Source organism: Dromaius novaehollandiae, chromosome 4, assembly GCF_036370855.1.
Source record: "Dromaius novaehollandiae isolate bDroNov1 chromosome 4, bDroNov1.hap1, whole genome shotgun sequence".
Classification (NCBI taxonomy): Eukaryota; Metazoa; Chordata; class Aves; order Casuariiformes; family Dromaiidae; genus Dromaius; species Dromaius novaehollandiae.
Window position 1 is genome coordinate 23,599,467 of NC_088101.1, and position 561,488 is coordinate 24,160,954.

General features: G+C 39.0%; 3 protein-coding genes and 3 long non-coding RNA genes across 16 annotated transcripts; 2 read left to right on the forward strand and 4 right to left on the reverse strand.

Moving 5' to 3' along the window:
• Nucleotides 1-31,257: 31,257 nt before the first annotated feature.
• CAMK2D (calcium/calmodulin dependent protein kinase II delta) lies at nucleotides 31,258-208,768 on the reverse strand. Of its 6 annotated transcripts, none has more exons than XM_064510622.1 (20): nucleotides 208,582-208,768; nucleotides 207,922-208,216; nucleotides 206,860-206,954; nucleotides 137,170-137,229; nucleotides 104,321-104,375; nucleotides 95,877-95,942; nucleotides 92,176-92,248; nucleotides 87,165-87,267; nucleotides 81,285-81,368; nucleotides 80,164-80,258; nucleotides 78,488-78,610; nucleotides 77,314-77,397; nucleotides 76,389-76,431; nucleotides 71,932-71,966; nucleotides 61,795-61,843; nucleotides 40,986-41,061; nucleotides 39,759-39,853; nucleotides 38,087-38,315; nucleotides 33,867-33,914; nucleotides 31,258-33,332 (listed from the first exon to the last, which is right to left on the reverse strand). In XM_064510622.1, the coding sequence occupies exons 2-19, from the start codon at nucleotides 207,987-207,989 to the stop codon at nucleotides 33,908-33,910; spliced, it is 1,440 nt and encodes a 479-aa protein (XP_064366692.1). In that variant the 5' UTR covers nucleotides 207,990-208,216; nucleotides 208,582-208,768; the 3' UTR covers nucleotides 31,258-33,332; nucleotides 33,867-33,907. The 6 variants fall into 6 exon arrangements, with proteins under 6 accessions (XP_064366692.1, XP_064366690.1, XP_064366691.1 ...); XM_064510620.1 differs by having other exon boundaries at nucleotides 71,932-71,969; XM_064510621.1 differs by lacking the exon at nucleotides 92,176-92,248 and adding an exon at nucleotides 93,231-93,303 and having other exon boundaries at nucleotides 208,582-208,766.
• On the reverse strand, nucleotides 194,376-206,853 carry LOC112986151 (uncharacterized). Its single transcript, XR_003259941.2, has 2 exons — nucleotides 195,173-206,853; nucleotides 194,376-194,853 (listed from the first exon to the last, which is right to left on the reverse strand). It is a non-coding gene; the product is annotated as an uncharacterized LOC112986151 (long non-coding RNA).
• A 555-nt stretch (nucleotides 208,769-209,323) lies between the features above and the next one.
• Nucleotides 209,324-258,043, reverse strand: LOC112986153 (uncharacterized). Its single transcript, XR_010388930.1, has 9 exons — nucleotides 248,542-258,043; nucleotides 248,149-248,247; nucleotides 247,009-248,030; nucleotides 240,270-240,398; nucleotides 226,931-227,043; nucleotides 220,502-220,685; nucleotides 214,058-214,373; nucleotides 213,509-213,626; nucleotides 209,324-209,443 (listed from the first exon to the last, which is right to left on the reverse strand). It is a non-coding gene; the product is annotated as an uncharacterized LOC112986153 (long non-coding RNA).
• On the forward strand, nucleotides 209,436-258,108 carry LOC112986154 (uncharacterized). Of its 3 annotated transcripts, none has more exons than XR_003259943.2 (4): nucleotides 209,436-209,918; nucleotides 213,788-213,907; nucleotides 214,577-214,675; nucleotides 258,032-258,108. It is a non-coding gene; the product is annotated as an uncharacterized LOC112986154 (long non-coding RNA). The 3 variants fall into 3 exon arrangements; XR_003259944.2 differs by lacking the exon at nucleotides 258,032-258,108 and adding an exon at nucleotides 224,480-224,969; XR_010388931.1 differs by lacking the exon at nucleotides 258,032-258,108 and adding an exon at nucleotides 215,360-215,620.
• Nucleotides 258,109-261,692: 3,584 nt separating this feature from the next.
• On the reverse strand, nucleotides 261,693-308,908 carry ARSJ (arylsulfatase family member J). 2 transcript variants are annotated; one of them, XM_064510618.1, is made up of 3 exons: nucleotides 308,847-308,908; nucleotides 307,770-308,155; nucleotides 261,693-264,304 (listed from the first exon to the last, which is right to left on the reverse strand). In XM_064510618.1, the coding sequence occupies exons 2-3, from the start codon at nucleotides 308,144-308,146 to the stop codon at nucleotides 262,906-262,908; spliced, it is 1,776 nt and encodes a 591-aa protein (XP_064366688.1). In that variant the 5' UTR covers nucleotides 308,147-308,155; nucleotides 308,847-308,908; the 3' UTR covers nucleotides 261,693-262,905. The 2 variants fall into 2 exon arrangements, with proteins under 2 accessions (XP_064366688.1, XP_064366687.1); XM_064510617.1 differs by lacking the exon at nucleotides 308,847-308,908 and adding an exon at nucleotides 308,550-308,838.
• Nucleotides 308,909-483,918: 175,010 nt separating this feature from the next.
• Nucleotides 483,919-531,180, forward strand: UGT8 (UDP glycosyltransferase 8). 3 transcript variants are annotated; one of them, XM_064510624.1, is made up of 6 exons: nucleotides 483,919-483,988; nucleotides 503,688-504,511; nucleotides 522,172-522,314; nucleotides 525,370-525,446; nucleotides 526,952-527,171; nucleotides 528,885-531,180. In XM_064510624.1, exons 2-6 carry the CDS (start codon nucleotides 503,690-503,692, stop codon nucleotides 529,246-529,248), a joined length of 1,626 nt encoding a protein of 541 aa, XP_064366694.1. In that variant the 5' UTR covers nucleotides 483,919-483,988; nucleotides 503,688-503,689; the 3' UTR covers nucleotides 529,249-531,180. The 3 variants fall into 3 exon arrangements, with proteins under 3 accessions (XP_064366694.1, XP_025961094.2, XP_025961095.2); XM_026105309.2 differs by lacking the exon at nucleotides 483,919-483,988 and adding an exon at nucleotides 483,997-484,467; XM_026105310.2 differs by lacking the exon at nucleotides 483,919-483,988 and adding an exon at nucleotides 503,457-503,601.
• Nucleotides 531,181-561,488: the final 30,308 nt, after the last annotated feature.

A 561,488-nucleotide genomic window follows, 5' to 3' on the forward strand; every position in this document is an offset into this window, starting at 1 on the left:
AGAGAACACACTGCCTATGACTACAGTTAGCAGAATGGATTACAAGGTCTACTGAAACTGCTGAACAGCAATGAATAAAAATATTGTTAACGTAATCAACTGAGAATGCAGACCGACTGAGGAGGAAGCACTGCAGATCTCCTGCATCCATAGGACTTCCAGTTTAGGGATCTATTATAGTTAAAGGCTCTAAGAGTCAGGCTGAAAACCTGGGAATTCAGCTGTTTTCATGAAGTAACAGCTGACTGTGGCCCTCAATGCTTTTAAGACCTTTGGACAGCCACCTAAAGATTTCCAGAAAGAGGGGGGAAAAAAAAAAGAATACCCAATTAGGTAACCAACTTGCTAGCAGCTATATCTATGGTACATTTGCATACGGTATTAAAATCTTTTAGATCTGGACATGTGGCAGGGTGTATTAAACAATTATAACTACAGTAGTTTCCTGTTTTCATCACTGCTTTAGCAAACCACACTGTCTTATTGATGGTACTTCCTGCTGGCCACTGCACTGTAGATAACTATGGGAGAAAGACCTACCTACTATAAAAAGAGATTAATTAATTCACCGTGTTTTATCAAGATTGCCTCTTACCCGATACATGCATGTGGCATCTGAAAGTCAAAACCAAACCCTTCTGTAATCATGTCAGCTTGTCAGCCCTCTTAGCACTGAGCGAGCAGTTTTTATCTTCCAATCAAGTGTTTTTTAAAGAGAAAGTTGCTCACAATCCTTGAAAGCCAGTTTCTGTTCATATTTTGTTATCTTTATATATATGTATAATATATATATTTCTAAACCAACCCTCTGAAAACCATAATAGCATGTCTGCACTTTTATTTTCAAAAAAAAGGGAACATAAAGATCTGACACTTTTGGTGTTCTATATCCTAATATTTAGTGGTTGGAGCTCTGTAGTGTTTTAGCAAATACGATACACACACATGCACTTGAAATGTTTTTAATCAGCTATTTGATTTTTTTTAATAGTATACTCAGAAAAAAAACAGAAAAATAAATTCTGTCCTCTAGGGGCAATACTTATCTGGCTTTTTTTTTTTTTTTTTTTTAATGACTCACTCAGTGCTCAGAACAAGGGCACTTTCTTATTAAAGTAATGATGCCAAAAGAGTGAAAACATCTTGGGAGTTCTGGCTTCTTGCAAGAAAAACAGTGCAAGGCATCATGCTAACTCACTTTTGGCAGGCAGATAGAAAACAAGTGTTTTGGCAGCCAAAATGAATGAGACCCATGATGAAACATTTCATGATACATCAGGGCTTTCTTATTGTCAGAGACAGCACAGGATGATCTGGAAGAATGGGGCTCTGAAGAAATGCATTTCTGTTGTGTTATTTGCGGTGCAGATGATGTTCTGTGTAACAACATAATGGTTAGTCACCTCTTATTTTGATTTTTTTGCTGTGTTATCAAAGAACTTGAATACTGTGAGAGAAGTGAATTTTAAGTTGATGAATCAGCATCTTGTTCCCATGGTGATAACACTAATTGAATATATCTATGAGGGCATGTATTAGTTAAAGATTAAAAAAAAGAATACAACACTAACAATACATAGCTGCAATGTGTACAATGGCTGATTTAACTAAATAAAATGTACAAGTGTTAAATGTAGCAATAACGGCTCACTCTCTTTTACTGCCAATACAGCATAGAAGGAACAACATTTATCTGGGTACCTCACCTGGCTACTATACTTCCTCAGCATCCTTAAGACAGAGTTTCTTAAAAAAAAGAAAAAGGAAAAAAAAAGACCTCTGTACCCAGCTCCCTAAAAGTTTTTGTTTTTTAATTCTGCTATTCAGCAATGATTGGCAAATGTCAGTCCTTAAAACACACATCATCATCTATCAATCAGATGCAATTTTTTTAAACTGTTGTTAATAGTTTTTAAAGTATAACTATTTTCTAGTAATTTAATTGGACCTGGAAGTGTAGAATTTGCCTTCAAATATGGCCTAAGCTGCTCGTCATATCAATTACTCATTTGAATTCCCACATAGGACCACCAAGAGTAACTCAACCAGGGGAGAGGTGGGGAAGAAAAAAGGTAGGATGAAATTCTGTCACGTCTTAATCCTTCTAACACACAGAAAACGTGAGGAAGAATTTGTCACAATGCCAACGCCGAGGCCACTTTATAAATCTGTGCCCATTCTATTGCTGCAGGGGGGTTTCTGACTCGCGTAGCAGGGGAGCCCCAGACAGAGCATCCCTGCTGCTGGCCTTTCGACAAAGGAGTGGTTAGCCAAGTCCTACACGCATCTCACGTATACATGAAACTGTCTGTTATTTAAGCAGTTTCTGTATTTGCCTCACTTCCAAAATTCAAAATCATTGAACCTCTTGGATTAACGGACAAACAGATCCCAACAGATACACAGTGGAGCTCCCTGTCTGGAGCAGAAAGATGCCCCCAGCCCCAAGCAGAGCTTGTGCCCAGGCCATGAGTGAGCTGGGATCAAATCGAAAAGTCAGCGAGTTGAGAGTGTCTTACTATGCCAGTCACAAGTGCCTAATCAGTCTAGTGACTCTCTTTAAAAACAAACAAACAAACAGTTCTTCCTTAAGGGAAAGGGGGTGAGGGGAAGCAACAACAAAAGTAAGACCATGACATTGTCCTGGTTGCCTGAAGACAAACAGGAAGTAATGGTAAATGCTAGAATTTGCAAGACAAAACACTCAAGTCTTTTCATGCAGGTTTAAGTGGGTAACTTAGAACAGATAAAGAGGCAATGGACAACTGAACATATCAGATGCATGCGATTAAAGTGTTTTTAAATCCTAGTCTGACTGGTTTCAACTTCATTGTATTAGTGTTTTCCAACAGAAGCACTATTTTACTGAAAGACTTGAGAGCAGTGACATTTTATAAACATAAGTACTTTTTAAAATTTATGGCATAACTTTGTGCTTGTCATGGCCTGTAAAGTGGCAACAATGATTCGGATCCAGTTAATTTTCAAAAAAAGTTTCTGTAGATGGAAAAATACAGCATCCAGAACCTACCTAAAAAAAATATATATATATATATATATCTCTACTCAAAACAAAAACCACCTCTTGAGTATTATCAACCTTTTAAGCAGACAATAAAGTTCCATAAATCATCTCAAAAAATATAAACTTCAGTGCAGCCTTTGCAACCTTCTGCTTCTATGCCCTACCAAACCCTGGAAGAGGTAGATATTGTATATATGGCCACAGGAGCGTGTTAGCGTTTAGAGCACTTTCAACATCTCTCACTATAGCCACAGCCAGAACATGCACAGAGCCGCAATCCAGCCAGGACTGTTGTGTCCTTACATTGAGCAGGTGTCACCACTTCAGCAAACCAGTGGCAGGCGAGCAAGTTCAGTCATCTCATGCATCTGACCAGTGAACAATAATAAAAATTCAGTTGACACAGTCCATAAAATCAGAATAAGGAAGTTGTGCAAAGTGGAAGGTTCTGTGGGTGCTTTCTGAATCATGCCAGCCAGAACCCATTTCTTCACTAGTCAAGCAATTCCAGGAGACCCTGCAAGGCTGGATCTACAAGTAACAACTCACCATACACATGCGTGAGCAATGACTTTTTGCAAATGAAAGAGCAAAGCCTACTATGTACTATTGCACCCCCTCCCCCCCATATATAAGCTTCCAGCCTTGAATAGTGAGCAATTTAAAAGCACAAAATATTTCCCCGAGGAAGCATTCTTCACCTACACCATCTATGCTATACTCAGGCTGTTTCCCCACCACCACCACCACCACCCTGGGCCTGTCTTCGGGGCATTCCCAGCCTGATCCTGAGAGATGATGGCTTCAGTTGGGCCAGAGAAAAATGGAGACCAAGATAAAGCATTCAAGCATCAGCTGATCCTACCTGAGCAATTTCTTTTGTCATGCTCTCTAACGGCTACTCCTCCTCCTCCACAGTACCCCTCTCAGCTATGAATACAACATTTCAAAACTGCTAGAAGCATATTAGCACAGGAAGCAGCATTTCAGAAAAGCCCAGAGCTAGTACATCTGCCAGGTCTTAGCATGTCTGATAAAGAGGAAACCCTTTGTTGCAGGTGTTTTTAATCAGTGAAGGGGCAACACCAGGAGGCTTCAATCTTTGCTATTCTTTTTCAGGCCCTTGCATATATTTGTTTGTTTTGTCTTCTGAGGTCCAGCCATCTTCCCTCCATACCCCTTCACCCCCCCATCAGTGGTGACAGCAGCACAGCAACAGTCTAGCTCAACTTATTCTGTTGGTTCTCCTTCCTGCTACTACTAGGAAGGGGCAATCCATACCAGCGGAGAGACTAACACACTTCGCTCTAATGAGCTCTCTACAGATAAAGGGTACAAGCTGATGTAGCTGAGAATACATTTTTGAATCATTTTAGAGATATCAGGAATACCAATTCATTCTGCTCAAGTGCTATGGGGCTACTCAGATCCAGAGCTGCACCCAAAACTGAACCCTGTTTAGCTGTAGAAAACAAAAAACCCACACTACAACCATCACCTCCTCCCATCTGTTCCATAAAAGGTAACATTACACATTCAGTGACCTGAAAATGTTGTGAAGCCATTAGCTTTTTCATTTCAATCACTGACTCCTTTGCCTACATAAAGGCTTTTCAGTTCCATTCCAACAAACCAACTTTCTTGGTCAAACTTGCACTCTTCTTGATGAACGTGACATCCTCTTTCTATTTACTTAGTCAATACCTAAGCTATCACTACACGAGCCCAAACCTTGCTGTTGCTGAGCTCAAGGATAAAACAGAACCGCACCTGACAACCTTCTCCTATGTTGTTACAGCACAGGAATCTCAAAATGGCACACCATTTAAACATACGTAATCAAAGTGATTGAAGCACAAGCACTTTCAAGGTTGATTTTTCCCCACTACCAGCTGCAGTGTGCTAGAAGGCTTGCTGTGCTCAAAACCAGCCAGATTTGTAGTGCAATGTGATGGCTTTTATTGAACTAACTGACAAGAGCTGGGAAAAGTAGGAGTGCCCCAAAATCTTACTTGCCTTTCCTGCATCTCGCACTTGGTTGTAGTAGTAAATACAGACCTCACGGAGGCTGATCCAATACACTGTGTTTGAGGTTTGCTCTTCATGTTTCAAGTGACTGACCGTCAGGATTCTCTCTTCCTCTTTGTAATGCGAAAGTTTCAGCTTCATGCCTCTAAGTCATAAATGGGTTAAAAACTTCTCTTCTGGTAACTGGTTACTAAATCCTTCTTATGTTAAGATTACTCGGTAATGGGAGCTGTCAGAATGATATGTTTAGGAAAACACACGCACACACACAAACCTCAAACCACTAAAAGGCACCAGCAATGACAAAGATCAAGCATCCCTCAGAAGCCTCCTGGAAGGATGCTTCCTCTGCAGCTCTGAGAAATCATGTTTACCACTTGGTCTGAGCAGTACAAGACAACATCCAGGCCTCATCCCACAAGCCACCATATGATCCAGTTGTTTCTGCTGCTCTGTTCCTGACCTCGAAAACAAGAAAGAGGGCAGCAGAAATGAGCCTTTCCACTTGACTTTCTTACTGCGAGAGGGACTGTAATTTCATATAATATAAACGGAAACAGTATACAAAGTATTTAAGACTGCTTTCTAGCATTCTGCCTGCACAAAGTGATGTAATGCAACCTGAGGAGAACCAAGGGAGAAGTCAGGCCCATATATTCCAAACAGCCCACTCCCACCTGCTCATTTCTCCAGACATTTTATACCAGGGAATGGAAGGAAAGCATCTTACAGGTGAGCACATGGTGTTATTCTGGGTCATGGTTTAATAGCTGTAAACAAACACCAATACTACAGGTTACCAGATACAGCGACTGCCTAGAACATTAGAGAAAAAACACTTGCTCACATTATCAGGTGTGCTAAAAGGATTCTGGTCACGTGAGGGGACAACTCTGCTTGACAGAAGGAAGATTAGAGCAACCAAGATATCTCAGGAATATATAACATCCAGCTATCAGATCAGGAATGGTGCTTCACAACAGTGAAATAAAATCCAAAAAAGGTTCTCCCTGTTTTTCAACAGGCTGAATATATTTTCCTTTACATTCTTCTTTCACATAACTGAGCTACCATTTAGTCGAAAAAGCTCCATTGATCTGAAGTGACAACTGGCCTGCAACCCACATTTCAGGCTGCTAAGGGAACACTGCTGGACGGCCAAGGGGACAATTTGGTCCTGGTTCCGGTTGTTCCCCCATGACAAAGAACACAGGGGAGCAGTTACCTTTCTCCTCCTAGATTACTAGAAAGCTTAAAAGAAGATAGAATTATATCACTGCAGTAGCAGGAATTTTGGAGAGGACATGAAAGCAATAACCTGAGTAACCAAACAAAGGCGGCAAGCATGCAGTAAGGAGAGGAATGGCCCACTGCAGTATTCAAGCTGGCTGATGCTGTCGCTTCCTTTTCTAATCTGCTGTGTCTAAACAGTGTATTTCCCCAGTAGTCAAATGACAGACCGTGTATTAGTTTTTAAATGCTTCTTTTAAAATACTGTAGAAACATATGCAATAGCGAGCCTCTCCAGCTTTAGTCAACACAGTTATTTTCCGATATGCAGACACAGAGAGAGAAAAAAGTTTTTAATCTATCAGACTAAGCATACGTAAACACACAAGTTGCACCCAGTCCTCCCCACTCTACAGGATGCTGTCATAACTCTCCGAGTTGGAGAAGTGGCATAACATGAAGGAAAACTGATATACAAATATATGAACCCAAGATATTTAGAGGATCATTATTCTCCAAAATAACGCAGATAATGGTAGTCAGCCCCAGTCTCCTCCTCATTCACCAGCCATCTGTATTTTACACCAACAACTAAAAAGCCTGCACTGACCAGCAGGCCCGAGCAATTAAAAATAAAACCAAACAAGTAACCACAAGCAAAAGCAGGGGCAGCATGAGGAAGAGCAGTGGTTCTCCTCCGCCCCGCACGGCACCGGGAGGGTCGCGGGCCCGGCCGCTGGGGAGCCGGGGCTGCTCTTGGCTGGGGCACGACGGGACCCTCTCCCAGTGCTGCCAGCCCGGCATGTTTTAAAACTGTAGCAAGAGATACCAGACTAATCAGTGCCGGCTTATTTCCCACGCTGTTCTTTGTGCCTATTACTGCTAGCAGGGAAGGGTGCACGTTACTGCGCCCAGACAGCCACACAAGCGCTACACATGCAAAAAGAGAAGAGCCTGTTAAACATTTCCCAGGCCAGACAGACTTGGCCTGCATTCAGCTTTTGCTGAACAGGATCTGGCTTCACGCAGGATTGTTTTATTAAATGACCACTAGAGTGCAGCAAGTCATCGGTTTTTAATAGAACAAACTAGTTTGCCTTGAAGTCAAATACTGCAGTACTGGCGTGAAAGTCCCCACCCTTTACTCAAATATTTAAAATACATAAATAAAAACTTCATTTTAAAGTATGCATGTACATACACGGAGAGAGAGAGAGAAAGAGGTCTTCTCCTATGATACCAATGGTAAAAGCCAGGAAAAAATAAGATTTCAACAAGAATGTGAGAATATTTTGTGAATATTTAAATTTATTTGGTTAAACTGCATTTCTATCCCTTCATTGTTTGCTTTCTGTGGGTACTGAAGCAGATGGTTCATTGTCAGTGTTCCAGAGCAAGCACATTTCACTACAGAATATTAAAGCAAATTTTATGTTTGCATATATAATTCATCCTGTCATTCACCTGATTCCAAGAATAACAGCCACAGTACATAAACATGCTGCATGACCAGTACTTCCAGACAGACTAGAACAACTGGTTTTTTGTTTGTTTGGGGTTTTCTGAAATATTTTCTTCTTAATTCACAAAGCAGAAAAATTTGTCTCTATTTAACTCCAATAGCCAGGAATGTATTTTCTGCTCACCCAAGATGATAAAAGTGTGTCAAATATATTTTCACTATTATTTACAATTTACAATTAAGCCCAGAGAAAATTTTAAAGATTAGAGGCATGGCTGTACATCTGCCTAGGGGCTTAGCCCAAGCCCATTGAATTCAGAGAGACTTACAAGTCAGGCCAAACTTGATGCAGTTAGTGAAATCTTAAGCATTTTATTTCCACTGGCAAATGGCAGTTATATTTACTTTCCAACATCCTTGCTTTCTAATTCCTGCAGTGGTTCTGAAGTATCTGACAATTTTAGCAAAACCTGTAACTGGTAACCAGATCCAGAATAATTTTGTCATCTTTTTACTGCTGTTTTTGACCTTTTTATTGCTACACTTTACATGTACACAGTATGCACATTTCCCTTCACTGCGAACCTGACCTACCTGCCTTGTATATAGTACAGCAGCTTCTTCAGGCACCAGAGGAAACGGGGCTCCTACCTGCATTAGCCATTCCTACATCTAGGGAAAAAAAGCAGGTTCTAGACTGTGAAGCACATAGGTAGCCCACAGTAAATAAGGGAGTTGAAAACACTTTTTCAAAGTCTAACACATTGCTTTAAGCATCAGATCAGGCATTCTTTCATTTACCTTTTAAAATAACATTTCTGTTATGCAAGTGCTACAAAATTCTGAACTCACACGCAGGTACCAGCTCTAAGAACGTCTCTTTTCTGACCATTTTACTCTGGTTCTTTACCCCGAGCAATTTTTGGTGACTGAGGATAGACCCTTTTCATTCCTGACATGCTTTAAATTACCACAGGGGGAGAAACCAATATAATAGGAATGCAGGCACTTACTCAGTGTTCCGGTATAAAAATATCATTGCTTGCATATTATAGTGCACCCTCCCACATACACGCACAGAAGTCACTAAAAATATTAAGGTTGTTGAGGACCACTGATGCATTCGGGGTACAACATGGATGGTACTCACTTAATAAGCAATTATTCTTTTATAGCCTTGTTTGCTTAGGAAACTGGGAAGTGAACAGGCATAACAATTTCTTAATCCTACTTTCAGGCAGGAATTTAGAGCAAGGCTCAAGCACTGTAAAGATATTTCTTTGTTGTTGCTTGTTCTATGGCTTTCTGCTATGATAATCAAGTTCTTCACAAACATAGTTTATTTTGCATTTTATGGGGCATTGTGAAGATAAAGTTTCAGTTAAATTTTATGGGACCAACTTGTGATTCTGCAGAGATGATGTTTCCCAAGTGCTTAAATTATAGAGGACTCTGTATGTTCAAAACCTCCAGCGAGTTTAAATTGCAGCTTGGGAATTTTACAGGTCAAAAGTATGTTCTGATTTGGGAGAAAAAACAAAAACAAAACCACAACAACAAAACAAACAGGAAGGCGTGATACAAATTCCTTTACCTTTTCATCACCGAATCTGGTCAGTTTAATCTTTGCAGATAAACATCAAATTGGAGGGGGAGAAAGACAGACAGACAGAAAAGAAAAAGAAAAGAAAAGAAAAAGAAAGATTCCTGGAAGATTATTTGCCTCCCTGCTATAGGAGATGCCCACGAGTTCTAACCAGCCAGTCAGCTAATTTAAATGCCTGAAATTAGACAAAACAAATACTTGCTTAATTCCCTTAATGATCACCTTAAAACAATTTAGTTCACATCACTGCCTAACTTCACATAAGAGTTCAGTGAAGAGGTAAGAATCTCATTCCCTAAAGCAAAGCTCAAGTGCCTTAGCCGCAAGACTATTTTTCACTACATGAAGTCCTTCATCTTTTAATAACCATGTTTCGATGGCTGAAGCAAATGAAGCAGAGTTCCCGCAAATGACAGTCAAATTCACCATCCAACCTCAATTTCATTCCTCTTGTGAGCCTATACTGTGACGGGAGGTAAGAGTCCACGGGGAAGCAGGCAGCTAGGGTGAATGCAGCATTCCCAGAGGACCACCCTTCTCCACCTCTTCCAAACTGAAGTCAGTAAGCGAGTTCTCAGTGGAGAGAGAGGACAGCATTCTTGACTTCGTTTGCCATGCTTCCATCTTTGGTGAAAAATAAATAAGTAAATCAAGCATTACATGATGGCATCCACTGCTGGTTTGAGTTCAACCCATAGAAGTAGACTAACTTCCATCAGCTGCTGAATTTGTACATAGGCATATGCAGAGTACATGCATTAAGCTCATGCGCTGTAAGGCCTTGATGTTTCATACTACAGCTAACTCAAGAAAAAAAAAATCAATTTTTTTCCTCCGATACCCGTGCTGAATAGAGATACATCAGACCTTATGTACTCTAAGATTCTCCAACCCCTTTAAGTATTTTTAGTTTCTCTGAGATGGTTCGTTAGAGCAAGAAAAATTAAGTAACCAAGAAGATTCCAGAAAAGACGATGTGTTTTGTTGATATTTAACAGCTCTGCCATAGAAGCTATTGACAGAGCTGGAAAGGGAAGTGATACAAAATACCATTTCATGCCCTCCCATTCCCACCAGTCTGTCATCTTAGAAGATTAGATAGTCTTTTTTTCATCCATGTGTCCAAGATACACATAGAAAAGTTGTAAAGTGCTCTATAAAACATACCTTGGGTATCTCAGAAACTATTTCAGGAGTATAAACACTAAACTCTGTAGAACAGAACTCCATCTTTATTATAGCCAATACTATATTCCAGAATGGGATTAACATATTCTTGTATAGCCTAATTGATCCCCTGACCCAATCATATCAGCCAGCTTCTTTTCCATCATCAGCTTCTTTTTTACCCCATATTACATGTCAGCTCCCCACCCCTGCACTCCCAAAAAAGCCAAAAGAAGTCCCCCAAGAAAACAAAAATCCCTTCTATAATTTCAGGGAATTTTTTTCTTGTTTTTGCAAAAGAAAGAAAAACAGGTGGTTGCTCATTTCAAACAAAAAGATTATTGTTTTTTCTAGTTATTTGATTAATAAACACATATCTCTTCCAAGTAGTCCACTAGAGAACTGTGTCATATTTCCAACAGCAAGCTACCGAGCCCTGGTGCGACAGTCAGCAACTAAGACATTCACTGGGATCCTATTACAAGATTTCAAACAATTAGGTCAGTCCACTGACAAATACAGTGAAGAGACAGAAAAAGCAAGGTCAAGGAGACAACACTTTGTAAGTACTAAAGAAGAACAGAGACCCACTGCTAATTTGACAATAGATAGGCCCCAGAGACCAAGTCTGAGAAGAGGCTGAGATTGTTTTGGCCCCAAGACCTCTAATCATTCACTATCAGTGAAAATTGCTAGCCTGCTTCCAGGACAGCTGGCTGACTTTCAAGAATCACCTCCTCCAAGCCCAAGATGGGTCTATCCCAATGAGCAAGAAGTCAGCAAAGGTGACAGGAGGCCTACACAGATGACAAAACTCGAATGTAAAAAGGAAGCATACAGGTGACTGAGAAGGAATATAGAGACATTGTCTGAGCATGCAGGGATGGGGTTAGGAAAGCTAGAGTTGAATCTGGTAAGGGATGCGAAGGGCAGCAAGAAAGGCTCCTACACGTGCATAAGCAGAAAAAGGGAGACTAGGGAAAGTGTGGGCCTGCTCATGACCAGGGCAGAGAATCTGGTGACAAAGGACATGAGAAATGCTGAGGTACTGAATGCTTTCTTCACTTTGGTCTTTACTGTAAGACTTGCTTTCAGCAGTCCCAGGCCCCTGAGACCAGTGGGAAAGTCTGGAGCAAGGAAGACATCCTCCGTGGTGGGAGGGATCAGATTAGGCAACATTTAAACAAAGTGGACATGCATAAGTTCATGGGACCAGATGGGATGCACCCGTGGGTGCTGAAGGAGCTGGCCAATGTCATGGCAAGGCTACTCTCAGGTATCTTTGAAAGGTCATGGCAATCAGAGGAGGTTCCCAAGGACGAGAACAAATGTCATTCCTATTCTCAGGAAGGGCAAGGAGGAGGATCCAGGGAGCTACAGGTTGGTCGTCCTCACCTCAGTCCCTGGAAAGGTGATGGAGCAAATAATCCTGGAGGTCACTTCCAAACATGTTAAGGACAAGAGGGTGACTGGGAGTAGTCAGCATGGATTTATGAAGGGGAAGTCACGCTTGACCAATCCAATAGCCTTCTATGATGAGATAATGGGCTCAGTGGATGAAGGGAGAGTAGTAGATGTTGTTTATTTCAACATGAGTAAGCTTTTAGACACTGTCTCCCACAACATCCTGATAGACAAACTGATGAAGTACCAGATAAATAAGTGGACAGTGAGGTGGACTGAAAACTGGCTGAACTGCCATGCTCAAAGCACTGGGATCAGTGGCACAAAGTCCAGTTGCAGGCCAGGGGTCGATACTGGGGCCAGTACTGTTTAACATTTTCACAAGTGATCTGGATGACAGGATTAAGGCACCCTCAGCAAGTTTGCAGATGATACAAAACTGGGAGGAGTGGCTGATACACCAAATGGTTGTGCTGTGCTTCAGAGGAACCTCAGCAGGCTGGAGAAACAGGCCAAGAGGACACTTAACAAGCAGAATTGCAAAGTCCTGCGCCTGGGGAGGAATAACCCCATGCACCAGTACAGGCTGGAAAGCAGCTTTGCCAAAACGAATGTGGGGATCTTTGTGGATGACAACTTGAACATGAGCCAGCAACATGCTCTTTTGGCAAAGACGGCCAGCAGCGTCCTGGGCTGCATTAGAAAGAGAGCTGCCAACAGGTTTAGAGAGGTGATACTTTCCCTCCCCTCAGCATGGTGAGGCCACATCTGGAGTGCTGTGTCCAGTTCTGGGCTCCCCAGTACTGCAGCGCGTCTAGTGAAGGGCCACTGAAATGACGAAGAGACTAGAGGACATGTCACACACGGAGAAGTTGAGAGGGCTGGCATTGTTCAGCCTGGCGAAGAGGCAGCTCGGGCCAATCTAACCACAGTGTGCATAAATACCTGGGGGAGGGGCCAGAGAAGATAAGCCAGAGTCTTCACAGTGGTGCTAAGCAAAAGGGTGAGAGGAAATGGATGCAAACTGAAATACAGGAAATTCCATTTAAACATAAGGGGGGAGGGGGGGGAAGAACTTTTATTTATTTAACTGTGAGGGTGGTCAAACACTGAAACAGGTTGCCCAGGCAGGTTGTGGAGTCTCCATCCTTGGAGATATTCAAAGCCTGACTAGACACAGCCTTAAGCAACCAGCTCTGGCTGACTGTGCTCTGAGCAGGGCAGCTGGACTAGACGACCTCCAGAGGTCCTTTCTAACCTCAACGATCCCGTGACTATGTTTCTCCGCAAGACTAGTTTGATCCATTGTCTGATGAGTATGCAGATAATGGAGGCCCTCCAGGAAGGGGGGTCCACAACTCACTGGGTAGCTCAGTAGCAGGTTTGTGATGCTGAAGAAAAGGAACATTCCTAACTGAAATTTGGAAGAAAAACAAACAAAATTCTTCCAAAATACCAATACCAGAATACCAAAAAGTCAGTATTCCTTTTCACAGGTGAAAAGTACATGCCAATACCCAACGATGACACTGGTTTACAGAAAACAAACAAACCACTCAGCCCCAACATCCCCCCCCCCCCCATTAAAGTCTCAGAAAGGCTGAACAATACCTGGTATATAGGAATCATTTAAGACTTCAGCTGAGCAATGCGGAAGTGCTGAGAAGATGAGAAATGTATTTGCCCACAAGCAGTTTTCATGGGGAAAGTCAAATCAAAATGCAAAGCATCTCTCCCCTGTGACTGCATACACAAGCATGCACAGTGAGGCTTTCTGTCCCCAGGACTCCAAAATTAAAGCTGAGAGGCACTAGATTTAAACAACAACAAAAGATATAAATATATATTTTTTTTTCAACTTTCTTTCCTTGAAATCTGTAAAATATTGAACAAGGTGAGATTCTTCTCACTGTTATAGAGCTGAAATTAAATTGATACAGGTAAAAAAGGTGCATCATAGTCTGAACCACTTTCCATACAGTGGAAGAGATGATTTTTATAGCATTTAAACAGTAGAAATTGTGTGGTATGTTTTGTTTGCTTAACACACAGGTACTGTCCCTATGTAGGGCTTAAGCCTGCAACCGTTATCAAAGAGCTCTGATTTTTTGCACAATCCTAATGGGAAAGATACAGGGCTTTACATCTCCCCCACCTCATCCCCAAAACAGACCCTGAACATAGATGCTGAACAACATCTGCTAAGGGCTAAACATGCTGCTTGTGCTTGACTTCCCCATCATGAATACATTCCACTCCAGGACCAAGATACCAGATTTGGTCCAGGCTTCAGTAACTTATTTTTTCACATACATGAAAGCGTGCACATTTTCCTCAGATTTCAGTTAAACCGGTTTTACTCTCTGTACTTTGCCAGCATTCTTTCTGGATTGTTGTCAGAAACTAAAGCCAAATCCTTCTCACAATTCTGAGCAGGGAGACTGGGCTTCACATCAGCTTGACTCAATTCCATTATCCAGCTGTGCTCTAAATGAGCATTTCAAGAATACTTACACAAGCAATTATTTGCTCAGAGAATGAAATCTAGACAAGTACATCCAAATCGTGTACATCAAAGAAAGCTAGTCAAACACACTCAGAGATGCTTTTGCTGTTATTAATGAAGCTAAATTGTGATTCTCTCTCTCTATTCTAGTACCAGAATAACAGTGAATGATGTCCCATGGCATGATACATGTTGCTAATAGGGAAAAGTGTTAAGTGAACATTATATAGTTGTCACAATCTGGAATTCATTCAAACACAGTAAACAAATGTTTCCAGCATTTGTCAGTCCATAAAAAGTTCTGTGATAGAATTCCTCTAATAAATTATTTTCACTAAGGAGTATGCCAAGGTTTAGCCAAGAGCCCAATGACACATGAAGAGAGATTTTCACACACTTGTGCCTCATGTAGCCTGACTGGTATAAAGGAGAGTATGTTTAACATATGGGAATAATCAATAGTAGGCAGGGCATTTACATGATTTCTTTGAACTGTGTGAACACTTACTCCAATCAGCACCTCAAAAGAATCACACAACCTGTTGAGAGTATTTATTTTGTTAAGGAGCACGCAACTCTGAAAATTCTGGAGAACTCAAATGTTACAGTCCTGGCACGTGTCCAGAAGAAAACCTCGTAACAATAGTAATAGAGATGCTTATAAACGGCATTTTCATAAAAAAGGAATACGAGCAGTGGTACATTTGTCATGAAAGGGAACCTAGCTCTAAGCCTCTGGAAATAACTCAGTACTCTTAAATAAACTGCTCTCAAACTGTGGCTTGTATATACTTGAAGGTTCTCAGAAATGAAACATAATTTAAACAAAGCTTTGTCTATGCCAGCTGAATATCAAGTGCAGATGTTGGCTAGCACAGGAGGAAGCTTGCCTGGCAAACAGATACTCCATTTTCTCTGTTTAAAGCACACTTTTAAAATTAAAGCCTCTTTACTCACAACACAAGAAGCAGAACAAACTAAACCATGCCTTCTAATGTATTACTTTCAGATTGTTTTATTTGCTGCATAAGATTTAAGATTACTGCCTTTTAAGTACATGTATAGCCTTTTTCTAAGTAGTTACAGAGAAGTAGTCTTTCATGCAGTATCAGATCACCATCTTCCTAACAAGATTCCAGATCAGTAGAAACAGTTCTCAACAATACATCCACATATTTTCACCTATACCTAGCAGTCTTCCCACCAGTAAATACCCCTAAATCACACATAGCCCACAGAAAATATGCTATTTTTCAGTTACCAGCTACTGTATCTCATCTGAGCACAAATGGATTCCTCTAGCTGGTACTCACCATTTATAAATAGTTCACAGGAAAATCCATTCATCCATATGAAAGCTAAAGCACATCAATTCCCATTATGAATTCCTGAAGATTTCCATTCTGTTTACTGTGATATTTATCTCTTTTCTAGCAGCATTCACTAGCTAAGGAACTCTCTAGATGTTTAGTAAAATACCCAGCTTCAATTATACTTTGAGAGGGCCCTGGGGTAGTTAACCCTAATGAGGAATGAGGAACAGCTGCTTTCTACGCCAGGTGCATGCAATGACCAAAACTTGGTGCTAGAGCACTGAGGTGCGGTAACACCTTCTCTTTAAAATGGTAAAGAAAAATTGAAAAAAAATCCCATCAAATACACATATGTGTGAAATCATTAGAGTCAGTGAAGCCTTCAAACGTGCCTGAGTACGCACTGGGGACAGATGTAATGATAAGAAAGTGTCATTGTTATTACTTCTTAAATAGCACTATGTTCTTTACCCATATACTGAGTCATTTCTAACTGGTGCCACAGGACATATTTACTCCATCATTGTGTTTTGCTTCAGCAGCTTTGGGTGATACACTCTAACCTTTAGCAAGTTAACCCATCTAAGACAGAATGTTTGTGTCTCAGTCACTCAACGTGCACAGCTGCAAGCACAGTGGCATGCAGTTGCCAGCAGAAAAGCTACTCAACTTTTGTGTTTTAACTCAATAATCTTGAACTAGTCATCCCACCATTTAACACACAATCTCTCTGTTAGGGCTTTAGGCAAATGACTAGGCCATTGACTAGGCCCTGGCATGAGGCTAAGCTAACTGAGCAGCGTGTGAAAAACTACTGGACATGGGAAATTGCTGGATGAGACAGACAATGAGACACTGACAAAAGTTATGTATAGTGAGTATCATGAGGGATGCATGCATTTCTCAAGGGGTTAAGGGCTAGCTAGAAAAGAAATGACCAAACCTCACAGATAACTGGGGGGAGAGCACTGGGGACCTCTTGGAGAGCAGTCTTGTGAGGCCAGCAATTGCACAGGTAACCATATTGGTAACACTGTCTAAGGCTGAATTTACCTAGGTAACAGCATAGAAATCCGCAATTTGGGTACAGATCTAGCAAAACTGGGACCATTAGGGAAAAAGTAATTAGTGAAAGGTTGTTTATTTTGGACGCAACTGGGGAAGAGAAAAGAGGGTACAAAGATGGCAAAAAGGAAGGTCAGGAAATGGGAGAAGAGACAACAAGGTATGTGAATCGTATGGCGGAGGTGGTCTAGGGGTATCTGCTGGGCAGCCCTGCACTTGATCACCACAGGTGGAGCAGGACAATAAAACAAACCTGTTGTTCTGACAATATCGTAAGAGTCCAACCTGCTTCTGCAGTCCGCAGTCCGCAGGGCCAGAGGGGAAGGGGTGAGGTGGGTGCTTTCTGTGGCCAGCAAGGGAACACCCAGACAGACGGATCATGCTCTCATGTAGTGGTGCCCATTCCCGGCCAGATGGCACTGGCAACTACCCCCCCCCCCCCCCCCACCTAACACTCTGCCCCTTCCACCGACACATCACAGTGCTGTGTATTTGTGCTGGTCAAATTCGGCCGGATTCAGTTAATTTTCCACCAGAAGAGTGGCGTTTAATACAGCTGCATATGGTACAAGCTATGGAAAAAGGTGCGTTTTTTTTCCTTATAAATAGTTAAGCGCATTGCAATAAAGACTGTATGGAGGCTAAATTCTAAGTTGTACTTTCTGGCACAGCAAAGTGCAATGTTCTGTTTAAAACAAAATTTTGTCAATTCAGCATGCCATAGAGGATTTTTTCTTCTATGCAACATAGATCTCTTTATATTAGCAACGCATAGTGGTTCCGCCTCTCTGTTTACGAGATCTCCAGTAGTGTAGCTGAGCTGCAGGAAGCTGGGTATTGTCTTTTCAGGTACTTGACAGTTTCCTAAAACTATTTCTGATTATCGAGAAGGTTTCGAGTGCCGCCTCAGCTGCAGACCAATGGCTATATTTAATAGTGCTTTTAATGCTAGCTATTTGCAGGCAGTCATGATTTTCTTTGCTCCCACCTTGCCAAAAGCCAGACACTCCAGAAATGTGCGTCTAAACAAATGAGCCATTAGTGCCAACTGGATATTTCCAATTGAGTTATATCTTTTTTGTATTATATTACATTATTGCCTAGAGGTCTCTAGCTCTGCTCTTAATTTCTCTGGCGTGCTTGTTTTATTATCAAAGTGTCACAGCTGAATAGCACATAGCAGTAGTTCTAGTGCATTTACACAAAACATGCTCAAAAAAAAAAAAGATTTTGAAAATCTCCGAGCCTTTTCTCTGAGGTCCTTACAATAGAGAGTCTGAAATATATATTTTAGAGTGCTGGCAGTTATGGGCCTGTCTGGCAATTCAAAGACATTAGAAAAGCTGTAACATTTTCTGGACATCAAGTAATTTGAATACTGAGTGATTTCCAGGTTCTCTGGCTAGTCTCCCGGATAGATAGCATTTCAGTGTTGAAGAGAGAGAGTCCTATGTAGCGACAACATTTACAAATAAATATGTTACAGAGATAGCAAAATGACTGATTCTGTGGGATGCAGGAATACTTATAAATATGTAAGTGGAGGCTGGTAAAACTGCTATGGGATTTAAGACCTAGTTTGATAGATACAGGACCTCCAAATCCCTTATAAAGATTAAAGCTCTTAGCCCAAGCCTGCCAACATCTTCAGTACCATTTTGTTATGAAACCTGAATTAATATTCAACATTAATATTTTTGTTGAGTACAAATCACTGAATACAGCCCAGAATTTGCACCAAGGAATGCATCTGAGTAGAATACAGAAAGTCTGGCTACTTTCCTCTCCTGTTTACTGTACAAAGTCTTACATCGTTTGTTCTCAGCACTTTTCTAACTTCTCATTCCCTTTAGTTAGCATGCATTTTATGTGTTTGTTACAGTTTCTGATACGGCCTCAACTTTTATATCCATCATCAACGGAATTGTTCACCTGTAGGCTGCCATTTGCCAGTACGTGATGTGTTCATATACATCCCTTGAGGCATTAGTATAGCAATATATATTAAAAAAAAGCCTCTTTGCCAAAGTTGCTAAAATCACAACCAAAATATACTAACAGAGACAAAATGTTAACAATCAAAACCCCCTTAGGCAGTTTTGGATGGGTTCCCTCCTTTCATCAGAGGTTAATTTCTGCCCCCACTTATCACATAGTTCTATATTAAGATAACTGGAAGAAGGTCACTGAAATGAATCGCTGGAACTCATCTTAAATTTAACCCAAGGAATTTATATTTAAAAAATCCATCTTTACAGATATACGATCTTTTGGTCTTTCATAGACTCTTGAAATAGGAGTAGAAACTGTCAAAAACCTAAATGAAATCTTTTAGCAGTCAGCTCCTGCTTTTAGGATATCCAAGCAAGAAAAATAATGAGACTTTTAAAGCAACTTAGCGTACAAGTCCTATACCTTCCTAGAAATGTCTCTAGGTTCATTAGACATTTCTAAAAATCATCTCCTTTCTCAAAATGCAAGCTGATTTTTTTCCTTTACAATGCCTACAAACTGGTTGTATAATTCTGCAGCTTCCCTCACTTCACCAGTACCTATGATACCTCAGATTAGTAAGTACAGTGGTATGTGTAAGTACAGAAGGTATGTGTTGTAGAACAGGATAAGAAAACCAACACTGTTGCTGCACTGTCTCTATACCTGTCAGCTGTCACTAAATTCACGCCTTACTATTTTATTGAAAAGGAGAAAGAAGTGAAAAATCATAGTTTAAAGAAGAAATGGAAGATGTGAACACGTATTTTTCTCACACTTCCATTTTATCTCCCCATAACCATTGTCTCAGCCCCTGAAACCAAAGTTTTATGAGAAGTTGCAGCTCAGCTGGAAAAAAGTATTCCTATTTAGAAACTTCTCAAATATTATCCTGAGTTATTAAGCAAAAGCATTTCGTTTCTCACCCACCTGACCCCAGCTAACTGCTGAAAGGAGACAGACTGGCTGGCAGCAGAGACAGCAAAATGAATGTTTCCCATAGATATAAATAGGCATTTATGTATGTTGTGCACAGATTCAAAATAATAATAATAGCTGCCATTACTGCCAACATTAAAAAGTACGTTGTGTAATGAATTGTCTCAGAATTGATGAATGCTCCCTCTGAGGTTATTTTCATGTGGTGGAACAACTGATCACACCAGACTCCGGCCATGGAGCAGAACTTCAAGGATGCACTATTTTATAAAAATGAGAATTTTTGATCAAATCTATTTGTGTTTATCACAAACAATTTGACTGGAGCCATACAAGCTGTGCACTAGGCCCATTCTACAGATGTTAATGAAAGGATGAGGGATAGCAGTGTTGACTGTTTTCTAACTCCCCCTTCCAATCACACTTGACTACAGATGGAAGAAACCAATTATTTGGCTGGCTATGCTGTGTTAGTGTTGGGATTGCATTAAGGATTTTCAGCCGGTTCAAAGAATCTGGTCTTTTTGTAACAATAGCCAACTGATAGAATCTCACATCAATGACCTGGGTAGCAATAACGATTTTTTTTTGTGCTCATGGACTTGAAATATGCCCCAGAAAATTTAGTATTATCTTCTACTACAGAACATTAGTAGTCTTTAAATTTCTCTTATGCCTTAGCCCTTATCTGAAAAAAGAATACTGCAATTATCTGGTTTGCTTTGTCTTGCTTTACAGAGGACGGTTTTTTTCATGGCAGGGGGAACTGATGACAAGGACGATCCTTCACTGTAGCAGCTCACTAAATATTTTCTAATCAAAGTATCTTTTCTTAACTGAGAAGTATCAATGCATCTATTTTGGTGGAAACCAAGAAGGCTCCTGGAAGTAAGAAGCTTAAAAAACTCCATTTAAATTACTCAAGGACTTTTAAAAAGTCACTTCTGCAAAAATATGTAACAGACAACCTTTTCCTCTGATGCAGACTTTGTGTACACGTACTGTGGCATTACACTTTATCCAAGTCACTGTAAAACTGAAACCTTGTAATTACATCTTCTCCATCAATCATCACCATCTCGAATCTCCTCTATTTGTCTAACTGCCAGCTCAAAAGATTTATCTGGCATCTAAAAATCAGATCAAGTTCTTTTTGCTTCTGTAGGTCAGTATCAGTGACAAAAGAGTTTAAATAACTTAGGTTTTGTGGTTTTCTGGGAGGGATTTTTGGGTTTGTTTTTTGCTTTTTTGAGAATGTACAAAGAGAAAATATCACTAATGTTTTGCAGATATATTGGCTTCAAACTGCTGACAGAAGGAGGAAGTTGGCTTTAGCTAATATAATTAACTGATATAACCTTCAAAACTCATAGGGCACGTGCTCTGTAGAGAACGGCAGTACTTTGCTGCCACACTTGATTCAAATATTGCCGTCAGAATGGCCTGTGTGATGTGGTTTTCTCTGATTTGAGAACTGCTGCACAATTGTAATTGCTAGGATAGACATGAACTTTACATATTGGAGGGGACCTACTTGGGATACCGCCTCTTTCCTACTGACTGAAAAGGTGAAAGGTTCCTGTTACTAGAATCGGGAAAGCACACAAGTGCTACAAACCATGATGCACTATGTGCAATGTAGTGAGGAAGTGTAAGGCTCCGCTTAGAATTCTAACTATAAATCCTTCATACAGTGACTGTAATAACTGTGACATTCAAGGGATGAAATGCAGCCTCGTACCTAGAAACCTTTAGCCTCTGTTATCTTTCTTTGTGGCCTCGAGCAAATTGTGTAATCTCTCTCAGTTTTTATAGCCATAAAGCTACATAGTCGATGTTCACCTTACGGTGACACGGTAAGGTTTAATTAGCTAATGTTCTGAAAAGCTTCCCACTGCAACACCACAGCAGCAGCAACACTATACCTAGTAATACTATCTATTGTTCCAGTTATTGACTGTGCCTGAGGAACTGGCCTCACGTAGAAGAGACAAAAGTTAAGCTGTCTATGGAAGAGAGAGGGAAAATGGAGGAAGTAAGAGTTTCAGACATAAAATGAAACGATTCATTTCCAGGAGTGGCACACATCATCGCAGTATTTTTAACACAATAAATACCATGTGGTAATAACTTTAGGTTTCTTGTTGAGGGAGGACGAGTTGATTTGGGAAGGAGGCATGTAATGGAAAGAAGGAATCAGTGAAAGGCAGAGAACAAGCACTAGGCAGTGGAGGGAAGAGGTGAGCATCTGAGTGGTGGAGCAGGGAGTAGCAGCACTCTATTTTAACAGAGAACTGAAAGGATCTAGTAAAAGAAGCCTCAGACTGCTTTCTCTTCTTGCACATCAAAATGCTTAGATCTTGGTGCCAGCTACTCATTCTCAGAGATGAGTACTGTGAACTGCTAAGGCATTTTCATGAAAATGGTGTACTCTTAATACCTCTGGCACTTCCATTCTCTGAAGTACCACTGCTACACACTTCTGCATAAGACTTGTGCGATGTAAAGTAGCTCTGCCTTTTTGTGTGTGAAAAGCTGGTCTTATGCATCAAAGAGCTGGGACACAGTGACGCAGAAAGACGTCAATTTGACGGGATTCAAATGCTAAGATCCTCTATTTAACCACAGACAAGAGAGTAAGTACTCTCCTATGTTGCCTCGTAGTGTACCTCAGAGTCCTAATCTTGAGAAATCCACTGAAGAAGAGATCAGTAATGCAGCAACTGAGGACTTTCATAGAGAAAGCCTTTATGATATAGGCATCTGTTCACATATTGCAATCAAATACATCCATTTATTTAAATAAAGAGACTTGTAATGTTTCCTGCCCTGAGCTTTGTGTTAGTCATGGCATTTTTCAGCCTTCGTAGCATCTTCGGGTGGCAGTTGTGCAGAAGCAAGGGTTCTATTCTGCTATTTTCATTATTGAAATTTTGACTATTTTTTTCTGATCTGCATTAAAATAAAAACTAGATCCTTCCCTACTTATTCTTTGGGGGCGGAGGGAGAGAAATATTCACTTTGTGGTTATGGCATTGACATTGCACAAGGGATACCTACGTTCAGATTCCAGGCCTGCACGAAAATGAACATAACCCTCCCCCTTCTGTCTTCCATATACTAGTCGAGCGCTTTACAACCAGGCCTGGAAATTGGTGTGCGTGTACTTTTCTGTCTGGATTGTAGAATAGTTAATTATTTATGCAAAGCAGTTTGGTTCCAAAAGGAGACAAAAAATGCCTGCAGAAATGGATCGCTACTGTGTCTACATCTGTAAGTTTTCAAACATAAACTCAAAAAAATCAGGTTTGATGAATCAGGATCTTCATACAAAATAAACTGCACTGCAGAACTCCCTGATCTACTTCAAATTGCAGTGACGGCTTTTAGAGGCATTTCATTTCAAGGGTTCTCATAATGGGCCAGCATACATCAGTCTGCCACACTGGCACTTCTTGAAGTGTCAAGAGAGTTTTACCAGTTAAACAATTCCATTAAAGCATGAATAGGTTGCATAATAATATTCCCTCTGCTCTTCCCTCATTGTAATCAGTGCTCTAAGTAGTAAGCATGGAATTAAAAATGAAGCACTGCTCTTTAGAAGGGATTTATTTGTGCAAGAGTACTGCTGTACACATTTTGGAAGAAACTACTTTTTTTTTTGTTTTTGACTGCCAGCACACAGAAGCACTCTGCTATTCTAATGAGTCTCCAAACCAGCAGTTTTCCACGTTTCTCTAATGATTGCAGACTCCTGGGACTGTACGCAGAAACTTCTCTGATTATGTTGTGAAAATGGTGAGGAATTGACCTGGAGATGCAAAGACTGTTCCTGCAGGTGATTAGCCTGAACAGAACCATCTCAGCAAGGTCCCGCTCAGATTCCAGAAACCAGTTACCAGTTCAAGATTCTTAAAATATATATATATAAGCACCACAGTAGCCATTGTTCTGACACGGGTAAAGTTATCAAGAAAAACTATCTAAGAGAGAAAGCTAGACTGTAAGATATTTTTTTTCAATGAATAAAGTGAACTTAAGCCCTTAACAACAGGCTAATTCTAGTTAACTTTCACAGAACCACTTAGTTCAAATGTTCTCCAGAGTCCAAAGACACAGTGTCAAGATTACCAGTATAAAGAATAGCAATGAGGGTATGAAAACGGAAATTGCCCCGTCAGAGTTATAAGTGCACATACATACACTATAATGCATAGGCAGCCAGAAGGCCTACCGAAGGATCAGAAGTAAGCCTGCAAACACAACGTCAGACATGCTACCATCCCTATTATTATGTGCAAAGATGCCTTGCTGTATTCAAACACCTATTTAAAGCATGTCTTTTCAGTAAGGTTAGATTTAGGGAGCGCTATCTGTGGAGGTTTCATAAATTAATGTGGGCAGCTGCTAGGACACAGAAAATAAAGTCCAGCGATCAGTTATTCAGAAAGAGCAAACAGATACTCTGTCATTAATTTGCTTTCCAAACTATTTCCACATTCATTTAATAAACCATCTTGCTAATTTAATAGAATACATTATTTTAAAACATTCACTTTTGATCAAAGCCAAAGGAGGGAATATCTGTGCGTCACTTCAAAAAGAAAATTAAGTCTCCTTATAAGCCAGTTTGTTGCTTTGGTACAGTATTGATTTAAACCACTGGAAAAAGAAATAAGCACTGTTGTTTTCAGCTTTTACAACCACTGATAAGATCTACAGGATGACTTTATCTTGGTTTGGTAATACAGTGGTTTGATGGTTTAATATTTTGATAATACGGTGAGATATAAACAAGGCTGTGCGCGCACGCACACACGCACACACAGAGTCTTTTGCTGTTTCAAAGACTTGCTTGGAATTCAGGTATCCGCATGAGAAACAGAAGTCACCCATTAAGGTCAAAGTAGCATCGCATACATAATTTTATTTGTCACAATAAACAGGACAGATAAGTTTTGGCATAGCCCAGCCTCTGTATTTTACTCTCCAGTAAGCTTTGTTCAGAAATTCTTTCTGTAGTCCAGAACTTGCCATTATTAGTTTCAGAGTTGCTCATTTTAAGTGTTTTACTTTACCTTCTCTCTTGTGTTCATGTAAGAAAGGGAAAGAGAAACCCAGAGACTGAAATATGAAAAGGTTCTTTTCGCTTGTTTTAGATAAGGTATTCAGAAAAAACACTTTTTTTTTTTTTTGGTATCTAATGAGCCCTCCTGAGGGACTAGGCTGTTGCTCTTTTTGCTTGGAACACAGTTTGGCTGACCTGCTTAAATATTTTGTTTTCCTGCAAGAGTTGTGATCCACTGGCATCGTCTATGAATGAGTTAAGTGAACCAATAAAAGAGCTGCTGATTATTGGATTTCTCAAAGTTTTTTCCTCTCACTTTTCTGTCACCTTTCTCTCCTCCCAACATGCCACTCAATCTCCTCCAGTTCTTGTTATAATCCTCTTATGACCAATGTCAACAGCTTAAGATACTGCACATGGAAGCTGTGTAGTGAACTGCCTTTTTCCCAGGACCATTTTTAAACTATCTTTTTAATATTATGAGCAAATGTTGTTTGAGACGACAGATACAAAGTCATGTGAACTCAACAGAAGGCCAAATTTAGAAGATACTCAGTTTCCTAAGGTCTGTAAAGATAATACAGCCCCATTAGGCAAGCACTTAGCATTTTGGGGAATGATTGCTGAAAGCAAAATATATTTGGTCTCAGATCTGAAAAAAAGGATATAAGCCCTCAGTATGGGCTTACAGCAGAATTTAGTTTCCTGATATCTAATCTGTGGGTGATCCGTATCTCATTTTTGAATAGAGTGTGTCCCAGGTGTTTAACATTTGCTTTTGCTTGTGTACTGAGGCAAGTCATTCTCACCAAAATGGACAGCTTAGCACTGCACAACTACAGGTCGAGCCTCTTAGCGTTACTACGCAATATCCATAGGGGAGCTTGATCTTTTTCACTCGATAGCCACTAACCTAGTGGTTTGGGGATTCTCTGGGAGAAAGACGGCTGTTCTCAGGACAACTTATGCATTTTATCTTCCTCTTCTGTTGTTTATGTATGCCACAGTCCTTGAGCAGGACCACATCATGCTCGCAAATACAAGATGAGTGCCATTCTCCTTCTACCCTCATGGAAATGGTGAGTTACTGTTGTTTTGAGGGCTGCTTTTTGGAGCCTGCCCAAGAACTCGTGTTCCTTGGTTAGGAGAGTGTTAGTGTTTACCTTTTCCCCAAAGAAAAAGCGATTTTTTTTCCCAGATCATTTTTAAACTACTGAAGTAGCTTCACAAATAGTAACAATATATTTTTTTTAAATTAAGGATACTCAATAATTGCCTGAATTGTCACAACCATAGACTGCAATACAGAACTTCTATTTGTAAGTACAGTCCTTTTTTCCCATCATGAAACAAAGTTCTTAAATGGAAGACTAGTGGAAGTTTTCTGTGAGACTATGAATATGAGCAGCTCTCGGCACCACTTTTGTTGCTGATGTTCTGCTGCAGTAAGTAGTGTATGTAATTAAAATGGGCCACCAACTATTTGATTCACCACAACGTGACATGTGCGGTATGTCAATACTTTCCTTTACTTGGAATCAGAGAAAATACATGCATAATAAAGACTGAGAAACTCTACTGCATAGTGACTACCAGCTTTTGGGCTTTGATTTAATATTATTTCTCAGAAAACTATTTAAAAGTTCTAGCTACTCTCTCATTTTTGAAAAAAAATGGTACTTCAGCATTTAGACACTTTCAACAAAGTGAAACTTGCAGCTCACTAACTACATCCCAATAAAACTGCTTCACTCCAGGTGAAGGTGGAATTGCTCTGCCAGACAGCCCTTCAAAAAGGAATTTACAAATAAGGAAAAATAAATATAAAAAGCTACCTCCCTTAGCAATGCCTCTGAAATCTGAAGCAAGAATCAGACAGAACTGGAGCCACATCCAAAACTGTGATTGCAAAACTAGTGCTCAGCTACTACCCCTTCTAAAGGGGTGTCCACAGTTCATGATTTTTGAAGCACCCAAAGCACTTAAAATTTCATTTCAGTGTATGCCCAGAGGCATTCACAGGATGGCAGAGCAGCTATGCTTTCAGCTCATGCTAAAATTCTAGTGCAGTGCAGAGAGCAGATGTTCAGACAGCTAATTTGCCTGAGGAAGTTAAACAAATAAGCATGCCAAGAACTCACTAAGCTCCTGATGTTCATGAAATCCTCCTTCAGGGCAGTGCAAAGTGGTGGCATCACCTACAGTCCCCAGAAAATAAACATGGGGGTGCAAGGAAATGTACAGTGAGAGCGTGAAAACTGAATTCAAGACAGAGAGATTATCTGACAACGGGAAGACATACAGATCAATCACAACTCAGCACAGTGGCTTAGCAAAGAGAACTATTAAAACGGCATCCTATTATCACAAGCTACAATGATAATTCAGGAACAGATGAATTAATCTGGTATCATAAGAAAGGAGGTTAGTCAGGAGTAGCCAGGATAAGGAGGACAGGCCTGCTGAGCAAATGGACAACTGTGATAGATAAAGTGAAGTGCATGTTCCAGGGATACATGCTGAGCATGATGGGGAACCTAGTGTCAAAACTGACCCTGTCTCTACCAGCCTTCATATTGGGGTTTTATGACACTCTATTCAACCTGTTTCATTCAGTGCACAAGTCAGAGTTTCTGCTACATCGACCAGAGCAGCTCTGCTGTCTGACCTCATACCATGCTCTGGAAGATGAGCAGCTTCTTGCCCATGATAGCCTCTCTCACTTTGCAGGCAATTGTAGCACAGATCATCAGCTGCTTCCTACACCAGTTTCCAGGGCTGATGCCATTTTGCTTATACAATGAGCTCCATAAAACTTCTGGCTGATCTATCATCTAGCAGAGGATGGTGGAATTTTCTCTGAGAATCTTGTAGTACAGTATATTTGAAGTAGTGGCTGCCATGTTCAGAAAGCCAGCACAGGTAGCACATATATATATATATCAACCAGAAGAGAACGTGCTAAAAATGGGGTAGTAGTATGTAATGGCTGAGTAGGCAAAATCACCAGTACCTAAGGTAACATCATTTCTATATGCAATTGAAATTCAATCTTTGCAGTTGTTTTCTCCTAGGATAATTCCCCAAAATGAGGAGGGGAGCAAGGGAGGCAAGAGCTCAGTAGTCCATGAGCATCCTCCTTCACAAATGTGTTAATGTACTCTTACTTTTTCTTCACTGAAACTGCAAGCATCCTTATCCTACCATCGTGTTCTATAGCTGAAACCTTTGTTTCTTGCCCTGGTACTCACTCTGCTTCCAGTACAAAGCACACGGCAACAATTTTATATGGTATTTTAGTTAGTGCCTTGCTGTAACATCACAGAGGTGCGTGCCTGGCAGCAACCTCCTTTTCATCCTCAGGGTTTCACTTCAGTTTAGGTACCAGCATTCAGTAGTATCTTTGCTTAAAAAATGAGCTGTCAGGCACAGGAATATGGGCTCTTACCTCCGCTATAAGGCTGGTTGTTGCCAGTATGGTCCCTTGACTACACGTGTTACTTAGTGATCTGTGACTACCGGTGACTTGGTCCAGGGCAGCTGTCTTCTCAAAGTCTATGCTATGAATACCTGAGAAAGGTGGGAAAAGGTGTGGTGAAAAGGTGGAGTTGGTTTCTTCCTTTTCTGCTCAGAGATGTTTTGTTTTCTATGAACTCTCCCTCAATGCAGGAAGCTCTTTATTACAAGTTGGTTCCCCTTCCCCTCCTGCACTGGCTTGCAATGACACTGGCAAATACCTGACAGTTAGCAGGAAAACCTGGTGACATACACCACTGTTTTTTCTGCATGAGACAGCACCTTTCCACTATGGGTTGAGTTCAGGGTATAACAGATATGAATAATTACAAGACCTAGACCTCAAGAGCATTTACCTGTTACAAGGGGCATTAGACTCCTGACAAATTCCGGAGTGCAATTTAAGTTGACTTTTGGGAGGACATCCTGTGGCTATGCAGACTCAGGTCTTGTTGTTTTAACCCCTCTAGGGAAGAGAACCTTGTCCCAGCCATTTTCCCACTTATCTATGTTGACTAATTAGAAGCCATTTTGATAAAGGTCATAAGGACCAAATTCCCACTTAGTATATAAAAGGTTCAGTCCCCTAGCTGGGTTCTGGCAGCATGGATATACAGCTCTCCCCTCTCTTCACCTTGTAAACCTTGCTGTCTATCAGCATGTCTTTTTTGAATTGATGCTTCTCCCTTCACACTCTGTGATTAAATATTCTCTTCTTCAAATTTAGTCTCTGTAGTGCCTTTTACCTGGGCTCAGAGTCTGGACAAGAATACGCTGGATACAAGCAACCTCACACTGCTGTTCTGGAGCACACAGGCAGGCAGAATTGCTGCATTCTGCTCATTTTACGTGCACACTGTCTTGGAAGCGGTTCCTTACAACACTCTTACTCGTCCTGTTCAGCCACCAGTATCTGTGCAAGACAGGGAGAGCGAAAGGGTCCTCGTTGGCTATAGATAGGATTCCTGACAAAGCAGGCATAGATAGTCCTCAGCAGAGATAAGCCTCATGGGGATCAAACCCTCCCCAAACTCCTGTACAGGCACATCAGGCCTCTCTGCTACAGTGGCTATCTCCAGGGGAATGAGGCATTTAGAAGTTAGACATTGAGGCACTGGACTTTTAACCCTCTGCATCCTTTCTGAACTTCACCCAGGGCTCTCTGTATTTTACCAGTAATCTGTAAGAAAGAAAGAAGCTGAATCTCCTGAAGCAATGTGGATCACTCCCCCACAGCTAATGCAGTTAATTTTTTGACTAATGGTCTTTTCCTAAGATGAGTTGAAGAGTTAATGCATATAAAAATAAACTGCACAAATTTAAAAAGAAAAATAAAGCCCTGAAAAATTTAAATAATTAAGTTTTCTGAGAGTGCATGTTCCCAGGAGACGATACATCACAAAGGATTAATAGCACACTGAAGAAATGGTCAAGTTAATCTTCGGGACAAGGAACTCTGGGTTTTACACACAACTCTAGGAGAGAGATGTTTATCTTCTTAACCGTGTCCTGTGAGCCTGTTTTCAGAAACTGGAACCAGTCGGATTCCTCCAGGTATGTGTAGAGTGTATGTTCAAGACACAGGAAAGGCACATTTTCAGCCTCTGAAACATTCTTTGTTCCTTTCTCACATTAAGAAAGAGAATGCATGAAAGCACTGGGTTCCTTTCTGTCCAGAACAAATAGCATCTTCTTGTGCTCTACTAAACAGGAAAAATGATTACAGAAATCCACCAGGAGGCAGCACATTAAAACATTTGTGCTATAAAAAGACATCCAAAACAATAAAAAATTGTCCTCTCCCAAATCCTCAACCTAGTATTTAGTAAATATATTCCCCCCCACCCCCTTTTTAGTCATTATGTTTTATACGTTCAGCTCTTCTTACCTACATACCATACACATTACATACCTGTAAATTAGTAGTAATTCCAGTGCTTTCAAACAGCTTACTGCAGGCACGCACAGTTAAAATGGAAGTCTAACTGATTTCTGAAACAGCATTGAGTGGAAAAAATGAGTAAACAAAGCAGGTAGAAGTGATAGGACAAAATATAAAGCGACCCAACAGACTAAACCATTTTTACTTCCTTTGAGGCTTACTGAAAAAATCTAAATCTCTGAGCTCTCTCATAACCATTTTTGTTTTTGTTTATACAAACACACACACACACACAGAGCAAAATGCCACCAAAAAAATATTATTTAAGTGCTGATTTTTTCACACCAGGAATACTCTCACTCCTTCAACAGGAAATACACCTGGATCACTGTCACACTGAAACCAGAGCTATAGGTCTGATTCATAACCATGCTACTCTTGGCACCAAACTAGAGAAACAATCCAGCTCTGGATTTCATGACCCATGAAAGACGGAAGCTCTGTTCTCTCCTCCGCCCACTCAGCCCCTCTTTTCTAATGGTATGAAGGACTCTTTCCAGTTGTGGCTCAGCCTAAGTCGAGTGCCTAAAAATCACAATAGGTATATATGAAAAATTTAAGACTAGTATGTTATTTTAAATCCCAATTATTTATGTACTTTCAATCCACTTTAAGCTCTGCAACTGGAAACATACAATAATGCTCCTATAGCATCTTGTGTTACAGGTCAAGCATATGGAACACGGCAAGAAGGCTACAGAAAAGTGCAAACTACCTAAATAATTTCTAAATATGTAACTACAAATACAAGGTATGTGCAAAAACCATCAACAAAAGTACAGCATAAACAGTATATAATCAGGTCCTTAGAAAAGGCAATTAGGAAGAGCTAATCAAAAGACAAATCTGGAAAGCAAATATTTGTAGTTTCAAATTGTAAGCAGGGCCTGTAAGAGACTGTATCTATGTCTTTGACTTCTCAATTCAAACACACACTACACATTCTCCAATGCAAAACCACAGTTAATTGTGAAATTAAAACACAAGCACAATGTCAGCAGAAATCACAAATTTATTAATCCTTAAATATATCCATCATTTACCATTATGGCAAGAAATATGTACACTGTGTCCCATGGTAAACTGCAGTGTTCCAAAATGACAGAAGATAAATGTATAATTCAATTGTGGTGGAGAGAACAAATCACAATTTCCTCACATCTTGGTGTGGAAGACAAACTTGATCTACAGTAATATGTCAACACCACATGCTATGTTATAAGTATAAAAAACCACCCTACACCTAATTTGTTAATTTTAAATACAGTTATGCCACTTATAGCCGCTTCACAAAAAAAGTAAAAATTAATGAGAAAAAAAAATGAGGCCATTACTTTTTCACAGATCCCATTGGCAGGTTAATATGGCTCAACACATTTATTGTAGATGCTTATTTTAAATATATATTGTTTAAATGTAGTAATCATGTAGTAATTATCAGAGAAGCTTAAATCCATCTACCATACATCCACTAGTAACAACACCAAAATGTTTAAGAACTGCTTTTGATCAGTAATCAATACAGAAAGGTGAAATTATACAAATTAGGAAGCTTTCCTATTTTAAAAACTTCCAGCTGCAGAGTTGCAAATTGTTAACTGCTAAAAAGAACATTGATTGAGATATCATGCACTATACAGCGCTGCAGAAAACAGTTAGCCCTGTTGGTAATAAAACAATTAACAAATGAAAAAGAGAAATAATCAATCCCTGTATTTTTCTATTAAAACTGGAAGGGAATAAATCTAAATGCTTGCAAGAATACACTTTCACAGATACATAAAGGAAGCAAAAATAGTCCCTGTTAGAAAGTTTCTGTTCTAAACTGACATGAAAGCATTCCCTGCACAGCGTACAGATTTTTGCAGCAACAAATAAAAAGCCAAAACAAATTGGTAATGCTGCAAAAGTTGTCCTTAATATTGTACACTGTGCAATGATTTTAATAAGCCAAGAGCAAATTGGGGGGGGGGGGGGAGCGGGGAGGAAAAGAGAAAGGGGGGGACAAATAAACCTGTGGTAAAGTGTTACAGTTTTATTAGAAAACTGGTGTATTCATAATATATTTTCAGAAAAGCAACAGCTATATTGGAAAGTAAATAAACTCTTCATACTAAGCTTTTAAGGCCTAATATTTCTAGAGTATACTAACCACACAACTGCCCTACAGCTTAAACAAAATTTTAAAATGTTCTAAAGCCTCCTTAAATTTACAGTACACCCTAAAAGCGATAAAAATCTGTTTTTCTTTATCCATTTCAATAATCAAAATCTGCCTCTCAATCATCACTTAGTTCCTCACAATTTTTTATTTTGCTTTATCATCCAATATAAATTTTCAATTAGCATAGTAAGAAAGCAAAGGTGAAGACTCAGAGAAAAAAAAGAAGTTGCTGACTAGCCAAGTCATTGCCAGTTAATTCAGAACTGACCAAGCCAGCAAATGATGAGATATTTCCAGTTTATACAGACTAATAACTAAAAAGGCTTCAGTCAGAACAAAGCCAAGATATGATCACTTCCACATTTATCAGCGATTTTGTCCATCTACATGCCATAATAAAAATCTGTTTTACAGTAACAGAGCTATCAGTGGAAATCCTATCCCTTTCTACCAGAACCAAAGCAAAATCCAAGAACCTGGGGAACAAGGAGGAATCAAAAAACAGTTCTTAAAAAAAGAGGGTAAATGTATTTTTGAGGGAGTTTTTTTTTGTTTTTTGTTTTTTTTGTTAATAAACGGGATAGTTTTTAAAGTTGTCTGTCAAAACTTGACATTAAGTGGAGAAAAAATGACAAATGTATTCTGTATCTACTGCTGTACACCAAATGTCTGACGTTTATGCCTTGCTATTTTCTATTTGCATGGAACATCACCTTCATTGAAATGTTAACAGTGTACAGATGGAATATGCAGCAAAATGGTGCATCACAAATGTGTTACATGAAGAACCTTCACAACTTCATGCACTCAGAAACATGCATGAAGAGAACAGGATGGCCAAGATGGTAATCACCCAGGCGCGTTGGGTACAGATAATGCAAGAGCGGCACCGCTGATATTTTTAGCTAGAAGGAGGAAGGAGGAAAAAAAAAAAAAGATCGCCATTACTGAGGTAACATCACCACCAGATAACAATACATGCTCAAGTGTTAGCCAATACCATTAAACGAAAGTCTTCTCCAGATCATTTAACACAACACTGCGAAAAAAAACAAACAACCCCCCCCCCCCAACACTCAGGCAAAGCACTCTTATTTTTTCAAACCACTTTACAGACATTTTTAATCTCTACAACATGCCAGAGAAGCTCTTAAAAGAAAAAGGGAAACTGAGGCAGGTCGTGAAATTGCCTTCATCAGTTTCTCGAAGGAGGGAGCTCAGAATTCAAAAGTGAACCTCCCTTTGAGTTTAACTTGCTTCCTTAACGTGTACATTACAGACTCTGCCACAGATTGAGATTCTCGTACAAAAATTGAACTGAATAGCAAGGAAGAACCAGGTGTCATTTACATGCAAGACATGCTAGAAGCTTTAGAGAAAATGAAAGAAATGAAAGAAAGTAGTTAACTAATTCAGCTTGTTAATATTATTTGCATTACCGTAGCATCTAGGGGCCGGTCATGACTGGGATTCCGCTGTGCTAGGCACTGTACAAACACAGAAGAAACTCTTTACTTAACTCTTCTTGCTGTTTGGTATTTAACTTATGAAAGTATAATAAAACGAAAGGTGTGATGAGTGAGTGAGTCTAAGCCTGGGAGTCTGAATTTGGCCTTGGGAGTCAGTTTGAGGTTCAACAGCCCTTTGACTGCAGGTATTTTAGACCACTCTTTGTTTATATGCAGACATAATTCTGCAAAAATACATTAGCACAATAAATTCTTAGGAACACTGAATACAGAGAAAGATCTACTATTAATCAAACAGCTCAAATAGAGAGAAGCAATGGACCAGACAGAAACCAAAGTTTCTCAGTTGTTGCTGGTCTGTCTCACAGTAAAAAATACAAATAAAACTTATATATAAAATGGATACGAACTTGTGCTCATATTAATCTCCAGAATTAACTGCTATATGGAAGCATCTCCTTTTCTGGTACCTATGGCTACTGAAGAGCTTGATTCTGTCTTCATATTTATAGCTGATCACAGCTGTAATTGCTTTTGCAAGTCCATTAGATTGGAAATTTTTTTTCAGACAATGTGCACAGAATTGTCTTTCTATTGCATAAGGGTCATTACTAAGTACGGCATATTGATAATAATGAAATAAACAGTGGCAAACTGCAAAAACTTCAAATACAAGAAGAGAGGAACAACAATGTGGAGCAATACTTTAACTACACTTCTGTCATTTTCCAAGCTGGAGTTATTTATGCACTACTGGTTTCACTGGGAAAAGTAAAGGTGAACTTCAAGATGTTCTAAAAGATAGTCGTGACATTATGATAGTCATGATAGTTACAGAAGGTGAATCCTGACAAGGTACCACATGGGAAGCTACCAGTTAACCTTGAGAAGATGGGGATTAAAGCAAGAATGCAAAGTAAAATAACTGAAAGGAAAATGACAATGCTTGGGCTGAAAGGGGAACTACCAGGGTACAGCAGACTCGCTACTCTTTGCTGATGACCTGAGCACACGCAGCAGGACCATCTCATGTAGTTCATTCACACAAAGGTGGAAAGCATTATAAATACAGAGGAAAAAGGTAGTATTGTACAAGAACCACAAAATAAGCTTGAGGACTGGCTAATCCACAAACATTATGTTTAATAACAGGAAGTACAGGGCTGCACACTCAGCCGAAGTTTATATAAACTCGCTGGTTGGACATGACAGATTAAGATAAATACATGTCTGTTGTAGGTGATCTGCTAATGTGATACAGATGATAAAAGCACAGAAATCATGCTAGAATATAATAGACATGACATTCTTAGCAGAGAGAAGGAAGTAACTGTGAAAACAAATAAAGCCCTGCTAACACCTGATCACAACTGTATGCAGTATTTCAGATGAACTCAAGCTAGTGAAAAGACAAACCTTAAACCAGAAAAGACACAGCAGAGAACTATTTAGGTAACTAGGAAAATGGAGATTCTATCATACAAAGCCAACCAAGGAAGCATGTTTTATTTACCCTACCAAAATGGAAGATAAGAAGTCATCTTAATCGCCCTTCATATAAAATAGCTCCTATCTGCATATCTGTCTCCAGTATTAAAGGAGAACAATGATGGAATAAGAATAATCAAGGATACATTAATTTAGGCCTGACAGTAAGGCTTTTAACCATCAGAGCAATGATATTTTAGAATAGCAAGAGAAGCAAGTTCAAAAAAACCCTCCGAATTTACAATGGGGGTTAGGTGAGGGATTTACACGATGATGTTGCCAGTGCTAACAGAGGATCTATCTATTGCTACACTGTAATCTCAGAGCATCTCTCCTTAAACCCTAGCTATGTGCTAAGGCTTTGAGTCACTACTTCTCCTACGTGACCTTTTTAGTTCAGATACATTCTCAAAATCCTGAAATACCTTCTTCTGTCTGACTCCACAAGCTCAGAACACCCTCAGACTTAGACACAAGCCTCTGGGCTCAAAAAATTCTCTCTCAGCCTTTCTCTCTCACTCATTCCATCCTTAGTAGCCCCAGAAACTCTTATTAGACAGCATGAGCAGCAAAGAACTGACATTACATACTGAATACTGGCACAGCTTTTATGGGGCAAATCTCAGACCTGAATGCACAGCTGCATTTTTCTGAGATTTGCCTTCTCTCTTTCTGCAATCTGAGGGCCAGGAGTTACTCTGTGGTAGCTAGATGAACCCTTTAAATTCCAGAGAAACTCCAGCTCTGGCAAGTGTTCATAGCAGCAGTAGGTGCAGAACAGAGCACACCACAACTCATCTCACATGCTACATGAATATTGAGGCTCCTATTACAACACTTGTACCTCAAACAGAAGGAGCTGCAAAATCTATTCCATACAGGAATTATTGGGAAGATTCTATAATCTATATAAAAAATCTATACTGATCATCTTCATAAGATGACACCTATTTTGTTCCCTTCTGGTTTTGGTGCCTCAGAATAAGTGTAATAAACTACCTTGTTCTTGTAACTTCATGATTATTTCCTATAAATATGCTTTAGTGTAAGTTAAATAAATTAAGAAGGAAAAAAGAACAACACAAAACACACAAACAAAAAACAGAACCATAAAAAAAACACCTAAATGGAAAAGATAAGAGTCCTAGTCCAGTGCCTGACACACTGACATAAACACTTACTGCCCAGGGTGCACTGGGCCAGGTGAACCTATTTCACTTATGCTTACTGCCCCTATGGATAGCCAGGTCAGACTCCTTGACAAAAAGCTCCTTTACAAAAACACCAAAAAATCTCAGTAATGTTACATTTCAAGCATATATAACTACTCTTTCAATATTATCTGTTTAAATACTGGCAGTGCAGCTAGGATGCAAAAAAACAAAGGATGACATGGCTCCTGCTCCCACTGGTTCACAGTTGTAAATTAAATACAGTAGCTGTTACTAGGTAATCAAATTACTTTTTTTTTTTCCTTCCAAAAAAATCCAATATTTTATCCCCAGTGAAGTTTTACACTTCATTCTATTATATTCCTCACTTGATAGAATACTATTTCGTATGAGAGAGTGTTGTTGCAAGAAGTCAATTATAGGACATGATGAAGTTGTAAAGATAGAATCTAAGCCCCTACCACTCAAGCTGGCAAATTCAGCCATCATCCACACTAAACACCTCATACAAATGTGGTTACATCTTATACAAAGGGCTTGCACCTGGACAAAGTAAAGCCTATGCCAGTGCTGTATGATTTGGAAACAGTCTAATGCAAGTGTGTCGACTGAGAGAGGATGTCAACAAGCTTGGGCCCCAAGGGACATGGCAGCATTAGGAAAGCCGAAAGCAGAAGAAAAGCAAAGGACTTGAGCAAAACCTCTTGAAGAAGCTGTGACTCTTCATCTTGTTACTGCAATTGTGAGTCTGCACTAATTTGCACTGCTGAAAATTCGGCTCAAGGAATCCAAGTTTTTGAATGCCCTCTCATACCCCCAGTGCCATGCTGTGACTCAACATGCAGAGATGCCAGAACGAACTGAATAGATAAATGATGATAGCAAAGATTTGAAGTTTACTCACACAGGTGGGAAATGACTATGAAACAGTGATTGTCTAGCAGTTCAGCAAAGGGAGTGTGGGAGGAGAGAACATGATAGATACTTGCATGGCTTAATCTATAAAGTAAATACATAAATTGGCTCAAGATCAACTTGGAGAGAACACAGCTAGGCCTGAGTGGGTACAGATGGCTGAGAATCACAGAAAATATTGCTCAAGATTTATTTTTTCAGCAAAATGTTACTTTATCCCTTGAAATTTTCCAGCCAGCTCTAATAGCTCCATATATCCTATCACTTTTTATTCCTTCTGTCCTCCCTGTTCCCTCTAATGAGATTTTTCCACTCCTATTTTGTGTGACGTGTATCAGGCACTAGCTACATTAAAACATTTTTCTGCTTCTCAAGCTCTTAGTTCAGGGACTAAGATCAGTAGGCATCGTGGTTGAAACTGACAACAACAAAAATCATTATTGGTAAAAATACTTGTACAAATACTACATGCACACTACTGACACCACATAAATGAGCATAATGAAACTACACTATCAAGAGGACAGTTTCATAGGTTTTAAGGCCAAAAGCAGCTATTAGACTACCTAGTCTGACCTACATAACTTAAGCTTGTGGTTTGAAATTGTTCCTTACTTGATAGGTACTGTTGGTGACCCTGAACGGTGAAAGTGAACATTCTGCCATTTCCCATCACGACGGTGCCAGACCCGTGTTTCCTCTGACTGCATAGTCTTTGGCATCCCACTTCCATCCATGTACTGTGTCAGCCGTATATATGCAATGCAGGCAGCATCATCGCCCACAAGGTGAACATGAGGATTGAGGATAATGGTGTGGATTGGCTTATTACTTTTGGATAAAGCTAGGAAACAAAAACACACACAGAGGATACTAAGTAATAAAAATAACAAAGTAATAGGATACTAAGTAATACTCAGTATATAGATAGTAAGTAACAATTACATACTCAGTAATAAAAACCATTTACTGATAATCATGCACAACTAGCTCAAATATATTGTAGAAATGAGTACAGTTGCAGCAGGAAGTATGTTATCCCCTTTCCCATAAGTAAACCAATTGAATTTTTAATAGTGTATATTATTCTATCCATGTAGGTGCCAAGTAAGTTTCAATAATTCTCCATAGACAATTATTTGACCCCAATCAGTTCCAGGGCATCTTAACTAGCAGTGATTTTTTGTGTGTGTGTGTGTGTGTGTGTGTGTGTGTGTGTGTGTGTGTGTGTGTGTATATATATAGAGAGAGGGGTATGCTATAGGTATATATATATACACACACCTATATATATATACACCTATAGGTATATATAGGGGTGTGTGTGTGTATATATTTTCTAATGAGTTTCTAATGGTCACTACTGCATTTAATGACATTTGTACTTAATATTTACAGTTAATGACCTTCAGCTTTTAACTTACTCCTGTGAGATACTTTATTAAGTGCTGATATCTATGAAAGTTAAAAAAAAGAAAAAAAAAGAGGCAATGAAAGTAAAAATTTTAAGGAAAAATATGGAAAAAAATCTATTTTAGATACGGAAGAGAATTTAGGAACACCATAATCCCATTTTACGCTCAGACAGTTCTCAGAAGTTGCTGTATGAGCTAGTATCTTCATTTATAATGTTTTATTTCCTTTTGAGTCAAGTCTGCTCTAAAAGAGTTACCTACAGAACATGATCCCCCAGAACTTTATTAAATCCAATCATTGGGTAATTTTTCTTTTTTTTTCTTTATAGCTGACATGTTTGTATTAAAAATATATACAAGCATACAGAGACCAATACAAAGAAAGATAGCTGATCAGATCCTCAGCAGTATAGACTGACTACAGGGTCTTCCCCAATACATCAAACAATAATAGTCATTATAAACTCATTGGAAATGCTGAGTTTCAGTTGTAACTCTCTAATCATATGAATTACTGATCTTTCTTGTAAATATACTCACACTGTGATGTTCTCTCTTTTCAGCAATAGAAAACAATTTATGAGAATCACTTGTCTACATCTTATTTTTCTTTTACACATCTTAAATTTCCTTTTCCAAATACCTGAAACTTTCTTCCACTATCTGAAGTCCCCTATGACGTCTGAATGAACGCAGAAGAAACAGAGGGAAAAATAGATGTAGCAGAACTCCAAATGAAAAAACAACCACCTCTCTACCCAAATCAATTACATAAAAAGAATAAACAATCCCAAAGCAAAATGCTGATGATCAAAGCAAGACATTCACAAGGAACAGATGAAGATTCACAGAGATGAAAAAGGAATGTTTACCATTTTCAAAGTAGAACCGGTGAAAGTCCATCCCTTCTACTAGGTTACCCAAAGCTTCAGGTTCAAAAGACGTAAGGCCTGGATCACAGATTTTTCTGTGGAAAGAAAGAAACGGTTGCAATAAACACATGCTGTTATCTAACACAACATTGGACAGATTTCTTCCTAAATGCCCCCTTTATTCCCATAGGGAACGTTACCTACATTTGACATCACAATGGAAAAGAACAGAACTTACGCAGGCAGCATAATGGGAGTTCTGGTTTCACCTAAATCAATAAAGTTTGGCAGCTTACTTCAAAGGGACCAGTTTTAACATAAATCATCTTCTGACAAAAGACTGCCAAAGATGGCCCTACAAGTCAACAGTACTACACTATCCAATTCTACTTGTGCATCTGAAAATTGCCTACCTCTGTGCAATCCAAAGTATATTTGTCATGGCTGACACCATTATTTAGGTAAGATCTTTATTTTTCTTTAATCTGCTAAAATTTAGGTAAGAATTCGGAATAAGCTTCCACTTCACATCTGTACGACAAAGGTTTTAACGCAACTATACGAAATGAAAATGGTGTGTTGGAAAGCTTCTAAAAAGACTGCCTGAGTCACAGGAAAAGCAGTGACATTGTTCAATTGTGAGGCTTGTGCCACAACATGGCAGAGTCCACCCAGAGAAACACAGGAGGAGAACAAAGGAAATGTTGAAAAGTGCTTACGATGCATCTTCCCTCTAATTTTTTTTTTTAAGGTAGGAAGAAAAGAGGCACAACGATGGATTTGTGACTTTGCACAGAAAAGCTGACAGAAATCAGTCCATTTTCATTCAGCAAATTCTTACACAGAAATGCAGTGTTCAGCAGAGGCAGGTGGAACCTAAATGCCGTATGGTCTTTCATGCTTTTTAGTATAAATGGGATTCCGGTAAGTACTAATCTCTATATACAATAAATACTTCTGTTTATAAGCATGACACTACTTTCATACACCAAGAAAGATTGCTGCATATTTTGTGTCAGGATTATAATCCTGGCTCGCAAGGTTAGTACATTAGATTTACACTAGCATCTCCTATGAAACTGGCAACCAGGTTACCATAAAGCTGATGCAATGCAGTGATGAATAAGCCTTATTTTTCTTGGGGCATTTGAGAATGAACTTTAACAATACATACGTACACATGCACGCACAGAAGAATCAAATCTTCTCACTCTCTCCAAAACTTACGTGTAAGCTTCAAAATCCCCATTGTTGATAGCTTCAATCAACTGCTCAGTAACCTTGATAATCTCTTGCTTGCGAGCTAGAGAGAGATATAAATACAACAATTCTTAAAATGGAAAGCAAAGTGGAAGGTGACAGCTGAAAGGCTGTCAGAATAACAGCCATATCAAACGTATTCTGTCATTCCTCAGTTGATACAACTGCCATTTCTCTTCCTCTTCTATAACCATAAGACAAAATATTAAATTATTGTTTTACACTATTTTGGCCTCAGCATATTCCTATATTCATGAGGAAATTAAACACACGTCAAGATCAACGATCCGCTTCCCTATCATGGTTAAAATCTTCTTTCCTTCATTGAAGGACCTACTGTTTAAAAAACAAAGCAGAACAAAAACCAAATCCCCCAAAGCCCAACTCTTTACTATGAATTAAAGGAAGCTGATTATCTTTTCATAAGTGATGCACTAACAATTCACAGGCACACGGACCCTTTTAGCTTGTAAGCGTGTAATGCTGATTTTCAGAAATCTTTGTAACACTTAGTTTCAGTTTGACCAAACATGTACATTTAAGTAAAGAGGAACTGAGGCCCCGAGCCTAAAATCAAAACCATTTGTGCAAAGTCCTGAGTATATACACACACACGCAGGTCTAAATACAATACAGTGACTTCAGTGACAGTGATTGTGACTATACTTTGCTTGTACAATGCCTACCACATCTAGGTTAACAAAAATCTTAGTCAGACTATTTTGGGGTACTACAGTACAACTATTAAATAATAATAAGAAATGCTAAATAGTAACAGAAGTATAACAAAATGAAAACAACTAGCAGAACATATATTTTCTAGTAAGAACCTTCATACTCAAGCAGTATTTGCAAATGCATGTAGTTCAAAGGCAAAGTATGTCAAACATTTCTCCTTTAACCATTGGCAAAGAAATAAGTTAACAGTTCAGAATTCTTTTAATGTTGATCGTTACACTAAAACAATGTGAAGTAAAAAAAAACTTGTGCTGTGTTATGTGTTAGTACTATCACTTACTCTAGGAGAACAAAGTATTAGGAAACCTTGAGAAGACAAAAAACTAAGTGGCTTCACTTTGAAAACTGACTTCTACTTTTTAAAACTTGCTTCTTGAGGAACTGAGGCTTATACTTTTACATTTTTGCACTGTGTGTTTTAATTCCTGTAAAGTTCAACTTTACAGTGACAGAAGTTCAGCCAGAGTGGCACTGTTCTCAGATACAGGTTCTCCTAAGTTTAATGCTAAGCAGGCAAGGGAGAGAGATCTTACTGGTCCATTTGCAAGGATTTAATTTGTGTGTATTAGCTTATCTTTATTAAACTGCAGAAAATCAATTTGGAAGATTGAGCTTGAAATTAAGGAAATGTAAGCAACCAAGTTTTACAACATCCTTTGCTCAAGAAACAAACAGCCATTCTCCTGTACATTCCTGTATGTGGACTAGATAGTTAACAGAGGTACATACATGCATAGATGTGCGTGCATACTCCTCATATATATGCAAATATGCATGTGATGTTAAGACCAAAGCACTGAGAGAGCTCACATTCTTCTTCAAAAAGAAAACGTTGGAGAGCATAAGCAGAGTGTAAATCTTAAGTGATCTTCCTAAGTACTGCAAGAACTGGAATCATTTTAAAGCACTTCTCCATTTCTTTTGTGCCTCACCATTTCTTTTAATATTTAAGTGTAGACCTAATACATCTCCAGACAAAAAGCACCAAAAAAAAAAAAACCCAGAAATGAAAGAAGTGATGGAGAAAAAGAGGATATAAAAATCTAGTAAGATTTTTTGTGATTAATTTCTGGCTACTAGATAGCATTGCAGGGCAAGATTATTCAGAGTATTAATTGCCTTATTTTTCAAGAGTATTGTGGAAACAACAAAGAATTTTAATGAAGAGATGTGGCTTTGCCAATCAGCAACGGCTCTATTGTCATATGTTTCAAATAACACAGAAGAAACTGCAGACATGGTATGGCATTGTCAGCACAAGCCCAATGCTAGGATGGTTCAGTATAAGAGATAATGGTGCAGTGTTTGGAAATGCTTGCAAAATGAAAGCCAGAATATGCAGACATAACGCAGTAAGGAAATCACAAATTTTGCATGCTACGTCTAATACACATATAACTGAACTAAAGGATTGGAGTAAATAACCTGATAACAGAACCCAGTAGGAGACTGCAAAATTACAGATTATTAAATCAGACTATGGAAAGTGATACAAAACTTCCGATGAGCTGTTACAAAATCATGAGATCATGTTACTGGACAACTCTTAGATTAATGTAAGCCATAAAAAGGTCTATGTACATACTGTTGTTTCCACATGCAAGAGACACAAAACCGCAAGGACACATTATAATTTTACTTGCACCTGGTTATGCACCTGGTTAGTGACAATTGACAACATTCCCTTCTTCACTGATATCAGTTATTTGTTTGCCAAGTTTTACCATGACAAGCCCACAGTTAACTTACACGTTATATACACTTTGACAGGGAACAGCAACAAACAGTGAGCATCCAAATATATTCTATTACATAACATTTGGTGAAGCAAGCCCAGTGGCTTATGGATTTTTTTTTTCTTCTAAATAAATGGTGTGCAACGACTCAACTTAGTTGGATGATAACTTGATTCACTGTCACCTGTTTGTGCCTGCACTAGCATGAACTAAAGCCATTTGCATAACAGAAGTTTCTCTCTGAATCTTTCGAGACTTGATTTCATTTTGAATGAGAATGGAAATTTTTGCAAGCATACATTTTGAAAAAAATGTTTTAGATAAATCAAAATGTAGTGTTTTGGCCATACCTTTTATTTGTACTACATTGCACGATACAAATCAACATCAACTCGAAAAGTGAAAAACTGAACCATATTGCTAAAATTGCTTTTTTTCCTGTTTTTTCTTCCAAAATTAAATTGCATTGAAAATGATGTGTTTTCATGAAGCTTTCTGATAGAAGCTACCTATCAGTATAGAATACGGGTCCAGTGAAGTTTTTTTGGCCAGTATTAACACGTAGTAGAGCTGTGTCTGCTGAACAGAAAGAACATCCAACAGGAAACTCTGCAAGCCAGCGAAGAAAGTAAATGGGAATAAGGTAGTATCACTGGCTCAGCTCAACCACTGTCTGACTCCAGCAGTAGCGTCAGTCCTTCCAGCACTTATGGAAAGACTTCTCAGTTCACAATGGGGACTGTCAGGAACAGAAAGATGTTGCCAGGCAATCTGCTTTCCAACTTTCTCGAATCTTCTACAAAATGACAAACACCATATGAAACTTGGTATATGAAAGCAACTGTGCTACTCTTTCCTTTCAGTAACACATGTATACACACACGTATACAAACAGCTCAAGAAAATCAGACATCTTCATATTTAGTGACCTGACATGTAACCTCACAGGGAGGAAGTGACTAAGAACCAAAGGCATAAGTGCAGCATAATTCAGAAGCCGGAGTTACAGAAACGTTTTACCCTGTGTGCAAGACCGCCCTCGTTCTTAGCCCCTAATTATTTGATATCTCGAATGACAGGGCAATATGAGATATTCAGTAACATCAGATACCAAAGAACATAAAAATCTCCACAGCAGCTGTGCTTTTACACAAACTATTGATTTTTCTTTAAAAAGAGCATTTTACACTTTTTGCGTAGGCATGTGGGTGAGTGCAGGGATAGAGAACACAAATAGAGACTAAATATATTTCAGCCTATAAATTCATTGCCTAGAAAGTGGAGGTTTAGGTAGGGAAGAAGAAGAAAGCAGATGGGAAGGCCAGGGAAACAGGGAAGAACCAAAATACAATAAGCAGAAAACTGGAAGGAGACTGGGAGGCACAGAGGGAAGAGGAGGAGGAAAATGGAAAAAGTGTGGCTTGACAAACATGCGAAGCAAGTGTTATTGTGTTATTCCTTAGAGCAAAGGAGAAAACTGGATGGTGCTGAAAATAAGCTGATACGGATATTGGTAGGAACAGAGTTCTGCTACTTCAGACAATACTTGACAGATATAACTGGCACGTACTAAAGTGGGGAGAAAATTACCAAATTTTCATTATAAATTTGGTGGAATCTATGTAACATATGTTCTTTGAAAACTCCAATTTCTTTTTCTATCTAAACATAAATGACAAACCATACAAAGACAACAAGTGAACAAACAAGGCATTAAGGAACAGGCATCTGGCCAGTTCCCATCTGCCAGATAACTGTCACTTACAATCACCTTTTTCATTTGATATTTTTTGATCCACTAGCAAACTTTGTTTGTTTTGAATTCTAATCAAGTTATGCAGTTTGATGTACATTGGCAATTTTATGCTAGTATACTTTTTATTTAATGTGCAGGAAGAATTTCCTAAATAACACACTTAAACTTATGTTAAAGCAGGTCAGAAATCTGACTGATGTCTCACAGTGTGATGAGGTGATCAGACAGAATCAAAATGTATAGTTTCTTCGGTGTCATGAGCTATGTCTATTATGGTTATTTGAAGTCCTACAAATCTGCTTTACATATTCAGATTTTTAACTAAAGAAACACTGATATTAGTTATATTTCAGATGCCTTTGTATACAGAATAAGACTATAATATTTTCTAGTGTTAAGACTGTGCCAGAAATAGATTGGTGTTAAAGAAAATAGAAATAAACAAACATTCTAGCAACACAGTTGCAACACCCATCACAATTTCCTAAAACAAAACTTAAAGGACAAAATGAAATCTGAAATGAACGCTATGCAAGCATACTCACTGCAGGGCCAGCTTTAGAATGGCTGTTGTCACAGACTGATACACTTTCAGTCGAACTCACTACACGATACAAAGATATATGCTCATTTATGCTATCACTGAATTTGGCCCTTTCTTTGAAGCAGAGATGGGAAGTATTACCTCAAGGAAACTGAAATTACCAGCGTTGTGCTCCCTAGATCATGAAAATCATCCTTTACTTCAGGTTTAATAACCATGGTTTTAACCGGTGCTTTTTAATAGGAAAAGTGCTTAATTATTCTCCCTCTTTAAAATACCATCTTATGTTCAGAATGTAAGGGCTGTATTTGGCCTTAAGGCACTTAGGAGTTTATTTAATAATATGGCAAAAATACTCTAAGATATAGGAGGAAAACTCAAACATCAGTAATGGGATTCTGATAAAACTGGTTCAGCCACTTTTTGTAAGGGCTATGGTGAGAGCTGAGTGAGAAAGCATGACTCACCTATACAGTCTCAGAAAATGGCAATGGTTTCCTATGACATATAATAATATGATCTCTGGTGAAGGACTACTTAGCAAAAATATATTCAGCATTTTTAAAACAATTCAGGTGTGAGGGGACAGCATCATTAAAAGGTGCTCAGGTATTTTCTTGGAAACTAATCATAGCGAATATATTTGTTAGTAACAGACACTACTGAGAGCTACATCTTGTTGCTTATGCTTAATCTGCACTGAACTTCCCCGCCGCCCAGCCGCCACTGGAGAGAGGCGGAAGGGTTTGTAGTGCTCCCCCAGGCCTAGCGTTCCCCTGAGCTCCCGGACTGCGCTGGAGATGCTGAGCTGCCCTCTACAGCCTGTGGGAGGGGGACTGTGTACTCGGCCCTTCAGGAGCCCTTGTTAGTTTGAAAAGTAAGCGATTAGGAAGACAGAGGCATGGCTTCGACTATCCCCTTCCCATATCTGACACGCAGCTCCCCAAGGGAATTCCACACTAGCCCCCTGAATGCAAGATGTGCAGTCCTAGTTCAAGGTACACAAAGACAGGAAATGGTTTTAGGGGGGGATCGTCTGTGTGACTCTACAGGTTGAAGACACAACCTAACCTAAGACAAGGAGCAATATTAGCAGACATTAATTTTATTACAGGATTTTAATATTCAACATGCATAAAGCAGATCAGAGAAATGATTCTTTATAATCCAGATGCTGCGGTTAGGTAAAACCTAAGGGGAAAATGGTACTGAGCCCTACTGCAGTTCCTCCTCCTTTGATTAACTCACGAAAAAGACTATAGAGTAGCAGAAAGCTACCTTAAAATGGCAAACTTTTGTGGAAAAGACGACTTTTGCTTTCTTTGCTCAGAGTCTGGGTGAAGTATATCCATTAAAGACATGACCATGGACCTACTCTCGAAATATAAATTTTACCCCATATGAAATAGGGATAGTGAGTTAAGGTAATGAGGTATGAGCTGTTTAGAAAAATGTGACCCTTGCTTTGGTAAATGAGTAGCTGTATGACTAACACAAAGGCAATTTAAAGAAAAGTATTACAAAGACGAGCAAAAAAAAGAAAGAAAAGAAAAAAGAGAACAAAAGAAAACATATTCTGACACTGGCTAAAATTATTTCTGCAGAACTATTCTTAGTACATATCTTAAATTTAAATGAGTTATTAACCTGTAGCTATATTTCACTACTTTTTTCCCCACCCAGCTGTGAGGTTGGGATAATCTTTGATAATCAATAGAACATCACTTATATAAAAAGCATCTATTGCACTGTAAGTACTTTAATCCTACAAAGTGCAGTCTCCCAACTAATTAAATAAAGTACCAGAGAAAAAAATTACAATAGCAACAAAAACTGTTATTCCTGGAGGAAACTGTGGGGCTTTTCTTACCCTCTTGTAGCTCTAAGCAATATTAACAAGCTCATTCTACAAGAATCATAGAGAATTGGTATTTTAGTATTTTAATGGAGAGAGAAGGTACAGAATAAAAGTAAGCTGTTGATATGTGCCAATGAGGTTTTCAAAAACAGAGATACCAGATACTACATGTTTAGTGAAAAACACAAAAGAATCCCTGACAACAGACTCACCACCGTATTTCCCAGGACTTTGTTCAAAATTGATACCAACATGTTTGTTCTGAAATAATGAAAATTCCTTAAGGTCCATTCAGAGACTGGAGTATCTTTTCACTCTATATGATTGGCCACATATACTGTACTGGAATGGTTATTAATTACGGCCATCGATTTTATAGAACTAGGAACTCTCTGATTTTAGTGTTCCTTGGTTTCTTTTAACACAAAATCACCCCAGGAACAGTCATACTAGTGAAGCATAAAAATAAAGATCACATATTTCGGTCTTTCAGAAAGTTGCTTCATATCAAGCAAGTGCAGTGCAGAGAGCATTTGCAATAGGGTTTGTGACACCCATAGCAAAGTCCAACCATCCCCAGTCTTCAACCAATACCCAAGTCAGGAAACCACACACCCCTATCATTTTTTTTAAAACAGGTAACTGTGACATCCCTGCTAAGCAATAAAGTATTTTTTCAGAGGAATGAGGTAGCCAGTTTATAAATTAACACCTGAACAAGGAGAATATTAAAATAATTCTGCTTCTTATTTGCTCGCATGTTATTTCTCTAGGATAACACCCTTCAAACTTTTCAACTCAGTGCTCTTAAACACATATCTTTTGTATACATCAGCTGGAATTCATCTCACCCAATTTTAGACAACTGTAACTACAGACAAGTGAGTTTGTTGTCTCAGCTTCCCTCCCTTACAGTCAATGGAGAAAAATAAGCACTTTCTCGGGCACAATTCAACTTATCCTAAGATAGATGTCTAAGACTAGTGTGACTCATCTGGCCTATTTCTTTGCATTGACTAGGAAGGCGGTCTAGACAACTAACTCAAATATAGGTGCCTACATTGTGAATATCTAAATCTGGGGAGACAAATCCTACCTGTTTTAATGCAGTACAGTACAATCCTTATCAAGGTGACATGACTTGCTATAAACAAATGGCACAGTGTGAGGGAGCTAGCTTCATTTCTAATCAGAACAAGGCCCCAACAAACAGCAATTAGATGGAAAGCATACAGCCATTAATACTATTTCCATACCTTGAAAATAACCAAAATTTGAAAAAATGAGAAACAGACTAGAAATTGTATCCTGTACTGTAAAATGAACTCTGCATATGTGGATGCACAGATGTCATTCAACCTTACAGCACGCACTGCTGCCGCAGAAGCAGAGAGGAACACAGCAAATGTCACATTTTTTCAAAAATATTCTATTCACATCAACATTCAAAAAAACTCTGTTGATAATTTCTCTTAAAATTTATTCCATCAATATTCCACAGAAGTAATTTTTAGGAAGCCATAAAAGAAGGTGCTGCATAAATAAAACGACTGATTGAATCTTAGATGCACATGAAAAATACCATGATTCTCAGATGACAAGGTATGCTTCATTTATCATTCAAGAAGTTATCAAAATTTTGTGTACATAAGATTGACACTTGCCCCTCATTCCATCTCTTGCAGCCCCAAGTATCTTAAACTTTGATTTGAACCACAATATCTGAGTTGTCATCTTGCAAGTAATATCCCTTTCCTAGTCTCTGCTGATTCCAGTGATTCACTCTCATTCAACAATTTATAATACGGGTATATACTATGGTTATATACTATGGGTAGATGGTTTGCAGGGTTTTTTTTAGGCCACTGATCATCTTTCACATTTCGGAAAACATACAGGTGTCCTACTTGCCTAATGAAAACTTAATTCATTAGGCATCTAAGCAAATATCTGAAAAGGTATCCCAGCAAATTATTTTTTCAGCTTATACTGACAAACAAGATTAAACGCAGTGAATGCATCTTCTTTTAAACCTTTATCATATTGTGATGTTAAGCAACTTGCCATATGCAGCAAATAGTTTCTTTGTATTTATGTGAAACTAATTATTTCTAAAGATGGTCCCTGCTTGGAGTTACCATATAATTATGCTGATATTTATACTGTGTGGCAAATATTTGCAAATATTCATTTTTTAATGAAAAAACATCTTGTGGTCTCATAACAGAGCTACATCATGGTCCCTGCAGTTACAAGACACTGCACTACAGTTTCTCAGCACATTACATTAATCATGGAGCCTGGCTGCTGTCTCAAAAGAACGTTTAAAGTCCAGATAAAGACAGTGATAGGCTTTGTCTCTGTACACATTTTTATTTAAATTGTACTCGAACCTAACCACTCTACTATTTCAGTCAGAGAAATCTTTTTGTTTACAACTAGCGCTTTACAATGGAAAACCAATAATAATCCTCAATTCTGTATTTCTTTCCTTCTAAATATCTAAATATGCTTTAAAAGCAACGAGATGTGTGTTGTGACAATAATAATAACCCCCAAATAATGAATGTATGAAATGTGGTATTAGCCCGTTTAACTCAGAGGGAAGCTGCATTAAGTTTAAAAACATATCCCTGAAGCACAAAAACTGGAACTGAGATGTTCTATTTTTCAGGACTTTAACTACATGATAATCCTTCCTCAACTACTTCTCTTTTGTCAACACACTACATTTACATCATCCTCTTCCCATTTCTGTTACAGCAGATGAAAATCTATCAAGTTTTGGCATTTAAGAATCACCGAACATCCTTCTTGCTTACTACCTTCCCATCACTACTCAGCGAACAACCTTATGCAAACACAGGGTCAATTAAGTCTCATACTATACAGAGCTAATACTGAAGACCACTTCGGTTCTCACCTTACCATTGTATCATCACAAAATGGCTGTCAGATACGATTATTCATCCAGTTAAACTTTGGAGCCCTTCCTATTTTCCAGAGAATTTTGTCATAAAGAAATTGCATATGCCTCTGACTGCCCTGACCCAAACTTTCTAGTCTGACTTCACCACATAATTTTTCTTCTAGCTTCTCAAAACTTGCTCTTTTAAAATGAAAAGTCTCTGACTTGAATTCTCCTGTGATTTAATTTGAATTGAAGCAAATCATGATCACTTGAGCCTATGTCATTCTCTCTGACAAGCTCAGTACAACATCCCTGTAGTTTACAAAAAAAGTCTCAGTAGTACTACCTTGCATTGATTTTCTTTTTTAAATATTGTTCACTGCTAGTGAGACTTATCCATAGCTGTAAGGATACAGCTATTTATAGTAGCTATTTTCCAATCTTTTTTGCTGGTGAGTATCAGTGTGCCAAATCTAAACAACTCCAATAGTTCATAATAGTTTATAACAGTATTGCAGAGATCTCTACAAACTGCCTCAATATTCTAAAATAGATTACTACTATCCCAACAAAACTTCATTTCAAAATGACTTTAGCCCAAGTGCATGCATTTTCTGTTATCCATGCCAGTAGTTTTTACCCTAACAGCCTATCACACCACTAATGTCAACTACAATATGTTTATTTCTGCCTTTCCTGAAAAGTGAGTATCATTTGATACCTTTTGTTCAAGTTATCATTCCTATTCTACTGCTTTCACGTCCAGTCTAAAATCTCTGGGTTTGCCTCCTTCAGCAACAGTTTCAATTCCTATAGATATATTTAATTTTTCCCTTCTTGCCAAGTTCCTTGCCCAAACATTGTAAAAGTTGTTCTTTAACCACATGCAGGTTTCTGGTTGAATCAGGTACTGTACAGTTGCTAATGGCATCACTTAGCTAAATACAGTTTTCATCTTTATTAGTATTTTTTTGCTCAATTTTCCTCCTCACATTTATTCATAAAAGATTACGGAAGACTGTCTCCAGCTTCTCTCAGCACTTCAAAATTAAGTTCTTTTTGCATGTACTTGAATTAATCCTACTGTTCGTGGTAGACAATATGTTCTTTCGGTTTTCTGAATTTTCTCTGGTCACAGGACTGCCGATTCCTTTTAAAGCTACAGAAAACACAGCATATCTTAGCCACTTCTAAAATCATATTATGCCAGAATCTTACTTTCTAAACTGTAGCATAATTTAGGACAAAGTTACAGGGACTTTACAGTTGCTGTGATCACTAAAGTTAGTCAGAGAACTAACTTAAATACCACAGCTATTGGGAAAAGGTATTTCCAAGCATAAAGAATAAAAAAATACAAGCGAGTCTGGTACATATTCAGATACTGAGATAACTTCAGCTGTTTTGCCCTATTTTGCCCTATTACTATTATTTTGGCAAGCTCAAAAATTCTATCTTCCAGAATTATTCAAATATGAAAACTATAACCTCCTCCACACAGCTCTGTAAAATTCAGATCTGTAAATCATTTACACAGACCTCAGCTGTTAGGCTAACCACCAGAGGTAGTAGCACCACCTTGTTTCCAACTAGCATTACCAGAATAGCTTCCCCTAATACTTTTTCTGTCTTGTAACTGAGCAGAATCAGGATAACATTTAACAATCATTTTGCATAAAGCAGATGGTTGTTTAATTGCATCATCATTGTATTACTTAAATTGAACTCTATCTGCAGCTTTTATAGGAGTTTTGAGAAGTTAATTTTGTGGAACAAAGTGGCAAAGGAGCTTGCTTGTTTCTGCAATTCAGTATTGGAATGAACAGACTAAATGAGAAATTGTTCACTTTCCTAAAATGTCACAGTAGCTGCTATGCCATTTATATACCACACTCTTCCAGGGACACTAAAATAACATACTTTTTTTCTAGGTTTCTATGGTTCTAAATTCAGTAACAAAATAGGCATTTATATCTACCTTTAAATATCAACGGTGACCTTAGCACTCTTAACTTTGGACAATGAAGCAGGGAGCGTAAGGCAGCTAGAATTCAAACTTGACAATTTCAGGGTACATAATGGATTTTCTGGGGATCTATGCTACAGATGGAACAATACCCTTATGGGATGCGTTACTGATAGCTTGGAAGGTTATACAAGTCCATGTCTTTCCTATTAATTCCTCCCATTGCTAAGATTCTGTCCAGCTTGAGCTGTCAATATTTGTAGTTCTAGTTTGTAATACAGTCGTGGTGCTAAAACTTCCTGACAAAGTGTAGCAGAAAGCTACACTGCAAATATAGTTTCTTCTACTCTCTGTGCAAGGAAGTCCATACTTCAGAGTCCACTGTCACTTTGACAGATTTATCATTAATTTCCTTGTGTCATTAGATGGTCAATCCCTGATTCGGTAGTGTTTTTACAACTACAAAAAAAGTAATTTGATCCTCACTTCTCAAAACAGTAATATAAAGAATTTACAGTAATTTTTCCGTTGTGCAGCAGTGCTTCACCTGTCAGTGTCAAGGCACTTCCAAGATGCCAATACCTAACTATCCTGTATCTCCCTAAGAATAATGTTAGGTTTTTTAGCCATAGTTGCCTCTAGTTGTGACCTGCGAAAGCCCATAATCTCTGGAACTGATTCTCCTTTCACCTCTGTTAGTAATGCTCAGCAAAAATTCCACTCAAATTTAAGATCAGGTTCAGGCCAATTATACGCAGTTCATGTTTTAAAGGGACCATTCTGATCTCACCTTTACCACCAGTGCAAACGTCCATTCTTAGCATCAGTGGAATTATCCTAATACACACAGGATGTAAGATCAGAATTTGGCGAACAGAGCTTACATTCTTAGGAGATTATTCCCAGTTTCAACTCACAAGTTTCCTCCACTCTAAATGCTCTGGTGAGGCCTCTGCTGTTCTACCAGCAAACAAACTACTAGTACCATGCCCGTCTCAAATTTAAACTGTTCAGACACAGTCCCCTCACCCTATATATCTCCTTTACAGTTAACTTGTCATTAAACATCCTAGATCTCTTCTTAAGCAGTATGTAAGTTCTCAGATGTCATGAATGAGTACTGCATGTTAATAGCATGTCAGAGCAGGTTTAAGGTTGCTTTATCAATGGTGATGCTAAAGAAAGTAACTTGATGACATTCATAAGCATAACTGCTAATTAATCTGGTGGCCCTCAGGATCCAAGGAAGACTTGTCCAATCCACAGATAACCACTGCAAGGTAACTTTCTGAAATACATACCTATTTATACTGCTCTTGCAGCTGATAATACATTTTTACAAGTAATAAAAACTGAGAAAGAAATAATAGGTTAAAAAAAGAGCCTCGTACTTTTTAAACCCTAAGAAATGGTCACTTCTAGACCAGACAGATGACAGTATTTACCTTTTTTTTGCTACTCTCACATGATGGGGGGGGAGGGAGAGACAGAAAAGATCATCTGAACAGATGAGTCTCTCAACTTACACAGTACAGAGGAAGGAGTGGAGTGGGAGAGCTCAGATTCAAGCGAATGACTCTGTGAGTTTGCATTTTTCGTGGACTTGCCCGCTGAATTGATGGAAAGAAACACAACATATGAACAAACAAAGATGAAGAGGTAGAGGGTGATCAGAATCCTCAGGAGACACTGGCAGCAGGAGCGGCCGCTGGGGCACAGCAAGGATGGTGACCAGTAAGATGAAGAAGCAATGGAAGAGGAGGAGTGGTGGGTGGAACATAACCTCTCCATGTCACCCTCCTTTGTGAGAGCTGTATGAGGGTCAAGCAGATATGAAGACAGAAAAAGAGAAGGCCAAAAAAAAGAATGATATTTAATTTAAAACAGTAAGAACTGATAAAAACTTTGAACACACAAACAATGTTAATGATGTATTTTTGGAAGGAACTGTGGCTGTCAAAGAAAAGCGGTAAGGTGGTAGCCATTAATGACTCTGTTCAGATGCCAGTGCAGATTTACCCCTCTATCCAGTATTGAGATATGTAGGATTTTGAAAAAAAATGTTCTTGGGATTTTAAAAGTTTTTCTTTAGGAAAATATATTCCAAATTGATTAGTTTAAATTAGTTTGTTTACGCTGTTTAAAAAAAAAAAAGTATGAAATGAAATACATTAGAAAAATATATGAATATAAATGCCCTCTCAATGGTTACATTTTAAAGCTGTGTACCTTACAGAGATATTAAGCAGCACAAATTAGCCAGAATTTATCTGCTCTCTAAGTGTCCTGTAGTTCAGCAATTTTGCCCACAGGGAATCATCACTCCTAGTATTGTTTTCATTAATTCAACTCCAGGGGCAAAATAATAACCATGAGAGATCTAGATTTACTGACCGTGATAAATTCAACAACTCAGCTTTGTAAAAGTTTGTGTGTATTGCTGGCAAAAATAATGATGGTATTCTACAGCAAAAATACATCAATCTTATACCAAAGAGATGCTGCCAGAGTTCCAGTCTCATTATATCCATTACTACAGGAAGGAGAAATCCCACAAGTAATCCTGAAAGATGGCATTTACTACGGTCCATTTTTTCAGTATGCTCTTTCTTTTCACTCCTGCCCTTTTATTTAGGAATGATCACTGTCATGCAGACAGCACATGTTCAATGGTTACTGTCAGAAACTTTTGTGAGCAAGGCACCTGAACTACAGCTTCAAATAATTTCACACTCAAAATCTTGAATTAGCTAACTCCTTGAATTCTTAAAGCTCATCACTGTTTGCCAAGTAATGCTCTTAGTAAAATAAAATGTTTCAGTTCTAAAAGATGTAAAAACATACCTATGTAAGTAAGACAAAGGCAGAGATACTAAGATTTTCTGTATCTTTTTGAAAGGAAACTTCTACATGAGATGTAACAAATGAAAACTAAGTCTGATCTCACCATCTTCGGATTAAAGATATACCTGCCTTCAAACATAAAATATAGGTGAGATCCTGACATGAAAGGAGAATAACATATGCATTCCCTGATAGATCATAAGACATAAGAATCTGTTCCTAAAGACACATTTGTGATAGCTGCTTAAAGGCTGTTTTTTAAAATTAAACTGCTACATCTCTTAGTTAATCATAACATTAATAGTACTTTATATAGACATGCATATGCACAAACACTCCCAGCGGACACACAAAAACGTCACTGTCCTGGATATATATCACACACAGATTCACATTATCCACACAACTTTAATGCTGCTTTTAAAAAGTTGAAATCAGAAAACCACTTAATGCAAAGCTAAATGTTTTAAATGTGTGTGGGCTGGTAGTCTGTACAAAGGAAGGAACCTTATGCCTCTTTGTGCAGTTCATGCACAATATCAGAATAACAGCAAGAGGAAATGAAGTGCACAGACTGCATACCCTAATAAAGAAAAGCCATTCTCTGTGAGGTATAGGTCACACTGCAATTCCATAAAACATGAGTTAATTTTACTTTTCACAGAGTGGCATGCCTCTTTCCCATCTTTATAGGAAGAAAGCCTCTATCTCTTTGATATCATGTGCTTCTCCAACTCTAGAAGTGACAAAGCTTACAGAGTCACAATAGTGTTGAAAATGTCCTCAGAGAAATCACCAGTTACTAAGTTCCATTCATATACATGATAAATCCAAAGATTTTTCATAAGGTCAGACTCCCCCCCCTCCCCCCAAACTAAGCCAGAAAGAAAACAAGGGTGACCCATGTATCAACAGGACACAGATTATTCCAAACACATGAATCATACTCCACACTGTGGAGAAAAACAAAAAAGTTTTGAAGGTCCTTTATTACCTGAGGGGCAGCTGGGGAACATTTCATCTACAGCTCCAAGTGTCATCTTGAGCACATGTGTAAAGACAGATACAGCAGGTAACCCGAGAACATCCTCCCTACTACCTCAGGGATCCAGTCAATCCAGTCAGTATATTATCTGCAGCTGTAACCAGTATCTGAAGCTTAAAAGGGAAACAGCTTTTTTTTTTTTTTACCCTTTTCTTAGAAAATCTGTGCCAAGAAGCCAAGTTTAGGATAGAAAGAAAATATCTTTCCTAAAGCAGCCTGCTAAAGTGTAAAATATCTTTCCTAAAGCGCCCTGCTAAAGTGCAAAGCTTGAGCTTATAAGAGCTGTCAGAGTTGCAGGACTGCTTACTGCCTGAATCATTCTAGCAAATAGACCCTTGGAGTACTGCTGGCTTTAACTCACAATAAAACATTCTGAAAAGCAGCCTCAGGTGGAAAGATTAGAAGCATGAGAGGAATATTAAAAAGTGAAAAACAGGTAAGCTTGCAACCAATTAGTGGCAGGGAGATTATATTGGTATTTAAATAAACAGAAAATGAACTCCCTACACATTGGAATAAAATGTGCACCCAGCATTTGGTGGACAAGGCAATGGTACGTGCCAAGTGTTAGGCCATGGACCCAGTGCTGGAACAGTTGCATCAGTGCAAGAGGTTGCCATGATCATCCCAGATGTTACAGTTCAAACTCATTCACAGCTGGGAAAAAGTTTCTCCACCTCCCTTCCAGAGCAGGTGAAGAACAACAGCACATTGTATTCTGCTTACTTCACTGCAAGAAGGGTAACATCTTTCAGTTCCTCCTCATGCAGTCTCCAAAAAATAAACAGTGTAACACTCCTGCTGCAGTGCAGCCTCAGTTCATCTTACCGGCTCACTCACTTTCTGCCCTTTGTACCGTTACGCAGTAAAAGATCAGGAACCTACAAATAGCAGAAACTTAATCTACTAAACATTTTATATCTGTCACTAAGCTTCAGCAGAAAGAAGAATATGACAAATATCTCTTGTCTCTCAGATCTGTGATTAAAACCAGATCCTCTTTTCTGTTTTAGGAATAAAGTACGTAATGGTCATTTAATCTTAATTGTGATATTACGGAATCAAAGTATTAGGAAAAGCATTTGCATTGTTGTTTTTCTTATAATTGTATTCCTGAGATACAATTTTATGTGCTATGCTTCAAACAAAAAGTTACAGGTAAAAATTCTATAGTTACAACATGGTGTTATATCACTGTGCAGAGGCCCTGTAATTAAATTATTCATTTAATGAGATTAGTTGCAAAACTACATATAATGGTCTGAAGGAGGAAATAAAAAGTGTTATGAATACAGTTAAATTACACTGCATTTTCCTTTACATCAGCTGCAGATACCTGTAATTGTTCTCTAAGCCATTACATTCCATTAACTCAAACTGTTATCACGAGGCTGTTATTTAAAGTTAGCAGGTATTGGCTGTTAATGTACCCAAGAGTTTGCTCAAGTGGAGGTGAAACGATTCACTGAAACTTGGAGAACAAAGCGCTACATCAGTGACTTAATTAGAGCTAACCCCAGCTCATACAATAATAGAAATCATAATTTACAGCTGCATTGTTACTAGCAGCGCATGGTGCGAGACAGACAATGAGGGAACAAACCTAGAAAATCTTCTCTCCACCATTTACTTCAGTGCAAAGACTGCAGATACTAGCCTGTACACCAGCTGAGTTCCCCAGTATTTCCAAAAGCAGTGCCAAGAGTCACAGCAGAAAAAAGAAACGGGGGAATCCCACAGGTGTGCTCTGATCTCCTGTGCAAGCCTGAGCTAAGATGCCATGAGATAAACGCTCCACGAATCTCATATAAGGCACGACATAAAGTCTGTATTTTCAACACAGTGCCTCACTCTAACTCCTTCAACAGCTGCTACCACGTGACCAGGGCTTCACACAGCAACTCCAAACTTTGGTTAAGCTTCAAGAATTTTCCTGGACTCCTCATGAGGGCTACAAAAACTCAGAAAGTAAGAGGTTTATCAAAACAGACTTCAGGATGTCAAATACTGGTAAAGCTAATGCCAAATTATCTGCATTTTCAAATCTCAAAGTATTCTGAGAAAAGGCACGCAAAATGGCTTATTTTGGTATGCCTCTGATTTTTTCAATGCAAATGGTATCTGCTATATTTTCAACACAAGTGAAGTTCAGTGCCACTTAATTGGTTTTTACAGAGGCAACACCACTGCAAATGATTTGCTGACACCTCTATGACAATACTTATTGTGTCAATAAAGTAAGTATAATCAATATAAATGTATACAACCAATCCATAAAAAGACATATCAGTATTCTCAATGCTCAGCTCTGAAGGTACTGATCAACCTTCTAACAATCAGCCTGGATTTGCCAACTAAGAATAACAGAATAACATACTTTTTCCTAGTAAACTAAGCAAACATAATAGGAAAGTAGTCATGAAATATATTCAAAAAATAGGCCTTCATTATTTATAGAAAAAAGAACTCCAAGAAAATGTTTGACTTCTGCCAAAATCAGAATTAATGAATTATTGTAGTTTCTATTTGCTCTGTAGGCATTCTTTTTGCTGTGACTGAAGCAAAAATAATTTAAAAATTCAAGCATTGTGAAAGGAATTTGATAAGTGAAATCCTGAAAGTCAGAATTTTTATTTTTGATCATTCAGTAGAATTGCATATATCCATGTTAAATGGTGTCTCCAGTGAATTCTTCCCTTTATACCCACTGTGAATTTCAGAAAGAAACATATACTCTGTTCTAAAGAAGTCTGCACCATTTTGGAACCTTTTCTTAAAAAAAAAAAAAAAGGATTTCTTAGCTTTCATTTGGAACTAATACTAGTGATAGTCAACTTATCTTAGCAGGATTAGAACAAGAAAATGCCTCTTCTTCATTGTGAAGGAATAGTAAGATATTAAGTGAAACTGTAAAATGTAAACAGCGAAAAAAATCTATTGCTCTACAGGTTACTAAAATAATTGTACAAATTGCTGCTTTTCTTATCCTACTGCATTCTTGGCATTGGTCAGCCAAACAATGAAAGCGTATGCAAACTTTTTTGGTATAAAAAAAGTGTATGAGACACTTTTATGCACATGTTTTGAGTCCATTTTTCCCACTAAACATCGGTTTGTTCAATGAAGCTGACAGCCCACTAGATAAGAGCATGATTTTAAGCTTCTGAAGTCTCCTGTATTATTAATACCAACTATTTGTATACAGGAGTACACAGAAATTACAAACTCTTAATTCTGTTTTTGCACAATTAGAATAGAAATGTAGTCCCTATCTGAAAGCTGTATAGTCATAAAAACAGCTAATGAAGAATCATCAACCTACAAGAAATAATGGATTTTTATATTGTTTTATTATTCTAAGTAAATTTTAATTTTATTCACCTTTTAATGAATGGTATGTTACAACTACCCAAACCATAGTCAGTGAATTTCTGTCTTCAAAAATTCAAGTTCCTTACTTTGTGGATGAAAGCTTATAAAAATCCTACAGAACACAAACTGTTACTCAGAAAGGATGGCCTTACATACTTCTCCAAAGCAATTTGCAGCTTGGTTTGTTGGTCTTACATTTGTGCAGTAACCCTCGGTAATATAAAAAAAGTTCAATGGCTAAGTTTGTCCCGAACATAAATTTGTTCCTCTGCCCCAATTGAGTTTCCTCATTCTCATTAGTGAAAGATAACTAAGGGAACAATTAAGGATACATTCAGTATAATATTTTTCAAAGCATATCAGAAAGAGGAGGAATTTAGCTTATAAATAAGTAATTAAAATTTGGATAGTAGAGGAATTTTTGCATAAAGGACAGGGATCTTGTATTTATTTTGCTCTTCCCTTATGGGGCATAGGACTGGGATTAGCTTTGATAATCATGTTGCCATTCCTAACCTCCTGGTTAACAACATTTGCAGCAACAGAACAGTCAACTAGCATCTTCTCAAGAAGCAAGATTATGTGAATATTTTAGATCTCTTCTATGTTATTGATTCTGCTAAAATTATAATAGTTGAAATATAAAAATAAGCTCAGCAGAATAACAAATACGCTATATGAACCCTGGAAAAGATCTGATAGTATACGTTAGGAGAGTGGAATTGGAATCTGTTTGCCTTTAGAGGCTGTGTGTAAATGTGCTGTTTCCTCATTAACCAAATAAATTATTTGTTCAGGACAGGAAGCACACACAATATTGCCAGGTTAATGACCCTCATCTGGACTTCCAGACTATAACTCAGACAATGGTGTGCCCCATTAAAGAAATCAGGCTATCTTGTATTCTTTGTGAAATGTTTGATTAACAAATGCCAGTGAATCCTAAAACAGGACACGTTCATTATTCTGGCAATACTGAAATTTTTATCAAACACGGATAGTACCTGTTCTACCAACTAGAAACAAAACACTACATTTTTTTGGATATGATTCAAACTACCTTATGTTTGAATCTCTTCTAAATTCTAAAACATTCCTGTACTCTTTTGCAGCCAAAGATCTCCAGCCGGTTCAAACCTCTGCATAGCTGTGCTAACACACACAGCAACGATGACTCCTATGGGCACTTTACTACTTACAGCATAAAACATACCTTATACTACAACAGTTAACTTAGAATTTTCATCTTCTCTCTCCTATTCTCCAATTTTTTTTACTATCATCTCTGGCTTGTGTTTCAACTATATGCCTAACCTGGTACTTTGATGCTAAAAAACAATCTCTCTGTGAAACAATCATTCACAAACCCAATACAGTTTTTAAAACAAAATATTATTAAAATAAGTATGAGTAACATCACAGTGTAATATTTGGAGAAAGACACAAAACAAAAACAATACCTGTGAGGTCACAGAGCTGATTTTATATAAAAATCATTGTTTTTAGTTTTTTGAAAAATAAAAGAAGACTGAAATAACTGTATGGCCAGAACAAAAGAGAAACACAAAGAAACACTGGCATCTGAACAGAATAAAAATTAAAATGGTGACCTCAAAAAACCCCCCCGAAACCAAAAAAAACCCACAAAGACTTCTGCACATGCTAAAAGTACATGAATTAAACTGGAGTTAGAAAGCATTGAAATGTAAATTCTTAATCTACTTCTATTACTACTGGGCTAACATTTTAAGTAACAAGCACTAACTTTATATTCTTCATTCCAAAAAAACCACGGCAAACTGCATTTTGCTAAATGAAAACTCAGTGTTAAATCTGAAAATGTCAGAAGTAATACAGTGTGTAAAAGTCATTTATTTAACAAAAGGAAAAAAAAATCATTCTCCCTTAGGATTCATTAGGAGTTTCTCTTTTTAATGACCTAATGAAATTAATTCAAACAATCTATGTTACTGTTTTTCCAAATGTTTCAAGGTTAAAAATCATACCTTTCACATCTTCATCTTCAATGGTTGTATTGGAACTTTCTGTTGATTCCTGTTGAGAAGTAAATATAAGTAGAATATATAAAATATGCCAAGCCTTATTTGTGTTCCTATGAAAATTAGTTAGTTATAGAGATCATGCAAAGCCTTGAAGCAGAGTGGGATGTAATTCACAAATGTCACACACAGATTGAGACATTCCCACCTGAAACCGATGTCAAACATTCCCATTCATTTCAAAAGCGAACATAAACACACTTCCTGCTGTCTAATGTTTTGACTTCACAGGAATGTAAAGGAAATTTGTTTTTCTTTAACATCCAACTGTACAAAGTCCGTCTGAAATGTTATATGAATTACGTCAGCCAGGGAGAAGAGCTTGCCATTTTAAGCTTAGTGATTAACCAACTGTATAAAATAAGTCATTCCATTCCAATTTTTTAATATGCAGACTTCTGCACGCTACAATTTGCAGGTGTTCTTTTTTCCCTTAAGACCTGATGCAATGTATATTAAAACAAACAGAAAGGCTCCCAGTGATCTTAAGAAAATTGGATATGACTTTTTAAGTCATTTTTATGCTGTTTTTGTGATAAAAATTTGAAGGAGACAGAATTGATAAATTTATGAGGACAACTTCGATAAACTAATGTATCTTTGTAGAAGCAATGTTTGAACACCCAGCCATCCAGAGGAATGACTTGTCTATCAGACAGTTATATTTAAACCACCACACTGTTAAAAAGGCAAGGATACTGTATTTTAGTCTTTCATGAATTACCGGAAACATGAAATGTTAGGGAAAAACTCAAAAAGGACACTGTCAAACCTAATAGGCACACATTTTTTAGAAAGCCTGATAGTTTTTTCGCTTGGTTTTCTATTTGTCTACTTTTTTTAAAAGTAACATCAGTTTTCTTTTTAATCCTTTTTGCTATTGAGCTGTGACTTATGTGGGTTATATTTACCTGAGAGATGGAAGATAGGAGTGGTATTGTTTTCAGTTCTTAGAAAGTTTTTATAATCAAATAATAAAAAATTAATTTGACAGTGCCCCTTACTGAGTCAAACAAATGTTCAAAACAGTTAACGTATTACTCAGACCTTAAAACCCAAAATGTATGTGCATCCATAAATAAAGCTACATGAATCAATCCACACACAAATGAAACAAGTCATCATGCTTCTCCTATACCGGCTGGTGTTAGATGTTTCACTCTACACAGATGGATCATGCTCTATCAGTTATATATATTAGACAGAGTATTTCTAAGTAAATAAAAACTCCACACACATACAAAGGGTAAACATCATGCACAAGCTCTCACGGCAGATGTTGCCTGTAATATTGAAGCATCCATTCCAGTTGCCATAGTATAACACTCAGTTTTTCAGACAAAGAAATTTAAGAGCAACTCTCCACATTGAGTGGTTTGCTTGTCTACTGTGACCTTTTGGGACATTAAATATCTGAATTGCTAAAAATTATGTAATAAAGTCAAGTAGATGTAGTCATGCCAATATTTTATTCAGGGTTTTTTTTGGGGTGGGGGGCTTTAGCAGCTTTAGTGATAAAGATTAGACTAGAATTCAAACACAGGCTGTTTGTTGCCTATGCATATAAACTTTGGGAGCTGAAAAAGTAGTGAGATGAAAATAAAAGCTGTGCTCTACAAATGCAGGATACGTAAACAAATGGAATATACAAGCACAATACACACGATCAGCACTTCTTCCATGCTTGAGAAATGTCTGCATGCGTTATTTTTTCACTCAGATTCAATCCTTTACATATACAATAACCACAGGTAATTAGATCAGCTAAATGATATGACAATTTTCTCAAAGTCAATACTGCAAGCAGTGAAATTTTTTTTTGAAGAGAAATTCTTTGCAGGAAACCTAGGAACATGTGTTATATGGAAATGATGGTATTTCCTGGCCCTTTTCAAGTCCATGCATGAAAAAAATAAAACAAAACACGTTTTAGGAATCAGCTGCCAAACACAAACACCACAATACACGGGAAAAAAGAAAACAGCATGAAAAACGTATAAAAATCAAAAGAGCTCCTTATCACTTGAAATGTTAAATTTTTTTGAAACTGCTCAGTGATGTTATGGAAGAAAACCAAAGCCTTGTGCAAAAGACATGTCACAGCATGGTGTACAAGCATGCTGAGAAACAGCAGATGGGATGAGCTGAAAGTATGCCTTTATCTGAGGTGACAACTCCACACAAAGTCTCCAATATAATCTCACCGTGCTCTGAGAACAGCATTCTTTTGTTTTATTTAGAATGTAGAAATTTTAGTCTGAAACAAGAAACAAACAATACCCCCCAAGCTTGGCTGCATAGGGTACTGAACTCTGTCAACTGCTACTGATTCCCCCAAGAGTTTCAGAAGCTCAGTGACCACAGAACGCACACGGCAGCAACAAAACGCAGGTGAAACAGGCTCAAGAGACACCAGGGGTGACAAATGCAGGAATGAGATTTTCCTCGATAAATTCTTGGAATGGCCCTATTCTGCTTTAGAATAGTGGATGAAATGTGTGGTTTGGAAAAGCAAGATGGAGTCAATTCTTTCTGAATACCTTATTTCCATCAGGATTGTGGATTACTGTAGTTTGGGGCTCCTGAGCAAGAACAAGATAAAGAGAAAAACAATTCTCATTGGTACATACATTCTTGTTAGCATGAGAGCGTGCAAGAAGAGCCAGCTCACAAATGCTGAACAGTGACAAGAGCTAAAACAAAGGTTAACTGTTGCCAGCAGATGAAACCGGGTATCTCTGATAAGGATTTCCTCAACCAGCAAGCCAGCAAAAAAAGATCATCTCTCTGAATTTAGCAGCATGCAAAGACCTTATTCATGATCAACATACACAGGGCTTTGAAGCTCTGGGGACCTGAAGAGGCTCTTTCTTTCACAAGGTCTCATACTAAACGCTTTGCTCATTTTCTTGTCTGAGCTGCTAAGGTGAGGAACAATGACCTCTTTCCTTTAAGCAGGGTTGCTTGCATTAGTATTAAGACAAAAGTGATCAAGTAAAAATACAGATGGATTGATAAGGACTCAGGAAGAAACAGGTATATTATTACCAATTGCTGCCCTGGCAGAGCAGCACAGAATAAGTGGGAGGTCTTTGTGTCATTTTATAATGCAATTTCTCCAAATCTCTTTCCCTTGAAAAAAGAAGAAGAAGAAGAAGAAGAAGAAGAAGAGTAAAGCTTGAAATAGCAGTTAGCCAGCACACTTTCAGCATGGACTATTGTATATGGTGATGTCTGGTAACTGCCTGCCATGTACTCTCATATAAAACCTGTAAATTGGTTTTGCTTAGAAATTACTTGGGAATGTACACTTCATTGTGAGTTGTACATAAAGCGCAAAGGGGAAAAACCTCTCCCAGTGTGTGTTTGTATATATGTTTCCAAAGCTTCAATCATATGGAAAACAATACTCCACAAAATCAGGTACTTATATGCTAGCATTTATATATATAAGCCCTATGACATAAGTATGCCTAATAAATTGGAGTTACTAATAGAAGCAAGATTGTGATATAAATATTCATGAACAGTCCTCTGATTAGTAATATGTTCCTTCAAGACCTTATTAGTGGGTAATGTCTCCTACAGATTTAAGTGTAAGAGAAACCATCAAAAAACTTTAGGACTAGATGCCTCTTGATCCCAGTATGCGAAGACTTGCAAAGTCCTGCTGAGTTTTACAGAATAGTGAATGAAAATCTGAATAAGGTCTATTTTATGGTTGCCTTGCAATAATCCTGTTAGCTCTCCCTGATACCAATACTTACATTAAAACAAAAATAAAGAAAATAATAGAGCTTTTTTGGCAAAAAGTTAGCATTAAAAACATTGAAACAACCACCACGCAAACAGCTAAGAGCAACATAAAGCGCATTCTACTCACTTTCTGGCACAGCATGCAAAAAATTCTACAGATACAAATGCTATGACTCTACTGCATCCAGCATCCATGTAACATTTTCTATTAATAAACACACTGCTTAACAATGGACTTCCTCACAAAAAAGAAAAGCATAAATCAAACAAAAACTTGTTTTCCCAAAACCTGCTTTTAGAAAGCAAACCGAGTAAACACATGAAAAAGCAGAAAAGGAGAAAGAACAAACAGAAAACAGTCAAAAACTTCAAGATAGCATGAGAAGAAAGATTCCAGGTATACCAGCGCCGGGGTAGGAATATTTTCCTTGGGGCTGGTTACCACGTTGGTTTTGTTGTTTATCTGTAGGTATGCAGAAAATAGAAACAGACAAGCCTTAGAACTCGCAGAAGGCACCGTATCTATATCTCTCTGTATAGAACATCTATATACAGATATAGATATCTATATATAGATATAGATATGGAAATAAAGAATCACAGAAAGATGAACTTATGAACTTGAAAGGAACACTAACAATAGCTTTGATAGCTAGCTGTAACTCCTCCAAACATGCTAGCTACAGGTTTTCAGATGCACTCTAGGAAGTTCTATATAAGGTATAGATGACTTCAGCTGTGACATTTAAAAGACTGGAGAGCCTTTAGAAAGCAGCTAAATGCATCTGAGAACAACATAAAATGAATATGGGTTTAAACAGAGTCCTAAATTGCCATTGAAGTTTCTAATCACGCAACAGTATTAAATAACTGCACTCAGTTACACTTTAGTTCTAATTACCAATCACTAGCACAAATAGTATTTGATTCCTCATAGCTCTTTAGAAATCTATAGTTCTACTGACTTCCTGGAATGTAATTCCATTAACATAACTGATGTTGGAAATAGTTTGATGCCCCTTCAGCTTTTTGGTGTTATTTTAGACAAAAATAACTCCCAGCTGTGATTTTTCCAATCTCAAGTATGTTGCCCTAACTGTGTATCAGCCTTTCAATTTTGGTATCATACCCTGGAAGCATCAGGTTCCACACTACAGTTTCTGCAGTCTTAATCCACAAACCACTACATATCTGTTTAACTTTACATGTGGATAGTCATGCTACTTCTTAAGCTTAGCACAGTACTATATCTTCACAAGACTGCCCTTTTATCTATACAAACATCTATCTCAAAAAAGATGTAAACAGTAAGTTTAAATGTATCTGATTCTTTAAATCCATTTTTAAAATCCACTTTCATAAACATTGTGGTATGAGAAGTAGAAAAATATTGGATATCAGGTATCAAACTACTTTTACATAGACTAGGAAGCAGTATTAAAGTATAGGTAAAAACAGTTTAAAACTTCATTTTTGTCTTTGACAATTATTAGAAAAGTTTTTCACAAACATTTTGGTCACGTCTAATTTTAACAAGAGTAGTCCAAACCAGCATGCAAAGCTGTACATAGATATAGAGTTCGGAAAGACTTTGATCAAAAAAAAGTACTGAACCTTCTATCCACAGTACTTAACATTAAATGTGCAAAACAAAAGAAGAAAAACACTTAATTCTTTCATTAATTGATTTTTTGTAAAAAATTAACTACATCATTTAAAGAAAAACCCTAGCAATCCTCTAAGCCAGCTTGTGAGGTATTTCTTCTTCTTAAAGAAAAGCCTTTCTAAAATCAATTAGAAAATGACGATGTCCTCAGCAATCTATATGAAAAGGCATAAAGAAAGGGAAAGTCCTAGAACAGTGGACCAAACTGAGCTGTGTAAGAAACATCTGACTTCTAACTTAAGCTTCCCAAAGATTCTGTCATCTCAGGTGAAGTGTTCAACTTCTCAGAGGTGCAGGCTAGCATTTAACTTTTGTCAGTGCTAAGGCTTTGCTAAGTTTGAGCCTTCGGAAGTTCGCACCACTGGAGAAATTCACTGAACTTAATATCCTCAGCCTTCCTATCCTTTCCATTATTGTTTTACTTTGGTACAGGTATGGCAGCTGACCCATCGATTGGAGGAATGAAGCCTGCAGCTAAATTCAAGTCTTACTTAGGACATGTCTAGATTATGGAAATGTAGATAGGGTTTGCATTAATTAATTCCAGAGTGAAAACTGCCTTACCTTAACTAGCATTTAACTTGTCTTTCAGGAATCTATTGCAGCTTAATTAGTTAATGCCAGAAGAATATTATTTCCATACTAAATCTTATTTAGCAATATTTATGATAGGACCCACTCTCCCACATAGGATAAAAATATTTTTCTTTGATTTAGAATCAAAGTTAATAGTGCTCTACAGCAGGAGGATGAGACATCTGTATTTTTCTAACACTGGCCTTTCTACAGATACTGTCATTTAGAGAAAATATGAGTGATTACTGAATTCCAAGTGTTTATTTTATGCTCCAACTTAGACTAGTTATTACCAAATAAGTTTCATTTACCCATTCACAACTGTGTACTCCAAGTACCATTTCAGCCAGAAGTTGCAGGGCTCTCTGAACTCAACATAGGGGGAGAAAGAATACCTTGGTGCACAAGGGCATTCACAGGGAACTTAGCTTTTTCAGACATGAGTATTAGCTAGTATTTTATATAACAACTAACTTGCTTAGATACTTAGGGGACTGTGAGATTGGCAAAACCTGAAGTCCTTACTCAGGAAAAACCTTAAAAAAACCCCAACCACTTCAATAAATGGAAATTCTATAGGAGAATTATGGAGTAGTGAGCACACATACAACACTGATGGCATACTGTATCTTCAAACACAAGAGAAAATCACATATCAACTTGTATAACGGAAAGTTCATATTTTGGTGACAGCTTAAGTCATGAAGACACTACCAACAAAAAGTAACTAATAAAAAACTCAAATACACGCAAAGCAAAAACATGAGGAAGGAAATGAAGATTTCACCAGATTTCATACAGTCCCATTCAGTAGTAGCTTAATACCAAAAATAAAGTGATATGCCAAAAAAATGCTTGTTGCTGAATACATAATGAAAACAGGTTAATCAAATTTTAACTCCAATTTTGCCTGAGTAAGGAGAGCAGGCTTGGGTCCATACTCCCTTGGTGAAAGTCCTATAAAAATAAACAATATCCATTACAGCTACTGCTGAAAACTGCAGGAAATATATTCAAAACTTATTAGTAACATATCAAGAATTCAGCATTCATACTAAAAGCAGAAAGAGATAATGTAATTCAAAACAAAGTTACTTCTTCTGTATAAGCAGAACTTGGCAAAACCCTTTGAAGCTTAGAGAGAAAACAGCAATAAGCCTGTACACTTTCTCTCATTCTCATATACCATACACATGAGATTTGTTGTTAAGATATATGAACACACACTTCTCTGTTTTGCATGTATTTTAACAGAAAAGGGAAACTATTCCAAAAGCAGTAAAATATTTTCACGTGAAACAACTGTTCTAAATTTAAATTACACTAAAGTGGTGATCCATTTGTTGTGAAGGAGAAAAACTTTTATACTAAATCATTACTTGTCAAGAGCCACTCTTTTAGGTTTGATAGCAGTACAGGACAGATGCACACAAACACACCAAACAGCTGGGCATGACTGTAGAGTCATTTATGGTCTTTTTTTCAATATCTTATAAAAATATTTTAAGAAGCAAAACCTGTATCTTAGGACTTAATCTTCCACAGAATACTTTTGCAACAGAAGGACTAAAGCATACTTCATGTTTGTGATACTAGAAATATCCCCACTGTACCTGTCCTCTCTCCCTCATTTGGACACTATTACCACTGATACTGTCTCTGAAACCCTACATTCACCCAGAGAAGAACAGAATATTTACCTATGTAACTACATGCCTATTAATATCTGACTAGCACTTTTTACTTTTCAAGGAGAGTTGTGCTTCCCAGAGAAAGGTGTGAATGACAGTTGCCTTCTCTCTACCTTCAGCAGCAACAGAAGCTGGCTGGGACACCACAGCAGATCATCATCATCAACTCCAAATTCACGTTCAAGGCCATAATAAACAGGAATATAATGAATTGCCATATGGAGGCACAGAGGCCAGATGAATGCAAAACTATGGAGTAGGTCAGGGAGGAAGAGAAGTTAGAGAGACTGACAGTCAGTTGGGACATCTTCTGACACACCCCTGAGCTGTGAAGGAAGTTAGCTAGGAGAACGTAGTATGGAAAGGCTGTGGAGTTGTTTTCTGATTCCTGAGCGTTCAGCATTGCATCCTGACCTGTAATTGCTCAATTAAAGCTATACTATTTCACTGTGCAGAGCAATGCAGTTTGTGTTACATTTTATTATATTAATATTATTAGCTTTTAATACACAGAGATTTTTAAAACTAATGGAAGGCTGTTATAAGATTACTATATTGTTACTGTTTTTTATCTACTAAGGACAGCTGCATTGGCCAATGTTACATCTACTTTTATGTATTTACATGTCCCCAGTTTAAAAAAATAAAAAGCTTGCTTGAAAGAACTGCAGAACAATTCACTGTGGATGGCATATAGCAACTGCAGGCTTAAAATTCACAAGGTTATACTTTAAAGTCTTGCAGCTTCTCACAGTATGTTAACAAAACTAAATGCAACTGTTTGATTTCTGAGTGTGAACGTTGCACAGGAGGAAAAATCTGTCAGATAAAGATCCTCACCATCATCTGAACACTCGAACTGGACTTCCTTTTCTGAATTGACCAGTCAGAGAGAAAGGAAAAGAAGAAAATGTGACTGGTTGGATTTAAAGTAGCAATGCATGGAGAACAGTATATTTCTGTTTCTTTGTTGTATTTTTTAAGACAGCTTAAGCTGTAGAAAGGGGTAGAAAAATGCTATGGAGAATATACTTTCTCAATAAAAGAAAAGATGAAAATAGACCTCCCCAGATGTATATTCACTCTCTTTGCTCCACATAACCACACAGGAAAACAGCAGATAAATAAAATGTGCTGTAAACTGAAGTATCAAAGCCCAACAAGTGTAATTTAGGCAAAATTTTGGCAACGATTGTTTGCAATATTATAATCAAAATTAAGATATAACAAATACCACAGTAGACCTGAAGGAGGAATGATATTTAAACAGGAAAAGCTATTCAGCTGGAGTACATACAATTTAAATATTCCAGAATGAAAGACGTTAAGGATTTTCCACAAAAATGACAGAATAGTACAAATGATGTGCTTCTCCATACAACTAAGATATCTATTACTTGTCAGTGAGAAGCACTGAAATCATAGTGTACTCACTTCATTTTAAGTCAGTGTCAAGATTATTCTGATAGGGAAAGTGTGCATATTTGGGAGAGAAGGGACAAATATACTACGAGTAAGGTATTTAAGTACATAATGTTTTGTTAGAGTAAAAAATTAAGATTAAATATAAAATTAAAATTCAGGTCAAAGACACACTCCTGAGAAAATACACAGAGCACAGAAGAAAAACGTTCAAATCATGTAATGAAATCTTGAGGCACTTATTTTAGTCTTCAGGTGTCCTCCAAGAAAAGAAATAAAACATTTCTCACTGCTTAGTGATTTTTTTTTCTGGCTGTTTTTCAAAGTATTTATCCAGAATGTTCATTTGTGAAGCATCTCTCCTCCTGCAGGATCTGGTGACATGAGAATAGGAACTCTAAATTATGTATGAAAGCTGCCAAAATGTTCCCTTCTTAGTAAGGTCTATTAGTCAGGACAAACTTATTTGTTGACATATTAAACCCCTCAAGTTCTGCCAAATGTACCAAGGACATCTGGCAGAATACACTTAATGTGGAGCCAAACCTACCAACAAACTTTTGATCTTCCATGGCATCTAATAAAAAATCAAGGGGAAACATGGAGGCAATAGAGCTGCAGATAAGCACTGGTACCTAAAAAGCTAACATACCCACCACCGAACCATCATTTATATTTATAGGCCAATTTGTAACACTGAGTCATTAATTATACAATCATCCTTCACTGAAATAGCAAGCAAAGCATTCTTTCTCCAGCAGTTTTCTATCTTCTACTTATTAAAATGCTTTCTTTCAGCTATTCCTTTCATTTCATTTTTTAAGTTTTGCCTAACTTTAATCACTTCAAATATGCACTAAGAAGCACTTAAATTCTATAAAGAAAAGAAATAACCATACTCAACTCTAAAAACTGGCAGAAGTTTCAGATAGTGAATAAGAAAATATATTTTAAAGCATATATTTAACCTACCTTGACTCCATCTGGCTTTTTCAGCAAACTCTTGGCTGCTGTAAAATGAGAGAAATAATTTCAGTGTCAGATGGTTACTACTGAGGTCAATCAGCTGTGCAGCAAACCCCCATAGCCCCCCAGCTGCATACACTTTCAGTTTCTATTTCCTCTCCTTGGTGCTCTAAGTAAAGGATACAAGATATCTATAGCATTTAAGAAACTACAAATACTGAAGAGTGTAAATATTTCTCTTCTATTGATTAAAGCTGTTGGGAATTATACAATGAGAAACCTAGTTGTTAGGAACTACTGGGTGTCATAACAGAAACAGAAGTAGGATATGTGTAAGAGAAGCAGCTTCAGATACATTCATTTTCTGGACTGAAGTATGTTTACAGTTGTTGACAGGGATAGTTTGACAGGACTATGAAGTAGTACTGTTCTGATGGCAGGGACTTTGATAGGATACTTGTAGAGCTCACTATCTTAATGATGTTATTAATATGAGAGTGACATAAAAGTAAGCAACATCTAATCAATGGGGTAAGGTACCTTAAAATTATAATGAGGTAGATGACTATCTATTCCATTAAATGAAAAGTGAATTGCATTATAAAAGAGCACTTTTGAGCAATGGTTCTTTCAGGATTTCCCATGATGACAGTATCAGTCACCTCACAGAAGAGGACAAGGAGGTTGCAAACACAAAAGGAAGAACGATCTGCTAGTGAAGTTTTGTTTTGGAAGAGTGCTTCTTGGGGGGGTTAATAATTAAGAATGGTAGCTGTGCTTCAGTTTCCAATTAAAAAAAAGCCTGTGGCTTTCTGAACCGTGCTGCACCCTGCTCAGTCAAATTTCTTCAAAATAAGTATTTAATTTGACTATAATTTCAATCTGATCTGACAAGAAAGATTTTATTTGTCACAATTTTGATTCACAGGTGTATTAGGCTTTAAATCCTGCCACGTAAACTGGGTCAAGCTAGTCCAAATTACTAAATTTAGAGGGCTAATGTGCAAGCAAGCAAACCAAAACCCTGAACTTGCAAACATTTGCAGCAGAAATACATGCTGGGAGACCTACCAAATTCAAATAAACTATTCACAAGTGCAAATGCTTGCTGAGTCTCTGCCAAAGACCGGAAGAATAATGAACTATAAAAATGATCCTGGCATTTTTATTTGTTGTTCATGAACCCATCTTCCTATTAGAAAATATGCTGTAGTTTAGGTTGTAAGGAAGGTGCTGTTCTATATACAGTTTTGCTCAGAATTAGGAAGCCTTTTTGACAGAGGAATGTTCCAGGCTAAAAAGCTGGTGTAACCAAGGGGAGAGAGACATGACGTGGAGCTTGACCCTTACAGGTATTCTTTCTCTTTTAGAAAAATAAATGATTGGGCCTTGCCAGCCTGAGGTTGTTCAAATTATTTCAGGATTTTGGAGAGAGGAATGAGAAGGGGAAAGGAGGACAACATCATATATTTCAGCCTCCCTCCCCTTGCACTGACAATACTTAGCTTTACTTAAAATAGAAGACAAAATATTTAGTACTGCTTCTGATGACAGGTTACCAACATTTGTTTCCCTCTCCATTTAGCATTGTTAGGGAAAAATAAGAAAAGCTAAATGCTTCAGAGGAACATGTCAAGTTAGGCCTTTTGAATCTGCTTCATGCTACAGTGGCCATGCCTTTGTGCATATATGCTCTGCATCTTCTATTTACATAAAGAGAAGGTGTTTGTGACAATACAGACAGTTTAATTGATATTTCCCTTGAGTTAATGACTATCTGGTTTAAATTTGAAGTCTGTATTTGTGGCTTATTCACCAACTATGCCTGCATCAAGTGCTCATTTAGCTTTGTTCAGAGTGCAGAAAATGTACGATCATCCCAGAAACTGTACAGAAATACCTAATGTCCATTACTGTGCTGTTCACGTTAAAACTGGAAAATGAGGTCAGGTTAATGTTTGTAATTTAACAAATGTGTATCACTCCTCCAACTATATTTTAACAATTATGGACATTAGCAAATGCTATTAAAAATGTGACAAGGCCCGTGATTTCCAGCTAAGAGTAACAAAAATAGATTTGTATTATGTAACAGAAATATAGCATGTTTTTACATAAGATAAACATGTAAATTAACATCTAAAATAAAGTATTTTACAGAAATTTTTGAGAGAGGATATTTCCTGTTGTAATGTGTGCTTGCAGAACCTGATGCAATGAGGCCTTGAACCCGAAGCAACTGTTAGACTTCACAATAATACAAATGTTCAGGAACTCCATGAACTTCTCAGATTAATTTATGGAAAGGAAAGGAGGGGGAACTACTTCTAAAACCTAAAGCCAAAAAACCCCTAAGTTCATTCCTTTCAAAGCCTGTTTTATACTGTCAGAGATCACAAAAATATGGGAAAATATAAATTAATTCTTATAGGCTGCTGTTCATAACAAACTAGGTCCTTTTGCTAAGCTTTTGTATTTAACTTCTGAGTTTTTTCAACGCTTAAGAAACATTGCATGTTATATGCAAAAAAAAAAATAAAAACAAGTCAAATGAGGGTATCAAAAGCAGTAACTACAAGTGCTGTGTTTATGGCATTGCCAGCATGTCCTTTGAAATGTTTCTAGTGTGGATTATTATGCAGTATGTTATGTTAGAGGACATACTTCTTACTCAACTGCTTTTGCCGTTGTTGTTTTTGGCTTGGAATGTATTTTTAAGAATATGTTAATGCGTCTTTCTCTAAGCACAGATACTGCATACAGATCAAATATTTAAAGAATTTGCAGTAGCAAAGCTATTAGCATATTCTAAATTAAGCCCACAATGAAAGATTTTTTGCAACTACAAGCAATAGCTATAAATAAAACCTATGCAGAGCTAATAAGCCAGAAAGAAAACTGAAAAGAAATGGCATTTGTGACAACATGAGGAAATTAGAGTGATTTAGGGCAAACAGCAATTTTGATTCAGAAGAGAAAAAAGATGTTCCTTTCACGTGCTGAGGGTCTTACCTCACAAGAAATATACATTCCACATAAAAGGAAGAAAGAAAAAGGAAAATAAAACACTTTTATAACAACATTGTTATGGACAAATGACCTTCAAACGCATGCGTTGCAATGAATATAATGAATAAACAACTTGAAAAGTAAAATGTCATTATGCATCATTACAGGATAAAACAGAGATGCTAAGTGAAAAAAATCCAAAACAAAGCCAAAAAACCTGTTTGCTTTTGATGCCGAAATAATGTTTGAAAATGACTTTGGCTTTTTCCTTCATGAAAGTTGAAACTGACCCTTACATATACAGACTTTAACAGTTACGAATAGTGACGAGAAATGACACATCTGTTTGATATTTTAAATTTTTACAACCTACAGCATTACCACCTTTAAAAGGAAACGAAAGTTACTAGCAATTCATTAAGCATGAATCCAACGTCATTTACAGAAATGTAGTTTTCTGTGTTATAGGTATATATTAAATGTAGGAACTTAGCACAGAAAAACCATGTGTATTTTAAATACTATGCAAATAGAACAAACTGTTCTTCCATTCATAATTCTTTAACTTATTTTGAATAATTCAGTGCTTATTATTATTCAAAACATGCCCAAAGCTACTATGTTTTTATCTGTAAATTCATTTCAGTTACACTCCAACAGTTACATCATAGAGTAGGAGGAACTGCACATTGAAGAGTTTTAAATCTGGTGTTATTCTTTCACTATTCCCTTAAAACTTTGAATGGCAAATGAAAAATTCAGCATAGCATCATAATTTTGGCTATACTGTTATTCAGGAAAATTTAACTCTACTAACAGCAAACATTTTGGCCTTCACCATCAAAATTTATTTAGTATAAACACCTAAATCTCCGTGTACACTCATTAGAAAATAATTTCATAAGCAGGAAACACCTCGTTATATCACACTAGAATTAGAAGAGAGGAAGAAGGAGGACTAATTTTAATATATTTCTTACTCCTTAGCAAAGCAATAAAGAAAGAACAACATGTCTTTTTTTAATACAAGATGCAATCGAATCCTGGAATGAGGTTTCAGTTATATAAAAGCAAATAACTTTTTAAACTTTGTTTAACTACATTTAAACATATGGAATTTTATGTATTATTTTCAATTTCCTCCATCAAAATAGCCAGGAAAATATGTATGTCTTTCAAGAAGATACTACAGATAACACTAAAAATGTAAAGAGAAGGAACACACTTTCCACTGCAATACTGCATTAGCTGAAGTCTGCTAGAAAAGATTCAATTTGGCCCAAATAGTCTAATTTTCTTGTTTGTTTCTGCAAAAGAAACAACTTAGATGTATCATATTTACATGCTCCTCGGCAATAAAGGTCCTTCTATACTACACAAATCCTAATTAGATCCTATTCACCATCAGCGTCAAAAAAACAAGGCCATATGAATCTGGAGCTCAATGAACATACCTGAGAAATTTCTGGTAGCCAGCATTGTTGTCAAAATGGCCCCCTGTGTACAAATACATTTTCTCAAATTAGCATTATACTTGTGTAAAATTCTGAATGCAAACACAACACAAAGGAAAACACACTCTTAAATTGCATGAATTACTGAATTAACCCTGAAACAATGGATTTTCTGTGCATTATCTGTCATACCTGATGCCGTGAATGCATGAACTGTAATCCAAGCTTAAGTATGCACCTCTTACCAACTTGGTAATCTCAAATAATTACTAACTGTCAGTATGTAATGCACAAACCCTGGGTACTCACAGTCACAACAATCATCAGCTGAATTGCAAAACACAAAACTGAAAATGAAATGGACTTGATTTGTGTGCTTAGAATCTTTTTTTTTGAGGTAGGAAGAGGAGTTTATTTGCAATGTGCCGATCAGAAATGTTCACATTTGTAAAATTATCCTGTCTTGGCTGATCAGAATAAAATAAAGGATCTTCTACAAGAATAGCCCTAGGGATTTTTTTCCTTCAACTAAATATTTTTACTTCTTATAAATGAAGATAATTGTTATTATTCTCAATCCAACAAAATAATGCAATAATCATTAAAAAAATTCCTTCTTAAAATACGCCTTTATAACAGACTAGAAATGCAATTAGATTTGCAAAAGGATATACTGAGTCCAGCATCATATTGTTTATAATGCTTAGCAGGATAGCTTACATCAACATGCTTTGTTCTGTTCATCTTTGTTAAAAATTTAAGATCTCCATGATTAAAAGCAGATCATTCATGAAATTGTTCATAGGATAATAATATTCAAGAAGAAATTCCTTTAGGGCCATTTGTTTTACAGATGGAACAGAAGTCAACTTACACTTTTATCTCTTCAAAATTATCTACTCATCCTTGCAGTTTTCTTTCTTACCTTTAGTTTTCTTCTTGCGTTGAATTTCTTCAAGCAATCTACTGTCTCCTGTCTGTGCATCATAGAGGCAACAGTAGAACGTTGCTAAGGGAAGAAGAAAGAATTATTTTAATGTATCCAGCCAGACATCTAGTATGTTATTCACTGCAAAACATGTATATTATAACTCAGATGGTCCAAACCTTAAGCCTTTAATTTCTACCCTGTGTGACTGTCCCTTTATGCAGGATTCTACACTTTTGGAAAAATCTCCAAATCAACAAAATTGAGGACTTATTATACTCTGTGCTTCCAATGTGTAAGGTCCTCCTGAAATGAATTAATTTTTCCACATAAATAAGGACTTAGGAAAAACACAAAATCTTAGAATTTGGGTTACCTAGTACACACATAAAAAAAAGTTATACGCTCAATTATGGTTTCAGAAAATATGCTTTAAAAAAAGAAGGAAGCTTTTTTTAGCATTAGTTATATTAGGTGAAGTACAGCAGCAGGAAATATTTAAGAGAACACTCAGCTGTATTTAATTTGGCTTACAGGGAAAACATAATTTGCATTGTAGTTTTAAAGGCAAGATGATGCAGCTTATTGGAATGAATAAAGGGTTGGGAACCACCTATACATCTCCCTGTGACTTTCTAAGTATCAGCCAAGACTACCTGCAAAGTCAAACTGTAGCATGTACTGAGACTTGGAAAGTGGTGCTGGATCCAATAATAGGAAGGTAGTTTCTATTACTCGCAAACTGACTTATATCAAGTCCCTCAATTTTCTGCCTTTAAATTTCATGCTTATCATAATGGTTATACAAAAATGAAAATGTAATGCATTATGCAATTGAAAATGACTTTCCTGTAAATTTTTTCCCTGAGAATTTGCAATAATACCATGAAGGTATTACAGCCTAATTCTGGCAGTGAACCCCTGCATCATGAAGTGAAGCAAAAGGAGTCTGCTTCTGGGAAGCTCTATCTCAGGCTGGAACCTCAAAATATGACACTATTGACTATATCTGTATAATTACAATTTTACACCTTCCTACTTAAATAGGTGCAATGAAACAGCATGAGTAAGGACAAAAATTATCCTCTGAACACCTTCACTGGATGCTGAAGAATACTATAAATTGATTTGCCTGTAAAATTATTTTGTTGAATAAGTGGAAGTTACTTACACAGATCCATGGATGCTTTAGCGCTTCTGATGCTGTGATACGTTTTGCTGGGTTAATAGTAAGCATTTTATTGATAAGGTCTTTTGCTTCAGGAGTCACTGTATCCCACTCTGGTGATGGAAACTTAAGAAAAAACATGTATGTGTATATTAACTTGCATGATCTCTGCATGATTTTATGTAAAGATTTTTACTGATACTATTTTTGTAACATTAACCACTAGCACAACTTAACAGGTTTAAGAAAAAAAAAATGCAGTTTGCCACGATTAGAACAGTTTGAATGAGCTGGTTTTACAAATAGTGTTTTCCTCCTTTACTATTCTTTTTTATTGATTTGGTTCAGATGCATAGCATTTATGTTTACAGTAACATGATGCCAATTGAAATTCATAGAATAAAATAAGTGGCAGGTGGAATAACAAAATCTAATCACCTCAGAGGCATATGGTCATGCAGAACCTAATACAGTCCTAGTTTCAGCTTAATTAAGATACAAATATTAAGTATTATTATACGATCTCTTTTTTTGCTTTCTTTCAAGTCAGTCTTCATGCTAACTGTATAGTTATGGTGTATAAATCTAATTAGTCATTAATTTAACACCTCCTTGCTCAGGCAAATATTTACACATGCACTCAAAGTGTCTGCCCAAATGCAAATGGAATGAAAAATATGGACGTCTACTGCTTTTGTGAAGACAGACCTTAAGCTTAAGCATTTCATTTTGAGGTATCCACTATTAAAAAATGATTATTTTTAGATCATAGGAATTTGTTATAATCTAGGCAAAGTACTTCACAAGTATGTACCATGTATGTACAATACAGATGGGTAGTTCAGTTTCTGCACTTACTCATTTCTTGCCCTCACAGCTGAAACTGTAATTCCCACTGTCATCCTGTTTATTCCTATATGATTACTTGTTCATTTCCACTAAAAGGCCATAGCATGACAATCACTTTTCAGTCATTATCGCTCCAGGACTGGATTCAAATAAGTAGCTTAAAAGATAAAAGGTTCTATGTCTTTTGCTCTTCATCATTCACAAATGGCTTAAATTTGAGCATCAATAACCCTCTGTCTGTTTAACTTAGTATAAACAGATGATGTTGCAAAATTCATGTATGTCACCAAAATATCAGTTCAATTTTCCAAATACTTACTAACAGTCATAATGCTTATGGTTGGAACACACATAGAGGAAATGAAACTATTTCTTTCGAAGAGCTCTATGCTGGCTTGTATTTACAAAAGTAGGCAATACAACAGTATTGCAGTGTATGTTCAGGCAGCCTAAGACATTATAAAAACAATTGATTGGCTTAAGTGACAAACCACAAGAAAAAAAACACAGGCATCTGGGAGTTCAGAAATATTTATCAGAGGCAGAGAGGTCTGAACAGCCTTGTCAAGAAAACATAATGTTTGCAGGACTTATACAAGGGCCAGACAATGAAACTGGGAGCATAAGGAAATCAGATTTAAATTAGCAAAGGATGTTCCCATCAGTATGAAGCTCATGTTACCAAAGTGGTATTTACCATAGCAAGCAGGTCATAAATATAAACAATACAAAAAAAAAATTAGGAAAAAATTTTGAGTTAACTTTTTATTCTAGAAAACTACTGAGAGATACAATTATAGTTAGCTAAGTAGACAGAGCATAGCACATACATCATAAGCACCGGCCTTGATCTGCTGGTAGAGTCTGTGCTGGTCTTCATCCCAGAAAGGAGGATATCCTACCAGGAGGATATAGAGAATGACACCTGCAGAAAGTTTAGAGTAGTATTAAGTGATTTAGAGAAATATAAACTCCAGAAATTCATTTTGCACCTGAAGTACACGTAAAACAAATGGCTCAACAGTGGTATCCTAGCTACTGAAAAACACTGCCTATTTATGCTGGCGATAAGAGCAAATACAGGGTTCACAGGGCAACATCCTATACAGACTGTGGGCAAAACGTGTGTCTGACAAAATCAGATCAGGCACACTGTCTAGCTACCTGGGGAAACTGATTTGCACTTTTCAATGCTCAACCTATAAAAGACATTCTATGAAAATGCATTTGCTACCTCTGGTGTATTGTGGCCTGAAGTGGTACCTTTAAGTTGGAGTTTAACTAAACCTCATGCAAAGAAAATTTGGGCAACTCAAATCTCTATAAATACATGGTCGATGGTAAATTTAAATGTCCAACCTGCTACTTGTACAGAGATGGTTCACTGTTGACTAAAAAAAAGTTTTCATAAATACAACCAAGCAAGTGTGAAGAAAAGGAAAAATACTGATTGTTCTCAGGCAGGTGGCAACCCCTTGCCAGTACCGTAAGTTACACTGTTTCAAAGAACTGAGTGACAAAAAAAATTGTTCTGCACTGCAGTTGCAAAAAACTCAGTTGAAAAATTTAAAACTGCAGTTCTAATATCTTGGTCAGATCAGTTTTTAAGCTGCTTGCGAATCAATTTAAGATTCTGCTTACGCTATAAATTGTTACATTTTGTGACTGGTTAGGCATAGTGCATCTGCAGGCAGTTTTTTAAAACATTAATGTGTGCTGTGCAGTCATGACCAAGAATGCAGTGGCAACACATCTTCACAAATAACAACAAAATAAATAAAGCTGGAAGAATAACAAGAAATCTGAAGACTTCTAAAAATGAATATTGAATTTCACTAAATATATATTTTCTGATGTGGAATATTTTAGATAGTATTTTGGATACCATCTCTCTTCCCCAAAGTACTTTTTCTTTAAAGTGACTGAACACTCTTTCACAATCATTTCTTACCACATGCCCACATATCCACAGGTTTTCCATAGGGATCTTTTCGTAACACCTCTGGAGAAAGGTATCCTGGAGTACCAGCAAAGCCTGTCAAAAGGAAGGGCAAGTATTCTCAAAAGCTGTACATGCTCTGCAAAAAGCAAGACATTCTCATCTCAGCACACAACACACAGGACTTTTTGATGCCATCTAATATTAAACAGTTAATTTTGTTCTTTTTTAATGGCAATTCACTTAGAAGCGACAATACGGGGAACGCTGCAGGCTGGGCACATTCCCTTCTCCCATCATGTCTGGTACAGTTGAGATGACAGCTAAAAGCCAGCTGCTTAACCCACCTATGCTAGCACTCCAGGTTCAACAGCGTCAAGGATCTGGTGAAAGTGCAACAGTGGAACATTTCCAAAAAGATTACAAGATAGCTGATGAAATTTCATTCATGATTTTTGCATAACTGTAAGCCACAGTGAGTCATCCAGTAGTGAGGTGCACATATATTTGCTCAGGGTCAAAAAATTTAATGGAGTAGAGGGGAGTGTAGGAAGCCTCAATGATCTGAGTGATCCCCTTGGAAATACTAACCAAAAGAGAGAAAATGCACACCATGCATGCCAAAAACTATGAACACTATTACTGTTTTTTTTTAAAACATTAGCCTAATCTAGTCTGTTTTAACTAGTCCCAACCATAAAAATTATGTCTGTAAACAGGAATCACACAGAATTTATGTTAGTCCTTCAGCTGTCAGCTGTGAAAAATGTTATCACACACACAATACTTCCACTGACATTTACGGGGAGCTAATTTACAAAACAGAAATGCAGCTCAGCTACAGTCTCATAACTATAAAGAACATTTTAAAAATCCAATTCCATCTTACGGAAGCATTGATTTCTGAGTAAGCAACATATAGGGCTTGATTTAGAAAAGCTCACGAATGGACAAATCTTTCATTTAAAAGGAAAAAAAGGGAGGAAAAACACCATTCTAATTTCTTTGCACAGAAGTGGCAAGTCACTTCAGCCAATGCCAGATGGTGGCAATCTTTTCCTTGAAGTCATGCCACTTCTGGAAACCTCCTTACAAAAGTGAACAAAAAGCATCACATCTCTCCTTCCTTTTATTTATTTATTACCAGCAGTGCTGCTTTCTCTTTGGAGAAATATAAAATGCAGGAATAATGTAGACTTTTCTTAGGATGCTGCAATTAGTAAAAACTTAATGACATTAATTTTAAGAAACTTGCCTGTTCTTTCTAGTATCCTTGCTTAAAATAAATGCTTGGAAGTTCTTAGAAAGGTGAGAATTTGGTGACTTTAACGAAGGACCACACATCATTACTGAAATACCATATTGCATTCCACAAAATTTGTGCTGAATGTAAGACAAGCTATGAAACATATGAGAGATGCCAATAATGTATAAAGTCTAGAGCTACGGAAAAAGGAAGCCTTTGCCATTCAGCTGGCAATCATTCTGGGGTGGGAGAAGGAAAAGGAGGAACACATTCTGTGTATTTTACTGAGAATATACCTAAAATATTTTAATTAAAAACAGGCTGGCTTTTGCAGTCTCCTGATATTAGAACCATGAATTGTTAAAGAATACTATCATACAGGAAACATATCTTAATCTCCTTTGAGAAGCTGTAAAACAAATATTCTAAGTAGCTTTAAATAGAGTGATGTTTCATATTTTTCTTTTAAGGAAACAGTGCTCTACATTAATATTTTTGTTCCTTTTAAAGTGGAAGTAAAGTTGTCTTGACTCTCAAACTTACCACAGTTCCATAAACATAATTAGGCATCACTTGAAACTAAACTTTAGAGTGAAAATAAATACAGTACTTAGTTAACTGCATCCCTTGACAAGTACACAGAACGGGTCTAAGCATATCAGAAACAACTTTTAACCGGTTTAAAGCAGAAATGTATAATGCAGAAATGTTTAATGCAGAAAAGTATACAGTCACGATTTCAGTGAAAAAGAAAAAGCATACTGAAACTGTTAAACTTATTTATCAGCTAACTCTATGACTCATCAGAGGGATCCCTATATAAATATGGGTGTGCGCTTTTCAGAAAACTAGTGCTAGTAATAATTGCTTTAGCTAAAACAACTCGCAAAACTGAAAACTACTTTTGACTGTAAAGTATCTAGAAAAGAATGTATCTTCATATGCGCTTATTGTTATATAATTTAAATAAGCATCCGGAGGCCCAAGACAAATGTTATGCTTCATTGTGTTCAGTGGTGCCTGGGTACATGAGATAGCATGTTACTCTGCCTAAATAGCTTACAGTCTCAAAACCCTCTTCTGCAAAGATTACATATATACTTAATTTCATAAATGGTAATTGTGGCTTTGAGCCTAACCAGGACTGAAAGCTAACTAAACATAATCCCACTACATAAACCTAAAGCAATGTAGAGAAACACACCTTAAACACACAGCAGAAGAGATCACTGCTCTAAGGTCTGCCCTGTGCTTTCATCACCCCCTTGCTATATTCAAGGCTTCTCAGAGGCACTTATATGCAGCGATACCAAAATAAAATGGCAGAATAAACCAGGCTAGTTTAAACAGTCTAGGTAGTACATCTTCGCTAGCATACCTTACTCTGACTCAAGAATATTCAGAAATTCAAATGGACAGCCCAGTGAGAAGATATGGGGAAAAGGCAGCAAGGGGCAAGAGCAAGCAGCTGAGAGTAAACAATTGTGCATATGTTAGTTCTAGTCACAGGCCTGGACTTAAATTAAGACAAGCTGCCACTAGGACTAAATCTAGCTACCAGTGGGTTAACTGCAGTCCATCCATTGACTTTAATGAGGGGCAATGAGTCAACCTGCTTCAATGAGTCAGTGGAACCTGCCAACACTTTCCCAGTACATTAAACACCTCCTAGCAGGGCAGAGTGTTTCAACCAAACAGTTGAACACGTTCTACGAACAGGCAAGGAACAGGCTCGCTTTATAAACATGCAGACCAGGAAAGTATCCTGTAGTATCCACACACGCAGAACGCTGACCGGTTTCTTGCTGATACATATCCGTGGCTTGAACTGAAAAGCTACCATCACACCATTCCTGCAGGATAAAGGACTACACCAAAAAACCCGTATTTATGCAGAGCTATAATTAGAATCAGAGCATATCATGAGTCAGTAAGTGCTGGGGAAACCAGCGGAAAACAGAAAAATTTTCTGGAAGGAAGCAGGAGAAAGTTCAAACCACCAAACACACAGCAGTCCATGTTCTGCCTTGTAAAGCTGTTGTGAGAAGATGGAAGGAAGGAACTCAGATCATTACAGAAAGGTTTTGCAGAGAAAGTTCCAAAGGAGGTAGCAAACCCTTTGGTCCTATTAAACACTACAAAAAAAAAAAAAGCTACATTAGACTACTTTCCTCTATTCTGTTGTTACTGGTTTATTCATTCTTTACATATAGCTATGGAAGATACTCTGTTCACTTTCTTTTCTATCAAGTTCAACATGGAAGTCCTCATGACATTACAAGTCTACAATAAGCCCTTACAAGCACCAAATGGCCAAAAAATACAGTGCAAGATTTGAGAGAGCTGCAAAATCCTGTATATCATCATCTGCATCCATACTGATAAACCATCTACAGAAAACACCCCCGAAATCAAGTTCATTCTGCTGATATTTTTCTTTCTTGAAGATGCTTCCTCTTTTTCCTGATGTTTTTGTCATTAAAACAAATCAGTTAGATTTTGTCTTATTTCTGATCAATTCCCTTTGTACTGGTCTACTTGCTAATGTACAACGGCAACCTCCACTGTCTTTTGTGGATTACTGAAATCCACTTATATAAAGGCTGGGATTTAAAACAACAGCCTGGGTTTATAAAGCTAGCAACATATGTCTAATGGTACTGCCTGTGCATGCACATGCAGGTATATCCTAGGCCTCAAACACTCGGTATCTCAACCCACTGCCTGTCCAAATCTTTTGTGCTATTACACTAAGCTTTGACTGCAAACTTACAATCACTTTGTTCAAGTTTAAGCTGCATTTTCTAGCTACTCTAAGTGAGAATATGTAGCTGCTATTAATATGTTATTCAGTATTATTTCTCCCTTGGATTTATAATGACTTTTGTCTTGTGCTTCATATCAGTTCATATTTGAGTTAAAGGCATCACATTTGTATACATCCTATTATTTTAAATGAACACTATTAAATCTTTTTCTTTTTATGCTTTTCTTTTGGGCATCTCTTAACTGCAGCAAACAATCTGTAATCAGGATTTTTTTAACATTAACTCAAAAAGGAATAGTTCAGTGGAGCTGGAGAGAAGTGCATATAATAAACAGCTCACTACCCGCCCTTTCTTTTCTCATATCCTGAACTGGAGTGTTGTACAGGACAATAGCAGATACATCCCAAGTATTAACTCCGCAGATCTGGTTTACACCAGTGAATTTTATCTTCAGGAAGGCAGAAATCCTCCATTTTCTGGTTTGAAGCACAGAACGTCTTCTGATGGTCATAAGCACTCATGGAGTTTGCCTCCAGAATCTGATATATCTTTGTTACCATCACCATCAAACAGGTATACTCTTGACCCCCTTCAGATGATGATAACGTTTCCAAACGTTTCACCAAAGTGACTGAGAAACTTCAGTATCAACTTCAAAAGAGATATAAGCTATGCATAAACATCCTTTTCCAGACTGCTGTACCCATTTTTTGATGCTTTTAACAACTCTTTTCCTTCCTGGGTTTATGATCTCTGTGATCTGCCGTATGAATTGCTCATGTATTAGCCATTGTATATTTCTACTAAGCCAGCTTATTTAGATGCCAGCGGGTCAAGGAACAGTTGTATGAATAGTTCTACTAGCAGATCTGAGGGGGCAGTCACCTCTAGGACAGCAATATAAACAGCTGGTAGAGATAACTTGTACCGTCACAGCAAGATCTGGATGCCGACATCTGTCTACAGCCTTAAACACTCAAATCCCATGTGTTCTTTTTTTTTTTTTTTTTTTTTTAATCACATTCAGAAGTGCTTTATAATAAAATTTTCAGATATTTCCAACTGACTCAGACAACATGTTTAAATTACAGGGCAGGTGCACTAAGCAGAATTAACTCACAGTCTTGATCCTCAGTCACCTGGACTGAACATCTGATCGGAAACCACCCACCTCCCTCCCTGCCTGAACATCCACATTTTCTTCCCATAGGTACACAGGAGAAAGTGGGGAAGAAGGGGCCTGTGTGCACCCACGTCACAGTAGAACATGAAGTCAGGCAAAGCTAGGACAAGATACAAATCAGAAAAGCTGAGTTTCATGGTCAAATCAGTGGCACTTAGTCTACTTGCAAAAAGGACATTTCTAAAGCTATATTTACTAGAAGTATGAATAAAAAAATTCTCTCTCCCTCCTCCTTGCCAGTATCGCTGTGCTGGCAAAATCCCCAGTATGAACACAGCTGTGCCAACAGAATAAACTTCTGCCAGTTTACTTTATGTCATTTGGCACAGTGATTTAGCTTTGCCAGTAAAAAGGAGGCTATGAAGCAGAGCCCCTTCTTGTGTAAGCAAGCTCTTAGATTTGGAAATGTAGCCACAAGTCAGCTTCGAGATTTTGTTTTTTCTTTTTTAAAGCAAAGAAGGTCTGCTGCCAAGCTCTGCTTAATTCAGTGAGAACTGTAGATAAGTTTTCCTGCAGGAAAAGGCCTAAAGCATAGCCAGGTGTAGAGACTGAACTATGAACAAAACACTTCTTAGAACTATGTATCAAGTAGTCATACAGCTACACCTTTCACATTAGGGTGAGAGCTGGGAGGTTTGGGAGGCTTAGCGTCAACACAGAGTAAGTGGTAAGATAAATAAAAAAGATCTACTTACCAAACCAAGCTTGTTGTTCTCCTTGAACTTCTATAGCCAAACCAAAGTCTGCCAGTTTTACCGCTGCTCCCTTGGATTTGCTAGCTAAAAGCAAGTTCTCAGGCTTTATTCAGAGAGAGAAAAAATTGAGATGAAAAGATAAGTAAATACATTTTAGACAGTTTTTCGCTTTCTTTTATTTAATTAAGGCAATCTGGAAAAGAACAATTACTTAAAGAAGAGAAAAAAAAAACCATGCATTTTCTCCACAAAAACCCTGCACTTTCCATTCCTACTTGGGAAGGACCACCAGGCCTGTAAATGGCCTTCATGATCCCACATGATAGCAAGGCTAAGGGCAACATGCAGACCTACTAGAGAACTATGTAGACCGGAATGGTCATACAGAATTGTAAAACCTGTTTGTGTAATTCAGAGAGTATTTAATAGTTCAGTACCAGAAAAATGCTGCAGAAAAAACCCGAAAGAGAGATCCTGTATCTGACAACTGGCTTAACTTCTGCAGTTTGCAGGATTAGGTATCTGTAACTGTCAAATGAACAGAGTATAAATGTGTTTTCCATCACCGCTTAACAATAACACTCATATATTGTATTTAGAGTGCAGGTGTATTTACAGTCCAAATCTTTCAGCAAAAGCAGCATGCCCACAGTTGTGCTTACATAGAACCGAGAGCAAATACCACTTTCTGAAGTTGAAAATAAATTTGCAAAAAAATCCCAGTATGCTCTTTTTTGGGGTATGTCAGTGACATCCGAAATCAAACGCTACAATATATTTACACAGTTAGAACTAAATAATTTGAACATTACCAATGGTGTTCATTCTAGCATTTATAACGTATCCTTTTAACTTCATTTAGCAAATATACCAAATATGAATTGTCCAAAGATAACTTCATTCTTTGAACTTTAACCTTTTTCATAACTTACAGAATACTTTAGAGTCCAACATACAATTTCAGAAAACTCTGAGCTCCACAGGCTTTCCTTGGCCTTTCTTTCTTTCTTTCCTATCTCCATTATCTTCAGAAAATGGTTTTGTTTCATATTTACTTAATAACAAAACCTCTGTTTCAAGGGTATTGCTGTGACTTTTCCAGGAGCAATTTTTGTAGTGGTATGTCCACAAGGGAATTCACTACATCCAGACTGGCACTGGGGACCCAAATCCTGCAAAATCTTAAACCCATATTTCATTTTAAACCCAGCAGCAATCATATAGGCTTCCAAGGGACTATTCACGTGATTACAGCTAATCCTGTGCAGGTACTGATCTTGGGAACAATTAAGAGAATAAGCTTCTTTGGGCAAAGACTATCTTTAGTACATCTGCCAAGTATCCAGCAAAATATGCTTGAGTCTAACTAAGACCTCTTTAATTAAGAACTTTTATTAGTTAACAACGCTGCTGGTCCAGGCAAAATCGTTAGTTTAAAAGGGTTTCTTCCCCCTCTTCCGTCAAACTGTAAATTACCTCTTTTTTTTTTCAGTTTGCAAACACTGAAAATATTGAGACTCTTCTGACAGGTACAGGAAATGATGAAATAGAAAGTTACAACAACTATATGTGCATTTCTCCCTTCCTAATTCAAAAGAAAAATTTTTTTTTACCCTTCAAAAAGAAATGCTTGAAGTAAAAGAGAATGAAAATCATTCCCTCAGTCATCCCTATCATGCTATATCATAAAGTTTGCACTAAAAAGCTGTCACTAACAATTACTTGATGAATCTCATATATATCACGTTAAAAGAATAAAAATTAAGCTTTCTCAGAATAAAATCTAAACTTTATATTCTATTATTAATAACAAATTCAACCACATCATACCAACCACTGAACAAACAGCTTAGGATTCTTCTCTAGGTTTACCAATATTCATTTAAGCAATGTCACATTGTTTGCCACTTAATCACACCTATTTCAATGTATGGTGCCATAGGCTCTTAAAGGTTTTTTAATCAGAGTAAGAAAAGTTTACAGTAATTACTTCCTGGGATGCACTACTTATATAAGCCTCTTAAAGCAATGGCTGATCTTATTTGGCTGTGACCTTCGGCAATCCAAAAGCAGTGAAATGCCACACACTCTTGGTTGAAACGCAAGGAATAATCTATCAAGCACGTACCACTTTGCAACATGTGACTCTATTCAAAATAAGGCTTTTTGCATTTTCTGTTGCTGGAGGGCTTTTTCTTGTTTGGTTGGTTTGGCTTCTTTTTACTCCACTACATGTCTTTAGTCTGCCAATCAAAGTGCTCTATACAAACACCACTGTCATAATATAAATATGTTTCAACAGAAAATGAAGCACATTTACTGATTTACCATGCCAAAAGGTAACAGCCTTTTGGGCAATGGCATGTGGGACTATATCCTTAAACAAATGCAGCTGTCGCTTCAGGATGATTAGAAACACACTAGATAATTATCATGCATGAACTCAGAAAGACTGCAAGGACTTGGAAGACCTTAACAGCCCAGCCAGGGTCACTGAGGACTCACAGTTTGGATTGGACAGCGTCGCCTTGTGTTACTGGGAGACTGGCAGCAGTCATGCATGTAGAATGGCAATGTTAACTAATAAAATTACTTGCAAATAAATTAACATGATTTCTGCCTTACTGCTCTAAAGGTCTTTATTCTTAGAGATCAAGTATTTATGCTTTGCATATTTTTCCTTGAATACATCTAGAGCATCAGCTTTTTTTTTTAATTTAATTTAACTATTTAACTTCCATGGGAAGTGCAAGAGGGTCATAATCATACAGTTTCACAAAATAAGCAATGCTGCTGACCGCCAGGGCTCGAAATTCCTACATGGAAGTACACTCCTACCATCTGTTAAAGACAGACGGGTTAGTTTTTTCTGGGTCTAGGATCCATCACCATTCTGACTTGTACCAAGGATTACAAACAAGGCAGCAATAAGCAGTTTTGCAGGTTATAAGAGGCTTCAGTTCCTGTTTGCTATTAAATCACACTGAAAGGCAAGTTGAACAAAATCAGATTGTCCCACTCTGTATCTCCCCCTCTTCTTCCCTTTCCCAACCCCAAACATGTCCTCAGATTGTGATCTGAGTTACTGGAAAAAGTCCATCAGGTTTTGGGGCAGTTTAGGTATTCACAGCAGGTATTCACATCCATCTTGTATGCGTTTTGTAGTTTTGGTCCCATGTCTTTGCATCTTCTTTCCTGTACATTCTCCAGACATCTCTGTGCAGAGAGTTCTGCGGGTATTTTATCACAGTCTTTCATTTCACTCACTTTTTTTTCCCCCTTGACACAAGGTAGTAACTGAAGAAGGATGACTTTGTTTCCTGAAGTTTTCACTTTCAGAAATGAATCTAAGTACTATAGCTTGGCAGAAACAGATTTTTCTCACTGTTTCCAATTCATTCTGGAATTGCCAGAATAAGAAATCCACACATTGTCTGGAGCACAGGAACAGCTGGATTTAATGCATTTGTGATGAAAAGGTTATTCTGTACGAATGTATGAAAGGTAGTAGAAAGCACTTCTTACTCTGTCAGTTTACATGGCTACAATCTAGGGTTTTTATTCTTTTTCATGCTAGAAGCATAATACTGTGTGTACAGTGAGGAAAGGAATCTTTGGAGCAGCTGGACAAATTGGACATCCTTTCATTTAAACTTGTTGCATATTATCCAGCCGCCATGCAGGATATATACATTGGATAGAGACTTGTCATTCTGACGTTGTACAAATGTGACACAAGAAAATCCAGAAGCACAAAACAGGCAGAAAATTTTCTTTATGCCTTTGGAATTTTCTTTATGTTCTCTAGGCTTTCAGAGTGTAACACTCTACAATTACACAGGACAACAAAAACTTTTATAAACTAACACAACTATTATAATAGTGTCTTCTCTGGGGTGAAGGACGGCAAGAGACAGCATTCTGATTCCAATATCATTACTAACGGTAAACACTCAAAAGCTCATGTCTTGGGAGGAAATTCCTGCTCCCTGTAACTCATTCAGAAAGGAAAATAAGAGACAGAGAAGCTGTGCCAGAAAGTATTAGCACATTTTACTGCCTTAGCCAACATGCCACTTTTTCCTCTGCTTTGGTAAAGGATCTCATTTCAGATAGTAAGCTTCCATTTGCTTTCAATATGAACAATCTTCTTTACTTGAGATTCTGAAGGCCAGGTGCTCAAATTAAGTACTCTCCTCTATCCACAAAGATAGTTTACCACCAGGTCTGAGACAAAACTGTCTCTCTGAGCTTTCTAGTAAAAGAAAATGAACTTCACTTGTTTCACGAGCTTCCTTCTGAAGCTTCTGTTTCAGTATTAGCATTCATCTGGGAGGAACTCAATTCTTTGGGAACACACGTGGTAAGAACCGTGTGGGAATTCCAGCTCTCTAAAGATGTTCGATAGCCCAGCCATCTGAATGGGAACTGGAGGAGAGACAGGTCTTTCTACCAGCAATCTCCTAGCCTCTGGCTTTTCATTGCTAAAACGCGTGACTTGGAAACATCAGCGTGCTTCCCAGAAGCATGACAAGTCACGTTGATGCAAGATCCAAAGCCCCCTCCCCAGAAAGCTCTGGATGACAGAGAGGAAGATTGTGTATTTAACAAATACACCAAATACTTGAAAAGTAACTACCATTTTCCCCGGTACTGACAAATCAAGATGACAGCAGACTCGGACGGCTGCGTCTTGCACAGGCCAGATGGGGACAGTTAGGTATTGGCAAGCCGCAAGCCTTCGGAGGATTTTCTCCGGTGAATCCCGGGAGTTCGTTCTTGCGTAGCACAGGCGAAGCGAACGGGGAGAAAAGGCCTACGCTCCCACCGAACAAGGCTCTTTCTTTACTTTGGGGCGCTCTGCTCTGGCACTGAGCAGCGCGGCTGGGACGAGCGAAGGCGGCCGCTCCGGCTGGGGAAGGCTCCGAGGCGGCGGAGGCAGGCGGCCGCGCGGAGCCCAGCCGGCGGCGGCGGCGGCCGCGCGAGGGGGAGCCGCCGGGGCAGCACTCACCTTGAGGTCGCGATGGACTACGCCCATCTGATGGCAGTGTAGCACAGCCTCCAGGATCTGCTGAATGCAATGACTGCATGCAAACACCAGGGGGCGCGTGTTAGTTCCAAGCGTGCGCTCGCCGCCCGCACGCCCGCAGCGAGGCGCCGGGGCGGCGGCGGCGGCGGCGCGGCGCGGCGCGGCCCGGGGCGGCGGCGGGGGGGCGCCGCGCTCCGCGCTCCGCGCACGGCCCCGCGCCGCCGCGCCGCGCTGCGCAGAGCAGAGCACGACGGCCTCAGGCACCGCCGCGGCGGGACCCCCGCACTGCAGGGGGCCGGGGGCACAACGGCAGCTCGGAGACATGCCTTTTTGCTTTCTGGTTTTGTTTTTAAGGCGAATTTTAGAAGGAAAAATTTAGGAAAAGCGTACAAATTTTGAAGGTCTGCCAATGAACAGCTGACAAGGTCGTATTAAGTATTTCGTCTCCTCTGCACTTAATCCTCCTTTACTTACTGAGAGCTCTCTCAGAGACGTTAGAAATTGCAGCGGCCACTGAGGTAAAAAACACTCCAAGCGAGGTGTTTTAGATAAATTATTAACTTCTCACAGTCCAATTTAGCCGGCAGTATCATCACTTGCCTGAGGGTTCGTCATACTCTAATGCAGCAATGTGCGACCAGGTGTTCTGCTACTGCAACCCAGGGTCTCAGAACAGAAGTGGCGTTTAAATCTGCAAGCTGACATACATCACAGCCAAAGTTCACCTCCATGTGCGAACACAGTGAGACATGGAAACCCTTAATGAAATACCAGACACGTTCAACAGCACGGGATAAATCCAGCACCTCGGAAGGAGACAGTGTTTTGGCAACCATTCCCCCTTTTGCCATGATGTATATTAGGCCTGTAGACTTGCAAACTGGAAAGAGGCGTCATGCATCATTTATTCATCGAGTTGTTTTGAGGGTGAGTAGGATAGGCAAGGGAACAGCGCAGACAACCCACCCTCTGCCCCTGCCCAACGGAAAAAAAATAAAACGAAATTCTTATCCAATTGATGGGCACCAGATACTGACCTTCAGGTCTCTGTGTACTATGCCATTTAGATGACAATGATTAACACTTTCTAGAATCTGCTGTATACAATGACTGCAAAGATACAAGGGCAGAATGGAAGGGAGAACATTTTAAAGGCACATAATCACATTAAATACAAAAGAAAATAAAACTTAAAAAAATTATAAAGAACAAAAACAATTTTACATCTCCTGACAAGTCCTGATTGTACATTGAACTGGAACAAAACAATGTTGAATACAGATACTTCCAGCTCTAACACATCCGAAAAACAAAACAAAAAACCAAAAAGTCCCCTAAAACAAACCCCGAAGAAACAAACCAAAAAAGACATCTAACATGGAACATATGACACCTGTTAGACAGAATCATTATGTTGTATTTTCATTCAGCAGTATGGAAGCTTCCAGTTTCCAAAAACCGCTATAGGAAAAATAAACTGGAGGCAATAAAGTAGTGATATCCGCTATATTTTTGAGAATTTTTTTCAAAAAGTTAACATTACAACAATGCTGAAACAAGAATATGTTCAGAAATGAAATGATATACAAAAACAAATGAAACAAAAAAACTCAAAAGCTAAGGAAAAGCAAAACATTTCCCATTTTGAATCTTATGTTTTTTTAAACTATTAGTAGAATAATGCCAAGTCATTCAAAAAGGAGGCATGCATTTTCATTTAAAATAGTGTCAAGCAATAGTTTGGTTAGGAGCCACTCATCAAATGGAAATCTACATTAAAAGAAGGGGACAAAAGTTTCATTTTGGAGCTTAAAAAAAATGAATTAGCAGCTATTTTTCCATGTCCAGGTTTGCAAGTTTTGGCCAGCCTACAGTGCCAAAAAGCACAATTAAATTATTCATCTTTTACAGCACTAAAACTTTGTCAGATGTTTTTCGGCACCACAAAAACTTATAAATATTTTTTTTTAAAGATATCATCGTGGCAGAAGTCTGTGACTAAGTAATATATAGCAGTCAGGAGCCAAGGATCTGATCCTGCTCATCCAAAACGTGTTGGCCATGGAATTCAGAAGGAATGGTCATAACTCAGTAACTGGAACCCAAACCTGAAAACCCTTTCTTATGTGAGTAGTTCATGATTCACCGAACTAGACTGCTCAATGGAATAAGGACTACTTGCATGAGTAAGGGCTTGCAGGAGCAGACCAGTATTATGATGACAGAATATGCATCTATAAAGACCATTAACTATTTCTAAAGGGATAACACACGCTCACACACATACACACTATATATATATAGATATATATATATACACATTAATATATATATAAATATATAAAAATACAGAGATGCATGACAACTAGATACTTCACTTATTTGATCAAGTTTTTACTAAATATATAAATACATATATATATGCTATATATATATATATGCACGGCCCCTTCAAATATGTAACAACTCTAGAAAAAAAATCATTACAGCTTTTCCTTTTTAATCACAATTATCTTAAAACACACAATGACACCATATGCTGGCCTTTGGCATCAATATTATAACTTTTGCCTGAATCAAGAAGGTAAGAATCATTCAACTATTTGTGAAAAACAGCCTGTCTCCCTGCACCCCACCTAAATTACTGATCTAGTTTTCTATTCTACAGTATGTTTTGCTTATCTTATTCTAGATTTAAATACTTAAAGTAATGATGTTTCTACCATTTCCCTGGAAATTAGACTATTAAACAGTGTGTGGACACTTCCTAATATTCAGCTTAACTTCACATTTGTTCATTATTAACCTACCACCATTGTTATAGACACTTAATGCTTTCCAGGCATCTTCTAATAATTCCTAATATAAAGGAATAGCTAAAAATTATACATACTGAATATGTATCACTGATGGTATGTGATTACGAATACACGAAACCATGATGATTCTTTACATTTACTTTGAGAGAAATTTTCTGTAAAGAGTGCAGCGATAGGACAAGTTTTCTTTAAATAAAGTATTTGACCACAATGTTTAAGATTTATTATTATATGAGGGCAAACAGACCCTGAAATGGAAAAATGGCCCTGCTACTTTATATCAGCATGCAAATATGAAAATCTTCAAATTATTCTTCAAGTTTTTCAAACAAGCATTGCAGCAAATTACGAGATTTCAAATTTGAGCTCAGACTGTGAAATGCACAGTATAATTGTTTATTCATGAAACACAACAAAAGTGTTCAAATATGAAAATGAAATTAATCTTTCTGGATCCAGATCAAAAGTGGTATTTAATATAAAATTATTTTCAAAACCAACGTGTATTTCAAACATCTACCACCAAATATGAGAAACCTTGGATAACATAGCCATAATGTTACTTCCAGTTTACAAAAAAATAAAACTGAGCAAGATTTTTTTCACAAGCTAACAAAGCTTTAACAAACTGAGATAAAATTTCAGCTTTTTTAGATCAGCAGACAGCAAGATTTCGTGAGTTCTCCATCACATAGTCTTGAACTCAAACCCCCAAACTATGCCTCTTCCCAGTCTGAGAGAACTCTAGGAAAAATCCTAGAGTCCCACAGACTGTGCCAGTCTAACTGATGCCAAACACCATGAGATACTTAAGTAACAACGCTAGAATTATGAAGGGCAACATCAGAAAAACAAATGACCTACCTGGCATCTGCTTCACTGTAATATTCTCTTGCAACTATATCTTCAAACAGTTCACCTCCAGTGACTCTGTTAATAAAAGCAGGATAGGCAAGGAGATTTCAGAAGTGAAAACATACATCTTAAACGTAGTTCGACAAGCAGAGGTCAGAAAGGAATAACCAAAATACTTGTACAGAAATAAAAGAGGTCTTGACAACAGTGTGGAGGAATTGCATCCTAAAGTTTGTCAATCTAAATGTTATATGAATAACAAGGATGTGGTGGAAGAGCAACCATAACTGGAAAACAAAACCAAAGAGCAGCAGCTTATTGGGCAAGATGCCAAAACTGAGAAAAGGGTGATAAGAGTAAGCAGTAAATCTACATGAATGAAAGGGAACTAACCAACAAGGAAAGCTGTGGCTGAAGTTCAGAAAAGCTCAGGATAAACAGAGAACTGCAACAACCATGCTGGAGTTAGACTTAAGACAGGAAAATTCAATAATCCTGAGAGGTGAAAAGGTATTTAGGTGTAGGTCAAAACACAACACAGACAGAATCCACGTGCCAGACTGACTTGAATTTTGTGGGGTTTTTTTGCTAAAAGGAGAATTACTGAGTTGGAGGGAGACAGACTATCAGTAGAAGTGGAGTACCTTAATCAATTTAATGGCAGACTTTTTCTCCTAAAATTTTTTCAGTTATGCTTTTGTCAAGAAACGAGGAATACTTTAGTGAAATTGTCAATTACATGAAGAAGCATTAATAGTACACAGGAAGAACTGTATGATCCAGAAGACCAGTAACAGAAGCAACTGGGCCTTGTTGTATACTTAGGATTTTCACTGTACAACCAGTAGTTTATTAGTAGGAAGTGACTAAAAACAAATAAAACTGTGTTATTAGTCAATCAAAGGAGGACAGCCCAGAATAAATCACCAACAGGATGCTGCCATAGTCCTGGAATGCTTTTAAAATAGAGTGAAGTAGTGTCTTTCCATACAGCAGTAAAATCACTCCTCATATACTGTATACCATTCTGGTAACTGATGTTCTGGAAGGGGCAATTAAAACAAAATGAGCAGAAAATTGCTATTAGACTATCCATTCACTTACTCATCCTATCTTCTCAGGGAAGCAAAGTTAGTGTAGCTTGGCAAAACAAAGCTCAAGAGGGCTATGACAACTTTCTAAAAATAAATATTGAAGACAAAAAGCATAAATACAATAAAAGAGAGCTGTGAGAGACAATACAGGACACAATAATAAATGAGCATAAAATACCTGTGAATAAATATAGGCCTAAAATCTGAAGAAGGTTTCTAACTATGTTATAGCTGGGCTATTTAAACAGTATTTGGCAAAGTAACTGAGACAGGTGTTCTCTTTTTAAGATGAAAATTGATGAGCTTTTTAATAAACTCATAAAACTTGGCTACCTGTGTCAGCAAGAGATTGGACTCAAAGAGGAAGATCTTTCCAGTACTATACTCTAAAATTTCTCTTTTATGGAATACACTGGCATACTCTCCCAGCTAAATGCAGATCTTCATATATTTAGATGCTGTGTTGGACAGCTGAAAACAGATGCAAGCCTTGAAAAGGCACACAATGCGGAGTACCCACCCGCACAGCCTCAACAGAGCACCCTGTACAGGGTGCATGAGTTAGTCTGATTCCCGTTTCCCAAAACCTCAATCCCACTTACATGTTCACATAAATAAAATGATTCCCAGACAGGAAGTCAATGTCCATATTTCAATACTGTTTAAGAAAAACTTTCATATAGCACAGTCTGTTGTCAATAAATTCCCAAATTTAAAGCAGAAGTGGGCTACAACAAATTTGTATTAAGATGCTTAAAAATCTATACTACCACTAACATCTCTACTGAATACAATTAGTTTTTTTCAAATAATGTCAAAAATTAAGAGTGAAGATACTTGGAATCTTCAGAACCAAAACATTCATTTTCAAATTGCTGTAATAACAGTTCATCGTAGATCCCAGTTATTCAGATATATTAGATGAGGACAGAAATAAACTGCTCAACCAGTAACACAACTCCTTTCTCTGAGAAAGATGGTTGAAATTTTTATTTTCTTGTTTCCATTTATATTTGGGCTACATCATCCTTTTCTGAGTTCACACCTTACTAACTTTAGAAGGCAATCACTTTTTTATAACAAAATGCTATTTTGTACAAAAGTCTGCAACAAAATCTGTAGGAAGTAAAATAACATACTGCCTAATTTGTACTGTTGCTCTTTTTTTTTCCTTTTGTCTTCTACCTTCCAGAAACTGGCTTTGGTTGCTGTAACACAAAATGCTTGACTGGTGCATATTTTGACAGTCTTTGATATCTCCTTTTTCATATATATTTATCTACTAGAGTTTTGGTAAAGAGGCATAATTCTCACTTTGTGATGAATGAAAAAACAAAGCATCCTTTCATGTTGTTCTTCCCTGAAACACTCATTTTTGATCCAAGCCAAAAAAAAAAGGGGGGGGGGGGAGGGGGGAAGCCTTTGTCATCAAAGTGAGTTTCAGTTGGAAAGAACACCAAACAGATGCTTGTTCTACTCAAGCACAGAAAAAAGAAGGGACTATGCACTCTTACTTGCTGACACTGAACATTTGCTGGCATTCATAACCATTGTTAAAAGATGAAAAAAAGCAAGGACAGATCAGCTGAATTTCACTCTGACAAGCAAACAAGCAGTCAACAATTCTCACACACTGCCACTTTGAAAGGTACATTAGGAGCAATTGTTAAAAGTCAGGCAGATGCCTGTAACGATGATAGGTAGTGCAGGTGGCCAGAGTGTGTCTGGAAGTTACCTGCAGCTTTTGAGCCTTTGCTCTTAGAAAACCCTTAATAATATCAGCAGTGTTACTGGCCTTTGCACATTATATCATCATCGAACATGAATGAGCAATGTGCCCTTGCAGCAAAGGAGGTCAACTGCTTCATGGTATTAGCAAGAATACAGGCCAGTAGGTTGAGGGAAGTGATTTTTCCCCTGCATGTTGGCATTCATGAGACCAAATCTAGAGTACTGTGTCCAGCTTGGGGTTTCCCAGTACAAGACAAGACAGACAATGACATAATGGACTGAGTTTATTGGAGGGCCACCAAGACAGGTAGAAGGTTGGAGCACATGATGTACAGGGAAAGGCTGAGAAAACTGGGTTTGTTCAACATTAAGAGGAGAAGGCTCAGGGGAGATCCCATTGCTATCTATAGCTCCCTAAGGGGTGGGTACATGGAGGCAGGATGAAGGGAACAGACATAGGCTAGAACATGGGAAATTCCAAACCAATATAGGCTTTTTTTTCTTTTTTTTGATTATTATATTTTATCATGTACATGTTGCCGAAAGAGGTTCTGGCATCTCCATCCTTGATGATGTTCAAAACTTGACAAATCTCTGAGCGACCTGATCCAACTGTACCCGCTTCAAGATTAGACTAGATAACCTCCATGGGTCCTTTCCAACCTATACCATTCACTGACTCAGAACAGTTACCAACGATTCTGTATGGCTCAAGTGTTACTGCATTGTTACCACTAAGAGCATCAAATTGGCTTACATGGAGATGTGTGCTGAAATCCCGGAGGTGTTAATGATCAAGTATAGAAATGCTTAAATTGATCTCTGAAATCCATTTATGTAAAATAGACCTTATCTATACTTCCACTGCTGCTTCTGTTTAACCTTTTTAAAAGGCTTAACTAACAGAAAACTGATACACTGTACCATGCAGGAAAAAAACCCCCCATCATATACAGATAGATTCTAGTCTGTGTACTTAATTTAGAAGGCAACTATCAGTATAGATTAGATCTCCAGCTATACCCAGACAAGCTATACACAATGTAAGTGAATACTGTATAAGCAAAGGGTGAAAAGCAAAAAATAAGCAACTTTGACACTGCACTAGAAAGCTCCACCAGCAGCTGCCAAGCTACATGCTCCCCAGGAGATTAAAAACCTGGAAGTACATGGATCTGAATGCCTTTCCATTGCAGGTGTATTGCCAACTTCAGTGAGGTCCAAGTTCATGACAGGACATTCATAACAGGGGTTCTAGTAACTTGAGCAGTACAAGTTAAAAGTTACTTGTTCTCACAAATTATTCTTGTTCTTTTGTGACTTTCTGAAAAGCATACTAATAGAAACAAATAAAGCATGTGGGTTTGTTTCAAGAAAGAAGCACAAGCACTATATAGAGAAAACAAGGCCCTCTGCACGAGGTATGACTTTCAGAAAAACAGCAGAGAGAAGCAAGCAGAAGGATTTCACATACAAAGTCTGTTATTTCCATTTAATCTCAGGAGAGGTTCGTTAAGAAGCAGTTTTTAACTGCTCCATTCAAAAGTGTTTTTGACTGACTTGCTATACACGCTAAAACAAATTATTGCATTTACAGTATTAAGTGCCACATTTTTTTGCAAACATTTTAACAACACATTATGCAAAAAATATTTACTTCACATACCATATTTAATTTGTTGAAAAAATTTATGAGTATCAGCAAATATTTAAATGGAAAGGAGCAGGTTCCCAAATTGGCAAGGCTAAATAAAAAGCCTCTGTGGATGATCACATTAGCTTTGTTTCCTCCTGGCTTACATTCCCTATTTCTTTCTTGCTTTTGTAAGTAAGGTGGGAGGAAGCAGTCTTAAAAAATTACTACAGCCATGTATTTTTACATTTATCTGTAACCTTTTTCCTTCTGAAAAAAGGAGTCAAAGGTTCAGGCACTTACCCTCGGCAAGGATTGTTCTGCAATTAAGCTTTTTTGGTATTTTTCTTTCTTCTATACGCTACAGTTCCTCCACTTGGAATTCTACAGCAATGCTGGGATTCTAAATGTACCAATTGTTGTATCTCAACAAGTGCATTAAAAACTGGAGACTACAAGAAAAAGAGAATCTAATTGACTTGCATAAAAGAATCAAGTGCCACAGCTGTTCCCATTCAGATACAACAATTAATACTGACAGAATTGATTGGATATGAACTCATATAACATCATTAACACTGGTAACAATCTCATTCGTGCTTGGCGACTGAAACGGGTTGATGGAGAGAGACAAATCCTAACTACAATTGCCTTAGCCAAAAAAGGGATGAGAAGTGGGAAACTTTATGAAGTCCACTACTAGTTTTACTAAGCACATTTTATTAATCTGAAAAAAGCTTCATTATATCTGGCAGGAGAAACGTGACAGGAACAAGTCCTCTGCTTGGGAGAAGTATCACAGGAAGCTATCACAGTTTATTTTCTAAAATACGTAGGAACCACGTTGGCAGATCAGTAACAAAACTCTGTTCCTAGGCAGCGCTATCACAGGGTCCTTGAAAATCACTACTTGCCTGTTGCCAAAATAACTACCATACTCCAGAACTACACTGTCATTTACATATTTCAATCTTATGTTCAGAGATGGAGAGTCAGCAACCAAAGGTAAAAAATGTATACAGCACGTCAAAACATTACTTCAGTGCATCTAATTTTTTCATATGCAGCTCTTCTCACAGGAACACGCCTATATTGCAAATAGAAAGAACTTTCATTTTACCAGAAAGCATATTTTTCATGCTTAAATTATACTATATTATGTTTATTCCACATGGATTTTAAAAGACTTCCACCTTCTCATTTTTAGGTTAGAACTTTTCACCCAAATGCAAGCCTGTAACAGGGTACATTGATCACGTTTTTTTTCTCTCCAGATGAAGTACAGCTATCAGTGAGGTACACAAATGAGACAACAGGCTTGTTCTTCAGACAGCAGACATCTCTATGACATTAATTCTAACAAAATTATTAGAAACTGAAAATAGAGAGTGACAATCATTGTTCTTTATATTCAAAGAAAAGCACTCTTCTCTTTCTCATGTGGGATGCAGTCTCAAGGGAATTTCTAAAGAAACAGCAGTACTGAATCCCACAGTCTGAAAGAAATCATTAAGATAAATACATGATGCTATGTGTGGGTGGTACGACAGTGTTACACCACAGTCATGCTCCAGTTGATAAAAAAATAAATAAAAGCATGTACTTGGCCTTCATATTAAAGTAGTAGTACTTATGGTGTCTTTTTTTGTGACAGATCTTTCATGTACATTTAAATAAGCCACTGAAGCACATATAAATTCAGTAAAAAATGAAGTTTCGTTAATCAGCATTAGTGAACGTTAAAGCAATCATCTCCTAGTTCGCATGCAAAATTAACACTAAGCAGCCACCCCTACTAACTAGGCAAAACCTCCTCAAGAATGTATCACATAGCTTTTTTCAAAGATAACTATCAGTCAGTGCAGTTACCACCCCATCACTTCAGACTTCTTCTCTTTTGCAAAATAATTCATTTTGAGAGAAAACCAAAACCACATGATCAAGACATAAAAAGCTGTACATATATGTTGAAGCCGCCTTCTCTATAGAGGGTGAAAACAAAAACACATGGACTGCTCCAGATGAAGGGTATATGTACAAGTCCATACATATGTTTGTTATGAATGTGACGGACAGTGAAATAGAAGAAATTCCAGTTCAATGCAGATTGCTTGGCAGAGAACCTATTTTTTTGGCAAGACAGTATCTTTCAGCTATGTATTACTTTTATGTTAACACTATTGCATAATATGGCCTTCTATTTGTTCTCGTACAATCAAGATACAGTTACTGGTATCTGTGGCTTTGATGTTGTTTAAATGGCTTCTAGGCCACATTGCAACCATCATCTCCTGAGACATGTTTGGCATTATGTATACAATTTAAGGCAAAAGTGCACTAAGTGCAATTACAGTAGGCCATAGTTTCTAACAGTACATAGCACAGCAGAAAATAAAAATGCTCTCAGTTTATAGCAGGGATATTGTCCTCAAAACTAAGAATTCCACATCCATTTCTTGGGAATGTTCAGGATTAAGAACATTTTTTCCAATTCCACATAGAAAGATTTCCTTTGTATGCCTCAGTTAAAAAAAACAAAAACAAAAAAAACCAAAAAACAAACAAACCCCAAACCAGTGCATACAGGGAGCAAGTATGCGTGCTACGCTCTAGAGCATTTCTAATCCAATAGTCAGAGCACTTACCTGGGATATATAAAAATCAGACACAAGTTCATGCTGTGTTCAGTTCAGATCAGAATACTGAACCCTGAATTCCTTTGCTGCAGACAGACCACCTATGTAATATTTCTGAATTGCTAATATAAAGTCTAGTCTTGAAGAGGTCTTCACAGATTTCTTTTTACTTAAAACTAAGCCAGAACATAAGCCAAAATGTAATCCGAAGGTGAAAACACTCAATTGTGTGTGGAAGATCCAAGGTCTAATCTCTTCTTTCACATGCACCTACACTGATTGTGAATATTTCAGTTTGCATGCTTCAAAATGAATTATTTCACAGTTCTAGGAGAAGTAATATATTCTCATTTTTAACAAACAAAACCATTTTGGGCCTAAAGAAACTCGTGAGGGAGAGGGAAGAGATCTGTCATATCCATAAACAGCCCTGGCAAAATCTGCAGTTAAAACAGTTTGTTTTTACTTAAATAAGTCAGTTTTGCAAGAAAATTCCTAACTATTTATGTTTGCCCATACCCAGAACCAAAAGCAATAACTTTTCATGTGAATGGAAAATTTTGCCTGTCCCAGGGAAGAATGAAGAACTTTAGTGCTTTAATTTTGTTTTCAAGTTAAGTGCCTGTTACACATACTTCATGCTGCCAAGCACCCCTTCTTTTACTAAACAGCATTATCTAAAAGAAACAAGCTCCAACCGAACAAAATGCATTTTCTTTCTCTCTCTCATACACACACACACACACACTACATGAACAGCTCATGGGACTCAAATTCCTAAAACAAAATGAGAAATAAGAAAGAAGTATCTTTTCTACATGCTGAACATTTTACTCTGACTGGTGTCAAAATTAAACTAATCCCATGTATCAGTAAAATATAAATCAGGGATAAAACATTCAAATAGTCTTTTTCTCTCTAGAAAAATCAGGCTTATCTTTCAATCCAGCAATGGAGATTTTCTGTGAAGACACAACTCCTCTACATGTTTACTGATGTTTCCTTCACTGGACAACTAGCTTGCAGTGAATTATTTTTTATGAGTCATACATTTACTTTGGCAGGTATCAAGCAGCTTTACTTACATGCCTACATTTTATATTTAAATCCACTTCAACAGTAGCCCTACTTATTCAGAAGTTTTAATGTGGAATTCTTAAATTGACACTTACAAATCAGTTCTTACACATGGAAATTACCAACTATTTGTCTGTCCTTCTAGCTCTGTTTACAATTTGTCCAACTGACTGCACCAAAACCAAACATTTATCTTGTGAATACATCTAAAAGTTGTATTTACATCTAAAAGTTTTGAATACCACATCCCCAACATGATACATATGCAAAACGCATACTTACAGGTCAAAGACTAGGTAATGGAATCCTTCTTCTGATATGCTGTCATGAAGCCGCACTATTAAAGGGGGGAAAAAATAAAAAAGCAGTCATCTTATACATATCTTTTATGTCTTTCTTTGATTTTGGGGGAGGGAAGAAGGATTTTAATTCTGTTGTAGAGCTGGTGTTGTATGCATTCTCATCTGCTTTTCAAAATTCTCTACCCTCAGAATTGTCTTTTTCATAAGCTGAGATAAACAAGTCCATCGGACTGTACATGCAGCTCATTCTACAGTTATTTTAAAGGTGATCTGCTTTTCTTATGCCACAGAAGCGTGCTGAAGTCATTTCTTATTACCTCCTACATGTAAGCATACATACACACACAGAATACTTTTTCTTCACCCTTCATGCTGAATTATGACTAAACAAGTACTAAAACCATAATCAGACAACATCTAAGTATATTATGTTAACATTATTAAGCTTTTTTCCCTAGGCAGAACCTCCGATTGACCTTCTAAATAGCATAAACAGGAGTCTCCAGTCACTGGACTTCTATTATCTTAATCCATATTCTTAATGCCATAAAACTATCTTCTCAGCAGCATTACATCTTAAAAGTTGTAAATAACGTGAGAAAAAAAGCCTCAAGTAATCATAGATTTCAGCAAAATAAATACTTTAAGCACTATGTTAACAAACACCATCATCAGACAATATATGCTGATTTTGCAAGAGAAAGCATTCACCAGTTTGAATCTTTGCAAACCAGAAGCATTTGACTATAATAAAAAAACAGAATGCAAATGTATACATTCAGCTACTGGTTCAAGATTTCTTAAGTGATAACTAAAAAGGAACTTACATTAAAAATAAAATGGTTGCCTGTAGTCCCTAGAGCAATTTGCTTTTCTTGTCATATCCTTAGTCTCACTTTTAATTAAATGCATGTACTTTCAGTCCATTCATTTCAAATATTTATACAAGTTAACTACCCAGGCAATAACTAATTTCACCCTAACACACTCAGTCGAGTTACCCTAACACACAAGCCAAGCTGCTGTATAAAAATACAGTACTTTTGAAAGTCAGCTGTTCACTAGAAATATCTTTCTTCTCAAAGTAATAATACACTACACTTGCAGGTGAAAAATGAAACAACTTGGTGTGACTGTCATTTATACTTCCCTTAAAAACAAAAACAAACAACCTGCCCATCCCAACCCTATGAAATAAGGACAACTGTGCAACAACCTAATCAATATCACACCACTGAGAATAGTCCAAATTTCCTATTAAGACTCCTTAAGCAAGATAACAACACAACCATGCAAAAAGGAAGGATATTCAGAGTATATCAGCATTTTCATATGACAGAGTCCATAAAATACTGACGCCATGCACCACTGGTGTCCCCACCAACAGGGTATTTTCCTGGTGGGATGCCTGTACACGGGTGGCCAAGAAAAGGTCAGTATAGCAAGAGAAGAAATCTTGAGAATGGCGAGCTTATTATTCTAGGTTTAGTTAGATCTCTTGAAAGCATGGGATTAGACACTGGCCTAAGCTTTAAAAGTCTGTTATATTCATTTATGGAACCACATAGCTAAAATAAATAAAACTGTCAAGCTCCAAATCTAGACACACGCGAAGCTGCTCACAAAAAGGAAATAAATGAGCAAGGAATTCACTAGCAATTGACCTGGCGCTTGCTGTGGTAAAGCGTATGGCACAAACTTGCGAACAGGAATTTGGATGAGACACCGTGGTGGAGCTAAAGCCTGTAAAATTACAAACTTCACCAGTCTGAGAACAAAGCAAGCTCTGATTAAAAGGGTGACAGACTTTGTTAAGACAGACGTTTCTTTCTGTAAAAAAAGCCGGCTGCACCAAACAACTACCTGACTCCATCCCTACTTCTGTTTTTGACTGACACTTCTAAATAGGGTCAAAAAAGGTAACCATATGCTATATTCCCACTCATATTTCTATTACACTTTCTATCCCTCTAATCTTCTTACCTGCCATCCACTTCAACTACATTAGGAGTGAAGAGCCACACAGATGCATCTACTGGCAGACTGAGGCCTGCCAATCAGTGCTGAATTTCCTCAGTGGCAGCCAACACCCTGTTGAAAGGCTAAAAAGAAGGGACTACGCCGTGCCCGACTGGTACTCAGCCAGGCAGATCTACGTCTGCAGGACCTAACAAAGGTCTGGAGCAAAGACGATGAGGAAGAGAAAAGGAACGACTGCTTGGGGATCTAACAGCTCAGCAAGATACCTGCCTCTCCTTACATCACCTTGAAGAACGATTTCCTGAAAAGGGTAAGGTACTGGAGAGGACTTGCCAGAAGCAAAGAGATGGCGTGTTTTGGAAATAGTCTTTAAGAGTTTCTAGTGCTAATCACAGTTTACACATCTACCACATTTTAATGATTATAACCACATGTAATTTATTTAAATACTTCATATATATAGATATATATGTATATACACACACACTTTGTGTATATCTATATGCATATCTATATGTATATACATATGCATAGATAGATAGATAGAGATATATAAAAGTTCTCTCCAAAAATGCACTGGTCAGTTGTAGAGCCTTCACATTTTAAATTATGTTAACAATTTAAATCACATCAGGGTAAAACCATGAAATAATTCATGTGTTTTTTTTGGGGGGGGGTTAATTACTTAAAATGAAATGGCAATTTCCAAAGCAAACTTTCCTACAATACATGAAAGATTTGTCAGCGGTTTGAACCATAACAATATCATTTATAGAACCAAATAAAAAGTCAGGCTACCCTAAAACCACTTTACTTCCAAAACTAAGTTGATGAAGAAAGTGCAAGAGAAGGATTTTCAGATTTCCCCAGATGACAGCTTTAAATATTAATCCTTTTTCATGCAATACACGACATTCAAAGACAGAAAGAAAAAATCAAACAAACATGTCTTTTTTTCTTAGCAATATTTTGCCTGTGGAAACATCTTGTGTTTACACAATACTGAAGAGAAAACCAGCTCTTGGCTGACTTGTCGCCCAGAGCTTGTGATGGTTCCAAAGAGCCAAGTAGGTCTAAATCAGAATTTGTGGTTTTGGCTGGCTCTATACTCAAGACTTGTCTTACTTTATACAAACTACAAGCTGTGAGCATGAAAGACCAAGGTGATAAATTGCTGTTATAGTAAAACATATTCTTTTTATAGGCATTAGAGGGACATATAGATTAGAAAATTAGAATCAAATACATTTGAAAGGTATAAAATGTAACTGGTTAAAAAGCTAGCGCAAACCCAAAGTGGAAGAATGACTAATCAAATACTAACAACATAGCAACAGCAAGAAATATGAATCTTCCACATCTTCCTGCTAGCACTTTTTTAATGCATCTTTAGGGAATATGACTATTATTTACTCATGTCTTATTTATTTAAAGACATTTATTTCTGGTTGGGGTCTGTGAGTTCAGATTTCAATACCCCCAAATGTCAGCTTTTTTAAAGCAGACCAAATTTGAGATGAGAAGTCAAGTACTACCCCAGAATAATATCCTAAAACTACAAGCTTAGGATAGATACCCCAAAAAAGTATTGCTCATCACCAGACACGCAATATTAAGAAAAATTAAAAAAAAATATTCCACAGTGCACACATATACTTGAGTAGCATTGCTTTCGAGTGCACTACTTCATACAATAGTGTCGAAGATACTACTGGTGAATCACTACTCAGAAATTAGCAATGGGCTAATTACAGGCCCTTGGATATGTCACAGAGATGCAGCATAACCGTAAAATAGTGGCCTGTAGAGGGCAGCTAGTACATTTTGCATATGCCTTTCTGGAAAAGTTTAAAGCTTAAAAAAATCTAATATGCAGCAAATTATACCCTTTGATAGAAACTACATGTTTCTGAAATATATTAATATGAAATCAAAGTAGAGTTTTTCTGTGAGCACTTTTTTGATTCAAAGTAACATCCTCCTAGCTGTTTACTTAGAGCATTCTAGTCAGACAGACAGAAGCCTTTATATTAGATTTCCCATGTCATGTATGGATATTGAGAGCTGCCAAGTACTTCTTGCCAGGCAAAATACTTAGTGCCATCAGATTTCAGACAGCTGTGAAGCTTCTTAAAAAAAACAAAACAAAAAAAAAAACAAAAAAAAACCACAGATTGTTTCATTCCTCTAAAGAGGTTTCAGAGAAATATTAAATCTTAAAATTTAGAAATGCAATCCACCTTAAAAATACTATTTTGGTATTAAAACCAGACAATCCTAGCTTGAGCTTTTGGCTACAGAACACTCAACATCATATCATCATAAATATACTTACTCAGTTTTCATGGTTCACTCTTTTCACTGCTCCACCATAGATTTTCTGGCAACCAGATGAAACAAAGGACTGTATTCTTTTATTATCACTGTATTTTTAATGCAGAATAACTTTCTTGCATACGTTTATGAGAAAGTCATCTCCTTGGTAAGAATGAAGCCAACACAGACCAAGAGTCATTAAGGCACAGTTTTAAAACTGTGACCCTGAAGCGACAAAGTCATAGGAGAAACCTAAGATGCACTTCATTGCCTTTGGTTCAAGGGAACTGCAAAATCACTTCTTTAATTTATTTATTTATTCTTTTTTAACAATTGCATCTACTACTTGCACTGCAAGGGGTTGCTACAAGTAAGCCTACAGTAAATACTTAATATTTATATGGACTGAAACAGACATACTATTACAGGCATTACATAGTTACATTACAAAGATGATAGCAGCTCCACATAGAACAGTAGCTTACTCATACTATTTCAGAGAAGAAAAGTACCTTGCCAGAGCCAAGAGTACAAGTTTTATGTTGGATAGAGGCATCTGTCACATCCCTGTTACTAAGCAGAACAGCACGGTGCTATGTGAAGAGGCTTCTAGAGCTTCACTGCCTGCCTGAGACAGAAGACGTTCTCACTTTGTCATCTAAAAGAGGGATGCAGAACTTAACCTCCCTTCTGATTTGAAAAGAATTGGGATTTGAGACGTTGGGCAATGTTTCTCAGCTAAGTGAGGCTACTTTCCAACTAGCCAAACTCTAATCTGACCTGTCAGTGGGTATATCTTCTTCAAGGATCACATTCTTTCTTTTCCTTTCCTCTCCCAATGTCTGACTCACATAACTGAGAAAGGACGAATCCTTCCCTGAATCAGGATCACATGCCTATGATTGCCTGAAGCAGACGGGGAAGATCAAAACTGTCTTTTGGCAATTGCTTATTTTGGATTTGTCAGTTCAAATACAGCTATATGCCATTTAACCTGCCAGGTGAATGAAGATCCTAAATATTCGTGGGCAGAGAAAAATCTCTGGTGAAGATAAGACATGCTGAGAATCTGGAGCAGAGGGTGCACAACAGCAGAGAGGCAAATCCAATATGGCCCAGACCCCTGCATTGCATTCTGTGCGCAAGCAGTCTGCAACTCAGCTTCCCACTAGAAAAGATAAGGGATGTGGTGGTGAGAATTTGAGAAGCCATTTGCAACAGTTTAAGAGGTGACTCACTACAAAAAGTATTGGTGTATTCAATTCAAACTTATCCATTTCTTTACACAAAAGTATCAGGCAGGATTCAGGCAAGGCAAACTAAAAGACGGCAATTACAAAAATTACTTGTTTCATGTAAGAACTCCAATCAGTAACCCACACTGCAATTCCCATTTCTTCAGAGACAAAAAGCATTCAACAGCGCAAAACAGTTCCACTTATCTTTTTTCAAAAGACTGCAGTTAGACCTAATTATCATTAATTGGAGTTGGGTAGTCCCTGAGTGTTTCATGAGTGCTGTCATGAACAGTCACATTATATGGTGGAAAGGACACAAGACATGAGTTTTTTTCCTTCTTCATGTTGTACTACTATAGCCATTCTCCTCTAGTGGGTTACAGAGAAATTGTAAACAAATCTTTGACACAAAGGCTTCAGCAAACAACTTGAAACACTGGACAAGAAGTCAGGGAGCACAGAGTTTTTTCTATTTGAAAAATAACTATAAATCCACAAAAATCAGGACTATTTCCCCTTGGCTTGAGCACTAACTTTCATCTGAAGGAGATGGTTTCCAGTTACCATTCTATGATAATTCTATAATAATTTAACAGAGAACTCTTACTGGCTTTGTACTTAGTCACCAGTCTGGGCAAGCTCCAATGAGAGTGAAAAATAAAATGACCTTCTGTATTTGACTTGTGTTTCACTGTAATATTTTGTGTCTGTTTTACAGAACACTGCTTGCTATAATGGGCAACAAACAACTTTGTTATCTCATTTTTCGACTTTTGTCCAAAATGTAAAATAATAGAATTCTACATACTTTCAATGTGCTTGCCTCACAAGTTCAATTCCAGAAGCATATTAAAAATGGTTATGCAGATCTTTCACTCTGACTGGAAAAAAATCTTTTAAAAATGAATTATTTTATGAATTAACTTAATGGAATGATTTATTTTAATCTTGCATTTTCTGTGAACTGGTATCTGTTTGCCACAGGGCATGGGAGAAGCTGTTGCATTTGAAAATACAGAGGTAAAACAAAACCACTATCTTTATCAGTCCCTGGAAAGGTACACCAGGAAATGTTTTTTGGTAGCATTTGACCTGCTCACTTTTCTATATCAAAACACTCACCTATAAGCATTTTCTGCTCTCGTTTCTGACAGAGAATGCCTCACACTCAGTAAAACTGCTTTTCTGCTTTTTCAAAGTGGAAGATCTGCAGTGTCTCAGCGCTGTTAGGACCCAGATGCTCCTGCCGAAGTCACCATTTGCCATCTTCCCTACTCAACAGAATAAGTCAAGGGTAACAAGGGAAGGAAAATAAAGCTACTTAAAATAAAGCTAACAATCAGAAACTCACACTGGTGCCAGCACAGGAGTCATTACAGCAGTGCCATCAACTGAGACTGAAGTCAAGATTCTTCCTATAGCTTTTAGCCTAGATCCACAGTTCCCAAAATAAGCATGATAAACACAGAACTGCATGTGGAAGCAGAGCTCCAGATGCAAAAGCTTATGAACCACGGCTCAAGTGTGTTACTGTCTGAACTGATCAGACATCCGCTTTCTGCTCCCCTGCAAAAATCTTCACTGCAACTTCATTCCCATGCTCTACTTTTTTCCTTCACTGTCACTACTTCCTCTTCTTTGATACATGGTATAAATAATTCTTGCTACTAGAGCCAAATTCCTTAAATCAGTGGTGCATGCCACTGTCACGACTTCAGCCTCCAGACATCAAACTCAATACAAAAAAACCCTGCTTAAGTCTATCCTGCAGTCACTGCTATGGCTACAGCTCCTACAGGCATTATCTTGTCCAGATCAGACAGTTCTCTGAAAACAACCAATTATAAATATCAGTCAAACCTATTAAGAAATACTGAGATAATCTACACTGAATCTCTGCTACCATTAACAGACCAATGCCTGGTATTCAAGTCAAATGGTTGAAAGCTCAAATATGACTACAGAAGAGAGTGCAGATACACCCCATGTATGGAGTGAAACAGAGCTGGCAGCTGGGTGGCACAGTGATCCTGTATCTTCTGCTCAACAATGAGATGAGGGATGCCCAAGTTGCAGAAAAGCACTAAGCTCTTGCCGTGGGTGACGGGCAAAGTTCTTTGGTGTGTAAGGAAGTGTCCTTTTTCCTCTGCTCACATCTCAGGAGCTCACAGAGTCTGAAATGTGGGCAATGCTATTAAAGCTGAGACTGCTCCTTACACCTATACTGCCACATATCCATTACCACACTTCTGAGACCATGACAGCCAAGGCCCTGCATAATAAAGCTTCTCAGTTATAGTAGAAAGAACTTCACAAATATTATTAAGAGCTGTTATCTAAGCAATCTGAAATATTTAGAGGCTAATCTGGTAAGAATAGTATAGTACAAACACTCAAGGGCAGCTGATTTTTGAAAGACATTAAACATACAGTAACACTTAGTGCTTCTAAGATAATAATCCTCCCCCATGCTGTTAAATACACAAGCGGCACACTGTAATACTTACTATCATTACACTACAATTTGCAAGTCAGCAGGGCTGTGCTATTAACAAGTCTATATTCAGCAACAATGAATGAATGAGAGCTATATGGCTTCCAAATTCTTTCAAAAAACTACACAACTTTTTATTACAGCGCAAGCGCATGGTCATTCAGGGTCAACAAAAAAAAAACCCACTGAAGTGAAAAACCCACTTAAGCTCTATATGCACCAGTAGAATGAAAAATGATAGAAGAAATAATTAGGCATTTTAATTGAGAAGACTGCATTTGTCCCCAAGGCATTGTAACATTAAATATTAGCTAGCATGAACAAAATGCCACACATTCTAAAAATACTCATTTGTGACAAACACCCTCCCACCAAGGCCCCCACACAATGAACTTCTGTATCCTGATTAAATGCCAGAAATATTTATATTCACTGCTTTCATGAAAAGCCCTCAAGTCTAATGCATGTGTAGAAATCAGTTTTTCAAACTATTAGCTTTGGTAAAAGAATCATGCTATACAGAAAATATAAAGTCCCGAAATAGATATCGATGAGACCAAAATTTGAAATGAAAATAAGTAAAACAAGGGAGTATCAAGAGGCATATGCCCTTAACTTACCAACTCTTTTGCTATGAGGGAAAAAGAAGAAACACTTTTTTCATTCCTGCTGGATTAAGACTGCCATGTTAAACAGGTCATCGATAAGATGATAAATATCATAAGAAAGATGAATGTTGTGGGAAATGTCAAGGAAAGAAGAAAAGAGAGAGTGCTTTAGAAAAAGAATATTTTGTGAGGAGTGAGAAGGAGCTCACTGAGCTACTGGTACTAACTCCCTAAAAAGACAATGCAATTTGTCAAGTCTAAACAGTTATTTGTAAGCACAGACAAATCCTCATGTCTAGCTTTTATACATGCTTCAGCACACTATGAGTTTGCTAACAAGAGAAACTTAAAAGAAAGAAACTGATTTGGCCTAAAAATCAGAAATCTAGCTACTAAAAATTAAATATTCTAAATAAAATTAACTAATTTTAAAAAGAATGTAAACAAGTATTCCAAAACCTATTACTGTATATAAGCAGTTTTCAGGGAAAAAAGTTGTAATAACTCACTTAAAAAAAAATTATACCTTTTCATTGTTATCTAGTGCATAATATAGGCATGTGTGCATGTATGTGCACACACATACAGAGAAGAATACTGTGGAATTGTATCACAATCCTTGAAGCTTACAGGAACCTGTAGAGTAACATGCTTTTAAATATTCATATATAAAAATAGCAAAACTGTATATAGTTGAGGAAAAAAAGAACAGTGTACTAAAATGTAAAGAACACACATCTTTATGTTTTCATTTAATACAAAATCCTCTGACTTACTAGATATCCTATATTTCAAGTTAGGCTAACTCCTCTTTGCCATTTAATCTCTGTAACCCACTGATTTTTTAAGTTTAACAAGATATTTACAAACACAACAAAAACCACCTTAAAAATGTGATCATGGTAAGCCTTATAAGGCTAGCTGCATGGATTAAAGGAAAACCTGACACAATTTTTGCTGAGAGCAAACTGGTATCTCAGCTGCCAGTGTTGATGCTTTAAGCATCAATATTTTTTAACTATTTTAGCATTCATTAAAACACGTAAGAAGAGAAATTATGAGAATCTATGCAAGAATTTCATGGAGTACTAGCTAATAAAAGGAAAAGCTGTAACACAGAGATGTTATACTAACTAAAATTAACAGGTCCTGAAACCCACGTGGCATAGTTTAATGCAGGAATGCAATATATTTAATTTTTCTGAAAGAAGGGCTTAGTTTTCATCTTAAAACAAGTCAGCTTTTTAGACAGGTTATCCTGAAATTGTCACTATGACTGGGAAGCTCATCAATTGCCAAGATTCATTATTACTTACCAATTCAAGAAACTGAAGGGATGTAAAAGATTGAATGAAAAACTGAAATTTACTCAGTGTACAAAGTCTAACATGCTAATTAGACAAGCAAAATTAGTCCATCCGCATCTGCTGGAAAGATAGAGTTCTTTATCCTTTTGTTTTACACTTTGCCAAATGTATATGTGGCAAAAGAAAGATTAACACACACACACAGGCAAAATTAAGATGGAAAACTAAAACCCTTAAAATACGTAATTTGATAGGCTTTATTTAAATATATATTTAATATCTCTAACAGGGAATGGCTGAGTGTAATTCAGAATAGCTTTCAACTAAACTCTGGCTGCATCACAAGAAAATAAAACCTCAGACAGACTTAACCTAACTGTCAAGGGCATTAATGTTCCTTTCAATATTTACGATGCTGGCTAACAGTGAAAACAGATCTATATTAATAATATGTATGACCTACACATCTACAAAATTGGATATATTGCAGTCACAGTCATTGAGCAGGTGACAATTTTCTTCTTGGCTTTCCTCTTTTAAAACACATTGAACACAGAAATGCAACCAATTTATATAATGATCACTCAGAGAATTATGTTTATTTATTTTTTAAATGCCCCCCCTTTCATGACAACTAGGTTTCAAGGTATTTAAAGACATCAAATTATGAAAACAAAGTCACTTACTTCAAATATTTTAGAGAAAAAGAAAAGCAGACAACCATAATCCTGTGGCACAACTCAAGAAATAACAGAAAGAAATGTTACCTACTCCACTAGAACTTCCTTTCAGGGAATAAGCATGTACCAAGCCATTTTAGACAGTGTTTTCAAAGCAATTAGCACATTATTTAAGGCACCTTCAATAACAATCACTTTTAGAAAACCTAGACCAAATTCTTTCAGCCAGTAGTAGCAATTAGTTCAGCTAAAATTCCAGTAACTTTTCATTTTTGAGTTTTTCAACCTTAAAAGTTGATCCATTAGTTAATCAGAAATAAATGAAAAGCAAAGATGGGAATCAGAAACTTAATGAAAAGTAATGTTGTTTCTAAATATTCCTGTATTACTTTAAAAAATCAGGAAGCATATGAATAAAAGCAGGAATTCTACATTTCTGAAGGAGTCACTTGCTGTTCTTCTTAAGTTTCTTCATATGTTTATATATATTTCAAGATGTGTCAAGCAAAACTAAAAGAGGGTAACATCTGCATTGAGGGCAACTTAATAAAATACTTGATTTGAAAGTTGATTGCAACAACTATACCTTGTGGAGTTAAGTAAAGGTAAAAGATATTCTTTACTGATATTTATATCAGATACTGATCTTTCTATTAACTAAGCAATAATGCAGTTCTTGCACACAACTTGAATTCGATGACCACTCCTACACAACTATCCTAACCAAGAGTATTTGTAATTAATCTGAACTCTTGATTTGACCAGAGGGAATACTGGAAATATTTTGCATATATATCCACAATCATTGTTTTGCAGTCTCTCAGTGCTGCAGGAGAACAAGGGTCTTAGAGATTTAAAGCTTGCAACAGGTCATTCTAGTAGCTGGAGATCAACTAAAGCATGATGATGTTCTCCCAACTATTATCTTTCAGATCATTATACCATTATCTCTTTTGTAATACTATGGAAATGTAGCAGGGTTAAAGAACCTGCTTTATAGTATGATGAATATATTAAATGTAGTCTACATTAGCATCTTAATTGAATTAGTGAAGCTCCAGTGAACATTATGCCCCATCCCCAGACTGAAAATTTGACATTCCTGCCCACTTCTTCCCCCAACACACTATTTTCATTTTATCAATTAAAAAAAATAATTTGTCGCTTGCAAAAGGGAAAAAAGCCCCTACTGAATTAAAATATGAGCATTCATTTTGTGGGGGGAATTATTTTCAGGTTTTTGACAAAAGAGGCATTTTCTAAATAAAGCTGATATATTATGGGAAAAAATGAAATTGAAAATTTTTCTTGAACCCATTTAGTAAAACATCCTAGCTCTTTTGGTGCAATACAATCAGTAAACATTGGTAAAGCAGATACTTGTAAACAAACTGCAGTCAAGAGAATTTAATTAATGACCATGTAATGTCAAAAAGAGCAAGCTGATATTTTATTATTTAATAGAATGTGAATTTTAACTATTAAAGGTTTCGTTTTTCCCCAGTTTACATAAAAATGGTCACAGAATGCTTTACACTTCATAAAATCAAAGCACTTAACCACTTTAAAAACTTGAACACAATAAAAATCTGTAACAAATACACTCACACAAATAAACACACAAACATTTGCAGAAGCAAGCCCTTCCCAAATGGACTTCATCTGTGGAAAAACAGAAATTCTGGATTCGAATTCATTTTTTGTATTTTACTTTTTTATTCCAATATTCCTAAACATTAGCAGATTCCAGTGGATTCCATAATTAATAGATAAAGAGCAAAAACTTTGGAAAATTTGCAACATCCCCGTATTGTTCCCTGTCTCAGCTATACAGTTAGGCAAGGTGAATCTCCGTAGTGAGCCAAAAGACACAACTGAGATGTTCATATATTCAAAAATCCATTAAAGTTGCTCAGAAGAACATACATACAACCGCAGTTTGACCCAATATCTTCATTAAAATGGTCTTTTCCCTGATTCTTCTATAAACAACTCACAATGACTGATAGTTCAGTAAGCCTATCACCTAATCTTCCACAGTAGCTTCTAATGATAAGGGATAATCATGCACGTAGAGACACATTTCTATGTCACACTATTCTAGACATTAAAATTGCTATGCAAATTGGCTTTTTAAGGTGAATACGGAAGACTAATTATCTCTATGGAAACAAAATCCTAATACTTATGATCAAGGAATCCAGGTAGATTTCATTTCTAGCTATGACACAGGACCAGAAACACACTTCTATGAGATAAACCAGAGAAACTTTCCATCACATACAATACTTCCCAAATGCAAACATACTTTTTAGAGAAAAAGAAAATCATCAAATTCCTTCAAAACTTGTATGCTGCTCCCATACTAAGAGGTGCAACTCTTCTGTATCTGACCTGCCAAGCCCTCTCAGGAACCACGGAGGCAACGAAGTTGCAGCCAGTTGCTCAGTCACAAGCAGCCTCTGTCAGGCCTCAGCTGAAGTCAAGCCACTGCTGGCTACAGCCACCTTTGCAGGAGTCTAACAAGGATGAAGTTACATGAGGCTGCTTGAGTTGATCTAATGACTTGCCCAAATGACACGAGGAAGCCCTGTTCTCTTCCTTTCCTTCTATCTCCACTTACCCCCCAAGGTATGTGCTCATGCTTCTTATTTGCTCAGTCTCTGGCACTCGTCATCATCCTCTGCAGGCTGGATCATCGCACCAACTTGGCAGAAAGCCTACTCAGCAGGGAAAGGATAGTTTTGTGCTGGGTTGGTGGGTTGAATTAGCTCAGTGGAGGATATGACAAGCACTGACTGGAGGAAGGGAGGAGATGAAATCGTGGAGTAGAGCGGATATGGACGGAGACACTCTCAGACTCTTCCCCTTTGGTGGCCACAAAGCTGCTAGGTTGGCTCAGCTTTATGTATTACTTCACTCAGCCTGATTAGTAGTTGCTTTTCTTAACTAGCATGTGTGTGCATGTGTGCACATGTATGCATGTAAATATGTTAAAAAACTCACAGCCTTGCCCTGGGCTTCTGAGGAGACCATGTGTTTGGCCTACAGTTATGGCCTTCTCTGGTTTCTTAATCTCAGCTCACCCAAACAACCCCCAATCCTATTCTAGCCTGCTGCAGATCCTGCTTCCACCTATGACACCAGGCCAGCCCCATCCGCAAGCCAAAACGCACGATCTATGGATCTGTGTCTGTCAGTTCACTGTGATAGCAAGCACTGAAAAACAGGATGAAGGAGGAGTAACTCCAACTCCATCCCTCCTTGCTTTACACTGTACTGCTAAAACATGTCCATGCTTACGGACAGAAAACGCATGCATACTGGGATTGCTTCATTCACCTTCCAGTGACCTTCCTCAGCCACCTTTCAAGTGTGAGCCTAGAAAGAAAGATTTTCTTTACGCTGTTGATCGATGGAAGCTGAACACTGTAAGATTCTTGTTTTGCTCATCCAAGAAGTTGTTTTCCTGAGCTGAACAGGAAGTAGCCCTTTCCAGTGGCAATAAATGTCAGAGCAAATGTTCTGTAATGGACTCATTTCCAGGCACAGAATCTGTGTTTCCAACACGATCATCAGATTTGGGAAGAGAAAGTAACTCTCACAGGAACTGCAGCTAACCGTATCAAGAAACAGCTACCTGAATGACTCCTGAAATGAAAATATTCTAGGATCCTCTTCCTTTTCAGTCGAGATAAAGCTTCAAAAAGAAGAGAGGAAGCAACAGACAACCCACACACCACTTTGAATAGAGAAGCTTTGTGTCTAGTCCTTGTGAACAAGCTACTTTTGAGATCTGAAAAGTTAAGCATGTAATAGCACAAAGTGCTAAGAATGCTTATCTCTCTCTTGACTATTGTGGGGATGAGGGTACAAAGTAATTCCTTGACCCTGGCCCTAAATATAACTTGCTTAGAGACTGTGCATAAAGTAGGTTAACAGTAGTTATTCAATATATGAGAATATAATAAAAAATGCAGGTGCCACTGTCAAAATTATCATCATTGCTGACACACTGACCTCCTGAAAAAATGAAAGGTCAGGAAAAAGCTAGTGTGCGTTGCTTTTTCACAGAATTACACTTAAGACCTTCATGTAAAAAACCAAATTGTTAGTAATAAACTGTAAAACACTATAAAGCTTGTTTTCCCTCAAACTGGATGAATAAACTTTAAAATAAACCTTTAATATTCACATTCCTTTTATTATGAAATGTAAATGGGTTAAGAAGAGCCAAAATATACTCCAAAATATTGTAACCTCACTGATTTTTCCAGTGAGAGGAAAGAGGCCTATTTCCCAGAAAGGAATTTCCCCAGCCCTGCTGGTTGGAGGCTGCATGTTAAAGTCATCAACTCAAAGAACTTACCCCAGTACAGAGGTCAGGTTTTTCTAAGGAACACAGAACTGCACATTTCTCTAGCCTAACTGGATAGGTGCCATCAAATGCTAGAAAGAGTGACAGACTGGCTGGTAGAAGATTAAGGAGGACTTTATATAATACTAGTTACCATTTGGGGGGAATATAAATAACCTCCTCACATTTAACTCACAGAGAAGTCCAAACCTTAGTTCTGACATAAAAAGGATTTAGTTGGTTTACTACATTTTCTCCTTTGCCTTTAAAACTTCCGGGTTTTCAAAGAAAGCTGTCTTTGGGAATTCCTGCCATCCATCTCTGTGGAAAGATGACGACTGAGTATAAAAAGACAGATTATTTTTCCTTACTGCATATTGGAGACTGTAGAGTAAGTTTTACAGATATTCCTTGCTAAAACATGTGTCCACACAAGAAAAATGCTCTAGTTTATGTTATGTTGGATTAAGACAAAGTTTATACTCTTTCAGCTCAGATTAAAACAAAATATCAACTCATTTAAACCAAAACATTTTCCCAGCTTACACAACAGTAGATGGCCACAGTAACTAACCAAATCACTTTAAAAATAAGCCAGTTTTTGCTTAAATTGGCACAACTTTCATATGCAGACAGACCTTAAATTCTATCTACATAACAAGCTTAGCATTAAGTATCATTGTGCTAATAGAGGGAAGTATGACAACGTTAAATCAAATCTAACTCCTACTTCCAGTCCTTAAAAAAAGATGAAACATTTAATAATTATCTTTGTAGATAACAGAAATCAGTGTGATTGTGAAATATTCCAGATTTGCAATGAAGATCATGCATTATGATATGATTGTCTTTTTTATGAGACAATTCATTCTGTCTGTAGGTCCACATGACAGGGAAGTTTAAAATACACTGATTATGTTATAAATGTAGTCACGCATTATGGTGAGGTGGTTATGAACATTACGCTTAGACAAGCAGATCTGAGTTCATTTTTGAAGACCTATGCACAACTATATTTATGCAGTATAATCACTGACAGTGCATAGTGATCCATTTAATCACAGTAGGTACCACTTTTTGAGAGCATTTAGAACTTAATGACAATGTATTTAGTTTGGTAACAACAAAATCAAATCACTTATCCATTGCTCTTGGTACTAAGATATATAACAATACTAAACATCAGAATATGGCTTTTAATATTGCGATATGAGTGTTTTTCCAAATTAAAGCCATAAAAAAGCTGAGATACTAAGTCAACATTATCTTTAAACTATTTCTGTCATACACTGCAAATAATAAGCAATAGTAATAATTTAACAGTAAAACATTTTGCACGCATTAGGCTATTTTGCATACCTACCTCTGCGAGTGTCTTTGAACATACTCTACTAAAATGATTACTGTCTACATCAACTATTTTTAAAATAACATACAGCATCAACTGCTAACGGACACATGCACAGGTACTAATAATGGATGCACTTTTTGCAGCATTCAGGTGGTAAACAAAAACCTGATACAACATAAACCTTAACAAAGAACTGCAGAAAGCAATAGCTACTGCTTTTTTACATCAGCAACTTGCTGTGTTTTGACGGCAATATTTTTACTCTAACCTTGGCACAAAAAAAGTTTATCTCCACTATAATCATGTACATTTACTTTATTAAAATATCTTTTTCTCTGGGTTTGAGAAGAGAATGTATAACTTATTGAGATACGCTACTCTCAGTTCAGTTTAACCAAGTCTGCAATTATTTAGCAGATTTTTAAAAAATCCAACCTTATGGACTGGAAGAGGAGAAGGTACTGAACAACAGTTTTGCCATGATTTGGATCTCTATTCATTAACTGTTAGAAGACATATTTAGTTCTGAGCATGCTGAGCCACTCCCACACTAGGAGATATATTTGGACTTGAGCATCTTACTTGTCCTACTTAAACCAGAGCCCGGAAGCAGTCTATCCAGGGTCTTTGTGACAATATTGCAATCTCACACATTCAAAAATAACAATTTTTTTCTATTTGGTTTCACTTTTTTAAAGGCAGACAAACTTTCAGTCATGACTGAAATCAACCTCTCTACATATGGAAGTGGGCATATTCATTTGATGTTTTTGCTTCAAAAGCAGAAACCTTAGTAAATTAACCACAAGACCAACAATGGAATTATAATGAAACTGGTTATCACTTCAGTTCTTTCAAACCTCACGTTCTGAAAAACATGAGCCCTTCACTTACATTAGCAGACAGCACTTTCAGCTAACCAACAGTCAACCCACTTGACTGCAGAACAACATAGTTACTCTTGGAGAGTTTTGCTAAAAAGCAACAAGTCACTTTCAAAGAGGAAGAACTTACCAGTGTAAGTTACCAAATCACAATTACAAGATACTCATTTTTTGGAACAGGAAAACACATTTGTTACACAATTAATTATTCCTAATACTGGAGGTATGATTTTGAAGTATAAATTTATTATACAGGTCCATGAAACTCTGATTAACTCCTAAGGGCATTAACTGTAGATAATAAATACAGCTCAACAGATTATTTCTTTTAGCAGGTAGACTTGTTCTTTGAGATCAGAAAAAGCTGTATTTTGAAGTGGCAGTGTTTGGAGGCTGTGGGTCTGCTCCAGGAATAAAGCTAGTTCCAGGAGAATAAAGTCAACTTCACTGAAGAATAACACACTGCTACTAACATACATGCAATCTTTCATTTGCTTAGGTAGTTCCTGACCTGCAACTAGGAAAGTATTCAGGGGAAGTATTGCTACATGCTTCTCCACATTTCTTTCCCAGGCCTCCGCAGGCACTATCAGAGACACTAGCTGAGCTTTTGATCGGATTCAATATAGCCATTCTTACGTGTCTCGTGAGCAAAGGACCAAACCCCAAACACAAAACACTCTTAGCTTTTCAGATATTCCAATTATTAGGAGAATAACTTGCTACACAAAGTTTCTTGCAGATCATGCTTACTTTGCTAAACCTTTCATTTCTGTGGACTGCTTCACCATATAGCTTGAAAACTTCACTAATCTTACTGCCATACTTTTGCTTTGTAGATGATGAAGCCTGTCTAAGTATTTTCATTAAAAGATCTTTTTATTCACAAAACGTGGATGGAAATATTATCTTCCAAGTGACTTGTATCAGCTAAGCTGAACAGGAAAAAGGAAGTATTTTTTTGCCCTTTTATCATTTTACACTGTATATTTTGGAGCGACAGACAGTTTATACAGTATCACTGTAAGATTAGCCTCTCTGTGCTTTTTATCTGATAACTGCTTTTATAACAGTACATGAAAATAAGGCCAAAGCCACTTTTATAGGATCAGGTCCACAAACATTCCATTTGGTGTTACTATCTTTGAAGAAAAAGACCTAAAATAGACACAACAGACCTCAAATATGTAACTATAATCACATCTCTGTCCCTGGTCACAAACAAGAGTCCTAAATATCTTGAATGAGAACAGTATTATAAACCCAAAGATCAATTCTTTGAGGTTCGCAGTATATAAAACTCAGATATACCCTTAGACTTGAGATTACCCATTTCCTGTGCAAGAACTTCTTTATAGTGGCAACAGATGAAATGTAGGGACTACAGTTTTTCTTCCACCAGTTTCCTGAGGAAGCAGTAACTGCTGCGAAAAGTAGCAATCACAAAGGTTCTGTTATGAACTGATCAGCTTCTGCTGATAATACGTTGGTTGCTATGCAGTAAAAACCACCCTGAACATATGCAGTCAGGGAGCAAATAGGCTCATACTTCTCTGTTGAATATCAAAATAAAATTATACCAGTGATTTTTCCTGTATTACCATAAACAGAACTAAAAAACAAGTATTGGGCTGTGTTAGTGCAGAAAATGGAAGCAGATTACAGTAAGGGAAACTGCTTACCTCCTCAGAACCAGCAGCAGGGCCAGAGCATCCCACAGAGCCAGCAGCATAGAAAGGTTTCCCCTTAGGTCTAGCTAACACTTTGACTTGTTCAAGATGTTTCCAAAGATTATTGACTTAGCAGAAGGACTGCTGCTCCTCCTTCCCCCTCCCTTAGCAGGGCACACTTTAGTGCTCAACAATTACGAATAAATATTTTCATCTGTAATTCATTATGGCATGTTTCCTAGGGAATGTCTTTATTACAAATGGGAACACGGTGTAAGGATACTCAAACTAACTCTCAACAAGCTGGTGTGTGTACCTGTAGTAGTTTAATTGTATCAGTGTGACTAATTTAAGTCGCTCTTCGATAATAACAGAAAGTAAGAGCAAGGCTAGGCATTTTTACAGTATGCCACAGTTTGCAGTGAGAAGATGAGAAGTCTGTTTCTTATATCTGCAGCCAATTTGAAAAAGCAGACTGTCTGAAAAGTCTCAGAGAAAAAAGTAAGGTTACAATACCAAGTCTTGTATTTCCAGCTATCGGTATGATGAAGCCAACTTCCATACAGTGTCGAGAACAGTGAAAAAAAATTTCCAGTAACCTAGACAACCAAATCCTTCTACAATTAATCACGATGACATATAAGCAGTTGAAACTTTCAGTAAGTTAACAGAGCGTAAGACTACAAAATATGAAGTAGTATCCAAAGGCAGCTTGTTTTCATAATAACTCCACTCCATCACTATCTGCTGGGCAGGGCTCAAAACCATCTATACTAGTTTTTGACTGAATGCAGCTTCCTCCTCTATCTATTAACTATCGTAGTAAGTCATGCTACCAGAACTGAAGACAACTATAAATTACTATCATTTTCATAACATGCAAGTTTGTAAGTGAATGATGACTCCAAATGATTGAAAAGGTTTGTTTTAATAAAGGGAGAGAACACCTATTAACCTAATAGATGACAAACTTGAGGCTTATGATGAAAAGCTGCCATTGTCTTTTAATCACAGCTTCATCATAAATGGAAAGGTGAGAGCTTGTCCTGTCCCACAGGACCATTTGTAAGATTGTAATTAGCTCTGTGGAAGCCCACATAGACTTGGACAGAAGAGAAGCTGCAACAGAGAACAGGAAGCCTGCCTACATTCACATGACTGCATTACCAGCTGCAGTTGAAGCATCTCTTCAAATATTCCTCTTATTAAGAAGCCTGTTTAGCACATCCAAGAACTCCCAAAATCCTGGAGAAGACAGATGTCAGCCAGTCAGTTGCAGCTGACTTCAGATCAACCAACTCTTTCCCAGCTAGAATGCAGAGCCTAATTCAGCATAATCCCAGCAATAACACCATCAATACTACACCAAGCACTAACAGAATACAATTAAATAACTCTTGAGATCACGTTGTAAATAGAGTCACAAAACAATAAACTCATTTAAAAAAGAAATGTAATTACTCAGACTACACAGGTGTCTGTATACACAACTGCTATTCACTGCTGTTCAGAAGGTATGGACTTGATTACAGTACCGTAACAGAACATCTTCAATGTAGAAGCATCAGGAGCAGAATGCCACATTTGGCACAGTGCAACTGTAATGAGGAGGTGGATCTATTTACAGGAGATAGGCATCTAGAGGACAAACTAAAATTAGAAGCATATTCCCATGGGCAGTCCATGAGAATACCGGCACTCGGGTGGAGCAACTAAAGAAAGGACTTGCAGCTTTGGAAGGTGACTGGGAGTAGAGGTATCATTAAATCCGTATCAACTGAGAAAAAACCTGGATCAGCAGTTTGGCAGGAGTAAGAAAATCTTCACGTGAGAAAATCTTCTTTGCAGAAATCTGCAAAAAGTTGATTAAACTGAGCAATTAAGAGATACTTATCCATTTGCAATGATGGAGGATAGTGATATTTGTAGCTAAAAAAAATCCACCCTCTGTGCTAGGTTGCAGCATATTAAAAGCTGAGACATCTGTCCATCTACTATCCTTTGTTATGCCATGCTTTGGCAGATACTTCCAGGAGTAGAGTAACACAACAGCCTCCCATCATGATGAAAGGTGACTTTGTGACTTTTTGAAGGCAAACATTTAAAAGAGCGAAAAAAACAATGAAATCCTAAAGAATACCTGAAACATCTACTACAAGTTAGACCCTAAAAGGGGATAGTTAGGGGTACAGCTGTCACACTCGGGAACCCAGCTACTCCACCCACTCACCCATGAGCACAAGGTGGAGGATTACTCTGACTGGCACTAACCATTGGCTCACTGCTGCCATTCACGGGAACAATAATCAGTAATATCCCAACATAGTTATGGATAATGATAGGCTAAGCAAGTAGTCTTAGGACCTGATGAAGATGAACCTACAGCTATTTCACGAAAAAATTAATTTTGCTATGGTAAGTAGTCTATGAGAGAACTCCTCCTAGGAAAACACAGAAGTAGACAAGGTGGTCTTCAAAATCTAGAAGCTTTTGCTAATCTTTGTGAGATATACTGGCCAGCAGTCTCCAACAGACAGTTGCCCGTGTCACCAAAATTACCACAGTTACTGCAATCTGAGAAAGGAAAAACCGTAGTAACATTTTTCTCCCTCGTGGCTTCTCCAGAAGATGACAGAGGGATAATTTGTACTGTCACTACTCATAAGGTACATTTGCATAAATAGAGAATACTGCCTAGGTCTACATTACTAAATAAAGAAGAGCTAAGGACTGATGTTTGGCCAGCTTCCTAGTTTCACAGCGGTAAGAATAATATGCTTTATTTATTATCTTCTATGTAAAATTTTACATTTTAGTAAGTAACTAATTTTTGCATGTGCTGATCTCAATACTCAAGACTGCCTTATAAAATCTCTTACTGAACGGGCATTCCATGGTGGAGGTGACATGAGAAATGATATGAAATGTAAAAAGCAAGAGGAAAAGGGATTTCTGCATGCACGAGTTCAGTCTGTAAAATGTACTTCCAAATGTTCCACTTAGAACTAATTAAAAACTACATTCCAAAAAGTAGGCCCTATTTACAGTTTTTTACTCAAATCACACTTTCATTAAGAATTTACGTCACAATATTTAATCATGAAAGCAGAGTTTTGCTAAAAGAAAACAGAAACATCCTACAATGCTGCAGCTGTATTCAGAAACATGCATTTTTCTTTCCAGTGCCCTGTTCACTGATAAGCAAGGAAGATTTTAGACAAGAAAACATTGCAAACACCATACTCTTGTCCAATTGCCGTAAAAATATCATTCTGCCCATTCTTCCGTCTCTAAATTTATCATTTTGTACATGTCACAGGGAACCAAAGCCTGTGACTGCAGAAGGGAGAGGTGAGAATGGGACATGGCTCTGAGGTGGAACAGCCAAACATTTTCTCCTGAGAAGGCCCTTTTCCAGAAGCAATGTACACTGATTCCTCATAGAAGTCTCCCTTCTGGTAACAGTGACAACCCACCTTCCTTGGATTAGGATGCAAAACAGTCCAATGGACAAATTTAGGCTACTTGGGAAACAAATGCCACCCAAGTAATAATTCCCTGTTTTCTTTTGGAAAAGGGAACAGGCCAAGATGAAAGTGCCCCAGAGTGGATTCAGTCCACAGCCACAAGTTTTCAAGGCTGTAGGTGGGTTTGTAATGGAACTACCAGAGGACAATCTTATCATCAATGTGAAAGTTGCAGTAATGCCATCCAGTCACATACATCCACACTCCTCAATATATTGTAATCCTTTTTTTCAGTTTGTTTTCCAGCTTAAGAAAGAGGCTCACGAGATTTTTTTCCAACATTTGGGTACCAATCTGAGAACCAATGTAAAATTCAACTATGAAACTATCAACACCATTGTCTGTACAAAGCAAAGGGAATACAACTTACATCATCTTCTAAAAATGCTCTAAAAATGCTCTGTGCTAGCTTTATTGTAAGAAAAAACTTCCTTCAGCTTAAGTAGTAGACATCTATGTTTTTGGAGGAAAGGGTCCAGAGGAAAATTACATATTTGTGGTTTAGCTGGGAGTCATGATGTCTATGCGTATGTATAACACGTGATTACAGATTCATAATAAACAAAGCTTTCAAACAAACTTTATACAAGTTCTCTAAGATTCATCTCTTGTGTATAAAAGGGCAGTAATTCATTTTAATCTAGCATATTATTTATATGGTTCTTGATGTGAGCCATGCAATTATCAAACTCTTCTTTTTAGAAAGCAAGTATCAAAAGTAAGTAAAACAACAAATCAAAATGCAAATGAGAAGTGGAGCAACTATCCTAGCACCGATCCCCTGCAGCAGGTTTCTCAAGAGAGACATTCCCAGTTCTGTGGACTAGTCTATTTTACACCTGAAATGTCTAATTGCAAAAGTGTAACCGACTTTACAGAAAGAAAAAAATGTTTATCAAAAGCTGGGCTCACCATGAAAACAATTTTTAGGAGAATGTACAAAACCAGCTATAAACAGGCAAGGAAAATCCTTCAAGGTTTGGTTTGCATTTGATATATGCTTTACTTTTAGGACAAATTATAAAAAAAAAGACAACATTCATGGCAAAACTCAGGGAAACCTCCTTTCTGCAATATATTAAGAATGCTGCTATAGTTATCAGGGATATTGTAACCAGCGATGTTTCACTTAAACTAGAATAATCTTGTCCCACATTTAAAGAAAGGAGAGTAACTTAGCGTGGCGAAGAGTAGAGTCATTATCTATACCAAAGGTAATTTTCTGCTCCCAAGTAACCCAGAAGAGTAAAACCTAAAGAGTCAACGCCATTCTTATTAGAATAGAAGGATTACGCTGTAACTGAAACAGAGACAAAAGATGCAATACCTAATAAAGTTGCCTTTACAATTCTTTGCTTTGGCCTCAGACAGACCATAGGATCCGATACTTAATATGCTACATGCTGAAAATAACTGACAGGTTAGCACTGAACAGTTAAAAATACTTTAAACTAGGTTATTCTTTTGACATTTCACTCACTTCTGTGGCTGCTAAGAGCTCTACAGAAAGCAAAGAGATACTACGCAGCCCTTTCCCTAACAAATTCTTCAGCTATCAGAGATCACAGTTTCAGCCTCTTCATCTTAAATATCAACTATCTATTCCAAACAACTTCAATGATTAAAAGAAATCAAATGCCTTGTAATAACAGAAACTATTGAGAATGGAAAAAACTGCAGTAAAGTCAGCTGCAATAAAAAACACGTGATGCCACTCTCATGTGTTTTTGCCTGGGTTCAGTCCCACTAGTGCATTTCATTTCACAAATAGCTACTACAAAACAACTTCTGTATTGTATTCTTGTTATTGCGCTTTACTATTCCACTATGTGCTGAAGTTCCAGCTGATTTTACAAACTGAATCTGTTATTTTATAATACTCATTAAATTTGCTTTTATACTAACTATGAAATCATGTTATATTACTGTTTATTTGGCTTTCCTCTTCTTTATTTTAATCCTCTAAAAGACTGTGGTTACCTTATTTAGCAAGGATATTATAAATTCCATTAATTTGATAGAATGGATGAGATCTGAAATTTTTAAAACAATCAGATCATTTAAGCAATGAAGACAGAGGAAGTGGTATCTTCTATGTACACCAGTCCCCTAAATTTCTGTTTCTTTAAGAGAGAAACAAAAACTTAGATATCTATAACCTGCATATACACAATATATTCCTGAGGACATGACTTTTGAGCACAAATTTATGCAGTTGAGGATCTGTTTATTTTCACTGCATCAGGAAAGAACTTTGCTATTAGCTTTAAAATCTGTAATAATTTTTTGTTGTTGTCAAGAGCGAAATGGTGAAATAAGAAATTAAGCTCAGATAAAGTACTGCGCTAAAGAACTACATGCACCAAACCTGAATAAACTCGATTCGTTTTTCACATCTGATGTATACAATAACTTAAGTAATGCCAGCTGAACTACTCCTGACTCTGCTACAGTAATTTACATGAATTCAGAAAGGATTTACTAAATCCACATTTGCTCCATATTAATAGTGACCCTCTTCTGATTCTTGTGAATTTATGTGAAGTACTATGCACAAACTTGGGAAAATAAGATATAAAGGACACACTACCACACAGAGGACACAAAAACCCCATATATCATTATTTACCCTTTATTCAATTAATAGAAGATGAATTTTTTTTCCACATGAAGTATTTAACAAATCCTGTGCTGATGTTGTCTGTGACTATGAGGAAAGAGGAAAAAAAAAGAAAAGACAGGCTTTTCCTTCTTTTTTTCATGAGTAAGAGTATGCTCCTGAATAACTGAGCTGAACACAAAGGTGAGGAGTTTGATGAGGTGTAGTGCCAAGTCTGTGTGCTACCAATTCCCTGGGCAATTTATTGAGAAGTTTCCAGTTCAAAGAAACCAGAGCTAGACTGCAAATGGAAACTAACACATTTATGAAATCAGTTTGGCAATATGCATTTCTGCCTCGTGTCCCAGACTGTCTTGCATCTAGCTTGCCTCTTGACCTGCTGCAAAGCCACCCTTTCTTGGAAAGATGCTGCTCCATATTCCTGTAAGCTGGTCCAGGCACATGTTCCTCAGGAACAAGAAAAGCTTCTGCCATTCTGCCCTCCAAAGCATAGCAGCTCATGCTAGTCAGGAACACCTTAGCTCCTGTCTGATTGAGGCTATGCAAACAGATCTGCACACAACTGGTTCAGGGACTATTAGAGCTGACATGACACAGTTTCTGCTTGGCAGTCCTAGTTACCTCTAAACATCCTGGCTTAGAAAGCCATTCAGGGACAACATGTCCTGTTGCCAAGAGAACTTAATTTATCACCTGAAAGACTGCCACACGTCAGTAAAATCTGCTGTGGCCTTTTGGAAGGAGAGGAAGATTCATCAGTGTCAGACTTGAGCCTGATGTAGTTGGGTAATGGATCCTGTCTTCTTGCCATATCTTATTACAACATCTTCAGAGCAAAGGGAGGAGACAGCAGCAAAAAAGGAATGATGTGCCCTAATGAGTCAAATGTGTTGGCACTGCCATGGCAGCTTCAATCGCAGGTGAAAACCGGAAGATTATGGTTATTTACAGTGATCCTATTACATTACACACACTATTCCAGCTTTGGCTGTGTATAGCTCTTGTCAAATGGGAGAGGGAAGGTGAAGGTAGTAGCTTTGCAATAGCTACAGATAGAACCAGTAGAACTCTGATTTAGGCATATACCCTCTCACTAAGCATAAACTCTGCAAGAGCAAACTCAACCTAGAAAAAAACATTTTCAGCAGGTTTGATTCAGCAGTTTTTCAGACTGCATCAGGATTTGCATCATCTGGCTATTGGGATTTCATAAACTAGATGTACAAAAGTAGGCTCTATATCAATATCAAAAGAAGTACCAACATGGCATAATAGTGTTATACCGACAAAAATACCTGGATTATTAAATTAGAAATTGGAGAGTGCTAAAATACAGCTTTACCTGAAGTTAAGGTAGTACTGGGAAATCAGCATTTACCAAAAGAAGAGAGAGCTCAGAAAGGAGAACAACAACAACGGATTTCTTTATGAGGAAACAATTATTTTCCTTACAAATTTTCTTTCCAAATTTCTAAATTAAAAGACTGGAAGCATTATTACATGTAATAGCTGTAAGAGTAATAGTTACACATGAAGACACAAATCCTTCATGCGTGCTCTGTTCAGTAAAGGATGTAAGCTTTGAATACAAGTTGGGGTGTAATATGAAAAGAAAAAATAATAGGTTCTCCAAACAAAGCTTAACCCACATTCCTGACTTTCATTTTGAACTCCGTTGTTAGCAAGCTGTAAAAAGTAATAAAAGACAACATATACACAGTGATATTGTCTTCTTTTTGTAGTTTTTCAGAGTTAAAGGTATTAGAGGATTCAGTATACACTTTTATATATGAAGACTAATTATACTATCCATTTAATTTTTTTGAGATATTTTAGTGCTTTTGTAGTGCCTTGTATTTATCAAAAGAACAGATATGGTCCACATAGGTTTTTTTTGCATCACCTGGATGAATCAAGGAACAGGATGTTTCTAGGAACAGGAAAGCAGCTCTATCAACATAATTGTGTTTTTTGCGGGTTCTTTTGTTTTGTCTTTAACTTATTCTGCATTTTTCTGCCAATCACCTCATTCAAGATTATGGATTTTGTGAATCTGATTTTCATTCACTCAGAAGAATCCTGGCAAACCAAAATTAATGTATGTTTTCTCTTAAATACAAAATTCAGTGGCTGGCTTTCTACTGTAATTACTTTGATACAAAGAACTGAGGATAGAAGAGCCAGAAGTCAGAACATAAGTGATGAGTATTGTTAAGGAATACTTGTAGGTGTAAATGCTGAGAGAGTCCTAAATCTTCTAAACAAACCTTCATACATACATTATGCAAGTGTTAAGTGTTGGAGATCTGAAAAGGGAGAACATAAAGTACTGTTTCTGATCTGCTTTCTTTTTAGATATTTCTCCTACACCATTCATTAGCCCTCACATCTAGACAGTTGGATAGAGAAGCAGAAATCACGAAGCAAAAAATGAACAGAAGACTCTGCAAAACTAATTGAATTAGTGATGTGCAAAGCAAACTCTGGGCAGTCTCTAGAGATATTCTGCTTTCAAAAAATATCTTGGAACTATACTTGTACATGAAGTTAAAACATCTTCCACAAGGAAGATTTACATGACACTTCTGTGTTGGATATAAAACGCAATCAGTAAGGACTGTCCAACTTCTTAGGCACTGAAGAAACAGTACAATTATCTTTGAATTACTTTTCAAAAGTATTCAGCTTTGCAAAAATAATGGCGCGTACACAATTCTGAATAACAAGAGTATATGCATCTTCAGTAATAGACAAGTCTTAGTATAGGGCTTTAAAAAAAACATCCAGACTTCAAATTATGAGACAACACCATACCCCTACGTAATTTTCACAGTTGATTACTTCTGTTGCCAGAAAAGTGACTCTATCTTTAACTCTAGCACTGCAGTCATGTTCCTTTTTGTTTTTTCCTTCTAAAGAACTTTTTCATGTTATCCTTGCAGGCAAATGAAATCACTTCCTTTAAACAGATCAAACTTTTTGACATGCTGGTGCCAAAGCTCAGTTAGTATTTTAGAAGTGACTTCTGTTGGTAGATAAAAAACAAACACTATTTCCCTCCTCCTGATTGTTATTGCTCTGCATCTAAGAACCATGTTTGCTTTGTGTACTACAACAACCAAACTAAAATTTGTGTCCAAGTAGTTATTTCCTGTTACCACAGTCTTTTCAGAGTCACTATTTTCCAAGATGCAGGCGCTCATTTTTTAAGAACGACATACATACTTTGTTCTTAGATATATGATCTCACATCTATTTGCTGCTCATTTAAATCACCCCACCATATCAAACTTTTGATATCCACTTTAATTTTTGGGAAGTCTGTTGGAACAAACATTGAACCAGATGTCTTTAGCACTCCACCACCGATAATCCCATCAGATGAGAATTATCTTTTATATTTTTATTGTGGCTATCCGTTTTCTTAATCTACCTAGTAAATATGCAGATTTTCCATAATAAAAATATTAGCAGCAGTAGAGCAGTAATACAAATAACACAGTAATACAGTAGTAAAACAAATGTCTTAGAGAAGGCAATTGGTACTACTAGTCAGATTTGTGACTTGATTACAAGGATATCAAGTGCACATGACAAGATCTATGTCTACCTCAGAAGCATTTTTCATGCATAAAAATGACCATACAATTCTATATGCTTAGCTGTGCATAAATATATGCATCTGTATCAAGAAGTACAGCATCTGTATAATAAAATGAATTATCATCGACTCCAATTTGTAAGAACCTGAAAAAGCTAAATAGCTGGATTTTGATTTAGTCAGCTTCCCTTCATTTGTATAGTGAGAATAATCATCAGCAATTTAAATGTTCATATATGAATTCAGAACTTGCCTGCTTTCACCTAGTTCAAAAATCATCTTCCAGCAGCAAAGCTCAATAGGTAATGCAGATGAAGAATAAAGCTCCTTCAATACATACTTAAATGTATTATCTGTGAAAATCTGGTAGATACTTTATTCTTGAAACGATGACCTTATGTCACAAATACTTCCATAAAGGCAACAGAAAACACATATTAGTTATCTTTTTTTTTTTTTTTTTTGTCGAATATTTTATAGAGATTGTTTGGGAGATCCAGATCAGGAACGGAAATGAAAATGTTTTCATGCATATTTCCTTAATATCCAAATTTAAGTTTTATATCCTTTGGAAGAAAGCATTCACATTTAGTCTTTCCCTAATTCTTTCCCCCTTTTCCAGATCTCTTGTTCCAATGCCACATCAAAAATGAAAATAGTCATGTCTACTTTTAAGCCTCCTCTGCCAATACCAGAGGAACTTTTGAAGTATACTGCCTATGAATACAGACTAAATTGAAAGTCTTTTTCAAAAGCCATCTTAAGATTTCAATTTTAACTGCACAACGGCACTCACTAAAAAAACCCCATTGAATCAGAGATGAAATAGATATAAAAATGACATTTCTTGGAAAGCCAAAAAAAGATATGTCAGTTGATTGTTAAGAAGTTCAGTTCTGAATTCTTTCTTCTCATGATGAAATAATTTAATATTGAATTCTTTTCTTGTTATCTACTAATTGGACACCTACCCTGGAAATACAAAAATAGTCATCTGTAGAAGTTTTTCAGAATCTTGTGTCAATACGTTTTCTGGAAAGACAAACAGAAAATATTTCCAGTGGTCTACAGTTTTACCAACTCCATTAATTCCTCTAAAGACAAAAATCTTGCTCACATGAAAGCTACAACATGTTCACTCATGGGCTGAAATCTAAAAATGTGATTCATCACAGCTGTGCTGTTTTAGTCTGACCAGAGAAAGTCTCAAAAAGATAACTAGAAAGGGTTTTTAACCCTAACACATCTGTTGAGGGTTTCAATATATTATTACACTTGAAAGAAACCTTACTACACTCTAGAAAGGAGTATTATTATATATGTATTAGTTTAGAAATAAAGTTAACTCAAAAACTGACTTCTACACCAAGTCACTTTTGGAACTGCGATTTAATCAAACTAACTAGGAAGAGGAAGAAGGCTGAATGAAAAGAGAAAGGATTAGTGAATTCTAACTTCAAAAAACTGCCACCCTACAATGAATGTGTATTGCTCAAAAACACAAGTAACTAAAAATCTACATTGAGACAAAATGAAAAACACTGAGATTGTCTTACAAGAAACTGTCCAATAAATTAAACTAGATTTATGTTTTCCTATAGAGACTGCTTTTGCAAAACTGTATTTTAGAACTACTTCAAAAATTATACATATTTATTGTACACCTGAGAGTTCCTTTTCAAAAAATCTGTTATTTTCTAGGCTACTAGAAATTCATGAGTTATAGGTAACTCAGGAGAAAATGTAGATAAAGGAAAAAAAGTATGTGTTTCAGATTCATGGACTTGCTAATATTTTTAAACAAGCATATTCTTTATCGTGTACATAATGAGAACAAAATTTGTTTACAAATGTTAATCTTTACCATTTAGAGACATACAGAACACATCTTAATCTAAGCTGTTAAATGTGAACTGCCTTACTGTATACACTGCCTTTTTCACTATCAGTGTGGTCTAGTATGACGGAGTATTACCCATTGGAGCTCACTATTTTTTTTTTAATGGCACATGACAGTAACCCAAAAATAAGAGGTTCAGTTTGGTGTACAAATAACATGTATCCAGAATGTTTTTAGGGTTAATTTTTAGCTTGATCACCTCCCTGAACAGGCTCAGTGCATGACTGCAGGAGCAATGAGGAGGGTGGAAAGCAAACTGCTGGAGTGAAGCAGCCTCCCCTTGGGTCAGTCCAAGGGCCACGAAAGTGCGCCAGTGCTGGCTAGTGGCTGGACAAGCTGAGCACGGGAATGCTGCATGGGAGGCAGGGAGGGAAAGGGAAGGAAATGGTAGGGATCTGGCTGAGGTGGAGACTAGACAACGAGCTCAACACGCAAACGTTAAAGCATTCAACCCAGTTCCATTGTGTGATACTGATTTCAGAAAAGAGCTACCTTTTTTGATTTACCAAACCAATTTCTTGCTTTCAAAACACATCTATGATTTTCCTCCAAGACAGAAACCAGATACAAAGTGGCCTTCACTGCTACATCTATAGGAACAAGGAACTTTGATAACCAAACTAACTAAAGTCTTTTTCAGGCAGATACACTGCCATGGTTGGCAGAATAGCTTACAGTGGAAATTAAAAAAGTTACAGAATACAAGGGATGTTGCCAAGCCCCTGGCATATAATTCCATAGCATGAAAACCAAAACACCTTCTCTCATACAAATCTAGAATGTGGTATCTGAACAGAAATCAACAGCAGTAAAAGATTTTGTTTTTAATCCTTTGAATGAAACATGTACCTTGGCACAGGCAACAAAGCATGAAATCTGTGTTGACTTACATAACACTAACTGTCACCAAAACTGTCATGTCACTTCAGCACTACCGCTTCGTATCAATTCCTGTTTATTATTGTGTTTTATTCACCTTCCTTGGCTTGAACAAACTCATGAATATGCTCTAATAATAATTACACAAGGCATAGGTAAACTTCTCTGTGGAGTAAGACTAGCACTATATTTGTAACCATTGCTTTAAAAAACTGAAGATGAGTTACATCTCCTCAACAGGAAGTTGCACATTCCTTTGATGTCCATCACACTAGACTGCCCAGTTTTGGCTGGGATAAAATATAAAATGGAAAGATTTAAAATAATACAGATAACGCTACTCTTCCTCATTTCCAATTTGCAGGGGAAACCTCTAAGCCTTTCAGAATGTGTAAGAGAGATTTTTCAAGGATTCCAAGTTCCATTTGAACCGCAGGTTTTTTGTTTACAATTTTGTTTACAATTACTATTAAAAGGAAGAACTGTTTCTTTCCCAAGCACAAAACGGTCATATTAGTCTAAAAATATCACAAAGACCAACTTTTGTCCGCTAAAAATAAAAAGACGACTAACAAGGAAGAAATGCAAGCAAACTATCAAGTGTTTTTCAGAGTACCAAATATACATGTTAATTTAAAACACTCAGCAAGATTTCTAGTTTTCCTGAAAACAACTTTTAAGGATGTGCATGGGGAGGGAGGGACAAGATAGGCAGGCAAATCCCACCCTTCTATTGCAGATGTCTCAGGTATAGCATATATTTTTGTAACAGAGACCTCGGCAGACAATCCAGCATCTGAAAAACCCAGACCCAGCTGCTACAGGATCAAGGTATTTATCTGTTTCTACTGTTTCACACACAAGGAAACAGAAGACTCCCCCAAAATCTTTTTTAATACTTCCCATGAATGCTGGAGCAGAAAGGATACAGTTCTGGAAATAAAAGAAGAGGAGCTTTCTATTCTACATACCTTTTCTACAGATGAACAGAATCTCAAACACAAAACATGATAAAATAAGCATCTGAGTAAAAACAGCACTAACTTTATCTACAGTGGTCTGTCTCATTTTGCAACATATGCTATTAGCTGACATCTTTCTGCAAGTCTCAAAAAGTCATGAGCAATACTGGAAATAACTCTGCCTACACACTGCTCAAAAAAACCCAAACACCTGGCATAGACAACTCATTGATGGCAGAGTAATAGCTCAGAAGAGATGAGACCAGTACACTTTGCGTTACGTGATCTGTTGGCATATTACTTTTCATAGACGAATTTGAAAGTAGCACCACATTCGAAAGAAATAGTCTTGTCATTTGACTTCTTCAAGCTTGCTATTTCTACGCGCTATTTTGTATTTTCCCCCCAACTGTCTAAACTGATATTTACTGTAAAAAGCAATTAAATGTTCCTACCAATATTGGGATGCTTCAAGAGGCGACAGATTCTAGCTTCCCTTTCCAGTTTCTGGTGATCTGCAACAAAGAAAAATAAAACAGTTTTACCATTACTCAAGGAAAAAAAAAACAGCATCTGATGCAGGCTTTAAAAACATACCTTCTTCATTTAGTTTCATTAATATTTTACATTCAAAGTGTTTGCAATGTTGAATTAGATTACTGCATCCAACTGCCTCTGTGATGGACTAGTCCAGGTACTGTTACATTAGAAAAAAATCAAGCTGCTTACTTAATGGGGAGAGCAGGAAATAATTCATGCCATGACCTATAATTATCAGGTGATAAATGATGTTACAACATTAATCAAAATAAAAACAACTTGAATCTCTAGCGTGATCCCGTATCTTAACCTGTTAACTGCTTCAATAATATCTAATGTACGATGTACACCATTTGACACATGGCAACAACTCCAAGAGAATGCCAGCATTTCTGCCACAGTACTTTCCCACCACAATATGATACTACAGAAATTCCAATTACCAATGACCAGCAGTTATTCTCCCAGCAGGTCTAATCTCTCTCACAGGTCGACTACTCATTAACCTGAAGATACCCTGAATACTTAGGTCCAGATGTATGATCTGTTGGCTTCCCCTCTCCCTGCTGTTTGACTCATTTTAACCTTTGAGCAGCAACAGCAGGCTCCAGGTTTGAACTTTTCTTGTACACCACTGAGGTAAAATGACACTTCTGGAGATAAAATACTGCTACTTACATAGAGCTCCATTTTACTCAAGTGGTTTGTTTATTTATGTACCACACTTTTATAATATCTGCTTCAAATACCACTGTTTATACTACTACTTCTACTATATTTGTAATACAGTATTTGTTTTATATGATAAATGATAGAGTATTTGGGAGTGTGCATGCATAATTATTTATACTGGAAGTACCTGGAGGTCTCAAGCCATGCTAAAATGTCCAGTGTTAGGCAGTGTACAACACATACAGGATCAATAGTCTACAACACAAGCTAATAAAGAAAAAGTTTTTCTTTGGGCAATATGGATGGAGGATGAAGACAGAAAGACAGGCTGTCATAAGAACTATTTAACAGAACCTGATCACCTGAGTGTGAACAGTTAATCTGAAATAATTTAAATATGGTGAGAAGAAATACTTAATTTCATATTTATACCCATACCAGGAAAATCATCTCCACATTCATATTATGTACACTGCATATGAGGCTAGAGTACCTGTGCTAAGTGGAATAAAACTCCTAATGTTTCCTAACTCTTATTAATTTAAAAAAACAAAGTTAACATACAGGACAGACTCATACAGTAATGAAGTAGTATTTTTAGATTTTAGTGTTTTAAAAATTAATACAGATTAGTTAGTCAGGACTGATTTTAGACACTGATTTCCTGATTTTGTAATTATCAGCAACAACGCTCAGCCTCACTCCCCAACAGGTAACCCGGGCAACAAATTACACAATTTACAGAGATTTAAAAATAGCCAGCTACTGCCTAGTATAGTCCTATAATGCCAACAAACTTCTAGTGCATTTATCCTCATTGTCTGCAGCACAATTTCTATGTAAGCTATGAATACTAAGCTCTCGTCAAGAGGCAGAAAAGCTGTGCAGCTTCAGTTTTACAGTATTAGCTTAAAGTAATTTTTCAAAATTAGAAGAGAAACATACTGTAAAATGTGCTTGGAGATGAAGCTGTAGTGCTATTATTTTAACTAGCTCCAATGTGGTATCCAAGTATATTATAATAATCAATCCTTCACAGGAGCTGTAACTTAGATGTCATGCAAGTAATTCGGCTTATACTATCTCTGCAATCCTAATTACCTGTATTACATTTGAGAGCGCTCCTAACAACTAAAAGGAGAACTCTTAACTTTTATTCCAGCTCATAAAACTTGTAGTCTACCCAAGAAGTTTTGAGTTGAATAACTAACATCCAGAAAATACAAAACCTTAATCTATAAAAGAACATTAGGCATCAAAAATACTACAGTAAGAATGAGCAAGTTATCTGATTTTGTAATGCACTCTCACAGACCTCCAGTGTCTGTTCTTCCTCATAATTAATAAAAAAATTCCTTAAACCTACTCTTTTTTTACATGCCTGCATACAACAGTGTGATCCTGAAATGCTCATTTTAGTCAGGGCTCAACTCCATAAATCGCCTTGGTACTCTTCCTTTCACCTTTCTCTTCTGTGCACAGTCATAATTTCCCCTGTTCAACCTGACCAGGATCCGAAAGGTTCCCTTTCCTAAATCAGCTGAGAGGTGAGAGAAAGATTCTCAGGTATGTTTAAAACACGGGCAGTATCGAGTTCTGCAGAAAGTATACTTACAGCTCCTGCTCAAGTCAAGCATTGACTGTTATGCCTTTTAAAGAATTTAATCTAATTATAGACCAGCAGAGTTGTCCCAAAAGCGGGAAAGCTATATTCACAGAATAGCTACACAGACAGTTGTGCCAGCACAACTGAGACAGGATGGTACAGTGCAACAGTGTAGATGTTTGGTAGCGCTGCCAAAACACTCTGTCTCATGAAACCACAACTTCACTTTCCCGAAGATCACTCTGGCTTCAGACTACGCAGTGTGGAGCTGCTCTACACACTGCTTGTTTAATTCGGATGGAAAGACTCCTGGGAAGAGAAAGGCAACAGCAGTAGGTGCAGACAACAGCAGTGGGTGTCTAACTGCCCGTGCCGGTGATTCCAAGTACCCATTTTGGAGCAGGAAGGCACAGGTTCCCGGCTGCAAGGACTGTTTCACGTAAAATGCATCAGCACCCCCTGTACAAAACACCTACACTGAGATGGGGGCAGGGGCCAGAACCAAGGTAGCTTCCAGCTTAGTGTTTCACTCACTAAAGTTACTTACATGTCCTGGCTGTTGCAGTAACAACGCGTAGTAAGGATTACAGTAGGATCTCGAGTGCTGTTTCTTCCGCTGCTGATTGTCTTAGCTAACCAGCTCGCCAGTTTAGGAAGCGCGTCTGCACAATGCACAGAACAATTAGGTCCTGACCTCAGACAAGACCGCTTAAGTGTGATTACGATATAAATAAAACAACCCTTTGGGATTCTTTAGTGCTTATAAAAAACTGATGGCCAGAGAAGTACATCAGATTAACTTGTTAATGAACCTTGGAAATTTTTTTAGCATCTTCTAGAGAAAAACTCCACAGAAAAGCAAACAAAAAGGAACTCATGCCTTTCAGTTTCCCCTGTAATAGGTGTGAACTAGTTTCTCATTAGAACTGATCCCCTCAAAGCATCTGTCTGATTTAATACTACAACAAAGCACAACTGTTCTACATTTCTCAAGTGATAAGATTATGTGACATTACATGACTAGTCTTAAACCACTAACTAAAGCCCTTAAGTTACGGTTCTCTGCAAGTAGCAAGACTGAAACACAGCCAAAACACTCTATTCACAGATACCAGACATACTCCAAACAGCAGCCCCTAAATGGTAATCTGATGCTGAGGGGGAAAAAGTGTTGCTCTATAAAATATGACCCACAAAATGAACTACAGATCTCTCAGACTTCATATATCATCTACAAGATCACAGTCTCTTCTTCCTCCTCCTCCTCCCCCCCCCCCCCCCCATCAGCTTAGTAATGGGCCAAACATGGCTTGACTTTAAAGGCTCATTCACACCAATTAATCTGTACAAGAGTATACACGGTAAGTAAAATGTGCTGTAAGGAGGAAAGAGAATAAAGAAATATATTGTAGAATGCAAAATCTAATCTCTCAGACTCTCCCTGGATAGTCTAATACCACGAGTATACACATGCCTACCAGCTGGATTATCAAACACAATACAAGCAAGGTTATTTATAGACATGCATGCAGACTTCTACCCAAATTAAATTATGCTGAAAACTTTTAAATTAAGAGCTTAAAAATAGTCAATAAGTCAAATATAAGCTAAAGAAAACCCTGAGAAGCAGTTATATTTGTTGAAGATGAAGGACAGGTCACATAAATACAGAAATAAATTTAAAGTTTGTTTTAAACAAATGGTTATGGATATAGCTAACAGCCTTTTTACAAACATGATTTAATTTCTATAAATTATTTCAACTTTTTACATCTTGCCCCACGTAAGTATCTATGTTTAAGAAGTGAGAATCTGTAAATGACCTAAGCAACATTTCCTAGAACAAGAAGGGGGGAGAGTAAAAATTAGGTACACCCTAGCCACCTATTTCTACCAATGATTAAGATTATTTTGGTGATCATATGACAAGCAACAAAAACTGGAAAATATAAATGATGAACAGAATCACAGATCAGCTCTTTTGTGTTATTGCAACAAATTAAATATGTTGGGCAATTGCTACCAGACAACAGTTCAACTTTTATGGTCTCCTAGTGCACTTATTAAAAATGTTCTTAAAAACTTAGGGTTATGCATGTAGACCAAGTGTCATAATAGGGCACAGCGTAAGACTGGAACTCTAAGCATAAACAATAGTGAGCAAGTTGACCTCCGAGAGGTTTCATAGTACAGCAAAAAGAATACAGCCTGTATGGAAATCAGACAGAAATAGACATGCTTAGTTAACACACTCAGTAAGATTGCTAATTCTCCCGACTACAACATTTAAGAGTGCATGGGGGACAAGATGGGTAGGAAAATCCCATCCTTCCCCTACTGAAGATGTCTCAGGTATAGTTATATATCCTTACAACAGAGAGACGCTGGGCAGGCAACTCTGGGTCTGAAACATTCAAAACCAGCTCTGCAAAGATAACCTCACATAAATCTAGGTGAAGTGAGACAGACAGACCTATTTTACACACATTTGGAAAGCAAACTACTAACATGTATCAAATAATACTATAATAGATACAGGAAGTATGATCTCCTGAAAGTTCCTGACAATTTAGTATCAGGTAATCATCCTCAATTAATGAGCACTTAACCAGCCATTTAAGACACACTCTTTAGTCCAACCATTTAAGGCACACCCTATAGACTTCAGCGAGCACAGCCGATTATGTGAACAGAAATCTCAACAACAAACAGCATAAAATTTCAGTGCAAGAAGTCCTGTAAAAACTATCCTTATTAAACTACTGCAACAAATTTGAATAAGGATGAACTGTCCAGAGGCTTCCTCGAGGAGGAGGTAGGGGTGGAGGGGAGAGATCGTCACCATCTAATACATTTTTTGCACTGAAGACAAGCAAATCTGTATTTGTGACAAAAGAACTACCACGCAGATACAACACAAGGGATACTATGACAGGAAGGCCAAAGCACTGTTCCAAGAGGAACAGAATACAGGTTTCGAACACAAACTGACGGGCAAATCACCAACACAAAACCTGCAGTTCAAAACCAAAAGGCAAAACAATCTCTCAGTAAGCATAACCAGGTAACTCTAAGACACCATTTTTGCAAAAAATATAAGCAGAATTTATACAGTGGCTTTTCATGAGTCAAGTTATAATCTAAATCAGACAACCATTGACCATAAGAATAAAAAGGCAGCAGAAATCATATTTGGTATGAATGTTAAGGAAACATGAAAATACCCTGAACAATGGGACGAGTGACAGTATCACAAAGAAGAAACGCTAAAGTAACTAAGGGTGGAAATGTGAAGCCATTAATAGGGAAATATATTATCTAATAAAACTAAAAATAAAGGCATATGATTTACCTTCACATACTCTGAAAGTAAAAGATTTCTGAAGTCAAATAGTGATAAAGGAGGCATTGATTCAGTAGAAGAGATTAAGGCAAACACACAGACTAGCGCTGCTCTAGCAATTCCCTCTACAAATAAGGGAAAAAATAGCTGCAAGGCAAAGCATCAGCCTCTGTAGACAAAATATTTTTTAAAAACGTAGAAACATACAGCAAATATACTTGCTCAGGGAAATCTATATATTTTGCTATATCACAAATCTGACCTGCTATGTTGACAAGAAAAATTCTATCAGTTTATTAGCAACATGAGCACTACTCTGCAATATTTTTGAAAAAATTAAGCCACAATACTAACTTTTGAAAACAAATAACATGCAGTTTAAGCATGTTTAAGTATCAATTAATTAGGAGGGAACTCTTATGTGTATTTTTCCCTCTGTTACGGAAGCTATTCTATTTTTTTTTAAGAATAAACAAATAAAACATAAAAAGCTAGCAGTTTTCATTCAAACCATGCCAATAAATGTACACGTTTTCTTAACAAAACACTCTTTTCTCAAAAAAAAAAGTTTCTAAGAGTTTTCGGAATGCAACAGGAAAGTACAGCATAACTCTGTTTTCTCTACAACAACTGTATTTCTTCAAATAAAGTTTGTGAACACTAAATTACAAGATTTACTGTGATGCAACTGCAGTAAACATCACAAATTATCCACTACTGGAAATCCATTTTTGGAAAATAAAACTGCACTGGAGTTTTAAAAATATGCTAAAATTGAAAATATGAAGCTTTAACCCTTAACTAAAATTATCGTGTCACAATAATGGCATGGCAAGGTTAGTTCCGAAAAGACTAAGAAATAGACAAGTTTTAAAAAAAGTTGCTATGAATGACAACTCTTAGGGTCAATAACTTAGCATCAGATGCTAAAGGAAAAAAAAAAAAAGCTCAAACCTTACTTCAACATGCTCAGGTATCTAGATATACATGTTTAAAAGAAACTATGACACAAAACTTGAAATGAAATATAGAAAGCAAATTCCTTCTTTAATATAGTTAGCACCTAACATCTGTAAAACAATTCTTAAAGCTGGAGGAAGAACAAGAAAGGGAGTTTCATTATTTGTTCTATACTCTGTACCTCCCAATATTTTTGGTCAACCTTAACAATTCTACTTACCTTAATAATTAATTTAATTTTTATAGTCTTGTACCAGCACAAGCTTGCAACATTTAAAAGCATGCAGTCTTCTGCCCAGAGGTACAGTTCTTGAGCAAGATGCTACTTGCCAACTGATCCATCATAATTCTCTGTGAGGCCTCAAAGCCCACTCCAATTGCAAGAGAAGATGTGTCAGCTTAACCTTCTTTTGTGTTCCTAATGTTAATGTTTAAAAAAACCCTCAAAATATATTTTAAGTTTCAGAAGTTCAAAATATAAAAAGGAATAAAAAATTGAGAAAGATAAGTTCAAAAAGTTATTTTATAACTGTAAATTCTTCCACTGAGGTTTAATGCTAATATTTTTAAATTGTAGCAGGTTTGAAACGGAGGCACACATATATATGGTATATACAGCACACAGGACAATGATCTGAAATGCAAACTACACCAAGCTTGCTTCAGAAGAAAGCTGGAAATTCTTTTACTGTCTCAGGAAAAAAACAAAAATACCTAGGGACTGTTGGTCATTTGCCGAAAGAGATCCTACCTTCAATGCCTAGCAGTATTGCTTTAAATGGCTATTCTATACTATCTCAATCTACATTTACAGGATTATACAGTGCAGCTATAAACTCGGAAGGTGTTTGAGTATCTTCTATCAAGTGCTAAATTCATTCTGTGTTGACTCTTCCGGAATAACAGATATAATAAAGCACTTCATGTCTGACTTTGAATACACAGTGTAAATGTCCAAAGTTTCCTTGCTATTAATTCCTATACTGCAGCTTCTGAACTGACACTGTATATGATTAATTTTTCACTAAACATTTCTATTGGTCATTCAGCTGAATAAAAATCTATTTGATTAATGTATTCTTTTTATGCAGGATACTGTATCATACCATACCCCCGAGAGATATAAAACTGAATCCACAGAAAGCAGATGGGTACTATGTTGATAAGGCAATCCAGAATACATCTCATAGCATATACAATGAATCTTATACAAACATTATTCTCCAGTAGACAGCTGCAAAAACAAGACAAGTAAACATTACCGCACAATTTAGTATATGACATAAATTCTAAAATGACAGAACACAAACTAGATAGAGCACTTTCATTAAATTGAAAAATAATTTAGAGCAAGGTTCTGACAGTCGCTGGCTCCCACTGATGCCACTGAGATTTTACGATCAACTTTTTTTTTTAAGAAAAGATCTGCACATTTAATGAAATACTTCAATACCACATCCACTGTAACTGACCAGTGTTCTCCTGCATTTATTCAACTACTTAAATTCTTCTTGCCTACTGAACTTCACAGTGATAATTCTGATGTTTCACTGAGCATGTTTCCCTGAAAGAAGTCTATTTCCTTCATAAATTAATACCATTTCTTAAACATAAAACTTCACATTGTAGGGCCTGCCAATTAAAAATGCCCAGGGAATACAACTAATCATTACTCACCCTTTCAGGTTACACACCAAACCAAGAACAGGCCCTGCTTTTCAGAGGCACACAGAATTTTAAGGTAAGGGAAGCTGTGCATGTGGAGACTGCTTCAGACTATGCCATAAAACAAGAGGATAATTCATGATATAATTATGTTCCAGTAAAAGGATTTCTGAAATAACACATCATGCAGATGTAGGGTTACTATTCAGGTCCTATTTACAGACAAAATAGTATGCATAAATGACAAATACTAGAGCCCAACCTTTTCCAGGTATGAATGATAAGCTAAACTTTTATTGCATGATTTAGTAATAACCATATTTATTAATAAATCAAGCCTTATCTTTTTGTAAGTCACAATAAACAACAGCTTTCTCAGACATGCTGTTGAATGATCTGGAGTATCTGACAGCTACATTATTATTATTATTTTTACTATGAATGACTGCATTACAATATTCCTAGATTTCCATCCCACACTTAATCAGTGTAGTGACTGGTGCCAATTAGATGGCTTCTGGTGTCATGTAAGTGACAATAATGAGCTCTCTGCATTTACCTCATTTAACAACTACTTCGATACAAGTAGTTATCATACCTGATATAAAATTCAATGTTAAGTGAATGGAGGAAAGACGTCACACCATCCACATTGTGTCATGGGGCAGCAGAAAGAGAAGTTAAACCTTCCTTGAGTGAGTTACTTCAGTGGACAGTAAGGTCCAGAAGATGACAGCTGCATTTCCAAAGAAATAAAAGCACTCTTAGTGTTGTCAGAGGAGTGTCGAAAACCTTCTGAGTAAGTCTGATGCATGCACGTATTCACAGAGGGAACCAAAGGCAAATTTAACCCTGTGGGGCATTCAAGAAGGAAACTCACTTTTAAAGTCTGCATGTGTCTTCTAGATATCTCAGGAAAGATTGTGTTCCTTTCTCCACTCGGTTTATTTACAAATACAACTAACTGTGAATGCTTTATGTAAATCTCTATTTCTGTTACACTGTTTTCAGACAGGTTTCAGCTGAATATTCAGGTGCATATCAAAGGGGAGGTCAAACCTAAAAACTTCAAGCACCCAGCTCCCAAATGTGTGAAGGGTAAGAAGGTGTGCCAAAGCACACGTTGCAGGGAGTAGTCTGGGAGTTACTGAAGAAAGAAGTGTCCTGCCATGACCAGGATAACTAGAGAAACTACCTGGCAGGCAGCAAAATCCCAAGAATCCCATGGAAGATTTTGACAGTGACTACTATAAAATGTTTATGCTATACCAATATGAGGGAAATCTCTGCAATAAATACATATTGACTGTATGAATATAAAGACTTGAACTAAACCTATTTCATACAAAATTTGAAATCTGACTTCTTTCATCAAGACCAGATACTCTAATAGTCCAAAATCTCGTAATACAGTTTATGAAGTCTGCATCAGAAAATAAGACTGTCTCTGTAGAGTGTGCATTACGTAGGCAAGTACAGTAACAAACAAAATATTTAAGGGGTATTAAAACTTACTTTCTCAGAATAACTGAACTTACATACACAGATGATACCTATTTCTTGGCTTGAGTGATAACATATTTTATAATTTAAGAGGGACATAATTTGTTTTCAGCATAAATCTCTTAATATAGTATCATGACTTTTATTCTAAACTGCTGATCCTGCACAAATATCCAAATTGAGCTTATCGCAATGGTAGGAATATGCCTACCGCTCGCCTCCTGCCAATAAAGGTATCTAAAATTGGAACAAAATTCTCCAAAGCAAAGCCTCTTTTTAACAAGTCTGTACTTTTTTATGTTTTTTCTGATGTTCTTTTATTATTAAAGCTTGCAATGCACAGTGCTATGAACAATTTATGTGCATCTCCACAGTGCTACTAACTTCTGTACCTTTATTCCCTTTCATTATCAGTGCATTTCTATTGTTTTCCAGATACTGGACATATTATTACTCACTGTGAGACAATATATATTTCCTCAAACAACTCACTCAGTCTTTCTGAGGACAGTCTCTACAAGCTGCTTCTTATCAAGTGCAATACAGTACAACACTTTTCAGGGTTTTAGATTTTTTTATTTGGCCACCTAAATGAAGGAAAAACAAGGAACTCCTAAGTGCCACGAGACTCTCCACAGATCACACCACAGAATGGCTTAAAGTCTATCACAGACACCTTGGGTCTTGTTCCAATCGCCCATGGAAATCAGAGGACAATCGCAGAAATTCTGACACCGGGACATGCCAGAACATAGCTGTATTTTTTCCTAATATTTAATTATTTTGATTAGAAAGATTTTATTTTGCTCCATCTTTCTTCTTCATGGAAAGACAAGGCTCCTATTAAAAGCTAATCTTACTCTTTAATTGATACATTAAGATCACCCCATTCTTTCCACACTTTGGCTTCTGTAAGAATTTAAAACATAAGTTTCCTGTTTAAAATTGCAATCTTGAGTGAAAATGCAAAGATTTTACCTCATATGATGTTTTGGTGAAAAAAGTTTGGCAAAATTTGAGTGCCAAAACCTTGGAGGGTGTAAACCAGCATAGCTCCATTCTCAAGGAAGTTAGTTTAGGTTACATTTAACCAAGAGGGAAGTGTGAATGACAGCAGCTAAGACCTTTCAGGCGGAACACCATCAGCGCCTGCTTTACTTTATGCTGAGAGAACTCCAGCGTGGAATACCAGTGATGACTCCAAGTTTTGTAATACCACACGAAAATAAACAGAGCTAATTAAACAAGAAGGTCCCACAGCACTGATGATTTTAAAGATCAGAGTCAACACTTTATTCTCCAACTAGAAACAAGCAAAACAATTAACTAGCTTGAAGCACACAATCACAGGGAATAACGCCACTTATGTGAACAGAAATACCGCAAACAAGCTTCATTTTGTTGGCTGACTTAAGAAAAAGGCCTTTTGTCTGCAATGTTTGCAGTTGTCTAATCAAAAAGAACCAAGGTATTAAACAGCACTTTCTAAATTCTAAAAAGGCTGCAAACTTCCAGCTCAGAAAGAACAACCCTACTAGCATAAATTCACCCAACTTTTTCTGCATACACACAAGTAAAAAAGATCAAAGTGTTACTCTAACCAAATCTAATAAAGGACTAAATTCATTTTTTGTTAGGTACTATATAGCAATCTAACTTGCAGACATCCAGATGAGCAAATAGAAAACAATAAAGGCAAAAACATGTCTGAAATCTTAGGCCTCTATGAAGCTTCTTTGCGCAGTCCCATCTCCAGCCAGGATCTATAGGAGGAGGAACCCCTCCTTCAGGTGATCCTGTTTCTTAGTAGATGCCTCTTCTGCTTTTGCAGGACAACTACCTTAATCTAGCAGCCAGCCATTACCAAAAGAGACAATTTTACTGTTCCTGGCAGGTGTCCTTTCTCCCTTCTGCTGTGCCAGCCCTGGTGCTCATCTGCCCTCCTACCAAGTTGGCTCAGACAGCAATGCTAGCAGAAAGCAATTCAATTCTTGGACTTGCTCACAGTGAGGAAAGACAAATACAAGCATATGGGGTTTTTCAGGTGCTCTTTCAACACAGCCAAAAATCAGCTATCAGGAGGAAACTGGCTAGCCTGCCTCATAAAGCCACATCCTCGGTCAAACCCCCTAAAGCATGGAGAGCAGTGGGAATCCACCATCAGGCTTAGTAGTCCTCAGCTGCTTGCCAGCTTCCTGCTTTGAATGAGGGCTTTCAGTCACCTTTTTGATACATCAGACTCTCCAAATTCACAGTCAGGGAAGCATAGCTGCCAAACTCTGGATTGCATCCTAAGGCCCACGTGCCCAAAACTATTATTACAGAATGCAACTGCTAGTCATCTAAAATCATACCGGAATAAGCCCTGGCACCTTAACTAAAGAGACTGGAAGACTTCCCTGAGACAAAAAGTGTTTAAGCCCTTTGAACTGAGAGCGCATCAATTGTCAAAGAGCTCTGAGCTTACTTATGACATCAATCCTTTTGCTAGCAACTTATGCCCTGCTCTACATACTTTCAAGACACTCACAGTTAACAGGTAGAACCTAGCAACCCAACCTTTTAGCAATTCAGGACCGTGCAAGACACACTTAACCCTGACAGTATTTAGGTAGCTGTTGAACAGGAATTTTTATGGGCACATCTTAGGTCTGAGGCACCTGAGGTCTGCTTACACCCTGCTTCAGATCTGACCCTTGTTCACTACATACAGCAGTTTACTACATACCTGTAAGGTTAGGGGTTCAGAACCGAAAACAACTTAGCAGGACTGTGAACTGAGGAAAAACCCTTCCACTGAGGAAAAAACATTTTCTTTGTCTCTCTCTTTATCATAGGATCAGTTATGTGGAAACAGATTTATTTTTTTTAACCTACAAGAGGAAGGGAGACTCTCCTTTCCTACTTTAGAAGTGTACAGTAAATCGCATACATTCAGAGTTGCACAATGAGGGCGTAGCTCTGAAGGTTTTCCATCCAGACTGCAAGTGCATCTAGTGCTGCTACAGACTTTCAGGCCAGGAGATCTCCTGATGATGCACAGGTTCCCTGGTATTCTCATCTTTTATTATATCATTAAGAAGAATGTATCTGCCCAAACCAGAAGTTTCACAGGCTGCAGTGATGCCTTTAAGTGCAAAGGCTGTGCACAGAAAAGGGTAAACTTCCAGCAATACTGCTCTCTTCCCATTGCAGTGGTGGTGACAGTGGCGTGGGCTCCAAGTGCCTAGCCATTCATGAGACTGGTAGGCAGACCATGATTTGTGATAGAAAACACGTTGTCCAAACAAACTTTCCCTTCTCACTTTTGAGGAACAAAAAGAACCGGCTGGAACCAGTCTATGGATGATGTGGCTACAATGCAGTGGCACAGAAGTTGTTAATCAACCTCTCCCTTGGAAAATAAATGTGCTGCATGTAGTAAAGAGTGAGTAAAATTGAAATGTTAAGATTACAACAAACTTTTCCACATGCAGATTTCAATGCCAAAAAACCACAGAGCTGCTAAAAATTCCATGGAAAGAACCACAGAAGCTTAGAAGAAAGGCTGCATTTCGGCACTATCAAAATGCCATCTTTTAATACATTTTTCTCTGGCAGTTATGCACACCAACTCTTTGTAACTTAGTTGGAGAGACAGAACACTACAACTTCCCCCACCACCCCTATGATTTTGACAACTTCTTTAACAAATATATAGTGTATGATGAAGTATTCTAAGTATTATGGAATGCAAATATTTGTGGCTTAAGAGAATACTCTGCAAGAGGAAAACTGCAACAGTGACTTAGAGTAAGTTTAGGCATGTGGTTTATACACAATGTAACTACATCCAATACATTTTTAGAAATCTCTGGGAGTATTAAGGTTCAGAAAGCAGTCCAGTTCTATTTCTTACAACAGATGATTTCTGTAAGATGAAGCCATTAATGGGGGCCAGCAATATTACTAAGACCCCGCCTAAGCTAGTTCTTATGAAAGGTATTTTACAGTATCTTTAGCACGTTGCAGCAGTCTAAGTGAGAACACAAGAACAGCATTTATTCATATAAGAGTAACCATGCAATCCTCTGAATTTTCCATTGCAAATGGTTAGACCTCACTCACCCCCTTCCACTCTTTTTTATCGAAGATAAATGCTGAGGTTCTTCACTCCCCAAAAGCACTTTTTTTTCCTCCAAACTGAATGCTTCAGCATTCACTACCTGCTCCTGAGGAAACATTTGAAATGCAGTCTTTACCTACTCTTCTCTTCCTAGTATTTATAGCCAAGAAAGTGAGACATTCTTATAAAAATAAGCTATTACAGACACTAAGAGCAGTGAACTGACCCATCCCTCCAGAGGTTTACTGAATAGAAGCACATGCCAGGTGTTCATTGTCACAAAGACATCTTTTCTATGGACACCAAGGTCTACAATGGTAAGAGTGTACAATAACAGCAGGAGAGCCAATTCTCTTAGTAGGACATTGGTCAAAAGCACCAAGAGACCAGAAATTAGGGCACAGAGTATGCCTCCAGTTATTTCTGTGCCTATGTGTATATACACAAACTTCTATTCAGTCAGCCTTCTGAATATCAAGGAAAAGCAAAATATATTAATACAAGATGCTTTGTAAAAATAATGAATAAAACCCACACCCGTTGATTTTTCACAACTCTGCTCCAGGGCATTAAGAAAACCAAAGGCATATCTGTGCTCCGCTATAAAAGCTGCCAACAACAGTAGTTCTCAGTTGGCTAACGTTCCCATAGGGCTTTCTTCCACTTCCCATCTTCTATTTTAATACTGTAGTGTTTATGGCGTGTTAAAATTTGATAAGTAGATGTGGAGACTCCATTCCTACCTACAAAGCATGGGTTACACATTTGGAGATGGTATAAGAGTCTTCAGGCCACTTTACCAAGACACTTAAGCCCTGATTTCTATGACAACTTCTGAGGAAAAAAAGCATAGGCTATTCCTAAGTTTCTTCTGTTCCCAGCACCACTACTGAAATTGAGGAGCGTGTGATTTTTTTTTAAACACAGAATGCAAAAGCAGTATAGATAACATGTGACATTAGTAGTGTAGCACTGAGCCAAAAATATTTTATTTTTTTATATATGATTTTTTTTAATGATGCTCAAAATGAACAGGCCAAAGAGAACAACAGAATGATAATAAGGATTCCCACTGGATTTACTGAGGTGTTTGAAACCTCTCCAGTATTTTTTCATGCAAGGCCTGTATTTGCCTTACTAGGAAAACATGAAAGCACTTTTCACTCTAAATCTTCTCATTATCTTTTTTCTTCTACAGCAGTGTGTTTTCCTTTATGACTCAAGCTTGCAAACTCTTACAGCCAATCAGCCAAATCTTCTTACATCTTCCTCTTTTTGGACTACAATTTGTTCATGGCAACAGATCTGCATACAAGAACTGAGGGTATATAAAAGTAAAACTATAAGTAAAATGTGTTCTTTTGAGATGGACCACTTTTCTTCTCATTGTCTAAGTCTGTTTCCCACAGCCGGCAGTGGGAATCCTCTAACTTCAAACTGTGCAGCTTCCTAGAACTCTTCTCTCCTGTTACCTGGCAGCTCAAACCAGCTGTTCTCCACCACTTTTACCTGGCAATCCCCCTAAAATCCTTTCAATGGCTTGTCACTTTTTGCATGATGTTCATATTCTTGCTTTTGAAAGCTCTTCATATTTTGCCCTTGCATCCCTTTGTTCTCTGTGTTCCCCTCTTCCATGACTAAACAAAGTGACAACCTTCATCTTGAATGCTGGCAACTCTTGCTTTTCTTCACTTCATTCCCCTCCTTTCATTCTTGGCTCTCACATTTACACTGTATGCCTTCTAGCTCTAGCTTTTCAATTTTTGCTGATAAATATCAGAATGCATACAGTATTTCTTACTTTGTCCTGTCTTTTATTTTACTGATGTTTTATTTAGAATTCAACTGCTCAGTAATGATCCACATTTGAGTAGTTCACACATTAAGCATTACAAGATACATTCCAGAGGATGCAAGCTTATTTTGTCTAGTCTCAGCAAAAGTTACAGCAGAGCAAGTATTTAAGCTAACCAAAAGCACTGAAACTGTTTTAGCATGATGCATTTTAGCGAAAAGGCAGTTTCTATTTTCAGATTTTACAGAGAACTATACAACAATCCAGCAACTGGCAATTCAGTTTGCTTACCACATTTCTGCATAGTATAATTTCACAGGTGTGGAAGATGAGTTTAAAGGACAGCAATTTAAAGAAAATTCTAAATGCCTCACATATTGACCTTCTGAAACTTTAATACTGAAATCATTTGTGATTACAAGTGCTGCTGAATCAGCAGTTTAGTTCCTTGGAGAATTTGTCTGAAAGCCTTTCTACATGTCCCCTTATGCTAATAAGTACGAAAGTTTGTGATTTACTGAGAGAAATCACAACTTTGTTTTCCGGTTCAGCTGGAAATGCCTGAATCAAAAGGCGTATATGCAGCACAAATAAGTCAGCATGTTCATTTAATGACAGCTTCACCCCACTTCGGACACTTCAAACTCAGTGAGCAGCTTAGAAACTGGCTGCTTTTAAATTGAACTTGATAAATTTATTAAAGACTTGTATAACACAACCACCTGTGATACAAGAGACTATATTAAGTATAGAGGCTTTATTTTCCAGTCCTACATTCCAATGAGTCAAGATGAGAAGAAGTCAGTCTGCAAAACACAGCTCCGTGATTATTCTCTCCCACATATTTTCACATGCTCTGTTTATAACACCAACACCGCAGAAGAAATGTTATGTAACTCTGCTCCTGAATGGATAACCCTAAATCTGAATTTAGGAATTATTTTTTGCATTTCACAACTTATTTCCTGAAGAAAGTCACACTAAAGTTTGCAGGAAACAACAGTATTTGGAACAAATGTGCTGGGAATTCAAAGAAATTTCAGAAAAATACGGCATGTATAAGATGCTTGAAATTTCAGGCATCAAGTCAGCAGTCTAACAAGCACTTAAGCATCTGCTTGTCCTTTAATACTTCACTGAAGAGAGATGGACTTAAGCACATACTTCAGTGCCTTGCTAAACTCCAGTCTTACAGACCCCACCTTAAACAGTGACAGTTCAACCTATTAAATCCATACTAAAAGCATTATATGTTTTGGGTAGATTTCTGTTTGATGATGAAAATTCTGAAGGCTTGACACCTTCTTCAAATTTTTTATTTTCAAGTTAGCTCTTCTTATAGTACAATAGTGAACAGTGAACCCCAAATTTCCAAAATCCAGATCTTGGAAAGCTGTTTTTCCCTTTGAACAGTCAACTATTGCTTGCGGTTTATTCTCAAGCACCTGAACATACTTGTAAAACATCTGAAAGTGAGCTGGTATTCTGAATCTTCATTTTTCACACACAAGCTAATTTTGCAGCAATAGTTACAGGAGGCACAGCTAATGCTAAATACTATTCTGATTTAGTTTAATATGTGATGTAGTTTAGATTTAGTTTAGTTTTTAAAGAGCCAAGATTTTGCACTGCAAAGACATCTTCTCTGGTCCCTCCAAACCCCACCCCTAAACAGCATCTAAAGAGTTTGATTTAAACCAAGAAAAACAAAAACATGCCAAGTCTCAGAGGAACTTTGGTTTTGTCACTGGATTTGGATATGTTTTTTTGTATTGTATACCATGGGTATGGTACTTATTTATTTGCAAGAGAGAATTACAAAACACATCTTCCCACAGCAGATATAAAGGTGTAGAGAAAAGGTCTAATGTGCCATACCTATTAGTACTCCTTCCAGAAGACTATTTTAAAACACAGTAGTGTGGGGGAAAGGGGATTTGTCTGACTTTTTGTTGTTTCTTAATTCTTAAGAGGGCAGGGGGAGAAGAAAAGTAAAACTCAACTCTCCCTTTGTCTAGTTTAAGAATCAGAACATCATGCGTTTGCAAAATACTCCTGCTGAGTAATCATCTGACTGAATCAAAATGCCTTGCATTTTATACAGAAATAAAGATGAGCTGTGAATATGAACTTGGCATGGGTATGGTAGACAATTTCAGTCACTGAAAGGACTGCTCTTAAGCAAAGTCAATACTTCATTCCGGGGAAGGGAAGGTGGGGAAAAAAAAAAAAGCTATGATTGTCATACCAGCCTTTTTTTTTTTTTTTTTCCATCTAGCATCCTGCACAAGCATATTGCCAATATTCTACAATTAAATCCTGAGAGAGCTCAGATTTTAAATATCATACAGATATGTTAAACAACATAGCACTTTATTGCATTGACTTCATCATAGCTGAGAAAAATGGCTGGAATTATCACAGGGAAACAAAAATGTGCTTTAGGAAGTGAAGAGTCACTATACCAACTTCAAGACGCAATAAGGTGTTATCACTTCCTACGGATACAGGAAGCAGGCTGACTAATCTTGCTATTATTTTCATAGAGTCATTTACTCCAAAATTCAGCCAGAACCTCTATCAGCACAACAGCATACTGAATTCTCACTAAACAATCCAAGGAAACAAACAAACAAACAAAAAAACCCAGAGATGATGATGTGGGTCCATGCAGTAGTTCTGGTGCTTCCATATTAGTCTATTATTCTCCACAGAATACTTCTTTCAAAGTTGTTATAATTCCTCTGCACAGGGCCAAAATGTCGGGAATGTTCTAGATGTAAGTGGGAAGGTGCCACTGAATTCAGGGAATGTAAGAAAAGACACAGAGGCGCCTGTGGAGCCCTTGCCACCTGCTCGAAAGATCCACGTCAAGTGCATTTGCCAAGCTCTAGGCTGCAGACAACCAGCTGATGGCTCTCGCTAGCTGACAGATCTAAGAAGAAATCTGCCTGTGCCTCCACTATAGTGCAATCATGTCAATACACTGATTAATCTACTGCTAACAGAAAAAGACGGGAAATGTCGGAACAGGCAAAAAGGACTCTCATGAAGGAGAAAGGGACCCACAGAGAAATCCCTGAAAGAGCAGGGGATGGGACAGGGAGTCCAGTTGTGTACAGTATCCCAACCCACAGAAGCTACCAAACACAGCATCCTTACATCATGTGTAAAAGTCTCACACTTTATTTCCTGAATTCTCAGAACACACCCAACACCGATTCTAGCTCACTGCTTCTAAAAGTACCATGTAATCTTTAAAACAGAACAGGGAAGAAGCCCAGGAAAACTGTTTTTATTGACTTGATTTTAACATCATGTATCCTGAGAGAGTTCTTACCGGTCATAAATGTCTTCTCTAGATGCTAAAGACTCTAGCCTGACTTAGGTCTGCACACAGCAAGAGTGCTGTTCTGGCATATGGCATGTAGGAGCTGTCACTCAACAGATATCAGAAGTCCCATGGCAAGAATCATAAACCAAGCTATCCTCCTCTGAAATTTGATGTGGGGGAAAGAAGAAAGGGAGCTGTCTAGTCTCAGAAAGAGACTTTAAAGCATGGAACATAACCAGCTCGCTGGTTATTTTCTTGCTTACCCTATTTTCCACAATCCTAGGTAGTATTCTGCTCACACTTATGCAAATATTGCTGAGAACTACAAAATCACAGTTCTCCACTCAACAACTATGATTTGCTTCTCCTGCCATCACATGTTCAGTGTGACTAAAACATGCACGCCCATTTATGTAAGAACAGTCCCCAATATTATTTCAGCTATGGAGACTATTTTCCCTCTGAACATTGATGAAACAATACTGTCTAATATTAAAAAGAAAAAAAATGCTGCTTATCATAAACCCCAAGAACACTGTCAGCCACAGCAACATGCAAACTCATAACAAATGATTTACCTTGAAATAAATCATGACCTACTGACATTAGCTAACCTAATGTAAATGAGTAATTACGCTGAGTAATTACGCTAAGTAATTACCAATAAGAAAGACCCCAAGTCATCATGGCTGCCTAGGATACCCATTTGCCTTTCACAGACCACGAATAAGCTACTGATTTGAAGCTGCTGCAAAGAACACCTTTGAACTTTAAGTTTTTCATTTTGGCAATGTTTATTTTTAGAAGCGTACCAATGATCAAAATCTTTGGCCTTGATGTCATTTCTAGAATGAGATACTGCTTTAATTGGGAGGGGGAAATATTTTATTTTTACAGATGAGGTGGGGATGTTTGGTTCACTGATAGTTCAGGGATGCTAAAATATTTAATAGAAATGGAAGAGAGGTAAGTCAAAAGAAGAAACTCCACTCTGAAGAAAAAGTAAACAACTTTTATTTCTAACATTTCCTGTAGCCACTGTTACTTTAAAACTAAACGTGCAGCTTGACTTAGTCCACCAGGGACTAAGGGTTTTGATACTTTATGCAAATCCATTTGTGATCACTGATATTTATCTTAATAGAGCACATGGACTTTAACCCTTTTGCAGGAAACAACTGTAGAACTAGAATCGAGTCCAAAGAGGAAAAAAAAATGGTTTGGCAACTATCATTATGACTCATAGGAAACCTATTAAGTACACCAAAGCCTAAATTTTTCAAAACAAAAAGAAATGCTGAGAATACATAAGCAGATGTGTGCAGGGATATTTCTTCAAAAATAGTAATAGCCTGTACTAGTACTATAGGACTAAAGATACTACTGCATTAATAAAAATATCTTAATGACTTAACCTCAATATTTACTGAATAGTAGGTTATAAATAAAATAGCTGTATATTTCTACATAGCCCATAAAAAAAGATAAAACAGTAATAACAACTCAAAAAGGGGGCTCCATATTAAATAATAATTTGATTATCTACCTTCCATTAACTTCTTTTGAAATAAGGAAGTGGTTTATGACTAACCTATCACATTAATTTTTGCTGCTCTGCCAAATCTTTAAGTCTTTGCTCATAAGTACAACAATCTTCTCATCAAATACCATGTACGCGGATATATTTAACTATCTGAAGCTTCAGTCCGCTCTGAAGAGATACTATTTTAAATTACCACACCTCAGAGACTGGAGGCGTTGTATTACAGCAATCTTTTATACCAAGATTCTGATGCCATGACTACTACAAGCTACCTGAGATTATGGTCTTATTTTGAAAGTGGATCATCATGGCATTATTTTTACAGTCACTTTCTTGTAACTCAATTCACTAAGTTTGTGAAAGCAATTTCTTTTAAACTATCAGCCTTGCAAATTCATTCTAAGAGATAAGAGTCTGTCTGAGTTCTTTCTCATAACTAATAAGACTAACAATAGTAACGCTTGAGATTTATAGTACACCCACAGTAACTTCAGTCAACACTAAGTGGTAAATCCTTTACTGAAAGATACCGGTTAGATTTGTCTTAACCTAGAGCTGTCTATGAATTTGAATAAATCTCTCATTCTTTCAGTTTGATTTTCTAATGGCAATACAAATCCACTTAATGAACTGAACCATGAAAACACAAGCCTCTAATACTTGAAATGAAGGATAAAGGCTCAAATCCTCTGACACTTTTGCCTCCTAATTCCCATTCATTTCAGTGGGACGTAAGTGTCTAAATAGCTCACCTAGTTCATCTCCTGCCAGAATTTCTACTCTTTGCACAAATGGTCAATGAAAATACTTCCGGACAAGTAAGTCCAGGACAATTTCTTTTTAAATTGCAGAAGGTGAGGATATAATAAACAAGATTTCAAAGACAGTTACAAATAAAACTAAACACAAGCATTACCAGATGTTTTAATTTTTGCTTTTAACAAATTTCTGGTTTTTGTAAAAACAAGCTGTCTTACTCCAAAGTGCTTATATTAGCTTTCACATTTTTTGTGCGCTACATCATATAAAAAAAGATAACTAAAGGAACTGTAAGTATAGGGAAATCCTATAGCACATTAAGCCATCTAGTGCTGAGAGTGGAACACAAAGTAACATGAAGCAAGCTATCCTCTTTAATGGTTGGTGAATGCACGGAAACTTCCTAAAGAGACTGAGATGTTTCCTCACTATTAGCCCAACCCACACTTGTGTATTTGCACCTGTCGTATTAATTCCCAAACTGCTAGTCTTCCCTAGCTGCTGAGCTTCTTGGGAAATAAAACTGCACATCTCTCTTTTGGCAAGAACAATGGGTTAAGTATATCACTCTCTGCCTCAGGAAAAAAAGATCTTAGATTACAGGCAGTATGAGAAAGAAATGAAACTGAGGGGAAAAGCAATCAAAAGAAAAAGAATCTATTATCTAAAAGAGCACTTGATGCATTTCAGTTTCTACCAGTGTCAGATTAATGCTGAAGTTTACCAATGATTAAAGATACAATCAATCTTTTAAAACCACAGGAAGTCCTCAGACACCACAGCTTTAAAGAATAAAACAAATGCAGTCGATATGCCATACTATTGGAAGTTTTTATCCCTTGTAAATAAAAACCCTGGGGAAGATATTCTACTATTCAGTAGAGTGTAAATGCTGTCACAGTGACTACCACTAATATTAGCTATCTGAAAGGGTAAAACTGGAATGTTTTAAATGGTAATCATTGCACAGTATTTCACTGACACTACAAAAGACAGCAAGAAAGTAATCAATATAATTTGGAAATTACTGGACTAGATTAACCTGCTGATTTGTAGACACTAAGTATATGAGAATATACTTATAGCGACATGATTCGTTCAAAACATTCATGTCATTGCTTTAAGCAAATAATGTTATTATTTTGATTAGAGATAGTATGTTTGAGATGTTCTACTGCCAATACCTGATCACTGATGCAAGTATGTCTTTGACAACTGTGGCATAGGGCTCCAACAAAAAAGCAAATGCCTATCACCTCCAAAAAGCCCAAGCCCCACCTAAACAAAAATAAAAACATATTTCAAAATCAAATAGAAGAATATCTATTTGTACTGCAGAAAAACCCTGGGCTAGACAGAGCTTATTTTCAAGAAGAAAAACTGATGTTTAAATCAATTCCTACTCCCTCTGAGTAACAGGTTCTGTTATCTGTAGTGTTTTTCTAGGATCTGCTGTACATCTGAAAAAGTTAATTAGTGGAAATAGTGTTATGAATGTTATATAGTCCTATTATTAAACAACAAAATGTAACACAGTTTCCACAGTGTAGTTGATTTCAACGTTCTACCTACCATACACACTTTTCTGCTAACTAAATCTACTATAAAGAAAAACCTTTATCTTCCAAAGCTGAGGTGAGGAAGTGGAGGAGGAGGGAAATAACCCAGCCTCCAATTGTGTTATTTAATTAAAACTGCCAGTTCTAATTAAATTGCTGGCAAAGCACCAGGGAAATTGGTAGGACTGTCACATCAAACTCATAAAACAGAAATTCAGTACCAATATACTGTATTTGCCCATAACTCTTTCAGCTAATTCCAAGAGCTCACATCCAGTATTTGTATTTAACAGCTCTATGAGAGGGAAAGCCTTTGTAATTAAGTACAGAAAAAAGGACCACAGCACTTCCGCTTTGCTTCTAAAACATCCATGAGTACCGACAGAAAAAATGCTAGTAACACACACAAAAAAGGCAAATTGCAGGAACTTCTACTTTTTCCCAATACGGCTCACATTCAAAAACAAAGCTGCCTTTTAGTGTCTTTCACCATGTGTCACACAGCTGGACTTTTTTCAATTTTGAGGGGAGAGAAAAACCATGGCAGTATATTTTCGGCTGTCCATGGCCTTTCAGGGAACAAGTCTGTGACAGGAAAGCAGCTTATAAGATAATCAATTATTTTGAAGAATTTGTAAGGGACTTACTCTTCCTGATACTTCTAAGGAGTGCTACAGGGGGAAGGACTGATAACAGACAATCTATGGAATCATTCACAGAGAAAGGCATATGCAATGATTCTGGCCCTAATCTTAAAATATGACCTGAAAGACGCCTCTTTTTACAAGTCCCCTAAGAGATAATCATGTGATAATGGGGTGTGGTAAGCTACTTGCCTTACTCTCATCTTTGAAAGAAATATAAATACCCACTTAAAATTAGGTTTTGTGTCTTTCCTCCTTCCCTTTTTCACTCACATACACCTTTTTATATTTTCTCATCATCACCAACACCCCTGAGGCAAGTTAGGTAAATTTTAGCTAACCTTTCTTAATTCTTCTTGGAAACAGCTGACGATGTAATTAAGGGCACATCCGTCACTGAACGAACACACGCACAAAACTTTGCCAGGCCAACAGAAAAATCTATGTGGGTGGGGGAAATTTCATACAGATGTCTTTAAAATTAGTCCCCCTCCAAAGTGAAATTACTACTGTATCACACTGCGATGCCCTGAAGAAATTGGGTACAAAAATGGGTAGCTGGAATTTATTTTAAGGTTTGTCTTTATTATTTGTGATATTCTCATAAGCCTTTTAATAACAACAAATCATTTGCGACTTCCTTTGCTGTCTTAGAGAGCAGAAAGCATGCAGTGATCTGTCCTCTTACCCAAGAGTTCCTGGTTTAATACACCTAGGATGTAGTGTTTTCCTTCTGTTAAAGATCTAAACATCCTCTAAGCAAGACTGTAGTTGCGGACAGAACAGAATACAAGCTAAACATCACCCCTGTCAGATCTCTGCTGACCAGAATAATGCACATCCTTAACACCCAATCAAGAAAGCCTGGGCCAGAACCAAAGACGACTTGCATGTCATTTCTAATTCAGAAAACCACTACCTAAACCAGCCCGCTAAACCTAGAGACAACCAGGTACCTCCCAGTTTGTAGAGAGGCAGAACTTGGACGTTTGAAAGAGGGCCCAAGCACTAAACTCTGACCTCCTGCCTAAAGCCTACAGTGATCTAGAAACTAGGCAAACAGGTACTGAAACCATCTCATGAATCTGATCCACTTATTTTCCAAGAGTATACTTAACACCTACCAACTTCTGAAAGGTGTTTGCGAGTGTTTTCTCTTTTTCTGCTTTGGTATTTCTACTGTTAACAGCCTTTAAATTAATAGCTTAGACGCTAGGGCACTCCCAAAGGAAAGGAAGATTAGCCATCTTCTTTAGATCCACTGCTTCTCACAAAGTTCCCAGGAAAGTTCTCTACCAATTAGTATAGGGGAAGTGTAAGTCCACTTTAGGTGAACTCTTCCCACTGTCCCACCAAAAAAAAAAAAAAAAAGGAAAAAAAAGAAAAAAAAATCAACAAGGAGGAGATACAGCAAGCAGAAGACAAAAAAAGCAACAGTATTTGGTTGTTGATGATACAGACTTTAGAAAGAGCAGAAAGATATCTCTACTCTTGTTTGTTCTCTGTACTTTGTATTGAAACAGAACAAAATCCTAAAGAGGACCAGAGCCCAAACATGCCCCCTTGTGCATCTGAACAACAAGCTATTATGCTCTTTCCATCTTTACGATTTTAACCATTCCTTTTCTTATAGTGGTACCACGTTAGCTAGGTAACGTCCTCATGCCAGCCCTGACTAGAAACTTACTGCTAGACAGAAAATGCAGAAGAGCCCTCAGCATGAAGAAAGAGCCTAGGTGGCAGATCTCGCCCCAGCTGACTACCGCAACCATTTGGCTTCAGTGTTTATGCACAAATGTTTCAAAATGAGACCATGATCTTCATTTCTGGAATGAACAGTTGTAGACATTTTCCAGAGAGGGTTCCAAAATCTGGACTGATACTAAGCCAGGATCTTCAGCATCAATTTCAAGAGACAGCTACCAACTTAATATTACCTCAGAAACTAATACGAGCATGTGCATCCCTAAAGGCCTCTTACTCCTGGTACATCAAGCGTCCAGTTGTGTACCCATGTAGATATTTCCCATGTTTGTTTTTGTGTTTAACAGTGCAAAGAGGTTTCCTCTTTGGGTGACTTGCTTTTTGGGTTTTTTTTTTTTTTTTTTTTTTTTTTTTTTTTTTTTTAAACTTAACACCCTTTCCACATCATACCATTTTCTACTTAATTAGATAACTATACGCAAAAGAAAACTAGCTGTTAGCTAAAGAGAATGTCTGTCAGGACAGGGGTCTCACTGCCAGGGAGACTGGGCTGGGAAATTAGGCTAATAGCAGAAAATCTGTAATCCTCCAAATTACAGTGTGGACAGATGCTGATTTCTGGAAATTACTGTTGCACCTGCTGAATACAACATGCAACAATATCTACCACTAAAAAACTGACCAGATTTTCCTCTGGAATCTGCCCGCTTCTTGCTGCTCAGGCAGCATAAACGGAAAAGGATCTCATAGCCAATAAGCAGAAAATTTCTTTTTTAAGAGGGCGTTCTGTTTTTCATATTTACTCCAAATTTTCACTTAGAACATACAGTAATGATGATGAGAAAGTAGTATGCTGAGGAAGCATTAGTGTGCAGTGCTGCATCAGTCTTGCATGGATACACTTAAAGCTGGCTGTCTATCTCTAAAGTACACTAAGGCTAAAGCAGCTTTCAGAATTGGGGACTGGTAAATAGCTTCTTGACACCACCCTTTCCTTTCTGCACAATAAGCAGCAAGACAAACTCCCTGACACTGTGGAACAAGATTTAGTAACAGTGCTACAGAAAACATTACCCTTAATTGCCCAGCTTGCATGTTCTTGAAGTCTGTTTCATTAATTGTATTAATAATGAACTGCGTGCAAACTTGTTATGCATGGACCATATATGAATACAGTTGTCTCCAGGCTTCCTCCACCCAGCTCCCACATATACAATGATATAAGTAAAACTGTGCTATGAAAGGTAAATACTAAGTATCTAACCATGGCCTAAAGGTATGTGAGAGCGCCAAAATCTTGATTACCACAGAAAACACTAATAGTGCAATTATCTCCTCTAGACCACTGTCCACTGAGGTCTGCACATTTCTAAACTTGGCCCTGAATAAGGCTTAACACTATTCAAAATGTAGATTTTTTTTTTAAACTAAGAATTTATAAGAGGTCTTATTCGGAATAGAGCTACTAGACACCTCAATAAACAAAGCCAGATACTCACACCCTTCTTTTGGCAAGATGCTAATCACTTTAGCCATTATTCTGCGAGAACTCTCACTGATGGATCTGGTCCACAGCTTGTAAATTATGAGTCATGCTACAAGAACTTGGCTTCTGTAGTTGTTTCACATTTAATTAAAATTTACTCAAACATCCTACAATCTGGCTTCTACCATTACAGGATCTACGCCAGCTGCCAAAAGACCATTCAGTACCACACACTGGCTCCAGAGGTAGCATGTATACATAATACTAAAAGAACTACTGAAATCTATCTATTTTGTTGTCCCTCTCCTTAAGGGACTTAGTTACAGGCAGCCAGAAACTAAGCTGTTTCTTAAAAAACAGTAAGTTAATTAAAAAAGCAGTAGTACCACGTAAAAGAAACACACATGCACAAAGTAAACTGTTCTCATATTTCATTGGCTAGCCTAGAATTATTGAAACATGGCTCCCCTTTACTTTTTCCTCATACAGGGTTTGTAAAAACCTTTCTGTTGCCCTTTATTTTTGATTGGATGTTTTGAAGCAATATTCAGTACAGTTACCTTTACTGGTATTTATTCCTTGAGAATTTCCTCAATTGCTACTTCTATTTTTAAAAGTCAGTCTAATCAAAGATGCAAGTAAGATATGACCACCTGTTCAGCTACTAGGAGCACAGGAATAAGACAACATAGTACTGAGCCCAAAGGAGTCAACATGAAGATTTTCCTCTTACGAGAAGGATTCCTTGGGTCTGTACCCAAACGATCTCATTATGTGACCTTTGGACCAGCCTACAACCGAAGCCAAAGTCACTGTCACCTAAGATGGTTAGACGGCTTGCTAAAATAAGTTACACTCAGAAGTACTTTGCTGCCTTGTGTCTGTGCATACAGTTTCTCTAACATGCACTAAGTCCTAAGAAGAGATGAAAATACTTAACATTGTTGCCTTGGCCTTTGAAGGGTAAAAAGTCCAAACACCACTAGCAGAAATACATAAAAAGTAAAAACATTCCTCTCAAGAATAAAAAACTAACCCAAACCCTGTGTGTATAATCGAAAGTACAAAAGAATTAAAGGGGGGGAAAAAAAAGCCCTTTATAAATCCCAAATTAATAAAGGTCACTTTTACAAGGCCAGGTACTTACTGGGAAAGTCTTGCCTCTATAAATGCAAACATATCCACTAGTGTTCTGCTATTTTAAATTAATTTTCTGTGTTATCAGAGCAGGAATTAACCAACAAATTTAAATCCCTAATCCATGCAGGCTTCCTGCTTAACATAAAACAAACCAAAAAAAAGCCCCCAACACCACACACACACACACACACACACACACACACACACACACACACACACACACACACACACACACACACACACACACAGAGTCCACAACAGCAAACAGCAAAAGGCTGGGGATGTTCTGTATACCTAAACACAGAAAGCAATTTATAGAAAGACTGGTAGTTACATCTTCTGTTCCATAGCCACGGTTATTCTTCCAGTCTTGATATAGATGAATGCTAGTTGAAGGTCCAGCAAGTTGGCTGAAGACGTGGGCATCCAGCCATGCTTTGTTTCAAGTAACTTTGAAACATGTTAGGCTGAGAAGACAGTAAAACTGTCTGCTACTTCTGTTCTTCTGAAACATACGGCTTATGAGAGCTAGCTAAATCATTGGCAGAGGAGGAGGGAAGGAGTTTCTTCTAACACTGACATCCCCTAAACTCCTGTGGATTGCAAGTACATGAACAGTGTTAATGACTGTAATGCTTACCAGATACAGGCTGATAGTTCATAGGTGTATATATGCCAGGACTGAAGGCTGGCAAGAGGATACACACTGGAGAGAAAAAGAAGTGAATTTTCTGCTAGACTGTAAATGCTATCCTTCATACATCTGCAAAACTCCATAAGCCAATGGCTGGAAATTGACTCATCTATTACTACTAAGTATCTCATTCTGGAACATAAACATTTCTCATTATTTGTGATGTCCAAATTATGCCTCTAATTTAGTTTTAAAGATTAGCCACTGGTTAATTTCATTCAAGGTTCTGGACACAGTTCTCATCGTTTTTTTTATCCCTGGCTATTCCAAATCAGTTAGCGCCCCACGCAGAAGCCTGTTAAGGTCTGCAAGCCCACAGGGGGGCAGCTTGGTTAAACAAAGACCAAGTCTTGCAAGTCTTCTCACGCTCAGAAAATTAATGTAAATTGTGTTTGGACCAAGAAAATACCTGATTTCAGTAACATGGTGAGAGCAATAGATAAAGTTTTACCCACTGCAAGCATCAGAAAAGAGACTAGATGTTTAGATTCCTTTTAGAAGTTACACAAGATGAGTAACTGTATTCCCCCCCCAAAAGTCACTAACCATGACTTTGTCTTGATCTAGATGCACGGCTAACCCATAATGAGAACTACCTTACTGTAGCCACTAGGGTACAATATTCAGCAAATGGTAAAGCTCTTAGTGTAGAAAGGGCCCTTGGTATGACTTCAGGCAGAAAGGGCACTTAGGAGGCTGATTTCAACCTGAAATACCAGTCTTCATGAACTCCTACTATGAACAAGGGGAAGAAGTCAGCAACAACTCAGTGCAAAAGCTTAGTTTTAGGTGTCCTGAACTATTCTGATGAAGCTTTTGCACTGAGGGGAACTCCCCAGTGTCAGACCTTCAGAATAGATCTTATAGTCACATTACTACACAAGTCTTCCTTCTTCAGACAGTATCTGGTCTGAGAAGCAAAGCCATGTGGCTAGCAACCAGGATGGACTGAAATTCACGTGTCACTTTTTACCAAGTCATCACCATACAGGCTTTTCTCATTTGCTGGATACATGATTTGAAAATTTGATGTATAAGTACCACTGAGTGCTTGAGGCTGCAAATGAAGCCAATGGGATGCCTTCAATATGTAAAAGGGGATTTTGGTGGGGGGAAATCAGGTTGGTCACTCAAAATTAAGTGCTTTTTATAACCTCAGGTCCCTAAGGTTGGGAAAAGGAATTTATTAATTATTAGTCTATGAAGCATGGCAGCACTGTAGTGATATAGACGAGTGGAAAATTGCAGAACACATTGTTAATCTGTTTTCAAAACAGGAACTCAAGCATTTTTAGTAAAGAAGACATGAGGCCACAACTGAACAACAACAACATAAATTGAATTGAGGGAGCACAATTCATTTTGTGCACTAAATGAAGTAGGGAGCTTGTGATGAAAAAGGCGCATGCTTATGTAATTACAAAACTATGCAATAATGTATCCACGAGAGAAGCAAATTAAGGGTCCACCATGTGGGAAAAAGAGAGCATGTAATTTATGTTTTTTAGAAAGTTCAAAGGCAATATAATGTTTGAAGTCCTCTGGAGAGCGGTACTGTTCCATGGGAAACTGCAGTTTCAAAGGGTTAATTCAGCTGTGGTTCAGGCAGAGGCCAATCAGGCTAGGAATCTACTCTAAAAAATATTCTCTGCAGAACTGCTGAGGTCTCCCACAGACACTACATTAAGGCTAAAAGACGACTAACAGTGGCAGCATTCAATCACCCATCTAGCCCATCATCTGTTATCTGGCAGCCAGTTTCCAATCACACTGTGACCATTCTGACAGAGCTGCAGAGAAACAATGCCAGCATGCAGAACGTATAGGTGTTGTCACTTTAATAACAGAAATGCAAGACCATCTTTGTTTTGCAAAGGCCATGTAAAAATAGCAGAAATACTTTCCCTGGGCTTTCGGAGATATTGTTTCATTTGACATCACTGTCAAGTGAAGCTGATCGTTATAGGCCGAAAAGCCCATAGTCCACGTAGAATAAGAAGAGCACAAAGCCTAGTGAAAAGAACACTTAAAAACTTACTGTGCAGTTTCACCACAACCCAAATTTAAACATAAAGAAGTTAGTGCTTCAGCTGCTAGGTTTCACTGCAAAACCAGTAAGCTCCCCATCTGTCTACCATGAAAGCATTTTGTTGGATTATGTATTTGCAAACAAACTGATTTGCTTCCCGTATCTGTGTGAATAGTTTGTTGTTCTATACTAGGAAGAAATGCCAATCGACATAATCCATTCACAATTTCTTTACAAAATAAAAGTTCAGGAAAACATCTCTCTCATTCTTAAAAAAAAGGAGAAAGATGTTACTTACAGGAAACCCAGTTTATCAAGATAGAGCAAAAGTATTACCAAATGCTAGCAGTCTGCGGGCCAGACAAATAGCAAATTTGAAGTGGCAGGTTTGGGATCCAGGATTTGAATTTTCCTCTTAATCCCTAACCTGGAACAAGTTTATAAGAAGCAAAGCATCATCATGTATCCCATTCAGCAGGCTTACCATTCCTTGGGCTTTAGTCCTACACCCACTTTTATGCCTTTAGAAATCTCTGCTCTACATTTGGAAGAGATCCTATACACAAATTCAAAAAAAAAAATCTAGCAATTATGAATGAGGAAAACTATTTCCTGCTTCATGAAAAATATTATGTATCAGCTGCGGATACAGAGACAAAACAAATTCAGATCTCCCTGAAGAAAATGCACGCTTTAAGGTTCATTACAAAAACTATGTAAAGACAGAACAACTGCTCCTGCTTCTTACTAGTTTCAAAAGCTTTTCCAAATTACAATAATAAAAGAGCATACTTTAGAGAACACACTCTTCTAAAAACTGATTTTTTAATTAATTATTCTATATAATCACTGAAAATAGTGATGATAGCAAGTGAAATAAAGTAGATGTGTAATTAAGCAGTTCAGATCTTATGCCCACTTTTCTGTAAAAACTGCATAAAAAAGTAAGTGTATTCAGTTCGCAAAATATACTAGTAGTTAATTCATCCTCTACTAAAGAGAGGAGCTATTTCCTTTACTACAAAAACAAAACAAAAGAAAACCCAATCATCAGCCCTTCTACACAGGTCACTGCTATTATCCTCATCTTAATAATGGGGAAAACAAGACAGATGGAAATTTTTATCCATTGTCTTCCAGTAGGTAAAACACAGGACCACAAAGAGAACTTTTATAATTCAAAGAACTAACAGCACTACAGAATGCTTAATCAAAGTTAAGTGGAAGCCAGAAGCATTAATATTGTACTAAGATTTAAATATTAGTAAAGTTCCAGGTTGGTTCTGTCACTGATTTCTATAACAAATTTTCTCAGCTGAATAACTAAGGATAACAAATTTAATTTCAATAACATATTTGTATTATATGTATATAATTATAGTAACATATATATGATAACATACATAAATAACAAATATAACATTCAGATCTCAAGAGGTAAGCTGAGTGACACCCGTTCTGGCTTGCTCATCACTGTTACAACTAAACATTAACCTAAACTTTTCACCTCCTCAACTCTCCAGAGAAAGTTACAGTAACACAAAACAGAAAGTAAATCCTACAGCTGTTTAAGGATCTTCAGTACTACATATAACACAAAACAAAAACCCAGAAACAAAAACAGACACACTCTTCAACCAAGGAACAAGATAAAAGACTTCTGCTATGCAAAGGCAACTATTCTCCACTGAGGCAGAATGAACCACCTCTCTATAATACCTTTTCTTACTACACAGAAATTTTCTTGGAAAAAACGTCCAGCCTACAGTTAGTCTCGTTTACTCATTTGTTAGTAAGGAGTGCTGTGTTCTCAGAAAGAAATGTATACAGCCATCTGGGAATCTGTGCTTTATAAGGATAACTGCAGCAGAAAAAGGAAAGAAAAGACAACCTTGGAAATACTCTCCTGTTCAAGTGCATTTTAAAACAGCATGGTGAGAGGCATGAAGCAGCAAGAGACATAGATTTGCAAAGACAAGTTTACTGAACAAAGGTGAAGTGCAAACTGAAATGTCAGAAGAGAAGGCAAGGCATACTATAAATGTGTTAAAAGCACAAGGAATATGAACAAAGTTAAGTGCCTGACTGTAGCACTAACGTACTAATTATTGTAGGGCTTCTACTTCACCTATTCGTCTCAAAAATCACACTAGAAGAGTCTTAAAAAGATAATACTTGCAGGCATTATAGGTTCTGTCTCAACTGTGAAACTGATTTTTCACTACGAACTTAAAATACTCTCAACGGCTTGTAATGAAGAAGATACCCCTGCAGTTATCTGGTGCCAGTCTGACAACCCGCTACTAAAAAAACCCCCACAATTTGAAGTTTACTGATAGCAAATTCCATAAATTCACTTAGTTAAACTAAAAGAACAATATAACTCTGCTTTGACCATCTGGTGCAGAAAGTTTTCCAGTCTTAGTAAAACTGGTTTTCTTGTGGTCCCAGTTAATAGTGCTGAACAATCCTTTTTGAGTTAGGCTTCAGTGCAAACTTGATATATACAGAAGTATCATCAGGGCACGTGCATCCTCCCCAAATATTGCAGAGACTATTTCTTTCAACTTTAAACTCACTTCAGACAAGCACTGCTTGAGAAGCATTCAAAAGGAATTGTGGCAAGCTACAAACAGATAAAATTTTCACTCTTTCCTTAAATATACAGTATGTACTGAAATACCTCAACGCATTCCAAGTTTGAAGAGATCTGCCACAAGTTTCAGGGGGAAAAATTAGATTCATGTTTATTTACATGTGCGTATATATAAAAATATACATACAGTATATATAAATATCTAATATATACAGAATTTTACACACACACATGTATATATGTCTACACACACAGACTCGCACATGCACAATCCCCACCCCCAAAACTATTCTCTTTGCAGCATAGCAGCTCTATGTTGAGCTGGATCTATGTTTGCAGCATAGTAGCTCTATACAAAGAGACACCTGGCCATTAGAACATTAAGCAAGACTTCTCTCAGGTCAACTAGTGCATAAAAGCTTAAAATAGAAAAAAAGATCTGCAAAATAGTTTTATTTCAGTGGCACAAATATTAAGACTGCCTGTGGCACTAAGTGGAAATGAATTTATTTTTAAAAACACTGCCAGAGTTCCCACACTAAAATCATCCGTTCTAGTATTTATGAAAGCATGAATTCTGCAATAAAATACACGATTTCCAAACACTAGTGATTCATAACCCTGAATCCAGAAACAATGCTCCTGAAAAGAGCTGTTTTACAGCTTTAAGTGTAAACAAAAACTGTTTTTAAGAAGTATTATCAAATACGTGCTGTTTTAGCAACTCATCCCTTACAGACATTTATATTTATCCACTTAGTATCTTCAACAGATTATTAAAATTAGCAGCTTGGTTGTGAGTACCACATTATCAAAAGTTACACATGCAATTGCTATGTCAAAAAGGAAAGCAAAAAAGTGTAAATGAGGTAGTTGATGTTTTCAGTAGCTATAATGCTCACAGGAACATTTTAATACACTAAAAGACTGGAACAGAAGAACTGAAATACTTCAGAAGGACTTGTACGCTCTCACAGCTTTAAATACCAAACAAATGAAACTAAAGCAGAATCAAGAGAAACCAATGGTCACAGTCCCTGCTGAGCATTTTGATATGGAAAACGTGCATGTTGTTGAGATCCCAGACCTGGGCAGAGACCCAGCATCACTTCCAGCAAGGGCAGTACCAAAATATCTATGACACCAGAGTGTAATTTCACAAACAATTCAACCTTCACACATCCTCTGGTTATCATTTTATTCTAGAACATATAGTATTTTAAGCAAGTTAGATATTTTGCAAGGTTCTTTGAAATCACAGAATCACAGAAGGGCTGAAGTTGGAAGGGGCCTCTGGAGATCATCTAGCCCAACACCCCTGCTCAAGCAGGGTCACCTAGAGCACAAATCCCAAGAAACAGAGATTTAAGAAAAATTATCACTAACTGCACATAAAAGTCTCACTAGCTCCAGTGGCAGCACTGTTTTTCACTCTCTTAGAAAAATCCCCCTCTTGCTCCCTTCTCCTACTCTGTCCCATCTTCTTGTACCACAGACATTTTTAAAGTTTCTACTCTGATCCTGTACTTCAAATCTCCAACTCAGCCTCAAAACCTTCATTCACAAAATCAGGTTTTTCTTCTATTAAGCATTTTATGACTTGATGCCTACCAATCCAAAATTCAAGATGAAAAGCTGGAAGGGAGGCTAGGGGGTTTTGTTGCTGTTTGTGTGGGTTTGGCCATGTTTAACCATACTCAATTCCAGAAAAGAACCATTCAGTGATAGCTACCCTCCATTTTCTCAGCATTTTTTTCATCTAGCTTGAACACCCTATAGAGTTTAGTCCACATGGTAGTTAAAAGACAATCTGGAAAACATATGGTATGCATTACAGTCAATGGAGGTTTACAGAACAAGCAGAAGCTTGTGGCTTCATACAGGCACACTGAAAAAAATTACACCTTCATAATAGCACCTGGCTATATATTTAAACGCTCACGTACACAGTGATTCACACACAATTCAAGTTTCACTTACAAATGTTAGAGTAAGTAGATCATATCACTTCAGAACTTGCGACAGATCAACTTAGGTCATAAACATAAGTATTTAGAGCCAGTCCTTCACAAGACAGAGATCTAGCAGGGGCAAACATATACTTGTAAGAACACTACCTTTAGATAAAGCTCATGCAAGACAAGTGCCTGTTTATGCATTCCTGTCTCCTGACTCTTCCTCCAAACACCACAAACACATAAATTACAAGTTTTCTAATTTGACTACGGCTGATAAAAATGTGGAGTATCAATATTGAAGAAACAGTTACATATTTATAAATGTAAATTTGGATTTTAAGGTCTGACCTTTGTGCTCAAAATTGAAAGCTCCAATTATTCCACGCCATATTTTATGCCAGTAATAAAGCATTCAGACTACTAATCATTTATGTCAAACATAACCAGAATACTATTCTACCTGGTAGCATAGCAGCTGAATATTACAGCACATTTTAGTGCTTTGGTCCCACTTTGTTCCTACCTTGAAAAGAGCTTTATAAAAGCAAGAGAACAAAATAATTTGCGTTCCCTTTGCTTCTCCATCCAGGCAGTCTTCCCTTCAGAATTAACATTTTTGTGAAATGCAATCTCATTCCAGAATCTAAAAATCAAATTGTATTATTACCAACAATAAAGCTTCAGTAAACAAAGTTGAGCCTTCATTTATACTTCTGCCTGCAAACAACATCCTCTACAGGATTGACGCCTTACAATGTAACTAATCAGACCAGTAAATATTTTTACCGTTGAGGCACAGCAAGGAAATCACAGACGAGAAGTTTTGAATATAATCCCCTGCAGTACCAAACAGAAATTTAAAAAAAAAGTAAAGCGCTATTATTGCCCCTCGAGATAGCAATCTTGATTAACATACCTGATTCAAAACTGACTAATAGTAATGAAATGACTCTCACCAAATTCAAACATACCCAGAGCGCCCCTAACATCTCTTTCAACAATCCAATCAGTCTGACTGAACCACTGAGAAGAACGAGAATTTGGGTTTTTTTGGAATACTGAAAGGATTAGCTTTGACAAACGGATCCATGATTTTAAATGCAGCCTCTTTCAAGTCCCCAATTAGTGGTTTCTATCTCAAAAATAACTACTATCTGTCCCCAGATATGAATTAGTATTTCTCATCGTGCTGACCATGTTAAGCCACCAAAGAGTAAGCTGAAGCACTCCAGGACAAAGCACTGCATGGCCAGTTGACTCAATGTACTAAGTTTGGTCACAAGTGCCGTTGTGCCAATAAAGTGTTCCTATGAAACTAAATCACATGTCTTTGTCTCATTCCATCTGTGTGCCTTGCAATTGTCTGTCACAGCCATTCTTCCTTTTCTAAGACTCCAGCAAGTACAGAGTAAACTTCCAGCACTGCACCATGACTGATATGTAAGTTCTTACCCAGCTGTCCTGACAAGGGAAAAGTGAAGGATATTTGGTCACTCTGCTGCAGATGCTTTTACTCTCATACTGCCAGCTTCACTGCAGATGTGTTACGTTTAGAAGCTCCAACTGACAGCTGTTGCACCAACACGTTACAATTCTGCCTTTCTCATTACTGAGCTTCAAGTAATACTTGTGGAAGTTAGAGTGCATTATAAAACAAAAGAAAAAACATGCACCACAAGGAAAAAAAAAGATTCAAAGACCACAAACACAGCTAGGCAGATGAGGGAAAAAGCTTAGCAGAGGGCAGAGGAAAAGTGCTTTTTTGAATGTTAAACTAAAAACAGGAATAAATTTAATTACTATTGAGTTCCACAATGATGACATCCTTTTTCATTCTCACCTAAGGGCTTCATTTTGATAAAATATGCCTATTACCTGTATAAATATTTGATACACCAGAAGGCGTTAACAAGGATGCATATATATTACATTTACAGTTTTTATGTTTGATCAAAGCTCATGCACACAAATGCTTGACTATGTTAAGGAAATAAATGTTGTGCCACAAAATTTACTTCTAGAAAGAAAAGAATTTCCCATGTTGATATTTCCCAATAGTGCTACAGCATACTGCTCAGGCATGGCACGAGATTATATGCTAAGCCTTGGCTGCATTACTTAACAAGCTAACTTTAAAGCAGTTAAAATAATTACTCTAAGTATTCTACTGTTATTAGAAAAATCCCTACAATTTTCAAAATACCTACTGAAAATCTCGTTAAACCTTTTTTTTTTCCTAAACTGTTTGCCAGAATGTCTGATGTTTTACCAAAAAGACTTCCTTTCAGAAGAAAACAGTATCAAAGTGGTTATCAACGTAAGCATACAAAGCTGAAACGGGTAACCAATCTAAATATTTTTATAGCTTGACTGGTGCCTTTGATGAGGGTTTTTCACAGCCAGTAAGGACTTTGTTTTTGTATTTCTTCTTTTAGGAGATTGATTATTTTCAAACAAACAGCAACATACCAATTGTTGAAAGATTCTTCCAGAGGATACCTACATCAAATAAACACAATATGATGGCCAAACATTTCTACACTTACGGAGAGCTCTAAAAACAGGTTTTGTGCATTCACCTGCTTGCACACAGTGAGGAGGCACAAATCTCCCCCCCTCACTTGCAAGATGTACTTTCAGTACAGCTAACATGCTTCAATACACAAAGACCTAGAGGAGAAAGGATGGTAGATGCAAAGACTGCAGAAAAACAGCTCGTGTCTCCAGCTATAAGATGGAAGAGCAACAGCAGTGAAGCAGAGCAACTGCTTCAAAGCAGCTCCACTGGACCTTCATGGTTAGACCAAAGGAGAGGATTCCCTGCTCTCCTGAGGATCTCCCTTTTACATAGCCATGTGCAACAACAGTAACACCTGTGAAAACAGACAGATTTTGCAACAGGTGTTAGAAACTTCTGAAGGTGTGTCAAAATGCAGAGCGAGTAACATGATTTCAGGACACCACCACAGAAAGGTGGACAGTGTTACCCAAAGATACTAGTCAAAGGTGCTGAGATCCCTACAGATCCTTGCTTGTGCTATTGAGCATTCTGCAAAAGCAAATTCAGTTGCAGGGCGAAAGGGAAAGCATCACTATAATCGTTCAGGGATGGTTTTGATATTAAGGGACAGGCAACTGGGAAGGTTTAGAGAAATCAGGCCTAAGATCTGAATCAGTTATTTTGCAGATTTCGTTTGATCTGAAAACTTTTCTAATAAAAAAAGAAAAAGAAAAACACTACCAACTACATTCTACAGCTACATACTACAGCTATAAACACTTCTAATTTGTTATGATTTGTAAGATCAGAAGACGGTTCAGCAAAACAAGAAAAATCACAGTGCCTCCTTGAGATTAACAATCAGCTGTAAGCAATCAAATTCAACCAGCAACTATTTACAGACTAACCCAAAGGCACGATGACATTCCCATCCATGAGGATGTTGAATTACTTGAATATTACATGCTTTATTCCTTTCAGTAAACGCACAAGAAATAGAAGTTGTAAACCTGTAATCCTAGAAGGAGCTAGTTGTTCAAGCATATTCATTCTTAGGATATCACTCTCTCCAAGGATGCTTCAGAGGTGCGTCATGCTACTGAGTTATCAAGCAGTTTGTAAAACAGTGTTTCTCAAATTTTTTATTCACGTCAAAAGCTTCTAGACATCTTTGTCTTTGTACAGCTCTTTTCCTCTTTGTTACCATTCCCTGTTCTTTTGTCTCATACAAAAAAGGGAGAAGGTAGTTTGCAGCAACAGACAGTAATTACAACTGGTTTCACTTCCATGCCTGAGAGGAACTGAGCTTCCACTAGTAAGGGAAGGAAAGGAGAGGAACCCTCCTCCTCCCCTCCCCAACAACGTTTGAGTCCACTGACAACTGACTCCTAATCCCCCCCACACCAGGTGTCAGAATACATAATCTGAGAGACACTGCTGTCAAGAATGTGTCATCTTTCAGATACTCTATCTCAGATGTAAGCAGCCTCTCAAAATACAAATTTATTTTAAACCAGTAACTTCCTGCATTACACTTCCAACTCATAAACAACTTCTCAAAAAAAGAAAAAAAAATCATTCAGAAAATTTGTGACCAGTTGCACCTTGACAGTCTCAAGTTAAAGTGTGAAATAAACTTATGTAGCATGTAAATTTCTGACCACAACCTTGCATGCTACCATTTTCCTATAATGATACAGTCTCTTTCAGTAGTTATGAGACTTACAGAAGCTAAGAAAGGAGGGGGGAAAAACTCCTTCTGGATTGCCCCATGGATGATACACCTTGAATAACTCAAGTAATGCTAAGTACTGGAAGTTCATCAGTAAATCTCCCTACGAGAAGCAGTTTGAAATAAACAATCTATTCTGGTGACTTTCCTAACTAAATTGCATATAGCTCAAATGAGGCATAAAAAAACCCAAAGCTATACAGACTTAGTGTTTCGTGTGCATGTGTATATATATATACGTATGTATATATACACACATACACACGTGCGTGTGTACATATATATGAAATGTCTGCCTGTGCATATATGCGCATATTGTTTCTCTAACTACACTGTTTGGGATTTCTCCTTCACATCTTTGATCAATGCTCTATTTAGTTTAAAGCGACAGCAGAAAAATGACATGTTTCCTAGAAAGCACTGTAGTCTCGTACAGCGCTGCAAGCATAACGCAGAACACATGAAGCTGTTACCAATGTCTACCCATAAGACAGACTTTGGTTCCCCATAAGCTTGCATTTCAGAATGTCACACAAGAAAATACATTTCACATTTCGGAGGGATGAGATGTTGATTAAACCACCTAAACCATTAGCTATAAATCATAAACTTTAGTCAGAACTGTCCAGTAACTCTTCTATTAATGCCTAAAACTTCAGTACAGTAGAACAAACTGTTTTATCTGATAACATACAGCATAATGTTACTCCTATAAAAAATTCTTAACAGTTATAAATTAAGCTTAAGCCATTGTATCGAAAAATTGAAAGTATGTAGACATAACCTGTAATAAATACTTTAATCCAGACATTCTTACCTAGGAAATTCCCATCATAAAACAACACAGTAACTCAAACCACGATGTCCATTTTCATTTAAAAAGCAGTAAAAACTATATTCAACTATAACAAAATGTATTATTAATTAGTCACTTCTTTATGTTAAAATAAGGTAATACAGCAAAAATTAAAAAGGCAAAAGGCCTCATCAACTACAATTTGCAGTCAGAATTTCACTCAAGGTAGGCAGCATTATGTCCTATCACTGAAATGAAAGGAATACACAAGTTCTAGTACAGAGTTACAAGCAGCTGATGTAATTGATTTTATTACAAATATATTTCAGTGTGGAACTGACCAAACAAATTATTCAAATGACTTTACTCTGGTGAAAGATGAACCACTGAACAGGGAAAGAAACAACTTTTCTGTTAATAAAAGCACGCTGGTAGAGCAAAAGGTTGTGCAATGTTGGCAATGGACTACTCCGCAGCTGAGGCCCATGGAAAGTAATATGTGGAAACAGGCTATTTTGATCAGAACTAGGCCAACAAGTGTTCAACACACTGGAATTTTCCAGACAAAAGCTGTAGAGTCAAAAAAAGGTCTCTCTTCTCACTGCATAAAAGACATGACTGTCTTGATGGCACATTTCAATTCTTTGCCTGAAATAGAGCTACTTTGACTGATGCCCATCAATTTTATTCTTTAGAAAAAGTACAGAAAGTTTTGTTTGACTTCTGGCAGTAATACAGCCATAAGAGAGACTAAATAGCTGTGTATTAACTGCTAACAGTCCAAGACCCTCATTTTGGGAAGCCTTTCTTAAATCCATACAGGGGAAAAAGAACTCAGCTGATCTTCTTTCAATCATTTGAAAATACTTCCAGGCTATTTGATAAATGAATCATTTCAACTGCTAAATGAACTGAAGGGATTAATCCTTCACAATAATTGATGAGCAGTAATTTTATTTTTATAGACATACAGTTTATCCTAATAATATATTCATTATATTAGACTAAATGAATCTGAAGGTATTTCTCAGCACAGCAGAAAAATACTTATCTGGCTAAAACCCTTCTGAATAACGGAAGTAATAATGATGGACATTTGTATGTCACTATGAAAATTAATTTAAGAGATCTACAAAGTTACAGTGAATCACAAACTTAGTTTCAGCACTGCATGAACTTACTACACTAATTAAGTAGAACTGAGTTACTAAAGCATCAACTAGGAGACATCTCGATTTTATCAGAGATCATATGGATTTTGCTGTCAACTGAGCTGGCCATTTCTTGGACAGGTAAGAGATTAGACCTAACATCAAAATCAGAGGTTTTTTTCCCCCTCTGCTTTGATTTCTGATTAAAGTGGCACAAGCATTTATAACACTGGTGACATTTCAGAGAATAGCTTCAACAACATGAATTATTTTGCATGTTTATGAATTGTTTGGATTAAAATGCCATAGTTTGTGCATTTTTAAGTGATCAAGTCTGCTACAAGAATCAGAATAAGATCAGTTTGAACTGTGTGGACATTCTTTGATAATTAGTTTGCCTAAAACTTCTAATTTCAGAATGGATTTGGATGAACATCACAAACAGTTCCATCTACTGCCTTATAAACTGAACAGAAAGTAAGTAAGAATATAAGTTTAAAGATCCATAATTCCTAGTTGATGAGAAGATCAACCACCCAAAGTAGAAAGATAAAAGTTTGCCTGAAGAATCCTGTTTGAAATGCAAAACAATTCACAACTCTTTACAAACGATACATCTCAACTGGAAGTAAACTGCTTTTACTCTGAATCTCATCTGACCTTTTCTTGGTTCATTTATCTACCTTGGCTACTAGCACAGTGAATTCACAATATTCCAATCTAGTTTAGTTAAGAAATCCCTGATCCAAAAGAAAAGAAGCACAGTACATAACTTGGTTAATTCAATAATTATCTATTTTCTCCTCCCTCCAATCTAAAGAATTCAAGAATAAACTGGTTCAAACCTAGAGTTCTCCCCCATCTATAGTGCTGTACAAGGTTGGTCAGATCATATGAACTCTCCTATGCAGTTCTGAACCTTCATTTTCACATACAGTTTCTGCAAGTTACAGACAACTAACTAATCTTTGCTCACATTCATATTAATTTAAATATTCTTGTATGCACATACTGCTGTAATTAAAGTCTTACTTTGTCAATATTTTGTTCTCTGGGACCATTTGCTGTATCGAAGCAGCAAAGTTAAAATGCTTACTCCTTCCAAGGTCAAAAAATCATTTTTCTTCAACAATATTATGACACAGTAAACTTGGGGAAATTTTAGGGCTATAATTTTGGAGATTCGTATTTTTTCTTCAACAAGCCAACAATTCCAGAAGAGAAAACAGCAATTGAAAATTAATGACCATTTTGCATGCCAAAACATATGCCTGAAACTCATTCTAGGGCACAACTGGGTGCAAATTGCTGGCTCTGGCCTGAAGGCCATCTAGCTGAAGTATAGGAACAATTACTTTGGTGTACAGCAGTTCCTAGGTAATGGACGAAATCAACTAGTGTATGTAAATTTCAGCTTTGTGTAAGCTTTCATCTACCTAGGCTCTCTGCTTAAGTGGAGTTTTTCTTTTTTATTTAAATAAAACAACATCTAGGTTTTCCAGCTGGTTTGGCTATCGCAATGCAAAAGAGTTGTCTGTAATTCACTCTTCTCATTAGATTGACCAATACTTGCCTTATTTACAAAATTAATACTCTAATTCGTAAAGCCAAATGATCTCTGGTTCAATTATACAATACTGTTTCACTATGAAGCACGTATATAACTAGATATTATTAAACTCATTTTCTCCATCATTCCCATCCCATTAGGTGACTTGCAAAAGCTGAGAAGTTTGAACACCTTTGGCATTGCACATGTTTTAACTTCTGGTCTGCATGTTTGCTATACATAAACAGGAGAATATACTACAAAGAAACAAAAGCTGACCTTTTGCGCATTGTGTAAGTGAAACAGCCATACAAAAAACAAGTTAATAGATTTACACATTGTCAGATGAAACACAAACGAGTACTTAAACTTCAATTTAGCTTAATTAAGTAGTTTATCTGGACAGTATTTTACTCATGTCCCCACTTGACATGTTCATGGCTATTTTAAATACAAATGAGCTTAGAGAAAACACGTGGTAGCTATTGTTTGCTTTGACGTTGTTAAGCAACTGGAAGTTTATCAGGTTTCTACAGCCAGTTAATTGTCCATCCTGACTTAGCAGAAAGCAAGATCAATGGGTCAAATCCTCAAATAGCTTTAAGCCCTGCACATAAAGCTTTGCTTGCTACTAACAGAGAGGGCTGTAATAATTCTCACAGAGCAAACCTTTACTGAGACTTCCCTCTGCATTTGTAATTTATTTCTTTCACTCGAAAATAAACATGGTCTACCAGGACAACCCAAGCTCTATTGATGTAGGAATCCATCAACATATCAAAATGGAAATAGCAGTAATCTATCTGAAATTAAGATATCATGCTGTGCAAAAGCTTGAACAGGAGGACACATGAAAGAGATGTCACCGCGCTCAACACCACCATACCTGGGACAAGTACGTGTCTGACTGCCAGTAATAAGTGATGACTTTATTAGCTTTATTTTTACTTTGCTAAACTACAGGAGGAGGAGAAACATCACTATATATAACACATTAGTACAGTTTAGGAGAGCAGAGCAGGAATTAAGACTTTTTTTTTTAATAGAAACACACTGTATCACCTTATTTGTAGCTGATATCAGTAAACACACACCAATCTATAGAGCCAATAACATTTTCTTACGATTTTCGTAAGAGATTACACTGAATTAGAGCAACACTTTTTAAAACACACATTAAAACAACATACTTAACACAGTATGTTTTTACATTGGGTATCCTACTAGAAAAAAAATAAGCTCCACAGAACTAACCACACCCAGTTTTTTCACCTAACAGTAAAAACTTAAGCTTACACAGATTTAAAGAAAATACAGTCTCATCCTGAATACTTCTGGTTTCTTCATATCCTGTGTAGCTCTTCCAGTAAACTAATATTCTCCAAGCTCTTCTAATTTCCCAGCCATATTTCTGAACCACTGCAATCCTGCATGGGATACAACTATATCTCTGTTGCTTAGGTAAGTTATCCAGTGTCATGAGAAGTCTTGACAGGACAACAGAATTCAATGCGTAAAAGCATACTGCAGCCAGAAATAAGGTGCTGCAGGTAAAGAGTAACAAAGTCACTGCTCCTTAGCTTAACCAGTGTAGAACTAGGAAGTTGTTCTCCTTGCCTTTAAGTTCCCTCAGCAGAAAGAGTTCCAGGCAACAGTATGGTGATTTGCATAATGGACTGGATACCGTACAGACAGCACTTCTATTTAAAGATACTTTTTTTCATTGCCCATTCATATCTCAATTTTACCTATCTTCAGTTAGCATTCGTGTGTTAATATTTCTGCTTACAGATCTACCTAGACAGTTCAAAAAATCTACTGCGATGCAGAAGAAGGGATTCAAGACTGAATAAAATCTTCTATTCATCAATAACAATGAGATTTACTCCTTTATCACTATTTTAGTGGTTCTAAGAAATACAGTGAATTTTAACAGATGAAAATCTAATCTAAAAATATAATGTATATTCTGATAGCAATTAAACATTGCACACAGATACATTTTAAAACTTTCCATGTATTACTTAGTTATTTGTGAACTCTCAGACTGGCAGCGCACTCTCAAGTGGATGCTTACAAAATGACTGCACTTGGTTTCCAATGTACTGGCCTGCGCTACTCAGGGCGTTAGCAAGCATAAACCTCTCTGAGGATTCCTTGGTACAAACACTCTGTTTGTGAGACTGATTTTTGGAAATGACACTAAGCTTTCAGAAACCATTCTGATATCCCATTAATGTAGACAGGTGTCTTCCTGGCAGACCAGGATAAAGAGACAGAGAACCTAAACGACAGAAAAAAAAGAATGAGTCTCACTGTCATCTTCTATTGGGCGATACACAGAAAATTCTTCATTGGAAAGTCTTAAGAGGAAGTTGAAGTCATCAGCTAAAGAAAAAGCTGAACAACACACAGCAGAACTTGAAAGGAAAGAAAGGACTGGCCATGCTCACTACAGAATGGCAGAAAAGCCCAATAGGGAAAGAGAATACCAGGAAAGAAATCCTGTCATGAGAAAACATTTCAAGTCTGGACTCGAAGACGACTCAAACATCAACAAGACTAGGATCTCATCCACAGATTCAAGCCAAGCTCAAACACTGAAGACTTTTACCCACAAAAAAAAAAATTTAAGGAGGAGCCAAGGAAAAGAATCTTAAAGAGTGAGTTAACCTTTGATCAAAGAAGCTTATCTAACTGATATTCACTCAGTATTAAAATTCTTTGGCTCTTCATACGACTCTAGAGATTAGCACTTCAGTAAGCAGCCAGTAAAGCGAGCACCTTCAGAAATATTTTCATCAAGTCTAGAAGACTTGTTAAGGTAGCTTTGTTCAAAGTCACATTACGATTTTATCCAAATGGGGGGGGGGGGAAATAATATTTTATTTATGATCTGTCATAAGCATTTGAATACTTTCTTTTCGTTTTTTTTTTTTTTTTGCATTAGACCAAACTGGGGGGGGGGGAGGGGGGATGTTACTGGTGGATCACGTATCATCTCACCATCCAACCTGAACAGGTGCTAGTGGTGCAAGTGTGCTGTAGTAGTAGGGTAAAAATGCCACACAAATGTAAAGGTGTAAACTTTAGTTAATTCAAATTATTAAGAAAAAAGGCCTCTGGTAGATAACCTGTAAGTAGTAAATAAAATAAAAGTAAAAAAGAAATCAAAAAGTGAAATCAATCATTCAACTGTAGTGAAGACACTAGCAATTGTTTTTCAATCACTGGATATCAGAAATGTACAGTTCAATACTCATACTGCAAATGTAAATATATTTTTATGGCTCTCAACACAAATATTGAAGAATGTGTTACTCTCCTCTGCTTAATAAGGTTTATTTTATACTTGGCTGGCGCTTCGTTATGACCTATTAGCATAGTCTGTCCAAGAACACACACAGGCAATTACTTAACTTTGAATAAATGACAGCGTGCTGACTAGGCAGAAATATTATTCAGCTCCCTCAGGCTAAGTAAAATTTCTTCTTTAATGAAAAAAATAAATAGGGACACAAAAACCAGTGATATTAATCCAAAAATACAGTAGTTTCCCCTACAGGATTAGTAGGAGTCAAAAACTCCTTTTTGCCTGTACTGAAAAGAGGAACACTCCTCTTCAGAAACATACTCAGTTCCTTCATGACACACAGAACTACAATGTTTCCCATTCACCGTCCTCCATGAGCAGGTCAGCAGAATTTTGGCTCATAATTTGGACAAAAGGTTTCAGTTTCTTGAGTAGGTTTCTCAATTGTCCATTTTCTTCTACAGGAACCGAGGGTGGTTTTGTTGTGGTTGTTTCCCTCCTACCCCAAAAAAGGGGAACCCCTGTCTTCCTCTCCCAAATCAGAAGACATAGCTCAGCATGTTTCACTCTACTTCTGAAATTTTAGAAAGTTTACAAATCTCTTCCTCTCTCCTTGACTTCTTTAGAAAAATACTGCACTTGACTTAATTCAATTAGTAAAAATAACCTTTGCTATCTTATTCATGTCAGAACTTGTGAAGTTAAAAAGGTACTCATCACAGATATCTAGCTCTATTTACAAGTATAAAATGTGGAGAACTATTTTTTTCAAACTTGCTGGTCATTCTTTGAAATTAATCTATTGAATTGTTACACTTTGGACTCCGGCCATCAAAAAACTAAGACCAAGGCTGTTTCTGTAACAGTGAAAAGCTCCATGAGGAAGCCACATAACTCAAAATTATTTACTAGGTAGCATCAGTGCAGTCTTTCTTACATCGCTGTTCTTACGTTAAACAGAAATAATGTTTTTGGTTGTGGCAAAAAGATATGATGTATTTCCTAGCTTTGCCAGAAAGGTAAGAAGAGCTAGGACAGACTTCCTTACAAAAATCACCTAATATTAATAGCTTAGCAATTTCTCAAAAAACAGCTTATGCACAAAAACAATACCTGAAGAACTTCCTCAGAAAATGTGCACATCTATGCAGTAACTAATGGTGACTTATAGGCACACTTAAGTATGGAGGGAACAGTAGCCTGAATATTTAATGTGAAAATGACCTTATGCTACATGACAGGCACTTCTCAATGAAAACTGAAAAGATAACTCCTCCTTTTCTATTAACGGCCTTTCTGGGGATTGTTCCTCTTATCTTTACACATGCCTTTATTGTCCATCCAAAAAGCACCATCTGATTTGAATGCAAACATCTTTTCAAAAAAATACCATTCTTCCCTCCGTGTATTTATCACTTGAGCATACACTTCATTCTGCACTACTGCTAACAGGCAGATACACAGAAGATGGCCTGCAGCTACACTGCATATCTGACAGAAAATGTGTCCAAAGCAATTAATGCTGAGCAAAACATTTGATTTATTAACCTTTCTAGACTAAATATAATTGTTGTCCATAAGACAGAATTAAAATAAACAGTGGCTTCTGCTCACTAATTAGACAATTTTTGTTTTTTGGTGTACTGAAATCTTGAAATAAGAAAACAGTCTCACTTTTCAGGATTTTGAGTATGGTAAAAACAAGGAAGCGTCTGCACTGGAATTTTCCTTTGGGATCACCAAAAGATTCATCAACCTGTCTCAACAGCTTGAGTGATTAATACAGGCAAATAAGGCTAGTACAGAAAGAAACAAGTATACTGAAAAGTTTACTTATTTGGGTTTTTTTGTGAAGAGAGGGTATATATAAATCGGTGTAAGGTAACTAAAACAGAAGAAACATCCTTTCCATATTACAATGCGCCACCTAGAAACAATGAGTACTTGTAAGCCATTCTGTGCAGCACAAGAACATTTTCACATCCTTGCAGGTTCATTCTACTGTCATGGCAGAGCATCATAAGGAAAGTGAAACAGCTAACGGGTGCTTCTACAGCTTTTCAACATTGTCAGCACAAAACACATTCTTGTTCCATCCTCTCCCCCTCCATTCACTCTTTTCTCTTGCTTCATTCTTTATGTTCACAAGCCACCTCTGTCTCATGTAGAGTGCAAGAAAGAAGGAAAAAAACAGAAGGGCTATTGCTCACAAGTAACAAATATCCCACAAGGATGTGTATGAACATCCCACAAAGTTTAAAAAGACATTCAATAGCTGATTTTCCTCAGCAACCAAATATGCCTGTAAAAGCCTATATAAATATCCATTTCAGCACTCTAAGAAGGCATATGCTGTTAATGCTGTACCCATAAATATCTTCGGAGAATAGTTATGAAGGAAAAGGCCTGTGCAGAGTAACTAAGGAGCTTAATGGACAGAGATAATCCCTTTTGGGAACAAGCAAAAGACATTGAGAAAGGTGAACAAGCATTAGAAGATCTGTGTTTCATGGGGAACATGTGACATCCATAATAGATCATCTGGAAACCACAAACAAAGGCAAGCATCCTATTTCATTATTAAGATGAGCTCAATTTGGTAATCTCTGCATGAGACCTTCTTCACTAACAAAAAATTGTGTCACTTGCCAATCGCACTGCAAACAAGAATACACGTTCCCAGGCAAGAGCATGGTTCATGGATTTCTCAAACAAATATTTAACAATATTTAAGCTGCATGATATTTTTCCCTGACATTTGGGCGGGGGGAGGGCAAGAAACTTCTGTTAGGAACAATATTGTTTAAAGAACACTGTAGCTATTTTTTGAATAAGCAATCATTTTAAGACCATGTGCCAAATTTGAACAGAATTCTGACAAAATCAGAACAGCCTTTCATCACTGTTTCCCCTTCCCTCCCAAATGAAAAATATCTATCATTTACAAGAGAAACTACTCTTTTTTTGTATAGTTTTTAATATTGGTGAAAGCATTTCAACCTTTGAGTCTTAAAATATTGAATATTGCTCTAGGATAATTTTAGTCAACTAATGGCACAAAAATGATTCAAATTAAAGAATGTTTATAAAGCATTTAAATAATGCTTTACTACACCATGTGAAAATTCAGACCAAAAGTTAGCATAGGTTAGTGCAGTATTATGTAAATACCAGTAGTAGTTCATTTCTGAAAACAGAAAGACTCCTACATCACTTGGTTCTGAAACGACCTATGCTAAAAAGTAAGCTTACATTTCTCTTCCACGTATCACTAAAACCTGGACTTTCTGTACTACTTACTGTTGCCAAAACCAGACTTTCTGTACTATAGGCTCTTTTAATTTTGATGGATTTTGTATAATAATGTTTACAAGCAAAGCTTGTAGGCACAGTGATGTTTGTGCTCATCAGCAGCAAACAGAAAACATCACTGGTCACATCACTAGCAGCCCCTTATCATGATTACACCTGAAGCTCTAGGATTATTTACAGTTGCAGACTTTGACAGCAGCAATAGGCACACAAAGTGCAAGATGCCAAACATGCATGTCTTGCTTGTTACGTTATTTTGGTAAACACTACACACCTGTTAAAAATCTCTCACCACTCTACTTTACCATGCATGCAAATGATGCCTGCAAAGAATCTCCCCCTTTTTATCCTCCAAAAGAGGGAGAAGGAAGAGACCCAGGAGCTTAACAGAAAATTGATTTAGCAAGACAGTAATCAGTTTACAGGAACTGTTCACACAACAGCATGCTAGGAGGACAAATAAGCTGAATTAAGAGCCACTGACAGCACTTTCATTTCTCCACCTCCCTTCCTCACACCAGAAAACTTCATAATCTCCTGCCACATAGGTGTGTTTTTGTTTTGTCTTTTTTTTAAAAAAAAGAACCACATTTTAAGAACATTTTCAGTACTAACATGAAAACAATTAAGAGCCGCTCAGTTCTGTTGTTAATAAATTGTGCACCAAGTTTCATCGCCCCTTGTAGCAAACAAGATAATATCCATCAAGTCTAAATTACCCTTGAAATTGTTCCATGTGTTACATATTAATATATAAAATGTCAGATTTCAAATTAAACAAGCCACAAACCGGCTTCATCCGTCAAATCAATCACGTGCTAATTACCTACACTACTAACATGTATTTGTTTTTATTAGAACTAAGTGATCACTGAACAACCAAGATAATCAGTATTCTGGGTACAAAATGGATGTTGAAATTATGATTTAGCAGGGTATGTAAACACACATAGATCTAAGGTATGTTTAGTCCCATGGATTATTTACAGGCTTCAAGATATATAGGTAATTACCATGATGATTAGGATTTAAAACTTTCTAAAACTCCACAGTTTTACCACCTTACACTTTGATTTTGAGAATATTATGCAATGGCAAATTTCACCAACACTAAAAGCACTACCACTGATATCTATGTTAAATTGACAATGTATACGTTTTTCAGACGTATGCCTTCCTTTCAAGCTACAACTATAATGTAAAAAATAAGGTATCCATTACAACACAGAAGTTTGCTATATTATTAGTATTCTAAAGGCGGGAAGATATTAGCTCTGGTTCTTCACATCAGAATTCCAGCTCCTCAACAGAAAGCTCTTTGTAAATTATTCAAATAGAGTGGTAGAAAATATTTCAAAAAGCTGAAACCTAGTGCAGTTCAAAGAGCAGAAACTGGATGGTAATTTTTGTGGTCTCAAAATAACTAGCTGGATATAGACCTTTTTTTTGGGGGGGGGGGGGGGGGGCGGAGTATCACCAGAAACAATTACTTTTAACTTGATCACTATTTAAAATAAATCAGATGTCTTATTTCAAATCTACACCTGCATGACCTCAACAAGAGAGGGGGATAAAAAAGCACACCAGTCCTCCACCAAACAAAAAGGCAATGATCTACACCAGAAAAAAACAGACCTCTGAGACTTACTCAGAGAATATCTCTGGTAAAAAGATGACTTATACTGTCAAAATCTTCCACTCTGGGAAAGGTCAACCAGCCTCTAAATAAGTAAACAATCAAAAAATGAACTTTCTGTCCTACTGGGGACAGTTAAAAGTGCACTGCTGCCCATTTTAAAGTGTAAACAAGATCTAAGTGAAATCTTCATTGCCATTACTGAATCATGGGACCATATCGCAGAGTTTCAGGTCCTATTTTAGATATATCAAGCTGGCTTTGCATTAACCAAATGGTTATTTGACAAGACTACTTGTAAAACTGCTGTGATAGCCTGTATGTTGCGCACACACCCCAAACTCACTGGAGCAGAAGCAGCAAGACAAACAGTAGTTACCATGGGGTATCAAGGAGAACGAAAGGGAAGTTTTGAAGAGATCTTTTTAAAGTTCTTTCCAGTTCATTCAATACGCTCTACTAATCAGAACAACTGAAGTTATTTTTATTTTGTTCAGCATTGCCTGGAGGAGTGGCAGCAATGCTATAAACATATAAAACATTTGTGACGTATTCTGCAATTTTTCTATCAGCTCCTGTGCTAGTGGGGATAAAATACTGACATACTGCTTTCAGTGGTTACTTCTAACATAATGCAATTCCAAAGTTGAACAAAGAATAGCAAACGTGTGTGTGTTGTGGAACGGAAATAGCAATTTTACAGGTCAACCACTGTCAACATTACAGTACAGATTTCATGCATGTGTCCTGACCAATTCAAACTCTGAATTCAACCTAATCTGGTAAAGGGACCACCTTCAGAACGCTGTGCTTGCTTTGACACGGGACACAGTTACAGACACATGAACAGAATTACTGACATCTTTTGAATCATTTGTGCATTTTTTAAGACAAAGGACAGAACTCTGATATCAGCCCTCTGTACCATGAGTTTGTATAACCTTCCCAGCAGCAATTCTCTAGTTCTTGATTCACATCCTGATGTTTAACTAGGATCACTGGAGAATTATGTAAGTGAAGTATGTAATCTGCTATTTCCTAGAAGAAGCATCAGAAAACAAAACTTAAAGGAAATACTTGGTCTTTTATAGCAATTTCCTTAGCAGAGGGTACAAGACAGCCATCTGCCATTGGAATATCACTGCCTTCCCATCTGTCCATGGTACTGTGCTACTGTATAAATCCAACAGTCCCAGAAGTTATTTTATGCTTTGAAGTTGATTCCACTGGAAAAACTAATTTGAACAGAGGAGGAATTACCAACCATGAAGATTACTTCAAACACAGATCACCAGAAGCGTACAACACAGACATGCAATATTAAGTGTTTGTCATGATACTGGGGATAAACACAGCAAAAAGCTGTAGTCACAGAGAACAATTACACTGCCCTACCTTTTGCCCTGATAGACAAGGGAGATTACATTGAAATTTATGATACAAGAAAATCAGATAAAGGAATCTTTGCCATGGAATCTTTTCTGATCCCCACTTTGCTGTTCCCGCAAAGCCTCATAGGTTTTTGCCACAGATAATTAGGACATTAAAAGAAATTGTTTCTAAATTGTTGCACACTTCAACTATCAACTATCACCTCTGCAGTAAAGTAAGACATAAAATTTTGAAAAAAGTAGAGTTTCTGAATTTTTTGATTTTCAACTGCACCAAGGTGCAATCTCACCCAAAACCTGTTGTAACAAAACAGACATAACGATCACTGTTTGCTATTTGGCAAAGCAGTAAAAGTTTCAGTTTTAGACTTCCTTATTGTTGCTTTTTTTTTTTTTTGAGAACAAAACCAATGACATTCAGGTAATGACAACAGACTGAGACTGAACAAATGAGCAGAGGATTTTTTTAAGTTCAATCTCAAAACACTCTAAAAAAGAATGCAGATTTCTCATTAAGTTACTTAGTCTCACCAAAAAAAGGAAAAAAGTGACAAAGCTGTTTTGATTACACATAGCACTTAAGAGCCAAATAAAATGCAATAAGCAAGCAAGAAAACCTTTATTAATTATTTAGGCTTTTGCAAATTAACTATGGAGATAATTTTTCCCACTATCTTTAAAAATTGTTTTTCCCCTTTTATAATCAGCCTTTTTTAATTTTCAAGTCAACTAAAGGAAGAACATTACAAGTATTCAAACCAATTCTGAGAACCTGATGACAGGTTTGACAACACTGCTCACTCTTGAGCATCCTTTTGTTTTTAAATTAGGCAAGAAAGCTGAGTCATTTAGGAAAACTTAAAGTGCATTTGCAATGCTTGTCACTCAACAATGCGTTGCAGAGTGTCAGTTTCTTTAATGAGAATCAGATGGGAGCAGTGGTGGAGCATCTTATTTGGCTTTTTCTTAGGAAGTCTCATGAAAATACCAAGAACCTTCCATACTAAAAAGGTACAAGTATCACTGTAAATATACAATTAAAATAGTTAAGTACACTAATAAGTCTTATTCTGCTTTATGTTTTGAGTTCATTCAAGATAAACATTTAATAGTTTACTAAAGAGTACAGTATTATTAGCAGATATTTTCTCTTATTGCAGATTTCCTTAGTTCTAGTGATAGAAAAACAGAATAATGGGATACCAGAATATTATTATAACTTTTTGAAAGAGCAAAACTACCAACAGAAAACAGCTTATATTAACATCCCTCCTTCCAAATAAGGCAACCAGGGTTTCTCCCTCTGGATTTTTAATCCTTTAAAATAATCATGAAGTTTTCTCTCTTAGTGACAGTTATCCATACCAATGCTTCCTCTTTACCAGAAACTCTCCTCCTCTGCCTGGAATGTAGTCCATATTCACACTAAGTGACACAGAAAACCTGCTGGTAGATCAACATATTATTTTTATATAATTACAGATAGATTAGAAATTCAGAAACCTGAACTGAATCCAAAGCAGCACAGATTTCTGGTAGGAACAGATAAATATTTACCAAGAACGAAAAATGACCTTCAGAAAACACTGCCATGTGCTAAGGATATGTTTGTAATATTGGAGCACAGGAGTTCAAAAGATAAGAGTGTCAAGTAAAGACATGGCAAATACAAGCCCAGAAACATATTTGTAGTTCAAGGAAAATCCTGGTATAACTCCTAAAAAGCAGAATTTTTGAGAGGAGAATTGGAAAGTAATTTTGAAGTTGTTTTCCTTCCCAAAATCATCACAGTGAAAGTCTGAGACTTGAAAAGGACTTTATGTACTCTTTCTTCTTCATTTTTGACCAGTCATGGAAACTGATTGAAAAAACAGGCATTCACATTCATTTACTTATAATTTGCAGTGGTATTAACTGCACATATAACTTAAGGTGCTTAAGTGCTGTATGTGAAATTTTTTTGATAACATCAGATGCTGGAATTGAAATAAATATATCCACACCTGAACTTCAAAGAAACACATACTACAAAAGAGCATTTTCTGTTATTTTAACTACAAGAACTTTTGTTCCATTGATTATTCTTGTAATACAAAAACAGAAGGCTCATTTCAAGCAAAAAGGACAACATGAAATATAAGACAGACAAGTTTTTAAAATAAACAGATTACCTTGTAGTGAGGTTATAAAGGTATGGCTGAACCACAGGGACAAGCAGTATCACTTTCACCCACCCCCCCCCAATAAATCCTAGAAATGCCAAACTTAAAGGCCTCTTTTACAAGCTCTCTCAAGCATCAGGTACTTGTGAGCATTGATTTTCAATCCAGGGGCAATTTTATACCTTAACAAAACTAGTGGAAAAGGTCTGTACGAGAATGATACATGAATAGAAGAGAATCAGAAACTATCCATATCCTCCTATTATCTCACCAGAAGTTGCTAAGGATACATGTACCAGACTAAACATGACCAGATTACAGTAGCTGAAAAAATTATTGTCCATGGATGGAATTTCCTGAACTGTGTGCAGTCACAGTCTGCCACAGTTGCAAAATAAAGTACATTAGCTTAAACATCATCTACTGAATTCTCAGACCAAATCTACATGCACGGTTTCTTCAACAGTTCCTTCATGCAGGCTTTTCTTGGCATAAATATAATAAGCATGTTAGGAACATAAAAAAAAACCAACCAGTAACTCAGCCATCAAAGACAAAAAACATCAAATGCAAATGCTTGCACTCTGTGCATTTTAGGAAGGTAATTCAGAGGCACACTTATCCTATAAAAAGAATTCTGTTACTTTTCTTCCTCCTTTTTTTAGAGCTATTTTGAGTAATTTGGATAGGGGTTGTGCGTGTCATTCTTGTGCTGAAAATGCATTTATATAATGCAACCAAAGAGAGAAATTTTTCTTGATCAAAGTCGAGATTATTAAATAACTCTGTGCTATGAAATACAGATTTAGGAGAGTCAGCTTTAGATATCTAACCCTCAAAGGGTTACTAAGACTTTCAAGTGGAATGCAGTTGTAGTGTTACGTGTACAGCTCTGTCCATGTTCCCATAAGATCATTTTCTATATCGTTTCATGGTCTACTGACTACTTAAGAGATGTAAAGAATATGCATCTGGTTCAACTCTGGTTCAACTGACTGCTTTGCTCTCAGAAGTCTGATAATATTAACTTGGTATGATTATACAGTTACTTTTTTTTTTTTTTTTTTTTTTTTTAAACTAAAGGTGCTTGTGCTAATTGTGAGTTACCATATACTTGTTTCATACCTCTCCTTTGTATTTCAATATTGGAATCAAGCAGTTCTCAGGATTTTCCCCCTTTTATTAAAACTATGTTCGGTAGCTTGTAAAATCTCCTACAAGGAACCATTACTCTCTTTGTAGAGGTTTCCTTCCCCTCCTCCTCTCAAATGTGAATCATCCATTGGAAAGAGGGAGGAAGAGTGGGAAAAGAGAGAAAATTCTGAACAAATTGATTGAAAGACTTTACTGAAAAAAGTGGGAATTTGTTTTGCTATTTAATCTGGTTGGCATCATTTTTCTGATCAATCATTACCGGTATTTATTACATAACAAACCCAACATCAAGGAAGCCAGTCTTCTACTATTAGGAATGTGAAATCAATCAATCAACCTAAACATATACAAAAGCAAGGAAGCTTAATACTTATCCATTTAAATATACACCTCCCGTATTTTCAAAAAGGTCACCCAAATTAAAAGAAATATATATGCTGAACTGCAACTGGCTTTATATGAAGCCTTCTAGTTTACTAGTGATAAATTTTAAGTTTGAAAATGTTTTCAAATAGCTATTAATAAAAAAAGATTGTTTTCCACATAGGAGAGAGAATGGGACAGATGCAAACCCAGACCTGGGCACTGAATGCTCACTTGCATTAACAATATTTAGTATGTTTGTTGTCACATTGATCTCTATTGCTGAATACACTGCACTGTTGATATACGAAAAGTATTATTCTGCTTTCAAGATCTATTTGTAGAGGCTTAATACAATTTCAATGAACTTTTCTGTTCCAGAAAGACACACTCACTGCATTCAAGATTTTAAAACCACCTAATTCGCCCAGTTTTCAGAAGCTCTAGATGCATTTTGCCGTAGAGTTGGAATTGACATCAGTTATCCAGTTCTCAGTGAAAGTTCAGGAAAGTGAGGTGCCTCACTCTCACTGCTCTCTCTGCCAGTCCCCTGCCAGTGGTGGCTCTAACAGGCAGTGCCATGCAGTACCAGCACATTTACCTGGGACAAGCAGCTTTTCAGACCTATTACACCATCCCTCAGATCAACATGCTCACTGTCGACTGTCAGAATTTCTCACAAAGTGCTATAAATACAAGCCAGTCAACAGAACCGCACACAGCTCAGGTCTTGTAACTAGAAGTTCATATGTTTTCCTTGTTCAGTAAGTTTCTACTGACCACTATCATAGTTTTACGAACCACCAGTTGTCTATAAACCAGAGTGTGAGAAATATTAAGATAAGGGATTTTTGAGGAAGAAAAAAGTACATACAATACACTCAAAAAATTCAAAATCAATGTTGACTAAGTGATGTGTTTTTAGACACTATATTCTGACTGAACCAATCAAGAACAATTAGCAAATTCATTTTGAAAGTAAGTTTCAATTTATTCAGGGTATGAATCAATACAACTTTTCTTTAAACAATGAACTAAGCTGCTGAAAGTACACACGCACAGTTTGTTTTCATTTTTCTTTAGCCATTTTGTTAAACAGAAGAACATCTGTGGTTGCAGAACCAAAGGCAACACTCAACAGAAATGATTCCTAATTTAGCTTCATTTCATGGAGCTATTTTCACAGCAGTTTCCACTAGACCTTGCACAGAGGTGAGAGTAACAGCAGGCTGTGGAAAGCTACCATGTCAGAAACTGAATTACATTCCTGTGATGGGAAGAACTGTTTTTTGACAGAGTTCTCAAATACTCATGATCTTGAGAAACAGTACAAGAAAAAAAAAAAAGTGCCTACATACATCTATATGTATCAGTTACTGGTTGTGTATGGTAAATCATTTCAAACATTACTCTGAAGAATTCTTCCAGGCTGGATCGATTCCTCCTGCAATGGTCCATTGTTTAAGATGCAGAAACAAAGAAAATGAGACATCTGGGGATTAGTAAACATGGAGATTAGCAGACTAGCCATGAAATCAGTAAAAAAGAAGACAAGAAATGTAGCGATGAAAGGCAAAGATGAAGTGGGATTACTAAAGAAGTTCCTAAAAGAGCAGTCTCAGGATCAGTATTAACTAACATTTGCTATATTTTATTACTTAGGTGAATAAGCACAGTAATTGCATGAACAAGGACTATATTACCAAACAGTAGGAACTGGATGAATGTGAAGACTAAAATAATAGAAGTGGAAGAAAACTTACTAATAGGAATTGCAAGTCACTGTCTTTCATTTTGGGGACTAATTAAAATTATTCCATTAGGTAGATCTGCAGGGAAAAAAAGATGGAAGACAAGAAAATCTCTAAATCAAGAGAATGGCTACAATCACCAACAGGGTACATACATCCTGGAATTTACGAGACAAGATCCTCCCAGGGAGACACGGGCAACTACTAAAGCCGTTCATGAGACCTCATCTGAAATTTCTGACAAACTTTGATCACCCACTCCAGATGCCCATAAATAAAAATTAACCTAGAAGAGAGCATACATAAGGAAGGATGAACATAATAATGGCAGATCTATTGTACAAGAGAAAGCTAAAGAATGATCGCTGTTGAAAACAAAGGTGGAATGGAAACAAGCTGGCCCTCAATAAATACACTGACAGAGGATGAAGAATTACTTAAAGGACAACGTTAGCACAGAGAACAAAAACATGAACAAATGTAGCCTGTAAATCAGAAAAATTTTCTAACTAAGACTGCAGTACCAAATTATCTCTTCAGTTAAGCAAAAAGAACTATGCCCCTCACCCCTCAATTAAGATGGAGCACAATTACTTTATCAGATGATTTTCTCTGTCAAAGGACTCAGCTTCACCCTGGAGATCACTTTAATTTTATTTCCTATTTTTCACTTAAGGCCAACACATACAGTCAGATGCTCAGATGTCCTCTCATCCTGTAGAAGTCTGACTGTGGCTAAATGTGCTTTGAAAGTGATAGGTATTATCAGTTTTAACTAAACCAAAATTGTTACATGAGATAAAGAAAATAAGAACAGACCACCAAAGAAAAAAACTTGCCTCTAAATTTGATTTTTGTTTTGACTATTGCTAAACACTATTAATCTATAACAATCAGTTCCTACTATTCAAGATTTTCCTCTAACCTTCTTCAGCTAAAACAGAAAAATAGTTGGGGGATAGAGGGGAATCAATCATATTTAAAGAAGACAAAGCAAATACGTTTTCAAATATTCTGTGCCTTGAGTAGGAAAGCTGCTGCAATTTAACAACTTCATGAGATTTATACAGCTAGTAGAATATCCCATGACCATAATAAAACTAACACGAAACGATGTGGAAGGAATATTAAACCTCATGATTTGGAGATTAGAAGATCTCCACCTGTTACAGATTTGCACCTAATTTGTGGGCCCTTGCCCATGTCCCCTTACTTCAAGTCCCCTAAAATTATATCTGAGACATGTTGAGCTTGCTACCATCAGCATGCAGAACTAGCTGAGTCATCAGTCTGGTCCCCAAAACATCTGTAACATTAACACACATTTATTCAGAACAGGTATGGACCACACATAAGCTACTACTACTCTGAAAAAATGAAACTCATTAGGAAACATGTTTTGATTAACACAGCATTGAATGCGATTTATTACTTAATTTAGATAGATAAATTTTTGTTTATTTGTGATTAGCATGATTTAAGACATTTATTCTTGCCCTCATTACAAGTAAAATTACATTAGTTAATAAGTGTTTTAGCATGAAACATTTTCCTACAGCAAATTAGCTGGCTGGGTACACACAAGCTCTGCTGGATCTGTTTTCGCATCTAATATGGAAACACTTGAGGCTATACTGGTGAATTCCCCTCACCCCGCTGCAAAAATGTACAAGGGATATGTAAGACCATAAAATGCTACAAGTTTAAAAGAAACGTCTACAAGTTTTGGCTGTTCCTCCACCCAGCACCAGCACATCATCTTATAAAACTTACACTTCTACAGTATTGAAAGAATACTGGGAAGCTTTAGAAAAGAAATACTGGGAAGCAACTAGAAATGTTTTTAACATGCTAAAATTTAGTAAATGTAAGTGATGAATATCCACACTAACTGCTTCTATAAGATAAACATTTGAATTCGAATCATATCCCATTGACATCATTTTTAAATAGAAACCACTGCTAATATTCAAGGAAGAAAAAACAAAAAACATCCAGGAGAAAAAAAAAAAAAAAGGTGTCTATGCTTTTTATCTCTTTTCTCATCTCTCTATGTATTTTCATATATTTCTTCTGCAACCTTTTCATTCTTTCGAGGTAGTGATACTAATAACAGCCTTGGAAAAATGCTTTCTTACATTACGCTCAGATGGGCAGGTAGTTGCATGTGAATACAGCAAGGCAAATCTATTCAAAATTTCATACCTGTTCATGCTGTATAAAGAAAGCAAATTCTAAGCGATCAATCCTATACAAGTTTTACTTTTTAACTTTAAGGAATGGTGCACACTGTATAAAAAAAACACTAAGAGGGGGATCTTCACATTTTCCTGGATCAAGTGCTTCACAAATAGTCAAAATGTGCAGTTTTTAAGGGTTTTTTCAGCACTGAAATTTACTTGCACCTTGGAGACGCCTATTTGTGACACCCTTCTGGAAAAGAAAGTAGCAAACAAATCTTACAGCCAGATTTAATAACTGAAGTTCAGTGCCACCAATAACTGAACTTCAGTTGGAGCTGCCCTGAGGGAAACTAAAGGTCACCTACCCTATAGTAAGTACATAGTCCTTCCTGCAATGCAGTACCACAGCAACAGAACTTCATCAATGTTACATGATGTTTTATAAAACAGATCTTCCTTTATTGAAGGATATGAATAAAAATCAGCCAAATGAATAAGGCTTCAAGAGGTATCTTTTAAATTGATGACTATTTATTCTAATAAGCAGTATCCTGCCCATTCCTACAAGAAATCTCCCAAACCAAAATCACATGTAAGCACGGGCTTGAATTCTGCTATGCAATACAAGTAACTTCAATGCCTCTCTTGACTGATTAAATCACAAACCTATTTCTTCAAGAGGTTAAAATTTAAATGAAAGCTTAGGCTTGGCAAATCCCATCAGACTGTCAAATATGGATATTATGTAGGAACCCCATCTGTTCATGCAGCAACATGAATATGCAACGTGACTACTGCTGCAACACTTGCATTCACATTGCGGAAAATTTACAAGTAAGCAGTTCCTGACTATAATTACATCAGGAACAAAGTTCTGAAAACACACGCAATAGTTTTCTTGCTACAAACACATGAGCTTTATACATTAAGTTCATTTCTCTTCCTCTTACGTGTTCAAATGAAGAAACTTCACTGCACAGGTATGTTACCCTTTCCAGTTACATCAAGGTCTGTTAATCTTCCTTGCTGAGCAAGGTACACTGCTCACTGTTGCACAGGGAAAGGACAATGTGCAGCAGACAACTTCCTACCACATGATGCAATTCATTGCCCATAATGCTGTACAAATCAATTTACATGTCTTTAAGAGCTTCACAGGTAAGAAGCCACAGGATTGGACAAGCTGTTCTGAAGGGCTGTACAACTGCCTGCAGACTATACACAAAACAACCCTGAATTAGGTTTACCATCAGGGTTTGATATATTCCTCAATCTGCCTTACATCTCTGCCAAAATTCATGCACATGCTCACTCAACCCAGCAAACATCCAGTGAGTCTTACCTTTTTTTGCTTCTGGATCAGATTTTGAAGTTTTAAATTTTGCACATAACCACCTCAGATTAAAGACGGGTTTGGATTAAGTTCTACATTCAGTTGAACCTAACTGCAGCCATTCCTTCCACAGCACTGCCAACTACGCAGAAGACATTGTAGTGATACACTATGAAAGGAATCAACTCCCTACACAGGAAAACAGAGCGTTTAAGACTGGAGCGGGGGTAGGGGAAAATGTGTAACTGACAGCTCAATTGACTGATCTGACTGTAATTGTTCAACAAAAGACATATGACCAGTTATGAACTTCTTCAACATGCATGCTCTATGTTCAAGGTGAAGGTGACTGCCAAAATAAAAATTAATTCTGATTTTACAGATGCCAGATATTTCTCTTGGAAAGCATCACCAGGATATTAACTTTTTTTTTTAAAAAAAAAAACAATTTATAAACTCTTGGTGCAGAGTTGTAAAAATAAAAAGATGCTTCCCATCACAAGATGAGATGTTCTATCTTGACCGGCAAATACCCATAGTATCACATTTCCATTATTAAGTAAAATCTACTTTGTTTCTTTTGACACTTATTTTTTTTTTTAATTAAGACTGGCTACTTCACTCTCCTAGCCCTCTGAAATGCTTGCTACTTATGAATCTATGTAATAACAGAAGCTACCTCAAATCACCAGATAGGCAGAGCTCCTTTTTACTAAATACAACCATCCTAGACAACACTTAATGGATTGATCTATTATAACCTGCTCAGCATATTAACTACCATTTTCTAGACTTAAAAACCTAATTATGAAAAACAAATATACCACGTAGCACAATTTATGCCTCTCAGTTTCCACTAAAGGGGCCCTGGATCAGAATGAAAGCTAACTCAGGAATAAGGTACATATGCAAATTTGCAAATTTAGTGCAAACTATGCCCCTATCCAGCTTTTGACTGTATTACTCTTGGTATAGCTAGTGCTTCTGCCCAGCAATACCTACAGAAGCAACAGATTTAATAGAAATTAGAGTAACCTCAGTTCAACAGAACACATTCATGAGCTTCAAATCAAAATGCAACAGGAATTAATGCAAAGCTTTAAAAAAAAAAAGTTCTATAATTCCCAGAAAAACTGACACTCAAAGCATTCCAGAAACAATGAAGAAAATGGCATTGGATAACCTATTTTAAGTGTCTTCCGTGGAAGAAAATACCAAAACCATGTTACACAAGAATTCTCTACTTTCTCTGATACTATATACCAGATATTTCCCCTAACAGTAGGATAAAACAGAGAAGGAGTTTGCACAGACACCCATACAGACATACACACACAGAGAGAGCTCAACATATACAGGAACAAACAGACAGACTGGATTTCTGTGCCTCTCCAAAACACAGCAGATGTTTCTTCAAATTCAAGGCACAATTATTTTTAATAAAGGATTAAGCAAAAGGAGTTACCATTTTCAACTCAGAGTTTGGCTAAATTTTTTCAATGAAGGGCAGAAGTTATTGTGCTTTGTTGATAATCTCTTAAAATCCCCACATTACCCTTACAAAGCATTCTACAAATGTGCAATAACTGTATATGAAGGAGGAAGCTAGACTGCCATAAACCCACTGAAGCAGCCTGGCCTACATTTCTAAGGAGGTCAAATGAAGGACAGATATATTAAAATATTTGCAACTGCAAAACAAAATATTTGGCTAACTTTATTTTTTAATCTGCCAGATCAGGTGCTTCACAATTAGAAGAAAATAAAATACCACCTACAAAAAAATACAAGCATACTTCTAACTGGCTATCAATGAGGCCAGACAGATGTCACTTAAATACAACAGCTCACCTGCGGCTTCACATTACATCATCATACATAAACCAATGTTTTCTATGTACAGTGCTATGTGCAAACAGATAGAACAAATCTGCAATAAAGGTGTTGACTGTTGTGCTTATTTCCTTGTTTGCATATTTGACCAAAAGATTTTGTCTCAAAGTATGAATTGGACATAAGTAGCAAAACACTTCCAGGGAAGACCACTTCCTGGTGTCTCAGACTAGGTGGGAAAAAAAAAAAAATCCGTATTTCAGAATCAGGACAGAGAGTGAAGATGTTCAGCTAATATTTTCCATGTCTCTACTTCTCCTATCTCTCTCAGTAGACAGAATGAGCAGCAGTTCTGAAAGTGCAGCTATTCAGATATGCAATTAAATCTTCAGTTTGCAGAAATGAACATACAAAACAGAAGCACACATTACAGCCAGAATTTGCAAACTCTGACAGAAAGCGGCAGGAAAGGAAGGAGCAACCAAATAAATCTCAAAGAATCACTTTGTTGTTAACATTTCAGTGGAAGAGATTTGAAAGGAGAGGGGGGAGGTCCAGGCCTAAGTAGTGGTCAAACAGAATGAGAGAAAATGGGAAACTCCCAAGAGAGCCAAGTACATTCAACTGATCCACAATTATAGACATGCTTAATAATTTTGTGAATTGGGATAGAAAAACATCTCTTACAGAATTTTTTCTATTGAACTCCAACAAACTCATATGACAGATAAGGCAAACATCTCTTTAATTCTCTCTCTGCCCCCTGGAGCTATTTTACAAGTTGGATCTGGGTCGTGTGTTCATTGTAATCAACAGCCATACTTCCACAAACTTCAATTTTAAGGATAATTTATAAACATTTGTTTTTAGAGTATCAGTTCTCAACTATGGACCTAAATGTCAATAACATTTCTCTGAAGCGTGTGAAGATGACTGCATTGTAGTATACTGAGTTTCCTCTTTTTTTTTCTCCTCACCTGGAAACGTTTTAAGCTATGTGCTACAATTTTCACCTATGCACCTCCCATTCCTAACAACAGAAACAAGCTTTGATCATAACAAGAATGATATATGCAGCTCAAAATTCTACTGTAATTTAAGCCCATCAGCGCACAAGTTATATAAAGGATCTCCTTCCCTGAAAGCAGCAACAGTCAAATCAAAGAGAGAAAAAAAAATTCTTTGCAAAGAAAAAGAGAATTGCCATTACAGATATTACGTAAAATTTGCTATGGATTTATCTGCCAGTCATTAGGAACATTCATTTCATATACAGCTTAAGTTGTGAAAACCAATCAACATTTGTCACAGTGAATTCAAAGTTCTATCCTCATTCTCAGGGGTATCTAAAAGCTCTCAGGATTTTCACTGAAAACAGAAGTTAAAGCTCCAAACCTTCAAAACAGGACACCTGACCAAAAATCCATACTTATCCATGTTAGAACATCTATGCTGAGCTGAACAGTATGTCATGACTAAGCTGAAGGACAGAAAGAACATAGAAAACAATTAAAAAGGCCAATCACATGTTATCAGGTAAGCCTTCCTAACATGCTATGGAAACGCATTTTTCAAATGTGTGTTTAATACATGGAGGAAAGCAAGCATTCTGCTGTTCAACATATAATTAACCTGATAAACAGACTGGAATAAAATATTTCTGACAGAAATGGCCAAAATCGCAAGCTTAATTCTTTTCTACACAAAGCTGACACTTGCTTCACTGACAACTAAATGCCCTTAAGGACAGTATTGTCTACTTGGGAATATGTGCATGTGTACTTAAGGACAGAAATTGTCATAAAAAAATACATGTGCTTTACTAAACTTACACAGCTAAATGTACACAGTTTCTTATTTCTCATGCTTCAAAGACTAAGATCTCTAGCTAGATTTGGAATCTCTGATAGATTAGGAAAAATTATTTTCTTCCCCTGTATGTATAGAATGCTTTATTACAGCTTGGCTTCCTGTAAAATATCTGGCACTGACTGAGACAAGGTACCTGATTAAATGAACTGTCGGTCTAGTGACACAGCAAAAATGTTTATCTCTGTGTTATGAAAAACTAAGCTGAAAAATACTACTTTATATGTTTCACATTTCATTCATCTACCTAACGTATTTTAAATCACTTTAGGGATCCTGAAGTGTTCCTCACAGACAGCTTTAGAAATTGAAATACTCTTGCCACAGCAAAATTACTCAATTCTGCCACTAAAATACTGTTCCAAAAGGGTGGGTTTTTTCAGCCACTATGCCCATCAGAACTAGCGGCAGGAAGGTGCTATTGGTCTAGTCGACTCTGGCTACACCTTGCACATGCATGCACTCCAGCTTACAGAAAAAAAAACTTTCTTCTTCAAAGAACACGAAGATGCTGAAAGGATTTCAGAAGTTTCCTACTAAGAAGAAAGATAAATAACTGGTGAAGCCTCCAAGGCTTAAAGCTCCAAAGCTCACTGATGCTAATGGAACGACTGGTCCCTGAAAGCTCACGAGAGCATCAGACAAAGGCAAAGTGGCAACCTCCAGCCGATTCTTACATTACTCTTCCTAATAGGTACGCCTATAGAAAAAGTGGTTCATATTTGTGCTGCAGCAATCAAAGAACTGGGAGGGGTATATGTAGGCAATATTTGCAAAAGCAGTCTAGAAAAGAAACTGGACTGTAACATCATGCTCTTCTCACAGCTGCCATCAAATTACTACCAAAGGCACAGTGCTTCTGGCCAGTACAGAACCAATGCCAATATAGGTATCAGTGAAAATTATACCTAGTCAAAATATATTAATAACTGATCTTTTCAGCATGATTAGAGAGAATTGCTTAATTTTTTCTTTTTTTTGCTGTTAGAAAATGAGGCCCAAATCTGTTAAGAAGATGGGATCCGCTTGTGTGAGAGAAATTTGGATCAAAGCCAAAAGAGTCTCAAAAGAGAAAAGAAAAGATGTACAGATAATGGCAAAAAGTAAAAGAAAATTTCTTAATTATTTTGTATTTGGTAAAGACAGGACAAGGTAAAGTCACCTCAGAAATTCATTTTATCTACACTGCTTTCTATATAAAGTAAACAGCACAAAGAAGCTAAAAAATGCTTAATAACTGAATACATGAGAAAATCCCAACAACTCATCAGATAAATCAATGCAGAACCCATAATTAGCAAATATACATTCTTGACTTCATTCTTAGTTTTCTACATGCTTGTTCACTCTTGCACTGAGTTTTAGGGGCATGCTATATACATATATATGTACATGTTTATATATATATATATATATTTTTTTTTAAGTCTGCAGCATACTCAAATCATGCAAGCTTGTCTGCAGCATACTCTATTGATACAAACTAGCCTTTGATTTTCTAATATCAGTTTCATTCTTAAGATGACTTAGTAAATGCAAAGAAAAAGCCCTGAGCTTTTAAATGCAGCTTAGGAGTATTTTAAGAAGAGAATATACAGGATTCTGGTACGAAAATTTTTTTGCTATACTGAAATAATTCATGAAAGGACTTAAATTACAAATAATAATTACTATTTCTATTACTAAAATCAGAGAAGCCTAGAATTTAGGTTTTCAAACAAAGTCAAATATTTGAAGTCATAATTTCATCATTTTTAAAAAATGTTTTTCCTACTTTTTGGAAAAATTTTAAGTATGGGCATAGCAGATATAAATTACTGATCATTAATTTAAAAGCAAAAAAATTACTTCTGAAAAAAGAGGCCCCAGCTTCCTTTCCCCTCCAAATTAAAAACATAGCCTGTGCCTCTGTGGGCAAACAAATAGTCTGAAATTTCTTTGCAAGTATACAAGGAAAGCAGGAGAGAACACACTTTCACAACATAAGTCTGTAACCAGATCAGTTCCTCATGTTAGAAGGACTGCTAAAGGTGAGGATTCAGATAAACCTCCAGGAACATTTATGGGTGGGGTGGAAGAGCAAAGGGGAGAGACAGGTATTTTTATGACTGGGCTGAAACCTGTTAAATCATTTCTCATCTTGAAGCCATATTAAATAAGTTTTGTAAAATAAAGACATTGTCTTGATGTCCCCATATTATATATTGAAATAGCTCTTCTTCAATCTTGTAAGAAGGGTCAAAATTGACACTGTGGTTCATCAAAGAACCAAACACTGAACACATGATACATGTTTCCAAGCTAAGAACTTGTAAATAATCGTCTCACAGATGAAACTCACCCAATGAGTTATCTTTTAGATTTACATTATAACCTGTATTTCAAACCATAACTCTATAAATTATAGTACGAAACATGAAAGTGAATTGTTACCTCATCATAAAGCAGTTAAGGTGCGAGTAAAATGAAATAATGATGATTTTTCAAATAGTATCTAAATCGTACTGTATCTATTATTAACAATGACAAAGTTTCACAATTTGGTGCTGTTAATGCTTAGTTTTTGCACTGTAAGTGGTATTCTTGTGCAATTAAAGAGCTGCATAATAAGATTTGTGAAGATTTAAGAAGCTTGCTCTTCAAAAGATGCCTAGTAGATTTCGGGGGGCGGGGGGGGGAAGGAAAGAAAGAAAGAAAAGGAAAAAAGCAAGAACAAATAATATTTGTGAAACCTGTCAAAACAGATGGAAACGTATTCTCTGCAGTCATGGACAAGGCATTATATGTTTATCAGACAAAAAAAGGGTATTTCACAGTCCAGTTATCAAGCTTTAAAGTGTAACTCCTTGTTTTATAGGCTTACATGCTGATTTTGTAGAAAAATCTCTGTATGATTTTTGCCTCATTCCATCTTACAAGCTAAGTTCATCCTAGTATACTTCCACTCATTAATGGACTACACCAAGGATCAACTTGGTCCTGTACAAAAAATAAGTACAAAGTAAAAGCTTGAAAAATAGTACATTTAGTGTATTAATATAGCCTAACATTTGAATATAGCGTAGTAATATAGCCTAACATTCAAAGATTTTACCCCATTATACATCAAAACTATGGCACATAAGTAATCTGATACTGATCTTGCTATAGCTTCTCACATTGAAGGATACTTAAATCTATAAAAATCACACAGAATATGGAGGTTTAAGTATGAAAATTCAACAGATCACGTTATTGTGTTGACAAAAGAAAAAAGGAAAATCTATTTTAATTAATTGTCAAAATATTTTATCTCAAGTATTCTTGTGTTCTTAACCTTTCTCCCTTTAAATCCTCTGCAAATTAGTATTCTCAATTTAAGTATGGTTTCAAAAATAAACAATGGAAAACAAATCTCTCAGTGAAAGTATGAAGACTAAGACTCAGTGCAAGATAAAAAGTAAATCTTCACATCCCTTTCATCAGCTGAAAATAAAGAGTATTAACACAATGTTGAAAGATCCCCAGCAGAGAACAGCATGTTAGTGGAGCATGCCATAGTATCACAGGTAAAATTTTATGCATAAATTTAATGAATTAATTCAGACTGCTGTTTGCTTGCAGTGATTCCTTTGTGTCATAAGTAAACCAGGCCATAAACACAGGTTCACCCACTAACATCATTTGCTTATTCATTTCCACATTCATCACAGGAGAACAAATTCATATCGAAACACAGAATGTTAACGGAGAATAATCCATAATCCCTGACATCCTAGTACAAGATCTTTGACCCGGATTTAACAAGGAATAGACACATCACAATTAAGGCCTGCTTTCAACAGCGGTAACCCATAGTGCACATGTAATTTCTCAAATGTATCATAAACATATATCCACTCAATAAATGTACAGGAAATATATAGGAAATACACACATTACATGGAAACTATAAATATGAAGGATAGCAGGCATTACAATTGTAACAATAAAGTAGTTCATCACTTAATGCGAATGTTCACAAATGGTTATTTCATAAAACGATTCTTTCCTTTCTACAGTAACTGAAAACAAAATATAGCTCAGGGTAGTAAATTACATTTCTCTTTCATGGCATTCACAGTCAGATATGTCTTGTCGTTCATGTTTAAATGCAGTGGAAAATCAGAATTCTTTTAAGCCTGGAGATACATGTTTTATATAAAAGCTAATGAAAACTTATTTCCCAATGTCCCCCATAAAATCAGCTTGCAAAACGCTTCCAGAAGAATTTGTACATCTTTCCTTTAAACACTTTACAGCAACAACCTCAGACCTGTGTACAGTCAATCCATAAAATATCTAATTAACACAGACACAATTCTAAGCACCCTTTAAGGAAACAGGAAAATGTGTATAAGGAAAATTAAAACATTTAGACATCTTTCTATTTCTAACGCTTACCACAAGAATGCAAAAAAGGGTGAGGCAGCTTCATAAACACTCAGTGAAAATATACCCACCCCTAGCCGAAAGCTTTTTGGTGTTGATAATTTTGGCAGCATACTCTTGTCCTGTCGTAATTTTCATGCATCTTCTCACGACTGAGAATGCCCCTCTGAAAACCAACAACGGGACAAAGTGTCAGTACTAACACTTCACAGCGGTTACTAATGCAAGCATTTTAAGTGATTTCAGTGAGCGCTGTGATATTGACAGAATAAAACAGAAAAAAGGAGGATTTTCAGAGAGTGTCGATCAGCGGTGATTTTACAGACCGAAACAGTAAACTCGAATCAGAAACGTGGGTACAGGCCGTATGACTGAACCGAGTACCGCACACGCCGCTCTAAGTGTCGGTGTCCGCGGGGAGGAAAGGCGCCTTTCCGCTACCCCGAAGACCGGCGCATGCCGGGGGACACCGGCGCCCCCACGGCCCCTGCCAACATGGCGATCGGGTCTCACCGTCCGCCGCGCCGCGCCCCGCCGCCGGGGGGCGCCGCGCCGCACGCGCGCCCGCCGGCCGTTAACGGCCCGCACACGCGCCCGCCGGCTCCTCGCCTGGCGAAACCACCGCCCGGCACCAGCTCCCGCTCTATTAGTAATAATAACGACGAAAACAACAGTAGTAACGATAACAGCAACACAGCTCCCACACCTCCCGCGTTAGGAGGACGGCGGCTGGAGGGCAGCTGCCCGCCGCCCCTTGGGAGCCTCTCGCCGCCCCAGGCGCCGCAGCCATTTAAACCGGGGTGGGCGGACGGACGGACACGGAGCTCAGCCGCACCCCCGCCCCGCCAGGGCGGCGGGGGGAGGAAAGCCGCGGCGAGGGGCGCTCGCGCACGCCGCCCTCCGCGTGCGGGGCGCCCCGCCGCGCTTTCGGCACCAGCAACGCAGCCCCAGCTGCGCCCCGGGAAGCCGCGGCTCCCCCGGCGGCGGGCGCCGCGCACGCACCCAGCCCCGACAGCCGCCGCCGCCCCGGCTCCTTGCCCCCTCCCGCCCGACACCGCCGGCTCCCCAGCCCCGAGCCGCCGCCGCCCCGTCCCCCGACCCGGCGGGGCGCGCCCGGCGGGCTCCGTGCTTACTTCCCGAGCTCTTCGAAGAGCTGGTACTCGTCGGTGAACCTGGTGCAGGTGGTGGTTGAGGCCATCATGAGGACGGCCGGCCGCCGGTGCCTCCGGCGGCCAGGGGTGGCGAGGCGGTGGCGGCCGAGGGGCTCCGCGGTGGGCGAGGCTCCGCGCCGGCTTCTCCTCCCCGCCGCCGCCACACGCACCACCCGCCGCCGCCTCTCGTGACGGGGCTGCCTCCGCGCCCTCCTCTCCGCCAGCTGGCTCGTCCTCCCCGCTCAGGTCTTTCCTCTCCCCTCCCCTCGCCCCCACCCTTAAAAGAAGAAAAAAAAAAGGAAAAAATATATTAAATCCGCGCCGCCCCCAGGGAGAGGTGGCACCGAAAGGGAAAGCAAAACCGGGGCGGGGGGCGCGGCGCCGCCGGCGAAGGGGTGCCCCCGCCCCCGGTCCCCCCACTCCCCGCCCCCGCGGCGAGCGGGCCCCGCGCCGCCCCGCCGCTAGCCAGCCAGAGGGGCCGGCGCGTCGGGCCCTTCTGCCGGTACCGTGCCTCCCCCTAGCGACCCGAGCCCGCCAGCCGCGCCCGCCCCGTCGCGGCTCTCTGCTGCCGCCTCGCCGCCGGCTTTGCGCGCCCCCCCCGTCGGGGACACTGCAGCGAGGGACTCCCTCTGCCTCTCTCACCCCCCGGAGGAGCCTGCGCGTGCACCGGGAGCAGGGGCTTCGCGCGGGGCCGCGGCAGCGTGACACGGGCGGGGGCGGAGTGGCAGGGACGACCCCCACCGCCCTGCGCCGGGCGGCGCTCGCGCTCGGCTCCCCTCGCCCTGAGGAAACGGATGCACCTGCGCCCCGTTCCTCGGCGACCGCCTGACGTCACAAACCGCCCGGCGGGGGCGGGGGGCGGCGGCGCTGCTGCTCGTGCGCGCGCCGCGCCGGCGGCAGCGGGGGCGCCCCGCCCCCGCGGCGCGCTCCGTCCCGTGGCGTCACAACGGCCGCGGCCGCGCGCGCCAACCGCGGGCGGCGGGAGGCAGCGAGCTGCCGTGGCTGGCGCTGCGGCGCGTGCCCCTTAGCGCGGGGACGGTTGGTAACGGGCGCAGCCGCGCCGCCTCGCCCAGCTGGGGCTTCCTGCGGGTGGTCCGCACAGCGGCTCCTCAGCTCTTGGCTGGGGGAAGATCTTGGCAGAGGCACAGAGCCTGCGTGTACCGGGCCTGTAGGCAGCGTACGGTGCGGCAGGGCCCCGTTCGTGACCAGCCCTCGCGTCATAAAGAGCTTAGCCACAATTAATGCCATCTCCTTAGCCACGGGCTCACCAGTCCATGGCATAGTATTTCACGATTAAATTAGGGTCATGGGCTGAGCGAAGCCAGCATCCGCGCATCCCTTGGCTCGTTCCTTTGGCCAGCCCACTTAAACCAGCTGTCACCCACCGATGGTCGTCCCAAAGCGTGGGGTCCAACCTGAGAAACCCAGACCAGGAGCTGCGGAAGTAGGACTGGTTACGCTGCAAGACACTGGAGGCCTCAGCAGCTCTGAAGGACGTGAAGACCTAGATGTTGAACATAATTTTAAAGAGATACATAACATGTTTTCCCTCCACACCAAACCCAGCAGTACCAAGAAATAAGAATAATGCTATATTTACTGCACAGATTTGATAGGAAGGATTGAGAACATAGAACAGAGAGCACATGTTCAGCAATGAAGATAAAATGTAATAGTAAACAGCTGTCTCAATTCCTTGACCTTGGGGTAATTTCTGTACCAAATACAGACTGACTTCTCTGTTAAAATAGCATGTGACCACATCATTGAAGACCACAAAAGAACACAAAAATGAAGGCTTACCAGACAATCTGAAACGTGTTGTTACAGCTCACTGAGAAATTCAAAAAATAATTCTGCAAGATATTTTAAATGTGTTTCATTTTGAAATGTCTGAAATGTCATCGTTTTAATGTGTTTGAAAGCAGTACTGAAAATGGTGTTGAACTAAAAACATTTGCATATTGAAACTTTTTTAGGTAAGTGAAAAATGTGTATGTTTATATTTCTTTTATCCATAAGATTTTATTTTCTAAAATATTAACTATTAATTTATCATCAATAATTATGTACTAAACACTAATATTGATTTTTCTAAAATATTTAATATTTAAAACTTAAATAATATTGACAGGTGAAGAAATGTAGTTGTAGGAACTATAACGATTTTCAAAACCAAAACTCTATTTCCCAACTTTGAAATGTTTACAACTTTAACAAGACTTTTCAAATGTAATTGCTTTTATATATGACACCAATGCCTTTATAACTTCACTTATATTTCTAGTGTAGGCTTTGCCAGTGATTATTTGCTTGGCTTTGGGCAAGTCATCTCATTTTGCTTTCATTCCTTTCTGATAACTTAGCAGGGGTGGCAGAGTAAGTAATGAGTCAAGTTGATATCTGCATAGTCCTTTCAACATTTAAAGCATTGAATACATCAGTTTGTATTACAGCTAGAGCTTCTCTATAAAATGCAGTATACAGCTTGAGTCTAAATAGGCAGTCTAAAAGTTAAGCATCTAAATCCTTATTTTGCTGTGTGAAGGAAGATATGAATGCAGAATAAATCCACAAAGGTTTCCTTTAGTTTAAAGCTCCAAAGTCATGAGATCAGGACCCAGAGCTCCATGGCATGAAGAGTTGTGAGGAATGTCTCTGAAAGTTGTGACCAAGTACAAAACATTTACTCCGCAAGTTCCGCTCCAGGGGAACGTTACATTCGGCAGTGCAAGTGCAAAAGATGAGAGGATGTTTCAATTTACACCAGCAAATTTACACTGGCGCAAGAATGAAACTAGTTTCAGATCAGTGAGGAGACTATGCATTAAAAAAAAAAAAAAAAAAAAGGCCGCACACAGTGTGGTAGCATATTTCTCAGCCTCTGCTAACAAGAATATAGCATGCAAGTCATGCATAATTTTGTATATATCTGCATAAATAACACAATCAGCAGTACTGAAACACCAGCGTGGCCTGATGATTCTGAGTATTTATAGGAGCATGTCTGCCAGGTTCCTTATCTATATATAGATACTCAAAAATTAAACATATTCCAATGTTATATTTCATTTTTTCATAATAGTGTACCCTGAGAAAAAGCATTTGGGAAAAGTATCTGTTGTTACTGTCCCATATCTTCTCATTTATTTAATCCAAGAAGTGTTCAAAAGAAATTATTAAAGTCAATTTACTTTATTTCTTTTCTGTTTAGGAATGACATTATAAGCACGCATGATACAAACTGAGTTTTAAAAAAATTCCTTTTCTGTTTTTTTCTCCTTTTCCCAATCTGGAAAAAAAAATCCCAGGTGGGACCAAGGAGTTCTGACAGAAATACCAAGTATGAATTTTATTGTAGGAATTAAGGAAAGAAAATAATTGTTTACAAGATCAGTCTTGTAGAATTTGGAGAATGTCCATAAGAGATACAAGGGAAGTGATGAATAGCTTGGATACATTTCAGTTAGGAGGTTTTTTCTCATTACAAAAATCCTCTCTAAATGTAGTTCACTCCTGAGCTGAGACAAAACCGTAATTCACAGCTGCCCTTTAAGTACCCTGTAAATCCTCCAAACTCTTTTGGAGTAGACCAAAGCAGCCAGAATGGCAGCCAAGGATCTGGCCCACTAGATTAACTTCTAAAAGCTAGATAAAGGTTCAGGTTTCTTTTAAAGCCACAGAAATGGTTAATTTGTGGTTGACCTATTGGATGCAGAAAGGCAGATCTGAGTAGTGAACCTGAAAAGGCTTTTTAAAAAAAAACCCCGAACATGGAGTCTTTTCTTTTCCAGGAATTTTTTTAGAGAGACTTTTAAACAGTTCAAATATAGAAGACAGTGAATAGCTAGTTTCTGTAAAGTTTCTGCAATTTAACAAAATGTTACAGCTCAGTGGAGTGAATTATGCTTTTAACTACAGAATCTGAAACAACATTTATTGTGGCAAAGGAAATGGTATTTATTTTAAGTGTGTGCTATTAGGCAGGGTCTCTGCTTTATATGGCTTTATTTTTGGACAGTCAAAGTGAGGTTTTCTTTTTAGTTCTGATGCCTGCAAACACAAACTTTCGATTTCCTTGTGTTTTGAAGGAGTCAGAGATTTTAAAAGGTCATTCGTGTAGACTTGTCATTATGAGTGCTTCTAGGAATACTGTAAATATAGGTCATGAGACAAATTCAGTGACCATTTACAAAGGTCTAGACAGAAAATATCCTGAAAAACTGAGTAATCTTGATTTTAGATAAATATCTGTTTTTATGTCAGGAGATGGTCTTGGAGTGAAATACTTGGTCCTTCCCAAAGGCCTCATGTATTCTTGTGGCAAAACATTTACTGCCTTGGGGCAATTGATTTGAAACATTGAGGTAGTTACAGGTACACTATTGAATTAAAGGTGAAAAACTGTAATTTGATCAATCAAATATGCATATCCTGTTGATTTAGAATGGGATCCAAATTCATAGGATTCATTGAGTATTGGGCCATGAACTCCTTCTTAGCAAATTGGAAGTACCGGTTCTTCACTGTTCTACAGGGGCTTGTATTGATAGTGCATCTCAGACATCACTGAATTGGCCAGGAAGGTGGTTGGAGCTGGTCGCTTGGGCTTGACCTAACTAGCAACAAGGAGGTGAAGGAAGTGGAGGTCTATGGGATAAAATAAAGTTAAATATTTCTGCTAACATGATCAGTGGTGGATTTGTTAAGGACACTATTATTTCAACTACTACTGAAAGGTTTCAGAGTCCATTTTGAGAAGGATAATTCTTTGTAGGAGGCAGCTTTACGAAACAGCTAAGACAACTGAGCAAGCTACCATTAAGGGTGATGTTTCTCACCTTTTCATCTCCAACTGCACATTCCCACACCCTTCCTTGTACTGACAGTAATGCTTGTCTTTCCATAAGGTGAGCTGGTATGAGGAGCTGACCTGCCAGAAAACTAACCTTACACATACAGTTTTTCCCCCAGTTCTGCTGCCTGAGGTAGCTTGCAATGGGATCAGGCAAGCACTTGTGCTGGTGTAGGAGAAGGCCTGGAAATGCACAGCCAGGAGCATGGGCTGAGGAGGGGAAGTACATGCCCACCCCTCTTGGCCAGAGCTATGACTCAGGTTGGCTCAGCTGTTTCATCACTTTGCCCTATGAATGCTCATTTCAGATTGTTTAAGAGAACAATAGCACTAGTTTGTTCATACTTTTAAACCATTTACACTGCCTGTTTATACGGTTAATATTCTTGTGTTGGGAGTTGTTTTTTGACAACATCATGGTTGGGAGAGGGATAGAAAGAAAATAGGGACAGTATATCATAGTAAACTGAATTTTTAGATATTTATATAACAGAAAACTGAATGCCAAAATATTACAATAAATCCATGTCAGTATATACAGTGATAGGTCATTGTGTAAACACTGTATCCTGGATATATTAACCACCATAAAAGCACATACATATTTATATAAAGATATACTCGTATGCAGTTTATTGCAATAGTTTGGCCTTCCATTGCCTATTAAAAAGTATTTCCACTGAGACCAAAGAGGGTGCACTTCTGCCTTCTCACCTTTGCCTCTGGAGACAAGATCATCCCTGCTTTCCCTCCATGACTAATCAAAGACACTTCTGGGGAGCGCTATTCGGAGCCTTGATTCACGTCCCCTAAAGCAGAGAGGCAGGATTCCCTGTTGAAAGAAAGAACAGTTAATCTTTTCCCTAAGAGTTCTGCTGTGGGATTTCAGCTAAAAGTCGAGAGCAGCCTTTCCGTAACAGCCTTATAATATGCAGTTGCAGAGGAAACTGCTTTGAAATCAATGGCCCTCAATGTTTTTACATATTTTTGCAGAAATTAAGAACAGGAGATCCTGAGAGAACATTCAGCAACCTGGACATTCAGTTGCTTATTTCCTTATGAAACTGGTCTTAAATCCAGTCGATGAGAACTTGAACTGGAGTCAGTTTTCAAGTCAGTACTGAACTATCTATGCAGTATGTTGTATCCCCCTTGTGTTCTCATTGGAGTTGCTCCACTTTCATAAATAAATTTTTCAGAGGGGCAGAAATACTGGTAACGTCACTTAATTGGTATGCCAGAGACTCGCTCTTTGTTACCTACACTCTGTCATTTCCAAGTGATGAAGGCAGTCTAATTGCTAGACTTCAGGCAGGTGTGTCCTAATGTCTTCTGCTAGAACAGCTCCCTTCTGAACACCTTCTGGTCAAGAGCCCCCAGTGCTCGCTTTGGAAACCACTGCTCCAGTCCTAAACAGCCCTGCAGCTCAGTGAGTCATAAAGAGCTGAGATGGCGTGGCTGAGCAACCTGATCCAGGGCATGTTTTCTTTCCACGGGGAAGCTCTTGCTCAATCTCTTGCTGGAGCTGTTCCACCATGTGTTCATAAACATTCAGAGAAGTAGATTCTTGACGGTTCTCCTGAAGAAAATTAATTATTTATCCATTATTTATACTCCTGGCAAGCACCTTACTACCTGACTGCGGCAGCGCGTGTGCTCTCTCTTATTCTCCTGCTGGAGCACTCTTACATAGGATTAATTTACTCCTCAGTGAACCAGAAAGTTGTTGGCAGAATAACCGATTTGATAGCTCAGTGATTCTGTCATGCGCTTGGTATGCAGGAGGCCAAGGTTTCTCTCTGGACAAGAAAAGCATTACTTCTGACAGACTGTGGGACGTTGCTGGCCGTTTAGCTTCTACCTCTCCACAAGCAGAACCAGGTGAATTTTTTTTTTTTTTTTTTGTGTGGTGAGGGCAAAAATACAGGCTTACTAAAACAAAATGTTTTGTTTGCATTAAAAAGGAAACAGTAATGCTCTAACAAGATACAAGGTGTCTTAGATTTTTAAATAATTGTTTTTGTCCTTTTTATTTGAAGATATTTTTAATTAATAGGGTTCCTTTAAAATAATGCTTTTAGAGAGGGTGATTTCTTTTTAACTCAGTTTAATTTTAAGCGGAGTATTTTTTAACAAATCACTAGCAAACACTGCTAGCTGTCTTATGCAGTTAGCAGCTGAGACCAAATCAGAGGTGCCCCAAATTCAGGAATTCAGATTCAGTGAGAAAGTCAGTAAACACCACTGCTCTAAGGCAGAACATTTTGAATCCTCAGATGTAACAAAGAAAAGACCAGAGATTTACAGAAAGAGTCCAGAATGCTCCTGTAAAGTTATTGTAAATGTTACATTTAGGAGCATTACTGCGTAATTACAATGTATCTTTAATAAGAGAAGGGCATTTTTATCCTTCTCAAAATTGAGCCATTTAGCAGCTGGATTATTACTGGTTTCATCACCATTAGCTACATTCATCTATAGGCAAATCACCCTTCCCTTCCCAGCTGAATAAGGATGTATCCCAATACCTACTCAAGTTAATGGGATTCCTTTCTCTGTTTTCAGTGAATCACCTGATGAGCATTGTAAAGATAACAGCTTGGACATGCTGAGCTGTAAATATTCTTAACCAGCCAGGCTAGCTTGCAATCTGTCAAGATTACTGCTGAACCATGAAAGTCATTTTGTAGGAACAAGACAGAAAAGGTTTTTCTAGACTACTTTTCCAGGCACTAAAGCCACAAAAGCACCCAGACAGAATTATGTAAGACCTTACTAGACCATGTATATATTTGCTAGACTTGAATAAATTTGCTATATACAATATCCAGGAGCTGGTATCCCAAATGCTGTCAATAACTATATATTCAGGTACACACTCCCACATGGACACCCCCACACAGATACAAATACATTATAGTTAGAAGATATAGTGAGTAACAGATAAACACACACACAAAAAAAGGAAGAAACTATTATATACAAAAATAACTTTAATGCTAACTTCAAGAATTAAAATTGAATGATTCCAAGATGCCAGGAAAATGAGCTGGATTTTGGTCCTAATCAGCTGGCTAGCATTATAGTTTACATTTAATAACTTTCAGACTTTCTTTGTTCAAAGTTTCCAACATTAACAAAAAATGCTCTGGTTTGAAACATACATATGACAAATATAGGCATATCTGTTACAAATTTCTCAAGTGGACCCAGAGCTCATCAAATTCCTCCCTACTCTCCTTTAAGGAGGAATGGGAGAGAAATCTTCCATGTAGAAGAATCAGCTGTAGGTAAGATATCAGGGAGATACATCAGGTTGACAAAGTGCCTACAAGGAAGGGTAAAAGAAAAGAAACAATAAAATTCACCTGATCAGACACCAAAAACTCAAGTTAGCTGTGTAAAATTGCTCATGAAATCTTGTCCCTATAAGGATATAGATCTGTTGCTGACAGTGCTCATTTCATGCACACAAGAAGTTAAACCATTTCAGGGAAACTAGTAATGACAAATATAAAGGAATCAATCATTTAACTGAGACAGTGCTTTAGGGTCATTGCAAGCTAACTCGCAGGGTGTCACTAGGCCTGAGGCCTTCAAAGTGTGAGCCAAAACTCAGCAATTTTGGAGGTGGTGTGCTGGAGGAGACAGCATATGCACCTGAAGCTGAAAGAGTGGTGAAAAGACATCCTCAATAGTGACTGTCGGCCCAGAGGTACTTTGTAGCTTCCTGTTTGTTGCTGCTTGAGGTTCTTCTTGGATTGATGTCTATATTTTTTTTTCCAAATGTTTTTGGAAACTCTAGCACCAGTCTTGAGCCCTGTATGATTGGATGTCCTTAAGACTCAGGAAGGATAAACACAGAAAGGATAAATACTCCTTCCAGAGTTCCAAAGGGGTTTATTACTTTTGGTTCAATGGTAATGGAATCTGAGAAATACATATATTTTTCTGGTATGGTAAAGGTGTGATTTTAATGTTATCTTGTCATCCTGCCTAATAAATTCAAGAGAAATATATGCATCTGGAAAAGCTGACTATGACAACCTCAATAACATCAAGATTATGTGTTAACTCTATTCTCTATTGATGTATTCCATAAAAGTTCACAGGCCTTCAAATCAAATATGAAACACAGGGGTCTACATTCCCTGGTCTGTTGTGCTCCATTTGCATTAATCAGGCTATGTGAAGGCACAAGAGATTGCAGACAACTTCAAAATGCTACAAACCTGCTGTGACTGCAGTCAGTCTTAGGAATCCAATACTGCTGCTCCAGTAAGAATTGGAACAGGAAGAGACAGGGAAGAGGAAAAGTAAGAATGTGATGTGCTTCAGCTATTCCTAAGTCACCCGACTGCCTGTTAGATATTATTGCCAATTATCACAAGTCAGAGCAACCCTTATGCTGGTCTAACCAGAGATAAAAAAGCAAGGACCTATAATAAGGTTCAAAACATCTCTTTTCATATGGTAGAAATTGTGTGCAATCATGTAAGTAGTGCTGAATCCTCATTGCAAGCAGGTTTTGGTGATTGTTTTGTAAATGTTTTCAGGCACTTCCTGAGACAAATGAGGGAGGTCATTGGAAGTAATTTTATCAAAAATGTAGTTTAGATACAGCACATCCTGTTGAGGAAGAAAATTAAAGAAGGAAATTAATAGTAATACATTTCCCCCCCCCCCCCGCCCCCCCAAACCTGCACACACACTCACAACATTGGAGACTAAGCATTGGCTTTCCAAGATGAGATGAGGTCAGACCAAGTAGTAATGAACTATTCAGAGTTGTGAAGAGACATGTTTGGGTTTTATGGGGAAATAAGTCAATACTGAGATTTTAGAAGGAAGGGAGTATTCTCAGAGTGCTGAGAAAAGGAAAATATTTTGATAGCAGTAGTTTTGACATACTGAATTGGAGAGGGCAGGAGAGATTCAGTCAGAAAGGGGGAGGCTATTGAAACTACCACTGCATAGGCTAGTGTTGAAACTGGTGAGTGGGAAGAAGCTTGACTTTTGAGAAAGAAGGAGGTGTAAGACTTGCAGAGGCTTTAAATATAAGTGGAGGAGAAATGCAGTAATTGGTTTAATGACCTAGGCAGCATGGAGTGCTAATAGTAAGAACAGTGAAAGGATGTAAAAATAACGATAAGTAAAACTTCCAATCAGCTAGTCTTCAGATTAATTTAACATTGTCAGAATGCCATTTCTTACCTCTGATGTATTGCACTCAACATACTTTGGAATATTGAAAGCAAGAAATATATTCTTATTTACTGACCCAAATCCATCAAGTAGGAATGATTCCTTGAATTAAGGGCAAACTGTCTAAATCAGTTCACTGGAACAGAACTATTTGAATAAGGAAAGTTTCAGTTTCTTTTTCAAATGGAATTAATTTGCAAAATGTAAATCAGTAATATAAAAAAAATTTTCTTTTTGTTACTGTTTTATTCATTTGCAAAAGCACCAACATTTCGCAACGTTTCCTTTACCAGGTTATCTCAGGCTCCACAGAACATCTATTGTTGTAGTATGAAAGATCTTGATAAAGGCGCAGCTATAAATGTGACCACTATGTATCCCTTATATGTAACATGATATTTGTTCTCTCTATTTATATGGTACAAAAAGCTACTGTAATGATCTTTACAGTTCTCTATTTATTGAGCAAATTAAAGATGATCCCATCAGTTCTTTAACTGAGACTTTACTGCCTGCATTCTCTCCAGATATGTGTCAAATTTAATAAGCATTTGGTTATTGCTTACATTTGGGTCACTTAAGAGCATGTGTTTTCACCAACCCAGGCTTCAGAATTCCTGTGCTCAGAACAGAGACATTTCACAGTGGGACATTTGACCAAATGAGAGTATTTTCAGGCAAGGGACAAAATCAGCAATTTCAATATTTATTCTGCTCATCATTATTATTCAGATTAAGCATGGATGAGTAACTGGATAATTTATAGAACAAAGGAATATAGGCCTTTCAGTTACAATAATCCAAATATAGTTCATGCTGATGGTGACTGAAGCAGTTCTTATGTAATGGCCCTTCACTGAATGGAATAAAACAAAAGGTGACCTTAGTATTACTCCTGTTAGACAGATGGCAATGTCATACATAAGCCTCCATCAAAATTGGAATTGATAGGCAGTTTTATTGGACACCTGTTTGGAAACAGCAAATAATAAAGAATTGGCTCATGCAGCTACTTTTGGGGGGGCACATACATGCAGCTTGCAATATGAAGAGCTCAGAATCTCTAGCTAGCTGAGTTTGGGCAGGGTTCTTTCCCTTGTTTCTGAGACTTCAACAAAAGTATTGCAAATAGCTTTTGAAAAGACTATATTTTATTACAGCCTGGGTCTTTATCAGCTTTACAGCACTCTTTCTTTCAATATGTTAGCACCAAATAAATCATACAAACCAGAAGGAACTTTTCACACCTGGAGCACTAGGTTTTCTCTTGGAACTTGGAAATACAATGGATGTGCTACTATCATTTTTATTTCAAACAAAATTGATTGCCAATATAGGGCATAGGAGCCTGCGGAATTAGATTCATCTCCTTAATGGTATCTAAGCTCTGCCTCAAATAAATATTTTTCTAGTAATTATTATGAAATATAGAGTGATTCATACCCCAGGTAATGATTGGACATATGGAATGTTTTCACTTAAGCTTTATGCATACTATTACTACTTATTTTATCTGTAAATATAGATTTATCACAGTGAATACCAGAATTAATATACCAGAATCAACTGTCATTGTTTTTGTCTGTTTATTTTTTCTGAATGCATTTTACCACACCACATATTACTGATTATTGGCATAGAACAGTACCAAAGGGTGCAATGAGAGCCTCAGTCTTTACTTCAGGAGCTTTGTTGTTTAAGATCAGTAGGAATTACTCTTATACAGTCTACTTTTTACCTTCACTTGGCAGCAATTCTGAGAGGAATAACCCATTCTCACAGTATACAACCAATATGGAAATGGAATATGTTTGTCTTAAGCTTCTATCCTCAGCTTGACACAAGCTGTAGGAAAACTGCTTCCCCATGCTGACTTCTATCTAGTGAATCTTTCTAATTCAGAATTACAGGGAAGTCTTTCCATTTATTAAAAAATGACCTAGAACAGCCTAAAGGAAGACAAAGAGTGGTTGGTATTTCCTGTATGATACCCTGCTGAGAAGTATTTTCTCAATTTCTTCATTGGAAAACCATCTTCCTTTCAGCTCATGCTTTTTCTCTCTGATTCCTCCCTCCAAATACCACAAATGGATAAAGAGCACCTAAATAGCTTAATCACTCTGGAAGGCTTTTCTGTGCCAGCCTTAGTCACTCTGCAGTCACAACCTTGCTGTGTTCCTTCCTTTTAATGACAATACCAGAAGGGCTAGGAACACTTTTTTTCTAAATACTCTGTAAGCTGGGCTCACAAAATATCATCAAAATGGTGTCACTAGCAGATATTTCTCCATGCAAATGTGTAGTCTGACTGCAAAATTGTCATTGAAAGTACCAGCCTAGAGGTCACAGTTCTCATTTATACTGTCTCTCATGAACTTTGGCCATCACCATAAAATGTCAGGAATCAATTAAAATACGATCTTAACACATGAAATGAAGTCTATAAACTCAGGAGGAAATGGTGATAGACATTAATACTGTAGAGGAATTGTATGTACTCACCAATGAGAAAGCCTGGATTGTCACACACCAGGAAAAGCCATGACCAGCAGTACATACAGAGAGCTGGTTGTAGCTAGATATATTGGACAGTGTTAACACCTTCTAAGAAATGTCATCATGGTAAAGCTGCTGCAGGTGGCATTAGTCTTGGAGAAAGGCAGGCAATGCAAAGGGTAAAAAAGCACTATTAAAGAAGAAAAAATAATGTGACATCAGACGTAGGAAAAATTTCCAATATTTAGGCATTATTTAAAGGTACTTACTTTCAAGCATTTTAAAAGTATTTAAAATGTAAACAGCATTTTAAGGTTTGGACAGTATTTAAAGTATTTAAAAATATTTAAAATAGTATTGGTTATACTACACATACGCAAAGAGCTTATAAGCATGGATAGATGTCATGAATTACCAGCATATGTGAACAAACTTTATAGGTCTGAAGAAAGTCCATCCTACAGTGAAATGTGTGACAGACTAAGTCCGTATCCTATTTGAACCCTTTGGTGCTACAACAGAAATACAAAATAGCAGTACTACTCTGAGGAGCTGTTACATACCTTTTTCTTCTCACACAAGCGAAATTACAAAACAGCAGTAACAACACCGAAGAACTATAGGGCCAGTGAAAAGATACATTTAAGAGAAAACTCATTTCACCTGATACATAGGAGTAGGAGAGCATGCCCATAGTTTATTCTAGGGAAAGATTCTGGTATTATTTGCCACACTGTGATTCCAAAATATTCAACTGAAATTAATAGGCTGGATATAAACTTACATAATGCATAGGACATTCTAAATCCTGATAATTAATGGGATACATGTGGAAGACATCTGGACCACCCAGATTCCTGTTTGGTTTATATAGTGCCTTGTTCCGTTCAACACTTGCTGATTCCTAAGTTATCACAGCTTTTTAGGCATGCTTGCTGTAATTACAATGGTGCTAGGACATCATGTGTCAAATGATCTTTGTAAGACCTACAACTACTTCCCCCAGCTGCTTTAACAATGAAGGAATTGAAGTGGAGGTTTCCTTATTGATGTAAACCCTTCCTAATACATTGTGCTGGATATATCAGGTTTTTTATCATCATCTAGATGTTGTAAAATAGCATGGAGCTAACAATAACATGGAGTCAGCATAGCTGAATGTAGTGTCTCTTGGCAGATAAAGAGCAATAAAAGAGAGCACAACAGAAAATATACTACCACTTGTAAAACTGCTGCACGTGACAAAGGAAATCCATGTGCTGGTGCATGTTCATCAAACTATATATATATATATAGGGTATGTCAGGCCTTCTGCAGAACAATGCACTCTGCTATACCCACTGTCTGTTTCAGGGGCTAAATTCCCTTACGTGCATGTCATGTTGCTGTCACAGCACCTGACTTTCCTCTCACACTGCTCCCTATGGCTCGTACGGTTTCCCAAAGCCCAAGGGGTGAATCAATTAGAAGCAACCTAATGTATTTCCTTGCAAAAACATGAGGACGTGTGTTTATAGATAGACATCTAAAATGTTCATTTCATTGCTTGTGTGAGAATCCCACGCTGCTTCATTAAGGAGGCAGTTCTGGACTGACAGCCTTGATTTATCTCAGCAACAAAAGGTTATAGATAACACTGATCAAACAACAATTGCTGCCACAGTGGTAAGAGGTAATTTCATAGTCAAAAATTAAACCAAGAGGCATTAGAGTGGCACAGTGTTGATCAAGAATTTTTACCTCTTTATATATTATTATATACATACAACTACAAACCTTTGAGGGGATCTTTCTTCCTGGTATAGGCTCTGCACGCTGCTGCATTTGGTGTATCAAGAGGAAAACATTCTCATGGCTAGGGGACAGCAGCTGGGTTTCATCTGTAGGTGAAGTTCTTAATGCTGCACATTGCGTTAGTGATGCTCCAGCTTTTAGAATAGCCAAGAATAGAGGGACTGCAGAAAGCTGCTCCAGCTAAAAGCCTCTCTCCTAATGGACTGCAATTTTCTGTCCTTCCATAGGGCAGGGAACAAAATGCCATCCATATTTGCTTCTCTCTGTCTGTCTCTTTTTTTTTTTTTTGGAGTTATTTCAAAAAATGTCACATTATACAGGTATGTCTGTATTGTCAGTAAAAAAACTTCAGATCTGTGCCTAGTACTAGTACATGATTTTTTGCCAGTGTGTGTCTTAGAGAAATCTTCTGGTAGTTCTGGTAGTTCTTTCTCTATAAACTTTGTTCTGTATGTACTAGATCTCATTCAAAGCCCATTTTTCAATAGGAAAATTTTCTGAGATTTCACAAGTCACAGAAACAGTCCTGCTTTGAATTCTGTCTCAATATTTGCGGGGGCAGGTATTAAAAGAAAGTTTAAAGTATCCCTTTAAACAGCAGATCAGTTGAGTGATTCACTTCCACCTCATTTCTGCTAGAATTAAGATAACTGAATTGATTTTTTTCCTGTTTAATTCTACTTGAGTTGTGAAAGATTGGTCAGTATTTAGTCTTTGTTTGATATTATGTACTGCTAACCATGAATTTGTGTGGGGTTTTTAACATTGTTTTTAGAAAACAGAAGGTGTTAAACCCAAACTAGGTTTTATAGCAATGCCATTACATAACCATCCAATTAGTAGCTCATTCAATGCTATTAATAGGAGCTTCCACATCTAAATCATTTTGTGTAGGGCAACAATGACTGGCAAGAAAAGCCTTCTTATTAGTTATTCATTCTCAGAAGAGAATGCATGAACTTCATGGAGATTTATGAGATGTGGAGTGATGTACTGTTCATTAGTTGCCAGAAGGCTGTGTGTTAAAATGCTGTTTACCTTTCCAGAGACCCAAGAGATTTTTAGAACCAGTGGGTTTGTTGAAATGTGTGTGTTGAAGTACCAGTACCTGAGCAATTGTACCTGAGCAACCGATTCCTGTGACAGACAGAGAGAACTGGGAGTGGGGAGGGTGAGGTTTTTTGTAAACTTAATGCAACCTTGCAGTCTGAACACTGGGGCTTTGATTAGGTATTGCGCAAACACTGGTCTAACATTCACATTTCCCAGTATCTTTTAATCATGGTTTGAAGCATGTGAGCTTCATATGTATTTATATTTTATATACATTTCATGCAGAAGGATAGCACAGACAGAGCTCAGACCAAGGCAGTCTGAAGCCAGGAACTCTCAGAAGTCTTTTTGTTTGAAATAGTGTCTGTGATTTAGTATTATGTTTCCAGTGTACATTAAGTGACATAATATAATTAATTCTTGAAGCCAGGCAGCTGATATAAACTAAAGCTAGAAGACTAAGTCCTCATATGATGATATTTTTCTGTGGTTCAGCTGGAATGCTACCCTACAATATAAAGTTGGTTTTCATGTCCCTGATTTCAGTTTTTCATAATGTCAGCTAATTTGGGGTAGACGTTTGTCATGCTAAATCCACACAAAGACACATACAGAGAGGAATCTGAAATCTCATGAAAAAAACTAGATGGGATCATACTAAGCTGTTTGAGCTTCTGACCACAAAATATGATCCGGAACATCTTGTACAAGACACCTTTTTTTAAAAGGGAGATCAGATATCATTTCTATTTTAAAAAGACCACGTTAAGAGTTGCAGCATGTGAGCTAGTTTGAGCTTACACTCCTCAGTTCCTAAGTTCTAACATTAAAGTAATGAATTGGTGAAGGGAAAATATCTTTCCATGCTCTGATAACCTTCCACTCTTCATCACAGGAATCTGCTTTTATATCAATTGACCCACATTTAGCTGGTTATATGCTAGTAAAATCACTTCTTCTCCTGAGGGTTGTATTCTTCTCTCCTTGGATCTCTTTCTCTACTGCTCCTGAAGTTCAAACTGTTATGTTTGAGGTTTTGCATCTCTTAGTCATGCCTTCCATGTCTTTACAGCATCACACTCCCCACCAGCTGCTGTCTATGGGGATATAACAGTCTCTTCCGTTCCTTTTCTCTAGGCACAAGCCACTTCAGAATTAAGGATTCACTTACATCAGTACCGAATGAGTGCAAAATGAATGGACCTAAGTGAATACTGATTCAGGTTTCCATTTCTACATTGCTTCCTTATTGATGGAGTTCTTCAGCCCCTCTTCACTTGACAGAGATTTACACAATCATCTACACATGAGTTAAAATACAAAAAGAACGCTTAAATTCTTTTATAAGAATGTCAGATCATACACTGTAAATCATTAACAAGTTTTTTTCCTTAGTATTTCATTTCATTTCATACTCCTATCCATCTTGTATTGCTTTCCACTCGCTTACTGAAAACTATTTAAAGTTTGTAAGTAAACTAAAATGTAAAACTGAAATACTAAAATATAAAATGTGCAGTCTTTTTTTACATCCCTCTATCATCTCTTTGGTGTTCTGCACAATAATAATAAATGCTCTGTTTTTCTTATATTTCTGTTCCTATCATGATAATGCATTATTTTTTAAGCCCACATATTAATCATCTATTTCAGTGACATCCACAATTGTTTGGCTTTTTTTTACATATTTATATATCTACAAAATACATGGGAATCTCAAGCGACTTCCATATAGTGATGATGAATATTTGGCCTATTCACTTTTCACATTTATGCCTAAATCTGCATGGAGCAAGTTACGGTTCTTTTGGATTTCCTGGTGGGAAAGTGGAGAGAAAATGATTGCAATTAAAATGAGACTGCCAAAAGCCTACAGCACTTTTTGTACCTTCATATTGTAGGTGTCACAACTCCAATGTGTAAAAATGAATTCTTTACAATATGAAAATCTTATCTTGCCATTAACAGAATGTTATTTGTTGGTATCTAAAGGAGATAAAACTTTCCCATGATATAAAATTACTTTGACCATTTACAGAATAGAAGTAAATATTGCTTCAGTGTGTGACTTCTTGCACACTGTCCATATTTATATCTTTCTTACTTCAGAACTAGGTGGAAAACAGCTGTGAAGTTTTCTTTCTGAAAATATTACACTGATTGAAATAGTTTTAAAAAGCCTTGATTTTGACAAATTTAATTTAAAAACAGAGAGAAAAATAAAAGCAAAGAAAGATTTGAATAATAGATGCTCAAATGTGAAATTCAGCAAACCTTTCAGAACAGGAACAATCTGAACAATTTCTGAATGCTGCCTAAGTTTCAGAAGAGACATTGCAGTGATTACATCAAATTAGGCTGCCATTCTCCCATTTTTTCGAAAAAATGAGTGTTCTTTTTGTGTAGCATCTCTTGGTAGGGTAAGCTTTAGAAATGGCTGGCAAAGTACTTGGCTTAGAAAAGCAGGCTTCCCCCTTAAACCCAGCAAAACAGATTCACCTTTGGTGTAGATCTGTTAAGTGAAACAGACTTACAGAAAAATGATGGTGACCCATTTTGTCTTGTAAAAAACATGGATCTGATGCTCAGATAAAGAATCATATATTGCGTGAGTGCTCAAAGCTACTTACATGAGAGAAGATTGCTTTTATAAGGAAGGATTTGTAGGATCAAACTAGCATAAGAACATAAGAAATGCTCTGCTGCGTCAAACCGATGGCCTATCTAGCCCACTATTCTGTCTCTCACAGTGGCAAAAGGAAATGCCATATATGCTTTTGAGTACAGAACCTAGCTGCTATCTGCAGTCCATTGTCATCTCCCCACCATCCTGCACAGCTGACTTTTATAATAATACATACTATATGTTGCATATATAAATAGCCAAGAGGGATGGATGGAAGCCTGTGACCTTTTGTGATTCGCAAAGAGCTATATTGTATCTCAGAAGATGTTTCTTTAAAGGAAAGCCATTCAAAGCACTCACAAATAGTTCATCAGATAGTTTTACTGAACTCTTGACACAGAGGTAACTTTAGCCAGTCTTATAGCTGCCAGTTTAATAAAACACACTAGTTTATGTATCCCGCAGTAGTTGTCATGTATGTGCAACTAATTGTCTGGCTTACCCTCCTAGACAAGCTAGTTTCTTATTTCACAGTGGTCTTGTTTGCCAGCCATGACTAATGGGCTTGTAAGTGGAAGTGATGGTCTGTTCCTCAGTCTCAGCCATCACTTTTCTGAGCAATAGCAGCTCAGCTAAGTATTTTGCAAATGAAAGAGACATCATGTAAGCTTTTTGGTATCTTGAAGCTGGCTTTATCTGCTATGTATACAGCACTGATTGTATTTCAGAGACCATTAAAAAATCTCAAACTATTCAAGCTGCTTTTCATCTGACAAACTTGCAAGTGAAGGATTAATATGCCCCAGGAAATTCGCAGAGAGAGAAGCTTTGTATTTACTTCAACAGCCCTGCCACAGAGTTTAGAAAGGCTCTTTTCTGAGCATTAAGGTACCCTCTCATCTGCATTTATAATTTAACATCTCTGGAAGTATGAACAACAGTAGCTTAATGAATAAACTCACCCATCATCTGTAAAAGAATAAGTTCATCTGTGATGGAAGATTGCTTCTTTACTTCACAACGTGAAGACAGGACTCTAGCTGTGTTGCTTCTTTCATCACCTTCTCAATCTCACCTGAAAAAAAATACGACACTTATTTGACCTTGAAACTTCTGACTTGAGGAAAATGCATTTTTTTGGATGATTAAAGCAAAGTAGTTCTGTGTAGTTCTCTCTCCCTCCCTGCAGTCATTTTCAAGGTTCAGTCATTTCTTCTTGAAGTAAAAAAGATGAATCATACCAAGTATCAGTAATGGCGCTGGTTCTACCAAATACACACATTTTTGCAAGCTCACAAAAACATTACAGATTTCTTGTGTGAAAAAGATGAGCTAGTAATGAGGACATTCAGTTGAGGCTTAGATGCTCTTTCTCATACATTGTGTTGTTCTTAACAAGTAGGGTCAAATATCAGTCCCTGTTGTTTTTCCTGGTACTGTAGGTTTGCTTTGTCTTTCAGATATTTTTCAGGTGGATGGAGACATTTAATGAGTGAACTTCTACTTGGAAGAAAATCATTTTATGTGTTTATATAGAAGGAAAGTATATGCTTTTATGAAAATTATTTATAAGCAAATGCCATAGTTAAAGTTATGTGCATTACAGATATTGTTTGTCAGTTGGAATTTTAGGTCAAATTGAAAATTTAAGTTACCATGAGCTGGTGAACAGAATAACAAGAACTGAGAAATTCAAGGCAGAAGTACCTCCCAGTGTTTACGAATAACTGAACAGGAAGCAAACTATTCCGGAACTGAATGTTTCTCTATCTTTTGATGCTTCTAAGTCAACACCGAGTACCCTTCTCAAAAATATGCTTTCATCGGATACAAGTTGCTAGCCTTAGTTCAGAGGTAACTGCATGAAATGTAACGGTCCGTTTTATACAGGGCGTCAGACATGGTGATCTAATGCTTTCTTCTGGCTTTAATAACTATGAATCCAAATGTAATGCAGGTAATGGCTTTGTCACAGAGCAGCTAGCTTTTACAGGGACCTGGGTTCAGCCCTGCCTGTGATTAATTGCCAACTTTACGGCAAAGCCTTCTGGAGAGGTTGTCTGTTGATAGCTTGAAAACTACCTGGTAAACATTAAAGCTGAAAGAGCTCATTTGGAAAGATAGCTGCAGAGAATAAATGGGCTCCTGTAGGGAATCCCAGATCAGGAAAAATAATCTAGTTCATATGCAGTTCGATGATAATCATGTAGGAAATAGATAACCTCTGCAACAGATCTAAAGCCAAGAGATGATTGACATGCTAAGCTTTTGGCCAACGGTTTTAGTTAAAAAAAAGTAAAAACGAACTTGGGAAGAACAGTGTAAAACACCTGGGTTCCATTTCCTTTTGAGCCTGGAAAAGGTTTTGTCTTTCTTGATAAAAATCTGGAACAATTTAAGAAACACGGAGGGTACTGCTGTAGGGAAAATGTGTTTATTAGGTCATGATATATGCACATAAAGGACTATTTTCAGATTATGAGTTTTATATCCATTGCAAAGATTCAGATAAGTTTTCTCAACAAAGAATATTCTCGATGGAATTTAGTGGTGGGGGAGTAGTTGATTTGTGACAAATTTTTCACTGAAAAAGTGGGGATAAATTGATTATGATAATCTACAGTGGCCTAAAACTAAATGATTGCTTGCTATTTAAAATGCACAGATTCACCAGATTAGTTCTAATGCTACCAAATTAATAGTCTCTGAGAGGGGAAATGGGAAACAGCCTGATGAGAGCAAATACCATGTAGAACTAAAGTGGTTCTCTTTCATACCATCAACAGCAGTCCCTATTTTATCACTGTTTGCCTTTCATTAACTTAGAAATAGGCTTGCTTAACTGATTATTTGATAGTTTGTTTCTTTTTAATCAGATCCACAAAAATGCACAGAATGGATTTAATCTATGAAATTGCAACATGGGCAACAAAATTTCAGGAAACAGGAAATCTCATCAAGAAATGTATAAGCTACTTGGTATCATTTCCAAATTTTTATCTGATCCCTTTGCAAGTAAATTTGCCTGCAAGCTCTGCCTTTGTTCTAGGCCTGCCACACACAGGAATTACACATACAGGACTAGAAGGTAGTTCCTGGGTCTTTTAGTTTAGTATCTGCTACCAAAGACAGCTGCATCTGACACTGCCTTTTTCTATATAGCCTGACTTCATCTCCCTCCTTCTTCTGCTAATCAAATTGAAATTCTGTTCCATGCCAATATAACATTAATGGTTAGAAATCTTAGCTTTATGTCAAGCCTCTGTGTATTCATTTTCAGCTTGTAGCCATTCTATTCTGTGCCAATGTTGTCCTTTAGTTTCTATTACACTTGTCCCTAAATGCTGTTAATATCACTGCTGTGTTGAGAGTGCAATGGTGTTCTCTTTCAGTCCTTGTTTTTAGTCTCCTATCATAAAATAAGTTTGTCATTTCCCTGTCATCCTAGAATCTTCCCCTGGCAGCTGTTCTGATTTGATTTTTCTCTTTCTCAAATACGGTTAAAACAAAATCTAGATACTATTTGGGAGGAGATCTCACCAGTTCTTCTCTATTTCTGCTTAAAATACATATATATGTATATTCATATCTATATATCTTCTGGTATATTCTAGTACCACAAATTCCATATAACAATCATCTGATTTACATAAAGCCAAGTCTGTCTCCCATCAGTTGTTTCCAGCTGATGAAGAAACTAGATACTCAGACATCCAACTAGACATCCAAGATTTAGGGAAGATTTAGTCCAAAAGAGGAGACTCCCTATCAAAGAAAAGAGAGCTTGGACTGTGGCATGAGTAAAGTACAGCAGAACAGATTTTTGATTTACCAGTGCTTTCTCTCTTATCTGTCACATCCTTCCACTGGCACCTGGTGTCAGACAGAAAGACACAGTTTCTGTGGGATGACTGGTTCCCCATTTAGTTTTGAAATACAAATTTTATAGAGGGTTTTTTCCATTTATTGATGAACTAGCTGACTACTTAACTGAGTGAAATTAGAAAGGGTGCATATATGTACATATACTATATCATATTGATATGTTTTCTAACTAATCATTCCTTTAAAAGAGGGTCTCAAGTTTCTGGAATTCTCCAAATTCCATTATTTTTTTCTGTCTTCAACAGCATATTACTGTATTTATGGGGGAGATATGAGTTACAAAGTTTGATTGTATAATAATAGCTGTTCAGGGATTTACAATCCTTGATATCTCTCTAATACAAAGCTACCTGCCAAATATGTGAGATTTTCTTTCAGGAAAAACAATTAGCCACGCACAATGAAATCATGGATTATAGCTATTTTGGAACTTTTCCAAACTTTTGGCAGGATTGGCTCTGGAGACCCATATAACCTCTAGCTGCAAGCCTCTTGATGATTGAGATTCTGTAAATATCAAGGTCAAGAGTAATCTCTGCTTATAATTGTCTAAAGAAATAAGTTTTTGGCTCCTTTCATGGTGTCATTGACCTTGAGAAAAATAATTGCTAAGGTTAAAATGTCTCCTGGTGATCTATCGAGCAGTAAAATAGCTTACTCACAGTCATGACAACCCCCCAGGGCTGGTATTTGTGGCCTGCTGACTACTTCATTGTGACTCTCTGTTAAGTTTTGGAGGTTGGATGGTTTGGGGGAGATGAGGATAAATTCTGTGAATTGATCTAAGACTGAGAGGAGGAATGTCACTGTTTTATTTAGAGATGGATCAGTGGAAAGCATTTTCAAATACTACTGATTATTCATGAGCTGAAAATAATTACTAATTCCTTTCAGCAAAAGAGTTTTATTTAAAATGAACATCATTGTTCAGAAATAACTCCCAAATTTCCATCTTATCTGCTTTCTCCAAAAGTATTAAATATGATCAAAGTGCTCATACAGGGAATCAACCAAATGATATAAATTTAGTCCACAGGGAACAGACTGACTAACAGGAGTTTTGAAGGGAACGAAGAGGTGCACAGGGGAAGGTTGCTTTCTTGATTTTGTTTTAGGCTGTGCAGAAAATATCCCAGAAGGCTGATCTGGTGGATTGGAGTGCAGAGGTTTATAATGCACAGATGAGGATTGCTGAGCATCCCAACTGGAGAGCTGAGCATGTTTTACAATGAACTGAGATTAATTTTCGATTCTGCAGTAAAAAGAAAACAGCAGGATTATGAATGGTTTTCCTTGAACAAGGACATGAGGTGGGAGTAGAGGAGTGTTATGTTTCTGGAGCTGACAGGCAAATCTCCACTGATAATAGTGCCTAGTGGCATTTATGACCTCATAGATTATGAAATAATATTTCAGATAACTCAGAAGGACATGGAAGAAAATATTTAAAGGATGCTATTAGAAATTCTTCCTGGCCCACAGGAAAACAGAAAATCCGTAAGTGCAGCACTGGCTGCGTAAAAAGTTTAAAGACATTTTGGATAGTTCTCATGTTATGGGGAACTGTATAGGGAGGGTAGACTAGTAAGGAGACTCTTAAGCCAAAACAGAATAGAAAAGTATAAACAAGAAGGAGATAGCAAAAATCACTTATCAAAAATCAAGATGACAAGAAAAATATCAAGGAATCATGTAGCAAAAGTGAGGGGTAGACATTCTCTTCTTCTATTGTGACTGATAAGTAAAAAGAATTGGAAGTTTGTATTGAAGATCATGCATCCATTTTAACTGGTATCACATCTGGTGTGAAGTTTTTTGTGTTTTGTTTTGTTTTTAAGCAGATTGCTAAATCACTGGTTGGAGGAAGAATCAAGTGGGTAAAAGGGAAGGAAGATCAGTACTCTATAAAAAAACATAGTAAATCACTTTCTGAGGAGCTGACAATCTGGATACTTACTGTCTTGAACAATGCTCAAGAAACTGAAGCACAAAGAGGAATTCATCATTAGTTTCTGCTACAAGACCATCCTTGAACACTAAGAATAGGAGTTGTAGCTCTTTAAGTACCTGTAATTGTACTTAATTAATTCAGTATCTATAATTTGAATGGCAGCCTCAGGCTTCTACTACGAAAATGGCCTTAGAATTTCCACAAATTACAGAGGAGTTCCCTAACTTGAAAAGTCAGTTCCAACAGAGAATGATGGTATATTTTAGTCTTTAAGAGACAGTTTTACAAATAAAAAACAATTTTATGCCAAAAGAGATAAGAGAAAAGAATTAAACTCAAAAATGAGACTGATCATTTAGAACTTCATAAAAATGTTTATTAGGTGCTCCAAAACTCCACAGACATGGTTTGAGAAAGAAGACTGTGCTGGTTAAAAAGTAGCCTGGCTTTGAAAGTAATGAAAGTGACAATAAAGCAATATAAATATTGCTACTCTAATTTCCTTGGAAGTCAGGCTGCTGCTTTAAACAACATACCCTTCTATCCAAAGCATGGGTGAACCCACGTAACAAACAGAAGACGGAGAAAGGTGATAGCAGTGAATGTAAGTGAAAACTTAGGGAAGAGCAGCAAAGGGCACAAAAATACATACATGGCAAGCTGATTTAAAACACTGAAAGCTTTTAAAATATACCTTTGATCACTATGTTGTCCATGACAGCTTCAACCAATTTGAGAGGCAGTAAGAGGAGTATCACAAACTTTGTTTCCAGGAGTAACTTGTTTGGCAAGATGAGAGGTGGTGAAAGAAAGAATAGGTTGCATATTAGAAAGCAAAGAACAGTGGCATTGCTCTGTTACAGAAAGTAAAAATGAAAATGTCATTTTGAGTATAAAAAATACAGACGTGCTCTGTAAATATAACAGTCTGGGTAAAAAGGGCCAACATCTGATCCAGGCCTATTAATGTCAACGGCAGGTTTTGAATTTAACAGTGAATAAAGAAGTCCCTTTTCTGTGTTCATGTAAAAGTCTGTCCCTCTGACAGAAGGAAGTTTTACAGTGATGCCATGGGGTGATCTTCAAAGCCTTCCTTTCAAGAAAGAACTATAAAGGAGCTTCTGATATACCACAGCCTTAAGTACATAGTTAGCAAGAAAGTGATACATGCAGTGTTTGGCCCAAGCTCCTTCCCCTTGCCCGAGTTATTTATATAAATAATTAGATCATACTCTTGTGTTCTCTTTGTCTCCTCTCATAGCCTTTCATTAAACTGTTATTTAAAATAAATATTTCCTTCCTCCCTCCTTCACTAATGCTTGCCAGCATTAGTTGACTCTCACCTTAAGAAAATCATAGAGCAGGATCACAAGACTGCCCATTTCTTCTGGACTTCATGCTTTATTTCAGCAACTCTGCTGGATCCCACTCTTTCAAACCTTTGCATTTCTTGCCAGCTAAGAGGCTCCAATTTCAACATTTTCTTTATGGTAACTCCTAGTTGTGGCAAGCCAAATGGACATATTTTTCAACATAGATAAACCCTCTTCACTTGCATCTGAGAATAAGACTAATATGTAAGCATTCAATGCATCTTGGTATTAACATGAAGACAAACAAAGAAGCCAAGTCTATACATTACATGAGACAGACTTCTCCCAGAGGACAAGAAGGAAGTAAATGAATAAAGGTACATATGTAAGGCTAGGCTGTGTCCCTAACTAGACATCTGTGGAAGGGAGGGAGAGAATAAATCATTTCCTTATTCTCCTGTGGAACTGCATTAATCTTTCCTCAATTAGGCTTTTCTTACCTATTGCTTTTCCCCTCATGAGCAAGCAAATAAAAACTGTAGTAATGAAGGAAAGAGGAGAGCCACAGCCAAGGCAGAACATCAAAAACATTATTTAGTAAATTATTCTTTCAGAGCCAGAGACAGTTAAGATATTGTGATTAAGCAAACTCTCTGAACAGTTTATGAGCTTACTCAGCTTATGCACTGCATTTTCTTTGCCCAGAGCCTAACTGCTAAAACTAACCCTTTATAGACTGTTTCATCAAAGAGGTGATTATCTTGGAGAATGGCCCCCACTTGGGTGCCATTTCCTCTTTCAGTCACTGAATCCTGGTGCCTTCTTAACATAGCCTTGAGGGCAAAGATTTGTTTATTCCTCCTCCCACCTCATTAGCTTTGAATATCTCAAGAACAAACATATTCCATTTTCGCTCATGTACTGTGCAGACTGTATGCCATTTTCACTAACAGAAAGCAGAAAGACACAGTCACTTCTTAAGTTCAAGTTTTTGCTCTTACACATGTAAAAATTTCTGTGGTCTGTGTAAAATAAATATTTCTTCATTGTGGAAGTCTGTTTACAAAGTGCTGACTTTTTAATAGATCAGTAGTAACCTACTAATCTAAGAATACAGGAAGTTATGTTGTACACCTATAGTATATCAGGTAAAGACACCAAGATGCATTCATATGTAACTTAGGTGTGTTGAAAGTATGGATTTAGACATGAACTTCACAGACTTCAAAATGTAACCCTCAGAGTCTGTACTGTTGGACAATGTTGAGGCATACTACAAATCCCATAAAAAATAGAGCAAATGAAAATGAACACAGAAACATAAACAAAAATTATTCACAGGTATCTTATCCAAATGCTGTTTACATTCATTGAAATCATAATGAATGAGTTCTACTTTCTCTATTTTTGCTAAAAACGAATATATCAACATATCTATCTATCTTCTGATGTATCCTAGCACCACAAATCCCTATAACCATCATCTGATTAACATAAAACCTTGTATATCTCCAATCACTTGTTTCCAGCTGGTGAGGAAACTAGATACTCAGACATCTAGTGGACATACAAAGTTCAATGGGTACTTAAGTTCATTGAATGCAGTAAAATTCTGACTCAGAACAATGACATTTCCATAGCCCAGCCACCTTGAGATGAGTAACAAAAGATTGCAAATTATTTCACATTGTGTTAAAGTTACTCATACTGAATGTATGCTTTCTCATGAAGTGCAGCTAGCTGGTAAGAGGAGCTATACAGGTAGCCAAAATATAAGATGCTGCACAGGGGTGAAAGAAATTGCAGCGCAGTGTGGGGCATTTTGTGGGCCCAGAGAGTCCGGAGGAAACCTTTCACACCCAGTAGGATCCAGATGATATGTTCCCTCGCCATCATCATGTGGCCTCTGGGAAAACCTGAAGAGAGAAGGCAGCGAGAGGCTGGGAGCAGCCGCACACCCAAGATAAGCCAGGACTTCTGGACATTCAGAGACCTTCCTGTAGCATTGACTGAAGTGTCTACCTCATGTCTTGCTCTGTGTTCCCCACAGTTTTCTCTCTTCAGTCCTCCTCCACACATACTGCCATTCCTCCGCTGTAGTCTCTATCTTTTCTGGCTTTCTCATTTCCCTTCCATTTGATTACCTAATCCCCTCCCAGGTAAACCACCCTGGAACAAAGGAAATAATCATGAATGTCCATTGGTTTTACTACTATGACACTGTTCACTTTGACTTTGCGTTCTACCACTTTCCTCACCCTACGTCTGTTTACAGCTTAAACTCTTTGAGGCAGGAACTGTCTAATGCTCTGTGTTTCCACAGTGCCTAGCACAATTGTGATCTATTCCTTGGCCCTCAGGTGGGCCATTAGTTGGCCCTTGGGTGTTTCTGTAATGCGTATGATTCATTAATATGAAGTGTCCTGTAATACAGAAGAACACCTGTTTTGGGTTGTTTTTTTTCGTTGTTTTCTTTTAATTATTCTGTGAAATTGTCAAGTCAACTTGAGAATATTTTTTCTAAACTTCTTGTTAGGTAGAAAGTTGAAGTTGTGTTTTCTAGGATAGGAAATCCTCTCAATTTTCCTCTCTCAGGGATAATCCTGTGCTGGTATATGCTATTTCCTGATTAGATGTTTGTGTTAGGAGAACTTCTTTCTTCATAGTTGTATCTTTCCTTTAGTTTTGGAAAAGCTAATCCTTGGGTCATTAACACTTTCTATGATTCTGTAGAGCTTGGCAGAGTTTTCTTTTCTTACATTTCATAGCACTTTTTCCCCCTATGTATATTCCTCTGAAAGGTTTCCTCCATCTCTTTTGTATTTTAATGCTTGGATGAGGCTCTGCATTTTGGGTGATGTGGCCATTTCTATATAGGGCATTATCTGTTTTGCCTTTAGAAATGTACCAGCTTTGCAAATTAGGGCCTAATGATTTATAGCCCAAATGGTGCTAACTGTCTCATTACTGGGCAAACAAAGACTTTCTTCAAATGTCAGATAACAGATGGTGAACACAAATTTTATTTCCTTTTCTTTAAAAATTACCATTAAAGCTAGCAGGAAAATATGAGAAAAGGGGTGAACTGGTCACATACTTCAGATTTTTAACGTATTTGTTTCTAATCAGCAGTTGACATCTAAAACCTGTCAAGTTTCATAGTTAATTGTAAAATGTTTCCCTGTTTTGGTCAAAATTTCACACTCTGAAATCTGACTAAAAATTGACAAGCTCTATTTACTACTTTTTTAAAGCTTATCTACTCTTGTATTTAAGACATAGTGATGTTAAAATATAATTGCTAATTTTTTTTAATACGGTTTTAACCATGAAAAATATATTGGGCTACATTGTAAAAACTGGGTTTATATTATTTCTTAGCAAGGAATTATTATTGCCACAATTTCCTTGTAGCAAACTGTTCTGTTCTAGGAGAATATGACAAACTGCTGAGAAAATATCCATCAGAGATACGGTTCCTAATTGTGAATTTTGTGTATAGTCTAGAAACATTACCTAATATTAAAATATTCCATCATGTAAGAATGAGTAACTATATAACACCTATACAAACGTACAGAGATACATACTTTTGTCTGTGTGTCTATTTCTATTAGATTATTACACTACTGGCAATACAAGGAATTCAGAGGATGACATTCTCCAACAACTACAGTTTGTAGCAGACATGCAATGATGGATAGGTGGATGACATTTAACTCAGAATAAGCCCTATTTGATGTAGAAATGGATGACACTTCTGAGGGACTGAAATTGGGAAAGACATTTCCTCATACAGTAATGTTCACCAAAAACTTCATTTTGATACTTGTGTCTTACTTTGTGAAGACATGCAAGGAGTACACTGTGTGGAATTTGGTGAATTCATCTGATGTCAGCAGAAACTGATGTTGGCAGAGTGAGTGACAGTACAGTCTATTTGTATTCTCTGAATATATCTGATAAGACTTTCAAGTTAGTTCAGCTAGACGATAGGGTTAAATGTGTGTTTCTTCTAATTGAAACTTATATATCCTGAAATCTTTAGGACAAACTTTGCAGTCTTAAGACTTTATCAAGATATCTGTTGATACTATTAAGATTTTAATTGAATATATATTGAATAAATATTCAATGTTGAATATTTATAAATATCCTTGACCTTGAAAGCATGTAAGTATTTTATTGGTATGAAGAGTAAATGATTATAATAATAGTAATAAGTAAATGATTATACAATGGAAGACGTCTTACCTAGTGTATTAATGTATATGTCTTGGTATCAAAAAAATGTGTATGTATACACATGAAAAATATATTAGAAAAGTCTTATCTAAAAATGCACATTACTGCTACGCTAAGATCGACAAGATTCAAAGAGGACATGAAATTCCCTGGAGAGATGGGAGTCAAGACTGAATAGACTAATCTAGTAATGTGCCTCTTCTGATGTATTTTCTTAGTTGCTTTGTTCAGAGAACAAAAGTAACATTTGTTTTATTCTTCTAGTTAGTGTTGTAGATTCTAGTGTATTTTCTCATTTTCATAGCAGAACTGTCCTGTCATTTCAAATGCACCCACCTTTTGCATGTTCTGAGTAAATGTCACTCAGGAGTAATGAAAATGTTCTGTCTCATTTTTGAGAAAACTATGGCAAGATCTTCTGTTTGCTTTTGTTCTGAAACTTTCCATTAGTGGAATCTGAATCTCTTCTTTGCTACCTTGATGGAAAAGGACTGGAAAAAATTGAAATTTGTTTAAGTAACTTTCCTAAATAACAGCAGCAATATTTTATCTTTCTCAGCTGCCTCTGCCAAAGCTTATCCTAATGTTTCTCCAAGTACTTTTATTCTCCCCTGCATATTTAGCTGATGCTAGCAGATGCTTTAGCCTGCGTGTCAGCCCTCTAGGGATGGAGCCATAAATGTCTTCCTTGAAACTGCATTTAATATCATTCCCTCACAGCAAAACTTAATGACTTCACATAACAATCAAAAAACAAATAAAGCCCCTAACTAAAAGGAATTCAAGTTATAGTTTACTTTCTTATCCTTGTTTGAACTCAGCCGTCTGTAACCCTTGAAAGAGTTTCTCTCTTTAAAATTCATGGCTAGGAGGCCATTCTGTATTCTGTGCATGATGCTCATAGCATCTTACTGACAGGGATGAAAGGCAACAGGGGAAAAACAAGCACTGAACAACCATTTTATTTGATCGTCTTGTATGGAGTAGATCTGTGACCAAAAAAGGAAATAATTTTCCATTAAACTGTAGATGGATAAAATAAGATGATCGAATAAAATAAGCCTAACCTACGTGAAATGAATTTCCTGAATGAACTAAGTAGTATATTGCTGAAACTGAAGAGTTAACCTTCGCTCATACTTAGGATTTAGAGAATAATATGACAGTTGGCATATGATTGTATAAGAATCGTGGTGTTATATATTTTACCAGAGTTTAAGGGTTAGGGAAAAGCTTAAGGTATGCTAAAAAACAGAGGGTAAATGAGAGGATATGTTGTTTCCTGAAAACTCAGTTTCAGAACTATCATATGCTTTGTAAGAACCTGATTCATGATTTTGGCATGACTGGGCTTAGCACTAGGGAACGTTTGTTACCAGCACAGTGTTGCTTTGAAGTCTATCCTGAGTGATAAAACAAAAAAGACAAATGATATGTTCTGAAGATGGAGTACTTACTAAGGAAAATTCACTTTAAGAAAACATAAGAACACTTTTCTTTAGATTCATTTTTGTGACATAGATGAATATGAAACTCAGCAAAAAAAAAGTTTGGTAAGGTTGGGTAAATTGTTAATAAAACAACATCAGTTTTAAAATACCATATTCTCATGTAATGTAATTCAGTTTCCTTCCATTGATTTAAACAGGTATTGAATTGACTTAAAGGCAGCTATGTCAGCTTCTGTCACCTAGGGGTTTGGTCCTGAATGCGTTAGAAAATGACTTCTTAAGATCTTCAATATTTGTAGCACCCATGTTGTGTAGAGAGGCTGATCATATCTCCACAAAACACAGTTACCAAACAAATGAACAAAACCCAAATGCCTCACCATATGACCTCAGTTTAGATTGTTCTGTTTATATATATATATATAAATATATATATATGTAAAAACATGTTCAAATGAAAATTACAAATTCATTATGATCACCTGCCTTGTCTTTGGTCATTCGCATTCATTCATTCATTCATTCATTCATTCTTCACAGGAGCTTGCCCCTGAAGTAACAAGGTCTGTAACTAGGAAGAGAGTAACTTCCCTAAATCCCAAAGTACTGTAATCCTGGATTTAAAAAGTAAAGTGGTACCATTACAGCAGATAATTGTAACTCTGGAGAAATAGGTCAGAGCTGCAGTTCATCTCAATGCTGCTACTGACAAATGAGGTCAGATTTTCCTTTCTTTTATTGTGTGTTGCTTTGAAAGGAAAGATCTCACTCTGTGTTGATAACAGTACCTCATTCCCAAGCAACAACATCAGAAAAGTTAAGACTAAAAATTCAGTCTCTGATTGATCCCTCCACAAAAAGAGTTATTGTTTATACTGAAGGCTTTCAGGATTTCCCCTTGTGCATCACACCCAAAACATGCACAAGTAAATGTCAATCTTATGATGCTGTTTTTAGTATTTCTCATAAAATAGTGTACAGCATGCATGAAAACATAATAGCATTTTCTAAATATCCTCAGCATAGGGAAGGATAAATACACAGACTCATTCCTATCTTTCTCTGTTATTGTATGTGCATTCCCTGGTTACTTATTTAACAAGAGTTGTCTCTATAGAACTACTAAAGGAAATGAAAACATGAATCCCCAAATTTTTGTAATCACTTTTATGGAATGTACTCATTCAAGAAGGAATTTTGTGCTGCTGGCATAGGCAGTGTAACTATGAAAAAATACAGCCTGACTATAAATTCTGTATAATCCCTAAGGAAACTTAAGGAAACAAGCTATTGCAATGCAGATTTCAATGGTTCCCTGAAGAATTTTGCACTTTCCCAAATCCTTCCCTGAGGAGATTTCGCTTTTCCACAATTTACACTCAAACGTAATTAATTTTGATGGCCCCTGCATACTTCCTTGATGCTTACAAGTGTGTTTAAATTTTGTATCACTTACCACATGAGACTATCTTCCTGGGTCAATACATTGTGAGCTACCAGGTCTATAATTATTTTGTAGCTGTCTTCATTCTCAGTGAAAGTGATAAGCTTGAAGCACACTGGTCTCTCTGAATTAGCTGAAATGCTAAGAAAGAGACAATAAGTAGTCAGTTCAAGGTTTTTGCTATCAAGTATTAGAAGCATGGAAGATACATGCAGAATTCCTGTATTTTAGATAATGAGATACAAGCTCAATTTTGATTCAAATAGATCTTGTGCCTAATACTGTCAATTTGAACAATACAACACATCTGCAAGAACACTGATGAACCCCTGCTAGAATCTTGTTTGCAAGCATTTACAAATTCATGCTTTCTGTTAACCGCAAGTATTTGGACAGATGTTAGTATTTATGCAATTATTCATGTATTGTAAAAAGTCTGATCAGTCTAGCTTTAGGATTGAACTGTTAATTCTTTTCTGATTAAAAAAGGTTATCTTATCAGGAATCATGGAAGTCAGCAGTCAACATTTTTTAAGTTCTCTGTTTCAATATTAGTCTCTATATATCCATCAAGTATTAAATATGTACAGAAGAAACCTTTTAAAACAATGAAATATAAAACGAGTCACTTGGTGGAGGCAATGCATTTTTCTGCCAGGTTTTACCCAGGTCAGTATTTGGGCTTTCTTATGCAGGGATAGGAAAGTCTAATGAATTTGGCAAAGGAGAATCAATGTGAGAAAAATTAATTTGACGGCTTATTCTTATTTTTCAAAGTGACAGATTTGATGATGGGTCATGAAGAATATTAGGAATTATCATTTCCCCGCTACTGTAGGCGGACAGATAGAGGTAACTAGTCTGTATCTATTCCCCATCTGACTGATCTTTCTCCAGAAATGTTACAAAGGCTTCTGCATGAAAACAATGATGATATTTAAGGGAATATATATTTACATTTCATCAATGCATATATTTTAAAGTAGAAACATTATTTATCAATGAGTCAATATTTCATTGTCTATATATGTTTCACAAATCATATCTGAGTTTCCTAATTTAATGCTTGAGTATGGTGGCCAGAGGAGAGAGTTCTGACATGAAGGAAAAGGCATAACTGAACAAGTAATAACTGGTAACAGTAGGCAAGCAGGCTTGTTTATCTGATTGCCTTGAGCAATTTGGGAAGAACTACCAACAAATGACAGCTGTCACTAGTAATAATCATGGCATATGAGGCACTTCCCTGAAAAAGCCAGATGGATTAAACTATAAAATTATAGAAAAATAAGGGCATGTCTGATTTGGTATGTTTTGTACATTTATTTTTATTTGACCCCATTTATGATACATTTAACTTGTTGTACTCTGGTAAGTATAATTATTTTCTCTGCAGCTTCAAAGTTGTTTGTCTTCTATTAGTTTCCCAGATATTCTCCTCTCCCTTTTTTCCTTTTCATGTAAATGAAAGGAAGACTCTATTAGCCACACTAGCTCCTGAAATTTGTAGCTTGTTTGTAGAGGAGATAAAGTAAAAGCAAAAGAAATGCAAATCACGTGTCAACCCCTTGTGGAAACAATAAAACTGACTATCTGGGATAAGGATAAGCTTAATACTGAGTCATGAAACATAGATTACTAGTATTTCAGGTATGATAGTACTTCCATAGCCACCTGGTAGAATGGATATTCATTCTTACAATTTGATGTGCCTCTCTCTGGAAATAAATATCATTCCTATGTGCCTTATTAGAAGAATCAAAAGAAAACTTAAACTTTCGTAAAAATGGAATAAGTAAATATCCTGGATCCCTCAGTGCTAGAAGGAAAAACATCACATTTGCAAATGCTGACTGTGGCACGTTCCTGCTGGAGTTCTAGACAACATTCTCACAAGAGTGAAGTTACCCAGGTACCTTAGAGTCTCAGTAAAACCAGTATTTAGATACATGCTTGACTTAAATGCTCACTTATTGCTCTGATTTGTACATTTAAGCCACCATTTTTTATACTTATTCTCTCTCTCTTTATATAAAAAGATAGTCAATCTATGACATTCTAGATGTTACATAGTCTTTCACTGATTCTCTTTCTGTGTGATTCTTGACTATGAATATTTCTGAACATTGCCTCTCAAGCTACATGCAGAAGTCCCCTTTAGCTTTAGGCTTCAACAGTTCAGCTATCAATACAATGAAAATCATAAACAGAAAGTCTAATGACCTGTGACAGTTTACATAAACTCAACAGCTGTTCCACTGAGATTTGGAAGAAAATGTTGCAGTCACAATACTCAGTTCATTACATGAATTGAACAGGGTTTGATTCACTTTCTAGAAATAAATTGTTTCAATTTCATTGAAAATACACAGTAATCAGCTTCCTAAAAAATGTGGAACTATGATCAACTAGATTTTTGAACACTTTTTTTCAGTAATAATTTCCCCCACTCTTGATCAAATTTAAGGAATTATCAAAGCTCATGAATAACTACGATAGTTTCATTTAGGTCACTTTGTTTTTGTGAACACTTTCAATTTAAAATACATGCTCAAGTAATTTCTCTCTAGCAAACGCAAAGTACTTTCCTCTGCAGCTGCCCAAAATAATAAAGCATTTGAGCTCTCTTAACTCTTATTCTCTAAACTCCAAGGGGAAAATATTATTGCACACTGAGAGCCATTATGGTGGTTCTAGCCAAGTCAGGAAAAAGCACTAGTTTTACTAGCCTGTACTGATGTTTTCTGAGCAATAATGGAGAATTTGGAAGTTTTTGTAGATAAGAGTTTCCCAGAGAAACTGAAGGGATCTCTGTGCGGTCTTTGTGCAAGTGTATTGGTAACAATTTCAACCTGCAGCATTTTGTACCTAATCCAAAGTCTGCAGAACTCATCTGGAGTTCTGTTTATTCCAAAGGGTTTTCATGGTTGCAGTGGGTAAAATGTCTTTCTAAGCTGGCAGGAAACTCCTGCTCTTGAGTAGTGCTAGGGTATTGCTGTAGGAAAGCATAATGTAACCTTTCAAAGATGTAAAACTACGTTCTGACCACAGTGTAGTTATTAAATAGAAGCCTCACAACATTTTAATAATGTGGGTTCAGAGTTTAAAATCTTGTGAGTACCTTTACATCGCACCTGCTTAGCAATTTCTCAGCATTTCAACTGGATATGCCAGCCTTTTCAAACGCTTCTCAGCTAGGAATTAGTGGCTCTTTCAAAAACCATCACCACTCCCAACTTACTTCTTCCATACCTTGCAGGGAAAACACTTGATTACATGAAACATACGAAAACAGTATTAGAATATGTTTGCCATATGAGGTGGGTCTGAATACTTGGTCACTTCCCTTTTGCCTGTTACAGTTTGTTCCCTTGGATATTGCACTTAATAATACCAAATTCTGCCTCACTGCCTGAAGTTTTTGCTGCTTTGAGATGCTGCTTTTACTTTGTGGTTGGATTCTCTTTCTGCCTGTGCTTGCCAAGCCTTTGCTTGAGCACTGAAGCAGACAGTCATGGTGAACAACTAACATTATGAGCAGGAGGCACCATGTCCATACTTGATATGTGTCTCACTAACGTCCTCCTACTGATCTCAAAGTCATAGCAATATAAGCTACGTGTAACAAGCCTTTCCTATAGTTACAAGGAAAATATGAGGCATCTTTTTCACCTATCCTATCTCTCTGCAGTTTTATACAATCTCTAACACAAGAATATGTTTACTGATCAAGCGTGACAGTTACATCAATGCAAATTGACTTAAACTGACACAGAAGCCATTTCTTAAAAGAATCTTCAAAAGAAAAGTAAATAATCCAGATATATGTAATCAGCACTGAGGGTATACCTCCAAATACATTTATCTTTTCTCTGCCTATTGTATGATTAAGGGTTTTCAGTACTCACACTGTCACTGTTCATTTTCAGCATGGATGATTTATTTACTTACAGGAGAAACGAACAAGAGAAAAAGTAAAATCTTAGCAAAAGATGAAAGTGTATGTTTCCTTTGTGTAATAACCACTTATAACCACTTTGGGAGCAAAAAAGGTTAAATCTCTTCAAGCTTGAACATATCTAGTAAATTATATCCCTTTCTAATCAGTTAGCTTTGTTTTACTTCACTGATACTTCAGAATAAACTTTACTGAAGTATCTGAGAAATATGCAGCAGTGAAAAAAAAGTGTGAGCAAGACGGTAGGATGCATAAAGGAGTAAGCTGATGAATAAGGCAAATGTTGTAATGCTTTTGTATGAAGCAACAACAGCCCTCTGCAGACAGTCTGTACAGCACTTGATACCTCATTTTGTGAAATATACTGTAGATGCAGAAGAATTAAGAGAACAATGATTAAGGGATGAAAAAATTTGACAAAGGACAGAAGAGACTGAGACTCTGCATTTGAAAGAGAAACTCGGAAGGTGGATGTGACAAAGTATACCAAATAAAGAAGGTGACTCAGAAGCTTCCGTCTCTGTACCTCACCACCCAGGGACAAGATGGTGTTCAATTAAATTAAAGGTGTGAAAATCTAAAGTGACACAAAAACCCCTCTCCTTAGTAACTAAACTGTGGAACTCAATGTTACCAGAAGTCACCAAGTCCAAAAGCTTAGCAAAAGTCACAAAGAGGCTCTAGATATTTGTAAAGACATCAAGAATATTGAGTTTTCAGCATATTAAATGCCATGTACAGTGATTTAGGCTGATATGTAACTATTGGAAACTAGAGTGAGAGTCAGCATGGAAAGCTATACGTAGGTTCTTGTATCTTTTTCTGAAGCATCTGGCACTGCTACTATAAAAGAAAGAATGGAATTTGGTTTTGAAGTTAACTGAATAAGAGAAGATCATTAAAATATTCCATATTTCCTTTTCCTTTTTTTCCCTAACACACAGATTTACTTACTTTCCTTGCCATATCAGTTATATAAAATATAACTATATAGAATCTTCCCTTCTGTTTATAACAATCTGACCAATATGGAATAATTCAAAGATTTCGCATTTATTTATGCTGGCCAGAAGAAAAGTAAGGAAAGCTACCGTTAACAACAGAAGTTGACTATTAGTGATTTTGTGTGTGTGTGCAGTGTGCAAGAAATAATTTTATTTGGACATTGTAACTGTAACAGGACACTTTTTTCTCATATGTCAATTTTATTGCAAACATAGTATGTGTGTGCCTATGTATATTATTTTGGAAGATAATGTTACAGCTGAAAAAATGCATACTCCCTCTTCCTAACATTTTCCCCAGTGCTTTATATAGCCTCCTATATAGTAGTTCTCTAATAATGAATACTGTTGTTCTAACATAAAATGTACTGAAAGCCATCTCCTAACTGTCATCTGTTTTTACTTAAGTCATTTTGAATGACTCGGTTCTTTTTTCTTTTTTTCTCTTTTCTATGCCCAGTTCTAGTAACTCATCACATGCACATCAGCTAAGTGAGAAAAAGAAAAGGTCATGACAATCAGGAAAATTATTAAATTATTTAATGCAATCAAGTATTTTTAATGTTTCCCCCTTCTACACAATTAACATTTTCTGTTTGAAAATCATTATTTGCAAGGAAATTATGTCTCCTATTCTTGCAATACCTTAGGAATATATTTTAGATTTTTTTTCTTTAGATTTTGACTTATCCTACACAGTTTGAAACAAATCTTTGACCTAGCTTAAACTCGGTGCTAATAGTTAATTTCCCACTGAATTGAATAGGAGCTTAAATATCACAATGGGACGATAGGCTCCAGAATGCCTTTTGGAGTTAGTGCTGTAGCCTCAAAAGTTGGAGCAGAACTGTACCAAAATACTATTTCAATCCCTGATTTATTCTTAACGCTTGAGGCCAGATTTTAGTTTTTAAACCCTGTGCCAGTTAGACTCTAACCCATCAGCAGTCATTCTTAGTTAGCAATTACATTTTACTTGCAATATATTCACCAGCCCAGAATGTGACCATTTTCTGCTCTTTTCTGGCTAGTAGCAGAGCATTCTAATTTATCGAGACAAATCTTTGCATTTTCACGGAGGTTTTACTCAGCACTTAATTTGACTGGTGAAATCTATCCCAAATAATTATTCCAATATTCTCAGCACTTAATTTAACTGGGGAAATCTATCCCAAAAATGATTCCAATATTATATTTTAGAAAGTAATAAACATGAGTTTTCCATAACAATTACTGATGAAATTAATGAAAAAAAAATTCATGATATGCCTAATTGTTTACATGTATGCACATTCATACTGCTATATAGACATATTTTAAACTGTAGGAGACCTCTCGGATGATTTTTCCTAAATGAACACAGGCAGGTTACACAGCATGTTCAGGGTTGTGTGGTTACTACAGTTGCCAGAATTAGACATAAATATCTGTCAATTCCAAAAGAGAACTGAGAAAACTCAATAGAACCAATAAATAAATAACACATCTACTGCCTAAAACCAAAATCATTCTAAAAATAATAAACTTAAAAAGTGTTAGTTACATAGCAAACGTAAAGCAAAACTGAGATTAAAACTATAGAGAAGAGTAATTATGCCCATATACTTCTCAATATATTTTTGGATATATTACCCTTCCTTTAGGGGCACCATGAGGAGCTTTGAAAACTAAGGGACAGTATTTACACGCCAAAGTTGGGTTTCTATCATTCAAGGAGGATGACACTTAAACACAGGGAGAAATCAGCTAAGACAGATCTGAATCATTTTTATTCTCTTAAAAATCTTACACTCTTTCAGCAGTGAAGGCCTCCCTATTTTAGTGGCAAAGTCAGCATGGCTTGGCTTCCTCAGTAGGGCTTGGAGGCAGGTCCTTACAATAGAGCCTTGTATGTTCTTCATAGTGTCTTCACTGAGGGAATGTTCTCTTGGCCAAAAAGAGGGGAAGAAGGGAGTGGTCAGGACCCCTTTTACCTTGCAGACCTTTTAGATGAGGCGAAGAGCTTAATATGAAAGTTAGAATTTTATAACAGTGATAGAACTAATTTCATTCACTGATGAAGCCAATATACCTATGCAGTAAAGCTTAGCAGCTAAAGCAGGCCTTCTTGAGAGTACTGGAAGGGTTAAACACCCCTCCTCCCTCCAAATCTATATACCTTGTTTCTTTACTGATATATGCTTTCATAAAGTTAACCTAGGATCAATTACATTAAAAAATATGTCCTTAAAAAAGGTCACTGGCACACTAGAACAGAAGTATGTTATGAAACAGCACTTGAAACAAATGAGAAAGATGATACTACCCTCCTTTTTCCAATATTCATTACTGTACCAGCTCTTCTTCACTTACAAATGGCTGCCAAACATGGCTACAAAAACTTGCAGGGAAGTGTTTGCCCTTAACAGTCTTTCCCTGTGCTTTCCTCTTTGGTGGCTAGTGTGTCATGCAGTAAATGGGTTTACTATGTTGGCTCCTTTTTAGTTGGTGAAATTTTTGTCACTGATGAAAAATTTTCCTTTAATACAGGGGGTCATGATTGTGGTATAATTTAATTAAACTTTTCTGGTCCTGCTACTTTTACCTCAGCAAGGTTCTGTATATGGGAAAAGATGGTGTTTAGATTTGGTTTGAATGTCCTTGCAGCTGTGAAACGTGGATGGCAATGTTGCTGGAACAAACTCTCTTGTGAGGTTTCCTGTACTTTCTGCTTGCAGTATTGCCAAGAATATTCCTTGGACAGCTTTTTCACAGTAACTTGGAATTTCACACTGTAGATGAAAGCAGTGCAAAAGCAAAAGAGAAGCAGAGCTGAAAAAAAAAGTGTATTTCAGGTTAGCTGTGTTAAATTTGAGAAACGGCAAGCTTGCAGGAAATGAAAAGATTCCTTGTTCCCCACCTCCACCTTCACCAACTAATAATTTCTTACCTAATGTTTCCTTCTGCTTTTTCCTGCCATCCATCAAGAGTGGCACAGAAGTTGCTTCTACTTTATCTGTTATTTACCGAAAATTGCAACTTGATGTCTCTGGAAAATGGTTTGTAAGCATACAGTTCATTTATTTGAAACAGCCTCTGCATCTGTGCTTATAGTTTGAAGCAATTAAAATGGCATAGTAGCATAGCTGGCTTATCCATGTTTTTAAAAAGTAATGTTCCCTCTTGGCCTGGGGAAATCTGGTCCCTTAGGACTTTATGTGCTCTCAGCATTCAACATAAAGCACTGTATTGTGTTTACTCACAAACTCAAAGTAGAAAAATACAAAGAAGTTCTGCTCCCCATGACCTGTAGAAAAGGTTGCCGGTCTCTTGAGAAACCTACCAAGGCAGCCTCCACTCTGCGTGTGTGAAATTGCTCATTTGAGAAATATTTCCATCTTCAGCTTCTCCAAGGACATCTGTTTAACTTCTGACTTTTTTAAAAAACACCTTTTAGTCTGCAGCTGAAAAACAGGAGACGTGTTAGAGCCAGTTCTGGAAGTGCTGCTAAACTCTTGCATACGCTGTGCTTCATGCCAAAGTGTTACAGCACTTGGGTCTCGCATGCAATATTGTCTGTGGTGTAACCACAAGAACAACTTCCAAATCCTGTAGATTTAATGAGTCTGAGCACACTTTTCACATCCCAAAGCAGAGCAGCTGGAAACCAAAAGAAAAATTCAAAGCTTCATTTCCTAAGGAGTATATGTACAGAGAGGGCCTAATGCTAGTGATAAACACTCAAAATACATCGATTCAGTAGATTTATGAATGGAAAAGCAAAGGTGCCCAAATTCCAAGAGCAGCTTGCTTAATGAAACTATGCTTCTTGCTGAGAGACCATTAACATCATAAGATAACGACTGCACGTCTCTTGGCTTATCTTTTATTGCCTAGTACCGAATGTATACAAAGACATCATAGAGAATACTTTTAAAACACTCATCTGCAAAAATCCAGATGAATGCCTTTGTTGTTTGTCCTTCAAGCATACATGAGTACTGCATGAAACATCAAGATCCTTCCTGCTTTACACAAGCCAGTTATATCTGTCCAATATCTAACATATTTTTGTCAGAGGCCAAGTGGGAAGAGCCATTCTTCATTTGCAGGGAAATGAACAGAATTTTAGGATATCATCCATCTCTTGCTTCTCTAATTCTATTACTCTACATTTAATATCCCAGAAACTTTAAGGTCCAGTTAAACAGCTCTAAGAGCAGGCTTCCTTTTGCCAAGAGCTGACATGTTATTCTCTAAGAGATTCACAGAGTTGATTCCAGGTATAATATCAGCTCTTCTCTCATGTTCCTCAGATACCTATACTTTAGATCTGTTCTAAGCTTCTCTCTGGGAAACACAGGAGAAAGAAGTTACAGCTGTTCCTAAGAGGATGAAAATGTAGTGAAAATTCACTGAGAACATGAAAAGAAATATTGTACTTTTAAGGGAAGAGCACAGCTTGGGAGGGAATAAGAATGAATCATAGTCAATCATTTTCACTCATTGAATATAATGCAGAAAGGGTGGGGGGAGGAGATGGGAGGAGTGTGAAGATACTGCCTCTGTCATTCTATAAGCTAACAGCTAAATCTTCTCAAGACTCCTTTAAAAGCTGGATCAAACATTTGCTTTAGCATAGATACACTTTCTGTGCTACTGCTTAGTAAAGAGAAAGCATATAGTTAAAAACCGTGCTGAGGTAACAATGTTAGGATGAAAGACTTTGGGACACGGTATCTGAGCTCTGGGTGGTTTACTTAGAGAGAGGCCTTGTACGAATCACCTTGTAAAATGATAAGGCAGGCAGATCAACACAGTTCGAAGGTGTTAGACAAGTGTTATGATGGTCAAGCACTTTCAAAGTGTGCTGGAAGGATTCTTTACCTTGTACCAAGAACAATGAAAAGCAAGACAATTTTCCTTATGAGGGCAAAAAGAATATTTATGCCTCCAAAGAAGCCAGCATTAGTATATCTATCCATTTTCTGCATGAAAAGGGGAAAAGACTACCGGTATGTTACTACAAAACCCCATTACACCAACATAGCAGTGACCATGGTCATATTGTATTGGTTTAATTGTATTGGTATAAAATCACATTACTACAAAGTCACACCAACAATTATCCTGGTACAAAATTTACATTTAGAATGGACCTAATGAGTACAGTCTAACTGACCAAGAGGGAAGAATGGAGACATTCGCTAACATCTAAGACTCTCCTGAAAATTAAAGATCTTCTTTATTTAATGCAACTCTCCTGTGTATGCTTCATCTGGATCAGTTTCTGGAGAGCAAAAGCTAGCTTTACTAAACAAGAAATATTTCTCATTTTCATTTCTTTTCATTTTTATTTCCAGAAAATATTGCTTTTAATTTAAGAATTTTATGAGATCATTTGAGTAAACTATGTTTTGCTAAAAGTTACTCAGGTCATTCTGGAGAGAAAATACTTTCAAGAAGATAAAAAGATAATCTAGCACTTTTCTAAACTGGAATTCTTTTCAGAAGAGGATGAAATAAACTATTTCTTTTTCATAAATGGTGCTACATGTAGGTCTGCATTGTGATGACATGCATGAAAAGCTGATGATGAAGATGGGTAAGAGCTGAAAATCGAAGGGGTAAAAGTTATGAGAAGACCAGCACGTGCCCTAGGATTTCATTTAGGCGTGTTCATGTATCTCCCCACTTCTCTGGTTGGAGAAAAAAATGCCGTTGTCTCCGGAGACTCTGCAGAAATTTCTGTAACATTGGTTAACAGCATTTACCTAACTCCGCTTTTCACTGACTCATCTCCACGTTGCATTGCTACAAGCTGGCCTGTGCTCAAGAAGACAGCTTGGCAGGAAAAAGAATCCCTCTGCTTGCTCAAGGTCTTCTTACTGACTAGCAAGGGCCAAATTCTCTAGTGGAGTTGGAAAATGTGCCAAGAAGTGTAACTCAGTTTGTTTTTCTTTTCTTTATTGGTCATAAAAAGGAGCTGTTACTCTGCACCACAGAAGATGCAAGTTAAGACAGTACTATGATTCAGACTGGGTAGGCGGAACAGAAAAGTATATGATGGATGAGAAAGGCATGTTAGCCAGCCCAGCTAGAATAAACCAAATGCAGAATGGTCTGCCAGCAACATTAATGAAAGAGAAGCCACTCGACCAAGAGGAAGGGAAAGGAAAGCTACCCTTACTGGTCCTGACGGGATCAAAGCAAAGATCTCCCAAGAGAAACATACCAGTAGTGAGGACAAACCCCGTCACTCCAGCCCAGAGCTCTGCGCTTCCTCCTCCTCCCACACATTCATTTAATTTAAAAGAAAGACTTCACTCCCTCTTGGAAAGAAATCTACAGAACAGTTTAACAACAAATCCTTACTGAGATGCGTAATCCTTTGTTGGAGAACAGCACCTGAAGTACAAGCTTTTTGTGTTTGGTCTCAATTTATGCATACTTGCATCACATAAAGAATTACAATCTGAGGACTAGAAAGAAGGTGCACACTTTTTGTGATCCAGGTAATTAAACGTTGGAACAATTTGGCAAGATTTGGGTGGATTTTCCATATGTTTCAACATGTTTGTACTTAGACTGCTTTATAATACAGTATCTTGTAACAAATTTGTAAACAGTTTTGTAACACAGATTTTTGCTTCAGCTTGCAGCCACTGCACAAGTAGGCTTAAAATTATTAATAGGAGGGTTAATTAAAAAAATGAAATCACACTATCAGCCATTCATGTAATCCCACTCCATGTAATTTCATACAATACAGGGAGCTTTCAAGCAATTTCCCAAAGGGCAGGTTGGGTTAGAAAAGAAGAAAAGAAAAATAATAAGAGATTTATAATTAGAGCCAAAAAGATTCATTTCCATTTGAAACAGATGGTCATGCAAAGGCATTCTGGATAATTTAGCAAAAGCCTGTGGCTTCCACTGGCTAACAAAAGCACTGATTTAATCTTCCATCTAGTTGCACAGGGTAACCTGTCTATTGCGTATTATGGATCAGGAAATATCTGCATTGCTAAAATACTAACATGCTTAGAAAATCAGTGCAGCTCTGGTTTTATGAACACCATCACTGTGTCATAGAAAACAATGAAAATAATTTAAGATTGCAAGTGAAGAAAAAGACAAATAAGGCTTGTAAAATTCTAGAAACAAATGCAGGATTGAGGGTTGAATGAAGCAGGAGAAACCTAACAGACAATTATAATGAATGGCAGATAGCTAAAATATCACTGATATTAAATAGCAATTTTGGTTTACTACTGTCACATCTACCTAGCAATTCAAGAAATGCCTGTTTGAGCCAGTAAGTAGTCCATGTGGACCTGTAAACAACAGTAATTAGCAACTCTCAGACCTGCCCTATTTCTGTTGCTAAAGCCATGAGTCTTTCCCAGCAGTACTGATAGCCTTGCAGTGCAATACTCTACTTTTACTTATGTTTTCAGTGAGTACTTGGTGAAAAAATAATGAAATTAATGATCTTTGGGAAAATAATATCTGTAGGCCGTGACAGATGAAGTTCATTTCTGTCATAAAGCTTTCTGGAATTAGAAGACAATGGGTTCTACAACTATATTTGGTATTATCGTAGATAAGCTATTACTCATCTTATTTGATGCTACAAAAGATTTTAGGATGCAAATTATTGTTAACCTTGGTATTCCCCCATCCCCCAGCTCCTCCCAACTAAAACATGGTAATAGGTAGTATCCAATTTTAGAATTTGACCACAGCCTCCCTAATCCCTTCAGATATGATTAGAAATTCCACATCTTCTCATCCTCTCCATATTCAACTTGTAGCTGCTAAATTAGGCAATCAACAGGCTACCATAGTACTACTGCACACTGCTACTACAAAATTCCAGTAGAGCACCCTAGATTAAGTGTTTGAGGAATGTCGTCCTTATGGTTTAAACATTAGACTCAGTTTCAGGACATTTGGGTTTTTGCCAGCCTTTGCCCATGACTTCCTATGTGACCTTGGAACAATCTATGCCTGAGTTTCTATATGTAAAATAGGGATAGCAATGATGCCCTGCGCTGCAAACTGTGATGGCAGATGTACAGAAACTACTCAAAAACAACAGTACACACACTGAAGGAGAACAATGGAAAAGTAATTAGCTATATATATCACAGTAGCATTTCAGTAAGATGGAGCAAATTTCACCATTTAGCAATGATAAACCAACCTGTCATACTCAGAATCAGGAAAATCAGAATAAGGATTTGTCCATAGTGATGGAAATGGAGTAGCTATTTTATAGCATTAATTACTCACCTACATGATCTATAATGTGTCCTGTTGGGTAAATGCAGCCACCAAAACTCTCCAGTTATGTATGCTACCCAGAAGGCTACATCTGAATTACTGATTTAAACAGCTCTGACTTAAACAGCGACTACCCTCTGGAATCATGAAATGTGAAAAAGTAACTTGAAGTTTTACTCCTTAGAGAAGGACCTCCATATTTTCCCTTAATTCGACATTATAGGCATGGTTGCTGTTAGTATGTTTTGGGATATAAAGTATAACTAGGATAGTTTATTTTATATCCTCTTTATTTAATAGAGTTTTCATCTTATGTTTTGCACAGAGAGCTTTTAGAAAATTGGTGTAGAAGTTGAGACAAAGAATGGAATTGCTGTGAGAAAACATCAAAGTCCTTCTTTTAGGGCAGTTTCAAACAAGATTTCGCTTTCTTTTTTTTCTGTACAAGAGTAAACAACACCTAAGGGGTAAGAGATTGCCTCTTGCAGAACAGCAGAGTAAACACCAAACTAAAGGGCCACTTTGCTCCCCGGGCTCCTGGCCTTGGCATGTCATCCCGAGATTCAAGCAGTAGGGGATGCTCTAGGTTCAGTGCTGCCTGCAGGGCAGAGAGCTTGAACGCTACGGCTACCAGCCACCACACCAGGTTTAGGCTTGCAAGTCTCCTGAACGCCAAACTGTTTTGCTACTTGAACCAAGCAGTCAACAGGTTAAAATAACTCAGTACAAGCTGAGCATACACTGAATTGAATTAGCACTGGCTAACTGGTATGCCTTGAATGTAGCTGCCAATGAGAAACTGTTGTCAAAAGCGGGTGCTTTCACAGGAAGTAGTATTAGGTCCCGTCCCTGCAAAATTTCCTTGCATTATTTGGAATTAATTAGAAAATGACTGCACGCAAAATTTTCAGGTGACCAAAGAATGTTGAAATGGTATATAAAAAGGCAACTGCAAAGTGACATAGATTACATGGTAAATTTAGCCTACTCAAAATGTGTTTGAAACCTATGGAGTTATACATGGAATGTGTCTAACTCAGAATGAAGGTGCACCCTGCAGCAGGTTGGTTGGGTGGTGAAAACCCTTGAATCAATTTAGGAGTCACAGACGACATGCAATTCATCAGAGGCAGAGGAGTAGGGACTCCTCAATTCTGAGGGGATGATATTTCTTCTGTTATATGGCTCAAGTGAAACTAATCCCAGAACACTGCATCCATTCCCAATGTCCACATTTTTCATAGTCTACTGAGAAACTGGAGAAGGTATGCAAAACAGCCACAGCTCTGACTCAGGAATTGGAGAAAGTGCCATACAATGATAGACCCTAAGGACTCCATCTGTTCAACCTCTAAAAAAAAGATTGGAATATGAAAGTGCAATCATAAGAAGAAAACACCAGGTGCCAAAGGACTCTTTAGTCTAGGAAGGAAAGGCATCATAAGTTTGTAATTTGTAGTTAGACAAAATTTAAAGTAGAAATAAGGTATATATATTATTAACTTAGATATTAACCATTGTTAATGGTTATTACTTACTACTTGTTAATTACTTCCAATGGAAAGTAGTATACACTTCATATTTTGCTGCCTTCAAATCAGAACTGTATGCTTTTTTGAAGTTTAGCCAATAACGGTTATCTCCTAGTCAAACAGAAGTTACTAGGTTTGTGTAATGAAATGGGAATTAAAAAGAAGTATAGGAAACTGCAACCCAGCAAGCTTGTGTCTTTAACAAGACACTACATTTACAAGTCTCCCGTATAACCAGACAGGGCTATGAGAACAGGTGGAAAGTTATCATTCATTTATGGATTCTGTAGCTGAATTTAGGATTTGATTGTATAAAATGCTTTCCTGTGCTCCTCTGAGGAACAACAGTGACTAACATAAGAAAGACAGTACGATTTTAGCTGGACCTAAAGGACTGTTTTGTAGTACAAATCCTCATGCTGCTCTTTGCTGGCACGGATGAAACAGAAGAGAAGGAAACAGGTATTGGTGAGTTCTCACCCTGTTGAATCTGTAACAGAGAAAAACTTCTACTGGTTTTAACAGAACCATCCCACAAGTTTAGTAAGTGCACAGAAGTAAGAAAGTGATTGGAAGGAAATAACCTTAAAATACACTGTTTGGTCTAGATTTGCTCTTTACCAGGGTGTTACTATTGGGGCCTGGCATACTCACAGGCTAAAAAGTTTAATCACTTGCATTGTAATGGCTTGGTAGCTAGACCTGTAGGCAGAGTGGTGGTACTGGCACCAGTACAGTGTGTTCCTCCTCCACGGATGCCCAGCGGCAGCTGACACAAATCAGGCACTTCCTGATCTTGTTGTGCTGCCTTTCAACACTGGGGGGTTTCCAAGCAATATTTCACATCCGATGTAGAAAGCAAAATTAATCATTTAGCCTAGTCCTTTCAAAGAGAAGGCAAAAATCTAGTGGCAGTAAAAATCTCAAAGAAAATGTGTTTAAAGGCAGAAGTCGTAAGGTTGCAAATTCTTGAAGTCAACCAGCTAAAGGCCACGGCAGCGTGCACCGTCTGTGCTTCTACAGACCCTTCATTGTGGAGGTGAACTTTTATTTCATCCCTATGTCTACTGTGGACATTTTCTTCTGTTGCCACAGCAGAATGGGGATGACATAACTGTAATTTTCAAATCCTCAATAGCTATCCACATAAAAATAAGAGAGCAATTATTACAGTATATTAGAAATAAGTCTGGCTATGAGATTGCTGAGCGATTGTTGAGAACCTAAGCAATTTGGTAAAGATAAACAGCACTGACCAAAAGTTCCAGTATGTTCTTTATCAAAACTAATTATGTTCATTCCATTCAGAGTGATAAAATGTAATAAAATCTGCTAATGAAAAACCAAATAAAACCAGGAACAATCGGTATAAAAAAGGTATGCTGTCAGAGAAAGATTTAAATGGGTTGCCCAAAGGTAAGATATTAGTAGTTACACTCTTGGCCTTAAAGCTTTGCCAATATTCAGAACTTTGAGGGTTGTTTATTTTAGAAAAAAAAAAAAAAGATGATGATAGATGAGGTATTTCTTTAATTGCATTCAGTTTAACCCCCAAAATGTTCCCATTAAGCAACTTGCAATTTCTTCATTCCATGTATCATACCAGTCACAGCTTTTACTCTTCATTTTCTCATAGGACCACGTTTTCCCTCCTTCTCTAGCCATCTTAAAAAATACAAATGGTTGTCTTAAAAGAATGAACTAGTCTATTGCATTAGATTTTGGCAAACCTCTCCAAATATACTGGTTTGGATTCTATTTATGGCCTTTTCCAAATTGCCCTCTGTATACTTATAGTGAAGAAAAATTCATACTTTTAGGACCCCTTTAACTTTATATTGCATGAGTTCTGTGTTAGCTAATTTTAACTTGCAGAAGCAAAACTACATTTAAAAGAGGAATAATCATGGCCTTGTCAAATAAGTATCAAAAGTGATCTTTTAAAGCAAATCTAGGAAATGACAACAGACCACATATGTTCTTTTCACGTTCTGCAGTTTAGGTGATTAAATACTTGACTTTTACTGAGATGCTTATGTTTCTTTTTTAGCATTTAAAAAAAATCTTTTTTCAGACTACGTCAGTATGACATTTCAGGACCCTATTCTCCACTCATTATGGAAATTAACAATAACAGCCATTAATCAGTTCTGTTACTTCAGTTGCAAGCTAAACTTTAAGAGCATTTGCCTGATTATAATTGAAACAAATGGAATTTATGAAGTAGCCTATAACTATATCATGGAATATATCTATGTTGCAATATTAGTTCAAATCCAGGCACTTAATTAGATCCTCTTTCATATTTACATCTATTATTATTAACTTCCCTGGCAGAGGTAAAAACTAGCATAATTCAGGAAAAGAGAACATTTTTTATATTCACACTGTTCCACCTTTTACAAAACCCTCCCATCAAGACCTTTAAATGTATTCCATAGAAATAAAGTTAAATACACTATTGAGTACTTTGCTGAACGGGAGTGGAACGCTGAACTGAAGCTTCTGTTATTTAACTGCTGAAAACGCACCTCTTTGTGGGAATATGTGTTCTCTGCCTTTTCTTGGAAACTAGAAAAATAAAAAGATTGAGAAGCAAGAGCTCTCCAGAGGACAGCTGTCCTGACAGTATAGTTCATTAAGCCAGTAGTCAACAGGTGATGAAGTGTATATTCCACTGTCCATTCCTGAGCTAATGTATCTTTTGGAAAAGTGGACCTAATGTTCTTATTTCAGTTAATTAAATTTACAGTATATAGCAAACTCTATTTTATTTGCTTTGCTTAAACATCCCTGACGAATATTTACTGGGTTTAAAGCAAGATAATAAAAGGAATCTGCGGTTAGTCAGTGAATGCCACATTACAAAAATTACAAAGCATTGTTTCCAGGACTTAAGTATAATGCACAATAATAGTCAAAGAAGGAAAGGTCTTTGTTCATACCAATATCTCCAGATCTGAAAAAATCTTATAAAATACATCACGTTATTTTTTTCCTTTCTTCTTTCTTCAGAGATTTTCTGAACCACCTTTGGAATGGAAGCTGGGAGATCCAGCACCTGCATTTGCCCTGAAGAATACCACCTAAAGGAATTCAGTATCTCCTTGTACTTTAAGAAGAATTCAGACACATCCATTTCTTTTGCCTAATTGCAGTGTGGAAAGTACTCTTATTCTTTGCCATCAACCAAATCTGAAGTTATTTCAATGTGAAATAAATTTTAGCAGCAAATCATTTCCTAGTTTATTCCTTTAGTGCTTCAGCCCAGTGTCTGAACTCACACAGTCTCTCATGGCTATCTTACTTTCTGCTGAAAAAAAATTAATGCTTTCTCTAAAAGGCAACTTTCAAAATATGGAGAGCTGTGTAAGAGTGTGAGTCTTGGCTGCTGAACGTGCAGTGCTTAAAATATAGAAAGAAAAAAAAAGAAAGAAACTTAGTCTGTGCCATGCAACCACAAAAAACTAAGTTTCAATGTCGTCTAGACGATACCTCAGATAACCTGTTATGTATAAACCTGTACAGACGGAAACATGAGTGTTCTTTCATCAGCTTGAAATCCAATCAGCATCCATTACTTCCAAGGAGAGAGAGAAAGTTGCTGGTTTTAATGGCCTAATTCACTTTCCAAAAAAGCCTCATGTCCCAGCAGAAGCAGGAATCTATTGTGGATGGCTTTGGCCACTAATGACTCCATTAGTTATGATAACTCATCTTCCATGCCTGAGCTTCACACCGCATGGACCTTCCCTCGTATCTTACAACATGATCCATATATAACAAGTTCTATTTTTTTTATCTACTTACCACTACCATTACTTACCACTTACTATTTACTTACCATCTTACGTATCTGTAACCAGGACAGTCTTTTGTCTTCAACTTTATGTCAAGCTAAATGATAAATAATAATAATAATAATAGCAACTTAACAGTGGATGATAAAACTATTTAACCATTTGAAATATATTCCAAAGAGTTTTAGAAAAAGGTTGAGAAAGCCTGAAAACAACAAGACATTTTTCACATTTACAGAATTTTAAAATGAGAATAAGATACACTACATTCAGGGAGGACATGTCAGAAGGCAAGGTTTTCTTGCTTCTGTTTCTTTTCTTTCTTGAGCTTTTCTTTCTTCCTCCATGCCCTTAAGTTATGCTTCTCACTCTTCAGGTTGCTTTGGTGTAGAAATGATGATCCAGGATCACAGCTATCAACAATACATGGAAAAAGAAAGAAATATAGTCTCCCTGCTCAGGATGGTCCTTCCAAAGGTGTGGATGTCAGATCAGAGGGATATTATCAGTCCCATCTTTTCCCTGTACCCATAATAGTATATGGTAAATAGAAGGCTTAAGGTACCTTAAAGATAATAATAAAAAAATCTTCCCCAGTCTTTTTCTAGATCTCTTAAAGATGTAGGTAGGGAGACCACTTACTATAATTTACAACAAGTATCAGTTAGTTTTCAAGACTGCCTTTGCACAAACATATTAGCTTCAGTAAAGTAATTCCCTCAGTATGCTTGTCCAGCAATTAGGATAACTACTGGCTTTGCCTCAGAATATAGGACTATGGTTTCAGTAAGTCTAGTAGCCCTTTCTGCACTGGTTGCAGTGTTACCTCTCATACCTTCCCCAAGATTGGACATGCAATGCATTCTGAGACATACATTACCCATGAAAAGCCTGGTATGAGAGTATTTGAACTATTTACAACTCTGTAAACAGAAAGTCAGGTTTGAGAGCTAAATGCTGTCACCAAAAGCTAGAGACCATCGTACTGTTGGTGTGAAAAGAGAAGTAGTATGCCAGAGCAGATAGAAGAATTGTAATGGGATATTTTCACCTCAGGATATTTTCAGTGAAAGATTCAGGAAGGTTTCCAAACTGTGTTTTTTTCCTAATCCAACTGTTATCCAACTTTTGCCCTATACCAGATCAGATTATTAACTTTAAGGGTATCAGCTAAGAGCCAGCGCAGACTCGGAAAATGCACTCCCACTGCATTCTGTGAACACTTTCTGCAGCAGCGTATATGCATAAGGCACGCAAGAACTGATCTACTGCTCTGCTTTGCACTGATTACTTTCAAGGACTCCCATTTTGCCCTGAGAGAAAACAGAAATAAATAATTATGGAATAAAATGTAATAATGCTCTCTGGTTGCTTCAGACCAATAAAAGCCAAAGCAATGATGAAACATTTCATGGAAAGGGGAGGAACATTGTTTCTACAATGACAACACTTCATTACAGTGCCTTTATTTGTATTATGCCAAAAGATGATGGCAAAATAAATTAAAATCAGTCTCAGTCCTGTTTTATATATAGTTTACCTTATACATGATCTAATTTTGGCCCTTTCTAAATGACCTTGGAAAGCTGAAAATATTACTCTCTCTTTCTGATGCTGAGCTCAGTGTGCAACACAGGGGTATTTCAAACAAAAGCATAATGATTTATGTGTTAAGAAGTAAATCAGACAGCATATTGTTTCAAAATGAGTTCTTGCTTCCTTGAGTTCTCTCCTAATGTCGAGTACTGAAATGTAGATTTTTTCACAAAGTAGAAAGGTGTATTATGGAAAGTGCCTGCACATTTGTATAAGTACATGTGTTGTAAGTGCCCCAGATCACCTTAAAAAGTCTCAGATTTTTCTCAAAGACAAAACAGCAGTATATTTTATACATGACACTTCACAGTATAGTATCTTAAGATGTTATTTCTTCTAAGGACATCAATATTACATTTAAAAGAATTGAGAAATTAAAGAACAACTGACTTGCTGATTAGTCACTGAATATTCTGGATCTTAAGGAAAGCTAGACAGATTCCTAAGAACATTAATTATTCCTATTAGGACCATACAGTATGAAAAAGAGAATGATGCCAACATTAAACACTTATGTGGCTATACATTATCCTTTTATGATTATTATTTATGGGTAAATATTCAAGATACTCAATCTTATCTTCTCCACAGTGTGATTTATTACAAAAGTAACTCTAAAATATGACTAGCTAGTTCATCTGACTTTGTTAATGACAGCTTTATTCTGATGTAGAGATGCACATTTGCAATTAACTAATTTTTGTTAGTATATGTCTGCAGTTACATTTCTTTCCAAAAATGATAGCTTTTTTGGGGGGGGGCTTGTTCGACGTGATTCAGATTTTAGTGTGCACTGGTTTTGCAAACCTTTAATTTTTCAACAGTAATCCATTTGTATCAATGTGATTTCTGAGTCAATGAGATATAGTTGGAAACCACGCTTATTTTAAATTTTACCAAAATATGCGATAGCTATTTAACAAATGAAGCATCAATTTTACTTAATGTAATTTATGTTGAGACTTACATTTGTATATGTATTGCAACACTTACCATAGATGATCAAGAATATGAAATCAGTACATCCATTAATCATCCATCTAGGCACCCGAAAATTCTTTTTTTTTTTTTTATCAGCCACTTCAAAAAGCGTAAAGTCTGAACCATGTCTCAAATTATATACATACTGGAAGGAGGAATTCTGTTTCAGAAGGGTAATATCATAAAATCATCCCTGCACCAAAAAATAATAGTAATGAAAAGCTTATGGAGTTCACTTAAATTAAACAATGACATAATTGCTATCTTTGATGCAGAAAGAGACAGACTACTTTTATGAATGACATAAAAATAAACTATTTTAATAGATACATAAATAAAAGGTTTAAAGTAGAATTTTCCCCCAAAGCATAAAGATGGTCTAGCTTCTGTACAGAAACTGAACAATATACACATGACTACTAAATTAAATAATCACTTTGTTACATTCAAAATAAGTGGAGGCAAATACATAATGAAATGATGTACCTGAATCACTCTCCTTTCCTCATCCTAGCAGTGTCTACAGTATTTTCTTGTTTTATGGTACTCTGAGGATTTGGACTGTTAAATAAAACTCTTTGAATGATAGAGTTGAAACAAAATTACAAATCAAAGGAAAAAAGCAACCCTAGCACCCAAAGGAGTGCCTTGCATCACCCACTAATTAAAGTTTTAATGGAAGAGAACTAAATATTGTGCTGTAAAATAAATTATGTCTTTTATGTACTGTAGTATAGTTATCTTAAAGTGTTTAAATATTACATTCACTTTGGTGACGTGCTTTTGTCTATGCCTATAATAAATTATACAAGGCATGTGCTAGCTGTTCATGTGTGCTGAATAACAGCTTTCTGGTTTTACTGGAAGTGAGGGAAGCTTAGCACATCTAGGGAATTAAAAAAAATTTCTGATTTATGTAAGACAGACAGTCTAATTCAAAGCAGCTTTCCTCCTATCAGGCTCCCCCCACCCCTATGCACCCACATGCCCACTTACACACACACGCCCCAAAAAGGTTACTTTGATGGCTTCATGTTTTTGCTGTGCTATATCAAAAAAGTCAGAGCCTGGTGACTAATGCTCTGACCAACAGAAGTTGTCAAGTTTTGTTTTTCCTTTCTCCCTATGAATGCTCTGTCTGTTTGAGAACATCTGCCATTAACTTCTTCACGCTCTCCAAATATTCAGACTAATCTAGGCATGGAATCACCCCACCATTTGTCCGTCAAAAATGGGATTACTGAAGTTCAGAGTTATCTCCATTGTTATCTGGAATGTAGTTCTGATTGGTGAGCACCATTCATCCTGTAGAGGAGGAAGTTTGTCATGTGGACATTTACATACACTCAAGGCAGAGTCTCAAGGTATCTTGTGCACATGAAATTTGAGAACAAATAGAAAGATGACGGCTTTCATCCATAGTGCAGAGCTGACATTTCTAGTATGTCCTGTCAGAAGTTCAAGAAAGCTGGGCCAAGCTGACTTAGACTTGGCAAAAGAACGTGCTTAAGCCTATCCACCAGCAAGACGTGAACGGCAATGTAATGATTGCCCTTTTTTCCCATTTGCTTTTTTCTTGTTCTTATTCTTTTGTTTGTTCACACCTTTATTTTTATCCGATTTCTTTTTCTTTTCATCCTCCTTAAACCATGGACCCCAGACTCCTCCATTAAGCTTAGGGTTACTCCGAGGGTCCTTAGGTGGGTATCGAACAGGAACTGCAGTCTTATTGAACTGAGAAAGTCTCCGCAATAACTCCTTCACTACATCTGGATACCTTGCAGAAAGGTCCACTCGTTCATACGGATCAGCAGTTATGTTGAAAAGCCACACTGTTTTGCCAGCTGACCAAGACACACGTTCATTATGCCAGCGATTGGGGCCTGCGTTGCTAAAAGCCTGTGGAGGTACCCAGTCACTATATCCTGGATTTCCTGTCAGTAGTTTCCAATGATTCACTCTGATGGCTGATTGGATTGCTGTGTTCCAGATCCCATAGCCTGCTGCCCAGGACCCATTTTTGGCTTTGGTGTAAATGGGGTCAATATTGTGTAAGATGTCTACCCTTGGAGAACGTCTGCCTTCGCTAATGGTTTCCCATATATCATAGCCATCCAGCTGGATATCTTCATCAATCTGCCCTTCTGCCAGTGTGATCAAAGTAGGGAACCAGTCTGTGATGTGCACAAGCTCCTTACACACAGACCCTTTGTTTTTCAGAAGGGGACTATGGACAAAACCAACAGCACGGATTCCTCCTTCCCAGTAGGTTCCTTTGCTTCCTCTGAGAGGCCAGTTACTTCCTCCAGCCATTGGCTGCCCACCATTATCTGAAGAGTATATGATAATGCTATTGTCATAGTAACCATACTTCTTTAAAGCAAGGGTTACGTTGTTTATGGCTTCATCCAAACAAGCTAGCATGGCAGCATATCTTCGCCTGTTTATGTTATTTATTGATCGATAATGTTCAAAATACTTGCCTGGTGCCTGAAGAGGTGAATGAACAGCTTGGTAAGCAATATATAAGAATATAGGTTTCCTGGGGTTATGAGAAGCTAAGATTTGTTGTACTTTTTGTGTGTACATCTGTGTTGAATAGATGCCGTTGTCATGATCCCAAGCTGCATTGTCGTTCTCATAAAGGTCATAGCCGCATATCCCAGGGCTGTCACATTTGAAGTGAGTGTAATAATCACCACTGCCTAAGAGCGAGCCAAAAAAAGTATCAAATCCTCTCTGTGTGGGCATGCATTCTTTGCGATAAAACCCCAAGTGCCACTTGCCAACCATGTGTGTTGAATAACCAACCTCTTTCAGCTTCTGAGGTAGTGTCACGTTATCCAGAGGTAAACAGTTGGGCTGGGTAGGCCTTATAATAGAATGCTGAAGTCCTGTGTGTATCTGGTACCTGCAGACAGAGAAGGAGACATATGGATCAGGCAAGGAGGAAAAGAAGAAACTTACCCATGAACACCCAGCTGTAATCCCGTAGCAGAAGAAAATTTCTGCATGAAGCGATTTTTACTGTGTAAATAACAAAGACTAATGAGGTCGTACTGAAACACTTGCTGAAACAAGAGAATGGCATCTGCTTCACTTCAGAAGTGCTTAAAAGAGTGGTTCCCCAAACTTCTCTGGCCTCTGGGCAATGATACTGAACAAGTAACATGACACAGCAACATCATATACTCCTCTCTCTGCTGGCCTCATTTTTAACTTTTTAATTTCCTTTTAGCCTTGAGCAATGTCGGATCTCAGAGGCAATGTGCTGCCTGTGAACCACTGGTTGCAGACTACTGTTTTAAAGGTAGTAGTCAAACTCACAGACCTTTCCAGTATCCCTTATGTATGCTACCAAATGGAGAAAGTGGAACGATTGCACTGTTTTTTCCGAGCAGGAGCCTGTGAGCATGAACCAGTACTGCAGAGTTTTGACTTGGGACCAGCTCTCATGGCATGCAGAGCACTGAAACCCTGGTGACCGGCTTTCTGCTTAGGGGGTCATCCATCATGCGATATGCATATGGGTCATTAAGTAACAGAGATATTACTAATATTATAATAACTGAATCAGTTGCCAGTATGCTCATTATAGAGCCAGGCTCTGCTCTCCCCTTGGAGCCTGGAATACTTAAAATTCCACGCTCTGGCATTTATCTCCTTAGTAAGAGGCCTAAGTATGCATGCACTGCCAATGCTGCGGCCAAAACTGAAAGACCAAAACATGCAGCTACAGTGGAAGATGTTTCTTAGCAGTCACTCAAAAGCAAAGAATAATTTCATCACTAGGTCTCTTGTTCAATAGTCATTTTCTGTCCTAAGTGTTCAAAGAAATGTTTCCCTCTACGAACTGAGAGTTAGTCAAAATATTTATATATACAGGAGCATAGATATTTTTAGGTACTTTTCTTTCCTCCGCAGCAAGTTTTCACATGTTCCCATTTTGCAATGATTATAGAAAATTATGTTGATGAATACATTTTTACAATGCCTCATAATTTGCTGGTGGTAAACATATCTACAGCATATAAATATACTGGACTTTGAACATGTAATAGCAGTATATTAAAAGGATACGATAATAAATTCTGAAGTATAGTCAATGTGTAAAGAATACATATGGCATCCATATGATTAGAAAATGAATTCAGTATGGGCAGTAGTAAGTATCAAAAAAAAAAAAAGCCAAGTCAGTATATCCGTTTGACGCTAAAAATAAAATATAACAGCACATTGTAACCTAAAGAAGACTTCTCCCTGAGAAAAAGAATAGATTAAATTCTCAGTCATAGATAAAACTGCTAGGTCTGTCACTATGAAGCTTCTTCAAAAATACTTTCTTATTATTTTTTGGTAGTAGGAGCTTGGACGTCTCTGCATGTTTTGCTAGTATCGCAGATCTGACTGGCCTCCTGAGCTATCTAGAAAATGAAAAACATTAGGGTCTGCCTGTCCAGAAATAACTTAAAATCTGCTTTTATATGATGTCTTCCCGGCCAAAATCTTAGAAGGCAACAGAGATGTCTTTAACGCCTGCCAATCTGTAATAATTGTGTAACTTCCATTTTATTCTTGAATTTATTTTCACAGAACCAGAAGCTCTAGTCTAACTACTTTAATGCAGAAGCCTTGGGTGTTGCACTCCTCTGCTTTAAGCTAGCCTGTACTCACCAGGCTGCAGTGCTGCCTCTTTTCTTTGTCTCTCTGGCACTTTTTCGGAGCTTGTTTCTATCTGTTCCCATTGTGTGGAGCTGGAGCCCTGCCAGCCAATTGTCCCTAAATTTGCAAGCTAGTGTTGATGCAGGAGACATTGCAGTAGTTAGAGCATACTGTCAAAATTCTGGCTTTCCGAGATTTATATTTTACTTTTGAAAAAGGAACGCCACACACAGAAGTTATCCATATCTTTCCCACGATTCAACTGTGTCATTCTTCTTCTTTTAAAAAGGTAGACTGCCAGAAGCAATCCATGCTGTCTAACAGCCGTGCCCCATACTCTGCTCCACTCTTTCTCTGAGAGTCCTCGTGGACTGTGTTCAGAAGACATAACTTCCTCCTCCTTCCTTTCCCACTGCCCTGTTAAACTCTTTCAGTAAATTCCTCTGATCTGATCTGAATGAAAGAAGTCCTTGCCCCCATCCTGCTATTTCAGTAAATTATTCCTGCCTTCTTAAACCTTTGAAGCTTCCTCTGTCTTGACATCAATACCAGATCACAGTTGCACAATTCCTTCACAATAAGCCAACTTTGCTGGAACTCAGAATTTTCTCTAAAGTAATGTTGTTTTAATAGAGATGCTTCTACCCTTCCCCTCGACGCTGAAGCTGAACCTGGGGGTGAATGGCCAACAGGACCACATACTCCAAACTAATTTGCCTCTTGACACAGCTAGATGCAAAGTATGATACTTACACAAAGTTAATTCCCACAGACAATTCATAAACAACGCACAGATTCCCCAGCTAGGGCTTTTCAATTATATACCCAAGTATGAAATTCCTATGGTGTTAATCTGACAAACACTGAACCAACCAATATCAAGAATTAGTCTCAGTTATATATATTCTTCTTATGTAGCAACGCGTCTTATTTCAGCATTCCCCTCAGGAAATTATTCAGTTTGCTGGCTACAATACACATATAACAGTCCTGCTTAGATTCTGGTCTGCTCTCTGTTTTCATATGCCTTTGGTATTTTTCCCATATGCGTATAACCTTCAGCTATTTATGGCATGGCTATGCTTCTGAATATACATATATACACACATACAAATATATGTGTATATGCATATTCATACAGGTAAAAAGAGATCTGCAAAATAATCAGTTCTAAGTAAAAATATTTCAACTGTAGAAATGTTTCAAGGAAATATCAACCTATAATTGTTAGAATATTTTTTACTATTACAAAAATGGTCAGGGTTTTGCTCATTTTTCTGTACTGCATGCCTTTCTAATTGATCCATTATGTGCCAATATTACTTTTCCAGTGGACGCATCTTATTTTCAACGGAAATTCAGACCATCGATGGAAAAACAAAGCAATCTGAGCAAAAGAAAGTGATTATATGGAAGTAAGCAGCATTAATAGCAATGGGAAAAGTGTCTCAACACTACTGCTTTGAAACTGTACTTAAGACTGTGCAGAAAAACAAAAATAGAACCCAAACAAAAAATGAAAACAAGCCAAAACATAAAGGAAATAAGAGACAGATGCTGATTTGGGAGAAGTTCTCTAGAGGACAAACTTATGAGCTCACTAACTGCCATGAAATTTCTGTAAAATATATTCTATGGATTTCATCACTTTCACTGCAAGACTAGCTAATTCTTCAGAATAAATTGGTTGAATTTAATCCTAAATGCAGAAACCAAATTATGATGATGAATAGTCTGGAATTCGTTCATATAATTACAACATTAGTAATCAATTAAATATAAGTAAACACTGACAGGCCACAGAATCTAAATTTACAGTTTTTCAGACTTTGACCTTTATGTGTAGTAAAAGACAGTAGAGTGGTAGCATTCTGTATGGGGTGCAGGTCTTGTGTGTACTTTGTATGTCTATACTATTCTCCCTTTCCTCCTACCCTCCAGTTTCTAGATCATGACTGCCTCTGTTTATGAGATGCCTCAAATTTGAAAAATGTCTGCTGTTCTTACAGAACAGGAAGGTAACCAAAATTTGTCTGAAACATTCAACTAATAATATGCTATTGAAAAGTATAAACAATTATTTTTATTTATTGTAGACGACATGTGGATGGCTCTTCACTGTGCATTTTCTACTCGTATTTCTATTTTATTAGTATGGAAGCTGTTCAGATGTTTACAGTAAGAACACTGTACTAACTGTTCCAGCTAAGGCAGCTGTTTAATGCTAGTTGACTGTTACAAAACTTTATTTACTCACTTGCAGTGAAAGCTTTAAAGCAACAGATTCCCAGAGAGAGTATCGTGATGACTTCACAGATCCGTCGGTTCCTGGATGCTGGCAGAAATGTTTCACAGATTTCTTAAACAAACCAACCAACCAACCTCCAGTCCTGAGGCTGTGCTCATGATGCAGCTTTCCAGGATAATTCCCTTTCTCTTTCAATCTAGAAAGACACTAAGCTAAGCCAACAGCTTTTATATTACTCCTTCCTTCAGCCTCACGGTGCAGTGACCATTAAGTTGTTAAAGGTCAGCTGTACACTCAAGTGCCCAGATTCTTTCTTGATCTAAATCACCACAGTGACACTAAAGTCAATTTGACCTGAGCTTGAGGAATACATTAACATTTGGAGGCATAATTTCCCGCTTCTTATGCCTCAGTAAAGCTAAATTAGTTTCCCAGTTTTCATCCGAAAAGCAAACCAAAGCAAAGTGGATCAATGACGCTACATACTAATCTCTGCACATTTTCACTACTCTTCCCTCAAAGCAGAGAGCAAGACTGAAGGTCTGCAGAGCACGAGAGGGTCTCCTGGCATGCCTCATGTCCCCAGGATGCTTAGGCAGTCTTGAACATATGTACGCCTAACCAGTCCCCCTTAGGAACAGCTCCCCTAAGGAGTTTCCTATCAAGAGTTTTTTCCCCTTAACTTCAGGGTGGGTTCTCCACTGAGAAAGAAGCTGGCAGGTTTCTAATTTTGTAATGTGCATGTACAAAACTGCTGATTTTAAGCTTTCATAATTTCAAAATCCTGGATTAATTGTCTTCAAACAGAGACTCTTTTAAGGCTTACCAAAGATTAACAAAGAAGCACAGCTTGAAGTTTCTAATTTCAACAACTTTAGCTAGCACATTTCTAGTTAGTACATGCAAAAAAATGTATTTTTACTATGTTTGCATAGCTCAGGAAATGTTGAATGAATTTTCTCAATTTTTCAAGTAACCTCTAGGCTGGAATCCAATACAATATTTTAATTAAAAAAAATCACTTGTTGGAGTTACAACCAGAGTGATAGCATTGAGGTATGTATGCTAAATCAGTTTAAAAGATCATAATTGATGATTATGCATTTCCTTGATAAAAATAATAAAATATTGCAAGACACCAGCCTATAAAGTAAGAGTTTTAAGGCATGCTAAAGAAGAGTCTGTGTGCCACTACCTGAAACTTATCCCCTTTTCGCGTAACACAGTAACTTAAAAAATATTCTACTATTCCAGGGGAGTAAAGAGCACACAAACCAGCGAGATATTTTTGGTTTGGAAGCTCTCACTCCTCAAAGTCCAAGCTTGTGGGGGAAAAACGATAACATCCACCCTGTCCCCAGAAAATGTAGAAGCAGAACTCAGCGACCAGGAAGAGAAATCACATAACGAAGACTTGTTTGTAGTGGTCTGAAGCTTTAGCACTGAGTTCACAAACCCAATCTTTTGAAGAAGCTGTTAGTTTGGGTGGATATGTTTATTCTTATTTACCTCAAAGTTGGTTTGAGCTCTGTAAGATGCTCACAAGGGAAACAGAAGCTGTGCAAAAGCTCTTCTGCTTTCAGCCTTCCAAACAGGCTGGTGAACGGCATGGCAGAGCCCTGCAGAGCTCTTGATCAGACATAGGCCAACAAGGAAAAAAAACACAATACAATTTTGCATCAAAAATATCTGACACAAAACGTAAATATTTTCTGCTGAGTCTGCTCAGGATTTTTCAAATTATTAATTTGAACCACAAACTCAAATCAGAGAGTAAAGCTGGAAAAGGTGGCTTTAGGCAGGTTGAAACAGAAGACACTGGGCAGAGTGACAAAGCTAAGCTGATTTAAATGAGACGTAAATGAATCCACCACAGCTTTAGGTGAATTGTTGAAAGCAGCCACTGAGTACCACTGAACGGTCCCTTCAGACTGATAACAAGAAAACCATAGCCTGTAGCCACAGTGCTTTTTTTCATTTTGTATTAAGTATCTTTACTGAAAAGTAAAATGTTTCATGATTTTTAATGTCTTTTTATTTCTAGCCTTTTCTTAACTGGAGATGGGTCACATGTTTTGCCTTTGCTGAATACCAGTTAGCAGGTTTTCCTGACAGAGAGAGCAGACAGTAGGCATCTCAACGTCTTTCGTGTTCGAGTATCTTTAGCTTCTAGACAAGACTAGGTTTACTGAGCTCTGTCAGCCCCAGATTCTCTCTCTTCGATACCACTGGTCCATGGCAACTCTGTACTAGTTAGTGTGACTGTATTTTCTAAATGCTAGCATAAAAGTTTTGTTTCTCATGCAATATAGTCTCCTCTTCAGAAACAATCTTAAGAAGCATGGAGCCTGTACTATGCAAGTTACAGTTTGTCTTTCAAAAATAGCAGCTACTGCAGCAGCCCAGGGACAAACTGTTTATTCTGTCATAAGTTCTGGATACTTGATTCCAAAATTAAGTTACAAGTGACAGCTAAGGCTTCAGTTCAACATATAGTTTAAATCTGAGTGTGATTTCAGTGAGGCAATTGGCTGAATCAGGACCAAAATAAGCAATCAAAGTTTGTGCCATGAATATGAGTATTGTTATAGGTATGGAAATAACTCACAAGCCAGCCACGTAACATTTTGTTCAGTTATACTTCTGAACAACGCTAAGGAGAGAAGGAAATGCCTTATACATTAGAACATGATCCATCACAAAATAAACTTTTATGCTAAGCAATATAAATTAAGGATAGAAAGGATGGATTGGGTTATGTTGCCCATTTTTCCACCTGTTTAATGTTGTGGGTAAGATATCCCAAGTATCTACGGTATTTCCCCAGTGATTTGAATAAGGTATGAAATGCTTTTACCGATACGTGAAAATGGCACTATAGGTAGCAGCTTCTCTGAGATGGTGGGTGCATTCCTCGCAGCAGAGAATCCCTTTACGGCAAAAAGAGGAACACAGATTCAGCACTACAGTACAGAAGCTGTTCTTCATTGAGATATGAGTTACGGTTGGAGGCTTCAAAGGAGCTCCATTGCAGCAAACTACATACAGAATGTGGTGTCTCCGCCTGGCCAACAGCATTTAATTTTTAGAAATTTGAGGAAGGCAAAGACTATCCATTTTCCAAAGCTGACATGCTCTCGCTGGTCCCCACAGGCCTGGTTCCCAGGTTCCCACGCAGCACACTGACCGAATCCTGAGCATATGCTAGGGTGAAACTGGGGTGCATATCATCGCCTCGTGTTTCCGGCTTTCCTCGGGAAAGCAGCGGAGGCATGCAGGCAGGGAAGAAGCCAGAGGGAGTCTGAACAGGCCCCACAGCAACTGCGGGACCAGGACTGAGGGGCTCAGAGGAGAACAACACTTTCTCTGCTGGTGTCCTCTATCAATGTTAGCTAAACATACACCAGAATAAACTCTGTATGAATCTGCCCTATCATTTAACCTTATCTTTTGGCTTAGAACTTCATAATTTTTATCATTTGGGGAGGGGGTGGGCAGGGGGCAAATGAATGTAGCCATATGGGCCAGAGCAGCAAATGTAAACCCCAAAGACTCTAAATGTAAATGTTAAACTCTTGCAGACTTTCACTGTTTTGGCCTCCATAAAACAAAACTGAAGTTTTCACACACAGACGTACACATACATTCATTTCATCTTCAGCTGTATACCTTGAATTTTTATGTGCTTATAAATCATAGTAGAAAATATTCACTTCTAAACCAAGTGTGTACATAAAAAAAAGGTAACTGAAGTTATTTACTGTTTTATCTCGTTGGCAGTGTTACTGCGTGTTACTGCAAACATTTCACTTGAAAGATTCTCAATCCTGCCTTCCAAACATTTTTGTCAACTAAGGCTCTTCCAACAAATATAGGAAAATAAAAAAGTCTAATGATTTATTTGTGGACTAATAATGTGACAGTTTTGGTTCAGATTACCTTTTTCTAAGCATTGCAGGAGTTGAGGTATCCCTGTTTAAGTGAACATTATTTGCCATGTAGTGCATTAACTCTATCTCAGGGTCATTTGGAAATACTGATCTCATGCAAGCCCCGACATTTGGTCTTCTGAATAATGCCTTTGACCACTATATCACTTAGACCGTGAACATTTTTATCATCCAGCACGTGGGAATGCCAACCAGAGTTACAATAACAAAAATAAACACTTATCAATAGCAACAATCAGAGGGAATTTCAGCAAGCTCCTCGGAGTGGCTGAGAAGCCCTGGCACAGCAATCGACTCTGCTGCTCTCAAGCTGGAGAGTCGAGGCAGAAAGAGATTGGTGTGTGCGGCTCTGTGCTCTCTCAAGGACATGTACCTCGTCTTTTGTCTTCCCCAGCTCCTGCTGATGGAGCTGTCACCCCAGGAGGAAGGCAGAGCTTGGGGAACAGCAGGAAGGAAACTTGGCTCTAGAGCTGCTAGTTTTGAAGGAGAAAGAGCTGACTACGCAACCAAGCCAGGAGAGAAAAGAAACTGAAAGCTTTATCTGCATTTCCTTGGGGTTACTGTCCCTAGTTGCAAGGGGCGGTTTGTGCAGGGAACGAATAAAAATTGTTTAATGACTCTCAAGCAAAAGTTCCAACTTTAATGAATGACACAAATTAAATTGTAATGAGTATTTTCATATTCTAATTCCTGTTTTTTACAAAACATTTTTAAATTCTCAGCATATCTGCTATTAACCTTTTCTGTCATGGAGAGAATGTATCTGTTCAAAATGAGAGGATAAGAAGGACAAAAGAGAACATGGGAGTAAGAAACAGCTGGAATGCACATGTGTATATGTGGCTATTGTTTTCCTTGCTCTGAGTTCACTGCAGCTGTGGAAACAGCGCACAACATTTCCAACTTTATCACTGAAAAAAGAAAAAAATACGTGATTGCATAATCAGTGCTCTTGGTTTCATGTCTACATGTAAATGACATGAAAAGAAAACAATCTGACTAAATACTTTGCATGCCAGCCACACATCCAGACATTTCCACCAAATTCTGGGCTCTCAGCAAAAATAGACCCATTTGGATTTTACACCGAATCAACATGGTATATGGAAAAAAATGCATTGCTGTAAGTTGATGAGCATTCTGGAGCTACACTCACAAGAAACGTAGTTCACAGACTTGTCATCTGAAATAATTCAGAAAAAAATCATTTTTAGATGTATGTGTAAGTCCATAATTACAGCCTTTGCAGTGTATTTCTTTGAAAGGCAAGCAAATGGGAAAGAAAAAAACCAATTCATTATTATGAGATGAAATTTTCAGGCCTGCTCCAGTCTTTTTTCCAGGAGGAAAATGAACAAAATGACACAAATGGAGTATAAAGGCCATCAGTTGGAGTGCAGAAGAATTTCCCCCTTCAGGTACTTCAAAAAATGGTCCGTAGACCCTGTTGCACTGAAAGAGGCTGGGACAAGAAGAGTGTGTCAGGACAGGGACATCGCACATACCAGTTTATAAAGGTATGCTACAGCACTTCACTCCTGAGCAGTGACAACGTGTAAAAGCAGCCTTCACTTTAACCTGTGTGTTCATGGCTGTGCTCCGAGACAACACCATCTCAGATACCATTAATAGCCTAAACTAGTCATTCATATAGAAAAGGTAAATTTCAACATTTCAGTGTATCTCACTGAAGCATTCTGCCTAAAATAATGTATTAATTGATAATAGCATACATTTTTACATGAGCAGAATAAAAATAATTACCATGTATATGTATGAAATATTTTTCAGCTAAGAATCTTAAGGTTGGAATTCATAATTCTGTAATAGGTTAGGAAAATTTGTTCAGCTTTATATAAAGAACAAATTATCCAATGACTGCACTTGAGGAACATGAAAGGTATCCATTATGCATTTGCCTTTCATAAGAGCACATCCTTCATAAAAATAACATAAAATCAGGACTAATATTTGATAGCATTCCTTAAGGTAGCACACAAACAGTTATTTTCTTATTCTGTAATTAAAGTACACATTTTGACCATTTACTACTATTTCTGAATTAATATCATCCTATGTATTATTCATATATCCAGTCCTTAGAGTCTATATCAATGTAAATACTGTGAAATAATCTTGAATTGACAGCAAGGATGAATGAAGTTAAAATGGCAAGAAGTAAAATACAGGATAACAACTACCATACCATGTTACATGATATCATGTATTGGGAGAGATAATTACTTTGTAATTAAAAAATATTATGACATTGATAAGTCAGGATTACTTAGAGCTTCAGAAACTTCAAGTACTTTAGATACCTTCACACCACATCCAAACTTTGTGAAAGCTATCATTTGCCATTAACCATTCAGCACCTACATGAACATACCATTGCCGAGAGTGACATTGAAGAATATCAGTTTCATTGCCTTATTGAGCTTAAGGATATCATTAGTCATTAAATTCAGAAACCTTATTTAAGGCTTTAAGACTCATTTAGCTAGAGGTAAATTATTGGAAGTATGCTAATCAAGTGGTAATGCCACTATCTCTCTCTAGTATTTATACAGCTCCTGTCCTGCTACGTTACTGTCTCAAGCTCAAGTGTCTCCAGGAAACTATCATAGAAAACAGGGATTTGATTCTAGTGCCCTTAATCGACACCTACCTACTTAAATAGAAGGATCGATTAATTCCATTAATTTCAATAGAATACTCTTTCAGATAGTAATTGCTCAGTGTCATCAAGATATCAGACTGAATCCATAAATTAATTTATGACACCCTTTTTTACTGTAGAGGTTCACTGTGAATGTGTTTCTGTGCCATCTCAACTTTGTTATTCTATTTGTTCTGCCTAATGTGGTCTATCATATAACATTATTGTGAAAAAGTGCAAAATATAGACTTTCATCAAGAGAAAATTATTATCCCTTCCTTCATCTCCCATATATCACACAGCAATTCAACATAGCAAGATATCCACGTATAGCAATGTGGCATAGCTAAGCATTTACAATTAAGGTTTAAATACACATTTCTAGACACTTGTCAGTTAACTGCTGCCACATCAGTAATATATTGACTGATAAACTTTTATTCAAAACTGAAGAAGCTGGAGTGCACAATCCACCAACTTCAAGATTTACATAGACTCCAATGCTCACCCAGACACCTCCCATTTAAAATCTTTAACACCAGCTGCATTCTTCTCAGCAGGATGAAGATGCCTTTCACTGTTGTCTCTACTGGTATCCCGAGACAGAGGCATGCCAGAAATCAGCTCACGCCACTCCAGAGCTTCTGCTAGAACTGAACTCATTTTCCAAGAAAAGCTAAAGCCCTGATAATATGAAGAACAGTTTTATCTGGATTGAACAAAAATGCATTTCCACTTCTCAACAACACAGACGCTTTGCTGTGCTGACATTTACTGGCAATAGCAGTGGCACTGAATCATTAGCAAGAGGAATAACCTTGACTTGAAACTGAGGGCTGGGAGCCAAGAGACACATGCTTTCTTCTGAGTTCTGCTGTAAATTACTGCATAGTTCTTAGCCTGAGCATTGCAACTGAACTCTAATTCTCTTGTCCTTCCGACACTTCTGTATTAGTTTCTTAGTCCTTTGTATTTCTCATCCCTTTAAGCCAAGATGATACTTTTCTCCTTCTGTACAGTGCAGCAGAGGGACAACAACTAACGTTCAAAATGTCCTTTTTAATCTTCACATAAATGCTGTAGGAAGCTAAGGAGAATATCACCCTGGTGCTACAGCTAGTTTCTAATCGGATTTGTTAAGATACAACATTTACAAAATGTCTACTTATTTAAAATCATTACTAGTAGTTATCTACAAATGCGGTCACATATTGCTAGCTACTCAGCTAGATCCTACTTTCTCATTAAATTCACAGACTGCTGTTGGTACTACTGGACTCTTTCCTCCTTTCTGATTTACTTGAGAAATACTTCATTAAAAACACAACTGACCACAACACGTAAGCCCATTTTTTGCTCAGGACAATGACTGGTGGTGTAGGCGCTATGTGCAGTTTCCAAAGAAATAATGTATTAAAATACTTAAGTATTTTATCAACCTGGGTCCCTGATGAAAGGGGATGATGCCTGACTGACAACAGGGGGAAATGAAACAACTTTGTTTATTCACAGAGGAGATTCAATACGGAATTCAAGAGCTTTTATTGCTATTACCTGAATAGCTGTAGCTGTAGGTGTGTCTTTGTAACACAGAAAGGAAGGAGTGGGGAGCAGTGTTTCAGGGCTGTCAGTCATTTAATGTGACAATTTTTAACTAACACAACAGAGATATTACATGCTATATGATATGGCATAAAAAGGAAAGTCAAATGTCTGGATTCAGAGCACGATCTCTTTCTTACTTTAGAGACTTTCAAATTTCTGGAAAACGACAAAAGCATGAAGGCAAACTGACCTTCTTTTCCCCATATACTCTTAAATATTGTGGTCAACAGATTCTCTCTCTCCTAAAAGCTCTGTATGTTGGGATTGAAAAGGAGCCAAACAACTTCAGCAGGTACCATGTCCAGCTCACTGCAAGCCATCCCTTATAGCGTGTGTGTGGGGGGAACCTTAACCCCCCCCACTCCCCCCCGATAATTGCCTAAGCTTGCACAGCTGTACCAGGTCATAACAAGACAGCACAGAGGCAGAACTTGGTACTGCGTAGGGCTGTTGCTTCTGTACCAAATGCGTTCAAGTTTCTGTCTTTGTGCTTCTGCTGAAATTGGGCAGAGCAGGAAAACATAAGGATGCTACGTAGAGCAGGAGCTGCAGTGAAATCAGAAAACTCTCCTTCGCAGTGAGGAAGGGCAGCCTAGACATGTGCTGGCTGCAAGGTGCCAATGCACAGGCGCTGCCAAGTTCTCTCTCTCCCCCATTCGCCTACGCTTTTCGCCTTTCCCCCAGTCTCCTACGCCATGGAAGAGAGCAAGCTACAGTCAGTAAGAGACCGAGCTTAACAGTATGCCTGTTGTCTAGGCCTCCATGCAATTGAATAACGGAGCGATGTGGACAAATGCTTCTTTATTTCCCTCCTAAATTCTGGCTGGCAAATCAAGTAGAACAGCTCTAGCTTGAATGTCAGAGCAGCACTCCCCACTTCTTTCTAGCCATCAGTAATTTTTCATCCATCCTGCTCCTCAATAACATCTTGCTTTATTATTTGCATTGTGGAAGTTTCTAGAAGCCCAACAGAAACTGAGGCTGCAGCGCAAAAGGCAAGGAAATAAAACAGAGTATAAGATAGGGTGTGAGTGGAAACAGGCGCCTACGCATCGTTATTCCAACCAAAATCTAAAAACCACGACACTTACCTGTGTAACAGTTATTTCTAATAATAGATGAAGCATACTTAAAATATATGCTATAAATCCTCAATATTTTAATAAATCCAGGATGATAGTAGGTGGTAGTGGCCCATCCTGCTCTACAGTGAAAGCAAAGGACGTTCATATATTCACATTTATCTCATTGAGCCGTATGCCATTCTTATTCATTAGTTCACTACATCATAGCCATGTATACTATACAGAAAGAATGAGCATAAATTATGACTGTGTTACTAACTGATTGCATATATTGTCATGGCCCAGGAATTTCCATCACTAACTTCAACAGTTGAAAGAAGAAATCAACATAAACATTGCAAGTTAAAAAGGAAGTAAGAAAAATTGAAGTAATTTAGACTGTCATCTTTTGGAACACCCGGCACGTAGTTTCACTAAGATTGCTCTGGAACCATGAGAACTACAATCCTTTTAAAAATTAGAAAAAGGTAAAAGTAGTGATTCTTCAGAAACCAGTAGCTGTTATGGAAAAAAGGAACTACACTCAGCATTTATCAAAAGGTAGGCTTCATTAAACAGCTACAGAGCTCCCACTGAGGAAACTCTTCTTACGGCGAGCACTTCAACATCTGCTTAAATCCCACGACGTTAGAAGGTGAGCACATGTTGCAGGGCTTGCTCGAACGGGATATTTTTAAACACCTGCCTGTTGCTGAGCTCATGCCTAAATGCATCTCCTATCTTTGCCACATCACAGGAATTTAGAAACCGGGCTGTAAATGTATTTACACCTAAGACACAAATAGGTGCCTAATGGGATTTTCAAAAACATGTCCCTAAATCTCTACTAAATCAAAATGAGTTACATGACAAAAAAGGACTAAAAATAATTACAAATGGACTAAAAATAACTAAGACTGGACTAAAGTCTGCCAATTCCCAGTCAGCATCATTAAGCTTCCAAATACCTTTCAAATCTGGTCCTTCAAGATTATCCTGGAACCCTTACATTCCAGTCAAGGTAACTGAATTTAAGGTAAGTACAAACTTGCGTATTCGTGTGTGTGCACAGAGAGATCTAATGTGATTTCTGGGTCCTTGGAGAAGCATAGCAGATTTTTTTACTTGGAAAACAATATAAACGCTGTCCCAAACACTTATTTTGACAAGCAAATCAGTAAACTGTTCTCTATTTTAACTTACAACCCGCTTGCCCCAATAGAACTGTATGTAGTATAACTAAATATGAAATTTCCTTTTTTTCTTTCTTTTTTTTTTTTTTTTTTGCCAAAGGAAAATGAAAAGGGCTAAGTGTTTTCTCAGTGTTTCCAAACTGAAATTGTCATCATCACAGTAAAAGAACTCCCACACATTTCATCTTCGACCTTAGGGCTTCTTGTGGGAACATTTGTTGAGAGACAGTAGGACCATAACCCACCAGTGTCTTCCCCATCACTCCTTCTCAAGCACAGGTAACTGCAAGGAACACTACTGGATCAGTGGTAGATAACTTACGGCTCCCGAATCACTTATGTCTTAAGACTGTGAAGTTATGATTTCAGAGGTTAATACTCATGGCATAATGTCAAAATTAACTAGAGTGATGTAATGCCAAACAAATGAAGCATCTCCATTTACAGTCTGTTCTTGTTTCCAACATCCATCTTTGTGTGGGAAAAGGAATATGGGAATTGTGGTAAAGAGAAAAGAGGGCAGGAGAAGAAAGAAAAATTACTCATCCTTATCAGTCACAAATGGGAAAACAAAATATTTCTCTCTTCTCCAGCAGCCCTTAGAGTGAGAGGAGGAGAAAGTAAGCAGAATTGAAAGCATGCACATTAATTTGTTGACTGCATGGTATGGTCTGCATTAGGACTGTGCAGTACCACATAGTGCTGATGAGTTGTGACAACACCACATAGATATCTTTACTTTGGAGAATGTAAAGATGTTAATAAAACAGCATAATATCAGAACATCACCTCTGCTCAATTTCATTTGTGTAAGACCTTTCTGGTCACTTAAGAAATCTGTCTTTTCAGGGTAGCTCTAATAGGTCACATAAGCAGGAAGTAACCCAGAAAAGGCTGTAAATCATTCAGGGACTCTGTCAGCTAACTGGGTGACAAAATTCTTATCTGTATTTTCCTACTAGTAATAACAATACGTAACTCAATTATACAGCTTAGGTCTCAAAGCATCCTGCAAGAGAGATAAACCAATGTCCCTATTATAAATATATAGACCCTCTGAGATAGGGAAGAACGAAACATCTCAAAGTAACCTAGCACCAAATACATACCTATAGAAAGAACCCTGCTCTTCCCAGTGTCAGCCCAGGGCTCCCCAATGGCATAAGCAGAGTTCACGATGCCCCAGAGGTGGGAAACAGGAGAGCTCTCAAAAGGGCAGTCTCACGAGAGGAAGGATACAAAAGCAAGAATATAGTAGGGCGCATAACGCAAACTGATTTTCAGATACAAGCTAGATCAGTTCTGTGTCTTGATGATTTTCCCTATAGACTTTTGTTGATCTATGTTAATCAAACATGAAACTTAGTATCCTGCATTTTCTTACTATTCACAACTTGAGCTTAATATGTCATTACGAACTTTGGAAATATTGTCTGAGAGCTACAAGCATATCAAGGATCATTTAACTAGGTTTCTCACAAGAGTAGGTGCACACTATAAAATGAATTTTCAACTTGTTCCGTGAATCTGCCCCTGCAATTTATTTACGCTGTCTAAATGCACCGGTTCTTCATTAACTGTTCCAGGTGACTGGTTTAATATTCAGCCCATAATATATTTAGAATACTGGTAATCTTCCTGCCCAACTGTAAAATTCCTAAACAGTTCATTTTATGCCCAACTTTTCCTAAGTGGTGCTCTATAAACTGCCAGATCAACTATTTAGCTTTTGTTTATGTAAAAAAACCAAACCAAAACAAAACACCAATCACTTTTTGAAAGGAGCATGCTCTGTCATGTGCAGCATTTTCAAAAGCAAAATACAACAGAGGTTGCTTGAAGAGCTAGCAGCAACAAAACAGGATAGCAGCAAAATATCTTTAAGGCCTTAACTCGCATTCCCTGGCTAGGTAAGAGTGCAGAGTAAAAATGAATTTTGACTCTGAGAAAAATGAAGATTCTCATATCTTTCTGATGCAACCTATTTAACCAATAGAGCAGGAGGACTGATGGTGATTTAGGGCAACTGCATTAAGCTCTGGCAGTAAGAATGGCTATTGCTGAACAATGCTAGGAGGAAAGGAGATGACAGAAAGAAGGGAAAGATGAAAAAAAAAAACATGAAAACCACATTTGAATCAGAGTGATTATGAAAATTACCTGAAACATTAAACTAAGCCTTTTCATTGCTTTTATTACCTTTTTCTATGCAACTTTCTAGACACAGCGGTGGCAGTAGGCATTGTTATATATGGAGAGCATTTTAAAAACAAATACATATTTATCTTAAAGAAAAAACAAAAGAAATTTGAAAAGTGTCTAATCTAGACATGATGATATGTAATAACAATGTAAAGGATACCATGAGCTAGCTAATAGGCAACATAATTACTTCTCGGGTTTATACTGGCAAGAAATTAAGATTTTTTTTGTTTTTCCTTTTTTTTCTTGGAGTATCATGAAAGTTTACATGTTCCAGGAAAACCAAATTTTTCTGATGTTACTTCCCTCCTACCCCTTTTTCATTTGCAGACTGTATTATTAAAAAGTTGCCCAATTTGAAATGCCAAATGCAAAAAAGCTCCTGTGGAAAACTAATTTTCTGCACTTAGTCACAATGAACGTGGCTTAGAAATGATGCATCAGCCTAGGAACCACAGAATGGCAAGGAACTGAACTACTACATTCAGAAATGGCATATACCCTGAGGCAATTGTAAAAAAGCCGTGGTTGGACACACTTTCACTTGAAATATATAAGTTAGATTTGCTTGTAAGACACGGAAGAAAGTTTTATGCTGGATCTTCAGTTCTTTGCAATGTCACATAAGCTCTTTCTCTCGCTTTATTTTCATCACAGTACATAAATATTTTGTGAACTATGGGTCTTTGAACTGTGTTTCTCTGACCTATGGATTGATTCTCATTTGACTCCACGAAATTTTATCTTATATGCTATGAGAAATTCATCACCCTCTTCCATCAAAAAAATGCCCCAATAATTCTGTTTGTTGCCAATGCTACAGGTCACCTTGAAGGACAATAAATTGCTACTTAGTATTAATATCAAGATTTCATGAAGACAATGGCATTCTGAGATATTAGAAGCAATACAGCTCTGGCAGCTTTGAATTCATTCTTTATATACCTTAAGTTAGCCAATCCCAAAGATACCTTTTAAAAAAAGGAATATGGGAAGAGTATCTTCTCTTTCAATGCAGATTAATCCTGATTTCTACCAGAAAAGTAATACCATGGCTGTATATGTCTACATATCTCTTTGCATACATGAAATTACAGGTGACTCAGACTAAGGCTGCTTTGAGGCTATTCCAGACTAACATTCAGTGTTCCATAAAGTGCACAAGGTTCTGTGGTATTATGGAAAAAAAAGAGAATGACTAATGCTGGATATTATATATAGCTCATCACCAAAGTATCTCAGCACAACATAGCTAAGTAGGTCTGCATTAACTACATTTTCTGAAATCCTCCAAACTTCCCAGGTTCGGGGGGGGAGGGGGGGGAGGAGCCTTTTTCACTTATTCCCATCTGTCTTCATTCTCATTCCTCTGTGATGGGGGGGGGGGGAAATAAAATTAAAAATTCATGCTTGAACTTACAGCCAATTGCAGTTCTGGAATTCTTTAAGCAACTGTGATTTGCTTGCCTTCTGAAGTTACCTATGTTCCCTGTACAACACCTGAAATAGCTGTTCAAACTGTTTTTCAGTTGAACTCATCACTTTTCCTTCTGAACATATAAATATCCTTTGCATCAGCTGCATTTAAAATTTTATGTGTTGAAATAAAAGCCTCTTTGCGTCACTGAGCCCACACTAATATGGACTTCACAGGTTCACCTACAATCAGTTCTGATTACTGCCTTCTGCTCTGGCTTATGTGTTTTTTTCCCCTGTATGAACGTCACTGCTCTGCCCAAGTTTACTTATTCAGCCTTCTGCAAGGTTTCAGGAATTCAGTGCATCTTGCACGGGTTTTCCTCATTCCAAATAGTTTAATCAGTAGACAGCCAGGATGGATATTTATGTAGCCATCTTTTCCCACTGCACATTAGACTTTGCCAGCATGCTAAAAGCACTTAAAACAGAATAATTAAATCTGGCCAGCTTTCCAGTGAAATAATTTTTCCAACTGAAAATTTCATTAGAATATCCTGCAACACCCAAACTTTTGATGGAAACATAATACTACCAAAAATTTAAAGCGGAAAAAGTCTTAGGATAGAACAGGAGAGAGAGACAAGTCATCCTTTATCATCAGGGCTGTTGCCTGAGATTTGAGGAACCCCACCTCTATCAGAGTTGCTCTTGTTTCACGTAGTCACGGATGAGCTCCTGAGCTACACCGCAGGCGAGAAGCCCACCTGATGTTCCGCATGCTCAGTCTCTCTCTAAGCCAAAGAGGAGTGGAACAGCTTTAACAGGAGAAACGGAGACAACCATTCATTATTGACGGCTACAGAACTTACAAGGGATACGGGAGAGCCAGGTCAAGCACCTGCATTCAAATTCTTGATTCAGATCAGAGTCTCAGGACTGGGTTCCCTAACATTAGAAGTAAGTTCACTGATCCCAAATTATTTAAAGGAACTTTGTTATGCTTTTGCCTTAAAAATCTGTTTTTAACTTTTGTTTTTCTCTTCATCTCACATCGGTATGATGGGGTACACTTTTGAAATATCAGAAGGTGGCAAGATGGGGAAAAATGCCTCTGCTAGAATAGGACAGAAACAGAAATGGCAAAATAGCAGTTCCATCCAGGAAAAGCGCAGTTCGCATGTTTATGCAACTTCTGATACAAATGTAGCTGTTCTGTTAGTCAGAAACACAAAAGCCAACAAAATAAGAAATAAGGCATTTTGCTCGTCCACCTGCTTTTCTAGCTTAAAATATGTATTTTTTTGCTATCTTCCCTTGGGATGAAAAAAAAAAAAATTCTCATTCTTTCATTGAATCTGCAATTTGTAAGGTGTGTTATTGAGGCAGGAAGAAAACAAAACAACTCCCTCACAGCATTAAGGACAGAATGTCAAGTGCATGACTATTATGGAGCTCTTGATTAGCCTATGGATTAAAAAGAAACCTTTACATTAGCTTGCTGAGCAAGTGGAAGCACGCAAAGCATACTACATCTTTTAATAAAACCCAAACCCATATATGCACTATTTCACCCTCTCACCAGAAAGAATGACTTCTCCCACTCACTCGCTCAGGAATGCGCTTACAGGATTCTACTTCTCCTGACTCAATAACTCCTGCTTCAAAATTCTTCCCAATTATGGAGATGTTTTTGGCTGCTTGTTTAAATAGTGTTTGAAGTCCTCTTCTTACCTGCAGATAGTTTATTTTCTAGAGACCACAAGAAACAAAAAAATGAAATGCTATGTCTGCACACTGCAGGTTTCCATCTTAAAGTAAAGAGACAGCTAAAGAAGCAAAAATATGGAATCAGGACATGTGGAATCTCTACTGATTTACTTCCTTCGTGACCTAGGACAAAACACTTAAGTCTGTCTCCCTTTCACTTAAAAAATAGTGGTATCCTCTTGAGATGTTACTGTTCTTTGAACCACTCCCCTCTCAGAGGTTGCCCACTCCAAAGAAAATTTGCCTTGGTCCTAAAAGAAGCCTGTCTTCACAATAGTTTAAGTTAATACCCAGACTGTTCTGATATGGCAGAGCCATAAACTTGTGTTCCCTTTTGCTACCTCCGGTACTCAGACAGTAACATCTGGCTAGGGGAGGGGACATGGATTTCAGCAACACAGAAGTATCTTAAACCACATAGCCAGACCATCCTGAATTCCTCCATCACAGCTCTTCATTTTGCCAAACCAAAATGAGTAATACTGCACTTCTCTCACACAGTATTGTGAAGCTAACTTTCTTAATGTTTCTAAAGCTCTGTGAAATTCTTCGACAGAAGCAGCTATGGAGGGGCCAAAGCGTGTGATACCTGCATTAAGACTGAAACAGCCACAGTTTCCACCACTCAGTGACTTTCTCAAATGTCTATGATGACAATTACAGACACTGGTTTTTGTGTCCATTATCCTTCTGAAAATGGCTTTTAAAAATTCCTAGCACAAGTCTGGGTCGTGACTGCAAGTCACAATGAAGAATAAGGGAAAGAGGGGGGAGTCAGGCCCATCTCTCCTCTCTTTCCTCCCTCTTCCCTCCTGCAGCCTGCCAGCACCACGGCGCGGCTTGCTGGGGCTGCCGTTGCTGTGGGCTGGGAGGAAGCTCGCGTCCCCTCCTAGCACACCAGCCAGCAGATGAAGGGCTGCTCTTGGCTCAGCTGCAGGCTCTCTTCTTGCCTCACTGGCTCTAAGAGCATTATCACCCACCTACACAAATTAAGACATGGTTTCTTTCCTTCCCCACTTCCTTAAGTGATGAGTTGATGAAGCACAAATTTAGAAGTAGGTGGTATCAGCAAACATACGTAGCCTGTGAACATTTTCCTCTTAAAGCATAATGACTGTGTGTCATACATAGCAAATAGGTTAAAATCATCTATTTCAGTGAAAGAAAGCAGCCTGTTCTTCCTGCGTCATGTTTTCTGGCAGGCCAATCTAAAGCCGTACAACACGAACCCAGAACATTGTGCGATGCCGTACGGGATCCGCGGGCCGACCACGCGCCAGGGAACGGCAGCAGACGCACAGTGAAGCTGCGTTGTGGGGGGACGTGGCGGGGTAGGCCTTACCTGTCTGCAGGTGCCCATCACTTGCCGAAACGGACCGCCTGGGTTTGTTTGGATTGCAGCAGGCCTTGCTGCCTGCCACCTTCCAAATAAAAGGCAAATGCAGCTTCAGCCCCCCCAGTCATGACTTCTGTAACCTGAATCCTGCATTGGGATGGACTTGGTTTTTTTCTTACATGAATACAGTCTCATAGAAAATGAATAGAAATTTTCACAGAAAAATTATTTTTTTGAAGAATGCTTTTCCATTTTTGGGAAATTTGAAAATTATCTTAATAATTTTAAGTAATTAGGGAGGTATCCTCCCAACATCTATCAGACAGTCAGATTACCATTAAAATGGTAATTAATTTTAATATTTCCAAATGTAAACCTGGATATTCTTATCATCAAGAAAAAGCAGTCAATTTTTATTTTTAATCATATCAAGAATATTGGTATATTTTTGGCATGGAGTTTCGAAGCCAGTATTTCCTTCCACTCACTTAAAACTGGCTGTTTTGCAGTCCTACAGATCCGTACAAGCAGCTCTCTTGTGCCTGCCTCAGTGTTGTATTACTTCCTAGGAACACCCGAGGAGCTCGCGATGAACGCAGCAGGCAAACAAGGAAATGTAGGCAGGCCACCTGTCTTTGAATTCACACGCCCAACTTTGAATCTGGAAGTACCAGAGTCAAAACTGAATGTTTCTTCTTATTTAACTACGCAACTAATTTAAGAACACCCACACTAAATGGTATATGAATTTGTGGCTTCAATGGAATAATATTTGATTTTTAAACAATTTATTTCTATTTTAATAATAGATATCTTTTTCATCAACCATGGGAAAACCATGTGTCTCTATATTAAAGTCTTGTAAGCAATAGCTTCATTGGCTCTTAAATTTAGATTCATCTAACTAACAAAACAAAGAAAAATTAATGTGACAAAACAGTAACAGACAAATGATGTTTCTGAAGTGTACAACAATTACTGGGCAGACGGCAGTCATTAATTTAGCTAAGCAAATCAGTAAATCGGCTAATCTGGACTTCAGTTCTGGAGATGGATGAAGTTTTTTCTCTGGCTAAGGTCATTTGCCTTTTTTTTGTTTGTTTCTTGTGTTAAGTATCATACAAGAGATGGACCCAGGCACTTGACATGATAGCAAACATAATAAACGTACTGCACTGTATCTCTAGCACCTTACCAGGTTTCTAAGGCTGTCCTGAGCACCTGAGGACTCATGACGAGTGCAGAAAATGTAAATATCTCCTGTATGGCTTTTCTTTGCCATCACCACCCAGTCTTAGAATGAGAACACAAAAACACAGAGCGAGCTTTCCCATGTGAGTTACATACACTGATTCAGTGTGGTCCATGCAGGCACCAGGGAGGTGGCAGATGAAGTACAGTCACTGGGTGTCTTTGGCTGAGCTGTTCTTAGAATCAAATCCACAAAAACAAAACAAACAACCCCCCAATTTCCCAAACCCCAAGAGAATTATGTCTTAGAAGGGCAAGAACTGCTAAAATAAAACCATGTTTATACTTATTTATATTTACAAGTTTTCTAGAGTCCACTTTTACATGACCTCCTTCCTTTGCTTAGGTTTCCTACTAGAAATGCTTGAAGTGTATAGTATGAAGTCAGCAGTGTTTGGGCCATTTGCATAAAATATTTTCATATACTTCTGAAGGATGCAAAGTTAAATTTGTGCTCTGTGTCTAGTTCATTTAGACTCAGAATTTGAACCCTTTCCAATACAAAGTCATTAACTAGTTTGCTCTAGAGCACTCTAAAGCTGGAGTATTTCCATCCATGTCGATGCAACTAAAGTTAAGTTACTGTTGTAAAGGACAGCAGATTTTGATCCACTGGAGCCTTTGGGGGTGAGATAAGTTGACTATGAATGTTAAAATCCAAACTGCCAGAAGTTTTTTTTTGTTTTTTTTTTAAAAAAGAAAACTGTTTATGCAGGAATGTATTTTTAGCTTGCATCAGCATAACAGACACAGTTTTCTGTATGACATTAGCAGCTGATAAGCCTAGAGCAGACGGCTGAAGGGAAATATTTTAATTCCATTCCCGCCTGGCCAGCATTGTATCAGCACCAACTGTTTCAGACATTTCTGCAGCATGGCAATGTTTGCAAGTGCTTCCTTCAAAAACGTGCATAATTTAATTCCAAATATGCAGGACTGTTTTGACACAATGTATCAACTGCTACCAAACAGAGCAGATTCAGACCACACTTGTTCCATTTGCTAAATTCAAAATTTCCCACAGGCAAGCCAAGGAAATTAGGCTAGAAAAGGGCTTTTTTTTGTACACTTTTTTTTTAAGCGAACTAGTATGGCCATGTACATTTGTTGCCAACAGACTGAAAGTTTGAGTGAGACAGCAAATTTATTTTCCATAAAAGAATAGTGGTAGAGAAAAGGAAAACTTTTACGTCTCCCAGTAAATACCAAAACTTTACTTGGCATTCAGTCTGCCACTATTTTCCCTTCTAAATGAGATATAAGACGGTTCTTTTAAAAACTGCTTCCAGTTACGTATATGATTATTTGATATAAATAATTTTAAAACAACTAGAACTGTTCTGCCATAATTTCTGTTTGGGTATGATTCCAGCACAGTAGTTGCACTCTACAAAAATTAGGCCAAACAATACATCAGGAAGGCCAACAGACATGTATTCTACCAGCTATTCTACTATTCCCCAGAGGCAAATGACATTATTTTTTGAAAGTTATTTTTCTATAAAGCCTTTTTAAAGGGCTGGGTACCTTTATAGCACTGGTATATTTTGAATAGAAAAAGGTTTAAAAAAAAAAAATCTCAGCTCTATCTTCTGAAAATTACAAGTAACACTCACTGAGTTCTACTAAATTACAGTCCTGGGCTCAGAATCTGGCCAGTTCCCAAAGATACATTTTTGATGTTAAAGAAAAATGACCAAGAAAAATGCCATTATATGAAAAATAGGAACTCCTGCCTCAGTGATAGACATTGCCACTTCTTGTAATGATGGTTTAAGTGAAGAGACTGACAATTTCTATTTTTGTATGATATAAACTTGGTGGTTTCAATCCAGTTATGGATTGTTTTTCCTTCCCTCTTCATCATAATAAATTTTCCTTGAAAAGTAGGGGAGTAATTTTTACACACACTTCAGAACATTCACTGTTTTTTCCTGAAACCAAAATCCACTTCTGGCTGGTAACAGGTGACAATGCCATTTTGTCAGACATGATCCAAATGAAAATAAAGGTCACAGTGCTAATAAAAGTAGATATTAGTCATAGCAGAGGAAACACCTGGAGCATGCCTGATCAGCCATCCTTAATCTTTAAAACCTCATGAGGCCCCAACAGTAACCGTGGGGAAGAAAACCTTGCTGTTAAACTCCATATAAGTCTGCTTCAAAAGACCTGAAAGCTTCGAAAGGTCTTTTAAGAGAATGCCTTCAAATGTCAATGGGGAGAAATTCCTCTTTCTATTAAATCATGAATTTGTTCTTTCCTCAGCAAAGCAACTGAAGTAATAAAGATATTAAAGAGTACAAGTGTACTTGTATTGTTGAATACTGTCAGGAGCTGTACTTGCATATTAGCTTTGCACACCGATTTATGATCACCTTGATCTGCAATACAGACATTTTTTTGTGAAGAAATATACTCGAACAACTTTATCTTGAAGGGCTATGAGCCACAAGGCACAGCCCCACCTATGGAGAAATTATGACTCAGAAAAGACATAAAACCTTCCATGTTCACTTTTGGAAGCACGCAGCAGAAATTCCAGCAAGGCTAACCCAGTCTCCTGGCTTGTACCAGCCTTTAGCACAAAAAGAATGGGTACAGAGAAGGTTCTGTCCACTAATTTTGGTAATTCTTTTGCCTCATTTCTTCAGAGAAACATAGATAAAAGAAACTTAAGATTAGACAATCAGTCTACTCATCTTTTCGTTTCATAACTACAGATGACATCCAGTAACACACTAGCATACCAGGATACGACACCATGGTTTATTTGATGCTGTAATGTCCAAACCTGAGATAATTATTTGATTAATTCTGAATTAGGAAGGGGAGGGAGAAGGGAAAGTTGAAAAACCTCAAAAACAAACCAAACAAGACGTTAAAAGCCAAAAGCTGTAAAGAGAACATAAAATTCCCAAATGATATATTCAGTAAACTGTTTCAAGTTCCAACATGAAGAATTTGGAATACATATATTTAAGCTACATGTTCTTCCATTCTTAAAATACAACCTTGAGGAATAAGAAGTAAAAGCAATTGGGTTCATTACATTCAGGTTGATTGTTTTTATATGGGCTGTGATATATTTTTAAGGTAAAACTCATACATAGCAAATTTTGTTACATTTGCAGGCTTTGAATATGCACTAGTAGAGCTGTTGCATACACTTGGGAGAACAGAGAATTCAGAATGAACTTAACAAATTAGAAGAATAGTCTAAACTAAACAGAAAGCGTTTCATTGAGAACAACTACAAAGTACTACCTTTAGGTAGGAATAACCCACTGCCCAAATATGAGAATTATTTTTTTCCTGCAGAAAAGAAGATGAGGGGTTTCCTGTATAACCCAAGCTGCATATGAGTCAGTAATGTCCTGCTATCGTGGAAAAAAAGCATCAGCTTAGTGGAATGTATAGAAGTGATCATTTAAGTGAAACATCCGACATCCAGCTCAAAGTAAGAACATAACACAGCTAACATAAGTCTTCCAGGTCTGCTGGAGGAAAAAGAAACGTATTTGCTTCATATCCAAGCACTCAGGCCAGAGAAGGGACATACCTCAGACTTAGCTGCTGTCTTGCTATAGCTTGGGGAGGGCCGAGTTCTGGCACTTGGACCTGACCTATTCCAGAATGCAGGTGCTGTGACAGCGACAAACCCACAAGGATAATCAGCTTGTTTTGATTTTCAGATTGCAGCTTAACTGGTAAAAATTGTACAAGATCTGTTCTCCTGATATCTTCTATGCATAAGCAATGAAAAGAGTCGTATGCTCTTTGATACACAGATGCTTTGGCCAAATGTTCTGCTGAGATAAACTCATGCCAATAAAGGAGTTGATGTACTGCCTCCAATTACTCAATGGTGAAAACATTTTAGTGGCGCTGGGATTGAGAACAGGATATCTAGTCAGTGCTGGTGAAGCCTCAACTAGAACACGGTGTCCTGTTGTGGATGTCGCTTTTAAGGAAAGATAGGCCCACAGAGAAAAAGTCCAGAGGAGAACAGTAAGAACCCTCAGAAATCTGTGCGGACAGACGGAAAGAACTGATTTTGCTCAAGCTAGAGAAGGAAAGGGCAGAGACATGATACTAGACTTCAGACACACAGGAAATTATTGCCTTTCCGTAGCAAAGGAAGCTCTTCACTGGGAAATCAGCAAGAGATCACAGGCTTAAACTGCAGCAAGAAAGATGGAAGTTAGACTATTTTAAAACTGTAAAACTGAAATTATAAATAAATCAGCCTGGAAAAACTATGGAAATTTTTGTTGAAGGATTTTGGAAACAAAGTTACTCAAACATATTTCAAGAATATTTTTTGTTATATTTTCCTAAGGGAGAATGGACTGATAATTTATTAAGATTTAAGAAATCTCTGTTGTCTAGAGGTATCCGTATGGAGCTGAAACACTAAGTGCAAGTTTATTCACTCTGTTCCAGGCTGGCCAGAAGCAAGCCAGCTTCAGGGCAGAAGCCATACAGAAACATCAACAGAGCATTAGCTGTACTTAAGCCAGTAAGTCCAGCTGAGATTCTCCTAAGCATAGCTCACTTCGCTGTGCAACAAAAGCAGCTCAGAAAGAGACAGTATAGTGGAGAAAAACACTCTGAGCAGCATGATTTTTAATTTGTTCCTTTTCCATACAGAAGAAAAGTTTCACCCCGCTACTGGAACGCTGGCAATGTCCACCTGAGCCAAGCCCAGCCAGCCCAGCCGCTGTGAAAAAAGGCTGAATCTACGATACTGTAAATTGAACATCTGCTTTACTGAAAACACCTTGTTCTCATATCAAATTGTAACCCAAAGCGTAAAAAATTTCCCTACACAGCTAAGACAAGCTGGCCGTAGCAGAGAACTAATTTTCAGGACTTGCAGTAAATCAGTGAAGCATGGTTTGGTTTGGGGGGGAGGGGGGAACAACTTAAAAGGTGAATAATCTTGCCTATATATCATATCACACCATATCTAATTAGAACCCCTTGAACTGTTTCCAAGTGCCTTAGGTTTACTTTCTTTTTAAAAAATTTCTTAGGATTAGCGTAACTTTTGTAAAGATTCTTCTCTTCCTTCTCAGAATCATCTTTTTCTTCCAGTTTTAAAATGCTACACAGATACAAAGGCATAGGCTAAATATCGAATATTTATTAGAAAATCTCCTTTGATAGCAGGCTTTTAAAGTGTTTTAAAAAGTATTTTCAGACCTGTGCAAGGAGTATTATCTATGCTACTTTTTAAAGAACATTTCCTACCGTGATCAACTACAATTAATCTAGCCTTAAAATAAGGCAAGTATAAATGTGTTTACCTTACGGATACAAAAGCTGCATGCATGCCAGCAACCGATTAACAAGAATATAAATTCTGATTATGTCCAAAAGAAGCGTGGAAGTGATTATTCGACCAAAAAATACCTGAATAATTAGAGAAAGGACTAAGGGACAGGATGATGCCATTCTTCCTTGGGGAGAAGAGTTGGCTTGCTTCTGCCTTTGCCTGGTGCAAGGGCAGTTGGTAAGGGGAGAAATTAAGAAAATAGATTAAGTGCAGGCAGCTGAATCACCCAGCCTCAGAAGCAGGCAGAGGACTCCGAAAGGACAACCTTATGCGCCAGCAACCAGGGAAGCCTCAAAGATGTTTGGGAAGCTGGAATGGTTTAAAACCGATTCTGGGACAACCTGAAAGGCTTAAGTCACTTTGTTTGCTTTTTGAGTTTTTTATTAGGATAGTGTGGAAAAGGCCAAAGAGGCATCCTGGAGGATGGAAGGGAAAATGTTGTGTAGAGAACCAATATTAGCATGGATATTCTGTGCTCGTTCCCCTAGAAGGATGGGAGATCGCAGAAGGAACTGGCAACCGGGTCAAGTAAATCAATGATGTTAAATTTCCCAAATCTCCCCCGCCCCAAACCTGTAACAGCAATGTCATAAAAGATGCAGACAGGCAAACCGAAAGCTTGGACAAGTTATGTTATCTGTCTGTGGCCTTAGGGGTAATCCAGGAGAAGATGTGGACCAGACCAGGTGTGGTAATCTTTATAGTATGCTCTAGCCACTATTTCACTTCTCCCATAGCCCCAGAAAATAAACCTGTCACTGTCCTTCTTGAAAGGACTTTTTCTCCATAATATGGCTCTTCATTTGTTCTTTGTTTCCCTAGCTCTCAGAAAGCATGCATGGTAATGCTCCAAGAATGACACTCTGCACATCTTACGCAAAGGGGGAGTAATCACATAATGTAAGTATTTAACTTAGGTGTTTTGAATTGCCTCCTCAGAGATGTCCATTTATCTCCACTGACTATATATGACTATACAGGGACCCAGCTTTGGTGCTCTCACTTGCATGCAAGTTAGATGCCTGAAGTAGGGAATATGAGACAGCTTGATTACTCCTTAAGAAGTGAACTTGCACAAAAAAGGCTGCTTTTCATAGTGCCCGCTATATTACCGCTGTTTCTCCTACACAAAGCTTTTTATTTTGAATACCAAAATTCATGTTTGACATGAAAGTCTGAATTTGAAAACAATCAATATGTTATTTTCCCATTTGTATGTTCCATGTAATAATTCAAACCAGTGATTCCAGTGCAGGAATTTGCTCTTAAATTTATGGCTACCATCAACCTTACAGCATTCAGTGTTAATTACTAAAAAAATACCTCTTCACACACAGGTTTTCCTACCACTATATCTTTGCTAATCTTTTTATTTTCTCAGACACACATACGTGCACAAGAGAAACATAAACCAAGACACAGCTTTCTCCTAATTAACAGGGAAGGAAGAGGGCTTGATCACTATTTTTCTTCTCTTTTGTGAAGGGCGCTCCCTCCCTGCAATGAGGGATAAATACTAACATGGATCTGGGCAAATGATCCCAAGATCAGAAAATAATTTCTTAGTCATCTTGACTGACTGCTTATGTCTTTTATTTTTTCCCCTGTATCTTCTTTTGATCCTAAATGAATTAATTATGATGATCATTAGTTTTCTAAGGACCAGAGTATCAGAATAAGAAAATTACAGCATAAAATCATTTAGCACACAAATGCTGTACTCTGATTTTTCTTAAGATGCCTCAGACTGTAACTTGGATATTACAACTACCAAAACAAAATAACCCATAAACTTCATTTTCCCTTAGCTGTGTTGACTCATCATGGTTAATGGTAATAAAATATACATTTTTTGTTACTGAAGTGAGCAGAAATGACTCAGTTATATACAGGAAACATATGTTGAGTAATAAAGCGTCATCTTCATTTGACAATTTTTCAGAATCGAAAGCACTATATGGACTTACACAGCAGAGCTATGCGTATACAAACAAAACCTTTAAATAGACTTACTGGCAAAGACTGTGGCAAGGTAATGAATGCAGTGCGAGAGATATCATTAGCATGAATTCAGACTATTAAACTCTGGTGTACTTCAGGGTTACACTTAGTAGAAGCAGGAACAGGATCAAAAAGACACTGAAGAAAACCGCTTGGCTTCTAGTAACAACATGGATAAGAAGAGTCTTGGGATTCGTATAGAAAACATAACACACTACTTGAGCGACATTTTCCCAGGGGAAAATAGCCAAGGTTTCACATGTCGGAAACATAATGTACTATGCAGAAGGCTCGCAGTACAAAGTGGGCAGAAGCAGCTCTACCCAAATCGTCTATGGAAATATTTGACTCCTCCAAACGGAAGCTCGAGCGCCTGCTGCTGCGGGGTTCCACCCTGCAACCAGTTCAACCCCGGCAAGATTCAGTCGCCAAAGCTACATTACAATCAGGTAAAACGGTTGCAAAATTTCAAACTAATACAAAGTACAAGGAAATACAATCTCCTAACAATAGAAACGCAATACATAAACCACGTAGTTGTCTCTGATGGCAAAAGGTACAAAACATTGAAATCAACACAGAATCTTAAAACTTTGAGAGATGCTAAATGCGGATTAACTGGGAAGCACATTACTGCCAAAGGTTATAAAATGAAACCTGTGGCAGAGTAAAGACTCAACAAGGCTATAATGGTGCCAAACAGTATTACCTAAGCTCTTAATCATTACATATGACTGCATCATTTACAGCACGTATACCTAGTGCTACCAGGCCAAATATTCCCCAGTTTATCACAGGGGCTCATTATTTTTAATCTTAAAAGATGCCTTTTATATTCTGCAACATAAAAGGGCCAAAAGTATATAGTTCCAAAATTAAGGAAGATAATATTCCCTTGGCTGTTATGCACTATATACAGAGCTGCATTCTCATTTTCCTATTAAAATGAATTCCATATTGTAATAGCAGCAGCAATGAAGTTAGGATAAAAGACGACAGAAATCTCACAAATTGTACAACAGCTTCAATGAAGAACGTACCTGACATGTAAGTCTCTCTAGTAATGTATATTTCCAGCATAGATCTGGTAAAAGTAGAGACAACTATTCAGAATCTCAGATACAAATACTGAATTTAATGGCTTTATATTGTAGGTATGCTATGTTATTATATGTTATATATATAGTGTGTGTATATATATATATATAATGCTAAGTATGCTATTCCAGTATGCTATGTTCTTAAAGAAACAAGACTTAATAGAGCTATGATACTGATGACTCAAGAGAGTGGTAGTTGAGGATGATCAAGAGGGCTAGAAACTGAATGGAAAAACATTCTGAATACTTCATTTTTTACACAGAGTACTTCTAGAGAGAGAAGGTCCACAGCAGTAAGTGGCTCCCTTATTTTTCTAAGAGCTATTCGTGTGGCAAATGAGAGCTGTAAAATAATTTTTAGTTAGAAGGGACTTTTGGAGGTCCTTTGGTCCAACTCCCTGCACAGAGCAAGGCTAACTGCCACTGTAAATCAGGTTGCTCGGAGCACTCTCCAGCTGCGTTTTGAACCCCTCCAAGAATGGAGATTCCGCAGCCTCTCTTGAGCAACTCGTCCCAGTGTTCGACTGCTCTCATTTTTTCCTTATATTTAATTGAAATTTCCCTCGATGCAACCTGTACCTGCTGCCTTTCATCCTGCCACTGCGCGCCTCTGCAAGTGGCTGCTTCTGCCTTCCCTGTACCCCCCGGCAGCTGCACACAGGAACTGGATTCCCCGCCGCAGCCTTCTCTTCTGCGCAGCAACAGACCCTGCTCTCCCTGCCTTGCCTTGTGTCTCGTGAGCTGAGACCATTGACGGAAAGCATTCTGCACCAGGGAAAATACCAGATGCAGACTACAAATTAAAATCAATTTGAAATGACATTAGTAGAGTAACTACAAAAGTCAAAATACACTGCTTTAAAAGAAATCAGAAAACATACTAGAACAGCTTTCTGTGAAGCCTGAACCCTGTTTCGAAAATAGGAACATGTAACAGGTAAGGAAAAAGAGCTGCAAATTATGCTATGGTCATTAAGCAATTCACCAAACTGATTTCATCAGCTGACCCTTAAAAAAAAAAAAAAAGTTATTTTTCAGAGGCAATATGAAAATGCTCAAAAACCAGCTTTCCTACGTTTTCTCATATTGATAACCTCGTAAAGTTACGGAAATCCCTAAGAAACAGTCTAGATTTGAGCTTCTTCAGTATTTTGGTATGCTCTCTTACTTCCAGGAGCAAACAAACAATAAAAGAGAGTGTCAATATATCTGTGTGACAATAAAAGTGTCAATATGTCTCTGCTATGTAATGAGAGTTGGCAGGAGGCCTAACTAGATGACCTCCAGACGTTCCTTCAAACCCAAATTTTTCTATGATTCTATGATCTATAATACATGAAGAATATTTACTGTCAAATATACTTAATTTTAGTCTTTGACAAAGTTTATTACATTCACCGAGACGCAGTTTCTGAGGTAACAGTATACCTACTAGAGTACATCTACTCTAAAGAAAAAAAGGAGGACCATAATACAAGGAAGTTAATTTTCTCCCACCAACCACCTTCCATTTTTCTTCAAATTGGTAACGTTTCTTCAAATTTGTAATTAGCTCCTTCAAAGCAGAAGCAAACTCACTTCTTGTGAGGGCTGATTATCACCGAGATTGCTTCTACAACAGTACCGCAGTACCCACTTACATTTTATGTTTTAAGCAAACCTGCATCACATTATTTATCTCATGATGGTACAATATTCCCTATCAGAGAGGAAATTGAAAAATGCATAAATGGAGAGAAAGATGGACTGAATGTAATGTATTTAGAACACAGATAATGTTCTGATAAATGGATGCATTGGAACTAAAATGTAAGGCAAAATGCTGAATTAATATTTCATGTTAATTACTTATTACACATAGTCCTAACTGATCAGTTTTATATGTTGCTTAACAGCCAGGGATGCCACATTTTTTAAACAAAAAAAGATGTTGTTTTTAATATGAAATTTTCTCTAAGAAGAACAGAAGGATAACTCACTAAGTCTTTCTTGATTTTTTTTTCCACATTATTCTCTCAGATGCTTGATGGTTATCCTGCTGCTGCTTTGCGGAGGCTAAGCAAAAATCTGGGAAGCATCCAGGAAACTAATTAAATGCAATTAGAGGGATAAATAAAACACAAGACCCAGTACCCTCACAATCTGCCCACCTGGAAGACAGAATGTTTCCTATAAGCCAGTTAGGATGGGAAAGGAATTAAAATCTAAAATGGGAAGGGTCTTGAGATCTTTTTTAAAAAATAAAAATAAAGGCTAAATAAAAACCAAAGCAATATATTTACAATCTTGTATTTCTCTATAATCAGATTAAAATGTCATTAAGAAATAAGGACAGGGTTGTAGTTTTAGTATTAAGTAACAGATATTTATAATTATTTGAAGAAAAAAATTCTTTTCAACATTTGAATGTTTGACCATGGGAAATTTTGATTTTTCCACTGTCCATCGTGAAAACTGCCTGTTTGCCATCACTGTGCTGTAATGCAGCAATCATTTAGGAGCCTGGTAGCCTCGCAAGATGTGTTGCAAAGTCTCTTTTCTCCTTAGTGTCAAAGTAAACTGAAACAGAAGGAAGTTTAGGCCTGATTCTATATATCTGTTGAAGTTTGGGGCTTTAAGCAAGGCTAAGATTTGAGGGACCTTCTTTTGTACTGTTTTTAGTATCTTTTAAAGCTTCCAAATACTGGAATAAACACTTCCATATTTATGTTTGTAAATCTGAAAAACTAAATACCTAACACATTTCTCTTAGTCATTGTATGCACTGCAATGCAGGCATCGGGCTGCCCTTCCACTCAGCCCGTGGGATGGGAACGCAGCTTTGGAGCACCAGCTCAGGGCCACGCTGGGCTCCATGCACGCGCTCTGGCTCCTCTGGGCATGGGGTCCCCCCAGGGGACCCACCTTCCGCTTCCCTGGTTTGGCCACCTTCCTCCTGCCTCCTGGCACCCTGGCCCCGTGCCATATGCACAGGCACAGCTCCTCAGGCGGTTGCGAGCGACCATCAGTAAATGCCACAGGCCATGATGGAGCAACAAAGATGTCACGGCACAAACATGTCTACTCATCAGGTGTTTAAGTGTTTAATTGGGTATAGGCTAACGTTGGTTTCTGTATATTGATTTTCCTGCCCCTAGGTTGAAGATAAAGGCTGTATGGCCACAGGATGCTGACAGCGTTAATGTCTACTTATTTAAAGCTTATCATCTAAAAGGATCTCTTCAAATATGCACCCGGGAAGATAATATCATATTTAAAACATAAAAAAGGCATTTAATTATTCTAGATTTGTTTTCTAGCTCTAGCAAAGCCTTAACAAAAAAACAAACAAAAAAATGGAGCTTGATACTTTGGCAGTAACAGTCTGAGTTTACGAGGAAGCGGCAGTCCGGCACAGCTAATTAACAGATTACAAGTGCGACTGAACTAGAATTCCAAAACATGTTTCACTTATTTCTTATTACGAGCCAGTAGGTCCAGTTTTCCTATTTCAATCACAGACCACAAGAAGTCAAAAGCTATTTTAGTCAAACCTCAATGGTTAAAACATCTTCCACATTTAAATTTATTTCCCATTAATGTTAATTACCATCTTGATTCCTTTCTGAGCTGCTCGTACTGCATTTCAGACTACCAATTTACAGTTACAAAGACGAGCTGAGGTCATCAGTTAGATCTACTGGGTTTTAACTAAGAAAGCTAATAAATTGTGTAGATTAGTATAAAAAGCAGTATAATGACAGAGAGAAAACAAACACATGCTACAGATGATCACTTACTCCCAGGCACAACCTCTGATTAACTTGCAGTATTTACATTAATCTAATAAGTTAATGTTTGCTGAAATTACCTCATTCATTTTTAACCACACATTCTAAATCTAAGCAAACTCACCCCACCTCAAGGCACAAAAACTGACTATGGATCATCAAGGCAAATACATCAAGGCAAAAAATACACAGAAAATACAGGGAAATCTCAAAGAGCTACTATTAGGTATTTATGAGAAAGTGCTAGCTACTCACACCACAAGAACCTGTACCAGTCTGGAGTAAAATGTGAGAAAAGCAGAGAGATGTGCCATGCACTCACTGAAGATGCAATTGCTCGTGTGTGTCAAATCGTATAAGTTAGTAAATATTAATATTTTAGTTTGCTGTGACATCTGGTAATTTCCATAAAAAATTATAAACTTTTCATATAAAAATAAGTTCATGCCAATTACTCCTGCACATGAAAATAACATAAGTCCTCCAAAATTGAAATTGATTATTGTATTAGTTTGCCCAGGGGAAAAAAATGCAGAAGATCACTACAAGTTCCATAAATCTAGTGGCTTAGGGCCACTCATCTTTCTTGACAGATGATAATATAGAAAAAGTGTTCCTATTTTTCATTTCTCATATTTTACTCTGTATTCTTGTGTGCCTATTGCACATATTATTGAAATATTACTCTAAGAATATGAAATATTACTATCAGAATGTGCTTAATTCTCTGAGGACTGCTTTGCTAGACATATATCATGAAAACAAAAACTAAAGACATATTCAAAATGATTTCAAGAATCGTTGGACATTTTATGTTACAAGCTAAAGATCTCCAGTACCATAAAACCATATCGCATTAACGTGTCCAGAGGCCCTGATTCTACAAATCAAGTACAAAATTGACTAACAACCAAAAGTGCAGAACAACTCAAAACCGGAACCAAGATGCAAACAATAATCAAAACAAAACCTTGGGCCTTGTATTATCACTGAGATAACTGTCACAAAGGCAAAAAAAATCAAGTAGATGGATCTTTCTCCTCTTTTGACCTTTTGCCCATAAAGCTGGCAAATCTTTCTATCTGTTGGAAAGCTCTCTGCTGAAAACATGAGTTTAATTCATGAAACACCATTCATGAATGGCAGCAATATGCATGAACAATTACAAAGCAAATATATCAGGAACAGTGTTGAATGAGTAAAACTCTTCAGTTATTTTTTTTTTTTTAAAGTCTAATTTTTCCAAGGAATATCATTCCTCTTTCCCAGAAAGCACAAGTTAAGAAAATCAGATTAAAAGTCTATGGCTTAAAGTACTCTTAGTACTGATAATTACAATCAAAAATGTTATAAATTTATTTTCAACTGTGTTTAACTTACTGCATTCTGCATAAATTGGACAATGGGGGGGAAAAAAAAGGATTAAGCCATTTCCACTATCTAGTTATATATTTTAGATAATCTTATAAAGTTGTCTTACAAGCAGCAGGCCTGAACTATCAAGCAATATTCTTAGAAGAAATGCTACCAGAAACTGATGCAAGAAAAAAATTATCACAAACTATACTGCACTTTGCTACTCCATGCTGTTCTTTAACCTTTTTTGCTTGTATGTAGTTTCCTTTCCAACTGTTTTCCTCCAAATGCTCCTTTTAAAGCACATTAGTGCTTATGGTGGTATGAACAGACTTCGTATAGTTTAAGACTATAGAGCACTTGACTAACTGGATCTAACTTTCTGCAGAAAGAACAGAGGATAGAACAGACACAGAACAAAACAAGAAAAGCAAGTCCTTCCGTTTAATTATTTATTCCTTCTCTGCATACTTCTAGGAACGCTCACACCCTGCTTATATATGGACAATGTCATCCTAAGTAGAAGATCTATAACGAGAACATGGAAAAAGATACCTCAACATCTTTGGCAGCAGTCCTACAAGTTATGCTGAAAGAACTCAGCAGAAATAAATAATTACATACTGCAAGAATTATGAAGGCCCAGGGGAAAAAATCGTGAAAATTTTCAGAGAAAATGAGGATATGGAAAAAAAGAATTTTTAGGAGAAAGCCGAAGTGAAGCTTTCATGCAGACTCCTTTCTCTCAGAATGAACACTGAATTAACTTCTAGCGTACTGTTTTAAATTATTTTATTAACGCTGTCCTTCAGAACGTCTTCTGTAGATAATATGTACTTCAAATGAATCATAGAAGAATATGAGCAGGAAGAGAAGCCATCCAGTTCAATCGTCTTCCCCAAGACAGACTCAACTACATTACGTCATTCCTGACATATTTGTCTTGTCTGTTCTGAATGACTGCTAATGGAGAAACTCAGCAACTTCCCAAAGCAAGCTATTCCAGTGTTCAACAATCTTTATCATTCGAAAGTTTTCCCTATTATCTAACCTGAAGTTTTCTTACTCAGGAAAGCCCATTACTTCTCGTACCACCCACCCTGACACTGAGAACACATTATCCCCTTTCTCTTTGCTATAGATTTTAACATACTGCAAGACCGTTATCATGTTCCTTCTCATTTTTCTCTTCTTTAGACTAAACAACTCTGTTTCTTTTGATCTTTTCTCCACAGTCATCTTTTTGAGATCTCTGATCATCCTCATATGGACACTATCCAATAATGCACATTGCCCTTGCAGAGCAATGCCCAAGTTTGGGCACAAGTGCTCCAGCTATAGAGCAGAAAGGCCGTTTCACGTGTCTAGTAGGCTCCCCTGTTTATACAGACTAGTATGATGTTTGCCTTTTTCGCAACACCACGACATTGCTGACTTCTATTCAGTGCATGATTCCCTGTAATCCCAGCTACTTTTCTAAAGGAACTGCCATATAAGCAGTTGTTCACCATCCGCTGCTTGTGAAGTTATTATCCCTGCTCCAGCATAGTATCTTCCATTTATGACTACTAAATTTAATTCTGCTTTTTTTCCCCCGCAGATTATTTCTCTAATTTGTCAAGATGATTTTGACTATCACTGCAGTCCCCTAACACTGACAATCCTGCCAAACTTGGTGGTACATTTAATCAGCATGCTCTATTTCATCATCCAGGCTCTTAGCAAAAACACTCATCAGAATTGAACTCAGGACTGACAACTGCCAAAGTTTCTTTACTTCAAAGCATATACAGAAATAGGCCATCCCTTGATACTTTGGGATGATGTACTGCAGTCCTTCATATTTTGTTACTTACAAATTAATGCATATATGTAATGGGGTGCCCCATGCATTTTCCAGGATTTTTTCTCTAGAACAATAAATGTCTTTGGAATATAAATTGTAGTATTAGATTTCTCTCTGCACAACTAGACTCCTCAGCTAAACGCATGTGTGCTTTTGGGCAGGGGGACTAGATGTACCTGACAAAGAGTCCTTCTTAGCTCAGGCACCTCACCAGGGCCTTGCTGTGGAGCCGTGGTTGTCGGACTTGTTTTATGCCAAGAAGGCCACAGGGTTAAAGTTGAAGGAACCTCTGCTCAACAAGCTGCTCCCCCATCAGATGACATTGTACCAGATCCTCCCTGCAGGAGCAAGGCTCTGAAAGATCACTTAGAGCTCTGAGACCACTGTATCCTTTGGAAGAGGGGTGCTGGGAGTGGGCTTGCCAGAGAGACCAGCTTCCCCAGTGGGCTGCTGCCAGGCTGCCCCTACACAGGAGAGGAGGTGGAGACCACCGACACCTCCACCTTGGGACCGTGTCAGCACACAGCGGTCCTGGGCGCAGGCAGCATGCCTGGCTGGCACTCATCTCCTTTGGAGGAGATTACCCTCCGACAGTATCTGGCCTAGAGTCATCCCTTGCTTGGCCTCTCACCAGTGCCCTACTGGTTTGAGGCCTGCTTGGGGCACAGAAGGGCCCAAGATCCCATCAGGTTTGTGGGACCCCTCATTTCAACTCAGAGCATAGATGGTTTCTTCCCAGTCGCACACCATTGTACCACACTGCTGAGGAGATCATTATGCACCCAGGAAGCTGGGAAAGAGGGCTTACCAGAAAGTCTGAATCCCCAGAATACACTATTTCTGTTTGCTTCCAAGTCAATGGCACTGCTTTCAATTCAAAACATTTTAACTTTCATCTATTTTATTTCCGTTTGACAAAATAACCGTTTGACAAAATAACTTAGGTTGCTGAGATATTAATGCATATCATTAGCAAGAGAATGCATAAGAACTAGTGATATATATGCAATATTTATGCAGAGATAACTTAGATATAATCATTTATTTAAAAATAACACTGATTGTGCTCACCTATTACATGGAGTCTATTTCTGTCTGGTTTAGATGAGCAAATTCTGCAAACTTCATTTTATCCCAGGGGAAAAAAGGGATTTATTTCAACATTTCTCAACATCTTACATCTCTATATTCCATCCATAATGCAGCACTTATTCTTGAGGTTAGGATAGGGTTTCCATGATTCACAAGAATTCACTCTAGAAGGGAGTTCAAATTCTTTAGTGATCTGTAACCCCGGCCATGCCTCAGTTTCTACAAACACAGATTCCCTAGTCTTGTGTAGGTCAGGATCCTTCCTGTAGCCCAAAAGGATTCTAGTGCACATAGTGGTGCTAAGGTTACAAGTCTGATGGTCATCAGAAAACCGAGGGCTCAGAAGAGAAAGCAGTTGTCCCTTGCGTTCATAATGCCAAATATATATATACATACACATGGCATATTATGACTAGATTCCTTTTATTATCATTCAATTCTATTTTTCAAATTCTTTTACTAAAGTCAGTATCAGTACAGTGAATATAACTACATTGTATAATACTCTCACTAGAACTGAGTTGGCTGCCCAAACAGACGTTCATCTAAACTTACAATCTTTTTGCCTCAGCAGTCCAAGGAAAGACTCCTCCTTTTGGCTATAAATTCTCAATAGTTCCTTAAAAGCTCTGGGAAACTCTCCACAATAGGACTATGCTTCAATAAGCCTTCATTTAGAAAGGAGATCAGTGTTCATGAAAATTAAACTTTACAAATTATCTTAGCAAGCAATACACATCTGACCATGACAAATCCATCTTTTACCCTCAATCTCATCAATCCACCCATCAATCAACTCATATACACACACATACATTCACAAAAACTTCATACAGAGATGATCTTAAATTTTCTTAGTAAATTAGATGACTGTACTGTTCAATAAATCAAGCTCTTCTTAAACTGTACCAAACATAGCCTGTAAAATTATTCATGAAATGAAAACTCATTAGGACCATTAACACACACACAACAGCTGGATCTAGAAGAGTCTGACCAACAGACTGCTGGGCACAGGCTGAGTATCCCTGTGCTGTTCTTATCCCCTTTTCCCACCATCTGATTCTAGCTGCTCTCATAAATCAGCACTGAGCTAGGCAGACCTGAAGTCTGAGCCACTACCACTATTTTTATGTTCTTCTATGTAAATTACAATAAAAGCTAGTTTTCACCTCAGTACTAGTTAAAGCTAGGTATCCTGAACTATTCTGACTAAATGATTTAGTTTCTCAAGACTTGCCTGTTACTTTTAAGGAGAAAATTAAAAAGAATACTGTACCATGCAATGCAATTGATTTGGAGGACCAAAGTGAACACAGCTTGTATTCACTCACATCTTTTGGGAGGGGAAAAATAGTAAACAAACATGCCTTCAGTCTTTCTACAATTCACCAACTGGTCAATAACCTCTCAAGTATATGCAGACCACTGCCTTGCTCAAGCCAGCACAAAGCGACACTTAGCGACAGGTCTTCAGGAAACACTGATAATCAAATTTTCAAAACGGCTGTAGGAACTCAGCAGGAATTGCAGTAGTCCCAGGAGCAGCGCACGCCAGAGTAAGCTCTCTCACCCAGCTCACTCCTCCAAGGGTAGTTTCACAGCTGCAGAGCAAGGGCAGAGCGGCTCCGCAAGCCCCCCTTCCCTTACCTCCCTGCTTTGGCCCCCGCGCAGCCGGCCGGCCGGCAGAGCAGAGCACATCACGTGTGGCGCTAAGCCCACTGGCTCACACTTTTCTTCTGTTCCCAAGATTCAACTCAGCTGCAACCCATTTCCCACACCCACAAATAAAGCCCAAGAAAAAAAAAACAAAAAAACCCCACAAAATCTCAGAGCCTAGCCTTATTATTAGCTTAAAAGCAATAGCTTTTGACACAGTGAATGGGAAAACAGGTAATGCAGGTGGAAACTAATGCAAAGCAAGAAAAGAAAGTAGGCCAAAACCTCAAGATCAGGACATCAGAAAGCAAACAAGGGGGCGCAGAAATGGCCAGAAAGAAAGACTTACCAGCTCTTATGCCACAGTATAGCATGAAGGGAAAAAAAGAACTAACCCTGACACTTTTCCTTAACTCTATCCTCATTCGTTCTCTCCCATAGGAGAGCTACCAAAAGAAGGATCTCTTTACTAGCATAAATCCTGAAGGGACTGCCTGGAGACCTGCAAAAAATGTGGAACATTCAAAGTCTCTTTGCCTGAAGTCTAACTTTCATTTGGCAACATGAGTCAGTACTCCCTAATGACTCCGATTTACACAAGTTCCTCTGTTTTTTTATAGATCAGTCAGGTAATGTTTGGAACATATTAAAAACGGTATGCACGTTGGGAAGCATGTAGCATCCCAGCTGGGCCTTCAGTGGATGAGCAGGACTTTTAGCCCTGAACTAATACATTTTGGAATTCTAGAATTAACAGCACTGCTACTGGATTAAAAGTTTTTGAGTCCTAGCATTTTAATTATGGTACCTCTAGTAAGAAAACATTAAAAGTAGTTATCACCAGTTTTTATTTTCAGCCAGAAGAGATAATAGTATCCTTCTGGATCTGCCTTGTTAATATTCTACCCAGACATATTAAACCCTCACCATTTCCTTCCCTTATTTCTCAGTCATGCAAAGCAGTCCTGTCCCTCTGCTGCTCCTTTTTCCCAAAGCAGAACAATAAGAAAAAAATGTTCTAATGGTTTTAGACCAGCAGACGTCAAGAAAATAAAAATGAAGTATACGCAAATTTCTTTTTCCAATAAAAGGTTCCAGAAACAAAGTAGGCAGATTTTCATAATTATTTCCTCCCAATGAGCTGATGAAAAGAGCAAGGTTCCTAAGAACATGTCCACCTTTTCTTTTTAACAAATATATATATATATGTACACACACACACATATAAAATGCTCTATATTTAATGAAGGATTAAAATAGTTAACCTGCGTTACTTTTATTCCTTGCTTCATTTTTATTCTTTTTAGCATTCAGATGACTCCTCCAGTCTCCAGGAGGCCAGTACAGTTCCCCTGGAAGCCAATCGCACCATTCCTGCAACCACTGCGTGAGTCACTGCCGTGCAGCAGGACGTTCCCTTTGTAAAGCACGGGTTCCCAAACCACCATCCACAGAAAGCTGGCTGGCTACATGCTGCTGGCATTGCTCCTTACTTCCAACTGTTATATGACTTTAAAGACAACTCTAATGCATTAAAAGCTATCCTGATATTAATTTATCTTTTAAGCTATTACTTCAGTTGCCACAGGGCAACTATGTTCTTGTGAATGAGTGTCTCAAAACAATCCCTCTTCTGAGATACAGTCCACACATGGAAAAAGAAAGTGGGGACTGTTGTTCTAGATAATATGTCAGCTCTCTGTGCAAATTTCCCAGGTCCAGAAAGTCTGAGGACTAGACTGAGACCAGGAATCATGTTCAGCTCTACCATATGGAGATGCAAGACACCAGGCCAGTTGCTTGTTTTATTTAAACATGTGCTTCTTTTACTAGCAGTATTAACATTGCCTTGTTCCTGTTTATACTTCAAGAAAGGAGAAAATAAACTAAGCAACTTTTTTCCCCTCATTTTGTTTTTGTTCTTTTAAGACTTCCCTGTTCCTGTCAAAGTGAGTTAAGATAAACAGAAACAAGGCATTTTTGTTCCAGGTTAATGTGTCCACACTTGGAGTTACTTGGGAACTGTTCCTACAGTTCAAATGCATGCACCCCCACTCTTAATCCTTATTAACTTTCACATGTAAGAAGGCCCTTAAGTTGGGTAATTGCTTATTCACTTAAAACATAACAATAAAACACAACTTACCAGAGACAGCGAACAATACAATAGCAAACCACTGTTTTTAGCATTTTGATGAAGCATATATTTTAGTGGTTTGAAAGAAGTTTCTAATTGTTTGCAAAGTAACAATTACATTATGACGAGAGATACTGTAGCTTAGAGGATCCTGAAAAAGACTTTAGATTTCCTGAACTCATCCACGTAGGACTTGCAGTGGAATCATCTCATAAATTCAATATAATCCTCAGAAAGAACTGACATTAAGTCAAGGTTCAGTGTGACCAGTGTTGCAATGTGCAGGCTGCAATTTATAGGAGAAAACATTTTCCCTTCACTTCACTAACAAGAACTTTTCCTGTAAGCTACTTCTGAAATTGCACAGAAAGTCTAAGATGATCACTTCCCAGTAACGGCAACGTTACTTGACAACTAGCACGTATGTTAGTAGTGCAGTAAATGCACATGTAAAGCTAGCCCTGTAACAGCCTGACGGGTAGCTCACAGCTCTGCACTCTTATTGGCTCCCGGAGAGCGAGTTTCTCCTTCATTATTTAGAACACATTAGAAAGTCCATTTAGTTCAAGGTTTCTAAGTGAATCAGAAAGGTACCTTTCTGGCTACGGGAGAAGACAGAGGCGTATCTAATCGGGCTCATCCCAAGAGACCCGTGCTCTTTTCAACAGGGATAGTGTTTAAGCTGGTGAGATCAATGACAAAGTAGTAAACTTACTTTCCAGTGATAAATTGGCTTCGGGATGGTGTGCACATAGGCTGAACATAATAGTTCTCCAGTTTGACCCCTTCAGCAGCTAGCTTGTCCAGAGTGGGCGTCCTGATCTCCGAGCCGTGGTACCCTACGTCTCTGAATCCCTGATCGTCGGCCAGGATGAAGACGATGTGAGGCTGCGAGCCGGGCGCGCTGGCCCCTGGCTCCTCTCCGAGCCCGGTCCTTGCCGCCTCCGCCTCTCCGGGGCCGAATGCGAGGCTGTCCCAGGACAGGTAGCCGTAGGTGAGGAGGCTGAGCACGGAGAGGCCGGCCAGCACGCCCACGGCCAGCATTTTCCCCTTGCGGAGCCGGTGAGGCCAGGTACACCCACCGCGGGCCATTCACCTTGGCTGAAGCGAGAGCGAGACAGAAGAAGATAAAAATAACAATAGGAGCGGAGCCTCCGGGGCGGGGGCGGGACTGCCAGGGGGGCTGCCGGGCGGCACGGCGCGGCGCGGCGCGGCGCGGCGCGGGGCAGCCCCGCTCACCCCGGCGCCGCCAACTTCGCCGACTTCAGCCGCTGCCGCGGGAGAGGCGGCGGAGGGTGCCCTGCCCGGGGCCGCGGCCGGCGCCGGCAGGGAGGGCAGGGGCCCGCCGGGGCTCACAGCATCCTCGGCCCGCCTCCAGCGCCGCGCCGGGGCGCCGCCGCCTGCCCGTGCCGGGGCCCATGGCGGGGCGAGCGAGGCGCCCCGCGGGCGCTGGGGCCCGCCCCGCGCCTCTCCGCGCCCCTCCGCGCACACCCACCGCCAGCAGCGGCCTCCTCCCGCCTCCTCCGCCGCTGCCGCGCCGCTCCCTCCGCCTCCTCCGCCCGCCGGCGGCGCCCGGCGCACGGGCGGGCGGCCCCGCGGGGCAGGCGGCGACCCCGGCCCGGGGCGGCCGCAGCGCCCCGCCTGCAGCCCCGCCGCTGCTCGCCGCCCTCATCGCCCTCTCTCCGCTCCCCCCGCAAAGCCCTCTCCTGCCTGCGCCCCCCCGCAACTTCTGTCTGTCTGTCTTTCCTTTCCCTTCCCTCTGGCCTCTCTTCCCTTCCCCTGCTCTCCGCACCTCCTCCCCTTCCCTCCTTCCCAGCGCTGCCCCGCCTGGCGCCGGGCCCCCGCCAGCCGCTCGCCCCGGCGCGGCCCCGCAGCGGCAGCGGGACGCCCCGCGCCCGCCCGGCTGCCGCAGCAGCGGCGCCCGCGGCCCCGCTGCTCCCCGCGGAGCCTCCCTCGGGGCCGCGCCGCCTGCTCCCGTCCGCCCGCACACGCAGCCCTCCCGGCGGCCGGGCCCGCTTCTCCTCCCCGGGGTGCGCGGCCGCCCCCGGCACCCACTGTGCGGGGCCGTCCCGCACGGCCACGGGCGCCGGGAAGGCGTGCGGGTGCGGGTGCGCGATTTGCTGTCGGCCACGAAGCAGCCCCACGCATTTCCAGCCCTCCCGTTCTCGTAAGGCTGTGGTACATGGCAGCAATGTGCATTTTTAAAGTACTGTTGTTTTCTTAAATTTAGGTTAAAATATGAACGGGATGCAATTGCAGAGTACACACAACTTCACCCCAGTCCTTCAAGACACTGAAGCAAGCAGAAACTCACATTCATGCATGATTACGCTGAACTGAGGTAAACGTGCAGGTCTGACCTGTCTCACATGAGTCATCGTGGCAGGAACGACTTTTACCCAAGCTAGATTTTATAAAGCATTAACTCTTAGCTAGCCAATCAGACAAAATCCTATGGCTGCCGCATCTCTGTGCGGGCAGCCCCCAGAAGCCCAGCTGGTCCCTGCTAACAAACAGGCTGGCTGGTGTTCCTCCCTGAGGAATGTTTCTACCTTTCTTTCATTTCTTAAAATGTGATGGATTCTAGTCCAGAAAGGTCAGTATGTTCTCAACAGGTCACTCTACTCCAGACAGCTCTCTGCGTAATATTGCCCCAAACAGTCTTCTGTAGAATGCAACAAAGTTTTTGGAGGAGGAGGTCTTCACTTCTCACTTGGCACAGCTTTCCTCCTGCACAACCTCGTATTCACTTGTGCATTACATGAAAACCTACCGAAACAGCTATCTCTAATGAAAAATTCCTATTATTGGTATCATCATAAAAGATTATAAGGGGCAGCATGATATTCAATCTAATGGTTCTCTTAGTTGATATTCTTCTCCAATGTACAGCTTCCAGTGGAAGTGTCAGAAGAGTTTCTGTATACGGGACGGTGAGAGAAGACATGAGAAACTGCCTCTTAACTGACACCCATGCTGCGTATTAGGTGTTGAATGTAGCCTTACATACTGTAATTACCTTCAGTAACATAATCTAATCCAGGTGTCTGGATTTTGCCTGCCTGGATGCCTGCACTAACATCATTCAATCCATAACAGCACTTGGTATCCTTGTTCTGCAGAGAGAATCACAGGAATGCTGTCTTAAAGGAATTTTAATCTGAGCCAAATCTAATTGATTTTTTGCAACCTAATGTGAACAGAAACGTTTCCACTCTAAAATTTCCAGTGAAAGAATTATTCAACAGTAAGTGTTTCACTGAAGTGCTTAAAACACTGCAGCAAGGAGAATATGAAAGTGGAAGTGGAGGTAGTGATTTTAACATGCAACCTAAGGGCTTGTCCACACTGGAAAGTAGTATTGATAAACCTACACCTGTACTGTAAAGTCTACAAAGTTTAACTCCTGAGGTAGAACATCTTCTGAAATCAGAATAGCTTTATAGCATGTTACCTCAAGCCCTTTTCAAAAAAACCCCAAAACCTAAACTGAAAATATGTAAAACATTCATATATTGAAATAACATTCCTTTTACAAGAATTCTGTATTCACATTCACTTTACTCCCACTTCTCCCTCCCCATGTATACAAGTGCAAAATAATGCATACAGAAACCTAAAACTATACACAGTAAAATGAAAGCTGGATTAGTAATGGTATTCTGCCTTTAGTATATCTAATGCAAAATGGTAAACAAAATATGCTGTCCTTTTAATATATGCTTTAATAGTGCCATGGACCCAGACAGGCATTTAAAGCACAATGCTAAATACCTGCTACAGTCTTCATATTTTTGTAGTAATTAAGATATTTTCCCCTTATTTCTTAATTTTTGTCTTTTAACAGTAAAGTATCAAACTTCAGGTATTACTGTACACTTATTAACAAGACTCATGCTATACATCGTATCTGATGACATTTATATATAATTGTCTTTAACTATCCATCTATAATTTTCCTTATATAATTAAAATATTTTGAGAACATTGAAAATAGATTATGAGGAGGTTGGCTACATGGTATCATTACTGAGCAAGTGATTAACATGAGTGAGCAGAACTGTGGAATCAGATAGAAGAGGGTTTGGAATTAAGATTGTTCACATGGTAGAAAAAAACAGATTGCTACGCAGATGCAACAAAGTTTCTCTCCTGAAGGACCGGAAATATGGGTATCAGCAGGCAGTAGGAGCACACACCTTCTTGATTTTCCTGTCCTGTCTTATGGGAGTACCCTGTTAGCCATACCGCCCCACACACACATACACACACCACCCAACTGCAAATGAAAACATTCCAGGACAATCACTGTCAGGGGTCTATAAACCCGGTCTTCTTTCTCTATGGGCTGGACAGAACGCCTAGCTTTTTTTCCCTTTAAAAAAAATAAAGTAGGCTTATATAAGCAAAATACTATGCTGACCTTGGAAAATAATGTGGCATTAATATTCCACTTAAGAAAATATTTGTAGACAGTCAGGAGTTGGAAGCATGGCTTATACAGCCCTTTCAGGATGCTCAGTGAAAGGGATAAAAGAGTTGTGGAAGCTGTAGCAAGTCCCCCAGGGAAAAAATACACAACCTGCATAAATACTTTAATTTGAGGGCAATGAATACATTAATCCAAATACACAGTAATTAAAATTGAATTTAGTATTCCATTAGGAAATCATGTATTTTTAGCACTTGTTATACAGTCTCTGTGTGTACTGAGACCATAAAATTAACTAAATTAAACATGTGCCAAGAGGACGAATTTAGTTGAAGGCTAGTCTTGGGTTATCTTCAGTCAAGCTAGGGGCTATTAAACATGCCCTTTTCCAGTTGCTTCAGATCAGGCTGCCACCTAACCTTTTTGTTTCTGACATATATATTTGACAAGTGCAGCTGAAAAACTAAATGAGACTGTTCCTTCAAAGCCAGTCGTGACAGAGCAGAGTCAGTACCAACACGGACAGCAAGGAATTAGTCTGGCAGAGCTAGTTTCTGTCTGAGGACACTGTTCTGAGGAGAGGCCCCCCCGGGAGGCTGTGACTCAGAGATGTCCCTCTGAGTCACAGCTCCTCTCCTATTCCCTTCATGCTACCAAGGGACTCGTTATTTGCTGCTGGACTGTGTCAGATTCAGACAACAAGGAATGGCAAATATATGCATTTTTTTTGGAGAAAAACCTTTTAAAATGAGACACACCTTGAAGAATGCAGATAAAGATGTTTTCCAAAGAGGAAGATAACACATGTTGTATTATCTTGCTCTGCCTTGCCCTGTCAAGCCACCTGGTACAGAAATGAGACCAAACTCCACCTATTCCAGTGCAAGAGGAGACTGGCATGTAGCTCTAGTGCAAGCAGCATGTAAGGGCTGAATGATTCAATCTTTTTCCCTTGTGCAAGTACATACCCTAAGCAGGAATCTAGCTAAGAGTTCAAAAGAAGCAGGAATAGAAATGGCAAAACAGGTTTTGGGAGCACAGCTTGTAGGAAAAAGAAGATGGTTTCAAACAGTATTACTCCCATCATAACGTTATAACAATTCTTTCAACATTTAGTTTGGTTTTAGAAAGTTAATTCTCATTTGTGGGAGACTACCTAATCCTTTTCACCTTCCAGTCAAGGCTGTCAGTAACACAAAAGGTTACAATTCAGGATGTGCATTCCACTGCTCTTCTTGGTTATGCCTGAGGCCAGAGAACTATTTGTCTGTTCAAAAAACAGCTTTTTGAACTGTTATTTTTAGCTTACTAACTACAACTATATTGAGAGCAAAGCAGACTTTGGCCTACACACACACACAATATTCTTCAGACTTCCAAGGGCAGGAAATGTAACTATGCATTTCCTATTATCCTTGCTTTTACTGATAATTCAGTTTCTGCACACCACTGTCCTCAGTGCATCTTCCTATTGGGGAAGGAAAAAATGAGGACTTCATTCTGTTTCCCAAGTGGATGCTGTGCTTTCGCCAGGCACTCATTGCTGGAAACAGCATTTTAGGAACATGAATAAAAACGTGGTGATTCATGAGACTTACATCACTGCCTTTGCTTCCATTGGTGGAACCTGGTAATTAATTCGCAGATGTGCTAGTCATGAATTATCAGATTCCACCAGCAACTTACTCCCTGCTTCACGATGACATAAGCAGAACTTTGCTGCTAAGTTATTCTATATTTAACACAGAGTTTCCTCAATTCCCTGCAGTATTCACAGGCAAAGGTCCAGATTCTGATCTCAGCTGCCTCCAGTGATGTAAATCAGCAGTTACTCAACTGATGCCAATCAAGTTACTCTGGAAGTTTAGGACTTGACCTTAGGTATACCTCACATGGCAGTCCCTGTAATACCTGAAACAACAAAACCTTGCAGCTGGTTGTTGCCCTTCTGGAGGAGCCTCCAGTTACATAACACCAACTATCGCAAATGAAACAGAACCAAGCCTTTAAATTTGTACAGTCCTACCGAAACAACTGCTTCTGCAAACAGAAACCATCAGATGATATGTTGCCAAGTGTACTTCCTTAGGAAAAGGGGACATTTTAGTAGCAGATGCCAGAAAAAGTCCTTACTGGGGAAAAAAAAAAAAAAAAGTGGCACACAGATCTCAATGATAGGCAGCATTACAGATGATACATTCCCCCTCAACTTAAAGTGGCTATGCACAATAGTTAGATTTACTTACCACTTATGAAGTCCAGTCTGCAAAGGGGCTGCATTTGCTGCATTTATGTATTTATACTGTCCATTCACAGCTGGGGCTTCTCAGCTGTAAAGGCAAAATTGAATTTTGCTGCCCTGAGGATAAGGACAAAGTAATTTATTTTACAGGGACAGAAGAGCACCTCCCTTACACATTTTTCTGAGAACTATCCCATGTACCTCTCAGGACCAAGAAGCAAACGAGCTCCACAGGCCCAGTTTGGCAGTCACAGCCTCACTGCCCAGACTTGCTCAGGGCTTGTCCCCATCCTTGTCCCTTTGTCAGCACTAATCCAGGTGACCACAGAGCACCTCCACCCAGTGCGAGGGGCGGAGGACGAAGGGGAGGAGGAGGTTTTTTCCCTCCTCCCCCTTGCTTGGAGAGTTTCTGGCAGGGCCCGAGGGCACTAGCAGGCCTTACTGACCCTGACCAGCCCGACCTGCAGCTGCCTATGGGTCCAGGAACGCAGGTCTGGCCTGGGAGCCCCGTTGAAGCTCAGGCCTGGGCTCCCAGTCCCTGCAGCAGCACCAGTCTCCAGCTCCACCACAGCCATGCCCCTGGTGGGCCGCGGGCCCTTCCGATGCCAACCCCAACGTGTGGGCTGATACCTGGCCTGGCCTTGGCCGGATCCTGTCAGCACACCCGCCTGGCTGTCACAGCGCTACGTCTGACCCTGGTGCCCCTCACCAGGCCTGGCCCTGGCCCTGACTCACAGGTCGACTTCCCAGCTTGACCGCAGCCCTGCCTCGTCACCCCGAACTTGCCTGGTGATGTGGGCTGGGGGCTGCCCCCGGCCGCCCTGTTCCCTCCCAGCTAGCAGGACCCTGCCCGGTTACCTACGATGGGGCTTCGCTCACATTTCCTGAGACTGTACTGAACAGATTAACGCCATTTCTGTCTGCACGCACGTGGCCTCTGATACTACAATCGACACGCGCAAGTCTGTGGGAAACGTTCTTGGATCCAGAGCCTCTTTGCCTCAGCCCTAGTGCAAGCACTGCCGGCAGGTTTCTGCCGCAGCAACGCTTGCTCTCACTTATGCTCCCCCCCAACCTCAGCCACAAACGTAGCCATAAAATCTCCTATGGTTTTTTTTATGCTACAGTCTGAATGGGAGAGGGGTGTGGATACTTTTCTGGCTTTACTGAGTTTTTGAAGAGCCAAATGATCTGAGCAGATTATCATGCATGTTTAGAGACTGCCATAGCCATCAGCGTGTTACTTGCTTTGAAGCTCTGGCCTGGTATTGTTAAAACCTCTTTCTAAGAGAGCAGCTAAAATCTCCAGTGTGGTTTATATTCTTTGCCATGTATACGACAGAAGGAAGGGTTTCCTCTGTTCCCAGGTCACAGGTCTTTACACACAAGGTCACCTGTCTTGCTTAGAACTTGTCTTCATATTTGTGCAGTTAGAAAGGCCAGAGAAAAAGGCATGGCCTTTTAATGCAACATAAATCTAAGAACTGGAATAGGGTGGATGTCTTCAGAAAGACTATAATTTTAAGTGGAAGAGAACACTTCCTCTTTTTAAAGAACTTTTTTTTCCAGTGCATGGGGGATAACGGAATGGCCTGCTCCAAGTATTTTAACAACTGCCTGTCATTCACGAAATAGTACATCTTTTCCCCAGACAACAGTAAAGCTGAAAGTATAGATGGGTCAAGAGGGTGCAACTGTAGCAAGATGTAATTCTAAGCATTGTTTGCAGCCTCCCATGAAGCATTTGCTTTCAAGGTTGTGGGTGCACAGCTGCAACAAAGCTGTCCTTTTCTAATGCTAGCTGTGACTGGCAGGGATGCTTTTAACTTGGAATAATGCATCGTCTTCAGAAGAAAGAAGGCTAATGAAGTGCTTGTAAGGCTTGAGATGTTTTAAATAGTTGTTAAATACTAGAAATGGCTTTTGGATGACTAGCTACTATATAAAATACAAGCTTTAGGTCATGCATATAGACCTTTGCACATTCTAATGTCAGAGATTACTTTGGTAAGGAGTTTTAATTATGCTTTACAATGACAGGCAATTAAAATTAATCTAAATGAATTTTTAGAGGGTCCCACAGTTCAGCCATCTGTGCCTAATCAAAAGGGAGGTTACAACACATAAATGTACAAACACATACAAGTATATTCATATACACTTACAAGGGTGTTCTGTAGATACTGTCCCATATCCACCCAGAGGGCTACCAGGAAAGAAGATTTCTCACTGATCTTATCACTGTCTTCATTCCCCTTTGCTATATAGTGTAATTCTTTTGGAAAAATAGCCAATAATGTTTTCATCCCTTCAGAAGTATATAAAAACGATGACAGATATTCTGGCACAACCCACATCTATTTTGCTATTTATAGCTTTGTCCCATCCCAGAATGTTTTAGCAGTCATTGGCCTCTTAGGAATCTACAAGATTTGCAGGCTATGCAACGGTTGAAATTCTCTCTATTAGAGCAGATACTGGCTTTGGAGCCTCCCCAGATTTCCCTTCTCTGTGGCCACAAACTGCAATAAGCTCAGATCCACTGCAGCTTCTGATTTTCTAACTGCACATGAGTGCAGTGTGTTTTCTTTTGCTGCTCTTTCATACTAGGCAGGCTGCTGCCTGTTGAACCCAGCAGATCATTTTGTTCGGCCCATGGCACAATACTAATATAACCTCAAGGTTACTAATCTATGGATGTGTATCTTTTGTTTCCTAGAGCATTCTTCTCTCCTTCTTCAACTTCTCCTTCATCTATGCAGTCTCTGATATATCCGCTGGCCAGGAGACAGCATTTACTGTGGTGAGCCTGGAGTTATGTGCATGCTGACTGATGGTCTGGTGTGTGGGTGTAGGCTGTCCCACCAGCTGCTGCCAAGGGGACTGTGCTGCCCACCTTCCTTCCTGTACCCGACCGCCAGCGTTAACTGATCTGATGGGCTTCTTTTCCTCTTTCGCATTTAATTCAAAATGACCTGCTATTCAAAAAAGCTACGGGAGGGCCATGCACAAATGGCATGATTAAAGCCTTGGTAATGGTCCTCGGACACGCTCGCGCAAGAGAAGGAGCACAGTTTGGTTTGTGCTATTGAAGCTTGGGAGAGTGCACGGCGAGCACAACGTTAAAAGTCACTGGCTGCAATTTTTTAGCATGATTAGAGCGCTATAACAGCACAAGGAACTTGAGACTTCCCTTTTAGATATATGTGTTATTGAAATTCTGTGTTTCATGAGTTTGATTCTTCTTTTTTACTAGTGTTTTCTCTAGCTATAAAAAGACAAGGAGGGAAACTACGTTTAGAAGATCCAGTTGGAACCATCACAGTTGTGCTGGGTCTCATTTTGTACTATACTGACTGGCTAAAACGCTTGGCTGGGCTGACTCATGTTCAGTTCTCTGATTCTACCCTAATACTGAAAAATACATTGACTGACAAAAAAAAAAAAAAAAATTGCAGACCTAAATGTAAGCAGTTGCCTATATTTACATTCACTTCACGCTAACAGAGTAGAGCACCAGCCAGTAATACCTGCAGAGAATTTAAAAGCATGTAGTTTTCCAAAGCTTAAAGCAATAATAGCTCTTCTTTTCTTTTGACTTGTACTCTTATAACTACAGTTCTTACAGCATCACACCTGTCGGAAATAACTTGCCTTCCTCTTTCATAATACTGATTCTCTGAAACCAGTTGCTTTTAGCCGAGTGTGTATATATATATATATATATATATATTTTTTTTTTTGGTCTAACAGTTGCTCTGGGGAACACCAGGCTGGTTCTTTGCCTCCTATGCTAATCTTCTCAGAAATTCAGAGGCAATTTTACACTGGAAATGATTTCCTTTCTTAAATTAGTGCACCTGCTTCCGTACTGATGACAGAGGGAGCATATATTGGGCAAGTGTCTTCTAAGTAGTTGTATATAAATAGATGTATTTTTCTTTTATCTATATGGAGAACTAAGAAAAAATTCTCCAAGAACATGCTAAGCAAGCATGACAGAACATTTGCTGGGCTCTTGTTCTCATGCAGTACTTGATCAAGTGCTTCCTTTCATCCCCTTTGTTGCAAATGGGAAAAAAAAAAAGAACCAAACTTTTTTCTCCTTGGCAGCACTGTCACAGGTTAGGATTCAGATGGATTAGTAGGACAATATTATTCAGAGTATTATCGTTTGAATACATGAGACTGATCTTGGGCCACAATGATTTATACAGCAAATACACCCCAATTCTGCATTTTGACCATCAATTTAATATACAAAGGTAGAAAGTTAAAAAGTAACAAATTTCCCATTCTGATTTTCTGGCTTTTCTCTAAGCTTTATTTCTTACTATTTCAGCACTGATGCTTCTGTTTGTTCCACTAAATTACTGGAAATGATGAGAAACAAAGCAATAAAGTTGTCTGAAATGCTTAATTTTCTTGCCACTTCTTATTTCATTCCTTCTCCTCAACTGTAGGTAGAAAAACCAACTTGCCACACTCTTGCCAAAGAGTTGTCTCTCAGTGGGATTGGGGGGGACTACAGTTAGCCACTGAATGAAATTAAGGTAAATGTATTAAACAGGACAATTGCAGTTGTTTTTCTGGGATTTTGTTTGCTTATTTTAACACCAAAATGTTAACCTCACTAATTATAAATTTAGAGAGGAAAGTCAATATAGAGATCACAGATTTTACAGGAAAATGCTACTGAGTTGCTAATATCTTTTCTTCCTCTTTCTTTTCTCAGGAAAAAAAAAAAGAAAAAGACCTCTCCTCCCCCCATCCAAAAAAAGCCCTACTCCTCTGGCTCTAAGCAGGCCATGTAGCTCAGCTGGTTTCTAGTTCAGAATTATTAACTGCTAGAATGTCATTACTCTAGAAAAGTGTTTGCAAATATACTATAGATGTAATCTATGTATTTCAGTGATGGAACTACTCACACACCAAACAATACGACTAAATTAAAAAGCAGAACTAACTAGTCAAATTGGAAAAATACTAATGGTATTCCTTGCGTAAGGACAAAAAAGAGCCCTACTGGAAAAAACGAAGAAGCTTGATCTAACCCATTCCTCCTCTAGCTAGAGCTGGTAACAAATGCCTCCTGTCAAAGGACTGGGTTGCTTCTAGCAACCAGCAGTTTTGGCATTTCCAGCGTTAGAGGTTGCATCATAATCAATGACTGAAATGGAAATTATATAGCTTTCTATTGAACCTGCTCCTGTTTTTGATCTCATAGCCACCTTTGGCATGACTGTCACAATTTGATTAATGCACTGTGAGAAAGACTGTCGTCTATTTATTTCAAAACTGCTACCTCCTGGATTGCTAAGCATCCCCATTTCCTGTAGTGCATGAAAGAGTGAATGACATTCCCCTACACATCTTCCCTATAACATTCAGTACTTTTTGAATAAGCATGATACTCTTCCAGTCTTTCTTCATTTAATCTCTCCTCATACAGAAGTCATTCTATATTCTAATCAAAATCTGTTAAAAAGTCTGTTGATAAAAAATGAAAAACATATCTTTTCAGGATGCGAATCCCCTTGTTATATTGCTAGGATGCACATACGTGTGTAATTATTGTTTATTTGATAGCACAACAGAATCAGTATGTCCTAGTAATACTATCTTTCTGTGTACAAGTACATACAATGAGAATTTTCATTTGTTTTGTATGTTTACTGTGAGTGAATTGGTGAGATTTTCAAAGCAGTCATAGTTGCACTTACTGAAGACTGTAAGAACCAGTGACTTTAAGGGCAGATTTATTCACAGATTTTAAAGTTAGAAGGGCCCACCATGATCATCTGTGTAGCTGTTTATGTAATAGAGACTATATAACTTTCCTGAATTTATGCCTATCTGAACATCAGAGCATATGTTGTAGAAAAGGATCCCATCTTAATTTAAAAGTTATTATTATAGAGTATGCATCACAGGCCTGGTGTACTATTTCAGTTTATATCACTCATAAACATCTGTATCTTATTTCTGTTCTGAATTTGACACTGCCCAGTCCATGAGGCAACTACTCGTATTCCATATCCATTCATACACCCTCCACTCACACACATACTCCAAACACATAGCAAGAAACAGAACATGATAAAAGAGAAAAAATTCAAGGCTTTAAGGTGGAATTTACTATAAATCTCTTTTTGAAATATTAAAGAAAATAGCTAAGCACAGGTGAACACAGTATATTTCAAAGCAGCTGTTACTTATTATGAATTCACAACTTACTGTTGTATTATGGTGTGAATGTCCTTGATTTATTATTCACATGGTTAGGAAGTGGGCTTTTTTGCTCCTTAGAAAGCTGCAGGATTGCTCTTTAGTACAAATTGACCTCTTTATCTAAGAAGCTGCAGCTGAGGTAGCAGCAATGCACCCAGAAGCCTTTTCTATAGTACCATTTAAGCAGTATGCTTCAGACCTGAACTGGAGGGAATGCCTTCCATATCCAATCTGCACCAAACCTACAACTGTCTTTTTGTAATGACTTTGTGGCATACTTGTCTTACCTGGTTACCACTTGCAGCATTTGAACTACTGTACATACTGTGGGTTTTTAACACTTCTTAGCCAGCTCTTCCAGTAAGGTGAAACACTGCTACCTATATATACATACTGACCATGTAGGGCACAGATACGTGATGTAATTGGAGATATATATGTTACATATAAGCTGCATTAAGTTGCTGTACAGATATAGCCTCGTGAGACTCTAACTTACAATAAACCCATTGGAAAGGGACCTTTCTTAAAAACCCAGTGCAACACTACGAATTACTTAAGGTATTCAGTGGAACTTCTGTTTATTTGGTGTCATAGAGCAGAAAATACATGTTGCTTAGAAACCAAAAGATGATGAAGCAAAACGAATGCACTCCTCAAATTGTACTATAAAAGTTGACCAGAATGAAATTCAGCATAACATTGTATCATGCAAGTATGTAAAACCTGTAAGCAGCAGCGTGTTCTGAATATTAGGGCGATCAAAAATTGCTGATTAAGTTCAACAAGTAATTAAAAAGCATAAAATGTGACCTCTTGGATCCTACAGAGAGCAGTAAGAGCCAGCAGAAATGCTGTATAAGAGCATGTCATGCAAATTAGAGCCTTGAGGCACTATTACAGTCTAAGTAATTACAATGAGCTTGAATTTTTTAGGTAGTGGGTTTCCAGCACTTCCTTTGGGAATTGATGAGTGTTCTAAAAGTTAGCAATAACTTTATATATTAAACAGGATTTCAGCTAGGCCTGGATGACTGCCAGAAATTTATGAAAACACACCATCCCTACTTCCCTAAACTGAAAATGTAATAAACTGAGAATGTGCTCAGAACCCTCTTCAGTGTTCTGCAGGGGGAATTTTACACCTACCACTGCTTGCATTAATTAACTACAGCCCTAGCACTGTCCCATGCTCATGGATGAAGCCCCACCGATCTCCTCCAAATAGTCCGTCCCTCCTCCCCCCGCAACTGCTGTCAAGCACATTTAATGACTGGCATCAGGCTGTCTTTTCAATTACACTCAGGCATTTTGAAACATGTTTGCAAGTAACTAAACACTGTGGGGAAAGGGGAAACTTAAATCCTATTGCAGGAAGGTCACTGAAAGAAAGATTTTCTTTACTATAAAAACAAATTCGAGATTCATCAGTACAGTCTGTTATCTTGCCCTCTGACCTCAGCACAGACCACTTTTATCAGTTCTCATTAATTGCTCATTCCTTCACTCTCTCTGCAAGCAAGCAGCGTTGCATAAGACCCATTCGTATACTGGCCAATTCCTGCAAGAGGACTTTAGATAGACATAGACCTGCAATAAAATCTAGTTGCTCTCCCAGGTGGGTTAGCATTTCCTCCACCACAGATAGGGAGTAATTGAAATGAAAACCTCATGTCTCCTTGCCTTCCCATTTGGGAGGAATTACCCATGCAGACACTTCATTGCCAGCTCTGTACTACTGACAGTATCATTAAGCTAAGTCCCACCAGGGACAAATCTTTTTCTACGCTGAACAGTAATACTTTTATGCTACCTAATGAGTTTTGCGGTGTTGCATGTTACGCAGGGAGGCAAATGCTTATCCTGTGCAAAAAAGGCAATCAGGAGAACATTCAAAGCGTATGCTGTTAGAAGTCCGCACATGTTTCAATAGAGCAACCATTTCTTTTTGTTTTAGCAGTGCTCACAAGACAGAACAGAGATCTCGCATTTCTTTGCCGTTTCCTTAGAGTTCATAGTAAATATTTGGGTTTGTGCCACAGATTGCAGATGAGTTAAGGCTTTACACAACCATCCTCGTGTGAGCAGATGGAGGCATAGTGACAACTTCAGGTAGCTTCCCAAATACAGTCTCAGGAAAAATCATTTACTTTGCAGTAAGCGACTAAACACACTCTGCTGCTCAGCACCTATGGATGGTGAAAGTCTGAAGCAAAATCCACTGAAATCCATGGAAAAGGTCCCCTCTCTAGTAAGCTATTGTTAAGGCCCCTGGAGTGATTTACCAGCCACCAAACAAGGATGGTCAAGATTATTACTGTCATGATACTGCAGTTCAATAAATGCTGTGGCATACAGTGAATTTTACTTTTTTGCTTGGTAACTGTTCCCCAGTAACAGGCCTTATAAATGCTATGAAACAGAAACTATCACCACATACAAGAGAGGAAAAGAAAAGAAAAATAACTGAGGAACTGTCATGCCCTCAATTGAGCCTCAGCAGTTTAGGTGTGAACTTACAAAAGTCATGAACTATTTGATCTGTGAATTACATTTTTTCCCTGGGAATAGATTTTACCTATTCGGTAAAATCTATTTTCAAACTTTAAATAATTTCCAGCCGATGGTAGGTCAGTGTTTGTGCATATGTATATGCACACCCACCCACCCATATATATATTCGCACACTACATATATATATATATGAATAAAGAACAGATGTTTCCATTGATTTTTCATACTCCATTCCAAAGATACTTTCTTCCATACTATAAGACCAATAACTCTGCTAACAACTACCTTAAAAATGCAGAATTTTGGACAACAGTAATGACATGTGCAGGCTAGGCTTCCGCTACAGCATCTTCATAAATTAAATACAAAATCTGTATTTTGTGCAATAGAATTGTATGAAATACATGAATCAAGAAGGAATATGTCTAAACCTTTTTTTCTGACATGTAGAAATGTATACTTATACATATATTAAGACTGTATCCCTCTTCTGTTTTTGGGAAATGCTCTGCCTCTTTACCAGTACATGAAATTCCTTTTAATATTGTCTCTGAGGTAAACAATAATAAATATATTAATGGACATATATAATATTGGCAAAGCCATATGCCTTCAAATCATGGATCAGGTATCTAATTTTCACAACATTTTAAAATATATTTTTGTTTAGTACATTTTTGATCTTATCTGCCTTCTGAATTTTGAATTTTTAATACATCATATTTTTAACCTTTTCTTCTTTAAGAAAAAAAGCCAGAAAAATACTATTTTTACCATGAACAATCTCAGTTGATGTCCCTCTCTTCACTTGCCAACAGGTCTGATTCTATAAGTAAACTGTCAGATTGTGATAATATTGCAAAATCTGGCAGCACAGCATTTAGCCATATTACATCTTCTGTTGGCATTCCTTTCTGTGGAGTTTCGTTAATACAAATACTTATCAGAAGCAAAATCCAAAGGTGATAGCCAGTACTAATGATAAAAATAGACATCTGTTTTAGACAGAAGCGAAATATTAAGTTTAGAACAATCAAGCAGGAAGCAGAAGAAATGCTATATGATTCTATCATGATGATGATAGACCTATCGCTGAACTATCACTGAACTAAAAAAAGTAAACTGTAAACACTGAGTAAGTGAATGTATGCTTGCTCTAAAATATATTTTGATTTTTTGAGCAGAATGCACAGATGAGAATTTGTTCTTAAAAATATTATTTGGATGCTTAAACTCATCTGTAAAAGTCATTGTCTGTATATTAACAAATCACACAAGTTGCTTGTGTGATTGTGTTGCAAGAAGCAGAGGCGCCAGCATTTGCTCAACATATAGACCACTACTGACTAAAGACTGACTTGGCAACTACATAAATGGGACTTTAAAATGCAATTGCCTGTTATGTTAGAAACCTGGAGCCAAAAACCCAGGAGATCTTTTCTGTTACAACATTCCTTGCAACCAGCTCCATTGTCCATTGCTCTTGTCTAGTTTTATCCATACTGATGAAGACATTCATTTCAATTTCTTGGTTTACAGTAAACCAGACTAAACTCTTGGTTAAAGCGGACCTCTCAAAATTATTAGCAATAAATATCAAATCCTCAGTTCTATTCTTAGATGGCTCATTTCAAATACATCAAACAAATATGCTTTGCAGGCCCTAATTCCACAGATAAAGTAACTTCTGGACATGCTCGGTGGCACAAAATTGGAAACTTAGTCACCGTCCATATTTTATGACTAATACTGTGGACATACTAACTCTCAAGTGCAAGGTATTGTACTGATCAGACTTTGATCTGGAGCTTTGATCCAAGTTTGCTGTTTGCAATGTACAGCATAATACTCAGAAAAAGAGTTCCCTGGGGTAAAATTTTCAAAGATTTTAGTGTGCAAGGTTGGATCTTCCAGTAACAAGCAATCTGTGTTTGGTGGAGACTTTTATATCACGTAACATAAAGGTGTTGAAAGCTTGTTGGTATAACTTCTGTGATTTCCAAATAACAAGCCGTTCTATTCACCTGTTTGTTGCCAATGGTTTCCACAGACAACAACAAAACTCCTATACATCACATGCAGAGAGCTGTCTGCTTGGGAATACACAAGAAAATTCAAACTGAATTAGCTGCAGCTGAGAATGTTAAAATGGGTTAGTTAAACTCCCTGCGAGGACACTTGTAGTCAAAGTTAAAATAATCTTAACTTGATTTAGATTGCTCCAAAACTTTTTAGATGTATACCAATATCTAAAAACTGCCAAGGTACCCTAATGTAACTCATTTGTAACTTTTTGCAGTAGACTGAGGCGCTCTCTGTTTTTTCTCTCATGTAGTCAGTTTACGTCATGTGAATAGATTATCCTGACTTGGTGAACTGGGCAAGTTAAGCAAGAAAACAAGTATATCTTTTAATTAGAACTGATGGGACCCCATACATTTTCTGCAAGAAATTCTCTTTGAGTCCTTTCCATGCCTTGTAAAGAGCCATTAGTTCCCAGTTCAGCTCCTGGAACTCTATAATTTGCCTAACACAATTAAGAAGTGCAAATCCAAAAAAAGCTATGATATGGCAAGCTGTGTATTATGGATACAGAGCAATTGCTTTGACAAAGGTTTTGTCAGGCAATAGCATTTTGGACAATTTGAGAATCTCAGTTTTATGCTTTCTCACACGTTGTTTTTCTGAGTAACAGCCAATTACACCTTACGAACAGTCAGTCTTCCTGCACAGAAAAAAATGGATGCGAGTGCTTACATTTTTGGGAAAAAAATCCCACCTCCACTATAACCACACCTGTCATGGGCTCTAGGACAGTATCATCTAGAAGACTTTCCCAGTGGGATTTCACCGAGAAGGATGTTATTGCACTGTCTTTCATAGCAGTCAAGTGTAGTCTCCCAGACCCAGAACTCAGCTGGGCTTGTGATCCCTTACCATCCCTTTTTGCATTTTGGAGAATCTAATGAGATCATTGTCACAGATTTAAGCAAGCCAAATCTGTTTTATATTTATAACCTTTTCCCACATTTTGCATTTAAAGTATTATTAGTTAATGATCTTTTTGCCAGCTGTTCACCTACAAATAGTGCAAACTATGAAATCAGTTTCAACTCGTAGATGGTTTTCTAGTCATATGAAGCCAAGGGTAGCAGCAAGGGACAATAGCCCTCAACAGAACTTAACTAGTTAAAGTAAAATTGGCACCAGCATTTTTTCTGTTAGTATGGTTAGCCCTTTGGATATTACCTGCATGACACACTGTGCTTCAAGCAATCTGTCTCCTCTTCTGTTATTGCACTGATCATAGAGATTTGCTTAAGGACGTATTTCTTTTGTTAGAGAAGTTCTTCAGGAAGCAAAGGTAATTGGACACTGATGCAAATTGCTCTAATATCGTGTCTTGAACTGATTTTAGTATGTGTATGAATATTGCTGTTTCCATGGTAATTGTGCATCAGTTTATGGATATGAAAACTAAATTCACATAGGCAAAACACAAGAACAGATAGACATGCAAATGTATACTTGCTGAATGATGCTGGAATCAATTCAGGTTGATTTATTCTCCAACAGTAAATTTCCTGTGCACGTAAAATTCACTAAACACTGTGAGCACTATGCACAACAGTTGACAGGATGAACTACACCCTGCAAAGCTGTTTACGCCTGGATAGAAGTCAGCCAAAAAGTAAAATGGGGAAAAGACCCGCCCACATTCCTGCTTTTAAGCATTAGTATTCCTGTTTGCAAAGGGGGGAAAATAAAATAAGCATGCATATAAATAACTGCTGCTTCAGAACAAAAAAGCAATTTGAAATGAAAAATTAAGAAATCCACTTAAGCAAGATCTGAGAGAAATGTGCTTGTGCTTGCAATGTAGTCAATAACTGTCACGAAGTTTTTGATCACACCTCTAGAGTGACAAAAACTGTAGCATAAGCACAATTGCATATGAAAAAGTCATGGTTTTCTAATACAGTTTTCACTGCACCATGCAATGTCATATGGTGGGGATGCACTAGAGAGGGTTACTCTAGCTTACCCAGTAAAAGTTTTAAGAAAGGAACTAGATTTTTCTTACACTAGAAATGGAAGAAAAGCTCCATGCGAAGATCTGGAAACAGCTAAGTCTGTTGCTGACTCCTTACTGCACTTAAACATTTTGATTTCTGTTTTGGCATTTCTCAAGCAGCAGCAGTGTTTTAAGCACATATTCAAGCATTATGTGGCTTATGAGCGAGACACAGCACAGATCTTTTAGTTAGTATGACAGGCTAATTATCTGGGAATTACTGCTGTGAGTAATGTGAGCAGAATTTGCTTCACTGTCTCAGCATATTTGAGCTTTGGATTGGCAAATGTAGTATGGCTATGTCTAATTCAGCGGTATTTAACTGAAGAAAAACAATGTTACAGTCATCTTTAATACAGGCTGTAAAAAGAGAATCTTACAGGTATTGAAGAAACTTAGCACAACTTATCTGGAAAATAATACATAAGCACCATCTCTTCAGTGTACCATTTTACTGCCATCTACAAAGAGGGAAGCAGGCACAGAGAAACACTGATGTAATCAGAAAACACATTAGTGATTTGCAGAAAAGTAGCAAGTTCACGTAATTCAGTACATATGTAACTCCAGGACAAGCATAATAAAGATTTTTGCAATGCATGAGGGCTGCCTCAAGGCATTTGGAACCACCTTCTCCCCGCTGGCTCTAACAGTACCTGTGAGTATAATGAAATGAAACCTGTGCTCTGCATGATCTCCTTTGCTACACACTAACTGTGACCCCAATCCTGCAACTGTTTGCATACACGCTCAAAATTTCTACCCTAAACTTGTGTGAGTTAAGTAAAACATGCATGCAGTTGTTGGCAGGAGCAGAACTCATGCCTTTGTAGGGTTACCCCTAATTGCCGATGGGTTAGAAACAGGTTGGGTACTTTGACATTTTACAATACAGAAAATACGTGGTAAAACAAACTGCAGAATTTACATTTGTATCACTGAAATTAATACTGGCCAAAAATTAATACTGGCCAAAATTTCCTCACTGAGTAATAAAGATCACTTAGAAAAAAGCTGAACAAAAAGGAAAGCAAATAAAAGGAGGAAAGAACCAACTAGCACTGCCTAATTAAAACAGATCAGGTAATGTTCTACTCTGCTGCATTACTGATGTGAAATTGTATAACTCAAGCAGAAGTAACACTGGATAGTCTTTGGCCTTATTCTTATTTCTCTTTTCTGGCAGACTCGCATCATTTCAGTATGATCTCTCTCTGCTTTCCCAAACACAAGCAAGGGCTCTAAGACTGTATTTGGCAAAGGTGAGAAAGAAAGGAATGTAAAAAAAGTGCAAAGGGAGTACTTTTCCTTAAATAGCAGTCATATTTCTCTCCCTTTCTTTTCTCCTTTTTCAGTTTCTCCAGCCCATGCTACTGAAAAGAAGAAATGTGGCTGAAAAACTGAGCTAGGATTTAGGGGTTCGCTTCTGAGCTCTGACACAGACTTCTTGTATGACAGTGAGCCACTCGATCTTCCGATAGTACAAACTAGTAAGTGTCACCATTATTCAATGTGAATTGTATATCTGTTCATGGATGTTGCTAAAAAAGCACATGGAAGAAATCCTAGGTTTTTCCTAGCTTTTAAATACTGTAAGAATGAAATAATGATTGGAAGTAATTAGCAGCATCATGTAAGAAGTAAAAGCAGTTTTTGCATGTATAGTGATTCTCAGATGTGACACAAGGAGAACAGGTGTGCAAACCAAAAGGAAGAAAAAAAATGGAAGAGTTTCTCTGTTACGATGTTATATTCATGGACCAAAAGAATAACTTGGGATCCAGGAAAAGTTTATGGGAAGTCTCTGGTTAATGAGAGAATAAAGCCATAAAAATGTTCAGATGCTAAGAAAGTATTATGGCAAAGATAAAAACTAGCTTAATGACTATTTAAAGAGAAAAAACAGATCAGTTATAAACGAAAGGAAGTTCTGAGTTGATATAGTTTAATTTCTGGAAACAATGAGAGCTTTATACTTTGCCAGATGAATTAGTAAATGAATACAGAATTGCAAAGTTTTCCAGGCCTCTAGAGAAGAATTAGTGCTACTGGCTGGTACTGACATTTGTTAAAAACTGTTTGGGGATTCTGCTAGAAACACAGCTAATTGCTTTCCATTTTCAAGTAACAGGGTAAGCAAAAGCAAGTGGAAGAGACTGAATTCATAGATGGCAAGCATCCCCTCCACTGTGTCACTCTTCTATGTGTACCCTGCAGGAGACTGAGCGGGTTCCAACGAGCCATACAAAACTGCAATTTGTCATGGGTGGGCTACAGTATGGGAATCACTGACCTAAAGGAGATTTTTCAAAGAAGGATCATTTCCTTTTTATTAGAGTTATAGTAGGACTCTGGAACAGCCATAATGCCACTGCATCATTCTGGGACTGCAAGGTACTTTTTGGGCAATGTCTTCTGCAGCTCCGCCGTTCCATTTGGGAAAAGGGGTCTCGAGCACTTATCACCCAATTGCATTTTGCTTTTAACAAACTGCCTGTCCTTTTTTGAAAATAAGACTGAGGTGGTTTTGACAATTGTGTTCTGCACATTTAAAAACATAGCTGGGCTCAAATTAAAGTTCCGAAGCTCACATAAGGAAGGAGACAGAAATGACTGCTAGGAAAGGAGTCTCAAATTGAACAGGAATGATGAGATCTCCAGAAGTGAGTGGAGAGAGAAACTGGAAGGTTCACTAGGCACCATCCAGAAATAGCAAATTCTCCTTTCAGTTGCAGCAACTCCCATGCACTTTGTGGGGTTAGCCCTCCTGGCAAAAGCTCTTCCCATAGACCTCAAATGTCTTCCCTTCTTTTACTTTCTTCACTCTGAGCAGGCCCTCATACCTAACGGCTCTATCACCAAGCTTTTAAAAACCCTCTGCTTTTAAATAGCATTAACAACCCATATCCCACCCTTGGAAATAAATCACAAATCTACCCTTGCTCCTGACAGCTCCTTGCTTACTGGGGTATCTATTCGTACTCTTATGTCTCCCTGTAGGCTAGGCTGAGTAAACAAGGGTCTTCTGCTTTTCTGGTGACTAACCTTGTGAGCAGAAAACCACAAGAGCTGACCCTTTGAACATTTTTTCCTTTAAAGCAGTCACTTAATACCAGCACATTTCATTTCCCCATTAATAATGAGGAAGCTTGGGCCTCTACCTGTTGTTTCCTTAATTTATAATGGAAGTGAAGATCACTTCAGCAAATGAAAACTTGAGAGGAAGAGAAACTATTAATATATGACACTCACAAAGTACAGAGATAAATGCCACAGGTATTCAGTTACGCAAAACCTTATTAAATTGAATATGTGAAGGCTGTGACTCATTTCACAAAACAGCATTTGAAGAGTTCCTGCCTGGGTTTCTTTCACTCCAGATCCCGGTAAATGTGTGTGAGTCAGCACAAGCATGAGAACACCTATGTGGATATTGTACTATTTCACTGCTTTAACATAATCTGCAATTGCTGAGGAAACGTGGTGGTATTTTATTTTTTACAAAGACCGAGAATCCACAACATGAGGAGAATCCAAAGAGCAGATGTGGTTGCTTATCTTGTTTGATGCACTGTTTTAGAGGAAACTTATATGCAGCAAAAGCAATGAATTACAATAATTTATAATATTTTTTTCTCTCCAAGAGAAAAAAGAACAAAGGTAATAATCCTATTAAAATGAAAGTTCTACTATTTATAAAACTAGTGATTTAGGTTTACATGATATCTTTCCTATCCCAAAACACTTTTCAAACAACATATAGAAAACTCCGTATACTGTGAATTCATATTTAGATGAAATACTGCTATTGGTAAAAAGGAAGAGCAATATCTTCCCCAAATGAGAATTCATAGACACTAACATAGCACTTAAAAACAAACACACAAAAAAACAAAGTAAGAAATTTTCAGAGCATCCAGAGACAGATTCAAAAAAAAGAGGTCACTTCAGGCTGAAGTGCTGTAATCTACCTTTGTAGCTCCCAGACCTTATTTAAGTCCAGGTCACTGGGATGCCTGTGATCCCTCTGCAAGGCAGAGAGATTCAGGCACTCAGAAAGGGCCCAGAGAAAATAATTAGCTTCATGGTGAGGGCGTAAGAGCCTTCCCTCCTACTGCGCTCTCTGTCTGATGCCATGCCCTTTTGTCACTTGCCTATGAATTACACATAGGCTTGACTCTACTCAGGCAGAGAAGGTAAGGCAATTCAGGCAGCCCATGTCCCGTTCCAGCGCCATGGCTCCTGCATCATGTAAAGGTAATATAGCTCCTCTGGCTGCATTTGAAAAAAAACATTTCAGGTGTCAGACCTACCAGTCTCCAGCTCAGACTTCAGGGCTGTACTCTGGAGACTGAGCACTAATGGCCTTGCAAAACACTCCATTTGCTGCCACGCTAAAAGAAAGATCACTAGGTCTAGCCCACTGGCCTTACTTTACAGCATTATCATGACGAACCATTGCCATTTAGGACAAAACTATCACAACAAAGGTGCATGTGTCCTTTCCTCCACCAGTTTCTTGTATTCTGTTAGCAAATATACTGACATTTCTTTGACTTATAAAAGGAGACCCTTTTAGTAACTTCCCAAACACCTGTCTAATCCCTTTTGAAATGATCATTATGGGCATTAAGAAGTCAATTCCACCTCTTAATGCCTTGTTCTGCTTCAAAAAGGTAAAATTTGAAAATCTGATTTATCAACATATCCTGAAGCTCCCCAACTAGGATGGCATAAACCTGGTATACCAGAACCACTGGTTCTCCTTATTGCCTTTCATATTGTAGGACAGTAGCTCATCGCAGGATTTTATAAGCCAGCAGCCCCTGGCTGTTGGAACGCCCTGTAAAGGCTGTTTCAGTCAAGAGGAATTCAGGGGGGCTGACACTGCTGTAAATTATCCTGGGGTCCAAACTAGCTTCAGTACTGAAGTAATAGTATTCAGCAGCATTGCCTACCATCACCTGCCCAGAAATCTAAATTGGACACATCTGTGGATTCAGCTCATGACCTACCTTTAATCACTTGAAATTGAACACCTTGAATTTATTTGATATTTGATTTGAAAAAACTTAAAAATCTTTGAAAAATGATATTTTATCATTCCTCCAACATTTTTACCAACAAGGAGCCAGGAAACGAAATAGTAAATTCAAAGGAAACATTCAGTTACTACTCTAAGACATATCCTAGGACAAAATAAAAAGAACGGTGTTTTATTGTGCTGGATTTTGGTTTTGTTTTTTTAAGGAACAATGATAGCTAAGTTCAAAGATAGAACATGGTTCAAAACTCCCTTGATGAATTGGCAAGAAACTTTGAGCACAATCTCATTTAGAGAGCAAACCAGCATATGTAATCCCAGGCTGCGTTTTCATGTTACAAAGAGTTTGGCGACAAATCCCAGCTTTTCTCCTGGCACTTGTTTTCAATTTAAGACTTCAGCACACCTTTCCTGCAGCAGTGCCAGCATAACTGTACTAAAAGTTACACTGTGAATTGTCTTAAGGAATTTTTTGGGGAAAAACTATGGATTTTGAAATCAGATCAAATTACCCACCTGTAGCATAAAAAGAGCCTGCAGACAAATGAGATTGTGCTGGCACAAGTTAGGGGCGGCGAATCACAGTGTGAGGGTGCAATGCCATGATGTACAATTGCTGCCAAACTCTGGGCACTGTGAAACCATGGCCTTGGCTAGCAGAAACCCATGTGCATAAATTCAGTTGTCAGCCACTTAAATTGCTGCATGTCTTTTCTCAGACAGCACCACAATTTAATTAAGTGTTGATGTGTTTTGGGTGGAAGCCCCTCTGCAGCACTTCCTCTGAATAAACTGTTTCATTTTAATAAGGTGAGAGGGCCTCTCCCATATTAAAGAAATATTTTGGAACTGGAATTACATTCTATTTATCATTATTTTCATAGTAGTTGGATTTAAGCTCAGCAAAGGGAAAAAAAACAAAATACATCACAAGTGACACTCATATAACTCATCAAAAGTGATGTTTCTATCTTGCTGTTATTACTGGTCACAAAATTAGTGGAACAATTATTACCCAATTTTAATATTTTGGGATCATTTTGAGTGGGGTTGCCTCTGCTTTCCAAGTTTACAAAATGGCCTATGTGCCTTGGTCTTTACTTGCTACATATTTGGTTGGATCTCTAGTTGTCAGAGGTAGAACAGTAACTTGTTGCTATAGGATACAAATATTTTTCAGATTAAAATTACTGTGTTTTACATCTCAGCAAGTCTCCGGAGCAGATTAAAAATTAGCATAAAGAAAATGAGACACGGATTTACAGCCACTTCACTCTATCTTTCTTCCTCAAAAAAACAGAGAAACCAGTTCCCTTTCCCCCTTGCATGTATCTTAGAATCTTTATGGTATCAAATCCAGGCCAAATGAACATATGGCAGTTGGATTTCTTCTGGATGAGGTCATTTTGAACTGAGGTCTTTTATCTCCCTCTATAGACATTTACATGCTGTCCTCAGAATTTGGTCATGACATTCCAGATAAAATTATCACTTTCCCAGTCCTTGGTATCTTGTCAATTTTCTTTTTTAAGGTAGCTCTGGGAAGATAGCCACATCATTACAGAATAAACTAACAGATTTTTTGGATTCTAGCCAAAATGCTGTTTTGTAACTGCTTTTTGATGTGTTTTGGATTCTTTTCACCCCCTGTGCTGCCAATGTAGTTGGACTTTGGGGGGCTTTTTAGGAGTCATTTTTTATAAGAATATGAAAATGGCTTCTAGAGCACAGTTATTCCTAGGTTTGCAAAAATTCAGGCAGCTCTTCTTGGAAACAAGAATTAAGGTAGCCTTGCTGGAATTCAGCTGAAAAAATGAAGTATGCTCTCTAACGATAGAAGAGAGAACATCAACACAAGCTTCTCAACCACATATCATCTAAGCCATGCTTTCCATACTCAGATAAAAAGGCAGGTTGGTCTGCATGCTTTACTGCAACCGGTGACGAAATTTCATATTAACTGTGATTTTACTGGCATATTTTTTGTGACAAATCCTAACTGTACCAAAAATACCAGGTATTTTGTACAGGATACTGAAGAACCGTAAGAAATATTTTTCCTGCAAGTACTAATTACATAGTTTGGATTGGAACTAGAAGTCTAGCCACTATGGCTTGCTTAACTGCCTCAACCAAGATCTTATCAATGTCTTCAAAAAGAAAATGGAGAAACAATGAAAGATGTGAGTGACGAGGAGGAAGAGACCATGAAGACGTTAGATTTGAACAAAGATGAAGTTGTTCTGATTAAGAAAAGGGGAAGAGGATATCAGACCAATCCACTAATAACATACCTTAAAAGATTTCTTTTCTCTCATTAGTAGGCATCTTCTGGTTTTGCATTTCTGTAAATAGAAGTAAATAGTCAATGCAGACAAGAAAATAAGCACTTAATTGTTAGTCATTATTATCCTTTTAATAAAATGGCTCAAGTAATTAAGAATAAAATGCATTTTTACCTAAAGCCACATTATCTTTTTATCTCATGAAATCTTCTGTTGAATTGCACATTAGCTCACAGTCACGGGGAACTGCTGCTCCACAAGTGGAGCTACAGCAAGGGACAGAGCCAAGAGATACAGACTCCACTCTAAGACGCACCCTGTAATCTATGAATTTAGAGAAGTTATTTAGCTCTCACCACCTTACCGCTCCCACTTGTGGAGCACTGACCTGCCCCACAGGTGCTGTGAGGCTCAGACAGTGTTAGAAATACTGAGATTTTCAGCTGAAAGGCACTACTAAAAATATTTTTGTTTCCATAGTAACAGACTGTGAAATACAATAGTATGGCTCTTTCAGGATATAGCCAAAAGATCATAGATGAGAAACTCTTACTTCAAGCACTAAGCTGTAATAGAGCAAAGGACCCACACAAGCTATTGCTATTTATATAATCGCATCTTGCTCTGCTTTATGCCAATGTGCAATTCTCTTTATTCAATCAGTGCAAATTTGCAAAGACAGACTTTCCATAACAAAAGAATAACAGTGACAACAGTATCTAATACAGTATATGAAAGTATTACAGATTTCACAGGTTTCATACTAGTTACCAAAATGCTTTCTTAGTCCATCGATTTTAATAAGATTCCAAGCACCTGCAGAGTCATATCACTATCTTTACCTGAACTATATCAATATACTGAAACTACAGGGAGGCTGCACTGACTTACTTCAATAACACTACTATTATTGTTGCTTCTGGTAAAAGATTTCAGAGATAGGCATGCACAGATAGGCTTCAAAATTCATAATCAGACTCCTAAATAAAGGTTAATGTTTTTGAATGCTGAACACACTGTAGCCCTGTGGACTATAGAGTGGGATTTATTGGGAATTAGTAGGTGAAAAGCCACTACTGGAATGAGAGCATTATCATCTGACAGCCTGAACGGATGTAATACCTAACTTTCAATCCTATTCTTGAAAGGCTGCATAAAAATTAGAAATAAGCTAGGAAATCCATCTTCTTGGCCTTCATGAAAGCTGTGCTTGCTCATTATCTCTGAACATCAGGCTACTTACTGAGTATAAGACTGTCTAACTTGAATAAACGTACTTTTTGATAAATTATTTCTGAGTCAATAGCTTAGCTGGAAGAGAATTCAGGGAAGCTGGCTCCCAGTCCTTTGCTCTAAGTTATCCAATTTTCTTCTTTAAAAATGGTCTGTCTGCCAAGGCTTCATATAAAAGTGAATCAAGGCAAAGTACAACCAAATGAGAACATTTGTTGCGAGTTTATCTTTTTTAATGATTAAAACAAGAGACCGTTTGAATTGAAGTGAATCAACTGTTCATTCTTTGTGTGGAGTGATTATACTGAGAAAGAGATTCAGTCTACATTATTGTTTGGCTGGCTGGAATTGAGTAACTGTGGGCCAGCGTGCCTTATTCAGCTATTCAAGCAATAACATTCAGCAAAATCTTTCTACAAATATCTAACTGGCATCTCATGTTAATGTAATTAAATCAGCTTCAAGCACTCGTTTAGTTGCCAAATTGTTTGAAGTACAGTAGAATACAGAGATATTGCCAGGCAGAAAATGTCAGTTAGCAAAAGAAAGAAAAAACTTAAAAACTAAAAATAGCAGAAGAATTATACTGAAGAAAAACTGACAGCTTTCAAATAAGAAGTGAGGCTTTATCATTTAACAGCTGAGATTTCTAATAATATGAGAGCTCTGTGGTGACTCAGAGACAGGTTAACACTAGTTGTTCCCTACAAAAAATGTAAATTCAATTATTTTGGCTAATATGTCAGGTCAAAAGTTCTGGAATTCAACATCCTAAGTTAGGAGCCAAAGTCCACAACTGAATTCCCAAATAAAAATGGCTGTATTTTCAAGCTTATCTAGTAATTCAGTGATCTCAAAAAAGCACTTTTTTAAAACAATGACAACAACAACAACAACAACACAACCCCCCCCCCCTCGCCCCCCAACAACAGCTTGTTTTGAAAAAGAAAAGGAGATGAGGAAAGACTTGAAATCAATGGGTGCATGAACAATGTAGGATCTGGTCATTAAAAAGCAATTATGATATGAAGATCTACAAAAGAAAAATTCTACAGGGACAGTAAGTGTGTAACTATAATCTATCATTAATGCATGTTTCTTGGTCTTGCCAAATACTATCTCCATTAGTTGTCCCACTATATTTTCAAGTAATTTACATTTGCTGAAGCACTTAATCATGTGATTTCAATGGGATGTAAGCACATACTTAAAGTTAAGCCCATGTAAGTCCTTTGGTGAAAAGGGATAAACTTAAGCATATGCTTAAATGCTTACTGAATTGCAACCTACCCTCCTTTGGCATTTTGCCCATTCTGCCGGGTTAATTTCACAATTTGTTTCTTTGGACTAGAGTGATCCAGTGTTTATCTATGGTAAAATACCTCTCCGCTTAATATGGATGTACTAACATCAGGTATAAAAACCAATGAGCAAAATAATAAAGGTCACGTTTTAAGAACTTTTTTCAAATCTAACCTCATTTAACCAACGCGAAAGCTCAATACAGAAGAATATATAACTTCTTGCCATACAACTCTGTAAACAAGGATGATCAATGACGGACCACATTTTCTTATGAAGTACCCCCTTCTTCCCCATTCTTCTATTTCTTTCCACATTTCTTTCCTCATTAATCGCCAGTGTTATTTTTCTATCTGAGAACAGAAAGATCTCCCTCAACACCTGACTTAAATTGGTGGACCCGAACAACCACGGGGCAGCACCTCGAGGCATCTGCCTCCTGCCCGTCACCTCTTACTGACGCACAATCGTACTGATTCTGGTGGAGGAACTACCGGCTAAGACGTGGCAGTAGACTGGGTGGCAGGGAGCTCTCCTGACCATAAAAACAAAGGAGCCCGTTAAATTATTCCTGTCCTCCTTCTCAGTAGCAATTAACTATCAAAGCTAGAACGGTACTAATTACGATTCCACACAAGGAAAGCTTGAGGTTTTTAACTCAAAAATATAGATATACAAACACATAGGAAATTAATGCACCTTCTTAATATAAATACGCTACTGAAAGGAAAGAAAGCATTTTTAATTATTTTTCTTCTAGAAGCATCAACACAATAAAAATAAAAAGCAGAAGAAAAAACTGTTTTAGAAAAATGGTGAAGATTGAAGTTTGAGCAGTTGCAGCAAACTGAGAGCTAAAAACATTCAGCACCTCTGAAGATTGATCACAAAGGTGACCAAATGCAGTTTTTAATATTTATATTAAAAGAAACACACCCCATGCAAAGGCTTAATTTGCCAGTTTCCAACCTAAACTGAGTTTTTATAGCTGAATTAGAAACTCTTCAAAAAAGGGCTTATATAATGGAAAGGCTGACACAACCTTGAGTTTAGTGATGAGAACCATACCATCATATTTTCCTCTCTTTCTGAAGAAATGATGAATGGTTTCAAGCAAAATTATTGCAAAGAAAAGAAAAAAAGATCAGTAGCTCTTTAGATGCACCTTGAAGAAAAACTTTCGCTTGGCAAATAAGAGCAGATTATAAAACAAGATATAAAATAGCAAATAAGATGTTTGCCAGCATGATGAGATATAGCAGGAAAGAATTTTACTCTTCCCTGAAGCACAGCTTCTTCAGATATGCTCTGTGAAGGAAATTGGACTTGAAAGCAGCAAAGCTAACCTACAGAAAAGTAGTAATAGGTGATGGTCATGCCAGAGGAAGAGGAAAGGCTTTCCTTTAATCATCTTTTGAGCAGGATGCTGTATACTATCAACCAGAAATCAGTTCCCTCGATATTCTGTAACATGACGATTACCCCCAGGATCCCAGCAAACATCCCCAGGTTTCCCTACAATTGCTTGCAAAAGTAGCAACACAGAGATGTTTCAGCAGCTATATTTCTACAGTACTGCAGGAAACCTGGGTATTACTTCTGAGTTTTCTTTTTTAGCCTGTGGTTGCAAATCCTTAGGTTTCTTATAAAACAGAGCATGACAATTATTTTTGAGTGACTCTTTTTTTAAAAAAAGAAACCAGTCTCTTTATGTTCACAATTGTCTTCTGTTTCTTTAGGAAGTGACTGGGTCAGGTGGAACCACCGGTGAGTGAGAAGCTGCTCCTCGCTGCGGGGAGCTAACTCAGCGTGCTCAGGAGGAAAAGGTTCAAGAAGCCACCAGGTGAAGGAGACACAACTGGAAGCAAAGAAGTGACAGGAAAAAACTCCTGAACTGAAAGAACTCCTCTCCTCTGGGCATAGTGCTGCCAGTCAGAAATTCTCTGCATTAACTGAAATCAAGTCTACTCCCTATGACCTATCTAGCAAGGCGTAACAGGCGCGGAGAGAGTTGTCTATAAACTATTCTTATTTCTTTTGAGTTTGTATTGAAAATCTATTTAAAAACACTTCTATTTTTATATATATTTTTTAATGTAAAATCATCTTTGTCTCCTTTTAGGGAATTCACTATAGCAAAGGGTGTAGGATGTCCCACTGCAAAGTCTGGCTGACTTTGCATGCTTGGAGCATCAGTCAGTGAGATTTACTCATCAGTGACTTTGGGTAGCAATAAGAATAAAAAGAAATACATGCAAACATGAAGATTTTCATCTTTACCATATTCCCAAATCCACAATGGTGTCAATTTTCAGAAGAGCAATTAAGTGACTGAATGGAAATTGAGGGTTTCTTTTGGAAATTTAGGACAACAGGTAAGCAAATAAACAAATGTTGTAGGCCGGTATATTTATAGCGCTGCCAAAATAAACTCTGACAAATACTGCAGTAATTGGGTCTCTGGAAGTGTCCATACAAGAGTTTAATCAAACGTTTTCGCTCTTAAAACAATAACAACAACAACAGCAGACAGTTACCACAGGCACTGTATGACTTACAGTTAATTCTTTAAAGTAGTAACAGTAAAAACCTTGGCTGTGTTATGTTGATGAGATTACATGACACATTCACTGTAAGCACAGTACATTCTATAAATGTTTCAGGCAGTCAGTTAAACAGATATTTTCCAAAAAGCTACCTAGACACACATTTGCCGCTAAGATTAGAACTTCTCTTATTCCATTCCCTAATCTCTTTAGTTACTACAAAATAGTTAAAAAATAAAACAGAACTGTTGGAAGCATGCATTTATAAGAAAAAATAGGGCCTTTCTTTTAAACTTATTTTAACCTTTCTCTTGCAAATAAGGTACTTCAAAGAATGCTTCTGTATACAGTTGCCCAGCAAGGAGTGTGACACTAAGAGGAAGGGCTTGCGCAGCAGATGAAATATTCTAGAATGAAATCATGTGTGGTTGGACAAACTTGAAAATCAAAGCTCATGCTGGTATAAAACCATGTAACTTCACTGAAATCAACGGAGGTGCATCTGTTTATCCCAGCAGACGCCGACACTCTCGCAAGCCCTGCTGGTGAGTAAACTCTCCCTCACGTCCCAGAAAACCCTGGAAGAACAGTAGCTATTTGTCATTTTGCACATTTGTACTCCTGAATTTTTCTGATTTAAATGACCAGTATTGGAAGTTTCTCTTTTCTAAAGTTTCTCTTTCCTTTTTAATATAAAAAACTAGAGGTCCATTTCATATTAAACCTTTTCTGCTTGTTTGGAGCTAAATGGGGAGGACTAGGCTGCTTGGGGATGACAACACAAGCTGTGGGAGAGTATCATACTTAACTGTGAATAAAAAAATACTCAAACTGGTCCAAGGTGAAATGCAAACCAATCTAAACCATCACAAAAAGCAACAAGCAAAACTTTATCAGATTCAAAAAATATATTGCTTTTTTACTCTCCTATTCTGTTCCTTTTTCTGTACCTCTCCACTTCGGAGATCTGGTCATGTCTGCAAGCACAAATACTGACTTTTGCCAAAAACCCTGTTGTCACAGGATTTCCAGTACATTTTGACAGGTACAAAATAGTTTATCGCCTGTGAATATCTGCCTGCTTATCCAGCTAAAGTGAAAACTCCAGTCCTTTAGAGATTCCTCCACTACAAGTTAGAATATAAGCCCAAAGCAATTCCTTTCCTTTTATGGAAGAGTTAGGGTTACCTTCAAGAATCCAGAAGCATTTTCAGCACAGCTTTATTTCTCTGAAAATTTAGTTTCCTTCCTGTCAATTGACAATCACAAAAGTAGCTGGTATATTTTACCATAGCAAGAGGAGGCAGTAAAATTTAGAATATATCAGTAATACACATAATCAAAATGGTCTGATCTTGTATTTTATTTGAGGTTTCTGAGAAAATCAGTTCCATCTATCCGCTCCAAGATCTGAAGTTCATTAGTCATAGTAATGCTTACTTTTTCTAAAGACTACCCATCTCATACTGCTTTCTAATACATGTATAATTTCCTTAATTTTTAAGAACAGCACAAGGCACTCAGTCTTCTGTTCTACGTTACTGCATGCTATAGGCTGCATCAGCACCTGCATACAGAAATACTCTTGAAAAGATGCCAAGCTGAATGAAAAAATAAAGCAGCATGCAATTAATTTTCCGGGAAAATCACCAAGCCTACAGATCTCACTGCACTTCAAATCACTTTAAAAACATTCTTTTTAAGGGGATTCTCCAAGCCGTGATTTACTCAGGGGGTGTTTTTCTTCCAGTGGCACAGAAATCCTTCAGAAATGTCCTATAAAGCTATAGCAGGTGGTTGTCTTGCTGAAAAAGCGTATATCAGATATAAGGTTATTTTCTAATATCAGTACCTCTCTCCTACTTCAAAGTATGCTTTATTAACTTTTTAAAATCTCCACAAATCAATTTGCCTGGACAACCTTCGACTGAAAAATAAATGACTCGGTGTTGTTTTCCTTATTTTGAGAGTAGTTGCCTTCAGTTGCTAAGAAGCTGAATTTTAGCTATCATTTCTGGTTTCAGGTTTAATGCTTCACTGACCGCTTGAACTTAAAAGAAAGTTCTTACATACATTACTTCAGGAAGAAGTGGAATGCAAGAGGATTACACGTTGTCTACTTTGTTAATAACTAGGGCCTAGCTTACTCCCAGGAATATCATGGTCTGTTTATTATTAGTACTGTAAGTATATTTATTATATAAAGTCCATCCTCGTATGTAAGGTGAGCATATAAAATGTTATGAATAACAGAGATTAGTATGTTTAAGTCTTCATAACCAATAAGCATGTTTGTGTTTAGAGTATCAGAAAATGCTGTTCAACTACTGTGCCACTAGGATAAAAAAAAGAAATATCTTTTTAAATACATGGTGATAAAAATGTAACTCAGAATATTTTGGGTTTTCACACTACTTTTTAATATTAGCCTTTTTTAATTCACAGGTGGTCCTAAACAGTCTATATACTAAATGTAAGTTTTATTGTGAAAGATGATTTCTGTGTGCGATAGACTTTTTTTGCTTTTTAAAGCAATTCTCATAACAAAATGAATTTAAACAAACTTGAATTATCTTTTACTGACCTTTTGGGTGACATCCAGTTATGGCTGACAGGCCTAAAAAGTAATACTCTGTCAAGTACTTCTACCACTGTATGTAAAATCATTTGACAGATGTAAGTGCAGTTCCTAGAGGGTGCCTCACAGAGTCGAATTGCTACGCTTGTTGCCATTCAGAGCATAGAGGTAATATAAGGAATGAAACTGGCAGTAACAGCAGGTGCGCTCTGTGAATCAAGTCTGTTGTAAAGCAAATAAGAATGAAGGACCATGCTGGTCACTGCATTAATTTTGTTTATGAATGAACATATCTTTCTAGTCTCAAAGGATGGAAGCTACCTAAAAAGTAGAAGTACCTAAAAGCTACCTAAAAAGTAAAAATTGCTTGGGGTAACTTGCATGGAATTATACCGCAGAGCACCGAGAATGAGCTCACAGTAGTGGCTAGAGCAAGAAATAGCTTGTGCACTCCATAACTCTGTAAAAAGCAAAGGAAAGTTAGGAAACGGAACTGAGTAAACCTTTCAAAGCAGGCTTGAAACCAGCGCACACTTTGCAAAACTTGTCAAAAATCTCTTGGGGTTCCAGAGCTTGAATTTTCTTGGACTCATTTATACTCAGTCTTCCAGTTGCCAAACCTTACCGAGAATGCAAGCTGAATTCAAGAGCCTTATGTTTGTCTGCACAGCCATCAGAACTGAAATCATTTTTATGACCCTAGTGGAAAAACTCTAGTAAGAAATCTATGTTAAGAACTACACTTGCACTTGTGAACTACAGCTACAGTGTGAAAATCTAAAAAAGCTTTTGATTCTGCAAATATCAAGAGCTGCATACATCTTCTTGAGCCCATCTGAGACACCTTCTCTATCTACATTTGTTCACACATTTCAGTCCTTTCACAGCTGGCCTGAACTTTTTGCTGCTTCTTCTCTAAGTCCACTTAAGGTGCTTCTCATTTTCCTTATATTCCAGTCTCCCCATGTGCTTTTTTGTCCTTCTCTCTTCTCAGCCCTGCCCGCTCCTCCCAGGCGCTGCCCCTTCTCTGAGCACTGTCTACAGGTCACTCATGTCCATCAGATCTGCAGCAAAATGCAGCCAGACAGTAGCACAAGTACATCAGTTCATATAGAAGGGAAAAGAAGTGTTTTGCAAACTAGTAGGGAAGCTTTTACTTGCTTTGAAAGATTCCAGAAGCGTCCTGGTAACTAAAGGACTAGATTAATGAACTAATAAGAATAACAAAGACTAATGTTGGCAGGGTGATTCTTTTTAAAGGCAACAATAAATTGCTCAGTAAAGGAGCCTCTAATTCTGACATCCAAGTTTTAAAAAATACTTGGGTACAGAAATCCAGCTGGCACTGGTGTCAGGTAGTTATCTTCCTCTGAAGTTGATTCTCCAACCTGACCCCACATAAAATGCTGCCAGTATTTTTGGATATGAGTTGAAGCAGATTGTCAGTCTCATGTAATCATTTGAAAATTATAGTGAACCTGTAAATGCCCTCCTCTATTGGCATCAGCTCAGTGGAGGCTTTTCTATGCAGACCTGAGGTTTGCCACTGTGTGCCCAGCAGAGTTTTTGTTAAAAGAAAGAGCGAGAGGAAGAAAACAAAATGGGTGTAACTTCTTTGGAATTTGCCATTTGTCTGGGTGGTAAAAAGCTGAGAGCAAAGCTTGGACAGAAAGCTCAGCCAAGCTCTCCTGCTGTTTAAAAAAGAAGAAAAGAGACAGGTTTATGCTACTGGTACAAAGCCAAATCGCTTGAAGTGTTTAGGTGTTCTACTTCAAGGGATTTAGGGAAGGCGTCTGAAATGACTGAGGCAATCTGACAACAATCTGACAACTTCTACCACCGCAAATGGAAAGCCCTGTTCCCTCACTCTCGCCTTCACGCTGCCAGCTGCATGGGCCCACCTTGTCCTAGGCTAGTTCTCTGTTGCTCAGATGGGACCTACGTGACAGCACAAGGCAAAGAGCAGGCATCTCTCTCTCTCCCTCTCCCTCCTCCCCCCCCCCATACACACGGAGAGTGGGGACAGTGGTGTCAGAGGGCCTGAGGGGAAATTCCCCTTTCAGCAGCAATGAACTGTTAGAGGAGCTCACCAATGTCCTCTGTCATTTCAGCCTTCGTTGAAATTGGTCAGAAATACCTGAATGCCTCTGAGCATCCAGACCGAGTGCCTTAAGACCTTTCATATTTCCTGAAATACCGTTGCGCAAAGCAAAGACTATTTCTTCAAAGGAGACATCACATGCTGTTTTAGCTCATATCTGACAAATTGTTTTGAAATTCCCCTTCCCTCAAGAATCCAGGCTCCCCTCCTTTCTTAGGAGCCCAAGGATTGTTGGCCAGGACCACTATATTCTGGGTAAAAGGAAGTGGCTGGATGCCTTGTGTGTAAAGCCTTGATGTGGCATGTTTGGAAGAAGCAGCCAGCTTTTGAAATATTTAATAACAATCCCCAAGGCATCATTCTTTTGCAGAGAGATTTTTACAGCAATTTGCTAACTTTGTAATCATCCTGTTTCTGATGCACCAAAACCTAAGTTGTCCCAGGTTGCTATATTTGAGCACAGGACACATTTTGTCAGGTCTGTTGGGCAAAATACATGGCAAAATAGTAAAGGGTAAAATTGAAACTGGTCTCTATCTTCTACTTAGTAGAATAGCTTGCTGCTATGTTAAAAGCAAAAAGTTAAATTATTTTTATGTTTTCAAAGAAACGCTATGTTTAATTAACATATTGCATTTTCACCGCACATTAAACCCATAGTCACTTAGATTCTTGCAGTGGCAAGAATGGGACCTGTTTTGAGTTAAGGATTTAAAACATAAAGTGAAACCCAGAACTGAGTGGTGGGAATATTTCTTAAGTATGCACATTGGCAAGACAGTGAAGACAAAACAAATCACACTTTTCACAATTTATTAAGTTTCTGGCTTTGTCACAGTGAACTGGATTCCCTGGAATTTGGAGCAATTGGGCTTATTAACAGGGAGATTTTCAAAAGGGTAAATAATATGATTGATTCAAAATCAAAGGCAAGAGCATAGGAAAGTGACTTTGGCTTAAATACTGAATACAAGAGGTAGAAGCACCTTCTCTATAATGTCACAGTGGAGCAGTTTGTATTAAAAAACACAACAAGCTTCATGTTTCTGCTGCTCTGACGAGCCAGTTCAAGCACACAAATGTCAGATCCATGTATGTAGTTTTGTCTTACCAACTATATATTCATGAGCAGAATACACTCCTAGATAGAAATCTGTCAAAAGATTAGAAAAAGATGGAATTTGCTTGAATCATCTAAGCCAAATGATATTGTTTCAGGCTCTGTTAGTAAAGGACTCTCAGACTGGGAGACTCTTCTGCAAATTTTGGAAAGATTTTGAAACTCAAACATATTAACGGATTAAAAATATGTATTTTTAAAAAGTACCCTTTTCCAAACCATCCCTATTTTATTCTCATTCCTAAAAAAGTATTTACTCAAATGAAAATAAACTGTGTAGCCCACCTACCACCCATGTAGATCTGACAGGCATTTGAAGCTAAAAGTTAAGAATTTTGAGAAAAGCATTGCTAGAAACAATAACTAGCATAAAAAAAATTGTGGTTTTATTGTAATGAATACCTATTAACTGTTTTTTGAAGGGTTTGCCCTGTTCTTTATAGCACCTCATTGTGCATATTTTTCAATACAGGATGGTTTTTGCTGAGAAGCTGTTGTTCATATCATTGAGCTTTGATGAAATCACATTTCTTGCAGCCCTAGCTATTTTCCAGTTCATGAATCTAACAGCTGGACTCTTTTTAAAAGAACAGACATTCAGGCCATAATCTGGCATGGGCATTTCTGTAGAATGGACATTTCATTAGAATATTTTTACTTTCCTTTTTGAGACAGCATTCAGGTAAAAACATCACTATAGTACTGAGATTAACCAACCTGTTCTTTATAACCAGGGGGACTGTATGCAACGGGAAGTGGTATTATATATACATCAGCTCCTGCTGTGAGGAAGCAGGAAGAAAAACTACCATTTATGTGTTCAATGATGACAGGGAAAGAAAAATGAAGAAGTCTTTGGCAAATCCAGTGGGGGAAAAACTTCATAAAGGAGATGAAACAGTTTTGTGAGACTCTGTAAGGCTGATGAGTTTAAAAGAGAATGGCCTCGGATATAATCCTTCCTTAGTTTAGATGACAGAATATGTGATATCGAGAGAGATTTACAGCATCAGAAAATGGCCTCAAATACCCTTCCATTCTGAGTCTAACACCGCCTCAAATAGGTGGTCCTGCCTAAGTAAATGGTACTCCTGATACGTCTCACTAGTGATGAATAGAGGGAAGGATGGCCTCCCTCGACCTGCTGGCAACAATCTGCCTAATGCAGCCCAGAAGCCACTGGCCTTCTTTGTCACAAGGGCGCACTGCTGGCTCATGGTCACCGTGCTGTCCACCAGGACCCCAAGGCCTTTTCTGCAAAGCTGCTTTCCAGCCACTCGGCCCCCAGCCTCCAGTGCTGCGTGGGGTTATTCCTCCCCAAGTGCAGGATTTTGCATTACCCTTTGCTGAACTTCATGAGATTCTTGTAAGCCCATTTCTCCAGCCTGCTGGGGTCCCTCTGAAGTTCAACACAACCATCTGGTGTATCAGCCACTTCTCCCAGTTTTGTACTTTGTCAGCAAACTTGCTGAAGGTGCAGTCTGTCCCATCATCCAATGAAGATGCTAAATGATATTGGACACAGGAGCAACCATTAGTCCAGCTGAACTTCATACCACTGATCACAACCCTTTGAGCCCAGCAATTCAGCCAGTTTTCAGTCCACTTCACTGTCCACTTATGCAGTCCATACTTCATCAGTTTGTCTATGAAACATTTCATGAGAAAGAGTCATTTGACAAAGGTTTCAATGGGAATTTTCCTAAGGCCTGGGATAGATTCTCTGGTACACAGAGATAGGAACCAGCTGAAAGCCAGAGAAATTGCATCTTCTGCCTTAGATATAGCCTTAAAGGAATTGCTCCAACTCAGAGGTATTCACCATTCTCTTTCCATTTCAATTTTAACTAGCAGAGCTAGCTTCCAAGAGATTCAAATGTGTGTTTACTGTAGAAAAAGGAAAAACACTGGGAGCATTTTTTTCCCGTGTAAGCCACTGGAAGTGTTCTATAACAAAACTGTAAAAGGAAAAGGAATTAAAAACTAAAGCTTTAGCTCTCACCAGGAATACTCAATAATCTTCATCTCAGAACCAACACGTGTTTCATCTCAGCTCTCGAATTGGAAGATTTATGTGTTTAATTTTTAGCTAGATGAAAATAGACCTGATCATGATGCTGAACTATGTGTGCAGTGGACTGGCAAGCAGCAGGAGAGTTGGGTTAGCTTGAGATTGCTGAGGCAGCCAGTCTCCCCACATCAGAATGAAGGAAACTGGCAAACCACTAACAGGAAGTTTATCGTTGTGGTTGCCCACATTTGGTTGAAATACTATGGAGATTTTGGGTTCACTTTTCTAGTCTTTTTATGTCTTTGCTGAACTGTGCCAGGCATGTGACCATTGAGGAGAGTCAATACATTCCTGTATTCCTAATCCCAGCGGTAGAGCAAGAAAGCCAGTGCAAGGGGAACTCACCTAGCACTAACTAGCACTTCCAACTCTCTACCCCTAAAGCCTCGATGCAGGGAGGACAAGGCTTTGACAACGTAAGCCTTCAGTATCATGTTACATACACATCACCATATCACACCACATTATTATGCTAGGAGGAATGCCTGACCTGGAAAAAGAAGAAGTATAGGTCTGATCATCTTCAGATAGTATGTATTTATTTTCTAAACTTCTTATTTTTTATGGCGAATCTTAAAATAATAGCCAGTGTTTTTCCAGTTTTACAGGAAAAAAGCACAGGTCAGAGCCAGGTGACAGCAAACTCTCAGAGAAGAGAAGACATACATTTCTGCTCCTGCTTTTTTAACAGTAACACTAAAATATGCTACCTGCTATATCCTGGTGTTATACTTGGCTTTTCTTATCGTAAGAATGCCACATAGCATCAGTCATAGCATATTATAAACATACTTCTAATAATTTTAGATGTTACATATTATAATAACTTTTATTATAAACATAGCTTATAATATGCTGTGTAGATAATATCTAGCTCTACTACTAGAAATACTTTTATTCTTTAGTGACTTCATCTGATTGAGATGGTAATTCACAGAAAATTGTTTTCAAATTTACAATCTTATTACTAAGCTCTAAACCACCAAAAAGCACAAGAATTTTTCTTTTTTTACTGGGTTAACTCCAAACATATAATCACTGCTTATTGTAATCTGCTAATTAATTAGGACTAGGTCCGACACTGCCCACTGATTACTGCCCGACATACAACAATATCTTATTAAAAATCTCTAAGTGAACTCCCATAAAAGATGCAACAGTAGGTCTCAATCAGCTTGCAATGTGTTTGTTGTGTTCCCTGCAGCAGACTATGTACGGAACATGTGAAAAAGTAAATTTCCTTTGGATATCAGTCTGCTCTAAAGACCCAAGCTTACAGACTCAGGTCTTCCAGCAGAACATTTTGGACCTAACTATTTTAAGTATATTGTGTCTGAGGTGTATTAGGAACTTGCCAAACATGGAGCAGGACCCCCATCCCCTCCACAGAGTGCGCCTACAACCAAATCAAAATAAAATGTAAATAAAAGAGATGATGACAGCTCTCATGATTTGGTAGAAAAAATGAGAACAAGGCTTTGCGGCAAAACTAAAAAGTATTGTCTGAAATGAATCTAAGTACCACTGCGGGGCTCAAATGCACGTGAACAGAGGAACCCAGACCCTCCATGAAATCCAGGTGGTTGGATCCCTGTGCTTGTGTGGAGCTGATGCAGACCTTAGTACTGGATTTAAACTCTGTGGAAACATGAGGCCTGGGTGTTCATTGTGCACATTGTTCCAATGGTTAACATCCTCCCTTGATTAAAAGGAAACTGCTGTATTTTTTATTAACATTTCCCTGGTTTTACTTCGGAAATTTGTGTGTCTCTGTGTCACACTGAAAGAGCAGGCTAATTCACCTTCCTTCTTGTGGAAGCACTTCTGTGCAGTAACTAAGGTACCCCTAAATCTTTTTTCCTTGATGATCTGTAAACTTGCAACATTTTTCTCAGGTATTAGAACAATCTTTATAGTTTCTTTAACAGTTTCTTTAGAGTTTCTTTAATATCCTTTTCCTTTTCTTCTAACAACCTTTTTTAAAAACTATGAACACTAGAATAGGATGTAAAGATTTTAGTATCTGACTCATCAATATCAAACTGGAGGTTAAATTACTTCCAAACTTCTATCTACTGCTTTTTCTTAAAGATTTTAGGATAAGCCCTCATTCTGTGGAAATAACAATGACCAATGTTTCTTGTTGCAACTGATGAGCAACTTTGCGTCTGGCTGCATTGAGTCATATCTTATATGCATAGATCCAGCTTCCCAAAGTTCCCGACTGCACTGTATAACTGTCTTGTCCCCATCATTATTTTTCATTCTACCAGTCTTTATGTCATTGGCCTATTTTATCAGCAGTGACTCAATGTTTGCTTCCAAATCATTGATGAAAATGTCACTTTGCCTGGTGACTGCCTCTTCTCCATAAACCACACTTTGCATCTTGAACTTAAACAAACAATTACATTGCCTGAATAGTTATGTTGGAAGTTTTTCTTGTCATTGTATTTACTTATTGGAACCAGGTTTCATTAGTATTTCTGTAAGACACTGCATCAACAGATGTAAAGGCTGTCACAAACAAAATCCAATGAAGAAAAAAAACCCCAGGGATAAAATGATTCAGTGCCTATAAAGGAACTCAGCTTCTGTTACCCAGTTGGATTTCTTTAGCAGAATCCTGTTTTATAAAGTGTAATACTGGCCCCATTGGGTGAGACCTCATTATCTGGGAGATAACTGGACTGCTCTTACAAGGACAGGGAAAGCTTGGGGCTGCTGGGTATGTTAGAAAAATGTGTCATTTGAGAACTGTCTGGTCAAACTGCTTCCACTTCTAACCTTATCTGTGACAAACATTAATAGGTATTCTAGGAAGAAAGACCAAAGTTAAATTTTTTAAAAAGTGATCTCTCAAGCTTCAGGATTTTATCCAGTATTTGTATTTACCAGTTATAATGGACAAGTTACCCACTAGGAGAAACTTTCTCATTAAAAGCCAGCACTAAAAGTAAAGCTGAAAAGACTAGAGTAAACAATAGGCAGAATTGTTGCCAACCATTCTGTGCAACGCTGGCTGTTTGCAGGGGTGAGAAAAAGGGAGGGGAAAGGAAGGGAATAGTCTTGATAGTATTGTAAATATTTATCTTATACCAAAGTATCCTCAACAGTTAAGCCAGAGCCTCACGAAACATGAAGGTGGAAAGGTCCTACCTTCAGCCAGATCAGGTTTGGTAGAACATTACCAGGTAATTTACAGATTATATAAAGAGATTACCTCACTCATCTTTGAATATAGCAGTCTGGGGATGGAATAGGGGCAGCCCTTCATATAGTGTAGTTACTTGGGAAGGAAGGAAAGATTCACTTAGGAGGGAAAAAAAGTGGTTTGCTCCTCTGTTCTTCTGTGTAAGACTTATTTTAGGCTCTGTACTACTTCATTGTATTTCTGTAGATCACAAGGGAGGTAGATCCCAGATAAATATACATGTTACGACTGATACAGTTAAACACACATATTTTACGTATGCTGCAAAATATCAGTGTCTGGGTTATATATTACAAAATGGCAGGCTTAGGAGGTAAAAAGATCAGAGATAGAAAGAAGCTAGACAATAAACAGGCACATACCTACCACTCCTCTCTGCATGTAAGGAAGCATTATCATTGCTTGGGTAAGTACTAAGAAATCAGGAAAGTAGATATAAAGATCTCACTGATCCGTGTGGAAAACTGTATTAGGCTCATGCTGAATGCATACATTTTCACACATGAACTGGCAGAAATCCTAAACTACTGAAAATAGGCACTAGGCAGATAAAGCTTTTCATTTAGTAGATTACCAAAGTTCAGGACTATTAAATCTCCTGCTCCTTAATTCATTCTCACTACCAAGTGTCGCTGGTCACTCTCCAGTATATTCTGCTGTTCTCAAAAGGTCAACAAAATAATGGTGATAACTGTAATATCTAGCTGTTGTATCTTGCTGTGCACTAGTACGTTCATTAACATTAACAAAAATGGTTAGCATAACTATCTCCACTTTATGGGGGAAGAACTAAGGTCATGTCTACATAGACAAGTGCTGACGGACCTCCGTGACTGACAGGTAGAGAATATTAGCTTGAGTGTCGCATGGCAGAAACATAGCTGCCCAGTTTGCTGACTGCAGTTGGTTCACAGCCAGCCAGGTTACAGCATGGCCTGAGTTTTAAAGCCTGTTTGCACATGCTTACGTAGGAAAAAGCACAAGCAAGGGACTGACCTGAACCAAGTCAGCCAGAAAAAACAGAGGCAGAATCAAGGGCGGATTTCTGATTCCAGGGCAGGGCCCCGAGCATTACTGAAGGAGAGTTCAGTCGGACAGCCTCCCAGGATTGTTAGTTTGGCCTCTGCCTCGTGCTTGGGACATTCAGTCCCAGGGCATCATTCCTAAGCACTCATAGCATGTGATGCAGGCCAGATGACTTCTGAGTTGTCAGTGGACCCCTCCCAAACGCTCCCTTTCCTCAGGGCTCCTCGCATCATGGTGCCTCACACTCATGGGGAGACGGCCAAAGTAAAATCAACATGTGCACAAGCAGTAAATCCAGTGCTTCCAGGACATGATGTGCAGTAGGTCCGGGCATGCAATATGATCAGGATGGGGAGAGGGGAAGGCTACATTCTGTAATCCCTAAAGTGAAAAAAAAACCCCAAAACAAAGGGGCTTAAAGAAAAGCAACTGTCCTGAGTAACTGGCATGGAGATCTCTTACTAACTCCTGTGAGATGTATATGAAGTGATCTTTGAAAATAGGCACCTCAGTTAACACAGCTGGTCTGTTTACTGTTGGAGTCAGATACAATGCAGGTTCCTTAGGCTCAAACTTCATTAACTGAGCAAGACAGTTAGTGAAAAATGTTTAGAGGAAAGTAAAAGGCAGGAAAGTCAAAAATCTGTTTCTGAAAAACCACCTCTGTGAATAAAACTTTTTTTATGATGAATGTTTATCTTTTGTCTTTGCTATTTGAACAGAACATCCATTCAAAAACAGTCTCCAAAAACATTTGACGAAACAACGAAAGTTCTGCAGTTCTCTTTATTCTCACCCTCTGAAAATGGCTGATCAGCTTCTGTGAGCTCAAACCCTCAAACAAATGTCACTCCTGAGGAAGACTAAGCTCTAATCTACACAGGAAACCAGTGCACCAGGTAGCAAGCTGTGGCACGCATTTACAACACCAACCTTGCACGCATACGGCATTAACACACTGGGAATGATTCTGTCGAGCATGGTTCACTCCATATTACAGCATCATGAGAATATGCACATAAGCAGCTAGCATACTGGACTTATCTGCAGTAAATCCACATCTTTGGTTACTGTGTATGTGCTTTCTTACATAAACAAACTCTAGTAAGGAAAGACTCTGGCTGTAACATTTTAGGCCATTACAAACAGGTGAGAGGAGAAGCGACTTAGCTATCACAGCAGCTGTAACTTCCATTATGAATTGAACATTGCTTCCTAGGAGGGACTTCACCTGTGGTCTGAACGAGCAGGCCACAAAATAGCAAGCATTTCTCTCCAGTGCTACAATCGCTATTGTCTCTGTCTCCCAGGTTGGCAATCTATTCATGGAAGGCTTGAATAATTGGCCAAAGGCAGCAGCATACATCGGGGATAAGGCCAAGTAGATAAGGAATTCTGCAGACTGTGCATATGTAGGAACAATACATAAAAAAGTTTCTCAAATTGCTCATTAATACAGATTCATTGTCCATATCATCAGCATATTTATGCTATAACTCCTTGCATTCACTTTTATAATCGAAGTCACTGAGAATTTATGCAGAATATATAAACTTACATATCATGTACTTCGTTCTTCATAAGAAAGCTAAATATTTGAAAAGGTCTCTGATTTCTGATTATTTTTTCTCCTTGATGGGTTTTCAACCCTTACTTTTGCCTTTTGCACAACTGTGGGAAGTTGCCAAAAGGATGAATTTTGACAGCTTCAGCTCTTTTTATTTAGATTAATGAAAAGTGGCTATTCAAAACAAGAATCTTTCTTGTTTTGTAAATTATAATGAACACCTAGGAATGCAAATGAACATGTGGGTACTGTGCCACTGGAATAGAAAGAACAAGATGTTCTTTCATTTAGAATTGAGAAGGAACTGCCTACCTGACAGCAGGAATCATTCCAGTGCATAAACAAGTAGCACTTTCCTATGTGATTACAGAAGCCATAAAATAAGCAAACTCCCAATCTTTCTACTTCCAGAACCAAGCTCACCTCACAGACACAGTACAACATGTCAGTGAAAAGCCATTTGACTTTGTGTTTCTCCTTTCTAGTTCAGGAAGTAAAGCACTTGTAGGAGTTTGTTGCCCTTACAAACCAACTGTTGTGTTTGAAGAAGGGGCACCATCTTCCTTTTCATAAGCAAGCACATCAAACTGCACAGATTCTAGAGATTTGCTGACCCAAATTTCATTGTATCATTTGCACAAAAAAAAAAAAACAACCAAAAACATTGTCCTAAAACCTTAAGTAGGCTCAGACAACAGTAGCATGGCTGCAAAAACAAAGTCATGCTTGAGTGAATCAGGATGTCCCAACAGTTCTGCCAGGTACATAGAAACAAAATACTAGGACTGCAGATCAAAAGGCAAGAAGAAATAAGTACAGCCAATGTAAGGAGAGAAAAATAGCAGTTGCTTCTGCTAGTAAACGAGAATGCTCTATCAAAGGGTTGTTAGATCTCAATTGTACCATTTCTGATTTGCATGTGGATGTGGTGCTTGCACTTCAGGAATGCATAAACTGAGAGAAAACGCTGTTCAAGATTGATGTACCAATTACGTGGACAACAAGACCCTAAGCTGCACATAGCAGTCCAGTCTTCTCTTATATATAATACTTTAGTGTCCCACCAGACAGAAGATGTCACTTCTCCTTTAAAAAAGCCGTAAAATCTCTATCATCTCAGATTCTATTAGTGATTAGTGTTTCTTTTACCTTTCAAAACTCTGGAAGGCCACCAAACACACTGATGTAGATAATAATAGTTCCACTTAAGACAGACATAAATAAGAGGAGAAAGAATCAAATCCTTAAAATAAAAAAAGAATGGCATACTTCATTGGTAAAAAGAAAACCAAATCACAGTATAGAGGAACAGGGACTGTGGCCACATGAAGGAGATGAATAAGAGCCAATGTGGATCTTTTACAAATGAATCATGCCAAGCCAATACAATTTACTTGAAGGGCAGAGTAAAAAGTCCTGTAGAAAGGGAAGAATTTAAAAAAGCTTTTAACATTATTTCAAATGGTATTTGTATAAACAAGCTAAGTAAAAAAAAACTAAGCCATACAGAAGCTAATACAGAGTGGGTAAACAGGCAGCTAAAAAAGTTTTCATAGAGTTGTTATTAATGGTTCATTGTCAGAAGAGAGGTTTGCATCAAATAAGGACCAAAGGAATCAACTCTGGCTCTTACGCTCTTCAGTACCTCCAGTAATGGCTTGTACAATAGGCTCAAGCATGTGTTTATGAAGATGACATGGAGCTGTGGTGACTGAAGTATATTGTGAGGACAGAATTAGACTACAACTTGATTTTCACTAATTGGAGTGATAGGGCCTACCTTTCTCTTCTGTGAGATTCCACAGGGACTAGTGCAAGAGACTTTAATCATGTAGAAATTTTTAGCTTAAAATATAGGATGGAGAACAGAAAAAGATCTGGGATCACAAAGAGAACACAAGTTACATTGGAGTTTAAAAACAGTATCATAGCATTCACAAGATACATAAAAATCTTTGCACTGTATTTCACACTGAGAGGACCTCTATGGGAGTGCTATGTTCAGCTTGGAGGCTGTATTTCAAAAAAACCATGGAACAATTGGGAAAAGCTCAGAGGAAATCAACAAAAACAATAACAGGTCTAGAAAACATGGCCACATGGGACGGTAGAATGAAAGTGCTGTAAAATGAAAGAGGATAATTCACTTTCTTCACATATATGGTGGATAAGAGAGGGAATACTGAATCAGATCAAGGATGATTTATGAAAATCTTTACATTATAAAAAGCTCTTTGATGGCAAGATTGGTACAGGACATTGTGGAATATCCACCACTTGAAAATGTTAAGAGTTAGACAAATGTGTCAGAAATGATATAAATAGAGTTAATGAATCCTTTGCAGGGGGAAGGGAATGGACTAAATGACCTCTTGAAGTTGCTTTCAGCCTTATAATTCTATGACTTCATGATACATTCCTTTACACCATAGAGCTACATGTTTAACTTTTACTGTTTATAGCAGTTCTCTCAGGAATTATATCATTTACTCTTATGATATTCCACTCACTTCATATTCAATATAAATACTGTAATATTGCACTCTTCTACTCTAGGAAGCAAAAAACTTGAGTTTTTTATTTTTATTTAAACTTTTTTCCTATATAAAATACCCTTTTTAATAAAGCATGGCAGCAATAATAAATGACCCACAGCTAGAGCAGAACTGGAGTGGGAATCATATAACAGGGGAATTCTCCTGTTTCATATACATTCAATTAATTTATTTCCAACTGAAGAACTCCATTTCCCTCTCACCAGGGCAAACCCTGAGCTGGTCCCTACAGCTGTGGTTCAGGAAACACTCTTATAGTACAGATTCAAATAAATACTTCACAATTTCCTACTGACACTTCCTCTAACGTTAAAGCAGTTCCTCTGCCAAGTGGGTAAAGTCACAGAGTTCAGATTAAATTTCACTATATCCATCAGCACCAAAAAGCAGTTTCAACATTGCAGGGTGTTTATGGAAAGCAAAAAAAATCTTATTGAAACACAGTGGCTGCAAGCCTAACAGGTGACACCACTTTTCTAAAACCAAGGCACCACTCACTGCTGATTCACCCATAGCTATTCCATTTCTTGCTAGCCTGTCTATGATTACTAACATAACACTCAACCCTTGCCAAATGTTCTTGGCATTTAGCTTTGCACCTCACTTCTTTGGAGGCGCTTCATCTTCTCTCCACGTGCCATGCAAATGTCAGGCCCAAACAGAAAACCGTCTATTAGCACTATCCCTCAAAAATCAGATCACATCAGGATTGAACTGTGAAACTTTTGTACACAGATACCTATTGCCACATCTTAAATACATTGAATCTTTTCTGTTTTAATGGCTGAACGCCGAAAAAGAGGAAGTCCTTTGATCTTAATTTTCTATTATATGATCTTCAGTTCAGGGAATGGAAAACACTTTATCAACATTCATGAATGAGGACTCATAATGCCTTTGCGCTCTCCCCCTGCACTGACCACTGACAAGAGAAACAAGCCAGGAAGGGGTAAGTGCTTTTTCAGTTCCACAGTGAGCTTACGGGCACACTTTGTTTCAACTGCTCTTCTCCCAGCCTCTGCTATTACTGCCACAGCCCTCACTAAACATATCCCTGGGATTCACTAAACATTTTTGGCATATAAATCCTTTTCGATTTACTACTTTTAATATCATTAAAGGTCATCTTCTTTCACTGAAATACCACATATGCTTGTTTCTGGTCATTTTCTCTGGGTCACTTTATCTCAGTCTGTTTCTTCTTTCTCAGAGAAAGTTTTCCGGGACAAACCCTTAACAGTCCCCACTGCAGAGCATCTCGCGTTGGGGAGCTAGAAGTCCTTGTTTCCCACTATCTTTCTGAACAAGCTCTTTTCTTCCAAACCCAATTCAGTCTCTCACTAATTCAAAAAACCTACAAGCAAGATACCACTTTTATTAAAGTGATGTCAGCCTTTGCAAAAGAAATTTGTGATAGTTTTTTTTTTATGTCCTAAAGGGAAGAAAGATTCTCAGTGTTTTCAGAAAACTAAAACCAGTCTCAGGTAGGAGATCCAAATCATCATCTACTTTTGGATCCTTTTGATAAAGCATTTCGAAATACAATAAGGAATGTTAGGGATTTAGGTACATCAGGTCTCATTGCTGCAACACTTGAATTTTAGGCAAACTCAGAACAGAGTCTAGAGTCCTGAATTGAGTACTTGTATTTTGTCCTATCTGCTGTATGGTCATGATGGCCTTATAACTGCCAGCACACCAGCTAACAAGACACCAAAGGCAGTGACTTATAAACATTTAGGTATCTTATGGTGGGCTGACTTCTTCCATTTGAGTTTCACACTCTTGAAAGATCTGCTGAGGTAAATTTTATCTCTTTCTCTCAAAAATGGCAAGGGACTGGCACTTTCTTTTACAAGTAGAAAAGGAGGTGACTTTTTATCTCTCAACTCAGTTGTCAGAGCATTTACTCAGATGCTGGAGAGGTCATCTGAATTCTATGAAAAAATCTTTAACACATCTCACAACTTGGCTATGAACTTATCAGTAGCTTCCTGTTGAAGTTATTCCATTTTGAGTAGAACCGTAGAGACTCTACAGAATAACGGTTACAGATTTCACTTGGTAGGGGAGAGACTTGGATGTCAGTCCTTCCAATATGCTAAAAGATGCTTGCAGGCTTATGCAGCCTGCATCTACTTGACTGAATCATTCAGGCAAAACAGGCGGTTCACCATGCTGCTCAGACATTTTGCTCTGTTAAGACCGAACCATTTACAGACCTGTTCTGAAGTAGAACTTTAATGTAAAAAATATCAATTAAAGATTCAGGTGCTTTTTAGGGCAGTGTAGGAGGAATGCAGAAGTTGAAGTATTGTATTTTGAGACTTGGATGCCCAAAGTGGAAACTAGACAGAACTCCGCTGCACAGGTCCTTTTATGAATCTGCCCTAAAATCCTTCCATTGCAGAAGCAAGTCCTGTACTTCTACACAAAGATCCTCTGAATTCAGAAACTGGGTAATCTCAAAAACAGCTGAAATAGATGTATTAGAGTGAGAAATCAGTGCCTATTCTGGAAAACAAACTCAGACAGAGGAACAATTAAGATGCTTGCCTGTTTCCTCTATCATGAAAAGTTCTCTGAGCCTGTCACTTTGCAGCCCACAGGGAGAAAGATCAAGATCTCTGTGAGAGTTTGGATCTCACGGTTTTCATCAGCTAAATCTACAGTGCTTCTGTGATGCATTTAGAGTGAGAGTTGGTTTTGATATATTTAAAAAAATCAGCAAAGTGGTAAGTCCAGAGAAGCCTCCGATCATACTGTGCTTTAGAACTTTTAAGAAAACCTAACAGACCACTGAGTCATCACCCTGATATTTATAACATTGAAAATAACAACATCCTGAGGGATGAGGGAAGATAAAGTGCATGTACAGTCATCCTCTAAACAACACAGCTTCAGCAGAGGAAGATGCTGTTAAACTAATCTTCCTGATTACATTTAAGAAAGCACAGAAATTGCAGTACACATTACATACCTCACTTAGCCTTTTGGGAAACTGCTGATAAATTTCCCATGACAAGCTCTCAGGAAAATGGCAGCAAAAGAATCCACAATAAGATAAAGAGTTCAAATGAAAATTCCAATTACGAACAAATATCCAGTCAATGCTGAGCTCTCAGAATTATCAGATTTACTAAGAACTATGGAAGAAAAAAGCAAGTAAACAGCAGTAAGTGGAAATGCTGTGCACATTTATTTAGATACTTTGTGATAATAGAATTCCTAACATACCTGTGTCAAATCATTTCCCAGAGCAGTCAGTTTAGTCTTACCAGTTCTTCATACACAACTTTAGTCTGTACAGTGTGTAATACAAGTGATCCTGATCTATAGCTAGAACTCTTGCAGGTTAGTAATGCATATTTATAACAGAAGACTGTCTCAATCAGATTTAGGAAATGCCCAGTACTTTCCATCCTTAAAGCTGTTCTGCGATCCTCATAATAACCGGGTGCTTTTCTTCTTAATTCTTTAGATTAAAAAATTTAAAAAATAAAATCACCTAACTAGTAACTTATTAGACACACACCTGCCATGTCTTGCTGCAGTTCAGCTTTTGACCCCTCACTTTACAAGAAATAGCATGAAAGTGCTTTTAAAGAGATAATAGTGTCACTACAGTTTCCTAGGCATTGTAGGATGACCTAGGGAAGCAGCCCTGAGAATTCCAGCTCTGCTGCTCCGCTCATTCGCCTCTGTGTCTGTGCAGATCTATTCATGCTAGTATCACATACAAGAAGAACTCATTACGTTAAGTGCTCGAACTTAGCCAAAAGCTCGGCAGCCTGAAGTTCTTGAAAAGGCTCTGCTCCAAGCATCTACTTCATATCCCAACTGCAAAATGATGAATTTAATTTACATGTCACTGCGCTAATTCCTTCATAAATAAGAGTTAGTCCTTATGGAATCAAGGAATCACTTCTAATCTTTGTTGGTAATGAATAGAAAAAAGCATTCCAGGCAGACGCTTGTTTATAACAACAACAAAGGCTGCATAAAACAGACGCCTTTCCACATGCAGGCTGCACAGCTGGCTGAACGATCATCACGGCAGTGAGGGAGCAGAAGTGCTGGTGATCCTGAAGTTCTCAGTAAAGAGGTCTGGAGCTAGACTGGGCCACTAGAGTTATCTTTCATCCAGTTCCCCAGGGTAGCCATGTATTTCCATGTTTAAACATCTTTCCACCTCAGGCTGCAGAGGTCCAGTACCTTACCTACAATGACCATTAGAGTAGACATAGTAGAGTAAAAGAAGAACACGAGCCTTTATATTTTTTAAAACTTGATGGCAGGTAGAGGGAGTGTTAGTATGATCATACTGAAGAGAAGTACTCTATTTCCTTTGCTATTTGTTCTATACAATAGGTGACTGCTTCACCCTTACTGACAGCTCTATCTGAGAGCTCTTGTCCTAACTGTACCATAAGCAAAAAGCACAGTCCAGCCTTTCAACCAGTCCTGTGGCTGAACAATAAAAAATACAGGAGCCCTCCAGTGGCCAGAACTGCTCTAAACTATGACACAGTTACTGTTCCCTTGGCTTATCTCTCCTTTGCAGAACTTTAATAGAAAGATGCACTTTATTCACTTTGACGCTACTGACAGATGGAGTCTTTGGCGGGAGTCAAAAAGCTGCTATTTTCTTGGGAAGTCTTCTTGGCTTTGAAACTCTCCTGTCCTGCTTTCAAATAACCCAAATCTTTTTACTAACTATGCATGCTGGAAAATATTGTTTTAGCTGGATTTTTGGCAAATGAGACAAAGTGAATTATTCTCCGATTGTTTAAATAAAGAATAAGTAAATGACACTAGCAGAAAGCTTAGGTGCTAGTAGAATTTTGAGTTTGCAAACTATTACATATGGCTAATATATACCTTCACACTCACCAAACTTCCCCCGGTGACTCAGAATTTACTGTGTGCTCTTTTTTTCATGTTATAACTTCAATTCTGCTTCTGCTAAAATGCAAGGAATACTTTTATTCCGTAGCTTAAGAGGACAACTCTATAAAAAAGATTAAAAACTTCACAGAATACAAAAAGACCTCTGTAGTACTAAGAGGTCATCATTCCACTGACCTTTAACACAGCACTATTACCTTGAGCAAGATTAATGGTCTATTTTACCATGCTTTTGCACGCTGAATTGTGCTTTGCTCTGGGATAGTCTCAGTTATTTCATCAGGGTCACTCATGAAGCAAGGCCCTTCCTGTTATAAGACTATTCTGGCTGAGAGAGCACACCCATAGCCACGGGGATGAAAAGACCCAAGCTTCATCGGATCTTATCAACAGAGTATAATCCTAGGCACACTGAAATCAATGGGATCCATCACTGATTTCAATAAAAATGCTTCAAGGAGGAAAAAAAAAATAGTACTAAGAGAAAGAAAATCTTGTTCTTGTCAACCAGCTCTTTATTTAATGTTATTTTTGACAATTGCATGCCTAATAATTAGGAACTTTATTACTGCCCAGGGTTGGTTATGACAATGACCAAACTTTAAAGTTCCTGCATTTCTTTTACAAAGACATATCAGTCAGAGGTGAGGTGCCATATTTCAGACAACCTTCAACTGTTAGCAATTTATTTATATATTTTGTAGGACTTATGGAAAGCAGAAGACAACATTATCTTATTTTTACCACATCTTGCTGTTGCATTACTTTAAAAAAATAGACTTTGGATTACATAGATAAGAATATAGAATTACACCAGCATCATATCTGGCCGGTTAACTCTTCCAGAGCAACTAACCCATTTAGACAATTTTATATATGACTGTAAAGATGAAAGTAAACCTTCCCACTGCACTGTGTATTACAATTGTTGTGGCTTCACGACTGTCTATGGCACCCTTGGATCTCTTTTGCAGACTTTGGGCCAGATTCTCAGCTGATACTGATTTTTCACTGCTTTAGTGAGCTGTAGGCTGAAACTTATGTCTCCTGTTGAACAGGAGATGAAGAATAACATTCTCTTCTCCAGATAAATATCATACTTGGTGAAATTCTATTCCTGTTTACGCTACTCCGACTCTACTGAGCTCAGAAGGGGTTGATGGGGTTTCACCATATGCATTCGGTGTCAGATTCCACCTACAGCAAACAACCTACAGTTGCCCTAACAATTCAATAGAGGCTCTGAACTTTCAAAATCTGTAACATTTGTGTTAGTCTTATTTGACAGTTTATTTTCTGTTACCTAGCTAGTCCACTCAATTCCTGAGAGGGCCAAGCTAAATGATTCAAACTATAACCTTTCCTTTGCCAACACACAGTTACCCTAAGTTCACATCAGTATTTTGGAAGAGGAGTTTTAGTTATTACAGTTGCTAAGTGAGTACACAATATAAAAATTAAAAAACAGAAAACTATTTCCAGACTTTTTATATAAACATCATTTACCAGTTCCTTTTAGCCAAGAAAGACTAACTGACCACTCACATGCAATCCTTCTGCCATTCTCCTGTATTCAAATCCTAATTCAGCCTTATTAAAATCATTGATTTTACATGGAGGCCGAATTTGGTCTTTTGTAATTTGAGGAAAACCAGAATGACATAAAATGTATTTTTACTCACAATAAACAATATCTTCTGCCATCATTTTCTTGTATGTTAGTCTTTTATGAGATATTAATTTATTATTGTTGGTCCAAATTACACATTGAAATAACTGTGAAGACTTGGAAGAATTGTCTCTGCTACAAAAGGTCTGATTTATTTTTTTCTTAGTCTTTAAAATGAATTTTTAAGTCCTCATTTCAGAAAGCCAAGGCAATATTATTTATATTTCAATAATATATATCTTTTAGCTCTGCAGAAGGATAGGACTGTATTATAAACTAGCTATATCTCTTTTCTATGATACAGCACGCACAGATTGGCTTTTTCAGAGATTACTTACTATGAAATAAATATACTGGTCTCCTGCTGATAAGTTCGTTATTTCTTTATTATAACCGCACATAAAGAAAGCCTGTTCCTCTCTCTAGGTGCCTTTGACAAGCTCTTGAAAATATGCTTCACACAGACACTGGTAGTGAGTGACTTATGATACTGCCCTAAAAGTATTTGAAATGTCCCAACTTTTAAAACTACTCCCAGAATCTCAGATAAACTCTGCTCTTCACTGCCCATGGACTAGGAATAAAAAATTGCCTTGTGCTGTGCAGGACTTAAGGCTAACAATCATGGCCAGCTGTAGTCTCACAACAGGAAAGAAGTTTCAAAGGTAGGTGGCCCTTTCCAAAAACACCTTGACAACTCTTTTTTTCACCAATGGAATTTTGAATGAAACATCTCTGCAGATCGCAACCGTGACAGCGGGTCATGCTATGACTAGTCTTTAACTCTAAGTAATGGCTGGTTCTCCTCTGGAGTTAGAGACTCCAGCACAGACCTCTTCCATCACCCCAGGCACAATCACGAAGGAGACAGACAGAGCTCGCATGCTTGTGCCGAGAGTACAAGAAATGCGAAGACAGCAAGCACTGTGCGTGGCTCCTGACAACAACACAGCAGGGGCTTCTCTGCTTGATACAGGATCAGGCCTGTTATGTCTGGACTCTGTAGACAACAGACATATGCCAGAACAAGAGAAGGACATATCTTTATAAAGGTGCAATATGAGAAATAATTTCACCTCATTTAATCTAGGGCTGCAAAAACATGAGGCTTATTATTTCTACTACTGTTGAAGTACAGAGCACCCAGCCTTTCAGGAGAGCTATATTATTTGAGCTCACTACGTTGTGAACTCTGAGCTATTACGTTGAAAAGGCCATGTGGAATACGAAGGGGGGCTGCGAACTGCTAACACCGAGAATTTCCATACTTGGTAAAATCACTCTGCAACCTTCGCTGCTGCAGAATCATTTCTGAGATATGATCCATGTCCTTCAGAATAACTTGAGCTGGAACTCATCCAGAAATGCAGATGTGAATATAAGGACTGCAGCAAATGCAATAGCTCAGAAATTCTGACAATGGTAAAGCACACACTTGAAGATAAAGAAGCTGATCTTCCTTCACACTCTATTCCCTTATAAGCTGGCTCTACTATACAATGCCTAAAAGCCTGAAGTGTCTGTTGTGATGCTTGTGGGTGGGAAAGGGCTTGTGCTGCTGCTGACTTGGAAACTGGTACCCTGGCAAACACAACAGGGTAGCTGCATATGCCAGTGGCCAGCGTGTAGCTTTTGAGCTATGGGAGCAGTGCAAAATGCACTTTCTGTGTAAGGTGCTGAGCTGATGGGATAATCCAGATCCCTAGCAATGGCAGTAAGTGAGCCAAAGGGACTGCTGAAGTTAAACATCCCATGGATAAGTTGTGATCTAGCTGCACCATCCTGGACAATTCTGTGCCATTTTGCAAAAGAAAGGTTGGGCTGCCAGAGACTACAGTCATCTCCCTACCGCAAAGTCTCCTGGATTTCTTAGGAGTAGAAACATATAGCTGATGGAGCTCAGATATATGAAGGTTTCAGCAGCATCAGGAGTTTGGCCATTCCAGATACAGGTGTCTTCATTTAAAAGGCAGCTATTAACCCCATCTCCCAGTGACATCAGCTACCACTGAGGTTTCTCAGTCCCTCCAAATATCTGATTTTTAGTTTCCAGTTCATTGAGTAGTGTTCCTATGCTGAGAGGGAGAGGGAAAACATAAGTAGATACAGTGATTTTTCACGCTTTCAACATGGAAAAGCACTGCATGCCAAGAAATGTCCTCTATTCGTTCAGACAAATTACTAATGTCTATATTGCAAGATTCAAGAGATAAAATATTCTCCTTCATGTGTGCACATGTGGGAAGGAAAAGGGCTAGTATAATGTAAATTTTGACTCTGTTGAAAGCATAGCCCTATGGGAATAACTTCCTAATATACTCAAGCTGCAATGAGCAAGCACTGCTTGAGAGAAGAAATAGGAGAACCTTTGTGAATGCCCCCTTTCCCCTCCTTGCCTTTAGACATTTAGCAAGTCCTTCTCCTCATTGTTATTGGCTGAAAGGGGGTGAACTGTTCTTGAAAGGGCTGGAAAAGGATGATTCTTTATTTTAAACATATGGTGAAAACACTGAATATAATGTTGGGAATTTGCAGCTGGAAACAGGATAGCAAAAGGGATATGTTTTTTTTAAAACATAATTAAATCATAGCTCAAAAAGGGGAGGGGGTAAGCGGTAAGGGAAATCTTTGCAGCTGGAATAGGTCAGGCAGATAGAACAGATTTGCACATTCAGTTTATTATTCCAAAACGTGCCTGAAAACAAGGCTCAGAAGTGCAAATCCGAGGCCAAGAAGCAGAAGGGTGGGCAATGGTTAAACAGAACATTTTTTAAAGATTAGTCACTTTAATGTGCCCACATATATCTTCAAAAAATGGACCAGATTCTCAGTGGGTGTAAAAGACAGCAGTTCATAGAACGACATTATTTACACTAGCACAGAATCTGCTAGTTTCTACTTCTGGCAAACACCAAAGCAAGAAGCTACACAAAAACACACACAGAGCAGCAAAGTGGGAAAAAGCAGACCTTGCAAAAAAGTGCCTCTCTTACTGCTAAAAATACATGTTATGTTTTCTTTTAAGCTTTAAAAAGATTTTGCTCTAGAGCTCTACTTTTCCCAAGCTGTGCAGCTAATTTTAGTGGCTCCCACAGGTTGCAACACTAAACACTAGTGCCAGTCTCCCCATTCTTATTGGGGGGATTTTTTTGTTTGTTTTCAAAGTAGCCACTGAGGTGAAACATATCCTGCAATATTCAGCAGTATTGTAAAAAGAAAAACTCTGATATTTCTGTATATACTAAATAAAATTTCTGGAGACTGGTTAGCTTAGCCAGCTTCTATTAAACAAGGCCACTCTAAGTACTGACTCTGTATTTCCAAATGTAAAGCAGAGACACGCTCACAATAGCCCCAGCTATAGTTCTCTTTGCCAGACCAGCAGGTCATATATCTTTCATGGTGACTTTGTCCTCTTCTTTGTTTAGTGACCTCCCCCTTCTTTATTGCTATAAATAAGCATAATGAGGAAAAAGACCTATGTATAGGTTGTACTAAATGCAAATAAATTAAATTAAAAGAACACAGATAGCAAATATCTCTTTCATTTTTTCTGACAGTGGCCAGATCACAATCCTGAGGAAGGGCTGAAGCATAAGCTGACAAGCCATCATTAATGCAAAGAAGTTGCGTTGAGGCACTGTAGGAGGAGTAAGATATTCTTTTAAAATGCTTTAGTATGCCCTTTCCAGACATTTTACAAACCAGATGCAGTAACTTTAGCTTACAACAGATGCCTTTCCTAGCAACTGAAAGCAGGGTAAAGGAGGATAATATTTTGCTGTACAGAAGAAAGAGTAGCAATTTCCTTAGCATCATAGGACATGGTGTTCCAGACAGAAAGCCTGAGGTATCTGCAGTAACAACTGCTGTGAGAGCTGTTACTGCTGTGATACTGCTACACAGTGTGCAGGATGAACACAGCCCCAGCTTTGTCATTCAGAAACTTCTTAATGCTCCCTTCTTCTACTAATTCTGTGATCTGCTCAAGGCTCAGTATGTGGTCCGCACACCAGACAACTTCAATTAGAATTAAGGGGCAGTGTCATATTTTGTTAAAAGTAAAAGGATTCAGCTCTATGTGATTCAGCAACCACAATTTTTTTCTTCTGGGAGAGAGAGCACTGAGAGGCATAACTCGTGGGTAATGTCTTGGCATATTCTGTCTTCTGGAAATTCACATTCCTTCTTTTAACTTTCCCTGCTTAATGATAACTATACAAATGAAACCCTAAATACAATTTATCTGTCTAGGGCTTTCTTTGACTTATTTAGCACCAACCTCACCTGATAGCGTGCTCTAAACACAATTAACCAATCTGTTCACATATGAATTTTCTTCACTTCTGTTTTGGTATATCTTCATCTCTTTCCTCAGTGGTTTTTTTTTGTTTTGTTTTGTTTTGTTTTGTTTTTTTTTTGTTTTTTTTTTAGAAAGAACTGTAGAGGTGAAGGTTGAAATGTTATGCTTCATATACACAAGCTGTGACTAGAGCCTGACCTCTTGTTCTTTTTTGGTAAAATCCATCTGTCCTTTACTTTTGTTTTCAGAAAAGAGAAATTTTAAATAAATGAAATATCAGAAGGAATTTACAGTGTATGCATAAAAAACAGAAAGGAGGCAGTCTCTTCCTCTTTATTATGGCATTCATACTCATTAAAACTCACTGTAATAAAGCAAGGAGTTATTTTTCTAATAAAAGGTGACATTTTGATCGAATGCAAAATCATACCTTTTTTATAACACATCAGCACAAAATTAGAATAATACATCCAATCTGCAAGCTATTCTGTGATACTTTGCACCTCACTCAAAAGAGGTTCAAAGCTTCTAATCTTGATGTCAGTTAGCACTGGCTGTGAGAACCAAAATGAATCAGATGCAAGAAGGTATAAGACATAGGAAGATGTAACACAAACATACAAGAGAGATCTCAGGAACAAAAAAACAGAGTGAAAGGAGGCCACCTCAAGAGTGTATGTACCCAAAAGCACACAGCCTGGGAAACAAACAGAAGGAAGAGCTCTGCAGGTGGTCGCAAAACTGTGACACTCTTGGGATAACCAAGATGTGGTAGGGCAACTCGCACGACCAGAGTGCTGCAACGGAGAGGTGCAAGCTCCTCAGGGAGGACAGGCAGAGAAGATGAGGAGGGGGCAGTTGCACTTGCCCTCTACATGAAAAAGCAGCTTGAACATACGGAGGTCTTCTATGGGACGGGTGACAATCTGGTTAAGAGCTTGTGGGTCATGATCAGATGACAGGCCAGTAGGGTGCTGTTGTGGGAGTTTGTTACAGACTACCTGATCAGGGTGAGGAAGTGGAAGAAGCCTTCAAACAACTCTAAGAAACCTCCGTATCACAGGCCCTGGTTCTTGTGGGGGACTTTAACCTCCCTATGATCTGCTGGAAGGACAAAACGGCAGAACAAAGTCAGTCAAGAAAATTTCTGGAAGGTGTCATGAATAGCTTTTTGATATTGGTACTATAGGGGTCACCCAGGGGTGATGCACAGGTGGATGTGCTATTCACTAACAAGGACATACTGGTTGGGGAGATGATAGCCAGTGGCAGTCTGGGCTGTAGTGACCATGAAATAGTGGAGTTCAAGATCCTTAAGGGAATGAAGAAGGCAAATAGCAGCATGCAGACCCTGGACTTCTGGCCAACAAACTTCAGTTTATTCATGGAAAGGGTGGGTGGGATCTCATAGAGGTAGGTCTGAAGGGTAAAGGAGCTCAGGAAAGCTGGCAGGTCTTTAAGGACAGTATCTTCCAAGTGCAAGAATGATCCAGCATAATACTCAGGTAGACAAGCAGACATACCAGGAAACTGACTTGGCTAAGCAGGGAACTCCTGATTGAACTCTCATGCAAATAGGCAGTATATAGGAGGTGGGGCAGGAGCAGGGACAAGCTACAAAGGAGGAATTTATAAACATTGCCTGGAGCATGTAGGGATGGTGTTAGGAAAGCCAGAGCTCCTCTAAAGTTGAGACTTGCAAGGGAATTTTCAGAAAGTATTCTTTTCTTTCCTTGGGTGGATATTCCTTGGATAAGTACCCTTCCCCATAAAGAAAGAATTTGTTACATCATTTTAAAGGACGAATAACATTTTGTGGTGGTACAAAGTGCTCTTTAAACAGGATTTGTGACTTTTGTGCCAATATCTAGCAAAGAAACTATCACATGCCATTTCCCATTTGCAATGGTCAACCCAAGTTCTTCTGAGGAATGAATAATTAAGTATTGTTTTTAAAGAAATATATTTTTAAACAAAAATATGAGGCTATGAACCTGCCTGAAAATCTACACTATAACCTGAGATAAAGATTTTTTTCTAAATAACTCTTACTTGGTATTTAGACAGCTGTTTAAAAACAACATAAAAATTTTGCTAGTTGAGCTATAATATAGTTTCTACTTGTGCTTCCAGCTGGCTGATGCCTGGTCTAAGGGGAATGAAGACAAGAGCCAAAGACACACATTGCTCTGTGCAAGAATCAGAAAAAGGAAAGGCTGAGAGCCAAATCATCCCCTCTGCTTCTAGGTGGCTTGGGGTGCAGTTCTCATGCAGACTGACCAGAACTTGCCTGGAATTTTATAAAGAAATGGAGATACAGATGTCATACTTCTAAGCATGTGGTCCAAGACCACTGCAATTTCCTCACAGCTCTTAGGTCTTGCACACTGACAGGGGGCCAACCTCCCTCTGGGGATGAGGCCCTCCATCAGATGGATTTTGACCTCTCTGTAGATATGAAAACTGAGCTATGCAATCTTGTCGGACCTCCACAATTGAAACCTGACTTTGATCTTCTTATGGAGACACCTGGCCCCTGACTCTGTAACAGGAAAATGTTGTGATATATAACAGTTCTTTCATATTTAAATATACATAAAGGGAAAATGCATAATGTCAAAGGGCTGGATTATACCATGTGAACTGGAAAGTTCAACTCATAAGCTTGTTTAAAAACAGCTTTGGAAGCATGTTTTATTGGAATATGCAGATCTGCTGAAATCAAAACTGTGCAAACACATGGATTTCACCTTCATTTTGTTTCAGAAGAAAGCAGAATAAAAGTTGAAATACATGGCACTGTAAGAGCAAAATATTTTTATCTTTAAAATTTTAAACTTTCCCTTCATGGAGAATTCTGAAATGCTGGCATTTTGTTCCACTTTCTACCGTAGCCAGAACTCAAAACTTTCAAGTCTTCCACTAAAAGAAATTCTGTCTTCACACAGTTCTAAAATTCAGATTGCCAGCCCCTTAGGTACTTTGCTGTCTATGTCCTGCAACTATAATAGAGGAGAAAAAATAGACTATAGGAAATGCCTCATGCCTTATTTCTTGCCCAGTCTGGCAGCATATACCGGCTTTCATTTTTAATAATACTTCTACCATTTGACAGAATTAAATATCAGTTCAATCCCTCAAGCTTTTGTTATACATAATCCTTGCGATATTGAGGATGCAGGGACAATGAGCATAAGCAGCAAAGAGCAAGCCTTTATTTGGCTCAGCTCAGCCTATGCCTATGTTTTAATGATGTGTTAGCAGTAACGGTACGCTAAAATCAGGGAACCTCAAAAACATTTGGTCCTAATCATGAAAAAGAGTTTGTGTAGAGATTAGGGATGTTCGGCAGCTGATAACCCTGCGTAGGAGTTCTGCACGTGAAACTTTTCTTCCCTCTTTGTTTACCATACTGATTTATTCCGAATTCTGTCCGAATGCATTTGACTGCAGTTGAGTCTGTGCGTAATCCCTTCAGCTCTAATCAATGTTCTACAGAACTTGCTTTCCTGTTGTGGCATTGCCTAGAAAGAGGTTTCTGGTAAAATGAGAAAACATGTCAACTAGGCATTTACTACAGATCAGGCATGATTTTATATGATTCATATGGAAAGATTCTCATTGGCTTGAATGTGCGTCAGATCAGGCCCTTAGTATATTTTGCTTCAGAATTCACATATCAGAGTATGCTTCACTTACATGTACTGCAATAACTGCAATGGCACTTCTCTCAGCTGTCCCAGGAATCAGTCTAGATGAATTCATGCCACATAGCTCATTTTTATCATAACTGACTGAATGCCTCAGTTGCCAGTTTAATATTTTGTATTTTACTATTTCTGTTTATTTATACGCAAATTATAGCTAACATTTTTCAGGAGCAAATATTAGATTCATAAGAGCTTTTAAAAAGTCCTGGCCCTTTCTGTAACTTTCTGTTCCTTCCAAAAAAAATACCATTAATGGGAGAATTTTACAACCTACTCACTTGCTCCCACAAGCAATTTTTACACTAACTAAACTGTTTCTCAATATTTAAATTTTAAAATCCATTTTTGCATGGATGGCATGTAGATCAGTTTTAGCACTAATAAAACTTAACAGAACTGAAAGCAAATAAAACAGAACTTGGAGAAACAGAATACCCGCAGGGATGCCACATTGATCTGAGGATATTAATAGGTGCCTAATTGTTACAGAATATGTCATGTCCTTTGGGAAAGATGCAAAGAAATACTCAGCGTTGGGTTGTAGCTAAAACATGGATCTCTATCTAGCAATCAGTCCTGTCACAAGCACTGTGACAACCTCCTATAACTTCAAAAGATTTTCCTGAATTTAGTTCATTCTATTAATATAGAAAGGCCTAGACAGTAGCTACATGTTTACTTTATCGTAAGTCATTTTTCCTAGTTAGCAACAGAAAAATCAGTGAAACACCAGCTTGCAACTAAAGAATGAACCCCAAACCTTACTTCTTTTGTTCATGAAGACAAGTTAATCTTACAGTTATTTCTGTGATAATATGTGAGTACCCCGGTTTTGCACAGATCTCCGTCATTACGCTGTTAGGCAATCAGTGTTAAACACATGAAGCCATATCTAATGCTCTTTTACTTTTAGAACACTTATATCCTACATGTATCTGTACCTGAAAAAAAATACTTTTGTCCTATATACACAAATGAAAGGGACATAAGAAGAAATGGAAGTTAGGTGCTAGATTTAAAATGATACACTAGTCTTTAAAATCAAACCATTGATGACCGCTAGCTTCCTCACCCCACCGTAAGCACTATTCATTGTTGGAATCACTGGGCAAAACTCAGCCGTCTGTGTTAAGCAAGAAGACAACTTAGAATATCGAATTCAACTCCTCTGCCCTTAAAAACTATGATTCTATCTAAACCTTCCATTTTCCGCCCACACTTCACAGTTTTAATAGCGCTAGCTGAGGTAGCATGTAACGTGAGACCTAATGGTTCAGAGCAAGAATACCACAACTGTGGCAGTTTTAAAGTTTCAAAGCATACAGGAAAAAACAGCATAGGCCTGCCTAGCAACTAGGCAATCCAGCACATTTTTATGAGATGAAACTTATTTTGGGTTTTCCCAGGGATTGAGGTGGCATCTTTTTGAGTACTGCATATAGGAAGAAGAGATTTAACGATGTCATTACAAAGAGGACCGCTGGAATTTAAGGTCAAGAACAGAGCAACACAGTTGGGCCCAGACCGCTTGTATGATTGTGATTTTTGCTGGGGAACAGGGTGTCGTGTTCAGAGGATGACAGATTTAATAAATGAAGCACCAGGAAAGAGGTATGAATTAAACCAAGCCAGCTAATAAATAGAGAACAGTTTCTGAAGTGAATGAGAACAGTAAAGTAACAATATACGAGGCAACTTCTACAGTCATTCAAAGAGGTTAGACTACCTATGTATATGTATAGGACTACAAAGATTTTCCACCATTACAAGATGGTTAGATGGTCTCAGTGGATCCTGAAAGTCTCAGTGAATGTCTACGCCACAAACTGCCAAACATCACAGGTCACAGAATGTTCCCAAATACCTTCCAACACAACGTAAGACATATATTCATGTCTCAACACAGAAGCAGAAAGAGAACACCAAGGGCTGACGTTCTAACATAATTTCTGTGCAAATACGTAGAACAAAGATTGTGTGAGAGAACAGTACAACAGTTCTGAAGGGGAGATTTGAACCAAACTTCTCTTTGATACTGAGGAAATCTTAGTGAGAATAGAAGACATACGTATAGAAGCATATGTATCTTTTTATTACATTGGAAAATATATCAAGACAAAGGCAAGGTGACTGAATACCAAAAATGAATCTAGTATGATGGAGATAAAGAGTAACAACAAAGGAGAAGGATCCTATCAAAGAAGCAGGTTCAAGAAAATTCATAGCGTAGAAAGAGAACTTCCAAAATTGTTAAAACTGTCACACAGCAGTTCAGGGGTTATATTATCACAGAACAAGCTTCTGTGCCATAAAACAGCAAATCAAAGCAAAGAAACAGAAATAAAATTTGGTGCTTACTAAGGAAACCAATGGAAAATGTGTTCACGCACAGTTAGAAATTCAGACTTGCTGGTTCCTCAAATTAAGATATCCTAAATGGAGAATTATTCAAATTATCTAAGAAATCAATTTCAAAACCTAGTTTCTGCCAGAGCAACATGCCTTATAGCAAAAACCCTTTTGCTTGTCCATCAGAGGCCTTTTAAGAGCAAAATTTATTCAGAAGTAGCTATGTGCTGCAGAACTTAAAAAGGGCCACAGCGTCAGAAGACTAGACAAATTGTTGGCATAACCAAGGCAATACAATACAGGCTTTGCGGGACTTCCATGAAATTGCAACTGCATCTTGAAACACCAACCACTGTCTTTTGGACAGAAGGTACTTACAGAAGCATCATTCATCACTTATAGCTCTTTATGCCCCAACAGTCGGAGCAAAGAGAGCTGAAGATATTGCAGTACCCTGTCTTGTGTTTTTTGTTAGTTTTATTTTAAGGTATGCACTGAAGTGCTGGGCAGATACCCAAAGGATATAAATAACGTAGAGAAAACATAGCAGGAAAGTTCTTTCATGTTACTTGTAGGACAATGTTTTCAGATCCTAGAAATGCATAGAGGAGTACTCTCAATGCTGATTTGCCTTTGTAAGGTTTGTTATTGGACTTCAAAATGGATAACTTCCACCAAGATAAATTACAGCTAGTCTAGGTTATAACAGAAATAATGACTGCAGAATAGCAACAAGGTCAAACCACAAATAAAAGAAAGAAAGATTAAAATAGAAAAAATTCCACCATTCAACCTTTTCTTTTTGCCACCCTGCACACTACGTGCTACAGAAAAAAAAATGTGGTTCTGTGCACAGACATTTATATCTGGAATGCTTTTTTATGCCCTAAAAAGGGGCTAAAAAGTGAGTCTTTTTAGTTGAAAGCAGCAACCATAGTTAAAAAATATGCAGAGAGAGACTGACCCTCAAATAGAAGCTAGTTTTTATCAAGGTGACAAAAATCTGTGGAATATCTAGAACATATGAATAAGCATAACAAGAAGCAACAAGGTAGCTGGGACAAAATAGTCACTGAGATTGTACGTAATAACCATATTACAATGAGTGTCCTACATAACTTTGGTGTAAACAGTACAGAGTGCACATAAATTCTGGATTTACAGAAGGCCAAATAAACAACAAAGACAGCATAAAAAGATGAAGATGATTGTGTCATTTTTCCCCCTTAGCTCACTCCAGCAAAAAACAATATAGAAAAGACTTTACATTAACAATTTAAGAAACAAAGAGAATAAAAAACTTTTCTAGTGAAGAAAGCAAAAAACCTCCACGTTTTTGTTTCTGTTTATCAATTATAGAAGGAAGATGAACAACAACCCCAATTTGTTTGTTCTGCACTTCATAAACAAAATTGCAAGTGTCTGTTAATTGATATAGGCCGGGTGGCTGAATACAGTGCATCTGAAATGTTATGCAATAGAAGACCACATTTCATTTTTCATTTGATTTAGGTCTTTGGCAGAAGCTCTCATGCTTAAAAGCATCTGCAGAGCACATGCACACCTGGTTTTCCAGCAACACAGGCCTGTTCTAAGCTATTTTCCACTCTATTTCTCTAGTCTTAGCATGTCAGCTTCTGTCTCAGTGTCTTTGTTCTGATAATGTAAAGGAATAGGCAAGAGGAACCACATTTCACAAGCCACAACCAGCTCCTAAATAGGAACTTCTGATCCCATTTGTCCTATTTTTGGCTGCTCCTATTTGATGCACCATCAAAATTTTCCCTCTCCCCCAATTATTTTAAACATAACTAATCTTCCTTTCAGAGTACATTTTTGCTATCCTGGTACGAGATAAAGCACAAAGATCATCACCGCTATTATGATCACCTTGCTGGGAAATTGTTCCTGAACAAACAAAACGCTGTAACAACAGACTCTTTAGGTGATAAAGTAGGAAGCCAGAAAAGGATTTGTAAGGCAGCTTTATTCAGAAAGCTCATTTGTTCGCCTGCAAATCCTTAGGCACATACAGCTATGGACTGGTGGAGCAAAATGAATCAGTCCCTTAAGGAACTGTAGCAATTTGCTAAAGACTGAAAGAAGAATGTAGCTACAAAGCAATAATGTAAACTGAGAGTCTTATGCTTCTATTTTGTGTAACAAACATGTTGGCTCTCTTAAGGACCATGACTGGCCAGGAAATCACATTTGTTGAGCAAAGGAGACACTGCAATTCCTCCACAGTTTGGCAGCATTGGCATCATTTTTTTGTTCAGCTGACACCTGTGGAAAATGCAACCTTGATTTTTGGCCTGTGGTTTTATTGCTATTTCACTGCAAACAAAATGGAGCAGTCCAAACATGACACTCTCCTGGTATTTTTTAGACACAAATCAGGCAGCAAAAATTTTTAATAGACACCAGAAGTAGAATTTATTCTGTTTGCAATTTATTCACCAAATGCTGCAGGTATCAAGGCAGCAGCTTCATATTTGTGATGAACAAATTGTGCTAAAGAACAAGAATATCTGAGAGAGTGGAGAAGAGGCAAAACAAACAACCCAATGCTCCAGAGAGACAGATACAGGCCTATTCAGGAGGAAATAAGGAATGGAAGGTGCTGCTTGGTTGTAATTAGAGAGAAAGCTACCTGGATAGCATTCCCTAATTTCTAGTTCTTCTAACGGTAGCATATAGAACTGTTCTCTTTGAATGGTAGCAAGAATGAAATCAATAAAATTATATAGAACTTAAAAAAAATCCGTAATCCTCTAGCAGCTAATAGAGAGTGCCCTTTTTTTCTACAGACTTCTCAAACCACCATACAGATGCTAGCACAGAATGAATTATCTGGTACAGAATTCCTCAGGACCTCTGAAGCTGTTTCTTGGTAGGACCACAAATTCCACATTTTATGACCCCTGGAGAATGGCAGAAACACAATGCTCTCAGCCTGCCAAGCCCTGCTGCTATTGTGAAGTAATTTCTTGGCATGCTACCAACTGGTGTTCCTTCACAAAGACTGTTCAGTTCTGCTGTGATTATCTATTTTGATCATCACTATAGATTTATACTGAGAATAGATGGAGAGCTTTTTTTTATGTCTGTTCCAGGCTAACATTGTAATATTTGGTCGGTATTTAATGCAGGTTGAATGATTTTCACCTCTGATTTACAGGACTATGCTATGGCCTGTGAGAAAGACAAAATTACACAAGGAAAACACCCAGTGATCAAAATTCACAGAGAATTTTAGGATCTGGGGACTGGAAAGATGAAGTTGGGACTGACTAGGGCCACTGTCTCTTTCAGAATGACCTTTCAATGTGGAGCTATTCTGCACAACCCAGTTTGCTTGATTTCTCTTGTTCAGAAGAACAGAAGGGAGTTGTGCTTGAGCCTAGCAACATTTGTAAAAATTGTACATAAGATCAGTTCAGCTCTTCTGCTTGCTAAAAAGCATCTGTGTATTTCAGAGGTCTATTTTTGCAGCATTTGAAACAACCTGACAGTAACATAGCATGTGCTAAATTTTCAAAGGAAATCTGCCTGCAAGCTTCGCAATAATTGTCACACCATTTCCTGCTACTGTGGTGGAACTACACAAGTAGCTGTATTTACACAAGTTACTGCCAAATGACCAAATTACGTTAAATAAACAAAACAGGAGCTCAGAGCAATGCATGAAACACCAGCTGCGCTTCACAATTCTAGTCTACACTTTTGAGCAAAAAGGTGAATAAACTTGTATTTTAAGGAGCTGGGTTTAATCTGTGGGATTTGAAGACATTGTACTATCAGACTAAAATCCCATGATTTCAGTGAGGGGCAGTATCTGGCTGCAGAAGGGAAAGATGCAAACATACACAGGACTTTACTATTCAGGTCAGCCCAAAGACAGAAAAGACAGAGTCACGTAAAACATTTTGCTTCTGGATATTCTAATTTTTAAACAAACAAACAAACGAACAAGATCTGTCTAATGCAACATTAAAGTGAAACACCTTGACCTTGTCTAAAAAACAGGATTTAGGTGTGCTCTCCAGTCCCTAGACCCAGATGCACACATGCCCTGCACGCAAGTGCCATGCTGAGGCCAGGCTCAGGGCACGTTGTTTCCTTCTCTTCCCGCGCTACACACAGTTTAGTTTCCATGGGAAGGAAACCTGAGCCTTCAGGGCTGCAGAGAGCCGCAATGTGCTCTGCTTAGATCCTCAGGCTGAGGGATAAAGCGAGCATGACCTTGCATAAAAACATTGGAGTGCTCCTGCCCAACAGTTTAGACACAGCCTTCCGTGGACATAACACCTTATCACAGATGCTTAAAACCTAGGCAGATAAAAAGAGAGAAAATCCCAGAAACAGTGTCACGTGGAGTAGACAGTTTTACGTATCTTAATTGGAATAGCATTACCACACTGTGGCAAAATGGAGGTCTCATACTTAAACGATTTTCTCCCTTTTTCTGATGCAGAATGTTATCGCTCTAGAGGAATTTAACTTTGTTTAACATATGTCATGAATTTTGCTATTTGATAATTCTCTTTATAATTCAAAGCACTCTAGCACTCTGGTTACTTTTACTTAGCAATTTCAGCTGTATGTTCTGGCAGACACTTGACTGACTCCTTTGTTCTCTCAATGCTAGTATTCGCACCACAGCTTTATACTGTTTACCCTAACTTCTCTATTAATTTACTTAAGGCAGGAAACTATTTAGGAGTTGAAAAAAATCAGAAAATCTTAGTTTTTATTTTCATTGAGTTGCACTCCCCCTTTGAAAAAATATCTGAAAATCTAGTTCAATGGAAGATACTCTACCTTCATGGGACAGCTAGTTTACGTAGGACAGATGGTGCTTGAAAGTGGGTGTATTTGGCTACTACACAAATTGACGGATAATTGTGTCTTTCATGAAAGTTCTGTCATATTCAGCGTGGTACCTGTTAGTGCTTGTTGCTCGTGTGAACCTTCTAGAATTACAGAAAACCTAGTTGACAAAAACCTAAATATATTCCTTTTCCATCTTCCTGGGTCCTCCCAGTTCAGGGGAAAAATATCACAACTCTTGTGTTCAAAATTTTTTCCTCTCACATTTTTAATAGATCATGGTTTTTCCTCTTTAAATCAGGAAACCGTAGTGGGTAATAATCAACACTTTCCAATTACTTATACCAAGTAGGAAGCTATCACAATAACATAAGGGGGAAAATTATCTTGTTTCAGTACTGGCTCCTGAATAATCTTTTCTTACAATGCTAATATGGTAGCTATAACCAATTCCCTCCAAGACAACACAGAATATTGCCTGTGACTGTATCAGGATGAGGAGTTCACCTAATGTCATTACATCAAAGTCTGAAGAGGAAAAGAAAAAAAAATGCAAGGTAAAATTGATTCCAGACAGGGTATATTCACTGGATTCTGGCATATTTATATGAGATTTAAAGCTGAAGCATTGAAAAAGTAATATGAACACAGCTATGCTGATGTAAAAGAAAGAAAATACATCTGCTTGTGATGTCCATAGTACAGAAGAGAACTGACAGCTGCCAGAATGAATTTTTCTTATCATTTATAAAATAATAAAAGATAGGTTTTCTGCAGTGGGAAGCAAAAACTGTTACAGCTTAGAAAAACTGTGATTCATACTTCTCGGAGGGGAGGGAAGAGAAGGTTCTTTTTTTGCTAAACTCCCTGGAATAGCAGTTTCCAGGCTGTCTATATGTCCTTCAAATCTCTCCTTCCTTTCCTCATTCAAATTCTAATGAGTTTAAGGTTTTGCTCTTTGGAAAAAAAACCCTAATGTTTGTGAGGGAAAGCTTTTAGGGACAGAGCACTAGCACTCCTTAAGTCTGTAACAGGATTTGTTAAAGAGGTTTTGGCCTGTTCCCTGGGCATGGTTTTAGTCATGAAGTCAGTCTCCTGCCATCAGAGGCAACCATCCTGGCCAAAAATTCTCTTTCAGCTCCTATTACAGACTTCTGACCTTCAGGAAAAAGGCCAGAGGCCCTAAAACCTAAAGCATTCCAGGAGAGACAGAAACCAGAGAGAGCAAGAACATTGCCGTGTACCTACATCTCACAGTCCTGTTAAGGATTTAGCCGGACTAGGAAAGTAAATTGAGCTGAAAAACATGTTAGTTAACACTTTCTACCAAATATATTTTAAATTACTGTAAAGGAGAGAAAAAGTCTTGTTTAAGAATGAGTGTGTTGGTTGCTGTCAACATGAAGCTTGATGACAACTAGATTAAATGCTATCCATTCTTCTACATGTACTACCTTGGCACTAGAATTTGTTGGACCAACAAAACTTCTACTTACCAAAGAGTTCTTCGAAGGAGCTGTTTGCACCAGCTGTTAGCACAAAACATTCTTATCTGCTCAATTTACAAGCCCAATGGAAAAGCTCCTGCAAAACCTAATGCATTCTCAATATCCAATTTGAAATGCTCATAACTCAGTCAAATGAAAACCAATTTTCTCTGGAGAACTCAAAAGCACTTTTTATTGATGAGGGCAATTTCCAAGCCATATTTCAAGTTTCAACTCCCAGCAGTTTTGGCTGTAGAACTGTTTAAGAAGTCACTTTATAAATAAATATATATACATATTATATATATATAAAGTTACATATATATATTTTACTTTGGTCTAGAGGGTTTTTTTTACCTGTCAATTTCATCATATTCAGGAATAGCTGAACTGCCTTTGCTCAGACTTTCTAGGCAAAATAAAAACACCATCAGCTTCAGGTCGAGACAGAGTGGGACATTTCAGACTCAAAGGTGAAACTTCAAAAAGTTATAAGGAAATAAAAACTGAGAGTTGGAAATGGAAATCTGAATTGCAGTTGTTTATTCTGCTTCTTCTGTGATATAAGAAAAAGCCCTCCCCTTTCAGCACTTTTGGTCAAATATTATATAAACATGTCAATGTTTAGAAGTTTATCCAAACTCATATGGACCAAAAGATACCCTTGTACATATATTTGAAAAATAGCATGTCATATTTACATTATGCTATATGTATGTGCAGACTATAGTTGATTAAAAAGTTGCATATTAGCTGATCTGTAATCTATATCTAATCTCAAATATTATTTACACAATATGGCATATATAATCCACATTGAAAATACATGGTTTTGCTCTGTGTGATCAAATTAAACCTTTTTTTGGATTGGTTTGTCTCCTGTGATCTTCCTTTTATTCAAACAATAGTGATGAAACAGCTTTATTTCTAGTGTAATTTCATACATATATTGCACAATTTAAAGTGGAAGCACAAAATAAGTATATATTTACTTTTAATTATCCCCAACAGATTGCTTTTCTCAGCAGAGGATGTTCTTTACTTATTTGAATATGTGCAATACATATATCAATAGATCCATGCTTCCACATTATTTTATAGCATCTAATTGGATTGACGTTTTGCCTATTGCTCAAATACTGTTGTGTTTTTCTAAGCCATGGTAGCGTTTGCACTTAAATCCTTCTTAGGTCCTTCCTAGAGGACATAAGTGGCATATATATTTTGCACTAGCTCATTAAACAGGAGCACATTCTACCTGTGAAGAAAAATGGAGCCAGATCTTTGACCTGGTACATGAATAGATCTTCCAGTTATTTGAGAAAGGCAACCATGATTTCAAGTCAAGTGCTTGGGCTGGAACTCAACCTAATCATGAAATATTCAGAAGATGGACTTACAATGACACCTGAAATGTACTGCAAGCTGGGCTACTTCTATCCAGATTTGGGTACAGACTTACTTAGCAAGTTTGCGTATGAATTGAAGGAACAGCTCCACCCAAGGACTGCAAAGTAGAAGTGAAGTGTAAGCAGATGCAGAACAACTTAAACAAATCTAAGAAAAATGATAATGCAAAGAATACAACAAAGAGGTGCAAGAGTAAGAAGGAAAGAAACACAGTGTGATAGGAAAGAGATGACAAATGTTGAAAGACTGGCAAAAATCTCAGAAAGACTTCAAGACATACATCTCATTTGACTGTGAGATGAGAACAAGTATGATCTACACAGAACCATTGCCTTTGGTAGGTATACAAACACTCCTTGCTAGGACCTCTTGCAATAGAGCTTCATGAGGATGCGATGGAGCAACCCAGTCTGGGAATTGGAAGGACTGTTCATCGCTGCACTTCCCTGCAATATGCCAAAGAAAGTGAAGCAAATCAGCAAATCAGTCTCCCTTGCTATGTTCCTCAGTCGATCCTATTTTGCAAGCTAGAGATGTCTGCGAAGTTTCTAATCTGTAACACTCACTACTGAAAGGATTAGGTATTACACTTCCTAAATCACTCAGTGCTTGGAGAGGCAGAGGAGAGTAGTATACATAAGTTTCCCGCAACATGGCTGAAAGCGAGGAGGAAGTAATGGAAGCATCAGTGGGTTAGTGCAATACAGATATGCAGATCTGTAATAAAACCTGTTGCTTTCCACAACCCCTCCATTATTTCCTCTGAGGATTTAGAGAGACTTTTTGATGCGTAGAGAATAAGGGTAAGGAGGAAGTTAAGAATGAGTCTTTTCCTCCTTCAGAAAAGAGAAATTCTTAAGTTCTGAGATACTAATAAAGGAAATAACTAGGATGCCTGACAATCCTCATAGAATTGTAAGTCTCTGGCCTAGTGCATAGCCCAAATGCGGTAATAAAAAACCCCATAAAACTCAAGCTATGCAGTTTTCAATCTAGTCTGGAGACCACAGTGAATAAATTCAGCTTATTGCTTTTAGAAAAGCAGGCACATGTTTCTTTACAGCAAATACGGGTTTTTGTCATTTGTCTGCTGCTGCAGCACCTTGAATATCAGAACGGTTTCTCAGAGAACTCCAGAGATGTTCATTTCACCTTATGATCTTCTCTAGGAATTAAATATTACTTCCATTCTACTTACTGACAGCAAAAAAGAACAGTCACATTGAGGTCAGGATCATAAAAATTAGTGGACTGTGCATGTTAATAAATGACTATCTGATTTGTCACAATACGGCCCTGATAGTCCCCAAATTCTTGATAAACAGTAATCCAGATAAATATACCGTAAGTAACACACCTTTGGAAGCCAGGGTCAAAACAGCTATTTGATCAACTGAAAATGAATTAATACTCTGGGAAATGTGCGTTACAATAATTTCCCAGTGACAACCCAGGATAATGGATGCCTAGCTGGAACTAGAAGCTTTATTTCCTCTGCCTTTTGTAGCAGATGACTGCACGGTTCAGAACAGCTGCTGGGCCACGCTTCACATGCACCACCGTGCACCACCTAATGTTTGCAGCAGCAGTGGGAACTATGGTTTGAGTATTTTTTTTTTTTTTTTTCAAAGGCAGGTGTCAAACAGGACTATCACTGCTAACAAGGCTCGATCTTTCAGCTTAGACTACATGCATGACAGGGGAAACTAAACAGACTTTTATTAACTGGGTTTTCAAATACTCTGTTCTCATTGTTTCATCTTAGCATATACAAGGAGTGTGACTATGAAGAATATTCTCTTACAAGGATATTGTTCCAGTTGCCCTAACTATTCATGAATACATTACTCTCTGTAAATATAAGGTGCCAGAATAACGTTCTTGGTTGGTAGCAGCCTGGATGACAGTGATTTCCCTTTCTGTGTCTGAACGTTCCTTGGTACTTGAAGGGAACATTGCAGGATTGCAGATTGATGTTTGGTGACTGTGCTCGAGTTGGTGGTGTCTGAGCTCTCTGCTCTCAGCATGATGAAGTTTAGAGGCTTGTTTCTACGTCTGGACACTTAATATTATGAATTCTCTCTTCCTTTTACAATTCAGTTATTTTATTTTGTCTTGACTTGAAGGACTGCTAGAAAGTGTAACAGCAGCATAACATTATCAGGAATCACTTTCTGCTTATTAACATTTCTGTTGGTAAAGCTTAGAATACAAAAGAGTTTTTCTCAGCAGCTTAGTAAATCAATCCTGGAAATTCCTCAGAGGTACCAAGGTGCATTAGCCATTGCAAACATACTACACAGACGACTACTTCTTGCTCAGTATCTCATTAATGTAGTAGCTAGCTAGCATTGCTAAATTCAGTCATTTCCCTGCATCTTGAAGCTGCTAGATGCCATGCAGCTGTATTATGAAGTGATGTGCTGACCTAATATATCCTGCCCTTCACAGCATGAAGACATATTTAAGATACCAAGTACTGCTCTAGTTCCCAGATCCTTGTAGCTGCTGCTTTGTACAAATGCAAAGATATCTGATCACATCTTTGTTAGGTAGTAACTTCTCTTGCCTGCATTTTTCATCTTTCAGTACAAAGGCATTTCTCAGAGACAATTCATTCTCTTTCCTTCTGAGTGTACAAATAGCCAAGCCAATCTTTAGTTTTTGGGTAGCACACCTTAACCTTATTGTGCTTTTTACAAATTTCATTCCACTAGTGTTCTATTATTCAAATTATTTTTTCGAGTTTATTGGTAGACTTTGACTCTCCACCTTCTCATTTAATTTCCATTTTTGCTATATGCACAAATGTTCCTTTTAAGGCAGCTGCTGAGATGCAAGCACTACCAGCACTTATTTTATTGATAGTTTCATTTTATGGTGTTCAAATGATGCCTTTAAAATAGCAGGAAACTTTTTCTAACCTTCCTTTATCGTGACTAACTATATTCAGGTTCTTCAGTCCCAGTAGAGATTTACTGCCAGTATGGCTATTGCTGAGAAATTTTCAGGGCCACAGAGAAGTGGTGAGTGGGACTGAGAGCTCCCCAAACGCCACACAGCAGAAGAACATCCTGCTTTACGTGAGGGGTCCATGCCAAAGTGAGATACAGGCTTCCCAGCTCCTGCCTAAGATCCATCCCGCCCTCTATGACCCTCACCAGCAGGAAGGGGAGGTCAAAGAGCCAGCAAAAGGCTAGGTGCTTCAGTGGGAATGCGAGTGCAGCCAGTGCCAGGGCTGGGGAATGAGCCTTGCAGGCCAAGAGAGGGCCAAAGCCCCCTCTCTGTTCATCAGGACCATGCAGTGTATACCTGTGTTTTCTCCTGCTCATTTCCCTGCCATAACCCTGCACAAACCTGAATGGTTTGCTTTGTGGCACTTCCTAGACAGCTCCTCTTTGCTTTTTATGACTGGTTCATAGCTAATACTTAGCTTTTGTATCTCTGCTTTTGCTATCTGTTCCTTTTCTCATATGTTCCATGTTTGCTGCCTTCCTATCACCACCTTATTTCTTCTGTGCTTGCATCTGTGGTCATACTTCTCTGTTTTATCTCATGTATGTGAAGATTAATGTTGATGAGTATTTTCAGCTGCTGTTGAGACGTCTTTTAGAGTTTAGCTACTTTAAATGGCTTTTTCTAGTCTTAAGTACTAGTCATTTTTCAGATATGTAAAATCAGGGCATTATTTTCTATTGTATGCCAGGATTCTTGGCAATCCTATACTGTGATCAAGACCCAGTTGTACTAGTCACTCCACAAAAAGAACACATATTAAGAAATAATTCTTCCTCAGTGACAATCTAACTATACAAGGCAAACGGTGAGAGAAGAAGCAGAAACAAAATAGCTAATCCAAGGCCACATGACAATTTAACAGTTCTGCCACAAATAAAATCCAGCCATCCAGACCCATGTTTTTATATTCTAAACCAACATAATGCTATTCATCACTTGTTATTTGCTTGTATAGCAAACTGTTTGTTAGTTCTTAAATGCTACACTTTTTGTTGACAGAATATTAGATGATTTATGCCTTACACTTCTGTTGTTTGCCTTTCATTTCCACAGTGTGTTTTCACGTCTACACTATCTAGTAGGAATGGGTACATAGGCAGACAGCTGACTGATTTTTAAAAATCTGTCACTTCATTCTTGGAAAGGTTAGAAAGCTCAACTCAATTGCTCATCTTATAAACAAGATCTGATGGAGAGATCAGACCCCACGTAGATGTTTCCTGGCATTTAGATGCTACATTAGAGTAAGAAGAAAAACAATTTTATTGTCTCTGAACACTTTGGAGATATACTGTTTTTTCCACACTGTCTGTACAGAAAGTCAAAAATCTCAAGAACTGCTGCAAGCTAAATTCTCACATATTTTTTGAGTTATTTGACAAATTTTAGTTTGAACTCAACCATTTTAAACATATTACTGTTTTTATTAAAATTACCTAAAATTTCAAAACAAGAACTCATTCAAATGGGAAAAAATCCTCTGTTTTTCATATTGGAGATCTAAAACACTTTGTTTTGACAAATTCAACATCTCTTAATTAAAAGAAAAAACTCCCTCTTCCTCAGTTTTAGTTTCAAAATATTTACATTTTCCACCAAAAGATACCTAGGAAATTCTTAGCCAGTTCAAAACTGAGACAGTAAGTGCCTGAGGCAGGGAGGCGCTGTGAGTTCACCAGAGATGGGGGTGCTGTTCCCACACACATTAGTGCCTGCACAAAGTAAGTACAGCAAAGTAAGAAGCAGGGTACAGTAAAGTAGCGTCGAGTAAAAGCGCAAAGCAGCAAAAGTGCAAAGCAGTCTATAGTAAAGGTGAAGATCTGGAGGCATCCATTTAGCCTTACTGAAAGACCATTTTTAAAGTGATCATTATTTGCTAGTTCATAAGTCTGTGAATACTGACTGGGAAGAGGTATACCCTTTGCTTTGTTTAGCTTCTGTATAATTTTGAACATAAAAGGCAGGATTAGTCCTAAATATATCAGTGATGTTGATTTCTGCCTAATTTTGAGTCTTCTGGCTAATGTGCAAACATGTATTGTGCATACTATTTTAAGATTTGTGTATACTATTTTAAAGATTTTTCAAATATTTTCTTACTAGTGGGAAGGATATAGGCCACTTGCGATAAACTCAGCTACAGCAATAACCAGTGACAGATGGTGAAGAACACTTCTGCTTAAATATACTAACTACATCTTAACCCCGTAGGTCAGTGATATAAAGCTGATAACCACAAAGCTCTTTCTCTGTGTGCTTTACCTAAGCAAAGAGCCATTAGCTGAAGTCACTCTAGTATAGATTAAAAAAATGCTAATAATGTTTGCTAATTAACATGGAGCCGGTGGTAACACACCCAAAGAGTTTTTGACAAAGCCTTGAAATGGATGAAATCAATTAAAATATATTGCACGGGGTTGAAAAGCAAGACCAACGCAAAATGGTTTCCATTGCCACAGCCTCAACCAACCTGAAGCAATAGCAGTAGAACGCTAGCTCCGTCAACAGCAATCAAATAAATTACACACACACATTGCTACATTACTTGCATCGCTGTGTTAGCTGATCTAGTTTTCCCTACATGTTGGGAAGAACCAATGCTGCACCCATTTTGCTCAAAGTACATACTGAAAAGCCAAACATGTTACAGTTCCAATTAAATTAAGTGCGTAGGAGATAATTGTTGCAGTGCCATCCTCGGATCAAGCAGTTGTGCCAATGTCATTGCACGGAGACTGTGTAACAGTGGTTCTCATCTTGTAATTAATTTTTTGATACACAGGTAAGAAGAGTGAAATGAGGACAGACTCTTCCCCTGTACATTTCCTTGCTCTGCCAATTTAACTTGGACCCTTCACATTATTCCAGCTTCTTCTGCATTTAGTAACAACTAGGAGAAGCAAACGGTAGGCAAAAGATTGAATAATTCAGGTATCTGCACGCGGAGATCCACAACAGGCATTCAAGGAGCTAAGCCTCACAGTGAGTTTCAGTCAGGTGCACTGGCTATCTCCTGTTCTTTCACCAACACAACTTGCGGTAGCAAACCAAAATTCTGCTCATCTGAGCCAATGTAATGAGTTATAAGATTTGAGGCAATATTAGAAATGACAGCTCCATTTAATGACTCTCATAACCTCCAGCAGAGTCTGTAGTCACTTTGACAGTTTATGAAGTATTGGCCTAAACAAAGCCAGAACACATCACCCCTCATATATCTTAGAAAAAAATCATTGATCTGAAATATAATATACCCCATCTGAGAATTAGAACGCTGTAATTCTCTCCAAAGTCATTATAATTTGGAAGTTAAAATTCAGATTTTAACAGATTTTCAACAAATTGAATTAACATTGGACCAAATTATTTTTTGGTGTAAGTGAACATGAATCATTCAGCTTAAATGGAGTTTCACCTATTTATACCAGAAAACAATTTGGGCCATTGACATTAAGCCCTCATAGTTTTCAAAAATAGTCATATTTAAAAGTGAGCCTTGGTGTATTTAGCTCTGTTAGCATATCATTTTGGAACCCTGCAACGTGTCTTGGTCTTTTGGATATGAAATCATACAGGCAGCAAATGAATGCAGTAAGTATTTCTTTCAGACAGCAGACTAGACTAAAGACAGACTTCAATGAAAATATACTTCATAGCTATAAAATCTTGCATTACAAATGTGTATTTCTCTAAGACCTAACTTTAGTAGACTAAAATGAACAGAACTAATGGTCATATCAATAATAGCACCAAAGGATTAATTCTATCAGTATTACATTTATCCCTTCCATGGACTGTCAGAAAAAAAATCCTGCATTTAGACTGACAGCATTTTAGAAATATTGAGGTCCTAGCAAAACATTTAAAATCCACTCTCTGGAAGCTTTTGTTCTTTTCAATTCTGCTTATCTTATGGTTCCAATTATTTATGAAGATTTCTAATGTTTTCTGTTTTAAAACATATTCTGAAAACATTTAATCAGAACACATTACAATAAACACGCAAATCAGCATAAAAAGGATATGTAGACATGAAGATGCCTCCTAGCTACTGCAAACAGTTATGTATGATTCAGCTTCAATTAAAAAAAAAGGGATAAAGTATATATATAGGTATCATGCTTCATGCTAAAGCTAAGGCTTGGTGGTATTTTCCCTTAAGTATGACAAGGCGATGGTTGCTGGAGTACATCAGCAACTCGGTCTCACGCAGGGCAAGTTCACCCACTCCCTTCCCCTCGCAGTGATATTACCAATGTGAGAATTGACTCAGAAATAAATGTGTCAAACAGGTGCAGCTGGACTCAAATACAGATAAGGGAGAAAAGGGATCTTCAGGACACAAAGAAAACTAGACACACTGGTTTATGGCAAATGAAAGAAATAGAGCAGAGGAGTGTGTTAAAACTAATAAGATCAAAGAAAGTAAATGCTTCAGCGATACCAACTTCTCTTTCCAAGTAAGGTGCCAAAAATTATTCTTCCAAATATTGCCATACATTAAGTTGATAATTTATCATTTGTTCATATGGCAACCATTATATATGCCACTACACTGGAAAATTATCTAGTGTGAATCTTTCAAAGATGCGCTTAGTCCACTTCAAACTATTTTCAGGCAAATTTCTGCTTTCATGCACAATAGACTTGACAGCAACATCTTGAACCTTGACTTCATGGTGACAACAGTCATTTTGTTCCCAAACCTGTGAAGTTACTATGTCTCCATACACGCAACAGTGAAAGCAAGTGCTCAGGTGCGTGAGAAGCACAGGTCTTATTTGGGGGGAGGGGGGAAACCCTGCACATATAAAGAATGTAACACATTTGAAACATAATACATATATTAAAAATATATATTAGTTATTCTGGACAGGTGTTTCTGGAAAATATTTTCAAAGACTGGAAACTAGAGCCTTATTCATCCAGCAGTGTCACTGATGATATCATCTTAGTTGTGTGAATGGTATTTGCCAGGGTAATGCTTGTCACAGAGACAGGAGACCACGCAGAAAATACACAAATACTGAACCAGACTGACCTTTCAAAACTTGGTAACTTGTAACCGGCATGAATTACAGTAACAACACAGGGCTTATTCCAGACAGATTTGATGGCTTGTTAAAACTAATGGGTAAATGTGTCAAGGATTTTCTGCAATACTTGACAATAAGATGAGATATACACCACTGAAGATGACATTCATTTATAAAATTCTGAGTGCATTTCTCATCAACCAGCAACATCTACTTTCAATATAGCCAGCTGTATTGCGCAAATTGTAGATGAGTTCATACTGTTTTAAATACACAGGTTGTGGCTGAAAACACCTTCTGTTAGCTCACATGTTAAGGAGAGATTAATGAAACTGACATTTGTGAGCGCAAAAATAAAGCTGAATGTCAAGAGAAACAGATCAAAACATGCATCAGCAAAGCATACTGCGGTAAATGCATCTTCTTCCACACTGCTTCATTTTTCTCCAGAAGTACATATTTACATGAAATACCAGAGCCATTTTTATAATGAAACTGAGCTCTGGGTGAATATGGCACCAGAAAGCATATATTGGCCTGCAAGAGCTGTGTGCAGGAAGTCAAATTTTCTTTCCTTAAATCGGCTTTACCGATAATACAAATTTATAAATACAAGATGGTGAACACTATATATCAACAGGGTAGGTGAGGTAAGTTACTACCTATCTATAGATAATCTTGTGGCACCCATTATCAGTGAGAAGGCTATCTCAGAGGCAGCCCAAGCAAGTCAGAAGCTAAGGAAGACAACAGCAGAGGAGAGCAGAAAGTTGTCCGAACCTTGCTAAAAATATCCTCAAAGTATTTTGAAAAATCTGATCTTTTTTTCTTTTTGGTAGGAAAAAATGTTCACAGTTTCTTTATCTACTATGACTGCAGGGGATCATTTATTTGCTCTAGTGAAATATTCTTCCCTAATAACATCTTTACTCTGAAATGGATTTTTGCAGTGTGCTTTGCTGGCTCACAGTCAGGCCCTTAGCTATGTCTGTTTATTTTGTGTGGGCTTCTGTTTCTTACTTGGTTAAGCTAAAAGTTTCCTTTCCATTTACATTCATTCTATTAAATCAGCATTTTCAAACCAATGGGAGGTTAGGGATTATGCAAGAGATCCAAAATACGCGTGTGTTAGGGAATCGGTTCTGGTCAAATAAAGAATTCTATGCCATTTTAGGACATTTTCTTCTATTTCATCCGCTTTGTTCTTAAAAATTTATATACTATAGAACTTTGAACTACTGTCTAAATAACAAATCCATTGTTTCCAATGTGCTTAGCATACTGCTACTTAAAGAAGTCGCACAGAACTGTGTTTATCTGCTATTTACTCATTTTCCTTGCTTCTATATACCCGTGGTATTTCTCTTGGTATAGCTAACTAGATTCCTCTCTTCTCCAGCAATTTTTCTCCCTCTTTTCAGTCCTTCTCAGCTTTAGCTCAGTTCAAAATAATTCTTTACCCATTTTCTAGAGTTTAATGCTAATTTTCCTAGTGGTCCTATGGAGTTGAATTCAGCTGACAACTCCTTGCAAATAGACAAATCTTGGGCCTTCAGGTGATCAGTCAAGACACGTGCTTTGCACACCTCTGCTTTTAGAGCACTTGCAGGTGACATTAAGTATTTAGGCAGAAGAGCAAGACCAAGTGGCTTAATTATCACTAAACCTAGAGAACAAGGATTTTTAAAACTAGCAGACAGTTACAGAGCGAACTGAGAGCAACTGACAGAAGCGTGATATTTATTTGAACAAAATCAGTGTTAGGATACGGTTTAATGTCCAACTCTTACCTCCCGGCCCCAAGCAGAAGCTCATGGTGCTGTTGCCTGTTGGCTATAACAGCAGAGGGAAAGATGAGAAACCTTGGTTCTAAATCCTAGCTTTACCACTGAGCTGCCACGAATTTTGGACAAGTCACAATCTCTTTGGATGAAATATTCATATTTGTAAAGCACTATACAGTCTCTCTGGAGAGCAGTTAAGCAACTGATTATTATATTATACTGACAAAGTTATAATTGATTTTTCTTAAAAGCTCATTTATGGACAGGGCAAATATTTTCCTACCTATGAAACATGTCAGCTACCAAAACGGCACTTGAGAAAATACAGAAAGAAGACCGCAGAGTTGGAGAATGTCTAGTGAAAAATGAATTATGACTATAATGCCATAAAAGCAGGGGAAGCACAACCTATAACAAATCCTTTAATTTTACATGTTTGGGACTGGACCTTCTGGTGCAACATACAGCAGAAGAGAAAGAGTTGTACAGAAAGAGCAATTATATTTCTTGGACATGGTTCTCTTTCTCAAAGCTGCTACCAACTTGTGATGGACAGCAAAGTAAGAAGAGAGAAATATCAGCATCCATTTTAAAGAAAAATCACTGCACAGCTCAGTAAAATATTCTTTTAGTGTATTACTTATTTTAAAAAAAAGATTAACAACTGTAAGTAATCAACACCACCACAAATCAATCAACAGAAAAGACTGAAGTTCAAGTTCAGCAGGAAATGCAAATGCTATTTCTACCCTAAATATGTTCTGAAATGTCCCCACTTGTTAGTGTTATTTATCGAGCATCAGCAGTCACAGCCCTGATACCAAGGAATGTATAATCTAAAGGCCAGATCTTGTAGGCAGAATCCAAGTACTTTTATATACAATAAATATAAAACTGTTCTTGAGTTCAATAAAACTATTTGCATGAATAAAGGTACTGGCATACTTTAAACATTTTTAGGATGAAGATCTGCTTCCACCAAAGTTAATATGAACATTGCCACTGACTTCAGCAAGATCAGCTTTGAACGTAAAAATTTCCTGACAAAATATGCACCTGCTCTTACTTTGCCAACTTGTAGGTACCTTGCTTAAATATTACTGCATATAAAGAGCACAGGAGTATTTTAAGTATTCTTCCTTTTTTTATAAAAGGTGCCCTTGAGTGGACAGAGTATTTTGCATCATTTATGTTTGTAAAATCACTGAGCTGAGAGATGTTTCAAAAATTAAAAAAAAAATTTTTGTTCTATTTTGTTAACAGGTTAGATGAATTACTTAAAAAACAATCTAACCTTTTAGAAACACATATACAGAGAGATGCTAGTAGATTAGACAATGCGATAGATTTTGCATAATCTCCTTAAATGCATTTAACAAACTTCCTACATCATGCACTTTTATGGTTTCCATTCCCTTATGCCTCACAACTGTGTTTGTAAAACACAGCACTGGGGAGGAAAGTATTATTATCCTTAATGGTAATATATGGGGAACAACACGCATACAGCAGCTAAGGGTCTGCCTACGAAGTCTACTGCAGATGAATCTGAGTTCACTTTTTCTGAGCTAGGAACCAGCCAGACATAAACCACTTCCAGACTGGAAGCCATATAATTACATGGAATCATATCCCTGGAGAAGGCAGAGTGGCTTGAACAGAATGCCAGATTAATATAAATAAAATACTTTGGGGCTGAGTATGAGGGAAATAAGCTTGTGTCTGTCTGCAGAAGACCACAAAAATGTATCCTGTGTTTACGGGAAGTCAGAGCAAAATAACTGATTTGGATCTCCCAGATCCCAAATTCATAATGCAATTCCTAGGCCAACCTTACTTACCCATTTTTCTTATAGAAAAGTTTAAAGATTTACACCTCATTTGATTTTGCGTAGATAAGGGTGGTACTTATGGCACTTGGAACTTTTTCTCATGCCAGACCCATAACCTTCTAAAAGTTTTAAGACTCCTACATCCTCTTCCTCACTTTTGAAGAAAACTGAAACAATTCTACAGCTTCTAGCAAAAGACAAAAGGATGTAGTTTGGGAGTACAGAAAAGGGAGGCTGTTTACATTTTTGGTTCTTCAGGAATAAATCCTCTTAAGGATTTCCTCAGTTTGTTTTCATCTCCAAGTGTCTGAACATACGGTGAAATCATCACAGGATCACTGTTAATTCAGATGCAAATGCAAGACAGTAATGTACATTCAAAGTGTTACTGGAGGTGGGAGAAGGGAACAATTCTTTGGACATGTCAGATACTCAGCATGCACACACAACTACTGGATTATATTTCTTTCAGTAAATCTAAATGAGATTCTGTTTTTAAATTACATAAAACTACTTCAGGCAACATTTGGCAAAATAACACCAGATATAACACTATAAAATGAATTTAAGATTTTTTTTATGTTGAATGATAAAATTAGTGCATTTTTGAGGACTGTAGGTCTTATTTCAAGTAGACAAAATGAAAGAACACCTGTCTAAAATAAAGTATTCTACCATTTTGCTTACAGTACTTAGAATTCCATTTGTAAGATGTATATATACAACTACTTTTCTCATTTATGACAGAATTCAATTGGATCAAAGCTGTAGGACACGCAACCATTTCAGCCAGAGCTTTGACTTAGTTTTCAGAATTTTCATTTTATTTAAAAAAAAAAGTCACTCTGCAGCAAAAGCACACTACACATTTCCTTGTAAAAATCCATTTAAAAAAATCTTCACTCTCTGTCTACATGCCTAACCTGTGTGGAAGTGAATCTCCTATTAGGACAAGACTCCCATGTGTTTGGAAATACCCCTCCTCATCCTCTTGGACATGCCAAAAAGAAACTCACTGGAGAGTCAAAAAAATTCTAATCTTCATTCAATAACAGGAATCAATATTTAGATTCAAGGAAAGAATTTTTTTCAGGTGCCAGAATATCCAGAAAGCTTTAGGTAGAGACAAATCAAAATTTCTTTGGTAAGGCTGGAACACACGTTTCAGACATGGATTACATATTCTGAATGGATCTGGACTGAGAATTTAATGGGAGACCTTATACATCATGAACTAGCCCAGTTTTTCCTTTATTGTCAGCTTGGCAACAATAATCAGTTAAGGAGCATATTTTATGACTTAATAAATGGCTGCCTTTTTTTTTTCTCGCCTTAAGAGAAAGCCGAGTATCACTAATTCTCAGTAAAATATGTTAAATTGTATCAGCAAGTGTTATTTATAAACTGTGTTTAAAAAGTTGTAGGCCTTCTGTGATATTTCTGTGTTGACATGATTATATATGCATTTAGTAGGACTGACTGAATACCCTAATTAAGAAACACTGTTTTTTTTCTTTCATAACTGACTCCAAGTCCAGTCAGTGAGATCTTTCTACAGAATTTCTATAGAAAGCTCTGGCTGAAATGGTTGCACGTCCTACTCCTTTGATTCTGCATTAAGCAGACAGGACATTTCAAAATGAGAAACGATTGTGCAACAATTTAAATTGCACCTAGGACTATGATACTAAGATTGATCAATTCCCTGTGTCTCACAGAAGTTGAAACACGATTGAATCATTTGTGAAATCACCTCAGTGCTCGGAACAGTTACTTTATAATATCAAACTTAGTGCATTACCATCTCTTCATGAAAAGTCATTAATATATACATGGCTTTTGTGACAACTTTATTTTTTAGGTGAGACATACTTCATATCTTAAAGTGGAATATGTATTACCTCTTAAGCATGAAAAGTTCTGCAGCACTTAAAAGCATGAATGTTCAGTTCAGTTCATGCAGCACAAATTTAGCTCTATCAATAGCAGCATAGCATTTATCTCACACAGATGTTTTATATTGTTTGATGTTGAAAATATGTCAAAGATTATGGGCCACGTTTTTAGCAACACATTTGTGAGAACTCCTGAATGTAACGTCAGAACACTCTTGGCAGTGACCAGTACCTCTAGCTGTACTTAATGTGTACTAACATGTCTTTAGCAGAAGAAAATAAAAACAGGTCTGTTTAAAGAACTGTACCTCTTCTCACAAAGACATCACAACTTACACTAAATGACCCAATAATCGAACAACTAGGAAATTACAAGATTTGATTTCTGCATTTATGGATAGCCCCTAAATAATCCATCCAAAGCATGATACAATTTCTGAAATCACTGTACCAATAATTGACAGATCATAGCATCAGCATCAGACAGCGGCAGCTGGCTGATATCAGTAAATCCCATATGAATTCTTGTCATTCTACAGGGAATGGTGGTATTAAAAGGCTCAAAAGGGGATTAGGCAAGAGATCTGACCCGAAGAACTGAAGATTCAACAATTAATTGAAAGCTGCACATTTGCTTATAAGTCTAGCAATGGCTGAATTTGTCCCACTGTATCTCAGTGCTGGTATGATAATTTGGAGAGTTTAAGTAGTAATTCTGAAAAGTATTTCACTGGCAAAACAATGGCCTAGAAAGTAACACACTGGCAAAACCAGTTGCTGAAGAAAAGAAGGAAAGTGTGTGGCAGCACCCTCCCACTAAAGAGAGACAAGAAGTCAGGCTTTAAAATTTTTCTTTCAAATTAGTTTTTAAAGAAAGAAGAATATTTTACATGAATTTAGTCTTCTGAAAGGTTCTGGATAACTCTGCAAAGAATGTCACATAACGGTTTCATCTCAGAATACCATCTGTTCAGGGTGGCTCAGAGGACACTTCCGTTTCTAACTTTCCTTCCCCAGACATCCTTTCCTTCCCTCCTGCCTCCCTCCGTTCAGCTTTAGAAAAAAATAACCTTAAGTTTAGGGCCGAAACAAAGTACGCCCACTTTTTAAGGAAGAAAACTTTATCTGATGAAATTCTTGGGAAACCTGGTGTAAAGAAATTGACAATAGGACACGGACATCGAATTCCCTTTCATGGCTTCCCACCTGAACAGCATAGTTTTGCTACCTTTGTGGCTACAACAGGAAGCATGATAGTCGCAAAAGGTCACATTTCAAGATAACATAAGGGCAGATTCATAGAAATGGAGACAGTCAGGAGGAGTGAGTGGGAAGGTTGAAACAGACTCTCAACCTTCTCCAGTGTGTGTGGCAGGAACAACCTAGCACTGCTGGCACAGGGATTTTGGAAAACTGCAGTGTGCACAAGAACTGAGTGGACTTTTTCTTAGGTTTTTACATGGGCATGTAGGATAACATTACACTAGCTACGCACGATGGATGCATCAGGGACATGGTAATATCTAAAATTTCTCCATTTTCATTAATGACTTCTGAAAAGCAGCAGTATTCTGTTAGCATTATCCTAAATATATTATTACCTGTTTGTGCTTCCCTTTCATTCCTCTTTTATATTTTGATATGGGGCAATTCATAACTTAGTTGTGAAATTTAATTTACACATAGCAGCATATGATTTACAATCACTGTGGTTGTCTGTATTAGCTGATAACAAGCTCGTGAATCAAAACAGATCAATTGGTTTTATTTGGCTTAAGCATCAACGTTCCCCACGCTAATTCCATTCAGTGGGTCTCAGTTGTTACACAAAGAGCTTTGAATACATTTTTTTCAGTTTTTAAACTTGTTATAGATTGAAATATGAGTCTAATGAAAAAAATAAAAGGATAATTCTACTCTTTTAGGGTACGATAAATGGCAGCATTGTCTACTGACTGCCTGGAATCTGACCTGCTTGGCAGATACCTCCTAATTGTTTATTTATTAGCAAGAGAACACCTGACAGGACTATCTCTAACCACACGCTGCCACATACCAGAACTAGGAGGTCCCTGAAGCCTGAATTTCATTTTCATTCTGAAAATTCCTGAATATCCAATTTTATTCTTGTTTTTCAGTCTCTTCAACTAACAGCCCCTATTGAATTAAAAATACATACATTGTAGCATACATCGATAAGAATCTGTGAAGCAATTGTTATCCAACTGTTACACTTTTAAAAGCTAATTCTGATCATGCGCAGTAGAAACATTTTTCAGCTTTGCTACTCAGTTTGGATATTAAATTTTAAAATCTTTGAATATTCTCTAAATTGATATTATATCTACCGGTAGTTATCAAAAACCTATTCAAAAAAGGTTTTAACGGAGACTATAAGAGAGTGTGCTGGTTTTTAGAAAGACTGCATTGATTTGAGCAAATCCAGAGAATCTATAACCACATACTTTCGATGATTCATTCTTCACTTAAAAATAAATTTCAGATTTAGCAGTTAACTGGTTTGAAATTATTTTAATAGATTTCATGCTGATTTTATATTGAACTAGCCTTTTAATAAAAATTGCATCCGGTTTCCAAGCATATTGCTCTACTGTTATCATCTTTTGTCAACAAACTTGTGCGTACATATAAAGACACCAAGTTAGTTTGGTAAAAAACTACTTCCCTGGGGCCTTACAGTCATTGTTATTTATTTTCTTTTATGCAAGTTGATATCAATAATTTCACTACACAGGACTGGCACTCTTAAAATTACCTGCATTACCTCATTTTTCTTCTCTAAACTTCCTCTAAAAGCATCTTGCTCTGAAAGACTCTAAGTGTTCCAAGCTCTATTAAAATAAACGCTAATAGCACCGACATCTCCACTCTATTGTTTCAAAACTCTTGGATGTGAATTGTCTAGATGTGCTGTAATGCATCTTGGAATGCCATTCAGCACTTCTAAAAAAGAATTTTTAGTACATCCACACACAGATTTCCAGAATAGTTTCATCTGGATACTTTAACTAATTTCATTTATTAAAATAAAATGTTCACATGACTTGAAAGAAACATGAAGCAATACTGTACTGTCATTTCAATTATACTAAGGTGCCCAATTTTGGCAGCTCAAAGATGGGTACCTTCTTGTATACAGAGACACAAACAATACAATATTCTGTGCCAAAAAGCAGCAGAAGATGACAGTAAATTCCAACAAATTCTTGTGTGAATACTCATCTGATCCCTTGACTGTCAAATCATATCTCCAGTGAACCATAATTTATCCTATTTGTTATGTAAGCTCTCTGTGACAATACTTCTTTTTTCAGATATGTAATGGTTAGTATGTATACATTAGATGTTATTAAAAGTAGAACATGACATACTCATCAAACAAGGGTAGTAGATTTGAAATGTCATGTACGTGCAGTTTGGGTGGTCTATATGAATCAAACGCTTTTCTGAACACCGTAACTATCTATATTGAAATTGATGACAAAATCCCCCTGGATTTTAGTGGTGCTAAGATCGGATTCTTGAACCGCCATTTGCGCTACATTTAAACTTTTGGGTTAAAGGAGTTCTAGGGAAACCAAGGCCCTGGTCTTAGAGCATTAGAGTACAACGATTCTGAAAGGAAACAGAGACATGCGAGAAGATGTGAAAACATGGGGAAGCATGTATTTCTGCGTGTTTCTGAAACAGCTTCCATGTACTACATATCAGTACTTGTTTTAATCCTGCTTTAAGATTACCAGAGAGGAAAACTAAATGACAAAAATCCCAAACCAAAACTAGGAAAGAAAAAACAAAAAAGAAGTCTCAGAAGCTGGATATTGGGGTTGAAGCTGATAGCGCTGGCATAGTAGAAACTGTATGATCTGTCTGGAATAGCCATGTAGTCCCAGGCATTAGTATGGCACTGGGTAGCAATGGAGTTTCTCAATTTCTTCATGTTTTCACCCTCGCAATGCTTTCACAGGGCAGAGATTTTTTTCATTTTCATCTCGGATTTACACAGTAAGGGCCTACAGCAACAGGAGAGCAGATAGAAGGAATAATTTCTCCAATGTCATATGAAGCCTTTTGTGCTAGAGTGGGGAACTGAACTCATCCTCCTCTTAAAAACAGATTTTTTTTAAAAAAGGAAACTTTCTAGAGTCCCTTAAAAAATTGCATTGGAAGAAAAGCAATGGAATGGATGCTTTCCAGACTGCTTCTTAACCCTCCATTGCTTGCACAGCCCTTTAACCACTTCAAGATATGTAATCGTTTCCCCTTTGGATATCTCTTTTGAGATGCATGAGCTGGGAGAGAAGAAAGGTGAGGTGCAGTCAGTGAGCTCTCCTTACGCCGTCCTTCCCAGTAACGGCTCAGAGCCGCCCAGCGAACAGCCGGGCCCCATCAGGCTGCGTGGTGTGAAGAGGGGCAGGGGCTTGGCCCCCGGGGCTGCAGCGGAGGACGAGCTCTGTGGCCCAAGCAGATAACAAGCAATGACTGACAGTGACCACCCCACCCCTGTCTTGGCCACGCCAAAGGAAAGAGAGAGCACTCACGGGTGATCCCCGGCCGGGATTTCTACATCCCCCTGCCTATTCAGCACAGCGTATCATCAGCTTTTCTTCCTGACTATTCATCCATTTGAAGGTGGAGTAGCTTCCACTGGGCACGGGGAACTCTGTCAGTAAATGCCGGGTTTGGTAGAGCTGACCATCTCTGGCGCTCACTCTTTTTTTAGGCAAACAATAACATCATGTTACTACAGGGCTCCTTGAGTACCGAGAGGACAGATATCCACAGCTCAAGGCAAGCCTCTGATATTCGCTCCATTATAGAGCTAAGGAGTAAACAACGACCCGGGTGGCGAATCTAAAATGACCTTAAGGTTTAAAATCAGCTCCAGTCTGAGGTTTGGCCTGAATTTATCTTAATGTGTAACTGAAGTGACACACCATTGAACCACTGGGGCAGTGACTGAAGATAGCTCTAATGTTAAAAGTTCGTGGACTTCAGGATGCTATTTACTATTATGTGCATGTAATCCCACTGCAGAGCAAAGCTGTCTGAAAACATTTTAAGGTAAGAATTGTCAGAAAATAGTGTTCATTTAACAGTTACTTGGTTTAAGCTTTGTTTCAAAGTACTTCTCCTGCTTTGTTGATTTTGCATATTTTGTCAGGTTAAAATGACAGTTTAAATCTCTGAATTTAAATATCTATTATACTTAAGTATTTATGTAATACTTAAAACTGCTGAAATACTGTTTCATCATCAATAGTGATTTCTTACACTTTTTCTTTCTCATATTTTTCTTCTGATTGGTAACTGGATTCTTTAGCTCGACTTTAAAGAAAAATGCATGGTTTTAAGAGTTTCACAAATCAATGATATATCTACTTGGAATTTTTAAAGTTTTATTACAAACTCTTTTTCCTGAATAAACCCCATTAATTTTTTTTCTTCAATTGATACATTTTGGTGGGGTTTTTTAAGAAAGAAATTTCATTGGAGATTAACGCCTAAGTGGCAAAAGAGTTTTGGTAGAATTTTTCAATTAAGCAACTGAAAAAAAATTTTTTTTTCTAAATTTACAATTTATGATTTCAAATGTCCTCAGGTAATGGAAAGCTTACAGACTGAACAAAAGGCATATAGATGGTTATGATCCCTTGCCAATTAATGTTGTTATTAGTATAAAGGTATTGGTGCCTTTACTACTCTCGTCATAAAGCTTTTGTGGGTTTTTATTATGAATGTTCTGCAAAAACATTACTTTATTCATTGTATTCAGATTATTTCCTTTCCATTTCACTTAGTAAAAGAATATCAGTGATTGTCTCCAAATGAAAGGAGGTAGGGGACGTTGAATTGGAATTGAAAGTGCAAGAAATTTGTAATACTGAGGGAATTTACATTATTGAACTGGATAGGTCTTCTGCATTTTTACAATCAAATTCTGCCTCCAGTATGTGAAAGGTAAAGGCAATAACTATACTGAGCCTACAGATAAACTTTAAGCTTGTTTATCTTCTGTGAGTGACGTGACATTATAAAATAAATGATGGGAAGAGATAATCATATATATAGCATAATATATGCCTTGGTAATATGTAAACAATGAATAATTAAACAATATATGCAATCAGTACCCAACAGTTATATTATGATTTCAGCAGTTACCTGGAAACCACCCTAGAAAACATCTGTGCAGAAGTACAATGAAGAAGGTCTGAATAAATTATATTTCTTCTTCCCCTAATTAGGCCTTATCAGTCTCTCGCCTCTTTTCCACAACACCATAAAACACCATTGGCAGAAGTACAATCCTTTCGACAGAACCCTTTGATTTCTTTTGATTTACGAAGAGCCTGCACACACGTAGCAGGTGTGTCGTGGGGCTGCCCCGCGCCCTGCCTGGCCCCAGAGCCAGCCCAGTGCTCAGGGGCTGCAGCTGGCCCAGGGGAGCCACCCCGCTGGAGCAGCCCCGGGGCAAGCAGGCAGCATCGGCAGGGACAGCGCTTGCAGCTTGTCACGTGCCCTGGGCACGGCCCCATCACCTTCAGCGCGGGCAGAACCGGCTGACATTTGCCAGCACAATACTGTACTGCAGTACTGCTTCTTACTCAGGGAACAGCGACAGCATGTAATGCATTTGCAGCTTGTTTAGTTTACAGGGACATTATTCTGAAGTGCTGTTTCACAAAGCCAGGTTCATTCTAACCTTAAATTATCTGTTTTTACCACTGGATAGCAATTGCCTTTTATTCAGAGCATTGGCAAAAAGGCCGAGGCAAACAAAGGCTGAAATCAGATGGAGCAGCTGCTGCTCACTTTAGGTTGAACCTGAAAGAGTGAGAAGTGTGCTTGTGCTCTACCCCCCTCTCGGGATGCTGGCCCTTTGCGCAGAAGCCTGGATTTGCTGCGAATGGCAAGGCTCTGCACATGGTAACCACATGTTCAAGAAAAAAGCCGTGTGCAAAGCAGTACCGACTGCATGGAGGTCAGCATCATTAAATGCTGCCCATAAATACAGCTTCCTGCTCACTTCTGAAACATTCCCGTCAGCTAAGAAGCGTGAAACACTTCTGCAGGAACAGGGATGTCCTGGATATATAATTAAAAAAAAATCTGAACCTGGACTGTTTTGCCACTATACTCTGCCTGCTGCCATAATAATCCCTCTCTTAAATTCAGATTCAGCACATTTTCCAGTAAATTTCAGTGGTTCGAAGTTATTTCTTTTTTTAAGTGATTCAAGTTCCTTGAGATCTAATGCTCAGGCCTCACTGAAGCCCAAATAAAACATTTGATTGCAAGCTGGCAGCATCATAAGCAACAGAGAACTCTCCTTTCTGGTACACTGTACCAATGAAAGCAGTGGAGCGAGAGCAGTATTGAAATGGTGGAAATGGGATAAATATATTTGACTTTGTGCATTTAAACATGAGGCTATATTTATGCCAAATTGCTTCTCCTGGAGTAAGTTTATTAGAAATATGCCCTAGATACAGAACGTTCTGCTTCCACCCCACGAAGCACAGCTCTCGTGCCACGGAGGACAGGGTGGGAACAGGGAGAGAAGCGCTCTCAGCACATTAGGACAGGTGCCAAACCACAAAATAAAGCTTAAGTGCAGGGCCCTCATTTAGGCAGAATGAACATTCGGGGGACCGTATTATGTCATTTCTTACACACTGTATAGTTCCTTTCTTTGCTTTAACATCACTAATTCAGTACCTGAGCTTGCAACAGCACCCGTCATTAGGAAAACCACCACAGTCTTGCACTGCGCGCTTCTACGTAAGAGATGCGACTATAGGCTACTACCCTACAGAAAGCCGATGCTGTGAAAAGGCCAAACCGAAAGTATTCCGTAATTTCTTCTGAGATATTTTAACTGGAGATACTTACGTTGACAGCTTGGGGGGGGGGGGGGGGTCTTTTTTTTTTTTTCCAAGTGTCTTTTAACTGATGATATTTTTTAAGGGATTTCTTTGCCTGATAGGAATTCATCAACACTGACATATTACAGATACAAGTGCTGCATTAACATGGGAAGTACAAAACACACAACAATTATATATAACCTACTCATTAAACAACAGTGTAAAATTACAAAAAAGGTGAAACAGACCCTTGTAGGACTTGTAAAGTCTAGACTGGAACGTTCTGAAGCTTCTCTCCCTATTTCAATAAAATATATAAGCATTTGCTATAGCATGAAAGAAAGGCTCTAAGCTGCACATCATTCCTCTGTCTTCATATAATCTTTCAATCCAGTTGCCTCATTAAACTGTCCAAAGAATTTCAAACAAGGACACACATTTTCTAAACTGGTGATGTTGCTACATTTGCAAACGTTTGCATTGAAGGCAGCTCAGAACACTTCCATCCAGAAGCAGGTATTTGCCAAAGGCTAAGATTTTAAAACTCAATGTGAAAGTCCCAAGCCCTAAAAAACTTCATCCTCAACTAACATTACATTGGTGCCACAAGTAATAATAGCATCAGGAGACAACCTTGTATCCAGGATTTCTGTTGTGGTCTTTGAGAGGCGATGAACGAACTACTGATCTGATCTATGCTGCTCACTGCTGCCCTTGAGGAATATAGGATCCACTGTCTGAAATGCTGCAATTTGCCTTACTACTATCCTTAGCTTTCGTGCTCTTTTCAGACTGCTCTTGTTTTCGAAAGATATGTGTGCTTAGTGCACAACGATGGCCCATACTCTATTTGGTTTCTACATGTCTGCTTCAGGTCAAATTGTTTTCACTCACCCAGCTCACAGACAGAATTTACAGGGTAAATAGACACAAGAGAAAATGGGCAGAAGTAGAGCACATAACACAAGCAAAACAATGTGGTTACCTTCCTCATGTTTTATTTGTTGCACACGCTTTTATTTCTGTCCTCCCTCTCACTTGTTTTTTGTCCCTGATCCAGGCCTCTCCTTTTGCCCTTTTACAGGCCTTGGGCTCACTCCAGCATGCACCAGAGGAGGAGACTGACATGCTCAGCCGGTCACGATAGGCCTTCAACGGCTCTACGGTTAGCTAGCTAGCCACCAACCTGCGCCACGCAGGCTGCTGGGTGCACCATCCTCATTGCCCCCTCCACCTATTTTCCTTCTTTAAAAAGTAACAAGTGAATGTAATACATTCAGAACAATCATTACTCTTGTAGCACCAGCCTTCCAGTGAATAAGGACAGCTTGGTTTTCCCAGGCATACAGGAGCTTACTGGGTCTGGATGCAGAGTATTAACAACTCCATCATTTTACAGAGCTCTCCTGCAACTTGTACAGCACAAAAGCACCTCAACAGCTTTTCCCTTTCTAGAAATAGATCCCTCTCATCTCTGTAGGAAATGAAAGTACTTCTCAGTTTTGTGTAATCACTCTGGTACCTCAAGTGAACAGATATAACTCTCTCACTTTTTTGTTCTACTGTTACTGCTGCATTACATCTCTGATATCAGTCTAATTCAGCTAATAAGGATTTTATAGAAGGCACTTTTTTTTTTTTAATCAATTATTCTCTGGCCCCATGGCTAAGCAAGGTAAATAGACTGCAATCTACACAAACTTCAGCCGTACAGCATGAACACTGAGCCTCTGAAAATGGCTGATGTAGCACAGCAGAACAGCATTTCTGAGGCTGTTGGCAGCGATTTCTGTGTAATGCCACACAGCATAAAATCCAAAGCACGTCAGGGTGTTCCTCTGATACTAGCAGGAATAATTAATGCAAGCAGTTATTCTGGAGGAGCACAGCCAACCTCATTTTCATCAACAGTGCTCTGCCAAAGTCTTTACATTTGTTATAAATTGTAATTTTCAGGCCATTTTGGAGTCCCTTCGCATGACCAGTGTGAAGGGCATAAGAACAAATAAGAAATGAGATTCAGGGCTTTCTCACAGCCTGAAATACAAATTAAAACCAATGATAGGATTTAGACTCTCAGAATAAAAAAGAATCTATGCTTTTTTTGGCACATTAAGTTTCAGGCTGTATATTATCTCAACCATGAAAACATTGAAAGAAAACCTTAAATGTTGTTCTGGTTTAATTACTATGCAACCCCTTCTCTCAGAAAAGGAGCCAAAATAATTGATGCTGAAGCTACTGAACAAATGCAAAGACAAAATGAAAAATATTTCATCAACTTTCACTTGCTTGGAACTGTGCAATTCAAGTGGCTTAAATCATTAATCTTTCTTTTGTAAGAAAATGTGAGACAGATCTGCTGGCACCATATTAAAAAATACAGCTTCCTTTTTTCCTACTGGCTAATATAAGAAAAGATACTGAAGCCTCATTCAAAACCCGGTAAGATTAGTAAAGTCTATTAGCTTCATTGGATTTTTTTTTTTTTTTTTTTTTTTTAAATCAGATCCCTAATATGCAAGAGGTTCAAAAGACAGCTAGTGTGCTTAAGTTGTCTTCCCCGCCCCAGTCAGGTATTCTAGATGCCCTCCTTTCCCTACAGTGGGCAAACGCAAACATGAACGCTCCCGGTGCTACCTGAACGACATGAAGAGGACCAGCCGAGGAATACAGGAGCAGACAGAAACTGAAAAACACAAACAAGAACTCTGAAATCATTTTCAGGTATATATAGTAACTCTCCTATTCTGCAATACACAGAAGATGCCTTTTTAGGTGAGGTACACTGACAAAATAAGCCTCTATAGCAGGAATATTAGCTTCACCCAACAATCTCAAATTCTGGCACTTTCAAGTTTATTTTGCTCTAAACCCAACAAGACACTACAGTTACAACACAGTGTAAAGCAGAACTGATTCACCGCTGTTGTAGATGGGAATTCAACTAGAAATAAAACATTTGCCAATTTATATCAGCTCTCCACATACATGCTGAATTTGACTAATATGGCCATATAAATACAGAGGTAGAGATAAATCAGAATTAAAAAAAAAAAAAAAAAGAACACACAGGCACGTTCTAAAGTCCTAGCAGCAATTAGCAGACCCTCATTTTTTAGTCGATTTCAATTGTTTTAACCATGCAATTTGGAATTCCTGCCTTTTTATTGAAAAAATGCTTAACTAGCATACCAAACGCATACACACTAAGTAGCTGGGGTGCCAAAAGCATTAACGGCAATAGCATAGATGACCTAGAAGGACTAGAGAAAGCACAAGTACAAAAGGCCCTCTCTTTCCCAGATTGAAAATTATTACCTTTTTCCTACCCTTCAAAGATGATTAGGCAGCTAATTCAGTCATAGCAGGTAGTGCATGCCTTCACACAGGAATTTCAGGGAATTAGGCATTTCTTCAGTGTCACTCCCTTTTGGCAGTCTTCAAAGTCTGCCCCCCGTTTGGCATTGCTAAGAACATTCTCAGGAGGGTCTGCTTGGCTGGAAGGGGGGGATGACATACAGACCTCAGGCAACAGACCATACTGGGAAAGGTTGGTGAGGCTATATTACACTACATAAAAGAGAATATCATCCACTGGATGAAGCACTTAAATCTGTCTTTTTCACATCTGACTGCAGAGTTAAAGTATTGAGTCCTTTATTCTCCTCCTTTCCAGCCCCAATAACTAATTATTTGTCCAAAGTATTACTGTTTCATAGGAAGCTTTCTTACAAATACTCCAAGCATATTTGAAGCCAAAACCCTGTTGCAAATTAGGCACAGCAGACTTCAACGTGAGACTTTCACATTTCAAGTGAGCGCACAAACCATTGTGCCAAGGGCAGTAATGAAAACTCTCCTCACCTCCACAGCTTCCACCACCTTGTTTCAGCGTTCGGTACATGTCTATCGGCTACATCTTCCAAGTGTGAGAGAGACGTGACTTTATTATCTTTTATCATCACAGGACAGCATTTCTGCGTTGCTTTGGTATATATGAACTGCTTTGGATCACATTCACTTCACATCAGTGAGCAGCGTGTGGCCATCAAAAATTACCATTTGTATTAAGATTCTGAAACCCATTACCGAAAAGAATAAAACCATTCCAAAATCCCATGCACAGACTTTAAACTCTGATCCTTTCACAGAATAGTATTTAAAACCGTATCAGATTTGTCTCAGCCACTATTTCATCCTGTGCACATTTTATGCTATTGTTAACCTGCCTCTCTAATTAAATATAAAGAAATTATTTTATTGTGACCTTGAAGAACTTTGGTCACCTCATCCAGATATAGCAGACTGTTGGGCACACAGCAGCATTTGAATTCAACAGGGTTACTTCTACGAAGTCAGACAAATTTTAATGAGAGAAGAGGCGAGTCTCTATGTTGGACACCTGAGTGCACACATCCTTTGTCCAATAAACAGATCTATGTTTAAAGCTCTAACTATTGTGTAACTTCTCTTTATTCTGAGTACTTCAAAAGACCTCCTCAATTTCACACATCACAAGGAGGAAATGAAACATTCTGTCTGAAGGAGAATTTCAAATGGCTGTGCTGTATGGGAAGAACATTCCTTAAAAAAAAAAAAAAAAAAAAAAATCTGCCAGCAAACTCTGTGAAGGGAAACCAAAAGATCATTTCAGTAGTCCACTGAATAGACTAACTTGGCTTTGACTGACAATAAGTGTTCAATTCTGCTAGCTGGTGTTTCACCTCCACGCTGAAGACAGTCATGAGTATGTTCACAAGTATGAAATTCTCCTAAATCTCACTCCTGTCTCCAAGGAGGGCTAAAAATGTAACACACAAATGTCTTGCTTCTGCCTTCTTGCAAAGAGGCATTTAAAAGTGTTATGTCCAGATGTACCAATCACGGTTTTCAATTTACTTCTGTTCATAAACCAGGCCTGGAGATGACTCCTACTTCCTTGCATATAGTTCTAGATATGACCTATGCCATACAGCTTTGCATTGTGTGAAGAGTGCGTTGCCAAGAGGGTTACTTAGAACATCAATTAGAAATCAGTATTTCAGGCTAATTTCTGAAAATGTCTTCCATAAAAACCTTTTCTTTCTTAAAATTTTTTCACGCACTAAGTACTGAGAAAGCAACATAGCCAACAAACAAGAACAGAGAACAGTACCTTATGGAAAAAAGCACCCATTTAGGTTATCAGGACAGCATGCTGTCAGTTGGTTGTGCCTTTATTCTAGCAAATCCTCATCTTTCTTTTCTCCACTGAGAAGTTTGGCTAAACCTGTCTCCAGTCCTGCCTTGGCGCAAAGAAAGCTTCCCAGATTAACCACTTACTGTCTTTTTCACCTCAGCCTATGAATAAGCAAAGTCTGTTTTACACAGGTTTGTTCCTCATGCAAAATTACCATGTGTAGGTTTTAAGAATAAAAAACTTTCTGCGAGGCATTATAGAACTCATGACCAGCAGCAAAGGAGAAGCTGGAAGCAGGAGCTGAAGAGAGCTGAATTCGACTTTTCTTGAACTTGACAGCATCTTGATTTGTTTCAGAACGAACCTTTCCTCTCATTAAGGCTTGGGGATGTTCTGGGAAGATATATTTTCACAGAATCTTTGCTGACAAACCATCCCTAAGGGTTCTGACATGACAGAAATTCTTGATGAGCTTTCATAGTCACAGTCTGACTTTCAACAGATGTGTTTGACTATGTAAGTGATGCTGTCTACAAGCTTATTATTTCTTTGGTAGACATTGAGGTAGCAGGGGAAGATCGGAGGCTGTAGGATGTGCAGTTGGCATTTAAAAAATAACCCCCAAACCATGAAAACAAAGGGGATGATGCTACATCCCAGCCAGCTGGGGAACAGGGAGAGAACAAATTAATCTTGTGAGAAATAACAATTTTCAGAAGCAGAGTCTTGCGCGTTAGAATCAATAGGATTGCTAAACTCAGGCCATTCCATAGCAGTGTGATATAATGCAGTAACATTCATGAGTTTTTACTATGCCAGCAGATCTCTGCACCCCAGCACACAGAATGCTGTTCGTGACACAGAAAAGGCAGGGCTTTGTTCTAATCAATGTTAATGAGGTTTCTTTAGAGATATTGTTATGCATAAGTAAGACTCTGGCACGTGTGTGTGTGTGCGTATATGTGTGTGTGTGTATATATATACATATATATGAACAACCATCTACATAGTCAGAGACCCTCTCTTATTTACTCTGAGAAGTGCCAGACATTTCTGGGTGCTAGATTAATTATAAGCCTTCATTATATTATCTCAGAGTTTGGGGCAGACGTAAATAATGTCCACATAGTCCTCCCTGATTAATTTTGAGCCTTTCATACCTGAAATAAAGGTAAAAGCACATTTATTTATGTGGTGAACCACTATGATATTTCCTTAGACTTCAAAGCCATCAGTTTTTCAGGCTGAGAAGCCACAGGCAGCCCACAGATTTTCTCTTTCCTTTAGGAATAGATGGAACATTGCTCTCTGATGCAAAGTAGATTCATAAGCCAGCCATCTTTCCAAACCCCTTGCTTCCCACTATTATTCTGGCTGTCACTTCGATATTGAAGTAATCTAACGAAGTGAGGGGGTGAAATTACACTCTACACAGCTAATATGTCAGAATATTTTTTCTAAAGCACATTGCAATTACAGTCAGCATAAACATATTACTAGATGGCAAACACAGCAGAGGGGAACATATAGAAAGCTCAAGGGTTTGCAGAGTACAGTTCTCTTGTTGGTTATGGGTGAATATCTGGGGTGAAAGCTGCCAGATAGCTTGTGCAAAATGGGCTTCAGCTACACTAATAGGGAGAAGTTTAAGCAAATACACTTTGTAAAAGTAGAGGCTTACCTCACTGTATCATGAGTGGTTTTTTTTCTTTTTTTTTTTTTTTTTTAAAACGTTGGGCATGTAAAAGCTAAACTTTTCTGCCTGGATGATAAAGCTTAAAAGAAAAAACAAAAAAGCAACAACACTTCATCAAAGCTACTGGTATCTTCTACATTAGAAGACATCAACCTCTGACTTCATGTTTTGCGAACTTAGCTACTTAAAGAAACAATTCATACCACAACGCCATCTAACCCTGCAAGGCAGAACTGAATCTGAGCAACCCAATTAACTGCTAAGATTCCCAAGCATTTCATAAAGCAAAACAAAATACCATGAGGCATTTTAGTACTACAAAAATGTTGTACTTTTTGGCTTTTCATCTTGATTTGGGATTTTCTTCTCTCTCAAACTGTAACATATCTATAACAGGCATTCAGGTTTTCCAGCCAGCTCTATAGGCAGAAGGTCATGTGGACTTAATTACCATGAACAGGTAAAATAATCAGAATCATTATCCAAAACCAGGAAGCAGCTGCCATGTATTTCAGTTGCCACCCAGGCACCTTCTCCTTTCCTAAACATGTTTTCTTCCCTCAAACCATTTTCTGGAAAAACAGCATTCATAAAGCATGCAAAAATGGGCAAACAGGGACATGAACATTGACCAAAGAAAGGAGAATAATGGGATAAAACATCTAGCCAGCTCATGAGTTTTACATGACTCAACTTTATTGGCACTTGTCCAGACTTTTTCCTTACTTGAAGGATGACTCTTATTCATCATGTCCCACTACAGTTACTTAATGTATATTGAAAAATAAAACCTACTTAACAGAAAGCTTTTTCCAATAGCCTTTGAACTGAATGGAAAAATTCACATTGCTTTCAGTGTGCTTGAATCAGAGTTTAAGTCAAGGCACATTTACACTAGCAAGCTTATATGTTACTTTTATTCCTTCATGCTCCAGCAAGAGCAGATGTACATATTCTGGACAACCTCCGTGACTATTTTATGGGAGTAAATATGGAATGCTTCCACAGATGTTAAAGCACCAGTAGAATCTGGTCTCCGAGACTGGAACTGTCAAGATTTATGAAGTGCATTTCTTCTGCTTATAGAAACACCAGCTGAACCTCCTTACTCTCACAGTCCCATCACATGCATTTATGAGATTTGATAATAAAATATCAGTAATCTGAAAACCAAACAGGTTTTACTACTGACACAGGTGCTCTTTTGGCTATGGCATGTGCAAGATTTAAAGCAACTACGTCTTTGGAAGTAGGCACAATAGATCTGGTATTATCTGGGAAAACTCCAGTTCAATCATAGGTATCAAAACCTCTGCATATGTGAAGCACAGGAGGAATGGGATGCTATCCTTTTCTAGCACAGATATATTTTGGAATCAGCTTATATTTGAAGAGCAGATGTCTTTATTTCCTCTTACTTTCAGTCCTGCATTTTTATTCCTGTCACGCAGCTGCAGTCCCCAATTTATTTTTTGGACCTGATCTTAAGCAGACTTTTAGAGCATCCTGGGATCGACAATACATTAACACAGCTTCTGCAGACACTTCCAGCAGCAAAGCCTGAAATGCATACCCTTTTCCTGTAAGGGGAAACTAAAAGAAAGGGGACTCTAAACAGGCCACAGCTGGTTTTGCTTTCCAAAATGAAGCTGAGAAGAAATGCGACTTTCTCTGAATAACTCACTATGTAAACAACACAGAGACACAGAGTGTGTAAAACCAGGCAGACACCAGAGAAATAGTTAGAAACCACTCATTATTACATTTAGGATGGAAATTAGAAAAGTTTAAATAACTCACTATGTGAAACTCTGTATTAGGCTTCCACAATAGATTCATAGAAATTGGGGGGGGGGGGGGGGGGGGGAGGGCAGGGGAAAAAAAAAAAAAAAAAAAAAAGCTTAGGTATGAATCTTCTGAATTAACAGATTTTTGTGGTAATGTTGCACCCAATGAAAGGGATTGAACCTGATAACTCAGAAGATCCCTTTTAGTCCTGTATCTTACATTTCTAATTTAGGATTTTGTCCATGATTGGTTCAGCTATTTGACGCACCCCTGTCTTTCTAAAAAATGCTCTGAAAGTTTATTATGGTAAACAAATATAATTCTCTCATCATCATGTTGAAAATCTTTTCCAAAAATTTAGCATTTTCTTCAAGCCCACAGCTCAACCAGTGAAGTAAGCAATGAGAACAGTCTTTTTATATTCTTATGATAGGAATTTATATAATTAATAGAAAAATTTTGCCTGAAAAATTTATAGTCTGATGAATATATAAAAACTACATTTACTAAAATATTCCTTTATAATTTTTACAAAAATCATCATTTTATTCTTCACTATAATTCTACAATACCTTAACATAAACTAACTTAATTATGATCCAACTGAATCCATGTTGCTACACTGTCACCTGCTGGACACTGCTAGTACGCTAGGATCAGCTATACACTAATTCTGAAAAGCCAGGGCCAGTAAGGAAAAAAATCTCTGCTAGTATCTTTTAAATGACTTCAGTAGATAAAAGGCATCAGAGAGAGGCCCTCATATGTAAGACAAATTCAACACGCTTGGGCTAAATATTCTGTTTTCAGATCTTGGCCCAGCATGTCTTTGATCAAACCATATTCTTAAAAAAAAGCATCTACTTGGGGCACATTCCATTTTTTCTGGGGCTGGATTACTTTTCACATGTTTTGCAAGCATATAAGCATATGCTGTTCCATGTATGATCTTCAGGAAATAACAATAATAGCAGGATATGAATATATATCATATATAACAAGTAACAATAATAGCAGGATATGAAAAGAGTTGTTGAAGTACCAAGCAAAAAACCACTGAGCCCTCAGACCAACTCCTATATCAGCAACTTCACCTTAATTTTCAGTTTTCTCACTGATGAGATGAAGATGGCAACGCTTACTTCATTACCTGACCTCATTAGGAGAATGTTTCAAAGCTGAGCTAAGTGGACATGAAAAATACGTGACATACTGGTAATAACTAGCTACTCCATGTGTCACCACAATCCTTTCACAATCAGCACTGTTTGATTTGGGGTGTGGGCTCTGTATTCTACAAAGAATTAAAAATTTTCCTTTAGTTTAGCTAGACTGATAGAGGACTTGGCCATGATTTTTCTACTTTTGCCACTGCTGTGAGCCTGAGTAGCCATGATGTCTATGTACAATGATAATTTATATAGATTTGTCCAAGTTTTAGAAGTCAGGCTATCCAGAAATGAAGTTACATTATTTGTGCCCTGGATCACAAATAAAAATATTCAGGTTAGTAGATGGAAACAGATTTCCTTTGAAATAGGCCTTAAGTGAAGGAAATGAAGACTGTCTTTGCTCTCCGGTTCCTACATATATATACACCTGCTCAAATATATATGTACTTTACCATGAGATGTCTTGGCAAAGGGAGAGCCTATTTGGTAGCTGATTATTTTATGAAAGCTGTGGGGTTCTAGAAGATACTTGCTAGAAGCCTTTCAGCTGTACTTTTCCTCCTCCAGCTCCTTTAGGTTTTATGTATTTCCCTGATTATCAAAGATTTTTAGCAGATGCTACATAATAATCCTCATTTCTGTTTTTTAAAGCTAAAGTTTACATCAAAACATCTTAGATATTATAGATGGTTCTTCTACAGCAAATTAAATAATTAAAAAGATTAGAAGAAGAATATAGGAAGTACAATCAAAGAGGAATCATTAGGAACAGTAGTAGATTTTTCCTCAAAAGCGTATGAAAATGAAAGTGAATTAAGTAGTTATTTTGACAAGGATAATTTTCATACTTTAATCTTTTAGACAGAATCTATTTCATTAGAGCGTAGTTCAACAACTGTAAAATACTGACATCTTCAGGTGGAAGGGCTATTCAAGTACCTAAATGTTAGAACTGGCTGAATATAAAACACTCAAATTTAGAAGTAATTCTTGAAACATCAAGTATTTTCTTTAAAAGGATTTTTTAAAATTACTTTTTCCACTCCAAATGAATTAAATATAGCTACATGTATGTTATTAAAATGTTAAAATAATCATGAAAATGTCTGCAGACTTTTCAATCTATAATTTGAGTAATGTTTTAAGTAGGCATGAAGGTTTTTCCCAAAATATCACAGAAAAAGTCAGTAAGATCAATGTCTTCATGACAACTGGTTTTTCTTCCTTCAAAAGATTTCTTAAGGGAAAGTGAACTTTTTCTAACGAACACATCTCTTTTAAGATTAGCATAAGGAAATCAAGCACAGATTTCCTTTAATTTCTTCACCTGTTCTTTGTGAGCATTTTTCATCACATGCATTCTGAATATTTACTTGGATGAAGCAATTACTGCATTTACACTTTTACCTTAACCAGGCTTGAGCTGTGTGTGATTTGAAGTAAGCGGTAACAGCAACGTGTTTCTCAACTGAAATGAAATTGTGAAACGGGGCCCTGAGCAAACGCCCTCAGCCGATGGCTCCCATTGAAGACACTTTCCCATCTCCGGGCAGAAATGGATGGGATTCCCACTCCAGCTCACCGGGCTGGCAGAGAGGGAGCAGAAAAAGGGCCCTCAGCTTTTGCTGTAGGGCTAAATGAATTGCAATGGTTTACACACTAGAAGGCAGATCTGAGAATAAGAGGGCCATGTTCTTCTGTCATTATAAATCCAGAGATTTGACTGAAGTCAACTAAATAGAGCAATTCTGGATTTGCAGTTGTGATAAAGAAATCAAAATCTGACTTCGTGATCTTGTTATTCTTCACTTCCATTTCACAGAGTTCAGCAGAGGTTAAGGCCAGAAGGACTCCCTGCACCCGTACTCAGATATCCTCTATACTACCAGTCACTTTTCACAGATCTGCCTGGACACAACATCATACAGAGATACCCAGACTGGCTTCTCAGCATCTAAACTGAGTGTTGAAAGATGTCCAACTCCTGCAGCAAAAAATCTGCACGGGCTAATTTAACTTTATTTGCATTCTGCTGTACTTCCTCTTAAACTCTGAAATCCCTGCCCATTCAGCAAAAACCTCCCTCTCATGCCCAAATCTATACCTGTCCAGCAGTGCAAATTCCAGTATAACCAAGGAATTATTAATACAGAGTTTGACACTAGACAGTTCACAAGTGCTTATCTGGCACTTCAGAGAGATGTTATTGAGGGAAAACGTAGATATTTCCTAATAAGGACTTTGGGTGAATTTTATTCTGGATTTGAAGGCTTTAATTATATAGCAAAGCAAATAAGAGATGTCTCTTAGATAGCTCAGTAACAGATGATTTAAGAAAAACAGAGGTTAAAAAAGAGGTCTTGTTTTGTCTGACCAGTATGGCCAATGTTAAACAATTTCTGACATTCCTTCTAACTTTTTTCCTTTCCTGAATTTTTTTTTAATCCTGACTCCTACGAGGATCTTTTCTTATTCTACAATAGTGAAATGTTTTCAAATTCACTGTACTATAATTTTTTAAGAAGAACAGAAGAGGAAAATTGATATTGGAAACAACTGGACATAATTCCTACTCTGCTTTTAGAAATATGCTCAGTTTAAAAGTGTGTTTGCATTCAGTTAAAAGAATAATTTTCTAAATATATATATATATCTCTGTGGGAAAATGGAAGAAGAAATTCTTCTTTCATTAAAAAAATCCAGCTAGTAACAAAAGTTTGACTACTGGGAAAAGTTTTACTATTAACACAATCTGAGTTTTTTCCGTATTTTATCTATTAACTGTCATGTTTTAAACAGTGTTTACCTATTACTAGCATGAATTAAAAAATTAGGCGCTTGGTACTGCAGCTTTGGATAGATAATCTTGTAGTAATAATCAGTGATGAAGCTTGAATTTTTCTAAGGAAGAAATACCACCCTTTCAGTTAGTATCCTTTGCAGCAATAGCAGCTACTTCACATTAAAATTTTACCCTAAAAGAAATCCTCAGAGATTTGCAAGTTAATTTCGTGCTTGGTTACAAAACAGCTAATAAAAATTGCTTTTCTTAAGCCTGTTTTGATCAATCTCTGCTTCTGACAGATTTCAAATACGGCCAACAGTTTAGTTTAATTGATTGCTCCACGATACAGAGCGTTCACTGGAATTTTGGTAAAGCCATTTCTTTAATATTACATTAAAGTTTAAGTTAAGTTAAAAGTCATGACAAGCTGAACCTAAGCACTTTGATATTTAATATGTTTATATATAAAGTCAAGCTATTAACACACATAATTTTTATTAAACCACATGAAACCAGGGCTTTTACTACTGAATAAAACCACCACCACAAACCACATGCACGAACATACGGACACAGATATTGCAGATGTCTGATTAAGCAGAATACTATTAGTGTGAAACCCAGTAAAATAGTCTCCTTATCTGGACTCACTTTAACGGAGCTAATATTTTTGACTCTTTTCTGAGGACAACAGCAGAGCAGCAAAACAGACAAAACCGCGTCCAGGCCCAAGGAAACGCCATGGGCCACCTGCCTGAGGGCGCTTTCCAGCCAGCAGAGGGGGCCGGGTGGCAGCACGGGGAGGGTGCCGCGGCCAGGGGCCCCACCGCCACCACCGGCCTTGCTCCAGCCACCGCCACGCAGGCGAAGGCACCTCTTCCAGCTCGCAACAGGCGCTGCTTTCTCCCTGCTGAGGAAGCAGGCAGCCTAGGGGCTTGCTTGTTTAGATGATGTGATTGCTCTCACTGAGTACTGCGGTCAGTGACCTGGAGACTGGGGCTGTCCTGAGGAGTGTGATCTTGCACAGCAGCCCAAGTGCTCGCTGCTCACCACGGCCTGCCCTTTATACCTGACAACACAATGCCACGTTTTACTTCTAACCACGCAGTTTGCAAACTTCAGTGTTTGAGGACGGTTCCAGTTTCATATGCTAAGGCAAAATGATCATGAAGACAACTCATGAAGATTAGTCTGCTTATTTTTCAAAAGAAAACTGCATCATAATCACTCATCACATATAACGAATGGCCCTACATTTGTTCTCGTTCTTTCCCAAAATGTTTTAATTCCGTTTTTAAATGTGCAATGTGCTTCACATCTGGACTTAGTTGCACGCAATCAAGCCTTTCAGGGCTCAGTCATGGTCTTTGATAGTTTATTGTTCTAAGAATTTATTGCAAGGCAGCCAGCGCTACCTAGGGGAGGTTCAGATGAAGAAAGTCAAGTGTAAGCTGTGATTGCTCTTCCTTACAAGTCTGAATTTAACCTAAAATCTACCTAATCATGGAAGCAATTATCACAGAGCAGAAAACAAAAGGAATGGAAATACAGTGGCTTAATGAAAGAGCTAGCCCATCTTGGAGAACAGGGTATCGACTTGTCTAGTGCAAATTCCTTTGCATCTGCATGAGGTTATCACATTTTAGATTTTCCACTGCCTCAGTTTCCATCAGTGGTATAGTGGGCAGTTTCCTTAAAAAAAGGAAACAAACCCAAATCCCCATCAGTCTGTCTCTCCTTTCACCGATAGAACTTAGGACATAAGGCTTTCCAGTCCAAGCGCAGATAGATCTAATTTAGTTTTCTTTCTTTGTGTCCTTGCACAGACTTTTATTGCTGTAAGTTTTCTATACCTGTTCTTCTCTATTTCAGGGTTGTTCTTGTTTGCTGCCTTCATGCTAACAGTGAATATCCAAGACCTATTTGTTTCATCTACAATCTGATCCTTTTATATAGTGGTCCTGTAGATCGTGAAAGGGGGTGAAACTGCCAGGGCCCTAGCAAAGTGCCGCAAAAAACTCCCCGGAGTTCAACTGCAAAAAACTTTCCTACACTGTTTAAAGTCATATAACAGAATTCTGCTGATTTGTTTACATTTATTCAGAAACTCTCTTCCTACCTAAATACGTGTGTAAAGTTCCCTTCTTCGGCATTTTGATTGCCTCATAGTCACTAATGGACTTCATATTCATAAGAACATATAAGTTGAAAAGTTGAGCAGATCATTCACTTTACCAAATAAAAAGCTAAGTTATTGAGGAAGCTGAAATTGTCATGGCAAAGACTGAGAAGGAAGTTGAATATAAACCTTCTTGGCTATATATACAATGCAATCGATAGTGTTTCTGGACATTCTGCAAAGATGCATCCTTCTAAAACCGCACGGCTCCAACAGCAAAGATGACTGATAGGTTATTAAACTCCAACTGCAATTAGATAATAATGTTTGTCAAGTTGTAATTTCATCGAAACCTTCAAGCATTTACATTATGAGATTGTAAATCTTAGCAATACACATAGGATGATTTTCAAGTAGCAGTGCAGGAAGGGTAACCACCAAATTCTTGGACAGCTCTACTACCTAATGTCAAGAAGAAAGGTTATTTATGTACTCAAAGAGTCATTATTAATTATTTGAAAATGATTTAAAAATTAATTTGCATGATGCATGAACTGTAAAAATCAGGTTAAGACAAGGAAGCACAGCTATCATGCAAATACAAAAAGCCCTTTGATGCTTATAGGGTTTTTTTATCATGATAGTACCTCGCACCCTAATTTACTGTTCTGTATACTCTACAAATACAGAACAAAAAGACATGACTCACTTCCCCTCTACAGGATCCATCTGAATGACAACATACTGCTTTTCTCTCTAGAGATCTCTAGAGGACCTCCAAGAATTGAAATTGCGCTAACTTCATCTATGACCTAAAGGTCCTGTAAAGATTTTGTAGGTTGATGAATGACATCAGGAGACCTACAACTTCATGTCTCAATATCCATAACAGTGATACCATCTTTCTCAGCATTTATCTGAAGTTACTCATCAGACTTGCATTTTAATGAGTGACCCATTATAAGAATACGGTGGCAATAACTATCATGGGTCATCAATCCCAAACTAGCAGCTGTCACTAATACAGAAGACAGCTTACTGAACTCCATTTCAACAGTGAAAGGGACTTTCCAGGCCTGCCTTGCAGCTTCATTTTTAGCAATGACAACACAAGGCAGCTCCTGCTTTTATCTGCCTGAAAGTATGACTCCACTTTAGAAGTGAGGGTGCCTGTGGCACGCCCTGCACAAAAACCTGTAATGATATGTTACATCTGCTGGGGGAAAAAAAAAAAAAGACATAAAACTTAAGAATGAAGATTTTTCTGCATGAATTTCAACAGGAGTACTCAAGAGCATATACTGCAAAGCAAGAAGGCAAGAATGAGCAGAGAAATCTGTTCTCCCAGTAAGGGCTGTGGCTGGGCTATGGGAAATGCTAGGTAAGAGCCTCTTTGGGTTATTATCTGACGACTGTGATCATTTGGCCATCAATGGATGCCAAACACATGAAATCCCTTTTTGGTCTTTTTGTATTTTGTAGAATGCTCTCCTTTTATATGCATTGTAATGTAATCTAAGCAGACCAATTGTTGTCTTTAAGGTTACCTAAAATTTCATTTCCTTCCTCAGATATTAGAGTAGCATTTTCTTATTGTGCATTTTTGAGATGTTTTGACCAAACCTCCTCTTAGGATTGCTGAATCTGTCTCTATAATTACCAGTTCTAATACTGCAGGAATTGATAGTAAAGCAGGTATATCGGTAAGATGCTTTCCACTGAGGCACAAAAATCTTGAAAAATATTATAGGCATATCACAGCACCTTTCCTGTCCAGCAGCTGATTCCACTTTCTGGAACTTGTTATAAACATTTTGCTCTTCACCATCAGTAATTAAGTGGAGTATGTGGAATCAAATAACCATTTAAAAGGAGATTCCTATTAACTAAATTGTTCATACATACAAGATTAGGGGAAAAAATAAGTAGGGAAAAGCTAAGGCTTAATATATGGTGGACATTCCTGAAATATGAAAGTGCAGTAATAATTTTAAGTCACATTTATGACTGACTCTGCAGTTGGAAGTTCTAATTCCATAATTTCTAAGCTACTCGTCTTTCCCCATTGATAGATTTGCTTCATCCACAGTTTTATGCTGGGATTCCCACTTCAGGTCTCCTGGTGCCAGTTCTGACAAGTCATTAGAGCTGCTGTGCTCTAAAGTCGATGAGGCCTTCTACAGACAGCTGGAAGTAGCCTCACGATCACAGGCCCTGGTTCTCATGGGGGACTTCAGCCACCTTGATATCTGCTGGAAAGACAACACAGCTAGGCACAAACAGTCCAGGAGGTTCCTGCAGAGCACTGATGATAACTTTTTGACGCAGGTGATGGAGGAGCCAACAAGGAGAGGTGTGCTGCCGGACCTTGTACTAACAAACAAAGGACTAGTTGGAGATGTGAAGGTTGGGGGCAGCCTTGGCTGCAGTGACCATGAGGTAGAAGAGTTCAGGATCCTGTGAGGAAGAAGCAGGGCAATAAGTAGGATCGCAACCCTGGACTTCAGGAGAGCAAACTTTGGCCTCCTCAGGGACCTACTTGGAGGAATCCCATGAGTTAGGGCCATAGAAGGAAGGGGGGTCCAAGAGAGCTGGTTAATACTTAAGCATCACTTCCTCCAAGCTCAAGATCAGTGCATCCCTATGAGTAAGTAGTCAAACAAAGGGGGCAGGAGACCTGCATGGATGAGCAAGGAGCTCCTGGCAAAACTCAAACAGAAGAAGGAAGCATACAGAATGTGGAAAAAGGGACAGGTCACTTAGGAGGAACACAGGAGTTTGTCAGAGCATGCAGGGATGCGACAAGGAAGGCCAAGGCCCATTTGGAATCAAATCTGACAAGGGACGTCAAGGACGACAAGATGGGCTTCTTCAAATACATCAGCAGCAAAAGGAAGACTAGGGAAAAGGTGGGCCTGCTGCTGAATGGGGTGGGTGCCCTGATGACAAAGGATACAGAGAAGGCAGAGTTACTCGATACCTTCTTTGCTTCAGGCTTTACTGCTAAGGCCAGCCCTCAGGAGTCTCAGACCCTGGAAACAAGAGAGAAAGTCTGGAGGAACCAGAGGGCTATGCTGCCTTTCAGAGGGACCTGAACAGGCTAGAGAGTTTGGCAGAGAGGAACCTCTTGAAATTCAACAAAGGCAAGCGCAGGGTCCTGCATCTAGGGAGGAATAACCCCATGCACCAGTATATGCTGGGGGTTGATCTGCTGGAAAGCAGCTCTGCAGAAAAGGACCTGGGAGTCCTGGTGGACATCAAGTTAACCGTGAGACAGGAACATGTCCATGTGGCCAAGAAGGCCAATGGTATCCTGGGTGCATTAGGAGGAGTGTTGCCAGCAGGTCAAGGGAGGTGATCCTCCCCCACTACTCAGCCCTGGTGAGGCCACATCTGGAGTACTGGGTCCAGTTCTGGGCTCCACAGTACAAGAGAGACATGGAGCTACCCGAGAGTCCAGTGTAGGGCTACAAAGATGATTAGGGGACTGGAGCATCTCTCTTATGAGGAAAGGCTGAGAGAGCTGGGACTGTACAGCCTGGAGAAGAGAAGACTGAGAGGGGATCTTATCAATGTATACAAATATCTTAAGGGAGAGTGTCAAGAGGGTGGGGCCAGACTATTTTCAGTAGTGCCCAGAGACAGGACAAGAGGCAACAGGCACAAACTGAAACACAGGAAGGTCCATCTGAATATGAGGAAAAACTTCTTTATTGTGAGGGTGACAGAACACCGGAACAGGTTGCCCAGAGAGGTTGTGGAATCTCCTTCCCTGGAGATATTCAAAACCTGCCTGGACGCGATCCTGTGCAATGTGCTCTAGGTGACCCTGCTTGAGTAGGGGCAGATTGAACTAGATGATCTTCAGAGGTTCCTTCCAACCTCAACCACTGTGACTCTAATTCCATACTGCCACTCATCCTCTCCCTTTCCCCTGTGCAGGCATTCACGTTGTCCTGGCAAACCTCATCAAGTGACTGCCCCAGCTGAACACTGACCACTTTTTTCACCTGGATAACTTTCAGATAGATCAGGAAAACTACCTGACCTAGCTGTGCACATGGTAGTGACAAAAGCAAAAATGTATATTCATATGAGATTAAAGCATTGACCATGGCCTGTGAAAATTTCTTGTTCCGACTACTCAGTGTTAATGACGGTGTATTAGGTTTAAACATTAGCCCCTGCAAACACTGCAGCCTGTGGAGGCTGCGTTCAGTCTTCAGAAAGGTTGATCAAACTGCTCTTAAAGTTACCACTTAGAGTGTGGCGATTTGTCAGAAGAGGGAAGGCATGAAGGATGAAGAAATGCAGAAAGTACCATGTAAAACTGTACCTAGAGTGCTGGATTGGCTCTTTTAGAAATGCATTGATCCTGAAAGGACACCTAAGTTTGTGTGCGCTTATCAGGTTGTCTAAACAAAGTGCTGCAACAGTTTTAAGAGACAGCTTCAGAAACGGGCACAAAACAAACTACTAGGATATGCAGACTTGCATATCTCACCAGTAAGATTCTTTGCTTACCTTTCCTCCTCTTTTCTTTTGGAAATGAGGCACTGACAGATCTCTAAGCTGATCTGAAAGTTAGGATTTTCTCTTTTCATCACTTGCTATCTCACATGACTGGAATTACATCAAAGTCCATTTTGAAATGCAAAGGATTTTGATATTTCTCTTTTAAAAGGCTGCCCCAGGCTGTTAAATGTTGCAGGGTTCTACAACAATAGGTCAATGAGAGTTAGGGTCCTAAATACCCTCATGTATCTACGTGGCTCAATTTAAATACTGTGAAACCAGTTGTAACAGATACCCAACATACACAGCAAGCAACTTAAAAGCAACTATGATGAATTCTAATTAATCTTCCTCATGTACTCTCCAGGGCAAGGGAGCTTTACTGTCACTCAAATTTAATTCAGAAGACACACTATCTTACATAATTAGCCTACTAAGGAGCCAGAACTTCATTCTGTATTTCTCTGAATTATCATAATTACTAGTAGAGCAAAAAAGTTTATTCTACTAGAAGACTTATTCTGTTACCCTCAAGTACTTTAACTTGCTCTGCTGTTCAGAATTAGAGAACATCTAAAACATTCAAAAAAATAGGTTTAAAATAGAATCTGTTATTCTCACAAACAAGCTTTCCTTTATGTAGTATGGGGGTGTAGAATATTTGTGGTGTTGACATTTGTGACTTTGTAAAATCCAAAATGTATACTTTGTACTGCCCTAGCCTACAGAGTGAGAATTCTCTGTATGCATGCTTGGTTATTTACACAGAGGTATAAAAGGAGTAAAGAAACATCAGAACTGAAATTTTAAAGCAGGGTAGAGCACCTAAATCCACATCTTCTATATGAGTAGCCCAAATAATAGTATACAAGAGTGACTTTAGAAATAATAGTTGATGTAGGATAATTTCAAGTGTTTTTCAAGTAATTACATATGAAGAATAGATTGACGTTTTATTACAAATCTTAATAAGACCTCCTCCTATAACCTGAGTAAGAAGCAGGACAAGGACCTGATAAAAAAGTCATAATATTGTTCTTTCTTCTGCTGCTCTTCTATGTACGGATTTAATATTCTTGGAAAAAACAACAAAGTGCTCTGAAATGCAGACTTACCACTACTCTCTGGCATGCTAGAGACAGAAATACAGCTAAAACTCTGCCTGCACCTCAACCCTGCCTAAGACGAGGGGACGGGAGTGCAGTAAGGGAGACACCTCTTCTCTCATTGCAGGGCAAGAAACCTATGCATGACAGTGAACAGATGTTTTAGATTTGCTCATTATTTTATTGGTTAAGAGAAAAAATAAATTCAATTTAGCTTTGATACCAGAATCTAGCCCAAAATTTCTTTGAAACTAAAATTTAAAGCCAATTAAAAATACCACTTTTTTGAAATCTTATCTTGTCTTCCACAAAATGGAAAATAGAATAGAAACATCCATTAATACACTTCATCCATCATACTGTTGAGGTAAATGTTTGTCAAAATGCACAGGCCTAGACTTTTTGGATTGTAATTGTTTCTCATACTAGCACAAGCAGGATAGGCTGGGTCTCTTTTCATCATCCCCATTTGCAAGTTAATACTTTAATTAATGCAAAAGTATTATATGAAAAATCTCACAGACAAGAGATTCATTCGGAATCAAGCTTTAGTGATCAGCTGAAATCAACAAGTATTGTAGAAAAAGTAGCTAAACCACGAACCCCCTTAGACACTCAGATAACAGCTGCTACGGGGGAAACAAAGGTCTCCAGCACTGGAACATTCCTTCCACCTAAATATTGATAGCTGGATACAGTCCAGACTTGTGACATTCCAATTTGAAAGGTCACAGTCTTCAAAAATAATAGATGGAAATCACTTATGAATATATAGAGCCTTTCAATGACTTTTTGAGCTAGAATGGTAAGCCGATGCATATTTTATATATCTGTTAATTACAATGCATACTTGTCATTATAACCTATGTATGCATTCTTTTATTCCTCTTCTTTGTACTGTAAAAATACAATCAAGTTTGTAAACTTAGTATTTTATATATTGTCTTTTATAATTGAACAACATATGGCTGATCACCATCTCTAGTGCAGTGACATTGTCAGGATTTTTTTTTTTTTTAATGTTTCTTTTTTGTGCATCACTGCTGTTCTTGACCTGCTTAGCTGTACAGCTACATATAATACATTATTTTAGTGATAGTCTTACAGAAGTATTTACCTTTTTCTCTCATTTCTTGTTGCTAGATTGCTTAGTACCTTTTTAAAATTGATAATCAAAAAGGGAGAGATGTGATTAAATATTTCATGGTTGGTCAAATTCCATGTCTGTTTAATGCCAATGTCCCCTTAAATCAATGTAAAAAATTCAAATTCTTCTCCAGTACGAACATGTATGCACTGACGACTGAATCCTCAGGACATGTGCACGTTTTCCTTTTATGTTTGTACACTAAAAATCTGCTTACTGTTTATTTTTGGGTGAAGAACAAACACTATTCCTTGTTGTGATCCTGTCAGCTGCCATAAAGACAGTAGTATGAAGTGAGGAAATACTGGAGCTGTCAAAGTATTACTTTCTTTATATGCTGGTGACAGCAGTCTGTAAAAATAGAAATAATATTCTTGTCCTCTGGGAAGGGCTATAAGCATGTATTTATTAGTACTTTTAAATCATTTTTCAATCTTAGAGATATTAATATGGTACTTCTGCATACAAAAGACAGGTAAATGTGGGAGAAAGGACAGGAATCTTCTAGGAAGTAAATATAGCAACGTAAAACACCAGGAAGTTGGGAAAAAACAGAAAAATTCATTTTTTTAAAAATTCACTGCAGTCACTTGGAATGAACAGTTTCCATTTGAAAGAACTGTAACATCAAATTGCAACAAACAACTCTGGTACAGACTTTCCAAGAATATCAATGCAATGATAGTATGATAAAACCAGAAAATAATAAGTGTAGTATCTACAAAGCAATATCTTTCATTGATAAAATAACCAATTTACTAATCAAACAAAATGCAATAAATCTAATTTATCTTAACTTAGGCTTTGATGTGCTGCTCCATTACAAACAATTATGCTCAAGAAGACAGAGATTGCTACAAGAAATATTGGGTATGCAGAAACTGGCTAAAAAAGAGGTGATAACAGGAAGTGTTGAAAGCAGAAGCTACAATGAAGTTACTATTGTATACTGCAACGTACTATCACATTTCGTATTTTCATTAATGAACAAGATAAATAGATTATGATTGTACCGATAAAGCAAATCAACAATGTGAAGATGCACTCTATTTCTGTTGACACCTGTAAACACCAGAGAAACACCATTTAAACTGAAGAAAATTGTTAAAGCAATAGGAAGAGAGTGTAAACTGGTCACAAGTAAGTTTAAGCTGCAAATCAAGACAAGGAGTCTAACCATTACTTTCTTTACCGTTCTGCCTTAATAAATAGCTGTTCTGTTTTATAAACTCAAAGAAATGAGAGAAGTAGGTCCAAATAATGAATGCAATCCTCTTCCTTGGAAGCAGGATCAAGTATTCCAATGCAATCTTGGAACATGCATTGCCTAATTTATTTCGAGCACTTCTGAAAAGGAGACTTGATGCCTTTCCTTTAGCACTTTCCTTCAATAGCTACAGTCTGAGATATTTCTAGCATTCAGCCTTTCTTTCAACATTATCATATAATCTGTAACCCTTACCCCAGAGCACCTATGCAAGTGAAGACCGTGCGTGTGTGTATGTGGGGAATACATCTGAGGTAGCCTTTGACTGTTTTGAGTCCGTAATTTGTACTTGCAAAGAAGCTTTTAAATAAAACAAGCTTTTAAACGTGTTGGTTTAGACATGAATTTTCTACTTCTGTTATCAAAGCAAATGAGATACCATTTATTATTATTATTTTTTTTTTTTTTTTTTTACAGTGAGACAGATACATCACTAAGGGCAGGATGAAATGGAAGGAGATGATGAAAAGGGTGCTGCTGGATTCAACTACAATACACTGCATAACAAAGACAGCAACTTTGATCACTGAAGCTTCACATAGTTACACTGCTCATCTGCAAGAGTATCTCTTGCATAAATGTTTAATACAATGAAGGATGCTGTCACTGATATGAGATCCAGTTTACTACAAAACTAGTATCATACCTAACAGGGCATAATTATAGCTACAGTGCTCTGAAATCTACAGTACTGAGTTTACCCTTTTTTCCAGGAAAAAATTACTTGTTTTTATACACTATCTATCTTTTAAAAAAGAAAACAGACCCCAAGTTTTCCCTGTTTTGTTTGGCAAGTAAAGCTTAAAGCCTGGCTCAGAAATGGACAAGAGAGTTCCCATTTTTGACAAGTAACTTTGACCATTTATGCTGTATAATATTTAACAAGTTTTGCTTCACAAACCATTAATTCTGCACAATGAAAGGCTTCCCCCAGTACACTGCTACATCCTTCTCACAGTTTTCACTGACATGAGAACTCACGGTTAAGGATTACAGATGACCCATGTGAGGCGTATTTTCTGAGATTCAGTCTAAATAAGGGCAGGAAGTTGATAACAACTGGGCATTGATTTTTAGATAGAGGAGTGCTCAGTTAACAGAAGTTTAAAAGATTCAGTGTTGTCACCTACAGTAACTCCAGCAGACCTCAGCTCGGATGATGAGGGAGTCTGTTTCTTTTCATGAAGCAACGTAGGACACTTGGCGATTCTTAAAAAGTGAGAAAGCAGTTTTTAAAGTTGTTACAACCTTTGTGCAAATTGAGCTCTTTCTTTACTACTGTTCTCTGTTCTGAAACTACTGAGTCTTCTCGAATCAATTCTGCATTTTACGTGAGATTCTTAAAACAAGATTTACAGAAACAATTTGATTTATTTCTTTACGCTTCAAATTCATGTCCCAACTACATGACTACAAAAATACTGAGGATTAAAACACACACACACACACACACGCACACACATGCTTTCCAGCAGGATGACCTGGGGACATGTTTAGCATAATGTTTAACTAGTTTGTGTTTTGCATGCCCTTTCAAAAGAACAAAAACACCCCCCCCCCACACACACACACACTTTTCAACAGCTCTAATAAGCTAACAGAACTATGCCTCATGTAATTCAAAAGTGTGCATGTAGGCAGTGAAGGAAGTCCCAGGATTTGCAAGAATATGCATTTTTCTATTTAGCTGCTGGGGTATTGAACTCATCACATGTCTAGAATCACATAATTACCCTTCCAGGGTAATCTGGGAAAGAGCACACTTACATACTGAAGGAACTTGGAGAGATTTGTTTTGTTTCTTCCATAGGTATGCAATATGGGGAGAGAGCGCTGTAAAGCTGCTAAATGAACACAATTTTAACAATAACCATAAAAGCCATTTCTGAAGCTGTTATGGATCTCAGCTGTTTATGAAGAATGTGTGTGTACTTGTGACAACATGGACGCACTCTTCCTTATCTAGTTAACGGTAGATTATACTTAGAAAAGCTAAATGGTAGAAGTTTGAGGTTTCTGTTCAAGCCTGTTCTTAAATATTGTGTAAGTGGCATTTCTTCAGCTATGCACTAGAGATTAATATGATAGTCATGCACTCTTCTGCCTTCTAGAAATAAAAACAACTAGATCTAAAAATGAAATACAAGATAAAAAGCAGATGAGAAGGAAAACATTATACAAAAAGGCCTTTTCCAAGTCTTCCTGTTTTCTTCATTAGTGGTTTAGGGTCTCATCTGCCTTCACCACTGAGAGTCCCAGGTACCTCCTGGGGTATTGCTGCAGGTCGCAAACTCTCCTCCTACATAAAAGCGGTTTTCAAGTTTTAGGAAGGGTTATTACACATGTTGGAGCACTGCCAGATGATCAGGTGACTGTATTAACTCCTTTTACCACTCTCCCACCCATACAAAAACTTTACTCTTGGGTGGACAGATTTGTCACCATACTCTCCTGTTAGTCTATGACACACTGCCTTGTGCTCTGACCTCTGCAAATGCCAGACTCCCTGCAGACACTCCACCCATTACTCACTGGGCTGCCTCCCAGGCAGCTGTACACAGGAATGCACCCACAGAGCACATGCAAGCTTTTGGCACCTCCAGCAGCTTTTTCCAAAGGAAAAAAAAATATCCAAGTTGAATATTCATTTGAAGATCTTAGTCAATAATTTAAGTGACATTAAATATATGGTAATTTGTCTTGGTGAGCTGGGACATATTTGAGGGATTTCATTCCTTTTTCATGACATCACCTAGATTAGGGAACTTGGGAGGGCTTGCAAATTCCTGATACCAGATGCCCGCCCTGACTGCATCCTGGCTTTGCGTTGTAACATGACCAGGATTGCACTTCTATGCCCTGACCTCTCCATGAGAAACACATAAACAGCTCTCCAGCAGCAAGGGGCAGCATTCCCAGGCACCTGCCTGATCTGGCTGACCTGGGGACCAGAGCATAGGGGTTTGCCACATAGTGGCCCAGCAGCTAAATGTTGATACAGCCTATTCCCTTCCAGTAGCCACTAGCTGCAAGTATCCCATTGCATGAGATAGCCAGTGAAAGGATAAAAGATTGAGCATGTCAATACTGTTACATGATTTTAATAATTTGACTTCCCTTGTGCATGATGGTTAACTTGTTCAGACACTCCCTAGGTAATTTCACTGCAATTATTTCTTGAAGATGCTAAATAACAACTTTAGATTTGGCTTCCCAACTTGGAGAGAGAGAGCATGCTGAATTGCAAAACTGTTTAGTATAACAAGTTTGCTATTTTATTCCTTCAACCCATTGTTTGCTCTAGCATTAGCACTCTCCTATTTACTTATTTAACATCTATTTTACTATGTCATTTGCTATTAAAAGTTGCACCGTTTCTGTCATGAAGCAGCTGAAACAGTGGACGACCTTACTGACTGGCTGGCAAGGCAGGTCTAAACAATAAAGATCAGAAACAAATATTTGATTTCTATCTTGTATTTGCCCATATCAAGACTAGTTTAATAATTTCAGTAGAGCTGTGTTCGAAGTCAGAAAAGCACATTGTTAGTTAAGCCTTGGTCCTTGCCTACAAAAGCAATAAATACCAGAACATGAGCAGCTCAACAAAAACCACAATTTACTAATTTGGAGATCCTCATGCTAGGCAATGACTATGCACAGCACCTATTGTAATGCACTTAACTGATCATTTGCTGAGGAACATCAGTAAGCATTTTCCTTCTATCCTGCTACCCCACCTTCACACGTTTCGTAAGAGACAGGTAGTTTCAGTCAGGAAGTTTGACAGGTGGGTTAATAAATGAAAGAAAAAAAGATAGTTACGCCCCCACCTCTTGGGAAAATGACAATGAGGGTGACAGCTAAGGTTATTTCCAATAATGCCGTAGCCGGGCAGCTGCAGAAACAAACCGCTCTCCTTCACCATGGGACGGTCTGCAAACAGACACGTATCCTAACAAACTCTTCCTCCGGTTACAGCATTGCACAAGTCCAGACTGCTGAGGTAAGGTAAGGCCCGGTGGACAGGCTGGAGTGCCTACTCTCTCCTTGTCTCTCTCCCCGCCATTTTATCCTATTTAAGTTCTCTTCGTGTGCTTATCACCATGATTTTTTAATCCTCCAGTCTTTGGGAAGCAAAAGGAATTTAATAAATGCATGATTAAATCAGCTGTGCAGGATATTTCATCCTGCTGACTGACAGAAGAACAATTTGTCACATGATATAAACAACGAAGCAACATAACAAGGCTGAGAAAAATAAAAACAAGACCCCAGATGACCATGTGGCCTACTCACATTTTTCTGAGTTCACTTGCTCCAGCTTGGGCATAGGCATAGAGCTCTTTTCTAGGATACCCACTCATTTTTTGTACGGTGGAACTGAACAATTAGCTCAGACTGCACGATACATAACATTTGTTTTAGTAAACAGAAGAAATCTTTCATAAAGAGTAATTACTGAATAGCTTACAGCTTTACTCCTACAACTACAGTCAATACTTTTTTTCTTTCTTTCTTTTTCCTGAATAAAAAAATGCCTTCCGCCTACTTGCTGCAGTGGGCAGCCATTTCTGGCAACTAAAGCCACTAAAAGGCATTTTAAACTGCCTAAAAGAATACTCTGTCACAAACTGCTGTTTCAAGGTCAATGTTCTAAACTTGTCAAAATATCAAGCAGCATATATGCGCATGGTTTTAAAACAAAGTATCAAGTTTCAAAAATATAAGCAGTCACCTATAAGATACATACTGTGCCTAACCAGTTACGTGAATCATCTAATACAGACACTGTACATTCTCTGGAAGATAAAGTGGCAGAGGAGGTCTGTGTACATTCCTGTAAAAGCCCACTCCAGCTGGCTGCGAGGGAATGTGTGCCGCTAAGACATTCTTTATCGCGCATTCTTTGGGTTTGAGAGTCAACAGCACCTACAGCCTACTGCAATAAAGTGGCAAAGAATGACAGGCATCTAAGTAGAAGAGAGCGAGAAAGCAAGTGTGTGCACGCACGTGTATGTATGTGTGTGCAGAAATGCAAATGCAGTCATTTTGAAAGTATTTGAGATCCTTTTACAAGTTCCCCAAATCTTCAGGACTGTTTTCTTTTCTCTTCCCAAGGGACAGGATCCCACACTGGGGGGGGGGGGGGGGGGGATAGTACCACTACATCCATTGTGTGGCTATTAGGGCCTCAATTAGGTTATGGGGGGCTCAAATTCAGAGTCCATCTCCTTGAGGGGATATAAATCCACTCCTCAGGGCAAGAATGATTTTAGCACCTTTTTGCAAATATCTTTGGGTTAATAAAGATACTATAAGACCACTGGCCAACTTTTAAAATTAGCACTAGACTCTATTGTTTTGATTCTGTGGCAACCCGGCAGGCTCTGCATAACTGCATGGTGCCATGGGACCTTGCAGTCCTTAGGTATACCCAGCATGAGCAATTCATGTCATTATACATTAAGTGCAAGCATTGGTTTATGCCCAAGGAAATAGTTTCTGCAGCATGAGGACAGCAGTGCAGTGTGAATGCCAAAGAGTTCTGTCCTTTCCTCAGGAACATTACTTCATGGTACAATGAGATCCTGAAGCCATAAGCCTTTTCTAAGGCACATGGAAATAGGTAACAGACAAACAAGGAGAAAAATCAATTCTTCCTCACAGGTACTTAATTTACACCCTGATAGGACTTGTATACACTTGAGAAGTTTGTATTTACACATAAGGCTACCTTACAGATAAAAAACCTACTTAAAAACATGAAAATAAATGTGTTCTCCACCTTCTTAGAACTTATACCAAACAACACTACCACACAACGACAGAGAGTGTTAGGGGTCTCCTCGGTATTACAGCTGCCCACTGAACCAGCTAGATGAACCCTGCTAAAGTAAGAGCAAGGGAGAATAATTTCAGCAACCTTTAGTCAAGGGCCAAGGAAACCTGTTGGCACAGCAGACTTCACGACTGTTGTGAATGACGATATAGGACCCACATACAGCTTCAAGTTTATTATACCTTTTCTGTACAACTCCCTTGCTCCTACTATTTTTGCCTAACACCTTAGGCAGGTGTGAGTCACCAAACTTGTTGCAATTGTTGACAGTTGTTAATAAGCTGAGGAATAGAAGAATTTGCAGGAAATCTATTTGCTGAACATGACGCCTTGTTCACAACCCAAGGCCTACTGAAGGGTTTGGACTGAGAAGGCAGTTACAGGATATTTAAAAAGTGTCCTACATTTTGTTTGGTGTAAGCATATGAATATGATTTAACTGCAGTTTTGCTGGCTGATTTCTAAGTGTTTTTTCTCTTTTCAAATTGTCATTTCCATGTTTGCTTTGGCACAAAATTTGGGTTTTCATAACCATGAATTCATGTACTTTCTACTTCATAAAACCTCAGAAAACAAGACATGCAATCCTGGAAAAATTAGGAAGACAAGCTCAGTGATAATCAGTTCATCATGAAGTACACACTCCCTACAAATTTCTTATGAATATAATCTGCTCCAGCTATAGAAACTCTAGGTTGTACTTCTGCAACTTCATCCAAGTAGCTGATAAACCAGAGATGATTCTTTTTTAATCAGTGCTGATCAGGCCCTAACCAGTACCCCACAATAAATAAATAAATAAATATGCACACAAGGCCTGAGGTGTATATGTCCAAATCTTTTTCAATATGACATACTCCTGCATTTCAGGGGCTTTTGACCATTTTTTCAACATAGGTGGTAGTGAAGAAATCACCCCAAAACATTAGCAAGAAACTCAAGTCGCCTTTTTTTTTTTTTTTTTTTTTTTTTTTTTTGAGTCCTGAATTCATTCTGAAAGTTATGTCAAACTTTATGATCACTACTTGAAACATAAATAACCTTTTTTGACTTTTGGATCTCGCAACCTCAGCAAATCCATGGAGAACAGTATTCTCAATGGCCTGCCTAATACAAATTTGACTCAGATTCATTGCCCAGCCTGGGATGATGCAGGGAGCTAGCCCTTAGAAGTCACAAATCCCTTCCCTTCCATGCTTTCTGCTACAGGAGTGTTTCATCCCACTTCAGTTCTAAACATAACCCAGTGTATTTGTCATGCATATCATTTTTCAGCCCTTTCATTCTTTCCTATCTGCAGGTATATGGAGTATAAGGACAGAACGTACACAGGATAGGAAGAACATAGGCTAGAAGGACAGAAGTGGTGCATACAATGGTTCAACTGTAAAATGAAAGTGATGCCTTCATATCCTGAAACCTCTGCATCAGTCTGTAGGCAACAGAGCTGATGTGATCAATGCCACATGACATACCTCCGATCCCCCAGTGGTCCAGAAGGTACTACAGAATGCATGGAAACCAGTGCACTGCAGGGGAGCAGGAGAGCACATATCCAAGTCTCATCCCAACTCTATGCTGGGAAATACAGCCAGACATCAATATTTGATCTCATATCCCATATAATAGCTATAATTGTGTATGAAGGTGCATGATAAAGAACAATAACTGCTTTGCAAATTATCTCGCCATGACATCGATGCAGGTAGCAACCACAAGGCTGTAACAAAGTGTTTGATTACAATCAGATCTCAACTGTGATGTGTTGCAGCAACAGCAACCAAAGTGTTTTACTTTACCTGGCCAGATTAGAGAACTCAGACATTACTTGAATATCTGGCAAAGACAGCATCATCTGAAATACCTGTCTAAGGTGCTACATGATAAATGATATACCATTGCTCAGTAGCTTGGGAGCTATGTTCTCCTACAATCAAATCCAGCTGTGGCTTCTAACAGCCTCCAGTTATCACATCACTAACTGCAAAGTTCTCAAACCTGCAACATCAAGCATGTCAGCTTGGGTGAAGAACTAAACAGAAGAAATGTGATTTGCCTGTCTGATTCATTCTCTAGTCTCCACATACTCCCCCCTAACCAGAGCCCTCACAGACAGCTCAAAGTTTCTGGCAAGCTCAAGCATACACTTCCTCTGGGTCCTATCTTTTTCCTCAAGGCACTGTGGAGCCAAGATCAGGTAGGCCTGTCCTAGCCAATAATTATTTCAGCTCTAGCACATTGCACAGCCCTGCTGTTGTGTCTCCCCTTTCCTCACGCTCACTCTTCTTCCTTTGCTGCACTCCTCTGCAGGCCTGCCAGGCATCTCTCCTCTCACTCTGGTTGTCTGACCTTGCAGTTTTATGATTCTCTGCCTAATGACACCCCATTCTTCCTTTTGTCCTTGTCCAGAGGTAGGAAACAGGACACAAAAATCAGGCTAGTCCGGTAGGGTTTTCTTTGCCTCTCTAATATACCCCTTTCCCAGCAGTCTCCAACTGTCCCTTTGACTCCCCATTAGTTGTTTTCCTCCCTCCTCAGCACCACTATGTATGTATTACAATATCCTCTCAGTTCCTCTGAGAGCCTTACCTCTTTTGGACACTGGAAACTGCTGATAGCTCATTAGAATCAGCAATTTTTAATTACATTGCATTATTAAGGATAGGTTAGCAGTTAAGGCTCCATACAGTCCACAACATCCTTTCCTCTCACAAAGGATGAACTGTGCTAGTGTTGACTGCGTCTGACTTTAATCAGTAACTGCAGTAGTGCTTACGTTTCAGAGATCTCTCTTGCTGATACACAAGCAGCGGTCACAGATTTGCATAATGTATTCCACCAAGTTCAACTGGATACAACAGTGTAATAGAATACAATGCAGGGCAGTAATATGGGGATACAAAAGAGCCACATTCCACTCAGAGGAACAATTCTAATTATTTTGGTAGCTAAAACAACAACAAAAAACCCAAAACAAAAAAACAGAACTGTGTATGTAAGTTTTCAGGTGATGATTGTGGAAAGGTAACAATACAAGTCGCAATTTTATTATCTAATAAATGCTACTTAGCCATTTAGAATCTGAATAAGATCTGCAGCTCACACACTTCAAAAATGCTTTTGAAAGCCAGGTTAATGCAAATGGTAGGTATTTATTTTCTTAGAATTACAAAACAAGACATGTTTGGGGATGAGAGATATATCAGGTCTATAAGTGTATTAGATGCTTTAAGATAAATAGGGGAGGAAGGAAGTCCAATGGTTTTCAATCTGTAATAAAGAGAGCTCAAAATAATAACAAAGAAATCAGAAATTTCCAGAGAAGAGTCAATATACACAAAAAGAACTCAGTTAGGCTCTGCAGTACAGTTCTCATCCAAGTGGTTGATTGAGGAACATGGAGGTTTCTGCACCTGCTCTTTCCTCACAACACTGCAAGGAAATAGTAGGAGCTAGCAAAGACACTTTTCCCTGCACAACCACCCAGTTCACAAAGCAGCACAAGACAGAGCTTGCAGGGTCCAGCTTCATGTCATCAGGATGGCAGGCCTGAACAGCTAGGCAAGCTTACTAACGCAAGGGAAACAGCTACCAGGCTGAAGCTCGCTTGTACCTAGCTGGCATGCAAGACCAACTTGTACCTCTGCAGCTGGTGTTGACATGCCTTGGGTTACCTTCGCCTGTTGCTACACTATTCTGACTTCCAAACTTCGTTGTTCTTTCCTTTTGAATGGCTTGCATCACCACTTGCATTTGTGTAAGTTGTTAAACCAGTCTTTAAATATATATAAAACTGTACTTAAATTGAAGGAAATCAAGGCAAAACAGAGGTCAATGATACGGTTCCTATAAACTCTAATACCTTATTACATAAATGGAATCACGGACCTATAAATTCCGGATTTCCATGAAAAATGCTTTCCTGAATTTTGAGTGTGTCTGATTTCATGATGCTTCTTATTAACTCCTAGCATCTCAGACTTCATCATTCTTACCTTGTTTTTCCCCCCCTTCTCATTCATGGGTCTGGAGGGGGAAAAAAAGGTACAGTACGACCTCCCATATAGCAAAGGCTACAGAATCTCATGAAGCAACATCAAGCTACATTTGTAGTTCAAACATATCTTACAGGTCGGCATGAACAGCCAATTGAAAAGATGCCACAGAAAATCTATCCACATACTATTTTAGTGGTAAAATCCACCTGCGGTTAAAACCCAGCACTTCATTTATAGTTGGAATCTTTAACATTTTCAATGGATTATTCCTACTAGATTTTTGTTTTGTCCATAAACTCCACACTGGGATGTTTTCTGTACTCATAGTAAGTATTTGGAGGATGTTCATAACTTCAGGACGATCTCACTTGTTTTCAGCTTGTTCCACATAAATAGTTAGAGACAGAAAATCTCCATTCAAATTACTACCCATAAAAGCAAAGGTAGCTAATTACCTTTAGACATAATTTTAAGCTTTGTGTATTTAATAATTTTATTTGTTATTGGATTAGTCAGGATTTGGACTGTCACACTGCACACAAGCCTGCGGGGAACAAAGAACTAGCAGCAACAGGCAGGACAGCAAAAAGAACAATCACTAAGCATCACCAATCATGTGGGGTTACACACTTAGTAAAGAAAATATTTTTTAGCTAGATCTTATGAAAGATAATCTTACTTCACCAGCTATGACAAATCACTGTGACCTGCCCACTCAAGAATTTGCTTTGTTTCTCTGTTTGGGAAGGACAGCTTTTTGGCACCAGCGTCCTAATGTTATCAGTGCCACAAAGTATCAGTAAAAAAAAGTGACCAATACCGATAATAAAACAGAAGCATCTCAGCCACTTCTTAGTTTTCCCTCTATCTTCTGACTTCTTGCTATTTTTCATTAATTCCCTCATTTTCTCTCAATCACTTTCCTTAATATGCTTGAGTGGAATAGGTACATACCTAAGAATAAAAATCTATTACTGCCAGAAAGCAGTTAAAGGAATGTTAATACTGCAAAGTCAAAGATGAAGTACGGAGGGTTAGACTTGGTTTTGCTCCCTCATACTTACACCACAATAGTCTTCAGTTACCGGCACAAACTGATTCGTGGGGTTCTCAGTTCCAGTAACAATCAGTGCCACAATCACCTCCACCCAGGAGATTAAATTGCAGGAAAGAGTTTCTTAATGACTGCAATTCTGGGCTGTGCTATACACAGCATACACAGTCTTAGCAGAATTTAGCTTTAGACTCCAACAGGTCGACTACACATGTGCAGCGCTGTCATGTTTTGAGATAAAAAATAATTTTGTCAATAAGCTCTGTCAAATGTCAAATTCCTGTTTATGGTACTAGGGGTAGTAAAGCTCAAACAATCTTTAAGATTTTGTGCTTTCACACTGGCAAATAGTGTATTCTTCCTAACCTCCTTTTTAAAGATCAGGAGAGCACATGGAAGGCACAGTGCTATCTACTGAGGAAGAGAGTGGTAACACTTAACATTTGACTGATAGTGAACTGAAACGGGCTTGTCTTAAATTAACAGATTCACTTAAGTGATTAAGCAACCTTCTTCACACAAAAGTAACAAAATGAAGAAAGAGGAGCCTGAGATGAAGTTGGAAGGTTGTGCCTCTTCTCATTCAAGACTCTAATTTCCTGTTCTATGAAAAAGCAGCACATAGAAGTACATTCCTCTGTGCTGAAGTTATAGATAGCAGTTGGCAATGATTTAGTGAATATACCTAAAAACATTAATCTAACAGACACATTACAGAAGAAAGGAAGAATTCCAGGTTAGACTTTTTGAGGAACTAGTATTCTAAGCACCAGAGAGCGCTTCATAGTGGTACTACAGAAAGGCATGTTATAAATTCATTATCTGTAATGGTTTTGCTGTGGGTATTATGACACCAGTGCCGTTAGTCAAAAAGACACCATTAACGTTTGATTTCAGATCAAATTCACCTCACTAGTCAGGATTTCCCAAATACCCAGAATCCCACTTAATTTTCCATTCATCCATTATAAACAAGTGTGCACTCCCCAACCCTGAAAGATCCCCATGCTGATACTCTCAATTTAGCCTGATGCTGTTTCATAGAACAATTTCTTGTACTTGCCTGGCTCGTGTATTTCTGATAATACCTAGTGTATCCTCTACTGCTTCAGTTTCAAAAAGTAGGATTGTGTGCTATTTTGATTCTTAAAAAATAGATGTATCTAGAATAAATCTGGCCATCAGGACATACCTTCTTTCAATCACTTCCTTAAAAATTATTTTAAGATGTACCATGTATTTCCACAGAGCTGTAGTTCTATCATTGTACATTTTATCTCCAGAGGGATGTTGCATTTTATTAACTAGTTGGCAAGCCTCAAAATTGATCATATCCTCAACACGAACCTTTTTTAAACCAAATAAGACATGTTGTACTGAAAGAAGTAATCCTCGCTACACAAAGAGCATCTCCAATTCATGAAAAAAACTTCTCTGCTTTACAGTTCACAGGGAGGGCCCTGTAACTACTGTTCCTGTCAGTTCAGTATTGTTTTATACACAAATTGATCAGCCTTTGTATATTTATGCTCTCTACTGCTTCAGGACCATTTCGTCTAGGAATCATCTCTCCTGTGACAATTAAGCAAGTCAGATCACCTGCCCACTAAAGCAACCCCTCTTTTCCTCCCAGTCTTCCCACTCCTTAATGAAAACTAGTCTCAAACTTGGCTGCTGTGACTGGAGTCCTGCCAGTTCAATCCCAGGTGTAGAGGACCGTAAGAATGCAGATATTTCCAAGGTAGCGTTACAGCTCATGAAAGGAGGCACCCCTAAGCTGCTTCTAATGACAAGGCAATGAAAGGCACTCCAACAGAAGTACCAGAGGTCAAGAACTTGGAACAGAATCCCTAACATCACTGTATTTTTGAGAGCGGTGCCACTACAGAACACAAGACCAATGCGAGGGTCACTTATTCACACAGCTCTCAAGGTAACACAACAAAACCCCGCACCTACTAAGAATCCCTTCAGTGATGTTGTGTTTAAATAGGAGATTTCAAAGGGCTTCAATCACTGTGTTTCAAGAGTTGCACAAACGTCTGCGAAAGAAGCTCAGTCAGCAGCCAGCATGGAAACATTGCTGCAGGAAGGCATGCCAGTCAGTGTTGCGCGTTGTATTTACAACTACATGGAGAAAGGAGTTTAAAACATTTTACCTCTTTTCTATTATACTCTGCCAGCTACCAGACTGCACGGATCAAACAGCCTCTGGCTATCTCCTCACCACCTAACCCTTTTCTTCTCATCACTATACTCAAAGGGGGCTTTCCAGACTCAAAGCTTTTATTTTCCTGCTCTGTCAAGTCAATAGCCAATGACCTGAACCACCTCCAGCCACTTCATTCTCTAAGCCGATTTTGGTCATTCTCCTGATGTTTGCCTCTGCCTCTTCCAGGCCTTGCTCAACACTAGCACTGTGAGGACTGGAAAGGTCAAATGTGTTACACGATGTGCATGTCTATTGCATTGTCCAGTACAAAAAGAGTACTAGCAAGCCTACTCCAACTTACAGTTTCATCTTCACCTAAACACCAACAATAGTAATGAAAAAATAACCCAGAAAGAAGAAAAGCAGCAGCCAGGACAGCCGAATCTTCATCCAAAAGTTACATCAATCTGGACTGTTCCATTTCTATGCCACTAACTTACACACATATTTACACCTTAACAATCACAATAAACACAGCCTTTCTTCAAAATTACTTTGCAAACAGGACTAGCAAATTACCATGATGCTGCTTCTCATTTTTCTTTACCGTACTACAGGCAAATACTGTGAAATGGCAGTGCCAAGTCTATTTGCTGCAACTTCAAATATGCATAAATTTTGTCTCCATTCACAGCTGGACACGAGCATCAGCAATGCATTTTCCCATTGTGTCAAGCATTAGTCTGAAAGTGGCCAAGACAAAATGTAAAACAAGGAATCACGGAAATTTGATAGTTTAAGTACCAGATCCAAATTCTTATTGTCTCTCACTGCAGGAAAAATAAATAAATAAATAAAAAGACTGTAGAGCCAAGTAGCAAAATATTGTGCCTTGAGACAGTGATGTAGGATCCTGAGAAGCTCTGTGCGTGTTTGTTGGGGGTTTTTCTTGTTTGTTAGGAAAAGCACAGAAATGTGTAGACACTCCACAAGAGAAATGTCTCAAAGCAGTGTAACAAAATAGCAGAGATAAAGTTTAATTTTGCTGCAAGAAGGAAAAAAAAAATCCTGACTTTTCCAACTTAGGTGTAGCCTAGGATGAACCACTGTCCACTCTTTAAGAATGAGAAATGTCGTTATTAGCTATAAAATTGAAAAGCTGTGTTACCATAACAGACAGCAGAATAGCAAGAACGGAGGCTAGCATTTTATTTGTTCCACTACATCATTTAATGATAGGAACAGGACTTCAGTCAAGGCAACCACACAAATTGTGTTTACAGCTTAAATCCCATTAGCACCATCATATATTATACATACAAGGTAATCACTTAATTTAGTTCTCTTTCCAGTTCTCTGCCTCCCTCTCCCTCACACAGGCAGGAAAAAAAAAGAGAAATAAGAAATAGTATGTGCTTAAATATTACAACTAGGAACTCATGTGAGTGATACCTATAGCAAATAGTACTATTTTCATTCTTGCATCAATTTCACTGATTACAGTCTGATTTATAGACTTTGTCCTATAAGAACAGTTGCATATAAAAATGCACGTTGTCATACAAACAAAGATTTTTACCAGGTGCCACACCACTCTTAAAGAGTTACTGTGCCATGGTACTTGCACCAGAGGGGATGGTATTACCCTCCACTAGAGATATGCTGGTTGCGCCACAGAATGGGAAATGGTGAATTACTTCAGATTGTTTAGGTAATACTATCACTCTACAGGCTCTTTTAACATGGTAACCTACGCATTCTATAATTTTTAGAGCATTACATGATACCCAAGAAAGGAGCTTCAAAGAGCCTACTCTTTTTGGAGATGACTTACATTGTCGTTAACATTTAAATAACCAAGAATGCTTAATGTAAGGGACCAACATGAAAAGTAGATTAGTCTTCAGTAACAGGTATCTGTCTACGCGCTTACAATCTCACTAGTGCTCTTCTTTACATATGTAAGAAATCTGACAAACTTGTAAATCCCATTTAAAGTGATAAACTACTAAGTGCTACTGTTGAAGCATTCCTGGCAACATGCACCATTGACTTGATACATATAACACATAGATTACATAACTGCACAGGAATGTCATTGTAGCATATAACTCAGCAATATCCACTTAGTGGAAATTGTTACTGTACTTGATAACTATGGCCAATTCTAAGGCAAGGGATAATTATTTTCAAAGGAAGTTGCACCCACTTTTGCTCAGCTGTGTACAGAACATTCATTGTCAATCACTTAGGAACTGTGCAAAACAACTGTTTACCTGTCAAACTTGTGTTCCCTGTTTCTGTAGAAGACTCCACAGAGCAAAGAGTTACTCCTCATCAGATTCCAAAACAGTAACCCTAGAATTGCCTTTCACACATAAGATGCCTGAATAAAAGATTTTGGTTTTTTTCTTCCTATATTTATGCTTGTGCTTATAATCTGGGATTTACAGTAAGTTACATATGAAACACCTTTTCAGTCTCTTCATTTCTTAATCAATCACTTAAAACTCAGCTGGAAAACAGCTGCATGTGAAAATTCAGGGGGTGGGCTTGGATGAAAATTTGCTACCAAGAGACTAGTACAGGACTAGAATCGATATAGTTACTCAACTTTTAGATTTTTTTTTAAACTCTTGCATCATTTAAATGAATAATAAAAGGCACCAACATGCTGAACATAGTAGAAGTAAATTCCAGTCTGTGCACCTATTTCACAACTTACATGCTTTTGCCCTGGGACCAGACAGTGATTTAATAACATCGGCTTCGGAGATGTAAGCTCTGATGCTTTCATTTATAATTCCTGATGACATCTGAAGTGGATTGTGTATTTCTACAATTGTGGTAGGGAAGGGATTTACATGTAAGTGGATTTGAATTTAACGTATAGGACAAAACTGAACTTAAGCATAGTTAAATACAACAGCACAACCAGAAAAGGAATAGCTTCCCAAATAAAACTTTAAAGTGAAAGACAAATGGATACAAGAAGAAAACAATGCTGTATCATTTTATATGTTAAATCTGTTTTTCCACCCCCTTTCTTTGCAGGGCTTGGATGCTTTGTGCTATTTTAATGCTCAGGCTATCATTTTCCTAAAGCACTTGAATGAATACAGAAGGACAAAGGTATCAATCTGAAGGGCATAGCTGTTTGCAGTGAGGTAACTGTGCGATTTTTATTCTGTTGATTCAGTGTCTCTTCAGATCAGATGAATGATAGGAAGCGCATCCGTAAGCAAATTTGCAGCTTCATCTTTATTGCATACTCTCATGCCAAAGCAAGCAGATCAATAGCATCTTAGTGGAACCCATTGATGGCCTGCATCCTCATCACCAAGGGTGCAACCACAACAGGATATACTATTTAATGAACTACAAACTCTCTCTCACACACCCTTATACACAAGTAAATATGCTGAAGCCAGTTCTAACTTTTAATATTTTGTCTATGAAAGAAACCTGGAGAGGAACTTGCTTCCTGACATCCAGCTGTTTTACTGTTTAGATGACCCAGATTATGTTTTTAAACACATTTGTTTGGCGGAGCTATGAATTGGCTTCTAAGGGGAAGAAGAATTATGCAGAGCATTAAGACTGATTAGAAGATGCCTCTTTTCATTTCTGAATTCAGAGAAATCCTGCAATGTTCTAAATTGAACTAGTCAAAGAAAGATCAAAGGAGAAGGGAAGGCAATTAGCAGCCTAGTACTTATCTCTCTTCAAAAGAAACAGTTTTACAGCTTTTGTTGATAAGAACAAAGTACTACCATATTTTAAAGGGCTCTTAGTAAAGTATCTTAAATCACAGGGGTATCAGTATAAGACTTGTGAATTATGTCTGCTTATTTTAAAATTGGAATTGGTGAGGAATATCTGCCCATTCTGATGAAGGAAGGGCCACAATAAGCTAATTAGCAGAGAAAGAAAAACATAAAAGAACAAACAGTGCAGGCTGTATAGACTAACAGTCTGGAAAGCTCACACATACACAAAACACTCTCACACCCTAGATAATAACTGTAACTTTCTAATTTTCTAATGAAGCCCAAGGAAGCAACAAACACCATACCCAGTAGAGTTCTCCTCAAAAGTGCGTGCATTAAAGATAAGATGCAAGCTTTATATTGAAAGTCCCACCTGACTGAGGATAAAAATGGCTATGAGTTAGCAACAAGAGCAGCCTACCTGAGTTTATGAATGGTATAAAGCAGTAACACTGTATGTATGACTACGTATGTATGAACCATATAAAGCAGCAAGTGCCCTCTGATCACCATTTAAACACAGAAGAGGCTGCAAAGACATGCATCGACTCAACACAGGCATTACAGAATGATAAAACAGAAACAGAAGCACAGAGACATTCAGTGAAAAAATTTTGTTGGGGACATCAAGCACTAAATTGTGGACACCACATAATGGCTTGTAAAGCAAACAGTTGCTGTTTAGTATCCTAGGGGGAAGCTTTACACAGATGCATGAAATAGCACAAGATAGGACTAGGACCTTAGAGTCCCTGCTTGTGTCCCTATTGAGGCTTCTCCTCAGCACTGATATATGCATAATGATACCACAGCCGGGGAAGATCTTGGATGAGTTTTGGTTTATCCTCAAAGGATTTTAAGAACCTCTTCAGCCAAGCAGAAAAAAAAAAAAAAAAAAAAAAACAGGTGATTCAGTAAGAAAAACAGGCCAACTGAAGTATACGCGCCACTTCCCTTTACTAGCTAAATGTCATATCTCAAAGCAGATGCAAGGAGATTAAGTGCCTAGCTACCCTATCAAGGTTCGTCTCCAAAAGCAAACTTGTGGATATACTGGATCAAGGAAAAATAGCAGAACTGCTGGAAGTGCTACAGTCCCATTAGGCAAGACTAGTAAAGGCAACTCCTAAGACAGATGAGGTTGGCATGGGGAATCTCAGGCAGTGGAAAACATCCTTCCATCAGACACAAAATGAAGAATCTTTACAAAAAATAAAAAGGCTGTCTTCCTGTTAAACATAAAATTACACCTTGAAATAGAAAAGTAGATGATAGAGTTCATGATACTAGATGGGACAGAGAAAAACATTAATTTGATATGATATTGAGTACTGAAAGTTTTATTAACACAAAGCTATAGTTAATGGCTGGCAGTTGGTGACCACCAGAGTACTGAATGCTTTTGTACATAACCATCATATAAGCCTCAGAAAAGCAGACCAAAACTATATCCTAGCCTTTCCTGTCTAACACAAAGGATGCAGTAGATGCACTGCAAGTGTCCTTCATCTGGGGCTTCCCTAAAACGCAAATATATCCACATGTTTAGGGAAGTGCCTTTGTCAAACTGCTATTTTATTTATCAAGTCGTTACTCAGGGAATTAGTATGTGCTTATTTATCTGCACAGACTAAAGCAGCATGAGGAAAGGCAGCTCCTCAGTAGGAATTCCAAGCTGCAGGAAAGAGCAGCTTGTGCTGCGACTTGGGAAAAAAAGTACTACCACATCCAAAAGGATCACAAGCTTATCGTTCTATCCTCAGTTATCTGTGCAATGCAAACACAGCAGCATCAATACCAAACTGTCACCATCTGGGTTCACACACATCAGACTACTGGGGGGGTAGGTGAGGCTCCAATGCAAGATTTTTGGACAACGATTAAGGGGTCACTTGAGATAAAAAAAGTTATCTGATTTGATGTCTTCATTTTGGGAACTACTAAAGAGCACCACCCTCCACAGCAAGACAATTATGTCCAAGGGTGTGAGTGGCTCATTCGAAGTCTGAGACGGACTCAGTCTCATGAAGTTTAATCCTCCCTAATAGAGTTGTTTCAGAGATTGTAGTCTGATCCATCCCTTTCAGCAGGTGTTCTCTTTGCTACCCTTCTCTTCTCCTAGGTTATCAGAGTTCCCATGCTGGCATACTGAAGTCCAAGAAAACCTGGCATACGTGTAGATAAGTAGTTTAATTTTTATTTAGTAAAGAAAACAAAACATCACGTTATATGTTTCCAACAGTACTCTTGCCCTTTCTGTTGCATATAGAATAATTAAGGAAAACTTACATGAACATAAACCAGGGACTGCTTTAACATGGCACTACAAACTCCAAGCACACACATTGTCTCATAGCACTGAAATTATGCAGGTGACATTCTGAGAAGTTTGATCATTAAATACAATATCTGTATTGTGTTTAATACAAATAACTGCTTCACCAAACAATAATGACTTGAACCACAACAGTACTAGTAACCTTCATGAACAACAGTAGTATTGTATTGTCCTGGGGTATTAACAATAGTATAGCTGAAACTGCACCTAGAATTTCCAGTTTAGGGAAACAATCTACAAGTTCTCCATCTCTTTGGAGAAGTATGTTTCCCAATGATTATCACTATTATTTGGACAGTAATTACATTTGCTATGGATACCTGTGAGGGGATGATTAATTTGAAGTTTGTTTTGGCTATTTTAAAATGGGACATGAAGTAAATGTTTTCTCATGCTGAACACGCACTAGGGAGTTCTCTTTCATGGGAAAAGCAATATTTCAAAGGACAAATGCGACTGCGGAGAGATCTCAGATGGATTGCAGAGAGGCCCTGTCCAGACCCACTCCATTCTACCTTAAAGCCCCAACCTGACTAAAGTCTCCAGGTACCTGCTCAGCTTCCCTACCCCAATGCAAATAATTTATGAGGAACAATAACTGAAAGATGACCTTATAGCTGTTTAGCAAGTGTTCTTGAAGACATTTCATTTACTTCACTAGAGCAGGGACTGAAGACATCTCTTACAACTACCCTTATTGTATGGGGGAGGCAAGCAGGGCAGATTTTTAGGGTGTAACAAATCCCAAATCATTTTTTTGACTGGCCAGCCTGAGGAATTCTTGTACTTTGGCATTTGACATTAAGCAGCTACAGCCACAGAACCTCCAAAGAGACAAAATCATTTCAGCTTTTGGAATCACTGCTACTTTGAAAGATCAATATCGAAATAGGATCTACGGTTTTCTTCTGCAGTTTGAAAGGGTTAAGCTTTCTCCTGGAAAATAAAATCCTCTATCAGGAAAATGGTAAGCAGTACCTAAATGGAGGGGTACCAGCTATAAGTTCTAAACTCATCTCAGCATTCAAAACCAGCAGGCTGAGAAAGAACGCTAGGCAGGATGGTCTTGAGAGAGACACTCGAGTGTCAGGGCAGCAAAGACACTGCTCTGATGGTAAGCACCAAGTCAAATTTTTGTATCAGGCTATTCTAGATAAAGCATTTTTAACACAGAAAATCCAACAATAAATATGTATATGGACAATTAGTCAACATGCAGCCATTAACAGTTTCAATTCAAGTGTTTTCCAGTTACGAGTGAAATTAAAATAGCATTGGGTTTAGAGGCCTACACTAGGAGAACTACCCAGATATGAAGGCTCAAATAGGCAATAAAAAATTTAGTATCCCACTTATATTGTAGGGCCCACACACCTACAGGATCCATATAATTTGCATCTGCTGCTGATAGTGGCCTTTTCAGTTTAGGTATCTAGTTTAAGGATCAGTAGACAATTAACAATTGATAACCAGCTCAAATAGCTCACTTGATATCTGTCTCTGAGGCATATTCCCACACTGTTGGTGTCTCAGTTCACTCTCTCAGCTACACCGAACAATAACTCCAAATCAAAACAGAGGCAGCTGCATTAACAATGTCAATAAGAAAACAGCTTCAGTGCTGCCTTAATAAAAAAACTCCAGCATTTATTTTCTAGACTTCCTTTAACATTGAAATTCTCTAATGTGTTCTTAGAAAGAAATTATTAAAAGTAGATAATAATGCTCCATAATGCTTGTGAAATACTGCTTAAATGGATTTTAATAATTGAGAAGGGAAAAATTTTATCATTGTGCACTGGAACCTTGTCAGGATGAAGTGTCAGTGAGTTGAAATTTCTTTTACTTTGCCATTTTATTCTCATTTCTGTAGGATTAGAGTGAGTTCTGGCCCTTTCATTTCTTCTAATGAAATCACTAAATTATCTAATGGGTTCTTAAATTCATCAAGGAAAAAATACAAGATAAGAAAGAGCTTGGTTAAAAGAAATGAAAAAAAGAGACACAGACAGACAGGATGCAGGCTGTCCAAGGCAGGCTGCTACAAAATTACACAGGACAAAAAACAAAAGGCAAAGTGTTCGTGAGTCACAGTCACAAACTAGAAACTAGTCTGTATTGTGCACAAAGTGGCTTCAAGACAATGGCATCTCCTACGGATACCTCTTCCTTCTTACTCCTACTTGATGGGATCAGTGTTCCTCAGTCATTTGAACTACATAGATAACATCTGTGTAATCTCAGGGCCATGTTCTAAGAGAAAAGGTTTAAGAACCAGTACTCCCAATTGTAAACTGTAAAACACGTGAAGTGTCCCCTGCTGTATAATTTCTTCCCCTTCTCCTATCAACATTTTCATGTTTGTCAATATGTGCATTTTCAGTCTTTCTGGTTTTTACATCCTTCTGGGATGTTGCCAGTTTCTATATCAGAATTTTCTCTTGGAAGATTCAAATAGGATCGTATTACAGATTTTTGGACTAGTAGGGTTATGGATCCAACCCTACCAGTTGCAAAGCAGAGGCTTGCATCTGTATTTGGTAGAGCCATAGCCAGTTTAAACACAGATAAGAGAATCAAAATGCAAGCGATATTGATGTCAGTGGTCATGAAGAACAAAAAATGCAATCGAAAAATACAACCTGGTCTGACTTGGAATTCCACTAAACACATACCATTTGCATCCTCCATTCATTTTCCCTTCTGCAAGCCACACACATTTTCCTATGCATCCTTCTATTTCATGAGGCAAGAATCATCCCTTTTAGAAAGAAAAAAATGCTTGGATTACCCAGGCCTTACTGACCTTCCTTCATGAACAAACAATGAGCTTTTCCAGAACTGTGAGAGAAATTCATTGTACACAATGAATGTGTTGCTTTGTTGTCAGACAAAAAATCCAATGCAGTATCAAAGCACATTGTTCTATGCTACTTTCACTTATCACACTCTCTAAATCTTGCACTTGTGGAAGGAGAAATCAACCATCTAGGCAGAAGACACTGAAGATCCATCATATACATCTCAAAAATTACACAAAAATAGACTACATATAGCACATTTCCCTCGCTGAAGATTTAACAGATTTAATTTAATTTAGATTTAATCCCAATGGAAATCCATTTGTTTTCCCCTTTTAGCTTGGGTGCTTTGAAACAAAACAACTCTGATCCTTTCTGGTCTTTTTCTAGTTGAATAAAGGCAGGGAGGCATTAAAACTTCAGTACCACTTTCAGTCAGTCAAACGGTTTCAAAACAAGAAACCAGTTTTTCATAGAAGTTAATATCTGTCATTAAAGTGTTCCTTTTCTGTTTTCAAAATATTTTCAGGCAATAATGGATTTCCCCTTCAATATTTCTTTGAACGTCTATAGAACTGTCAAATCTGGCACAACAAAAATCTCAAGTCACATACACTATTCCCCAAAAAACATCAGAAAACAAATTATATTTGCAGCTTCCTGATACTGGATAAGAATAAAGCAAAATACAGTAGAAAACAGAGATGGGGCTGCCTCTGTCATTACTGAGCTTCATATTTCCTAATATAAATGAAGCTGATCATTTATTGTACCACTTTTTTTTTCCCCCAGAGAGGTCAGAAAAATATATTTGTTGAAGCAAACTTTACACATAGTTGCAAAGAAAACTTCTGCTGGAAATATTTCTCAATTTCAAATTAGAATTGGGGTAGAGACCGATACCACTGTCTCTAAAATAACAAATAGGTTATCGGAAGAAGTTGAGGTAATCAGCCACAAACTACTGAAAAAGAAAGGAGCGCTCAGCTCAACACATCAGGTTATGTGGAAATATGCCAGCTGTTAGTAACTGAGAAAGATGACAGACAGAATACATAGTTTCAATGAGTTCATAAAGGGCCACCCTGGCTGCAGTGAACAGACCATACGGGAGCACCTTCCAAGGCAACCTCCTACCAGTTCCTGTACTGGAGGCATTTATTTTGAGGAGTGAGATGTCTTTTCCCAACTTTCTTCCTTTCAAAGGAACAATGGTTAAGCATATAGAGCAGAAGAATGAACTAATACTTACATTGCTTTTCCTCCTTATCAATTCAGAACTTTGGAAAGGAGTTGGGGGGTTGCAGGGGGAAGAAATGAAGAAATAACCATCCTGTTCTACCAGAACCCCATGTTGCTGTTTTTCCCAAGAGGCACACAATCACACCACACCTTCCCGAGAGGCGCACACACACCACAATCTTAGTCTATACTTAGTGCTTTAATTACAAATGTCAGTCAAATGATTAGACAGTAATCCAACTGTATTGCTGAGTATCAGGATGGATCAGCTTCTAGGAGAATTTATCTTGTAGTTCATAGACATTATTCAGTACTTGACATGTTTTACTGCTGATAAATTAGTACTGTTGATGTATACTAGCGTGACGTGCCATGCTTCATAAAACTGTTCTGTTCCATAATTATATGGTTGTGACATACACCGTGGTAAAAAAACTAGATAATTTGGTATCAGTAAATCATTTGCAAAGTATTTAAAACCAATACTATGATAAAAAGTGTTTCTTCAAGTTGCAGGGACAAAGCACAATATTCTATACCTAACATTTCTTCATCCTATGAACTATTTTTGGATTGTGCAGATTTTAGCTATAGTATGGATGAGGGAGGAATAGGAGAATGTACTGAAATCAGATTGATTAGTAAATCAAATTAGCTTAGAATTACAGACAGCATGTATTCTACCACGCATATGAAATCCTATCTCTTCGTTACTCCTAGCCAATACCAACTTTTACAAGGAAAAACATGGCGCTCTTCTTTACTACCTTTATTTGCAGTCTTCTTCCTCTTTTCCTATCCATTCGGTCCTGTACAGTGTCTATACCTATATATATATACCTATATACCTATACTTGGGATCTCCTTTCTTCCTCATGAAGAGATCTGAGCCTTGTGAGTATTGACTGCCTTCAGATCACTCAGTTTTGTTACTTAGTACACCTCCATACTGAAGGCAAACAGCTGTCTTTTTCAACATGTAATCGAGCCCTTCTCTAAGCACTACATACAGACATTAGGACATATGTTAAAAGTGAACATGGTTTCTCTGGTGAGTATTTGATTGTCATGGCTTTGAAGCTCTGTTGAAGAAAGTTATTAAAGCTTCTCAGATCAGTTGTGCCAATACCACAAGTCATTTCCAAATACACTTCTCCAAGATGTAAAAATATAACCAAGAAATATGTTCAGCAAATGTGCTTTCCAGGCACATTAAGAGCCAAAGCTGCTCACTTTTAATGAAAGAACACAACCACCAACTAATGCAAAGCAAGCTGTTTACTACTCCTTTCTTTGTATCAATTTGCACAGTCAAATTTTGTATTCAACATAGCTATTCTTCTGAGTTACAAAAGCCTCAGTGCTGGTTCTACTAAACATGGTCCGTAAAGAATAAATCTTGGGTTTTGACCCCTACGTGCTTTTACTGAGTTCACATAGAGATGATTTGCCAATGCTGTTTATCAAACTATGGATACAGCTGAGAACTACTCAATTCCCCATTACATAGCTGCTGCTATACAAGCAGTAGTGCAAGTGTTAGTGGAGATTATGGCTAGGAATTCTTCACAGATGCAACACTAAGCACACCTGAGCTGAACTAAATTAATACTTGTACTGCAACAGCAGCACTAGAAAACAGTTCTGTATATTCCATTGTAGATACGCCCTCCATTTGATAAGTATAAAAAGATAAAAACAAATTACCTTGGGGAAAGAATCACAGAAAAATAAAGGAATCCTTTACAGCTCTAGTAATTTGAGAATTCAAGAAAATTGAAGCCAATCCTGTCTTAAACTGATGTGACAAGAAGATTCAACACCAATCAAGAGAGACAACCCAAACTTCTGCACAAATTGATATCATTGCATCACATCAGTCTCACAATCCCTCAACAAATGCTACAGCGAAGACAGACAATTTCTAATTTCTAATCAAAGCATGTGACCAGAAGCACAACCAACATCTGTTTAGGGTGTCAGATCAAATACTATGAGGCTACCTTGCATCAGAACTGTTAAGACACAGAATATTTTTGTTTTTTAAACCATGCCTTCCAAAAATATTCCATACTTGCATGTATGGTTGCTTGTTTTTAATGTGTGATGCCAAGAAGATTACCCTTTTCCTTACAGAACTGTAAAACATCCATGTTAATTCCATTCTTAGTGTTTTTCAAAACACCTGCCCAGTTGCCATTTGCTCTACTATGTATTAAGTTATCTATAATATAATATGTATATAGACAGATAAGTACTTATGTACGGAGAATTATTTATATAGTCTCTTGTGTAATGTATGTATTCCCCTGTCCGAGGGGTGGAAAAAAGTTAAAGTGGCAAGATGTTATTTTTAACTACCTAGCTAACTTCTCTTCCTGCCAAACTCAATTCCACTTGCGTTAAGCCAGAACAGATTGGCCCCTAGAAATGTAGCTACCATGGAGTAGCTCTAAACCATGTTTTCTGTGCAGCGCTAACAGCATTGTGAGTATTCGGGTCTTTGTTGCTATTCCATTGCCTGAAAAGATCACGTACACAAACATACAAGGACAGCATTGGTTATGTGCATGTTAGGGCATTACTTGTTTAATAGAGAGAAAACTTGATAGGATGCTATTGTTTTCCACCGTCACAGGCTATTTAACTTTCATCTGGACCCTGTGTACAAGGAGTGGGAAGTTTGGAAATGTTATGCCTCCACAGGACGGTACAGCAGCATTAGCATTGCAATGAAAGCATTTTTTGAGCACTGCATCTGCTGTTACTAGAATGAGAGTACTAGTAAGATACAAGCCTATGAGCCATGCTATTAAAAATAATCACCCAAGAAGGTATCAATAAACCAAATAGGAAAGTTTTAGAAGAAAAGGTTACCCTGATGAAGTATTCTGTATTTTTGCAACTTGATCATACGGCTGCAACCCTCTAATTCTTGTAAACGGACTAGGCCAGTTTATTGTAATGCCTCAGATAACATAAGTTTTTATTTAAAGTTGAAATGAAAAGAATACATTACTCAGAGCCCTGCTTTTCTACAAGTTATTGTGCTGTAATTTGCTATCATTTGCATTTTAAGATACCTTCTAGAATCCAGTAATAGTGCTTTGTTAAGATACATAATAACAAAGGTGAAGAAATGCTTCTGACTATTTTAGAGTTCAAATTTTACTTATTAAAAGTAATACTGCTCATGTAATTACCTGGAAAACAATTTCTATTTAATTACTACCTTGTGACTTCACACATCCTTAATACTACATATTTGTGATGACTGCTGATATAATTAATTTATGCATTAATCACTGACATGGTTGCATTTAACTATTTCTGCAGTTTTGACCTACCCCAAACACCTACATTGGATTCTAGCCAACTTTATGATTTCACACACACACAAAATGCTTTTTCACAAAGGCAGGCCAAAGGCTGGAGAGAATAGCCTAACAAATACTAAATGCTGATACTCTGCCTTAGACCCCATCTATTATTTATATTATTATTTATGCAGACTTCCACCATTCCCACAGCCAGCCTTTCTATGCATTGGAAGTGATTCCATTGCTGGTGTATACTTCTCTGTAAGGAATGATGGAAAGGTCTCATGTATATGCAAATATGTCAAAAAACCAGAAGGACTGTGCACTATAAAAACTTAACTGTAAATTAATAAATGTAACCATAGCTGTCAACAACTTTCTTTTTTTCCTGTCTCATTCAACTATCATTCACTATTTTGAGTCTAGCAGCACTATTTTCAGCATTTTTGATGCACAGATATTACATGTTACACTGTCTAGTGACTACTACAAATGCAGAAAGTGATCTATGGGTTGTTCCAGGCAGAAATAGAACTGTTGGAAAGTAAATAGTGTCACGTAGTCAAAAGTGATTTGTCTGAGAAAGAAGGTGAATACTTACAAAAAACTATTGGATTTTTTCCACTATATTTGAAATATCTCCACTTTCCTATTCTTGTTACTAAGCTCTAGAAGATTTTGTTTCGTTATTTCTGTAATTTTTTAAAAGACTTTAAGACAATGAGCATTTTAAAATCAACTTTCAAGTTTTCTGAATACTATTAAATCCACCAATAAAAGAAATGTTGCCTTCACTTCATAATTCCCTGGAGGAAAAAAATAAATAAATAAAATAAAAAGCTACTGTGAGACCTTGAGAGGACTGACCTACAGCCTGCTGCAGTGCTGTAAGCAATCATGCTATTCAAGCTGTTCAAATCAGGCAATTCCTGCTGTGACAGCAGTTCCAGGGTTCCATGCATGACTGAACTTTCAGAATGAATTTTTATTTTTTAAATATGGACCATTTGGAAACAACTAGAACTTGAGTCAAGAATTCAATATGCATCATTTTTTACTATCCTACACATGACCAGCCATGCTTGGAACAAAAGTGCAGCCATATCTATAATTTGCTATCAACTTGACTAATATTGTCTTTACAATAACTATGGAAATACTAAAGCAGCTTTCTGGGTCCTAAATTAAGGTGAAGATCTCAGAAGCTTAACAGCTCACATCAGAGGAAAAGAAGGCATCTTTCAATAGCCCCACCTGGGATCATATAGCGGTCTCACAAAGGGGGACTTAACATATTCCATCTTAACCTATTCTCTTCCTCCACCCCCCAATCAGTAATAAAATACATACCTCAGATACGGTCCAGGCTTATTCCCTTGGAAGCTAATTGTGGAATAGTGATACTCATACAGGTTGATTTTGTAGGACCATAATATAATATAGCATGGACACGTGCCAGAGCTACAACAAAACTCTGAAAGTGTGAGCAGAATAGGGCACAGCTGGAAACAAAACCTAATTCACCCAAACATTTGGATATCCAGCTGTCACTAAAACCAATGAAAATCATGGCTATGATTCAATTCGGCATCCTTATGCTATTTTAGGAGATTATACCTGACCTTAAGATATCACTCCAGAAAAGCATCTTTCTCTTCTAGGTCTTGTGTCATTTGCCAGCCCTACATTAATGTCTTGAATATCCTGGGGAATCTCAAATTGTAGTAGATGCCTGTTTTTAAGCACTCAATCACAGTACTGGTACCTTTTTAAAAGGAAAATCTCTTGATATTTTTAATCACTTTGTGAATCTGGATCTTATTATCTGCCTGTTGTGCATGGGGGGTTGTTTGTTTTGTTTTTGTTTTTTTCTCCAAAGAGTCTTTTTTGCTCTATGTAGCAGCATGATCAAGCTATGTGCTTCTTTTATGTCTGCAATAACCTTCTCTTCAGGCAATCTTCCCAAAGTTTCTTGCAAATCTCATTTAGTTCCCAGTTCTTTCTTAGAACAGTTGAAATTCCAAAGGTTATCCTTAACCACTGTGGACTACAGTAACTAAAATGTGATCTAAAAATTTGTCCAATGTTCTCACACCCAACCTTTCTTTCTCAAGCAAAGGTTTTGGCATTTAAACCAGAAATCAACTGTTTGACATGGCACAGGAATACAATGGCTAGTAGAGGATAACACGAGTTAGTTTTGTGCTAAAGTCCTTACAGTAAGCAAAACCAGCAAAGCTACAGCTGTCCTAACAGTCACACTCCTGCTGATACAGTAAACAAGATCTGCAATTTCACCAAGCAACTTGTTCCAAAAGACAGCTACATTTGCCTAAGTTTTTAACAGCACCAGTATTGTTTTGCAACTGCTAAACTGAGTTAACTCTGTCACCCTGCTCCAGCAACAGAATTCTGGTTGCAGACTATCAGGTTCACTGAAGTTAAATGCTCTAGACAGCTATGATTATAGAAATAAACTAAAAGACACTGTTGCTCAGTCATTTTTCAATTTTTTTTTTGGTTGAATACATAGGAATATTTATTTTGATCAATAAAACCATGAAGTCTAGTATCAGACCAAAGACACATAGCTATCATGCACAGAATCCTGACCTGTACTTTGGATTTTGGCTGATCATTTAATCATGGATAGTGATCATCAATTATATGTTACTCATTAAAATATCACCTTCCATCTCATGTACAGTATGTTCTCTATACACTAATTCCTATGCCCTAATGTAAGTGGGGCAGATATTGCAAACTTACCTAGTTTTCTGTTGGATACACTTTTCTGTATTGGGTAAGTTGAAACAGTTCTGCTTTTACAATGATAAATGATCTAGAGAATTTTCTTCCTCTTTGTTCCCCCCCCCCCCCCCACTCTCAAACACTCAAGGAAAAATATAAATTTACAAATGAAAGCTATGCAGTTCATCTCAAAAAATAAAAATGCCTTCATACAGCTCACCTCTCTGAAGTACCACATCACTAAACTCCATAGTTTCATACCCTCTGGATATTTTCTTCATTAGTTCCCTGTTAATGTATCTTCATTATAATTAAGCTAAATAAGTGGCTTGCTTAGTGGAGAAAACTGCAGACAAACCTACGCTCCCTATTAGGAAGGGCCCTTCTTTTTTCTCCCAAGACCAAGAGTGCAGCAGCAGCCTTTTACAGTAGCCCATCACATATAAGAAACCACCTCTGGAATCTTGTCATTTTTGCTCCACTGGATCTGCAATGTCAATGATCTGGAAATAGTACGGAAGAACATAGGCAGGCCCTACTTACATAGCTTGCCTTGGGCTAAGAGCATGCGCTAAGTCAGTTCTGGCAGCTCAACTGAATGGATTAACTCATTAAGCTGCAGTTTATATGCCCTTGAGTCCTGTCATGATGCTTCCTGCTCTATACAAAGTGTGGATTACAAGTCCCCCTTTATTCACGCAGAGGAAAAGAGGCTGGTTATTCAGCCCCCCACCCACTGTGTTGCGCCTCTGAAGCCCGGCTTGCCTTGGTAAGGCTCTGGTAAACAGTGACAACAAGAATAACACTCAAATAGTGGCAGATGAGGCCTAGCTTCACTCAGCGTTATTCTGATACTTAATGCACGTTTAAAAACAGCTTTGGGCCCCAGCAAGAGTCTCTACCTTTTAAAAACAGACTTTGAGCACATTTTCAGGCAAGACAAAAACACATCAGATGGTCTTTGCACAGACAAAGAAAGCTAGAAGTTCGTTTTCATTCCTGATTAATTGCCAATAGATTTCTGCCTCTTTCCTTTTCATGTTTTTCAGTCAAGCTTAAGACCCATAAAGGGTTTTTTTTTTTTTGCAGCACATCTGGACTCACAGGAGCCTATTAAGCCTTTCCTGGCCACTGTGGGCCTTCAATAGAGTGTATATCCCTCAACAGGCTTTGTTCATATTTTCTGATAGTAATAGGATGCTAAGAAATTGTTTTTACAACCTAACTAGTGTTTTCTTTTTCCATGGGAACAAAACAAAAAAATGAAAGGTGTGTCGTTCAGAACACTGAATATTTAAAGTACATCTTGTCCTACTTGTCCTACTAGATGCAAGCGTCCTGCTCATGAGATCAGTACAACAACTCTTCGCCTCAATTTACGATCTTCAGTAAGCATTTGCATAGAAGAGTCAAAGAAGTTGTTTTCAGTGCACTGTAACATGTTGCCTTCATTATTTCATTAGGGAGGATTTCCGTTTTGTCCTTTATAGAAAGGTAAAGGGACATAGCAACTATATATCTTACTTGTTCTTGTCAAAATATGTAAACCTTTATTTCTTCTTAAAAGCACGTTGCATGGCACTTCATAAAAAAACAGTAGACAGTAGTCAAGTTGTCTGAGCTGATTAGCTATGCAATAATATCTCTTGTTATTCTAAGCCCTAATTTACTGACTTTAAATGATATTCATGATTTGGAAGACTCCTCACAAAATCTAGATCTATTCCCAGATTGGTACTTCTACTTCAAACTTTCTATCCCAAGCCTTTTGGTCTCTTAACAGGTATACAGGCAAGCTGTCAAACTTTGTCCTACATATATATGTATTACCTTAAGTACGAAGACACCAGGTTATAAAGACTTCACAAGAAATCTAACTTGTTGTGAAGAAACAGGAGGGAATTTTTTTTTAAGCTTGCTTAACATTAATATTATCTTAAAATTTAACATTTTATAGTTGCCCTATTCTGCAAACGATCTCTACTGTATGTGTCCTCCCCTGTTGCATCTAGGGTATTTGAAACAACAATTTTGGAATCTATTTTTAGAAAGTTTTGCCACCGTCATAACAGTCCTGTTGAAAGTATGAATGACATGGGGTTTTATAGGAGACTAGAAATAGAGCACCTGATTTTCTGGTGCTGCAATGCCATGCACTTGTGGGAAGTTTCTTAGCAGAATACAAGGAACTTCCCTCAGTGCCCTGGAGAAGGGTAAGCAGTGGGAGAGCAGAAGCATCCTGAACTCCTCCTGTTACTTCAGGGCCCAGAAGGTCATGTGAACTTACTCACCCATGAACCTCTGAGTCCAGATATTCTAAAAGATGGACTCTTCCTTAACAGATACAGTATCTATGGGTCCATCTTCTTAGCTGCTTCCCACCCCTACAGAGTTAACCAAGAAGTACTTAAATAATCTTTAAAAATATCCTTTAAGCATATGCTGTAGAGTTTCACAGGTCTGTGGCTCTGGCCTTGTATTTAACACCCTTCTCTTTCTCTCTCATCCTTCGCTGCCAAAATCAACTTTTCATTTCCGTCTAGAACAAAAGTATTTGCATCCAATTTGAAAACCACTACAGTAAAACCAAGTAAGCAGATAGTAAATATTTTGCAAGAAGAGAAATTTGTTGTAATAAAAAAGGACTCAAAGCATCTGGACAAAGTTTGCTTGAAGAAAGCTTCTCTCAACAAAAATTTCCCATTGCATAGCTAACAAGCCACCACTACAGAAGTGGCCATTGGTTTAAACTGCTGGCTTCCCTCCCCCCCACACACACACATCGTTTACTTCATCTTACACCAGTGACTCCCTGGGGAACCAAGACAAAAGACTCTGCTATAATTTAAGGTGTTTAATCCCACTGTTCTGGTTGCTCATCCTTTTATTTTCTAACTGAGCAGAAATTGAGGAAACTGTTCAATACCTGTCCACATTCACCTTAGTTTGGAAGTCATCTTCAGGGCTGTTAGTTCACAGCTGTTCTGTGGAACAATCTTTTAGATCAGCTGAACGATATATCATTAATACATCTCTAAGAAAAAATAATTTTTTAAAAGTGTCTTTTCTGCCATAATTTTGCAACAAGATAGTGCTATATGCTCTACCTTCTAAGAGGGGACAGGAGCACCTGCAGTCTTGAATCTGTGGAAGTGGTGGGATTTTTTTTTGAAATGAACAGGCAAAATAAATTTTTTAAATTTCCCAAATTTGTAGCAAGTAACAGAGAAGTCTACTACATGAGAAGCAATGTGAGCATGAAACCAGGCACCCAGGGCAGCATACCACAATACTCTTTATACAGAGAATTGCACTAATGAAAACTAAACAATAGCCTTCATTATCTACAAACAGCCTAGCTGAATAGCGCCTTCTGGGTGGTTTTGTAATCCTAACAATAATACCCATTATTTCCCAATGGAGATGAATGAAACTTCACCTTTCCTTTATTAATTACATTCATATTTAGTCCTATTGGCATCATCGTAAAACATATTTGGAAGAACTAATATGATTAAGAAAAATTACAAGAATATTGGCAAAAACAACCCAGAAAGTTTCATTTACTTCAGTTCTCTGCATGAGCCTTTTAATGAAATGATAACCACTATAAAACAAATAAAATCAAAACTGAAAAAGATGAATTTGAAAGATTTTAAAACTGAAAAAAATCTGCATGGACTCTGACTTTAAAAAACAAGTCACAAGCATTCCTAGGGTGCTCTCAACCTTGCCTTTAGGAAAAAAACACAGTATGTTATGTACACTATTTGGATGCTGTCATAAATCAGAGCAGCAAGCCTATTAATTATATTAATAATGCAATGCCAAGAGATTAAGGATTTAAACAATGGATTTTTATTTCATAGTATCATTACTTGCCACTCTTAAAGCCACATCTTTTAGACCTCAATGATGTAAATGCCAATATTTGCTTTATGTTTATAGGTATACTCAGACATGTTTTCTTTACTTAATAGCCTTTCATTTAACAGGTATAAACAACACACAGTCATTCTATACAGCCATAGCTAGGCTGAAGTCAAGGGTTCTCAAAGTCCTGCTTTGGAGAAGCAGTACTATGTAAATGGAAAGTGAGCTTTTAATAGCTCATATGGCTAGTTAATGAGTGACATTACAGTAAGTGCTGTTTGTAAAACCTTGAAAAAGGTAATTTCCTGATATCTAATATGGAGCTCACTGAGTTTAATGATACAGTGGGATCAGAGACAGGGAAGAGATGCAATAAAAAGCTTTTGACCTAATCTAAAAACATCAAATAAAAAAATTCAAAGCAATAAAAACAGTATAAATGGGCTGTTTTTGGAATTCCATTTCCACGGAGAACAGGTTGGCTCATTCAATTCTTACAATTGTTCTTTAAAGCGGGCTGGACAGCGCACACAGTTAATATTAACAGGAAGAACAGTTGGAATTCTCACTGGAAGTCAGTGAAAGAGAAAGTTTACACAGCTCCATACATAAAGGGAACTAAGAAGTTATTTGCATTACCCTGACATCAGTCCTCTTCATCAACAAGAATTTCAGATTTGTTCATGAGATAATTATCACCAAAAAGTTTCTCTGTAAATACACATAATTCCAAAGTAACTTGGAAAAAGACTTTGCAATGACTAAAATACAAAACATATGGAAAAGCATAAACAAAATTGCATATTGATTTTGAACTAGATCAGAACTAGATTGCTGAATGGGCCCAGTAGCACTCTGAAGCTCCCACTTGGTCAAAAAAAGTGAGCAGCCCGGTTTTCCATAGATCCCAGGTATCTTTGGATGTATTTAAATTGTGGAGCAGGTTTATCACTGCTCTTGACAAAACTTGCAGTTCTGCTCTAATTTTTCAGTTCTGTCCTCTCCAACTTCTTCCCTGTTCCTGTGCCATGATCAGCCCTCAGCAGGAGCAAGGTGCTATGCAGGGCTGGTGTGCCCACCAGGCTTGTCCTGATGTACACGCAGGGCGCAGCTGGAGCGTGGCCTTGTGGTCAGAACACTGCAATATGGCTTCAGGATTCCCACTGCAGCCCTGGCTGCTCAGAGTTTTGGGGATTCTGCCCTTCAAAGATGAAGAGGCCAGACTATACATCTCTGCAAACTGCGTGCTCACACACAGGTTCAGAGGGGTAGGATCATTTAACCAGAAGTTCCTAGCTCTAGTCCTATTTTAAGTATGCATAATGGCTCTCCAAGCCATGCCTGCTTACACTACTGCATCAGGTTAGCATGACAATGTGAGAATGTCAGATGTGAAAGAGCACCTGGGACAGCACCAAAGTACCCTCCAAAGGCATTAAAGTGTGACTAATTTGGTCCTGCAACGTTTCAGCTCTTGAATCATTAACATGTTGAAGAAAGCAAGCTACTACAAGGTCAGATAGGCTTGGCTCTGTACAGCTGTGTTAAAGCACAAAGTCATCTTTTCCTCAAAGCACTCAGGTACAGATAGTTTTCCTAATATCACAAAAGATTATCATTGTCTGTCTTGGATTAAATGAAAATATCTGATCACAATCCTGATGCAGACTTTTTTTTCCAATATGGTAAAAACAGACTACTGCTTAACTATGTAGTTCAATACAGAAAGTCTGAGATATAGTATTAAGTTCTTTCTCAGTCAAAAGAACTTGAACTCTGGATTTTTAGTTTTGGTCACCTTATATTTAAACAAATAAATGCAAGATAGGAGAAATAAACAAAGAATATGGAGCCGCTGCATAGCTAGAACTATCTGCTAACATTGAAAACAGATGTTAAAAAGGTCAGTTTGATGATCCGGGGATCTTTTTTTGACAAGATTCACTATTCGATGTGCAGATGACAAGGCAATATCTATATTCAACTGGAACCCTTTTGCATTTTTCCCCCAAGAGCTTTCCTGAATGACACTGCAAAATTGACTGCACTCCTTCCCAAACCAGCTAGGAGTGACATTTAAAGATAGTTTACCTCAAAGACAGCTGGATAAAACCATCTTCTTTCTGGGAAGAAGTAAGTGTTTTTAAAGGCACACATATGAGGCAGAAAAAGATAAGTAATTTGAATGAGGTGACAAAAAAATCTGGCAAAGAATCTAGATCTCGAGTTCTGACCCGTATCCTTTCAAACTTAAATTACGAATTCACCGATTTTACTGAATTTTAAATAACACAAAGACAATGTACACACAAGTACATGGAATTAACAATACAAATTATACATGAGAATGTAGCTTTTTAATCAGAAATTCATTAAGACTTTCCTAAATAATGACTGCAATGAAGTAATACAATAGATATGTACAATTCTATTGTGAAATGGTTCCAAAAATAATTTTAGAAACTGCTCAGCATTGTATTTTGTAAACTACAGTTTTACAGAGAAGTGAACCAAAAAGCCAATACAAAACCAGTAAGGTTAATTCAGTGTTGTGAACAAGGCACTTAGGACACACAGGATTTCAGTTTCACCTGAAAAACCCCCAATACAGATTACGTACTTCTCTTACAAGAGATTGTAATGACTAAGCAAATGGCAGCATGCTGAGTGGTCAGTCTCTGCTACAGCTAGCCTGATTTATCACATTACTCTAATTACCCTCACTTGCTCATTGTTAGGATCACTTTTCTGTTGTGGAAACTTCAGGCAGCCTCAAACTTGGCAATCTTTAATAACTAGGCAAGTACTAACTCTGCACACAATTAGCCTTCCAAGTCCAAAGTGTTTTTTTTGTTTTTGTTTTTTTTATTGTTGTTGTTTTTAATACTTGTAGTAAAGCACAGCATCAATGAAAATACACCAGGAATACCTAATGCTAGGGATTCTTATCCACCTTATTCTCCTGTTAGTTTCTGATGAATGAAACCATGTTGCCTTGCAGAGCTTTTGTAGACATCTCACAGACCATCATCTGTTTTCAGATTTCTCTTATACTAGCAAGGGTAGAAGTTTTACAGACTGAATTCCATAATAATCTCAGTAGTTAAAATCTCTGCTCATTTACATCCTTGCAGCCCAGTAATTTCAAGGTTGTGGTTACCTAGTGTTTTGCTTCTACTTAGGAACCAGATTCACCTAGCTGCTTTGGGCTGTTGTGGTGAGACAAAGCAGCTTTTTACCTGAATCCTCTACCCGGCTAAAATGAATCTGTAACTACTTTGTTTCACAAGAGCAAAAGACGACAGGTAGGGAGAACAGCTTGATTTGCCCTGAACTTATTTTCTACCATCAGTTATACTTCTGAGGCTCCATTTGATGAAGGCAAGTGCTGTTATAGATGCCATGTGTCTCAGTATGATTTATAGTGCTGAACATTTTGTTCTGTAATGTCCTCATTATACATGTATGTTCAATGTACAGCATTTTTTAAGATACCTTAACAGGCAAGATGTGCATTAATGACAATTTATATTTATAAGCATGTGATAAGGTGTAGCCAGCAACAAGGCTTAGCATGCTTCTGATCTGTGGTTTAGCATTTACAGACGTTGAGTAAGCAGGAAGATCTGTAGCTAATCAATCAGTGGAATAGCACAGATTTAACTGAGAACAGAGTTTGACCCGATACATGCAATGAAATACAGTCCAAGAGTAATATTATCTGACTCAAAGTATGTTAAGTCTTACAGTAAGAGGACAGTGCATGCATATTCTGAACTAGAATTCAGGTAGTGCTCTCCAAAATACAATGCTTTCTGGAACACACCACTCCATCTGAGGTCCACAGTCCACTTTTTTTGTTTGTTTGTTTTGTTTAAAAGGTGCATCTCAGACAACAGAGAGCAACCAACATCCTGAGTCAAGGCAGGCAAGGAAATTCTTATTTTTCCCCAGGGAAAAGGTACTGGGAAGTAATATTTTTTGAAAACCTCCCACATCTCTTTCCAGATTACTTAAAGCATCAGAGCTGTATCATAACAATTTGTGACATTTATATACATTTTTCATTTTGCTACATAACCTACCCTCCCTTCCCCCCAAAAAAACCACTTTTTTGATGGAATATGCACTTGTTATTAAGCTTCCTTTTTCCTAAGTAGACATGCAAAGAATAAATATTGAGTCTCTAGCTCCTCCTACTCTCCAAACTCTTGTAATACTTCGTCACACATACAAATGATTTCCAAAGTATACTTGTGAATTCAGTGGTCCACATATAAGCAAAAGATAATGTCTCCTAAACTGATGCTGCTTTAGCTAGACTGACATCTAGTTAAGTGTACTTACATTTACAGGTGTGTCTGGAGGAGAACTCGGCCCAGACACTGTAAATAGATTAAGATGGCATTGACTGCCAAGGAAAATTTTAGGCTCTGATAAGTTACAGTGATTTTTGCCTAACAGTAAGCAAGTCAAGCATGAAGATTTAGAAGGGAATTATCTATAGTAAGCATGTGTTACTACAGCATTAATAAGAAAAACAGAAATATCTGTACAGCTCTTCCTTGGGCTTCAGTTTCCCTATACAGATGACTGGCAGATCCGATTGACTGGAGAGTTATTTAACACGCATAGAAAGCTGCGAGGTACCCAATGCCTCATATCCATCGAGTATTTACAGAAAATCTGAATGCTCAGCATGGGTCACTTCACATGCTTGTTACTGTAAGATTCTTTACACAGTATCATATATCAACAACCAGTTTCTTCCCTGCCAAGTCTAAGAGGTAATACTATTAAAAAAACTATGAATTATAAGCAGGAAATTCATCCCTGTGCAGAGAACCAGCATTAAGCCTGTATTTAAGACCTACTTAGCTCCTCTTGTTATCTCACTTACAGAGACTAAGTCACTATTAATCGCATGTTTCCATGCTTAAATTCTCATCCTAGTTTCACTAGAATGTTTCAGGGAGAAGGGGAGAGAAAGATAGAGTGCTTGGGTCTGGATCCGTCTCTCAGGTAAGAATATGTACCTATATATGTACGTATATATGTATAGATGTATTTAGATATATAAAACAAACATATATACAACAAGGTATTATATTTATAATATGCTTATAAATATAATGTATATGATTTCCAACTGACAGAGATCCTAAATAAAAAGAAATCAAAATGCAACAAAAAGCGGGGAAGAAGAGTAAAAAAAGACAAAAAGGAGAAGGCAAAGCAGCACAGCATATAATAAAAAGAGAAAATTATATAGGAATGGAAAAACCAAAAGACATGGACAATGGTTAGGGTTAGGCATGTTCTGATAGGTTTCTACAAATATTTTCATCATTTATATCAAGATAGACAACTCTGAAGTGCTTCTGAAAAAGAATGTGAAACATGAAAATCTCTCTATATGTACACACACACACGTATGCATTTCATTCCGAAGACATGGGGTCCATAAGATCACAGACCTACAACTTGCATGGAGAATTACATGCTCAAAACACCGTGCAATGTACAATATATACTATAATATCAGTGAATCCATTTCAGTGCTCTGTTCCTGAAATGGCTGCAAGTCCCAAATTGCTGGAGTCCCAAAAAACTTATCTAGATCATCCTGTCCAAAATCATTAGACTGATTCTAGTAACATCCTTAAAACAACACTTGCGTTCTCCCTTTAGTAATCACTAGGCACTTCTGAGGTAGTGCATCATTTAGTTAACAGCCTAGGTGGAGCAAGATATGCAGATACTTGTACAAAGAACCATGCCAACCAAAGACTGGCACAATAAATTATTATAGGAATTCTGTTGCTGTAGCTGTGACTGCCTAGGAATATAAGGGAGGAAAGGCTTGTAGGGAGAGGTAATACCATCTATTGGGCAAACTTTTGGGCATGCAACCATGGAAGATCCAATAAAAGGTCACCTATATAAGTTAATATTCATATAGACTGCAAAATACTAAGATTAGTAAAATACTATGCAAGATGACTGAACATGCAAAAAAAAAATCTCTCTTAACTAGAAGCTTTTTAAATGGGGCCACATGTGAGTTTAGCCCTGTAAATAAAGGGAAGGATTAATCTATGTCCTGTCTTTCATTACAGTAAATCTACAGCGCTGTTCATTCCAGTTCAGAAGTTACACACAAGTGTTTTGCAAGTTCACAAGTTACACAATTTGCATAAAATGATACACAAGAATTGTGCAGAATCTTGGATCTTTGATGCAGTATTCTCAGTGGGGATGCAGAAACAGTAGGGGCCGAAACTACTGCAGGAGCTCTGCGACTGCGAAAATATCTCCTAACTCTCTGCTTTCTTGCTTGGGGCACAAGAAATTATGTTTTCAGTGCATTATTTGGAAGTCATTTCTGAGGCACTCAAGTTTATTCTTTTATGAATGGAAACATGTAGCTATACTGCATAATGACTCTCTCTCTAAGATCCATGAATGTTCTTCTGTATCAGTCTGAACAAACCATCACTAAAACAAGTCACATTTGGGAAATTCTTCACCAATGAGCCTGTTAGCTTTTAAAAGCTATCAGATCAGTGGATAGCCACACTTCCCCCCGCCACTGAGTTATAGCAGAATTGGAGTCATGGTAAATTCCAACATCCTTCCCTTCTAATGGGAAGGTAAGCAGCTCTATAGAAGAGAAAGAAAAAGAAAAAAAAACAACAACAAGACTTATTTTCTCAGCTATTCCACAAAACAAGCCAAAAAATAGACAAACAAAAAGAAAGCATCAATAGAATTATGACTGTGAAACTAGGTTATTCACCAGCCACCACACTTTGGCACAAGCATTAGTCAGGTATTGCAAGCACTCCCTCAGAGATGAGAATCAACGCAGCCAAAATAAGAAATTGCACAAAGTGAATTGACTGACTTGCAAGCACACAGAACTGAAGAAAGCAATCTTTATTCCACCTCCACTTCTGTTAGCACAGAAGCAGCAGGTAACTTAGTAGCACTATGTCCTAATGGATGATTGTAAATCACAACCCTCTTAAACCTTAAATGAATGACTTGCATTTTTATATATAGTCTTTGGCCTGGTCACAATCTACAGCCACATGGCATGCTAGCTAGTACAAATAATTCTACTTTACTAGGTAGTTTGTCTGTGTTTTTGAAGTTTTTTTTGCCCCTCCTCTTATGGCTGTTGTTGGGAATGAAGAGTAGGATGCCACTACGGCTCCTTGATTTCCAGGACTAATCCGTATTGCTGCAGGCCCCCAAATCAGATGGATTGGCTGGAAACCGATCAGGTAAATACAATCTCTAAAATCCAAGGGATTAGACTACTCCAGAGATGTCAGAGTCTTGATTGTAGCTTCCTGTCCCATACAGTTGGCATATAAATAAATCATTTCTGCAGAACATTATTTGGCATTACAATGCTATATAACACTGGCCTTCAGACAACTTTTAAAAACAGTATTGTATCCTCCAATCTTCAGCAGTAATTTATTATAACAGTGCCACAATTTACCAAATGCTTCATCTACCAGATATTGCAATTTTGGAATGGGAATTGGTATCATTTTTTGGCAAGATTCATGTGCTTAAGTTTTACTTGCACTGTTCCTGCCTCAGCAAAGTACTGGTTATAATGCACTTCCACACTGGGTATTTGGTTATGGTGCTTTTGTCTTCCCTGTGTTTCAGCCGGTAGATTTTCATTCTGTGTTTCCTTTCATGGCATATATTGTCATGATAGCAAATGCGGTAGGATGTAATTTCTATTGCCAATTCCATCATGCAAATAGTAGCGACAGTATGTGTTGCATACACAAAAGACAGATGTTTACAGGAAAACAACAGCTACCCCACTTTTTGTAGTACCAGCTGAGATACACACGCTGTTTCACCTTCATTATCAAACCTATCCCCTCTCTACAGTTCAAACAATTGGACCTTTCCTGCTCAGGTCTGTTATTGAAATTGTCTGTTTAAAAATGTCTTGGCTCTGGTGAGTGTAATTCTTTCCTGAAGAGGTAAATCACAACAAATTCTATTTCTTGGAGTTGTAGGTGATATTTTCTGAGCCAAAGTAAATTTCCTGGATAGCTGTAGTTTCTGGAAAACATTAGTGATCAAGAACCATACTCTGAAGCCTCTCCAAAGACGTGTGCTTGGCAGACCATTACTGAAAGGACATGGCAACTAACGTAAGAGTATTCTGACCAAATTTTGTTGCAGAAGTCCAGGAAAAGAGAAGCTATGTTATGTTATGCACTACCTCTCTACAATATGCACAATAAATATGCTATATAAAGTCATCAACATTTCAACAGACCTTTATGGCAATCCTTTAACCAGAGCTATTGCAGCAGTGAAAAGCTTTAATGCCCTTCTTGGGAAGTGTATGTGATGCTGTCTACTGTCAATCTGTATCTGACAGTGACAAATCCTCCATACTGGACAGAGCCCATGTGTGTCCAGATTCATAATGAAATCTTAACTTAATAGCTATCCAAAGACCTGTTGACTGGCTGGATTAGATTGGTGCCATACTGCAATGGAAATATATCTATCTGCTTATTTGTTAATACTGCTGTTAAGTTTGCTCAAACTGTAGCAAAGCTATATGGGTAGAGCTTTGAGGTAACAGAAGCCAACATCAGAATGCAAGGAAAAGCCTATATATGGGAAGATTTGCCAGAGATGTTTAGAGATATTCAGAAGTTTTAGTGTAAAATAGATTTTCATTGAAAAGTGCTAACTCACTTTAAACAAATTGTTTTAAGGTAATGTATAGTTTTTTTTTTTTTTTTTTTTTTTTAAAAACAACTTCTTTTGAGACCTAGAATGAGTGGAAATTTGTCTGACTGTTCAAAGGGTAAACTGAGCACATTTTCATTCACATTTACACTCAAAGTCTGGGACCAGAAGGCTACCACAGAGGCAACAACTTGGAAAAGGAGCCTTGAGGATCCTAGACCAAGAGTCATTGTCTGTTTTCTTACACACATACACTCTTTTCTAAAATCCCACATAAGTCAAGCAATGTTAATGACCAATAATGCAAGAGTTAGTGAAAGTCCCCTTTACTGCACTTAGAATACTTAGTGATCTAATAAAACATGTAACATCATTTTGAAGGAGTCAAGTCTATTATTATGCAGAGTAGGAGCACTTCTACACCAATGACTATTTACTTGTGCTAGGCACCATCCTCACTAGCTTGCCACGCAAGATATAGGAGTATTGCTATCTGTAAACGCGTGCATCTAAGTAAACACAGGGCACTTTTGTGAACATCTCATTCCTGACACACTCAAGAAACAGGTGGCAATGTCTTCTAGCTTTTTGCACTATTTTCACAACTCCACAGACACAGTTTATCAACGTAAGCTGTAGCCATACTTTATACATCAAAAGTCATAGGTAACAATTTTAATTTTATGCGTGTTTACTATGCAGCTTAAGAGCATTTCAACTGCCTACCATTGACATTTGTAATTTTGTATACTTTCACCACACTACCACCACTTGCAAATTGTTTCACAGATGCCTTCAAGTTTGTATGATAATTCACACCTAATTATAATTTGGAGTCAAGTTTTGAGGGTTATTTCTAATCAACACTCACAGTGCAGCATGGGTTGTGAAAGAATTTGAGTCACTATCAGCATCACGTCCTTGTCACATAATTGTAAAGACACTGGTTCATTATCTGATCGCTCTGCTGACTTATCCCAGCCCCTTTTGCCCCTGCACGATCTGTTCCGGCATGAAAGAAATAAGCGAACAACAGCAGATGCTTTCTGATGGCTAAGCCAGGAATTAAGATCTAGTGATAACTCATAGTTTCATGCTTTGAGGATATACCTTCTTTTACAACTTAAGAAAATATTTCTGAGATTCACCTCACAGCAGATAAGAACTGGTTGATTAGCAATATTTCTCTTGCTATGTATTTTAAAGACAAGTAACTGCACCAGTACTGCACCTTACTTAAATTGAGGGAGATACCTACAGCTGTTTTTCATCCTTTTTCACATCTGTGCCTTACATGACAGCTTACATGAAGCTTACTTGACAATGTAATCTTGCAGCATAATGGCAGAACTCAGTGAAGTCTTTATGCTAACAACAAATCATATGCCTAAATTGACATATATCTGTGTTATACTTTCCTCATAGCAAACAACTGTAATATGTAAGCACAAAAACATAGGATGTTCCCATCCGAGGAATGTTTTAGCCCCCTCTATTTTAAATATAGTGTGCAGCATAATTAGAACAAACCAACTTTTTTTCCTTTCAGTTGTTGATTTATTCATCCAGAATCATGGTATCAGTTGGTACAAAACTGAATGATTTAGGCTGAAAGTATTTCTAGAATCAACAGTTTCAAAGCTCTTATTTTTACTCAGAAGCTTATTAAAGGTCATCTTCCTGGGTCACAAAAGACAGGATTTCAAATCCCTTCCCATTTAAAAGGGCTCAACCTCATATTTCTCTCCTCAAATGCTCCAAAAAGCAAGTGAAACCATACTGTGGGACAAGTCTTTCCCAGTTTACCTGCTAAGCTGTTGCATTTAAGTAAGTATTTGCATACTCACTGATCAAAAACATTGTTTTTTATTGCTATTTTTAATGAAATTGAAAGACACCACTGGTAGTCTATAAAATTACAATGATGAGAAGGAAAGGTGGTATTATTCCGGGAGTCTAGAGATACATTTTTAAAGACCCCATCAGTCAGAGGAAGAATTTCATTCCAGCAAGAGAGTAGGGTATGACATCACCTGCTCATCCCTGGGATTGTCAACAATGATGAAATTTAGCTGCTCATAAGCATTTCTCATTTTGTTAAAAAACATTAATATTCTTGTGTTTCAGTAATCAAAATTGTTTATTTCATTGCTTTCACCACAAGCAGGAAAAGCTGCCTCTCCTCTGCCTGCCTTCCCTGTCCTCATTTCACATCCTGCTTCTCAACTGTGCACACATTGTTCCTTGGAAGACAGCCTTCTGGTATGTGTTTTTTGTTGTGCAGATTGCAATATCCTTCCATCTTACTTACTACTTTGTTAGAGATCTGTTGTATCAAAAAATATGTAAATCACTGTACTCAAAAAAAAAAAAGTCAGCTGGCAGAACAGAAGCTCTCCTCCATCTAGCTCTGCTGCAGTCTAATCTGCATCTACAGCAGTGATTTATAGTCCCACTGGTACATTATCTACTTTTTATCTGATTATGATACAGCAATCACCTTTAATACTTCTCAATCATCATTCCTTTTGACTTAAGCACTTGGCAAAAATAAACACCAGAGGTGGGATACAGCCAAGTAGCTTACAAATGTGAACTAGACTGGAAACGCTAAAACATAAGACTCAAGAACATTCCCCCAGATCCGAAGGGGGGAGGGGGGAAAGGGAGGGAAGAGAGACACAGATTTACCACAGTTAACATAGAAAGAAAGCACACAAGCAGAAACAGAGCCCTAATCCCAAACCTCCTTGTGAGCTTTTACCACTAGATGGTGCTTTCAAAAAGAATCAATCAACGTAAGTCAAACTAACAGCCGAGGTCAATATGCCAGTACAGAGAGAAGGCAGTACAACAAATAAGACTATGAAACATATCCCATATGCCATTAAACCATGGATCTTCATTTTCCGCTAGAAATAGGCCAGTTTATGGTTCTGTGACAGAGAAAGGAAGCCTTAAAGCAGTCTGTCATCACAACAGGGACATGACCAAGAAACACCATATTAATAAATATTCCTAGCTCTTAATTGCTACCAACAAACAGCACTGGTGCATGGGGAGAAGAAAATAAACTAATGCAGCCTCTGGGCAAGCAGATGCCATTTTGAGAACATAGATGTAGTACACTGAAAGCGGCCTAAAGCCACCTCTGTTACCACCTGTCATATTCCCCCTCAAGTATAACGCTGGGTCACTGGGCTCAGTGGTCTGAAGAAAGAGGAAAAAGCTGGTGTTTTGTCCTTGTGACTAGACAAAAATACAGAAGTGTTCAGCAAAGCTCTTATTAATCTAGAACCAAACAGACAGAACAAAAAGCTTGACAACTGCCTTTTGAATGATGTGTTTAAAATACGTTGTATTTTGTTTTAAAAGGCATTTAATATTGCTGTATAGATGTACATCTGGTTGGTACTTGGAAGACATTGTTTTGGTTTGTGCTTTAATCAGGTAATGAATAGAACATGGCACAGAAAAAATATATACATTTTAATTTCAGCCTTTGTATAGTCTTACTGTTTGTTTAAGTCTGCCCAACTGAGACTCCTTGCACTACACGCCCCTGGTCGCATTCCATTTGAGACAAAGGCATATTTTAGGGAGGTGTCTCTCACAAAGAGGTACTGATGAACCAGAAATTGGAGTTTGGACAAACGACCATTTCACTGTAAACACAGCTCTATTGTTTCAGCTTTTCTTCTCCAGGGAATAAAAAAATTCATTATTCAAAACAGAAGCTCAGAAGCAAAGGACAACTCCTCCTACCAATAATCTCTCCCCACTACTCTAGAGAAACACAACTTAAGGCTTTCCACTTTTTTGACTCCCCTCTGGCAATATTTGTATTAATTTTTACTCATATCTTGCCTACAAATAAATTTCTAGGGAGCTAAAAAAAAAAGGAAGCAGTTTTCTGCTCCTCAATGACTTGGATGCACAAAACTCTGAGGCTGTTAAGATGCACACAGTGACTTCCGTTACCACTTGACCACCGTACAGTAGCTCCAGTTTGCTCCTTTTATTTTCATCATCTATACTTAACTTTTGATCACACCCTGTTACTGCCAATGCCAAATGGCCCAAAATCCGCACTCAGGCAAAGCTAGGAAGAATACAGATGAATAGCTTCTCTAACATCCTGCACACTGGGTCTAGGAATAAAAAAGCACACCCTAAGACATCTACCGGTACAAAATGCAGCAGCAAGCAACATATCTACAGATCATTATAAATTACTGACTTTATAAACATTACTGACATTATAAACTTTACTGACATTATAAATTACTTGCTTTGCCTTCCCAGAGGCAGCTTCCGATTTGTAGCCTTTGTTCATGTGACATACAAGGAGAGGCTGAGAGAACTGGACTTGTTCAGCCTTAAAGAGAAAAGGCTGAGAGAAGATCTTATTTGCTGTCCTCAGCCCCCTAATGGGAACACATAAAGAAGGCAGAGCCAGATTCTTTTAGGAGGTGCACAGTGACAGTATGTTTGGCAATGGACACAAATCTCAACACAGGAAAATGTAATTAGGTACCTGAAAAAAGGAAAATTGTCACCAGCTGGGTGCTCAAACACAGGAACGGGTCCCCCAGAGTGTCTGTGGAATCTCCAACCTTGGAAATGTTCAAAATTCAAGTTGACAGGTCCTGAGCAACTCGATCCAGTATGATCATCTTTGAGCAGGGGTTGGACCAGATGACCTCCAGAGGTCCCTTATTACCTATACTATTTTGATTTCAATAAGCAAGGATTTGTCTGTTACTGCCAATAGCTACTCTAGCTACCCAGAATTGCCAGAACTTCATTCTAAAATGGCAGAATTATGAAGCAGATCCCTCTTCTACATACGGAAAATTCATCAGAGCTTCCAAATATTCAGACCTAGATATAAACATTTTTAGAGCATATTCAGTACACTTTTCCGTTCACAGAAAAATAAAACAAGCAGAACAAGAATCTCAAAGATGATCCTGCTAGTTTATGGGGAAAAAACCCTCAAACCCAACAACAACAACAACAAAGACCGTACCTTACCATGGGGAGAGGGGGGAGAAAGTCACATTAAACTCCAATTTGATGAAGCTCTGCTATGCTGTACAAATGAAAGAATCAAATTTCCAGAATTCCTGGTAGAACTACAGTAGAGAAGACGTTATTCACCAAACAGCAGAATCTGTCCTTAAACATATACTACTGATTGCCTGTTGCTCTGTTTCCTACTATATCAATAGAATAATGGAAAAAAAGTATAACAGATCACTGCTCCAAACATCTTGATGCTTTTGCATATATTTAACACAGCCTCAGAATGAAACTGAGAAGATTTAATTTCCTTTAGCTAAATGTTCAATACATTATTCAGGAATCCCAAGGGAGCCTTAATGGGACTGTACAGGGTGAGAGACACTTAATTTCAACGAAATCGCTATAGACTCAATAAAGGCCAGGAAAGTGCAGAAAAAAAAAAAACATTCATGTGAGGAGGAAACCTCATGAAATGTATTGCTATAAGCTTGCATCAACACAGGACCGCAGAGGAGCTAGAAGATTTCTGCACTGAGACATTATGCTGCCGCTTTTCCTCTGCCTTTGTCACAAGTTCGGACAAACATGTCTGTCAGCAGTTATCTACCCGTTCTTTTAGTCCTGTTGAGTTTTGGTTTCCCTGATAGTCCAGAAACACGGATAGTATTACACAATAATTGACTGTTTCTGAGCAGAGGTGTCAGTGGTATGCAGAAAAATACATGTTTTGACTTCTTAAAAAATGAGGATGCAAACTGCATTAGTCTAGCAGGTTTATCAAAAAGAAAATTAAGATAACAAACATAGCATCTGACCAGGATTCTTACGTGATTACAGTAATGCCCAAGTACAAAATTATAGGAACGCAAATGTATTTTCAAGAGAACCTTAGGTAGCAATCAGCATAGGAAAGTAAGATCATGCTTATTAAAAATGATTAATAAATTTTTTCATAGGTCATGGATGCAAATAAGATACAATCTAAATAGTTCCATATCTGAACAACTACATTTGAGAATGCAGTCATGGAAAGACAAGGCAGAATGAAAGAACTAATACAATACAACCTTTCCCCTCTAGGAGGTGAAAGGGAGGAAGATACCTAGGAAAAAAAAAGTTGACAATGATTATTCAGGATGTCAAAAGAAGGGATAACTCATATTTCAATAGTGTACTATATTAATTATTTATGACAATTGTTTAATATAGATTTGCCAGAGTTGGTTTCTACAGAACATCAGCATCAAGCATACATATGTTCTATTTGTTTAAACACCATTTCTTTGCTTTACATAATCCTCTTGTTTTAATACACTTGTCTGCCATTATGCTATTCAGAATTATATCCAAGCTATTAAGTATATGAAGTTCAAAGGTTGGCGCATGTGATATTCATCCAAAAACACAAAGATACATATGAATGATTACTCATTTGAGACATTTGGTCTGCAAGTAAAATGCTAAGTATGTAATCAGTGGAAAAAAGAAACAGATTTCCAGTATCTACAGATGTGCTAGATAGAACTGAAACTTTTAATAATATATTTACAGCTTGTTGGAGCTCTACTTTGTTAAGACTATTCTTCTCTTTAATTTTGAGAGAGATGGAAATGGATTCTTGATGTTCTCAGAAGTTTCTTTCCCATCCTTCTTCAGGTATTTAGCTCTCCTCCTAGATATGAAGCCAGGAGCCTACACTGTAAACTAAATTAACAAGAGCAGTCTGGGGAGAAAAGGAATTCCAATTTGCTCTCTGTTCCAAAACAGGTTCCTTGCCTCAAGTGAATCATTCCATACCTTTGGACCTACAAGCTTTCTGGTTGCCTTGAACTCGGGGAGAGCATAAAATACACGAAAGAGGAACAGGAAGAAAAATTAACATTTTAGAAATTAGTACCAGATATACACTTAAAACAGATAAAACAGTACAGAAATAATGTTTGAATAATTGCATGATGTATTTGTAAGAAATTGTAAGGTCACTAATACAGAAGGGGCAAGGTAAATTACACAGAAGGTATTCCAATGGGTAATTATAAAATAAAAACAAGAGACAGCCTTAGTTGTGAAAGGCTGTGGCCTCTAAAAGGGATTTTGATGGTGCAGCTGCAGAGTATGAGTCCATTCCTTCAATACGAACAGAAGTAGTGATACATACTGTGATGCCTATAGCATGTAGATGTGATAAAGGAAGACAGACCGATACCCAGTGCAAGATGCAAAGAGGCTTCTGTAACATTCAGAAGAGACCTCGACATAGCACTTTCATTATTAGAGCTGCGTCAGGGCAAAGGTGGTGGTAAATAGTTCAAAATATGTACAGGAATATCCAGAGATGAAACAGGGACAAAGAAATTCAGTTAGGGTGGCTATTGCTTTGGTAGCTGAAGAACAAAGAGGGAACGCATTTCTGGAAAGGTAACCTCTTCAGATAAAACACCAAAATCTCTTCTGCCGATTTTTTAAATGGTAGTGGTGTTTTCCATATGAAAATAATATTTTCAGGATGAAACACACAGATATACAAGTGAGGAATTTATCTGGAATACCTGGCATGAGGATGTGGTAGTAGCTACTCAGACACTGGGAAACTTCTTTCTGGCATGTTGAAAATACATAGGGTGACTTAGCATTCTTCCCATGACACCCAATGCAAGAGTAATAACAAGATTAACAGGCATTGCTAGTGAAGGCACACAGCTACCCCAAGGAATTTAATACTAGAAGTTACTACCTTAACTAATTACTGCAGAGTTGTTCAGATGCACTTATGCCACTTAAATACCATATTCGCTTAATGGTCTGTGAACTTGCATCAAAGGCCATATTGCCTCACCTCAGCAGCTTTGCTTCATATTTTTGGGTTATTTTATTTCATATCAGATGCTGAAAACTACTGTCCCCTACCTGTCCTAGCTTTTGTATATAAACAAGGCAATGTATTTATATTCAACAATCACCAGGAGCTGGAACTCAGGACCTTTGCCCTGTACCCCCTGCAAATGTCCTAATGTTGTCCGAAAAGCGGATTCGTTGCCAGTGTGCAATAAGCCAATAATTACACACTCAGGAGAGACATTTGTTTATTTATTTCAGACTTGCGCAAGCCTGGGTGCTCGGTGGTTTCCCACAAATCGAGCACCCCCCCCCAACTTTTCAAGTAGCATTTATACAAACAAACTGCCAGATTTGCGACTTTCCCTTTTACACTGATTGGTTAGTGATTTCTTCATTCCCTGGGTCCCACTCCTGCTTCTCAAGGTCCTGATCAATTAACACTGCCCCAGCTAGGTCAGTAGATGTTATCTCCCAAGGTCCTGATGAAGAGGACATAATCCAGACCCCTTAGTTAACACTGTTTCAACAGTGAGAGGAGGCTTTGCTTCCCAAGGTCCTGACGCCCAAACAGGCCTTATTTCACAGCCTTGACATCCTCCCTTTCGGAGAGTGGGGCACAGGAATGCACACTGCTTGTAACTCCCTTATCTTTCCAGCCTGCACCAGCTCTGGGGCCCTTTCTTACCGAACTAGGAGCGCGGTCTAAGGCTTCAGCAAATTTAGCTACTCATGCTAAGCAAGTGTGCAGCTACTCATGCTAAGCAAATTCTAAGATAGAAGTTATCCAAATCTACCTACTTCAAACATTCTTTCTGAGCTTCTCAGGGTTGTCTTGTAACACTAACAAGAAGGCTAAAAAGCGGTGTTCCATTTTCTTCTCTCAGATTTAATACATCTTTCATCAACAATTTAGGATTGAAAGGGACCTCCTGAGTCAAGTCCACTACCCTACTGTTACAGAAACTCAGTCCTACAGTGTCTTTCATAGACTTATCAAATTCTTCTTAAAAACAGTGTATTTTTATGACAAGTGGAACAGATCCAGAAGGTGAGGCTCATTATTCTTTTACTAAATAGAGCCTATAACCATGCATCTAGAGCACTGGCCTAGGAGAGAGCAAACATGTTCAACCCTCCAGCGAAGAAAGGACCTGAATTCCCCTCTTCTGCAGGCTCTAACACTATTTAACAAACTTTTCAGAGTCCTGCTTAGCAGTAACAATACTACCAAAAGGGCTCTTTGTTCCCATACGAATGCTGTTCCTGAAGCTATGCTGGCACAAACATTATGCAGCTATGTAGTAAACCACAGCAGAAAACTCATCTGGTCTACAACTAGCTCAGCAACAACAAAAATAGGTTATTTTGTAGGTAGATCAGTCACCTGATCCCATCACTCAACCACATGAATAACTGTGCAAGTTTAATACAGAGTGGCATAAGAGGACAGACTCTGCTGAAGGAACACAGCCAGTGAACTTCCTTTAGCAACAGCGTCAGTTCCCTAGGTGAATGTGTATGTCGAGCTACGCAGCTTATGCATGTGTGGGCAGGTAAAGAAGCCAGAAGTTCTTCCAGGACCACCCCCCCACCCCCAAAAACACATTTCTTCCTGCTCCTGTTAGAAAGGCATCTGAAACAAACTCATGACAAAAGTGTGACTCTGAATTGTAGCTCAGGAAAATTACTTCTTGATAATGATGAATCAGGCATCTAGAGCTTGAAAGGGAAGAATTTAAAGATACAGCTTTCTAGTATCCCTTTTGTGATTACTTGGTAAATTTCCCATTTTTGTTGAATGGAACATTCTCCCCATCCCCCACCCCCTCCAGTTAAACAATGAAAATTTTCATAGAGAAACAAAAATGTGATGATTTTCCTCCTCTGAAACTGGAATTTATACTCTGAAGTTTGTTGGACATGTAAGTTTTCTTTGTGCAACTATAGTCTAGAGATTCTTTTGGACATTACAAGAATAAAAAGCAGTCTCAGAGAGACAGTGACTAAGGGGGCAGTTCTAAAATTCTTTTGGTACCGTCAATTTGTTTCTATATTTTGTTTGTTTGGGCTATCATTAAGCAAAAAAAGTTCACTGGAGAAAAATGAAAATAATTTTTAGCATGTAGTCAGCAGAGGCTTTTCTAAACTAGCCATCAACCCTGTGCACTTGTAAGAGGCTCAAATGGTTTGCCATTTCCAGGCCTATATTCCTAAAAATGATGTTCATGAATTAAAAGAAAAAAAGCTAAGTCATTTTAATTTAGGAAGGTTTGTGTTAAGTGTTTGATCAAAAATAACTTGAAGATAAAAACCTGAGTGTTTGAAGATCATAGGCCTTACAAATACAAACAAAGAAATAGCAAAAGTAAACCCAATCTGGCTTATTCATCTCATCTTACCTCTCAAAACAAAAGAGATAACCACCCACCGGCATGACACAGTACAAATGTGGAACTCCATTTCAAGGAGATAAGTATTTCTTTTTTCAGGCTTTTGCCACTCTACCACTATGGCTATGAGTACCCTTAACAACCATTTATAATGCACAAAACCAAACACACACACACACACACACACACACACACCGTCAATTATCCCAGTATTGAATGACCAGTTAGATGGCAGTTCAATTATCTACTTTCTTGCATCTCTATTGAGATTCTACATGTTAGCTGTATTCACTACTCTTGCCTTTCAACTGAGGTAAAGAGAACAAACAAGATGCACAGAGCTTTCTGGGTTTGGTGGGTGTTTTAGTAGATGTGGTAAGACTATGTTCTCATCAGTGAGAAATGGTGCAAGAATCACATGTAATAAAATACTGTTGGAGTAATACATTTTTTGTTTGTTTTGTTGCCCGCTTTTCCTTCAGTCAAACAGCAACATGTTTTCATAGCGTAGCCAAGCATTACTACCCATCTTATTAATAGTTATACACTACTAACTTTTTCTGATTATACAGGAAAATTACATCAACCACAGTTTACAGTCAGGTATGATTGCTTTAAACTACATCTGTAAGCTTAATCAGAACCTCCTAGTCATCTATCAAGAAAACATAAAAACAAAGCATATTCAGGCATCTTATTAGATTGATTTACCATCTCTATTTGCAGAGTTTGAACTCAATAGTTATTACAATATATAGCTCATATAAACCAAAAAAAATTTCAGTTCACTCCAAAACAGTAACTTGTTAGATATGAAATTAGTACTAGCATCAAGCTTTGTCAAATATTTAAAAGACCCTTTTATTTTTCTCCTTAAATGTGTTTTTATTATAGTAGCATTTTGTAACCTGTTATTTATGCATAACAAGCTAATGAAACTAAGCAAGCCTCATTAGGTAATAGAGTTTGAACATGGGGTTTTACGATACCTTTGGCTACCTTAAAATAACAAAAGACAATCACCAGCTTCTGCTGCATATCCTTTTCCTCAAGCTTAGAGATAAAACTGTAGCTCTTACCTTCTTTTAAGAGGCGTAAGGCTGGCTGTAAATAGCATTATTTGCACAGAGACTGGAAACCTAAAAAATAAGGAATTATATTTGTAAGTAATACAGCATTTTTAATTACAACTGAAGATACATACTGAGGCTAGTCCTTGAATCAGGTTAAGCCCATACAGACATTCTGTGAGTTTATGTGAAGTAGCTTGGTCAAAGATGTAACAACCTTCCTGCACTCAAATCTCCATCTGAATGACAACAGCTCTTCAGTTTTGGGCTCTAATTTCAATTCCTCAAAAATTCCAATTAAAAAAAGTTATAACTCAAAACAGAAGTTTATAGATAGAAACAATAATTATAAATAAACCCTTTTGCAAGATTTTTCCTGGGCAGATTTTTTCTTCTGATATTAAAGCATATAACATCAAAATCTTAACACAAACATGAATCTTGCTATTTCTACATTTCTTCTAAAAAAAACATGAGAAGGAAGTGGTTATTACACAATTTAAAAAGCAACTAATGTGCAATGTCAGAAGAATAGCATTAAAATAGTAGCATAAAGCTTGTTAATACTGATGAGAGTGATACAGAAAGTTACACAGGTTTTGAACTGACTTCATTAAACAATAGCTAAATGTAAAACAAACAAACAAGTCACCAGAACAGGTAACATAAACAAAAAACCTACTCAATCATCAAATATGCAAACCACATCTAACACTCCCTGTCTGCTGATTACATTTCAGCTTAATATCTATGCTAGCTTAAGAGTTTAAAATGTTCAGATACATGTAAGCATACACTTTAATTTTCCGGAGCTCAAATTTTGTAGAAACATACTCACCTACCTTTACTAACAGTAGGAAAAACAAGAGCCTAAAGATCTTCCAATTACAATCTCACATACAGAACTGTTTAAGTCAATACTAAACTAATGAGGAAAAAAAAAATCAATTCATGAGCTTGTATGCTTTCCAGTTGAGAGTTTTCAACACAAAAAATACCATACTGAGTGGATCAAACATTCCTAGGCCACTGCTTTACTCCCAACAGTGACAAAAACAAATGCACTTTAGGGAGGAGGGTACAAGAGCCCAGCCACTTCCTGCAATCAATTCCCCTCTTAATCCCTTGGCACCTCCAGCTGTTGTAGTTTGAAAGTTAAAGGGTACAACCCTCCTTTTACTATCTGTTTATGGACCTGTGGGCCATGAAGCTGCTTAATCCCTTTCTGAATGTGCTTAAATTGCCTGTCTCACAACTCCCCATGGTAACAAAATTCAGAAGTTCACTGCCTGCTTGTTCAGAAGAGTTCTCTCTTACCTCTTTTAATACTTTGATGTCCTACTAGCTGCAGTGAGTGTCACCTGGTTCTTGGATTACAGGATCTGGTGAATAACAGCTCTGTATATATCTTCTTTACCACCTTAATGGTTTTATAAATCTTCATGATATCTTCTCTCAGCTTCCTCCTTTCCCTACTAAAGAGCTCCAGCTTCTTTAGCCTCTCCTAATAAGGCAGCTGCTCCATCCTCTTAATTGCTTTAAGTGGTCTTCCCTGTACCTTCTCTAACCACAGTATGTCCTTTACAGCGAAGCATAATAAAGTGGCATTAATGTTTTTGCCATTCTTCTATGTGAAAGTGTTCTGACCCTATGGCTAACAGATAAGCACAATAAAAATCTCTTCAGAAAGTCAGAGAACTGCCAGACAAGCAATAATGGAAATGTGATCTTACAACTTGGTTTATAGTGATTCTCTCTTCCTTTGTTAAAACTTCTGTTCAAGGAAAGAGAACTTATGTTTTGTAAACAAACAGGATGCACTGAGAGAACACCTGCAGCTGCTTCACAGGTTTCTCCTCTTACTGAAAAACCGATAGAGATGCCTCATGTACTACTACTACTACCCTGACATACAACAGTTCATTGGAAATTACCATTTATTGATTATAAGATCCACAAAACATAGCATGATTACACAGTTGTTACTTGCTGTTGGGAAGCACCACTCATAACTGTAATATACGATTTCTGTAGAATAATGCAAGTAGAATAAATGTCACTTTCATGATAGCATCAATCATGCAAGATAATAAGGCCAACTGTTGCCTACAGTAAAGGCAAACTCTTCTGTTGTGTTTATGTTGATCTGTGAGCAAGGTCACCAGATGTGGCAGGTAGATGTGGAGAAGATGGTTGTCTGGTAAACTCTGCAATTAAATTAGATAATCTACATTGCAGATGATTAGTTCCACCTGGCAAATTGGTGAAGCAATAAAACTAAATACCTGTTTAAATAAATTAGTTTGGCTGTTTATGATCTCATCCCAATTAACAACAAAATTAGCTAGCATTTTATTTTAAGTGAGCTATAAGGAAGGTTACATTTCTATTTTGCTCTGAAGAAATTCTTAAAATAAGCACATGTATAGTCGAAACAATCAAGGCACTAGGAAAAAAAAACTTCAAGAATTGTGTGTGAATCATCATGATCCAGAAATCTTAGAAAATGGTATTTCTTTTGCCAACAGACCAGTGCAAATCAGAAGAAAAAGAAGATAAGGATATAGTCTTCAATTTAACATCATTCAGTCCAATCAACCAGTTTTGAAGAAACACAAATCTTCCTCTGAGAGTGATAAAGAACCACAGTGCAAAGAAAACACAGATGTGCAAACAGGAAATGGTGCTCTCCAACTGCTGCATTCTTGCTGTACCTCTTACAATAGCATTTTCATTCAACAGATTCAAGTTCTAAATCCCTCAGAGAAACATTTCATGTCAATATGCTTTTACTAACATTCCTTGTTCCTCACTTAGTAAAAAGTGTTTTGTTAATATCAGCATTCAACTTAAAAGCAAATGTAAGAAATCCCTCTCTTGAAAAATAGTATTAAGTTGTCCCTTTGGAAAACAACAGAAGGTTGTTCAAAAATACTTTCATCGTGTTTATTAGCCTTGTAAAATTTTACTGAAAATTAAAAATACTTCATTCTTACAGCCCTTCATGACTTTACATCATTTTATTTTAATGTGATTTCCTTATCGTAGTTTGGAATTCCAAGATTCCAAAATCTTTGTAACACAGAAAATTCTGGAATTCACTGAAGGAAAAATGCCAGGTGTCAGTATTGACAGTTACATATAAAAAATACCAAGATACTTTGCATTATACACACTTTTTACTTTGAAAAGTTCATTTGTATGTCTTTAATGGTAAGACAAGTACATGGACATCACGGTACTGTTATCAAAATAAGAAGCCAGGGAATAAGAGATTAGAACTGTCATGTACAAGACATCAATATTCCAGAGTAAAATACCACTCTATCTGCCAAGATCCCAAGAGAAATTGAGTCTCTAGGAGTGCCCAGTATTTCCAAGAGATGTAAAAATGAGACATATAAAATTTGTTTTTACATATTAATAATTATAGCATATAACTTAATGATTCTGGATTCAATTACTTTGGAAAGTGACTGTGATAAGGAACCCTAGAAGACTTCCTGTTCAAACTGCACTGTATCTCTGTACTTAAAACTTACACTGAAGGCCAGATAATCAATGCTTAGTACATCTGGGGTTTTTATAAAGAAATTCATTATAGTATTAGCTGCCTAGAAAACATAGTAAACTGAGATTATACTAATTGAATGTTCAAGCGAGAAAATACTGTTCCAATCCAAAAGTCAGTCTCTCTCAGAGCAGGTGCTGTTGATTTCCTATAGACATTCAAGTGCTGGAAGTATCATCATTGCCACAGGCTATGTGCAATTACACATTAAGGAGCCCAGCTTTCAGAGCAAAGGGTTAATGGGTAATTCCGTAAGACCTAAACCCAGGCATGTAACGCAGCTTCTCTCAAACATGCAGTGCTCTGAGGCCCTACCACAACCAAATCAATACATCGAGATTTGCCTCTGCTAGAGAACCTGAATCAGGGTGGTCCTCAGCCTGACACATGCTGTCTCTTCAGCACCAGATAGAACAGCTCAGTCCTCTTACAGTCGTCAGTCACAAAGATCAGAATCTCCGAAGTCCCAGGATTAATGCACTCTTTCCACTCTCACCTGCCAGCGGGTTTAGATCAACATCCTCTGACGTACCTAGGGTCTGCTGACAACTATCTGGAAGCAGCAAGTGTGGTGAATACTGACAATTCTGATCCTTTAAGGTGCTCTCGCTGCTTGAGCTGTACTTTTAACCCTTTCTTTGCCGTGACAGAGATTGAAATGCTTTATTCTCTCATAATCCATTGCTTTGTCAAGGTGGATGTCATCCCTTTATTGTTCATGCTTACAACAATACTAGTTACCATTATATATTTCCCTTAAACAAAGAAAATTATCATCTTTGAAAGAAATACAAAATTGTTATATACAAAATTATACACAGATGAAGTTTGAGATAGAAACAATTTTGTAATAGTATGTAACTATAAGAGGCAAAGACTGGACAAACACATGTACTTTGAGTTAAGAGTATTTGCTAACAAGACCTCGAATTTATGTGGGTAGTGTGGAAATTGTGAAAGCATTTCCATCAGAGATCACTACATCATATTAAAATAAACTTACAATGTTATGAAGTAGCCATTAACTCTGAACATATTAAGTAAAATGTTTTATCGGACCTATGCCGGTCTGCTGAAGATGGGAGACTGGGAAGGCAGAACATTAATAAAACCCAGCAACTGTGGCTTGCTGAGAAGAAAGGTGGAAGGTGTGGTGATGAATACTGAAGTTCCTACTGGTAACATTCTCCCCTTAGCATTAAAGTATTAAGTAATTTATAATAATTAAGTTCAAAATATTACCATCACTACAAGATATTATGAGTAAGAAATTCCAAAGAAAGATAATGACATTATTTTTTTTTATCAAGGCCTGGTGGGTAATTTTATTAAAATTCCCTGGATAACTGCACCAGTAGCCACTTTTCAGCTTTATTATTTCCACAGCAAAAACTGCTTCAGTAAAGCTGCTACCTCAGAGACAGAAAGAATGCTCAGAAATACCCAGGAGATATCAACCTGTCTCAGGGAAATCTGAACAAAATTTACACTTGGTTCAGATCTAGTTTTAAACTCGGTTAACCTAATAGTGGGTCTGCTCTATCTGAATTTTACTAAATAAGTTACCACTGGAATTAGAAGATAGTAAAGATATTCTGAGGAGTTGAACTTATTCAGCTATTACCTATAGTTGGTAGTTTGAAAATTATTTTGCCTAGAAGTAAGTAAAACTTTCAACAGAACAGTGGTTCTGTGTGCCTTGGTTCTGGGGTATTTAACTTCAGAAACCTGATGTTTAGAAACTTCTCACCTCAATACCAAGCATCACTATTAGCACTGAGGATTTGAGCCTCACCCTCTAAAGCCTAATACCTAATTTAATCCTAATTAGGTATCATATGGGGCAATGGGATTTGAGAAACTTTATTGATTTGTTTTATATGTAGGAAACACAAGAGTTCTTAAAAAACTCTATAATGAATATCATGAGAAGTTTTATGTCTCAAATCAGTTGGATTAATTTGAATGAAACTACGTTTTCATTTTCTTTTGCAAGCCATCCTTACTAGAATAGGGACCAATTTAAAGCTTATGCTCTGGCAATCTTTAATCTTACTTAAAGATAGATTATAAATTTATGTAAATTTCTTCTTTTGTCTGATACAACTTAATCCTTTACTGTTACTAAAGGAGTACCTTGATTTCTTGCCAAACCAGAAAAACTATTTGAGACTTCTGTTGCCTTGAATAGGAAGAAGCACGTTTCAATTTATGACATAAAGGAATCAGGGAAAACGCTGGGGTTTTAAAAGTGTGTGTGTGTGTGTGGCAGGGAGTGTGTGGTATCTTGTTGCTTTCAGCTGTGAGAGTACCTTTTTATTATACAATAAGTGAATAACAGGAAAAAAAAAACACACACCAAATCATTGTGGTATTACCATTAATATTTAACGTCTGTCAGGTGCTCGTGGCTTTTCTCCAGAAGAACAGAGGAATATTACATCCCTTTCGTCAGCCTTCCGCAGGCACGGACCAGAACAGCAGGCAGCCAAGTCCTTTTTCCTGCAGGAGAAGAAAATAAAGGACCACTCGAGCAGCTAGGATGTGCTTGGCTCTAATGAAGTACGGAACCAAGCTTGGGAGTTTTGGGGTACGTGTGTTGTGTCTTTAAACAAAGCCAGCTGGCAATTAAAAGAAGGCCCTGCTCAAGTAGGGCACCTCACATTTACGCCGTGTGGAGGTGCAGATCCCCACCGGAGCGGGGACTCCGCACAGCCGCTGCACCCCGCAGCGTGTGCTCCAGCACACCCGCACAAGTGTGCTGGGCTTCCCGCAGACACGAGAGGAGCCCGTGAAGCTCGGACAAAGAGGCCCGGCTGCCGCCGCCGTAGGAAGCATCGCGCCCGCGGGCGCAGGGCCTCCCCCTCCTCCCCGCCGCCGCGGGCGGGCGCGGCGGTGCCGGCTCCGCGCTGAGACACCGCTCCGCGCTGAGACACCCCCCCGCGGCCGCGCACGGACTGATTGGCGGAGGGCGGCCCCGGTCCCACCCGCCAGAGGCGGGCACAGGGGACCTGCCCCGCTGGGAGCTCCTGCTGTCCTGGGAGCCAAGGCAGTGCATGGGGTGGGAGGGCGTCCGGGGATCCGGACGGCAGCGCTCCGCGCCGGTGAGGGGGTGAGGGCAGCCTTTCCTCTATTGGCCGGGGGACCCGGTAGCAGCATCTTCCCGGGGCGGCCGCCAGCTCTAGGAGGGTCGACAGCAGTGCCGGTGCATGCGTCCGGCGGGGGGACAGCACGGCGGAGCGGAGCGGGGGCAGAGGGGAGTGATGAGAAGTTGAGGGAGGACGAAGCGAGGGTGCCCTCTCCTCGCCCCGCGCCGCAGGGAAGCCCAGCCCCGCAGCAGGTGCAGCAAAGCCTGGGCGGAGGGGACGAGGCGGGCCCGGCGCTCCTGGCGCCGCAGCGGAGGGGCTCCAGCGGGAGCAGTGCCTCAGGCCGGGCCGGACGGAGCCGCGCAGCCCCCGCACCCTCTCGACTGAAGTGGGGGGGAAAAAAAGAGCGGCAAGCGGAGCCCCGAGCAGCGGGAAGCGACTTGCTCTGGTCTTCGGCTCGTTACCAGAGGCAAAGACACGGAGAAACGGCCCTGAAGGGAGAGAGGTGAGGGAGGTCGGAAACACCCCCGGGGACAGAGGGGGGAGCCCGGGGAGGGGAAGGCAAGGCGGGCCCGGGCCCGCTGCCCTCTGAGGCGGCGGCGGCCGTGCGGCTCCGCTGCGAGCCGCGGGGGGGGGTCCCTACCCGGGCGCAGGCAGCGGGGACGTGGGCGCGGAGGGAGGTTCTCGTTTCACCTTGCTGCTTTTTCACTCTCTCTCTCTCCCTTCCTTCCTTTCCTTCCTGTCTTCCTCCTTAATGCAAGAGGAAGTCCTAGGCGCCTTGCATCACCCCGCCGCGGAAGGGTCGGGAGGAGAGGGTGCGATGGGGCAGGAGGAGGGGCAGGAGGAAGGGTGATGGCGGGGTGGGGGGGCAGGAAAGCTGTGGGCTGATGAGAAAAGCTGCAGGGGAAACGGAGGCCGTGGCTATGCGGTGTCCCTGACCAAGGGGAGAGGGGCAGAGGGGACAGCGTGACCCGGCGAAGCGCGCTGCGCTTGCGGGGGTGCTGAGGGGCATCGTTCCTGGGCAAAAAAGGACTTTTCTCTTTGTTTTTTCCCCCCTGAAGTGGGCACGGGCCGCTGCTGTGGGGAGAAGGGGGATTTGGGGGGAGGGAGATAGACCGTCTCCTGAAAAGGGGCGCTGGACATGGCACCTGTGTGGCACAGCGCTTCGGGGGCGGGCGGCAGGCAGGCCGAAGTGGGGGGGAGATCGCTCATGCCGGCCGTCCTCTGCGTGCGTCGCCGCAGCAGCGAGAGGAGCGCGGGGGGCGCCCGCGCCGCCCTGCGCCAGCGGCGGAGGCCGGGCCGCGCCCGGCAGGTGCCCGCGCTGCGCCTTGAGGGAGTTGGGCGCCTTAAAATCGTGTGGGGAGGAAGAAGGGGGCGCAGCGAAACTAACGCTAAAGCACACACTTACTGATTCCTGTTAGCTGAAGGCACATACTTTGGAGAAGTTCGGGGAGTGAAGCAAGCGGTGAAAGTACGTGCTAGGGAGGGGAGTTACTGGGGCCAGCCGCCGTCGCGCTCGCGCTGCCCGCGCAGCAGGGCCTGTGTGGCGACCGTTGGCGGCGACCGTTGGCGGCGGCGGCGCCGCGCGCTACCTGGCGCTCAGCGGCAGGGGTGTGGAGCGAGGTGCTGCCGTAGGCCCTGGTGCGGAGGGCCTTTAAGGCACCGCTTTTGCCTCAGTTTCGGCTCAAGTTTGGTTTTTGCTTCCCAGGCATCTGCTTAGAGCAGATACTTGGCTCTTGGGGTTGTAATGAGGAGCTGTCGCTGTCAGGCATTCTAAAGTTGTTGTGTAAAGTTGTGCAGGCGCGTTTGCATGTGAGCGCCTGATATTATTGCCCAACTATAAACTTGGAAACTTACTGTTAAGAACCTATATGTGAATATTTAGCCTGGTACATGTCTTGAGTGACCTGTGCTTTCAGTGAACGTGAACTGAGTTTCCCTCCAAACTGCCTTGTTTAGGAAAGAACATTGCATAATCGCCGCTGTGTGTCCCCTGCGGATTAAATAAAAACACCAAAACACACAAACTTCTAAGAGAAATGTGAATAAAATGTCGGTATTTCAACAGATATTAGATAGTATTTTGTCTTTTATGACTTGTAATAAGTGAGTATGCGAATAATTGACTTCAGAACAATAAGAAATCATTAAAAATACGCAGTTGGTTTTGCATGTTTGTTGAAGTTGCCTAGGAATGCACAGCACTGGATAACTTCAGTAGCAGAGTTTCTTGAACATCTTTCACCCCAAAGCAAACACATTGAAAGTAGTATTGGGGGTTTTTTGTCTTGTTTTTATAATATTTTAGTGTTATGACTAAGAGACTTTGTTTTGGGAATAATTCACATAATATCATTTTTTTTAAGTCATTTAATCTAAAATTGTCTTTAATTGTATTTCTTATCTGAAACTGCCTGCCTGGCTTCCCAAACAACAGTCACGCAAGGTCACTTATATTTTAGCTGAGCTAGTTCTATAGCGTCAACACTCCATAGTATGCAATTAACTTTGCATTTCCTTTTTTTTTCTTTTGTGTTGGTCAGTGATCCAAACTGGATACTGCAGTGACATTTTTTTAAAAACTACTAACTAACTGTTCTTTCAGACATACCAAACCGTCATGAATATGGTTTTGTTGAGAAAGTGTGTGAGTTATCTATGAAATGCTAGGAAATGAGTGTTTGGTCTGAAATGCTTGCGTTTATGTTTGACTTGTATGCAACATTTAGCAGTAAACAGAAGTTCTTTGCATGAAACAAGAAAGGAAAATGACTTTCTTGTTGTGGTATGTGTCTGTTAAGTATATAGATTCTAACAGGAGAATCATGTTAGACTGTTTTGTAAATAGCCTTTAAACCTCTTATTCTTAGAGCACTTTAAGCAGTTGTAAAATAGAATTTGGATGGAGACACTATGGAACTAACCAGGGGGTTGAAGGCGGCCTTGGAGATGATCCCTGTAGCCTCCTTATGCATGGGGGCTGAGTCATCTCAGCAATACAGAGGCCTCTCCTCACCTTTGAAAGGGGAGTCGTGGCAGCCGAGTTCACTAAGGCAGCGATCACTAAACAGTGGATTCGTTTTATGCACTGGTGGCAACTTCTAGTTAGTGAATGGCTCCTAGCTGTTGTCATAGTTCATTGGCAGTCACTGCAACTGCAGATTGAATTTGTGCTTGGCCTGTGATCAAGGCAGAATTCTGTCATAACTCCATGTTGGTGCCTTATGATAAATTTATGTATTTTAGTAGTTATTTAGGGAAATTAAAGGTAGTCAGGAGTATCACATTGACAAAACTTAATGCCGTATTTAATATATCTAAAATACACAGAGGTCGTGTAATTCAAATCAACCCTTTGGAGTCATAACTGTTACTTGGCTCACCTGGAGGAATCCTACTGGGTTGGTAAGTGAATGCAAAGGAGAGCTATGGGTCATGACATCATAGTTAAATTAGTTTGTAAAGAGGAATTACAAGAACTTGTCATAATTCCCTGTATTGTATCATTTGCTACTTGGCTGATTTCTAGGAATACATTTTACTTCCAGCAATGGAGAAAAAAAAATCAAATTTACCTTTGTCAGAGTCTTCCTGTTGTAGCTCTGTTACTACATGCGCAGACATTACATAAGAAGGCAGTGCTCATCATCCGTGCAATGATGGCATTGGGCATAGTTTTGTGTATGTCCTTTCCTTCTGTACCTGTGGAATCTTGTACAGATAACGTGTTTTGCTGAAACACTCCTCCTACCACTTCAAAAATACTCTGCAATTGATTATACTAATAACTCTATTAAAAATTCTTGCTCTGACTGGATGGATTTTCTAATTCTCCTTCCCAACAATGAGCTACGCTATTCCTGATTTTAGCTGTTCTGTATTTTATTGCCTACACCTACTTTACTTTCTTTTTTAACGCTTTGGGTCTTTTAAAGCTCTTCTTTCCACATCACTGTTTTAGTCAGATCGCTTCCCTTAGAATAGTACCAAGAATTCAGTTTAGCCCCTCCATCTTGAATGAGTCCCTTGTCAATTATTTACTAGAAAATCACACTACAGCATTAAAAGCCATTGAGACATTTACTGTAAGAACATATTCAAGAGATGTTTACTAAATGAAATAGCTTTTCTCTTTAGATTCTAACCCTAACAGAAATGCTTTTATTGCTGTTGTATTACAGAGTGATATTTAAGAAGAAAATAGGTTTAGTGTTTGAGAAATACTGGAGTATTAGAAAGCATTTGAAATCACTCGCTGTTTTGTTTGGATTTTTGTCCTTTAAAAGAAATTCCATGCTGAGAAGAAAATACCTTTGAGCTGAAAACTGATAAATTCTGGTTCAGATCAGTGTTGTTTATGAATAGGCATCATAGAGGGCTCTTGTCCCTGTTTTTCAGGAAGCAAAATATGCCAGAACATTTTAAATATAAATCTCTCTCCTAAAGTCTGTATCCCCCATTCCCAGGACAGTTATGTCTGGAGTGAAATTCCAAGACTTGTGACACACGAGGGTTCTGGAGCTCTGACAAAGTATTTCTAGTATGTCATGACTTGCAGTAATACTTGGGTGCTGTATATGTTAAATGCTCAGTGTGAGACGCCTTGAATACCCTTCCTTGGTAACGAGTCTTTAAACTCGTCTGTAGCTGTACTCGTCTGTAGTACAGAAAACTTCACAGGAATTCATCACTACTTTTCATGCAAGTACCTTAAATTTTCTTCAGTTTTCCTTTTTGTAATGTTTTATAATCTGTAATAGAAAGAATTCTCTGTCATTAAGAATCCTGAAATCTCCTTTTTGCTTTTACACAATGATATGATGCAAGTTTCAATTTTGCTAATTACATGAAAGATTTTTGACCAAGTTTTTTTTTTTGAAGCCAGTGTATTGGAAAAGTAGTTTGTCCTTCCTTCTGGAAGCTTTTGAAATTTTTACTGGTTTTAACAACTTGTCATATATAAATATAATTTATGTTAATCCTTGAGTAAGGGAAGAGTTGACATTCTTACCTAGGGTTTTATGAAATAACTCAGCATAATCTGTTCAGTTATTAGATGTAACATACCTAATCAGCTGTACCTGGGACTAGAGGCACATACAACGTCATTGCCAACTGCAGAACTTCTAGTTTAGACAATTTTTTTAAAAAAGAGAATAGCTACTAGCCTAGTTCAAAAGGTGTTTTCTGTTTGGGAAGAAGTGATTTTTAATGGAAAATATACCTGCCAAACATTATTTTTTTGCAAACTTGCCAAGTGGATTTAGTGTAACAAATATGATTTAAGAGCTTAAGAAGGGAATTAAAAAACAATATAGGTGTTTATTTTCTAAATGACATAGCTGAGAGTTGCAAAAAGTCGTGATCTCCTGATCTGTTGTGACTTCCCTTAAGTAGTGCAGTTGCTGTCATGCACATAATTTTATTTGTATAATGGAACAAGTATGGTTTTGCCTCTTCTTTGCTCTATGCTGATCTTTTCTTCTGTGAATGGATGGCTTTGCTCCACAAGAAATCAATAACTTAAAAAGATTTTGTTTTCCCTTCCTATCTTCAGAACTTCATCATCAAGTGAAGGGGGAATTTAATGGGAAATCTTGGGCCGACTTTAAGTTCTGAAATGGGTTGAAAACGAGCCCCCATGCCCTGGTGAAACAGTGTGTTTAAAAAAACAAAACAAAACCACCCGTTGAAGCCTGCTGGAGGTTGTGTCTCAGTGTATTTAAGGGGAGTTAGCAATGTGGTCTTAAGGGCGGAGGACCTTCTGAGTTCCTGAGAGTATTTAAGACACTATGAGTGAAATTACTTTCACCCATAAATCCACAACCATAATCTTTAAAAAGCTAGTATTTCATACATTTGTTATACATATGGATCGAGTGGGTAGCTATAGCATAACCTTCCAACAGTAACTAAGTCCTTGAAATGAATGACAAATTCTGTAAATCATTTCAGGGACTTAGTTATAATTGTGTTTTAATTAAATGTCTGCCCAATTTGGTGGGTTTTTTCCTGTTTTAAGTTGGAAAAGTTGTTTGGCTACCACTTAAATCAGATGAATAAGTCTTTGTAATTTAGAGCACTGGTTCTTAAAATACAGCTATTTTGAAAAAGAGTTGTAACAACTTTCAAAAAAATGTAGAAATATTTGCATAAAAAAGTGACTTCTCCTGTGCTGTTATTTACTTGCCCTTAACTTTATTTTCTAGGGCACCTATATTTTCCTCCAGATTTATTGTTTAAATGAGGGGTTTTCAAATTCGGAGAAAAATCAGGTCTTTCCTAGTTCCGCTATAAGAGGGATCAAAGCAGCATATCTGTCCAAATCAAACATGCATGAGGAACAGGAAGTCTGGCCAGAATACTGTTCTAAATATGAGAAGAATTTAAACAACATGTAGATGTATAACTTGTGAGATAAAATGGGAGGTGTAGCTGGCAAGCCCTGCGACTGCCAAACGTGGCTGTCGAGAGGGTACCTGGATGGGCTTTCTTCGATGCTTGTGAAGTCTGGAGAGGGAGTCCGCTCTGCTGAATGCAGCTGTACGCCTTTCCTCTTGGCCACACCTTTGTTGAGCTGATGGAGATGTACTTAGTTTATGCATTTTCATCTGTTTCACAGACATAACCTGTCTCTTCTCCCCGCCCCATTTTGAGTAAACATTTTTGTCTAAGATAAAACATGGGAAATATATACAAGGGATAACAGCGCAAACAGATAAGATGTTGTGCTGCAATGCATAAACATTTCATACTGTTGGAAATTGTATACTAAAATACCCTTTCAAATGAATATTTAATTCTTTGGTTTCGCACTTGTTACTTCAACAGCCATTGCTGAGCCATAGGTTTTTCTAGTTGTATCCACTTTGGATTATTAAGATTCAGTGTGTGTGTGTTTTGTTTTGTTTTTTTTTTATGGGATAGTTATTAGCGAATGTAGCTGCTGTATGCACATTGAATGTTTATTTTATCAGTTTTTTGGGCAAGCCAGTTCTACCAGCTTATCATGATGTAAACGGGTGTTGAAAAATACTTTTTTTTTTTTTTTTTTTTTATAGCATGGGTGTGCTCAGACATTGAACTTGGACCTGAGTAGCAGTAGCTTTTTCATCTGGAAAGCTGCTGCCAGTGAAGAGCTTGCAGGTGATGTTTGGCTTTGGCAGTGCTCTGGAGTTACCTGGTGCAAATTCCACTAAGTGCAGGATTGTGGGCAACACTAGGTCAGGTCAGCCTTTTTTTCTGTGGCCTCCCCGCCCAAGTCCTGAATATATTCAAAGGTGGGTTTCGCAGCCTCTCTGGTAACCTGTTCCAGTGCTGCATTGCACCTTCCAGTGACAAAGTTTTGCCTAGTGCCAGTTTGAACTTATTAAGCTGTCACTTGTGGCCACTGTTCCCTTTAGTAATGGCAGATGGGTAGCCAAGGAATTTGGCTGTCCAGCTAAACAGGCAGATTGGACAAGGGTGGAGGGGCTGAGATAGAGACAAGTACGTACTCTAATTCCTTCTTTTCTTTGAAAACCACTGTCCTGTCAGGTTGCTGCCTGGGTGCAGCCACCAAAGTCAGGTTCTTGTCTGATCCTGATGGTCCTCAGGGCATCTCCCCAAACTGTGTTTATAGCTTGTGGGCCATAGACAGTGCTGGCTGTGAACTTTCTTACGGCTTAATAGAGACTCTGTTTTGTGGGGGGGGGGTTTTTTTTCCCCCTCCCCTTACACAAAGCCTGCCGTGCTGATACTCCATGAAGTGAGCTATAGACCGTGTGAATCTTGCTGCTGCTTTATGCTCTGCTGGCAAAAGGGATCCAGATCTTTCATGCTCTCTTCTAGGGTTCTCTTCAGTTAAACATGCCGTGCCTGAGGGAAACGGGGGGAGATGGTCACAATAATCTGAATCAAGTTCTGACACCAATGTACTGTAAATGCAGAGAAAGATCTGTTGCAGAATTAGGTCCTTGTTTAAGCCTGGTTGGTCCTTGGAAGAATATTTCCTGTCTCTAGGATATTTTGATGGGATGACAGAAACTGAGGCTTGAGGTGCGTGTTTCTGTAAGTTTGGTCTTTGGTCCTCAGGCACAGAATTCTTTGGGAAGAAAGTGACCATAAAATGCTTATGGAAAGCCTTGCTTGCACCAATTATTCTTCCCAGCACTCTGAAGTGAAAATGTAAGGGTTTTTTAGTAATGTGACTAGATAGGCCAGTCTAATGTGTCGGGCATCCAATGCTTGTGGGGCCTGAAAGTCAGTAAATATGAGATGCTGGCTTGAATTTTTTGAAGACTTATGTGAAGACTCGCCCAAGAACAGTTGATGCTTATCAGAATTTGTCTTTCAAAGGTCTGGTACGCACTGTGTCTCATTAAAGAGTGCAACTTAGAACTGCAGTATTTATTTAACCGTTGATAGTGATAAATGCTGCAATTACTCTGCCTCGTGCTACTTTGGTAATTATTTTACTTGTTTATCAATTAGCTTTATTTTCATTAAAGCACAGTCAAGAAAATGGGAAGATGCCAAATAGAATAAATTACTTTAATCTCAGGCTGCACTTTTTTTAAAAAAAAAGTGGTCAATCTTGCATTGTTGTCATTATTTTTATGCTGTTATTGAAATAAGTTGATAGTCTACAATACTACTGTATTTAAGAGGACATATTTCTATCATACATCACCATTAAATAGTTATATAGTGATAGCGTTCAAAAGCTTTTTGGTGCTTTCCAGAGGTGGAGGAAGAGCTGCCTGCGTTGCAGAGAATGTAATAAGAACAGATGTGCACATCATGTGCAAACACTTGATGCACACCTGGGTGGTTAGTTTTTGGTGTGTTTTGGTTTTACACCCAGACTGTCCGCTGTGAATCTTGGTCTTAGAGGTACACGGTCACCTTTATCTTGACTTTCTGCAACCTTTGGATCTATATCTTGTTTTATTCCTTAATATTTGTGAATTAACTTTCTCTTGGCTTTTCTTTCAAAAACTACTTGCTTTCATTTTGTAAAAAAATCTGTCCTTAGACCCTTTCTTTACTGAAGTTGTAATCCAGTCCTAGACCACTATCAAATTTACAAATTGGTAGGAAGTCTCTGTATATCTAACAAAGTTTATATAGCTACTGGGAAAAAAAAAATTAGGAGGTGTCTTCCCCTTGCCCCCACATGGTGTGCAGCCTGCACCTTTTCAGATGGGATTTTTATCCTGTCTGATAGGTGATGTTGTCTTGCTTTTACAATGAGAGCCCAGGAGGATAAAATTACATATGGAGTAAAGCAGTTATATACAGTACTTCTATGCTTATTATAAAAAACCAAATCTTACTGGGAAGTACTTCAAGTCAGACATGACAAAACAGAAATCTGAAAGCGAAAAGCAACAATTTGCTTTTAATCCTTAGTTGGAGGAAAAAAAGCCCCAGCTGCAAACGTACCCATCTGGAAACAGAACCGAATGAGGAGCAGGCGCTAGGTGCTGAACATGGCTGGGGTATACATTGTTGCTGCATGCGATCTCGTCTAATACAACTATTTTAACTGAGCTGAAGGAGAGGAAAACATCATTAAGGCAAGTATTCTGACTTTGAAGAAAGTCGTGAAAGTCGTGACTCTGCCTGCGTGGCTTACCAAAACGTAGTTGTTTGCTGTAGGGTGAGGTCAGGAGCAGAACAAAGCGGCTCATTCAGTGCTTGTCAGCGTCATGCGGTGGTGTGACACAGAGATAGCTCGTACCAAGCTGGAACTAGCCAGGGAGGAAGGAATCATCCCCTCAACCTGTTATTAAAGGTAAAATGTAATTCCAGTTAAAAACGATATATTGCTTCAGATCTTGAGGCTTATTTAGGAGGCAAATAAACGATATATTGCTTCAGATCCTGAGGCTTATTTAGGAGGCAAATAAACGATATATTGCTTCAGATCCTGAGGCTTATTTAGGAGGCAAATTTTGTGATTGCAGCACGTAACTATAGCCTGCCTTCGTTGCATCAACAAGCAGCACTTGCCGGAGAGTCGCTTACTTCTGTTGCTTCCAGCCTGCTCTCTGAAGAGCTGTCTTACCAAATACGAGTCCATCACTGAGAGCGGTTTTGTTTTTCGGGTTGTTTTCCTTTGGCTACTTAGTTAAGCCAGTGTTTCAATCTGTTTTCTGCTGCCGGGGTGAAGGAGGAGGTTTTCTGGGCTACTATTCCTCCCTCCCAGCAGAGGGAGGTCAAGCACTCGACCCCGCGGTGGAGGCACCTTCACCTCCACCAGGCAGAGGTGGGGTGGGTTTCTGTCCCGTTCAGCACCCTAGAGTTTGGGTAGGCCCCGCTTCACCCGCGGGCTGCTCTGGGCCTTGCTGTCTGTCCGGGGAGCGGCCCGCTGTCCTCCTGCTGCCGCTTCACGCTCCCCCCCTCCCCGAAGGGCAGCGGTGGGTCACACCGGTGAGCTGGGCAGTCGCCGCTCTTCGTCCCGCCGGTCGCCCGCCTCCGAGGTGCCGGCGGTCTTGGGTCGGAAACCTCTTCCCTCTCCACCAGAACTCGTATTGCTGCGGCGACACGTGCTCGCTCGCGCGCTCTGCAGGTAAAAGGATTTCTTCTTTTTCCTCCCTGGCTCGTTCCCGTCATTTTGCTCGTGCCTCTGTTGGGCCCCGCGCGTGACGTTATGAGGAGCGTTTCTGTTGCTGGGCTGCTCGCAGAAGTGCGGGGGCACGGTGGGAGCAGCGCCTGCCTTCTCAAGCCCACAAAAACACGGGTTAAACAGCACCCATGTCTCTAGGAAATATGGAGTGACCTGTTCGTTTCTGCTTGTTAATTTTCTTTTCTTTTTTTGCGTTGAGACCTAAATACTTGGTGCAAGAGCGTCCAGAGCTCGAGGGCCCCGTCGCAGCATGGCGTGTGCACGCCGTCGGCCGCCTTCTGGCGCAGGGCCCGAGCTGTTTTATTGGCGTGTCTCTGCGCCGTGTTCCCCAGTGCTCCCAGTCTGGGGGCCACTGTGCAGATGGTGGAGTCGATGCGGCCGGTAGCCTGCTCTGGTCCGCGGCAGCAGGCCGCGCTGCATGTGCTATGCTACTTTGGAGGGAGGCACTGAAAGGAAAGGTTTCCGTTCGTGCAGCGCTTCTAGCCCTGACCAAGCCTTACAGGAGAGTGTGAAATCCTGCTTAAGTTCACAACCAACACTGATATATGAATTAGTACTTGCAAATTGTATCCCTGATATTTAAGGTGAAAGAGGTATGGTTTATGAGAGTTTTCAGATGCCTTGTTTCAATTACCTCGTACGTGGCAGAACAAAAAGAGGACTTGCTCTCCTTGCCCTTTCTGCTTTCATTGGGGTGATGAAAAGAGTTCTTATTTAGAACTGTATTAGCAGACTTACACGGGAGGTCTGTGAACATTAGTGCTTCATAAAGATTTTCTGTCCGATGACGCTCACTTGCACACTTGGACTGAATCTTGAAAATGGATACTGGTACAATACTGACATTCAATAAAGTAGATATTTTTAACTGAGTATTGTTGGTCGCTCAACTGTACTGCATAGGAGTGTTAAGGAGTGTAATTTGTGTGAAGGAGAATGTGCCTTTGCACTTTTGTAATGCATACTTCATATTATTAAAACGTTTAATTAGACTTGAATCGCTTATCCTCAGGTAAATCTCTTCTTGACTCATGCTATCAATATTGCAGTATTATCACTAGAAAGTATGTAGGCCTTGCTGTGGTTTATAAGTGACTCTGTAAAAAAGTTGAATATATTAGTGTTAATATCTTTATTCTATGAACGTGTCATAAATTCAAAAAGATTCAAAAGTTAATCTTCCATCTTTTTGGATATTTACAGTAGCCTTCTATAACTGTAAAGTCTCATTTAAAGCAGTTCTTTCAGAAAGCAATGGCCAAGTGCTAGTAATCTTATTACTTATTTATCTAAATAGTAGGACAGTATGTGTTTTACATAAGAGTTTTATTTCCATGTAATTTCCTTAAAAGATCTGTCTATGAACATGTCTATTCAAAATACTATTTGTGTACTAAATGTAAAACTTGTGTTTTGAGAAAGAAGTGGAATATGTAGCTTTTGAGCAAGGCTTTTAAAACCCTTTTTCCCAACTCCGAATACTAAAGCTGAAGTACAATTCTTCTGTGTTTGATGAAACCTGTTACACAAATAAGTTGCTACTGAGAAAAGTTTCACAAATCTGCATAGCCTCTTGACTCCCTCTTTCTATCTCCTTTCCTCTGTGTGTAAATAGTGTAGTAACACTCTGGATGCTTGCAGCAACATCACCATGTTTATAAATCTTTCCTCTCTTTTATCTGTAGCTGTGATATTTTTGTACTCGCTGGAATGCCTCAGTTGTTGGATAAAAGAATGTAGTTCAAGAAACTGCACGAAGTAAATATGAAAGCCTGTCCTTGCATACATGCATGTGACTTCTCAATTCACTTGTTTGGTTTAAATAGGAACCCTTACTTAAAAGCCAAATCTTACTACTTATCTAAACCATTGCAACACTGAATAACAATCATAAAGTGTGTGCTACCTCAGCAATTTGTAACAAGATCAGTGATAGGAAAAACTTAACAAGCATTGCAAAAACTTTGGATTTATATTCTTATCAGTCTCTTCCTAGACAATGTAATGGTTCACTATTTCAAGGCTTGTAAGGTATCTTATTATTGAAGTGTCCTGTAAGCTGTGGAGGAGAATATTTGATTTGTTTCAGAAAGCTTTTTTTTACTTTTTTTCAACTTCAGACTTAACTGCAAGTGCTTTTTGTTAGTTATTCTTCATGTGCCATCTTAGACTCAATAAAATGCTTTGCTTCCAAGGCCTTTGGTCATGCTCCTAGCTTTGTAGGGCTTGGTTCTGTATTTGTTTTAGCTGAAATGTTTACAAGCCTATGAAGGTTGGACACCATGTTTTATCTGTAAAACTGTGTTTAATAACAGCTAAGGCAAACACATTTTCACCTATCAATGAGGCTTTGAATAGGCAGTTCAGAACTGGGTCTCTGTAAATCAGGGAACATGGCAATCTCCTTTTTGAACTGTCTTGTACTCCAATATTTAAAATAGATCTGTGTGCTTATTTCTTTGTTTTGTTTAACTGTTTATTTTTAAGGAGTGGACTATCTGCTGTGATGACGCTGCCCTGTTTATGGTTCTGGTTTTTGACCTCAGATAGAGATGCGAGCAGCCTGGTTAACTGAGGCTGGATTCGACTTGGTGCTAAAAAGCAACCTGCTCTGCAGTCCCCCGGCCTAGAGCCCGCCATGGGCGGTTGTGCTGCGCACAATTCCCCTGTGGGGAAATCGCATCAGACCTGCGATCTGCAACTTCTATTAAAAGTTTAGTTACTAACAAAACATATCTTTTTTTTCCCTCCCTCTCTCTTTTTTTTAGGCTTTCTTTTTAGTTTTTGTTTTCTGCTTTTCTGCCTTTTGTTCCAACTAGCTCAGATCACTAATGTGGAACTCTGACCAGTTTGCAGCTCTAGAGGCAGGATTTTTATTCTGCTTTCTGAAATACTGAGTTTCGTGTAGTGAACTGGTAATAGACAGGATGTTGTTTACTGAAATGTAAGTAAATCTTGAAATTTTCTCTTTTTTTTGTCATCGCACTTTTGTGGTGCATATCACCTTTCCATTTGCACATAGTTACTTCAGTGCTAATCAGCATTTGAACTTGGGTTTGCAGAGGTGAAAATCTAGTTCATAAACCTGCTCCGTTAATGTGAACTGGTATCTGTGCGGTTGCGAGGAGTAATTTGAAACCTGCTGGTAAGATGAGAGCGATCAGTGGCTGGAAAGATTGCTCCCTTGCTGTCATTACAGTGCTGTTGTGTGGTATGGAGGGCACCTTTTGAGGCACAGTTGCCCATCTTCTGAACGAACTGCCCAAGCGAGCTGTGCAAAACTTGATGAATTTGAAGAGAGGCCGAAAGGATGGAAAGAAGTTGCAAAAATTGCTTGCATCATAGCACATAAACGCTGTAAAACTTTTATTTGCTGCTTTAGTAATGAAGTGTTATGTATTATTAGTGCATTAAAAGTACTGCTTATATATAGTAACACGTAACTACATATGAACTGTTTACTTTTTTGAATAATGAAAAATATTCTTACAGTTAAAATTCCAGTTGTGCCGTGTAGTGAGGTGTCCGAGAGCGGGTTTTGCTCCTGGAACTCTCACTTGATATCTTGCAAACAGCATTGCTGGCTTGAAAGCAAAATAGTTATTTGTGAGATTCAGAAATAGTATGGAAATAGGCAATCCATGGTAGAAAGCGGGGAAAAAAGAGGAAAAAAGCCTGTAAGTATTAATTATAGAGTGGTTAGCATATTATTAAGGATTCAGCATACGTTTCAGTACTGCAGTTGACTATTACTGTAAGCTAATAAATATTTCACATTAAGAAATAAACTATTTTTAAGATTGAGATACAAAAGGAAGTGTTAGTTCAGTTTTACAGTATTCACTTAAACATTAGGACTGTTTATATAAATTACATGAAACTTAAGTTTTCTTCAAGGTTTTTCCACACTTTTTTTTTTTTTTTTAAAGTATCAAGCCTTTGTGAATAAAATGGGGCAAGAATCCCCCTCCTGTCTATTTTTTTCATCTGGAAGTCACTGATTTCTCTTCTGTACAGTTGTACTCCTGGTTCAAGATCTTGTTTCGTCTTTCTGGGTGACTGGAAGAATATTGCTTTAAAGAAGGGGAGGGCAGGATTTAGAGCTCTTTGCTGGGCAGCTGAAAACATCCCTCTCTGTCCCTGTGTGTGCTTGGTTTTCTGCAGTGGGCATTAAGACTCATACTTTTTCTTTCATTTGAAAAGCCACATGTAGGTAATTAACTTTGTGAGAAGCTGTTGGAATAGGTTTAATGTTTAACATCCTGTTGTTTTTTAATATTTAACTTTCTCTTGCTGCACTCCAGCAGGTGAACTGTTTACAGACAGCAGTTGCTTTTACTCATACAAAAGCCCGTTCCTTACCTCTTAACTTTTTCTCCATACTTGCTTTTTGTTTTAGGGCTTTTTGGCCCTACTGGTAATGTTTTCAATTCGGTGATAGTTTTTCAAATAATTTTTTTAAATTTTAGAAAGTTTGGATATTTTTTTCTGTTCCTTTTTCTCTTAATTCTTGGACCTTCTGCTATAAAAAGATGGCTCACGCACCAAAAAGTCATATTTAAGGAAGGCAAATCTGAAGTATAATCAAAGGAAGAAAATGTTAATATAGTAACTATCTCAAAGAAACACGTCATCTTCTGTCTTTGGGTTTTATTTCCTTTTTTTGTCAAGGACAGCTGGCAATTCTTTCTAGTGCTCCTAGCGTTCAGCAGCAGCAAACACGTGCACTGGGTGTTGTCCTTGTCGTTTCTTCTGGCGAGGGATTTGTGCTGGGAGTTCACTGCTGAACTGTGGCCGCAGGTTAGTGCAGGGTGCCTGCGTTCTGCTCTTGGTTAGCTGCCCGCGAACTGAGCACAGCCCAAATAGTTCTCCTGCCCCCTTCGAAGTCCCCTTTGTCTACCCTCGGACACCGGTAGATACTAGTTGCTTTTAGGGATGAGTTGAGAGTCAGAAGTGCGCATTCAAATATGCACGTGTCAGCTGCTCGCTGTCTGGTGAAAATAGCTAGCGTGTTTGAAGAGTCGTTCTTTGCTGACTGCTGTCGAAGTGTGGGACTGAGAGCTGAGCTGAGCTTGCGTTACCGTGTGGTGTGATGTTGGTGATGACACTGAACACCTGTGTCATTTTTCCCCACTGGCGAAATGGGAATCACGTGTGAAGTCAGTGGGGTTACAAAGTGCCGTTGCGTGTTGTAAGGCTGCCCTCGTCTGTGCCAAAGGCCAAGCTTTCTAGCTCCCTCCTTCTGGGTGGCCAAAGGAGGATAAGAGGAGGCTTCATCCTAGACACTCCTGCCAAAGGTGGAGCCTTGGACCTAGGTCGGTGTAAGGTCAATGCCATCTTTCTCAGTTAAAGAAAACGTCACTTAACAGGCTTTTCTCTAACAGGCCTATTTCTCTATTAAAGTGTCATGTGTTTAGCACACCTATGGTTTGGCAGGTACTGTGCATGTATTTTCCTGTCCCTGTGGAAAATGCTTACGTTGAAAAGGAGTTGTGTAATGCGTTTTGAAGCCTGCGTTTTTTGTTTTTTGGGTTTTTTTAATCAGTTTTGAATGAAGATAACACAAGTTGCAGACTTCTAGGGAAGAGCGTTGTGTCATCTCTTCAATACTGATATGCTGCATTACAAGAAAATTAAATTCTGTAAATTGTTCATCATTATGTTGTCAGATTTTCATACCACATAGGTAGTGCTTTTTAGTAGCTTTGTAAATAGTAAAATAGTTTATGCTATTCTTATTAAAGGCATTGGGGCGGGGGTAGGAAACAGTAGTGTGGTACTGTAGTCTTTTTAAGGAAGCGCAGGTGTAATTGCATGTGACTCTTGGTGGCATGCACATAATCTAACTTGTGGAAAATATGTCTTAGGGCTAAGTATTGTGTCCTCGTCTTCAGTAAGACATGATGTGGTTTTAGCCTGTATCAGATAAGCAGATCGAAGTACAGCATGGGATTCTTGTATCTGGCAACCTGTTAGAAGCCGAAGGGCTAGTCGTGACCTTTGATTCCTGTTGCTGTTAGAAATATTAACTGGCTTCAAGTTTCCCGACCCCACTCCTCCATTTATGGTGTTGTAATGTCATTACTGTTGGCAGAAGCAGTAACTTAGTACCGTGGGAATGTTTATAGCATGAGGAGATGTAATCAATGTGTACTTTTTCCAGTTTGATTGTTTTTCTTGACTATTTTATTGAAGAACCTGTTTTAAAAACAAACAGGCCTTTATCTTCTGGTGGTATCCTCTGCTGATGTGGAGCCTTGTTGAAGGTAGTCGAGCATGGCTTGTGTGTGGCAGTGGTGATTATGCCAAATCTGTATCTTTTTCGTTGGCGTAACTATCGGGCACAGTTCAAAATCTGAGCTCCCCAGATTGGCAATGAGGCAGATGGCTAGTGGGGCCCTGTTGTACCGCATCCTTTACACGAGAGCTCCTGGGAAGCCAGCGGAGCTCTGTGCAATCGTGCGGCTTCCTAGAAAGTGTCTCCAAAGAAAGTGAGCACCTAAATTAAAAAGGTAACTTATACCTTAAACTCTCAGATAGGTCAGGCCCTCGTGCTAGAAGCCTAACAAATGGCAAATACTGAAACAAAGCAATACTGGACTTCATTTGTCTCAAGATTGGAGTCATTGATCATTTTCTCTCAAAGCTTATATACTTTAAAAAAATTAGAGATCGGGAGGTGAGTAAAGCTGTTATAAAGCATGATAAAGTAATGCCCCCCCCTCCAACTTTCTTGGAGGAGGAATATGGTTGCTCATTAGTTTAGCTACTGCTGTTTGCATTGAAGGAGATGTCTTGGAGATCAGCACAGAACACTAACTGCGGCAACTTAAAAACGTAAAAATCTGAATTTCGTGTCAGACAGTAATGCAGTAAGATGAAAATTTCATTTGCAAGTATATTTTCTGCAAGTATTCTTGCAGAAAGTAATTTCTTCCCTCCTCCCCTGAAGTGTTACCCCTGTGAAACTGAGCGTTGTGCCTGGGGAGCATGAAGCTCCTCGGCGTACTTTGCAGGACACTGCTTCAGCCCGTGAATGTGTTGGTGTTGTGGAGATTTAAATCAGTTCGTGCAGTTCAGTTCTTTATTACCTGCCCATGGAAACTGTAAGATCTTAGGCATCTTAATGCAGCGGGGCTTTGTCACAAGAGAAAGCCCTTGTGTCTTTGCCTGAATGAACCTTTTTGTACATAAACATGCGCATGCACGCGCGCACACTCCCACAAGGTACTGCTGGTGATGCTTAAAATTGACACAGTTCTCTGTGCTGGCCAGTAATCTGCTGTGCAGCATCCAAAACTTTCTGAAGACAAGTATGGAGGAGCCTTCAGATACAGTAATATTTTTCAAATGATAAACATGATTAAAATAGTCCATGTACCTTGTGGTAATTCTCTAACTTGGACTCCATTGGTGCATGCTCATACATGTTTTATAATCAAGCTACTTGCACAACTGGACTAGGAGAAAATTGGGGCATCTTTCAAAACCAAAATTTCATATTGTAGCAATACAAATATAAGGTGCTCTGCTGGTAAGCCAGTAATTCACATACCAATGTCACGTTGTCCCAAACAATGTTTTAAGGAGGCATAAAAGACTATACTGCAAGAAGATAATCGATATTATGAGTAGTAACGTTATCCATTGTGCTTATTTATGAAGGATGCTGCAACAGACTCTCATTTCCATGTGGGTTTGGTTTGGCATGAGGAAAGAGCGGATCACGTGGTTTGGCTTGCACTCACTTCTCCAGGTCTGAAGAGGGTCAGAGTGACTGAAGAGCATTCAAACGTGCCCTCTGCCTGCTTCTGATACTTTACTCTCATCTGGCTTTTACAGTGTTTTATAGGCTGTACTTGCAAAAACACGAAAACTCTCGTTCTCCTTTCTATGGCCAGAAGCCTACTACAGTCATGAACTGTCTGTGTTTAGGTCTGCCCTCTTACCTTACTCATGCTTGAGTATGTGCTCAGGTGCTGATTTAAAAAGGTTTTGAATTAAGTGCCTCTAAAGGTGCTTCTATGGAAGTTAGCAATGCACACGTGAACATCTTAACTCCCCCTGTTTCACTTGTTCCCATGCATGAACTATAATTTTTGAAAGCTCAAAGTAGTTAAGTTGGTTCTTGTTTGGTAGTATCTTCTTGCCAGACTTCAACTTTCCATCCCCATGTGTCTGGCTAGTGTTAATATTAAAAACAAAAAACAAAAAAACCAAAAAACCTTGTCTTTTTAAACAGATGTTTATATTCTTAACTCTCATTGGCTTATAAAGAAATAAAGCGGCAAAGAACGGCATCCTTAAACCAGACGAGGAAGTTTGAAAGCTGTGGATGATGATCAAACAAGGACTTGGAGTAGAAATGCTTGTGACTGTGTTAACAGTAGCGTGAACTGCAGCTCTCACTGCAGTGAAAACAAACCACAGGATCACAACTGGCATATTACAAGCTCCAACGGAGGCAGCAAGGACTGAATTATCTATAGTAGAAAGTCTTATTTTCTGTGGAGAAAGTTAACTTTGCCAATGTATCCTTTGTGCCTGGTGTGTGAATAAATAGAGGATTTTAGCCTTTGGGTCTCTGAACCTGGTATCTTTCAGGTATGCTTAATTCATCCAATATATTGAAATAAACATAATGCAATTGTGCTTTTAAATATAATCTAAAACCTAGCAGGATCTAATTCTCAGGGCTGACTTTAAGATCTTACAGTTTTTGGGTTGCATATGTAATTCAGAGGTGATGCACACGGTATCTTCTGTGGAGGTTTTGAACTTCTCTGTCAGTTTTCCTGCCATATAATACCAGCACTATATCAGTATATGTTGGAAGAAGTCTCGTCTACCTTTTAAAGCCAGATGGAAAGGGAGGGGAGGGGAAAAAAGGCAGATTTTATTTAACACCGAGCACTGCCAAATTCACTCTGAAGCCAAGTGGCTGCTATCCTCTTCCCTGTGACTACTGCAAAGAAGACTTTGAAATGGGGAGATGTGATTAGCTCTCGTGGGACACGCTTAATGATGGTACATTGTAATTTTTTTTTTTCAAACTCCCAGGTAGCATCCAAATTTGTTGTCTGTTGATGTAATGCTTTTATTTCTCATTTCAGCTATGAAGCCGTACACTCCAGCTCTCATTCTCCTGTGGAGCACTGTTGGGATAGCGAGGGCTGCCAAAATCGTTGTCGTGCCGCCAATTATGTTTGAAAGCCATCTTTATATTTTCAAGACTCTGGCCTCAGCCTTGCATGACCAAGGTCACCAGACAGTGTTTCTCCTCTCTGAGGGCAGAGATATTCCTCCATCTAATCACTATAGACTTCAGCGTTACCCAGGGATCTTTAACAGCAGCACCTCGGATGATTTTCTCCAGTCCAAAATGAGGAGTATTTTCTCTGGGAGACTGACAGCCCTGGAACTGTTTGATATCCTGGATCACTATTCCAAGAACTGTGACATGATTGTGGGCAACCAAAACCTCATACGTGTCCTGAAACAGGAAAAATTTGACCTGCTCCTGGTAGATCCTAATGAGATATGTGGATTTGTGATAGCTCACCTTTTAGGGGTTAAGTATGCTGTCTTTTCAACAGGCCTTTGGTATCCAGCAGAAGTAGGTGCTCCAGCTCCCCTGTCTTACGTTCCAGAATTTAACTCGCTACTCACAGATCACATGAACCTGTTTGAGAGGATTAAAAATACTGTTGTTTATATTATTTCAAGATTTGGAGTCAATTTTTTGGTTCTGCCAAAATACGAAAGGATAATGCAGAAATACAAGGTTCTGCCAGAACGGTCCATGTATGACTTGGTTCATGGATCCAGCCTGTGGATGCTTTGTACTGATGTAGCACTAGAGTTTCCAAGACCCACGCTACCAAACGTTGTTTATGTGGGAGGAATCCTAACCAAACCGGCCAGCCCTCTGCCAGAAGTAAGGTTTGCTGAGCTTTACAGTAACTTCTATAATATGTGGGTCACTGCATATGATGAGTGGTGGTTTTTAAGCAGTGAATTTCAAATGGGATCTAATGTCTTGACGTTTTAAAACTTATTTTGTTGTTGCTTAGTGACATACACGCTTAAAGTAACTGGAAATGGGCTTTTGGGGTGGGGGGAGAAAGTTACGAGACACAAACTCATCAAACAGTCTCTTGTGGTTGCAGCAGATATTTTGATTAGTGTTTAATGATACAGCAGATAAATGGCAGTACCTGCTTTCAATCTCTAACTAAGTGTGGATTAACATGGAGGAAAAAAATAGCCAACAGACAAATACTGCTTGCACATAAAGAAGCCCATTAATAGGTTATACTACCTTTAATTTCATGGTATTAGTGTTTTTATGGAGAGTTTGCTTCCCTTGCTTGGATAGGTGAAAATGTCCTTAAAACTAAGCATGGAGAAACTGTAAAAGTGAACAAATGGAGGTGATGTGAGTTGACATAAATGGCACCAGTACATTATTTGGATATAAATTTTTACAGTGCCTTCAAATACAGTAAAACTGAACTTCAGACTGAAATTGTGATAGTAACTGGACTGAGTCCAGAAATCCTGGCTGCAAAGACCTCAGGGTTAATAATTTTATTACTTCAGTGCACCGTATGCTTTTGAAACCTGGTAACTAAGAATGCCTCTGTTCAGCAATACAATGATGAGTGACAGGCAGAACAAAATTTCACAGAAAATCATGTCAGTTATGCTTTTATTTATGTGTACATAAACAAATAGATCTTGATTTGGGAATGATTAATAATAGACTCTTCTGGCTGGGTGCTAAATAGGTAGATAGATCTGTAGTGCTCAACAGTTTGCTTCTAAAAATGTCTCATTCCTCCTTCTGCTTTTGGCATCGAAACTGCCAGACCCGCTTTTCATCTGTTTTTCCCTCAGAGTTGATCTTGGAAGGCTGGATTTTTTCTTTAGACTGGCAGGAGTGTTTTGACCTCGCGGTGTCTTTTTCCACCAGCTCGGAAAATGTTGAACAATTCCGTACTTTGGGCTGTGTGATTTAGCAGGCCGTACCAAATTCCCTTGCCTCTCTTCTGTTTTTCCTTCTATCGCAACTTTAAATACATTTGAGCTGAACGAAGGCAGACCCTTGCGTAGCATTCTGAACCTACTGGGTGTTATTTGTGATAATATGCTCCTGTTTGGTATATTGCCCCCGAAACTAGGAAGTAGCTGGACTTCCTGCGGCCTCTGCACAAACTCGGACGCTTGCATAGGTAGCCGAAGTCGCGGAGGAAGGTGAGTTCTCTAACAGGAATTTGGGAATAATCTGGCTCCTGGAGATTCCTCCTGGGAATCCTTTTTTCCAGGTCTCCCTGCTCCTTTAGGATAATCTTGAGCCTCCTTTTGGGGCACGATGACAGTGCAAGAAGAGATGTCGATGGTGACAGAAGGAGAATACAAATTCTTACAGTGATTTTTTTCTTAGAGAACAAGTCTAGAATAAGAACATTATATTTTACCTGATTTTCATTTAATGGCTTCAGGTTATAAGTAGCCCGTTGTTCGAATTAGATTACCATTAACAGTTTTTCCTCTAACAGTTTTTCCCTGGTGCAGATTAATGTGTTTGTGTTTAGAAAGTGCCTTAACTAGTAGGGATATGTAGCCTGAGAAAGCAGTCTAAAGCTAGTCCCATGCTATTTAAAGTTCAGCTGTATTTTCTCTAGGAAGACCTTATTGACTTGACTGAGTTTCAACTGCTATTTTCTTTCAGTTTTCAAACTGTTATTTTCTTATTTTCTGAGAAGAAAAATATATCCTTAGTGCCCAAATTTATGGTGCAACACACCAACGTTTTCTTATTTGATCTCTCCAGATTATTTCTTCAGAGTAAAAAAAAATATACTGCCCCCAAAAGAAACAGATATTTTCTTTGCTGTAAAATGAGGTGGAAGAAAATGAAAGGAGCAGTATCCTTTCAGTGTTTTGCTGTAGGGATTTTTTGAGCCTTTCGAGATTGTATTTGTGTGTACTTTCAAAATTTGCTTGAGAGCCATGAATGCTAACCCGCTGTGAAGTCTTATGATGCGAGAAGATGGAATTGCAAGTAAAATATTTAATGTAACCAGACTCGGTTACGCAGTGACCTTGAAATAGATTTATAGATAGAGTCCATGCTGGCAAATACTTTTTACATTGAAAAAAAACCCTGATATTGTTTGGGAACTGGGACTTTATTTACCTTCTCCTCACTTTTATTGGGCAGTTCATTCTTATGCTCTTCTAAGCACAAGATTTGAATCGATACAGAAGAGACAAAGTTTTGAGTGTGTTCATCTTTTAAGATGTAATGTGTCCATTTCTGAATTGTTACGTATAATTCCACATGCTGTGGTGTGTATTACAGGTAAATTACTGGGTAATGCATTTGCTGTTACTGAGCAGTTAGATAAAATTCACAACTGCCCTGGCTCTGCGGCGGGATGGGCACGGCCCCAAAACCGGGAGCCCTCCGTGCAGCCTAGCGCGAAAGCCATCGCCTCTCCTGTCACCCGCTGCGGACCGCCGTGGGCCTCGGGGACGAGGTCCTTTTCCTGGAGCAGGGGTGGTTTTGTGGAGGGAGGGTTTCATATCTTGAGGAGGGGGGGGAAGAGGGGAATTCTGGTTCTGTTTGGCCTGGACAAAATTATGACACCAATCGGAAAGCCCTGGTTTTCAGCTAATAAGTAACCTCTTAAAAAGAGACGGAGCAAAGTAGTAATCAAACAGTCATAAAGAGAAGGTAAGGTCAGGACTGCTGAACTGTCACAGAGTCACGGTTTTTAATTTCACTGGTTTTGGTAGTTCTGTTTGGCAGCTGCTCAGAGCCGGTACCCGTGTTGCCCTTTACACCTTCTCTTTAAAGCAAAGGCGTAAGAAGAGTACGGCTTCCAAAATGATACCTAGCAGGGAGCACTGAATATCCATGTCATGTGACAGTGGAGAAGAAAAAGGAAGTCATTACTCCGGCTTTGCTGTTAGCGTTTTGTGATTCAGGGCAGTGGAAGGGTTTTGATTTAAAGCCACCTGCACTTCAGTGCGTGCTGGCTTGGTTTGTATTTTCAGTGCACATAGACTGCGTTTCTCTTGCAGGAAGTTAAACTGGAAGTTTACAGGCATGAGGGTCTGCACCGGCGTGTGGCCTTTCAGGCAGCGTTAAGTGACGCGCAGGGCTGTTCAGTTCGGGCGACCAGGCTAAACCCGGGAAATCCAAGGGGAAGCCTCTGGAGCGCCTATAGCGTAGGCGTAGGGCCGCTGGCGTTGCTGATGCGCTTGTGTAGGTAGAGGTGGGCTGCAGTGCACGTGGGAACGGCGTGCTGCCGTGCAGCTGGCGCGTAGCGCGCGGAGGGAGCTGAGCTCACCGGGGCACGTCCGCGGTGCAGAGTTCAGCCCGCGGCACTGGCACATCAGGCAATTAACGCATGCAGCGGGCATGACTTTTAGCTTGCGTCGAACTCCAGGGCAGTCGCAGCTGCAGTAAACAGCACCTAGCTGCAAAGTGCAGCCAGCAAATGCGCCTTCGGGTCGTAAGGCATCCAGCCGCCCCAGGAGGCGTCAGACTGCCTCCCGATCCCGCTCTTTGCTTTCCCGCGAGGGAAGCGCCCCGCGGGAGGCCCGCGCTTGGCACGGCGTCCCGCGCTTGGCACGGCGTCCCTCGGCGCGGTGGGGAGAGCGGCAGGGCTTTTGGAGGTCGCTGCGTCTCGCGCTGCCGCGGCAGTGGGAGCCCGCTCCTGCTGATCTTTGCTGCAGATCCTGTCGTTTTCTGCAGACTGACCAAGCTGAACTTAACCTGTGTATTCCCGTTGATTATTATGGGGTGGTTAAACATCACTGAGCAAAGTCCAGCATATGTAAGGTGCACCCTAGAGCTAGAAGTTGTCCTTTGTGATCGATAGTGTGCCATTTGCAGCGATTAAAGTACGTGTATTTAGAAGGCAGTTCCTGCTTAAGTACCGTCCTCCAAGTGGCAGCGTCAGTACATCCCCCCGGGAACTGGTTTTCCAGACCAGTTACTCACTTGGTATCAGGTTTCCTGCCGTGGGGACTCAGCCTCCCCGGCCGAGGTGGTGGTCTCCGCGCGTTGTGCTGAGAGCCGGGTGAGGACAGGACTGGGCGGGCCGAGCTGGGGCTGATTACCCGTGTCATTGCTGGGAGCTCTGAGTTAGAGCAGCATGTGCTCAATGAGGAGAGAGTTAACGTGGCTGCATCTATTGCCCATGAGTAAATAAGAACTTTGCTCGTGTGGGACAGAGTCCAGGGTTTATACTGATAACTCCAAAAGTAGCGTATTTTGAAAATAAATAAATAGGAGATATTATTAGGAGGGTTTTTTAACATTTTTTTAAATGCACTGCTGACTCTACATGAGTAGAAGGAGCCTTAAAAGGTCAAAAGCTAAAGAAAGACCAAATATCTAGTCTTTAAGGTCATCACCGACTTAAACTATTAAGTATATGATATTACCTGATAGTATTTTCCAGATAACTAATGATGATGACAACAGAAAAAGGCTCCCCTTCATCTTTTTAAAATATTATTATTGTCTACATTTAGAGGGATCCTATAAAGTTAATGAAACTGACTTTCAAAGTAATGCCCATTTTAAGAAACAATGGGGAAACCTGTTCTGTGGCATTTATACCTTGTGAATAGATTGATATGTTAGTTAGGCATTAATCAGTATGATAAGATGTGTCCTTGAATAAGCGCAGAAACCTAGGCTTACGGATTGGTATCCTAAGCACCGGTGTCTGGAAATAAATACCCAGTCTATAGTGGGAGAGGGGCAAAGGGTACTGGGAACAATCAGGGAACTTAGCAACAAGAGAAGCAGCTAATTAGGATTTCATAAAGACTTGTTTAGATCAAGTAATTATGTGCCTGCATTTAAACACAGATTGATCCTGTAGTTTGGATACAGTAGTACTTGAGGTAATCTTCACTAGTATTAAAAAGAAAAATCACTGAAACAAAAATCAGGTATAACCTCTAACTTGTGAGTCGAGCACTTCTTTCTTATATCTGCGCGGATTAGAGCAGCTGTAAAGCTCTCCTTCAGGGTTCATGCTGTTTATGCTGATCCTGAGGAGCTTCTTTTGGATTGAATACCGTTTCTTCTTGCTATGAAAAGAGAAGAAAATTACTTTTTAATCCTTCTACCTGAGTAAAAGAACAAATTTACATTATGAAGGAGGATATCCATGTTTGAGAAGTGAAAGCAATCCTTTCTGCTGTGGTTGACATCAAATAGTAATTATAATAACTTATTCCCTCTTTCCTGCAGATCTGTCAAATCTTGTATATCTGGATCTACACAATGACATAACAAATTGGTGGCTTTGAAATATTGTCAGTGGAAAGTTTTATTTTCTGAGGCTTGCTGACAGTTGCGTGTTGTTTAGTAGATTGGTGTTAGCTGATACTGATATTTATCTGTTTTTAAAATGAGGTGGAAGAATAAGGAGACATTTGTTTCTTAAATCAGATAGTCTCCTTCATTCAAATCTGAGGATATGCCCTTGAGGACTGTAGCGGTAGATTTTTGCGCATTGCACAGCACCATCGTCTTGGTTCTTTGAGACTGGGGGAGTAGTTCTTAGAGCTGCTCTTGGCAGGAAGTCTGTAGTGATATGAAGCAATTCTAGAGCTGTTTTAAAATGCATGCGATTTTGTCAGCTGGGGAGGCAAAAAGTCTTTGAAGGATGAGGAGAGAGATTATGGGACACTACATGCGTAAACTCTGCTCTATCATATGATCGTGTATTTTGTCCCTGAAATGTATTTCTGCATATGACTTCCTCATCGCCGACTATTGATCTTCTGCTACGCAAGCGAGTGCTGTCTAAGCCTTTCAAATACCCACAGTGGTGAAACTGTCACCTTTTCCCTGTCCTAATCTTCAGTCTCAGATGTTCTGGTATTGCCAAATTGATGGAGCACAGCTGTTTCGGCTATACCGCTGCGTTTTAAATTCAGGAAGATACCTGGCTCAGCATCTACCTCTATAGAGCAAGACATGGGGAAAAGGATGTCGGAAGCCTGTTTGGCATCTCTAGGGAAACCTCGTCAGGAAGGCAGGTCCTTCAAGTACACGTGCCTAACCTCAGCTGGCATTGAGCGCTCTGATGGATAAACGCCGATCCTCTTCCAAAAGTTAGGAACGGGAGTCACGCCTCCTAATCTTTAGCGATCTTGTGCTGTCCGTCGAAGAGCAAGTTTACTCGATTCGTAGAGAGCAGTAGAAGGTGATTATTTCTTTAGCGCAAATGATTGTATGTATTAGGAATAGAAAAAATGCCAGGTTCAAACCTTTGGTGTTGCATGGGTCAAATTCCTCAGAGTCAAATTGACAGAAGTTGTTTTCCTATTTTTTTAAATTTATTTAAAAAAATCAAAGGGGTTGGCATAAGCTACTATTGTAAATAGATTGCTTTGTTTAAAACATCCTAATTCATCACTTTCCTGTTGAAACATGCAAGTCAACAAAAATTATTCAGTTTGGCTAATGCGCTATGCTTTATCCGTAAGTGTCACTTGCAGGCTTTTAAGACTAAGCTGTATGTAGGACAGATAAATAATCAGCTAGTTTTATTTCCACAGTCTACTTCACTAGCATATTATGGAAGAATTTCTAATATAAAGGGTGAGATCTTATTTCCAAGTGTGTATGTCTTTCTGTAGTCTTTGGAACATGCCCGCGTTTGGATGGTGTGTTCATGTTGCGTGGGACGTGTTTAGGACTGACATTTAAGAGCAGAAAGCCCGGGCACAAATGTTATCCTTAGAAAAAGATTCTTCCTAATTAAGCCAACTTTTCTGCTTGTCAGATGTCCTAGTTACTTAAAAAAGATTACTCAAGTAAAGTAGGTAACCTGTGTGTTCAGATAATAACGTGTTTGGGTACTTATTTATCGTATTATTGATTAGCTGTAGAGGACATCCATTGTTTGCAGTAGTGAAGCATCTGAATCTGCTGGAGGGTCACCTAGGAGAGATCAATGACTCCCAGGGAAGGATGGGAGAGAGGGATGGAGGAGAGGGAGAGGACTCTGTCGTGAGTAGTTTTATTACACTGAATTTAGAAGCTTAAACAGTACATAACATTTTTCAGTGATGTGGTTTCAAGCACCTTTTGTCTGATCTTTTAAGGAGTGCCGAGAAAACTAGTAATATATTTTCAGCTTCTTTGCTTTTTTAGTAAGTAACAAATGCATCAGTCTTCCAAATAACGCCCTTCTCATTAAAACCTTGCCTTCAAGGGAACCATCGTTTAGGGGAGCCAATTCATACTTGGCTAAAACTTGGCCTACAGCAATTTTTTAGTGCCCAGATTCCGCTGATTTACAAATGTCTTGAAATAGTTAAGTCTTTTTTCTAGCCAAGCTGAACAATCCTGACAGTGAATTTGTCAGCCTCCCTTCTCCAGGGACATGTGACCCAGAACGGTGAATAATTTTCTTTGAGGAGACCATCCAAATTGTTACCTTGCTTAGCCAGTAGCAGGATGAGCAGTGTCTAACCTCGGAGGAGGGAGAAACATTGATTTGTACGTTACCCATTTATAGTTACACCTTCATAATTGAATGTTAACTTTTCTCTGCAGTTTTGCTGCCGGTTCGTGTAGCTCAGCTGTGTCTCCCTGCATCTGCTGAGGATACGCGCAGGCTGCCCGGCGCTGGGCAGCAGTCGCTGAGCCAGGATCGACTACTCTGGCCCCGAAAGCGGGAGCAGGACGCCTGGCAGCTGCCGCTGCTGCCCCGATTCCTGGTCCCGAGGTGGTATTCTCCGCGTGGGCCATGGATGCTTAAAGCACGTTCAGAGCGACGGAGGCCTCTCGGCAGTGTTTCCGAGTACGACGCCGCTCACCCCAGCCAGCTGGAGGAGGAGTGGAGAAGACTAGGGCAGGTTTATTAAAGGATGTGAGATCTTACCACTTGCACAGAGACTCGCAAGCCAGGTGGTTTAAGCTCATCAAAGAAGGGCTGATGACTGCCTCTTTTAAAAAAACAAACAGACAAAAGCAAGGGAGGAGGTAAACCCCAAGGAGAGAGAGAGAAGCTCTTTAACCTGAGGGAAGATATTGGACGAACAGGAAATGGAGAACTTCCCGTTATTAGATTAAAGCAGTGGATTAGAGTTAGATCTCTCACCCCACCCACAGAGTGCAGGTGTCGTACGGGAACCTGCCTAAATTTAGTGTATTATGTGGCTTCGTGGAAGGGTTATATGACAGTATCTAAAACTTTAAAATTCAGCTTCTTTACAGTTCTGGTTTTCCTAATGTAGCTGCTGGGATTTAATTTGACCCAATTTTTTTTTTTTTTTAAACTATTAGCTGTACAGTTTTTCTATTATACAGGTAGCTAGTGATGTAGGAAGGCTGGCAAAACGTCAGTTTGCGTTTACATTTAATAATCCCAAACCTTTCTGTGTACGCTTGCAAGTTATCTGACAAGGCTTCCTGCTTAAGATTGTTTTTTTTTTTTCTTTTAAGAGAATATTGCCTCTATTGTAATGCCTATAAGTTTGTTTAAAAGAATACTGGATTTGAGGATTCCTTTATTGAAATTACTGCATATTGATATAGTAACAGGTACAATCAGCTCTTTTGAAGGGCAAGCTTTATGTTTTCAAGGGCCTTCCGTTCCCTTGAAAGGCAAGCTTGCTCTCCTCGCGTGTTTGCCAAAGGTCCAATTAGTAATGGATTTTTAACGAAGGGCACTGCGTCGGGGAAGTACTTGCACAGCAGTTCTCTGGTTGACCTCTAGCTTCAAGCAGAAGGTGCACTTGGATGTTTCGCTGGATCTCTGTAATTCTAGAGACGGCTGAGATACAGGAGACGAGGCAAAGGCTTGTGGTACCGTATTTCTTACCTGTGTTTTGAGTCTGAACTTTATTCCCCTCTCAGGTTAGCTGGACTTAAAAACCTTGTTTCAGTATTGGATGTTAAATGGGGAAAGGTGATAAAGGTTGGGTCTCGTTCTATGCCAATATGAGCTACAAAACATGGGGAAAAATGCATATTAAGTGCATGGGTTTTTTGCAACGGATGGCTCTCATTGATAGGATGAGGTTTATAACCATCTCAACGTGCAGCCAACATCAGTGTATCTGGGGAGGCCAAGATACAGCGCTTGCTGAGCGTTTAAAAGAAAGATCGCCTATTTCGTTCCATTTTTTAGGAGCTTCAGTTTCTGGTTTCGAGCAGCAGGCTGAACGAGAGGAGAGGGATGACAGAACAGAAAGAACCTGTTCAGCCACGCGTTGCCCCCGCGGAGGCCCGGTGGCGACCAGCAGCAGTCCGCGCCGGAGGGAAGAGCCCTCGGTCTGTCCCCGCGCTTGCGTCTCCCTCTGGGCTTTCGCCCCCTTTGCCCTTAGGGCAAACAAGCCGCCCCGCAAGCTAGCGGCAAGTCGGTACGAGCGTCGTGCTGTGCCCGACACGCTGGCGCTGCTGCGGGCTCGCGGTAGACCCGTGCGGCCCGTGCCGCGTTGTTTCGTAGCTGGGAGCCTGTTTGTTCAGTGATAGCGTGCAGGGGAGCCAGGGCACGGCACCCAGAAGGTCAGGATCCGGCCGAGTTATTAGTCTGCTTTAACTGCCTGCGCTGCAACGTCGTTTTTGGATAAAATTTGAAATGAGGGTAAAAATGCGTTGATAATATAGCATTTAAATACTTCATTTGGGAAAAGTGCTATTTAGATGATGCCGGAAAGGTTAGGACACTAAGAAATACTGTCTGAATACCTTTCTGTTCTTTTATCAGTGAGTATCTAGTTTCTAAAAATCACCTTTTTTTGGACATCAGGTCTGTTTTTGTCTACTCTAAGCAGCTTTTTGTGGAAGTTGCACAGTGTGTCTTTGCCTTCCCTTGGAGGATGATGGTCTGCAACCATATTCAAAGAAGAGCCATTTGTGCTCTTACACATTCGAATCTAGCAGCTGAACAGGGAAGGCTTCGGATATTAAACCCGGTTATGTTTGTATTTGTGCACTTTGTTTATCTGAAACAAAGCTCAGTATTAGGCACCACTGGTTACTGCCAGCTGGGCCTTGGCTCTACAGTCACAGCTGTGCGTTTAGCAGCCCGGCCTGCTAAGAATAGCTCATTAGAGAACCACACGGAACAAAGCTCACACAGTGGTGGCAGCACAATAGCATTCCTGTCTGAAAATGATGATTTTTAAAAAAAAAAAAAGTTTTTTTTTTTTTTTTTAAATTCCTTCCCCTCCCCCCCCCCCCAACCTATAATGAAGGATGGATCGGTAAGTGCTTATTCTTCCCTACACAAGCAGAGGGAGGCTAGCAGAAGACTAGTGCGTGCTCAAAAGCCTTCACTCTTCGGTAATACAGTGTCATGTAGAAATCATTACTCATAGATAACTCGGAAAGGAGGACAAAGCAAGGTCATATTACCTGCTCCTGTACAAAGCTCTGCTTGCAATAAATTTTACTAATGGTGAAAAAGAAGCCACCTGCTTAGGCAGTCTATGAACAGTATAAATGAGAAATGCAAGGAAGTGTTTTAAAAACAAATGTTTAACTTCTGAAAGAGGTGAAGATGGCCACAAGGCCAAAAGACCACATGAAAGCTTCCTGCTAAAAGAAGGAAGGGAAGAGTAGCAGACTGCCTCTCTGCCTGGTCAAAATGCCAAATGCCATACAGCTCTGTAAAACCCATAAGTATATCTAGTTATCATTTTTAAAGGGTTTAGAAAGCACATCGGATGTGCAATACGTTTAAAGATGAATTAGTACCTCTTCTGAGACATGTTATTCTGGATCAGTTAGTCAAAGTAAGTAACTAGTGATCTGAATCAACAAGTAGGAAACTTCAAATGAAAGTGTATTGTTTTAGTCATTTTACTTTTCTACTCTTGTGCCCAAAGCATTTGCATTTGCATGGAAGTTAATGTGAAACATTAACAGGGTTTAGCAGCATATCATAGCTTGGAGTGTGCTCTTACAACCCTTTTGCATGCTCAGGTATGAAATGCTTTGCTGCAGTTTCCTCATTCAATTCAAGTGAAAATGGTGGGTAATTAGTTTGTGTTTAGTAGATGGTAATGTTTCATTCTGGATACATGTGAAGCTGCATGCAATTGAAAACCAAAATTCAGTTATAAGTGCAGAAATGGAACGATTTAAAGTTGTTTTGTTATTAAAATTAATCTCAATTTGCTGAAGAGATGAGAAGAAAGATGATCAAAATCTGCTTTATGCTTAATTGCTGTGACTATTAGCTGTAGTAAATGACTTGACATGTTTTCTGTTTTGCATATGGGTTAACTTCATCCCAGGTAATACTGCGTCTGCAAGTTCTTTCCCCACTGGTGGAGAGATGGGCATGGTTAACAAGAGGTGAAGTGTCTAAGGGTGGGTACTCCGATTTATCCTTTGAATAGGCCTCTCCACTGACAGAGAAAGCCTGGAGAAGATAGCCTCCCTAGCTCAAGTGATCTTCTTAAATCTCTCTCCAGTGCCAAGATTTTTCAGCTCTACTTCAGTGTCCTAAACACTTCTGGAAAATCCCAATATGCATCTAAGTATCAGCTTGTTTTTAATGTGACTTTACCAAACAAAAAATATATATGTGTATATATATTTATATAGCTTTATTTTTATATACATATATATATATATATATATATATATATATATATATAGCTTTATTGTTTCTTACTTCCTAACGGTGGGACTGAGTGTCAGTGAAAAGGTTTGGCAGCTGTAAGAAACGGTGGAAGTTGTTTTATTGTGCCATTTTAAACCAGATACAACTAAAAGTTCTGTAAGTGCCTGATCCAAGTTTTTAGAAATCCAATTCAGTTTCATCTGATTCTTTGGAAAATCTTTCTCTCAAGGTTTTCACTGTTTTGGGGGGTTTTAATTGCTTGGGTTTTGGTTCCTAGTTTGGAAGGGGGGAAACAAGATCTCTTTTTCTAAGTTTCTGCTCAGTCTCCCCAGTTTGCCGGGTAACCTTCAGTGGGGAAAATGTTGTCTGCAATTGCTGCCTGTGCTATAGGAGCTCAAGCAGTTGAGGCAAGAGTCTGTCTAGTCAACAGAAACTGAAAACACCTACTTTTTTTTTTTTTTTTCCCCAGATATAAGTAAGTGCTCTGCTGTAGTGCTAGAAACAGGTGAACATTTAAAGGAGAACCTGTCTTTGAGACATGTATGAATCGACTGCGAAAGTCAAAGGTGTTTTCTTCTCGCGTCTGTGTTCAGTTGAGGTTTGGAGAAAGTTCGAAGAAGGCTCAATAACGCAGCTCTCTGTTACAACGCTCCCTCACGCACAGACCTTTATGATAGGTTTAGGCCTAAAAAGTTGTAATTTCAAATACTAAGTATTTTTTTCGTGCATTAGAAAATCTGCTTTTTCTTTCAAAAAGTCACCTTAGTAATGAGACTGCATTGTAACTTTTTGGTCTTACAGCCTTGATGTATAAAACTATTCCTTTGCCAAGAGGCTTGCAAAGAGCTTGACAGCGCCGGGGTAGGCGCCGGGGCGGCCGCCCTGTCAGCCAGCGTCAGCTCAGTCTTTCCTTGAACTTTCTTTTCCGTCTGTAGCCATTATTTGGCCATTTGCAGTATTTACATTTAAACTCATCAGGGAATGGCAGAGGCTTTTTTTGTTATAAACTGAAAAATACTAAGACTTATAAAATCAAACTTTAAAGCTTCAGGGATGTGATTCCCAACACACAGCTGGCTTCAGTTAAAGGAGGCACGTGTGTGTGGGAATGTCTAAATCGATGTGGAACAACCTTTGAAAGGTTCACACTAATATTTTCCTGGGTTAAAACACTGCCTATATGATTTAACTTTAATATCTAGCACACTGAATTTACAGAACAGCAAGGATGGAACATCATTTAAACGGGGCCAAAGGAAGTAAATCCTCACGCTGGAAGCGAGGAGCTGTAAAACGCTGCCTGAACAGGGAACACACCACTTCTGACAGTGGCAGCTCTAAGGACTTACCCTGACGTGGTGCCGTTTCCTATCGTGCCTAATTACATCGGGAAGATGTCTCATGATTCAGGTTTTGCAAGATCTGTGTTTCACCCTACTAGTCTTGGATCACAGTTCTTGCGATGTATTGAAAAAGTAATTATTAGCAATGCGTGTGCAAGGATTCTAGTGAAGTTTCTGAAAGTTGCTCAACGTAGCCATAATAATAATTCTGATAAAGTCTTTTCATGTGCCAAGATCACAGTCTGCTTTTTATCTGTTGCAGGTTTCCCCTGTATGCCTTTTATAGGCCACATCAGTAGCAGGGAAGGGGCAGGGAAATACTGTTCCTTGTACCATGGCCTGGCTAGCGGTACCAGGAGATTCATATATATGTTGCAGCCGAAGAGCAGCTAATGCATTTGAATTCAGTTTTGTTAGATCTTTAATTTAGAAAATGTATATAAAAAGCTGTCGTGAGAAAGAATCCTAAGAAGTTAAAGGGATCTGAGAGGACCAACACACTCTTTCAGGTCACTAACTCGGTTGGTTTTACAAGGAGGAAATACAAGTTCCCTGTTTGTCATTTCTTATTTTTACCTGACTCTTACGTTTTTAGTAATGCTTAGTGATCGAGGTCATTAAGGCTGTGTTATGGTAGGAATTATATGAACGTATGCAAGGAGAACCCTTGCCCCAAGAAGTCTACACTGTATTTTCTACAGCCCATGCATGGTACTAATTTTCAGCCCCCCTCTGGGGAATTACATTGGAAAGGGGCTGCAGATGAGAAGGGAAGCGAGTAGTTTCCCTTACTACCAGGATGATATAAGGCTTAAGTAAACTTAAGGCAAAATTGAATGAAAACATTTCAGTTGTTGTCAACATGTGAAGACCTGAGTTGAAGCTCTTCTGGATCCTCTCTTGGTAGGCACAAAAGTTTTGTTCCGTATTATCTAAGCAATCAAAACTGTTCTTTGTAATCTAGCCTCCAAAACAAAACTCTGAGGGCAAATTCACCTTCCTCTGCTCCTGCGCGAGGTTGGCCAGGCATCATCGGGCTCTGGTCTGGAGGCCCCCGGCAGCCGTGTCGGTTGCGGGCTTGGTCCCCAGCTTTTGTGGTTGCACTGGTCTGCGTTGGTCTGCGCCTGGCCAGCTCGGGGTACAGCAAACCTCGTGTCACTTGTCTCTTGCTTGCGTAGAGCCGTCCGCAGGCTCTTCCCAAAGTTAGTGAGATTCTTTCCGTTGAAATTTATAGCGCTTGCATCCCGCTTTGGGAGCTTGTGGCTGCGTGTGTGTGTGTGCCCACACTTAGGAAGCGGGGTGGGAGAGGCAGCACTCGTGATGAGCTACGTTTTACACAAAATCGGACACAGTTCTTAGTCTGATCTTTATAATCCCATTAAAGATGGCAAACATTCGTTCTGTTTGATCCCGACTGTGTGCATCTCTCTCAGCTGTCTGGGTTTTAAGTGCCCCGGAGAGAAGATTGCGTTTTCATGGTTCGCACACCCATTACGCCATGCCTTCTCCTGAACCGGCGGCGTAGCTTCAAACAGGAGGGCCGCAGGGGTCTGGGCATGAAATAAAGCGTAACGACACGGAGCAGGAGGCTGTGCCCGGTCGTAGCAGGAGTGCTCTTGTGGGGCAACACTAGCACCATGGTACGTGGTGAAGATCCCTTTCCTGTGTAAAGTTCTAGGGACTCACGTCATTTCTCAGTGTTTTGTGTGGCATGAGAGAATTAGCTCAAAAGAGTCAGTCATACAAAAATAGCAAATATCCTAGGAAATAAATTGCAATCCCCTAATGAAGGGGGACTCAGGACACACAGGGACTCGGAGACAAGTAAGCCACAGGAGACTTTAGCTCTCAGAATATGAATTGAATAAATGTCACAAACATTTGTTTTGTGAGAGATCCATCTTTTAGGGCCTGATACTGGACTGCTTTTCAGAACAGCTTATAGTGAAGCCTGCAAAAGGCTATTTTCTAGTTGGCTTTGAACAACAGGTGGGAAATAGATGTAAGTAGTTGAACCTCTGTGTAAAGTGACTCTGACATAATTACGTTTGCAGCATGCCTTCAGTCCTTAACTAACATTGAAGGACAAACTTTAAATAACTCTTAGAAGCAGTTGTAATCTTTTATGTCGGAATCGTCGCCAGTCATGAGTGATTTGGTGTGAGGCAGGTCAGCGGTGCTCCCCGCTCTGCCCGCGTGCACAGAAAAAGTTGGAAGAGAAAGCAAAGTGGGAAAGAGTGAAGCAAGCTGAAAAGATAAAGTGTTAATGTGTGGATTTAGAGAAAATAGAAGTCCCTGTTTGGCCGTATGACAGGAGACCAGCGCCCGGCTCCCGGGCGAGTGCACGAGCCCTTGGTACGCGTGTTGGTTCCTGTGGTGGCTCCTGTGGCTTGGTGCCCTGACGGGATCGTGCCGCCTTGCTCTGTTCTGTCTGGCCTCCTGCTTATTGCCAGAACGAGAGGCACGTTGAGAGCAGCGCACTTTATTTTCCTTTTGCTCGTTTCCTGTTGCTGTGCTGGTGCTGAGCTGGCCTACATCTCGCTTTGAAATTAAAATCAAACCAAATCTTGGAAAAGGTAAGATGCTTTTTGGCAGGCTGATACGTCTGTATGCCAGTAGTATTTTATAATTTTTGCTGTTAGCAGTTAGATTCAAATTTTATTTCCAATGCATGTTTGCAAAAGGTACCTTGGACCTTCTGATTTTTCCTTTTTTCCTCTCTTTTTCTTTTTTTTCCCCCCTTCCCGAAGCCAAATGACATTGTCCTCGTATATGAGATGTGTTTAGCTGGCAAGTCTGTTCTGTCTAATATGCTAAGATAGTTTTTCTTCTGGCTCTGCAGGGCTCTGCCATCTCAGTGCTCTTTAGGTAGTCGTATCTGCTGGCTTGCATTTTCATCAGTTACATAAGCTGTGCTGCAGCAGAGTCAACCAAGGGTTCAGCTTGTGCTGTCTCTTTAGTAACTTAACTGTTAATTGCCTGAGGCGTTAGCTGTGAACAAATTACCCCAGGCTGGACCCAGTGCAGTGAGTTTTCAGTGCAATGAAATTCTGGCCTCAGAGAGGCCCAGGACAGGACTTGGGTCTGACGGGCACCCAGTTGCCATTACGCCACTGCAGTCCTTGCTGTGCTCTTCTAAGAGGCACAGCCTTCCCTGGATGCAGCCTGAAAAAATGTGCACGGCCGCTATTCACAAACCTGTTTCAGGATCTGCTGTGTTGTCAGAGGTTTTATGACCTGCATTTTTGGGTAATTGGATCTGAAATGTGGTAGTTCAGACTGAAATCAATATACTAGGGGAAGAAAGGGAGTGACTTTTGGAGCTCGTTGAAGAGGTGCTCCATAACAAACCACGTCAAGCCGCTTCGGACCCGCCGGCAGCAGCAGCGGAGGGCAGGCGAAGCGGCCGCGCCGCAGCCGTGCCAAGGCTGCAGTCGTGCTGCCTCATCGCGAGGCGGCCGAGCGCGTGCTGCTGCGAAAGCTGCTGCCTCCTGCCACTCGTCCCGCTGCGTGGCTCCCCTTCGCGCCTCCTGGACCCGCGCCCGTTCTGCACTCGGGTAGCTCCAGGGACCATAAATTCAGAGCAATGCGATCCTGCAAGCTTCTGCTTTCCCCACTGCCTTGCTTGCCTGGGTTGAGGTAGTCCTTGTTTCAAGGAGGGTCTGCAAAAATTGCTTTGCAAGAGATTGGATTTCAGAAGTCACAGTAGAAGGACAGGCATAAGAAAAAAGGGGGATAACGTAAGAACTCTCTGTGCATTTATTATGTACTCTTTGTGGTACTCTTTACTTAAATAACAAAGTGTAAGGGCTTTGACCTGATTTCCTAGTCTAGCCTTCAGAGGTTAAACAAGGCTCCACTGAAATTAGTTTTGCTTTTGACTTAAATGGTATCATGAGTTCAGGAGCTGCATCAGGGACTGCAGAGATTTTTAATTTGTTTCTGGGTAGCGCTGCTTAATGTGATACTGGTAACTTGTCTTGGAAGAGGCCCGTGATTGTCTAAATAAGCCGAAGTGTATAAATCAAGAAAGGGGAGCGTCAGCCCCTAACAAACCTGCCGTGCAGATTATTGTTCACTGTTCCTTGAAATCCTGGAACAGTGGAAGCAGGTGTTTTTTGAAAGCTCTGGCTTCTTTCAAGTTCTGCTATTTTTATATAAATTAAATAAAAAACAGTTTTATGAACTACTCTCGCTTTCTCTAAGGCCAAAGATCAAACATCTGAGTCTCAGACTTCATTCGTGTGTTTCTTGTATTTTTATTTTCAGGGGATACTACAAGATGCAGAGATCTATTTACATTTTGCTGAGTTAAAATGCTGTATTTTACATGTAAACCTGTGTCAACTTTGATCAGTTAAGAAAGGACAAATTGTCTTATGAAACTGGTCGTTGATATGAATGCTGAAACAAATCAGGAAGAGCTTTAACAGTCATAGTCTACACTGTATTCTGAAGGTCCAGGTCACTGTACTCAGTGAGTTCCCAAACTGTTAGGACTTTTGAAACTTGACTTGTTAAGTAATGTAGGGAGCAACAAATGTTTCTGCAAAGCAATGCCTATTTAATCTGTTTCTGTGGCTTGCCCGTGTTTCTACAGTGCTCAGTATAAATTTTCATTTTAACAGGATCTCCAAACATGGGTGAATGGTGCTAATGAAAATGGCTTTGTCCTCGTCTCATTCGGAGCTGGAGTGAAGTATCTGTCAGAAGATATAGCAAATAAGTTAGCACATGCCTTGGCAAGACTGCCCCAGAGAGTTATTTGGAGGTAAGTGCAATGGTAGAAGTACTTTGGCGGTGGCGGGGATTTGACAGAGACTCAATTTCTGTCATACCACCATGGTCTAGAGTGCCATCGAATGCAGAGTCTGCAGTTCAGATAGCCAGGGTGGTGGCACAGGGGACCTGACCGTTTTGAAAGATGCTTTTTGTGGAATTATTGCGGTCCCCTAGTAAGATGGAGGAGCTATGATTTCTTGGCAGAATAGGGCATAGGTTATAATCCCGTGCTGAGTATGTATCCCAGAAGGATGTGATGGAAGGATTGGGGACAGTGAAAAGAGTCTGAGGTTTTAACATTAGCGACATACTGTCATCGTTTCTGGTAAAGATGACACACCAGGGAGTGAGAATGACATTCTGCTGATTTAACCTTAGGAAGGATCAAGACAGTGTACGTCACAGAAAGGATAAAAGTCTCTGTAAGCTGTTATGCAGAGGGGAAATGCCCTTTCCCCGGTGCTGCTTCTCTCTCCTCTGACCCTGACTGGGTTGATGTAGCCCTCGTTCTTCCTTCCTTATGCCAATCCTTAAGTTTTCTGCACTGTCAGATCTCTTCCTTGTTTGTGTTTTTCCCCTCATTCTTAACTTCATTTGGCAATAAGAGTCTTTCATGTTGCTCATAGTAAGACCTCACTTCACATGCAGCCTACTTGCTTTGCTAAGATTGTCTATGACTGCCACCCCCCCCCCCCCCCCCCCAATAAACGGTAGCATAAAGCTTGGTTGTCAAACAGCCTAGCGTAATGGCAAGATGAGCTTTGCTCTGCGTTTTTAGGCCAGGTAGCATTCTGACCCTTCTTCTGTAAAGGAAACATATTCTGCTCTCCATCACAGAGTAGAGTTCAAGACATATTTAAGGTAACATATACAGTTACAGAGTGCTCTTAAAATATTTTCCACTTGAAAACTTCATACTTCTTCAGTGAAAGCTTTTTTTCACCTCTTGCCATTATTGTTAGCTTATATGATCAGACAATTGTGGCCTGAAAGGTAGCATTTTAGAAGGCTTTCAGAATAGCAAGGATTGTTGTAGTGATGGCTGCTTTTTTGTGGTATTGTAGTATACAAAGTCTCTTTCTGAGAATCGGTCCTTGCTGCAGCTCAGGAGTGAGTTATACTTCAGTTGTGCATACTTAACCAGTCTATTCAGCGTTTCCTCTCCACCCCCATCTCTCAGGGGCCATTTTCATTTCAACGTGTTTTAAAAACCTTGAAATAGTGAACTCCGCTCGTGAACAAGAAAACTGGAATTCTTTAGGCCATGCCATAGAAGCCTTCATAGTTCCAGTTAAGATCTTTCCAGTTTTTGTTTGAGATGGGGATGATATATCTTTGTTCCATACAAAGACTCCAACACTACTTGGCTTTAAATTATTAGTCACAATTCCTCTTACTGCTTTTCTTTTGTCCCATCCTTGTAGCACTCTTTGCCAGGAATTTTGTCTGTGGAAAGTGTCTACTCTGTAGTACATATTTGATTTCAGTGGGTTTTTCTTGGGAGTAGTTTTTTTTAATGGAAAAGCAATAATTTCAATTGAAGCTTTCTTTTCTGTTAAAAATTATTTTCTTTAAATTTTCCTCAGTGTTTTCTTGTAGTAGTATTTTTGTTTGTTTGTTTCATTTTCATGATCTATTATCTTCTGAACGGCTTTTGGATAAGGGAACCCACATGCTATTTCTTTCCATCATCATTCTTGGAAGAGGGAGATCTCTGTGGGACTCGGTTTAAGCTACGGTCTTCAGAAGAGCTGTGCAGGTGGCTTTCAGTGACCTCAGTAGGAGTTTCTGAGTTCAATAATTAGACACCTAAATGTGAAATTACAAGTCTAACTTTAGTTTGCGATTTTTGTTCTTTAGACCGTTGACCTGTGGTCAATGTTGGAAGTGGGTAGCTTTCTTTTTATACTTGAAGTTTTAGATTTTTTTGAGAATGGTACTGCTGACAGTCTTATGTCATGATGCCAAATTAAGTAAGTCCTTATAGTCCTTTATGTGCTTCCGGTTAGGCAGTACTAGTTAGAGCCAAAACAAGTAGCGTAGTTTATTTGCTTTAGATAAGGTAGTGTAAATAGCATAGGGTTTTTTTTTCCAATGTATAGAACGTACAAGTTGGTTGTAAAAATGTGTTTACTTAATTGAGAATATGAAGGTGATTTTTCATGAAGTTGTAATTCCAGTGCTCTCTGATAAGCAGAATACTTTATGCCTTCTGATGGAGCTGTCACAGAACTATGAAAAATGCACTAGTAGTCACTGATTTTTCTCCCCCCTCGTTTATAGTTAACTTGATATTTTAACTGTATGTAACATTGAAATGTAAATCAGTAAGTACTTTGAGCCCATATTCTATGGGTTAAACTTTTCCAGCACTCTTGGATGAGCAAGGCATTGCCGTTGGATTTCATAGGCAGCTGAGCACGTAAGAAAAACAGTCCTACAGCTCAATCCCCATCTCTTCATCTTCTCAACAGGTTCTGGCCTCATGAGCTTAGCTGTCACCCTTTCCCTTGCTTGTATTAGTAATTTCTTTTTAAATACGGTGTCAACTCTCAAAAGCTATAGGGAACTGGCCGGTTGAGAGGGAACGCCTGGTTGATGGTAGGGTGTGTTGTTCACGTGCTGATGGGATGTTCTTAGTGGAGTTATTTATGTGGTACTAGTCAGAGTTTTTTTCAGTAAAACTATGGACTTGGAACCATAGAGAGGTTTTAAAACTGCCTGCCAATCACAGTAGTATGACATATATGTTAGATACACTCAGAAATAACTGCACTGCCATTATGTAAATAGAATAGGTAGCCTTTCAAGCCAGACTGCAAGGAATTTGAGTGATGAGAAGCTGTTTTGTAGTTACCGGTTATTTACGTTACAACATTTTGGTTGAGACTTTTGTTTTCAGGTAGTGATAAATAAAAGTACCCCCATATACCTGGAAATCTACTTCATAATTATCATGGATTATTTGGGTTGATTCTCTGTTTGGAGTTGATCAGTTTTGGAGCTTTTGATAGCTTAATTTTAATTTGATTTTATTTTTCTAGGTTTTCAGGAAACAAACCAAGGAATTTAGGCAACAATACAAAGCTTACAGAATGGTTACCACAAAATGACCTGCTTGGTAAGTGTCTACTGTGGTGATATACTGATTATTTTCAGTCAGGTTCAAGTTGCACTCCTGACAATATTGTACTGAAATACCAGTCACTGCAAATCAGAGGTAATTTCAGTACTGGAAGTAATAGAGAAAAATATGGAAGTGTTTTTGATGTCTGTGAGATTTCAAGAAGATTAAGTCAAACACTTTAGTGATATTAATTCTCTTTCCTTAGTATCAACCCCGTTTTTTCCTTAAATTAATTGAGTGGGAATGCATAATTATTCCAAAGACTATTTGGCCTAATAAATGGGAAAATTTCCTGTCAAAATTCTTGTATACTGTGGAAGTTATGCAGTTCAAGATTTATTTTTATATATATATATATATATATATATATATATATATATATATATATATATATATATACACACACACATATATATACATATATATGTATGAAAGACAGATAAGTAGAAGCTTTCCAGAACCTGCTATTTTAAGGGAACTCTGGATTGTTAATTTCTGTATGTTATGAAAAAGTATGGCCTCTGCTCATCTTTTCACAGAAGAATCATAAAACTGAGCATACATAATCGTTCACATTGCACCAAAACAAGTCTGAGGGATCTGTATGTACTGTTTAACTAATCTGAGATACTCTTGAGTTCTCAGGTGCAGAGATAACACTTGCTATTCTTTCATCTTTTGGTAAAGTTTATATTAGAGTCTGTGTCTTTAGTTTTCTTTTTCTTCCTTCTGTGCTGATGTGTAGTTGAATTCATCACAGATCCTAGGGAGTGCAAAATGTTTACGGTCATCTCTGGGATACCTAGATGTCGTGCGTTCACAGAGCAGCTCCGGTGTTACGATGAGTGCTGATGATGCATTAAGGCTATATGTATGCGTGAATGAATGTACGTGCATGTCAGCAGGAGTATTTACCATAATGTGGTCATCAGGCAAATGACTTTTAATCCAAGTAACTTGTTTTGGTTACAAAACTGGTCTGAGGCAGCCTCACTCTTCCATTACATGAAGTAGGTTATTGTTATCGTTATTGTTGGATCTTGCTCGGCTGAAGCTTTGGGGAGAGAATGCAGCGTCAGCTGTCGTGTCATTAAATAGCGTGTATTTCATAGGAATGATGAGGAAGAAGGCTCTGCCCCGGCTTGTTCGTAATGCTAAACTAGTAAACGCCATTTGTAGTTGCCAACTACAGTTACTCAAGAGTAAATATTATACTAATTACTCTATTATCGGTTGCTTTACACAGCTCATATACGGGAGAATTTTCTTTGTATTGGCTGCTCCCTGTCTCTTAGTATGTAAGAAAATTATGTAATGTACGCAAAATTTCTGCCGAATGGGATTTACGGAGAACTTCAGAACAAGTCGCCCCCATCTTACCTTTCTGAATTGTAGCCACAGAAACGCGGTGATAGATGTGTTGTACCCAGTTGCTTCAATAACTTTACAGTTTTTAGATGTAAATAATTTTTTCCCTTCATGTTTCTTATTTTTTTCAGGTCACTCTAACATCAAAGCCTTTCTTAGTCATGGTGGTTTGAACAGTATTTTTGAAACCATGTACCACGGGGTCCCTGTGGTGGGAATCCCCCTTTTTGGTGACCATTATGATACTATGACTCGAGTGCAGGCTAAAGGCATGGGAATACTGTTGAACTGGAAGACCATCACTGAGGGTGAATTGTATGAAGCGCTAGTAAAAGTTATTAATGATCCCAGGTATGGAGTGCTTGGGGTGGTTGTTTCTTGTTTTTATTTAAAATTATTGTGATAGGATAAATATGTATGTAGACAATCTTTGTGCATGGGGAAAAAACGCCTCTTGAGATTTTTATGTAGTTGGGGCAAGTCTTCTCCTAGCTCTCCCATTTCACAACATTACTCAATTGACCCCGTTTCTGTTCAGATGCTAACCATGTTACTCAGTATACCAAGACTCAATAGTCTCATTTTTTTCTGTCTTTGTAAATATGTGACAGTTGCCATATGAAGGACAAGACAACAAGGTCATAGAAACAAAGCTGACCTGACTTATTTGTCTTTGCAGACCAACATCTCTTTTAATGTGTCCTGATTACACCACAGTAGCATACTGAGGAGTTTGCTTGTGCTGCCTGAGGAGCCTTGAGCAAAATATACTTGTATGATTGTGGGGTGCAGTGTTTGAACTGTAGCTAAAAATACGGAAGCACTCCAAAAAAAGTGACTCTTTTCTAAACTCCTATGATTTGATTAAAAAAAAATGCAAAATTCTTTTTCTGTTCTAGCTACTCATATACCTTTTGGGGTCAGGAGTATCAGTCACCTTTTTTTTTTAAATATTTTCATCACAACAAATTTCTGTGAATCCAAGGGCTCCGGTCTGTTTTTTTGTAAATATTTTTTTTGGTCATTCAGGTGGAATAAGGAAAAGCTCATGAACTTTGTAATTATTTCTAATTCTATCAAATAAATTAGGTCAATGTTACTAAAATAGCAGGAGGGACAATTTAGAAGTTTGTTCTGAATCTATTTTTAACATTTATGATGTTCAGACTATCTCCAAATTAAAAACAATGATGTTTTAGCTGGTTGTTCATTGTATTAAGTTAGTAGAAATTTTGGAGTATGGGATGATGACAGTATTTCTTGACTTCACGGGAACAACGTCTTTAAGCAGCACTTGCCTTGGAAAAAGAAATCTTTAAGGATTAGACTAGTTAGGCGTGGAGCCTCAGTGAAGGACAACATTGCCAAAGAAATCCCATAAACTTCAGTTGCATCAACTTTCTGTCATATGATTATCCGAAGTTAAAAGCCAAGTTCTGCATAAGTAACCTGTCTATCTTGCAGCTGGGTGGGGAGGAAGTGAATTTGATTTGATCAGCTACAAGGGACAGCCAGCTATTTATTTAAAAAAAAAAAAAAAAAAAAAAAAAAAAAAAAGCCAAACTCTGGGTGTGAAAAGAAATCTACTACTGCACAAAAATGAGTTTCCCACTTTCTTCTGTTTCTCTAATATTTCCAAGTTTATTTTCCATATTTAATTGCACAAGAGTATGTGTGTTGGTGAGGGTATGTTGCCCCTTGCAATGGAAGGGCAAACGTGTCTCATGTGATAAAATTAATTTTTATTTAGCTAAGATTCCCTTCTGATAGCAGGTCAGTCTGGCACTTTATCACTTCTCCTGGCCTTCTGCTAGGGGGTGAATTTCAGCCTTTGGTCACCTATGGGTCTATATTTTTAGTAATTCCTTTGCAGTGAGCTGTAAAGACTGATTTGAAGATGGATTATCTGTTGTGTATCTTCTTCTACATGCGCGTTGCTGTGGGATTCCCACAAAAATTTACGCTTTGATCTGAAGAGGCCTAAGTATATACTTAGAGGCTTGCACTAGTCTGAGAGCTGGATGCAATTTTCACTTTGTCCCGTTCTTTGTCCCTTTTGCGCAGCTACCGGCAACGAGCGCAGAGGCTGTCGGAAATCCACCGAGACCAGCCGGGTCACCCCATTAACCGGACTGTGTACTGGATCAACTACATCCTCCGGCACAACGGAGCGCAGCATCTGCGTGCCGCTGTTTACAGCATCTCTTTATATCAGTATTTCTTACTGGATATTGCTTTTGTTGTACTAGTGGGTGCTGCCTTATCTTATTATATTTTGGCCAGGATGACAAAGTTTATCCGCAAACAGAGCAACCATCTTTGGTCAAGTGGTGAACATAGCGCTGTTAATGGACATTACCAGAATGGGATACCCAACGGAAAGTATAGAAGAAATGGCCACATTAAACATGAAAAAAAGGTGAAATGAGCCAACCATCCCATGTAAAGTAGTAATGAATCAGATCAGTAATCGAATTTTATCGCTGTAACTTAGTCTAACAACTACTTAAAACCTCAATAAGCAGTTCTAACACTCCCCTACAGTATGTAATCTTACGTGACAAAATTCTACAGAACTAAGAAAAGTCTTTAGAAAAGAAAAGAAAAAAAAAAGAAAAGAAAGCACAACCTAAAACGGAAAGTGTGTTTTATTCTTAATACTGATGCAGAGACGTTATTTTGGCACAGAAGTTTTTAGAAGCCTTAATTCTCTAAAGTTATACAATGACCATATTTATGAATTTTCAGTTTTTAAAAGCTAAATGCGTGTGTCCCAGATGAGGAAAGGTTTCTTTTTATTTACAAAGGGATTTTTCCTTTTATTTTTTTATTATTTTAATGTATCCATCCTTTTGCTGAGAGAGCTTTAGTGCTAGCTCTGTGTTATATCCGTTGACAGTTCAACATGCTGTCTAAGAATGATGTTTTAAAAAAAAAAAAAAAAAATTCCCAATGTTTGATCTGCAAGAAATAGCAAGTTGCAGACTGAGAACACAGATGTGAAAAAAACTCTTAAAATGAGCACTGAAGAAAAACTTAAAAATGTGTACTACCTTTTTCCTGATAAACTGTGTGACTCTTTTGCTCTTTACCATTACTTTAGAGCAAAGGGTATTGAGCAAGTCTACAGTAAGTCTTAATTTTTAATTTATATAAAATTTTACGTGTCGTCTTTCTCTGCGTATATAATTTATGCCATAAAAATATTAGGGTGTTTTATTTCAGTTAAAACTATGGCTGTGTGGGAAGTAGATTGCATAATTAGGAAAAATAAATGAAACTTTAAAAAAAAAAAATCTAGCCCTTGCTTAATGCAGAAGTTTTTGTCATGGCCCAGAGCAATGCAGAATCAAACCGCTCTTTGGGGTTTGTTTAAAAACAAACACCCACCCACGCAAAAAAGTTGAATGTCTTTCCTGTTAATTATCATTGTTGTTAATTTTTTTTTTTTCCTAAATCACAATGTTGTAGATGTTCTCTTTCGATGGTTGTATCTGGAAAAACATTACCTTCTACTAGTCTGGGCCACACAATCCACGCTGCATAGTTGCCAATGCCACTCCTCCGAGCGCGGGACGAGAGGGGCCGTGCACCGGGCCGGGACCCGCCGCCCCGGCCGAGGGCTGGTGCCGCGCGTGGCCTTCAGCCCGGCTGCCCGGGCATGAAGCGAGCGGCGACCGTCTCGTCCGCCCCCGCTACAATCTCCTTCAATCACTGCAGCTGACGTGGGACGCCCCGGGCCGCGTCGGAGGGTGCCGGGCGGGAAATCGGGGCTGCCCTGCTGACCCGGAGTTGGCAACTATGCGCTCCTTTCCATGTCACTCTGTTTACTTGGAATTTGCACTACACATGTTGTGAGTGTCTGCTTTTATTTATTTGTAGTTCGAAATCCCATGTCTGGAAGAGAGAGGCGAGAAACCCGTTTATCTAGTGTTTGTTCACTAACATGGGAAGAGTTGTGGTGGCTGCAGAGCGCTGAGATCATCTTCGTACACGGTGATGCGATGTTTCACTATCATCCCCTCAGGAGCCTCGGCCCTGTAGCAATAAATAACAGTACAGATACGTTTCTAATACACAGTACAGCTTCTTGTACTGTTTTCTGAATACTTGAAGAAAATGGTATTATAAATAAGCCTGTTAGCTATACCTTTTTACAATCTTACCAGTTCGTGGCCACTAAAGGAGCACACAGAGGCGATGAATGGTGGGGTGGTAGTAAGACTTCGAGTGTATGAATGACTTGGTTTAAATGTTTTTGGCATTGAAGAAGGTACAAAAGCACTGACCGGATGATTAAGCATAATTTAATCTCCACTGTGATAAAACTTAAGCAATAAACATGGATTTAATAGAGAAATTCTGTTGTTGGAAGTATATTTTTACTCAAACAAATGCTGTTTGAAGTACCCAGTGCGTGCGTATGTGGATGTGTATGCGTACTGAGATACACGGGCTCCTTGTTCTCGGTATATGCAATCGTGCGCGATAGGGATTTGAAATCAAACATTGTGTCTCGGGAATGTAAATCTATTTCCTGTAGGTCAAATCAGTGTTGACTTAACTGAAAGACTGAGTGCCTGACCCGCCTCTTCTTTAATGCATTTTTGAAACTTTTTTTTACCTCAATTTAAAAATTTTTGGTATTTTCTTTTCTCCTGTACATGTGAAGTTATATCTGCATTTCTTAAAAAGCACAAAGAAAAGTTTTCATAATGATAGAAGAGTTGACTGACATCTGAATAGTCTTTCTGGATGTAAACGCAGAAGTCCCCGTTGCCGTTTGCCCCTACGCGGGCCCTCGGCTGCCCTGGCCCTTCGTGTCGGCAGATAAAGGGAAAGCTGACTGGAATAACCAACGCGAACTGCTCTGCAAGGAAGAATCAGCAGCCGAGATGCAGCCGCAATAAGAGCGTGGCAGACGCAGAGGTTTTCGAAGAAGCTTGCGGCTCGGACCCTCACTGTAGTAGGTTTTAGGTGTTCGCCTTTCTTCTTTCCTTTGAATATCTCAACTATTCAAGATCAAAGCAGCCATAAAGTAACATGACAACTGAATTGCCACCTACAGAAATAGCTGCTGGAGGTGATCGTTGAGTATTTTGAGTTTAAGGAAATCAACAATTGTGCTGCCAGCTTTTTTCTTACTCGCCAGATCACTTGCAAAATCATGTTTTTAATACTAGTCTGTGTTCGTTTCTTCTGAGTTCTCGAAAGATACCAATTTTCACCAAGATAACTGCTTAACTTTCTATTTTGATTCCATGGCTTGGTAAGTATGCAGTATTGCTATAGTTAGTCTCGTTTGTACACCTGTAGCCAAGAGACGATAAAAATACTAGTACATGCATATAGCCAATTTAAGCAAAATCAGAGCCCTGTTTATTTCCAGGGTGCTGAGTTTTTCCCTTTAATTTGTTTGGGTGCCTGTGCGTGGGTTTGCCTTTGGATGGAGTTGAATACCTATGCAGATCTGTGTTAGTAAGGAGCAGAAAAAGACCATTTGGTTCTCTTCTGAAGCGGAGCCGTGCTTCGTTTGCTTGGGTGACTTTCAGAAGACATGAGCATGTTTATTAAATTAGGGCTTTTGGTGTCTTGGCAAATGACCCCGTCTTCCTTGCATCACAGCGCTAGAGATGGCTAGTGGCCAGAAAATATGAGGTACGTTTCTTGCTTCGCATGACACAACTTTCAATGTGATGGAATTGTAATTTTTCCTGCAATGGGATCCCATTCCTTTTTTTTTTCTTTTTAAAGCTGTGTTTCTGTTTGGGAAGGGGTGGTAGTTAATGACAAAATTGCTGCATACAGCAAACCCAGTTAGCTTATGTATGGAGGTAAATGGGGCACTTGCTTGTAAAAAGAAGTGGGCTGTGGTGCTATTACATACTTAGTGGTTTTGTGAAATAGTAATACTCTCATTTGCAACAAAGAAGACAACACCCTTATGAGAAGGTTCAATTATGCAAATATGGGAGAAGTGTCTCTGAAGTCACATTGCTGTTCTTTATAGTTAAGATATATGCGTGTTAGAATCTGAATGCTACTCTGCTGCACTTGGTTTCTGAAGAACATATATATTATTCAATTTTTAATAGTTTACAAATAGGAGGAAGGATAAGAATGAAGATCCTGTGAGGGGAAGAAGGGAGGAGAAAGAATTTCCCTGAGGGAAATTCTGTTTTTTGTTTTCTGTATAAGTTATTCATATAGAACTGATTCACCTATTTTTTTGTCATTGTTTTAAACAAAAGAAACCTAATACTAAATCTGATTTACCTCTTCGCAAAATGACAAAAGTCCTGATCATCTCACGCATCCCCATTACTCTATAATGAAACAAAAATTCATTGTTAGGTAAGATGATATTTCACATATATTCTGAGATTTCCTTCACTGGTCAGACTTCAGTCCTTCAAGGTATTTGCTGGAAGTTATCTTCATCTTCACGTGTTCCTTGTGGTAAAGAGGATATGCTTAATTTATACTATTAGGTAATAAATAGGAGCTAGAAAAACTGCAAGACAAGAAATGCCAAAAATCTGTGTTCTGAGCTACCTTGGGATATCATTGTGATCGGATTCAGGAATTGCACCCTAGAAGAATAACGCTGTACGTTTCGGCATGAATTTGGGAAGCCTGGATTGAAGGATCTCTTGATAAAAGTTTGTCAAATTTATGTTTGAACCACAAGCAACAATCCTCAATGAGTTTGAAAGTGTTGTCAAGAATACGAGGGTATGAAAACCAGACAAAAGCATCAGCTTAGAAACACAGCATAATCACACTGCATGGAGCGTTAATTGGCTTTATTTAATGTTGGTGTAGTTATGTGTTGTTAATGAAATAATTATATGTCTAGGTGTAAACTGCCGCTGGAAAGGAGCAACTACTAAAGGAAGAAACAAGGATTGTTGCTTCTGGCAAGTCAGCATGAAGATTTCTGGAGGTCAAATTGTGTGAGATGCTCTCCCCCTGGTATCTTTTAACCAGGTGTTTCTTACAGTTTGATTTTTACCCAGGTGTCCAGGACCCTCTTTTATACAATACTTAGTTTCTGTTGTCATCATTAACCCATTAAAATGGGCCTTTATATAGTGTCTTCTGCAAATCCAAATGACTTGTTGCTCATTTTTAACCTTTTACCTGAGAGTTTAAGGGCTTTTATCATTTCAAGAAACGAATGTGTGTGGTTGTTACCGTTGTGAAGCTCCTGCAGCTCCTCTTCTGGAGGTGCATCTTTCCCCAGGACTGCTTCTCCTTCGCCACGTGTTGAGCACCCATTTGCGGTTTTGTGTGCGCCATAGAAAAAGACTTTGAGATCTGTTTGGACAGACTAATAGAGAACACATTTTCTTCTGTGTCTTAACCCAGAGCCAGCAAGGAGCCGCTCCCACTTCCCGGAGGATTGCTGGTATAGCGAAGCAACGCCGTTCCTCGTGTTGCACCAGGAAAAGCAGTTTCACAGCCCGGGCCCCGGTGAGGAGGACGGGCATGGATGGACCCCACGGGCCAGGCTCCCTCCGAGGGGTCACGCGGCAGCGGCAGCTCTCGCCCCGCTGTGCGCAGCACGCCTGGCATCCAAGATCACCTGCTAGCGCTGGCAACAGGCTCACGATGAGTTAGAGCGATAGCAGCCAGAAAGTGCGGTATGGAAATGGCGATCTTACCGTTAGCCGAGGTGCTTTGTGGAAGTAAGTCTGGCACCGTCGTCCTTCCAGGCCCCTCTCCGCCTTGCGGTCTCGCGCTGCCGTCCCGGCCTGCGACTCCCCTCTGCAGCAGGATTAACCTGCCCCGGGGAGAGGAACGGGGACGTGGCCCTCGCTTGAGGCGGGATGTTGCTGGAGCTGAGGAGTGCTGGCTATTCCTCGTTCCCGAGGAGGCTACGTGGCCTCCCGCTGACTTCCCGGCAGCTATCCAGCGGCTGTGCTCCTTGTCCGCGGGTCAGGTTTTCGTAGCAGTAGCCATGATGCAGGGGACGCAGGGAGTTAGGCGTGCGAGCAGCTCTCCTGTGATTGCTACTGGCTGAGGTAATGAAAATACTAATTTCATTTAATTCGTGATAACTACTGCATGATAAAACTTGGTTTTTATCAGATTTTTATATAACATAATATCTGAGTTCCAAGGAAATAACCATTTTACCCACTGCATTCCTGGATATTTAAGAATCACCTGGGCCAAAGTAAGCCGGAATTTCCATTTATTAGCTGTGTCTCTATTCTCTGTTAGCGGGGGGGGGAATCTCAACAGCTCATACAAAATCGGAGGGTTACTCGGAAGGACTGTGAGGTAATGTCATATCTAAATATACATTACAGGTAGCTTCCTCTTTTTTCAGCGAAGGCTCTCGCCGTGGAACACGCGGTCTGCGAGACCAAGACGGTGAAACCTTGCGTACGTGGGTGTGAGCTCCCGGTTCTCCAGAAACCGGGAAGAATTCCCCATCCCGCTCCTTACGCAGCGCCGCCCTGAGCAGAGGACGCGGTGCAACGGTTAACGTGGGCGAGGGAGCAGCAGCAGGCGGTCCGCGGGTCTGTATCGCTGTCGCAAGAAGGTGGATAATTACGTCGGTTGCTCAAAGCCGGGCGTGACTATGGGAAGGCAGGAACGGCCGATCAGGCGAGCCCTTGGGGCGCAAAGGCCAGGTGTGAGAGGGGAAGCCACCCTCGCGCCGCTGGCTGGCTCCGGGGTGACGGCAAGCTGTCAGAAAAAAGTTTCAACATCCTGTTGGAGAGCTTAGCGGGCATGTGGGCCTCGCGCTTAGGAATAAACCAGCGCAAGCAAACATAAGCCCTGATAAGAAGTTTCTCTGGGTTTTGGCTGCTTTCGCTGGGTAAAAAGGAGAAAAGAGAGTTCCAGGAATAAGCGAAAGAAAGAAAGAGAGCAATGGAAATCATCCTGCCTGAGGAAAAATCTCAGCCTTGCCTTGACGCCTCTTTTCTCTACGTGTCTTCATCCTCCCTCATTAGCACCACAGCCTGCTGTCCCAACAGCTTGGACCAACTTCTGCTCGTACGGAAAACTCGCACAGATCCCGCGTGCTGCTCGTATCCAGCTGAGCTGTGTTGGCTTTCTGGGCACGGGGCACTGCCATCCCCGGGAGCGTTTCCGAGCTCGGGTCGAAGACCGTAGGTTTGGTCTTTCGGTTTCACTGCAGACAGTGCCTTTCAACAGCACGAGCCTCACCCGATGGAAGAAACGGGGGGGTGTTAGCAGTGGTGGCTTGTTTCTGGTCTGCCTGTTTCCAGTTCCCTTTTGCTGCTTCTGGCTCCATGGCTTCGATCTGATGGCCCAGGAGAACATGCGATGTTGGGGTTTTTTGACAACACTGAAGAAAACATGACAGAAAATCTGAGTCTAGAAGACGTGTAAATTAAAACTCTGTATTACATTGACTAGTAGAAAAAGATGCATTTTATGTAACTTTTTTTAGATAAAATTATTTAGAATTTGTAGTGTAATTGATCACAGGGTACAGCAAAGGCAACAGCTTCTTGTTTTGCCTCTCAAAACTTTTTCGTGCACTCATTACTTAGGTGCAATTGCTTTTTATGTTCTTTTTATTTCTTCTTTCAAGGCCGCCTTGCCGCAGGCCACTCGTTCCGTCCGTGAGGCGCAGTCCGCTGCCTCCTCGCTCTGTGCGGGTGCAACTGTTTGTGGAGCTGCACCGTAAACAAGATCAGGGAAAAGGTCCAGGTTAAAAATAACCCTGCAGAAATAAAACCTAGGTCGTTTCATTGCTCATTTCTCTCTTTTTCAGAGCAGCCTTTCAAAAGCTGCGTTAGCCTACCAGATGGAGCGGTGAAGAGCACCGCTGGTAAGGCATGACCTGGAGCCAAGGGCAGGGACTGTACGACACCGCTTTTGCAAAAAAGGCAAATGCCACCAGTGTGTGGCACTGAGGTTTCTGAAGGACTCAAACTGGGTGTTTTTGTTTTTGTTGTTAAGAAAAGCATATGTTTAGTGAATATTAAAAGAAGAACACCTAGTGCCAACAACAGGAAACATTCCAGCCTACCCATAGACAGAATCACTAATGGGAATGCTGGGGAAAAAAATTAAAATTTAAGTGAACAAAGAATGCTTTTAGCTAAGAAGGTTAAAGTAGTGTTACGGGTAATACAACTCTTTGTTTTAAATCATAAGCCAATTGCTGTCATTAATCAGATTGTATAAAAGATTTTAAATAGGTGGAATTTGGAGCGTTTACTTAGGAGTTAGTTTTTTGTTTGCTTTGGTCTATTTATTTATTTATTTAAAGCACAGATATAACATAGTAAAATAACTCTGGTATATCCTGTCACCAGATTGTTTTCTCCCTTCAAGGATTGTGACTGTTGACCGTGTTCACCACCTAAATGTGTCCAGGTAGTGATTTTTGTGGTTAATTCTTGTTCTTGGTCCATCCTACTTTCCTAGAGAAATTACTGCTTTCCTAAATCACTTTTTTTTTTTTCAGAATTAGCTGTATAAAACTGTCTGAACTGCTTCTCTTGCACATGGACAGCATTTACCTCTGTGATGCTTTAGCTACTTGTCTTCCTCCGCAGTCACACTTCAGTGCATCTCTCTCCTGGCAGTGCTTAAATCCCAACCAAGTTAAAGGGAAATCTCCTCCCTCGAGCCAAAGTCATGATAAACATTCTGGTAAACCCAAACCAAGGTTTCTGAACCAGCAATGAGGCTTGCCCACCTATAAATACAGGCTGTGATCTGCCTTCATGACTGACTGTGCCTCTGGCCGACTTGGCTAGGGCGAATGAAAAGCCAGAAAAGTTAGTGGAATAGGTTTGCTGGAAGTATTTAAGTTGTGTGTTAGGAGATAATGGGTTGGACCGAGGTTTGGAAGGAAGATGGAAAAAGACTTCAGAGAGGGTGAGGAACTGCAGTAAGGCAGCTGAGAAAGATGAGCGAGACCCAATAAGGGTTTCAAGAGTAATTGCAGGACTTAAGCTTAAAGAAAGAAGAGGAGCAGTGAGCAGATGGGATGGCAGGAGGCAGGAACAGGTTGGTTAAGCTAGGTATAGGTTTGGATAAAACAAAAAAGAAAGTTTTTTTTAACTCATGGCATGGGAGGCCATTACCCAGAGAAGTTCTAGGAGCAATTCTGGAAAAGGATTTAAAAGGTTTTTGGGAATTGCTAACCCTTCCTCTCCTGCCCTGCATCTGACTTCCTTGGGTTTATGGATACCTGCTCCCAGTATTGCTTCAGTTTTCTTCAGGACAAGTTATTCCTGGACCTGAGACCAACTTCTTTGCCACCAGCTTCTCTCATAATTAACCAATTCACAGGAAATATCCCATTCTTGGCTTTCTTTTTTCTTTCTCAGGAACCTTCCTGAGAAAATCCGTGGAGTCTCTGTGCAGGTAAGCGGAGCAGCAGTATGTGTACGCTGAGACACAGCCAGGCCATGCAAGAATTCTGCAGGAGAAGCAAAGGACCATGCCCAGGCGGTCTGAAGAGGAGGAGGCCCTCAGGACGCTGAGCTGAGGCCCGGCATCAGCCCAGCTGGCAAGGAGGCACGTGTTAAAGACGATGGTCTGCCAGGCTTGCCACGTGCTGGGAAGGCTGACCAGAAGGACAATAATGCTCAACAGACCAAGAGGGTAACGTTAAGTGAAGAACAGCTTTCTGGGGGGAAAAAAAATGCAGGTAAAAGGGTGATTTTTGTATGGTTATTTGAAATTTCACAAAGGAAGGAAGGTGAATTGAAACAAACGACAGGTGGGGTTGGGATCTGCCCTCTGCCTCCCTGGATGATGGGAAAGGAGGGGTGAAGGCAGCTGTTCTGTACGCCACTGCCTTCATTTTATTGCAGGTGATACAGAGTAGTTCATCTGCGATGGACCAGGACTGGTGCTGGAGGTGTAACATTAGTTGTGGTGGGTGACGGTGGAGGCAACTGATAGCTCTGGGAGATGGTCTGATGGTGGCCTCCTGGGTCAAGCCTTCTGCATTTTTGGGTTAATTTTGGCAGAGCTGACAGTTCCCTGGTGGCCTCTGGGTGACTCCAGAGCAGGAAGAAGCAATTTAGCTGTGGTCAAAGCTGTTTTCCCGCTTGCCTTTCATCATACTGCCCAGACAGGCTGTGAGGGCCAAACGTCAATGTCTTGCGCGTGAGTCGGTCAAGCGAGCACTTGTTTTCCTCAATATGTTTGTTGATCAACCTTCTCTGTGGCTTCTTCCATCTGTTGTTTTTGGGGGGGAAAGGGGAAGAAGGGACAACACAGGCCTCTTTCTTTGGTTGGTAACATCAGTCATAGCTGCTGGACACCAGCACCAGGGAGATGGTCTGATGGCAGCGCACGGGGCCTTGCTCAGCAGAAATGGCGCTCCTTCATAAGCCTGGAGACCAAAGGCCCCTAAGGTGGGAAACAGATCCAAAGGTTGTAATCCAGGGCAGAGAGAGAGAGATAATCCCCATGGATCCTGGTTATAGTTCACCTTCTCCACCTTTGCCCATCAGGGAACTACTTTGGGTGGATATAGCACGTATAACTCGCTGTCCTGGAAGCTATTTTGGAGGGCTTCAGAGCTGGGGGACTGGTGACTGCAGGAGGCAACCAAGGCTCCCTAGCCGTAAAACCAAGTAATTACTGCTGTATCTTCTGGACAGAAACCTGTCTCTCTCCTTTGGGCATCAACACGAACAACTTCACTACAACTTTTCTTACGAGCAACATTTGGACGTCTTGTTTTCCTCAGTGTGGGAGGAAACAAGGCTGAGCTGGTGGGAAAGTTTGCCACTCTTTATTAATATGAATTTCTTTTGGTTGTGTAATGTAAGACAGCACATGTCCAGCTGTGTGGCTTCTTGTGTCGAGGGCAAACCTTGTGACATACATGCAATGCTGCTGTTGATGTAAGAGAGGGCAGCAGGGATAATTCTGGGGCACAAGTGAGCAAGCATGTGGTCTTTTCCTTCTGTTTCTTCTGTTTTTTCACCTTGCAGTGTGAGGAGCAAGTCTGTGAAAGCTCGCTGGACTTCCAGTCCAGGGCTGTCCACGTTGGCACCGAGCGTCTTCCACTGTCTGACCCATGTACCCCCGTGTCCTTTGGGCCCTTTCTCTGATTTGTGAACGCTGCGACTTGCGGATGTTGAAAAACCGTGCAGGAAAGTTACACGTGTGGGAAAAGGGGAAAAGGGCGCTGCCTTTATCTGTTAGATTGTGAAATGAGGTGTTGAATAACGAGCATGTTTTTTGTTGCTCCGGTTTTGTGGTTAGATTGCTACAACTTGTGCTTGGCTCGGTGCTTAATAAACCTAGGATCAGTAGCTGAGCGAGTGCTTGGCACGCAGCCCGCTACGCAAGGGCGGGTATTAACAGAGATGCCCAAGATAAGATGTTTGGATTTTCTGGAATTACAGGCAGAAGGAGCCTTTGGGAAGGGAGCCCCGAAATCCCCAGTGACCAGATATGGACTGGGCCACGTGACCAAGGAATTACTGATCTGTAGGGTAATTACAGGTAGTTACGGTATTTAAAGTATTTACAGTGGTTAAGGTTGCTCAGGTCTTAAAAATGCTCTTTCCCAAGGGTCAGCTGGGCTGCGATGCGGTCCCTTTTGGAGCCGCAGGGGTCGTAGCTGAGCTGCTACTTGGGGGCGAGGTCGTGCTGTTGCACGAAACCGATAGGTGATGCTCGCCGAGCATTTGGGTTACGCCGCCTGCTCTGGTTTTGGGCAAAACCACTGGCTCGGGGCAGCAGCTGCCAGGGGTCCGTCCCGCTCCTCCGGGCAGCACGGCGGCACCCGGACAGGTCGCGGGAGAAGTTGTGCGTCTAAACGTTTTCCAAAATGAAAAAAGCTGATTCGTTGACGTTGAAAGTATTTATGAAGAAGTATCTATTTGAGGAAAGGAGAGGCTAATTCCCAGGATGAAACGAAGTGTTTGGCTTGTTCGTTTGAGCCAAAAAGCAAAGGCGAGGAGGATCTGTGGTCACACAACCGCACAACAGAAGAAGGCCTTGGGGAGGTGTTTTAGCCAAAGAATGGCGTGGAGATGAAAACAGATGGGTAGAAATTGTTCAGGAGTATGTTTAAGCTGGTAATATTCTGATTTTTAGTGCGCAGTTGCAGAGCAGTCTTTCAGATGGTGTTGTGGGAGCAAAAGGATGTTTGGTTTCACCCTGGAGCTTGACGAAGTTGCGCACCTCGTGCCACACACGTGTATCGAAAAAGCCAGGTGGGCCTTTCCACTTCTGTACTTTTGTGCATTTATGGGTTTGAAAATAAGTTGCAAAAAGTCTTCAATGCTGAAACAGTTGACTTCTATGCTCCCTTGTGAAACCTTTGCGTTTTCCGTTTCATCTGTTTCAAAGGATAACAGTTTTCTGCAGAAATGCGTGCTATTTCGCTTTTAAATAGACATTTCAAAGAGCCTAAATCTGAACACAATATTTTGACTGACTGAGCTGAATTTTTCCTTGAACTGCCAGTTTATGCCATTTTTTGACTTTTTTCCCCCCCTCATTAGAAATAAGCCCATTTTCTTGATAGCTTTGCGGCGGCGAAGTCCCAGGGCCGGGAAACTGGGTCCCGCTTGGCGCTGTGGCGGTTCCCCGGGCGGCTGGGTGCGTTCGTCCTCCCGCAGCGCTCGCCGAGGGCGCAGCCCCCGCTGCAGCCCCTGCCGGCCCCTCTTGCCGGGGGGGGGGGACACGCGTGCCCCCGGCTGCGCCGGCTCCCGTGCCGAAAGCAGGCTGGAGCTGCTCCTCTTAGGGGCTGGAAACAAAAAACCCGTGTGGCTTTCCCCCCGGAGGGGCGCGTTTCCTGCAAGCAGCCTGTTAGAAGACTGCTTTTTTTTGTCTTTCCTTTTTTTTTTCTTTTTTCCCCTTTTTTTTTCCCTCCCCCTTTCACTGCCCGCTATTGCTGCCTTGGCCGGGGCAGCGCTGCCACCTGCCGTTGCCGCCGCGGCCGGCGAGGGAGCCGCGTCCCTGCTGCTTCGCTTGCTCCCCTCCCGCCTTTCGGGGCAATGTTGCCTAAAGAATAAAATATAGGCATAAATAAATAAAAAGCTGAAGTAGAACTGCGTTGTTAGCCTCTCCCAAACAGCTGGATCTTCCTCGCTGAGACAAAGTCGTTATTAGATATCATCATGCATTAGATATTATTGAGTGTTCTGTATTATATATTATTAGTAGCTATTAATACATGTAATTAGTAGCTGGGATTTGAGCCCTGCTATGGTAGGCTATGCCTTATTCCTATTTGTATCGCTGTCCCCCTACCACGTCCTGGCTGCCCCAGGGCCCCCGGGTTGGTCCCACCTAAGGTGCAGATCGGAGAACCGCAGACTTTACAGGGCCCAGGCTTGGGGTCCCTCCTCTGGCTGCAGACACAGCTGCTTGTTTTGGGTTTGCTGCCGTCCCTGCGGTAAGTGTAAGGGGCGGTGCTGGGTTTCAGTACTTTGCTAATCTTTTCTGTGTAGTTGATACGCTTGCAAAATAAGCATGAAGTGAAATATAGATAACCCGAACGAATAACTCCAGTCGCAAAAGCGGAGCCCTCAGTGTCTGCATGCTTCCTTCCTAGCAGAGGATCGCCGTCGTCTGCCAAGCTCCCTTTCTCACTGATTTCACATACTGAAACCAAGGGGGCTGTGCACGTTTCTGAGCGCAGGATTTGGTCCTTGCGGCCAGACGCCAAAATCTTCCTCCTTAACACGCTGCCTTTGGAGTCGAAGGCTGGCGAAAGGTGAGGATGGTGTTTATTTTTCCTTAGCAGAATATGAAACGCCCACCTCGTACGAGAAACTTGCCTTGCAGGTTCAAATCGCCGCTTCCCAGGATGTCCGCAAAGAGCGACGGAGCCTCGTGCCTTGGCGGCACGCGTCGCCGAGCCGGGCGGCGCAGGGCAGCCCCGGGGCGGAGGGGTGAGCGGTGCCCGGCTTTCCGAAGCACGTGCCGGCTCCACCGCTCCTCTCGCCCCTCCTGCTCCGTCCTCGGCGATGGGCCACGCCGCGAGCGAGAGGGTGCTGGAAGGGAGCCGGGGGACGAGGCAGCGCTGACGCCGGCCCCGCAGAGGTGCGAAGGGCACCCCCCAGCCCTGCCCCGCCGCCCCCCGCCGCGCACCGGGGCCGCGGCCCAGGGCGCCGCTGTGCAGGGGCCGGGTGACGCCGAGCCCCGTCTGCGCCCCGGGACAAGGCAGCGATTCAGGGACGCTGCTGTTGGCGCCGCGAGACACAAAAGCGCAATTCAAGGGCGCTGCCGAGCCGCGGGGATGAAATTGCAGCCCTCGCGTCGCGCCGAGGACGGCGCCCTGTTTTGCTAATCTGCTGCAGCTCTGCGCTGCTTTCAATTTTAAACGCGAAGAAAAGAAAATCTGGATGTGAACGCGGTTGTGAAGGGGCCTGCTCACGGTGAAGAAATGTGATGCAGAAATGCAGATGGGATGTGCAGGCAGAGGTGGATTTTGGGGCAGGGAAATCGCGTGCGTGCATGCACAAACACAAGCTACCGGTGTCTGCAAACCGCCAAGGCAGGTCGGCCTCAAGGAATAGCAGTGAGGCGCTGTCTCCTTCGGCAGGGTCCATTTTAGGGTATGCAAGGCCGTGTTTTACCCCTTCATTAGTGGATCCTCACCCTCAGAGTTGATGTGCATGTTTTTGAACTGTATTGCCAGCCTCTCCTTTTTTACTGAGGAATTCCTCAACCTTCTAGGTGAGAAATGTTCTCATTTTCTCAGTGTATTTTTCTTTGTTGTCAGATGCAAGAACAGAGTAAATCGTGCCGAGTGGATCGTATAATCAAGTACTAAGCACTCAAGGACAGTTGCTGTTTGAAGACTTTTGTGCGCTCTTCTGCTGTGTCCTTACTCGGGAAAGATGCAAATGAGTCGCTGCAAAGAAGTCACTGTATATTGCAAATAATATTTTATTCCTGATAAATTAACTCTAACCTCCTCAAGGCGGTTTCGAAGGTTGTTCAAAGCACCGGTGGCATTGCTGAACTGCTTTCCTACGACATTCATCTTCAAGGCAAAAAGACTCTGCAATAGTTCAAAAAAGAACAAAAGTGAGTAATACTTTAAAGGCTCATGAGGAAATCTATTGTCCGGGCCTTGCTCATTATAAAATACCCGTGAATGTTTTTTTTCCTAGAGATACCCTCTTAAGGCGCAGTTGTTTTACACCAAGAGAAAAGCAGCTGCAATTGTTTAGTTAATCTATTGCAAAACCAAGTTAAACTTGTAATAATACTTTCAGAGTTTGCCCCTTCGTTAGGGGGCTGTATTCTGAATAAAACAGTGCAGCTGAAATCCCAGCCGTTTTGCCACGGAATTTGACGAACCAGAATTACAGGCAGTGGCAGAGTTTTGATGCTCGGTAGATTCAGGACAGCAGTCTGCAGTACAGGTCTGCGTCTGAAAAGCCAGACTCTAGTGCAGTACTCCTTTTGAGACAAAATGGAGAAAATCTTCAGTGATTAACCCTTTTTTTGAGCTTTCAGATGCGTCAAATCCACAAAGGGGGAGGCAGGAAAAGCTACTCCAAGTTTTATAGCTGAAACAGCACCTCAGGTCTTTTACCAGCAGAAATGAATTTAGACCACCACAGAAACAAAAGGGTTTTATTTCCAAGTTCTTGTTTTGATTTAAACCATATGCAGACTCTTCTGTCATATCAGCACAGTTTATTGGGAGACAATTCACGTGGCAGATGCGATTCCCCACCCAGGACCCTTTTCCTCCTGATTTCGGTAGTAAAGGCACAGTTCAAAACTAGCAGTGCTTTTTATGTCAGATTTTGCTATTACAGCGAGGCACTTAACCATCCCAGATCATGCTATTTGACTGCTTACGCTGGAATCATTATTGCAAAGAACATTAAAACACGTCTTGGTTATAGCCTGAGTTTCCAAGGGCTATTTTCTACTGGGAAAACAAACAACACGTTAGAAAAGCAGCAACGCTGTGCAAAGACCAAAGGTGCTGCGCCATTGCTGCGTTTGGGGGAGAATACGAAAGTCTGGAAACAGGCAGGTCTAATTCTTCTTCCGCAGCTTTGTTCCACTGACCTCCGTGGAGATGGTCCTGAGTTACCCAAGCGACATCTTGGCCTTTCTGAAGCAAACTAGAACCTCAAAAGCTTTTTCAGATGCAGGTACTATCTGTGTGTATTAATTCTCAGTTAGTAAATGGTAGTAACCTGCAGTGGGCCTGAAGTTTTTTTAAAACTTCTAATAAATTTTGCATTGTCAGTTGGCACTTTAATAGGCTTCAGGCTGAAAGCTTAATCTGTAAAAACGTGTGTCAAATGGTTGATGGGTACACGTTGCAGAGCAACACCGACCTGCGGCTGGAGAATGCAGGAGACAGACGTTTCCTTCTTCCGTACTGGGGAACTGGACTGTGAAATTAAGCGTATGGTGCTGCAGCCTTGTTATTTCGTCTTTCATTTCCTGGAGTTCCTTTGCTGTGGACATATCTGTTTGAGTGTCCTCATAAATTGAAGAAGAAATCCCCTGTGACAAACACAGAAAACAAGTTAAAAAATGAGGAAGTCTGATACTGCTTTAGAAAAGCCATCAAGAAATACAGATGTTATCCACATGACGTACAGAATACTCTGTCTTCATCTTCATGAAGGATAAATATAAGAAATATCTTGTTCTTAAAAACAAGGCAGAAAATGTTCCTCAACATGTCAAATCTCGTAGCTCAGCATAATCCTACATGTGCTACGTTAGATTGAGTCGTGCCCCATTTTCTGAAGTTCGTCTGATAATTAGCTTTAAGATTCATTTCTTGGCTCGCCGTGTAACTCTTTATCTCCTTTTTGCTTCAGTCTTATGCTTTTATATCACGTAAAATCTGCCCAAACTTTCTATACAGGAAAAGAGGCAGCCGAGCCGCGTCCTGCAAAGGGCGAAGAAGCTGGGAATCAGGCAGTTCCCGCCAGTTTTCCGGGCCCGACTGCCGTGAGGTGCTGGGCCGTGGCTCTGCCCGGCTCCCCTCCCCGCCGGCACCCCTGCGGCCTCCCACGCCGCGCTCGGCGCCCGTGCGGGCTCTCCTGGGGGTGACCGCCGGGGCTACCCAGCAGGGGTGAAACAAGAAATAAAGGGCTTAATCCGAGCAAGAAAGGGTCTCGTTAGGCACGAGGGAACCTGTGTGACGTCAAGGACGGGGAGGTGCTGGAGGAGCTTGCAGGGAGGGCGCCGTGTCGGTGCCGCCTCTGATTACTCAGGACAGATGGGCCAAGCACCTTTCTGAAAGGCCACAGGTACAGCCGAGCTCGGTCCGGGGCAGAAGATCGGATGACCTCTTTCAATCCAGTGTAGCTCCGTTTTCCTCCAGTTGCCTGAGGATTTAGCCATGCCAGTCGCACAGCTTCAACGCTACCTGCACCTTCTTCCCACGCTTCACAGCCGGGGCAGCGCGTTGGTAGGAACCTCTCGCTCCTTCCCAAGATGGGGTGAATAAGGCAAATTCCAGCTGCAACACCAGGTCAGGAGGAGAGGGACTCTGCTTTCCAGAGCCCTCTCCTGGAGGCTGTTGCTCATCCCTCCAGCAAGTAGTATCACTGAGTCTTCTGTCTGCAAGCTGCTGCATGGCTGTAGCTTGCGTCTGCCCAAGGGAGTTGCGTGCCTCTTCGTCATTACCTTGTTCCTACCACAGTAATGTTAAAACAATCTGCTGCATTTTTGTAATTATTCTACAAAGCAAGACGAGAATAATCCTGCTCTGTGCAGCTCATGATCTGTAGTTTGGATAGCAGGTAAATCAAGAAACTAACATTTTAAATGAAGGAGGACGAGGGAATAGCCCAGGCAGAGTAAAGGTGGATAGAGACAAATAAAATAGAGCACTGTTCTAACAAGTCAGTCGCATATATATATATATTAATATATATATTTAATATATATTAAAATAATGGAACTGTGGTGTTTTCTGTGCTCTTTCTGTACACAGAAACCTAAACATAAAAACAAAAGATTTGTCAAGCTCGGCCTGGCCCAATTTCAGTCTAGCCTTGTCTAGCAGTAGCAGTCTGCAGTGGAAGATTTATGAAGGAGAATAGGAAACAAGGTTATTATAGACAATCCTTCTCCCACCATGTTCCAGCAGTAGGTGGTTTAACATCTTCCTAAGCCTGAAGCTGCAGGGGGTCCAATGCGTTTAATGCCAGCTGGTTGCCCCTCCTACACTTGTGTAGTACCTGCTTGAGTCTACTTATGTTTTTCTGGAGTAACATCGCTTCCACAGACCCCATTTGGCTGCTGTGTGACAATATGCTCGCCGTTATCTTTAACTTGCTAATAAATCTTCCGCTGAGTTCCCCCTAGTCCCTGCGTTGTGAGCGAGTGTGTGTTCCCCCGTCGCCTTCTCCTGACCGTGGAAGGCTCGGTGGCCCTCCAGAAGGTTACCTTGCACGTCTTTTTTCTAAGCTGAGGACTCTGCTTTGTTTTTTCTCTCTCTTTGGATGGAAACCATTTGATACTTCTTCCAGTGCTTGTTATCCTTTTCTGTCCATTTTCCTATTTTCTGCACCCTTTTTTGAGACTGTATAACAGCTCCCCGTCTTTTTGGATGGCATTTGGAAAGGGATGCAAGCGTGGCCGTGGGTATGCAGATCCAGCGGCTACGGGCAGACAGAAACGGACCCTGGGGTGTGAACACCCCCAGCTTGCAGGGCACAAGCTCGTCCCTGTTCTTGCCAGGGACATACTGTGCCCTCCCATGTCATACGTGAGGTGAGCAAAGAAGCTGTGTTTTCCTTGTGCAGGAAAACCCGATTTTTACGTGCTTTGTACTTTGGTTTAGCATTAGCATTACATCAAAGTAAATGAAGTGTATGATAAATCGAGATGCGTGGAGACTTCTCTGGTCATTACTCTAAGCTGGGAAAATAGCCTACCCGTGCTACTTGACTGAGACCTTGATGGTTTAAATAAGTTAACTGGCCAAAGGCTTTGCAATAATATTTTGTCAAATTCCTGATTACAACAAGTAAGTAGAATAGCCTGCACTTCTCAGTTACATAAATAATTCCAGTCACGCTTCTTCTACAAAAAAAGCAGTCAGAAGGGAGTTGACAGATAGCTGACCCTAAGTGGAAAACAGAGATTTCACGTTTCTCCAGAAATGGGACCTGTGGCATTCACAGGAGAGGCATGTAGGAGTGAATACAAAAGTTTCAGCACAGAAGATGTTTTCGGTAATATCCCCATTTACAAGGTGCTCTTCCATGTCCTAGAGACGGACAAATAGATTATAAAGGAAGGGCTCGCTCACTCTGCATGGATGGCACTGTCTGAAGTAAAATGCCTTCAGACTTCGTTTGACGCAGAAGCTACCTTGCAGGCGAGGCCTCCGAGGCAGACGAGAGCAGAGCTCCCGGCCCGAGCGATTTGGCGGGTCTCCCAGGGCCACCAGGATTTTGCATGTTGCCGCCGCTGCCTCTGCGCGTTAGCCCATCTTGCAGCCGCCGCGCGAACGCCCGTCCAGCGCGAGTGCCTTCCACCGCTCTGGTGACCTCCGGGGCCGCGCGCTGGAGGCGGGGGGCCCTCAGAGACGCGGCGCTGCAGACGCGGGCTTCCCGATGTCGGCGGCAGCTCGCGAGCCTTTCCCGGGAGGCCTCTCCGCGTCGCCTCGTGGCTCACCTGCCCTCGCGGGCGCGCGGCCCCGTGTTGCGCCTCAGCCGGGGGAGCGTGCGGTGTCACTGCGCCTCTGAAGGGCAGCGGCAGCGGCGGTGACGCTTCGTCTGGTCTGTCACCAGGTTTTATTTCCATTCCTCGGACAGCAGGGAGACCAGGCTTTACCCGGCCGCTGGGCGCCCCGAGGGCCGGCTGCGGGGCCGGAGGAGGTCGGGGGCTCGGAGCGGAGGTCCGGGGGAGCGGAGCAGAGCTGCCTGCGGAGGTCACTGGCGGATCTGGCAAGTAACGGGCTGCAGCGCTGGCGGGAAAACAGAGATCGGCTATTGCCTGATGTCCTTAGTGAGGAAGGATGATAACGTGGGAAGGTCCGTATTCCCCTCCTCTTCCATCTCCTCCTCCACGTTGTTTAAGGGTTGTGGAGCTCAAGACCTGTTGGGAGAGAGGCTAGGAAACGCGTTCGCAGCTTTGCCCGGGCACTGAAACGCTGCCTCAGATTTCTGTGCGTTTGAAGTCTTAGTCAAAGTCGTTGGGCCTTATAGAGCGTGGAGTACTGGCCCAGTGAACACGCTTGCCCTCCTGCACACCAGCACTCCCACAGTCTTTGCTGGGAATATTTGCATGCTTGAGCTTGTATTTGCCTTTCTTTTTTTCCTAGAGTAGGGTCTAAGTGCTAGTTCTTGTAGGATCAAGCCCTCATTTAAGGAAGCTTTACCGCTGTAGCTAGCTGGCATAGTATGTTTAAACTGTTCAGCACTGAGAAATTTCCCAGCATGTTTTCTCTTGTGAGGGTCACCAGAGGTTTATTAGTGTTCATGTAGCTTCTGGCCGACTCTGGGTTATGAGCTTCAGCATGGTATCAGTTGGATGGCATTTATTTCATGTATTTGCTTTCAGTCAGTAATAAAGTTAATAGAAACTACTTTTTGCGCTATTGCAGTGGGGCTATCGTAATGGTTTCATCTTCAGTAATGTATTGGAGGAAAACGTGAAGGAAGCCCAAAAGGTTTGCTTACCAGAGAGTCTGTAAGACGAGCTGGAAATAGGGAGGGAGTTGAATATGATGGTGAAGATTAAACTCAAGCGCAGAAAAATAAAGATTACGCGATTTCCTAAGACTAAGATTCATGTGAATTCTTGAATTTTGATCACTGCTGGGATTTGAACTGTGGAGTAGCTGACAGGCAGGAATTGGCATCTGGTGAGTGACTTTAGTCAGTGGCTTTACTCACAGAGAAATTCAGCGTAAAAACCATGAATCAAAAAATATAAATGAAGAACAAGCATGTGCTGAACGCATTGCCGTGAGCTTCAAGTTGGCTGCCCAGCACGCCCCTGTGTCCCGGAGCGTCGCTGTACTCGCCTCGCTCCCTGGAGGCATCGCCTGCGAAAGGAGACGCCGCTGCTTCTGGTACGGCTAAGCAGCCCGTACGGAAGATCCGGGAATTTCCTGACAGACAAAAGGAGGGTAATGCCAATACTGGATAGCGAAAGCTGTGCTTTTCACCCGATTCGCGATTCCCCCCCCCCCAGCTGTCAGAGCAGTGATGGAAAGATGACAGCCTCTGTTGCTGCAGAGGGCTACTGCTACCCAGCACGCCAGGGAAATGAAAAATGCAGAACGAAGAGGAAATACAGTCTGCAGGGCATTTCCTGCTGTTTTCACTTTATAATATATTTACTTGTCAAGAGCCCCACAGGTGGTATAGCGAAACTCTGTCAAATTATTCTTCTGCAACGAACCAGGGATGTGTAAGTAACACTGCCCTAATTGCAGAAACCACTGCACATGGCAAAAGCCTAATTAATATCTGTAAAAGTGCTCAGAACAGCTCTCTGAATACCAAACCCTGCGTGACTATCACGTCTCCTGGAATGAATCCTTAATGATAGCTTATAGAAAACACGTTCCTTTACGTACAGATATTTTACGTTTCTGAAGCGGGAGCCTTCCATCTGAACTAGTTAAGGACACTGGCCACCGGCTCATGACCTACATTCTTGGAGTCTTTCTTGGAGCTGACGAAAGACAGCATATGGCTCCTAAAAGCAAATGTTAGTTTTTTCACTTCTTGCGTGTGTTTGGGATAAGTGGGAATGGTGTGGCGAACCTCTGAAATTACCAGCTGGAGGATGCTGTCTCGTTTGAACTGAACATGTGGAACATGGTCTAACCAAACCCATGCTGATACTTCGGACAGAAAAGGGGAAGCTGCTGCCTCCGTTATTCTGAGTCTCAAGAGAGATATGATTAATTTTTTTAGGAGTGGTGCAGAAATAGAGAAAAGTAACATTCTTTCTTTTAATGGATAGCAAAATCGCTATTTCTGTAAATAAATATTTACAAAAACTATTAATTAACAAATAATTACAAAATACACAGTAATTGCAAAATAAAATCCATAAATATTTACAGAAAGAATTCCTGCTGGTCCCCAGTGCAGCAGATGCGCAGATTCCTGTTAAAATGTTCCTTCTTTGCTCACCAAATATGTAAAGAACATATTCAAATCCAGTGATAAAAAGAGCTTAAGATAGGTTACTTTTTTCCTTTACTTAATCTGTGTGCCATAAGGATTAAATCAGAATTAATCTTTGTATTTGAATGCAATCCCAAGGAAACATTACGCTGAATAGGCTTAGATCTATACTACAGAAAATACATTTGAATCCACACTTTTCATCCAAATTGTCCGACTTTGCTGGTGAAAGGAATGAATAACCTTGTTTATTCATTGTCCAGAGCGTATTCTCATGACAGGAGGTTTTATAATAAAGTGCACTATTAGCTATATGGTATTTAAATTATCCTTGTAAATACATAATTACATTATTTTGTCTGGTTAGTCTTTGAATGGCCTCCTAGCAAATTAAAGACGCAGGGAGGAGCAATCGTACTGTGCTACGCGAGGCGGCCGGCGGAAGGTGAGGGCGTCTGCAGAAAGCTCCTGCTCGATGGACAGTAGAGGTGCTTAGACCAACATCTCCACCTGCCAGCAAGTAATTTGCAGGAATTAAGGAATGAACCCCTTTTACAGATCAGTCACAAAAAAAAAAAAGAAAAGAAACTAAATAAGATAAAGAAATGATTTGGCAAAAATCGCTCTCGAGGTGCCCCGCTGGCCCTTTCCTTTGTGCGGGGGCCCCACGATGAGCAACGCGGGCCAGAGGCGTTCCCGTGCTCGGGAGCGGCCGGGAGAGCTCGGCTGGCTCCGGAGCTGAGCTCCTTGCCAAAGTACAAGGCAATGGAAAATTGTTATTGTATGGAGTTTACTTTCCTGTTCTCTGTTCACTGCATGAGGCACGCTGTGTGTTTCTGGGAGCAATGAGGCCGGGCTGGACAGCTCGTTAATGTTAGGACTTTGAAGCTATTGGCTTGTTTTTTATTGTTGTTGGACTCTTGCTCTGAAGACGTCCCACAGTGGCTGAACGGCAGGCTGTCAGGTGCCAAAGCAGCTTTGGGGCACCTTGTTAGGGTTTACCGTGTTGTTCTGAGCTACTGAAATTTCAGTGGGTTTCTTCTTTGTGGTTTATTTCATCATTTTTTAGGAAAAACGCATAGATACAGTTTCATTAGCTGGACGTGATCCTGCTTTTGGGACATGATCATCAGTATGGATTTAATACCCTGAAAGTCAGAAGAACTGTTAAAGAAAAAAGAAGAAAAATCACAGGTATTGCTCAAACCTAGGAAGATTTCCCGTTGCACCTTGTCAGCAGGTTACCTGCTGCAGCTTTAATCATTTCAAATATGAATCCCCTGCAAAACAGCTACCGGTATTTCTCCGAAGTGGCTGTGAAAGGAAGTAAAAGGGAACAAACCCCGCGTTCTGTGTTGCTGCGTAGCCCAGGGCCCCTCTGGAGCGGTGCCGTGGGAGGGTTTTCTGCGAGGACCCTACGGCCTTGCGAGGCGGAGCCCTAGCCCTGCTGCCTTGTCCAGGAGCCCTGGGCAAAAGATCGCCGCGGCAGCAGGAAATCCTTCCTCCCCTTGCGCGGGGTAACCTCGTCCCTTCCCAGGGCCCTTCTTAGGGCACCGCTGCCTGGCGTGGGGTGAGAAGGCAGGTCCCAAGCTACGCGTGACTTTGTAAGGATCTATTCTCAAGAAAGGAGCAGGCGTTTGCTCAGTATTCCTCCACCCTGACAGGCCTCTGGGCAAGACCGGGCAAGGCCTGGCGGGCGGGTAAGTATCGGAATTGCTCTCCCGAGCGAGGCGGCCGTCCCCTCACCCGCGTCGACCCTGACGCCCCGCCTGCGGGGTCCCGGGCGGCCGCGGCCAGCGGCAGGCTCTCAGTTCATCGGCCTGGCGCGCAGCAGCGTTTAGCAGCTGTTACTGCCCGGCGCTGAAGTAGCGAGGCCGGCAAACGCCCGCCACGTGTCCCCGCCTGCAGGCGGGCGGCCGCTCTCTTCTGGAGCATCTCGGTGGGCTGCCCACCCCTGCGGTGGGATGCTCCCCCTCGGCCGCCTGTCCCGACGGCAGCCCCGGAGCCTTGCGCCATTGCGTTTCAGAACGTGGACCTTTACTCCCATATCCACAGCGTGCCGCGTATTCCTTTTTTGGAGTATGGCTGTGGACCCGTTTTCCCATGGGCACAAGAAAAGTCGCATCTTTTGGAGATAATAGGATGTGCCTAGTGAATGTGTCTCTGTGCTAACGACTAAGGCAGAGCACCTTTCCGTTTACGCAGGGGACTTTCCTATTTCGTTCGCGCTAAAGCTCATAAAATCCGGAGGATGACTGGGAATGGGCAAGGTCGTGGGTTTTGGTACCCCGGCGCAGGCCTGCGGGCTTTTCCCCGCGAGCGCGGCCGGCAGCAAAGCCTGTTGAAGCTGCAGAGCTGTGGTTCCGCATGCTTGTCGCGGCTCCCGCTGGGCTCTCCTGGCTCTGGAAAGCCTTCGCTTAGCCCGTAAATAGCATCAGTTCAGTTACACTTGATCCCTCCCTATGCACTGCTCTAACACGGGTGGAAAACATAAACCCACTTAAATAAAGGAAGTAAAGGGCAACGCGCTTCTCCTTGAAGAGAATTTCAGAATGTGTCTTGAATTAATGGAAGAATTAAAACAAGGGTTGCCTTCTCATCTGATCTGGCAGCCGGCATTGAAACCGCTGATTTGCCTCGGTGTAGGCCCACTTTCTAGTGGGGGAGTAACTTCATCCGTGCAGTGACAACAACCCCTTGCACAGAATAATAAATTCTTTCATATCTGTCATCCACTTGTACCTGCTGCAGAAGCTTTCATTTCCCAGCACAAATTGTAGTGTGGAAAAACCATGACTTCATCTTTACCTGACGAGTGAAGTTTCTGGGTTTGGGCCCCTTGCCGCGATTTATTTCCACATCCTCCTGTTTGGCTACAGAACAGTGGAGAGGGGGGTATTTTGTCTGTGAAAGGAAAAATAATCAACATGGTTCAGATGATCCCCATCACATTAGAAGCTGAATGAGAAAATTTCCCACAGTTGTTCCCTGGAATTCATAAAACCTGGACATCAAAAGTTAAGAAATTATTTAAGGTTTTGTTCTCCGCAGCTAGAACAACACAAGACAAATCACAGAAAGCAGCATAATGTCTTCCTAGTGTTTGGATCCAGAGCTTTTGCAGCTCTATGTGCATCCGTGTACCAGCGACTGTATCTACTTCCCCTCCAGTCATATGCAGATTTCTCTTGCAACGCATTGACAAACTAACGCATTTGACGTTTGGCGAATAAACATTTACAGAACAAAGTAATATAGTTCCTAAAATGATTTTATAGGCCTAGCTGCAAATTACATTGAGCAATGATCATCTGTGATCCCAACAGAATACAATGAGCACAAGCCGGAGCCAGCAAAACTGCATCAAGGGTGCAAGAAGCAGAGAGGCTGGGAAGCCCGAAAGGGAGAAGCTGGGAATTATCATCTAAGCTGGAAGTTGGCGTCGTCTCTCCCGGCGATCGTCGGGCTCAGGAGGGGACGTAAGAGTACGGCTGCCTCCAAACACGTGCGTAGCCCTGCGGCACATCCCTGGACAGCCTTACGTGTGTCTGCTAACGAATTCCCGCTACTAATTGCTGTCTCCTGTAGCAGGTGCGAGCCTGGTCCTTAGGTGAAACCTGGCAGTGGGCACCGTTCAGCCTCTCTGCCAATGACACCTGCTGATCCGTGGTTTTCAAGCAGCCGTAAGATTTCACTGAAGGGTCATGTTTCTCCTTTTCTGTTCGTACGGGAGCACCAGCGTGGCTGGGGTGATGTGCAGGAGGGCACCGGGTACCCAGGTCAGACGGCATGGTAGAGGGGGCGGATTTGCCACGCGGAAAATGGTTGTTTGACAAGCTGGGTACCACAAAATCGGTAACAACCAGAGCGTTTGTCAGCAGAGGGACCATAACAGTTCTGTTTACTTTGCTACCAGCCGAGGTAACTAGGTTTATTCAGGGAACAATTTACCCACCTCTCGCATAGTACTTGTCCATCCAGGCAGTTACGCTGCATGGACACGAGTCTGCTACTGTTACCTTCAGATAGCGATAGCAATAGCAATGAAATAAAATGTACACAATTACCAGCTTTTGTCCACCACAAAACAAGGTACCTTTATTCCTCCTCAGCAGCTCTGTTTTTTCGTAGCGGATGTTCTGGAACATGGTTTAGTTACGTTCAGACCTTCATAACCTTCCTTTGCTGACGTGTCAGTGTGAAACGTAGCTGGTACTTTCCTGTGATGGGATCTGCAGGCGGGCACCTCGGGAAAACAGCTCTGAGCAATTTAAATCGTGGTTATGAAATCCCCCAGGCTTAGGAAGCCCAGTCAGAAATTCCCCTGTGCTGAGGAAGGGTTTTACGAGGTGGCAGAACACGTGCAGACACAGCTGACGCTCAGCCGTGCTCCCACGCCGCGGCAGAGGCAGGTGGTGCCTGGATGTGGACGGAGAAAGGCAGCCCCAGGGCTGTGCGGGCAGCTTCGTTTCGGCTATAGACCTCTCGGTGCTTGTCTTCGTGCTGTCACGCCTGTAATTCAGATGCACTGCTACAGCCACAACACATTCCTTCCCGTTAAGGTCTAGAAAGGGTTTTATTTGTCGTTTCTAAGAGTGGTAGATTTCAGGTGATGCTGAAAAAACAGTTCAAGATATTTCTCTCAAAGGAGGACAGACGTTGTGATTTCATATTGAAAAGATATGTAAGAGACGAGAAGGAATTAATTATAGGGGAATAAAAGGGCAAAACACATTTTGGAGAGGAAGCTCATCTTTTTTTTTTCCTTATTAGATCATGATTCAGGTAGACATTTAACCACTAGGTCTAAATTTAAGGTCACTGTCAAATATTCTCTTGCTTTCAGCTAAGCATGTCCCCGAAACCCAAAGTGTCTTGTTTTGGAAAATGGAGGTAAAACTTGCACGGCTGAAAAAGTATGACCAAAGTCAGACTGCTAAGGTTAAAGCCCCAGTGACTTCAAGAAAAAATCTGCTGTTAAAACTGAGTAGCGGAGTTTTTTCTAGAAAAGCCACGGCTGCCACTGATGAGAGTTAATACGGCGGGGTTGCCAGGGACGTGAAACGGATCATTCACGCAGGGAAGAGAGGAGAAAAAAGAAACAATAGAGTTGTTCTTTGCTTATGGCAAGTTTGTTGACTGCTTATTAAATTACATCCACTGCATGGTTTAAAAGGACTCCTCCTTTTATCTGGACAGCCATCAGGATCAAAACAGTAATAAAATTCTGCTGACAAATGCTACAAAGGTGACTTTGTTTTCAGAGCCCCTCTTAAATTTCTGCGTGGTGAGAGCAAATAAACCCAGTGAAGTTTTCACTGAGCAATTTGAGGAAGAGGAGGAGTGTTGCACATGTTCATTTTACTTTTGGCTAACTGGAGATACGCTCTAATAGCCGGCTACGTGTACAAGTTAAGCCTGCAAAAGCCAGAGGCGGGGGTGGAGCGGGTGACGTACCGACGGCAGCTTCGTACAGATGACCCGGAGACTGAGCCTGTTTTAACTAACGCTGCCGAGGGCCGCTGTTATTTAGGCTGCTTTGGACAAACAGCATCAAGCGAAGAGTGTGGTAGCTGCAACTTCTCACGAGGGCGAGAGTGGAGCACGCGTCAGGGTCGGCCCCGCCGGCCCGTCCGTGCCGGGAGCCGCGCGCCGCATGCAGCGGGACGGTCCGCGGTCCGTAACGGCACGTGCGATGACCGTGCACCGAGGAGAAACGGTGCCACTGCATCTGGCGTGGCCGACGGAAAGGCACTGCGGCATCGCCAGGAAGAGCAGTCTTGGTGGGTGTTTTTAGGTGAGAGCCGACGGGACTTCAGGAGGCCGTGGCTCTGCTTTTCTTCCCTCCCCGACCCGCGGACCCTCAGCCAGCCCGGTCTCCCTGGGAGGGGGAACAGGGCGTACCCCAAAGCCTGGCGGGTGCCACCGCGGTGGCTGGAGCACGGGGGCAGCCCTGGGGACGGGGAGAAACGCTGCCGGACGCGCTCTGCGTAGACGCTCTCTGTACAGCCACGCAGAGGGCTGGACAGTTCATCACGCGGTTGGTCCCCGAACAAGACATTTTAGAAGGAGACCAGTGGGTGGCCTGAGAAGAGCAAAGCCTCCTGCCTACCAGCACGTAATTAATACACAAAAATAGAGGCAGGTTCCCTCTTTGGCAGCCTGTAAGTTTTCCAGCCGTCGCCATGCTACGTGCTTTATGACAGCTTCGAGCTTAAGCAATAGTAATAGTAAAAAATCTATATTCGAGCATGTAATGCTGAGCATTTAGCGACCGTAAACTCCAAGGGTGAGGCGTTCTGCGGCCGCGCGCCTTGTGCAGCGCCTGTGCCGGGTCGGCCCCGTCGCTGCCGCTCCGGGGTAGCAGCGTTTCCCACCCGCGCAGGCAAGCGCCCCAGACAAGGCCTGATTCCGATTTCAAGCAAATCAACCTAAATTCAAAGCCGCTTCAACACAGCCCGTGCAGCGACGCCGGGGGAACACCGGCGCGCGAATAACTTCAGCGCCGGGCTGCGTGTCCCTGCGCGACGCGGGGCGGCCGCGGTGCTTGGAGGGGCCGATCGGCACCCGCCTCACGGCAAGGAGCCAAGCGCCGGCCGCCGTCCTGGCCCGGCGGCTGCCCGCGCTGACTTGGCCGGGCCCCCGGAGGAGCCCCGCGGTGACCGCGTGCAGCCTCGCCGCCAGGAAAGCGGTCGTCGGTCAGCCGTGCTCGCAGCGCCTTGGCGGCGGGCCGGGGACCCGGGTCTGGGCGCGCAGGAGCCCGGGGCGAGTCGGCAGAGAAGAACAGCGGAAATTCAGCCTTTACGTTGCGGCCCACGACCGAGCGGCCGCTCGCTGTCCTTCGCGATGCCGACCCCCGCCGCGGGAGCAGCCGTGCTGGGGAGCGCCGCCGCCCGCCTCCGCCACGGGGCACCAGCGCGGGGCCGCTGGACGGCACCGAGCAGAGCGGCAAAGGCCGGGGTCCTGCGGGGCCGCGCGGCAACCGCTCCCGCAGCCCGCGTGGCCCTGAGGGGCAGGACGTGGCACACCGCATGTAGGAATAAGGGCTTGCTCTCTTTTTTTCCCCTTGAACGTATTATTAAGACCGCTTTTGGGTGCTAGCCCATCACACCGGAACCATGCACGTGTGTATGAGAGCGCTCCTTTGCCGCTGGGGGCCGGCCCGGCCCGGGCGGGTTGGCAGCACCCGCCCAGCGTCTGCTCCCTGCGCAAAACACGCCGCCTGGTCAGGCTTCGCGCACACCCGGTAAATGCCGTGGTTTTCACGCATGCGCTTGGCACGTTGGATAGCCTTCATGCTGTTGGTTAGAAGTGCTGGGACGGGAAAACGCATCCCCAGGCAGCTCGCGCGCTCCTGGCAGCCCTCGCAAAAGCCGAGGGGGCAGCGCGGGCGGCGCGAGGCTGGGAGGGGGCAGCGGCGAGGCCGAGGGCCGCGGCTGCGGGAGAGCAGGCGCCGGAGCAAGCTTAACCCGCTCCCAGTCACGCGTCCGTGTGCCTGGCACCGCTGGCGGGCTCCGGGCTGTACTCCGCAGGCGGCAGGAGCAGCTGTTTTCCCATGTCTCCAGGCAGCCTCCAACAGCCCGGCACGCACTGTTCCGGGGGGCGGAGGAGCCTACGCGCTGCGTGGTGCCCCAGCGTCTTCCCGGGGACGCTGAACCGCCGCTGGAGCCCATAGCAGTGCTCTGCATGTCACCCAGAGGAGCCTCCCAAGCCCTTCGAAGCCAGCGAGCCACATACCCCCCAAAAATAGTTTTCTTGCTCTGTTTGTGGATAGGCAGCGAGTACGTAGGCACTTCTGCAGTCCTCAGGGTTCATTACCGTCTTGCAGCTCACCTACTTAATGCCCCGTCACCCAGGGACGGTCTGTTGTTAAATGGGTTTCGAGAGCTTGCGGCCTGCATGGTCGTGGAGTTTGTCTGACGGGCTTAAAAAGGGCGGCTGTCGTCTCCAGCGTGTGCCCTGCAGAACCGGCCTCGCGGCCAGGGGGACGTCTTGCAGCAGGAAACCTCTGGGCCCCTCTTCTGCGGCCCTCGCCTTGCTTTTGCCGAGCACGTCCGCGGAGTCCCGAAGCAGGCACCGACTGCCGCTGCTGACCCTGCGAGGAAGCTTGATATTCGCACCTGTGGAAATGGGATACGAATGGTTAACATGCTCTAAGTTTGTCACAGCGATGGAGCCTAGGGATGCATAGAGATGCTGGGTGGCTTTTGGAGGGAAGGTATCGTACAGGGCCAGCAGCCCTGCAGGCCCCTTTTTGGCCCTGCTTGGCTGTCTGGACTGAGTCATTTTGCCCCTGTTGATGAGCGCTGCATCTTTAGTCCCCGCACAGCACGAGCAGCACAGAGCGAGCAGCGTCTCTGCCTGTCTGTTTCTGCGGGCTGGCTGTGATAAAAAGAGCAAGCAAAGGGAGGGAGAGGGGCGCGGGCGCACCTTCCCGCCCCGTTCCTGCTTCCCGGTCCGCGGGGCATCCCGCAGCCCGCGCGAGGGGTCGGCTGCGGCGGTTCAGCGGCTGCACGGGCTGCAGCCGGCACTGTGCCGCTTCCACCAGCAGCGCCGGGTCCTGCTGCCGGGACCTTTGCGAAGGGCTGGGAGCGCCTGGGAGCAGCGGGAGCCGGAGGAGCTGGGGAGCCGGAGGAGCTGGGGAGCAGCTGCACAAGCCCCTTCAAGCAGGCTGCGTATTCGAGGAGGGGAGGGAGATATTTAATGGGTTTTACTCGGGTAAGCCTGCACTGCGGTGCACTGTGGAGATAGCGAAGCTCGTGCGCTTCGAGCTAACATAGGTTTCGGAAATTTTCTAGCCGCTTATCACCGAGCTCGGCAGAAGCTGATTCACCTCGCTCAGCGATAGCACAGCACTGTGCTGCGGTTTCAGAGCTTGGCTGGGATGGGATAAGACAAGAATACAATTTTTATGTGCGAGATAATGAACCTCTGCTGAGCATCCGAAGAGGCTGGAGCCCTGTTTCAATGGGGAACATTTAAAGCAGCATGATGATTTTTAAGGAAGATTTAGCTGGGAGCCAAATTGCACCAGCGCGTTGCTTGGTGCCCTGTACGGACGAGACCCGCCAGCCTGGCTGGGGTATAGGAATAAAAGCATTAATGCCAGCTTATTTGCCCTTCTGCTGTTGGTGCGTACTCTTTCACAGCCCGTCTGTCTCTTCATCTGGGGCTTGTGTTTGCACCCTGGTCAGCCCCGGGCAACGCGTTTCCTCTGCAGGAAGCAGAAGTTGCTGGTCCCCGAGCCGAGGCTGCCACGCGCTTCCTGGGGAAGGGGCTCGAGGGGCGCAGACCGCTGCGCAGCTGTTCGGCACCTCCTGGGTAATCGGAGGTGCGTCGGGCACCTGATACCAATGCGTGCTTCACGTTTCCCGGTGCAACTTGCAGTGCAAACAAACAGCGTGAGGGGATGTTTTTCAGAAGGATTTTAAAATGCATGAATCCACGCGGTGCTTTTGTCGGTCGTAGCTGCAGATGTGGCGCCTGGACGTGAACCGGGTACGAGGAGCGGCAGCGTTGCTGCGCCACGCTTTTGTGTTTCCCCACGTGTAGGCCCGCAGTGCATACGCTTGTCTATCCCCAGGCCTGTTCGTCGTCCGGGCGTTCCTGCTGGCCGTGGCGGCTTGGGAAAGCGCCCTGAGCATCGCAGCGCTGCCGACTGCCGTGCCGTTTGTAATAAGCTGGAGAGCTGGAAATGCAGCAAGCTTCCACAACTGGAAATCTTGTAAAACCTGAGATGCACTGCCGAAGTCACAGAAATTCTCATTATTATGGCACTGGACCTTTAATTTAGGTATATCTTTACTTTGCATAGATGCACCGCATGTCAAAACCTAACGGAAGTTGCAAAGTCCAAGATGTGAAAGTGAGGAAATTCAGCATTAAGAGCGGTTGCACAATTTCGGTTTGGTTTCCATGCTTGTATATAGTAGGTTGCAATTAGGTAATCAAAGGTTTCATTGCACACGTTGTGTCCCGGCTCATTCAGCGCTCGCAGTGAGCAGAGGCCCCTAAGTGAGCGGCTGCATCTCACTACAGGGGTTCTGCTGCAAAGGGAATTATTTCCCCCGAGGCTTCCCTGGCCCATGTGTACTCACACACGTTGCACCGCACCACAGCAGCTGAACTATCACAACAGCAGGTGCGTGCCCTCACAAGCCGCGTCACAAGTTTCATTTTGTAAATGAAACTTTCGTTTCAGTATGACTATTACTATGCATAATAAACGGGTAGGAAATCGAGAGTCGTAGCCAATTCTTTTTGAATGTCAAATAGAGATTTAATTTTTTGGAGTATTTTGCTTCGTTTAGCTCATTCCAGAGCCAAAATGCAGCTCCTGGTGGTTTCCGCTGCAGCAGTGTGGGCTCAAGGAATAACGCAGATGTCCAACGTTGGGCAATGAGAGAAAATGAGGAGGACACAAAGCTTGCAGGAAAAATGCAGTTTTACGCAAGATGCCCCGGATGACGGGGCGGTCCTGTGGCAGACACACAAGCAGCCCCGTCTCCAGGACAGCAGCCAAGTACTGCAGCAAAGACCCCTCCACGTCCACCTGAACGAGGGTGTTGACACGTGCAAAGCAATTCACAGTTTCGTT

What these genes read in the sequence shown, in the direction of transcription:
- CAMK2D (XM_064510620.1), bottom strand. Translation starts at nt 207,989, where the DNA reads ATGATGGCCTCAACCACCACCTGCACCAGGTTCACCGACGAGTACCAG. An exon ending in CTCTTCGAAGAGCTCGGGAA is followed by an intron (nt 206,955 to 207,921) that starts GTAAGCACGGAG and finishes GTTGGTTTTCAG; the next exon opens with AGGGGCATTCTCAGTCGTGA. An exon ending in CTTGAAGCATCCCAATATTG is followed by an intron (nt 104,376 to 137,169) that starts GTAGGAACATTT and finishes CCCCTTTAATAG; the next exon opens with TGCGGCTTCATGACAGCATA.
- ARSJ (XM_064510618.1), bottom strand. Translation starts at nt 308,146, where the DNA reads ATGGCCCGCGGTGGGTGTACCTGGCCTCACCGGCTCCGCAAGGGGAAA. An exon ending in AGCCAATTTATCACTGGAAA is followed by an intron (nt 264,305 to 307,769) that starts GTAAGTTTACTA and finishes CTCTGTCTGCAG; the next exon opens with GTACCAGATACACACAGGAC.
- UGT8 (XM_064510624.1), top strand. Translation starts at nt 503,690, where the DNA reads ATGAAGCCGTACACTCCAGCTCTCATTCTCCTGTGGAGCACTGTTGGG. An exon ending in CGGCCAGCCCTCTGCCAGAA is followed by an intron (nt 504,512 to 522,171) that starts GTAAGGTTTGCT and finishes TCATTTTAACAG; the next exon opens with GATCTCCAAACATGGGTGAA. An exon ending in CCCCAGAGAGTTATTTGGAG is followed by an intron (nt 522,315 to 525,369) that starts GTAAGTGCAATG and finishes TTATTTTTCTAG; the next exon opens with GTTTTCAGGAAACAAACCAA.